The 576716-nt window shown below is 39.2% G+C and overlaps 3 protein-coding genes, 2 non-coding genes and 1 pseudogene across 17 annotated transcripts; 2 read left to right on the forward strand and 4 right to left on the reverse strand.

The window, feature by feature from the left end:
- Positions 1-70681: 70681 nt before the first annotated feature.
- Positions 70682-336896, reverse strand: NEK10 (NIMA related kinase 10). Of its 9 annotated transcripts, XM_038002933.2 has the most exons (39): positions 335437-336895; positions 320975-321096; positions 317410-317520; positions 317065-317125; positions 310364-310494; positions 308545-308643; positions 285221-285305; positions 277533-277574; positions 275339-275417; positions 274177-274244; positions 272140-272219; positions 271058-271144; positions 267966-268190; positions 264912-265051; positions 260414-260475; positions 258858-258935; positions 256832-256896; positions 254721-254823; positions 254499-254627; positions 253858-253995; positions 250966-251011; positions 248396-248517; positions 248156-248258; positions 220879-220954; positions 170595-170724; positions 169661-169731; positions 159998-160211; positions 140477-140660; positions 140294-140380; positions 137374-137428; positions 128305-128342; positions 128065-128205; positions 108854-108883; positions 106899-106999; positions 97342-97452; positions 85199-85307; positions 81494-81546; positions 81354-81409; positions 76683-76872 (listed from the first exon to the last, which is right to left on the reverse strand). In XM_038002933.2, exons 3-39 carry the CDS (start codon positions 317481-317483, stop codon positions 76824-76826), a joined length of 3522 nt encoding a protein of 1173 aa, XP_037858861.2. In that variant the 5' UTR covers positions 317484-317520; positions 320975-321096; positions 335437-336895; the 3' UTR covers positions 76683-76823. The 9 variants fall into 9 exon arrangements, with proteins under 9 accessions (XP_037858862.2, XP_037858863.2, XP_072879749.1 ...); XM_038002934.2 differs by lacking the exon at positions 108854-108883 and having other exon boundaries at positions 70682-76872; XM_038002935.2 differs by lacking the exon at positions 128065-128205 and having other exon boundaries at positions 70682-76872; positions 335437-336894.
- On the reverse strand, positions 181613-181924 carry LOC140713549 (MICOS complex subunit MIC10 pseudogene; annotated as a pseudogene).
- Positions 229851-229954, reverse strand: LOC119625982 (U6 spliceosomal RNA). The gene has a single exon (XR_005242195.2). It is a non-coding gene; the product is annotated as a U6 spliceosomal RNA (small nuclear RNA).
- A 2468-nt stretch (positions 336897-339364) lies between the features above and the next one.
- On the reverse strand, positions 339365-444400 carry SLC4A7 (solute carrier family 4 member 7). 4 transcript variants are annotated; one of them, XM_038002942.2, is made up of 26 exons: positions 444040-444400; positions 417801-417882; positions 413813-413959; positions 403249-403387; positions 402224-402384; positions 399718-399906; positions 397089-397460; positions 390508-390623; positions 388089-388246; positions 387183-387270; positions 384992-385138; positions 377641-377747; positions 375345-375519; positions 371384-371517; positions 369664-369909; positions 367281-367386; positions 364717-364878; positions 364211-364324; positions 361473-361634; positions 361038-361289; positions 358265-358333; positions 356491-356664; positions 352452-352583; positions 349739-349836; positions 345908-346015; positions 339365-343505 (listed from the first exon to the last, which is right to left on the reverse strand). In XM_038002942.2, exons 1-26 carry the CDS (start codon positions 444097-444099, stop codon positions 343424-343426), a joined length of 3780 nt encoding a protein of 1259 aa, XP_037858870.1. In that variant the 5' UTR covers positions 444100-444400; the 3' UTR covers positions 339365-343423. The 4 variants fall into 4 exon arrangements, with proteins under 4 accessions (XP_037858870.1, XP_037858868.1, XP_008007506.1 ...); XM_038002940.2 differs by lacking the exon at positions 397089-397460 and having other exon boundaries at positions 399757-399906; positions 444040-444397; XM_008009315.3 differs by lacking the exon at positions 397089-397460 and having other exon boundaries at positions 444052-444396.
- A 1807-nt stretch (positions 444401-446207) lies between these two features.
- LOC103241789 (ubiquitin-ribosomal protein eL40 fusion protein-like) lies at positions 446208-447736 on the forward strand. 2 transcript variants are annotated; one of them, XM_073023818.1, is made up of 2 exons: positions 446211-446313; positions 446401-447736. In XM_073023818.1, the coding sequence occupies exons 1-2, from the start codon at positions 446211-446213 to the stop codon at positions 446649-446651; spliced, it is 354 nt and encodes a 117-aa protein (XP_072879919.1). In that variant the 3' UTR covers positions 446652-447736. The 2 variants fall into 2 exon arrangements, with proteins under 2 accessions (XP_072879920.1, XP_072879919.1); XM_073023819.1 differs by having other exon boundaries at positions 446208-447736.
- Positions 447737-477046: 29310 nt separating this feature from the next.
- On the forward strand, positions 477047-477208 carry LOC119626110 (U1 spliceosomal RNA). The gene has a single exon (XR_005242294.1). It is a non-coding gene; the product is annotated as a U1 spliceosomal RNA (small nuclear RNA).
- Positions 477209-576716: the final 99508 nt, after the last annotated feature.

A 576716-nucleotide genomic window follows, 5' to 3' on the forward strand; every position in this document is an offset into this window, starting at 1 on the left:
TTTAACACTGGCTGGGGTGAGAGTATACATAATTAAATGTGTATTTGTTTTTGTGTATATTTGTGTACACCAATCCTACCACTTAATACACACATTCCAATTGAAACTTGAGGAACGAGCAAGGGTAAAAATAGATGGGTAAAAAAAAATAAGGGTTAAAAAAAGATGAATTCAATAGAGATGGATATAAGTTGGGACATTTAGTTGCAGAGTCACAAAGACAAGTGCCTAAGAGAAATGATGTTGACTACAGAGCTCATGCTCCTTTTATATGAGCAAATAACAGAGAAATTTATTTTGGGATTCTCTGACTTCTTTCCCTCATTTATTGTTATTTTGGGAGGCCATCCAAATTGTCTTTAACTTTTAACTTTATGTATAATCCCAGACTCAATCAAAACTCTCCAAGTGAGCATGGCAAAGCTTCAGCCATGACAAGATTTTCTTCCTTGCTTAAGATGACAGGTAGGAATCCAGAAAAGCCAGATGTGGTATCTGAACCCAATTTTCCTCAGCAAGAAGGCAGCTTCCATAATTCTAAAAGGACTCCAGGATACCTCATGCTAAAGTGTTTACATCTTGCATCCATCTCTGAGTCTTTAGAGGATGCCATTTCTGAGCAACCCAATAAGAGAGCCCACCTGGACCCAGCCAGGCCGCTGAGGAGGCAACTTCTGAATGCTGGCCAAATTCTGATCATTGTGTTCCAACAGCCTCATTTCCCAATGGCTCAAGATTCCCTTCGAGAAACAAGGACAAGACCCAAGCATATGTTGTTTTGAGAGAAAGTTATTTCGTGCAGATTCCTAATCCCCTCTTCATAAAAAAATGGAATTTGTACTTGTTTACCCATCTGTGTTCTTGCCAGAGAAGAGAATTCACACCAGCTCTGTGGAAGGCATTAATCCCTTCACTAAATCCTTGCAGCTATGTTTTCAAACTGGCCTGAAATATGAACCGATTCTCCCTGTGTATTGCTGCAGTGACCTGAGAACTCTCCTAAGGGAGCTAGATACTAGACGGCAGGCTGAGCCAGGAACCATCTTCATGCGCAACTGCAAAACTCGTATTTCCCAAACAAGAGTTTTTCTTCGGCTTCCCTAAACCTCTTATTACCTTCCTTTTGGCGAGAGGTGCCCCTCCCCTAAATTAATGGTCTGGGTCATCATGAAGATTATGACAATAATAACAATGACAACAATGATGATGTTGACAATGATATAATGGGTTTACTAAGCCATGGAATATTGTATTTTGTATGCTTTTTTTTTTTTCCAATCACTTTACTGTCCTGTAACAATACTCCAGGAAGATTACATAATTATATGGTTACTTTCAGTTACTATAAGCTTATATCTAGGACAGCTGAGTGTATTCAGCTTAATCAGACATCTAATCCACTTCCCCTTTTGCTAGCACCCCTATCTTTATGGACTACTCTCTTGATGCCCCCCCGTCCCCCACCGCCACCTTTTCTCTACTGAGGAGAGAGGGAAGTATCCCTCCCCGATCTCATAGAGAAAAACCATGGCCCACCCTACTAAGCTAAAGATCTGCCTAAAGTCGAAAGGTTCTTTTGCCCATATCCCAGTCTTTTGATTATGTCTGTGTCTTATTTATTCACTGCTGGATCCTAGGAACCTAATACAGTACCTGCCACAGAACAGGCAGACAATGGATATTTGTTGAATCAGTGATGGATTGAATGTCCTTGACCAGGGAAGGGATCCTGGGGAATGCAGGAGATTAGCAAAACCAGCCTGGCTGCCCACACTTAGAAAGCCCTAGAAGGACTATGAGGCCTCCAATTCTTTTCAGCTTCTTTTGGATTATGAGGCTAGTGTCCCATCCCATTTTATTTCATACCTTTTAATCCTCAGTCTTTGGTTAAGTTTCCAATTCTGGGGCATCAGGAATGTTAGGCTGGACATTCTGTTGTAATAACATGCTAAAAACAACTCCTACTATTTGCCCAGCCCATGCTGTGCCCCAGGAACTGTGCAAGTATAACCTTAATTTCTTACCACCACCCTGAAAGGTAGGGATTATAGTCTCCATTTTCAAATGAAGCAACTAAATCAGAGAGAGTTTAGGAAAGGTGTTCAAAAAACAATCAGGAAGCAGCAGAGTTGAAAAGTTTGAAACAGTCATTTCTCAACTTTTTGTGTATCACTAGTTTTCAAAGTGACTATATGTGGAAATTAAAAGGACCATATAAATTAATGAATACCTTGAAATACATATTTTTAACTACCCTTTTTATTTTGTTACTGCTCTCTATACATCTGTGCTACCTTTCATGTCTTAAGTAAAACAACACCAAGTAAATTAATAAATATATATAAACTTCAATACCTTTGAGACACAATTGCTATATTCATATTCTGCCTCTCTGTCTCTGTCTCTCTTTCTCTCTCTGTGTCTCTCCCTCTCTCTCTCTGTCTCTCTCCCTCTCTCTCTCTCTTAGTTGAGAAGAATTAGTTTAAACTCAATCCAAGGCTTATATATTAAATTTAGGTATTATTTTTTACATAATATAACATCTATGAACTCACCACCTAATAATCCAAGAACTACAGTATCACCTCTATCTAGTACCTACCTATGTGTGTTCCTTCCCTAACCCAACAACACCCTATCAAATTTCAGTCCTTTACATGGCACCTCTATCTTCTTTCTTGTAGTAATCATTTGTTTGCCTTTCTTAATTTTGGCTGCATTCTCCAACAATGCAATGAGACAGAATAAGCCTTTCTACCTTTATCTGGTTAGTCTTTGAAACAATGAATTTTTTTGCCTAGTAAATAACTGGGATAGTTAATACTGAGTGTCAACTTGATTGGATTGAAGGAGGCAAAGTATTGTTCCTGGGTGTGTCCATGAGGGTGTTGTCAAAGAGGATTAACATCTGTGTCAGTGGAGCCAGAGAAACAGATCTACCCTCCATCTGGGTGGGCACAATCTAAGCAGCAGCCAGAATAAAAAGCAGGCAGAAGAACATGAAAAGATTAGACTGGCTTAGCCACCCAGCCTACATCTTTCTCCCATGCTGGATGCTTCCTGCTCTGGAACATCAGACTCCAAGTTCTTCAGCTTTGGAACTCGGACGGGCTTCCTTGCCCCTCGACTTGTAGACAGCCTATTGTGGGACCTCACCTTGTGATCATGTGAGTCAATACTCCTTAACTCCCTTTTATATATACATCTATCCTATTAGTTCTGTCCTCTAGAGAATTCGGACTAATACAATAACTATTTCCAGATTTTTTCCCTGAAACTATACTGCTCTTTAGGATTTAAAAATCACCAAACTTTTTAAACTCCAGCTTGTCTTTCATAAAGAAAAATAATCATAATGACCTAGGTTTGAAATCTTAGTCATCTCTGACTTCCCCCCTTTCCTCATATTTTGACTCTGTTGGTATGTATGTAGAACATATGTTTATAATCCTGACTTCAAGCAACCTAATGTGGGTCTATTATCTAATTCTACCTGGCTTCAAACTATTTTACTAAGGGATGTTAGGTTACCAATTTCCTAGATAAGCCCAAGGCTGCAAAGACACAGACTTTGGGGACATGAAGCTGCTTGGTTTCCAGGAGCTATAACTTTTTGAATCGTAGGCTCCCTATAAGTGGCCATAAGAATAATCCGGCCTCTGATACACCCAGGGCAGCTGGTGTAACCATAGCACCACACTTAATAATCAGGCCAGTCATGATTATACAAAAAGGCAACTATTTAGAGAAGCAGTTTTGTTCTCCTCACAGTGTCACAGCAGTTAACAGTTTGATAGACTAAGAGTGATTGTTTCATAGCCTATCCAAATAATAATAAGCATCCTACTAATATTAATTCTTTTCAGAATCCTTGAGTAATGTTTTCAGCATTATAATTCCTACTATAGGAAAACAACCAGGATTAAGTAACCTTTAATGACTAAGCATTATATAAAATTTAATTAAATTCTTCCCAGGCTGTGGAGTGTTGGGCTAGACAGAGCACTCTCAAAGGCTCACACATTTTTAAGAGTATGTGTCTATCTTAGGCCAGTTTCTCTAAGCAAAATCTGATAGATTTGTTCAGCTGCAAATGATTAGTTGAGGGAATATTCTTAAGAGAAAAATGTTAACAGAGTCAAAGAACCAAATTAGAGAAAGGGACAGACTTGAACAAGGGTCTCAGGTAATGTCAAGCATTGGCCTGACCACCCCATCCCCAAGCAGGGGTGGGCTCTAGACAAGATCATATATTGCATCTCTAAGGCAAGGGACCTGGGCTTTTATACCCCCAAAGAGTCCATCATTGACCAAGTTCCAGGGCTTGGAATAGTGGGTATTAACTTCTCAAGCATCTCTGAGTGAGGTGGTTCACTCAGCCAAGGGCAATTTCCCAGAGAAAGTCACAGGTAAATCTATCAGCTGCAGCACTTGCAACAGCCACAGAAGGGTGCACCAGTGGGAGAATGAAATCTGGGGGAGGGGCCAACAGTGTCTACCACCACATCTAATACTCATAAACCTTAAACTCTTACCTTTTCAGTCCCAGTACCCCAGAAGCTCACTGCATTTTTCCTACAAATCCACCATTCTCCCCCCCAAAAAATGAAGAGAAAAAAACCAGTGAATTCATGACATTGAACAGGGTCATAGTACATTGAGTCACACAGTAGGTGAGTATAAACTTAACTTTCTGAACTGTAATAGATATCATGTACCTACCAATAGGATTTGGCCAGAAAGGAACTTTACCTCTGTGGTCTTCTTTCCAAAAACCCATAACCCCAGTCTAATTATGAGAAAAACATCAGACTAATCCTGACTGGGGTCATTCTACAAGACACCTGGCCAACGCTCCTCAAGACTGTAAAGGTAAAGAAAAACAAGGGAAGCCTCAGAAACTGTCACAGACCAGTGGAGACTGGGGAGACACATGACAGCTAAATGCAGTATGGTACTTTGAATTGGACCCTGGAACAACAACAACAAAAAAAGGGAGTTAATAGAAAAACTAGTGAAATCCAAAGAAAGTTAGCAGTTCAGTTAATAGTAATACGTAATGCTGATATCTTAGTTTTGGCAAATATATCACGGTAAATTAAGATGTTAGCCATGGTGAAACTGGGTGTGGGGTATATGGCCATTCTTTGTCCTATCTTTGCAACATTTCTGTGAATCAAAAATTATTCCAAAATGAAAAGTGTTTTAAAAAATATCTAACTAAAACCAACAATAACAAAAGGCAACAGAGAAATTACCTTACTCTTGTCCTCTCATTACATCAGCCTCAGTATTATTTTAATTAAGTAGCATAAGATTTACACCATGTTCAAAGGGTACTTTGAATCACCTTTATTGTCCTTACTTTGACATCTGACTCAGCTGAGAGAAAAAAGGAAAGAAAAAGAAGGAAGGAAGGGAGGAAGGGAGAAAAGGGGAAAGAAGATGTAGATTCCAAGAGATTTATGCAAATTGGCTGAGGCAGCTGGATGTTAAGATGGCAACAAGAGCAAACTGGGGCCCCAGGGTTTTGGAATGCTCCCCTAATGGTGCCCTAATCCTGTGAACTCTATCTCAGCATTCACACCTCCCCATTCAGGCCTTTATCATGTCACATCTCAACTACTCCCATAGCCTCCCAACTAGTTTCTCTTTCCCCCTCCATCCTGGAGGTACTCACAACCTCTACCATTCTACCCCCTATATCTGACCTGACCTATCTTTCACTAGGGATTCTTTAACTCTAGTCAACTGGGTAAATCTGCACACAGCCCATGATTTCTCAACCCACTGGGCACATTCTCCTCCTGGAATACTCTCCCCACACATTTGTTTAAAAGGCACTTAGAGTTTCATGAACTCTCCCCTCGTCTTCAGAGATGGAAGGGATTTCTTCCTCCTTTAATCTTTTTTAGTGCTTCTAATTATCTTGGTATTTGTCCTATCTCCCTTACTAGATTGTGTACTATTTGAAGACAAGACCACAACTCATCATCTTCCTGTTCCTTTTCTGTGGAATTAGGTCGTGCATTCAGTAAGGCATTAGAAAGATTTATTGACTTGATATGTCCCCCAAAAATTCAATTTAGTTCGGCCAATATTTTTGAATGTCTAATCTATGTAGGTACTTAGAATTGTTCTATGTCTAGATTAGCTCAATTTTTTCAATAATTTTTTCCTTAGACAATATAATAACTAATGCTTTTATGCACTTTCTCTTGTGCCAGGCCATGTGCTGTACACTTTACATGAATTATCTTATTTGACCTTCACACAACTCTACAGTATAGATTCTTTAATTACATCCATTTATGAGGTGACTAAAAATAATGGAGATTAAAGCATTTAGCTAAAGTCACTCAAATTTGAGTCTAATTGCCACTATTATGATTTACTGTCAAGTTCTGAATGCGATGACTCTGCAATGTCCTTAGCAGATCAAAGCCTCAATGACTATCCTAGCTGAAATGTTAGTTAACTTGCAGAATATTAACAGCTAAATTAATAGATTAAGTTTTATAGGAGATAGACATTAAATTCTGCCTGCAGTGAATAATTATGGAAATTATTTCACCGGAATTATTTAAAAACAGAGCCAATTTCTCTGCTCTTGGGAATATAAGTTGACATAACCTTCCCAGAAAGCAATTTGTCAATACATAGAACAACACTATTTTTAAAGTGCATTTCCTTTGATCCAGCATTTCTACTTCTCAGAGTTTGCCTTAAAGAACCAATTAACAATACATGCAAAGATTTCGCCACAAGGTTTTTACATTAACATTGTTTATGACAACAAAAACTAGTAAATATCTACATGTCCAACAAGAAGAGACACAGAAGCTAAGTTATGCTCGCTCCATTCATTCAAAGAAACACCAGGTAGCCATTGAATGTTACTGACTGACAGGCATTGGCATAAAGAAATGATATTATAAGTTCATTTTTAAAAGCAATTTACAAGTGTGTATAATATCATTTTGTTAAAAGTGGAGAGTGTCCAGGTTCTTGGTGTCTTGAACAAAGAACTGGACAAAATGCACAAACAAAACAAGGAAGGGATGAAGGGATTATTGCAAATGAAAGTACACTCCACAGTGTGGGAGTGGCCCAACCATAGGAACTCAAAGGCCCTGTTACAGAATTTTGGGGAGTTTAAATACCCCTAGAGGATCCCATTGGTTACTTCGGGTATGCCCTATGTAAATGGAGAGGATGAAGTTACAAAGTCATTTATGGCGTATGCCCTATGGAGAGGATATTTCCTGTTATAGCTGAAGTGTGAATTGGCCTTATATTCCCTTGCCTGTAGACCCTATTTTCCTGCCTCATCTCCCCTATGAGAGATGTGATCCCCATAAATCTTTATGAGAGGCAGAGGGACTGATGGTTTTCTCTTGTAACTGTTTCATGCTTGCTTGGGGCATAGTCCCCACCTATTGGGATCACGGAATTCCTGCCCTGTTGTGTCTAGTGGAGGCAGAGTGGCTTCTTCACGGCCAGGGGTGATGTCTTCACCTGGAATTGGCTGGAACCTTTGTTGCATGATAGAATCTCTGAAGCTTGATAGTCTCTAGGCAAGAGGAAATGATTTTTTATCTTTTATTTGAGATAGAGTCTTGCTCTGTTGTCCAGGCTAGAGTGCACTGGCACAATCTTGGCTCACTGCAACCTCCACCTGCTGGGTTCAAGCAATTCTCTGCCTCAGCCTCCTGAGTAGCTGGGATTATGGGAACCCACCACCACGCCCAGCTATTTTGTATTGTTAGTAGAGACAGGGTTTCACCATCTTGCCTAGGCTGGTCTTGAACTCCTGACCTCGTGATCCACCCACCTCCCAAAGTGCTGGGATTAGAGGTGTGAGCCACCATGTCCGGCCAAGAAAATGAATTTGATTAACAAAATTGAATGGGAACTTCAGGGAGTCAATACCCATGCTGTCAGAAATGTTTGTAATAGAGATTTGCAGGAGAAAAAACAAAACCTGGTAGTTCTGGAATCTACGTGTTTCCTTAAAGTCTTAGCACGAGCAACTCCATTTTGGTTTAGTTTCTTGGGGCCTAGTGCATGAGCTCAGTTCAAAACAATGGCCTCCCATAATTTTGTTTTCAAAAGTTTTCCCGTTTTGGTCAGGCTCTCACTTGGGTGAGAGGGTAACCAAAACTTAGGGCCTTAGCACCACTCTCAGTTACCATCATTTTGGGTTTCTGGTCTCAGCACATCATTTATAGGCTATGGTGTTCTCATGGTTGCACATTTCTTTCAGCTCCTGTTATTCCAGTTGAAGAGAAACCATTCTAGAGATGGCTGCATGCAAGCATTTAAAACCTTTGAGAGAATACAGCATACCAGGGAAACTATTATTATGACTATTATTAAGAGTTTGGAGTATGTTCCTTATCCAAGGTCCCCATAAACCAATCTCCTAAAATCAAATAGATCAAAGAATGAGTTAGATAAAGAGTTTACTCACTTGACTAAACAATTTCTTCATCAATCCCCTTCATCAAACTGAACTTCTATAATCTTCATCTGATGTCTTTCTCCATAGGCCACAAGTGCCAGCAGCTGCACAGATCCTTCTTTGTTTAGCCAATTCTATTATAACTTTCACAAGAGAATTTAGAGTCTATTGTGTAACTGTAGCCTTTAAAGTAGAATTTGCTATAGAACCTGTCATGAGGGATACATTTCTAATCATTGTTTCTTTTACTTTAAACCATGAAAAAAGGACCTAACATATGACGCCCTTTTAGAAGAATGAAGGCCTGCTGGTAATGCTCTCTTTAACCCATAATACTGATTAAGAGTAGTGAACCAATGTATTGTTTTTGACTGATTATGAGGCAATACATGTACCATTAAAGTTTCTTACCTACACTGGGCCTTCGTCATTTATCTATCAAAGTATAAGTTTATCCATGTATAAGGCTGGCTCCAAACTTCTTCACAAATAAAAATATACCCCATAAGCACACATAACATACCCGTTTTCCACTTCTATTGTTCATAGAGGTGTAAGGAAGAAAAAATATTCAAAGATAAGAGGTTCATGATAGTAGAAGTCTTAATGTGTGAACTTGGGAAAAGCTGTTCACATTAAGGATGCCATCCTCTTCTTGGGAGAAATTTCCCTGGTTAGTTTTACCTTAAGAGTTCCAATGGGTGCACAGCTCCAAGAGCATGGAGGGACCCTTCTCAGTTGTGAGACCACGAACCCAAAGTTCAAGGTCCCAAAGTTTTGTTGTAGTGTAGATGACAAGGACAGCCTTTCTCTGATATTTCCAGAAGATTCAAACCATAAAAAGCTTTCTTTACCTGGTGAAATACAATGTATCATGATAATCTACTGTAATAACATCAGCTCCCTTTTCCCCCATGGGAAAGCTTTTATACAACCAGAAAACATGCATTGGAAATAACTGAATGAAATCCCTTTATAAAATGTTTAAATATTTAAATGGCCAGCCAGGTGACCAAATGTGAAGCTTTAATTGTTTTCCCAGGAATATGGCATCAAGCATTGGTTATAAACTATTTTAAACAATTTCAGTATTCGCTGGTTTGACATGAAAGTATTTTCTTGATATTTAATTAATCTTTTTGTTTTACTTGGGTTAGTAGCTTTATACAAGGAAATGTGGTTATTTCTGTGGTTTACAATAACTTAACAATAACTATAATTGTGATCGGTGGCATATACTTAGACATTAGAATTTTAGAAATCCCATACAGTTTTGGAATATATATTAGTATTATTCACAAAAATATAACCTAAAGAAGATTGAACATCATTTTGGCAATCCCATGTACCTAAACACATCAAATAATCCTGTTTACCTCTCTTCTGGATGTTTTCAGAGGCCCTATAATCCATCCAGAAAGCCAGGCATTAGGAAAGACAATTTTGTAACTGAAGTTTGATTTTGGAATTCCAGATTACCATAAATTTTTTATTTTGCCAAAATGATGATTCAGAAATTTTAAAGAAGAAAAACCTTTTATAACCTTAAAAAAACAAAAACATTCTACTCTTTTTACACACCTAACATGTAAAACTGTTTCCAGTAGTCTTAATTGCATGTTACAGTGGTGACTCAGCAATTTTAACTTTAATGTAAAACATGCTAAGTTATGTTCTTATAAAGTCTGACTGTTTACAGCATAGCGAGGGTGTGGACAACTCCACATGTCCAGGCCTTATCTAGCTGGAAAGCAGGTAAGTTAAACCATTTTCAAAAGCCAAAGCAGCAGTTTATGACCTTAAAGCATTTAGCAAACCTAATATTTGAACACAATTTAGACCACATGTTAACATTTTGAAGACAATTGTATTTTACCAATAATCTTTAAAACTATCTTTGTTTCCAAAAGATTGCTAAAGTCACATGAAGTGAAAAGCATTACACTTTCTACTTTTCTGACAAAATATTTGATTTAAGCTCTTATTATTAATAAACTAATTAATTAAAACTTTACACAGCAGATAAACACTGGCTTTTACTTTATATTTAACCAGTTTGCACAGAAAGAAAGAGGCCAGAGACTGATCGGTAAGAAATTCTTACCCTTTTGCCAGCATGCCAGGCTTCCGGGTTCTCTCTCCCTGAGCAGCCCTGGTGATGCTGCTTGACTATATGCAAACAAATACACTGCCATGAATTAAGAATACTCACAAATACTTAACAAATTTTGGAGAAATTAGGCAAAGAGAGAGAAATATGACTCAAATTCTATTTGTGAGAGTATACTCAACACACTTAAAGTATCAGGAAGCCTAAAATCCAAGAAGTTAATTAAAGATAAAAAGCTGGTGTGCTCCATTAATCCCTGAAGGCCCAACAAAGGTAGCTTAGGAATTCCATATAAATGGAACGGGTAATTACTTGCTAGAAATGCATGGGAACACAGAACTGAATAAAAGCCTTCCACTAGGAACTATAAAAAAAAAAATCATGGTTTTATACATACACATATACAAGCAAAGTCAGAGGAGAATACATAGCAGATGAATGAAAACTACAAGGAAAACAAATAAGCGGAAAACCAACCCTAAATTTTCCTACTCTATTTACCCTGGAGGCTACAGTGTTACCTAGGGCCCCAGAAAACCTATATAATGAATATTTTATTCCTAATAAACAATTCAATATCCATAAGTTCAGTAATATTATCATACCTCCTACGCAATTAAGAAATTCACTTTAGGCACATGACCAATAAGTACTCCAGCACTATCCATACAAAACGGTAAACACAGTATGAAGCAATGCAAGCATGTACGTGAAATTTGACTCCACACTACATCCAGATTCATGCTTAACTATATTTAAAAAAGAACTGTCAAACTTCTGATGCATTTTTACAATACTTCTTACTTTAATCAAGACTAAGAACTTTACTATGTAAATATTAGTCAAATGTTTCCAATTATTTATCGGGTTTTAAGGAATATTTTATTATTTAAATTTTTCCACATCTTTCTCCCCTACTTGATGGTTCCTTACCACATTGTTTCATAAATAACCTTTTCAAATATGTAATTTGAGCCAACTTTTAGATAACTTCTGAATTAGACAAAATTATTCTTTTTTCACAACCCTTTCTGGCACATTTTGTATGCAGAATTACGTGTTAACTAGAATTTTATCCTTAGTAACATAAAGCTTTAGTGAATCCCTAAAAAGCAAGAAACCCTGAACTATTAGATATGGGCATTTATACATAAGAACAATTCTACAATTTTAGAAACATATTCCTTCATATTGCAATCCTTTCTTAATTGGAAATGACCCAGATACTAAATGAGCATCAAAAATAACTTTACAGTTTTAATTTACACAAAAAGTTTGCCTAAAACAATTATCCTATCACTGTACTTAATTTTTTACTTTTAACAAGGGAGACATGACATCAACATATGTAAAATGAATATTGGTTTGGTCCAGAAAGGAGGGACAATTTGAGGCAAGGAGGCTTGGGGCCTTTCAGATCAGAGGTGAGAGACAAACCATTGTTTTCTTTTGAGTTTCTGATTAACCTTTCCAAAGGAAGCAATCAGATATGCATTTATCTCAGTGAGACTTTGAATAGAATGGGAGGCAGGCTCACCCCAAGCAGCTCCCAGCGTGAATTAACACTGACATTTTAAAATATCTAACAAAGACAAACATAAAATTCGACAAAATGTGTGCTGGCAATTCTAAAGGCATTTCGATTTTTATTCCACCAATAATTTTAAAGCTAGCTTGTTTAGTAAAGTGATACTTTAAGTCACATGAACTTGAAAATTGCTTAGACTCATTTACTTATGAGTGCTGTTTTATTTATAACATATTACAATAAGTGTACATACAAATAAACACATCTAGACATGTATACACACCCATAAACAAAGATCTGACAGCTTGGAACCTTAGCCATGAGATAGCAATACAAGCTTGCCAGTTTTACTTTGCCCCTCCAGTGAAGGCTGTGAACCAAAATTTTGGGTAAAGCAGTCTTCACGGCAGTTTCATTTTTAAAGGCCAAACCTCCCCAGACTCAAAAGAGCACTGGGACCAAACCATACCAAAGGAGGGCATCACACGTTAACCAGGCCCCCTGCTTAGAACCACAGCACAAAAGCCTGGATATATACAATACCATTCTACTTTCCCATTAGACAGTAAACTCCAGATTCCAAACAATGCTAGGGCCAAGCAGCATTGCAACTGTGAGAGAAAATTCTAAGGAGGGCTTAATACTAGACCTCAGAACCTCTGCCAAGAGCATCCTCTTTGGAGTGGTTGGGGGTTGCAGGACCCACGGAGAGTCCTCCTGTGGGGTCCAGTCTTAGAGTGCCAGATGTCTCTGACCTTAGGTGGGCACCACATGCAGGTTTTCCCCTCCAGAACATACTGTGAGCTTTATAAGCATAGCCATGAACTGTAATGAGAACTGGGTGCTGGGTGGGCCGGTTTGTTCCTTAGCCAGTTGAGTATAAGAAGGGAAGAATGTTGTATAAGAAAAGAAGGTTTAAGTTCCCTGAAACATGTGCGAGTTTGCTTGGATCAGGGACCATGCATGGAAAAGATAAAAAGAAGTCCTTCCCTCTTCGGGCAGGGCAATTATAAACAGCTACTGAAAGACTGAGAAAGAAAGAAAGGAAAAAAAAAAAAGGGCAGGGCAATTATAAACAGCTACTGAAAGACTGAGAAAGAAAGAAAGGAAAAAACAAACAAACAAACAAACAAACAAAAAACATGAAAACACCCAGGTTCCTTAAGTGAACTGGGCCATGGTGGTCGGGCTTCTCCATATGAAAACCCCTTAGTTTCACTGTCCACAGCCAGAAACCTGCAGTTGCTTCCATGTTTAGGCACTGCCCACCACGTGTCCCAGGTTGGAAAGGAAAAGAGAGAGAAAGAGATTCCCCTATATGGAACAGAAAAGAAAAGGAGAAAGAACAAGAAAGCCCAAACTTTCCGCTTACCTATTCCTCCTGGCTGGCTCACCAAAATATGTTAAAGGTGGAGGGTGCCTAGGTTCTTGGCATCTTGAACAAAGAATTAGACAAAATGCGCAAACAAAGCAAGGAAGGGATGAAGGGATTTACTGAAACTCATAACAGATTTGTAGCAGCTATAAAAGATGAAAAGAAAGGCTTTCATTTTTGTTTTGTTTTTGAAAAATATATATGCTATTATGATATCATTGTGCTTTTTTCTTTGAACTATTAGTAGGAGAATGATGGCATTCAATTTTGAAACATCAAGTTATCCTGGCACTTGTGAACCCAAAGTGTCTGAGACAGGTCTCAATCAATTTAGAAAGTTTATTTTGCCAAGGTTAAGGACATGCTCGTGACATACCCTCAGGAGGTTCTGATGACATGTGCTGAAGGTGATCAGGGTACAACTTGCTTTTATACATTTTAGGAATACATGAGAAGTCAGACAATATGTGTAGGAAGCACAGTGGTTTGGTCCGGAAAGGTGGGACAACTCAAAGCAGAACTGGGTGGAGGGCTTCCATATCATGGGTAGATAAGAGACTAACATGTATTCCTTGGTGTCTTTGATTAGCCTTTCACTGAATACACAATTTACATGTGACAGGAGAATAGAGGAATAGTCACTTATGCTTTAGTCTGGCTCGGTGAATTTGCATTTTTACATAAACACTAGAGCAGAAGGAGCAATCAGATATGCATTTGTCTCAGATGAGCAGAGACGTGACTTCCCCACGTCTGTGAAGATAAGTTATCGGTTTATATCACCAGGTGAACTTCAGCAGAACTGTTTCAGGGTAACGATCTTGAGGCCCCCCCAAGTAATTTCCCTGTGGACAAGTTGTGAAAGAGGCATGTAGCTTTAAAAAAAAAAAAATCTTTACAGCTATATTATTTAGGAATAAAATGGGAGGCAAGTTTGCCTGATGCAGTTTCCAGCTTGACTTTTTCCTTTGGCTTAGAGGTTTTGGGGTCCTGAGATTTCTTTTCCTTTTACTCACTCATGAAATAAAACCCAAATAATCATGATGTGGCACTAATCCCATTTGAATTGCTTTATTAGGATTTTTTGAGTCAACATTTATAAGTGAGACTGGTCTCTTGTTTTCTTTTCCTGCTAGCCTATTAAAGATATATTTTTTCTTTTTCTAGTATTAAATCAGTGATTTATTTATTTATTTATTTATTTATTTATTTTTTGAGATGGAGTCTCATTCTGTCACCCAGGCTGGAGTACAGTGGTGTGAACTCAGCTCACTGCAAGCTCTGCCTCCCGGGTTCGTGCCATTCTCCTGCCTCAGCCTCCCCAGTAGCTGGGACTACAGGCGCCCGCCACCATGCCTGGCTAATTTTTTGTATTTTTAGTAGAGAGGGGGTTTCACCATGTTAGCCAGGATGGTCTCGATCTCCTGACCTCGTGATCCACCCGCCTCAGCCTCCCTAAATCAGTGATTCTTAATTTCAAGAAAAGATTGATTCTTATTTAAGTCATAGAAGCAAGGCCTGAAACAGGGATTCTGTGCAACTGATTTATTGAGGGATTTCTCCCCAGAGAAACCTATAAGACAGGAATGGAAGCAGGATGATGTAACCAAACAGCTTAGCAGTGTAGCCTCAAACCGTGTTTAAATTTTTTTTTCCTCCCCCTTTTCTCCTTTCCCTATCCCCCAGTCTTAAGATAAAACCTTGAGAAAAACTGCATGTGTTTTACCTTTCATCTTGAAATACAGCCTCAGAATGAGCTGTGAACTTCTGCTCCCTTTCTTTACCCATTCTGTGCTCATTTATTTACCTAGATGCTTGCTAAGCACACACCATACTCACTTATCTGGTCACGTAATACAAAAATATTTCCTTAGAAGTTTCGGGGGCTAGCTCCTGATACAGACCAACACCTCCAACCTTGATGACGCCAGATGAAACAATAATTCAAGATGAGCCATCGGAGTGGGTCGCACCACCTGACATAGCCTAGCCCCACTGCCTCTCCTGCATTCCAAACCCTCTCTTTAAAAACCCCTGTATTCCCTCCACAAATGGAAGAGTGAAAATTTTTGGAACGAATACACCCACTCCTCCCCTTGCTAGCACGGATAATAAAACTCACTCTCTTTTTATCACATCTCACTCTTGTTATGTTGGCTTCTTTTTTACAAGCGGCGAGCAACCAGACCCTTTTGCCAGTTACAACAGGACAAGGGGAAGAAGTATGTCAAACTCCAGTTCACGTTGCACTCTAGACTACCGAGTCCCTCGGTAACTCTAGCACATAAATGGTATCACAGAGCTCTCCCATTTCAAGGCAAGAAAGATGGTTTTATGTACCCTCGCTACAGTTAGTCATTTGACATGGGCTGCCCCAAGAGATATGGTACAAAATCTCAAGTATTTATGAGTGAAGTAGCTCCCAGAGGCCATAGGCAGTTCTCGGAAATGGGGGCAAATGTAAGCCATTAGCAGCTAACATTGGCAGCAGCCCAGAGACAGGTACACTGGACCAGTACAGGAGATCTAGGTGGGGCATTTCCTTATTTTTCTGTGCTCTGCAACAATTTAAATATAGTCAGAATAATCTGTCATTTGCAGGACTCAAAGAATTTGCCCATGGAAACATATGACATAGATATTTATTGATTGGAAAGATCTTTAATCATTTCCAGCTGGGTCTTTGATAACTGGTCTACTTAGATTTTTTGTTCCTCCTAAGTCAGCTTTGATCATTTGTATTTTCTTTAGACCACTATCTATTTCATCCAAGTTTTCTAAAATTGTATTACAAAGTTATGCATTGTCAATCACCAGAATTCTTTTGACTTGTTCCTTTAGCCAGACCTGTCCTTCAGTGGTGGCTGCCCCTGTATGGTCCCTCTCTCTTTGGCATTTTCTGCCTCCTGAATTAGGGGGAGTGTCTATTCCCTTTGAGAGTGACTTTTTGATTCTTGAAAAGATGACCACTTGATTCCACTTCTGGAATTCATTTCCAAGTCATTTTCTTTTTTTTCTTCACCAAAGATACCTACTGTTTTAGGTATAAAAATTTACATATTCACTTTCAAGCACACTCACTGTGTTCAGCCTGGAATAAAGTGAGCAGAGAAGAAATGCCCTCTCCCTTAATCTTGGCTAGCAGTGATGCTTTTATGTCAGTGTGTAACGAAATGGAACAAATCCACTGTCTCAGTGTTCACTCTTTCACAAGACCTTAGTTAGGCTGGACCTGGGGTCAAATACTTAACCCCTTGCTATGCTTAGAGCCTCCTAAGGCTTTATTAATGGAGGTGATGGTCTGTCACCGTCAACTTATCTAAGCTGGAATGACATTTCCCATAATTCCCTTCTTATGTGGCTTAATGTTAGGGTGGTCTACAGAGATTTGCAAGAGATTTGGAAGGTGGAAGTGTATCCACAGCAATTTTTTTAAGCTCTAAAGGTGAGTGTGGGGCCAGGAGCTGATGCAGCTGATACACATTGTCAGTGATCTGTGGGGCCACCTCGCTGGCAAGGAGCAGCAGTGGGCTTACAGCTCTTTCAGCTCCTTCCGCACCTTTCCTTCAGCTTCTCCTAATCCTAGAGCAGATATATTTTCAGTTCCATTGAGAAGGGCATCAGCGTCTTCTGCAGGTTGCCCTTGTCTTTGAGATTATATAAAAGGGGAATCCAAACATGGATTCCAGCTCATCTTTGCAGGTTTTAGTTTGCCCTTGGTCTCTGATATTTCATTTCATCTTCCCTTACCAACTTCCATTTTGCAGACACAAAGGCACCATCCTTGCATAGACTGCTTATTAAGTTTCCAAGATTATGTGGGGCCTACTCCCTTGGAATTCATATTTTTATGATTGATCCCTGACTAATACAAATAATCAAGCTCATCAAGTGTGTCTCCATCTCATCGTAAGATAAATTTTTGTCTGGAAATTTCCTTACAGACCCTGAAAATACACTTCTCCTGGGCCAACTCATAAATTTATCAGATGCTGAAACCCATGGTGGGTCCAGTCTAGGATGGAGTTGAGATTTCTTTGCCATGTATATATTGTGTAAAACTCACAACCCTTTGATGCAGGTATTATTTTTCCAATACTATAGACATAAAAATCATAGCTCACAGGTTAAGTAGTTATCTTAAGGTGACGTAGTTAATAAGATAAAAGAGATTTGCATTCAGGTCTCTCTGAATATAGGCAAGCACTATCCTTTTTTTTTTTTTTTTTTGAGATGGAGTTTTTGCTCTGTTGCCCAGGCTGGAGTGTAATGGCCCAATCCTAGCTCACTGCAACCTCCACCTCCTGGGTTCAAGCAATTCTCCTTCCTCAGCCTCCCAAGTACCTGGGATTATAGGTATCTGACACCACACCTGGCTAATTTTTGTATTTTTAGTAGAGACAGGGTTTCACCACGTTAACCAGGCTGGTCTCGAACTCTTGACCTCAGGTGATTCACCCGCCTCAGCCTCCCAAAGTGCTAGGATTACAGGTGTGAGCCACTACGCCCAGCCGGCAGGTGCTATACCTTCTATATCATGTGCAAAAGCAGTCAAGACAGAACTCAAAATAAGATAATCAAAAGGAACAGTCCAAAAGTTCAAAGGTCAGAGAGATTTCCCCCACTTCACTCACTTCTTTGAAATTCCGTACTCCTGATCTATCTTTCCTCTCAGTCCCCAACATCTCCCTTTCAGTGGTGTGGGCCTCCAATATATCTTAAACTGCAGGCAACCAGAGTTTGGGAAATCTGGCCTAACCATTTCAGGTACTTTTTTGTCCATGATAATGCTAACTGGAGATGCTCGTGACCACCATTCAACTTCACACAAGCTCTGATTGGTTCCTTGATCCTTATCCATGTTTTTTTTTTTTAAGTTGCACCTTCCTAACCTGACCTTTTGAGCATCATACAGTTTTAGAACAGAATGTGACCTCAGAGATAATTTCAGATACAACCTCTTTTTACAGGTGAGAACACTGAACTCAGAGAGGGGAAGTGACCCTATCAAGGTCATACCTTGTGATTGACAGTCAATTTAAAGGGGAAACCCACTGTGTTATTATTCTTAGAGGCTGAGGGAAGAGCCAAAGAGTATAACTGTGGAAGTGATATGGATTTAGTACATTAAAAGATAGATTACCCTACTAAGTTCTGAGAAGAACATCAAATACCTTCAGGCCTGTTACACTGAGCAGAACATTTTGCCATTGTCATACTTTGTTTAATCCATCTACCTCTAATGCCCACAAGCAGTCAATTTTTTTTCCAGTGTCACAGCCAGCTATGTTCTAACATTTCAGCAAATTTAAAAGTAATTACTTCAATAATGGATTAGTTGCTGAGTTTAATCATTCTGAAAAAGTACTTGTCTTTTCCATTTGTGGAATAAAAAAATGTTGCATTTCTACATGGCCTATCATTTAGAAGTCCCTAAAAATGTCAGGTCTTTGCTGACATAGACTAACATTAACAGCAGAAAACAAATAGATGGATGAAGCCAGGGTATCTACTATAGGGAAAGAAGGCTGGTGACCAACAGGGAGCAGATTCTACAATTATAACAGCAAAAAAACAAAGCATATCTGACATCCTGAGGTTCTTCAACAGACAGAATTGAATGACTAATATCTAATCAGTAGTTTTATAAATCATAGACTCACCCTCTTTACACCAACAAGGTTTTATCTAAGTTCTCAATTTCTGCTAATCACAGTGAAATTTCTCACTAGTTCTGTTGAGTTCCACCTTAGGCAGAAATTAGGTTTTCCTTCTATCTCCATTCTGCACAGGATTCTCAAGCCCCCTACCCTATCTCTAGAAGGTGTACAAGTATCTAGCATAATTAAATTTCGAATTAAATGTAGGTGATATGCTGGCAGTATATCCATTAACTATGTTCATACTAATGCTGTGAAACAAACTACCCCCAAAATTGTAGACTTAGAATAACAATAATGTGTTCTATGAGTCTGTGAACTGGCTGGGCTCTCTCACTCATTCTGTGGCTCTCTGATCCAGGTGAGGCTCAGCACTCATCACTGCTCCCATGTTTCTCATCCTTCTCCTAAGACTGGTAGCTAGACATGTTCTTATGGTGATGGCAGAGGCAGAAAAGCAAAAGTAAATATTCTTGAGACCTAGTCCTGGTCTGGACATCATCATTTCTATCTTATTCTCCTGATCAAAGTTAGTTACATGGCCAAAACCAATGTCAAGAGTCAGAGAAGTACTCCTTGCCAACATTGGGTGGGCACCTGTAAAGTCACATGGATAAAGACGGGGTAAATAACTGGGACCAATAACACAGTCCACCACAGCAGGTTTATATGGGTTCTATGCCAGAATACTTTCTGCTCTGTTCCTAGTGCTTTGAGATGGAAATTCCTCACTCTAATTCCCACTCTGATGACTTTTCCTATTTCCTCAGCAGTCATTTGAAGTTTCTTTTTATAGTCAGAGGCTATATGAGCATATTTGTTACTTGAATATGTTGCCTCATGCTAAGGTTTGAGCCTCAGTTGAACCTGTCACCCAAATAATGAGCATAGTACCCAATAGGCAGTTTTTCAACCCTTTCCTCCCATCACTTTTGGATTCCCCAGTGCCTATTGTTTTCATATTTATGTCCATGTATACCCGATGTTTAGTACCCCTGATAAGTGAGAATATGCAGTATTTGCTTTTGTCTCTGCATTAACTCACTTGGGATAATTAGGCTTCTAATTGCATCCATGACATGCTTTTGTTCTTTTTTATGGCTGCAAAGAATTCCATAGTATATATGTACCATATTTTCTTTAGCCAGTCCACCTTTGATGAGCACCTAAGTTGATTTCATATCTTTTCTGTTGTGAATAGTGTTGCAATAAACATGGAGTGCAGGTGTTTATTGCACTTTTTAGTAGAATGATATATTTTCCTTTGGGTATATACCCAGTAATGGAATTGCTGAGTTGAATGGTAAATCAATCTTCATTTCTCTGAGAAATCTCCAAAGTCATTTACAATCTCACCAACGATGTTTAAGCATTCCCTTTTCTCTGCAACCTCGCCAACATCTGTCCTTTCTTGACTTTTTAATTATACCGTTCTGACTGGTGTGAGATGGCACCTTATTGTGGTTTGATTTGCATCTCTCTGATGATTAGAGATGTTGAGCATTTTTTCATTTTCTTGGGCAATTGTGTGTCTTCTTTTGAGAAGAGGCTATTCATTTGCCCACCTTCTAATGGGGCTGGTTTTTTCTTGTTAATTTGTTCCTCATAGATTCTGAATATTAGTCTATTGTTAGATACATAGTTTGCAAATATTTTCTCCCATTCTATAGGTTGTCTGTTTACTCTGTTGATAGTTTCTTTTGCCGTGCAGAACCTCTCCATTTTAATTAGGTCTGAATTGTCAATTTTTTGTTTCATTGCATTTGTTTTTGAGGACATGGTCATAAACTTTTTGCTTACGCCGATGTCCAGAAGGGATTTTCCTAGGATTTTTCTGGGATTTTTTTACAGTTTGAGGTGCCACATTTAAGTATTTAATCCATCTTAAGTTGATTTTTGTATATAGTGTGGGGTAGAGGTCGAGTTTCATTCTTCTACATATGATTAGCTAGTTTTCTCTGCACTGTTCATTGAATAGGGTGTCTTTTCCTCATTATTTGATTACTTTGTCAAAGATCAGTTGGTCGTAGCTTTACTTCTGGTTCTCTATTCTGTTTTGTTGGTCTAGGTATCTATTTTTTAGCAGTATCATGCTGTTTTGGTTATTGTAGCCTTGTAGTATAGTTTGAAATTGGCAAATGTGATGCCTCTGGCTTTGTCATTTTTGCTAAGGATTGCTTTGGCTATTCAGGCTCTTTTTTGGTTCCATATGAATTTTATTTAGAATAGGTTTTTCTATTTCTGTCAAGAATTATGTTGGTTATTTTATAGAAATTGCATTGAATTTGTAGATTATTTTGGGCAGCATGCACATTTTAACGATATTGATTATTCTAACCCATAAGCATGGAATGCTTTTCCATTTGTTTGTGTCGGCTATGATTTCTTTCAGCAGTGTTTGTAGTTGTTCTTGTAGATATCTTTCAACTTCTTGGTTATGTGTATTCCTAGGTTTTGTATGTGTGTGTGTGTGTGTGTCTATTGTAAATGGAATTTTGTTCCTGATTTGGTTCTCAGCTTGAACGTTATTGGTGTATAGAAATACTACTGAGTTTTGTATGTTGACTTTGTATCCTGAAACTGTACTGAAGTCATCAAATCTTTTGATGGAATCTTTAGGGTTTCCTAGATATAAAATCATAGCAACAGTGAAGAGAAATAATTTAACTTCCTCTTTTCCCGTTTGAATGCCTTTTATTTCTTTCTCTTGCCTGATTACTCTGGCTAGGACTTCCAGAACTATGTTGAATACAAGTGGTGAGAGTGGACATCCTTGTCTTATTCCAGTTGTGAGAGAGAACGCCTCCAATTGTTGCCCATTCAGCATGATATTGGTTGTGGATTTGTCATGGATGGCTCTTATTTTGAGGTATATTTCTTTAAATGCATAGTTTGTTGAAGACTTCTATCTGAAACAATGTTGGACTTTATCAAATGCTTTTTCTGTGTCTATTGAGATGATCATATGGTTTTTGTTTTTAATTCTGATTATGTGGTGAATCACATTTTTTTGATTTGCATATATTGAACTAGTCTTGTGTTCCAGAGATTAAGCTCACTTGATCATGGTTTCATCACAACATGATTTTTGATGTGCTGCTGGATTCAGTTTGCTAGTATTTTGTTTAAGATATTTGTATCTATATTCGTCTAGGATATTGGGCTGTAGTTTTATTTTTCTGCTGTGTCTTTGCCAGCTTTGGGTATCAGAATGATCCTGGTTTTCTAGAATGAGTTAAGGAGGAGTCCCTCTTCCTTAATCTTTTGGAATAGTTTAAGTCAGGTTGGTACCAGGTCTTCTTTGTATGTCTGGTAGAATTTGGCTATGAATCCATCTGATCCAGGGATTTTTTTGGTTAGTAGACTTTTTGTTACTGATTCAATTTCTTAACTCATTATTGGTCTGTTCAGGGTTTCTGCTCCATTATGGTTCAATCTTTGGAGGCTGTGTGTTTCCAGGAACATATCTATTTCCTACAGATTTTCTAGTTTGTGTGCATGGAGGAATTCATAATAGTCTCTGAGGAACTTTCATGTTTCTTGTGGTCAGTTGTAATGTTACCTTTGTCATTTTTTATTGTCCTTTTTTGCATCATCTCTTTTTCTTTGTTAATCTAGCTAATGGTCTATCAATCTTATTTATCCTTTCAAAGAACAAACTTTTTGTTTTGTTGATTCTTTGAATGATATTTTTGGTCTTTATTTCATCTAGTTCTGTTCTGATTTTATTTATTTTTCTTTTGCTAGCTTTGGGTTTATTTTGTTCTTGTTTTTCTAGTTCCTTTAGGTGCAATATTAAGTTATTAATTTGAAATCTATCATCTTGACATACGCATTTGGCACTATAAACTTTCCTCTTAATTCTGCTTTTGCTGCATTTCAGAGGTTTTGGTACCTCACGTCTCTATTTTCATTTATTTCAAAGAATGTTTTCACTTTTGCATTAATTTCATTGTTTACCCAAAAGTCATTCAGGAACAAATTGTTTACTTTCCATGAATTTGTGTGGTTTTGAGGGTTCTTCTTGTTATTGATTTTTATTTTTATTCCACTGTGCTCCAAGAAAATGCTTGTTGTGATTTCAGTTTTTTGGAGTTTGTTGAGACTTTTTTTTATGACTGAGCACGTGGTCAATCTTAGAGTATTATCTGTGTGCAGATGAGAAGAATGTATATTCTGTGGTTGTTGGGTGCAGAATTGTGTAGATATCTATTAGGTCCAATTGGTGAAATGTTGAATTTAAACCATAATTTCTTTGTTAGTTTTCTCCCTTGATGCTCTCTCTAATGCTGTCAGTGGAGTGTTGAAGTCTCCCATTATTATTGTGTGACTGCATAAGTCTTTTCTTAAGTCTAGTAGTAATTGTTTTATAAATCTGGGTGCTCCAGTGTTGGGTATACACATATTTAGGATAGTTAAATGTTGTTGAACAGAGCCCTTTATCATTATGCAATGCTCTCCTTTGTCCTTTTGTGTTTTTGTGTTTTTTTTTTACTGTTATTGATTTAAAGTCTGTTTCATCTGATACAAGAATATTCACCTAGGATCTTTTTTGTTTTCTATTTACATGACAGATCTTTCTCCTTCCCTTTACTTCAAGTCTATGGGTTTCATTACATGTAAAATGGGTCTCTTGAAGACAGCAGAAAGTTGAGTCTTTGTTTTAATCCAATTTGCTACTCTATACCTTTTAAGCAGAGCATTTAGACAATTTATGTTCAAGGTTAATATTAATATGTAAGGTGCTGTTTCTGACATGGTATTGTTATCTAGTTGCTTTGTAGTCTTGATTGTGTAGCAGTTTTATAGGGTCTGTGAGACATGTACTTACATGTGCTTTTGTGGTAGCAAGTATCATTCTTTCATTTCCATGTTTAGAATTCCCTTGAGCATCTCATGTAGGGCTGGTCTGGTGATGATAAATTCCCATAGCAATTACTTGGCTGGGAAAGACTTTATTTCTCTTTCATTTATGGAGTGTATTATGGCAAGATACGAAATCCTTGGCTGGAATTTCTTTTCCCTAAGAATGCTGAAAATAAGTCTCCAGTCTCTTCTGGCTTGGGTTTCTGTTGAGAAGTCTGTTGTTTTTCTGATGGGATTCCCTTGATATGTAACATAGCCTTCTTCTCTAGCTGTCTTTAAGATTTTTTTCTTTTGAATTGACCTTGGAAAGTCTGATTACTATGGACCTTGGGGATGATCATCTTGTATGTATCTCAGAGGAGTTATCTGGATGTCTTGTATCTGCATGTCAACCTCTCTAGTAAGATTGGGGAAATTTTCCTGAATTATATTCTCAAATACGTTTTCCAAGTTGCTTACATTCTCCTCTCTTAGGAATGGCAATGAGTTTTAGATTTGGTTGTTTTACATAATCTCATATTTCTAAGAGGCTTTGTTTGTTGTTTTTAATTCTTTAATTCTTTATTTTTGTCTGACTGGGTTGATGTGAAGGACCAGTCTTTGAGTCCTGAAATTCTTTCTTCTGCTTAGTCTAGTCTGTTATTAAGGCTTCCAACTGTATTTTGAAATTCCTCCAGTAAATTTTTCAATTCCAGTTCTGTTTGGTCCTTTCTTAATATAGCTATGTCATGTTTCAAATCTTGGATTGTTTTTCTGGCTTCACTAGATTCGATTTCAACTTTCTCTTGGATCTCATTGAGTTTCCTTCCCATCCATATTTGGGATTCTATATCTATCATTTCAGACATTTCAGTGTGGATAGGATCCATTGGCAGGCAGCTAGTGCAGTCCTTTGGAGGTGATGAAACACTACAGCTTTTTGTATGGCTGGAGTTCCTACTCTGGTTCCTTCTCATCTGAGGGAGCTAACACTTCTTTGTCTGTTTGAAGTTGTTGTCATTTGGATGGGGCTTTGTATTTTTTATTCTTTTTTCCCTTGAGGGTATGACTGTGGGGTATGTTTTATATACAATTGATTGGCTTTGTTTCTAGATTCTTTCAAAGGGTCAAAGCCCTATATGGGTTCCTTGGTTGCAGATAGGTTCATGCAGTAGGTTTCACAGGTATTGCTTGATTTAGCAAAGTATTTTTGTTTGATGGTATAATTCAGGATGTATTCTAGTAGATAGCACTTAAGAGTAAATTAAACCGATAGGCTGAATTAAACAGATAGGCTGTTACTCAGCTGCACTTGCCCTCAGTGGGACAGCAGTGCCAGAGAAACATGAATAGGGTACTTTATCAGCTCACACTCACTTTTGATGAGGGTGGAGCCACTAGAGAATTATGAGAAGCAGCCTGTTTCAGCACATGCTTACCGTGCTCCAGTGGGAGGAGCCAGTGCTGCATCTGCAACAGTGCACTAAGGGTGGGAAGTAGGGGAGAGATGAATTTCTCTCCAAGTCTGGTCCCAGACCCTCAGCAGTTGCTGCCTGCCAGTATTTCCTTTGTTTCAAGGTGAGGGTTTTGGTGGACTGTGCTCCCTCCATCCCTTAGAAATAGTCCACACTGAGGCTTAGGCCTCCAGGGGATCTAAAACTCCCCTCAGGGACCCACTGATCCCCTGTGCTTGCCAAAGTCAGAGCAAGTTGTGAGGTCTATATCACTCTTTATCTTTGTTTTTTCACTCTTTATCTTCATTTTTAGTTTTTATTCTATCCTTTCTCTCCCCTTCTCCCAAAGCAGTCTTACTGAAATTTCTCAGATGGAAAAACCAACTTCATAAGCTTGCTCCTGAAAATTCAAGTTGACATATCTTAAGTCTTCATTTTTTATTCATTAGCTGGGGAGAACAGGGATGCATCTAGATTTAGGTCCAGATGGATTCAAGCTTTGTATCTCTCTTCATCTTACCAGCTCTGGTCCTCTCTGTGTGCCATTATTCTTTAGACAGCCTCCTTCCATTAGTAGGCAAGATGGCCACAAAGAGCTCCAAACTAACATCCAACAGGCCCAGCACTCCCTCTTCCAAGGTGTGTGCATCAATCCCGGTGACATCTACGATGATAGGCTGTTTATTAGGCATCAAATGTGAGCAAGAGGAAGCCAGAGTAAGCCCAAAGGGTACTTGTGAGGCATTCCTCTGAGACTGCATAAAATAACATTCAGTTTGAAGAATTATTCAAATATTAAATTAAGTCATTTAACAGCATTAAAATCTTCAAATTAAAGAAATATTAAAAGTAAGATAAACAAAAGATTAATGGTGACACTTGTTATAAAGTATTACTCTTCAGCTCACCTTTGACACAAGTAAAAGGAGAAATAGAGAACGAAATTTAAGAATCATTAAGTGTATAATCCAGAAAATTCCAAATATCTTATAATATTAGAACCTTGAGAAAACAAAAAAGTACACACTTGAAAAAGAAGTGAGCTTTTCCCCTACATGTTTCCCTTCCCATTCAGTTAACATGACAATCACATTTTTATATTCTTTAATATTTCTCTATTTCAACTAGTAAAATCAAATTAAAGGTAACCATAATAAAGACAACGTAGTTTTTTTTTCTTCCCAAATTTCCATGTAAAAGTCAACAAAGCAACTAGAAGCCAACACTAAAAGCCAAGAACAAAGCTTATAACAAAACTACACGTCAAGGTTTCCCTCAAATACAGCCAGGTTCGACCATTGGAAAGGCAAAGAAAGGAATCACAAGCCAAATAGCTAGGGACATCCCCGATGCTCAGGCTTCCTTTTCTACTCTTGACCAGGAAATTACAAGATGAACTGCAACCTTCTACCAGGTAGGAAGGTATCAAAATCCAACAGGTGGATGTGGAAATGGAGTCATGAGCCAACATAATGAGTCTCCCACTGGCCAAATTTGGGACAGTTTGAGCTTTAGTAAAGATAAGAATTGGAAACTCATCAAATGTTTTAAATTCATGAATTAATAATAATAATATCAAAAATTGGTCCTATTCAAAGGATGACAGAAAACAAATTCATTTTTTTGGAAACTGGAAATTAAAGGAAACAAATTAAGGATCCATTTTGCCTTTCCTAGGCGAACTGTACCACTGGGTAACCAATTAGTAGATGAAGGAGAAGTATGTTTTTATAAAACAATTCCAACTAATAAATGCAAATAAAATGATAGAATATCACCATTTTACAACACCTAAGTAATTAATAGATCTAGGCATCAATTCCTGCTAAAAAGAGAGATAATAAATGAGGCCTTATGCACCTAATGATAAAATATATATATACATATATATATAATCTGGAGTTTACTCAAAGGGTGAAGTTAAGTCTGATAAAATTTCATTCCACTGTAAATTTATAGGAAATACAGAGGGACATAGTTGAACTACACCATGGTTATGCAATCCATAACATTCACACTGCAAAATTCTACAGGTCAAATGACAGGTTTTTCAGCAGTTAAGTTGCAAGGAAAAAAAAAAAAGATGAAAGGTGAATCTCCAGATTTAAAAAGAGACTTAAAAAAGTTTTTTAATGTAATGAGAAAACTCAAACTATTATGTTAAGGAATGAATATTTGGGATATAAAACCATTAAGAAATGCAAGAAAGTTTTATTCAAAAGTTGTCAGTGTTTACTTTTGGAAAGAGAGAGGGCCTATGATTGGAAAAAGGCACATAGAAGCTTGCTGGGGTGTTGGCAACATTCTTTGCTGACCTGGGCAGTGGTTTTATGGGTGCTCACCTTATAATAATTCACTGAGCTATAGATTTGTCTTCTGTGGTTGATTTTATCTACTTTTTTAGATAATAAAACGGTGAACCAATTAGTAAAACAACGAAGGTCAGTAAGTAGAAATGGAAAGTAAACTAGTAAAGTCAAATTAAATTCAAAGTCATCTTTTAACTGGAAGACAAAAGTCAATGATCTTACAGCAAAAAAAAAAGAAAAAGAGGAGACAGCATGTCAGACATTGGCAAAAATAATACCCTAGAGACAGCAAAGCATTAGAGAGGAAGTTGCCAACCAGAATTCAACATTCTAATCTCCAAACAACACAAAGAAAGTAGTAATATAGGTACTTTTTAAAATAAATTTTCAATGAATTTAATCAAAAAGTTGAAGATTTCCCCCTTACTGTACATACCTGTATTCATAAAATGGGAAATAAAGTCCACTAAATGGAAATGTCCTTTGTCACCAGTTTTTCTGGAACAGCTCTGTTGTGGGAGGGCTGCAATGCATTTATCAGCCCTCTTACAGATGCCTCTCAAACTCTGCAATAAGCCATTCCTGAGAGTGAGAATAGTGACTCTTTAGTGAATCGATTTAAACTAAGTAACAAAAATCGGCAAATCAATTTGTCCATCCTGTGACCCATCAGGGTAGAAGGGGTTTACATCTCACCCTTTCTTGAAATAATTTGCTCTTATCCCAGGTCAGCCAAAAAGAATGAAATTTGAGCTCTTGCCTCAGTGCGGGTTATAGTAGCCCTATTCAGTTTTCCTACCAAAACTCCTTTAAAAGTACAAGCTGAGAAGTTTAGAGACCATGCTAATTGTGATGTAATTAATGGAGACCTTTCTTTGCCCATCCTAGTATCCGTACCCTTTTCCATCTAACTGGGCAGTTCTTCCCACCCAAGCAAAATGTATATTCCCTCCATCTTTACACTGGTCTTGGCCGTAAGAATGGCCAGGAACAAATTGTGGGGAAGAGTAACAATGTGCCAAATGCAAACCTGCACCTTAAAAGAATCATGTATCTCCTTTTCGCTTCCTGTACTTCTGCCATTAACATGAGAAGAGCTCCCCCAGGTGGCTGCTGTCACCTTAGCCTGGGCCTTTGTTACATAGCAATAACTAACTGATACACAAATAATGCCAGTGCAACATGTGACTAATTTCTCCTTCTTTAGAATTGCAGCCTTGGCATGACTTGTACCACAACTGAAAATCAAAAGTGTGTCATTTTCCACATCATGTACCACCCTATTTTACCCTGTCAAATTTACCCTCACCTCTCTATTGCAGACTGAAGGAAAGGATAATGCAACCTGGTCTTGAGCAATAAAATTCACATGTGTTCATTTTAACCCTCATTCCTGGCCTTACCCTTTATTCTTTTTCTCTTGTCCTAATTGTGCAATTTTTTAATTCTATCTCCCGCATGGCCTGTTGAGTGTAGTACATGCTATTTCTCACATGGTCTTTTGCCTCTCTTCCTAGACGAGAGTTGGGAGCAGGGTGGAGAAAAGAGAGAAAAAGGAAGAGAAAGTCTTTTGCCATTCATATTCCATTTCAAACTGCATTCCATCTGCAGTCCACTTTGTCATTTTTCAACCATCCTCTTACCTGCGATTCATTTTTGCATGTTTTGTCATTCTCAATTTTGCAATTTCAAGACACTACAGAAAAACATATCAGGCAAAAGAAGATTCACATATGGAAAAAGCAATCCTGTATTCCTCAACCAGATGTCCACATTGCAAGACAGTGAAATTTCCAACAATCCTTCTGGAGACAAACACACTGACACAAAAAGACATCCAGCTGGAACTCCTTTGCTGTCAGATGCCTACATTTCTACCTTCATTGTGGAAGTGTGGGACTCTTCCCCAGGAAAAGGCTCTCGCCAAAGAGAGCTGGGCCATCCAGCATCACCACCCAAAAAGAGAGTGGCCGTAGTGACAGGTGCCACCTTCCCTTAGAAATTTCCCTTCTCACCCTTTTTTCTGGTTGAATTACAGCCTGGTAGCTACCTTGGCTGGACTTCACATACCTGGTGCTCCAGAGCAGTGAAATCTCATGCATGGAACATCCCATATCTTTGATTCAAGGAATTCTTTGGATGATCACTTACTCACAAAGACTAAACAAAAAAAATTGTGTGACTACATCATCAATTTAGGACACTCCAAAGTACCCTTATACGTCATTGTCTTTAAATCTACCATTCAATGACCACAGAAATGCTTATTAAGGAAAGGCAACTGAACATTAATTGGGTGCCCACTATTTCTTCAGTACTTTGTATATCTTGTTTAATTTCATTCTCATCACATCCCTGTAAAATATGTATTTTTATTCCCATTCTACTGATGAGGAGGATGAAGGTGCAAGGAGATTCCATTAACTTGCTTGAGGTCATATAGCTGGTAAAAGATCAAACTGCTCATGGGGAAAACAGGACATCTCACCAATTTCACAGAGTTATTATAATAAGAAGATGCATGATTTTAAACAATATCTTCTGGTACTTAGGTATGCAAGAAATGCTCATGTCCTCTTCCTCATTCCCCACCCCTACTTAACATGTAGGACTCTATTCATTCACCTACTCATTCATTCTTTCAACAAACTCATACTGAGGATCTTCTCTGTCAGAAACTGTGTCAAGCACCAGGAGGCCCTTCCCTCAATGATAGATACAGAGATAAAAATGATTTACTTTCCAGGTTACACACAATATACTAAGTCGCTTTTCAGGAGGGCTTCTTGATTAATATGAGCTTAACTCTAAATATTGACAGTGTCATCTGTCAGACCATTTTCCCATCCAGGTTTCCTGGTTACTCCAATGTGGGGGTCAACCCCAGCTTTCTTTTCTTAGGCTGAAACGAGTTGTAATTTCCCCTGGGGAGAAGGTGAATGTGTATTTGGTAGAAGAGTAGAAGGTCTCCAGTCAAGTTCTCCAGTCTTCTGCTCATTATATCATATTGACATGGAACTATTCAATTTTAATTTGTATCTTGTCTACAATAGTGTTAATGGGATAAAATCAAGTCAGATATTAGTTCAAATCAGGGTCTAGTTAATTCCTAATTAGCTTATCATGGTTGCTGTGTGTATAAAAGGCAGACCCTAATGGCGATCACTTAAACTTCACTTTGTCTCACTTTCAGTTATTTAGATCCTTCTATTTTCCACTCCATAGCAAATTCTGCTAAAGCTCAGCATGGGCACTGGACCAGCAGGCAGATTTTAGCTGCTCAGGTTATGTTGCTGATGTCCTGCAACTGCAGGATACCCAACCCACCTCCAGCACCAGGCTGTACTCATGCCCCTTTCTCTCCCATACTTTGACAAGGCAGCCCTCTGATTCAACACTACTCTGCGACTATCTCAGGCTTACATTGATCTCCCATACATTCACTCATTCATTCAAGTAACAAGTCTTTATAGAGCATTCACTTGTTGTCAGCTCTGTGCTAGGGGCTATGAGCAAAAGAGGACACATCCTTGACCTCAGGGAACTTTCGGCACAGTTAGGGAGGCAGATAATTCAACAGGGGCTTGCTAGGCCATGTGACTGGAAATATGCTAAGGAAAATAAAAGTGCTATAAGGGCATGCAAGAGAGGCGCTTAACCCAGTTTAGGGAGAGCTGAGTTGACTTTCTAGAGGAAGTGACAATCTAATCATTCACCTAAAGGATAATTCAGGGTTAACTGAACAAAAGGAATATGCTTGGAGTAGAGGAGCATGAGGAAAAATGGGGAATAGAGAAAATGTCCCATGAAAAGTCCCCAAAGTGAAAGACAGAATGGTGCTCTTGAGAAATTTTTTTTAATTATAAGTTCAATATTTTTGAATAGGAATAGAGTGGTCAAGATAACTTCAGAAGGTAAGGAGACTTCTTCAAATTGCCTTGCTCCCCATGAGAGCATTTCGGCTTAATTATGAGCCAGGATCCCACCATAGGGCACACTGGAGTGGCATTGCTTATCCGTACCCTACTTTTGGAAGTCTGGTTCATTCCCTCTATCCATATGTTCAAGGCCAGTTCAGGCAGTGGAGATTATTTTTAAAGATCTTAATTGAGGATTTTATCACTTCTCTGGTAACATAACTGTTATCTCTGCCTCTGTCTTCTCCAAATTCCATCACATTGACCTCACTATCCTCAAAAAACTATATAGTCTAGTGGGATGGATTAGATGTATATACTAGGTAACCCTTATGAAATCAGATACTCATGTTCATTCTCAGGATAATTCCAAGATTAAAGAAAACAAAAAAACAAAAAACAGAGTAACACAACTTAGATGAATTTTTAAATAAGTCAAGGTGTTTCTTGACTTAAACACTAAAACTGGAGTGTCTTAAATGCTGAAAACAGTATCCAAAGGCAATGTATATAGAAAAACTTATTAAATCTCCCTTCTTTACAGTCCACTTAACCTCACATGTCACTGCTAATCCAGCACTTCCTTTTTTAAACATTACTCTGACACCCCTGTCCCACCCTTGATTTATAAAGTTTTTTTTCTCCAAGAAAAGAACTTCTTCCCCAGATCTGGCACTCATGTTCTCTTTACCTCTCTCTCTTCTTCTGTCTCTCTGGTTTAACTTGTATCTGTTTGGATGCTTTGAACTATAACAGAAAATATGACTAAAAGTGGCTTAAACAGTAAGGATATGTATTATTTGTAAGAGAGATCACTAGCTTTCTAACAAAAACTTTTCCCCATTTTTGGTTCAGAGATACACTATGTCTCCCAGCCTCTCTTGAAGTTAGATGAAGTTGTCTGTAAATTTATGTGTTCTCTTCAATAGAATATGAGCGGAAGTCATATGTCACTTCCTGGCCTAGCCCATAAAAGCCTCCTACATGCATTTTCCCATGCTATTTCTCTTTCCCATGACTTGATGCAAAGGAGAAGGCAGAGCTACAGATGAAAAAACCCTGAATCCCTGAATGATCATGTGGAAAAGAAATATCACCACTGACTTGAATACCACTGACCATTACATGAACAAGAAGTAAGCAATTACCTTAAGCTACTGGATTTAGGGGGTATAAATTTTTTCTAGAAACTTAGTCTACCCTAATACATTATTTCACTATACAAAAGAAAAGAGATAGGGTTGAGTTATTACCTCATTGGTGGATTTTCTACTTGTTCTGCTCTGCTATGTTCTCCTCGGTGTGTTGGCAAAATCTCCTACCGTGGGTGCAAGATATCTGTAGCTGTAAGCATAATACCCTCACCCAATATGTACAGAAGCAAAATTAGAAGGAAGATCTATATATCCGTATTTATGTCTATATATGTCTATCTATCTATATCTTTTATCAGAAAGTAAAACTTTCTCTAGGACCCCTCAGCAGATTTCCCCATCTTCTCACTGGCCAAAACTGAGTCTTATGTTCCTTAGTCATTAGTAAAGGAATTGAGAGCACCATGACTAAATAAAGCTAACTATGATTTTTCCCCTATATTAGTTCCTTCTCACACTGCTATAAAGACATACCTGACACTAGGTAATTTATAGAAAAAAGGTTTAATTGGCTTATGGTTCTGTGGACTGTACAGGCTTCTGCTTCTAAGGAGGCTTCAGGAAACTTACAATTATGGTGGAAGGTGAAGGGGAAGCAAGCACATCTTTACATGGTGGCAGGAGAGAGACAGAGAGAAGGGGGACATGCTACACCTTCAGACAACCAGATATTGTGAGAACTCTATCACAAGAACAGCAAGGGGGATGTCCACTGCCATGATCCAATCACCTCACACCAGGCCCCACCTCCAACATTGGGAATAACAACTCAATGTGAGATTTGGATGGAAATACAGAGCCAAGCCATATTATATCCTAAGACTGGAGAGATACCTCCTTAACTAAGGGCACTGCTACCTACCCAATACCAAAACTGGATCCTGTTAGCAAAGAATAAAGAAGAAACTGGTGTTACATAGACAATCAGAAATATGGCCCAAACCTGCTTCTTCCAAGTCTCCAAATTCTATATTATGAAGGCCTAATGAAGTAGTCTGTCAACAAGAGGATCCTATTAGGAATTATAAAATGCAGATAGGCAAAGTGTTAAGTTTCTTTAACAGAATGGGATAATGGACTGGGAAGTCTAATAAATTTGTAATATCTGTTGTGTTATAAATTATAATGCAGGGCTTATACCACTAAATGGTATAGACAGAAACACGGATAAAGGACTACAGAAAATTAAAGGTGAAAAAGAGCCTACAATTGGAAAGATTGAAGGGGTCATTTGGATCAGGCCTTAAGAGATCATCATTACTTCATTCTCATAGAAATATGAGAATGAAGTTCAAGTGAAAAGAAGAACATAATCAAGTGCACATAAAAGGAAATTCTGAGAAGAGAATGAAGTAGCAGAGAGTTCAAATTTCATGTGTACCAGGAAGGCTGGAGAGCAAGGTTTCTCAAATGCAATATTTATCTTGACACTTCAACCCACTGCTTTCCTTTGTACACTCAGAGCTCTTCCTCCAGGAGATTGTGAATCTGAGGCACCTGACTTTGCCCAGATCTTCTCACTTACCTCAGCTCTTCAGACTTTACCAGACAGATAATCCTTGACAACAACCAAACAAACTCACCTCCCATCCCTCTCCCAGACTTAGAGAAAGTTTACTCTACCCTCCATTCCAGCCTAATGTCTGCTATAATTCCTTGAAAAGAGCCCCCGACCCCTCTTAATTTGATCCTATAACAAAAATGATGTTCACTGCTGATAGATTTACTTTGCATGCAGCCGCAACTCATTGCCAGCGTTGTACCAAGACCTCTAGCTATATTATTTTACTTCATCTTCATTTCAGTATGGTGATATTGATATCAACAAATCCATTTTACAGATGAGGAAATGTAAGCTCCAAAAAGTTAAATAATTGGCTCATAATCACAGAGCTAGTACATGGTACAGTCAGGATTCAAAGTCAGTTGTATCTTACTCTAAAGTCAATGATCTTTCCATAACTCCACACTTTATTGATATAATGGCCAAGCTACATTTCATAAAAGGGATTTTCTTTTATTCTAAACTTCTTCAAAGTTTTCAGTGCAGTTCATATATCAGAAGTTCCAGCAGGCAGTACATCATAGAAGACGTTTAAAGCAGAGAATAAGAAAAAAAAAAAGAAGAAGAGTTTGACAGAGTCTTAGACAAGGACTGTAATGATAGAAGGAACAGAAACCCATTTAAAGAAACTCATTTAAAAATTGAATTGGTTTTAGGATTTCATAAGAATCTCATGGAATCCAATTGCAAAAAGCAGAGCTTTGGGAATTGAACTATTCCTGGGTAGTTAGTCTCTCCATTTCTCTCTTCCTGAGCTCCTGTGGCCTCTGGGTCCACGTTGGCATTGGTCATATGCTTCATTCTTCTTTTTCTGGAGAAAAACTTCTATGCTTACTCAGATACCTACCTCGGTGGCAGCCTCACTCAGCTTTTGGGTCAATCTGACTTTCAAAATCAACTCCTTAAAAATAACTGACTCTCATCTTTTTTCCAGTGCCCATGCAAAGAAAATACTAACTCCCATCTTGATTAAATATTCTCCCTTAGTCTGTTGCACTGCTGTCCCATGAATCATAGTCCTTCCCTTCTAGAACTTTAGGCAACACAGATTGTCTAAGAAGAAGGTTTGGTGGTGGGTATATTGGGAAAGTAGGGAAGAGTTAGTTATGGCGGAAATTAATGTGATGTCTTAGACTCTCCAGAAGGCTACCACTACAGACAATGGCAGAGGGCTCAGACATTTACACAGAAAGTAAGTAAACCACTCCAAGTCATAACTATACCAGGATGGTGTATATGAATATTTATTAGTCTTAGCCACTATTTTTAAGTGCAAGAATACATCTTACCGCTTATGAAATATGTTGTTGACAGTGTGTTTTAAAGGATTAAGTCACGTAGAACAGGGATCAGCTAACTAAAGCCTATGGCAGCCACCTGTTTTTATAAATAAAGGTTTATTGGAACATAGGTGCACCCATTCAAGTATGATCTATTGCTGCTTTTACACTGTAATAGCAGAGTTAAATAATCGCAGTAGAGATCCTATGGCCCATAAGGCCTAAAATGTGTACTATCTGTCTCCTTATTAAAAAGTTTGCCAATACACTGTTCTGTATAGGATCACTATTTTCAACAGTTAATTTGCAAAGTCATTTTTAACTTTCTGAAGTACCACATAAAAAAAGGCTTGGGTTTGCTTTTTTTAAAAAAACAAAGAGTCTATTAGAGTTACATAGGCCTTATATAGAAAATAGCCTTTTCAAGTTTAGCATTGTGAGATAAGATAGGTCTGGTCTCAGAAAACATAGAATTCACTAACATATGCCAGTGCTCTTCCATTCTTTGCAGTACTTGATGACATATTTTTGGGGTTGGAGGTAACAAAGCTTTCAATTGAAAAATAATATGGCTAGGTGCTGTGGCTCACTCCTGGAATTCCAGCACTTTGGGAGGCCGAGGCAAGCAGATCACCTGAGGCCAGGAGTTCAAGACCATCCTGGCCAACACAGTGAAACCTTACAACCATCTCTCCCAGTTCTAATAACTGTCTCAAAGTTAAAATGTCCAAAATCAAATTCACAGGCTGCTTTTGTACATTGTGTGTCAGGGGACCCCCAAGACTACACTCTGGCTTGATGACTGACTAGAAGCACTCACTGAAATCAGAAAAGCTCTTATATTCAGACTATGGTTTATCATAGTGAAAGGATATTGATGACAATCAGCAAAGGGAAAAGGTACATGACCTGCTGTGTTAACCCTTTCCTGTGCAACTTGATTCTTCCTGTTTTCCCTGTATATGCCAATAGCAACCTCATCTTTTCAGACAATGAAGTCGGCCTTGGAATGATTCTTGACTCCTGTTTTTGTCTCCCTTATCCCCCATAAAATCTATCAGTAAATTCTGTTGGTTATATCCACATAATTTATGTATATTTTCAACCATTTCTCCTAATCTTGGTCCAGGCTACCATTCTGTATCATCACCTAGGTTATTGCAGTGGCCTCTTACCTAATTCCCATACTTCCATCCTTACTTTACCACAGTCTACTCTCAACACAGCAACCAGAGTAAATCTTTTACAGTGGAAGTCAGGCTAGGTTCCCCCTCTAATAAAATTCTCCACTGCAATCCTATTTCAATGGCCCATGCCAATGTCCCAGAGGCATTCCGCCAATTACACTTCTGACCTTACCTCCTCCTATACTCTACCATGATCATTCCTTATCGAGCCATAGTGGCCACTTCACTATTCTTCAAACACATGTAGCACGCTCCTGCCTCAGGGCCTTTGGACTTGCTATTTTGTCAGCCTAAAATGCTCTTCCCCAAATAACTGTACTATCGACTCACTAGTCTGTTTCAGGTTTGTGCTCAAATGTCAACATACTGGTGAATTCTACTCTGACCATTGGATGTAGAAGAATATGTTTACCATAACTTGACGTAGCCTCTATCCTGTTTATTTTATGCTACGTACTTATTTAACTAAATATTTGCTTGCTTGTGTATTGCTGTCTATTGTTTATCTAGTTTATAACTAGATATAAACTTCATGAGGGCAAGAATATATTTTTGTTCACTACTGCGGCTTCAGCGTTCAGATAAGTGCCAAGCACGTGGTTTATAAATATCCACGGAATTAATGAATGTGGTTCCCAGACAAGCAGCATCAGCACCACCAGGCAGCTGGTTAGAAATACAGATTCTTCAACTCCATCTCAGGCCTACTGAATCAGAAACTCTTGGAGTGAAGCCCAGCAATCTATATTTAACAAGTCCACCTGGTGATTTTGATGCACATAAAGCTTGAGACCCACTGCTCTTATTCTTACACCCCTTACGTACAGATGATAAAGTTGGAGGGGCTCAATTAATCTCTGGGGTGACACACCTGGATTGTAACCACACATATGTCTGTTTCCTGAGGCTGCCCACTCAACCACAATACTGTGATTGTTGCATTCGAGGTTATTTTTCTCTCAAAGAAATTTTCATATTTTCTTCCTTGGAAGAAGGCAACCTGCACAATTTCCTACTCCCAAGGCATAGTAACCTCTTCTAAGCAGTGCCAGAATGAGGCAAAGACTAAGATTTGTCAAAAGCTACCTCCCTGGAGGTGCAGTTGTTTTTTGGAATTCCTGTTTCCCCCGCAAGACATCCTCTGCACTTTAAATCGAGACAGCAAACCATCTCCACCCACTAGTTCTGCTGGGACACTTATTCCGGCTGCCCTCATTGCCAACTGAGCACATCCACCACTGCAGCCTGGAAACGGATTGTTAAAAGAAACAAATAAAGGGAGCTCTGTGGACTTGAAAGGCCTTGGTGACAAAGCAGACCCACACGCTGGACTCAGTCTGCCCCACCTGTCAACCTGAAATGCTAACTGCAGGGCTGGGGGAAGAAGTCCCTCTGAGACTACCTGCAAAACTGCTGTTGGAAAGCAGGAAAGCATCTTTCCTCCGCAGTCCGTGGCCTCCCCACTGCTAGTGGTTAGCAATGCCATATCTTTTAAGGTGCTTAGTCCTTCTTGACTTCCCACGCGCTTCCCTTCCTCCTAACTCTCCACGTTTACCTTCAGTAATAGACAGTGCTCCTGGTGAATCTTAGTAGGAAAAGAAGCCTAATTGGCATAGCCTTCCCTCAAGATTCAATAACCATAACAAGGAGGACAAATAAAGTTAATATTCTACCCTGTTGCTCTCACACAAGCCAACTGTTTCACTTCCTCCTTAAAATTCAGTCTCGCTTAGAATGTTTTCTGTCATACCAGGCAATCTCCTGAGGTTTAAAAATGGCAAGAGGAAATTGGCTGCAAAGACCCAGGAACCTAATCCCTTTATTTATCTAAATGCTAATGCCCACAGCCCAGCAGACCAGGAAAGGAGAAGGCAGGTGGAGGAGGGCTGCCATCTGACTACTTGCAAACCTCAGCTAGAGGTGGCAAAGCTGCTTCGTCTGCAGCACTGAGCATTGTGGCTACCAACTCAGCATCTGTTTCCGGGAGTGTATCCACCGGAAAAACTTGCAAGAGGAGGCAAGAAAGCCTCAGCACAGTTAAATATCCAGTTGGGGTCCTGGAGGCTCATAGGAAACATCCATTGATCCAGGAACATGTATCCTGCAACCATGAGTCTCAACCAATGAAGCAGGCATCACTGCCTTTTCACCATGGTATAATTTCTAGAAAAGCAGCAACATAAGAAATGAAATGCAGAATAGAATAGAACAGAATAGAATGTTAACATAAATAGTGTGGCAAACACTTTAAATATATTAGTTCTTATGTGATGCACTCCAATTTCCCAAGGGTTATTTATTCAAACATGAGAGGCTGAGAAAGTGTAGGTAAAAGAGCATTAAGCTTGGATGCTAGCAGATTTGCATTCAAATATTGCCTCGAAAACTTACCCCTGGCTATTACCTTGAGTAAGTCAATTAAAGTTACTAGGCTTCAGAGTCCAATGTAGAGGACTGCACATTGAACTCCCCTGGGGAATTCATAAAACACTGAGGTCTTCTGTGATGTAACCTGGTCACTGGAATTTGTTGAAAACTCTCCCAGATGATTCTCATAAGCAGTAGAACGTAAGTGCTACTGACTGTAAAACATGAATGAGTTATAAATGTAAAACCCTGACAGCTCTTGATAAGTGTCCCCACAACCTTTTTTAATGCTTATCGTTACTTCTATCAGAGAAAGAGCCCAGAAACAGAGAGTAGAAACACTCTAATCGTCCAGTCGTGTGATGTGCAGCTTATTTACATCTAGGCAAAAACACTGATGGTGTAACTGCTGGCCAAGAGTATTTTGAGGATTATCTGTGGATTTACAATTTTTTAGGTCACCCACCACATCCCATGACAGACAGCAGGCAGTGACTATATTTAGCAATAAGACATGTTAATAAACTTCAAGGTGATGTTGGTGATATAACCATAAAGGATGTAAGAAATTATTATTAGGCCCGTAAGGAATTGAGGATGTGTATTTTACCCTTGTGAGCACAGTGAAGATTCATGCCACTAAAATTAAACATTGAATTAGCTTAAAAAATAAGAAGTTTAAATCCAGTCATGATAACTACGTATTTAACCTATTTCCCAGTTGATATCACCCAATTACAATATTCTTAAGGCTGGGATAACTGCTCCCTAATTAGAGAATTCTAATAGAGCTTAAAGTATTATTCCTGCTCTGACAGCTGACACATGAAATTCTTCATTTTCTGTTTTGGCCTACACCAATTCTCAATTCCTTGCTTCTCGGTTCTCTATAAAATTTTGTATTCGTTTTGAAAAATGAAACAAACAAAAAAGAGAACATGAACATCCCAGCATTATGTTAGCCTGAGGTCTTCCTAATCTCATGGCTCTCTAACAGACAGACAAATAAAAATAGCAGTGATAACCTGGAATGGTAAGTGGACTCAGCGTCTTCAAAACCCAGCTGTGAATAAGCTAAGTGTCAGAGAGCACTAGTCATACGTTAATTTGAAAATGCAAAGTGTCGTTTATACTGCACTTTAGCAATGTTCAATGCATTTGTTATTTTTAGTCAGAGGAACTAATTTATGTTTGTTAATTGTAAGGAGACACGTGTTTTAGTTCTCTATGACAAAATATCTGTTTCGAATGTTTAGAATATTTTGAGGATGCTCCAGTTTGGTATACTTCACGGATCATACCCCAGGGCTGTGTGTTTCTATATGGTAACGTGCAGGGAAGGGAGGATACAAAGGAAACTCTAGTAGAAATGAGTCCTGAGGATTGATGGGTGAAAAGCTAAGGGCTTTGTGGGTGACTCCGTGAACCAGGATAACACAGAACATGTCCACCTGAGAGCAGACCATAAAATAAAGCAAAGAAGGAAACCAGGCAGTAAATGGCAATCCAGCCAGAGTCCGAGGAACCACAAACAAATTGAAACAAAGGAGCATGTGGACAAATCCTAAAGGGAATAATAGCAGTAAGGGTGTGCACACACAAGAGCCTAAAACAAATTCTATCCAGTGCCTGCAGAATCAAGGAATTAATCACACAATTTAGTTCCCCTCGTTCTATATGCAAGTCTCTGAGGACAACCTCTAATGATTCCTGTGGACATGTGCACACATTCTTCCCTTTTCTGGCAATCACAAGCTCAGAAAGGATTGAGAATGGAAAGCACTAGAATTTTAGCAGCAACAGATTTATGGAGAACACATATACTAGAACTAAGTGGGTCAGGGGTCCAAGAAGATAGGTTTAGCCCTAACGGCAGGCCCACAAGGGTCAGGTAAACTGTAATAAAAATAATATTTACATTAATAAGTAATATGTGACTCAGGAGACTGAGGCAGGAGAATTGCTTGAACCTGGGTGACAAAGGTTGTGGTAAGCTGAGATTGCACCATTGCATTCCAGTCTGTTCAACAAGCTTAAAATTCTGACTCAAAAAAATAATGATAATAAAAATAAGTAATGTGTGATGAATATACACTTAGTACTTTAAATGATTTATTCTTATTTGGCATTCTCAATAACTTTACTAGTAAGTTAAGATTATTTGAGCTACAAAAAACATAACCCTCTACCCAAACTTACTTAACCAGACGTTTTTTGTTTTTATTTTTTGAGACAGAGTCTTGCTTTGTTGCCCAGGCCAGAGTACAACAGCGTGATCTCAGCTCACTGCAACCTCTGCCTCCCAGGTTCAAGTGATTCTCTCACTACACCCTACTAAGTAGCGGGAATTACAGGCATGTACCACGATGCCTGGCTAATTTTTGTATTTTCAGTAGAGATGGGGTTTCACCATGTTGGCCAGGCTGGTCTTGAACTCCTGGCCTCAAGTGATCTGCCTGCCTCGGCCCTCCAAAATGCTGGGATTACAGGCGTGAGCCACTGTGCCTGGCAAAATTTATCCTCTTAAAAAAGGAAGTCCAGTAGGTCACACTTCAGGATTGGGTTGACTTGGTGCTTTAACCATGTAATCAAACACCTCAGTTTCAATCTGTCCCCATCTCTGATGCTCAGTGTTGGCCGTATCCTCCAAGTATAGCAAAATGACTACCGCAGCTTCGGGTTTTCACACCCAGGATCTAGATGGAAAAGGGACTCCTCTGCCCTCTCTTCAGGGTCAAGGAACTGCCCAGCAGAAGACTTCCCCGCCCTTCTCAGTGGATATAACTGGGACATTCTTAAAGCAAAGGGTGTGAGGTTTACTTTGCCTGAGCTGAATGGCTCTACGGAGGAAGGATAGAGGCCTGCATAAAACTAGAATTCAGTTGGAAAAAACAACAAAGGAACAGGTACTGGGTACGCAGCAAACCACGGCCACTGTGTGACAACTATTGTTATCCTCTGAAAAAGAAAAGGAAGTCCAGGGAACACTGAACACACTTCCCAAGGTCACACAGCTGTCAAGAGGCAAGACCAGGATGCCTTCCCAAAATGTCTGATTTGAAAGCCTACCCCTTAGGCCTCTGGCCATACGCCTACGTTGATAAAAGAGGAGGGAAATGCTGAAATCAAAAGAAACTACCCAGGAATATCTGGCAGTTATCTTGAAAGCAGACATTCAAGATCCTAGAGTGCTTTGGCATTTGGTCCCTTGTCATTGGGACTCTAGCCAGTAGCTGTAACAAAGGGAGCAAAATTCAACCTTCTCAAATAATCAGGCCAAAAACAAGACAGAGAATTAGGATCCCAGACATGCACACAGGCTAAGGCACTGCAGCAGGGTGAGGGTAAACTCAGCAGATCAGAAGACCCCGCTACCTAAGGCCACATGGCTAACTCCAGGCCCTGGGAAGACAGAAGGTGGCCTGAAGTTGTGGGGAGACATAACCCAGGCAGGAGATGAGGCTCAGCCAGCAAATCAGTGAGCCTGGGGAAGCTAGAAGCTCACTGGGGAAGTCAGGGGCTGACTCTGGTTGTGAAGCTCTAGTTAACTTTAAAACTAGCAAAATAGGGGAATCCACAGTCCTAGAAGAACTTTGCAATTCCCTCAGGAGTTGCTAAAACGCAGAATAAGCAACAGACACCCACCTTTCACCACCACAAGCCTCTAATCAGAAATGGACTATTAAATACTTCAAATGTCTACAACTGGAGCAATGGAAACAGAAGAGTAAAAATAATAATAATGATAATAACAAGGTCACAGTGGGATTTTTTTCCCAGTAGGGAGACTGACAATTACTCATACTCTATATCATGTCTAAATTAAAGATATAAAGAAGATTTCCTTCGAGGACATGTTCAATACTAAATTTTTAGAACCACCCTTGAAAACACACTGTATTGCACTTCAGGCCCCTACTCGTGTCTGAATATGATCTTTTCTGACTGCTTCTCTTAGACATGAGGACCCTCCTCTAATTCTCTCTGTTCTTGAGAAGGGAATGCCTAAATTAGTCACCTTAATGCAACCTCTGAAAACACAAGGGTGCAGAACCAGTACCATTCTCCAATAATAGTATTCCTATAGAGAACATCTACACATTTCCCCTCTAGGGTGAAATAATTTATATTTAAATCAAAACAAAGCAACGTATGAAGCAGAAAGTTGAGTTCAAGAGTCTGGCTCATTTAGGCAACAGGGCCCCAGTTTCTCTTTAATTATCTGGACAGTTTGCAAACACCAAGAGTTCGTAGGAGGTGATGTAAACCCTCTGTGTATCATGATTTTTTTAAAAAAAGTTTTAAACGAATCTTTGTATTATTCTTCTGCAATTTTCATTCACTCCTATCCTGTCCCTGCCATTCACCCAGCAACAAACACTTTCTGCTCTACATGCTGCCCTCAGGGTAAGGTTGTTACAGCAAAAATGTGTTGAAAAAGAAAAGGTAGTTGCACAGCCTGGATTTCCAAGCACACTTCTGAGGTCCTTAGTTTAAAAAAAAAAAAAAAAGTTGCTTTTAAAAGAAAGGAATTTCTTTGCAAGAACGTACATATTCAGAGTAGCAAAAGAAAAACATTTTATGATCAATAACAGATTTGGGGATGAAAAGCTGGCTATCCCCATCCCATTCTGAGAGGATTAGAAAGAATAGCTCAGGGAGAGATGTGTGTATCTTGGAGTAGGCAAGGGGACACAGTGAGGAGGTGGGAAGTGGAGAGGCTGGAAGGGACCTTGTGACCAGCAGCAGAGTTAGTGTCACAAAGCTACTCAGAGTTGGCCTGGTAGAGGAGGTCAGTGGACCACACTACCAGCTATCAGGAGCCCAGCCAGTGTCTAGAGATCCTCCACTTGCCAGGGGAGGACGTACCACGTTATTACCTCTATCATGTACCAGTTATCCTTCTCAGGTCATCAGTAAACAGGATTCAGCAGCCAGTGATGAGCCTGTACATTGTCCAGCAAGAGTAACATCATTTGATCCCTCCCCCAATTTGCTCAGTGGTGTCTAAATTACTCCATGGGTCAATTGATACTTGTCAATGGCCCAGGGCAAATGGGAGCCACATAAGATGCTCCTATCCTCCTGAAGATAGGAGCCTGGATTCCTAGAAAGTTGCTGATGTTGAAGATGGGAAAGACTTTACTAGGATGAATGAGCAAACTTGTTTGAGATCCCCTCTTAAGTCCCTCCAGTAATGAAAGATCTTATCTCTTCAACATTGTAGGCTTATAACTTTGGCCTATGTAAGCCAAGTCTACGGTACCAGTTATAAACCTAAAATGCAACAAATCTCCTTCAATAATATTGTTGTAGGACTTTCTCCTTAGTTCAGCTAAAACCAGGTTGTCACATGACCATGAACAATTAGGCTCACAGACACTCTGAAGGGTGAGAAGAGCAGGGTTTATTGGGTAAAAAATGAAAAAAATAGTAACAGGTACTCCCAGCAAAGCGAGAGTGCTGTTAGGATTCCTGCCTCACAGATTGAATCCCAGGTTCAGTACCTCGGATCAGGAAAAGCCAGGCTCCTCCCCGCTGCAAACAGCATGAGCTTCCATGGCTGCACTCCGTTCCCCCAGTGCTCAGGCCACTCAGAGTTTCTCCAGGCAATCCTTTACACTTGGCTGTCTTAATATAATAATAATTTCCTTCAGCTGCCACAAGTACGCACAGATTTTGACCTGAAAGACTGAAAGTCGTTCCATTTCAATATAAGTAGTAACATGGGGACCAAACTTTCCAACTGAATCACTCAGCACACCCCAGCCTCAGAAAATCCCATGACCTCCCAAGACCTAGCCTGCCAGTGAGACAATGACTTAACCTCACAGGCCTCATATCCTCGTCTGTAAAGTAAAGGAGTTGGGCTAGATGGTTTCCACAATAACTGCTGCTATGATTTCCAGATTTCTGGGCTAGACTCCAACAGAAATCTTTCACTTTGATTTATTCTTGTCTCCAGGACTAAAAGCTGTGAAGCTAATTGGCAATCACCAAAAAGATCAAGAACTGCAGAGGAGAAGAAAGCCATCTGCCACTATTAAGGACACAACCAACAGCTGGAGTTCCAGTGACACCGGACATCCCTATTTCCTTGGAAGACCTGACCACCTCCTAACTGATTGATGAGCCCTATGAGAAACAAAAAAAACAGGAATATGAGCAAGAGGGGAAAATTCCTTGCCAGGGTGTCACTGCAGAGTTACTGGAAGATAGGATATGCCTCAAATGTGAGATGAGCCCTCCCTTATAATTCACTGGTTTGGGGCTCATTTATGATTCCTTAGTGACTCATGCAAGTGATGTGAAATCCCTGAGGTTTCTAGAAATCAGGTCATACAAGGGTACCACAGGCCAGATTAAGCCTGTGGACATGCTTTATTTACCCACTCAGAGTCTTAATACTTTTAAAATAAATTGCCAATATTTGCCAGAGAGAAAGGCTTAGCAATTCTGTAGGACCTCAGTAGCAGAGGACATGAGCTCTCCACTCTCCTCTCAGGACGTGGGACCTTCGTTCACCTCAGTCTCCACCTGCTCACTTTACATTGCATAGTCCTGGACTGCCCCTGTAGGCTTTTGCATGTGTAAACCCTGTTGTGAAATCACACATATAGAACAAAACCCATATCTTCCAGCCTGGAGGGTTCTAGGAACTCACAAAATAATTTATCGACTTTCCTGTAAAATTCGATGCTTTTTACATGGATAAGTAACACTATTTCATTTAAGTAGAACTTGAAGCTGTTTGCACGAGAACAGTTGGCAGTTTATGTTGAGATTCCTCACAGTATTTTTTGGGAGGTGGGGGAGGCATGGGGTTAGTAAAATAAGCTCCATGGGGACTAACACAACATTTCCAAAGGGAGATGTCCCTGAGAAGACTTTACACTGATCTCCAGTGATTTTCGCACGCTCTCTCTTCCCATAGCTGGCTCCTCCCTCCAATATGTGTTACACATTCAAGATTATAGCCCTGATTGCACTGCACTATAATTATTTGATTAGAAATCAATCAACTTTCCTCACCTGGGAGCTTCTCTAGAGGAATAAAACACAACATCTGAAATACTTAGCTCAAGCCTGACACCTAACAAGTGCTAAGTAGTTAAGTCCTCAAATAGTCTGGGAGCTGCTTAGGCAGTTGCCATACCCATCCCCAAACCCAGAGGTGTTTCTAAGGACAGAGCCTTGATTCACCTTATGTACGTATGTGTGTGTGCACGCGTGTGTGTGTGAGTGTGAGTACACCACAGTCACACACTGTCTGTGGCCCTTGTCTCTGAGGTGGCAAATCATTAGTAGGAATAAAAACAAGCACAGTCAGGTTATATGCTAGTGCCCCCGGAGTAGCTCATCTTCCAGGTAGCACGTTCCCAAATTCAACTCTCCCCTTCTCTAACATAGCTCAGCCCTGTCAAGCTTAACTTTTGTGGCCAACACATCACCTATCAGGTAAAGTTTCAGTCACTTGGCAGACATTCAAGAACGTTTACTGTCTCATCTCAACCCACTTTTCCAATTACTTGCCGCATGTTGCCCGCTGTTTTTTTCTACTCCCTGCCTTTGAGAATCTACAATGCTCTAGAACCCAAAATGCTGTGGCAGGTTCCCCAGAAGAGCCATATTTTTAACACTGCCATGTCTTCATCCCTGCTATGTCCTCTGCCAGGAATGCCCTTACTCCCTTTCATCATCTGGTACCAGCAGAACATGTGGTTAATGCCAGCTTCTCTGGCACAGTGGCTGAGCTGCAGAAACAATGCCTGAAGAGTTGGGCATGTGAGTGCAAAGAACTCTATGCTTGGAACACAAGTGTGGGCCTCCATTATTGCTTGTGCAGTAAATTGAAGGGGTAGATGGGCCATCATGCCAGCCACAAACGTGTGAGATCATATGGCATCAGTAGGAACAATGACAGCCAAAAGACAGACCTGCTCATTTCTGACCAGACTCCCCAGTTTTCTGTGCCTGGTGTCTGAGAAAGGCACTGAGCCACTTTGGACATGAGTAACCCCTCAGAATTCTAGGAACACCTGCAAATTGAGTGGGAAGAGGCGATTAAAGCAGGATATACTGCTTCCTATTATTATGGGTATGTAGTAACTTCAGTGATAAATATGCAAAATAAAGTATCTTTAGCTCCATGTAGACATCAACCTGACAGAGCAGGTGGCACCTTCTTATGTGAATGTTCTCACAGCAGAGATCATACTACCCTCTGTCCTCATCCTGGACGAAACGACTTGGGAAGTAATAAATGTTCAAGCCAGACTGTGTATACTCTATCTGTGTTGCGAGACTGGAAAATTCTGTTAAATAGTGAAGCTTGCATTTTAGAGCTTTTATTATATGTTAGGCAGTTTGCTAAGAACATTGCAAACATTATCTCATCTCATTTAAGCTCACAAAACACCATAAATCATGCCCGTTATTAAAGAAGGTACAGAGATGCCTATATGTTTATGACCTAAAGACCCTTGTTTGGCTTGGGCAATGCGGCATGCAGTGGTTAAGCCACATCCAATAGAGTTCTAGGAAAATGGCTTTTCTTGATTTTGGCCTGTCCAAGACTTTTCAAGAGGGAGAGAGAAAAGCTGGATAACCACAGTAATTTTGCTGCCTCTGATTAAAAACCTGAAACCAAAGGCTGCAGATGAGGCAAAGAAGTCTGAGCCTGGGGTATTTTAGTATTTTAGCAGAAGAGAGTTAGTGGGAGGATATGGAGGTCACAGGCCCTTCCCAGAGGAAACAGGGCCCATTCAGAACATTCCAACTGTGATGTGGGCCTGATTTACCCTTAAACATATGGCCTCGAGTCCATGTCTGCTGGGTTTCCCTGGCAGCTTTGCAGTCTATACAATGAAGGGAAAAAAGCAGAAAGAAAGAACATTCATATGTATTGTGCATACCATGTGCCAGGTACTGTGGGAGTGATAACCACTAAGGTCATCTTGTCTGATCTTACAACTCTACCAGGTGGAGAATGTTATGCCTGTTTTTCAGATGAGACCTCCTATCTTCCCCTTGCTTTAGGACCTTCAAAAGCTTGGGTCAGGGAGTAGGGAACTTTGATCTGTTTCTTTCTCTCCTCCCAAGATAAGCTAGCCAAGGAGACAGGGATTAGGGAAAAGCAGTCTTTCATGGTACTGTTGTGATCTGGCTGTAGAACCAGATAGTTCATTCTCATATGAATCATCATAAGTCATATGAATATGATACAGCAAAAGTTATCTATCGCCTACTAAGTACTCTTTTGGGTACTTGAATACAACAGCAAATAACAGAGACATAAACCCCTGCCCCCGTAGAGCTTTCATTCTTTAGCTCAGGCTATTTCTGTGGGTTCTTAGGGACTCCCCATCATTTGAGGTAGGCAGTACCTCTCCTCCTCTACTTGCTTCCTGCCACATCAGCATCTGAAAGGGCACTTCAAGCTGTTTGGTCTGTGGATGCTTAAGAGGAGGAGCTGTTCAAACTCAGCCCCAGCCCACTTCCTTCTACAGCCCTCTTTCCACAAGTTCACTTGGCCTTGCTCTTGGAAGTTTTGTGTCTTTGTGCCTTCTCCAGCTGACTGGCACCAGCCATTCTCTTCACCTCTGGTTTTAACCAGATGGAAATTACATACCACGCCTTCTGTTGTACAAATTACAGGTGGTGTATACCAAGCCCTTTGAGGAGACCCTTTGAAGCCCCGTCACTTGACTTGAGGTGAGAGGATGCACCCTCCTCCTAATTCCTATGGAGAATGAAGAGAATAATTCTATTTTGTCAAAGAAAAAAAAAAAAAAACTCCTCTCTAGGCCTTGTCAGCTTTTACCTTTTCATAGACTGTGTATCTGCAATGACCAATGCTAACCACATGTGGCTTTTGAGTATTGACAACATGACTAATCCAAACTGGGGTGTGCTGTAAGTGTAAATTTACAGACCAGATTTCAATGACTTGGTATGAAAAAAATATAAAACCTAAAAGTAAAATATTTTCTTAATTTTTATATTGGTTACATGTTAAAATAATCATAATTTGGATATATTGGATCAAATAAAATATATTATCATAACCAATTATTTTAAAAAACACCACCAACAACAAAAGAACCACAGATTACCTACATGGCTCACATATTTCTATCAGGTATCACTGTTGTGGATGAACAATCTAATATACTAAAAGAACCAGTTTCACAGCCTATCTTGTATGTATGGCCTGAAACCTCTACTGACAGTGTGCAGTATTGAACATCTATTGTATTGTTTTAGGCCTTTGGGGGCTCAGACTTCACAGAAAATTGAATTGTTACATCATTTTATATATGCATTTCTCTGAATAGATGCAATAGTTTTCATGAGATTCTTTGTAGGTCTGTCATCAGATTTTTTTATGAGCCTGTCATTCTTTCTCAAAAAAATTAATAATTTGTGTTTAGTATATTCCTAATATATGGTTGGGTCTAATGCATCAGAGACCATTCATTAAAACCTAGGATGCAAGAGAAACACAGCAGGTACTTGGTCTACAAACCCAGTAGTATTCCCAAGAGTTGTAAGAAATGTAACTAAGCAGTGGCCTGCCATCCATAAATGGCACTCTAGGACTGAGACTCAATTTTTTTCTCCCTTACATGGTGCATTTTAGTATTTTACTATTTTCAGATACAAGATATCATTTCTTTTTCATTATACATTGTTATTTTTTCCTCTAAAAATGTAATGTAACTCCATTAATTAATTAATCCCCAAAGAAACAGAAACACAAGAAGTAAAAAGAAATATGGAAAAGAAAAAAAAGGTAGTATCAACCATAACCCTTGGGCTTAGTGAATCTGGATTCATTCGGGAAATCTTCCTTTTGGCATTTGACCTCTCTGAGCCTGTTTTCTCATCTGTAAAATGTGGATCACTATGCTATATAAAAAATGTTTTTGAGACTTAAGAGAAATAATTAATTGGAAGAATTTTAGGAATGTTATTTTGTTTTTCTAATCCCATCAACCAAACATAAACACTGGTAATATTTTTGTATATTTCCTTCCAAGTATTTTTCCAATGCATAAAAATTTTATTGTAGTGAACAAAATAGAGACACAATTTTAGCATGTTTTTCCAAATGACTAATATGAAATAATTTTAGACTTACAAAAAAATGTAAAAATAGGAGTTTCTGTTTATCATGCATCTAGCATCTCTATTATAACATCTTAAGTAAGCATAGAACAATTATCAAAACTACAAATTAACATTTATGCAATACTTTAAATTACAGCCTTTATTTGGATTTCGCCAGGCTTTTGACTAATGTCTTTTATTTTATAATTGATAAATGCCTTGTGGCAGATACTTTGGGACTATGTAAATATCCTATTTCTCCTCAAACTTCTTCCATTAATTTTTGCATCCATCAGTGCCTCTTTCCTTACCTGCACCATTTTTAGTAAAGCATTCTGCTTACGATTTTCTATTTCCTTCATTCTTTCTGCATGTTTTCATTGGAATTGTTCTGTAAGGAAGAGCTGCCCCTTCTCCTACTTTTGTTCATTCAGATATTATTGTATCACTATGGAGTCATGGATCTGGCATTTTATTATCTACCCATGTTAATTATTTTACTTCTCAGATTGTTTCAGCTCTGGCCCATGGGTGTTTGTTTACTTTGGCTCCTGTGACCTTTTAATACATCCTCATCCTTTTTGAACAGTCTTACTATATTCTTGTCTCTTCCCAGAAGCACATGTGTTTTGCTTTGTTTTTTTCTATTCCCTTCCCGCAGATACAGTGGGTTTTCACCAGTGCCCCAAGGCAATGATTTCTGGTCTTCCCCCTCCAGGCTAAGGGTTTTGCTCCATAGCAAAGACAGGGAACGGTGTTTAAGGGTTTTGTGGCCGGGCGCGGTGGCTCAAGCCTATAATCCCAGCACTTTGGGAGGCCGAGACGGGCGGATCACGAGGTCAGGAAATCGAGACCATCCTGGCTAACACGGTGAAACCCCGTCTCTACTAAAAAAAAATACAAAAAACTAGCCGGGCGAGGTGGCGGGCGCCTGTAGTCCCAGCTACACGGGAGGCTGAGGCAGGAGAATGGCGTAAACCCGGGAGGCGGAGCTTGCAGTGAGCTGAGATCCGGCCACTGCACTCCAACCCGGGCGACAGAGCGAGACTCCGTCTCAAAAAGAAAAAAAAAAAAAGGGTTTTGTGCCTGTCCTATAGTCACTGCTTTTTATCTCCCCTAACTAGCCCTAGGGTGGAAGTTTTCCCAGGACTCTTCTCTGTGTTTCCTGTGAGTGTCTGGGGTGTTTAGAAAAGTCTGTAAGAGAATATAAAATCTCGCTATGCCTGCAGCCCCAGGAGTTTCACACTGTCCCAGCAGCCCATATTTGACCTCAATCAATTTGTCAACAATTCCAACTCTTGCTGGAGTCCAGTGGTAAACTCCCTGCAGGTGCCTGCCTATCTCCAGAATTTAGGCTAATTTGTTGCCCTATAACTTTAGTCATCTGACAGGTTTAAGAAAAGTTGAGAATTTGTATTCACTGTGTCTTTACTATTGCTGTAAGTGTTGGAGTGATGCTCTTTCCAACTCCATATTCTGAGTAGAACCCAGGAGACCCAGAAGGGCTAGGAGCTTACATTCACTCTTCTTGGCAAGTTTACTGCCTCCCTGGGTCATGGGCCCAAACCTCATTAGTCTAACTTTCTTGCTTAATAATCATCCTAAAAACACGTACAACTCCCCAAGTGCTATTAAGCTGAGCTTTTTATAATTACAAATTTGGTTAACCTTTAGACCTCTCTGTTATTTTTCAATAGCTGCTTCTTGCTATTCTGGTTGAAATCCAGGGATCTTAGAATAGCATTACAAGTTCTTGGTGAAGATGTTGGTAAAAACAGGGATTTAGAGAAAACGGCTGATGCATCCCAGTCATGCCAGAATAGAGCAAGGGGCTGGTCAGAGAAGAAGTCAATCTAAAACACTTGTGTTTGATCAGTTTTGGGTGCCTGCTATGTGACAGGTGCATGCCAGGCAAGGAGACTACACGAATTAGAATGACGTGACTCTTGCCTCTACTACATCACAGTCCAACATATAGGCAATTGTAATAAACTGTTATGAATACTATACCAGAGAGATGTACAAATGTTATAAGAAAATATACAGGGAAGCAATTATTTTTCTTGGGGCATTCTCAGAGAGCAGAGAAAAGGGAAAGCAGACTCTGGGATAAGAATTTGATGGCAAATAATTTCTTTTGAAAATAATTCCCAAGATATACCAGCAGGAAAGTGGGCAGAAGGACAGGAAAAGAAAGGATGCTAATAAAGGGCATGTTACCAAGGGACCAATCTTGCTGCAGAGCCTGAGGGTCAGTGTACAACAGACACCTCAAAGTTATTCTGTCCAAAAGCAACCCTGCTGCTTATGGATGAGAATTGCTGAGGCCAGGGAGACGGATATTCAGTGAATTCTCCTGTGCTTGCAGTGAGCCTTGCACAGACAGAATGGACTCTGTGACAATAAAGGGCTCCAAGGCATAGTCACAGGGAATGGCAGTTGGAAGTCACGTTGGCATGCACAGAAAAAGGAGTCAAGGGGACATGGGTGAGCTGCTGACAGCAGTAGCTACATCATGTGTCACTTGAATTGAGCATTGAAGGATGAGTGGCATCAAAGAGAGAAGAAGAAGATATCAGGCAGAGGGACCAGCAGGAGCAGAGGATGAGAGACACCATGTCACAATGTGGTCAAGAGAAGGTGCATAGAGAAGATAGAACATTCAGAAGGGGGGTAAACAAGCCAGATGTGGAGGGTTTGATAATTACTCTGTGGGCAACAGGAACCATCAGAAAGGAGCAAGTGGGGAGGGATGAACAACTGAAGAAGGAGAGTGTGGTCAAGAACACGTTGTGATAATGTGTCTTCTCTCTCTACCTCTCTCTTTCTCTCATATGCCCATGTCTACTTCCACATACATTTTCAGAACTCCCTGTGTCGTATCTTCACCCATACTAGGACTTCGATTTCAAAGAAAAATAAGGCAAGGTCTTGCCCTTGAAGAGCTGATATCACTGAGGTTTTCCCTCCTCCGACCTGAAACAGGATATTGTCTCATTTTTTCACTTACTCCCAGACAGGAGACAGCATGCCTGGCTCAGAGTAGACCTTCACTATACATTTGTGAAGGAATGAATTAAAGCCACTTTTTACCCCTCAGCAATCGATGTTGTTGTTATCAGTATTATCATTATCCCCCATAACTGCCCTCTAGGAAACTGTGCTGGATGATAGCAGCAAGAGCCAAGATGAAGGCAGAAGACCAGTTAGGAAGCTTTTGCAATAATTGAAGTGAAACGTGACAGTGGCTTGGGCAAGGGTGGTAGAGTTGGACAAGATGATCAGGCATTGGATTCTGGATATATTTTGAAGGTAAAGGCAGCAGGATTTGTTGAAGATATGAGGAATGTGAGATATGAGGGAAAGAGAAGGACAAGATAATCAAAAAGCTAAAAGTCTGGGAAACTGAAAGAATGGAGTTGACATTTACTGAGGTGGGAAAGACTGAGAGGAGAAGGTTTGACAGCCAGAAAAGCAGGATGACTATAGGACATGCAATATTAGAGACACAGAGTAAACCTTGACATGAAGCTAATCATTTGCGTAGATGAGCTTTGAGCACAGAAGAGAGCCCAGGTTAATTATAAATGTGGGAGTCATCAGTACATGGGCTTATAAATGGTATTTAAAAGGGATATGAGTGTAGATAGAAAAGAGAAATCATTGGAGTTCCTGGGAACTCCATATTTAGAAGTCCTAAGAACAAGGAAGAGTCGGAAAATGAGGTGGAAAAAGAGTGAACGAGCAGGTAGGAAGCAAATCAGAAGATCATGGAATCCCAGAAGCCAAATGAAGGAAACATTTCAAGCATGAAAGAGTGATTCAGATTTAGCAGCATGGAGATCATTGGTGACTTTGACAAGAACAGTTCTGTTGATATAATAGAGATGAGAACCCAAGTGGAGTGGGTTTAAGAAATAATGGGGAGAGAGAGAGTAGATACTGTGACTACAGAAAAATTCCTGAAGAAGATTTGCCATAAGAGGAAAATGATTTGGAGGCTGGACCATGAGTGGAATTAAAATACAATTTTAATAATTTTTTTTAAGATGGAAGACATCATAGCATGTTTATGTGCATGGGAAGAGAAGGAAAACTAATGATGGACGAGAGAGAGAAGACAGTTCCCTGGAGCTGCGTCTTTGAATTCATAAGAAGAAATGATCTAGTAGATAAGGAAGGGGCTGATTTTAAGAGGAAGGTTGGTTTGACCCTGGATAGGTAGAGTGATAGGCATTGATGCAAGAATTTAGGAAGATATGCTAGTGAGAACTGATGAATATTCTCTTCTGATTGTTTCTGGTTGCTTAGTGAAAGAGTAAGCAAGGTCATCAGCAAAGATTAGGTATAGGGGAGAAGGTATTACAAGTTTGAAAAAAATGAAATTAAGTGATGATAAAAATGAAATAAGGAATAACAAGAGGTTATGAGAGTAAAGGGCCTAGAGCAACATAGTGGTACTGCTAGGCTGCACCAAGAGCCCATCTGACATTCATAAGACCAGCTAGCAGGTTCTGGCCAGGCTCAGTTACATTGGTATAAGTGTGGTATAGGGTGAAAGTTTGATGTAATTAAGGTAGGGGTTTCCCAGAGTATACACTTTAGCATGAATGCAAGGAAATAATTATAATGATGAACTATAGTATCTTTGTTGGATAGAAATAAGGCTATGAGGGATATAAGGGATGGTGGAAGTGTGACAGGATCAACTGACCACAGGACCAATGAGGTGAAGGAAATGTTGAAAATGGGGTGTGTTTAACACCATTCCAAAATGTAATGGCTTAAAATAACTACAAGTGTTCTTTCTCAGTTACAGTTCAACCTAAATTGATTCATTTTGGTTGGGCTTGGCTGGGCTTGCCTCTAAGCTGCAAACTAAGCCAGGTTTGCTTCATGTGTCCCTCATTCCCCTTAGAACACCAGGATTGTCTGAGTATGTTTTTCTCATGGAAACAGCAAACTTATAAGGTGAAAATCCCACCACACAAGTATATACCAAACCACTGCTTGCAGCATGTCCTATTATATCCATCAGCCAAAATAATTCACATGGTAAACAACAATGAGGCTAAGGAGCTATAAGTACAAAGCTCCACCCAATTATACGTCACATCCCATCAAGTTGGGAGCCTCAGGAAGTTACACATGTTATTTTTGCTTAGGGTCAACCTGCTCTCAGAATGAGTGTTGAAAAGGAAAACATTCCACTTGGAAACTGGGCCGAGCTTGAGAATTCTCAGGTATTTTTTATATCACTTCTCTGTATATAACATAATGACTTTCCTGCCCAGTACCAAATCCTAGATTGACAGCTGTGGCTTTTCTAAGAATAAAATATGAGATCAAAGGGAAGGAAAAGCAGTTGGGCCCTGGAACCCAAATCCAGAACATGACATCATAGTCAGGAGGGAATGTGTGTGTGTGCAGAGCAGCAGCCCATGCAGGGATGCACTGCGTATCCATTGAGGTGTCACTCACAAAGATTACTGTGCAAATGGAGCCTCCGACAAGGATACACTCACAGTTTCCCTGAATATGGGTGTGGAATAAATAGGGGTACTAGGAAAAGTGAGCATAAACTGCAGCCTATTCTTTCCCATGAGACCACCTCGTGTATAACTAGTATAGTGTTTCACAACAATAGTTATAATAATGCCTGCAAGTGACACCAGTAGGTCACTTGCAGCTTACATAAAGTTTTTTAATCCATTACTATATTTTTTCCTTATAATAACCATTTTAGTGGTGAAAAATAAAGTTAGGGGTAGGAAGATGGGAAAACAAAGCAAATAGTAGCAGAGCTGGGACTAAATCCAGGCCTGTGTATTTCCAAAACCCAAGCACTTACCAGTATGCCATGATTTCTCCAACAGCCTCTCTGCATTTTAATGAAGATTCACCAACAAACCCTGACAACTTAACCAAATAGGCCAAGTACCCCGGGCAAGCTCCCATCTCACAGGCTGAAAGCAGTGGAGCTCAGACAAGAAGCAGCCTGGCCAGCTTTCCTACCTTCCTGCTTACCTACGCCCCTCTCGTGGGAAATGCACTCAGACAAGCAACTACATCTGTAGGAGCAATCACATGGTTAACCCAGTGACAGCTGCTGTAATACATTCCCAACTCATCAAAGTTCCTAACAAACAGTTTGTCTGCAAGAATTCAAGAAGCATGTACGTTCTCTAGGCAAAAGACTTTTTTTAAAAGCAAGAAAGGAGATGATTCCTCAAGTAGATCCTAAGGAACTAAGACTTGTCTCTGTGTATATGGTGTTTTAAAAAAAAAAAAAAAAAAAAGAAGAAGAAAGAAAGAAAAAAGGTTCTCTCTAGTCTAAATAAATCTTGATGGCTTCCCAGAAGTTACGACAGCCTGTTGAATAAACAGACAGCATTTACATTAACATTTCTTTAGTTCTGTTTGCATGCAGTGGTTTTTCTCACTAAAAATAAAAAACAATTTTGGCACCATGATGCAATCCTTGGCTTCAGGAGCCTATGCTTCCTTTATTCCGTCAACTGGATTTTAGAAAGAAATTGGTAGAAGTAAAAGGTGGACTTAGGCCCATCTAAAGTAGCACTTCTCAAAAAATATTAACATGCATAATAATTATCCGGGAGAGGGGTCTTAAAATGCAGATTTTGATTCTGATTCCATAGGTCTGGAGTACAGCCCAAAGTTCTGCATTTCTAACAAGCTCACAGGTGATGCCATTGCTGCTGATCCATGGACCGTACTAGGAGTAGCAATCATCTAAAATTTAGACTCTAGTGGATTCCCCGTGGCTGTTCTTCAGGGTAGGCCCTTGTTTCTGGAGTCTTCTCTTTCTTTCCACTTTCATGCACATTGTGAGAGTCTACTCTCACCAATGCACTAGCAATTCCGAAATCTTCATATCCAATCCAAAACTTGGACTCTTCACATGGGTCTCTCTCAACTTGACATGCCCAAAATCGTGCCCATCATCCTCCTCACCACTTCCTATATTTGCACTCTTGTTTGTTATTGTCTAATGTCCAGTGGAACTACCACCCATATAAATGTCCAAGACACACATTCATAAATCAACCCAAATTCCTTCCTTTACTTCTTTTTCATCACTTCAACTTTATTAAGGTATCATTTATGTATTACAAAATGCACCTATTTGAAGAGTTTATACTTCAGTAAATTTTGACAACCGTATACTTTTATGTTACCACCACCACAATCAAAACATAGAAGATGGTCATCATTCCAAAAGATTATCTCAATCCCATCCCATCCAAGGCCCCTAATAACCACTGATCTATTTTCTTTCACCATAGTTTTGCCTTTTCTAGAATTTCATGTAAATGGACTCTTGTGTCTAGCTTCTTTCACTTAGCACAATGCTTTTGAGATTTGCCTGGGCATACATCAGTAGTTCAGTCATTTCTATTGCTGTATAGCCTTTCATTATATAAATTATCTTACTCAGTCTCTGACTGGCTGGGAAGTCACCCTTTCCACTAGCATGGAAGAGAAAAAAGCCAACAGAACTAGTCCTACTAGGATTAAGTGCAGTGCCAGGTTATCCCACACAGAGAAAAGAAAGCTGAACTTATATACAAAATCAACTAGGTTTTTCCGAGCAGGATCTTTGATATGATTAATATTAGGTGTATACACACATATATCATTAATATTAGGCATATACAAAGATTAACCTTACCCATGAAGGCCTAATTAATATTAGGTATATGTAACACATAATTAATATTAGGTGTATATAACACATATATACCTAATATTATAATGAATATTAATAATATTAAATATTATATTTTCCTTTAGGTAAATATATGTAAACACATATGTTTTAGGGCCATAAGAAGTGGTTAACAAGTGAAGATACAAGATAAATGTCCCCCACTCTTTTCTGCTTTACATTTTAGCTTTTCTCCCTGCATTGTGAAAAGAGATGGAGGCTACTTTAGACAAAATGCCCTGCATATATCAAGTTATAAAGTGGGTCCTGAGGAACTTAGGGCTTGGACCTAGTGCTATATATCAGAAGCATAGCAGACTGCTTCAGGCCCTGGCTAAAGAGAAACCTGAAACAGAAATAACTTAACTTGCCACATTCCATCCATGGAGCAGCCTCCATCACCCAAGAAGAGGCAGCTACTAAACCCTGGGCTCTAAAAGGCTGGATTTAATTATTTACTCTTGGTGTCATGACAAACTCATAAAAGATATAACACAAGCCCCCCCAGTCAAACCACTCTGGTTATCTCCGAGCTGGCTCCACAGGCTGACTTTTGAATGAAGGTGTTTTTATAAGGATGTGGTGTACACTGAGCTGGAGGACAAAACCACTGGAAGACAGATCATCTCTCAGTCCTTGTGTTCAGCAATTGCTAGGGCTGCAAATTTGAAGCTCGATAATGGAGTATGCCCCACAGCCAAGTTCCATTAGATGGTCTGTGTGGTCTCGAAGTCTCGTGCTCTATGAGTATAGCTTTGTAGATGATAGTCAAGAGAAACTATGGAAAGGGCAACCCCTCTGTATCAGCTATTACCACAATAATAAGAGCTCCTCTATGTAGAAGTGGAAAAAACATGGCAATGGCTACCAAAATCCCTTTAGAAAGATTGAAAAATCCTTGAATCTAGTAATTTTTAATCTTCAGACTATTTCTTAATGGGATGTAAAGATAGAAGCAATGATAAGGGTGTTAGAGTCCAGTGTTCCATGCAGGGGAAAACAACCTAAATGTTATTTAAGACAGGAAATAACTTAAATCTCTCTCAATAAGGAGTGATTAAACAAATAATTATATGATGATGCAATGAAATGTTGCTCAGCTGTTAAAACGTAATAATGTAGATCAAGGGTTAGAAAGATTTTCTGCAAAGGGCCAATGGTAAAAATTTTTGCCTTCATGGGTAAGGTTATCTCTGTTGCAGCTATTCATGTCTGCCATTCTAGCTCAAAAACAGCCAGATATCATATGTAAATGAATAGGCATTGCTGTGTTCCAATTGAACTTTATTTACAAAAACAGGCATTGGTCAGGATTTGGCCCTTGGACCATCATTCGCTGAAACCTGGAATAGATGATGTTCTCCTTGACATGTAAGGATGCCCACATTATATTTATTAGTAAAAAAAAAAACCATATTAGGAAGCATACAGTATCCTTAAAGAATAAGAACAACATATAAGCCTGGAAAAGCTTTAAATGGCAAGGTTGTGTTTTACATTTTTTCTTCTTCGTGCATGTACTTTTTCTTCCCAGGGGAAGGGGAATATAAAACAGAAAAGGGTGTTTTAACTTAAAAAAAAAAGGGATCGTACCAGAGAAAGAAATTGTCCTAATATAGAGTTAGCAATGGCACTCTTATTAAATAAAATCTTCCAGTATTTTGCCACTGTCCATCAACTCAGAAGCTGAAAATACCACATTGTCACCAGCCACAGTAAAAAGCTAAATTGCATTCACGGAACAAGTCCAACTCAAGCCACTTTTTAATTCAAGTATGACTTTTTCAATTTATCCTTCCAAATTCAGCCTGGGGGCTCCCCCCAATCTGTGATTCTTTCACTAGTCTGAAGTGGTGTGACATTTGACAAGTTTTTGAACCTGCAGAGTGAAGCCTTAGAATTCTTCTGTCTGAGCCCTTTCTGCAATAAAAGTTCACAATTTGGTGACTCTATGTGGAGGAACCTTTAACTGTTGACAGAGAGTAGCTTCTGCCCCAGGATGCCTATTAAAGTTACAATGGTTATCACAGTTAGGGCGTTGAAACTTTGTGGTCAGCTGCTGCCTCTTCAGGAAGTTGTTGTGTTTTGTTGTTTGTTTCCTAAAGCCTGTTCCATTGTGATCAGGGGACATGAGTATTTTCTATTCATAACCTCAGCTAAGCTCAAGTTGACAGCAGTTTAAACTGAAATGGTGTGCCAGGTGAACAAGTACTATAATTTCCTCACCTGCTATCTAAGTTGGAAAGAGAGCCCATTCCAGAGAGAAAAAATGAAATTTAATATATATTGGGGTTGGACTTAGGAGCAAAGCCAAAGTTGTTTAGGGTGATGTTCTCTTAACATAAAATCTCACTTTCATAGACCTCCAACTCGACGTATCTGAGGAAGCAGACCTGTCTACAATTCCTGTCTGGGACTATGGAGTCTACGGCCTAAGACAAGCATGCAGCAAAGAGAGGCATTTGGCAACGAGGCAGGGAGATAACGAATGCAGGAGAGCATTCCATCCTTTCCAGTGAGCTTTAGTTAAGGGAAAATTGTTCATTAAATGGAGAGCCAGAGTTCTGGGGTAGGAATGACAGCCCTAGCATTTTCAGCAGGCATTTTTAATCCCCCTCTTCTGATCCCAGCCTCTTCTTTGGGCCTCTTGGGGACCTCTAATGAGCTCTCTACAAGGCAAGAATCCTCTTATCAAAAGAGAATGGGCTCCCAGCTGACCTCTGTGAAATAATTTACCTTTTACCTGCTGTGTTCCTTCTTTAGAGAACAAACCGCACCACACATTAAGCTGTGAGCTAAAAGTGGAACTTTCTGAGAGTACAGCAGAGAGTTTGCTTTGTCCAGCTGAGAAATCTGTGTTGGCAAAGAAATCCAGCCGGAAACAGTAAGCAGAAAAAAATAAATAGGGGGAAGAGGGTTTGTCTCTAGTGTGGTATTTTAGTACTTCCTCTTTTCACCTGTTTTGAGTTTCTGTGGCGTTGTTGAGAATCTACATAGACAAGAAATGCCATAAAAGATCTTGATATCCAGTAGGGTTGGGGAATGTACGTTCCTTATTATACCAAAATTGCCAGTAATTGGGCATTGTGTGTGTGACTACAAAACCATGCTTCTGCTGAGAACATTGAAAAACTATGTGTGTGGTTCAAAAAGAACAGACTTTAAAAGTCAGGCAATTGGAATGTTAGTCTGAAGTTGGCTCTTATTCCCTTAATAAGAGGCAGGGGAAATGGGTCAAAGGTCATTAGGATGGCTAATGAGGGGACAACACCATGGAAGACTCACTGGCAAAGGCTAAAGCATTTGACCCGTTAACTGTCATTTACCAGTAACTCCATCAACATTATACTTCTCTTTTCTATCTAAACTGAAACTATTATTCAAAACTTTTATTCAGATTTTCATTCATTTAACATTCAACAAATACTTACTGAGTTTCTATATTCCTTGCTACCCAAATTCTGGTTCATAAAACATCAGCATGCATATCATCTGGGAGTGTGTGAAAATGCAGAATCTGAGGCGCTATCCCAGCCCTACTGAATCAGAATACGCATTTTAATAAGATCCACAGGAATTTGTATACACACTCAAGTTTCAGAAGCACTAAATTACGTGATGAATATTCACTGTATGAATAAATGAGTGAATGAACACCATTAGTTCACTAGAGGCTCCCCATCAGGATAGTCCAGTTTTGCTGTGTTTACATAGGAGAATTCCCACCCCAACCCCCCAACTTCCCCCAGTGCCATAGATCATGTAGGCTGGCTTGGTGCCATTGCACACTGGGACCTCAGAAACACACGAGTACAGAATTGAAGTGAGTGAACAGGAAAAGCGGCACCTCTGTGAACTGAAAGAGTGAGGGCTGCTGCTCAAATTTCATGTTGAAAACGGGCTTGATCTGGGTGAGCCATTTGCATGGAGTTACTGTGATGTTTGGTGTACAGCAGGCTAGGTTTTAGATTCTAGAAGGTAAGTTTGTTTTGGATTCAACCAAATGGATTGGAGTCAAAGGCCAGACCAGGATTTGGGTTACAATCAGGCAGGTAACCTCTGAAAGAAGGTTAGAGGACAGGCTAACACAGGGACCTATGTGGATGTTCAGGGATCTGTCGGACATTCCTGACTCAGCCCAGCAGGAGTAATGCAGGATCTTACCAGCTGCAAGAGGTGGGAGAAGTTTTTCGTGGCTCTGAGTTGGCCAGTGGTATACTGCGGGCTGCCCTAATTAAGATGGGCCCGGCTGGGTGCAGTGGCTCACGCCTGTAATCCCAGCACTTTGGGAGGCCAAGGCGGGCGGATGATGAGGTCAGGAGATCGAGACCATCCTGGCTAACAGGGTGAAACCCCGTCTCTACTAAAAATACAAAAAAAAATAGCCAGGCGTGGTGGTGGGCGCCTGTAGTCTCAGCTACTCGGGAGCCTGAGGCAGGAGAATGGCGTGAACCGGGGAGGCGGAGTTTGCAGTGAGCCAGGATTGCGCCACTGCACTCCAGCCTGGACAACAGAGTGAGACTCTGTCTCAAAAAAAGAAAAAAAAAAAAATATGGGCCCAAAGTTTGAAGGACTGAGCCTGTAGGTTAATAATGGTGCAGTCTGAAGAGAGGAGTTTGGAGAAAAGCTGGAGCATGCTTTCACCCAGAAGGAGGAGAGTGATGAAGAGAAATAATAATGGCAACCCTGCACAGAAACAACATCCCTTTTGACCTGAGTATTGTAAAACTGAAAAACGGGGAGTTAACAGGTGTTACTGCAGCAAAGCTGGAAACTGACCACACGGCATTTGTGTATTCTTGCAGCTTGTTTAGCATTACTATTCTGTCCACCCTTACCCAGTGGGCTCTGTGACAAATGAAACACAAGAGCTATGCAGATATTACTCGTTTTTTTCCCAGACTTCCTGGCTTGCCTTGATTATGCTTCTCTGCTGATATTTTTGCTTGAGAGATGATTTATCTCAGTACTTCTAAGCTAACTGAGGTGATGGAAGAGGAAGGTAGGAGCAATTGTTCAGGAGTCCCAGACAATGATCAGATACAAGTGTTTTCTTGTAAGACTAAGCCAAGTTCATAAACATCAGATACAAATGCTTTCTTGTAAGACTAAGCCAAGTTCATAAACATCTGCTTTTCATCTACCAAAAACCTAGTTCCTCATCATCCTTAGACTCATCATTTCCCCCATCAGCATCCTTGCAGTGTTGTTCCTTCCCACTCTCAAACCATGGTGTTCAAGGGCTCCTCCGATCTGGGCTCCAGGGATGGACACTGCATTCCCTTGGCCAGTGATTGACTCAGGTTTCGCCCATGGCACAGGCAATTGGCATATCCCATTATACCATCTTCTCCCAGCTAAAGCTGGGTGTCTGTTACTCATGCTGGCCTATTAAGACTTGATTCTGGAACTTCTGTCAAACTGACAAGGGAATCTTCTGATAGCCTGGAAACTGGAAGTATTTCATCTTAGTGTTTCTGGGAACTATCATGGGAAGAAGGGAACCTACTTGAGAGTAAGGCTATGATGGAAGAGAGCAAAGGCCAGAAATGAAACAGAAAGAGGCAGGGGGGCAGGGTAGAGAGAGAGAGAGAGACCTGTTGATATCTTCTGAGCCCTTGAATTTAGCAATGCCTCAAGCTTGTCCTTTTGTGGACAATTATTTCAATTATACAAGCCAATAAATTCCCTTTTACTTATTGAACCAGTTGGTATTCTATCTCTCGCAACTAAGAGTTGAACAGCATGCTAGGGTATCAGCAGTCCTCTGACACTGTTGCACTGAAACAGACATCTTCAGAGCTGGACATGTGCAACAGAGGAGGCAATGCTGGCTGGGTCATTTTCTAAATGAGGAAAATGAGACAAAAAAGTCAGCAAATACATTCCCTCATCTTTGGGAAATTACAGGTTAATAAAACTAATTGTTTCTATTTATTTGTTTCCTTGATCCACACATTGAACTTATCATTTCTCGTGTTAGTCACCATCTTTAATCTTGTGATAATACAATAGAAAGCACTACTATCTTAGAAAACTGAGGTTCAGAGTGGTTAAGTCATTTACCTTAGGTCAAATGGACAGTATATCTCTCACTTTGTTTCTGAAAGGAAATGCTTCAGTCAATTGACTTTTTTTCTTTCAGTCCATTAAGAGCCAAAATGCCTGACTGATTCTTGAACCACTTAATTAGTAATATTACTTGAGGTCTCATTATATATCAAGAGTTGACATGAGCAGAGTTACCAAAGAGCTTTATGGAAAGTTGGGTCCAAATGAAAACATTAAAAAAGGCTGGGTTGTGAGTAATCTGGGGAGGCTCAGGCTCCAGTAGTAAAATAATTATTTAAATACTATGTAGGCACCAGGTGTGGTGGCTCAAGCCTGTAATCCCAGCACTTGGGAGACCGCGGTGGGTGGATGACCTGATGTCAGGAGTTTGAGACCAACCTGGTCAACATGGCAAAACCCCATCTCTACTAAAAACACAAAAGTTAGCCAGGTGTGGTGGTGGGTGCCTGTAATTCCAGCTACTCGGGAGGCTGAGGCAGGAGAATCACTTGAACCCGGGACGCAGAGGTTTCAGTGAGCCGAGACTGTACCATTGCACTCCAGCCTGGGGAACAAGAGTGAAACTCTGTCTCAACGAAAAAAAAAAAAAAAAGAAAAAAATTCTAGGTAGGCTACATTTGTGCTTTTGAAAAGAATTAATTGAGCATTTTTTCCCTACAACTATTTATAATCATACGCGTCAATGACATGCACAAAATGGCCACTAAGAGCTAGAGGCAAGACAATACCGTTAAATAAGGCCCCATAATTTTAATAATCTTATCTCTATGATATAGAAAGGGTTTTGCTTAGGGTGAATGGGGAAAAAAAGCATGAGTATTGGAGCAATGCAAAATCTAGGTTTTTTTCCTTGCATTCTGCATTTTTTTGTTTTTTACCACTAGCTATTGTCTTCTTAATGCCTCTGAACCTCAGTTTTAGAAACATCTACAATAGTATTAGTTATAGCCCTTCAGAGTGGCTGTTATAATGAATGAATAAATAAGGTGCCTTGCACAGTGCCTACCACATAGTAGCCATTCAACACATCTCTCCCTCTCCAGGGGAAGGTAAGAAGACTGATTTTCTGGTGAGAATTTTAGAAATTATCCTCACAAACACATAGTCCCCTGTAAATCTAGCATGACTTTAAGTTGATCCAATTAACCTTTAAGTGAAGAGAACTTCTGATTTAAATATTAAGTTATTTGTCGAACTCTTATTTGTGTGTTTGTTTTTAAAACTCTACATAGCTCCATAAAGCTTTTTAAATACTAAACATGAAAGCAGAACTTTATTTTAAAGTTAGCGATTCATCTGTATTGTTTCTGAGGGAAATAAAATTAAAATGATTGTCCTATAAATACTCCTGAGACTGGGTTATGAAATCTACAGGAGAAAATTGAGAAACAAAGTTTCCATAACATTTCATATCTCTTAAAGTATGCAATACACATTAGAATATTAAAAATGTAGAAAAGAAGACAAGCTGTAATATTAAATAATATAAACAGTATTGACTCTTGAAGTCATCGTGTTATGTAGACAGAGATATTTTTCCTATTAGAAACAGAGTTAGACAGAGATAATATATGAAGAAATGCACCCTAAATTCTAGAATAAAGAAAAAGGGGTAAAAAAAAGAAAGACTTGAGTAGTGATTTGGAAATGTGGCCAACATGAATCTTCATGCTACCTCAATTATCCAACGACAATGGTAACCAGTAGAAAATGGTTACCTCAATTATCCAGTGACAATGGTAACCAGTAGGAAATGGTTACCTCAATTACCCAATGACAATGATAACCAGTAGGAAATGGTTACCAATGCAAGGAAGATTCTGTCCTCCTTGAAGTGTGGGATGGGGTGTGTATGCGTTTGTGTGTTTGTGTGTGTGTGTATCTGTGTGTGTGTGTGTGTATGTTGTGTAGGAGGCGGGGGAAGGAAGGACAAGCATAGGAAGTAGAGGAGGCCAAAGGAATTTTAGTGGCAATTCTCCTACTTATTCATATCCGGAGCAAAGAACATGGCCAGGTGAGAAAGCTCTTCCTCCTCACACATGCATTTTAGGGGCAAGCAGATTTGGAATAATAACCATGACTTTGGAATAATCTTTCCGAACTGGAGCACCTATTGTCAAATGCTAATGGTCCTACTGATAAGAACCCACCAGGCAGGTGATGAGATCAACAAACATGGGATATGACAACTTTTGTTGTCATTAAAAGTATTTCCAATAAAAATAGTTCCTAATATGTGACTTATCAAAGATGATAAGCATTAGCATAGAATTAAGTCATTTGTTATGTACTTCATACTAAAAGTTACATCTTTGTCATGAGAATTATTTTCCTGGAAAGACAGGTGATAAGATCATTGAAAAAGTTCACAGTGGAATTAATAAGCCTAATTCAAAATCATTTTAGAAATAAATTAGCAGGTGCCAAGACACGCATTACTTTGGTTGTGGTTATTTGAAAGAAACACTCAGAGGAGAATTGGTGAAGGATGCAAGAGAAAAGCATTCCATCTGTCTTAGAGACCAAATGAGCAACAGCCAGTCTTTTCTTGTATCACAGGCAACATGGAGGTTCCCCCGAAGCTGAGATGACTCTGTGGTGACTGGAAACCAGGCAAGACCATTTCCTACCTGTTTTGGGGGTCTCCTCAATTCCTGTGACATCTTTTTTTTGGAATTTTGGCCCCCCTCCCCCTTATCTATAGTATAACAATGAAATGACAGAGAGAGGCAGCCCCACTTCCTGAGGACAGGAAGGAAGAGCCCCCAAGCCAGGCTGGGGAGGTATTGTGGACGGTGACTCCATCCTGTAATTATGCCGTGGAGCTCTGCCATCCCACTGACAGCCACACCTAACTACTGACTGGTATAGGAAGAAGAGGCAGGGGTGCGGTCACTGCTATTGACGACCATGCCTACTTTCATTCCCGCTTAATGGGGACGCTATCGCAGGACACACCACAGTAGCACCAATCAGTGATCATTTCCTTTCACATGTGTATCATGAAGAGATTGCAAATCCACACTCTTTGACACAAATATTTTGAGCTAATACTGGTTAGGATTTTTATGTTCTGAAGATGCTTCAGGTGCTGTTCCTCAGAAGTGTGCCCTTGGATGAATTAGTTAGGAAGTCTTGCCAGGAAAACCAACAGATAAGTGAAGTCAGATCGGGACAGGATGGAAGCCAAGCCAGAGTTGCCTCATTAGGTTCAGTACAACAAAGGGTGCCTTTGGTTCGGTTCTGCAGGAAAACTGTAAGAGTGAAAAGCACAACTCAGAGCTGTCCTAATCAGGGGGGAGGGTGCTGGAGGATTGGTTCCCATGCATCTCTCTGTCATGGAATAGGGGTGGCCTCTGCAGGCAGGAATTTCCAACCATTACTATAGACAGCAGGAAATGCTGGTTCCACCAACCTGAGGACAGTTCCCATCAAAGACTGGCCGGGCTCTGTGGCTCACACGTGTCATTCCAGCACTTTGGGAGGCCGAAGCGGGCAGATCACTTGAGGTCAGGGGTTTGAGACCAGCCTGGCCAACATGGTGAAACCCCGTCTCTACTAAAAATATAAAAATTAGCCGGGTGTGGTGGCACACACCTGTAATCCCATCTACTTGGGAGGCTGAGGCAGGAGAGTTGCTTGAACCCAGGAGGTAGAGGCTGCAATGAACCGAGATTGTGCCACTGTGCCCCAGCCTGGGTGACAGAGCAAGACCCTGTCTCAAAAATAAAATAAAATAAAATAAAACAAAACAAAACAAAACAAAGACAAACAGATGCAGGCTGTTGAAAAAGGAGGTGTACCAGGAGGCCAGTACACAGAAGCTGTCAAAGGGTCCAGGGGGCTGGGCCAAGCATTGGGTAAGTCTGCTCTAGGCTGACTTTGCACTTGAATTCCTTACCACTATTATAGTGTTTAATTCTTGTGTCAGCCTTTGCTTAACAACTTTTTAAAGTGGAATCTACTATTATCTTCATGATACAGATGTGAAAGCTAAGCATTAGAAAGGTTTAGTCCTTGGTCAGAGGTTATACAAGTAGAATATCATGGAGATGGCATTCTGATCCAAGTTTATGTGTGCTCAGGGCCTAAATTCTTAATGATGCTTACTTATTATATTATGTGCAAATAAATTTAGGAAATTCTAGGCTTTAAGTGATTTGTTTCTTGATCCTTGAACAATGTACAATATAAGTACCTATATACTTATGAAAATTACAAGTATTTTCCTGAGTTATATAAACAGCTTTTTTGCACATCCCAAAGATGGTTAAAATGTCTGTGACAAATGGGATGGCTCAAGAGATTAAAAAAGCAAGTGTATGTACAAAATAAATTTATAATATTTTAGTCCTTCTAGAGTGATGGCAAATTAAATCTACATTATAGGAGCAGTATCTTATAAAAAGTAAAATGAATATAAAATTATACGCTTAGTCTTGAGAAGAGAGACAGAATCTTTAAATTTGGGAGACTTGGGAGACATTTTCCTTTATTCATGGCTTATAAGGTATTTCTTTAAGATGGTAGTTTGTAGTTATATCAAGCTATACTCTATAATTCATTTATTTAATTCCTGTTCTCTACTATATGAACATAATTACTGAGAACAATCAATATATCCCCATTTGATAAATGACTAAAATAAGAATAGCGGATTGCAACACACCGAGTTTTAAGGAGGTGAAGGATGTTTACTGTGATGACACTGAAAGCTCCTCTGGCTTCTAGAGAAAGAGTAATTTCCATCCCTGCTTCTCATTCCACTGACTGAGGTTTGTCTGTTTGTTTGGTGGATTAGAAATGATTTTCAAATAGGCTGCTGGATACATCTAACAGAATCCTGGGATGGGGACTGGAAATGTTCTGGAATTTATGTCCTGCACTCTAAGGTCATTTTCATGAGACTCCCACATAATTCTTTCTTCTCCAGACCATCGAGCAGTCATCCATCAGAGCTGTTTGGGAGGAAGGAAGCGGGGGTAGTTTCTGGGCAGAAGAGCCATGATCCCACATGAGGGGGACGAATGTGTGTGAGATCCAAGGTTCTGCTGGGGGCCACACACCTAGGCAGCCAGGGTACAGTTAGCCGTATGCATATGAACTCAGGGGCAGAGGAAGGCAGCAGGGAGGCATCTGCTCGGGACCCTGTGAGACACCGTCCAGAGACCTCCTGTCAAATACAGGGCTCTAGGCATTTCTCCAGCCCTTTTATCAGGTGGTAATTTGATATTGTGGCATTCGGTACTTCATGGCCCCAATTTTTCAGGTCTACTTTTTCTGTGTTCTTTGGTATTGCACTCTGTGGCAGACACAATCCAAGGTGACCCCAGTGACCATGCTCTTGTATAATCCCCTTCCCTTGAGTGTAGAGTGCACCTGTAACTTGCTTTTACCCACTAGATAATGGCAACAGGATATCATTCCTGTGATTTGGTTATAAGATTCTATCTTAGCAGACTGGAGAGAGAGAGAGAGACTCTCATGTGGACCTTGAAGTGGCCAGCTGCCTTGATATGAACTGTCTCTGGAGAGGGCCACATGGCAGGGGACTACAGGTGGCATCTATGGTATCTAGCTGCTGAGGACCTCAGTCCTACAAACACAAGGAAATAAACCCTATCAATAATCACATGATCTTGGGAAATGATCCCCAGGCTCAGGTGAGGCCCCAGCCCTAGCCAGCACTGATTACAGTGGTGAGGCACTGAGCAGAGAACCAGCTAAGTCCTACTCAGACTTCCAACCCACAGAAATTGTGAGATAATGTCTGTTATTTTAAACTGTGAAACTTATAGCAATTGGTTACACAGCAATAAAAGCGTGATACAGCTCCCGACACTAATGATGGATTTGACTGTGTGATCTGCTTTGACCATTGAGAATGAAGAAAACAGCACAAGCAGTGGCTTGTTAAAATAGGTGTGCATTTCTGCATTCTCTTTTCAACTCTTGCTACTGCCACAAAAACACATCTGGGCTAAGTTGCTGAAAAAATGTGAGAGACCAGGGAAGAGAACTGATTTGTCCCCTCTAGGTCCATCCTAAACCAGCTAGACCTCAGTCAACCTGCCAACTAACCACAGACACAGCAGAGAGTCTAGCAGAGATCAGTGGAGCTCTGCTCAGATAGGCAGAACTTCCAACTGACCCAGGAACTCATAAGAAAAAAATAAATGGTTGCCACCTGAAACCCTAAGTTTTTAGGTGCTTTGTTATACAACATGTGTAGCAATAGATAATTGCTACAGGGACCCACCGATGAAAGTTGAGGTATGCATTTGAGCTTTCACACATAAATGATTGCCTTCTGGAATATTTTTTAATCAAAAGACTTAAGAGCATAAAAGAAGAAATTGGGAATGCTGGTGAGAGAAAGGAGATGATCAATTGCTGTAAATTCTCAATAAGAGAGAAATTATTTTCCAATAAAATTGAAAATACATTTTAAAATTATTTTAGCATTTTACAGGGCATATTTAATCATAGCAAAAATAAAAGCTATTTGCATATCTTATATAAATCTTTTATAGAATCATTTCTTTTTTCTTCTCTTGAGGATCTCCGACTTTCAGGTCATTCTAGAGTAGGTGTGCTCATGAAGGAACTGTTGTAGAGGCTTTAGAAAGATAGAAATCACATGCAGAGAAGTACTTCCCTCTGCCTTCCACATGACACCCCATTAAATAACTATGGAACATTCATTCCCTCTAATAACACAGCTCTGTGCAGGAAACCTTGTCTGTTCCTTGGATAGGAATAGTGGGAGGGGAAGAGGTGTCAGGGAAGAGACTCGCATGGGAGGGGTGCTAGAACAACAACAACAACAAGATACTGTTAGAGGCTAATAGGAAAAAAAAGCACATTGAGGGTATTTTTGTTTCTGTGGGCACAGGCCTTTGTCTTGGATCCTGGGCTGTCCAGAAAACAGAAGCTCTAGGCAACATGAGATTAGGGGTTTCTCTTCCCTTCAGAGGACGGCTTTGTTCTTGTTTATCCTCACAAGCTCACCACTGGGAACAATGGAATACAGGAAGCACTATAGTTTTGTTTTGACCCACTAAATGTTAGTAAGCAAAATGCACCCAAAAGTTTTTCAAATAATTTTTGTTTTTCAGTTTGGAAGAGTAAAATAATAGAATCTTTCTACAGCCTGATTATCAACTGGTTTGCCTGCAAACAACTAAAATAGCTTGCTATGTTTCTTTTCTAATTTAGCTAGTACAAGTATATTCAAATCTGCCTGCACTTATCCATTTAAGTTTCACATATACTTCTTGTAAAATCTGCATTGTCAGACAAAATGGGCCTCAGCCCATGGATGAAAGATGGGGAACGTAACCCCTGGGGCAGAATCACACTCACTTAATGGCAGATAAAAGTGCTTCTTTGAAGAGTCTAATGTCTTTGGAATGCCTCCTAGGTACCCTGTCCTGTGGATTCCAGCAGCCAGCAGGTTATGAAAAGACTTTGGGGCCTTTTGCTACTGTTCTGGGTGGTCAACTTGTTGGTGACGGTGCCTGGCTAAAAGTCCAACAATAGCTGCATGCTGGTGAAGCATCTGGTCAGCTCCTTCTGGGAAACCCAGCAGCAGGAATCACTGAAGGCTCCGGAGCTGCCCTTCACCATTGCTCACCCCCTAGTGGGCAGCCTGCTGGATGACCAGGGCACTAGGCAATTCCTTGCCTTCTTCTTGCTCTCCGACTTCTCAAAACATAATTTCTATTTGAAGATTGTTCCACCTCCATGAAAGATCTATCCTTAATTTTTAGCAAGTCAAGGTTTCCCTTCTGAGTACTTATATTTATTAACCTCCCTCAAAGTAAGGTTAGGTTCATGGAAATACTTCATGTGTTTTGTCATGACATGAAGTATCCCTAAACCAGCTCCATTTCCTCCAAAATTCACTGCAGTATGAGGCAAACACACAGAACATGGAGGGCAAGAGTTTTAGCTAAAATTTAATAGCCATTTACAAGCTTTATATTCTATTTCAGAATCTTGACTCAAATGGCACTTGAAATGCAGAGCTAAATCATGGGTTAAGAATATCATTTTGTAAGTGACCTTCACAGTCTGATTTAAAGGTGCTAAGGCCTTAAAGCAGTTGTTCCTCTTGGTTTGTTATTTCTGGCACAAACTTCTCTCTGCATGTTTTAGGGGACCAGTTTTTAACATGTTTGCAAAAACTTCAGCTAATTTTTCATTTGTGAACTCACCATATCAATTCCAACTATCCATCTGGATTTTTTGATTTTCAAAATGACAGCCATACTCCTCCATACATAAAGACAAAATTTGATCTTTGTTCAGGAGAAAGAAAGGTAAGCTATTTCCAAATGAGAGCATCTAAACAGTCACATACTTCTCTTACCTCTAAATACAGCAGCTGGGGCCAGTGCAAATCTTCACAGTACAAAAGGAGAGGAGAGAAAAAGGCAGCTCCTCATGTTCTGAGGAATAACATTCAGTTTTGAATTAAGACTACAGTTCATTTACTTTTAGGATAACGCAATGATCTGTATCTTAATTTTTTTATATTATTAGACAATTGCTATAAACGTGCAATAAAGCATCTAGTATATCTCATATAGCAAGTATGCAGCTGTGATTTTAGGGTATGTGATCTTCATTTTTAAAAACAACTATTGCCCGTGAACTCAAAAAATATGTAAGTTGGCAATATCCATCAGTTGCCCCATGAAACTCATAAAATCTTTCCTGTCCCTCTTGCAGATCTCAAAACAACATCACAGCAGGACTATAATCACCCACGACAGTCATATTTACAAGATGCAATTTACTGTAATGACACATATAAGAATTCCTTCATCACAAAGTTGTTTCCCTGAGACATTTGTGTCTTCCTATCAATATGAAAAACAGCATTTAAGGGTAAGCGTACTGTTAGCAGCACAGTTCAACTGAAAAAATAATCTGCTCAAACCTGTCAATTCTCACTAAAGGATAATTAATACAATCTCAAAGATATAAGTATACATGAAATTCATTTATCACATTTAGTTGTTGAACATGAAGAATTTTATATTTGGACAGAATTTCACCCAAGGAGTCAATGTCAATATACGGAAGCATTAAGCTTGCCTTATGTTGTAGCCCTTCATAGTTGTATCTCCAGGGTGCCAAGAAGCTGTTTCAGATAGATTTCTTTGCATTGCCTCTCCAAGTGATTTCAGTGCTCATGAAAACCATCATAGAAAAAGTAAAAGGCAAATGATAAAAGTTCCTTAAAAAGAAGATTTTCCTGCCTTCAGACAGAAGCTAAAGTCATTTCTAAAGGAACCCAGCATATTGACTGCGCATGATTCCTCACTACTTCAAAAAAAAGAGAGAAATAGCAATACATACATTTTATAATACATCAAATCAAAAAGAGGAATGTGGGTTCTATGCATATTAATACTGACAAAATTCAGTAGCCAATATTACAGTCTTCACACATCTTAAAAATGAGTGGTGATTAATGAATGATATTTCTGGAATTGTACATAACCAGTCCTATATTTGTTTTTGGACATCAAAATTCATAGTATTTAATGAGTCATAGATGTTAACTATAGGAAGACCTTAACCTTTAATCAATTATACCATTTGAGTAAATTTCATAACAGTGTTTCTTAATTGTGTTCTGCTTTAGAATGCTGAACCATTCTGTGAACACTGCCTAATGCCACACAAATGTCCACAATGAACAAGCAGCATTTCTCTAGGTTTCTGAAATTCACCCACAAGCAGTGGGTCCAAGTGTCCATGTTATTATTCCCTTGAAGTCTCCATTTAAAGACTACATGCCTGGAGGAAGACAAAGTTAACAGCAAGCAAGCAAATATTCCTGCTGCAGTCGCTTCCCTGAGAATGAAACATTTTGCTTTTAAAAAGCAAATTAAGGTTTCAAGTACACATAATTCAGAAAGAGCTGGTGGATCGAAACATAATTAACGGAAGCATTTGTGTTTCAAAAGTAATCTGAAAAGACTGATTCATATTCTATTCCATACAAATATTCAGTTACGGAAATTAGGTGCATTCACAGGGATTTCACTGCACAACAAATCATTAAAAATTATATAAGAGAAAGGGAAAAAATAAATAAATGCAATCAAGAAAAGATTAGGAGGTCTATTAAGTTCATGTAACAACTCCTTTGCACTAATAGACAGTTTGGAGAATCAAAACAAAATGATCATTCTTGGTCATGAGCGGAGGTGCTCCATATTTGATTTAGAAAGGCTTCTGAAAAGTTAACTTCACTGTTGGGACGTGACCCCACGTACAAAACGGTGCTTTTGCCACTGCCTGACTTTCTCTTAGAGACATGGGAAAATGTAGACTCAGTGATTGTGGTAGTTTAGGGAGAATTCAAATAGAGCATATCCATACTTTTAGCAAAACAATACATCTATCCATATAGAGTTGATAGGCCTGAAGCTGTTGTTGAAGAGGACAGTTTCTACTTAACTTTCACTGACTTCTAGCATAATAAATGCCCATTCTTATCACCTAAAAGAGTTACAAGCAATGGCTGGGCACAGTGGCTCACACCTCTAATCCCAGCACTTTGGGAGGCCGAGGCGGGCAGATCACCTGAGGTCAGGAGTTTGAGACCAGCCTGGCCAACATGGTGAACATGGCCAACATGGTCTCTACTAAAAATATAAAAATTACCTGGGTGTGGTAGCACATGCCTGTAATCCCAGCTACTTGGGAGGCTGAGACAGGAGAATTGCTTGAACCCAGGAGGCAGAGCTTGCAGTAAGCTAAGATCTTGCCATTGCACTCCAGCCTGGGTAACAGAGACTCTGTCTAAAAAAAAAAAAAAAAAAAAAAAGAGTTACATGGAAAATAAGCCAAGTATACGCACTTTAAAGCACCTTCAAGTAAACCATTTCTCTTCTCTTATGGTATGCCTTTTGAATACTATTCTTTTCTAAATTCTGTTTACTGTATATTACCATTTGGGAAAGAACTTGATTTCAAACTCTCACCCCACAATTAGAATTTGTGCCTCTCTAGGCCTGTGCTTCCTGCATGAAGAAATGTGCCCCTTCCATACATTGAAAGATATAAAGAATTATAGTGCAGGTTCAAATTAACTTGGAACAGAAATAAAATTTTGCCTGGGTAAATCAATATCATAGCATTTTGATTTTGTTTATGAATTTTACATATGGATAATTGGTTTGAAAGCTGAAACTGAAACTTTCATTACTGTATTTGCATCTATTATCTTACCTTACAGTGTATCTGTAATTATTAATTTGGCTTAAAGAAAGATCCATTGACAATCTTCAAAAGCATTAGTGCATGATTAAAGGGAATTTGGATATAATTTAAGTATTAAATATGCTCATTTAAAAAATAGTGTAGATTTTCATACTAGACAGAAAGAAGGTTATGGTCTTTCAAGCACTGTACATATATTGAACTAAAATCGATTCAGTCATACTAAAAAAAAAATGTAAACAAAGATGACAGAACTCCATGAAAAGTAAATAAAAAGTATATTTCAACTTTCAGATTACTAATTATGTAGAATAAATTGCTCTTTAGGTAGCTAGAAGTGTAGACAGATTTGGCAATGAGGGCATTTCTTGTCATTACACCAGAGTTTTAAGAAGCTGACTGAAGAGAAGGAGTTTAAGCCCAATGAGAATCTAGTAGATTTTCATCATAATTCTCCCTGCATAAGGGATGATACACAGTTTGGCATTCTGATTTCTTTTTCGTTGAGCTGTCTGAATGAGTAAAAAAGGGATTTAACTTATTTTCATTTCAAATTCCCAAACAATAAAAATTCGTAAACAATTTAGGTAATTGTAATAAGGAGGGAATTAGGACGAGGAATATTGCATGTTTTTCATAGATTCTATGAACCCTTCAAAGTGCTCTAAAAATACTATAAGTTTGATTAGCAGCAAAGCATTAGTCTAATCAACACCTCTCTCCTTCCACCCTCATGTATGTACATATACACACACTGTACAGCAATATATTCTATTAGTCTAACTTAAATCTGACAGTTTGACAGTTGCCCCCAGAGGCTGTGCAAGGTTACAAATACTGTCTACACTGTATCACAGTTCAAGACCACCAGCACCCAAGTGGTTAAGCGAGAACCAACCCGTCCATTAAAAAAAAAAAAAAAAAAAATCACATATTTTGAATTTCTTTAAAGATACAAATGGAGGATACAGTGAATCACCCAATATATTATTCTGAGTCCTGTAACTGTCTTTATCTAAAATATGTTTTGCATATGGAAGGCTAGATGCCTTTAAATATACTTTTAGCAATTCTGAGTATCCAATGTGCCTTTGAAAAATATGACAAGTTTTTTTTTAATGTTGAGGAAAATTCTGTAAGAGCGTTTTTTGTTGTTGTTGTTTTTGGGTTTTCCCCCCACAAAGATGAATTTTGCAACATTTCCTCCCAGCAGCACACTGACAGCTCTGATATCCTGTATATAATGCGTTCTGGCAATGAAGCCCTCAGGCACTGCAGCTGTCATATACTCCAGCACAGGACCCCCAGAAAGAAGTCCTGCAGGCCCCACGGCATCTTGGTCTTTTCCACACCCTCCAGCAGCACCCAATCCTTGGGCATCTTGCAATAGTGGCTGAAGTCCAGAACTTGAACTTCACTGAGAAAACCAAGTCCACTCAAAATGCAGCATTTTCATCTTTTGGTTGGGTGATTCTTGGTCCCCCATGGATAGGAATGATACCTATAAGATTCAGAAGTGGAAAGAATTCTCTATAGTTACAAATATTTTAGTTCATACGTTCAATTTCAAAAACTGGGGCTCAGGCATAAGAGTAAATAAATCACAGTAAATAAAAAGATGATTATTTTTGTTAGGATGGGAACATTTTTAAAAAGCTGCCTTTGCCTGGAGTCTGGTGCTAACAAGACCTTTCTCAAATTATGAACTCAATAGGAACTGATAACACTTTGTAGTAGAAAAACAAATACTCATTCAAAGTAGCTTGTATATTTGAATACCTGTGTAGGTTAAAATAACTATTTTACACGCTTATCAGTCAATAGGGGAAATAAAGCAATTCAAGTTGATTCAATGTCAATTTCTTGTTATCTTGTATATTGTATATTTCTCAACATATATTGAATATTTCTCAACATATATTTTATTAAAAATAAAATATTAATGTAAATACTCAAGTATATTCATAAAGATGATATGCTTATCATCTGTTTATTCATAACTTGGATGATTTTATCCTCACAAACAACAAAGATAAAATTAAGGCATATTAAGTTGTATCCTCCTGGTAAGCAAGCTAAATGCTTATGTATGTGAAATGTAATTTATCATACAATCATGCAAATGATCAAAAATAGAGCCTGCTTTGGGAAGAGCTGTGAGGCTGGCCAAGGCTTTTTGACCTTCTTTAATTTTCTTTACATAGTTTCCTTGCTTCCAACTCAGTCCTAGCTCCCTTCTTCCCAGAAGCCCAGAAATGAGAAATACCCCACCTCAGTCAGGTCCTTGCTGCTATTTCTGTTCCAGTTACATTTTCTTTTCCTAATGCAGCATTTTATGCCTGAGACATTCTTCCTGACTGTCCAAGAAGTCTCCTCACGATTTAAACAGTTCCAGAAATCTTCCTCAAAGATAGCTAACAGATAGAAAATGGCTTTATCCTGAGACTTTCAGTCTGAAAATGGCACCTCTCTATTCTCTTCCTTAACTAAATATAAACCCACAATTTAAGCCAAAAATGTACCTTCTCTTGAATTAATCCTTGAGTGAGTGGCTGGCTAGATGATGTATGTACTACTCAAACTGATAGTCTTAAATTGTAAACTTGAAGAACACAGGAATTATGTATGTAACTTTCTCGGCATGGTGCTTAATTCATTTAAGAACAAATTTTGCAATGATGATGATGACAATGATGACCACGTCAATGAGAACAACAGAGATCTGGGTAGACCGTGGTAAAGGAGTGAAAACAGTGTTCCCCATTTCCAGCCACATAGCTAAAACAGCTTTCCTCAATTGTGTTCATGTAAAGAGTGAGGAAAACACTGAGGTCAACAAACAAGGTCAACAGATTTCTTTCCTATAGTACATCTCGGAGTCTTTAATATAGTAATAGGTGTCAACATTCTCCAAAAATAAAAAATTGTACATTCTGAGTTTCCCAAATATATGTGGCCATGAAACTTTATTTTTCAGAGACTATGTATTGACATCTTTGATAATATTGCCCATTCTATGAAACCTATTGGGGAAAAAATGCAGTCTACTAATTCTTAATACTGATTCTAAATACCTCTACATATGCTGTGACATTTAGCATCCTCCATCCTTTGACTGTGGAAAAAAGCATGACAGTGCCAGATAATCTGATTTGTACTTGGAGTTATGTGTTATTTACAGTTTATGGATTATTAGGTGCTTCTAATTTAAGCCTGACTTATTTCTTGAGAATTATTTTGGAACACTAGTAAACAAACAGTGGCTTTAGGCACAAACAAGGGTTATTTTTACAAGCAAATTCTGGAGAGTTTTCTCCCAAGATGTGTTCTATCATTGCTATTAGAAGTCAAAAGGGGGTCGGGTGTGGTAGATCATGCCTGTAATCCCAGCACTTTGGGAGGCCGAGGCAGCTGGATCACCTAAGGTCAGGAGTTCAAGACCAGCCTGACCAACATGGAGAAACCCCGTTTCTACTAAAAATACAAAAATTAGCCAGGTGTGGTGGTGGGCGCCTGTAATCTCAGCTACTCGGGAGGCTGAGTCAGGAAAATCGCTTGAACCCGGGAGGTGGAGATTACACCATTGCACTCCAGCCCAGCCTGAGCAACAGAGCAAGACTCCATCTCAAAAAGAAAGAAAGGAAGGAAGGAAGGAAGGAAGGAAGGAAGGAAGGAAGGAAGGAAGGAAGGAAGGAAGGCAGGCAAAAAGGGAATACCATGGATATATGGGTTTTTAAATGTGATTCATTTTAATTTAGAGCACTTTAAGGAAATTTAATGTAATACCCAACTTATATTGCTTAAACTTGACTGTTCCAAGGTATGAATATAATACCTTCATATTATATTCACAACTACAAATATAACTGAATAATTTTTTGCCTTTGTTATAAGGCATCCTATTATCTGATTATCATAATAAGAAAATTTGCATGTCTTTTAATAAAGCAGTATGTCTTTGGAACTAGATCTGTGTAAAACCTAATGAAAGTAGAATTGAAAAAGAATAATGATAAATTCCAAAATAAGACTTAAATATTTTTTAATAAAGGGAAAATAAAAGTTCTTGTAAGAGCTTCCTTAAGTTCCTTGCACACTTAGTTTTCCTTGATATTTAAATGATTTTCTGCAAAAAATTTGAAGACATTCCTTGCCCATGATCCCAAGTCTCTGAGGAAATGCAGATAAAATGACAAGAGTGATCTTTGCCCCAGTACAAGCCAAGGGCACCTGAAATAATAAGGCTCAGAGTTAAAAACAGAAACATTCATACTATCCATGAAAGGCTGTATATACTCAGCCCTTGAATAGAAAATGAAAATTCAAAAATCTCTCCAGGGATGGTGGGAGGAGAGTAGTTGTGGAGATGGTAATTTCTATTAATGATATATCTTTAGAAAATGAGAATTACTCATCGTTCCTCTGCAGTTACAAATCACAACAGAACTACATTTATAAAGTTTAGTATTTTGAAACTCTGTTATCAAGTCAAAAGAGCAAGCAGTTGAATAATTTTACTTGTGATTCATAAGAAAAACTCCTTGAAATGGGAGAAGAAGAAGAAAAAGGAGAAGAAACACTGGAGACTGAACTAACATTAAAAAAGAATCTAATTTCTATATAATGACCTTAACAGGATGTTCTTGAGCCCTCTTTCTTTTCCCGTTGTTAGTAGTCATCTTTGGTAAAGACTTCTGGAATAATTTAAATAGTGGTCACAAAATAGCTTCAATAATTGAAAAGGAAGGCAGTTCCTCCAGGCATAAAAGACCACTTGAGAGAATATACTCCAAAGGACTATGCCTCCTAAAACAACTGTGGCCTATACAGAGTGTGTGTGTCGATACTTGCAATCAATTTGATGACTCAGCTATGAGTAGGCTCCTTAGGTAAGTCAAGAGACAACTCCTGTGTAGCAGACACTGTAAACGCCCATACCCCTATCTATTCCACTTCAAAGCATGCTGGAGGATTTCTACTTGCCAATACATAAAGGAATTCAATAAAGAAATGCCTGCATTTCGATAAAGAAATACCTGCATTTCTTTTCCTGAGGATTTATCTGACCCTTGGAGTCTTCTTTGTTCATATTTACAAAAGGCCAGAAACAAACAAACAAACAAACAAAAACAGTGAATTAACACTTCCTAGGGAAAGGCCTTAAACAATGACTGATGGAAATTGGAGGATAAATACCCCAGTTCTCTCACTCTTTTGTGTGGGATGGCCCTGGTACATGTTCTATACCAGCTCTTAGATTTCCCCAGTGGGATCAGGCTCCAATCACCCACAATACTAATTTGCTTGATTATAAAACTTTTCTTGAATAACTTCTTAGTAAACTAATTGCACTCAAATTGTTGTGCCAACACTATTTCCAAAAGTAAAATTATAAAAATTGATACAATTGATAAAATAGCCTATATTCTTAGAACACCAATAATAGGTATATTGGAAGATAACATACAGCTCCAGTAAATGGAAGTTTCTTATTTAGGGTAAACAAATGGCAACATATAATAGCAAAGTTTCTTCTCCACAAATATATCTTAAATTCACAATAAATGATTCTTTGTTCAGTTGCACTTTGTCCCTAGCCTTCTGTGCAAATAGTGGGTAGATTTAAGTGATAGGAGTGAGTTTTCAGCTCTTCTAGAATGAGACAAACAAATATTTAATTTTTAAAATACCAATCTGGAAATGCTTTTCCATTTACTTATGTTTATTTTTTTATGGGAATAAATTTCTACTAAGCAATCACCCTTTTTGTTTCAACTGAGAATACAGCAACTGTGTCCACACAAAAGATGGGCACATACATTCTACTTATAGATGTATCTAGTCTAAGCAAAGATATTTTATAACAGTATTTACAATAAAATTTGAAAGAAAAAACCCTGGAATAAAGGATAGAGAAATTAGATCTAACATCTGATGACCTCAATTCATCTTTCACAATTGAAAGTAAACTCTAGTTCTTACCTGTTAGATGTAAAATTGTAATAGCCACTTTCCTCAAGGACTTCTTCAATCACAGTCTAAATTTTTTTTTAAAAAATCAGGTTAGTATTGAATTAAAAGCAACAAAATAAAATCATTCAGAGACACTGCAAAAACCTCACCTGCATCTGTTCATATGTTATTCCTTCCTCCAGTTCAAAGCTGGTTGGTAAGCCTGAAAAAGATAAATTATAGAAAGTCTGACATTTGGGTTCACATTTTCTTATTCTTTGCTGGCAATTATGACTTCAATCACAGGGCAAACAGGTCAACTTCTTAAAGATAAAGATGTAACAAACGAATTCCAAAGCATCTGCCTTGGCTTTGAATATTCAAATGTTTTGCTTTTCTTTCTTTAATAACTGACTTCCTTGGGCATGGCCATCACAAAATGATATATGAAGATTAAGGGGTATTGCTCATAGTGTCCAATTAAGTTAGAGGTGTGTGTGTGTATGTGTAAGGGCAATTGAGGGGTGATTCCAAATGCAAATTACCTGATGGGTGTTTTCTGATTAAGAAACTCTCCCTAATCCACAAGCCAAGAAGAATAAATATACATTAGAAAGAAAATGGATTCTTACAGGGAGGCAGATATAGATGTGAAAGACAGCAAAGATCTGATTCTTTCATATAACTGCCTAGAGGGAATAAATATATTTATTGCCAGAAGACTTTCAAAATGTTTATTATTACTATTATTATCATCATCATCATCTTGTAAAGATAGGGTCTTACTATGCTGCCCAGGTTGGTCTTGAATTCCTGAGCTCAAGTCATCCTCTTGCCTACAGCTTTCCAACATCTGTATATTATAAGCATGTGCCACCATGGCTGGCCAGACTTTTTATTTTTTTACATTTAATTTAATTTTAAGTTCCAGGATACATGTGCAGGATGTGCAGGTTTGTAATATAGGTAAACATGTGCCATGATGGTTTGCTGCACCAGTCAACTCATTAGCTAGGTATTAAGCCCAGCATGCATTAGCTATTTATCCTGATGCTTTCCCTCCCCTCACCCACTCCACCACCCCGACAGGCCCGACTGTGTGTTGTTCCCCTCCCTGTGTCCATCTGTTTTCATTGTTCAGCTTCCACTTATAAATGAGGACATTGGTGTTTGGTTTTCTGTTCTTATGTTAGTTTGCTGAGGATAATGGCTTCCAGCTCCATCCATGTCCCTGCAAAGACATGATCTCCTTCCTCTTTATAGCTGCATAATATTCCACGGTGTATATTATGCCACATTTTCTTTATCCAGTCTATCATTGATGGGCATTTGGGTTGATTCCATGTCTTTACTATTGTGAATAGTACTGCAATGAACATATGTGTGCATGTATCTTTATAAGGGAATTATTTATTTTTCTTTGGGTATACACCCAGTAATGGGATTGCTGGGTCAAATGGTATTTCTGGTTCTAGGTCTTTGAGGAATCGCCGCACTGTCTTCCACAATGGTTGAACTAATTTACATTCCCAGCAACAGTGTAAAAGTGTTCCTATTTCTCCACAGCCTCGCCAGCATCTGTTGTTTCTTGACATTTAAATAATTGCCATTCTGACTGGCACAAGATGGTTTCTCATTGTGGTTTTGATTTGCATTTCTCTAATAATCAGTGATATTGAGCTTTTTATCATATGTTTGTTGGCCACATAAGGAGCTCCAGAGGCCCAGGAGCTCTCTGCCACGTCTTCATTTGAGTAGTGTCTGTTCATGTCCTTTGCCTACTTTTTAATGGGGTTGCATTTTTTCTTGTAAATTTGTTTAAGTTCCTTGCAGATTCTGGATATTAGACCTTTGTCAGATAGTTAGACTCCAAAAATTTTCTCTCTTTCGGTAGGTTGTCTGTAACCTCTAATGATAGTTTCTTTTGCTGTGCAGAAGTTCTTTAATTAGGTCCCATTTGTGAATTTTCGCTTTTGTTATAACTGCTTTTGACATTTTTGTCATGAAATCTTTGCCCATGCCTATGTCCTGAATGGTATTGCCTAGATTTTCTTCTAGGGTTTTTATAATTTTGGGTTTTACATTTAAGTCTTTAATCCATCTTGAATTAATTTTTGTATAAGGTGTAAGGAAGGGGCCCAGTTTCAATTTTCTGCATGTGGCTAGCCAGTTCTCCCAGCACCATTTATTAAATAAGGAATCCTTTCCCCATTGCTTGTTTTTGTCAGGTTTGTCAAAGATCAGAAGGTTCCAGATGGATGGTCCTATTTCTGAGTTCTCTATTCTGTTCCATTGGTCTGTGTGTCTGTTTTTGTACCAATTAATGCTGTTTTGGTTACTAAAGCCTTGTAGTATAGTTTGAAGTCAGGTAACATGATGCCTCCAGCTTTGTTCTTTTTGCTTAAGATTGTCTTGCTGTACAGACTTTATGATGGTTGATCAGAATTTGGTATACTAGCACCTTAACCCACTCCGATGCCACCCAAAGCCGTGTTGACCAGCTTTCACTCAAACCAATCAACACTGGCATGTAGAGGCCCAGGAGCTCTCTGCCACTTCAAGTAGAGAAGACAGAATGGGTTTAGGGTCAAGAAGAGACATGAAAATGTGAGTATTGGCGGCTCATTTTTAAAGGCATTCCCCACAGTACCGGCAGGCTCTGCTGTTTTTGCTTTTGCCCATCCTGCTGTGACAAGGGCCACACCTAATCAGCTCTGGGGTGGGGCATCCAGCTGCGATGGGAGGAGTTTGTCAACTCACCCTCAGGTTTTTGAGAGACTTTTATCAAAGTTCTTCATTTCATCAGAGTTTCTATGATGAGGAGAAGTTTGGCCTGCAGATAAACTTCCCTGTCTTGGAAATGCTTTTAAAGCAAATGACTTTAAACAACATTTTATCTTGGATTTCTCAGGGATTATTTTAAATAAAATTCTGCATACATAGGGGTTAGCTTTATCCCAGAAGACCAAAGGAAAGTTTGTCAATTAATTCATGAAGTAATTCATTCAGTCAACAAAAAAGCACAACAAAATTGAGCATTTTTTCCAAGCTAAAGAGATGGCAAGTCTTCATTTAACTGTAAAATCTTCACTTCTATCCACTCCTCCAAGTGACATAGCTACCGTTTACAAAGATTAAAAAATTATTTAGGAGCACTGAAACCTCAGAGTAGCTTGAAAGCTTCCTCTTAGAATTCAGATATGACAAGAAGAGTTCAGTTATGCTGAGCCCCTACTAATAGACAGGTACTTTTTATTTTTACTCTAATCCTCACTATAACCTTATGATGCAAGTATTTATCCCCATTTTACAGGCAAGGAAACTGGGGTTCAGAGAGGTTAATTGCCCGTAGTCAGCTACTAAATGGTGTAGCCGAGGTTTGAATCTAGGCACCCAGGTTTCCAGAATCTGTGCCTTTAAATCCCTATGCTATACTGCCTCCCTACGTGAATTTTATGAAAAAGAAACAAAAATTCAATGTGTCTAATGTGGATTCTTCAGGTGAGTTTCAAGGTTTCTCTATTTTGAATATTTAAACTCTTTATTTCTGCTCTTTATCTCCCTGCATGCTTTAGGGAATTTGATTTCCCATCATCAGATAAGCGAAAAGAAATAAAAGGAAATACAACTCACCCACACAGATTCTGCTGTTTGTTTATGATATTAATAAATGATCAAGGAAGCTGCCACAACTGGGTAAGATAAATCTCAGGGAATTTCTAGATTCCTACCATATGTGCCTTCCAACTATTGCCATAAATAATCAAAATAAGCTCTATTAAAAAAAAATTGAAGATAATCTTTTAGAAATAGCTGTTGATCCAAACAATGTATTTCTTCATGAAAGCCAGATTACCCAAGTTGATCAATATTACCTGTTGGGTCATTTGGGGACAGGCTGTTTCCACTGGATGAATGATGTAATAAATGGTAATCTGCTGTGAAAAAGTTGGGCTCAATTGGTTCTGGAGATCCCTGAGATAACTGAAATGGAAAAAGCAAAATCACATCTTAGTTTACACTCAGAAGGAAATGACAGGAGACCTCTGTGTGGGGTTTTTCATTTCCCTATGTCTCTGAACAGAAAATTTGTGGCCTGTGGTTTTCATTCCCTTGTAAATAGATAAATAAATAATCTTCTTTCCAAGAGAATTTATAAACTGGATGCAGCAAAATAACAGGGAAAGCAAGTTAGACAATTCTCTGGTCATATGAAAAAATATACTTTATGGCCTTATGAGAGCAAAAGAAAAATGAATATAAAAATACTGGCATGAACCTGGGACATCAAGATGTTATTTTTATCAGGCATAGGAGGAATAAACTCCAATTATTCAACAGAACAATATGTTTAGCCCAAATCACTATTTTTTTTTCATGTATCTGCTTTGAATAATTCCTTTTTGTTTGACCAAGGCAAGTAAGTTTCTTTTTTTCTTTTTTTCTACAACAGTGTCTCACTCTGTCACCCAGGCTTCAGTGAAGTGGCAGGATCTCGGCTCACTGCCATCTCCACCTCCATGCTCAAGTGATTCTCCTGCCTCAGCCTCCCAGGTAGCTGGGATTATAGGCACCCGCCACTATGCCCAGCTAATTTTTGTATTTTTTTTTTAAGTAGGAATGGGGTTTCACCATGTTGGCCAGGCTGGTCTCAAACTCCTGACCTCAGGTGATCCACCTGCCTCGGCCTCCCAAAGTGCTGGGATTACAGGCATGAGCCATCGCATCTGGCCAAATAAGTTTCTTAATACATTTTTCTAAATTACTATTAATTAATTTTAATCTCCAAATATTAATTCCCAGCACTCTGAAGGAAAGAGTAATTTGCCAAATGACAATATTTATTAAAGTTTCATTCATTTAATGCCTTTCTATAAAGCTGAATTTTTCAAGTAGAATTTTAGACCATAAATGTTTTTCAACCTCCTTTCACCTTTAATTCCAATTATCACTTGGGCTGGCCAAGTTTTAGTGCCTAAGTTACTTTTAAAATATAAATTCATAATAATAAATCAGAAACAAATGGCATAATTTGTACTATGCAATAGTAGTTAGCTTGTATTCATATACTTTGTTTATGAGTTAAAATACATCATTGTTCAATCACTTGAGAAAGCTATTTGGCAATATACACTACAATTTAATAATATATGCCTATCCTATGACCCAGCAATCCCACTCTTAAGGATTTTTATGAGAGAAATAAGTGCATATGTCCCATCAAAAGACATGTATAAGAATATTCATGGCACCTTTTCTTCATAATAACTAAAACCTGGGAAAACCCCCACTGTCCATGGAGAAAAGAATGGATAGATATATATCATGGTGTGTTCATACAATGGAATTCTGCAAAGCAATAAAAAAAAGAACAAACTATGGATACTCATAGCAACATGGTTGAGTGTTGGACAAAAGAAGCCAGAAACAAAATACATAGTGTATGACTTCATTCTTATAAATTTTCATCATCAGTGATATATGGTTTGGCTGTGTCCTCACCCAGATCTCATCTTGAATTGTAACTCCCACAATTTCCATGTGTCATGGGAGGACCTGGTGAGAGGTAATTGAATCATGCGTGTGGGTCTTTCCTGTACTGTTCTTATGATAGTGAAAAAGTCTCACAAGATCTGATAACTTTAAAAACTGGAGTTTGCCTGCACAAGCTCTCTCTTTTTGCCTGCTGCCATCCGTGTGAGATGTGACTTGCTCCTCCTTGCCTTCTGCCATGATTGTGAGGCTTCCCCAGCCACGTGGAAATGTAAGTCCAATTAAACCTCTTTCTTTTGTAAATTTCTCAGTCTTGGATATGTCTTTATCAGCAGCATGAAAATAGACTAATACAATCAGACAAAACTAACCAAGGGTAACAGATATCAGGTAATGATTACATTGTGGCAGGAGAAGTAATGTGGTCAGGAAAAGGCACAAAGGGGTCTTCTGCAGAGCTAGAAATATTCTATATATTGATGTGGGTGGTGGTCATATGGGTGAAAATGTGTTCATAAAACTTCATGAGGCTGTATATGTACCTCATTGTACTCATTATGCATTTATACCTTAAAATATTTTATATTGGTAATTAAAAATTAGTTTTTTCCATCAGTGTACTTTGGATATTGTAAATACAAATAATTTATGGGTCGCCCAGTCTCCACGTTGACAAACACCTACTACCCTCTAAGGAAAAAAATATGTGATTATATCCATTCTTATCAGTGATAACTGATAACTGAGGTAATTGGATCATGGGGGTGGTTTCCCCAGTGCTGTTCTCACGATAGTGTGTGAGATCTCATGAGATCTGATGGTTTTATAAGTGTCTGGCATTTCCCCTGCTTGCACTCATTGTCTCTCCCACCACCCAGTGAAGAAGTGCCCTCCACCATGATTGTAAGTTTCCTGAGGCCTACCCAGCCATGTGTAACTGTAAGTCAAGCCTTTTTGCTTTATAAATTACCCAGTCTCAGGTATTTCTTCAAGCAGCCTGAGAACAGACTAATATATAACCCATTTGTAATATGACAAGATTGTAAGATTATAAATACAGTAATACAGCAGACCCTGATAATCACACACTTAATAATTTTCTCATCTGTGCTATAAGGTATCATGGAGGTAGCCCTGAGCATTCTGTACATCTCATATCCCAGCTGGTAGGTGGTTACAACTAAGCTTTTTAATGTCTTGTGATGCTGAAAATGATTTCCTGGTATTACCTTTCAAATGACTTCAGATGGAACTTTTCGTATGGTTTAGCATAAGAGTAATTGGCTGCCTAAAATCTCATCCTAATTAGAAAAAGCTTACTTAACTTATTAAGTTTATACCTTGGAATTCTAAATATTTCCCAGACAGAAAGATATTTAAAGCCTCAAAGAAAATTATGTGAATTGTGACTTGGAGAGGTCAAGACTGCCATTTTAAGATGACAAGGACAAGTCCTTTTCATTGATCTCAAACCCCGAAGAGAGGAGTTTTTGAGATTTCCAGTGCTTATGTCACATTGGTAGTCTCACTGAGCTTAAGAACTGGACATTTTTAGAGATATTGGTACACAGATGAAGGCAAGGACTAAAATTCATTTTGTGATGAATCCCAGATACACTGACTTTCATTCTAGGAACTTCCCAGAACTACTTTTTGCAGTTTTGTTTCTAGATATACACATTGTTTTGGCAAACAATTTTTTGCCCCCTAGTATATGTTGGACAGCATGGTTTATGATCTGAGCAGGATGCAGAAATGATCTGGTTTCTGTGAGACTTGTAATCTGACTAGGAAAACAGGATAATAATGTAAAAAAAATAGGGTGATATCATAAATCATGAACTGTGAAATGAAATGATGATTTGTAAACTTACAAAAAGAAGGGTCCTTCATGAAGACTAGCATGGTTTTTTAAAGAGGTTCTGTAGAAGAAACACTGGAGCTGATCTTTGAAGGATAAATTTAGGTAAATCATAGCAATCAAAGTGGATGTTCCAGGTAGAGGGAACTTGGAGGTAAAGGTTGGGCATTGCATATTAATGGAAAGTGATGAAAGGGAGATGACATGATTCTGTGTTATAGAGATATGGGCATTCATGATGAAATGAGGAAAACAAGTTCCATTCATTCATTTAGTATTTTTAACCAATTATTTTGTGCCAAGCAGAGATCCAAACAATGAACAAACCCATTGATGGCCAAAAATTATACTCTTGGAGTTCGCTAACTACTTAGGGAGAAATATGTCTGTGAAATATCCACCTAGATATATGTAAAATTACAACTGTTCTAAATGCATTGAAAGATAGGTTTGTGGTTTTAGGAGGTAGCAGATAGATTTGACTTAGTCAGCAAAGGCTTCCATGAAAAAGTGACATTTATGCCAAGAGCTGTAAGAATGAGTAGATGGGGTGAGAAGAACATTACAGGCAGAGCAAAAAGCACGTACAAGACTATGAAGGAAGCAGTATGCTAGATAAACACATTTTAGGAAGGGCCTGGTGGCTGATGTGGAGACAGCAAGGGGCAAGAGTGACACGAGATGAGGGTGAACAGAAGGGCAGGAGTTGGACCTGATTTTGGAATTTTATACTGAGTTCCTTAAAGGATTTTCTGTGTTTTGTGTGTGTGTGTGTGTGCAAGTGTGACATGATCTGTTTTGAAAGGTTCATCCTGGGTGTAATACACAAAACAGTTTAAATGGGGTTGGGAACATCAGGGTGAATGCAGGCAGACTATAAAGAGGCTCCTACAAATGAGGGGGGCCTGGAAAGTGGGATCCCAGAGTTTAGATGATGAGACAGACAACAGGAATCTACTAAGGTTTTTGAGTGTGCTAATAAAAAAAATGCTTAATAACTATTAGTCTGACAATAGTTAGACTAATAGTTATTGTTGGAGAACAAGAAAATCAGCAAAGAAGCTATGACACTAATGCAAGAGAGAAGGGCTCAGAGCTTAGACTAGATGGCAACCAAAGGAAGGAATGGATATGGAAGACTGAATATTCTTATTTAACAACAACAGTAGCACTAATTGACATGTATTGAATACTTACAACATTCTAGACACATTAGATATTCCATTTGATTCTTACAACTACCCTCTAAGGCAAGTATTACCCCCTTTTACAAACAAGGAAATGGAGAAGGAAAGTAATTTACACAAGAAACATAGCTATTAAGTGGCAGAACCAGGGCCAGAAGCTAGGGCTGTCTTACATCAAAGGTCAGAACCTTAGAGACTACAGACTACTCAGGCATCAGTGACTTGGGGGGTAAAAGAAATGAAGCAGAGCAGGTGAAAAAGCATGAGGTTTAAAGAATGAGCTGAAGGAAAACTGATGCTTTCAAGGAAACTGACCGCAGACACAGGAAGGGAGGAGAAGGTGGTGAGTCTAATTCCAGACAGGCCAGATGGCAAAGTAAATGTTCACCCAGCAGGTAGAAATATGGAGGATACAGCAGAACATCTTTAAGCAGAGTCCCCAGTGGCTGGATGAGGCCACGAGATGGTTTAGTAGTCCAGTGCCAGTGTTGTGTGAGCCCTTTTTTGCCTCATGATCATTCAGCTTATAGCTGTACCTCCTTTTTAGCTTTCAAACTGTTTGAAAGAATGTGTAAGAGCCTCCTGAGCTGACATAACAGGGCCCTCCTACTCTGAAAAGACACCTACAGTTCTAAAGAGCAAATGACTGAACATACTTTTGAACTAAACTAAGTAAATATGTTAAGGAGAACAGACTGTATCATTGTTACTACCTCTCCCCACCAAAAAACATTGATTTTTGAGCAAGTATTGAGCAATTTTATCATTTATTTGGTCAATTGAGAATATAGTACTTTTTAGGCAAAACCTAAATAGAAAAATAACAAGAAAGAAACTATACAAGTAATCTTTATTAAATTTCCCAAACTACATCTTTTTCATATGATAAAATAGGATTATCCCTGCTGTGGAACAACTACACACAATATTGGGGAATCTAATGAACTGAGGTCGAACTCTGAAGGAAACTGAGCCAAACATAAATAAAATTAGGTGCCAGAAGTGAGAAAATTTTCAACACATTTCATCACTCTGCGCTCGCCAGTCTTCTGGTCTTACTTCCCTCAGATTTTCCTATCTTCTTTGACTGAACTGCACTATTATAAGATACAACATATTGCCTAATTTTTTAATCTTTTCTAACCTATAGCTTCTCTATATGAGTTTTTATTAGCTTTCTATGGGACATTTTGTTAACAGAAATGTATAGTATTCCTACTCACTATTTTCTTACACATACACACACAAATGTACATTTGCATGTGGACCCACACATGCATGGCCCATCACTGGCTCCACCACACTTTCTAAGCCCCAGGGATGTACACCGCACCCTCATCCCCCTTTCTGCCAAAAGTATTCCTGTTGCTGTGGTGTTTACATTTCCAGTAAGGATTGTGTTCCTGACAGAAAATTCCAAAACTAAAAGAAGACTGGAAAAGCACTGTTCTACACTGCTTACAACCAGGAGCTCATCCTCCCAGGACCTTGACTCAACACTGAAGGTGATGTCAAGGAAGAGTGAATGGTGGCTTGACCTGGCTGGGCAGGAGAGCCCTGCTATAGGAGCTTCTTGGTTTGTTCAAAACAGGTTGCTGCTGGGCACTGCTGATTCACAACGCCTCCATGGAGCCCTAATAAGAGTTGTGCAAATCTAAGTCATGATTATTATATGCATAAAGAGCCATTAATTAAAGTCTGAGGACCTAAGCGATCTGCCTACTTGGAAAAGAGCTGAAAACCTGGAGTGGGGAATTAAAGAAAGTGCCAGCTGCTAAACAAAGCAAACTTGACCTTGCTGATCTGCACTGAAGCAGAGATTAGGAACTAAATAGAAATGTTGGAAAGGCCCATGCCTACAGGAAGCAATCTGAGTAATAACACAGGGAAAATGACACTGGGTTTTGTGTGGGCTTTCTTATCAAAAGCGTGATCTATAGAATTACAGCATTATTAACATCTGGGAGCTAGATAGAAATGCAGAATCTTGGGTCCAAGATACAATTGCATCTGGATAAATATTTGGCCTATTAGACGACCTGTCTTTCTAATAAAAAAGTCTCAAGCCTGTTGGATATACCACAAGTTCACAGTGGGCAGGTACTATATTTTATAGCTTTGCCACTCAAAGTGTGTCCTTGGATCAGCAGCAGCAGCAGCCATCACCTGGAAGATGATTGGAAGAGCACAATCTCCACCCTTCCCCAGACCTACTGAATCAGAATCCGCACATTAACAAGATCCCCAGATGATTGATATACACAATAAAATGTGAGAAACACTGATCCTACCAGGCCACTGATTCTCACCCTTGGCTGCCAATTAGAATCACCTGGGAGAAAAATCAAACAAACAAACAAACTTTAATCCAACTCCTAGAGAACCAACTAGCCCCTATTGTGTCTTAGTGCAAATTAGAAAAATTTCTTCCAGAGGACGCAACCCCAGTCAGTCTCTTTATCCAGGTGCTCTTGAACAGAACATAACCTGTCCAATTCTAACTGGCAGCTTTGATGGGAGAGCTGTTTTCAAAATGCTAATGCCCAATTATTGATCTAAGAGAAGCCTGGAATACACTAAAACAAACAAACAAAAAACCCATAAATATTTTTATTATAAAAAAATTCAAACATTTACAAAAGTAAAGATAACAATTCAATGAATTCCACGTAACCATTACCCAGTTAAAATATGTTCAATCTTGCTTCATTTAAATCTCCCCTACTTCCCTTCCTACCTTGTCTCACTCTCAAGAATTGGAAAACAAATCCTGTACAACATATCATACCATCCATAATATTTCAGCATGGCTCTTTAAAAAAGATGGATTTCTTTTGTAAATAACAAAACCACAATATAATTATCTCACCTAAGAGGTTATGATTCCTGAATACTGTCATGCACGGCTTAACAACAGAAATCTGTTCTGAGAAACACATCATTAGGCAATTTCGTCATTGTGCAAACATCATAGAGTGTATTTACACAAAACTAGATAGTACGGCCTACTACACACCTAGGCTATACGCTAGCCATAGGAGAAACAGGAGCCTATTGTTCCTATGCTACAAAACTGTGCGACATTTTACTGTATTAAATACTGTAGGCAACCGTAACACAACGGTAAGTATTTATGTATCTAAACATATTTGAACATAGAAAAGGTACAGTAAAATTACGTTATTATAATCTTGTGGAACCACTGTCACATATCCAATCTGTCACTGACCAAAACATCATTACGTGGTGCATGACTCTCTAACAAATATATAATCAATGTTTTAATTTTCCCAACTTTCTTGTAAATATATATTTCAAATATTTTTAGAGTTTCTATGTTTAAGTCAGGAAGAAATAATCCCATATATTGCAAGTGGTTATTTTCCCTAAAATGCTTTGATCTTTACAGGCAATCCCTCTCCTCTTCTCCACACTTTTTCTCTCCCTTTTCTTTCCTTCTTCTGTCCTCCTCCCCTCTTCCTGAAATTTATTTATTGAAGAAAACAGGTCACTTTTCCTATGGATTTCCTAGCTGGATTTTGCTGATTATCCCCATGATGTCATTAAACATGTTCTCTTGTCTCCTGTACTCGCTGCAAGTAGGTAGCGAGATCCAGAGCAGGGACTGACAAACTTTCCCTGTAAAGGATCAGACAGTAAGTATTTTTGGCGCTCCAGGCCATATGGTCTCTGTAACTGCTATTCAACTTTGTCTGTAAACAAAAGCAGCCATAGACAGTATTAAGTGAACCTCCGTGATTGTGTTCCAACAACACTTAATTTACAAACACAGGCATCAGAAATGACTGGCCTGAGGGCTGTAATTTGCTGACTTCTAATTTATGGGCTTATTCAGATGTTGATTCAAGCTTTTAGCAAGAATATTTCATAGACAGTGCTGCACACCCTCATCAGGTGGCATATAATGCCTGATTGCCCTTCTCGTGATGTTGACCCCCATTGGTGATCATATCTAGGTGCTATCATTTCAATAGGGACTGCAAAATGGGAATATTCTTTATCCCTTTGGCACTTATTAGCTTGAGTACTTCTATAAGAAGAAACTTTCCCTCTCAATGATTTTGTTAACATGGGATATAATTCATAAAGGAAAGGCAGAATAAAAGCTTTCTTCTTTCATATGTAAACAATTTTCAATATAAGTTGGTTACTTAGCATCTTCCAAAGGTAACCAATGAGGGATTCTTTTTTTCTTTTTTGGTATTATGAACTCTTGGGTTTAAACCTTATTAAATGTTTTCAATCCACTGTGGTTATTATTCTTACTGATGTTCCAATTATCCCATAGATAGCCAGTGGGAGCCTCTTCAATTTGACTCCTGAGAACTTTTGATATACCCTCAGTAGTCCTTGATACCATCCTTCCTATGCTATCTGTACGTCCAAATATTCCAGTCTAATCTTGTACAGTTCCTGCTCTAGACCAAAATCAGCTATATCCCCAAGGAGTCATGGGTGGAGGAGCTCATTGCTGCTTGATTAGTTTCTAGACTATTTCAATGAAAATATTAGGAAATGTGTATATTTTTAATAGATGAGATTTCTCATGAACCCACATTCATTCATACTGATACTTCCAATTCCAATTTAAATGAATCTCTTCTATCTTGTTTCTGTTTCGCCTTTCCTCCATGCTCAAAATCCTAGTTCCCAAAGATACCTATACAATTAGTTGGTTGCTTTATTCCCCTTGCAATTCTAGCCAAGACTGAGCAGACTGGATTGAAGACCAGCTTAGGTGAGGTATAAATAAAGAGCTTAATTTCTTAGAAAAGGACTTTTGCACTTTTTGAATCTTCTGTATCCTTCTGGGTCTCAGGCTATTAATAAGTAGGCATAATCATCCCATAATGGCTCCTTCAAACTAGGGACACAGGGCCCGTGGATTTCAGAAGTTTCAGTGAGAAAGGTGGAAATCAAGTGCATTTATGGGCTGTCACCACCTACTGCTCCTATGGCCCTGGTATGGGGTGACTGTGTCAGTCAAAGGCTAATTGGCCACTCCTCTATGGTTATACAGGAAATGAAAAATGCATTTATGAACAAAAGTTGTTGCTATCAAAAGATTACACCAGAAAGGGGGTAAAAATGGAAGTCACAAACTCTTCTCATTTAAGTTTAGATGAGGGCAGGAAAGCTACATATATGAATATATTTTATCAGTATACCGATAAAGAATAGAACAACTATGTAATATATTATACAGAATATATATTAATGTATTATATATCCTATCTCCAATTATTAAACATTAAGTACCTACCACATGCCAGGCACTGTGCAAGACCCTGGGGAATCAAAGATAAATAAGACACACTCACTAACTTTGGGGGAAACAGAAATGTAAGGTAGATAAAAAGCTATTTAAAACACAATAATACAGGTGAAAAAGTGGATTTCACTCATAAAGGTAAGATTAATTCTGGACAGGGAAAATTAAGAAAGGTTTTTTTGTCAGAGCTACTTTTTTTCAGTTCGGTGGCAAAGAATAGGAAGTGTTTTAATATCCCAAGCTGGAGATTTCTTAAGCACACAGGAGGCCTGCCTCTCTGACTAGGAGGATACACCCCTATGAAGTTATCATCCAACTTCATGGGGAGATGGCGCAAGCCTGAAGTTGCCTGTAGAGGAGTGGAACCACACCTCTGTTGATCATGAGCTGAGCCTGGGAGCAGAATGTTCTCCTTCCCCAATTTTAAAGCCCTAAAACAATATATAGGGCCTTTCCCTACCTAAAGGTCCATACTAGATGTCCCATAGACCACCATGAGCTTGTAATATCAGAGAAGAGAACCATGGCAGTCTTTATAGGAGAGTATAATCTGCCTCTTAAGCAAGTTAATAATAAGGATGAGTCTATTCCTGAGGGTTCTCTCACCCATGCATCCCAAACATCCACTACCACCCCATCAATTCCTGTTTTAATTTTCCCAGACGAGGTGTATCAGAAGGTAAATGCCCTAATGAGAGATGTTGCCACAATATACAGGAAGGAAGACAAGGAGTGGGTGGGGGAATTTAACAAACAAAATCTTCTCTATGAGGAGAGGAAAGAAAGTGAGGAAGAGATGCAAAACCAAAAACATAAGTAATAAAAGAGAAAATAAAATCACTCAGTGGGAGTTGAAGCCACCTTTATGTCTCAGACAGTTTGCAGCAGATGCTTTCATCTCATAAAACTAGGATTTCTGTTAAAATAAGTCTATGCACAAACCAGATTATTCTGACCTTAATAAGAATAAAAAAGAAGAATAAGGGTTATATGACCTTAATAAGAATAAAAAACCAAGCAACATGTTATCTTTTCATGGGAGATTTAAGCTTTTGTCTTCTAAAAATGTATTTATTATGATACAATATATAAATATCATAAGATAAATATCTGAAGCCTCTTCTACTGCTTTGATCTCCGTTAGCTTTGTTTCTTGGCCCTATTTGCCAACACAACCCAGGAAAGAAAACTTGCTTTCTAATCTCTGATGGAGTAGGGTTTATGTTTTGTTTACCTGCAGCTGTGTCTTTTTCCCCCATCTGTTTTTGGTGTATGTGCAGATACCAGTGATGTGAGACAACAAAGCTAAAGCATGTTGTTTGCATTTCTTATCAAAGAGCCTATCATATTTTCTAAATAATAAGTAAGTTTATGCTTAAGCTTTGATGCATTAAGGGAAAGTGAAACCTTAAAGGAAAAGTTCACTGGCAGCATGACTATGCTAACCATTTAAAAATACGATGAAACGCTTTAAAAAACATGAAATTGGAGTGGTACTAATTGTCTTCACATAGATGGGCCTGAATTGCTTGTACCTTGGGCCTTTCAGGGGAGCTTATGGCCACTTCCAGGGGCTGCATTGAAAGGGCTACCAACCAGGACAAAGATTTTCCAATATCAAGTTTTGTTAACCAGAGGTAAACTATTTTCTTTCTGCCCAGTTGATTTAGTCTTTTTGTAGTTTAGTTTCTATATGTATGGATAGAAATGTCTGCTAGTATCTAAGGTCTAGAAGATTGTAGAATATCTAAGATGGGAAAGAACCTTAGAAATAGTTCAGTCAGCTTTCATAGATAATAAAAATCAATGGACCCAGATGGTTAAATGACTTTTTCAGAGTGACATATCTCAATGTTGGAACTTATTGAAGATTATTCTAATCAAATATCAGAATGTAATCCTCTAGAAGAGGCTAAAATATACACATTTCAAATTAAATATTACTTTTTCTTAGGAACACATACAAAAATACTGAAAAAGTATTTTTATTTATTATCAAAAAATAAGGGCCACAGAAATAGTGAAAATCAGAAGCAAAGACATATCCTCAATTTAGTATCCAAAGCGGCAATAAGAAACTTTCATAGAGGATAGAGCTTAAAGTACGAAGTAAAGGAGGTATAAAATGTACCTCTTATGATGTGTTTTTTTCAGCAAAGGATTCCTATATATACAATACCATACCTTTTTAATTTCAGATTTCAAATGACAAGGGTTACTCTGCTGGCTGAAGAGGGATTTCTTGAATCTCTCTATAATCCTTCTTTTCAAATTGTGGTGCAAAGCTGGAGGGAGCTGCATAAAATAAGAAAACAATCATTATAAACAAATTGTTAACACTACACAGCTGACTGAAAACGCATTCACTGAGGGCCCATGTAACAATATTCACTCAATAGGACTACATAAGAATTTAAATTTTACAGCAAATAGCGTGACTAGATGCTATAATTTCTTACCCTGCAATTCAGAAGGAATATATTATTTTGCTCTTTTTCAAATGGCTGCTTCCATTTATCTTATTGTTTCTTCACTGGTTGATATTATTGTTCATATAACACATTATTTGTTAATTGCACACGTATATTGAATTTTGTGAAGAACAGCCTTGACACAGAATGATGCACTTTTGTCAGATGTTTAGGTGCTTATAATATGGCCAGAACCATGCCAAACACTGCAGCCGTGGTACTACAGGATCCGACACTTTGGACCAGGAAACACACATCTGCATCAGTAGTATATACAGTCAGATGCCTGTCTGGGAGTGCTCCTGAAAATTCAGCTGCAGAGAGGTCAGATTTAGGTACCAATCATTCCAGAAGAAAGAGAGGATAGATTAGTATATATTAAGACCAGACCAAGATGAGTTACATTTAGTAAGTGAGTAGTAGAAAGTCATGGTAGGACCCTAGAAAACATGGTAACCAAAAAACTGGGGATTAAAAAAATGATTTGTCATGCTTTGTAGGTTGGATCTCTATAAGAAAATCAGAAGTCCTGGAAAGCACAGAAAGATGAAGTGACATTCAGAAGAAGGATAATAGAAAAGAAATTGGGTCAGGATTAAAAGGATCTCAGAGTGGAAATAATATTTGGTTTTATTTAAATTATGGAGAGCACTTGAAGGGAGAGAAAGAGGAACCAGTCAGAATAAAGATGGCTAAGTGGAAAGGAAAATGTGATAGTAAGAGATCTCAATATTAAACAAGAATAGAATTCAAAGCTCAGATCAAAAGAAAGAAGAATGTATCAGAAATAATTATTACCTTTTCTAGGCTCCCTTACAGGTTTAGTTGGTACCATGTGACTACTTTTGGCCAATAAAAATGATGTGTGTCACTCTGAGGATAAGGCAATTCAAAGTCAGTATGTTTTCTCCACCTCTGTCCTCCCTACAGCAAGGAGCTTGGCATTACCATCCTATTCTGACCACGCAGCCACAAGAAGGAACAGAGCCACCTGAGCAGCCCAACTGGAACTGAGTAAGAAATAAATCTCTATTGTGTCAAGTCAAGGAATTTCAGGGTGTAACTGTTCTTGCAGCATAACTTACCTTATCCTATTTACTCAAGTTTTGTGAGACAGGAGGACATATAAAAGATAATGGTAGAGCAAAGAATAGGGCCTACAGGGAGGGGCTCACAATGCAGATTGCACAACCAAATAAAAACTTTTCAACATCCCAAACACAGTAGAATGTAGGGCCCATTATGAAGTACTGTAATTATATAAAACAGGAAAATAATTCAGTTGAAAATGTTTTAAAAATATATCTTTGGCCGGGTGCAGTGGCTCACGCCTGTAATCCCAGCACTTTGGGAGGCCGAGGCAGGCGGATCACCTGACATAAGGAGTTCGAGACCAGCCTGACCAACATGGAGAAACCCCATCTCTACTAAAAATACAAAATTAGCCAGGCATGGTGGTGCATGCCTGTAATCCCAGCTACTCAGGAGGCTGAGGCAGGAGAGTTGCTTGAACCTGGGAGGTGGGGGTTGTGATGAGCCAAGATCGTGCCATTGCAGTCCAGCCTAGGCAATGAGAGAGAAACTCCATCTCAAAAAATAAAAAATGTATCTTTGATCCTAGTGTTTGAGTCCAAATAAGTTTAATTAGTGAGGAAATAAGACTCTTCTGGAGATATTGAAGCACTTCAGTGTACTTTGAAACGTTTTGTAGGTTGGCAGCACTGACCTCTTTTCATGTCAATATTATAGCTTCCTTTTGCCTTAATCCAGATGGGATCCCTCCCTCTACTCCCAGCAAATAGTCATAATTGTTATTGTCCTTTCACATGAAATGAAAGCAGGAAATTTAAAAAATGTGGAAGAGAGAGAAAGAAGAGAGAGGAAGGAGGGTGCAGGGAGAGAGAGATTTCTCAGCATTAAGGAGCAAATCAAAGAAAGATGAGAAGGAAAATGAGTATAAATGATATATGTGTGAGAGAGAGAATAGCAAAACAGAAATGAATTTAACTTAGAATAGAAACAGACATGAAGGTGAGGAGCATGTGCATGTATGTTCCTAGCAGGAAGACGGGATGGAGTGATGAGGGGACCAGAAAGTACCTGGACAGAGCACAGGTTTAATTCCCTTTTGTAATGCACCAAAAGTTGCCACTTCCCCAAACCAAACACCAGAGAGCAGTGTTGGCCCAGAACCCTCTGGTTGCTGCCCAGCTGACTGCAAGGGGCTGTCAAACAGAAAGGCAGCCAGCCTTCTCTGCTATGACTAACTTCTGAAAGTCTGAAACACCCGTGGGATGATAGCTTCCTTCAAAGGGGACTTAACCCACTGCTGGAAGCTATGAGTATCAGATGATTAATTCAGGTACTCTGAGAATTTTTGCAATTTATTTAACTTGAGAAGCCTCTAGTTAACTTACGATTGTTTTTATTATTTTACTGCTCCTGATGGCCTGAAGTAAGCCTCAAAAACTCATTTGAGTAAGTTAACATTCAGTCAGCTTAAGCTGCATATATATTAGAAAGCTATTGATCTTACTGGAATAATTATCACAATGGACAGCACCCCATCTTTAAAGCTTTCATGCAAGAATTTAAAATTTTACACAAAATAATGACTCATGCATAGCTTAATTGCAGGTGATATAAACATAATAATATATAAGGACTATAATACTAAGAATAGAATATTAATGTCTATGATTCATTTGAGCCAGACACTATGGCTACTCATTTATGTGCAGTCTCACTTTTTTCTTCACAAAAAACTTAAAAAGCAAGTACTATTTCATAGGTGAGGAAGTCAGAGCTTAAAGGCATTATGTAACATGCGAGAATACTTTCTGAGCAGTGCCTTCTAGCACAGTCATTATTCTAGAACAGATGCCACCACAACTAGCATTACTGTAGGACAGCATTTTATAGTTTAGAAACATTTTCAGCCAGGCACGGTGGTTCATGCCTATATTCCCAGCACTTTGGGAGGCAAAGATAGGAGGAACGCTTGAGCCCAGGAGAGTTCAAGACCAGCCTTAAGCAATATGGCAAGATCCATCTCCAATAAAGAAACAAATAAACAAATACTTTTACATACTTTATGTCATTTGAGGCAAATAGTCTCATAAACTCCCCCATCTTACAAATGAAGAAACTGATTCTTAAAAAGATAATTACTTCCTCAAAGTCACACACCTAAAAGTTTGGTTTTTGTTTGCTTGTTTTTACTGTACTACACAAAGTAACAAAATAATGAAAACCGATCTGCATGTTTTATACTAGGTTTTCTCAAACTTGTATAATACTAATATTGGAATAGAATATAAAGATTTCTATATGTGGAAGAATATATGGATTCTTTTAAAGAAATTTCTATATTCTCTAGTATCTCCAAGAACACATCAGAAGACTATCCATTGCTCACAGGACTCCATTTGATACTTAAGTTAGTATCTAATTCTATTTTTAAAAAAGTTATTTTGACATTACTGCTAAGAAGATATTTCCCTAAATGCTAAAACAGAATGTTCAAAGACTGTCATCAAACTAAATACACAAAACATAACACTTCTCTTAGAATTTACAAAACCTGAAAATGGGAGTCAATTTAAGAAATACAACTTTACCCTAAATATCTCATTCTGTTAAATCTTGGTCACCCTTGCCATTAGTACAGGAGATCCAGATGAGCAGATGTGGGTGGTTCTAGTCTTATCCATCACTATTGGTGAAAAAACACAGAACGTTTCACCAATGACAGTCAGTAGCATAATTTTCATTGGAGGACAACACATTGCTATTCCGAACCACATTTTTTTCCATTGGCAATAACTGTGGTTGTGAAGATGGGCAATCCAAAGGCGCTTCAGATAAGTGGCTTGCCTGTTCTCTAGGAGACCAATATTTGATTTTTTTTTTTTTTTTTTTTTTTGAGACGGAGTCTCACTCTGTCGCCCAGGCTGGAGTGCAGTGGCACCATCTCGGCTCACTGCAAGCTCCACTTTCCAGGTTCACACCATTCTCCTGCCTCAGCCTCCCGAGTAGCTGGGACTACAGGCGCCCATCGCCACACTCGGCTAATTTTTTGTCACACTCGGCTAATTTTTTGTATTTTTAGTAGAGATGGTGTTTCACCATGTTAGCCAGGATGGTCTCGATCTCCTGACCTCGTGATCCACCCGCCTCGGCCTCCCAAAGTGCTGGGATTACAGGCATGAGACACTGCGCCCAGTCCCAATGTTTATTTTTTAAAAGATGCTATATATCCTGATTTTCAAAGCATCTATTTAACAAAACAATCTAAATGTTAAGTATAAAGTTAAATCCAGTGCTTCTTTGGGCTGTGCAGGTATGTCCTAAGCAATAACACATAAAGACTCACACTAAAAGGTAACATATGTACTTTAGTCACCTTATATGCCCAAAGGTAGATTTGGGGTTCCAGCAATAGAAATAAACCACTGATTTCATTCTTAGCTTGCTGGTCTTAAGATTACCATTTGTTTTGATAAAAATAGAGGTGAAGTCAGTAAGAAAGCAAGGTAAGGATTTTAACATCCTGCCTTATAAAATAGTTGCTTTTAGATGATTTTCACTGATCTGTCTCCATCAGTGGAGACAGGAAAGGCCACCACCAACCAAAAGTAAGAAGTTTCCTTGTAAGTTCATCTGCTGGTTGTCAGGAGATATGCGGCCCCTCAGTTCAGGGCAGCCACCAAGTGTAAGTCTGGAGAGTTTGACTAGTAAATAAATATGTGAAAAAATTGTCTTTTTGTCTGTTTTTCCAATGCATTCTCACTTTCAGTCTTCCTTTGCAATTAGCAGAGTTAGAAAACTCATCTTGGTCTTTAACCTATAGCAAATAACACTAGTATAATATTTACGGGTATTTTTCTTTTTTGTTTGAAAGTCATTGACTTTGCTTAGCACTGTAAGTTAAAGTTCCTCAAAGAGGAATCATTCCCGACTATGTGCAACGTCACCAACTTCAGAGTATTCTGGAAATACATTTTAAAAATCACAATAGTTATATTTGAACTTGTAGCAAGGAATGCCATTCTGCCAAAAAATATGAAATCATTTGTTACACTGGCGGTTCAAGAGCATAATAATAAGATATTTATAATAGTTTTATTCTTGCTTTAAACTACTTTGAAATCCAACAAGAAAATGGCAAATATAAAAAAGTTTTTTATTACATAAAAATTAGCAAGACAGGCATATGAAAATTATATTTAAATTTCAAAGGATATTTCTCTCAATTTAATAGTTAATAGTTAAGAGAACTAAAAAGCTATTTAAAGCTATTTCCATAACACTAAAGTTAAGAATGCTTTTTCCATATTTCTATATCAGTATTTAAATGGATGTGCATTAATATAATCACTTTACTCAATATAGATATGGCAGATTATATTTTGATGTATTAATCAAGCTTTCCCCAATATTTCCCTGTACACCCTCACCCTCTTTTATGTAATTAGTTACACAATTCTGTCATTGCCTAACAGAAAGCTTGACAGCAGAAAACAGAAAAGTAATCAGTTTTGGACTCCTGCATCTCAAAAAGGCAGCCATCGGGAAACAGAAAAGAGCACCAGAGTTTGGACAAAACTTGACAGATAAGACCCAGGCTACTCAGCCCCAGGCTTAAAGACTACCTAGGCTAAAGGGAAAGCAATGAGAACTCAGAGGTATGGAGACACCAAAGAAGGCAGTTCCTTGCCTAGTCCCCTAGGTTAAGTGTGCCAGCAAGCAGCCTGTCAGCTTATCCAGCCTGTAATACTGGAACATTTCTCCCTTGCCATCTGGCAGGATGCTAAGCTGTATCAGAAGAGAGCCCTGGAGGGACGCTGGAGGAGGATGGATCTTGTTTCTTGGCTCCAGTGATGCTCCTGCGTTGCCTTGCTGCGGCAGCTCATAGTAAAGAGCACAGGTAGGACCCCGAGACGTTGGTGCTAACCCCTAGTCAGATCCAGTGGTATTAACTCTGCGGGTAGCTCCCCAGAGAATTCCATGGAGCAACATCTAACTTGGGGTGGCCTCCCCTGGTCCCACGGAGGGTGCTACCCAGCACAACACCCTCAAGTGCTGATTCCCAGCAAGTTCCAGGGCATAGTACCTCACTGTGGAGGGCTTGCCCAGGTCCCACAGAGAGACACTTCGCTTCAAGTTTCTCCAGCATAGCACCTTACTAATTTTTCTGATCTTTGCAGGAAGGTCAGGACTTCGACCCAGCGTGGGAGTGTCCACTTCTATATTCGTTCCTTTCTTGGGTACTCTGCCTCAGCCCTAGAAGTTGTGACTTCTTGATGTGCTCTTCCTACATTCTTTAGATTTCTCTTCCCCTCCCTAGTAGATAATACTCATCATAGTTAATAATTCTTTATATTAAACCTTCCCTGTTGAAATTATGGTATGGTTTCTGACTAGACCCTCACTGATACAGATACAGGTTTTAGGAATGTCCCAGAAGAGCCCATACAGATAGGATTTGGGAACTGGTTTGATTGTGCCCTTGGAACTGAGTCCAGTGCTGAGTTTTGTTTGTTCCTTTGCTTGTTGCCAATAGGACATGGGATGCTAGTAATCCATGGCATGCAGTTGCATCACAATTAATCAGGTTATCATCCTGATGAAGTGCCAACTGAAGCAGGTGCCTTGGAAGCCCCAATAGCCGCTGTTCTTGACTGGCACACAGTAATGAAGAACACAAGGACTACGGTACAGAATGGATCCTTCTGAATGCACTGGAGCACTTACAGAAAGAAAATAACAAGCTTGGGTCCTATACAGCTCAGTTCAAGTCATGGTCTGAGACATGGAAGGATCCCATGATAGCCCTAAAAGAATCCATTGCTTTGTTCTGCTACAGTGCTGATATGGCTGATAATCAAAACTTAATTGAGCAGCTTACTAAATTACAAGGTCGGATGAAGTCACATGTTATCAAATCTCTCATGTGAAAGTTAGAAAAAAAAAAAATTCTAAAACTTGGAATAGGAACATCTTGTTGAGACCACCCAAGTAAAACTAACAATCCTGAAGCCAAGGTCATTCTGAGCCTTCATAGCAATTAAAAATAGCTTGCCATTCTGGGTCTGAGAAGATGAGCCTTTCTTTGCCTGAAAACCCTATGATAACTTAATGTAGGACAAATGTCTTTAAAAGGGATGTTCATTTCCTCATGAGACCCAACACAATGAGGATCAAATCCATAACTAGGGTCCTATTTCAGTATGATCCAGGGGAATTAGTATAAACTGTAACCCAGTAGGAAATAGGAAAAGAATTACAAGATTTTGCTATTACATTTCAGCAGCAACCCAGAGAACATGTGCAGGAGTGGATTCTAAGAAGGATAGGCCGGGAAGGGTAAAACCTATAGCACTACATCAGGCTGAATTCATTGATATGGGTGCACGTACTAGAGATTCCAGATTTCACATGTTAGTTCATGCAGCTGGAGGTAGTTTAACTGGTTGTTTGACTAAAACTTATACTTAACCATGGTCTGTGTTTGATGAAGGTAAAATGTCAGAGCATCTCTGGCATGTGGACGGGCGAATTCAAAGGCTCAGAGAGATGGTCTCATTGGGGTACCTTTACCATGTGTGACTTGCACACCCACTCCCCAACCATATTCAGCAAGAGCATCCAGAAGCCACTCCTTTCACTAAGGCATTGAGAAATACATTGGAGAGGAGAGCACTAGCATCCTTGATAAGCCCTGTGGTTGCTCTCCCTTGGAGGCAGGTATGACACCAAACGATACATGATTTCAATGTATCCAGTTGGCAGGGGCCAACTGACAGTACTTGACCACCAATAGCAAACTGAGAGCATCCTTCATAAAGGGAAGCAGGGAGGTACTATTATTTAGAATGCTTAGCCAACAGAGATCTTTGGTGGTGGTTAGTCGACTAGGGTGTTCCTGGAAAAGAAACAGATGGTCTGCCTATTAAAGTATTCCTTGATCACTTTAACAGAAAAGAATATCTAGGTGTGGTAGACAGAAACCTGCCCTAAGTTGCCATTGCTACAGTGGAGAGTTACAGCCTCTTACACAGTTTCCAGATGCAAGTCAATTCAAAGACTCAAAGCCCCTTGATTAAGTGGAAAGCTGGGACCCCTTGAGGAAGGGCCCTGAAACATTACTACAAGTGCACACTATAAATCTTCCTCCAAAGGAAAATTGCAGCCATTTACTAGAGTGACTGTTTACTGGGGAAAAGGAAATACATAGGCTTTCAGCGAATACTAGACACTGGTTGCAAATTGACATCAAGATTCCTAGAGTCTTACAATATTACTGTGGTACACCATTTTTAATGATTTTTTGCTTTGGGATGTTTTGGGTAGGGATGGGGGTTAGTTAAATGGATTATGAGCCCAATGGGTCCAGTTGGTCCATTTAACTTGTGGTATTTCTCTTCAGTATCTGGATATTTAGTTAGAATTGCCCCAACTGGCAGCTGACAGGATGCCCAATTGGTTCTTTGAATCTAGAGCAAGACAATGTTTATGTTTTGCTCGTGGATGTATCTCAAGTCCCTAGAATAGCATCTGGCACATAGTAGGTACCTAATAATTATATGTCAAGTGAGTGAATGAATGAATAAACCACAAAAGATATACAATTTTAGACTTCAAAATAATGTTGGCTTTCATGTCCAAAAGTCTTCTGCACTTCTTTGTCTAAAAAAATATTTTTTTATTAACCATACATAACAGAGCCTTCAAGTTGCTTATTTCTAGACATATTTCTGTCAATAATTAATAGCCATTTTTAGCATTATTTTCTCAGTGCTAGGAGTCACTGAGATTGACAAATAGAAAGTTTTAACAACTCTGGATTTTGTGTGGTTTTGACTTTCACTCTCTGAAAGGTCCTACTTTCAACCAAGCATCCTCAGAATTAATGAGTGGGCACAATTTTCCTCTTTCTTTCCTATAGTAAAGCTGCTTACGAGCAAAGAATACTAACTCTGTCTCCACTTTCGCCTCTACAGAAGGGCCATTTGTGTTGAAGTTTGGTTTTGGTTGGGCATTAACAGTAAGAGAGGATGTTAGGAATCATAGGAAAAATCCTATATATTTGCTCTTTTACCCTACTGCCTTCCCAGCTCTGCTGCTAAACTAGTGTCCCCACATGTATGTAGTTGGGGAGGATAAGAACGAGTACTCAACCTAAAGTCCTATAAAATAGTTCTTCAGCAATATTAGCACCAAACTTGCATTTAAGATGAAAAAGAAATAAAAAGCTAGAACACTGACCTGTGTGATATAGATTATTTTGTGCAGCTGAATTAATATCTGCTGAATAGGATCGCTGATCTGACGTACTTTCCTCTGGGACACAGCAATTCCTGCTGATGCTGTGGGTGATAAATTTTGTAGTTAGTCAAGTTCTCTTTCAAACGTTATATTAATGAAAAAATGAAGTAAAATTCTAACAATAATTTTAAAGTAAAGACTTCACCTTATCAGTGAGACAATATGCAGAGACCCTGTAGTACTTCAATATTTTATGACATGGAATAAACAATATCTTCCTTTTACTTCTCAGACTTCTAAGTAACACAATGATATTACCTGTAATAACATCTGAAAGACTGCTTATCGCTTGGACATTTTGCTGGCATTACAGCAGGCTGCCATCAGGAGTCAGCAGTGCCTCAGATACAGTGGCCACTGAAAAGCCAGGCTTCAGACATGTATAGTTAAGAGGCTATCATGCTTTTAAATTTTAAATTCATTATGCCCTCCATGACATATTTTAAGACTAATTTTATCAAAACTATGAAATGTATACACTGAATAGACATTCTTACAGAGCAAAAAAAGAAAATTTCTTTTAACTAGAATTAAATAACTTTCAAACCTTTGATTATTACAAATTATAATTTTCACCTAGATTTCTCTCCAGGTCTAAGTGGGGCGCATTTATAATTTATCCTGAATCCTCATCATACAGCCACACCACCTTCACAGTTTTCAGACTAATTTGGTGTCAAATTGTATGTTAGCTGCTTTTCCAGTGTCCTCTGTCATAGCCACAAACAGTCTGTTTTTAACCTGAGGACTATACAACTATTTAAAGGAATGGCTTTTGTCTCCAGATTACCTACAAGGCCACCTCTGCCTCTTTTCACTCACAGAACCACACTGGATAAAACAAAAAGAGACTTCAGATACATGATGTGCATTATCTTCCTTCCTTTCTCTCCCTTCTCTTTCTCTTTCCCTTCCTCCCCTTAACCGAGAATGTGCTTTCTGCAATAAAACTTTTCTTGCCAATTTCCCTTAAAAAAAAAAAAAAAACAGTTGAAAGTTCCAAAGACCCTCTTTTCTTCCCTTCACACATTGAGCCACTATGAAGTTAAACATGAAGATAGTCATTGCTTTAACAACAGCTAAGCATTTTTAAAAACGCTTCTTTTATAAGCACTTTCTGAGAAAGCTTGCATATTTTACCATAAATATTTTGTTTTCAAGACATTTAAAGAGAACGTTCAATGTAGTCATTTAAAAGAGTCAACTTGTTTTATTATAAGCATATGAAAATGTATAAAGACATAAAATGCAAAAAAGAATAAAATATAAACATTCAAGGAAATACTGCTTTCTTTACAGATATCTTTACTGAGTTAGTTTATAATTTAGCACAAGAAATAATCTAGTTCTAGCTCATCTCCAATTAATACCTTGTTTAAATGTTTGAAATCTAAAGAGTCTATATCCCATGGACACAATGTTTACTCCTTTTAATATCAATTATTTGATTATTAATATGAGGTTTAATAAATACCCTTGGGATAAAAATATAAAGAGGCAAATAGAAAGAGTTGATGTAGCTCTAAAATAGAAAACAGAGAGCTGGATTGTCTGCTCCATCTTGTGGAGATGGTCAAGTGTACACACACCATATTTTCTACAGTAGTGCTTCTTGGAGAAATAATTATTAAAATATAACTGTTTGTCTAGACCCAAACCAAATACTAGACACTGTGTAACATGACCAAGTTGATGTTGCTACAGAAAAATTAACTTTGCATTTTCTGAAAATGGAGAGCTTGGTTTTTTAAAATCATTTTTATACAAAGTACTTTATGTTTTTGATTTCTAGATGTAACATTCATAGGTAATGAGCTAAAATCTCACAGCATGGCAGAGAGTTCTTAGGTCTGTGACGACATTTTGAATGGGATATCACATAGGTTTGACTCTACCTTGCCACAAGAATGTGCCCATCTGTGGCCCTAAATACAAAAACAAAGAGTTAGCTAGAATGTCTGCCTTCTGAATTAATCAACTATCCAATTTTTTTAACTTAAAAATTATTTTTCTTGAGACCTTTTGACCACTACCCTCACAATCCCAAAACATCCTTGACTTTTGGAAATACTTTTGATTACTTAGTTATTAAAAAATAAAGTTAAAAATATTTAATTACACATGCCCCTATAAAAACAAGCAAGCAAACAAACAAAAATGTTAGTATTACAAATGAGAAACGAGATTCAAGGCTCCTAGGAGCCACCATCCATCACAGCCACCTCCCCAGAAATAACTTGTGATATCGGAGTGGTGTGTTGACTTCCACTCACTTTTCTATCCATTTACATACATAAATGTATACTTCAAAACGGTACTTTTCAAACCATACTTGAGTCCTGAGGCCAATGTTAATGAGTCATGATCAGCATTTTGAAAAATGATATCAAATGAATTGGAACTAGATTTTAAAATTTCACAGTACATTGGAAGGGTCCACTCAGTCAAGACGTAAAATGTGTTTTCTATTGATAGTCATTTCCAAGCGTTTGAAAGCTACTATTATGGAAAATCTACAGTAGTCTGTCCGTTCTCCCTTCCTCCTTTCCTCTATTTCTCCCTTGCACTCTTCCTCCCTTCTTTCCTCCCTCCTTCCTTCCCTTCCTTTGTAAACAAATGGTGACACATCACATCACATAAACTGTTGTACAATTTGTTTTTTTCACTTTTTTCACAGTCTATCATGGAGATTGTTTATTATCAACATGTGCTGTTCTAGCCCATTCTCTGTACCACTGAAGACCACTATGTGTCCTGGATGCACTGTAGTTTACATAGCCACTTCTGTCTTAGTGGACACTTAGTTTGCTTTCACTTTCTCATGATAATAAGTGATGCTGCAGTGAATATACACCGGCATGCCTCACTGTGCATAAGTACAAGAGTTCTTTTAGGGTAGACACAGTGAAGTGAAATAGCTGGACCCGAGGATACATTGTAACAAATACATTTTTAGGTGGCTGAGTCAATTTACACTCTGATCAGAAAAGAATCCATTTTTCTACACCTCAGTCAACATTATATATTATCAAACTTTTCCGCTGTGCCAATCTGATTGTTTTTTGTATTTATCTAAATGCTAGTGTGGTTGCTGTACTTCTTTGGTAAATTTCTTGCTTGTATCCATAGTTCTTTGTTCTTACTGATTTGTAAATGCTCTTTAGATATTCTGAATACTCATCCTTTTATTGAGTTTTTTAAAAATTGAGACAGGGTCTCACTCTGTCACTCAGGCTGGAGTGCAGTGGCATGATCACAGTTCACTGCAGCCTCTGCCTCCTGGGCTCAAGCAGTCCTTCTGTCTCAGCCTCCCGAGTAGCTAGGACCACAGGCACGCACCACCATACTCGGCTTTTATATTCTTAGTAGAGACAGGGTTTTACCACACTGGACAAGCTCGTCTCGAACTAGGGTTTTACCACATTGGATAGGTTTGTCTCGAACTCCTGGCCTCAAGTGATCCACCCACTTCGGCCTCCCAAAGTGTATTTTTATTCTTCATTTAAAGGTTATTAACTGCCAAGCATTTGGCAAGTATTAGCCATATCATTTTATCTAGCTTTAAAAACATTCTCTCTCAGTAAATCTTTTAGATTAGCCCACTGAAAATACTACACTTCCTAACTGTTCACCAAAAAAAAAAAAAAAAAAAAAAAAAAGCAGCATATGTTTATATTACCAATTTTGTACTGAGAATATTTGTATTAAAACAATTTTTTATTAAAAAGACATCTATGAGGCTGATCACAGTTCATGTGCAATGTCAGTCATACATAAGATGCCCCTGATCCATGATTAATATCTATGTGGTATTTCCTACTGCAAATATATATACACAATATTTGGTCTCCTTAAAATTTAAATAAAATCAAAGTTTAAAATATTGGGATACTTTGCAGTCTTTTACAGTTTTTATTGAAATAGTAAATTTGACTAGTGTTTTAGAACTTAGAAGGAAACTACAAAATTTCTTATAAGAGGCAATTTACTTAAAAGTGTCAAAAAGTCATTACATAATTATATTTGCTGGCTTACTCCGTGGCAAGCATGACACTAAAGAGCTATTTGTTTCCCCTTTGCAGAGTTAGGTCAGAGGACTTGCAAGAAGAGCAGTCCTTCTTTTTTAGCAGGGACTTGGGTGAGACACTGGGAAGTGTTTTATGTATTTAGTCTCCTTTAATCCACAGAGGAGACTAAATGTGTAAAACACCTACCAGTGCCTGTAAACTGTCTGCTCCTTTATTGGTGTAGATTCTATCCCCATTTTACAGATGAGGAGACTGAGTGCGATGATCTAAACGCTTCTGAACCACCAAAATTCACAGGTTGAAATCCTAATCCCCAAGGCAATGGCATTTGGAGGAAGGGAGCTTGGGAGATGATTAGGTCATAAGGGCGGAGGCCTCATGAATGGAATCAGCACCGATTATAAAAGAGGCCAGAGGGAGGTGGTCACCCCGCTCTACTACGCAAGGACACAGCTAGAAGGTGCCTCTGGTTACTGCAAATACAAAACAATATCTCCTTCCCATCTTGAAATATTATTTCTTTTCTTAAAAGGATTGCTACTTTTAACAGGATGTTCTACCTATCTCTCTTAACATTTAATTAACTATTTTTGGAAAACACGTAGATATAATAAGCTGGAAGCATTAGGTCTTTACAGCTATTGCTGTGCACTACATTCTGCTTTAGTATCTCATTGCACAATAAAATAGCCAAGTTAGTTGCCCATCTCTGGTGCTTTGACACGTGATTTATACTATATGTCCATTCTATTGAAACTATAATTCACAACATACACTTTGAAGCTGTCAATAACTACAAATGAAACCCAGAAAAGTGGGTTATACTGTATTCTCCCAGTTGACCAAAACATGGTATCAATATATTATTTTTCTGAAATCTCTCAGCTAAGAATCAGGAACTTTTGGACAACTGGAGAAAAAAAAGGTTAAGGAAGGAAATCCATGAAGAAGCAAAAAAATATACTGTTTTCATGAATGGGGGGCCAAAACATACATGAGCTTCTCTATATTGGACCAACAATCTTGTCAAACTACAATACAAATTTACTCTCACCTCTTAACTATCATAACAATGAAATAAAGTAACATAATTGTAGTTCAAATCTATAAATGTTCAGCAATCAATCCCTGTGTCCCTGGTTAGATGAAGAATCTTGAACTCATAAGGATTACATGGAAGGTTCACCCGGACAACCATGGATGTGGGATAAAGAGCAGATTCAAATGTTACATTTGAGAAGACCAGGAAGAATTAGAAGGCCTTCAATAGCACAGGAAATGTATTGAGTGTGAGGGAAGCTGTATGTGAGTGTGGGTTCTTAGGAGAAGGAATAATTCCAGCAAAGGGTGAAGTCAGCTAAGTGACAGCTGCAACTGAAGAATAGCAAAGTGTTCAGTTTAGCTGGTGTGCAGCACGATAAAAAAAAAAAGTACAGTATGTATACAGCTGAAGAGGTAGCCAGGGACCATACACGATGGTGAGGAGAAATAAGGCTGATTTTATTTCAGGAGAGGTGATCTCACTGGAAGAGGCTCAAACAGTTGAAGTCAGAGGCCTGGCTTGCATTGTCTCTCTGCTAGGTACTAGCAATATGGTTTTCGGAAAGTCACAATGTCTTTGAGCCTTAGTTTCTTCATCTGAAATGGGAGCATGGTAAAAATGGGACTAGCACCAAGGGTGCTGAGGTCATACATGTTGTGGGGTAAATCAGTCTACAGTGCCCTGTAGCTGTTTCCACGTGGGGAGCAGGAGCCAAGGACTGCTGAAACTCGGGGCTGAGACACTGAGAATATGATGTTCCATCAGAGGAGAGAGGGAAGTGACAGAGGAGATGGTGCATGGATGATGGATACTTCCCAACACAGAGCAGCAGACCATTCTATAATCAGACAAAAATTGTTCAGAAGGAGCTTGGCAGTCTAGGCCTACATGCCCCTGCTACCCCAGCCTCCGGTGGAGTTTCTCACGGAATGGCAGGAAGCTGAGTCAAAGCATCAGCTCCTTTCACCTCTGGGTGATCAGGCAGCAAACTTCCTTTCATTTGAAACTTCAGGAACAAGCTGTTTAAAGGCCAGACGCAAGGCTGCTTTGAAGTCCTTAACTCTTGAATTCCGGCTGAGCCTCTTTCATGTCATGTGTCTTATGTTCCTATAATGGGTAATGTCACAGTATATTTAACTAATAATCTACACCAATAAAGGAGCAGACAGTTTACAGGCCTGTAGTGTTAGAGGTTAACCTGCTGAAATTAATATACTGGTATGATTTTACTCCCAGTCAAGAACTTGATCACAAAAATGCTATCATTTTATTACCCTATAGAAGTTCTACCAGTCTTACACTTAATTTAGCAATCTTATTTCAGCTTTTTTTACTTGACTAACTACATAAATCTCTGTTCTTCAAATGCTCTTGAATCAGCTTTTATGTCTTCCACCTGGTTCTATCATTAATGGGTTGAAAAAACTCAGACACTTGCTAAAGAATAACTTTAAGAATTGTGCTTTTGCACCCCAATATAAAAAATAATAAGTAGTTACATAAACAGAAAATTTTTTAATTGACATACTATATGAAACATCCCAGATAAATTACTGAATCCATACTGAGCAGAGTCCATTAAGAATGAACAAGGTTCCAGCTATAGTGGAGGGCAGGCAGGTAGCCCAGAGAGAAGAAAGAGGCCTTTTGCTTTCAGGAGAGGGTAGTGCTGTAGCAACCATTATAGAATGATTTGGACGCAGCCTTAGTTATATCATCATTTTTCTTGAAGAAAGGGAATTAACAGAAGCTTAATGACTGGTTCAATGATTAATACTCCCTTATGGTTTAAATGTACTCTGAGATCCTTAAAAAAAATACTCCCCAGACAGGAGCCAACACATGGATAGAATCTTAGCTACTGGTGCTTACATTTCCACACAGAAATAATTTGGTTAGATGTCCATATGTATGTCCAAAATAGTATGGCTCATGTGTAAAAGACTCCACATTAACCTAAGGTCTTTGATATCCAGGTTTCATCTTCTTATGATTGGCTCTTCTGTCACCATCTTCAATCCTCAAATTGGTCAATGCAACAAACTAATTCAAAGCATATTTGTAAATACTTTTAACATATTTTAAAAATCCACTATAAATTACTAATAACGGCAATTTGGAATTTGAGGGTGATGTTTTTCTCTATTAATTCAATTATTTTGTACACCATGCTACAATCATCACCCAAGTCATGCTGACCTACCTCCCTTTACTCCTACCAGAGAGTGGGATACCGTTCAACCCTTACTTCCTTCAGCCTTTCCTCCCAGGCACAAACCCAAACGGCACAAGTGTGAACTGCCGTTTAACAGCTGATATGCAATTTGGATTTAGGCTTGAACTGGAACCACCAGTAACTTTTGTAAGATGAGTATCCCTTTGAAAACACATTACGCTACAATGACCATGAAAAAAATCTACATCTCCAAGAAGCATCCTCCTGGGATCTTATACAGAGTCGTTTGGCACCTCCCTTGTTATGAAGAATGAGGAAGCAAATAATCATTGGTAAAGGAAATTTCTTATCTCAATCTGAAATCTAAAAAACATATATGTATATATTTTAATATAATAAAATAAGTTTAAATAAAAATAAAATATTTTAAAAGTCTAATATATAAAACAATCAGTGATTCCCTCACTGCTTCAGATTACTTATGCAGTTGCTCTCAATACAATAGCAAAGACAAACAAGAGTTTATACAGTGATGGCCTAAATCAGTTACTCAATAAATAGTTTCTAAGGGCCTGATCTCAGAGGAAATACTCAAGATATTTATAGGCATACCTCATTTCATTGCACCTTATTTTATTGCATTTCAAAGATGTTGCTTTTTTTTTAAGAAATTGAAGTTTTGTGTCAATTCTGCATTGAGCAGGGCTACTGGCCCCATTTTTCCAGTAGCATGCATTTACTTCATGACTTTGTGTCACATTTTGGTAATTATTGCAATATTTCAAACATTTTCATTATTAGATCAGTTATGATGATCTGTGATGACTGATCATGGATGTTACCATTGTAATTGTTTTGGGGCACCACAAACTGCACTCATATAAGATAGTAAACTGAATGGATGGACATTGTGTGTACTCTGACTGTTCCAGCAACCAGCCATTCCCCCATCTCTCCCTTCTTTGTAGGCTTTCCTATTCCCTGAGACACAATAATACTGAGATTACGCTAGTTAATAATCCTACAATGGCCTCTAATTGTTCAAGTGGAAAAAAGAGTCACATGTCTCTTACTTTCAATCAAAAGGCAGAAATGATAAAATTTAGTGAGGAAGGCATGTCAAAAGCCAAGATACCAGAAAGCTAGGCCTCTTGCATCAAATAGTTAACCAAGCTGTGAATGCAGAGAAAAAGTTTTTGTAGGAAAGTAGAAGTGCTACTATAGTGAACACATGAATAATAACAATGACAGCCTTATTGCTTATATGGAGAAAGATGTAGAAGCTAAAAGATCAAACCCGCCACAACATTCCCTTAAGCCAAAACCGAATCCAGAGGAAGGCCCCAACTCTCTTCAACTCTATGAAGTCTGAGAGAGGTGAGAGAGCTGCAGAAGGAAAGTTGGAAGTAGCAGATGTTGGTTCATGCAGTTTAAGGAGAGAAGTCATTTCCATAACATAAAAGTACAAGGTGAAGCAGCAAATACTGATATAGAAGCTGCAACAGGATAAGATCTTATTATGATCCAGCTAAGATAACTGATGAAGATGGCTATACTAAACAATAGATTTTCAAGGTAGATAAAACAGCCTTTTATTGTAAGAAGACGCCACCTAGGATTTTCATAGCTAGGGAGGAGAAGTCAAAGCCTGGCTTCAAAGTACGGGCTTACTCTCTTGTTAGGAGCTAATGCAACAGGTAATCTTAGGTTCAAGCCAATGCTCACTGACCATTCCAAAAATACTAGGCTAGGGCCCTTAAGAATTTGACTAAATCTATTCTGCCTATGCTCTATAAATAAAACAACAAAGCCTGGATGACAGCAGTCTGTTTATTGAATATTTTAAGCCAACTCTTGAGATCTACTGCTCTGAAATAAAGATTCCCAACAAAATATTGACATTCATTGACAAAATACTTGGTCATCTAACAGCTATGATGAGGAGGTACAGGATATTAATGTTGTTTTCTTTTTCTTTTTCTTTTTCCTTTTTAAGACGGAGTCTCGCTCTGTCACCCAGGCTGGAGTGCAGTGGCACGATCTGGGCTCACTGCAAGCTCCGCCTCCCAGGTTCACACCATTCTCCTGCCTCAGCCTCCCAAGTAGCTGGGACTACAGGCACCCATCACCACGCCCAGCTAATTTTTTGTATTTTTAGTAAGGATGGGGTTTCACCGTGTTAGCCAGGATGGTCTCAATCTCCTGACCTTATGATCCGCCAACCTTGGCCTCCCAAAGTGCCGAGATTACAGGCGTGACCCACCACGCCTGGCTATTAATGTTGTTTTCATGTATGCTAACACAACATCCATTCTTCAGCCCAGTGATCAAAGAGTCATTTTGACTTTCAAGTCCTATTATTTCAGAAATTCATTTCATAAGGCTATAGCTGCCATAGATAGTGATTCCTCTGATGAATCTATGCAAAGTCTATTGAAAGCCTCCCAGAAAGGATTCACTATTCTAGATGCCATTAAAAACATTTATGCATTTTAGCTCCAGATCAACTCCAAGAACAAACTAGGAATCCTGAGAGGACTCACAGACCTTCTGAAGGAAGCAGACTGCTCCTGCAGGACGTGGGAGACATCCCAAATGCTCAGCAGCAGCAAGATCTGCCCAAGGAGAGTCTGAGCTCAGGTATAGCTCTGCCCCCAACGGATGGCCCTTTCCTACCCACTCTGGTAGCAGAAGACAAAGGACGTATAATCTTGGGAGTTCTAGGGCCCTGCCCACCGCCAGTCCCTCTCCATACTACCATAGCTGATGCTCTTTGGAAAACACCACCTCCTGGGAGGAGGCCAACCAGCACAAAAATAGAGCATTAAACTACCAAAGCTAAGAACCCTCATGGAGTCCATTGCAACCCCCGCCCCGCCACCTCCACCAGAACAGGCACTGGCATCCACGGCTGAGAGACCCATAGACGGTTCACATCACAGAACTCTGTGCAGAAAACCCTCAGTACCATCCTGGAGCTGGGTAGACTTGCTGGGTGGCTAGATCCAGAAGAGACACAACAATCACTGAGGTTCAGTTCACAGGAAACCACATCCATAGGGTGAGAAAAGGGTGAGAGTACTACATCAAGGGAACACCCATTGGGACAAAAGAATCTGAACAACCGCCTTCAGCCCTAGACATTCCCTCTGATAAAGCCTACCCAAATAAGAAGGAACCAGAAAACCAACCCTGGTAATATGACAAAACAAGGCTCTGCAACACCCCCAAAAAATCACACTTGCTCACCAGCAATGGAGCCAAACCAAGAAGAAACACCTGATTTACCTGAAAAAGAATTCAGGAAGTTAGTTACTAAGCTAGTCAGGGAGGAACCAGAGAAAGGCAAAGTCCAGTGCAAGAAAATCCAAAACACAATACAAGAAGTGAAGGGAGAAATATTCAGGGAAATAGATAGTTTAAAGTAAAAACAATCAAAAATTCAGGTAACATTGGACACACTTAAAGAAATGCAAAATGCTCTGGAAAGTTTCAGCAATAGAATTGAACAAGTAGAGCTCAAAGACAACGTCTTCAGATTAACCCAATCCAACAAAGACAAAGAAAAAGGAATAAGAAAATATGAGCAAAGCCTCCAAGAAGTCTGGGATTATGTTAAACAACGAAACCTAAGAATAACTGGTGTTCCTGAGGAAGAAGAGAATTATAAAAGCTTGGAAAACATATTTGGAGGAATAATCGAGGAACACTTCCCCGGCCTTGCTAGAGACCTAGACATGAGAAAACAAGAAGCACAAAGAACACCTGGGAAATTCATTACAAAAAGATCATCACCTAGGCACATTGTCATCTATTACCCAAAGTTAAGACAAAGGAAAGAATCTTCAGAGCTGTGAGACAGAAGCGCCAGGTAGCCTATAAAGGAAAACCTATTAGATTAATAGCAGATTTCTCAGCAGAAACCCTACAAGCTAGAAGGGATTGGAGTCCTATCTTCAGCCTCTTCAGACAAAACAATTATCAGCCAAGAATTTTGTATCCAACAAAATGAAGCATCATATATGAAGGAAAGATACAATCTTTTTCAGACAAACAAATGCTAAGATAATTCACCACTACCAAGCCACCACTACAAGAACTGCTAAACGGAACTCTAAATCTTGAAACAAATCCTGGAAACACATCAAAACAGCATCTACTTAAAGCATAAATCACACAGGACCTATAAAGCAAAAATATAAGTTAAAAAGCAAAAACAAAAAACAAGAGAACAAAAGTGCACAGGCAACAAATAGCACAATGAATTCAATGGTACCTCACATTTTAATACTAACATTGAATGTAAATGGCCTAAATGCTTTGCTTAAAACATACAGAACCACAGAATGGATAAGAACTCACCAACCAATTACCTGCTGTCTTCAGGACATTCATCTAACACGTAAGGACTCACAAAAACTTAAAGGGGTGGAAAAAGGCATTTCATGCAAGTGGACACCAAAAGCGAGCAAGGTAGCTATTCTTATATCAGACAAAACGAACTTTAAAGCAACAGCAGTTAAAAGAAACAAAGAGGGACATTATATAATGGTAAAAGACCTTGTCCAACAGGAAAATATCACAATCCTAAACATATATGCACCTAAAACTGGAGCTTCCAAATTTATAACACTAATAGATCTAAGAAATGAGAGACAATAACACAATAATAGTGGGGGACTTCAATACTCCACTGACACAATTAGACAGGTTATCAAGACAGAAAGTCAACAAAGAAACAATGAATTTAAACTATACCTTGGAACAAATAGACTTAACAGATATAGACAGAACGTTTCATCCAACAACCACAAAACATACATTCTATTCAACAGTGCATGGAACTTTCTCCAAGATAGACCATATGACAGGCCATAAAATGAGCCTCAATAAATTTTTAAAAATTGAAATTATATCAAGCACTCTCTTAGACCACAGTGGACTAAAACTGGAAATCAACTGCAAAAGGAACCTTCAAAACCATGCAAATACATGGAAATTAAATAACCTGTTCCTGAATGAGCATTGGGTCAAAAACAAAATCAAGATGGAAATTTAAAAATTCTTTGAACTGAGTGACAATAATGACACAACCTATCAAAACCTCTGGAATACAGCAAAAGCTGTAAGTTTTTCGTAAGAGGAAAGTTCATAGCCCTAAACATCTAATCAAAAAGACTGAAAGAGCACAAACCAACATTCTAAGGTCACACCTCAAGGAACTACAGAAACAAGAACAAACCAAACCCAAACTCAGCAGAAGAAAGGAAATAACCAAGATCAAAGCAGAACTAAATGAAATTGAAACAAAAAATATACAAAAGATACATGAAACAAAAAGCTAATTCTTTGAAAATATAAATAAAATTGATAGACCATGAGAAAGATTAATCAAGAAAAGAAGAGAGAAAATCCAAATGACCTCACTAAGAAACAAAACATGAGATATTACAACAGACACTACTGAAATACAAAAGATCATTCAAGGTTACTATGAACACCTTTATGCACATAAACTAGAAAATCCAGAAGAGATGGATAAATTCCTAGAAAAATACAACCCTCCTAGCTTAAATCAGGAAGAATTAAATATCCTGAACAGACCAATAACAAGCAGCGAGATTGAAATGGTAATTTAAAAATTATCAACAAAAAAATGGTCCAGGACCAGAGGGATTCACAGCAGAATTCTACCAGACATTCAAAGAATTGGTACCAATCCTTTTGACACTATTCCATAAGACAGAGAAAGAGGGAACACTCCCTAATTCATTCTATGAAGCCAGCAACACCCTAATACAAAAACCAGGACAGATCATAACCAAAAAAGAAAACTATAGACCGAAATCCTTGATGAACATAGATGCTAAAATCCTTAACAAAATACTAGCTAACCAAATCCAACAACATATCAAGAAGACGATCCACTATAATCAAGTGGGTCTCATACCAGGGATACTGGGATGGTTTAAAATACACAAGTCAATAAATGTGATATACCACATAAACAGAATTAAAAACAAAAATCAAATGATCATCACGATACATGTAGAAAAAAGCATTCAACAAAATCCAGCATCCCTTTATGATTAAAACTCTCAGCAAAATTGGCATACAAGGGACATACCTCAATGTAATAAAAGCCATCTATGACAAACACACAGCCAACATAATACTGAATGGGGAAAAGTTGAAAGTATTCTCTCAGAGAACTGGAACAAGACAAGGATGCCCATTCTCACCACTCCTCTTCAACGTAGTACTGGAAGTCCTAGTCGGAGCAGTCAGGCAAGAGAAGGAAATAAAGGGCATCCAAATCAGTAAAGAGGAAGTCAAACTGTCACTGTTTGCTGACAATACGATCATTTACCTTGAAAATCCTAAAGACTCCTCCAGAAAGCTCCTAGAACTGATAAAAGAATTCAGCAAATTTTCCAGATACAAGATTAATGTACACAAATCAGTAGTTCTTCTATACACCAACAGCAACCAAGTGGAAAATCAAATCAAGAACTCAATTCCTTTCACAATAGCTGCAAAAAATATAAACACTGGCTGGGCGTGGTGGCTCACACCTGTAATCCCAGCAGTTTGGGAGACCAAGACGGGCAGATCACGAGGTCAAGAGATCGAGACCATCCTGGCCAACATGGTGAAACCCTGTGTCTACTAAAAATACAAAAATCAGCTGGCCATGGTAGCACACACCTGTAGTCCCAGCTATTCGGGAGATAGAGGCAAGAGAATCACCTGAACTTGGGAGGTGGAGGTTGCAGTGAGCCAAAATTGCACCACTGCACTCCAGTCTGGCAACAGAGTGAGACTCTGTCTCAAAACAATAAATAAAATAAAAATACTTAGGAATATAACTAACCAAGAAGTCGAAAGACCTCTACAAGGAAAACCACAAAACACTGCTAAAAGAAATCATAGCTCACACAAACAAATGGAAACACATCTGATGCTTGGGGATGAGTAGAATCAATACTGTGAAAATGACCATACTGCCAAAAACAGTCTATAAATTCAATGCAATCCCCATCAAAATACCACCATCATTCTTCACAGAATTAGAAAAAATAATTCTAAAATTCATATGGAACCAAAAAGGAGTCTGCATAGCCAAAGCAAGACTAAGCAAAAAGAACAAATCTGGAGGCATCACACTACCTGATTTCAAACTATACTATAAGGCCATAGTCACCAAAACAGCATGGTACTGGTATAAAATAGGTACATAGACCAATGGAACAGAAAAGAGAACCCAGAAATAAACCCAAATACTTACCAACCGATCTTCAACAAAGCAAACAAAAACATAAAGTGGGGAAAGGACACCCTTTTCAACAAATGGTGCTGGGATAATTGGCTAGCCACATGTAGGAAAAGAAACTGGATCCTCGTCTCTCACCCTATACAAAAATCAACTCAAGATGGATTAAGGACTTAAACCTACGACCTGAAACTATAAAAATTCTAGAAGATAACCTTGGAAAAATCCTTCTAGAGGTTGGCTTAGGCAAGGATTTAATGACCAAGAAACTAAAAGCAAATGCAATAAAAACAAAGGTAAATAACTGGGACCTAATTAAACTATAGAGCTTTTGCATGGCAAAAGGAACAGTCAGCAGAGTAAATAAACAACCCACAGATTGGGAGAAAATCTTCACAATCTATAAATGTGACAAAGGACTAATATCTAGAATCTACAATAAACTCAAAAAAATCAGTAAGTAAAAAACAATGCTATCAAAAAGTAGGCCAAAGACATGAATAGACAATTCTCAAAAGAAGACACTCAAATGGCCAATGAACATATGAAAAAACATTCAACATCACTAATGAGCAGGGAAATGCAAATCAAAACCACAATGCGATACCACCTTTCTCCTGCAAGAGGGTCATAATCAAAAAATCAGAAAACAGTAGATATTGGCATGAATGCAGTGATCAGGAAACACTTCTTCACTGCTGGTGGGAATGTAAACTAGTACGTCACCATGGAAAATAGTGTGGAGATTCCTTAAAGAACTAAAAGTTCTTTAAGCCAGCAATCCCACTACTGGGTATCTAACCAGAGGAAAAGAAATCATAATACAAAAAAGATACTTGCACATGCATGTTTGTAGCCACAATTCACAGTTGCAAAATCGTGGAACCAACCCAAATGCCCATCAACCAATGAGTGGATAAAGAAACTGATATATATATATATATATATCAGTTATATACATCATATATATATAGATATATATCATATATAGATATATAGATATATATCATAGAGATATATAGAGATACATATCATATAGAGATATATATATCATATAGATAGATAGATCATATATATATGATGGACTACTACTCAGCCATGAAAAAAGAATGAATTAACAGCATTTGCAGTGACCTGGATGAGATTGGAGACTATTATTCTAAGTGAAGTAACTCAGGAATGGAAAATCAAACATCATATCTTCTTACTGATATGAGGGAGCTAAGCTATAAGGATGCAAAGGCATGAGAATGATACAATGGACTTTAGGGACTTGGGGGGAAGAGTGAGAAGCGGGTGAGGAATAGAAGACTACAAAAATGGTGCAGTGTATACTTCTCAGGTAATGGGTGCACCAAAATCTCACAAATCACCACTAAAGAATTGTATCCCAATAACTTATGGAAAAAATTTTAAAAAAAATAAAAAAATATATATGATTAATGGTCAAAATATCAACAGTAACAGGAGTTTGGAAGAAGTTGGTTCCAACTCTCATGGATGACTTTGAGGGGTTTAAAACCTCAGTAGAAGTAGTAATTGCAAATGTAGTAGAAACAGCAAGAAAACTAGAATTAGAAGTAGAGACTGAAGACGTGACTGAATTGCTGTAGTCTCATGATAAAACTTGAATGGATGAGCAGTTGCTTCTTAGGGATGAGCAACGAAAGTGGTTTCTTGTGATGGAATCTACTCCTGGTAAAGATGCCATGAACATTGTTGAAATGGCAACAAATAATTTAGAATAGTCTATAAATTTAGTTCATAAAGCAGCAGTAGGTTTCAGGAGACTGACTCCAGTTTTTGTAAGAAGTTCTACTGTGAGTAAGATGCTACCAAACAGCATCGCACGCTACAGAGAAACTTTTGTGAAAGACTGAATTGACTGAGCAAACTTCATTGTTATCTTATTTTACAAAATTGCTACAACCACCCCAATCTTTAGCAACCACCAACCCGATCAATCTGCAGCCATCTACATGGAGACAAGACCCTCCACCAGCAAAATGATTACGACTTGTTAAAGTCTCAGATGATCTTTAGCACTTTTTAGCAACAAGGCATTTTTAATTACAGTTATATATATTTTAGACATAATGTTATTGTGCACTTAATAGACTTAGTATAGTGTAAACATAACCTTTATGTACATTGGAGAACCAAAAAAAGTCATGTAACATATTTAATTGTGATATTTGCTTTATTGCTGTTGGCCGGAACGGAAACTGCAGTTATCTATGAGATACGCCTATATCTATAAAAGCTGCAATGAAAATGCTTACAGTATGGTTGGAAAACATAACTAATACTTCACAAATCCCAACATTGTATATAATTATATGCCAAGTTATATAGTATAGACTAGTATCATAGAAGTTTTGGCTAAAATCTGTGAGCAAATTTTTATATGATTAAAAATGCTATGCAACATAATAAAAGAAGGTATGTACTTAAATCACTTTGGCAATTGTGAAGATGAGTTTTAAGTACTTGATGTTAATGATTAACTTGAAACTACTAAAAGTTGTTCATATAAGGACAACTAGAATGTTAGCTATGCTTTCTAGAATATTTGAGCAAAAAAAAAAAAAATTGACAATTTGACTTAGATCTGCCTTTACTAACAAAATGGAAGCATAAAAATAGATTCATAGTCATCCAATAAGAAAACATAATTAAGGGTCCAGAAATATAAAGTGACAATTTCTATTAAAAATGCAGCACATAAGAATATCCATACACCGGTTCAGTGCCTGGGTGTCATGTGCTGTCTAAATAAAAACCTGAGCAAGGGAGGGGAAAATGTCAGCATTAATTGGTCAAATTAGGCCATATTTTTAGTTGACATTACATTTGCACTTGACAATTTAGGTTTGACCTACACACCCAAAAATTTACATTTGACCCACACTAAAAGAATCCATACCATTTTAGTAGGTACTTGACAAAGAACATGTTTCCTGTGTTATATTTTTGTATAATTTAATTTTCACAAATATATACCATTTCCCTTGCCTTGAAAGGAAACGATTATTTCTTTTTTTATACAAGACAGACCTGAGACCTTTTTCCCCAGTTCCAAATACTTGGTAATATTCAGTTATTTGATTAACTGATTTGACTTTATAGGCCACAGAATCAATCTATTTTTAAAGAAATGAGTTTCCCAAGGCATGGGACACCTACACTGCCTAATTGCATTAGTAGGTATATCAGGTATTAAGTAGTCCAGTAGGAAAGGTATTCCTTTTATAGTTTTCTTTCTGTTGTTTATATCAAGGATTAAGTTTCAGTATCATGCAAGCATGTTTTCACCATTTCTCAAATATGAGGCAATGTTTCTTTACAGCAAAGACAACAGACCTCAGGATAAGCAGACAACAATATCTACTTGGAATTTAATGTTGTCTTTCTTAGATTTGTATTTACTTTTACCATGGTCATCTACTTATGGCAAGTGATACTATACTGGTTCTCATTTACAGAAATAATAACAACTTTCCTCTAAAAATGAATTTAAATTTAGTTAGTCAATGTAAAGAAAAATATTAAGGAAATAATAATATATATAGTTCTCAGATATAGGCAAATTTGTACCATGGTAATTCACTAGTGACTAAAATTGGGAAAACAGAGCTAAAATAATTAACATGTTAAAAATGTTTTTTCATTCAGTTATTCATATTAATTACTGTTAATATTTTCATTTGTATAGTATATGAATTCCTAAGTTGTCTATTGGCAGGGAATTGCAATCTATTATTTAATCCAAATAATTTGTAGAAAATAAATTATTGATACAATTTAGTTAGTATTAAAAGATAGAACAAGGGGGTTTTTAATACAAGTAAGGTAAAATAGTTTCACTGTTATTTGTTCTAGAAGAGTTTGGAGGTACTGCTGTTATTACCACAACATGAACCTAGAGGTTCAGCTTTTAGAGTACCACACAGGCAAGATCATATTACAATATAGCCACTTGGCATTCTAAAATAATGGTTCTAACCCTGTATTCTGCCATAATACATGGAAAATAATGGTCACATATTAGATATATTCCTGGGGGAATGCCCTGATTTTGGCAAAATTCTCCCCTTTCTGTGATTTTTTCCAGAACATTTAGGCAATACAGGGCTGTAAATGTTGGTTATGCGTAAGTTCCAACATGTTTCCTTCTATCCAAGAAAGCAAAACCAAATGTTAAGTCAATGAAAAAACACTAATATAATCAGCTTATTTAACAACAAAAAATAAATCATTCACAAATTTAAGTGCTTTACCTATTTTTCACAACAAATACTTAAGGTATAACTCACTACTGACAGGACTAACAATGGCTCATGACACCTTGGTCCAAACATACTACTTTATTGTTGGAATACCAGATTAATGTCACCTCTTTATATTTTAGTTAAGACAGAGATACCAAGGTAATGACTGGATTAGAGCATGATTTGCAGATGCAGTGACCTAAGTGAATGGTACTGGCACCAGCTATTTATAATTTGATAAAGCAACCAATCATCCAAATTTACTTGCAACACTTAAAAGGTATGAGTTTTATAATTAATGGAAAAAACCTTCATATTAAGGTTGAGAAAAATAAAGGTCTCATTTTGTGACACAAAAGTAGAATAACTCTCAGGTGGTAACCCAAATGTTCCCTTGTGAATTAATGTGTTCTACAATATTAGTAAAACCTAACCACTCCTTTTATGTATAAAATGTAGCACTCACTGATAACACTTAAAATGGCCAGGAGTGGTGGCTCACACCTGTAATTCCAGCACTTTGGGAGGCTGAGGTGGGTGGATTACTTGAGGTCAGGAGTTAGAGACCAGTCTTGACAACATGATGAAACCTCGTCTCTACTAAAAATACAAAAATTAGCCAGGCATGGTAGTGAGCACCTGTAATCCCAGCTACTAGGGAGGCGGAGACAGGAGAATTGCTTGAACCCAGGAGGCAGAGGCTTCAGTGAGCTGAGATCATACTACTGCACTCAAGCCTGGGCAACACAGTGAGACTCTGTCTCAAAAAAAAAAATGCTTTTGTGTATTCTGATATAAGTTTTAACAATATATGAATTAGCAGAGTTTAAAGAATTAGATGATATAGCAAACTGTAGGGATAAGAAAGAAATGTATGTAAAATGGGCCATAATGAAAACAGTTTGTTTAAAGGTCCACAGATCTGATCAGTGTCACTGACATAAAATCAAGTCTTGCACTGAACTAAGTCAACATACTGTTTAGGAAAAAGAATTTCTAATATGGATTACAACAGAACTGCCAATTGCTTACATATATATGTGTGTTCCATTCTTGTTGTTATAACATCAATTAATAACAATCATCTTAATTTCATATTTATATTTTGAACTTACCTTTGCCAAAATAACAGAAGCAGAGCATGGTCAACATGATAGTTTCAGGCATCTTAATAAAACCATCATTTTTGGCATCTATGCTGACATTGTAATGGCCTCAAACTGTCAATAACTCATCCAAAGCAAATTTAATAAATGTGGAGACATGGGCTAATATTACAGTCAATTTGCCTATATTCACTATGCACATTAGCTCTACAAAAGAATGTAAATCAAGGAGGCTGAGGTGAAAATATCATTAAACAATAATCCCAAATTAACCAATAGTAAAGTAGAACTCTATGTTCAAGAGTTGTACACTCACACACATGATAAAAGCATAATCATTAAACTTTTTACTGAATTGTCTAGGTTTAGCTAATAATTTTAATGTTACTGATGGACTTTGGTCCTCTTTAACAAAAATTAGAAACATTAATGAACACATTCTTCCCAAACCTTTATTATAAACTTTTATGTTTAAGTATCTATAATTTTTCAATTATTAGGGAAACAATGTGATATGTCATTTTAATCGTGGGTGGATCACCTGAGGTCAAGAGTTCAAGGCCAGCCTGGCCAACATGGTGAAACCCCATCTATACTAAAACACAAAAATAGCTGGGCGTGGTGGCAGGCACCTGTAATCCCAGCTACTCAGGAGGCTGAGTTAGGAGAATCGCTTGAACCTGGGAGGTGGAGGTTGCAGTGAGCCGAGATCGTGCCACTGCACTCCAGCATGAGTGACAGAGTGAGATTCTGTCTCAAAAAAGAAAAAAAAGAAACATAAATAAGTAAAAAATAATTATTTGTGTAAGGGTAGAGGAGATAGAAAAAATATATGACTTACTCTCTTCATTCTACATGTATCATGTAGGTGTAGAGTTTACAGAAATACCTTTGTAAAACATGGTTACTATTTTTTTGTTTGTAGGTATGTACTTGAAGCATCAGTAGGTCAACTGGCTAACATTCCCACTATGGCAGAAATGCAAATTTTGGAAAAAACAGTCTATAATACTTCAATCGACAGTGAACACAGAAGGCATTTTGTTATCATCAAATCGCCAAACTAATAATGGTGAACAAACAAGGCAGAATTCTCCTGCTGTTTGTATTAAAATTACCACCCAAGCATCGTTCAGACATCTCAGGTCCAACTATAATTCTGCATTTGCCCATTGTGTGCTTAACATCAATGTGATCTAGTAAGTACTACCATGATCTTTGAGATTTCGAAGAATCACAGCAGGAAGGCTATGAGACTGCCACCCTGTCACTAACTCGGCCTCTAGTTCCTTAATGTGGGCCCTGAGCATGAGGGGTGGCACTTTCAGAAGCAGGTCAAGAGGCAGCAAAGCTGAAGAAATAAAAGGGGGAAAGATATGAAACTGTAACATAAATTACATTGAATTTTAGAGAGTTGTGTTTGATTTTATTGCTATCAACACTAAGTTACCTGGTCTTGGTCTTGATCCTGTTCCTCCAGTGAAGTCCCTGAAAATAGAATTACAGGCCATTAGAATGACTTGTTCAAGTTGGATTTGACAAACTAAGAGCCTACATCTTGCTATGGCTACATTATAAAGATTAATAAAGATTATTTTCCCTCAAGATGCTCTCAAGAGTTTAATTAAGAGGGAAATAAATATATTGCAACACACGGTACAATTGACATTCTACTGACAAATGGCAGAATCATCCCACCACAGTTGTTTCTTAGGCTCTAAGTATGACTAAGAGCCTAACTCTTATGATCCTGAATAATTTTCTTGTTACACTTAAACTCGAAATATGATTTTGCACTAAAAGGATATAAGATTTAAATGTTATATACAGTATTTTCTATGATTTGTTCCTGCTCTATTAAAAAAAAAAAAAAAAAAACAAAAAAAAAACAAACAAAAAAAACCTTATTCCTCTTCCTATAAAATTTTTTTTGCATTGAAAATAATTATCTTTCCTAAAGTTGCCAGTGTTATTAACATCCCTTGTTTGCCTTGGAGGTGACCTTAGACTGTACCAGGGATATGTGTAAATCACCTTCAGCCTTTTTTTTCCACTGTAACCAATTTTTTTTTGAGATGACTCTCGCTCTGTAACCCAGGCTGGAGTGCAGTGGCGCGATCTCAGCTCATTGAAACCTCCACCTCCTGGGTTCACACCATTCTCCTGCCTCAGCCTCCTGAGTAGCTGGGACTACGGGTGCCTGCCACCATGCCCGGCTAATTTTTTTGTACTTTTAGTAAAGACGGGGTTTCACTGTGTTAGCCAGGATGAACCTCGTGATCCACCCACCTCGGCCTCCCAAAGTGCTGGGATTACAGGTGTGAACAACCACGCCCAGCCTAGAACCAATTTTTTAATAGTTTTCTGGAATGAAATAAGAAACATCTGTGCCCTGACAAGTTGTAAGAATCATTCTTAAACTTAATGCAATCCAACAAAAATATATCATACATCTACTATGTATAAGGCACATGATAGGTATTTGTTAAGTAGGAATAAATACAGGAATTTAAATACAAGTAAACATGGCTGATAAGTCTGTTGTCCCAACCCTTTTGTTTTAATCATAGATTTTTTGATACATGCATGCAACACCTACCTGAGTTATTAAGCGTAACAAAATTGGCACTCATTTACCTACCACCCAATTTAAGCACTAGAATAATACCAAAATCTTTGTATCCACTTATGAGTTTCTTCCCTGTTCCTTTCCATTCCCTCTTGATCCTCACCAGGCTAGTACTCTCTTGATCCCACAATATATTCTGTTCCATTCTGAGCTCAAGGTTCCAGAGCCTTGAAAAGTAAATGGAACCTGCCAGCCTTTAACAGTTTATATACTTTCCCTAACCCTGAGATAAGGAGCGTGTTTAAAAAAAGAAATGAAGCTGATCCTGCCCTCAGAAAGTTTGAAAAGAGACATGATCACAGCAGTGCCCATGTGTAGGCAGGACAACCTCAGGGCTGAGCTGAGCAGCAGAACATCTGTTCCAGCTCCTCGTATGCCTGCACAAATGCCAGATCCCAGCAAATGCTTTCCGAATAACTTTGCCCCTTAGCCTTCTAGATGAGGCTAGCACTGTCCAATAGAAACTGGTTGTAAGCATCAAACATAATTTTAAGTTTTCTGGTAGCCAGATTTTTAAAAAAGTAAAAAGAATACAGTGAAATCAATCTATTTTATTTAATCAAAAATATCCAAAATATTATTTCAACATATAAAAATTGAGATATCTTATTATTTTACATCTTAATTAATCTCAAATGAAATTGAAAATTCAGTCCCTCAGTTGCACTGGCCACATTTCAGCTGCTCAAGAGTCACATGTGCCTAGTGGCCTCCACACTTAACGATGTGGTCTGCCCTTCCTTAAGTGTTGGTCATTGTCTCCATACACTTACTACATTCATGCCAGGTAGCTGCTAAACCTGCAATACCTCCTGAATCCCACTCTCTTAAAAAGTGAATACAAATGCAACTGGAGGCAAACTTGTATCCGTCAGGTTATTCATGTTCTTGAAAAGCTGATAATCACTCACATGATGAGTTTGCAAGATGACTGTTTCAGATGATCTGAAGAATCTAACATTTCAAACATTTTTACGTATTAGCAAATGCTATGCATAATGTGTGCTAGTGGGATATGTGACATAGAACACCCTGACAATGCTAAGTTGCTGCTGCCTCTGCTATTCCTTTATATAATTTTAAATTACTCTTTGATAAACTTCAGGGAATCTTTAAAAAGAACCATTACACATTCATTCATTCATTCGAGAAATATTTATTAAGTGCCCACAATATATAGCCACCATGTTGGACACTGAGATGGGATGGTGAAAATAAATAGTTTCCACAGTCTTGGGATTTAAAAGATTGCATAGAGATAGCAGAAAATAAATGTCAATTTCTCTGGAAATTATATCACTAACCGCAAGAAAATATAGTCATCTGAAATTTCAAAATAGAACAGACTCATTGTGACCAGAAGTGACAGCTTTTAACTATGCAATTGTTGGGTTCACAGATGGACAAACGATTGAAATTATGCAGAGCCTGGGGGAAGACTGCCTCTAGATTGAACCACATTGAATGTTTATGCCCAACAGAGCATTATGGCTACAGAGGGTGGTGTCCCCATCGTACCACAAGCTGGAAAATACACCAAAGTGGTTTCACACAGAGAACATTCCAGAAATAGTTTCTGGTGAAGAGGCTTAATATATTATTATAGTTTGTGTTCTCTGAAAATTTTGAAATGGGCATTGACCAACAGCACTTCAGGTTGATGGAAGAATTTCAGAAAAATAGAAGGCTGAAAGAATTCTAAAAGGCCATCCCTTCCAGCTCTCTTCAGACCTAGTATGACCTCATCTGGAATTAATAAGGCAAAAGAGAAACTGAAGTGCTGAAAATGAGTGTTAGCCTACAACTTCCACCCCAAAACACTAACAGATAAAGTGAATAATCCAGGAAGTAGCTTTGTAATTTTTTAAATAGACTTTTCACTGAATTAAGTCAAGAGCAAGGTGAATTATTTAGATAATTATTTTACCAGCAGAGTCCTGGCCAAGAAGAAGACGAAGCCCTAAAATTTCATCTCTCATAGGAATTCCTTGAAATATATATCTGAACAAAGAAAACATTTTCACATGCATTATAAGTGTATTCCATCATTTAATTCAATTGTGAAAAGTATCAATGCTATTTGATATTGATAAAAATAATTAAACCTTATGAAATGAGAGGTTTGGCTTACAATAGTAAGGTAATGCCTTCTGAAACTACTGCAACCACACCACGTTAGCTAATGAGCATTTTATAGCTGAAGCTCTCTTTCAGGCAGTGACATTCATACATACATCCTGTGTGAATAAGCAACATTATGTAGCTTTGAGTTCTCCTATTTATCTATAATGTTAATAGAGTTGGTATCATGACAACAAAGTAGTATAATGCTCCTGTGCCTATCCCCTTGCACCCAAATAACATATCTCATAACAAACGAGCAATAAACCAGGAAAGTATAGAACTATCACAGAAAAGAAACAAAGTGGTCTTACTATGCGTTTTTTTTGTTTGTTTTTGTTAAGACTGCTGGAGTGTGACATTGGCAGATGGGCCAGGTTGATTCTAGCAAGGAGTAATCATGCAGTATTAATTCCTCCAAAGTAAAACCAGATACAGATTATGAAAAAGATGGAGGGAGAAGAGCTACAAGTAAAAATAAGCAAGACTTCTGCTTTTAGGAGGCAAGATCCACAGGTCCTGAAAATACACAAGGTCTTTCCAGTCACAAGTATGATGCTGAATGGTCACAAACCTCCACAATCATCTTTACATATAAAGACTTAGAGGCCTGGCAGGGTGGCTCATGCCTGTAATCCTACCATTTTGGGAGGCCCAGGCGGTGGATCACCTCAAGTCAGGAGGTCGAGACCAGCCTGGACAACATGGCAAAACCTCATCTCTACTAAAAATTCAAAAATTAGCTGGGTGTGGTGGCAGGTGCCTATAATCCCAGCTACTAGGGAGGTTGGGGCAGGAGAACTGCTTGAACCCAGCGGGCAGAGGTTGCAGTGAGCTGAGATGGCGCACTGCACTCCAGCCAGGGCAAAAGAGCAAAACTCCGTCTCAAAAAAAAAAAAAAAGACTTAGACTTAGGAGCACACTGTCAAATACAATTATGCATACACTGACGAATCAAAAAAGTTGTGAACCACAGGCATCTTTGATACCACAAACATCCAGTGTCTCAAACCAGCCTGCCAACTATACCCTGTTGCCTTGGCAACAGGAGGCAAGCAGACATGGAGAAATCTTGTTGCCTGAGCAACAGGATCCCTTTAAAAAAAAAAAAAAATGTGCCTTAAGCTGTGGCTATGGCAAAGGCTGTCAGTAGGCAAGATTTCAGTCCTTGGTAATGAGATAAAGAATTTACACTAAGATAACAATCATTCATCTATTCATTAATCAGTATCTGTAGGTTGGTACCTATGTGCAATACACTGTGCCCTGGAGAAGGCAAAGATGAATTAGGCATAGTTTGGCACATACCCGGCACACAGCAATACATATCCATCAATTAAATAAATGAATGAAGGTTCTTAAGATGGTTGTAAAACAATGACTAAACTTTACTAGGACCTGAGCATATGTGATAAAGAGGCTGAAGCCCCCGTGAGCATTATCAAGTTCCACTGTAGAGAATGTTTTATTTATAAGTTGAAATAATATGCTATGACTTGCTGAATTAGAATCCTCAATGTGTATATACTAGGTCAGCCTACGAAACCCACATAAAAACTGGTAAAAGTCAAGCCGATTCTTAATGCCTTCCTAGCAAATAGTAATAGATATAAAAGATTTCATTTCAAATTTGAAAATGATTAAAGTTGGAAATTTCAAAGAAATTGGGGCTTATTCCTCCCTTGATCTTGCCATTAACTATATTCCTCAAAAAAACTTTTATCAACTAATGATGGCTTGGATTCCCAGGTGCCTTCCAGTTCTAATATTGTTCTCCAGCCCTGAGACTTCAAAACGTCTCTAAGGGGGCAGGGGCTATCCCTCCTAGTTCCATTTGCTCATGTTTTATCCATTTGTCTGGATCATTTGCCCAAAAGCATATCCTAAGTTATTAGGGAGTTATGTTAGTTATTCAGCAGGCAATTGGTTTAAATCTGGCTCCTGATATCTAATATCTGACCAAAGTTAAGAATTTATGCTTAAGCTTTCTCTTAGTACCATTAATATTTAGCCAGGGCCACATCTGACTTCTATATTTTGGAGGCTGTGGTCAGAACACATATGTCCTTCCCTGTGACTTCTCTCATTGGGCCTTTTTAAAGAGCCAGTAAGGGTCCCCAAGTGGAAGAGCTGCCCAGGGTCTCCTTGTAATTGTTATACCATTTTATACATGGCACAGAATAGGAAACAACAACAACAACAACAACAACAGAAAACCCTCTACAGGCTCGATTTTCAATTTATTTTTATTCTATTATGCAGCTTTGCTATCTCCTTTTATATTCAAACTTCTTATTTAGCTTCTAAATATTTTGCAGGATGGGTTCACATTTCACATTAATAAACAAAGAAACCCAGAAAAATCCTAAACAAATTAGATTGCAAATAACTTTAGCTTTATTTAACATTCTTTAAAGAATTATAAATACATTTTGGTATTGTCTCCTTTTAATTCAGAGAAGCCCCGGGGATTACCTGGGAGGGAGTCAAAAGTTATTAATTTTCTCTCCTCTTATTTGGCATAAATCAAAGGCTGTCTTTTATCATTTATTTTCTTCTGAAGTCTGCCCTTGTCTTTCCATTTCACTGTGAGCTCCATGAAGGAAGAGAGCTTGTCTTAAACAAACCTGTGTTCCCTGGTAGCATGTCACACTGTATTACCACATGTCATGGCACAATTTTGCAAATGTTGCTTAGGGTCCTGTTCACCTTGGAACATACTTTCCAAAATATCAACTTCAATGTGTGGGCCACTTTCCATGTCCATCTGTTGACTTGGTCATAACCCCAAGTTAAGGCTTGTTCTATAACCCTGTTTCAATGATCTTCAGATTAAACTTTGCCTTTCTGCTGATTCTAGCTTACCCAATTTGTTTTAAAGTATTTAGTTAATGACTAACTTTTTAAAAACCATCTCAAGCCCTAAAAGATATAGACCATATTGGGTTTTTGTTTGTTTTTGAAGGGGTGGACATCAACCAATTTGTGCAAATCAGACAATTTTCCATGGATCCTTTCAAAAAAAGAATAGAATTATTTTTGACAGGGCCAAGATACCTACATTCATCTGATTGGAAATTTTCATTTTAATAGAAAATTCACTTAATTGGGAGTACAACATATGTCATAATTTACTTTTGAACTAAAATACTTGCTTTGTTAGTGATAGAAAGTCAGTAAGTGGGGAGTGTTGGGTACTAGCAAGCCCTAAAGATCCTTTGGAGGATCTTTTAACTCAGATCTCCAGTCCCCACAAACACCCATTGTGGTTCTCTTTGGCATTTTGGACTACTTTTCTTTCCCCTGCCCTCCCCATTACTTCTGACCATGACTGCTTTGCACTTTTGCCCACTAAAGAACGCCATGAGGTCTTATAAGGTTTTCTTGAATATCTTTCTGACAGATCACACCCCCTATCGAAAAGATTTTCTTGGGTTTTTATTCCCAGAAACACGGGGAAAAAGTTAGGAAATTAAAAGTCTCCATCCTAACTCCTCCTGGTCTTCATTTGAAGAAGGTAAATGTATCAGTGATACACCTTTGACTAAACAAGAAAACGATTTGTCTATAGGAACCTTCCTTTGTCACCTAACTGAATCCCCCAGGAATTTGCTGAGCAGGCTCTTCTGAACTTCATTTACATTATGCGATTCCCAGCACCCTCAAACCCAGAGATAGATCCAGATGGTTCCATTGAGGCTGCCCAGTACTAACACCGGCTCCCTTCAGCAAGCACCCCTGATGGACTAGTCAAGGATCTCAGCTCTCCTCAAGGCAGTAAACAGGCACCTGATCCCAGCCAGGTCAATCTGGCTCTCTCTCTCTCTCAGGATTTTGAATCCTAAGAAAGGTGACGTGAGAATGGAATAAACAAACTGGGAGTTTATTTGTCCCAGAGTTCTCCTGTCCTTACAAGCCTCCCAAAAATATCTCCTTTATAGATTTCAGGGACTGAACTGACTCGTATGCCTTCCCAAGCTTGATCCTCCAGAGTCTAAATTACACAAGCCCCATAATGCCTTCTAAAGAAACCCCGGTCATATAAGTTAGCTAGAGTCAGGCTCCTTTGCTTGTATCCAAAAAGCCATGCCTGCTATAGCACATCGCAGCCTTAGCGTTTCATCACACAGATGCTGCCACCTCCTGAGTGGGAGTCATCCCACAGCTTTGAAGACCCCTGCCTGGCATCACCACTTATATGTGGCCCAACCTCAACAGGTGCCCCAGCCTCAGCGCAGTCTGGCAGTCCTTCCTCCATTCTCTGCTCAGTTCTTATCTCAACATTGACTGCTCCTAGCTGAATATACTCCTCAAATCTAGACAGTCCTCTCATCTGTGGCCTAGAATATCATCTAATACATAGAAACCAGCTGGGCACAGTGGTGAATGCCTGTAATCCCAGCACGTTGGGAGTCTAAGGTGGGTGGATCACCTGAGGTCAGGAGTTCAAGACCAGCCTGGCCAACATGGTGAAACCCCATCTCTCCTAAAAATACAAAAATTAGCCAGGCATGGTGGCAGGCACCTGTAATCTCAGCTACTCAGGAGGTGGAGGCAGGAGAATCACTTGAACCCAGAAGGCAGAGGTTGCAGTGAGCTGAGATCATGCCACTGCACTACAGCCTGGGTGACAGAATGAGATTTTATCTTAATAATTATAATAATAATAATAATAATATACAGAAACCATAAAGTATATTCTTCCTCGATCTCCCTTTCTCTATTTCTCTAGCTTAATTTTATCTTTACCTCCCTTTCTTCAGACACAAAGAAGGAGTTGCCACTCATCTTTTCCAGGCCTACTCCTCTGGCTGTGGTCTATGTTGCAACTGTACACTGTCAGTTATCTCTTTTCCTCTCTAATCTCTCCTCTCCATTAGTCTCTTCTCCTTCCTCTGTCCCAAATGCCCTGAGTTCATCCTGATTCTAAGAGGTCCTTTTCCATCAAACATTCCCCACCAGCTCACTCTCCCAGCTCATTTTCTCAACTTCTTAAATGCCTCCTATGTCTGCCTCTGGAACATTGCAATCAAGTTTCTGCTCCCTCTGATCTCACCCAGTGCCAGTGAAGGGGCCCCCATGAAGGTCAGGAGAACTTGCAGAAGGCTCATTCTAATAGTTTTGTTTCAGTCCCTACTCTCAGAAACAACTGTCACTGACACAGCGAGCTGTCCTAAAATAAGAATTTTACTTTGCTTTTAAAAGATAATCTCCCAAACATATTCCACCTTCCCTTGCAACTAGTTGTGGTCATATGAGGAAGTTCTGGCCAATGGTATGTGAACAGAAGTGATGAGCATAACATCTGGGTCATATTCTTAAAAGAAAGAGGGGTGCCTCTACTTCCCCTTTCTTCTTCTTGCTGGCTTGGAGGTAGGATATGGTCTCATAAGTCATATTGGTCAAAAAGATGAAATCTATACCCTGGGGATATGGAAGAACAAGATATAAGACCAGGGCTCCACATGACCTCATGGAGCACAGCTGCCCTACCCTGCTGGCCCACCCTTGAGCTCAGCGAGGCTAACTGATTTGCTCAAGGTCACGAAGCTAGAAAAAGGCAGAGCTAGAATAAGACCCAAGTTCAAGTTTAGCACCTGTTTCAGTATGCTACTTGGTGAACTATAAATGGTTCTGGGCAAGTAAGCTCTAACTCCTTCTATTTCCACAGGCACATGGAAACTTCTGGCTATCAGGTTTCAATTCAGCCATCAATAACTCAGCTCTGCAAAATCAAAAAATATTTCTAGGAGCTCAAATTGTACCTACCTTGTTTGGGACTGTCTTTCTCCTCCTGAAGCACTAAAACTTCTCTTTAAAATGTCTGAGACGAGAAAATAGAAATAACTTTACATTATTTCCTCTGCAAATCTTTTGTTTTTTAAGTTTTAATAAAACAATGCTGAACAACAAATGCTGGTGAAGATGCAGAGAAAGGGGAACTCATACACTGTTGGTGGGACTGTAAATTACTGTAGCCATTATGGAAAATAGTATAAAGGTTCTCGGCCAGGCGTGGTGGCTCACACCTGTAATCCCAGCACTTTGGGAAGCCGAGGTGGGTGAATCACGAGGTCAAGAAAGTGAAACCATCCTGGCCAACATGGTGAAACCCTGTCTCTATTAAAAAGTACAAAAATTAGCTGGGTGTGGTGGAGCGTGCCTGTAGTCCCAGCTACTCAGGAGGCTAAGGCAGGAGAATCGCTTGAACTGAGGAGGCGGAGGTTGCAGTGAGCCGAGTTGCACCACTGCACTCCAGTCTGGTGACAGAGTGAGACTCCGTATCAAATAAATAAATAAATAAATAAATAAATAAATAAATAAATATTCTCTTAAAAATACTAACAACAGAACTTCTATATGATCCAGCAATCCCACTACTGGTATATATCCAAAAGAAGGGAAGTTAGTATATCAAAAAGATATCTCCACTCTCGTGTTTATTGCAGCACTACTCACAACAGCCAGGATACGAAATCAAACTAAATACCCATTCGCAGATGAATGGATAAAGAAAATGTTTAACAATTTATTGAATATTTAATAGCTAGAAGGGGACATTTGAAATGTTTCCAACACAAATAAATGATAAATGTTTGAGGTGATCAATATATGAATTACCCATACAATGTGTAATTTGATGACTACACATTATATACAAATACCAAAATATCACAAGTATCCATAAATAGGAACAAATATTATATATCAAAAAAATTTAAATAAGTTTTTTATAAAATTCAAAATAATAAAGAACATATATATTCCATGAATGGCTTTGTCTATAAACACTCTCATATTGTTCTAAGGTCAAACTTTTCTCTGTAAATGGCAGGTAGGAAATATTCTAGGCTTTGCAAGCCGTACTATGTCTGTCACAACTGAATTCTGCTGCCACTGTAGCATGAAAGCAGTCAAACAACATTCAAGAAACAAACATGGCTTTATTCGTGGCAAACCACAGTATCAACAAAAAACAATGCTGAATTTCTGTTACCTGAGCAATTGTACATACTGTAAAAATTGTCTTTGATTATGAAAACATGAGCTAAAATATGTTATAAATTGTCATTTATTTGTCAGGTTTGTTTAAGGGCTTTTTTCTAAAGCAAATGTCTAAACAAACAAAAACAACCCTGTTATTAATATCTAACAAAACACAATAAAATGTCATGCAATAAAATGTCATAACCATCCTTGCCAAGTTACCACATGCAAATTTAAGGGTCAAGCATCTCTTTCCTACCTCCCCAGTAACCCTCCCACCATTGCTGCCAGGTATATAGAACACTGAACTTATCTCAAAACAGTCAGTAATAAATTTCTTCTGGAATTTGTTATATATGTTTATATGCATAAATATTTTTCCCATATGAGCTTCATGTTTTCCCAATTGTAAATTAATACACCTAGAAGGCAAGGATTTACAGAGAAAATAGGACAGAATATTGAAAACTGGGGTTGTCCCAGAAAATCTGGAACATCTAGTTATCATTTCAATGGACCAATTAAGTTTGGAAAGGACAAAGAATGTAGCTAAATCCTTAGGGTTCTACTTTGATCCTTTGAGAGGCTATTTTAAATGTTCTTTTACGAGATTTTCATAGTATAGTCACTGAAGAGAGAGAATTATTTTCACTTATTTCAGAATATTTCTACCTACAGTTTTTAATATTTTATCAAGTTACTCTTTTTTTCTTTTCTTTTTTTTTTTTTGAGATGGAGTCTTTCTCTGTCACCCAGGCTGGAGTGCAGTGGTACCATCTCATCTCAGCTCACTGCAAGATCCGGCTCCCGGTTTCACGCCATTCTCCTGCCTCAGCCTCCCGAGTAGCTGGGACTACAGGTGCCCACCATCATGCCCGGCTAATTTTTCTATTTTTAGTAGGGACAGGGTTTCACTGTGTTAGCCAGGATGGTCTCGATCTCCTGACCTTGTGAACCACCCGCCTCGGCCTCCCAAAGTGTTGGGATTACAGGCATTAGCCACTGCGTCCGGTCTCAACTTACTCTTTTCAAAAAAAATTGTTTATCTTCATTTTCCATTTTAACTTCTCTTTCAGTTTCAGGTTTGTTGAGTATGTTTGATTCTATCTCTCTTTATAAACTTTAAATTTCATCTAAATATACCTTTTCCTTTTCTTTCCCATATCCCAGTATGACTTTCTTTACTGTTTTAAATTAAGAGTCAAGATTAACATTATGAACTGAATTTATATGTCATATTTTTTATAACTCTAAAAACATTTCTTTTGTTTTATTGTTTTAAATGTAACACAGGCCTTTAGATTTATATAATTAAAATTGTACAAAAATTAGTCTATACCAAGACCAATTTCTTCTACAGACTTTGAATTCCTCTAACAAACAGGCTCGTAAAAGGTCATGTCCATTACTCCTGTGGTTATTTGGCTGTCTCCAAGATATTTTGATTCTCTAGTTAGAGCCTGCATTTGCTGGTAGAAATAATAAAACTATTCATTTGACAGCTGAGAAAATATAAAACCACTGTGCTGGCTAACCTTTGGGCTCTGTCAGAGAGACAGACACATCTGTCCTAATTAGCATTGCACCTGAAAAACAAACCACTGGGTTACGTATATGGTGATATTTGCTTGACTCAAGTACGATTTCCAAATCACTGTCTTCTGGAATCCCGCAAATGGCAAATTGATCAAAGAAAGCTTACTGAATGTAGATTCTTTCAGAGGGCTTGAACTGGAGCTGCTGGAGTTATCCGAAATGTCCAATTCATCATCTAGCTCTGAATATATATCTGCACATGAATTAAAAACAATAAAAACGCAAATAAGTCTTGAAACAGGAAGGAGTTCAGAATGCATTCATGCTTACACGCTGCCACTAGCAGTACCTTTCTCAGTATTTTCCAGGTTGAAGTTATCATCTGACAGGATTTCGTCACAGGCCCTGTCTTCGTCTTTACCATAGGAGGCCTGGAAGCCTTCGGGGGGCAGGTCTGCACTTTCTGAAAGTTCACTTTTCAGGCTGGCTGCCCCACTGCTGCTGCTACTCAAGCTTGCCTTCTCAAAGGTCTCCTGGAAAGAGAAATTCAGTTTTTCATAGCCGCTTTCTCCATCCTTCCTTCTATAGGACCTAAATCTTGTTAGAACATATATTAACTGCTTCAAATATCGATATAAATGTTTGATGCAGAAGAAGCATCAGTAGTTCCACCTACACACCTGTTTCACAATCTGTTCAGTCCATAAATACAGAAAGATGCAAGTCTATAAGCTACACTGGATCAAAAAGGAGGGAGGTGGCAAGAGTGCTCAGTAGAAAAGGCCCATACAACCCAGTGGGCGGGGGTGGGGGGGGGGAATGTACTTCTAAGAAATAGACTATATCAATTTAGGAGAAATTTCTCTCCTTTAAGTTTTTTCAAAAATATTTGCTATCAAATCCTCTCAGTACCATAGCAAATAAGCAAGGCTTATTCTCTTCAAAACTCCAGGAAAATTAGTAGCAGACAAAGCCAGGCCATGGAGAGTGAGAGGCAAGGTCTTCCAAAAAAAGAAGGGCTACAGAGAACAGAACTTACAAACCACTTGGGACTCTACACTACTGCCTGGCTGGAACACTCCCTGTAGAACCAGCCACAGCGTCCTCCTGAATCATCCAAAACAGATGGATGCATTTCCATTATGATAGCACTACAAAGTCATCAATCTGGTTGTGTAATTGCACATTTCCCTAAATAATAGTATTAGAAAATGCAAAAATTATGTCTCAAGGGTCAATAAAAATAAATTAAAGCCACTAATGCTGGAAGTTTTCGTTTTTCTAACAAAAAGACCGTGCGGAAGGAACGACTATGAATCAGTAAAAATACCACTTGTTTCTTTACCCAAGCAACTCTAAAATCTAAGACGTTCATTGTGTGGGACTATTTGTAGCAAGTGTGAAGAGCCTTCTTAGGCTGTGGGGCTAAACAGTGCTGACAAAACAAAGCTACAGAACAGGTAGACAAAAAGACAAAGAAAGGCCATGATGGAGGAAAGGATAACAGGCAGAGAGTGAGAAGAAAGAAAAAGGTGCATTTATTGAAGGGGAAAGAATTCCCTCTATGAATTGCGTACAAGATGATTTGCTCACAAATTACCTAGCACTTCTTGACTAAAAGGCCCCAGTGATCCCCATTTGAGAGACAGACTTATTTTATTTCAGATTTATGTGCTTTTTATTTTTTTCCTATAGTTAAAATGACACAGCTTCAAGGCACAGGTTTCTAAAAACTCCATAATAATAGAATTTGCAGATGAAGTAAACCTAAGTTCTTAGGGATAACTAGAGTCAGAAGTAAACCTCTAAAAGCTTTCATATGTTTATGTTCTGTAGGTAAGATGAAAAGATTTTAAAAATATTAAAAACATTTGTGCATTGCAAACTGTCTGATCAATTGCTGTTTAAACTTTGTTTTCCCTGAGATTCTTTTCAGTGATTCTTCAAAGTTTCACCAAGCTCCTTGTTTTGTTGAAGTTAATTTGCAGGTGAAGAAGTATTTTAACTTTGATTTTCCATAATTAGTACATCAAATGTTCAAAGGTGGTTTTATGACTCTGAGTTGCTAATTTCTGCTTCTGAGGTCCTGGTTGGCTAACTTACAACCTGAGATGGGAAATGCTTTGGCCGCTCTCCGGCAAAAGATATGTGCTACTCAGAAATTTTTCCAATGCCTAAGGCTAGTACGGGGCCTCTAAGGCCAGCCTCAGCTCTGCCACACTCAACCCTTGATACCAAATCCAGGAGCTCTTTCTAAGGCTCAAAACTTTATTGCAAAACCAACTCAACTTCTTCCATGCCTTCCTCTTTTCTTGGTCCCAAACCACAAAACCCTTCTTCCTCTGACTATCCTCCACTGAAGTTATTAGAAATTCGCATAGAAATAAAAACCCAATTCAAGGCCTTTTCCTTTTTATGACCGTTTTTATTCGAAGTAAATCATCTTCTACCCTATCCTGAAGACCACAACTGGCATCTGCAACTTTTTAAGGGCTTTACACCCAAGATGTGTCAATATTACCAAGGCTAAAAAAGATGAAGGAGAATTTTTGAATTGAGAAAAGTTTTTATTCTGTCAATGCAATTAAGATGCTGGAATTTGAATATCTCTAAAACTAGCAAAACTTTAACAAAGGCTTCATTTCTCTTAAGAACAGTCATGGATAAAACATCAGAGGAAAACATTTTTCTTTGAACATATGAAGAGTCAGGAGAAGCTGGAGTCCCCGCTGAAAAAGGCAATTTGAGACTTAAGGAGGCTGGACTTGCAACCAAAACCCAAGAACCAATCGGGTCATAAATCAATAGTCACTTGTAACTGCCAAAATTTCATCCATGGGTAATAGACTGTTTGCATAAATTCTGATAAAGGAAAATTTACAATCTGAGAGAGATGCTTTTTCAGACTCTCTATGCATAAAAATATGATAATATAGAATGGATAGTTTTGATTTAAAATTTATATTTCTAGACAGGGCGTGGTGGCTCACGCTTGTAATCCCAGCACTTTGGGAGGCCAAGGCAGGCGGATCACGAGGTCAGGAGATCAAGACTATCCTGGCTAACATGGTGAAACCCTGTATCCACTAAAAAATACAAAAAAATTAGCCGGGCATGGTGGTGGGCACCTGTAGTCCCAGCTACTCGGGAGGCTGAAGCAGGAGAATGGAGTGAACCCAGGAGGTGGAGCTTGCAGTGAGCCGAGATTGTGCCACTGCACTCCCGCCTGGGTGACAGAGGAAGACTCCGTCTCAAAAAAAAAAAAAATTTAAATTTAAAAAAAATTATTTTTCTATAACAATCCTTTGCAGCAGTTTTTGCTTCAAAAAAATTGATATAATTTTTGACCTTGCCATAAACCATATGCCACACATTTTCCCTACTGTGATTTCTGGACTTTTTCATTGTGAGTATTTGAGTATCCATCTCTTTATAAAATTGTTCCTTGAAGAACTGGGGGCACTTTAGTCCCTTTTAAATCCTTCAGTGCTTTGCACAATGCCTTACACATTGCAAAGGCTCAATAAATAGTTGAGCCATTAAGTTGTCCTCAGAAGACACATCCAGCAAGTACATTAAGCTATTAAAGGGATTTAGGCAAGAAAAAAGATAAAGCTTTTGGGGACAGAATTTGGCTGCTATCATCTTTTTCACTTTCTAATTACTAAGATTTTTCAAGGAGTAGGAGAGGGAGTTAACTAGATATTTTTGGCATCTGCATGCATCTGTCCTAGGAATGGATAGACACATTCTGGATATCAATACGGCAGCAAGGAGAATACAATGCAAATCAGACAATAAAATTATCACTGATATGGAAATCAGCACCAATACAGAAGATGTTTCCTGTCACCACGCTAGTATAGGCACAATTATGTTTAGCTCGATTTTGCACATTATAATGTAATATTTTTATGTGTGCAGCAGATCATAATACATTTTCAGTTGAACAGCAATTCAAATAGTAACAGACTGACATTACCCAAATTAACTGCTACAGTAGGAAAATTAAGGGCACCTATTTTATTAAAATCAGTGCAATTTTTAAAATTGCCAGAATGTTAGTTTTAGAAGGGGAGAGAGAAAGAAAACCAAGAAACAAATGTAAAGCATAACACCAGTTACATCCTATAGATGCTTTACTTTAGAACTCTAAAAAATGCACTATTTCTTTGTGTTCTGAAATGTTCATATTCTCTTAGGTATATTTTTACCCAGTTTCTTCCATCTCTTTTGTTAATAAACTGTACCCTTAAATATCTCCATTTAGTGCTACCAGGTGCTTGAAATTCATCCAGCTGAGGTGATCTTTTATCAGTGGCACACCGCCTTCTATGGTTTTCATGGATGATTGCACAAAGAAAATTCAAACTAGGAGACAGGCCATTGACTGCATACTATTGTAAATAAACTCAGTCCCTACATTTTAAGGTATATTTTTAAAAATCAGCCAGCGTGGTCAGATGATTAAGGAACCTTGTGGACTAGACCATAGCTGAGGGGTGGTGAGATAGGAATCTTTTCTCCAGGCCTCCCTATGGAAGACTTGGCTTTGCCACATCAGAGAGGTGGGCTGATAAAATAAGCCTGGTCTCCACTCCCAACTCAGTGGTAGATGGAAATCTTTCAATCTTTGATCCTGAAAGTTAGTTTTGTTTATTTTTTAGAAATAAGGTCTCATTATGTTGCCCAGGCTGGTCTCGAACTTCTGGGTTTAAGGAATCATCCTGCCTCGGTCTTCGGAGTAGCTGGAAATATAGAGGCACAGCACTGTGTCCAGCTTTCCCAAAATGGTTTGGATGATAACATCGTCTATTTTCATCAAGAAATCTTGAAGAATTTCCCTTCCCCCATTCTCCACATACAGTTAAGAGAGCAATAGTTAAACCAGAAAAACTGTTGTTTTGGGACCCTAAAAATAACTAATTTATATGGATTATATAATAAAGAAAATATTCTTTTTAGGTTGGATCTTATTTATTTTGAACTTCTTGAATATTTATACAAAGCTAAAAATGTTACTGTCATGACATAATTATCTCATTATTATGATACTATCTTAATTAGAACTTCTTAAAAGCACTATTACATATTAATGAATTAGGGAATTAAATAAATAAATTAAATAAATTAGGGAATACATTGGTCATTACAATTCAATCTAAAAATCCAGTATCAAATTTATTATGGCTAAAAATGTTTCACCGTTTTCCCATAACTAACCTAGTACTGTATCAGAAATGAAAGGATTTTCTATCACTTTTAACTCAAATACAGGTTTTCTACAAGCAATAATACTAACAAAAAGGAAAAGAAAAGCAATATCATAATCTGAAATTATCGTATGTTAAGAATACAGAAGATCTCGTCCATCACAACAATACTGACCACCATGTTTTTCCAAGATGGCAGACTGACATGTCAATAGAACTAAATGTATATACGAATATATTCAAAAGCATTACAAACAAGGCCAGAATCAGGTAATTCTACTTAACATTTAAAAGAAACAATGGGGGCTGGGAGTGGTGGTTCACACTTGTAATCCTAGCACTTCAGGAGGCTGAGGCAGACAGATCATTTGAGGTCAGGAGTTTGAGACCAGCCTGGCCAACAAGGTGAAACCTGGTCTCTACTAAAAATACAAAAATGTGCCAGACATGGTGGCAGGTACCTGCAATCCCAGGTACTTGGGAGGCTGAGGCATGAGAATTGCTTAAACCTGGAAGACGGAGCTTGCAGTGAGCTGAGATCATACTACTGCATTCCAGCCTGAGCAATAGAGCAAGACTGTGTCTCAAGAAAAACAAAAGAGGCCGGGCGCAGTGGCTCATCACGCCTGTAATCCCAGAACTTTGGGAGGCCGGGGCGGGTGGATCATGAGGTCAGGAGATTGAGACTATCCTGGCTAACACGGTGAAACCCCATCTCTACTAAAAACACAGAAAATTAGCCGGGCGTGGTGGCGAGTGCCTGTAGTCCCAGCTACTCGGGAGGCCGAGGCAGGAGAATGGCGTGAACCTGGGAACCAGAGCTTGCAGTGAGCTGAGATCACGCCACTACACTCCAGCCTGGGTGACAGAGTGAGACTTCTCAAAAAAAAAAAAAAAAAAAGAAAAAAGAAAAAAGAAAAAAAGAAAGAAACAATGGGCCAGGCATGGTGGCTCATGCCTGTAATCCCAGCACTTTCGGAGGCCAAAAGTGGACCGATCATTTGAAGTCAGGAGTTTGAGACCAGCCTGGCCAAATGGTGAAACCCAGTCTCTACTAAAAATATAAAAATTAGACAGGCATGGTGGTGGGTGCCTGTAATCTCAGCTATTCAGGAGGCTGAAGCAGGAGAACTGCTTGAACCTGGGAGGTGGAGGTTGCAGTGAGCCAAGATCACTCCATCCTGGGTGACACAGTGAGACTGTGTCTCAAAAAAAAAAAAAAAAAAAAAAAAAAAAGAAAGAAAGAAGGGAAGGGAAGGGAAGGGGAAGGGGAAGGGGAAGAGGAGAAACAATGTACAGAGAGCAATCAAGTGGGTGGGTTTTAAGAAATGTTTTGTTTCTCAAAAAAATAAAGCCATTGCAATTTACCAATGCTTAAGGAATTAAAGAGTATGGAATTAGACATTAGTGGTTATCAACAGGAATGAAATGCACAAATTAGAACCTCATTGACTGTTTCATTTTTAACAGCTACATAAGGAAAGGTCTAGTTCTTGTTAAACTGCACATTTTGCACATGTTGTCAAAATTCCAAACTGATTAATTGCCAGTAGAGAAAAGAATTAAAAGTCAAGAAAAAGAGTCAACATTGTCTTCACTGTCTTTTGCTTGGCCCACTGCAATCTTTTTTATTTATTTATTTATTTTTGAAACGGAGTCTCACTCTGTTGCCCAGGCTGGAGTGCAGCGGTGCCATCTCCGCTTACTGCAAGCTCCGCCTCCCAGGTTCAGGCCATTCTCCTGCCTCAGCCTCCTGAGAAGCTGGGACTACAGGTGCCTGCTACCACGCCCGGCTATTTTTTTGTATTTTTAGTAGAGACAGGGTTTCACCATGTTAGCCAGGATGGTCTCAATCTCCCAACCTCATGATTCTCCCGCCTCGGTCTCCCAAAGTGCTTCATTCTTGGCTCTCAGTGGTTTATTCCCACTCAACAGCCAGCTATATCATTGTAAAGCCTAGTGGTGCCCCCTTGGCTTGCTCAGAACTCCCATCACTCAGGTACATGCCAGGGAATATGGCACTTGCATTTCCAACTGTCTCTCCCTGCTTTACTGCACCCTGGATACACAGGCCTCCTTGCTGTTCCCTGAGCTTGGCAGGCTCACTCCCACCTCAGGATCTTTGGGCATGCTGCTCTTTCTGCTACCAATGTTGTGCCTTCAGATATTTGCAGAGCTCATCCCTTTAATGTACAGTTGACCCTTGAACAACATGGGGGTGAGGGACACCAATCCCCCATGCAGTCAAAAATCTACGTATAACTTTTAACTTTCCAAAAACTGCTGACTAGAAGCATTACCAATAACAAACAGTTAATACAATTGGTATGTCATATGATAAATATAGTTTCTCTTCGTTGTGATTTTCTTATTAACATTTTTTTTTTTTTGAGACAGAGTCTCGTTCTGTCGCCCAGGCTGTAGTGCAGTGGCACAAACTTGACTCACTGCAAGCTCCGCCTCCCGGATTCATGCCATTCTCTGGCCTCAGCCTCCTGAGTAGCTGAGACTACAGGTGCCTGCCATCACGTCCAGCTTATTTTTTTTTTAATTTTTTTTTTGTATTTTTCAGTAGAGACAGGGTTTCACTATGTTAGCCAGGATGGTCTCGATTTCCTAACCGCATGATTCACCCGCCTCGGCCTCCCAAAGTGCTGGGATTATAGGCGTAAGCCACCACGTCCGGCCTCTTAATAACATTTTCTTTTCTCCAGTTTGTTATTAAGAAAATCACAAAGAAGAGAAACTATATTTACTATTCATTAAGTGGAAGTGGATCATCATAAAGGTCTTCATCTTTGTCATCTTCACATTGAGTAGCCTGAAGACAAGGAAAAGGAAAAGGAGGGGTTGGTTTTGCTGTCTCAGGAGTGGCAAAGGCAGAAGAAAATTCATGTATAAGTGGATTCATGCAGTTCAAACCCACGTTGTTTAAAGGTCAACTGTATTCAGGTCCCTGCCCAAATGTCATGTACATAAAGCCCTTTGCTGACATCCCTATTAAAGAGCTTCTGCACAGCAAAAGAAACTACCATTAGAGTGAACAGGCAACCTACAGAATGGGAGAAAATTTGTGCAATCTACTCATCTGACAAAGGGCTAATATCCAGAACCTACAAAGAACTCAAACAAATTTATAAGAAAAAAACAACCCCATCAAAAAGTGGGCAAAGGATATGAACAGACACTTCTCAAAAGAAGACATTTATGCAACCAACAGACACATGAAAAAATGCTCATCATCACTCACCATCAGAGAAAAGCAAATCAAAACCACAATGAGATACCATCTCACACCAGTTAGCATGGCGATCATTAAAAAGTCAGGAAACAACAGGTGCTGGAGAGGATGTGGAGAAATAGGAACACTTTTACACTGCTGGTGGGACTGTAAACTAGTTCAACCATTGTGGAAGACAGTGTGGTGATTCCTCAAGGATCTAGAACTAGAAACATCATTTGACCCAGCCATCCCATTACTGAGTATATACCCAAAGGATTATAAATCATGCTGCTATAAAGACACATGCACACGTATGTTTATTGCGGCATTATGCACAATAGCAAAGACTTGGAACCAACCCAAATGCCCATCAATCATAGACTGGATTAAGAAAATGTGGCTCATATACACCATGGAATACTATGCAGCCATAAAAAAGATGAGTTCATGTCCTTTGTAGGACATGGATGAAGCTGGAAACCATCATTCTCAGCAAACTATTGCAAGGACAGAAAACCAAACACCGCATGTTCTCACTCATATGTGGGAATTGAACAATGAGAACACTTGGACACAGGAAGGGGAACATCACATACCGGGGCCTGTCTTGGTGTGGGGGGACCGGGGAGGGATAGCATTAGGAGATATACCTAACGTAAACGATGAGTTATTGGGTGCAGCACACCAACAAGGCACATGTATACACATGTAATAAACCTGCACATTGTACACATGTACCCTAGAACATAAAGTATAATAATAATAATAATAAAAAGCCTGTCTTCCTGTGTCTACAATCACTTTTTATTACCTTGCCTTCTTTTATTTTTGTTCATAGCACTTAAATATTGTTTTATTTATCTATTATTTGTATTCCCTCACTATGAAGGAGGGAGTCTGTGGCTAGGAGAATACTAGAATAGGTCCCAGGAAAGAATAAATGCTTAATAAATTTTGTTGAATAAGTAAAATAAAAGACTGATTTTTTAAAAATGTTGCCAAAATTCTCCATGTTAAAACAAAGAGTAAAAATAAAAATTGTAGGTATGATTTTTTGAAGAAATTGACAAACTTATTCTAAAATTAATAAGGAAATACAACAGACCTAGAATACCCAAATCAAATTTGACAAAGAACAACAAAGTTGGAGGACTTATAGGGCTTGTTTTGAGACTTATTAAAAAGCTACAATATCAAAAGATACAGAGTCTCAGTTAGATAGGAGGATAAGTTCAAGAGATCTATTGTACAGCATGATGACTATACTTAATAACAATATATTGTATTCTTGAAAAATACTGAGACTGGATTTTAAGTGTTCTCACCACAAAAATGATACTATGTGTGGTAATGCATATGTTAATTAACTCAGCTGAGCCATTCCACAATGTATATATATTCAAAACGTCATGTTGTATACAATATATATAATTTTTTGCCAATTAAAATTAAAATAAAACATTTTTTAAAAGCTACAATAATCAAAATGGTGTGGTATTGGTCTAACAAGAGACATATAAGCCATGGAACAGAACAGAGTTCAGAAATAGATCTGCAAGAAACGGAAACGCTTGCACACTGTTGGTTGGAATGTAAATTACTACAGCCACTATAATGAATAGTATGGAAATTCCTTTAAAAACTAAAAATAGAAATACAACATGATCCAACAATCTCACTGCTAGATATTTATCCACAAGAAAATAAATCCACAAGAAAATAAATCAGTATGTTGAAGAGATATCTGCATGCTCATTTTTATTATAGCACTATTTACAATGGCCAAGATTTTGAATCAACCTAAGTATCCATCAACAAATGAATTGATAAAGAAATGGGAAATTTTTCAGTCATAAAAAAGAATGAACTCTTGTCATTTTCAACAACATGGATGGAACTGAAGGACATTATGTTAAATGAAATAAGCCAGGCACAGAAAAAGAAATACAAAATGTTCCTACTTATATGTGGGAGCTAAAAAATATTGAGTTTATGGAGATAGAGAGTGGAATAATGATTACCACAGGTTGGGAAGAGGAGAGGAGAGGGGGGATGAAAAAGGAATGGTTGGGTACAAAAATACAGTAAGATAAAAGGAATAAGATTTAGTGTTTGGTAGCAAAATAGGGTGGCTATAGCTAACGATAATTTATTGCATATTTTAAAATAACTAAATGAATGCAATTGGAATGTTTCTAACACAAAGAAATGATAAATGTTGGAAATGATAAATGATAAATGATAAATGTTGGAGGTGATTGATACCCCAATTACCCTGATTTGATCGTTAAACATTTTATGCTTGTATCAAAATTTCACATGTACACCATAAATATGTACAACTATTATGTAGCCATAGTAACGAAAACTTTAAAATTTAAAATTTAAAAAATCTATAAACAAAAAAAGAAAAAGGTAAATAGATCTACATATATATTGTCAGGCAATTTTCAATAAAGACGCTTAGCAAAATCAATGGGAAAAGACTGCACATTTAAATAAGTGATGCTGGAAAAACTGGATACCCAAATGTACACCAAAAAAGTCAATCTCCTCATTATTCTATACATAAAATTAAATCAAAAGGGATCATGGGTCTAAAACATTTACAAAAATATAAACAATCCTATTTTTGCAACCTTGGGGTAGGCAACAATTTCATCAAAAAGAGACAAAAAGCACTGGCCACCACAAACAATTACATGAATAAGTCTTTATCAAAATAAAAATTTTCTGTTCATCCAAAAAATGCCATTAATGAAAAAAACCAGGCAAGCCATAGACTATACAAAATGTTTGCAATACATACGTTTGACAATAGGCTTATTATCTGGCATATATAAAGAACTCCTACAAATCAACAAAAATAGACAAGTAATCCAATAAAATCACAGGCAAAATACTTGAACAGATATTTAACACATACACACATACAAAGATATATAAATAGCTAAAAATCAAACATAAATGTGCTCAACATCATTGATCCTCAGGAAAATGCAAACTAAAACCAGAAAGAAGTATCATTACACCGCAAAGGCTAAAATTGAAAAGACTCACAGTACCAAATATTGGCAAGGAAGTAGAACGCCTGGAACTCTCACATACTGCTTCTGAAAGTGTTAAAGAGTACAATTTTGAAGAACTATTTGGTACTTTAACAGTTAAACATACAACTACCTATAACCCTGAAATTCTATTTCTAGGTCTTTCAGAGAAAAAAGTTATAAACATTTTTGTATAGGTCTTTTTGTAAATATGTTTTCAACAGTCTTATGAAACTCCAAATCTGGAGAAAACATAAGTGTTCATCACAGGAGGATAGATAAACAAATTATGGTGTAGTAATATAATTTAACACTGCGTAGCAATATGAACAAATTACTAATACATACCACATGGGTGAATCTCATAGATATTTTGTCATGGAAAAAAAGCCAGCCACTAAAGAGCACATGTGTTTGATTTAAATGAAGTCCAACAACAGGCAAAAGTAATTTATAGTGACAGTAATCACCAGTCTTCCTGCTGGGGCAGAGAACTGTATAGAAAGAGGCTTAAGGGAATATTCTGGGGTGAGATAAATGTTCTGACTCTTTTTTGGGGTGGAGGTTACACATGTGCCAAAAGCCATTGAACTAGGCACTTAAAGATGTGTACATTTTACTACATGTAAATTATATGTCAATAAAAAAGAGAATTATAGTGTGGATGTGAGAATTGTGTCTGTATTTGTGAGGGAGCCTACAAGGCATTGCTTTATTTTCATATAACTTAATAAGCATAGAACATTTCCAAATCAAGTCATGATTTTTCCTGATATTTCTCTTCCTACATCATTACTTGCAGCATTTTCACAGCCTTGGGGGAAATTCAGTCAACAATTAACCAGACAATAAAAGCAAAGATGTTCACAAAAATATTGCCCTTTAAAAACACATCATTTTCTACATGGCTTAATTTAATCTCCTAGCAGAGGATTGCAGACACATGCCTTTAGTGGTGTGCTCAGCAATTGTAAATGACATATGGTATAATGAAAATAAAGCAATCCAGATAAATAAATAGCACATTTTTTATTTGCATTAAAAAATGAGAATCTAAATGCTTACATATCTGTTCAATTCTTACATGCTCAACTTTAAAGACATCTGAGAATTTATGAAAAATATCAGTATCTGTCAATGTCTGCTAAAAATCATATATCAGAAAACTACAATAAGAATTTTGTAACAAAGAAGTGAAGTTATGAATGGTTTGTGAATTTAAAAAATAATCTGTGCTAATAATTGCTCTACCAGCCTGGTCCTCCAAAGTAGATAGAATTGAAGATGACACTTATGTCTGCCATACTTTGACTCTCTGGCAATATTAAATTATCATAGGAATCTTTTTTTAGATCCACCAAAAGCTTAGAGAAAATTTCTAGGACTCCTTACATGAGCATTTACTTATCGTCATAAGCATGAAACAATTTACCAAGATCGGATGTGTTTTTTTGGAAAATAGTTTGGGTAGGAATGTGGAGGATGGCTAAGGGAGGGAGATGATCCCCGATAATCTGGATGGAACTGATTTAATCAGGTGGCAGGTCTACAAAGTGGAGCTGAGGCATCTCTGAGATGAGGAAGAGATTCAGCCTGTGGACAACAGTTTCAGCCTATGACCACGATTTCCAGCCTGCTTCTCCTGCCAACCATCCCTATGGATTTTGCACTTGCCTCATCAGTCCCCATAATCATGTAAGCCAGTTCCTTGCGATAAATATCTGAATATGTATCTACTGCTGGTTCTGTTTCACACATTTGTGCAGGACTGTCATGTGTATGACATACCAACATCCCTGGCTGCTAACAGTGATAAACAACAATTGCACCACCCCATCCCCAGTACACACATTCCTTAATGGCCCCTAGTGGACAGTGCAGAGGTGATATACTGACTGAATCACTTAGTAGAGGTAAGGAAAAAACTAGAGACAAGAAAGTTGGATCTTGCAATGATCCAATGCAAGATAATGAGAATGGGAACTGAAAGGATAAGATGGATTTGTCAGACATTTCAAAGACAGAATTAGTAGAGTTTGCTAACAAAATGAATATAGGATTTCAGAGAGAGTGAATTGAAGATGTCAAGATTACAATTAAGGTGATATGAGGAGAAAGAACATGACCGATCAAGGGAGGAGAATCCATTCACTGTGGATTTGCCGAGCGTAAGTACCTGTTAGACATGCAGGTAAATGTTGGGTTCAAAATATAGGCCTGGCACACAGAGAGACTGAGATCAGACAGAGAGCTTTGGCGCTCTCCAGCAAATGGGTGTGAAATTATGTTGTGAAACACATCCCAACATATCTTGCCTCTGCAGAAAATGTTGTGCATTTCTCCAGAGCTCTTTTCTTCTACTATTAAGACCAGTTTATGAGGCTGAGATTTATAGACCCAGGAGAAGATAGGGGAAAAGAATACCTGGAGAAAAAGAAGGATGTAATAGATGCAAGGGTAGCTTCTGGCAGAAAGGTGGGAACTGGAAATTTCTTCTGGAGCTCAAAATAAGAGCCTGCCAGAAGGAAGAGAAAATGAAAGAGCAAGTGCAAGCCTCCTTGTTTTTCCTTCTCACATCCACTCCAGCAAATGTGAACCTTGGGATTAGAGGTGGGCTGTTGATGGAGAAACACAGACAGTTTGAGGGGGAAGCTGGGGTGCAGACAGAAAAGACTGAGAGCTTCCAAGAAGCTTCATGATCATCGTAACACTATATACATAAGGTCCATGAGAGTAGAGTCCTTGTCTGTTTTGCTCACTGTGGTATACTTTGTACACATAGTGCCTGACATCTATTAGGCACTCAGTATATACTTGTTGAATGAATAATTGAGTTGTAGGCATCTGGGAAAGAAGAACAGAAAAGGATGAAGAAGGCACTGGAGCTGATGGGGCTGAGATAGGGTCGCCTAGTGCCAGTGAGTTCCCCATGGGCTGTGTGTGGTGTGGATGGGAATCCAAAGCCCCCATGTGTCTTGTGCCAATGTAGAAAACAGCTCTGGGGCTGGCAGGTGAGTTCACTTGGCCATCACGGCACTGAGGGCCACAGAGCAGGCTGTTTAAAATAAGAATGCCAAGAAAGTCACAATCAAGCCTCAGAGGATGAAAAACAGTAACCCCAAGGTGGGAGTTGAGGCATCATGGGTAATTCTTTGGGTTTAAACCATGATGATTAAAGAGGCCATGAGTTACAGATGCCATAAACATTTAATAAGGACAGAAGTCAGCATCCCAAAATCACAGGGTTCATGTTATCTAAGTTCAGCAGGGACCAATAGAAGAAGACCAGAGCCCCTGCCCCTCTCCCATCAACATGGGGATGCTTAAGCTCTCTCCTCTACTCTGCTGCCATCTTTGGAAGAAGACATGGAGAAGAGAACCCTTGGGACAGTAAAGAAACTTTTATACCAAAGGAGACTGATATAATTGATCCTGACTACTACCACCATTTTCTGCTACCAGCACAAACAGGGGTTCAAAACAAAATGACACATAATTATAGAAAATAATGTTCCCATCTTGTACACCAATTTTTATCTAAATTCATATGAAATGAAATACCATGAGACTAGACGGAAACCAAGGGAAGCGCAAGAGAGGCAGAACATTTAAAGTTAAAAGGCCAAGGTTGGAAGAGAAAATGAGGAAGAGTATTCAAAGAGAGAAGACAGAAACCAGGACAGAGGAGTGTAATGGAAAACACTGAGGGGTAAAAAACATTAAAGGGCAGGTAAGTACAATAAGAAATAATTAGCCCCTAGTGAGGCGGAGCTGGCAGTGAGCCAAGATTGTGCCACTGCACTCCAGCCGGGGTGACAGAGCAAGAGTCTGTCTCAAAAAAAAAAGAAAAAAGGAAAAAAAAAAAAAAAAAAAGGAAAAAGAAATAATTAGCCCGCAGTTTGGCAACTTGGATGTTAGGTATTTTGGAGAAATTCAAAGTTTTAGTCCACATTACCCACAGGATTTAATTCAAACAGCTTAATGAGGTATTCACAAACACCCTTCATCTAGCTCCAGCCTACTTCCCCAGGCTTTTCAGACTACACATATAAAAATATGCATTATAAATCAGCAGAACCAACTTTCGGTCCTGGGGCTGTCCCTAACTAGCTGGATGACCTTGGACAACTCTTTTAACTTCTCCTGGTTTCCCTTTCTTTGTGCAATCAAAACATAAAACAACTCCATTTCTAAGTTTGATTCTTCGTATTAAGTGAGCTGACCTGGAGTTTCTGCACCACTTACTTTTTTTTTTTTTTTTGAGTCAGAGTCTCACTCTGTCGCCCAGGCTGGAGTGCAGTGGCGCGATCTCAGCTCACTGCAAGCCCCACTTTCCAGGTTCACGCCATTCTCCTGCCTCAGCCTCCTGAGTAGCTGGGACCACAGGCGCCCACCGCCACGCCCAGCTAATTTTTTGTATTTTCAGTAGAGACGGGATTCCACCATGTTAGCCAGGATGGTCTCAATCTCCTGACCTCGTGATTCACTCGCCTCGGCCTCCCAAAGTGCTGGGATTACAGGCATGAGCCACTGCGCCCAGCCTGCACTTACGTTATTCTTTTCCATCCAGGAGTGACTTCCTTATCTAGTTATCAAGACCCTATCTTCGTTTGGCTCTGAGAGCCTCCCTAGGCCTCATTTATTCATTTCCCTCTCTTATCTCATTTATTTACCCAAACTGTTTGGAATCATTAGAAAATTCCTCCTGTATATGCATATCTATCTTGTCTTTCCAAGTAGATTATCAGTTACTTCATGACTGGGGACATTGTTTATAATTTTTTATAAACTTCACTATACCAAGCGTAATGCTTACATTCAGAAGACATCCAACAAATCATTGTTCCTTCAGTATTAGTTATATAACACAGGCAGTTTCAATCTTTCTCTCTTTGTGTTATAGATGTGAAAGCAGTTCTCCAAACTGAACAAACTTACTAAACTAGTAAAAAGAAATCATCATTCAGCCTTTAAATAGGGGTGGTGAAGATAAACTTCCTGTCAAATATCACTGGAAAAGAAGCTGTGATACCTGCAAGCCTCGCACTGAGAACATGCTTCTCTCGTGATTTCTCTTCAGTCTCCCTGGAATACTCAATTCTGCTCCATTTCTGTATGTAGAAATATGCTTTTTTCACCCATTTAAGTATTAGTCTAGAGGTGTATCTACAAACTCCCAATAATTCTAATGGAATTGAAGTTTCCCATTGATTCTCCAGGTTTTGTCAGGCTGAATTTCTTTAATACACCTTATTGTATTTGTTGGAAAAGATATAAGCAGTAGACTCTTCAGAAATGTCTTTAACTGATTTTTCTGCCTGGGATATAAGATCTATAGGGTAATGATTCTCAGTGTTCACTACACTGTGAACAGTGCCAAAACATGGATCACGATTTTCACTATTACGATGCCACAGTACCCTCTACATGACAATACCCTTCTAATTATTGCACATTTAAGTTAAAATGTTACTTCCTTTTGCTCTGCGTAATTCTTATCATTCGCAACTCTATGCTCTCCTTATGATCTCTTATTTTAAGTTACAAGAATCAGAAAACATTCTTCAAAAGGAAACGTTGGCTTCACTTTCGTAGTGGGCAAACCACAGTACACAGAGTGAACATTTTAGTGAAGACTTCTCTGTCCTTCTAAAATATATATTAGTACTTACCTGCACTAGACCATTATAAAAATTGCCATAATTAAGAAGAGACTAAAATATGAAAGCAAATAGGATACTTCCGCATGAAATAGAAGCCTTTAATGTTTCTTATCGTTTGCTTACTCACTAATTGGCAAATTTCAGTAATTCACAATGGATCTCCTTATTGATGCTGGGAATTCATAAAGTTCTACTGAACCCACTAATTTCTCTTTCCCTTGACTATAATTTATCATTGGATTGTGTAACTGCATTATTGATATTAACTGCTCTGGGAGAACATTCCACTATATCTGAAATGAGATCATCATAATACTCCTTAAGAAAAAAGAGTCATAAAATTTTACACTTATCGTTTTTCTGCAGCAGTGGTATAGATGTAAGTTTTTTAAAAATAATAATTGGTCCCCAGTGAGAAAAATGCCAATTAACTGCATACTGTCTTTTGATGGAATGCAATCTTACTTCCTTCTTGCTTCTTGAATAAAGCTGCATTTTTTCCTTTTAGTTAACATTTGCTTAACCTTGAAATGAAACTATATCAGTAGACTTAAAATAGTGCAAAAGGAGAAAGCATTGTATGACTGTTTAAAGCAGGAATATAAACTTTGCTTTGAAGTGAAGCATTTCTCTATGGTCCATAAAAACCTGAATGCTCTGAAGCTGGCTAGCAGCAGGTGCTAATAAATATGCATTAACTGTACGCCTGACACATGGATTTAATGTAGAGACTCCTTGGACAAGATGGCACTAGATTAACAAGTTCCATCAACAAACTATTGTAACAAAAGCAATGCTCGTTTTATATAATTGATGCTATCTTACAATTTAAGCCACTTTTAAAGTCATATAGTGTATTCAAACACATTAACTCATTTATCCTAGTACCCTCTGAGGTAGATAATATCTTCCACCCCTTAATTTACAGATGAGTATATGACCTCTGGAACATTAAAATCCCTCCCTTGGCTTCAGAGCTCTCCCTTTATTTTACCTGGCGACGGCCTGAGAGCTAGATTTCTACAGCTAAAATGACTTTCCAAATACACATGGAAATATTGATAGAGGAAATTATATGGTATCTGGGATTTACTTCAGAATAATCTGGGGAAGACAGGAAGCAGGTGGGATAGAGATGATACAGGATTAGCCCTGAATAGCTAACTGTTGAAGCTGGGATGGGTACAGGAAGCAATCTTTGCATTTATAAACGTTTGAAATTTTCCATAATAAAGAATTTTTTAAGCTGAGAAGTACAAATAAATAGATACGTAATGGTCCTTCTCAAGGTGTTTTGCTAAAGATAACAGACTTTCTGCTGTTAGATTGTAAACTAATGCCACTCAGCCCCACATCAGCCACATGAATCTAATATGAAATGACTCTTTCACATACAACTGGAAATTAGCTAAGTAGCTCTGTAGTACAGAACTTAATAATAGAAGGCCCCAAATATCTAAGATATATAGAAATAGCTAAATCTTTTGCATTTTAGTCTACTAGGAATACTCTAGTTAGAATGCAACATGACATACATAGAATGATGTGTTTCTCATTGTTGCCTAGTTATTATGAAGTCAGGTAGTAAAATAAAAAGCAAAGTGAGCTCTAACTCCCTGTCTGAGATTTAACTGTGTTCAGTAAGGGCTATAACTCCAAGTTATATGCTCCTTTACATAAACGTATAACTTAAATAATCATCATGGAATGTTCTGCAAAATTACAGCTAGGCTCAGCATTTAAGGCAATGAAGATGAAAGAGTTTCCTTTCCAAATGAAAACTACATTAAATCTTCAACTTCTGGATTCCAAATACCTTAAGACAAACCCACTAAACAGTAGTGCTTTCCTTATTTTCAGAAAGGAGTTCACTGGAAACACTGTTATTCAAGAAATCAGAACTGCCTCTTTGAGACCAAGTTCTTACATAATTTTCCCAGCTTAGATGGAGTAGGTCCTTAGGATCCTGGGAAGGAATTTAACGACCAGGTACCCTAAGAAAGAGTTTTATGATCCAATTGCCTTGGGCCCACCCCTGAGACAGAAAAAAAAAAAAAAAGGATGAAAGAAGCACAAGCAAACAACAGAACATTGATCGTGATTGCAAAAAAGACACAGAAGAAAGAAAATAAGAGACAGCAACAAGAGCATCACTGGCACCATCACTTGCACAAGTGGACATTTGTAGCTTTGGCATCTCTTTTCCAAGCAATGTTCAGAAATATACTTAAATATCAAAACAATCTAAAGGTTCTTGGCAAGAAAAATAAAAAGCATATTCTGATTTGAAGCATGGCAACATTATTAATACCACAAATGGCAACGAAAGAAATTGCAAAGACCAATACCAAAAATTTTAAAGGTAAATGTTATTTCCTTCTCTGAATTAACTCACAACATTTTCATCTATATTCCCAAAAGTTGCAGTCAGATTGCTGAAGAAATTAAATATAAGCATTCACTGCTAATTTTACAAAGTTTGTAACTTAAACTTCGCTAAGAGAACTTTGTGATACCTCTGATTTTTGCAAAATACAATAAATTATGGGTTCATTCTTAGGAAGGTCAGTTATATTTATTTTAATTTATGTATAAGATACAGAAATGGATATAAATATGTAACTATTTTTCTAACTTTCGATGAATGCTCCTTAAAACAAGCATGAACAACTTCAGACAGCGCATTAGAGTGCATCATGAACAGATTAAAATATTTGCACTTACGTGAGATAGAAGAGCCAGCTCATGGTGACATGTGACGGCGTTCCGGTTGGCTTCCATAAAATACCTTTGTGTGCGTCTTCGTTCCCGTTCTAGCTTCTTCTCCAAGGACAACTGGGATGTAGATAAGTTGTCTAAATATTTCATCATGACATCTGATATCATCGAACTGACTTGTACAATATCTGGACGAGCTTCTGCATCAGGAGTGAGGCACCTAAGATAACAATAGGTAATTATAACATTCTGGTCAATGTTGGGAGCAGGCCACAGAGTGTAAAGGATCAAGGTTAACCTCCACTGTGTGTCCACTATGGTATTTTCACCCAAGATAACCTGGGGTAAGATGGATATCAAGCACAGCTTTGAGTCCAAGACTTCTCAAAAGGCATTTGGAAAGCTAAGGAAGGAAAAGGAGGCAGCACTATTCTCTTTGCACTTGGGCTGGAAGGTAAGGGTTCCAGGCTGAGCATGAAGATGCTTTTTGGGTCTCAGGATGGGCAGATGGGATCATCTTCTCCTGCACGGGTTGGCTGCTTTCTGAAATCACTGCTAACTCACTGGCAGATGAAAAAAAAAAAAAAAGCCCAGTATCTAAGCCTTTCATTAGTGCAGATATTCACATTCTTAGACTGCAGATGTTTAAACTGCTTCAAGGTAATATTAGCAGCTGGAATTATCAGCTGAGCTTTTTTTAAAATAATAAAAAAAAAGCAACGTAAGCTAGTTTTATAAATTATATAGCTACATATTTTGGCACATGGGAATGGAAATGACCTTTGTTCTCTTGGCATATAGTCATCTCCTTGCCTAAGGTTACTCTCCTGGTCCTGTATTCGCCATTACTGGAAAAGGCACCAAAAAGAAGATGCAGTTTAGCATCATAGCTCAGCATGCAGGCTCTGGATCATTTTGCTGGGGTTTAAAACCTCATTTACCATTTATTAGATCAGATCCTGGGCAAGTTACATAGCTTCTAAGTCTCAGGTAGCCCACCTGTAAAATGGGATGATTATAGTATCTACCTCATTAAACTGGTATCGTGTTTGAATGGGTAATCTCTGTGAAGGGCACACACATTGTAAAATTTCAATAAATTGAGAAGAAAATCCACACTTGTATGTATCCTCCATCCCTTCCTACATTTAACAAACACCAAGTCCTGTGACTTCTCCCTTCTAAATATTTCTTGAATCCACATCCTTCCCCTGTAATCCCACAGCTATTTGGCTATTACAACATCACTTACTTGGACTACTGAAGGAGTCTCCTAAATAACACACTCATTTCTTGTCTACCTCTGGTCTGTACTGTAAACTGCTAACCAGAATAATATTCCTAAATCTGACTACATCATTTCTCTACTCAAAATTCTTCAATAGTTCTCATGGTCCAATAGGATAAAATTAAAATTCCCAGAATGCTACACAAGGTCTCTCTTGAACTGGCCATTACCTTCCTCCACTCTTTCCCCTCCTCCAGCAACACATCCAATGTGACTACCTGCACTTCCCCAAATAGCACCTGTCCTATACCCCCATTTGTTTGCTTATTTTATTCCATATGCTTGATTTTTTTTTTCTTTTGCCAATGGTATCTTTCCCAGCCATCATCTCTTACATACTTGCCAAAATCCCACTCTTTTTCCAGGCTCCATTAGGAATACTTTTGGACTGCCCTCAGACAGATATCCTGAGCCCCTTTTGTACATTCTTTTTGCACCATTTGCACTTAAGTACTTAAAACTATTGTAATTATTTTATTTTAATGGTCTGTTTCACTACGACACTGGAAACTTCCTCAGAAGAGGGACATGTGTCCTCTTCACTATGATCTCCCAGCACATACAATGGAATCTGAGTCCTGATAGGTATTCAGTAAATGAATGAATGAATCAATGAATAAATCCACAAACAAACTCAGCCTAACATCTAAAAAGTTTACCTACCTATAACCCAAAATATTTGGCCATAGATTTTGGATTCCCAGGAACATTTCCTACCAGAAGTTCCAGGATAGCCTCGTTGCTCTGAAATGACTCCCTGCTTAGGTATTTCAGAGAAATTCTTAAAAGCAACTGAATCAGAGTAATAATACATGCTAAAGATTGTCTACCAATTATTCTGTAAACAAATAAGCATAAGATCTGGTCCTAGAAAAAACTGGGGATGTTCTCACCTCATCCACTTTGTCCCCACTCCACTCTGAGAGGCCAGATGGAAAGAATTAGAAGGATACCTTGTTCAATTACATTCATGTCATGTTTTAAGATATAAAGAATTGAAAGGAGTGAAAAATATAAAGATCTATTTGTCCTTGGAGCTAGCTGAAAGTATTAACTTTGTTAGTCCTCATGACTGCTTCTGAAGCAAAGCATCAGGCAACTTATGCAACCAGGCACAGAGAAAGAAAAATAAGGCAATTGTTTTATTAGAATATTTTACGCATAAAAGGATAAGTACTTCCTTTTTAAAAAGTAAACAGACAATATTCTCTTAATAGTATATTGGTAGGTAAAAATAGTAATCCTGGTACTGAGCAGAACAAAAAAAAAAAAAATAGTTATTTTCTGCCCCAAACTCCTCAGGGTTGCTAAGTTATTCTCCCAATTTGAAGGCCTGCTAGGAAAGACAAGTTTCAATAACAAATGTACTTATATACCACATGAGCAAACAGGAAAAAAGAAAGATACTGCACATTAGAAATGCAAACTGTGTGAGCTCTACTTGACAAGGATGTGAAAAATAAAGAGAAGATACTAAAATAGAAGAAAGAAGACATATGTGATTAGAAAAAATATATTGTTGAGGAATGATTATAATAAACACTTCTGTCAAGAGCTATCTTATATTTCAAAGGCTCTATCAAATTACTAAAGATTGGCTGTGAGCCTGATCTTTTGCTGAGTCACAAATGATCATTAAGAACACTTGCTTTTATGTGTCCCTTGCATCATTGCTTTAAGAAAATAGGAAATTTGAGTTTTTTCCCTAATTCTTTCAGAACTCAATTTTTAATACTAAAAATCCAAAGCAAATTAAATATGCAATTGCATATAATTCATGACTGATTTCAGTTTTAAGTCAAATTTTCTAAAGATAAAACTTTATTTGGAATGTAAACCCAGACAATGAGGAGTCTTAAATAACTTTAAATGAAAATCAATTTACTACAGAATGCACCCTGCAATCTTAATTTATTATCAGATATAAAATTGAATTGTCAGTTCTAACTTATTATGGCATCTTAGTATTTTGAATTAAAAGAAACCTCAAGTTAAGAAGCTTTTGCCCTCAGCAAAGCCTTTACAGACGCTGGTCTGGGAAATGCTGCTTACTATTTGAAAGTTAATGGTTGTCCAGGTCTCAGATTACATGGCCTTTCTTCAAATAAATTTTCCCAAATTCCCAGAGTAAGACAGGTCCTCTCATTGGCAATGAGGTAATCTCTCATTGCCCCCTTTACCACTTTTCATCACATTTATCACAATTTGCTTTATAGACTTCATTCTGTAAATCATACATCATTAATAATAATAATAATAATACCTAATTTCATTGAGTGCCTACCACTTGCTAGGTACTGTGTTAAGTGTGTCAGAAGCATTATGTTATTTAAGCTTTAAAACAAGCCCATGAAGTTAAGGGAGGAGAGTATCCTCATATTGCCTTATGCCCAATTTCTGCCTCCAAAGAAAGAAGAAGTACAAACTAAAAGGCAGAAATGGAATCCACAGGCAGACAGCCCAGCACTGAGCCCTGGGTCTGGTAGTTGAAAATCAGCCCCTGAGCTAACTGCTTGTCTTATCTATAGATTTCCGACATTGTATAGAAAAGCATCGTGAAAATCTCTGTCCTGTTCTGTTCCATTCTGATCACCAGTGAATGTAGCCCCCAGTCACATACCCCCTGCTTGCTCAATCAATCACGACCCTTTCACACAGACCCCCTTAGAGTTGTAAGCCCTTAAAAGGGAAAGGAATTGCTCACTTGGGGAGCTCGGTTTTTGGAGACGTGAGTCTGCCGATGCTCCCAGCTGAATAAAGCCCTTTCCTTCTATAACTCAGTGTCGGAGGGTTTTTCTTGTCTGCGGCTCGTCCTGCTACAAAGTAATTACTATTGCTACCCACACATCATAGATGGGAAAATTGGGCCTCAGGGAACTTAAATTAAGTGGAAGAGCAGGGATTAGAATCCAGTTGACTCCAGAACCTGGTGATGCTCTAAACCTTTATACTCTACTGTTGCTATCTGACTCCCCTACTAGTATGTTAACCCCAAGAGTCCTGGGTAGCCATAGCCAGAGTCTATTCGTTTCAGAAGAGATTTACAGTCCTATTTGCCCAGACTCACAAAATCAGACCAATGTCTCCGTACCTCATTCTTTGCACCATCCCTCCCTCGCCCTTTGTGGCACTCAAATACCTATTAAAAGGAGAAATTAAATGCACAAATATGGCACTTTTGTCTTGACACCTCTGATGACTCCGTCAATTTTTAAGGTACTTTCCAAAAAACAACAGAAAACAGTAACAAATCATAGAGATGACCAGTTTAAATATATTTGGATTCCTTAGCAACAAGGCATGATGCAGTGTTTGTGGAATCAAATGATTTAAAGACAGGTTCGTCTCATTTCCCATAATATTAACCATGATGACTGCCAAAATTGCTCAAGTATTTACCATTCAGCAAGCCCTACCCTAAGTGATTTGCATATGTTACTTTGTGTAATCATCACATCAGCCTAATGAGACTGGTACTATTATGATTCTCATTCTACTAGATCAGAAAACAGGGATGCAGAAATAATGATCAAATCACTCTTTTATTTTTATTTTTATTTAAAAAAATGTTTTTGAGATGGAGTTTCGCTCTTGTTGCCCAGGCTGGAGCACAATGGCTCAATCTCGGCTCATTGCAACCTCCACCTCCGAGATTCAGGTGATTCTCCTGCCTCAGCCTCCCAAGTAGCTGTGATTACAGGTGCACACCACCAGGCCTAGGCTAATTTTTGTATTTTTAGTAGAGACGGGGTTTCACCATGTTGGCCAGGCTGGTCTCAAACTCCTGACCTCAGGTGATCTGCCTGCCTCAGCCTCCCAAAGTGCTGGGATCACAGGTGTGAGCCACCGCACCTGGCCTCAAATCACTTTTTAGAGTCTGCAGTTTACATGACTTAGCCCCAGGTAGGCCTGTCTTCAGAGCTGGAGGCCCTTAATTAAGACAATAGATTTCGGCTTCACTGTTGTTTTATAGAAATGCTAGTGACTTTCACACATTGGTTTTGTATCCTGCAACTTCGCTGTTAAGTTGTTTATAAGCTTAAGGAGCTTTTGAGCCAATATTATTGGGATTTCTAGATATAAGATAATGTCATCTGCAAACAGAGATAGTTTGACTTCTTCTCTTCCTATTTGGATATGCTTTCTTTCCCTTGCCTGACTGCTCTGACCAGTACTTTCAATACTATGTTGAAGTATTGTCTTGTGCTGATTTTCAAGGTAAATGCTTCCAGCTCTTGCCCATTCAGTATAATGTTGGCTGTGGGTCAAGCCAAGAGCCAGATCAGGAATGCAATCCCATTCACAATTGCAAAAAGAATAAAATACAGATAACCAGGGAAGTAAAAGAGCTTTACAGAGAAAACTACAAAACACTGCTCAAAGAAATCAGAGATGACACAAACAAATGGAAAAATATCCCATGCTCACAGATAGGAAGAATCAATATCATTACAATGACAATACTGTCCAAAGCAATTTATAGATTCAATGCTATTCTTATCAAACTACCAATGACATTCTTCACACAACTAAAAAAAAAATTTTTTTACATGGAACCAAAAGAGCACCTGAATAGCCAAGGCAATCCTAAGCAAAAAAAAAAAAACAAAGCTCGAGTCATCATGCTACCTGACTTCAAACTATACTACAGGGCTACAGTAACTGAAACAGCATGGTATTGGCACAAAAACAGACACATAGACCAATGGACCAGAAAAGAGAACCCAGAAATAAGGCTGCACACCTACAACCATCTGATCTTCAAGAAACCTGACAAAAACAAGCAATGGGGAAAAGATTTCTTATGTAATAAATGGTCCTGGGATAACTGGCTAGTCATATGCAGAAAACTGAAATTGAACCCCTTTACAAAAATCTGAACTGAACCCCATATACAAAAATCAACTCAAGACAGATTAAAGACTTAAATGTGAAACCCAAAACTATAAAAACCCTAGAAGACAACCTAGGCAATACCATTTAGAACACAGGCACGGGCAAAAATTTCATGACAAAGATGCCAAAAGCCAAGTATACATATGTAGCAAACCTGCACGTTGTGCACATGTACCCTACAACTTGAAGTTTAATAATAATAAATAAATTTAAAAAAAAAAAAAAAAAAAAAAGATGCCAAAAGCAAAAATTGACAAGTTGGGGGTCTGGCGCAGTTACTCATGACTGTAATCCCAGCATTTTGGGAGGCCGAGGCAGGTGGATCATGAGGTTAGGAGATCGAGGCCAACCTGGCTAACACCGTGAAACCCCGTCTCTACTAAAAATACAAAAAAGTAGCCGGGTGTGGTGGCACGGGCCTATAGTTCCAGCTACTCAGGAGGCTGAGGCAGGAGAATCGCTTGAACCCGGGGAGGTGGAGGTTGCAGCGAGCCAAGATCACACCACTGCACTCCAGCCTGGGCGACAGAGCAAGACTCCATCTCAAAAGGAAACAAAGGAGGAAAGAAAGAGAGAAAGAGAGAGAGAGAGAAAGAGAGGAAGGAAGGAAGGAAGGAAGGAAGGAAGGAAGGAAGGAAGGAAGGAAGGAAGGAAGGAAGGAAGGGAGGGAGGGAGGGAGGGAGGGAGGGAGGGAGGGAGGGAGGGAAAAAATTGACAAGTGGGATTTAATTAAACTAAAGAGCTTCTGCACAGCAAGAAAAGAAAGAGAAAGAAAGAAAGAAAGAAAGAAAGAAAGAAAGAAAGAAAGAAAGAAAGAAAGAAAGAAAGAAAGAAAGAAAGAAAGAAAGAAAGAAAGAAAGAAGGAAAGAAAGAAGGAAAGAAAGAAGGAAAGAAAGAAGGAAAGAAAGAAGGAAAGAAAGAAGGAAAGAAGGAAAGAAGGAAAGAAGGAAGGAAGGAAGGAAGGAAGGAAGGAAGGAAGGAAGGAAGGAAGGGAAGAAAGGAAGGAAGGAAGGAAGGAAGGAAGAGAGAAAGAAAGAAAATTGACAAGTGGGATTTAATTAAACTAAAGAGCTTCTGCACAGCAAAGGAGACTATCAACAGAATAAACAGACAACCTACAGAACAGAAGAAAATTTTTGCAAACTATGCACCTGACAAAAGTCTAATATGCAGCTTCTATAAAGAACTTAAGCAAATTTACAAGAGAAAAACAACCCCATTAAAAAGTGGACAAAGAACATGAACAGACACTACACAAAATAAGACATACATGTAGTCAACAAGCATGAAATAAAGCTCAACATTACTGATCATTAGAGAAATGCAAATCAAAATCACAATGAGATACCATTTTTTACCAGTCAGAATGACTATTATTAAAAAGCTAAAAAAAAATAACAGATGCTAGAAAGGTTCCGCATAAAAGGAACACTTATGCACTGTTGGTGGGAGTGTAAATTAGTTCCACCATTGTGGAAAACAATGTGTAGTGATTCCCCAAAGACATAAAAACAGAAGTACTATTCAACCCAGCAATCCCATTACTGGTTCTATACCTAAAGGAATACAAATCATTGTATCATAAAAACACTTGCACACGTATGTTCATTGCAGCACTATTCACAATAGCAAAGACATGGAATCAACATAAATGCCCATAAATTCTAGATTGAAAAAAGAAGATATGGTATATACACACCATGGACTACTATGCAGCCATAAAAAGCAACAACATCATGTCTTTTGTAGGAACATGGCTGGAGCTGGAGGCCATTATCCTTAACAAACTAATGCAGGAACAGAAAACCAAATATTGCATGTTTTCACTTATAAGTGGGAGTTAAATGATGAGAACACCTGGCCCCATAAAGGTGAACAGTAGACACTGGGATTTATTGGAGGGTGGAGGGTAGGAGGAAGGATAGCATCAGGAAAAATAGCCATTGGGCCTAGGCTTAATACCTGGGTGATGAAACAATCTATACAACAAACCCCCATGACACAAGTTTACCTGCATAACAAACCTGCACATGTACCTCTGAATTAAAAAATTTAAAAAAAATCAATTAAAAAAAGAAGACTGTAGATTAGTATTGTGCCAAAGAAAGAAAGGTTTAGATATCATCCCACAAAAACTGGTGAGGAGTAATATTAGTATAAACAATGGCTAGGAGGAGAAATCAAAGGGAAAGGGGTATAGTCACAATAATACATCTATTATATTTCATCAGAGATAGAGCTAAGTGCTAGCACAGATACCAACCCAAGTTTTAAAAGACTCAGAAGGCAGATGAAAAAAGATTCTATCTGGGGTGACTCTAGAATTTCTACAATCCAAAACACTGAGGATTTGGCTCAGTTTGATGGGATGGAGAAATCCCATCAACTTAAGTACCCAACTTAAGTACCCAAGATGCAACTTAAGTACCCACCTTAAGTACCCAACTTAAGTATCCAAGAAGGTCCAGAAATAGCAATCAGCCAGATACATGAGTCATTTACTCATACAAGCAATATTTATTAAGGGTCTACTCTGTGTCAGCCACTGCTTTGGGCAATAAAAGATACAAACTAAACGGACTAAGTTCCTGCTCTTGAGTTTCCATTTTGGTGGGGAAGAGACAGACAATAAACAAAAAGCATGTATGCACATGTATAATATGTCAAGGATGATGAGTGCCGTGAGCTTTATAAAGCAGGCAAGGAGGTTAGAGAGTACTGCGAGGTAGTGGGGCCATCAGAGTGGGGAACATTTTAGCAGAGACCCAGATGAAGTGAGAGCCTGTGTCATGCATATATCTGAGGAAAGAGGGTTCTAGGAAACCATGAAAGCAAGGGCAAAGGTCTAGAAGGAGGGTGCATGCCAGGACTAGTGGGAAGCCCCATGTGGCTGGAGCAGAGAAAATAGGAGGGGAAGTGGGAGGGAGCATGGGTGACAGACCAGCCGGGATTGGCCACAACTTTGGAAGTGCAACTAGATAATGACTTTCATTAAACTCCTGCTATAGTGATAGTTGGAGCTCCTGATTCTCTTTGAAAAATTATGCTAAATCACATTATCAATTTAAAAATGGAAATGAAAAAGTACCTGCACCTTTATCATCTAACATGGCTTTTTGTTTCATGTGTTCTTATCTGGCCTTTTTCCAATTTTTTGCATAATTTTATGGAGTTTGTCATGGTTACAGAAAGTTTTACATCATATTTGTCTTACCTACATGTCATAATGTGTTTTACAGGTTGTTACAAACCCTTCCAAATAATCGTTCTAGTGGTTGCATAATAAGTGAATGCTCTACTTCCTCTTGGACACTTAAGTAGATTCCAAATAGTCACTGTTACTGATGATGCACAAACCTCTTTCTAGATGTGGATTATGTGGGGACCCTTTCTCTTCATGAGCTTTTTTCCATAAATAGTGATTTATTATAGACATGAGGTATTTCTTGATTGTCCTTACATGTCTGAAGCTGCAGACTAATTACCTGCTGATGGTGTCTGTTACTTTTTCAGAGTAGATACCTTCTGGCACTGGTTCATATACCGCCTCCACTATCTGCAAAACAAACAGACTAGAGTGATGGAAGTCAAGGGGCCACAGATGTCTTTGAATAGTTAATACTTGACCATAACCTGAGAGTTACTAATTAAGCAGTATAACTTCAAACACAAATTTTAGTCAGAAATCCCAACCAAATAAAGCATTTGCATCAATTAAACAGTTCTTGAACATGGAATTATATTCTCCAAGCTGAGTTAAAATTAACCTTCGATTCATAATAAAATAGTGTATGGGATAATATAAGGTGCTGGGTTGTGAGTAATCCAGACTGCAATTAAAAATAAAAGACCAGCCAGGTGCAGTGACTCACGCCTGTAATCCTAGCACTTTGGGAGGCCAAGGCAGGTGGATTACCTGAGGTCAGGAGTTCAAGACCAGCATGGCCAACATGGTGAAACCCCGTCTCTACTAAAAATATAAAAATAAAAAATTAACCAGGTGTGGTGGCACATGCCTGTAATCCCAGCTACTCAGGAGGCTGAGGCAGGAGAATTGTTTGAGCCCAGGAGGCGGAAGTTGCAGTGAGCCAAGATCATGCCACTGCACTCCAGCCTAGCCAACAGAGTGAGACTGTCTCAAAATAAATAAATAAATAAATAAAATGAATAAAAAATAGAAGACCAAAAAGTCTTTAAATAATTTTGTATTATAAATAAAGACAATTATAGAGGGAAATAAGCCATTACATGAGATATATATTTAGAAGAAAGTGGAAAAAATAAACTGGATCATGCAGTTAATAAAACAATTCTTGCTTTTAATGGGCAGTTATATAAAAATCACAAAGATCTGTTTAATAAGAAAAAGAATTGCATTTTTAGCTACACGAGACCCTTTTGTCTCACAGTGTTGCTTACTTTTGTAGCCAAGGACAGCATGTTAGTGCTGTAGAAGGGGGGATTCAAAGTCGCCATCTGATAAAGGATGCAGCCTGCTGCCCAGACATCAGCCTTCTCCCCATACGGCTCACTCTTCAGTACCTCAGGGCTGACATAAAATAAGGACATTAATACATACTAAGGAAGGGAGAATCCGCTCAGAAAGATCCAATTTTCAAGCTTTATTGGAGTTATTTTTTAAGTATCTGAAATGCTTAACGTAATCACTATTTCAGAAAAGGATATCAAAAAGTCTGTTTGAAATTTCCCAGCCTCAGATGAACCCGGAAGCATATCAAGCAATTCCAGCTTAAGCACTAAATACCAATAACTCGTATAAATATCACCTAGTATGCATCCAAGGATGTGTGTATTTCCAGAAAGAACAAGCCTACTGTGGTAGATGGAGTTGCTGGCCCCAGTTCTTTGCTGCTCTGGGAGCTTCTGTACATCCCACCCTTGCTGTAGCCTCTTCTGGGCAGTGTTCATCATCTTCTCCTGCCTTTGGTTTCACTGTGTTTTCTTCCTTTGACCAATGGAATGTGGACGTGACAATGAGCCCGATGAGAGCCTCAGTCTGAACAGGTACTGAGGACTTCCATTTATCCTTCTAGGAGCTTCAGTCCACTACTAGAGGAAGAATGTGTCCCAGGTAGCTTCCACCCCTGCAGCCTGGGCCCAGTGTAAGACACACAGAACCAGTCCGCCCCCAGACAACCCATATACCAACAGGCTGGAGGAGAACGAGCCTAGCAGGCTCATATACTCGTGACTCTGAAGTTGAATGCCACTGAAACTTTGTGGTGATTAATGATAAGGTGTTAACACAGAAAAAGCTGACTGATAGAGCCTTCCCCTTTGCTATTCAGCTCTAGCATATAAAGTAGGGGGAAAACCATATTTAAATATGTTGCAGGAAATGACAATATCTACCATGTTCACTGCTTCTGAAACTGCCACACAATTTACACAACATTTAAATAATCTGCAAGTGTTCATGAATTTATTTTTTAATTTAATTGGATTTAATTTATGTGGAGGCGAGTGTAGTTCCCTTGGACATTTTGTACTAATAGAAGTTTCCTCTAAAATAAATGTACATTAAAAAACAAAGTACTAAAAGTACTCAACACACACACACCCTAAATTAAGTAGCTTACTAATTCAGTTCCATAATAAGTACTTGGGTCTCACCTCAGTACCCTAATGGAGTAAAGATTAATACAGTTAGCTTTGACAGGGGGTTAAAATATAAAGAAATTTATAAATTGGCATCAAAACAATCAGGGCAGGTATAAATCAGTATTGACTTAAAAATAATCAACAAATTACTGTTCTTGAGAGGAAGAAGAATTCCTAGTTTAAGATTTACAGTACAGTATGTATTTGCAAAGAAAAGCATGATTTCTAGGTCTATGAGTTAAGCATTTTCATATTTAGTGTTTTTCAGTTCAATAATATGGAAATCAGGGAACTGGGGCTGAGATTTCCACAGGGCTCTGCTGGTTCTAACAGTATAAAAAGTATTCACTTCCGCCCCTTTATCAACTGCTCACGTTAAAAAAAAAAAAAATGATTTAACAAGAAGAAAACATGCTCCACACAGAAAATGTCTTTGGCTCCCCACAGACAAATTTCTCATATTCTCATCTACTGAGATATCAGAAGATTTGCTTCATATTTCCAAAAGATCACGAAGCACAAGCTGTGAGTGTTCCACCCATATCCCCTCAAATCCCTTTTGCATTTCCTATTTTTGATGTGCTTTCACTCCCCACAGCCAGCACCTGTACTTGTTCGGAGGACAGCTTTCCATTTCTTCCTCAAAAGATAAGTTTTCAATGTCGCTTTTATAAGGGCACTAATCCCATTGGTGAGGACAGAGTCCTCATGACCTAATCACCTACCACAGGCCACACTGCCTAACACTATCACGCTGGAGGTTAGGATTTCAATATAAGAACTTTGGAGGGACACAAGTATTCAATCTGTAGCAGACTTTCCTCTTGAAACACTGCTATGTTTTTCACTCATCCAGTAAATATGACTAAGCATCTCCAAAATACTAGTTACTCTTCTACCTGCTTGGAATATACCAACAAAGACATCTGTCCTTCATTGGGCTTACCTTCTAGTAAGGGACAGGAGGCAGAGAAGATATAAAATGTAAGAAAATAACTTAAAAGTAAATGAGGTAGTATTTTAATAAGTGAAAAATGCTGTAGGAAAATAAACTTGACTAGAGTAAAGGAGGTCTGGAGAGGAGGTAAGGTGGCAAGTTGCAATATTAGAAAAAATGGTTCCTTCTTCCCTCTCAGATACCATAGAATGACCCTTCAGTGGCTTCCTGCTTCATTCACGCATTCATCTTCTCTTCACACTTTACTCTCTCCTTGGATAATTTCATTCACATCCAAGGCTTCCAGTGAAACCATAAGCTGGTAACTCTCAGACCTAATTTTCATTCCTCAAGCCCCTCAAGTGCACACAGAGAAGAAGGCTCTGTTACAAATCACTGATGAAAATAGGGTTAAAGCAGTGAACTCTAAACAATTTGCCTATTTGATAAATTAGAGCAGAGAACTCATCCCAAGTCAGCAATGCTTACTTTCTTGAATTTCAAGCACTGTTTCTGAGGTGTATAAAACAACCCTGCAGGACAAAGGCCTGAGTGTCTGCAACAGGAAGATAGCTCCCTGGGAGATATCTTAAAGCCCTGGGCCTGTGACTGTCTTTGCCCCCACATTACTTCCTGAGGCAAACATTTCTATTTATTTTTCTACCTCCACCTCTGCTTCCATTTGCACTTCAAACCTAGTCACTTCAAGCAATCTTTTTAAATATATGTGTGTGCTATGGGAGCTTTTTCTTAATCTGCAAGACTCCAGGGTGACTACTCTGCATCCCAGGGAACGTTTCTGATGTCAAGAGTTAATGTTTCCAGGACATCTGCTGGTTTCAGATTTGCCCCTAATTCCTAGTGTGTCCAGTATTACCACATTAGCAGTTAAATTTATCCTCTAAATGCTAGTTCTTTCCTCAAAAGATAAGATTATAATATCTGACAACTAAGAGTTTATAAGAACTAGTTTATTTTCACCAGGTATGAGAAATTGAAGATGAAATTAAAACCTTAAGAGAAATTGAAAAACTATCATTGCAGAAGTAACTCATTGACAATATAATGCTATAGCATCTTGGAAACAGTGACATTTAGAGATGTCATAAAAGAAAATGTTCCCTTAACAGGTGTTAGAAAATACTAATAAAAGAATCTCAAGGAGTTTGGGACACAGTGAGGGCTAAATTGTTTGAAGACTATTACAATAGTCTTACAAAATAGACTTAAAGTAGTAAGTCTATTTTATTGAAGTTATTTGTCCAATAATATTTGCTTCATTAGGTAAAGACAGAAAAGGGATTTTTGCATCCCACTGCAATGTGTTAATTCTGAGTCTATTAAAAAGTACATTTAGTTCTCAGGTATTGGCTATCACACCTTCATCTCCTGGGAGTACCTTAAATATAAAGGAGAAAGAGAACTAACTTATCACTGTTACTGAAAAAGGAGAACATAAACCTTCTGTCTGAAGGTTTAAGACCCACTATTTGTGCATTCAAGGAGGCAAAACTCATGAGAATAAAATGCTGACCTGAGGTATGCTGACATAATTAAGTCTGTGTGCCAATAAATACCATTTATTTAGACTGAAAATCAAATGACGCTCTAGTTATAATTTGTTGTACAGCATGTAGCAATATAAGATGAATCAAACGTGTGTGTGTGTATTCTTGTGTGTATGCATGTGTTTGTGGATGTCTATGTGTTTGTATGTGTATGTGAATGTTTGTGTGCATGTCCATGGATATTTATGGTTGCTGAAGCTAGGTAAACCGTTGCTGAGAAATGGCTCAAAAAACCATCATATGGTAGGATAGGAGTTAATGAGAACTAATCAGGATGTGGAAACTTGGAAAAACCCTGAGGAAATAAATCTCAGTGCATTTTCTGGAAAGAGTTAGCAACATAATATTCAGATATATGGTGAGATAAGCATAGTTTAGCAGAAAAGACACTAAGCAGAATCATGAATGTAGAGAGATCCATCCATGTCTTGATCTTTTTCTATGAGGTCCCACTTAGTATAAGCACTTAATAGCATTGATAAAATATAATCTGGTCCCACTGGAGCCACAAAAATTAAAGAGCACCCTGATTAGCCTTATGGCATTCTCCACTATGGAGGAATAAAGGAATTGAGCCCGAAAAGAGACTGGAAGGCTGGGCAAGCCCACTAATGCGGTGATCAGGGAAATGAGAAGATGAAAGCCATAGGACTTCAGAATTGATTGGATGTGGGGAGGAGAAAAAGAGAAAGGAAAGATGATCCCCTCCTCCTCTAGGCTCCCAAGTAGTTGGTTCTGGTGACTAAATAGGTATAAGAGTCATTAACACAGATACAGGGGGAGCAGGTGTGCAGGAAGAAACTACATCAATTTGGAATATATTAATTCATGTATGTCTGCAAGATCCACAATTGGGGATATTCAATGGGCAACATCATTCCAGATGTGAAGAGTCTCTCAAAACCTTATACTCAGAGCATGTGCTGTCTATAAGCCTGGCATCACAGAAATGTTCTCAGCTCATAGGTGACTACTGCCATTAAGTAGTTAGTTAAAAAGATTTGATACCTAAACAGCTCTGACTTTTCTGAACACAAACCTCTTACAGAGAGACAAGGGAATTAGATGACACATTCAAGAGCTGTGGAATAATATCCTATGCCATTAAAAGAAATTGGCACACCTTTAACGCAAATTTGAGAGCCTGCCTGCTTCTGGACTGCATCCAGCATTGACAGCTTTATCCACTAAAAATGCAAGACAGTCAGTTACATTTGAATTACTTTTAAAAATGCAATAGTTGGAAAATATGCTAAAAAATACAGTAAACAGGACATAAACTAAAATGTTCATTGGTGTTTATTCAAAATTCAAATTTCATTGGACACCCTGCATTTCATTTGGCAATCCTAAATTGCAGTATTGTTCATGTACTCTCCTTTCTTAGTGTTTAAGTCATCTTTATTCTAGAAAAGCACAAAAAGAGCTATTTAAACACTATCTATGGTTTTCTGTACTTACGTTACAAAAATAGCAAAGCACAGTATTTATATGGGGTATCTGGGGCACTTCTCTAAATGCTTTCTATTTCTCTCATGTTGCATGAAGCTGTGTATTAACATGCCTTAACAACCAATGAAATCAATGATTTAAAAGTTCTTTAAAATATAAGCAGCATCTTAAAGTACAAAACACATTTGAATATATGAAATGTTAAATTCAGGCCTAGTTTTTACAAACATTTTTACCAAATGTCTCTGTAAATGTTAAGTTAAATAATAAACAAACTGGAGTAGAAGCCATCAGAATAGCCTCCTTAGTCCCATAGCAAACGTGGGTCATGACTGGTTTCTAGATGCCAGATCCTCTTATTAGGTCACCTAGCTCCTATGGATTATGTTTAGGGACATGCATGTGAACAAAACCAGAATATTTCACCCCCTAAAAAGCACTTCTTTGGCATATTTCCATATAGCTATTCAAAGGAACTGCAAACCACAGAAATCTTGAAAATCTGTCTTTTGTGGAGGATATTTGCATCTGTAGAGAAAATCTACACTCATGAAACAAACAGTTAGGCTTTCTCTGAGCCCACTCCCACCCCACTCCCATCCGAATCTAGGAAAGATTAACTCACAGGAATGAGAGGGAGAGTATGACACCTTTGAAAGTCTGACAGAGACATGTTACCACAGGCCACCATCTATTCTTTCTGAGAACTGCTATCTGTGAAATTTCATGTGTCTTAGTGTGTTTTCTGTTGTTTATAACAGAATACCTGAAACTAGACAATTTATAAAGAAAAGGAACTTATTTCTTACAGTTCTGGAGGCTGAAAATCCAAGGATGAGGGGCTGCATCTGGTGAGGGCCTTCTTGCTGATGCGGACTTTCTGCAGAGTCCTGAGGCAGCACGAGGCATCACACGGCAAAGGGGCTGAGAGTGTTCACTCGGGTCTCCCTCTTTTTATAAACCTCTAGTCCCATTCTCATAATAACTCATTAATTCATTAATCCATGAATGGATCCTCATGATCCACTGGATCATAAGGGCTCTTCTCTCATGAACCAATGATCTCTTAAAGGTCCCATCTCCTAATACTGCCGCATGGGGAATTAAGTTTCAACATAAGTTTTGGAGGGAACAAACATTCAAACCATAGTACTCTGTATAACAAGATCACCTTCACTAGCCAGGCCTTTTCTTGTCCCTCCCTCCCATAACTTGTCTTGCCACTATAGCAGGACAAGCTTCAGACAAAACTCCTCAGACACTGAGTTAAAGAAGGAAGGGGTTTATTCGGCCAGGGGCATCAGCAAGACTTCTGTCCCACAAGCTGAGCTCCCCGAGTGGGCAATTATTGTCCCTTTTAAGGGCTCACAGCTCTAAGGGGGTGCATGTGAGAGGGTCATGATTGATTGAGCAAGCATAGGGTACGTGACTGGGGGCTGCAGGCACCGGTAATTAGATCGGAACAAAACAAAATAGGATTTTCACAGTGCATTTCTACACAATGTCTGTAATCTATAGATAACATAACCGATTAGGTCAGGGGTCGATCTTTAACTACCAGGCCCAGGGTGTGGCGCCAGGCTGTCTGCCTGTGGATTTCATTTCTGCCTTTTAGTTTTTACTTCTTCTTTCTTTGGAGGCAGAAATTGGGCATAAGACGATATGAGGGGTGGTCTCCTCCCTTACCACAATCCAAGCCCCTATTCCTTCTGTAACTTCTGGATGGTTTAAAACCTGCAGTCATCTGGCCTTTTCTAAGTTTTCATATTTCATATTGTTCTCATGTACACATGTGCAAGTAATAATTTATATACCTTTCTCCTATCAATTTATTATGCATTTGTTTTATGGACTCAAATTATCAAACCTTCAGAAAGGTAAGGAAGGAGGAAGTTATCTTCACTCTTACACATGATTCAGACCCCTAAATAACATTTTATGAACCAGAGTGACAAGACACTCCACTTGGAAGAGTTATCAATGTACTTTTTATGAATGAGTGGTAGATAACTGCTACAACTAAAATCGATCCATTATTTGATAGATTAATGCACTACTTCTTCAAGTTAGGGAAACATTTTATATCTAATATACATAAAATTCATAACAGTAAAAAGCAGAAGAGATTGACACTGCATTATGCAAACCAGGACCTGTGATTACCAGTGTAGCTGTTGACCTGCCTTTAATTAGTTTCTTGTTTTTACTGCAAAATGATGAGTCAAATTAGACTCAATTTTCATCTTCCCACTAGGATCAGCAGACATTGACCAAATGACACAATTGATTGCAGATCATTTTATGCGACAGTCCAATTTATGTAGAATCTGTTCATGAGATAATAAATGTGCAAGTGCCATGAAAAATACTAAGTACTACACAACTGCAAAGTGGTATTATTACATAGAGAGATCTGTCACATTTCATAGGGACTGTGACAATAAGTGAGCTAGAAAAAAACAGGCAGCAGAATAAATATAGTAGTGAAGTGGGGACTGTCATATTCCTGAATTCTGAGGAGTTTTGAGTGGACAACCAAATAGTTGACCTTCAGTCTGTTAAAGTCAAAGTCAGGCCAAGAACTTTTACTATTATAGGTAAAAATGTTGCTAGTGGTGACAGGGGTATCAGTTGTCCTTCCCATTAGGTCCAGTTTGGTAAAAGTATGTATGATCCAAAAACACGAGTGGCAGCCTACTCTCACCCTGTCCCACCCATGTTAGCCTCCCTCCTGATCTTTGCCCCTAGTTCATGGAAACCCCTGTCTGGCATGTTTACCCATTCATCTCCAAGCAATACTATGTGCCAGGAGCACATAGTAGAATACAGGAGCAAACAAACACACACAAAATCCCTGGCCTCACAGAGTTTACATTCTAGTAAAGGAGACAACGAATATACTAATTAATTGATTGATTAAAATTTATTAGATGCCATGAAGAAAACAGACTATTTTTAAAAATAACATTCATCTCATGAATTGACTTTTAAACTGTTCTGTGGCCTTAATAGCCTGTTTGACTTTGGAGATGAGGTTGGGTAGATATTAATTTCCTCACATCTGCAAGACAGAGAGATAATTTGTAATATCTAGTCCTGTTCCAAATGCTATGTCCATCAATTAAAGACTGAAAATACCTTCATGACAGATATGCACATCGTTTTAAGATAAAGATTACATTTGTTTTTCAGTGTGGTTTAATCACTGAGGACAGAGTCAACAATATTTTCCAAATTAGATTTGTTCTATCAAAACAAATTCATGAACATGTAAATAATTTTTGATTATGGCTTTTGTACAGTATTAAAATCTGTGTTGTACGATTTTAATGCAAAACAAGGCATTTTTATTTTAACAGATAGCTAACACATATTTCAAAATCACTTTTAAGCATTATAGATGTCTTAACCTGAATCATCACCATTTGCTCAAAAAATGCTGGGCAAATAGATCCTAAATCTGTAAACTTATGTGACTGAAGAACAAAAGAAATGCATTTCTCTTTCATCTCTGAAGCATAAGTTCCCTCACTGAATATGCAAAATCCTATGGCCATGGCCTTTGACAACTTCCTCACAACCAATTTCACTCTGTCTCCCTATTCCCATTTGCTGAGCAGATACAAAGAAACCTGTCAACAGAAAACACAGATTTGAGGACATTTGGGAACCAAGGAGTGTCCTTTACCCAAAATATCTTCCCTGAGGCCAATGCATGAGTTCTCACAGTTAGTGACTTATTCTTCTATGTTATATACTAGTTATTTCTGGAAGGTACATAAGGAGAAAATGAGGAAGAGGGGTGAAAACATGGGGAACCTAGGGCTTAAGTATGTTCGACAGTGTCTGTTGGTTGGTGGTAGACTAAAAGATAATAGCTTGATAAGATACAGAGGCCAAGGCCACACAGGGAACAACTTTATAGCAATTTCCCTCAAACTAGAGTGTGAGATGGAGGCAGGAGAATAGTCTGGAGGCAGGGAACATAAGGCCAATTCATGCTGACTTCCTAGAACTAAATTAAATGGAAACAATTTAGCTATGACAGGAAATATCCTCTCCATTTACATTGGGTGTACCCCAAGTAAATGACTTTGTAACTTTACTTTATTCTCTTCATTTACATACGGCATACACCAGGTAACCAATGGAAACCTCTAGAGGGTATTTAAACTGCAGAAAATCCTGTAACAGGGCTCTTGAGCCCCTATGCTCCACCCACTCCCACCTGTGGAGCATAATAAATCTCTTTTTTTGTTGCTTCATTCTTTCCTTGCTTTGTGCATTTTGTCCAATTATTTGTTCAAGATGCCAAGAACCTGGACTCCCTCCACTGGTAACAAGATGAAGACAGAAAAGGGGGAATAAAGAAAGAAGGGGTTTCAGAGAGGAAGGGAGGATGAATTTTAAGTCACATTTTATTAAAACTGATCTTTGCTGTCTGTACTTCTGACATGACAACAAGCCGTTTTCCTTGGTATTCTGCTTTGTTGACATTCTGGTTTGCCATAATTGGTCATCATTTCTACTAACCTGACCAAAAATTAAGGTTTGAAAAAATGAGTAATTGTCCAATATATGACTCCTAGGTTTTGTAAACCACAACTAAAATTCTAAGCCCCTCGACCGATTCCATGGACCCCTCCTCTAGACCAAGGGAATTCCAAAGAAATCTGAAAAACTAGTTCAGGCCATGATAGGAAAGGATGCTCAAACATGGCTCATTATACTCTCCTCTGGTTGGAATTCAGCCACAGCTGACCAGCATTAACATTACAACAGCGATCTCAGGACTGATCTCTGTAGGAATAAGATACCAAATTCCAACCTGACTCTAGTGTAGCATCACATGACAGATAGGCCCTGAAAAAAATCAAAGTATTTTACCCCAAAATATATTCCTTTGACATATTTTTAAAGGCCCTGCAAAGCTGTCTCTTGTGGGGGAAATTCATTTTGTAGAGAATCCCCTTCCCTTTCCAGGTCTTTTTCTGATCCTGAAGAGATTAGCTGAGAGTCTAGAACCTTTTAAAGGTTGGAATTGAAAGCATTTGCCATCTATTGCCTCTAAGGGCAGCCACTTATGCAACTTCATCAACATGATAAGAACCTTGGTCTCCACAATCCCATATCTTAACCCAGACACTTGTTTCCACTGATTCCAGGTCTTTAGGTAATATCAGTTTTAACTAATCATCAATCAGAAAATCTATGACTCCCACCCCCATCACCTGCTTCAAGTTGTCCTACCTTTCTGGACCAAATCAATGTATACCTTACATATGTTGATTGATTTATTAGGTCTCCCTAAAACCTATAAAACCAAGCTGTAACCCAACCACCCCTAGGCACATGTTATGAGGACCTCCTGAGGCAGTGTGACTGGTCACGGTCCTCACATATGGCTCAGAACAGATCTCTTCAAGTATTTTACGGAGTTTGACTTTTTTCATCAATAATTCCTAAGTAAAAGTTAAAAAGTGAGAGTCCATATTTACTACCATTTTACCTGCACTAAATTGCTAATTTTCCTCCTCCTGTAAGCAAGAAGCTGAATGGCCTACCTCAACTTGCCTTTACTTATTCAAGTCATTCAAATGCAATGCAGACAGCTTTTACTTTCATTTTTTTTCCTATTTTTGTTTAATTTATTTAAGACCACCTCCTCACAATTTCCAGAGAGAAAATACAAAACAAGAAACAGACTTGGGTTCAAATACATAACCAAGTGCTGGAGTTTAAAGCATTACTGATAACATCGTTACAGAAGAATGGCAGCTTACTCCAGGGCACTTCAATATTCCTGAGGAATAAACATGATTTCTCTTGTCCTCCCACTGGGATGTTCTCAGGTGAAATCACTGCTCCTATTCTTTGACATATTTTCCGTGTAGAAGATATGGAGCCTGGAAATCATGCTGACAGTTGGAGTACGCCATTCCTAATCCCATGCCAGAACTGAAGGCTAATCGCCACATTCTTCTTTTAAAGGTGAGAAAACAATTCCTAATCCAAAACCAGTACCTATCTTCACGACCGCATCTGCCAGGCACAGCCCCACTTCCAGCCGAGCTCCAACTCTGACATGTACCCCACCAGCGCCTCCAGTTTTCCTCTCGGCCGGCCCCCGGACCACTCCAACCCCTGCAAGTCTCGCGAGCTACTTTCTTTAAAAGCATTACCATTGAAAACTTCCATAGTTTTCGGCTCTTAACACCATCAAAATTAGTCTTAATCTCTGAACACATAAAGATAATCATTTCTTCTCTCTTTCAGCACAACAACTATAGATTTTCAAAACAGAGGGCAATAAAGCACTTTATTTAGTTCCAGATTTATTGTGTTCCATTTAGGAATGAACTACTATCTGGGTAATCCATGGGATGCCAACTCTATACAGTGAGAATAAATCAATTTAGCAATGGACCTGGTGTGGCTGAATGGAATGACACTTCAAAATTGTAGGACTGTGGAAAATAAGATATTTGCTTTGTGCCTTAGCTTCCTTTCTTATACAATAGGAAAATGACCTGTTCAGTGTGTTATAAGAATTGCCAAATGCAATACATTTTTAAAATATAAGGCATAGAATATCTTCATATTTACTCAAATAAGTTTTAACTCTTCTCCTTTCCTTGAATGTTGGCAGTTTAAATGAGAGAAAGGCAAAAGGTAAACAGCTGAAATAAGGATTGTAATTTGTTTTATCACATTTAAAGAGTGTATGAATCCGTTTTTGCACTACTATAAAGAAATAGCTGAGCCTAGGTAATTTAGAAAAAAATTGGCTCACAGTTCTGCAGGTTGTAGGAAGCATGATGGCATTTGCTTCTTGGGAGGCCTCAGGAAGCTTCCAATCATAGCAGAAGGCAAAGGAGGAGCCAGCATGTTTTATGTGGCCAGAGCAGGAGCAGGAGAGCGAGGGAAGAGGTGCTGCACACTTTAAACAACTAGATCACATGAAAACTCACCATCATGAGAACAGCACCAAGGGAGAAATTCGCCCCCATAATACAATCACCTGCCACCAGGCCCCACCTCTAACACACGGGATTAAAATTCCACATGAAATTTAAGTGGGGACACAGATCCAAACCATATCAGAGAGTAGACCTTCATTGTACCAACACTAAAGTTTCACTGATTTTAAATTGACGTGCAAATTACTGTAAAATTTTTCTCTACTTTCTCAAATTTACGAAAAGTATAAACTAACCAGCTTTATGAATGGGGTCATTGAGAAAGAAAAGAAACAGAAAGAAAAGAACCCCTGCCCAAGAGAAGGGTCCTTAATAGTCAAAGACAAATAATTCTAGACAGTATCATCACAAATTCAATACAGTAAATATAATTGGATAAATATATATTGAGTATTGCAGTCTAAAAACAAAACACATTCTCTTCAAGGAATTCATAAAACTTACATAAACTTTTCTATATATCAGGTGTGGCAAACTATTACTTTGGTGATCTATTGAGAAAACACTTTTACTAGTACATATGCCCTTGTGTAGTCCCTCCATACATTATTTCTGGGTTTGGCCACGTGACTGGCTTTAGTCAATGGGACATTAGCAATTGTGATTCATGCCCATACATGCAGGCTATATTTTCAGAACTCTAACTTTTGGACCATTCCCTCTCAGATTCCAACCACGATACTGAAAAAACCAAAGCCCAGTCTAGCCATTTAAACATTTAAAGAGAATACATGGAAGTAAACCAAGAACCCAGCCAACATCCCGGGATAAGCTCCCAGCCAACAGTCAGTACCAACATCCTCCTTAAAAGAGATTCCTCCCATTCCAGTTGAGTTGCCCTAGTTAATGCCACATGGAGCAGAGATAAGCTGTTATTAACAAGCCCTGTTCAAACTGCAGAATTTGAGCAAATAAATTATTATTATTGTATTAAACCAATAAGTTGGGGATAAATGCTATGCAATGATTATCTGAATCATCAGAGTATGAACAATTTCTCAATTTATTCTAAACTATAATTGTACAAGCTGTATTCTGACATAGTAAAGCCAAATAAAATATAAGCTTTGAACAAAGAGAAAAAAAAACTTTGAAATAAAAAACATTTTATAAATTACTTATTAGTGATAAAGATAAAAAATTTTATTGACAGGCTACTTAGAAAATAAGGACGATGAAAATGATGACTAACCCCTGATTTTTTTTATCTTGCCCAAATTTCTATCTAAGGCATCTGGTGAGTCATGCCCTCAGATAGGTTTTATTTAACTCTACATATCATGATTTACTTTCCAACCCAACTGTGGCATAACATTACAAAATAAAGAAGAAAATCCTGTAGTAGTGTGTTCTCGCATTGCTATAAAGACATCCCTGAGACTGGGTAGTTTATAAAGAAAAGAGGTTTAACTGGCTCACAGGCTATAGAATAGGCATGGCTGTGGAGGCCTTAGGGAACTTTGACTCATGGCAGAAGGTAAAGTGGGAGCAGGCATCTTCGCATGGCCGGAGCAGGAGGAAGAGACAGAGTGGGGAGGCGTCACACACTGTTAAACAACGAGATCTTGTGAGAACTCTATGACAAAAACAGCATCACCAAAGTGGGACATCCGCCCCCGTGACCCCATCACTTCCTACCAGACCCCAGCTCCAACACTGGGGATTACAAGTCAACATGAGATTTGGGCGGGGACACAAATCCAAATCATGTCACTTCCCAACTCATTCTGTGATGTCAGTATTAACCTGCTACAAAACCCAGGCAAATAAAATCACAAGAAAGAAAACAGACCAGTATCTCTTACAAATATAGACACAAAAACCTTCAATAAAATACTAGTAAAGTGAACCCAGCAACATATGAAAAGAATTATACTAGTACCCCCTTAACCATGGAAAATATGTTCTAAGACCCCCAGTGGATGCCTGAAACTGAAGATAGTACCAAACCCTATATGAACTGCTTTTCCTAGATATACATATCTATGATAAAATTTAATAAATTAGATACAGTAAGAGATTAACAATAACTAATAACAAAATAGAAGAATGATAACAATATGCCAGCATAACTACTTTGATGTTCTGGAGCCATTATTAAGTAAAATAACGGTTACTTAACAGAAGCACTGAGATACCATGACAGTTGACCTGATCACTGAGATAGCTAAGTGACTACTGTGTAGATAGAGCATGCAGTGTGGATACACTGGGAAAAGAGCAGATTCACATCCCAGATGAGAAGAAGCTGGACAGTGCAAGATTTCACCACACTGTACAGAATGGTGCGCAATTTAAAACTTACAAAGTGTTTATTTCTGAAATCTTCCATTTACTATTTTCAAACTGCAGTTGACTGAAACTGTGGAAAGTGAAATCATGGATAAGAAGGGAGTACTGTGGGCCGGGCGCAGTGGCTCACATCTGTAATCCCAGCACTTTGGGAGGCTGAGGCAGGTGGATCATGAGGTCAGGAGTTTGAGACCAGCCTGACCAACACAGATAGTGAAACCCTGCCACTACTAAAAATACAAAAATTAGCTGGGCTTGGTGGTGCATGCCTGCAATCCCAGCTGCTCAGGAGGCTGAGGCAGGAGAATCTCTTGAACCTGGGAAGTGGAGGTTGCAGTGAGCCAAGATCACGCCACTGCACTCCAGCCTGGGCGACATTTTGAGTCTCCATCTCAAAAACAAAAAAAAGAAGAGGGGACTACTCTGTTATCCATGACCAAGTAGGATTTGTCTCAGAAAAGCAAGGTCAGCTCAAAATACAAAAATCAATCAAGGTAAAACACCACATTAACAGAATGAAGTCTTAAAAAAAAATGATCATCTTATTAAATGCAGACAAGAGCATTTGACAAAATCCAACTGTCTTTCATGATAAAAGCACTCAGACATGGGCATCCTTGCCCATGCCTATGTCTTGAATGGTATTGCCAAGGTTTTCTTCTAGGGCTTTTATGGATTTAGGTCTAACATTTAAGTCTTTAATCCATTTTGAATTAATTTTTGTATAAGGTGTAAGGAAGGGATCCAGTTTCAGCTTTCTACATATGGCTAGCCAGTTTTCCCAGCACCATTTATTAAATAGGGAATCCTTTCCCCATTTCTTGTTTTTGTCAGGTATGTCAAAGATCAGATGGTTGTAGATGTGTGGTATTATTTCGGAGGGCTCTGTTCTGTTCCATTGGTCTACATCTCTGTTTTGGAACCAGTACCATGCTGTTTTGGTTACTGTAGCCTTGTAGTATAGTTTGAAGTCAGGTAGCATGCCGCCTCCAGCTTTGTTCTTTTTGCTTAGGATTGTCTTGGCAATGCAGGCTCTTTTTTGGTTCCATATGAAATTTAAAGTAGTTTTCTCCAATTCTGTGAAGAAAGTCATTGGTAGCTTGATGGGGATGGCATTGAATCTATAAATCACCTTGGGTAGTATGGCCATTTTCACAATACTGATTCTTCCTATCCATGAGCATGGAATGTTCTTCCATTTGTTTGTGTCCTCTTTTATTTCGTTGAGCAGTGGTTTGTAGTTCTCCTTGAAGTGGTCCTTCACATCCCTTGTAAGTTGGATTCCTAGGTATTTTATTCTTTTTGAAGCAATTGTGAATGGGAGTTCACTCATGATTTGGCGCTCTGTTTGTCTGTTCTTGGTGTATAGGAATGCTTGTGATTTTTGCAGATTGAATTTGTATCCTGAGACTTTGCTGAAGTTGCTTATCAGCCTAAGGAGATTTTGGGCTGAGATGATGGGGTTTTCTAAATATACAAGCATGTCATCTGCAAACAGGGACAATTTGATTTCCTCTTTTCCAAACTGAATACCCTTTATTTCTTTCTCCTGCCTGATTGCCCTAGACAGAAGTTCCAACACTATGTTGAATACGAGTGGTGAGAGAGGGCATCCCTGTCTTGTGCCAGTTTTCAAAGGGAATGCTTCCAGTTTTTGCCCATTCAGTATAATATTGCAATGGCAACAAAAGCCAATATTGACAAGTGGGATCTAATTAAATTAAAGAGCTTCTGCACAGCAAAAGAAACTTCTATCAGAGTGAACAGGCAACCTACAGAATGGTAGAACATTTTTGCAAGCTACCCATCTGACAAAGGGCTAATATCCAGAATCTACAAAGAACTGAAACAAATTTACAAGAAAAAATCAAATAACCCTATCAAAAAGTAGGTGAAGGATATGAACAGACACTTCTCAAAAGAGGACATTCATACAGCCAACAGACACATGAAAAAATGCTCATCATCACTCGCCATCAGAGAAATGCAAATCAAAACCACAATGAGATACCATCTCACACCAGTTAGAATGGCAATCATTAAAAAGTCAGGAAACAACAGGTGCTGGAGAGGATGTGGAGAAATAGGAACACTTTTACACTGCTGGTGGGACTGTAAACTAGTTCAACCATTGTGGAAGACAGTGTGGTGATTCCTCAAGGATCTAGAACTAGAAATACCATTTGACCCAGCCATCCCATTACTGGGTATATGCCCAAAGGATTATAAATCATGCTGCTATAAAGACACATGCACATGTATGTTTATTGCGGCACTATTCACAATAGCAAAGATTTGGAACCAACCCAAATGCCCATCAATCATAGACTGGATTAAGAAAATGTGGCACATATACACCTACTATGCAGCCATAAAAAAGGACGAGTTCATGTCCTTTGTAGGGACATGGATGAAGCTGGAAACCATCATTCTCAGCAAACTGTCACAAGGACAGAAAACCACACACCACATGTTCTCACTCATATGTGGGAATTGAACAATGAGAACACTTGGACACAGGGTGGGGAACATCACACACCAGGGCCTGTGGTGGGGTAGAGGGAGGGGGGAGGGATAGCATTAGGAGAAATACCTAATGTAAATGACGAGTTAATGGGTGCAGCAAACCAACATGGCACATGTATACATATGTAACAAACCTGCATGTTGTGCACATGTACCCTAGAACTTGAAGTATAATAATAGAAAGAAAATATGGAAAAGAGGAAAGAAGGGAAGATAACCATTAAAAAAAAAAGAAGACAGAAAGAAAGAAAAAGCACTCAGCTAGGAACAGAAGGAAACATCCTCAGCCCTATGAAAGACATCTGCACAATTCTCAGGTAACATTATGCTTCACAATAAAGACCAACGGCTTCCACTCATACGGGTAAATAACATGAATCCTGAAAAATACACACATACACACAACCACCTACGTTCTCCCTCAACACAAGATGGGTAAGAGATTGTCCACACTCCCCACCTTTTCTTAGTGCATATACCTTAGAAAACTTATAATTGTTCATTCTTTCTCTGACTTTTTAAAATGTACTATGTAAATCTTTCCAAAACTTAAATAAGCCTCTTGTCAGTGTTATAACCCAGTAATCTTTTCCTTAAAGGCGTAGGCACCATCTCTCTGAAATGAAGCCAATGAGAAAGACAATGGGAGGGTGGGAGCCTAACTCAACAGGCACCTGGGTCCAAACTACAAACCTACCTCCTGTCGTAAAGATATAATAAATTTGTTTTTCTTTTGGATTAAGGTGATTAGTAAACACAGATGGCTACCCCAATTATCAAGTGAATTTAGGATGAACTATGTGTGACAAATGGTGCGTCAAGTCCTCTTACTTGAAGACTAGTTATCATTTATCTTGAGAACATATATGAAAAGGGTTGCATCTGCTTAGCTGTAGGAGTCTTCTTTCTCTCTTTTCAATCTCTTTAGTGGATTGCCTATGTTGAAAACGAGATCTGGTTTACTGTTTATTCAAAAATCAAAAATGTTTTCTTTTCTACTTTTGGGTTGAGCTTGTCTGGGTTGGCAAAAGATTTTGTTTTTTAATTTATATTCCCCTAACACTTCTTCAGATCAGGAATAAGACAAGGAAGTCTGCTCTTACCACTTCATTCAACATTGTACTGGAATTTCTAGTCAAGTCACTTAGTCAGGAAAGGGAAATAAAAGGCATCCAGATGGGAAAGAAAGAAGTAAGACAATTTCTATTTGCAGATGACATGATATTTTGTGTAGAAAATTGCAATAAATTCACAAAAAATTACAGCTAATATATGAGTTCAGTAAGTTTACAGTACACAAAATCAATATGTAGAAATAAATTATATTTCTATACTCTAGCAATGAACAATCCAAGATGAAATTAAGAGAACAATTCATTTACAATAGCATCCAAAAAAACCCCCAAAACTTAGGAATACATTTAACAAAAAAGCACATGACTTGTACACTAAAAACTGCATAACATCATTGAAAAAAATTTTTTAAAAAAGACCTAAATAAATGGAAAGACGCTTTGAGTTCAAAAATTAGAAGACTTTCCATTGTTTAAAAGGCTGCATTAGTTTCCTCTTGTTGCTGTGCAAATCACCACAAATTCAGTGGTTTAAAACACATATCATATAGTCCTGGATTGTTCTAAAATGGTTCTTGCTGGACTAAAATCAAGGTTTTGGTAGGGCTGCATTTCTTTCTGAAGGTTCTAGGAGAGAATCTATTTCCTGCCTTTTCCAGATTCTAGAGACTGCCAGCATTCCTTGGCTTATGGCTCACCTTCATCTTCAAAGTCAGCAATGGCCAGTCAAGTCTTTCTCATGGCACATCACTCTGGCACTTACTCTTCTGCCTCCCTTTTTTATATTTAAAGACACTTGTCATTACACTGGATCCAGTAGCCTCAAATCCATCTGCTACCTTAATTCCCCTTTACCATGTAACATAACATATCCATAGGGTCTAGGGATTATACTAGAATGTAGACATCTTAGGCAGGGGGGTTATTTTTGTGCCTATCACAATAGGCAAATTGATCTACAGATTCAACACAACTGGCTGCTTTTTTTTTTTTTTTTTTGCAGAAATTGACAAGATGATCCTAAAATTTATCTAGAAACACATGGGACACAGAACAGCCAAAGCAATTTTGAAAACTAAGAACAAAGTTGAAGGACTCATACTTCATTTCAAAACTGACTACAAAGCTACAGTAATTAACACTGTGTGAGACTGGCATAAGGATATGCATACAGATTGATCAAATAAAACTGAGAATCCCTTGAGAAATAAACCTTATATATATGGTCAACTGATTTTTGACAATAATGACAAGAAAATTCAATAGGAAAAAAGAAGTTATTTCAACAAATGGTACTGAGACAACTGGAAACACACATGCAAAAGAATGAAGTTGGAACCTTACCTCATACCATATGCAAAAATTAATGTTAAATGAGTCATAGATGTAAATATAAGAATTAGAACTATAAAACTTATGGAAGCAAATATAGGTGTAAGTCTTTGTGATTTTGGATTACACAATGGTTTCTTAGAATGGCTCTTAAGCACAAGCAGCAAAATCAATAAGTTGGATTTCATCAAAATTAAAAACTTTCGTGCCTCAAAAGACATTATCAAGACAATGAGAAGAGAATGCATAGAATAGAAGAACACATTTACAAATCATATATCTGATACATATCTGCTTTCCAAAATAAGTAAAAACTTTCATAACTCAATAATAAAACACAAGTAACCCAGTTTAAAAGTGGGCAAAAAAAGTTGTTAAACTTCATGAGTCATAGAGAAACGCAATTCAGGCCGGGCGCTGTGGCTCAAGCCTGTAATCCCAGCACTTTGGGAGGCCGAGACGGGTGGATCACGAGGTCAGGAGATCGAGACCATCCTGGCTAACACGGTGAAACCCCGTCTCTACTAAAAAAATACAAAAAATTAGGCGGGTGCCTGTAGTCCCAGCTACTCGGGAGGCTGAGGCAGCATAAACCCGGGAGGCGGAGCTTGCAGTGAGCTGAGATCCGGCCACTGCACTCCAGCCGGGGCGACAGAGCGAGTCTCCGTCTCAAAAAAAAAAAAAAAAAAAGAGAGAAACGCAATTCAAAACCATAGTGAGATACCATGTCATACCCATTAGTGTGGCCATAATCCAAAAGACAGATTAAATAATAACTATTGGCAAACATGTAGAAGATTGGAACCTTCACATACTCCTGGTAGAAATGGATAATGGTACAGTCACTTTGGAAAACAATTTGGCAGTTTCTCAAAAAGTTAAACATAGAATTACCATATTGAGGAGTATGGCTCCAGGCCAAAATCCTATGTATTATCTTTCGGGCAGGACCATAGACAGTTACAAGGCTTTGCCCAGCAGACCTCATTGGGGGAAATTGCCATCTCCACACCAGACTTGGTACACAGCTAGCATGTTACAGCTTCTGGAGGGATTTGCAGTCAAGAACTCACTCCCTGCTCCCTCCACCCCAACCAGCCCTGCTTGTAGGATTCTCTGCTTCCCTAGCCCAGGCACTTCCATTCAGAGGCTTCTGCTCAGGCACTTTTCAGGAGTCCCAGCTGAGACCTCCTTAGGGAGGGCTTGGCTGAGGCAGTGCTTTCAGCTACCAGTGATACTTCTTCATATTGAATGAATAGTTACACACATCATAAAAGTATAAAAACATAGAAAGGATGTATACCAACTTCCAAATAGTGGTTACCTCTGAGTAGGAAGGGGAAGTAGTATGAAGAGGAGCCTTCAATTGACTCCATAACATTATTTCTCTAAAAAACTTTTCTTGGCCGGGCGGGGTGGCTCATGCCTGTAATCCCAGCAATTTGGGAGGTTGAGGAGGGTGGATCACCTGAGGTCAAGAGTTCGAGACTAGCCTGACCAATATGGTGAAACCCTGTCTCTACTAAAAATATAAAAATTATCCAGGCATGGTGGCTGGCACCTGTAGTCCCAGCAAGTCCAGAGGCTGAGACGGGAGAATTACTTGAAACTGGGAGGCAGAGTGGCAGAAAGTGGGAGGCCGAGATAGTGCCACTGCACTCCAGCCTGGGCGACAGCGAGACTTCATCTCAAAACAACAAAACAAAATAAAAACCTTTTTTTAAGAAAATATAAAAAAAAAAAGAAAAAAAAAGAAAATATAATAAAGCCATCATGTAGTGAAACCTAGTATGCATAAATGGACATTTGTTATATTTCATAATACAAAAGAATGAAAAATACTGAAATAATTCTTAGCCCTAGGTGGTGAAATTATATGTCATTGTGATTTTAGTTTTTTCTTGATATGTATATACATTTTTCAAACCCTTCCAACCAACATGAATTTCTTTTATAATGATAATAAATAATACATGTGTTTCACAAAGAGGTATTACTACCCATAACTTTACTTAAGCAGAGAGCTATAAACATGTATTTTGGCTTAAAAATCTATTATATGGCTTAAAAATTGAACCAGTATTAAAATCTCATTTTCGTGTAAAAAAATCTCCACAAATATTTTAATAGTTCAGTGCTGAGAAATGCTTTTATTTTTCAAATGCAAACCAAAATTTAAAAGCTGAAACTTACACATGTCCAGATTTGTAAGAGCTAGTCAGGAACTGAAATGCAAATAATTACAGCTTTAATAATTACTCCTATTACGTTTTTCTTTTGGCAACATGACCTTAAATAGCACAGGATTGTCTGAATGTGGTCATTCAAGCTATTACTATAAATTACTCAATGTAGAGGTATAATTAATAATTAATAGAACTTTTTAGAGCAAGGACATCTAATTCAACAATTTCCAATGATTTTCTAGAACGCTTTCTTCATATTAAATAATGTGCAGAAGCTCAACAGGTAGAAGAAGCCATAACAAAGGTGCTGTGTTTGAAGCTGGGAGCTGCATTCTGAGCTCTTGCTAGCTCCCTTTCTCACATCTTTATCCTCTTCCTCCATCAATGGCTCTTTCCTGTCTGGAAACAAGCATCATCAAGTCTCCTGATTTCTAACCACACCTCCGGTTCTTCTATTTCATCATAGCACAATTTTCCTCTATTGGCTGTTGCCACCATTGCTTGTCATGATCCCCATGCACCCCAGCCCTTACCACTCTCCTGAAACCTCTCTGGATAACCATTGTCCATCTGCAAATCCAAGGGATATTCTTCCATCCTTTACATGGACTCATATGAAATCACCATATAAAAACAATTCTCAATACCTGGCTGCTCTGTAGTACTGTTGAGCTTAGAAAAGCATTGTGTTCCTCCTTGGGAACTTTCTCACATCATGTCTGACACTACTTTCTCCTAGTGTTTTTCTTTTGAACTTCCTGTCTGCCCACTCCTCGTAAGTCACCCCAACCTTCCTGTCTCTGTGTTTGACTCTTAAGCATTGTGGCTCCTCAAGGTTTTATTCATCACTTGTCTATTTCACAGCAAGTGTCACACAGATGCTGATGACCCTATGTCTCCTTACCAGTCAGAAACACTCCCCTGAAGCTCCAGAAACATATTTGGGTTGCTTATTGGACATAACAGTCTTACTGTCTCAAAAGCAATTCAAACTCAATATACTCAAAACTAAATTAATCACTGCCCTTTCTCTGCAATTTCTACCCATGTCTTCTCTAATCATCAAGATGTTGTGTGGGTTGGATTGTATCCCCTGAAAAGATATGTTGAAGTCCTAACTCCCAGTACCTGTGAATGTGACCTTGTTTGGAAAGAGGATCTTTGCAGAAGTAATCAAGTTAAGATGAGGTCATACTGAATAAAGGTGGGCCCTAATCCAATATGACTACTGTACTTCTGAGAAAACAAACACACAGGTATAGACACACAGAGAATGCCAGGTGATGACACAGGCAGAGATAAGTGTGATGTCTCTTGTCAAGTATCTCCATCCCAGATCTGTCCTGTCCCAACTGCCTCCCCAGGTTTCGGTAGCCTGTTCAATGGACAGTCCCATTTCTTAACACTGTCAGCTGTCTGGCTTCTCGGGGTGAGGGCTGGCTTCCAGCATGAATTCCCTCATGGCAGTGTGGTGAGAACTGTAGCAGCTTCTGTACCCAGGCCCTTGCCAACTGCTGTAAAAGTGGTGCTGGCTGCATACCCCCGCCCCCACAACACTTCCAGCGGGGCTGAGTAACACAATCCAAAAGAATCCAGAGGTTAAATAAGGCCTATGGGCAAACTTTCATCAATGAGAGACAGGAAATGAATTATTCTTCCTTCCCTCCCACAATCGACTCTTCTAATGCACACAAGTCCCATAAGATCTGTCCAGAGACATCTCCCATGACCGAGTAATTGCTGCTTCTTAATAAAGCTGTGACAAGCTCAGTTACAGTACATTGTATTTGCTGTCCTTCCTTCCCTTCTTTGTTTCTTGTTTTTTTTCCTTACTCTCACTACCCTGGGATTACCACCTCTCCTCTCCAATAAAGAGCTCACACGTAAGCTCCATTTTCTATGGAACCCGGGCTAAGATAGCAAGTTGCTTAAACATCATTTTTTCTCTTCTAAAAATAGAGATAATGATGGCTCTTCTCATAGAACCACCAAAAGTATCATATGAGACAATATCTGAAAAGCACAGTGACTTGAAATAGTTAGTGCTCACAAAATGTCACTTGTTACTATTAATTATAACTACCTGAAGACCCAGAGCTATTTTTGCATTCTTTTCCCACTGTGTTAGTCAGGGGTCTCTAGAAGGACAGAACTAATGGAATCGATATGTATATTAAGGGGAGTTTATCAAGTGTTAACTTACACGATTGCAAGGTCCCACAATAGGCTGTCTGCAGGCTGAGGAGCAAGGAGAGTCAGTCGGAGTTCCAAAACCAAAGAATGTGGAGTCCAGTGTTCGAGAGCACGAAGCATCCAGCATGAGAGAAAGATGAAGACTGGGAGGGTAGGCCAGTCTCTCTTTCCACATTTTTCTGCCTGCTTATATTCTAGCCATGCTGGCAGCTGATTAGATTATGCCCACCCACATTAATGGTGGGTGGGTCTGCCTTTCCCAGCCCACTGACTCAAATGTTAATCTCCTTTGGCAACACCCTCACAGACACACCCAGGATCAGTACTTTGTATCCTTCAATCCAATCAAGTTGACACTCAGCATTAACCATCAAAGTGCACCAAAAGTGGGCGCACTTTGTTACAGGAAGAAGAAACTGGAGAATATGCACATAATGTCCCCTCTTTTCTTTAATCCTTATTGTGCTACATTAAAAACCATTACCACTGTACCTTGTGCTATAGAAGCATTAAAGTTCATTTACACAGGAAAACACTTACTAAAGGCTGTTAGGAGGCTTACAAAATCCCTGGGAGGTAGTACCCTGCAGTTAGGCTTGAAGGCCAGATGGGGAGGGACAAAGCTTTAGACAACATTGTATTGGGTCAGGCACAACTTGTACCACTGACAGTGGAAAGTAGACCCAGGACCCCAATCCTGCCATCTTCCACCACCACCCTTACCCCAACCCCAAACTGGACTCGATTCAATACACACTTTCTCCCATTTCTCACTTGCAAATCCAAGTCTTGCTGACGTAATCTGATTGATGGAGTCTAAGTCACATGGTTGTGTTTCAGCTGCAAGGGAGGTGAAGATTACACATTTTTCTGTTGACTTGTGTAAGGAAAAGATATTCAGAAGGTGGGAAGTCCTCCCCAAATATAGGAAACGAGTTCATAAGATTAGCCGAGCAGCCAGAAAATATGACAAACGTACACTCTATATCTACTTGAAGAAATGTGCCAAACCAAAGAAAATATGGTTACAATTATTTATTTATTTATTTATTTTTGAGATGGAGTCTTGCTCTGTTGCCCAGGCTGGAATGCAGTGGCACGATCTCGGCTCACTGCAAGCTCTGCCTCCCGGGTTCACGCCATTCTCCTGCCTCAGCCTACTGAGTAGCTGGGACTACTGGCGCCCGCCACTACGCCCGGCTAAATTTTTTTTTTTTTTTTTTGTATTTTCAGTAGAGACGGGGTTTCACCATGTTAGCCAGGATGGTCTCAATCTCCTGACCTCGTGATCAGCCCGCCTCGGCCTCCCAAAGTGCTAGGATTACAGGCATGGGCCACTGTGCCTGGCCACAATTTAAAAAAAAAAAAAAAAAAAAAAAAGGAAAGAAAGAAAGAAAAGAAAGACTGAAAGAGGAAGGTGGGAATAATCTACTTATTGAGGGAATTCTTGCAAAGTATATTCCATGTCTACGTAGTGCATAGTGCACTAGCTATTTCTTGAGTAGACCTAACGGCTACTGCAAAGGTCACAGTAACACTTTCAGATGCTTTGGGCAAAGTGGGCTAAATGCTATTTCACTCTGGGTCACCTCTTTCTAGCCCTCAGCTGACTCCAAAGAGTAATTACAACTCATAGTGAACACAGGTAAATTCCTCTCAGGCTCAACATTAATAACCTACCATTAGTTATAAATCTTAAAAGAAAGCATTTCCTGGCCAATGAATATATGTAATATTAAGATGGTAAGATTTTTATTCTTAGAAAAATATATGAAAAAACAGAAAAAAAATACTTGAAGGAGGAAAATAAACCACTTCTATCAAGTATATCCTTATCAGTTATACCACAAAATAATCTTATTATCAAACACACAATCCCAAAATTACAGGTTATTTCCCCTCCTGTATTACATGTGTATATAATAACTAACCAAGGATTTTTAATTCTTTCTTCAAAGTTTATATCCTACCTCCCATTTCTTTTTATTCTCATTGCCAACAAGTCCAAATCAGCCCACCCCTAAGTTATTACAAAAGCCTTACTCTCTTAATTGCTTTCATTCATTTATTCATTCATTCATTTATTCATGGAACAAGTATTTTTCTGAGCACTTGCTACGTGCCAAGTCCCCTTTTTCATGGATTATTTTTCTAATGGGAAAAATGACAGAATGCTAGTAAATTGGTAGAAATGAGCTAATGGAGTGTAGAAATTGATGCATAAGAGAATTGCTGGAGTGATGCCCTTGAAGAAATGGACAGACAGGAGGAGGTTTGGCCTTTACCAGGACCACGGAAGAAGAGTCACATGTCAAATCCTCCTAATCCAAATATTAATTATAGTCAAACACCTCCTCCTCAGACATCGGGTACATATTGATTTCCCATTTCACGGACCTCCTGCAGCCCCTTCAACTCTTGTGACCTTCCTAGGCTTGCTCTGCTGTTCCCTACTGACATGGTGGCTAAAGGGGTACAGGATAAACAGTTGATTCCATCAGAACACACATTATATGTCAGTAATTCAACAGCATAAAACTTGAAAGTAAATATCACTAAGTAGGTGATACCCATAACCAAGGAAACATTATTTTATTCATATGAACAGGTATAAACAGAGAATAATAAAAATGTTTTTCTAACTGTACATAAACAGTAGAAGGGCACTGTTAATCTGAGAAGTGCCATAGGCATGGCTACTTTCCCTATGGCCCTTGGCCACTCTTGAGTTACGGTATAATAGCATGGCAGGCAATTTGAGTAAAACCTGCTTGGTCAAAAAGCATTCAAGTTAAAGCAGATCTTGTTTAAACTCAGACACTGACACATATAAAGGTACAATAACTTCTAGCTAGTTATTGTTACTTTAATGGTCAGGAAGAAACTTGTAATAGTCAAGAAGGGAACATTTTATTTGATAAAATGAGAAAATGATCACCAATGAATATTCCTAGTCACTGGATATTCTACATCTTGATCATTATCTTGCTACTAAAAAAACCTTTCTGTCAAGGGGAACATCACACACCGGGGCCCATTGTTGGGGGGGGGGAGGGGGAAGGGATAACATTAGGAGGTATACCTAATGTAAATGACAAGTTAATGGGTGCAGCACACCAACATGGCACATGTATACATATGTAACAAACCTACACGTTGTGTACATGTACCCTAGAACTTAAAGTATAATAATAAAAAAAAACCTTCCTGTCCTTTCCTTTTTTTTTAATGCTGTATCAGGCAAGACCAAGTTTAAATTTTCACTGCCCAATTTACTAGCTATGTTATTTGATTATTAAAGCAAAGATATTAAACCAACCGCCACTTCTTACACATCTTACTCTCTTCATTTCCTCATGACGACTTAAAATAATATATGGGGAATTACCACTTTCCCTCCCATTGCTCAGATTTTATGCTCTCTTCAGGCCCTCCTGCTATCTCCTGTTATAGAGAAACTCTCTGGCCCTTTTTTCTCAGTGGTCTAAAACAATTTCAGTAAATAATGTTAGCTAGATGCTGGTGTTTTCTCCCTGGCAATTAGCACATTCTGCTTATTTCTACCATGGCCCATCACATCTTGGCAATATGTGAAAACGGCATAAAGAGGTTTCATGTAGGACAACATGATCTAAAGGTGGGAGCTCAGTGGGAGCAGGTTGTTTCAGATGAGAAAACGGAGGGCATCAACCTATAGACAGCCTTCCTGGAACAACTTAGAATGATTGTAGCCCCACAGGAGGAGCACTCCCCAGATTCAGGCTTGCATGAGAGGCAGAGGGACAATTCCTCCTTACTTGGAACATCAACATTCCTACAGATGAAGAGATGCCTGTCTGATCTGAATAGCTGGAACTCTGGGACAGGAGTAAGGCTGGAAGGTGGATTCCTTTCCTCCTGGCCTGGCAGAGGAGCTGAGGTAGCTCCCAGCCTTCACTCTGATAAAAACTTCAGCACATCTAATTGAGAGCTCCCCCAGCCACCTTCATGGAGACTGGAACCTGCTCACCACTGGGTATTACATCTACCCACCTGCCTTAGCTACAACTGATTCCTACTCAGGGATACCCTCCCTACTGGCCTGAAGCCTGAATCATCAACTCAGTAAATAAAATACTGGGGGAAAATTAAATAACTAAATAAAGTTTGCACCTCGAGAGAATGAGATAAGCTTCAAGATATCCCTGCCATTCCAACCCAATAGAAGACAGTGAACTTGCCCACACACCAAACACATAATTACCACAACCAGTATCTGGAAAAGCCAGTGCACAAAGTCTACAACTTAGGAACTCATACAGAGTCTTTACCCCTAACAGTACAAAGAATCAAAATAGGCTATAATAAACTATAAACATTAAAGTCTGATCCTTAAAAGGAAAACTAGGAACTCAGGAAAAACAGAGTCAAATCAAAAATAAATTCAAGAACAATCTGAAGAAACAGTCTACCCAAATGAGAAGGAACCAGAAAAGTAATTCTGGCAATACAACAAAACAAGGTTCTATAACATCCCCAAAATATCACACTAGTTCCACATTAATGAATCTAAATCAAAGGGAAATCTTTGAAATGCTAGATAAAGAAGTCAGAAGTTTGATTATTAAGTTACTCAAGGAGATAACAGAGGAAGGTTAAAACCAACATAAAAAAAATTTTTTTTTAATCTAAGAAATGAATAAAAAATTTTCTGGAGAGATAGATATCATAAAGAAAGACCAATCAGAACTTCTGGAAATGAAAGACACACTTACGGAAATACAAAATGCAATGGAAAGTTTCAACAATAGACTAGAACACGTAGAAGAAAGAATTTCAGAGCTCAAAGAAAAGGCTTTCAAATTAACCCAATCAGTCAAAGATAAAGAAAAAAGAATCAAAAGACATGAACAAAGTCTCCAAGAAATACGAGATTATGTAAAACAGTCGAACCCAAGAATAATTGGTATTCCTGAGGGAAAAGAACAAACAAGTTTGGAAAACTTATTTTAGGGAATAATTGAGGAAAACTTTCCTGGCTTTACTAGAGATCTAGATATCCAAATACAAGAAGGTCAAAGAATTCCTGGGAAATTCATTCCAAAAAGATCAACACCAAGGCAGATAGTAGATATCCAAATACATGAAGAGATCTAGATATCCAAATATAAGAAACTCAAATAACTCCTGGAAAATTCATTACAAAAAGATCATCACCAAAGTACATAGTTATCAGGCAAACCAAAGTCAACATGAAGAAAAGAATTTTAAGAGCAGTGAGACAAAAGCATCAGGTGACCTATAAAGAGAAACCTATCAGACTAACAGAAGATTTCTCAGGAGAAACCTTACAAGCCAGAAGGGATTGGGATCCTATCTTTAGCCTCCTTAAACAAATTAATTTTCAGCCAAGATTTGTGTAGCCAGCAAAACTAAGATTCATAAATGAAGGAGAGAGAAACTCTTTTTCAGACAAACAAATGCTGAGGGAATTTGCCACTACCAAACTAGCACTACAAGAAATGCTAAAAGGACTTCTAAATCTTGAAACAAAAGTTCAATGTGCACCAAAATAGAACCGCCTTAAAGCATACATCTCAGAGGGCCTATAAAACAATAATACAATGTAAAAAAAGTATCTAGGTAACAACTAACATGATGAATAGAATAGCACCTCACATCTCAGTATTAACAATGAATATAAATGGCCTAGATGCTCCACTTAAAAAATACGGAATAGCAGAATGTATAGAAAACCACCAACCAAATATCTACTGTCCTCTAGAGACTCACCTAACACATACGGATTCAAATAAACTTAAAGTACAGGGGTGAAAAAAGATAATCCATGCAAATGGAAATCAAAAGCGAGCAGGAGTAGCAATTCTTAACGAGACAAAACAGACTTTAAAGCAACAATAGTAAGAAAAGGCAAAGAAGGACATTATATATTGAAGAAAGAATTAGTCCAATGAGAAGACATTACAATCCTAAATACATATGCACCTAACACTGGAGCTCCCAGATTTATAAAACAATTACTACTAGACCAAAAAATGAGATAGACAGCAATGCAATAAGAGTGGGGGACTTCAATACTCCCAATAGACAGATCATCAAGACAGAAAGTCAACAAAGAAACAGTGGACTTAAACTGTATCCTAGAACAAATGGACTTAACAGGTATTTACAGAACACTCTTCCCAACAACTGCAGAATATACATTCTTCTCTTCAGCACATGAAATATTCTCCAAGATGGACCATAATGATAGACCATGAAACACTTCTCAATTAATTTAAGAAAATCAAAATCATATGAAGTTTCTTCTCAAACCACAGTGGAATAAAACTGGAAATCAACTCTAAAAGGAACCCTACAAATTAAACAAATACATGAAAATTAAATAATCTGCTCTTGAGTGACTTTTGGGTTAAAAATAAAATCAATACCTGACTTCAAACTATACTACAGGGCTACAGTAACACTACCTGACTTCAAACTATACTACAGGGCTACAGTAACCAAAACAGCATGGTATTGGCACAAGAACAGACACATAGACCAATGGAACACAATAAATAACCCAGAAATAAGACTGCACACCTACAACCATCCGATCTTTAACAAACCTGACAAAAACAAGCAATGGGGAAACGATTCCCTATTTAATAAATGGTGCTGGGTTTACTGGGTAGCCACATGCAGAAAATTGAAACAGAACCCCTTTCTTATACCATACACAAAAACAACTCAAGATGGATTAAAGACTTAAATCTAAAACCCAAAACTATAAAAACCCTAGAAGAAAACCTAGGCAATACCAGTAAGGATATAGACACTGGCAAAGATTTCATGATGAAGATGCCAAAAGCAACTGTAATAAAAGCAAAAATTGACAAATCAAATCTAACCAAACTAAAAAGCTTCCATACAACAAAAGAAACTATTAACACAGCAAAGACAGCCTACAGAATGGGAGATAATTTTTGCAAACTATGCATCTGACAAAGGTCTAATATCCAGTATCTATAAGAAGCTTAAACAAATTTACAAAACAAACAACACCGTTAAAAAGTGGGCAAAGGACATGAACAAACACTTTTCGAAAGAAGGCATACATGCAGCCAACAAGCATACGAAGAAAAGCTCAGCATCACTGATTATTAGAGAAATGCAAATCAAAACCCCAACAAGATATCATCTCATGCCCATCACAATGGCTACTATTAAAAAGTGAAAAAATAACAGATGCTGATGAAGTTGTGGAGAAAAAGAAATGCTTTCACATTGTTGGTGGGAGTGTAAATTAGTTCAACCATTGTGGAAGACAGTGTGGCAATCCCTCAAAGACCTAAAGACAGAAATACCATTTAACCCAGCAATCCCATTACTGGGTATAAACCCAAAGGAATATAAATCATTCTATTATAAAGAAATATGCATGCATATGTTCATTGCTGCACTATTCACAATAGCAAAGACATGGAATCAACCTAAATGCTCAAAAATGACAGACTGGGTTAAAAAAAAAAAGTGATATATATAAAGAAAATATGATACGTATACACCATGGAATACTATGGAACCATAGAAAAGAATAAGCTCATGTCCTTTGCAGGAACATGGATGGAGCTGGAGGCCATGATCATTAGCAAACTAATGCAGAAACAGAAAAACAAATACTGCACATTCTTACTTATAAGTGGGAGCTAAATGATGAGAACACATGGACTCATAGAACAAGGCACACTGGGGTCTATTGGAGAGTGGAGGGTGGAAGGAGAGAGAGGATCAGGAAAAACAACTAATGGATGCTACGCTTAATACCTGGGTGATGAAATAATCTGTACAACTAACCCCCATGACACACATTTACCTGTGTAACAAACCTGCACATTCTGCACATATACACCTGAACTGAAAAGTTAAAAAATAAGTAAATAAATCAATGAAATATTTTTAAGAATAAAACGTATATATACACTATGCAATACTACTTAGCTATAAAAAGGAATGAAATAATGTCTTTTGCAGCAACTTGAGTGGAACTGGAGGCCATTATTCGAAGCGAAGTAACTCAGGAATGGAAAACCAAATATCATATGTTCTCACTTATTAGTGGGAGCTAAGCTATGGCTATGCAAAGGCATAAGAATGATATAATGGATTTTGGGAACTCAGGGGGAAGGGTGGGAGTGGGGTGAGGAATAAATGGCTATACATTGGGTACAGTGTACACTGCTCAGGTGATGGGTACACTATAAAGTCTCAGAAATCACCACTTAAGAACCTATCCATGTATCCCAAAAACTATTGAAGTTTTTTAAAAGTAAAGAAAATGGTAGGCATCAAATCATCAAGTCATCCTTTCATAACCAGCTCTGATATGTGAAATTGTATAAAAAGGGCTTGGGTAATCAATAATACACCATGTTTTCCCCAAACTCAAGAGTAGAGAAGATCAGTGAGCTGCATACAGCAGAAAGGTTTTAAATACCATAGCCAATAACAAAATCTTCACAGACAAGTGTAGTCAGGGTTTTTTACTTGGGGATTAAGAAGGGGATGGTGTGCTAGTGGCTAACTTGCCACAAAGAACTTTTGCTTTCTTATTTCTAACTTAGTTTTAGCCAAGTACACATGCCCTATGTAATATGAATTGGGGAAATGCTGGAAACAATTTGCATGTCTGTAAAAAGCAGATTGACTGAATGAATCGTGATTTTAACCAAGTAATGGGATACGATCCAGATATTAAAACTGAAGCTACAGAAAAGCACTCATTAATATCAGTATTTGTGAATGTGTGTTTGCGTGTTCACATAGAAAGGAATTTGGAATCTGGACAATAAACTGCTTTCTGTGGGGGTTTTTTTTCCATTTCTGGGTTAGTAGGATTACAAATATTCTTAATGGGATTTTTAAATTCATTTTCTACACTGAGAATATACTGATTTTCTAATAAGAAATCAATACAAGAAACTTTAATCAACAAATTATAAACTTTTTTCAGATTTGAAGTTTTGTTGTTTTTATTTTATATGTATTCATATTCCTTTAATTTCTAATTCACTTTTGTCTGTGATGTCTGCTTGATGTGACATTTTCAGATATTTATATTTGCGATAGGATCATAAAATATATGCTATTGGTAACCAATCTTTTTATTTAGTATTGCAAATATGCTTCTGGGTCAACAAATACATTACTGTATTACCAGCTTAGTGTTATTTATCTAACCAACCTCCCCTTTCATGTGTATGTGTCTGTGTGTGTGTGTGTGTGTGTGTGTGTGTATGTGAAGCAACGAAAGCACAGACTTATGGAAACGAAGTAGCAGGAGCGGGCTCGAGTAAGCAGCTCAAGAGTGCTGGTTACAGAATTTTCTGGGGTTTAAATACCCTCTAGAGGTTTCCCATTGGTTACTTGGTTACACCCTCTATAAACGAAGATTTGGCCCACAACTAGTCTGATTGGTTGCAAGAGTCAACCAATCAGAGGCTGAAGTGAAGTTAACAAAGTTACACATGAAGACTTGGTCCGCAACCAGCGATTGGTTGTGCAAGGGGACAAATCAGAGGTACTTTCTATTTTTCATCTGTGATGCAGTGGAAAGGGGCCAACCTCCCATTTTAATGCATAATACTCACAATTGGCTAAAAATGAATTCAGAAACAAAATGTCAAGTTCACACACAAAAAAATTAAAATAACTAAAAATGTTAAGTGTACAGAAAGAATGTAAAACTTCCTGAATATTATCAATAGATTTTAAAAAACAGTGATGAGAAATATTCAATTGTAACAATTTTGTTATTTTGATTATATTGTCACTGAAACCAATTTACTTTCAAAATTTTCCCAAATTGACTGGAGCCCAATGGAAGGGAAGCTCCAGCATTTGTAGTGAGGGTAATTGTGAGTAGGAGAAAGGAAGAAGGCGGCAGACTGGAAAATCTCTGTGGAAAGGGGAGGACAATTTATAATTTTTATTTGCTTCATCAGTCCTGAAGTAAATAAACCTTTATTTGGAGAAGAAAGAAAATCTGTAAGTTAAAAATGCAGCACTAAAATCACATTTTTTAAGAGACTTGTATCCCTCCTCATCAGATGAGTTCACATGACTTTCCTAAGATACTAAAAAGTTTTCTATGAGATTTTTGTATGTAATATCTAGAAGTCTGAATCAAAAGGTTACAAAAACTATGAATGAACAACGAAATTTAGGGGGAAAAAAAAGCTTAAAATAACTTTTCAGTATACAAAGAATCATTAAATGTTAGGTAGTGACCAGTTGCTTTGCCTACCCACTAAAACCCAAAAAGAATTCCAAGTCATGAGAGAAAAACTTCAGTTATATGTAAGAACACTAGATGTTTTTTATTTTCTGACTATAGAAATGTTCATAGGCCAAAACAGTAAAACTAATTTATAAAGCACCTTCCTGAGAGTCTTTTTCTCCCTCAGTCTGTTATGAAGATGGTAAAAAATGAAATAGATGAGCACATGTTACAACTTGGCTTCAAGAAAGGAATCAAACTAAATGTTCCCTTTCAGGTTTCTCTAATCCTACTGCTTTATGGTCTCTATTAAGAAGACCTTAATGGGAACCAATTAACTGTAAATACAATGAGGAGTCTGGGCAATTTAACAAATGGATTACATTCACCCAGTGATTACACTCCAGCCATCAAATGATTTTCCAGCCTTGCCTACTCTGAGTCACAAATACAAATTAAATTCAGATCCAACAGCCTTGAAATTTCTTATTATACATCAACTGCCATTCGCTTGTCTCTAATGATTTTTTGTAGAAAAAAAAAACTGGCATTATAGGTTGACATCATACATTTTATATTTGTATTCAAGCCAAATAGCACTAGCTTTTAAAATTCAAGTACATAACTAAATAACTATGGTGGTTTCACAAAAAAGATAATACAATCTCCCAATTACAATACATAATTATACAAATGCCTTTCTCTAAATATAAAGTCACATGAAAATGTGTATTCTTGCTCCTTAACAGACTGATATATTGAGAAATAAAAAGAGACAGTTGAGCAACTTCCATGTAAATATTTGATAGTCTTTATTCAAGGTAGTAGAGACCTTCACAGGAGAATAAATATTCTTATCTCATTCTGATTTACATTTATTACTATCACATCTTTTTTTTTTTTTTTTTTTTTTTTTTTTTTTTTTTTTTTTTGAGACAGTCTCACTCTGTCGGCCAGGCTGGAGTGCAGTGGCATGATCTTGGCTCACTGCAACCTCTATCTCTCAGGCTTGAGCAATTCTCCTGCCTCAGCCTCCCAAGTAGCTGAGATTACAGGCGTGCGCCACCACGCCTAGCTAATTTTTGTATTTTTTTTTAGCAGAGATGGGGTTTCACCATGTTGGTCAGGCTGGTCTCGAACTCCTGACCTCAGGTGAGCTGCCTGCCTCAGCCTCCTAAAGTGCTGGGATTACAGGCACTGGCCTATCACATCTATTTTTAAATGATCATTACCTCATCAGCCTCGTATTGCTATTTTGTTTGCAAAGTTGGTACAGGCAGTAGCAGCCCAGAGCTACAGGGAGGCAGACAGTGTCTCTGGGTGTGACTGAGGGAAAATTAACTCAATCTAACCGTGAAGAAAATCTAAACACAGACTTCACGGACTTCTTTAATGACTATTCAGCATAGAAGAATATGTTCAGAAAGCATGGAGGGTAAAATTAGATTTTTTCAGACAAGCTGGCATGTACAGACTTTGAGGCCACTCTCCAACCATCTGTATTGTGACAGTTAAAGTTGTTTTCATTGTTAACTTGAAGTAGATGTTGTAGGTGTCCTGTTAACATCCCCTGACCCTTACTTCTTGCGAGCACACTGGACTGAATTCCAACCATTTGCAGGTTTGTCTGAGGATTTTCTTTAACCCCTTGACTTTCTGTGCCTGCAACATGATCAGCCTGAAGTGCTGATGAATTACTGTACCCCAGAAACAGACCTTACTCAGTGACTGGCAAGAGCAGGTGTATAAACACCCCTCTCTCTCCTTTTGGGTACTCAAATAAATGGTTCCCAAGTTCCTCAACAGATTTGAGCTCTAGTTGCCCACAGTGGTAAGAAATCGTTTATCCAAGAAATCCTTCATCCAAGAAATCCTTCATCTGCTTAATTCTATACCCTGTCTCACTTCCCCTACTCTTTTATTCATGTTTCCTAGGATCACCTCCAGAATAAACCAATTGCACTTCAATTCTTGTCTCAAGGTCTGTCTTCAGGGCAACCCAAACTAAGAGACAAGTGAAAGAAACCCAGCAAGGTTAGGGAAATAGAGGACTTTATTGATAGGTTCCTGTAAGTGCAGGAAGAGCAAAGCTGCAGCTGGGACTTGAGAAAATGGAATCTTGAGCCTGGACATTGCCACCTCTTATTGTAAGTATTGACCTCATGCTGTCAGACTGACTTCCTCCCTGGCTACAACCATGGCCACAAAACACTGCTGGGTCTCCCAGCTTCAACTTTTAACTGAGCCTCAGCTCAACACATTCTCAAGAAAGAATTCTGAATGGTTAAACTTGAATCAAGAAAACACTTTTACTTTTAACATTTTGGGCTATAGGGACATGAATGCTAGAATTGTTCCACCACATGAGGCCAAGGACACAGGATCTCTAAAGCAATGGGACTTTGGCATTGATGCTTTTTTGAGTATTACCAATGTATAAGCCATTTAAACCATGTGCTTGAAGTAAAGGCAGGGAAGAAATATTTTCCTAAAGAATGAAGCTGTTGCTTCCAGCCTGACAACGGGTAATATTTATTAAATCCTTGCTATGCTACAGATAGTACTATCAATCGATTGATCAATCTATTGCCATCCATCCATCCTTCCATCCATCCATTCATCCAACTATCTTCTCAATCCGCATAACAACCCTATGTTGTAGAAATTATCATTGCTGCCCCCCGACCCCATTTCAGGTGAGGAAATTGAGGCCCAGAAAAATTAAGTAGCTTGCTCAAAGTCAAACAGGAAGGTGTAGATCCAGGATTGGGCCCAGGCAGACCAGGTCTAGAGTCTGCACTGTGTCCTGTTGGCTCCAAGGGGAAGGGACAGCCACACAGCACAGCTGCCCACTGTGCACAGATGTACCCATGTCCACTGGTATCTTACTTCTCTCACTGATGAAGTCCTGGGCATTATTTACTAAATTTATGAACAAAGTACACTTTGTTATGAAAATTACAAATGAATTCGGAAGAATTAAGGTGAGGAGGGGCTAAACAGACAGAGAAGCAAATGCTTTATTGAGGAATAGATGTGGCCCTCCTGGAACCCTAGAGTACTAAAATGAAATTGGCCAATACATGTAAAATCTTCAAAATTTAACTGCCAAATGTAAGGATCCTAGAAGTATGCCTTGCAGTGAACATGAAGGTTTCCAAATGGTTGAGTATTGCCAATGTATCAAGGTTACATAAAGTTAACATTTTAAAATCTTTATTTTGACATTTTATGATAGGCCATAAAATTGTCACAGTCTAACAGTTTATTGTCTTGTTTTTAAATGTACTTTTAAAAATCCTTTTCCAAAGAGATGCTTGAATTTCAAAATATTGGCCTTCTAACTAATGTTCTACTATTTTAGAGGAAACAATTTCTGGCACTTCAAAGGAAGGTTTTCTTGTATTAGCATTGTGTCATTGCTTCTAGGGTTGTTATGAACAGTCTGAAATGCTAAGATCAAAAAATTAATAATTAAAATTAAATATAAAAATTAATAAAGTACTAATAGCTAAGTGAGTTAAGAAATAAATTGATGTAAAGGGATATATGACTGGTAAGGTCACTTGAAGTAACTCATTCACAAGAATAAGACAAATTAAATGTAGCCCTGCAAAATAATGAAAAACGTTTCTTTAATTCTTTTGCCCCAATATGGTAATTTCGCTTTCATATTTCCCCATTGTTTGAGTCCTCTGACTTCTCCGCTCTTTCCGTTCTCTGTTTACCCTCATCACATTGCTATCTTTTCTCTTCTTTCCTTCTGATTTCTTGTGACCATTTTATCTGTCAACCAGACTTCCTTCTATGCATATACTGTCATAATGTCTGAATTCGAGGAAAATATGTCTGTTTATATAATCCTCAGTGCATAGAATACGGTACATTTATTATACAGAAAAGCAGAGCATCCACCTCAGCCCCAATGGCCTTTCCCTGGAGTTCTGCACTTCTGTGCTGGCAGGTCCCTGTTCTACCCCTACTTTCTATATTATCCTGGGGACTTGCTATGAGCCTGACAGAGACTCATTACAAGCATCATAGGGTTTTCTAACCCTTTACTCTTCTACACTTGACTGACACCATGGGTGTGTGTGTGTGTGTGTGTGTGTGCCCCCAGATTAAATTGAATTATTCTAGTGGTAAAGAACTAAGTCATCTGCTCCTGGGAAGTAAATGCTGGAATATCCACCTGAGGGACAGATGAAATGATGAACACACACATCTCTCCTTCCCTTTTCCTAGTTTCATTCTGCAGATATTTCCCCCAAAAAGCAGCACTTCCATTAAGTAACTGTCAGGCTGAGAGATATCCTGTGGCTTTACAATGCCAGGAGGAAAATTCTACGTCTTCCAGTGTCACAGCATAAAACTCAACCCAGCCAAACTACAGGTCCTGCCTTTCACCAAATATGCTGAACCTATTCAGAATTGAACTGAAATATTTAATTTTCACAATTCAAAAAGACGCTCTGGAAATACACCAAGTTGGGAGGCACAGAGAAATAAAACACCTATTTTACAGAAGAATTAAAGGCATTGAACATGCCCTAGCAGTGGTATGGCCCTATTCTACTAGTTGCCCAGTCCACCATTATGCTGGGCCAAGCCCTGAAGTTTCTTATTGTGTCTGTTATTAATTTATTGCTTGTTATCTCTTAATGTACTCTTTAATAAACAATGGAATCTCTTTAAATATTTCTCCTTTAAAGTGAGCACTATATTAAGCTTTCTTTGTACATAGATTGGAAGGACACTGCAGGAGGACGAGGTTTCCTGTAATTTCTGGCATGGGCCATGAGTAGGCAGTATAGGTATAGGACTAACCATTAAAGCCTATCCCAACCATAGCCCATTCTCCCTCTGCAACCCTGCAGCCTCAGCCTGGTGATCATTTTCCTGCAACCCTCTCAAAACAGAAACCAGAGTCCCTGTGTAGCCTGCACCCTCTCAAGGTCTCCTGCTTGTGCAGTTCCTGGACTCGCCCCCTCTTCTCCCCTCCCTGTGGCCCTTAAACTCTAAGAGCACCTGTGGCAGCTGGACTCCCACTATGTGCCCACACCATAAATGCTGATGCCTTGCTCCCTCACCTGCACTTCAGAGGGTTGCTCCTAGCTTGTTCAGCAGCTCCAGAACAGCTGCAGCCTGGACTACCCAGCCAACTTCTCTGCTGTCTGTTGGGCTATCACACCTTTTCCAATGAAATCTGAACCCCTTCTAAGTTTGTCCTTCCTTGGTACTGTCACTCAACCCTAAAGTACCATGTAGTGTTCTTACATCTTATAGTTACTCTTTTATCATAATCATTCTTCATATTAAACTTCCCCTGTTTAGCTCACTGCATCATTTCTATCTCCTAGTTGGATCCAGAATGCTATACTTCATTCTAAGGAGATGTGGGGCCAATGTGCCAACTGTTAGTGTTTAAAATAGACTATTTGTTTCGTATGCCTTGATTCCTGAAGCCACTTGGGGGATTCTTCTTCTTTTTTAAAGAAGTATGGTGCTACATTATTGAATATGGCCACAAATAATGTGCACCTCCTTCCATGTAGAGATAAATATATTTCACACATTTAGGCTGGCCCTTATGTGCTTTGACCAATAGAATATGGCAGAAGGGATGTCGAGTGACATCCAAGGCCAGCCCTGATTGGGCCTTGCAGCTCAGCTTTTGCTTTCTTGGAATGTTACTCCACTACTGTCATGTAAATGAAAGGCCGCCTGAAAAAGATCTCTAGCCAAGCATCAACACCAACTGCCTTATTAGTGAAGCCATCTTGGACCGTCCAGCCAAGCCAATAATTCAGCCAAATGCATCCACATGAGCTCAGGGGAACCAACAGAGGAATGACCAAGCAAACCTATATAAACCATTATGGTTTTAAGCAACTAAATTTTGGGATGGATTGTTATGCATCCAATAAATAACTGAAATATACATCTTACCATCATCAAATGATTCTAATTTCTTATTCAATAAATTAATTTGTGTTAAATATATGAGGAAACTTCTTTTGACCACCCCCCTCCCACCCTCAGAAAAACATGTTAAAGTAAGACTATGTATTTCCTCCTGCATCTCTTTCCAACAGGAAATGGGAAATACTATATATAACGACTAGGTATTAAATGTTCAAAATGACAAACTACATAACTTAAATAAACATGGAGAAGGAAATCCAGTGTTTATGATTCACGTTTACTCATAAAAGTAAAGACTATAAAAGGTCAAGAGAAAAACAATATAGAGACTGAAGACAAGTGATTCTGAATTTCCAATTGATAAAAGAAGCAAGGACTTCCACTGACAGAATCAATCATCAGAAAGCTCTCTTTCCCGCGTTTTGTGATTCTGAGGAGTTCAGAACAAATCAGACTGAAAAGTGCATAATGTACAATGGCGCTATGTACCCATATTCGCCCTTTTTTATTATAACTTTTAGGTTCAGGGTACATATGCAGGTTTGTTATACAGGTAAACTGCACGTCATAGGGGTTTGTTGCAGATTATTTTGTCACCCAGGTAGTAAGCATAATACTCAATAGGTATTTTTTTCTGATCCTCTCTCCTCCAACCTTTCATCCTCAAGTATATTTATATTTTTTAACTTTTTATTTTTAACTTTTGTAAATACATAGTAGTTGTATATGTTTATGGGGTTTATGAGATATTTTGACACAGGCATGCAATGAGGAATAATCATATCACAATAAATGGGGTATCCATCACCTCAAGCATTGTGTTAAAACAATCTATACTTTTAGTTATTGTAAAATGTACAATTAAATTTATTTTAACTATAGTCACCCTGTTGTGCTATCAAATACTAGTTCTTATTCACTAATTCTATTTTTCATACCCATTAACCATCCCAATCCCCCCAACCCCCACCCACTATCCTTCCTAGCCCCTGGTAACCATCCCTCTATGCTCTTTCCCCATGAGTTCAATTATTTAATTTTTAGTCCCACAAATTGTTATTCCCACACAATTTTAGTCCCATATTTCACTTCTTTGGTTAATTCCTAAGTATTTTACTTTATTTGTAGCTCTCGAAAATGATATTACTTTCTTGATTTCTTTTTCACATTGTGCGCAGTTGGTGTATAGAAATGCTACCGCTTTTTGTATGTTGATTTTGTATCCTGCAGTTTTACTAAATTTGTTGATCAGTTCTAATAATTTTTTGGTGGAGTCTTTAGGTTTTTCCAAATATAAGATCAGGTTTTTCCAAATATAAGATCATATCATCTGCAAACAAGGATAACTTGACTTCTTCCTTTCCAATTTGGATGCCCTTTATTTATTTCTCTTATCTGACTGCTATAGCTAGGACTTCCAGTGCTATTTTGAATAACAATGATGAAGGTTGGCATCCCTGTCATGTTCCAGATCTTCAAGAAGAGGATTTCAATTTTTCCCCATTCAGTATGATACTAGCTGTGGGTCTGTTGTAAATGGCTTTTATTATGTTGAGGTATGTTCTTTTTGTACCCAGGTGTTTTAGGGTTTTTCATCATGAAGGGATGTTGAATTTTATCAAATGCTTTGTCAGCATCAATTGAAATGATCATATAGTTGTTGTCCTCCATTCTGTTGATGTAATGTATCACATTGATTGATTTACATATCCTTGCATATCTGGGATAAATCCCACTCGATCATGAGGAATAATCATTTTAATGTGTTGCTGGATTTGGTTTGCTAGTATTTTGTTGATTTTATTTATTTATTTGTTTATTTATTTATTTATTTAGAGACAGAGTCTCACTCTGTCACCCAAACTGGAGTGCAGTGGCGCGATCTCAGCTCACTGCAACCTCCACCTCCTGGAATAAATTAATCCTCCTGCCTCAGCCTTCCAAGTAGCTGGGACTACATATGCATACCACCATGCCTGGCTAATATTCTGCATTGTTAGTAGAGACAGGGTTTCACCATGTTGCTCAGGCTGGTCTTAAACTCCTACACTCAAGCAATATTGGCCTGCAGTTTTCTTTTAATTTTTTTTCTTTCTTCTCTTTTCTTTTTTTTTTTTTTTTTTTGAGGTGTCTTTGTCTGGTTTTTGTATCAGGGTAATACTGGCCTCACAGTGTAAGTTTGGAAGTATACCCTCTTCCTCCATTTTTTGCAATAGTGTGTATAGGATTGGTATTAGTTTTTCTTTAAATGTCTGGTAGCATTCAGCAGTGAAGCCACTGGGTCCCAGGCTTTTCTTTACTAGGAGACTTTTCATTACAGCTTCTATCTTGTTACTTGTTATTGGTCTGTTCAGGTTTTGAGTTTCTTCATGGTCCCATCTTGGTAGGTTGTATGTGTCTACTAATTTACTCACTTCTTCTAGATTTTCCAATTTAATGGCACGTAGTTGTTCAAAGTAGCCACTAATGATTCTTTGAATGTCTGCAGTATCCATTGTAATGTCTCCTTTTTCATCCCTAATTTTATTTATTTGGGTCTTCTCCCTTTTTTTCTTCGTCTCTCTAAAGGTTTGTCAATTGTTTAACTTTTCCAAAAAACAACTTTTCATTTTGTTGATCTTTTGTATTGTTTTCTTCATTCTATATCTGCTGTTTATTATTTCTTTTCTTCTACTAATTCTGGGTTTGGTTTGCTTTTGCTTTTCTAGTTCTCTCAGATGCATTATTAGGCTATTTATTTGAAGTTTTTCTTTTTTTTGGTTTAGGCACTTATAGCTACAAACTCCCTCTTGGTACTACTTTCACTGTATCCCATAGGTTTTGGTATGTTGTGTTTCCATTATTATTTGTTTCAAAAATTTTTTCAATTTACTTCTTATTTCTTCATTGACTCACTGGTCATTCAGGAGCATACTGTTTAATTTCTATGCATTTGTATAGTATCCAATATTCCTCTTGTCACTGATTTCTAGTTTTATTCTATTATGGTCAGAGAAGATGCTTGATATTATTTCAACTTTTTTTTTGAATGCTTTAAGACTTGTTTTGTGACCTAACATGTGGTTTATCCTTGATAATAATTCATGTGCTGAGAAGAATGTATATTCTGTAGCCATTGGATGAGATATTCTATAAATATCCATTAGGTCCATTTGGTCTACAGTGCAGATTAAGTCCAATGATCCTTCATTGATTTTTTGTCTGGAAGATCTGTCCAATGCTATGGTTATTGAAGTCTCCAGTTATTATTGTTGATATGGTTTGGCTGTGCCCCACCCAAAATATGAATTGTAATCCCTATAATCCCCACATGTCAAGGGAGAGACCAGGTGGAAGACATTGAATCATGGGGGTGGTTTCCGCAAGCTGTTCTCATGGTAGTGAGTTCTCATGAGGTTGGCTTTGTGTTTGGTAGTTCCTCCTGCATTCATTCTCCTTCCCACTGCCTTGTAAAGAAGGAGACTTGCTTCCCCTTTGTCTTCCACCACGTTTGTAAGTTTCCTGAGGGCTCCCCAGCCATGCTGAACTGTAAATCAATTAAACCTCTTTCCTTTATAAGTTATCCAGTCTCTGGTGGCTCTTCATAGCATGTGAAAACAGACTAATATAATTATATTGTTGTCCATCTCTCTTTCTTTCACTCTAATAATATTTCTTTTATATGTATCGGTGCTCCAGTATTTGGTGCATATATATTTACAATTGTTATATTCTCTTGCTGAATTGACTCCTTTATCATTATGTAATGACTTTCTTTGTCTCTTCTTATAGTTTTTGTCTTTAAATATATTTTTTCTGATATAAGTATAGTTACGTCTGCTCTTTTTTGGTTTCCATTGGCATGGAATATCTTTTTCCTTCTCTTTATTTTCAGTCCAGGTGTCTTTAGAGGTGAGATGCATTTTTAATAGCCAACAGATCATTGTGTCTTATTTTTTGTCCACTCTGCCACTCTGTCTTTTGATTGGAGAGTTTAGTCCATTTACATTCAATGTTATTATTGATAAGAACTTATTCCTGCCATTTTCTCATTTATGTTTTCTGGTTGTTTTGTGGTATTCTCTTCCATTCTTCTTTCGTGTCTTCCTTTTGGTGAAGGTTATTTTCTCTTATGGTATGATTTAATTTATTACTTTTTACTTTTTGCATATCTGTTGTATGTTTTTTGAGGTTACCATGAAACTTGCAAATACTATGTTGTAACACATTGTTTTAAACTGATGATACTGATTGCATAAACAAACAAGCAAAGAGAAAACATAAAAACTCTACACTTTGATTTTGTCCCCCCACTTTTAACTTTTTATTATTTCTCTTTATATCTTATAGTGCTATGTCTTGAAAAGTTGTTGTAGTTATATTTTATTGATTCATCTTTTAGTCTTACTTAAGGTAAGAGTAGTGTATATACCACAATTACAGTATTACAATATTCTTTGTTTTTCTGTGTATTTACTATTACCAGTGAGTTTTGTATGTTTCGATGATTTCTTATTCCTCATTAATGCCCTTTCATTTTGGATTGAAGAACCCCCTTTAACATTTCTTGTAGGACAGGTCTGACATTGATGAAATCCCTTAGCTTTTGTTTGTTTGGAAAAGTCTTTATTTCTCCTTCATGTTTGAAAGATATTTTCACCAGATATACTATTCTGGGGTAAAGTTTTTTCCTTTAGCACTTTCAATATGTCATGCCACTGTCTTCTGGCCTGTAAGGGTTCCACTGAAAAGTCTGCTGCCAGATGTACTGAGCTCCACTGCATGTTGTTTCTTTTCTCTTGCTGCTAGTGAGATCCTTTCTTTATCCCTGACCTTTGGGAGTTTGATTATTGAATACCTTGAGGTAGTCTTCTTTAGGTTAAATCTGCCTAGTGTTCTATAACCTCCTATATATGCACAATATAATCTATACATTTAAACGAGTACTATCCTTTCAAACTTTAGACTAACAGGACATAACAATCACTATTATCTAGTGAGTGCTTACCATATGCCAGCCAGGCACTGTTCCCAGCACCAGACATGTATCACCTCATTTAATCTCACAACAATCCTAGGACGTGGGCACTATTATTATCCCCAGGTTGCAGATGAGGAAACTAAGGCACAGAAAAATTCAATCATTTAAAACTCTCAATAGCAGATCTAGAATTTAAACCCAGGTCATCTGATTCCGGAGCTTGTGCTCTTAATAATGACCTTATTCTGTCAATACTATGGTCTGTTTCCAATTATGCTTTTTTTTTTTTTGAAAATCTGAAAATCTTTTGATATGGTCTTATTCCAATTATGCTTATTTTTGAAAATCTCTGCCCAAATCTCACATTGTTATCCCCAGTGTTGAAGGTGGGGCCTAGTAGAAAGTGGTTGGATCCTGGGGGCGGATTTCTCCTGAATGGTTTAATATCATCCCCTTAGTGCTGTTGTTCTGACAGTGAGCGGGTTCTCATGAGATCTGGTTGTTTAAAAGTGTGTGGCACTTCCTCACTTCCTCTCTCCTGCTCCTGCTCTGGCCATGTGATGTGCCTGCTCCCCCTTCACCATGAATGTAAGTTTCCTGGGGCCTCCCCAGAAGACAAGAAGATACCAGCATCATGCTTTCTGTGCAGCCTGCAGAACCATGAGCCAGTTAAACCTCTTTTCTTTATAAATTACCCAGTCTCAGGTATTTCTTTATAGCAATCCAAGAATTACCTAATACATCTTTTTTTGAAACTTCCCTCAGGGCCACTTTATTGGTCACTGAAGAATACATATTTCTATAATATATAATCTTTCCACATTTTATTTTGTTAAAACGTTAATATCCTACTTGATCTCATTTACTCACTGTTCTAGTAATCGTGTAATATATAAAGATAAAATAGCAAAGAGAAAAACATAAAATAAAATAGACCCTGCCATCAAGGTACTTACTATCTCAAATGAAAAGCCTTCAGGTTTTATTAGGGTAAAACCCAGAAAAGTTCAAAGATATATTAGAACCCAATAAAAATATACACTAATTTTTATCATATTAATATGAAAAAAAGATTTATTTTCACTTCAATGATTCAAAGTATTTCTTAAGATTCTGCTAGTCGACTCCTCTAGGTCCTGGGGAAACAGTGGTGAACAAAGGAGACATAAGTCCTATGCTCATAGAGCTTGTGTGTAGTGGAGAGACACACTATAAGCCAATTCAAGTACAATATAAGGTCACATAGAGGCAAGGGCTATGAAAACGTAAAGCAGGATACAGCGATAGAATCTGAAGGGAGGTTGCTGTTTGGGGCAAGTGACCATGGAAATCCTCTCTACATAAGTGGCATTTAAGCAAAGAGCAGAATGAAGTAAAGAAGTAAGTTCTGTAGCTGTCTCTGAAGGAAGAGCATTCCAAGGAGGAGCATTTTGGAGATCTGAAGGAACAGCAAGAAGGGAAAGGATTGGGAATTTAAAGTGTGTTACAACAAAAAGAAACAATTTTCTTTGTAATATGTTATTTCCAGTAATGTTTATAATCATGCAAGTACTGGATCATTCATGTAGCAAATATTACCTGTGAGTTTTAAAGTACCAGACTTAGGACTGTTGGGGATTGTAATGAACAAAATCATCATTGCTTATCACAAAATCAACAAAAAGTTCAACTGTGTGAAGGAAAAGTACATGGAGTGTGTAGATCAGAGGAAATACACCTTGTCTAAGGGGGTTCAGCTGAAGGCAGGTAAGAATTAACCAGATGACAAGTGGAAAAGAGTATTCCAGGCAAAGGGAGCTGCATGTGCAAAGGTCCTGTGGCCAGAGGGAGCCCAGATGAAACAGCTAAGAATTGTTAAAGTTTGGTTTGTGGTAAAGCTGAAGAACTTGGCAGAGGCCAGAGAATGCAATGGTTGTCTACTTGTGGCCATAGTGAGGGCTTGGTCTTTGCATGAGCAGCTGGAAGTCACTTAAGTGTTTTAAGTCACTTAAAACTCTCAAAATTGTGAGTGTATTATAGCTTTCTTAAGAATTCTATCAACTTTATGTATCAAAAAATAAAAATATATATTTTTTTAATTTAAGAAGTGCAGTTAGTAGACATATTTCACTTTGTCTCTACTTAACCAGGTTTACCTACAGGTTTATTTTGATGCATCCAATTTAAACTTCATGAACTTCTCTTCTAATTATCTAGTGTCATAATATGAATGAGATTATACTAAGCAATAGGGTAATAATTCCCATTCCAGGAATAGTTGAAGTGTCCCTTTTTATTGGAAAACTTTTATTGTGTTTTATACATCATACTAGCTTCATAAATCCCATATATGTTCTGTGAAGAACTAGCTGAAAATGCTTCCCAGGGCCTCAAACTCTATACTGTTCTCAGAAAATGAAGTTGAAGATGGTGTGTAATTTTCTTTTCTGGAATTGGAGGAAGACATAGAGATAAAAAATGGAAACAAGTAGCATATTTGGAGATTTTTTTTCCCTTGAGAAGGATAACAAAGACCTGCCTAATAATGAATCACATCAGATCAATGAAAAGAACCTTTACTGACCTTCTGTTCCAGTACAATTGGCCCAGCAATGTGCCTACAAACCCTTTATCTACCAGCTGAATACAGAATAAAGAATGCTCTGAGGTACTTCCCACAAGAGTTGACAAAGAGACCTTTCTTCCTTTCAATAAGTTAATATCTGAGGAAGCAAAAGCAAATGGAAAGGGCAAAATGACATGGGGACATCAAACTCTGGGGACCCCGCAGGGAAGGGAAAGGGGTGCCTAGGCATCTCTATGGCATCCAAATGTCCACATCCCAGGTCCACATTTACAAGCTCAGACAAGCTCAGAAAACTTACATGAAAGTAAGAATTACAGAAATTACAAAAAAAATTCTAGAATGTCTGGACCCTAGCCAGACTCCCACTCACATTTCCAGTACAAGTCTATGGCATCATACCTCAAGCAATGCCCCACCAGCTCTCTGCCTGCAGTGCCCCTAGCCCATGCCCTGGCATGCCATAAGCACCTGGGCACAAGCTCCCCAGAGCAGCCCTCAGTCAGATGCTGAGGGGCTCCCCCTTGTGATTGGAAAAAAAATACTCCAACCTCTCATCTGGCGCACAGGGCAACTCTAAAACACCCTGTACACCAAGTTCGTCCAACCCCCGGCCCACGGACTGCATGTGGCCCAACACAAATGCATAAATCTTTCTTAAAACATTTCATTTGTTAAGAAATTTTTTTTCCATTTTTAAAAGCTCATAAAAGCTATCTTTAGTGTCAGTGTATTTTGCATGTGGTCCAAGACAATTTTTCCTCTTCCAATGTGGCCCAGAGAAGCCAAAAGATTGGACACCCCTGCTCTATACTATATCCCAGATAATACTCTATAAACCTAATTATTAATGTTCACTGTACTGGCTGCTTTCCCTCCAAATCTCACTTCACTGCTCTCCTAATAGTGTTTCCTGGGACCTCCTCCCAAATAAACTATTTCACTCAAATTCTTGTCTCAGATTCTGCTTTTGGAGAATCCCAAACTAAGAAAGAAACACAATATGATGTAGGACTGAGTTCTTTTAACTCCATACTCAGCTAAGGACATCAAAAACTAGCAAGAAAGATGGTTTGTGAACCCAAATTCATAGTAAAACCCATCAGACAGGGGGCATTTCTAATAACTTAGAGAGATGAGAGAAGGGAGTAGAAAGAAATTTTTTAAGCAATTTAAAAGAATAGGAGGTTGACAGAAAGATAAATGGTGGTAAGATATACTGTACATGTTATTAAAACAATTATAGTACACATACATGAAATAATAGCTTATCTATATAAGTAGGTTCAGCTTACAAACTCTTCAGTTAATTTAAAAATTCAATGAAAATGTGAAGCCATGTCTGGGCTAATACAGCAAAAAAGTTGTCATGTTTTGGATTTCTTTCTACATATTCTATGGATTCTCTCTCTATCTTTCTCTTATACACACACACGCACACACATGCACACACACAAACACACACATACACACACACAGTTGATACTATCATATAAGCAATTCTAAACTTAATTCAAAGTCTCAGGAATAAAAATATGCTTTCACCAAGTATGACCAGCAGAAATTTAAGTTTGTGTGTTAATTGCTCTGCAATTTGACTGACAATCGAATCTGTTCAGAAATATATGATTACTTGACATTTTTATGATCAAATTTTTAATGTTTATTTTATAAAAACAGTATACAGTGAAACTAAAGAAAATTATTCTTCTGTCAGCAAGTAACAAGTAGGTCAGCCTTACTGTTAAGAGATTAAGTAGACATCATATAAGCTTGCAGCTTACAAGGTACATATTAGCCTGCCACAGTTTCTTTGCATCTTCTCATGAAACCAGTTTCAAGAATAAAGATGTAAAACATTTCCAATAAGACAAATGAAAAGTCACCCTCTTAAAACATTATTCTGAACACTTTTGCATGAAAGGACTTTGTAAAATTAGGCTGTTATTTTTAGACAATTTCTACTCTTCCTCAAGAAGAGTCGTGTTTAATTCCATCCCCAGAACACAATTGTACAACTATAGGCTAGATTTTTAAAAAATGATTGTGTCTTGATTGCTTGACCTGTTGAATCAGATTCCAGAATATTTCCCTGAAATCTGCTTTTCTACTCACTACCATAATTATTTGCTAATTTCAACAGATTCAGACAAATGACATGTGATCAGCAAAAGAAGATTCTTACTTCATAATAATTAGTGGCTTGCAAAGGAACCTCAAAGTATGCCAAAGAATTTAAAAGTGTCTCCATTTATCAAAAAATAAACACTCATTTATCCAAGAAGCAACTTACTTTGTAAACATATAAGTATAAGTATACATGTCATTATTTATTCATTCATACAGTAAAGTTAATCGGTGCCTATTATTTGCCAGATACTAGGATAGGTATTAGGGTACAAAAATCCTTGCCCTGCACTTGAATGTTTATAGGTAGAAAAGAGAAAAAGAGTCATACATACAAGTGAGTACAATAAAATGTTCCAAATATCATGTTGGGTAGCATATCTATTACTTCATTCTCAGTTTCATTCAACAACTATTGCACACCTACTATATGCCAAGGATCATTTCAATTTACAATTTATAAAAGTAATCCCCATGAGGGGCAGTGATACTTTAGAAGAAAGATTATTTTTGTGGTGGTTGTTTTAAGCATACATAATGATCCACAATTCTAGTAATGTGTATTACTTAGATAATTGAAAAAAAAAAAACTTATAAAATAAGCTTTCTTTCCTGAAATCCTCTTTCCTTTGCAAGTCAATAATAGAAATGAAAGCCCAAATCAGTTAAGTATGATGTTTGAGAGACATAAAATAATTGTCCTTACCAAGAATACAGGATTGTTCCAACAACAGACGTGAGTTTACTGTTTTCTTGTTTTTGCTTTGCCAGGCCAAAGTCAGCTACAATTCACAAAACAATATAATATGTTACTATATTTTCCCAGAGTGAGCATTGTTCCTTAGCATTTGACAATCTACACAATAACTACTACACTTCATGACCAAAGGTTTTTCTTTTCTTACCTTCTGTCAAAATGCCCAATGTGCCAATCTTCCATGTAAGTCCCAGTCTTAATTAATGGCATACATACACTATGTCATCTTGCTATATATTTTGATATAATGAGGTTTATCATTTAAAAAACCATAAAATAAGTTTTGTGACTGAAACATAGGACAAAGTACTTATTGAAACTGTGATTCCATTTTTTAGGTTAACCTTTATAATTTTTAAATAAACAGAATGAATCTAACATTTGGCATACAGCAGTCATGACCTCTTCAGGCTAAAAGAAAAGATACAACGAATAAATGCCATGAAGGCCTGAAAACCTAAAATTAACTGGCATCAACGTGTACCAATCACAGTACAAGTATGTTCAAAATCATCTCAAAATGTGTATATATCAACAAAATATTCTTATTTTTATCACAGAACACCAAATATCTATATTTAATATTAGCACAACTTTGTACTTTTCATAATATCTTCAGGTACTTGTCCTTTTTTTTTTTTTTTTTTTTTTTTTTTTTTTTGAGACAGAGTCTCGCCCTGTCACCCAGGCTGGAATACAGCAGTACGATCTCAGCTCACTGCAACCTCTGCCTCCCAGGTTCAAGTGATTCTCGTGCCTCAGCCTCCCAAGTAGCTGGGATTACAGACACGTGCCACCATGCCTGGCTAATTTTTGTAGCTTTAGTAGAGATGGGGTTTCACCACGTTGACCAGGCTGGTCTTGAACTCTTGACCTTATAATCCACCAGCCTTGGCCGCCAAAGTTCTGGGATTACAGGCGTGAGCCACCGTGTCCAGCCTGTCTTTTATAAACCACTCAATAACTTAGGTCAAAGTGATCAAAACAGATATTTTACCTATCCTTTTGCTACAGATTCACTAATATTACAAGAGACTTAATCACCAGGATTGCACAAAAAAGACAATGCAGAACCAGGACAAGAATTCAAGTTGCTTTTCCTAATAAGCTTTGATACTCTCAATATCATGTTGTCAAGTGCAGCAAATGCTCATGGAATTTCACTGGAACAAACTTCAATGCAGTATTTGATTTTACGTACTAAAATATCTTTCAGGTAGAAAATATTCCAAAGTAGTTTCATTTCAAAATAATAAAAAGTCACATTATTAATAATAATACACGTTTACTAAACAACAAGTCTATACTAGCACAAATTCAGCCACTTACATGAATTGCCTCGTTTAACACGCAGAGCACTCTGAAAGATAGGTATTATCATTAGTATAGCTTAGTGCTTAAAAGCCAGGACTCAGGAACTGGACAGCCTCAATCTGAATACTGACTCTATTATGCACAACCTGAGTAACCCTGGGCAAGTTATTTAATCTTGCTTTCCAATAGCTTTCTTTTTTCTTTTTTTTTGAGACGGAATCTTGCTCTGTCGCCCAGGCTAGAGTGCAGTGGCGCAATCTCGGCTCACTGCAAGCTCTGCCTCCTGGGTTCACACCATTCTCCTGCCTCAGCCTCCGGAGTAGCTGGGACTACAGGTGCCTGCCACCACACCCAGCTAACTTTTTTTTGTATTTTTAGTAGAGACGGGGTTTCACAGTGTTAGCCAGGATGGTCTCTATCTCCCGACCTCATGATCTGCCTGCCTCGGCCTCCCAAAGTGCTGGGATTACAGGCGTGAGCCACCATGCCTGGCCTCCAATAGCTTTCTTATCTGAAAAATAAGGATTATAATAATATAGTACTGATATATACTGTAAACAGAATAGTATGATAGTAAAATTTAAATAATTTAATATATGCAAATGTCACATATGTATTACATATAAGTACATGTAGTAGAGTACTGAACAACTGATGTATATTATTATTTAATTATCACAATTACCCATTTTATAGATGAAGAAACAGGCTCAGAGAGAATGTGTGACTTGCCCAATGTCTCACAGGGAGAAATTAACAAAGTCAGATATTAATCTGGGGTTGCTTGATTCTAAAGCCCCAAATCTCACCAAGACACAATACTACCAATATAGAAAAAGAAGGACCAGATCAATTCAATGATAAACTCAACCAAACATTTAAGAAATACATACCAATTCTACACAGACTCTACCAGAAAATAGAAGAGGGAATACTTCCCAAATCACTTCATAAAACCAGCATTACATCATTCTAAAACCAGACAAAGACATGACAAGAAAAGAAAACTACAGATAAGAGCCTCATGAACACAGACACAAAAAATATCAACAAAATATAAGTAAATCAAATCCAGTGACATATAAAAAGTATTATACATAATGACCAAGTGGGGTTTATGCCAGAAATACAAGGCTAATTTGAAATTTAAAAATCCATCAATGTGATTTCAATAGAAGCCCGAATGCCAGCAGTATGCAATATATCCACGTAATAAACATGCACATGTAGCCCCTGAATCTAAAATAATTTCCAAATAAAAATTCATCAGCTGGGCATGGTGGCTCACGCCTATAATCCCAGCACTTTGGGAGGCCAAGGTGGGTGGAGCAACTGAGGTCAGGAGTTTGAGACCAGCCTGGCCAACATGGTGAAACCCCATCTCCACTAAAAATACAAAAATATTATCTGGATATGGTGGCGGGTGCCTATAATCCCAGTTACTCAGGAGGCTGAGACAGGAGAATCATTTGAACCTGGGAGGCACAGCTTGCAGTGAGCCGAGATTGTGCCATTGCACTCCAGCCTGGGCAACATGAGCAAAAATCAGTCTCAATAAATAAATAAATAATTTTTTAAAAATCATCAATGTAGTTCACCAGATCAGTACATTGAAGAAGAATAACCAGTCTGGGTTCCAAGATGGTCAAATAGGAACAGCTCCAGTCTACAGCTCCCAGTGTGAGCGATGCAGAAGACAGGTGATTTCTGCATTTCCAGTTGAGTTTTGAAGAGAGTAGTGGTTCTCCCAGCATGGAGTTTGAGATCTGAGAATGGACAGACTGCCTCCTCAAGTGGGTCCCTGACCCGTGAGTAGCTTCCCTACCAGGAGGCACCCCCCAGTAGGGGCAGACTGACACCTCACATGGCTGGGTACCCCTCTGAGATGAAGCTTCCAGAGGAACAATCAGGAAGCAACATTTGCTGTTCAGCAATATTTGTTGTTCTGCAGCCTCCACTGCTGATACCCAGGCAAACAGTGTCTGGAGTGGACCTCCAGCAAACTCCAACAGACCTGCAGCTGAGGGGTCCTGACTGTTAGAAGGAAAACTAACAAACAGAAAGGACCTCCACACCAAAACCCCATCTGTACGTCACCATCATCTAAGACCAAAGGTAGATAAAACAACAAAGATGGGGAAAAAACAGAGCAGAAAAGCTGAAAATTCTAAAAATCAGAGTGCTTCTCCCCCTCCAAAGGAATACAGCTCCTCGCCAGCAATGGAACAAAGCTGGATGGAGAATGACTTTGACAAGTTGAGAGAAGGCTTCAGACGATCAAACTTCTCCGAGCTAAAGGAGGAATTTCGAACCCATTGCAAAGAAGCTAAAAACCTTGAAAAAAGATTAGACGAATGGCTAACTAGAATAACGAGTGTAGAGAAGTCCTTAAATGACCCAATGGAGCTGAAAACCATGGCACGAGAACTACATGATGAATGCACAAGCTTCAGTAACCAATTTGATCAACTGGAAGAAAGCATATCAGTGATTGAAGATCAAATGAATGAAATAAAGCAAGAACAGAAGTTTAGAGAAAAAAGACTAAGAAGAAATGAACAAAGCCTCCAAGAAATACGGGACTATGTGAAAAGACCAAATCTATGTCTGACTGGTGTACCTGAAAGTGACAGGGAGAATGGAACCAAGTTGGAAAACACTCTGCAGGATATTATCCAGGAGAATTTCGCTAACCTAGCAAGGCAGGTCAACATTCAAATTCAGGAAATACAGAGAACACCACAAAGATACTCCTCAAGAAGAGCAATTCCAAGACAAATAATTGTCAGATTCACCAAAGTTGAAATGAAGTAAAAAATGTTAAGGGCAGCCAGAGAGAAAGGTCAGGTTACCCACAAAGGGAAGCCCATCAGACTAATAGCAGATCTCTCGGCAGAAACTCTACAAGCCAGAAGAGAATGGGGGCCAATATTCAACATTCTTAAAGAAAAGAATTTTCAACCCAGAATTTCATATTCAGCCAAACTAAGTTTCATAAGTGAAGGAGAAACAAAATCCTTTAGAGACAATCAAATGCTGAGAGATTTTGTCACCACCAGGCCTGCCCTACAAGAGCTCCTGAAGGAAGCACTAAACATGGAAAAGAACAACCGGTACCAGCCACTGCAAAAACATGCCAAAATGTAAAGGCCATCGATGCTAAGAAGAAACTGGATTGACTAATGAGCAAAATAACCAGCTAACATCATCATGACAGGATCAAATTCACACATAACAATATTAACCTTAAATGTAAATGGGGCTAAATCCTCCGATTAAAAGACACAGACTGGCAAAAAGAGTCAAGACCCATCAGTGTGCTATATTCAGGAGACCCATCTCACATGCAGAGACACACATAGGCTCAAAATAAAGGGATGGAGGAAGATCTACCAAGCAAATGGAAAACAAAAAAAAAGGCAGGGGTTGCAATCCTAGTCTCTGATAAAACAGACTTTAAACCAACAAAGATCAAAAGAGACAAAGAAGGCCATTACATAATGGTAAAGGGATCAATTCAACAAGAAGAGCTAACTATCCTAAATATATATACACCCAATACAGGATCACCCAGATTCATAAAGCAAGTCCTTAGAGACTTACAAAGAGACTTAGACTCCCACACAATAATAATGGAAGACTTTAACACCCCACTGTCAACATTAGACAGATCAACAAGACAGAAAGTTAACAAGGATATCCAGGAATTGAACTCAACTCTGCACCAAGCGGACCTAATAGACATTAACAGAATCCTCCACCCGAAATCAACTGAATATACATTCTTCTCAGCACCACATCACACTTATTCCAAAATTGACCACATAGTTGGAAGTAAAGCATTCCTCAGCAATATAAAAGAGCAGAAATTATAACAAACTGTCTCTCAGACCACAGTGCAATCAAACTAGAACTCAGGACTAAGAAACTCACTCAAAACCGCTCAACTACATGGAAACTGAACAACCTGCTCCTGAATGACTACTGGATACATAACGAAATAAAGGCAGAAATAAAGATATTATTTGAAACCAATGAGAACAAAGACACAACATACCAGAATCTCTGGGACACATTTAAAGCAGTGTGTACAGGGAAATTTATAGCACTAAATGCCCACCAGAGAAAGCAGAAAAGATCTAAAATTGACACCCTAGCATCACAATTAAAAGAACTAGAGAAGCAAGAGCAAACACATTCAAAAGCTAGCAGAAGGCAAGAAATAACTAGGATCTAGAAGAAATTGATGAATTCCTGGACACATACACCCTCCCAAGACTAAACCAGGAAGAAGTTGAATCCCTGAATAGACCAATAACAGACTCTGAAATTGAGGCAATAATTAATAGCCTACCAATCAAAAAAAGTCCAGGATCAGATGGATTCACAGCTGAATTCTACCAGAGGTACAAGGAGGAGCTGGTACCATTCCTTCTGAAACTATTTCAATCAATAGAAAAACAGGGAATCCTCCCTAACTAATTTTATGAGGCCAACATCATCCTAATACCAAAGCCTGGCAGAGATACAACAAAAAAAGAGAATTTAGACCAATTTCCCTGATGAACATCGATGCAAAAATCCTCAATAAAATACTGGCAAACCGAATCCAGCAGCGCATCAAAAAGCTCATCCATCATGATCAAGTGGGCTTCACACCTGGGATGCAAGGCTGGTTCAACACACGCAAATCAATAAACATAATCCAGCATATAAACAGAACCAAAGACAAAAACCACATGATTATCTCAATAGATGCAGAAAAGGCCTTTGACAAAATTCCACAGTCCTTCATGCTAAAAACTCTCAATAAATTTGGTATTGATGGGATGTATCTCAAAATAATAAGAGCTATTTATGACAAACCCACAGTCAATATTACACTGAATGGACAAAAACTGGAAGCATACCCTTTGAAAACTGGCACAAGACAGGGATGCCCTTTCTCACCACTCCTATTCAACATAGTGTTGGAAGTTCTGGCCAGGGCAATCAGGCAGGAGAAAGAAATAAGGGGTATTCAATTAGGAAGAGAAGAAGTCAAATTGTCCCTGTATGCAGATGACATGATTGTATATTTAGAAAACCCCATAATCTCAGCCCAAAATCTCCTTAAGCTGATAAGCAACTTCAGGAAAGTCTCAGGATACAAAATCAATATGCAAAAATCACAAGCATTTCTATACACCAAGAACAGACAAATAGAGAGTCAAATCATGAGTGAACTCCCATTCACAATTGCTGCAAAGAGAATAAAATACCTAGGAATCCAACTTAGAAGGGATGTGAAGGACTTCTTCAAGGAGAACTACAAACCACTGCTCAACGAAATAAAAGAGGACACAAACAAATGGAAGAATATTCCATGCTCATGGATATGAAGAAACAATATCGTGAAAAATGGCCATACTGACAAGGTAATTTATAGATTCAATGCCATCCCCATCAAGCTACCAATGACTTTCTTCACAGAATTGGAAAAAACTACTTTAAATTTCATACGGAACCAAAAAAGAGCCCACATTGCCAAGACAATCTTAAGCAAAAAGAACAAAGCTGGAGGCATCATGCTACCTGACTTCAAACTATACTACAAGGCTACAGTAACCAAAACAGCATGGTACTGGTACCAAAACAGAGATATATACCAATGGAACAGAGCAGAGCCCTCAGAAATAATACCACACATCTACAACCATCTGATCTTTGACAAACCTGACAAAAACAAGAAATGGGGAAAGGATTCCCTATTTAATAAATGGTTCTAGGAAAATTGGCTAGCCACATGTAGAAAGCGGAAACTGGATCCCTTCCTTACATCTTATACAAAAATTAATTCAAGATGGATTAAAGACTTCAATGTTAGACCTAAAACCATAAAAATCCTAGAAGAAAACCTAGGCAATATCATTCAGGACATAGGCATGGGCAAAGACTTCATGTGTAAAACACCAAAAGCAATGGCAACAAAAGCCAAAATTGACAAATGGGATCTAATTAAACTAAAGAGCTTCTGCACAGCAAAATAAACTACCATCAGAGTAAACAGGCAACCTACAGAATGGGAGAAAATTTTGCAATCTACTCATCTGACAAAGGGCCAATAACCAGAATCTACAAAGAACCCAAACAAACTTACAAGAAAAAAACAAACAACCCCATCAAAAAGTGGGCAAAGGATATGAACAGACACTTCTCAAAAGAAGACATTTATGCAGCCAACAGACACATGAAAAAATGCTCATTGTCACTGGCCATCAGAGAAATGCAAGTCAAAACCACAATGAGATACCATCTCACACCAGTTAGAATGGCGATCATTAAAAAGTCAGGAAGCAACAGGTGCTGGAGAGGATGTGGAGAAATAGGACACTTTTACACTATCGGTGGGACTGTAAACTAGTTCAACTATTATGGAAGACAGTGTGGCGATTCCTCAAGGATCTAGAACTAGAAATACCATTTGACCCAGCCATCCCATTACTGGGTATATACCCAAAGGATTATAAATCATGTTGCTATAAAGACACATGCACATGTATGTTTATTGTGGCACTATTCACAATAGCAAAGACTTGGAATCAATCCAAATGTCCATCAGTGACAGACTGGATTAAGAAAATGAGGCTTATATACACCATGGAATACTATGCAGCCATAAAAAAGGATGAGTTCATGTCCTTTGTAGGGACATGGATGAAGCTGGAAACCAACATTCTCAGCAAACTATTGCAAGGACAGAAAACCAAACACCACATCTTCTCACTCATATGTGGGAATTGAACAATGAGAACACTTGGACACAGGAAGGGGAACATCACACACCAGGGTCTGTCTTGGTGTGAGGGGAAGGGGGAGGGATAGCATTAGGAGATATACCTAATGTAAATGACAAGTTAATGGGTGCAGCACACCAACAAGACACATGTTTACATATGTAACAAACCTGCACATTATGCACATGTACCCTAGAACTTAAAGTATAATAAAAAAAAAAAAGAAGAAAAACCATATGATCATCTCAACAGATGTGCAAAAAGCATCAGCAAAATTCAACGTCTATTCCTTTCAGCAAAATAAGAATAGATGGGTACTTGGGTACTTTCTCAACCTGATAAAGGACATCTACCAAAAAAAAAAAGCTGTAGCTAATAATCTACTTAACGCTAAAAAAACTGAGTGTTTCCCCTTTAAGTTCAAAAACAAAACATGTCCACCATTCTCAGCATTCCTAGTGAACATTCTACTGAAGATTCAGGTAAGTACAATATGTGCATATGAATTTTTGTGGGAACATAATTTTATATTTCCCCTTGATAAATGCCTTGGAGTGGGATTATTGCATCATATTATAAGCATGTGTTTAATTTGATTTTATAAAAACTGCCAAGTAAAAATGTTTTCCAGTTTTTTCTCTCACCAGAAATATGAGCATTCCAGTTGCTTCTGCATCCCCATTAGCATTTAATGTTGTCAGTTTTTGTTCAATCAGCCATTCTAAAAGGTACGTAGTGACATCTCAGTATAGTTTTCATTTGCATTTTCCTAGAGCTTATTGGTGTTGAACACTTTTCATGTACTTATTTGCCATCTGGGCGTCTTCATTTAAAGACATGAACCACTTCATGTGTTCGCATGTCATCCTTGTGCAGGGGCCATGCTAATCTCTGTATCACTCCAATTTTAGTATATGTGCTGCCACAGTGAGCACCTCGGTATCTTCCTTAGTGAAGGGGCTGCTCAAATTTTTGCATTTTTCATTAGGTTGTTTATTTTATTATTTTTGAGTTTTGGATATGAATTATTTGTCAGATATACAATTTGCAAATCTTTTCTTTTCTTTTCTTTTTTCTTTTTTCTTTTTTTTTTGAGACAGTCTCACTCTGTCACCCAGGCTTCAGTGCAGTGGCACAATCTCGGCTCACTGCAAGCTCCACCCGCTGGGTTCACACTATGCCCCTGCCTCAGCCTCCCGAGTAGCTGGGACTACAGGCGCCTGCCACCACGCCTCACTAATTTTTTTGTATTTTTAGTAGAGACGGGGTTTCACCGTGTTAGCCAGGATGGTCTTGATCTCCTGACCTCATGATCCACCCGCCTTGACCTCCGAAAGTGCTGGGATTACAGGCACGAGCCGCTGTGCCCTGCCTACAATTTGCAAATATTTTCTCCTAGTCTGCAGCTTATCTTTTCATTCTCTTAATGTTTTTCAAAGAACAGAAGTTTTAAACTTTAATGAAGTCAAATTTATTAGTTTATTTTACATATTATGGCTTTGATGTTATGTCTAAGAAATATTTGCCTAGCCCAATACTGCAAACACCATATCCATTTTTTTCTTCCAGAAGTTTCACAATTTAAGTTTCATATAGTGCTATGATCTAATCCAAGCTTAGCTAATTTTTATATAAGATACAATATGTAGGTTGAGGTTCTGAGTTTTTAGGGGGATTTGCAACTGTTCCTGCACCATTTGTTGGAAATAGCCCCTTCCTCTCTCTCTGAGCACCAGATTTACATATTTATCTGGATAATCAAAACTTTCACTTAAGAGTCTCCTAGGCATCTCAAAATTAACACACTCAAAGCGAACTCTCAATCTTAACCCAAACAACTCCTCCTTGGTTCCCCATCTCAGTAAGTGGCACCATCATTGACCTAGGTACTTTCCTTAGTTCTTGTGCTAGCTGTCAACTTATTCCCTTTCAGCATCAAATCCACCCTTCATCATTGCCCTACTTTGTTAATGGAGCTGGACCTTGGTAATGTCTCTCCTTCACCAGCTGGCTTGATGTAAAGCTTTGTCAGTAGAAGGTGCTAAAGAGAAACTGCAGGAGAGGCTTCTCTTCTTTTCCAGGCTCTGACATGCTTCCTCTCTTTCCTTGTTCCTATAGCACTTGTGCAGTGTGCAGGATGCTTAGAGGTGCTCATTTCCCCTGGAGGCAGCTTCGTAGACAGTTCCACTGGCACTATATCCAGCTTCCTGGCAAATTTTGCAAGCACCCCAGCAGACAACATACCATGAAATTCTGCAGGCATCTCAGCTGTTTTCACAACACCTCCACAGGTAGATTCCCAGTAAGTTCTACCAGCATTCTGGCCAGGCTCAGTCTAGCTAGCCTCATGAGCACCCAAGCCAATAGCTTCCCACTGAGTTCTACTCATCCCCCAGAAAATGGCTTCCTGAAAAGCATGGTCATCATTCCAGGGGCAGTTTTCTGTTTGACAGCTTTGTCCTGCAGCATTTCAATGCAATTTCTGCCATCAGTGGGCTATAGTCATACCCTCTCCAACAAACTCTGGATCTCAGCCCTTGAGGAGAGGGGCTCTCTTAAAATTTGCTCCTTCTTTGTATAGTTTGCCTCAGCCCTAGAAGTAGTAGCTGCTTCTTATATATGTATACCTCATTTTATTGTGCTTCACTTTATTGCACTTTGCAAATGTTGCATTCATTTTTACCAGTTGAAGGTTTGTGGCAACCCTGTATCCAGCAAGCCTATCAGCGTCATTTTTCAACAGCATCTGCTCACTTTATATCTCTCTCACATTTTGGTAATTCTCATATTTCACACTTTATTATTATTATATCTGTTATGGTTATCTGTGATGAGTGATCTTTGATGTTACTATTGTCATTGTTTTGGGGCAGTACAAACCATGCTCATATAAGATGGAAAACTTAATTGCTAAATGTGTGTGTTCTGACTGCTCCATCGACTGGCTGTTCCCCCAACTCTCACTCTCTATGAACCTCATTATTCCCCTAGACAAAACAATATTGAAATTAGGCCAGTTAATAACCCTACATTGACCTCCAATCATTCAAGTGAAAGGAGTCATATATCTCCGACTTTTGATCAAAAAATAGAAATGATGAAGCTTAGTGAGAAAGGTACATCAAAAGCTGAGACTGGCTGAAAGTTAGGCCTCTGGCACCAAACAGCTAAGTTGTAATGGAAAAATTCTGGAAGAAAATCAAAAGTGCTACTCAGTGGAGTGGCACTTCTGAACACACAAATGATAAGAAAATAAAACAGCCTTATTGCTGATAAGGAGAAAGTTTAAGTGATCTAGACAGATCAAACCAACACATTCCCATAAGGCAAAGCCTAATCTGGAGCAAGGCCATAACTCTCTTCAATTCTGTGAAGGCTGAGAGAGGTGAGAAAGCTGCAGAAGAAAGCCTGGAAGCTAGCAGAGAGGTTGGTTCATGAGGTTTAAGGAAAGAAGACATCTTCATAACATAGAAGTGCAAGGTGAAGTAGCAAGGGCTGATACAGAAGCTATGGCAAGATATCCAGATCTGGCTAAGACAGTTGATGAAGGTGGCTACACTAAGGAATAGATATTCAGTGTAGACAAAATAGCCTTCTACTGAAAGAAGATGCCATCTAGGACTTTCACAGTTAGGGAGAAGTCAATGCCTGGCTTCAGAGCTTCAAAGAACAGGCTGGCTCTCTTATTAAGGACTAATGCAGCTGGTAATAAAGTTGAAGCCAATGCTTATTGACCATTCTGAAAATCCTAGAGCCCTTAAGAATTATGCTACATATACTCTGCTTGTCGTCTATAAGTGGAACAACAAAGCCTGAACGACAGTACTTCTATTTGCAGCATGGTTTATTGAATACTTTAAGCCCATTGTTGAGAACTGCTGCTTAGAAAAAGTCATTTCAAAATACTAGTGTTTGTTGACATTATACCTCATCACTCAAGAGCTCTGGTGGATATATAAAAAAAGATTAATGTTATTTTCACATCTGCTAACACAACATCCATTCTGTAGTCCATAGATGGAGTCATCTCTAGTTTTACTAATTCAGAGATACATTTCATAAGGCTATAGCTGCCATAGATAGTGACTCCTCTAATGAATCTGGGCAATGTTTACTTCCTGGAAAAGATTCACCATTCTAGATACCATTAAGTACATTCATGATTCATGGGAAGAGGTCAAAATATCAACATTAACAGGAGTTTGGAAGAAGTTGATTATAACCCTCATGGATGACTTTGAAGGGTTCAAGAGTTCAGTGAAGAAACTCACGCAGATGTAGTGGAAATAACAAGAGAACTAGAATTAGAATTGGAGCCTGAAGATGTGACTGAATCATTGTAATCTCACAATAAAACTTGAATGGATGAGGAGTTGCTTCTTCTGGATAAGCAAAGAAACAGGTTTCTTGAAATGGAATCTACTCCTGGGAAAGATGCTGTGAACATTGTTAAAATGACAAGAAAAGATTTAGAATATTCCATAAATTTAATTGACATAGAGGCAGCAGGGTTTGAGAGGATTGACTCCGATTTTGAAAGAAGTTTTACTGTGGGTAAAAGGCTATGAAACAGCATTTCATGCTACAGAGATATATTTTGTGAAAAGAAGAGACAATCTCTGCAGCACTGTTGTCTTATCTTATTAAACTGCCACAGCCACGCCAAACATAAGCAACCACCACTCTGATCAGTCAGCAGCATCAAGTCATGAACCTCCACCAGCAAAAAAATTATGACTTGCTGAAGTCTCAGATGATTGTTAGCATTTTTTACCAATGAATTATGTTTTAATTGAGGTATGTGCCTTAATTGCCTTTTAGTCATAATGCTATTATTACACACAAAACACATTATAGCATAATGTGAACACAGCATGTGTACAAACTGGTAAACCAAAAAGTTTATGTGGCTTGCTTTATTGCAATATTTGCTTTATTGTGGTGTTCTGGAACAAAGTCCACAGTATCTCCAAGGTATACCTGTATATGCTATTCCTGTATTCTTTATTGGGTTGTCTTTAACACTTTGTAGTTAATCTTAATACTAGTTAGAAATCATTTTAATACATGAAACTTGTGCTGTTAAAATTACTCAGTGGTTTCTGTCTCACGAATGAATCCTGACTGATATAGTTCCTCACTTTCCTTTACCACAGCAAAATCCTACTGTTTCTACAAAAAAAGTTATATAATGTGGCTGAATCATTGCAATCTCACAATAAAACTTGAATGGATGAGGAGCTGCTTCTTCTGGATGAGCAAAGAAACAGGGGTGTGTGTGTGTATAGATATAGTATTTATATATAGTGAATTAGGCCACCTCTCATCACCTCCACTGAAGTTATAGTTTTGAAAAACGTTTACCAGTTCTTTAACATTCCTCCCTTCAGGAGGTGAATCTTAATTATCTTTCTCTTATGTGTGGATGAGACTTGGCAACTCATGGCTAATGAACTGAATTACAGCAGAACTGATGAGATGTTACTTCCAAGGTTAGGTTATAAAGAGACTGTGCCTTCCAATTGTTTTGCTCTCTCTTGCTCACTGACTCTCTCTCAGAACCTAGCCACCACGTAGAATGGTAAAGGTTATTCTGCTGAAGATATTACATAGAGAAGAGCAGCCCTCAAGGATAAAAGGCCAAATGTAAGAGAAATGAGGTACTCACTCCAGCCAAAAGCCAAAACTTACTGCCAGCCATGGTAGTAATTGAGTCAGAATCACCCAGATAAACTTCTCCTGGACTCCTGACCCTTAAAAACTATAAGAAAATAAATGTTTGTTATTTCAACCCTCCAGATTTCTGGGGAATTTGTTACCCAGCAATGGATAATGAATATAACTGCTGTCATCCTAGTCCATTCTGTTGTGACCTTTCACTGAGGCTACTGAGCTATTCCTCCTGAACAGACTCCCTCCTTCCATCTCTCCTCATGAAATGTAATTCCCCACTTCAGATCCCAAATGATCTTTTAAATATCTAAAGTAGTCTTCATGATTGTCCATTTACTCATTTGTCACTACTTACAAGGTTAAAGTTCTACAAAGACTTTTGATAAATACTAAGAATAAAAGCCAAACTACTACCAGGTCTATATGACCGTACATGATCTGGGCATTCAGAATGACTTTTCTAGTACATACTATTAAAAAAAATGCCCTCTCCTTCAATATTCTTCTATTACATTTATTTAATTCTTAACATATTATCTGAAATTACTTTATGTATTTATTTAGTATTTTTTAAATCATGTAGGGTCTGCCATTTCTAACTAGTATGAAAGATCCATGAGAGGACTTTGTATTGCTTATCCCTGTAGACTGTTGGATACATATCTTTTAATACATGTATATGTACATATACATGCATAACTATATGTATATCCATCTACCTCTCTATCTATCCATCCATCCATATATCTATCTGTCTATCTATCTGTCTGTCTAACCTCTCCACCTAGTAGTACTATTCACATATAGGACATATTAGAAGACTAAATCATATAAGGTGGTGTTAACAACTATTCACAAACTAGATGACTTGCTATCTTTCCTTTCCCCTTTTATGTGCCGGAGAAAATTAGTTAAAATTAAGCAATCACTATACAGAAAAAAAAATAGTATTCAATATTTAAAACCTCAATATTTTTAGGAAGCCCACTATAATTCTGGCACACAATTCTTGACCAACTTATAAGCAAAACGAATGCTTTGACTTTTCATTCTAATGTTACATAAGAGTCATCTTATTCTTATTAAACTGTCATTTATTTTGAAAGGCAAAAACTGAGAAGCATTACAATGATTTTATTCACTCCAGTTAATTTAGATAATAGCAGACACTTGGACAGATATCCATAAAGACACACATAGTTGAGAAGTATTCTTAAAATGAGCAAAAACTAATATTGTTTGGACATTTGGGAGACTTTGGTGGTAACAATGTTTGGTGGTAACAAATGTTTCTATTACTCTTTCCTCATTTGTGATCATATTTGGAGAAGAAGAAAATGTTTTATTTCAGAAACTTTACTCATAAAAGCATTCATGTGCCATTATAGGTATTCAAAATGACAACAGAAAACATTTTGTGTACAGCACAGTATGAAAAATATAGGATCCAAAGAAATTATCCCCTCTGACAGAACAAATGATACAGAAAATGTTAAATTCTATAGCACATTTACACTACAGCCTACAATTACCAGCCTTCAGATGGAAAACTTGGGCTTTCACTGAATCCCTAGATTCTTGCTCTCTGGTTTTCAAAAAATGGAGTATAAAACTTACCTTACTGTTTGCAAAGGGTTGCTTCAACAACAGCATGACAATAGGTGAAAAGCAGTTTGAAATACTGTACAGATGCAAGGTATTCCCATACTTTTCCACAGGGAACCCAGCTGTTCACAACCTTTCACCCATCACATATGTGTCAGTGACTTCCAAATTCAACCATAAAGTCCCAACCTTTGTCTGGGATTTCACCTCCAGTCCTATAAAGCACCTGCCACTTCCCACCTAAGACTGGGCTAATCATTCAGTCATCAGGGATATCCCAGTAAACCAGATGGCATCTCATCCTCCCCATTTCCTGGGCTTGAAATCTGTCTTTTCTCACTTGCTGCTATATTCAACCCCTCATCAATGTGCCAGGAGCTTAGGTTGTCACTCCTCCTGCAAAAAAGGGGACGCACTTCTTTAGAAAGCTTTTCCTTTTAATCCATCCTACGGGGTATTTGGCAATGAAACAATCCACCAACACCTGCCTTCATCACATCAGGCTCCCACTGATATACCAGAAGGTCTTCCGATTGCTATTTTTTATGAAGTTTCCAGCTGCCTTATCTGGACCTCACGATTGTCCATTTACTCATTTGTCCAACACTAAAAGCATATGTTCTAGGTACTGAACCAGGTCTCAAGATAAGATGATAACCAGGTCAAAAACCAACCATGATGACACAGACTTTAGGGACCAGTGGTGTAGATACACATTAAATAAAGAATCACACATATAAATGTAAACTTACAGTTGTGATAAGATCATTAAAGAAGAGTGATCTTCAACAAACCCCTGTCCCACTGACACTTCCTTCTCTGAAGGTCACCCAGATTCTAATCTCTGCCCTCCAACTGCTTCCTGACCATCAGTAACATCCTCTCAGTGCAAGAGTCAGTGAGGGACAGGAAGGAGTTTCCCAGGATAATCCTAAGAGCTTTCCCTCAATGAAACTGTATCACTGGCACTTCCTCCTCTGAAGGTCATTCGGATTCTAATCTCTGCCCCCCAAACTGCTTCCTGATCTTCCGCTAAATGAAGTCCAACTACTATTAATACTAAAATTACTTCTAATTCAACAAATGGCATGCTGATTAAGTCTAAAGTGGATATTCCTAAACAAAGAGTACAGGGCAGGTGTGTGGTGTTGGTGTGCCAGGGACCCCTGTACCATGCCACTTTCTACTTCTCCAAAGCTTTCTTCTCCAGTGTGGACTCCCCAAGGGATGAGGGGGAGGGAAGGAACTTCTCTTTCTCAACAGCATCATTATTTGCTTGATTTGATTGATGGAGTTACAATGACACAGAGCTTCATGATGAAAAATTCAACACCTGATAAAAGAGTGCTTTCTGAATTCTAGGTAACTCCGTATCTGTGGTACATAAACATCACCTAGTTCTAAGATGTCTATCAACAAACTGGATATCTGGAAAAACTAATGTCCTTAGCTCAGACTCAAATAGACACTATATCTGGGGTTAATGGGAAGTAAACCACAGAGGGCTCTTCTAAAATCATTCTTCAGAATGGGGTTTGTTTCTGGTTACTATCAGTTGGAATAATGGAGCTCTGTACATATCGCTCTAATATTACATAAAAGTGCCAAGGGTCAGACTCCTACGAGGATGAGAAGTCAGGGGTGCACTCTGTTTTTCTCACACATGTGCACACATGCAGTCATACACACACACACATGCACACACACACATACACACTGTGTGTGGCATGATACTAGTTCTTAAAAGGCCTAGGATGGAGATCAGGGCAGTATCTCTGAAGCTCCAATGGCTTTAGTAGACTTAGCTGGCTGGAAATGCTGATGACATAATCAGAAGCATAGTACTCTGTACCACTGAATTAGTCTCTATAAAAATAGGAACTACCACCTACTCACTATGTTGCTTCAGAAAACACACTTTAGGAAAATTCACAGAGTGAAAACAACTCATCCAGAACACATCACACATCAGATTCTACCCCCTTCATTTAAAAGCTCCCAGAGAATCAAATCATATCCCAAATACACACTAAAATGAACTCTATTTTATTAACCTTAGTCTTTGGTGTTTTTATTTGGCCTTATAAACCTCAATTGTGAGGTTACTATTTCCAATGTTCATCTAAGGTCACAAAAACTTGGTATCTCCTTCTGTGCTCACCCAGCTCGCTGTCTCATCAGAGGAGCGTAACAATTGTCAGGGTTAGGAACTAACCCCACCTGGCTCTAACTCTGTCAAATTGCCATTGTTGTCTTTTTCTTGTAGCCAACTCAAAATTACAGAATCTGAGAAATACAGAATGACCCACCAAAGGTGCAAGAATCTTTAAAGTACTTCAAAAATTGGAATTGACTGAATTTCCTTTGACATTTCCTTTTTATGTTATGAGACTCAATGGCAATACAAGGCAACTGTGATAACTTGACAAAAATATTCTTACTTTCTTACTAACATGAGGCCAATACGTTGACTAAGAAAAATTTCATGGTGATCCTTCTCACAACAGTTGCTATGAGGGTATTTAACACAAATGGCTCAATATTCTGCAGTCTTTTAAGAGTACTCAAGTTGTGTCAGCTCAAACTCAAATAGACACTATACCTGTTAACAGGAAGTAAACCACAGAACAAGTTCAAAGCAAGGCATGTTGACAGACCTACAAAAACCACGAATAGAGTCCATCATATATGTATTTGACCAGGAGGTTTTGTAAGTATATGAGTAATGTGCATATAAGGACTTTGAGTTCCCTATCACAATTGCAGTACTAATTCATTTTTTAATATAATGACACAGATTTCTCAGCAGCAGTTTAGCCAACCAATAACAATTAAAAATCCTCTAATCCTCTAAAAAGTTTAAAATATCGAAGATTCTGGCAATACAGGGCAGGTCCAATTCAATGTCTTAAACTTTGGTGGCATTCAAGAAAGTAAATTTTTTTCTTTGGGTTACTGTTTGCTAAGATGACAGTGGGAACTGCTTGGACCTTTGCCCATGTGTGCATGCAATTTCTACATTAATATTCAACTCCTCTTGTTTTAAGCACTCTTTCTAGACAATCTTGGCTATCAGATGGAGATCTCAAACCCAAGTATTGCCTCAATCTCTGCTCCCTATTTGTAAATTTCCACCTGAATGTGTTTTTGTTCATTTGCTCATTAATTCATTCATTTGTTCATTCATTCTTCTATTCGTTTAGTCAATAAAAATATCAAATGCTATCAGAGATACGAGATCAAGGAATTTCGTTTCTCTCACCTCAAGGAGAAGATGGCAATAAGCCAGTGTTTTCAATACTTTGTGCTATGTGCTATAAGACAGGCAACCCAGTGTACTAAGGGATCCCAGAAACTGGACGTATCAGATGTGGATGTCAAAGATGCAACCCAGAGGAAGGGCATTTGACTTGAGTGGCAGAAGGGAGGAAGAGCATTCCAGGCAGTGGGATGGCATGTTAGAAGTCCCAGAGGTATACAGCCACATCCGGTTCAGGCAAGTGCAATCTGTCCCAGGAGGTCAGAGCAAGGAGCAAGGAGGAGATTACGAAGAAAGGGCCTTGGGTGCCATAAGGAAACTAAACTTTATCTTAAATATCATAGGCAACTATTTGAAGGATTTTAACCAGGAGAAGAGCATTATCAGATTTTAACTAAGTATGTCCAAAACCTTACACCTAAATCTCTGCCAATAGCAGAGCAATCGTCACAAACTTAGCCTCTTTCTCAACAGTTCTCATACCTCACATCTCATTAACTGGCCACCAAATCTTTTTAATTCTGGGTCCCAAATAACTGCTGAATTGAGCCCCTTTTTCACATCCTCTTCTCCTGCTGTCATTGCAAAAACCCACATCATGTCTTTCCTGGACAAATGCAAGAAACTTCAGTGGCAAACATTGTGGGCTAGCTCTCCAAAAGCCATCAACCAAATCCTCTCCCTTTCTCATCTCCAACTATAGAGGCTGGAAGCTCACCTCAACACTCTCTCTTACAATGAGTAGTAGTCACATGACTTGGTTTTAGTCAACACAATATAAGGCTACTGGAGACCTTCTTTGAAAGATTTTCTTTAACAATAAAACCAGAGGAGACAGCATTCGAAGAAGATACTTTTTTTTCCTAGATTTTACCCATGCAGCCACTTGCCTCCTGTCTTTGAATTTGGTAATAATGTCTGGAACTCTGGCAACCGTCTTGTGACTATGAGATGACAAACATGTGGAGAAGTCAAACTGCTGGGGATACTGGAAAGAAAGGACAGAAAGGCCTAGATCATGGTTGATCTCCCTAAGCTGCTGAACCCACCCTGGAACTACTCACCCTCAGACCCCTTGTTGTGAGATAACTAAATATCCTCATGGTTTAAGCCATCGTTAGTTTGGCTTCTGGCACCTGAACATATTCTAACTGATACATGTCCTAAACTGAGTATCTGTGTCCAGTCTTTCCACAGTAGGCTCCCTCACCTGCCATTTTAATAATCCATCTACCTCCCAGATCTGATCATATAATTTCCAGTCTGAAAAATCTCTGAGGATAAGTCTTCGACCAAGCTCCCCACCCACCAAGTCTCCCTCATCTCTTGCCACATCAAACACCTTGATAGTCCCTAGACACACTATACTCCTTCATATCCCTATCCTCTGCATGTGCTATGCCCCTGCATTAACTGCTCTTATCCTTCCTGCTTAACTCTGCACCAAAAGATCCCTAAGGCAGAGTTAGTCACATTTTCCCCAGTGCTTATATAGCTGTGATAGACTATATAGCCATTCACTCATATTCTCTCGGGGGAGGAATGCATCTGCATCCTGTTAAACCTGACTTTCTTTGACCAGTGAAATCTGAGTAGAAGTAACATGTGTTACTTCGAGACAGAAGTTTTAAGAGACATGGCATGGTTTCCCATGTTCTGTCTTTCCTGCCTCTGGGATGTAGAAGAAGTACAGAAGAAACTCCCTTGTTGACACATAATGGACATGTAGCATTAGCAGGAGATGAATCTTGTTAAGTCAGGGGCAGACAAACTTTTTCTGTAAAGGCCAGATAGTAAACATTTTAGGCTTTGCGGGACACATATGGTATTTGTCATGTACTCTTCTTTTTTCAACAAGCATTTAAAAATACAAAAACCATTCTTAACTCACAGGACGTATAATAACAGGCCACAGCTCCATTTGTCTCACAGGCTGTAGTTTGCCACTGTTTTAGGCTGTTGAGACTTTCAGGTTACTTGTTACTTGTTACAGTATTTTTGCATATACATTCTAGCCTTCATCACTCTGTAATAGAATTACAAGCTTCATGAAGACAGAGGTTATGTCCCTCGTGCTTGCTGTGCTCACTTGTAGGATGCGTCAGCTAGGAAGGTAATTGCTGAGCGAATAACAGAAGTTTTCCCCATAAGACTGGAGCTCAGGGAGAAGAAACCATGGCTTTTCATCTTTTATCTATCCCGGCAATGCCTGACCTGTGATAACATTTGATGAGACTCGGAGCCTTTGATAAACTTTACACTGAATCAGGTTTGTCCTTGTTGTTACCATCACAGCAGTTGCCATACATCACTTGAGAAACACAAATTCACACAGTCTGTTTGTTTGCAAGATGAACATGTGACCTTCTGCGTCATGTACTAAAGCCCATGTCTGAAATCTGTTAACTATAATTAAATGAGTTTTGTTTTTTCTTTTTTATTTGAAAGCAGAGGAGGCAAGGGGACATAGAAGTCTTACATTAAAACGTGGGTATTTGAAAAGGTCAAGAAATACGGAATGGTGGGTTCAAGGGTAAGTTCATTTTTACAAATTCCCTTAAGAGTCGTTTTGTAATGTGATGGCACAATATGGACCTTACTTGGCAGATGACAGTATTTAGAGCAAATGTTGACTGTGTTTCACCCCATGTACCACTGAGTCGGAGTCTGTTCCCTTGTATGGTTTCAAAGGCTGCAAATAAATGGAGGAGCAAGACCTCAACATGTGTCATGGCACATGTCATCAAAAGATAGTCTTTCAAATGGAAATATATTTAGACTTAAAAATACATAGCATTTGTAAAACCAAGCATAACAGAATATGTGAGTACTTTCTACTCTGCTTCCTCAGCAAAGCAAACTCCTGTCAGCATGCTTACTATAAATAATTGCAAACCAACCTCAATCTTAAAACATTTAATTCACCTATATTGAGAAAAATGAGAAGATGAAAATTTTAGTTTCCTGAAAGCTTTTTTTTTCTGATCACATTTTCAGTACACTTTGTCTCATGCATCTTAAACACCATTTGGCAATTCTGTGTTTCTTTTCTGGAAGTAAATAGATCTTCCAGTGCAAGCAAAGAGAAAAATAAAACATAACAAGGCTGCCCCTCTGAGGTGACACACTTTAACACCCACAGCAGCCAGCTCACTCTCACAGGCTCTACTAATCGCGGCTGCATTCCACTTCCCAAAATATGGAAATTTTATACACTTAGTTTTAAATTAATGCTGCAGGGTTTTAATTTAATAATCCCTCTTAAAGATAAGAGACTAATGGACATTTTTACATTATATCAATAGAGATAGACACTGAAAAATATTTTGGCACTATTATATTTAAAATATTTTTTAAAGAATGACATCAAATCTCTATGGATTATCTTTTCAGTCATAAAATCATTTTATATTCACTGAAAACAATGGGAGTACCTCAATGCCCTAACCACACAATTGCTTCAGTGAAGAGAAACTAGACTAGGCTAGGATCTCATTCTGAGCTCACTGCTTCATCTGAAGGCTGCTAGCCTCACCAGTATGCCACCAACCTGTGCTGCTTCTTTATTTGAAACTAGGAAAATCCTGCTTCACTTAAAGCTAAATGGCCTTAAAATCTGGAAGTAGGCAGGGCGTGGTGGCTCATGCCTATTATCCCAGCACTTTGGGAGGTCGAGGAGGGCGGATCACAAGGTCAAGAGATCGAGACCATCCTGGCCAACATGGTGAAACCCCGTCTCTACTAAAATACAAAAATTGACTGGGCGTGGTGGCATGCACCTGTAGTCCCAGCTTCTCGGGAGGTTGAGGTGGGAGAATCACTTGAACCCAAGAGGCAGAGGTTGCAGTGAGCCGAGATCATGCCACTGCACTCCAGCCTGGCGACAGAGTGAGACTCCATCTCAAAAAAAAAAAAAAAAAAAAAAAAAAAAATGGAAGTAATTCTTTAATTGTATAACTCCTAAGTAGAACTCTGATAAATATTAATAATATTGAGTAAAATAACACTGAAGGGCAGGACAGGGAAGGACAAAACAAAGGTCTGCTTGTTTTTGTAAAACAAAGTAACTTTTTCTAGGGAGTCCTATATGACTGGAATGCAAGTAGAAATAAATATATTTATTAGAGAGTCAACATGAAAATGGGATGTTTTAAGTCAAATGTGTAAACTTAGAATGTAACTAGCCTGCCCATTTTGGGTTAAAAGGTAAATTGACTATATGTTTTTATCTCCTCTAAATCTCAAACCCTACTAAAATGGAAAAAAAAAGAAAAAGCTGGGAGAGGGGATATTCTTTGGAATGTTACTAACCTACAGGAACAATGAGAATGGGCTTGGCAACAACAGAGGATGAGACATTCCAATAAATGTGTGGCAGATGGAAAGTAGATAGAAGATGATGTCAGACTCAGCAGAGCCAAAGTGCCACCCATGTGTCTGAGGAGGAAGGCTGAGGGGAGCCCATTTACCCTGCAGAGCCCAGGGTGCCATCCAAGGGAGAAGAGAAGCAGAAAGCTCAATACATAGAATTGAGAAAAAGTTCCCAGGTGCCCTCCCACATACACACAGCCAGTAAATCAAGCACCCTCTGCCACTAACAGAAAATATTCATTTTTCAAAGAAATAAAACAGCAAGGAACCAAGCAGAGTAGAATTCAACAAAAATCTATAAACTAAATGTGGTTCCCTGAGTCCTGTTTGTCGATGCTGCTCCCAGAATGCCAGCAAACAGGTGCACATAACCCCAGGCAAGATACTCAAAGAGTATTCTCTAGAAAAATAAAAGTTTAGATACTGATTTTGGAGTCTTCAAAGGAAAATTTCCATTTTACTATAAGGAAGGGCACCAGATGACAGCCTCAACTGGAACTCACAGTGCTTCCAACAGCTTTTATCATGACTTCCTCAGAATTATTAAAGACCAGCACAGGGTCACAAGACAGTTGAGAAAAACCCCAGCCAGAAAGAGAGATAAGACTAAGCAGGAATAAAATGTGTATATATACTCCTGCTTAGTGTTATATATGTATGTATATGTATGTATGGTGTGTGTGTGTGTGTATATATATGCGTATACACACACACACACACGTATATATATATATACACACACACACCTTCAGAAGATACAGAAACAATTCAGGATGCTGAAGAAAAAAAAAGTCTATATTACCCTGAGAAAGAATAAAAACAGGCTTCCATAAAAATAAAACACAAAATAAGATAACATTTTTTGAAATTAAAATATGATAATATAAATTTAATATGCAATGGAATGGGAAAGAAAGTTGAAGAAATAACTCAATTACAACAAAGAGACAAACAGTTAAGAACTAAGATAATTATTTTTAAAATTAGGAGACCATTTGGGTATCTAAGACTAAAAAGAACTCTAAAAATCAAAACAGAGAGAGCAGAGGGGAGAAGAGTAGTGAAGAAATAATGCAAGGAAACTTCCCAGGACTTAAACTTTAAGTCTCCAGATTGAAGAGCACACCTAACTACAGACACATTGGATTTTAAAGACTCATCCAAAGCAGTGGATAAAGGGAACATTCTGAAATTTTCCAGAGTGATAAAATACTTTATGTATCAAGAAATAGGCATCAGAAGAACACTGGATTTCCTGACAGCAAAACTAGATGCTAGAAGACTGGAGAAATGCCTTTAAAACTTGAGAGAACAAGGACTTTCCTCTGAGAATACATACACCAAGCCAAACTACCGGTCCAATAAGAGGGTCCCATAAAAATATCTGTAGCAAGTGAACATCTGAAAAACATAACGCCCAAAGCACTCTTTCTTAGAAAAGTACCAGAAGACATGCTTCAGCAGAGCAGGGGAGTTTACAAAGAAAAAGACACAGAATATAAGAAACAGAGTCTACAACTGGAAGACCAATAAACAATAGTTCCATGACAATGGCTGTGCAGCAGGCCTAAAGTGAAACCCAGAGTACACTGCAGCAAGCAGCTGCAGGAACAAGGAGTCCAGGAAAACAAAAGTGGGAGTACTTGTCAGGTTTGATCATGTAGAAACAGTACTGAGACGGCTTTATAATTCTTCTGGAAGATTTGGAGAAAAGTAAAAAATAGGTACAAAGAAAACTAGGAACACAAATAAAAAAGAAGGCAATCATTAACTCTAAGAAAAACGAAACGATCTATGAGAAAGGATAGGTAATCAACATCTAACAGTAATTACACAGTGATAATAATGTGAACATTGAATATTGACTTAACATAAAATTCTGCTATAACTGTACTGGCAGGATGGTAGATGGGGAAGAAGAAGAAAGAAAACTAAATTCTCACCCGTTACAATAGAAAATCAAATACCATATAAGAAAAAGAATAAAAAGTGGAGAAGTAGCTGTTTTGTGCAAAGAGAACTAAGTGTTTCAAAGGGGTGGGGCATGAAACTGTTTTTCTCTATAAGCTTTTTATTTTGTAAACTATTTTGATGTGTGATAATGATTAAAGAAAGCAAATATAAGTTTAGAAAAAAATAAACCAGGCTACTGCAATAAAAGATTAAGCTTAGTACATTTAAATGTAACGAAAGGAAATGATTACAACTAATTTTTGTAAGAAAATAAAATGCAGAGTTAGCTATTACTCAGAAAATATGGCCTGAACAGCCATTTAAGGAGGATTAAACATGTTTGCTCTGTTGTATATATGCATAACTGTGTTATATATGTATATATATATAATTTGTTATAAAATTAAAACATAATTTATAATAATCCTTATTAACTTGTAAATTGACATACCAGCATATAAATAAATTGTAAAAAATTTTCAGGAAATATAAATTCAATTTATAAAAAGAGAAAACATAAAAGCCTAAGGTAAACAAAGTTATAATTAATTTCAAATGATTAAGCAAATGTGTGTCCAAGATAAAGATTCAAGTTATTTTGTCCCTTTTTTAATTTCACAATGCATTGGCTTGGAAATATTTCCAGGTAGCTAGCTCTGTATTGAAGGTTATCTAGAGTTTCTGTTGTAGGTTGTTTTTTATTTTTCAACAAATATATTAATATACAAATATATTAATATTAATATATTAAGATGATGTTCTACTTATAAAAATCTAGATGGTAACTCTTATCGTTCCTGAACACATGTTGTTATAGCAAATGTGTACATTTGGAATTGCCTTCATGAGTACTTAAATTCTAAAACTAAGGGACTCAGCTTTAGATGCTGTCATATGTTGTCATATGACATCGATGATGTCTCCACATCAATAACATTGATGGCAGTAGTCTCCAGCACTGAGTTTCCAAGGCAACCCAATGGGGTGGAGGGCAGCAAAAGTATTAAGATCTCTATTTTTATTTTTAAACATATCCCTTTATGTTTTATTTCTGTAGACTTTGTTATTTACTACAGAATCTTTGCTCAGTAATATACACATATAGAATTTATAAATAAGCCTATGTATATTGGCAGTGTATTCTTAAAAAATTTTTACTGCTGGGATGTTATGATGAAAAATATTTGGAGACTGCTGGTTTAGGAAAGTGTCTCCCTAATTGTAGTTAGTGAACCATTAAAGTCCATGAGGGTAACACAAGCGTTCGTGAGGCAGGCAGGAGAAAGCCAATATGTCATCCTAAGTTAAAAACTTAATTTTAAGTTATGATTAAGACTTTAACAATTGGGAGGAGAAAATAAACCTTCTCATTGGCAAAATTTTATCCAACATCAGGCCTACCTGCTACAGATGAAAAAAATTGTAACAAAAACTCTATGTTGAAATATACAAATGGCTAGAGGTTTTACAGCCCTCCATATGTACATCTGTCACTCATAAGGCACAGACTATGGTAAAATGGTTCAAAACAATGCGCTCATATGGTGGTCATAAAAGCTTTTGTTGATGAGGCAGTGTTCTGCAGTAAGAAAAAACCTGAAAACCATTGATTTTGGAATTAAATACTTATGTATTCTAAGAGTAGTTCATTCTCTCATATGGGCAAAATACAGCTCATTTAGAACTACACTAGTCACTGTCCAACATGGTAGCCATTCATCACATAGGGATGTCTAAATTAAAATTTCATAAAATTTGGTCGGGCATAGGGGCTCACGCCTGCAATCCCAGCACTTTGGGAGGACGAGGCAGGTGAATCACACAAGGCCAGGAGTTCGAGACCAGCCTGGCCAACATGGTGAAACCCTGTCTCTACTACAAATACAAAAATTAGGTGGGCTTGGTGGCGGGTGCCCGTAATCCCAGCTACTCGGGATGCTGAGGCACAAGAATCACTGGAAACCCAGGAGGTGGAAGGCGCAGTGAGCTGAAATAGTACCACTGCACTCCAGCCTGGGTGACAGAGCAAGACTCTGTCTCAAAAAAAAAAGAAAAAAGAAAAGAAAAAACAATTAATTAAAATTTAAGATGTATTTCCTCAGTCACATTCATCACATTTCAAGTGCTCAATAGCCACATGTGGCTAGTGGCTGCGGTACCGGACAGCACAGACAAAGAACATTCCCATGAGTGCCAAAAGTTCTATTGGACACTACTGCTCTAGAATAGTATTAAGGGATTCTTTAGTTAAAAGGTTTAAAATCTTTATACTTACTAACTGTTACTTTGTCCTTATCCCCCAACATAATGTTGTTTGGTGTCAGATCTCTATGGACAATCCTCTTCTCCTTGTGTAAGTATCGAAGAGCTAAGCACAGCTTGAAACAATGAATAGAAAACAAATTTTATTTCCCCCAACATACATATAGCCAATGATGACTACTGCACATGTCTTTAAGAAGCCAGCTCAGAACTTTACTGTTTCAAGAAAAATTTAATGAAGATAAAAACATACCTGTATAAATATTTTCCATAGTCTTTCTTCAGTAAAATGGTGATGTTTTTCCTTCAAAGAACTGAAATGCTCTCCAAGCGGGGCTCCTTCTATAAGCTCCATAACTATGTACAATCTATCATCTATATAAATATCACAAAAGGTCATAGAAATTTAAACTCAATACAGATATTTCAAAAAACTTTACAAATGAGAGTTCAAGCTTCCCAATGTCTGTGCGGGACACTAACACTAAAGAATTAGGGATGACGTGTTCAATATGGATCCACTCAGCCCTGGAAGAGGTGGGGAGGGAGGGTCTTAGGGAAACAGGGGCCCAGCAACAGTATCTTCTGGCTACAGGCAACCCCTTAGCATAAGTTTACACTGGCAAATATTATCATTTTCTACGTATGCCAGGATGTGGAATGATTGAAAGGTGCCACAGAGAACAAGCAAATGACCTCCAGTCATGGAGGATTCCCTGAAGAACCTGTAAGCCCATCCTTCCTCCCAACAGCCTAAAATTTACTCTCAGATCAAGGCAAGACATTCAGAAAATTACATTTTCAACAGTATTGGTTCATAGTCTGAAAGATTTACCTTACAGAATTTTACACCGGAATAATGCCATGGTCTTGCAATGACACAGTTGAAAATAATACACATGATAGGAATTTCTGTTATGCCTTTCAAAAGCAAAAAAAAAATGGACTTCTCCAGGTTTTATCTTATGGATACGGAGAACTTCATGACTGACTGTATTTGTCTTTTTGCTCTGGATGCCAAGAAACAAAGGAATAAATTCTACTTCCTCCTCTAAAACCAATAGGGTTTACTAACAATGGGATGTGATATGTGTCTTTTGAAACTTTGGCATGTATACAAAATATGTGTGTAGAAAATGTTCACAAAAATGGAATCATACATGTTCTGCAATTTATGCTTTTTTTCATTAAGCAGCCTTATATTTCAGTGCACACAGATCCATACCATTCTTTCTGCTGGTTGTATGGTATTGCACAATACGGGGATACCATAACTTATTTAATCATTCTCCTACAGATAGACATTTATATTGTTTCCAATTTTTCATAATTTCAAGAAATATTCATTTATGTACCAATACTACCTCTAGCTTTATTTTTAATTTTCTCATCCTTCATTCCTCTTTATTGCAATTTCCTAATCTATTATATCATATTTTATATATTTTTAAGCCATTTCCAATTCTTCTTTTTTATTTTATTTTATTTTTTTTTTCTTTTTGAGGCGGAGTCTTGCTCTGTTGCAAAGCTGAAGTGCAGTGGCGTGATCTGGCCCAATGCAACCTCTGCCTCCCGGGTTCAAGCAGTTCTCCTGCCTCGGCCTTCCAAGTAGCTGGGATTACAGGCGCTTACCACCACGCCCAGCCTTTGTTTTTTTTTTTTTTGTATTTTTAGTAGAGACGGGGTTTCACCGTATTGGCCAGGCTGGTTTCAAACCCCTGACCTCAAGTGATTCACCCGCTTCAGCCTCCCAAAGTGCTAGGATTATAGGCGTGAGCCACTGTGCCCGGCCGCCATTTCCAGTTCTTTTTGGAAGCTGTCAGGTAGTAAAAAACGTTTTTGTTTTTTATATTAAGACAAGTTACGTCACTTCAGTACAAGTCAGAAGCCAACCTTTTTTGAAGGGATATGCACTAAATTATAGAAAATTATTTTAACATCAAGAACAAATGGCTAAGGGGACAGGATTTACTGCACAAGTTTTAGCACTGAGTTTTTCTGAGTCATGTAGGGGAAGGGAGATGGGTAAAATCTCCCATTTCCCGGTTGTCCCAAATGCCAATGTACACACACAAAAGGTTTTCTTAAATAGCAATAGCACTGATAAAGAGGTAGTTCGGAAGCCCCAGTCATTGCCTTGTATCTCTTTAAATCATTCTTCAAGTGGAGATTTATTTTGACATTTCATACGTGACACATATCATTAAAGCTTATCAATACTTGTATCATTTCTGTCACGGGTCCTATTTAAAACAAACAAACAAAAAAAGTGGCTGAGTTTAGCTTTATCTGTGTTTTGGTTCTAGTTCAGCATTCCATCATACCTGCAGAAAGCAAGCCTGCCTACCTGCAGAATCAGTCTGGGTTCCATCGCCACCTTGTGGCATTTACCTGAACTTCAGGTAAAAGAAATCTCAAAGACCTAGCTCTCTCCAACTTATTTTGGGGATGGAAAATGACACCGGAGTCAACAAAAGCAACTTCCTTTTCTTTTCTTTTCTTAAGGAAACCACCATCCATTAGTTTTCTTTTTTCTTGATCCTATTAAGTGATTTTTTTGTATATGAGAACAGCAATAACTATTTTCATTTGTTCATGTGTTTTTCACATGGGGAGCTAAGTATTTTGTAACTATCTTCAGGTCACTGACTAGGTCACTGTTTCGCTAGTCAAGAAAGTGATGCTTAAGATCATCTACTGTCATATTAACAAAAAAAGGTCAATAAAATAGTTGATAAGGTTTCTTTTGCGACATTCTAATATAAAAATATATGTGACAAAAATGTTTCCTTATTTAGAAATATCATGAAAACTCATACTTACTTTCCAGAAATGTTTTGTAATAACGTACAACGTTAGGATGATAAAGCTATAAGAAAATAAATAACAAACATGTATTGCACTGCTTCAAAATACAAGTTTTTTCACTGACTACTTAGTTGGACTTCATATTTGAAAACTACAAAGAAATTATACTTATTTACAAAGCTAGCACTTCAAGATATCATTGAACTGAGATTGTTGTGATTTTTAAAAACTTGTTGCTTATAAACTGATCTGAAAATAGTAATCCTATATAGCTTTATTAAATAAAATTTAAAACGTTCTATCACCTAACTTTACTACCTAACTTAACCAAGAGAACTATAGAGGTAGAAGGAATCTTAAGAATTCCTTTAGCATGCCTTGTCACAACCCCACACACAGACTGTATAAAGGAGAAAAGTGAAATGAGGTAACTTCTGTTGACTACAAATATTCATTGTTCTTTACCTCTCTCTACCATATAAATATTTATGTAAAGTTTGTGTCTATTTACACTATTTCTGTCTTTCTATGCTCTCCAAAATGATTAGTAGCAAAATGACATAATCTAAGAGTTAACTCATTTTAAATCATAGTAACAGTTGACAAGGACTTCCTACTTAACCAAGCTTTAGTCAGACTCCTCTGAGTCCTCTTCATGACTAGGCCTCATCCTTGGTCTGTCAGTTTTAGCAACTTATATCCTGCTAAGTCAGTTTATGGAAAAATCTCCCACCCTTGATCTCCAATTAAGTTTCCCATCCACTCACCCTTGATATCTAACCAAGTTCCTCTTAGTAAACTTCCGTCCACTGACCCCCTTCACCCTGACCATTGGCTCTGAGTCCTCAGCTGTCCGGTCCTCGAATTCAGAGTTGGGTTCAATCTCTCTCCTCTATTACAACAGTTTGACTTCTATTGCCATAGTATTGAATAACGTCTTCCTCACCATTTTTAAAGTGTCTGGTGAAATTTCTCTTTGATATAAGTTAAGAATGTTAGTGGAATTTCTCATGTTTTAATTTAAAAAAGATCATTTTCTAGAAGAATGCTAATATTTTTGTAGTTTTTGCTTATAATTTGAGTTTCTAGATAAAATTTATCTTAGAACAGTCACCATCACATCAACAAATGGCTTGCTTGCATCTCTTTTTGGTCTTTCTGCAAGTCTTTTTGCAGGAAGATTGCTAGCTGTCCACCAAAAACCTGCTGTGTCATTGCAGTGCAGTTGTAGCTGGACATGGCTTCCCAGTTAGAGAAGACTTCTCAGCCTCCCTTGAAGCTGGGGGTGAGGTTACCACTTAGCTCTGACCTGTGGAATATGAGAGGAAGCATGTGTGCTTCCTGTGTGAACTCTAAACCTTGGGAATAGCCCTCCATGCTCCTCCTCATCCCACCTTGGATGTGAGCATGGCTATGGCAGTTTCAACCACACAGATGAAGACAATGCACTAGGAGGTAACAGCACAAGAAGAGAGAAAAAAGCCTGCATCCCCAAATGATCGCATGGAGCAGAGAACACCTCCAACATGGTTTACTCACTTTGGGATTGTTCCGTGAAAGGGAAATAACCCACTGTACTGTGAGTCCTCTTTTTAAGCACCTGCATTTGGGATCCTCTTTGTTAATCTTAATTTACTCTCCCATTCTAGCCCCATTTGTTTTGCTTCTGCCTGCCACTACCTCCTCCTTTAAGGACTCAATGTTATCATCCTTTCCATCAGTTTGATCCTCTAGTGAGAGAGCAAGTTTGAGTCACCTAAAAGCCCAAGCATAGGCCTCCTATCTAACCCTAGTCTAACAGTTTCTTTTCTTAGGAAACATGCTAAAACAAATAATCTACTTCATCAACTAGCAAGCGGCCAGCAGATCTTAAACAATATGTGACCAGGTAACCAACCAGAACCATATTCTGGACCTGGCTCACCCATAAGGACTAAAACCATATTTGGGTCCAGATGAAAACACTGGACTGGCTTAGTCAAAAAGCCCTGTTCTAGCCTTTTGCTACAATGAAAGAACACACTGTGGAAGGCTAGATGACCACACAAACACATGAACAAACTACACATGAACAAACTTTTTAAAGTCTGGTCTATTAGTAATAAAATCAACTATAAAATAAACAATTAATGATAATATTTACTGGAGTAGAACTATCGATTTCTATGAATAAAGGTCTCCATGTTCATGGAATTTGTTACATCCCAACACAAATGCTATGCAAATGTGACTAGTGGAGGACGAAAGCAGCAAAGCTGACAGTGCACCACAGGAATTATAAATGAACAGTATTCATAATGAATGTGCAAACACGGAAGGCTGAGAAAGAAACCAATGTGTTCTTGGATCACACAAAGAAATCCCATTTCTCTTTGAAAAGTTTATTCTTCCTCCTCAAACAAACTTTCATAATGAGAGTTAATTGAGCTGTTACATTATGTCAGAGTGTTCTGCTCATGCCAATAAATAATAACCCATCTTGAAAATCTACACTCTAGATTTTATAAGCCATATTTGAGGAATGTTAACAGCTTGGTCCCATTTGGCAAAAGTCAAGAAACAGTCATATTTCTATGTATGTAACTAAGTAACCAAATATCCTAAAATATAATGAGAAAATAATAGATATGCTCACAATGAAAAGAAAAGGATTTCTCATATATGATGCATTCTGTACTGTAAATCCAATTGTTTTGCATCCATGACCCTGATATAAACTCCAGACAGTGTTTTATGCTTCAGTGTCAAGCTTTAGGGAAAAAGCTGGCAAAAATATCACTGCTTCAATGTCAATTATTTCATATGGAACTAGTTCATAAGCATCATGGACAAGAGCACCACAACTCTACTTTCTTGCAATGACATGTATTTAAGAAAAACATCTTCAGAAACAAGAAAAACATTTACCTGCTCTTTAACTATTGTTAATTCAGAAACAATATTCCTTACGCTGCTGTCTCGATCTTTCTTATCCTTTCCAAATGCTGGGTTATGTAAATTGACCTCTTTCATTGCTAAAAGATTTTGACCACTACGCTTTCTAACCTAAAATAAAGAACAACAACAACAACAAAAAAGGAACAGGGTAAAGAAGGAGAAGGTAGAAAGGGGAAGAAAGAGATAGACTAACAAAATCACATGAGTAACTAAGTCATATAAATAAGCCACAGAGCATTTAAAGTTCCAGCTGTATTTACATTAAGCTCAGCTCAAAACACTGGTATCCCCTGGGTCGATCTGCAATATTTAGTAGCATTTTACAATTTAGAGATTGCATCATGCATTGGAAGAAGCTTTTTTGAATATTTTTGTGACAGATTAATGATGCCTTTTGTCTTAAAAAGTCAGTGGCCGATTTCTAGAGCTTACAGCTAAAACAATATTCGTGTGGCTATCTCTGTTTGACAAAAACAATCATTCTAATTTTCATATCTATCTGTTTGCTATTTTTCAATGACAAGAGTTCCAATTCAATTGAATATCAGTGTGCAAGGGTGACATCCTGTTTGGTTGGGAGTATCAGAAATGTTCCCCAAGGGGAAAGTCACCTTGTAAACACAGCCAAAAGCTCCACTTCCAAGATGATCCAAAATCGCATAGTTGCCTATATATTTCGAAGGAGCTTTGTTCTGATTAATGCTTTCAATATTTTCAGCAATTTGCTTCAGTTCATCCTCCTAATCAAAATATAAAAAGGAAATGGGTTTCTGTGATAAATTCCATCCTGACTACATAGCAGCCTGCCAAAATATTGAAAACTCAGGACTTACCACTAATAAATTCAACTTGGATACCAATTCTTCATAAGCACTGATATCACGTACATAATGTCCTATGTCAATGAAGATCTCAAACAAGTCTGTGGGGAAAAGTCTACAGAGAAAATTACGCACACTTATCGTAGGACTTGGACACTGTTGATCATTACTTCCCTTTTTTTTTTTTTTTTTTTAAGATGGAATTTTGCTCTGTCGCCCAGGCTGGAGTGCAGTGGCGTGATCTCAGCTCACTGCAAGCTCCGCCTCCCAGGTTCACGCCATTCTCCCGCCTCAGCCTCCCAGGTAGCTGGGACTACAGGCGCCCGCCACCTCGCCTGGCTAATTTTTTGTATTTAGTAAAGACAGGTTTTCACCATGTTAGCCAGGATGGTCTCGATCTGCTGACCTCGTGATCCGCCCGTCTTGGCCTCCCAATCCCCTGCTGGGATTACAGGCGTGAGCCACCATGCCCGGCCCATTACTTCCCTTTTGAATGCAGCTCGCTCACTGATTAATTACACGAAACAAATTTAACTTCTTTTGGTTATCAACAAAGTTGGGGAAACAATATTCCCCAACTTACCTTAAAAAAATACACTATTTACAGTTTTCGTGGGGTAAGAAAAAAATAAATGGAGAAGTTCTAGAGATCTGCTGTACAACCTTGTGCTTACAGTTAACAACACTGTACACTTAAAATTTTAAGAAGGTAGATGGCATGTTAATATTTTTACCATAATTTAAAATTAGATATGATACAGATTATACAAAAATCTTATTTGTAAGATATTTGGGGGTATAGGTATTGAATATATTAGAAGGAAACATTTATTGGGTGTTTTTTGGGGGGGTGTGGAGCACTTTCATGAATGTCATTTGACTCAGATTTTAGTAAGAAGTAAATACTAATCCAACTTTTAAATTAAAATTCCATGAAAATAAAAATACTGGTATGAAAAATAAAACAAATAAGGAGATTCATTCATCATTCCCAAGACACTGGTTTCAAGGGCTTTTAAAATATTTGAGTTCACTAAAAGGGATGGTTTAGAGCTTTGAAATGAAAGAGCATAAAGAATAAGCAGCTGGGTGCAATGGCTCATGCCTGTAATCCCAATGCTTTGGGTGGCCGAGGTGGGTGGATCATCTGAGGTCAGGAGTTCAAGACCAGCCTGGCCAACATGGTGAAAACCCGCCTCTACTGAAAATACAAAAATTAGCCAGGTGTGGTGGTGCATGCCTGTAGTCCCAGGTACTCAGGAGGCTGAGGCAAGAGAAGCAACAGAATGAGACTTTGTCAAAAAAAAAAAAAAAAAAAAAAAAGAACTAATTTTACTTCATTTTCCTCTAAATCCAAGCATGATATAAAAATAAAGTAACAACATAAAATGCTCCATGCTTTCTGTACTTGATGTCAGCCAAAAGGCCAAAAAGTGATGCTCCATGCTTTCTGAACAAAAAAACACTATATTAACTCAATATTTTATGCCTATTCTGCCTTCGTAACAAGATGTTAGTGAAAACTTGGGCCTATGATTTTGGCTAACCCACCCAACTAAATGGTGTACAGAACACCACTGAGGGAACCAGTGTTTGCTTCACAAAATGGTGACCTTTCAGGCTCACCAACGCAGTATCTTGATGCCAGAACGTCCAGCCTCCCCTTCAAATGAGCTCCTACACTATCAAAGACACACAGAAAAATAGTTTGTTTTCCCTTTGATTAAATTCCCTTTGACTAAAGGGAAATTCCCAGATCGATTTTCAAATTTCTAGCTGGAAAAAAAAAAAGCTCATATTTTAATACCATCTTTTAAAAATGTCAATATCTTTAATTATCAAAAAGAAAACTAAAATTATAGCAGTCGCATGTAATTAAGGGGAGTTGTATTGATACAGCGATTTATGCTCTTTCATCATCATTCTGTTAATATTCAGTGTGGCTGGATACTGAATCACTACAATAGTTCACTTATATCTGTGAAATAAGAAATCTGAAGACACATGGTTTGCATACTGATGCGTTATTTTCCTACTGTTGCATCTAAGCCAAGTATGTGAAAACAGTTCAATCTAATGAGCTCCTAAATTGAATGATCACTTATATTTCTCTAACCTCATACCTTTTAAAGAGTGGTCTGTTTCTTTCCATGCTGAAGAGAAATCTCAAGGCTCTGAAAGCATAACACTAGAAAACAAAAGGATATGTGATTCTTAAATGGTAGCTCAGCAAATGAAAACATTTTCAGGAAAGAATTAACAGGAAGTAAACATTAACGTGACTTTATTGTAAGTGGCTGGTCCAGGTTGGAGCCAAAGCTTATAAGTGAAAACAAAAAAACACCAGCACCTGGGGTCATTCCCGTATTTACAAAGTGTTTATGTTGTAGAACGCTGGGAATACTGGCCTTGCTTCACTTGGTACTCGTCATTCATTTCTTTCTAGAAAGTACAAAATGAGTACAGAGACAAGAAATAAAATTCCAATGCTGAGAAAACCAAACGTCTGAAGATTTCCAGGAGCTCAAGGTTTATTTTGTTTCTAGCCTGCTATGTATACCTCAATATTTATATGGTTTCTGTGAGAAAATAAACACTAGAAATGATGACATATAAAAATAGTCACAGGCACACTGGACTCAAACTTGACAAATTGGTCTCCTGAGTAAAGAGTCTTAAGCATTCCCCAAATAGAACAATCTACAGTAACTCCCTAGAACGCTCAGAAAGAGGCCTGTGAGGCTTTAGCTAGGAAAAATAAACATCTGACATTTTGCAGTACTGAGAAAAAAAAGTGTGCCCAGCCTGCAGCTGTGCCTGTGCAATAGGCCACCATTGGAGTGATCAGGGTCTGCTGAATCAAATCTGAGATCAATTCCTAAAATCAGTGATCTGAATACAGAAGTGTCCCAAACAAATTGCCCAGAGAGGTGGGGCCGGCAACAAAATGACATGAAAGAGCCAGGCGAGAGCAGTGGAGACTGTGAGAAAGGGAGAGCATGCGTACTCCTCAAAAGTCCTTCATCTGGAATTCTAAAAAACCCTCTACTGGCTTCACAAAATGTATCTGCAGGATGGGTTTGTCTTCATCTGTTTACCAGCACAGTGTCATACATCTGTGATGCACTGAAGAAATCGTCCCATGCCTGCACCTTCCCATTGGCAGCTCTCCAAAAACCCCTGCTCGCCAGCACAGAGACATCCCCAAAGAGTCTGCTGGCTTTGGCCATCATTTTGGATAACTCTTAAATCAGATTGGAGACAAAGGTTGTTTCTTTCTTCCTTTTCAAAATGACTTGGGGGAAAAAGAAAAGATGAGCTACAAGTATTGCAAAGACTAACTTTAAATCAGATTTTGACATTAGGGACACTGCCCCCCGCCCCCACTCTGCCAATACCCACTCCTCAAAAATGAACATACAACCCTGTGTAACTGTTCCCCTTTCTTACATGTGAGGCCTCATCTCCTGGAGCACTGCCTTCCCAAACCACATGCCCCAGTTCCACTGAGCAGCTCACCCTCCCCTCAGCTCCCCTAATACCCACTCCTCAAAAATGAGCTTAGAACCTGCATAACTGCTCCCCTTTCTTACATGTGAGGCCTCATCTCCTGGAGCACTACCTCCCGCAACCACACGCCCCAGCCCCACTGAGCAGCTCACCCTTCCCTCAGCACATTCTAAGCTCACAGCTTTCACACTTGGTGCGCGCTGTTCCCTCTGCATAGAATGCCCTTCCATCCTGCAGCAGATGCCACTGGTGCCCCACCCAATATCCCCTTATCCACTTGGCAAGTCCCTTCTCATCCGTCAAGATCCGTGATGGCAAATAATTTTCCCCTGTTGTTATATTCTGATACATAAGGAATGAATTTTTTTTAAAAAAAAATAGAACTTATTGATAAGCAAAGAAACACCTAAATAAATCACCTAATTCTCCCACACAGAGAAACCACTGTTGAGCCTTCTGCATTGTTGTAATATTATTTGATGCCATGCCATGCCAGTCTTCCTCGCCAGGTATTTTTCCCCCATAGTCAGTACGGGGACCAGTACTAACCTAAACATTCTAAAAATCATAGATCATTTTACCAAAGTTACCCCAGGTTTCAATAACTTGATATTGCAGGACAACAGACATGTTTATTACCTGTAATAGATTAGTTTTTGCTGCATTCTTTTGCTTATTTGGTAAAATTAATTTTGCTATTGTATATACACCATTTTCCTGAAAGAATAAAGGGGTCATACTATGAGTGACAACACTGTAGTGATACACAAGCATAAAGAGGCAAATCAACAATCTCAAAAATTAATAGCAAAGAAGAAACGTTAGTATAACTTTGGACCTTGAAGTAAACATTACAGGACAATATTTAAAATGTCAATATAACACTTTTAAACACCAAAGAGTGCAACTACATCTTAAAATTTCAACTGTCTGTGGAGAGTCAAGATTATTATAAAGTATGTAAACATAAAGTGATTCAAATACCTTAAAAACAAAGAATGAGAGATTAAAAAGGGACAGAGTAAAGGTGTCCCAGTATCTTAGAATTATATCTTTAATAATTATTTATATCCTTAATTACCACAACCATAAAGGGAGACATTATATTTCAGTTATTAATTTATGTCTTTATTATAATCTTGACATCTTTCTAGATTTTTTAATTGAAATATACACATGAAGGAATGAACAAATAATACCTTACAGTCACTTTTCTATTATCTAGTAAATATATAACGTACTAATCTTTACGGTATGCAGGCATTCATATTATAACTACAAAGAGCCTTATTTGCCTTATCGCATCTAATCTCTGTAACAACTCTGTGAAATTAGTCTATAATTTCCTTGTTTTATACATGAGAAAACCAATACTTACAGCAGATACATTATTTTTTTAGAAGCCAAGCCAAGAAATAATAATTCCAGGAATTAAACCCCAGTCTGGCCAACTCCAAATGCCCTGCTTTATCAACTACCCGCTGATCTGCTGAGTTTCTCTTATGTCCTAATTTAATCATTGATGGCTGATCCCTTACTAACATGTATGTATTTTGAAGTTGGATATCGTATTGACACAATCAAAAGGTTTTCTCTGTAAAATTCACTAAGTAGGAGGTAACTTTTGCAATAGAAGCCCATACAAGGGTTGTACATATACGTGTGTATTTATTTATATAGATATATTAATTTATATTTATGTGTATATATACATACACAAACATGTATATATAGCTGTACATACAGTAGATTAATTAGTGGATGATACTTTGCAAAGTCAGTTTCTTGGCAATAAATATTTTGTTTGCTGTGTCTCAATCATCATCTCTAACTTAATCATCTGATGCATAGTCTTAATCAAAATGACCGCTGTCCTTACCTTATGGTATTCTATATGCCCAGAATTAAAGCAATTCAGAGTATCCCTTTTAGAAAGATAAAATAAAAAGTACTGCACATAACATAATGAAGAAACATCAATTAACCACATGTCGGTCCTTTTTAAGTCAAGTGAGTTAAAGGAGGAAGGACAAAATATGAAGTGGAACTCTATTAGTGAAATGAGAAATGTTAAAATAGTTTTTACATCACATGATGGGATCCCAAAACCTATGCTCTGGGACACAGACTGCACCACAAGGTGAGTTGATTATGAATGGTTACGGAGACCTGACCTTGAGAAGGAGTGCTCTCACCTGAACCACCTGGTGGGCATTGGTGTCACTGAGCACCAGCTCAGTGAGGGCAGCACAGCAGGCTGGAATGAAAACAATCAAATGCATAGTGTGCATTATTACAATAAATACACTTTCACATGAATTCTCTTGCTCCACAGGGTATTTTTATTATTTTGCTATGCTTGTTAGCAAAGTAACTCCTCAAGAAACACTAATTTTCCTTCTGGCACAGCTCTGGAAGAAGAGAAGTTGACTTGTAATGGCTTCTAATTCTCCTCTCTATGTATTTCCTGTGCACATCTATTCCACAGCAGCCATTTATTGAGAACTTACTGTGTACCAGGAGGCAAGTACTGCATCTGTCCATTTCATTGCAATCCCCAGTGCCCAACACATGCCCTGGCACTCAGCAGGTGCTCAACAAATATATCTATAATGGTTGATAAATAAAAGAATGCTTTAAATATATTATCCAATTCAATCCTTATAATAAGAGTATGCACTATGATTACCAGTGTTAGTGGTGAGAAAACAGTTTCAAAGAATTACTAGACTAGGCCACAAAACCAGTAAGTGGAAATGATCAGGAGTGCAGCCCCAGTCTGCCAGACGTTAAATCCCCAGCCCTAAACAGCACCACTCTTGCCTCCTGACAGCCACTGTGGCAGCCTTTGGTGGCATTTTGCACTGAAATACTTGTGCTCTCAGAAGTATGCCAGACTCTATAGCACAGAACTCCTATAAAGGATAATTCCATTTTAGTGTCCTAAGATTTTACATATATTCCCATAGAATTCTCACAATAATCTTCTATCACTGATATCATGATTATCATCACCATTTTACATAAGCAAAACTGAAGCTTGGAGAAGTTAAGGAACTTGCCCAAGGCCATATAGCCATCAATGAAGGTTGAGTCAAAACTCAAACCCTACTCTTAATCCTTTATATTTTTAATTTTTATTTTCCATTTTTATTTAGGTATTCACATGGTTTGGCTGTGTCCCCACCCAAATCTCATCATGAATTGTAGTTCTCACAATTCCCACGTGTCATGGGAGGAACCTGGTGTGAAGTGATTGAATTATGGGGGTGGGTCTTTCCTGCACTGTTCTCGTGACAGTGAATGAGTCTCACAAGATTTGATGGTTTTAAAAATGGGAGTTTCCCTGCACAAGCCCTCTCTTTGCCTGCTGCCATCCACTTAAGATGAGATTTGCTCCTCCTTGTCTTCCGCCATGATTGTGAGGCCTCCCCAGCCATGTGGGAACTGTAAGTCCATTAAACCTCTTTCTTTTGGAAATTTCCCAGCATGAAAATAGACTAATACAGTAAATTGGTACCAGTAGAGTGGGGCTTTGCTGAAAAGATAACAGAAAATTTGAAAGCGACTTTGGAACTGGGTAACAGGCAGAGATTGGAACAATTTGGAGGGCTCACAAAATGACAGGAAAATGTGGGAAAGTTTGGAACTCCCTAGAGACTTGTTGAATGGCTTTGACCAAATGCTGATAATGATACGGACAACAAAATCCAGGCTGAGGTGGTCTCAGATGGAGATGAGCAAATTGTTGGTAACTGGAGCAATGGTGACTCTTGTTATGTTTTAGCAAAGAGACTGGTGGCATTTTGCCCCTGCCCTAGAGATCTGATGGAACTTTGAACTTGAGAGAAATAGTTTAGGGTATCTGGCAGAAGAAATTTCTAAGCAACAAAGCATTCAAGAGGTGACTTGAATGTGTTAAAGGCATTGAATTTTAGAAGAGGAATACAGCATAAAAGTTTGGAAAATGTGCAGTCTGACAATGCAATAGAAAAGAAAATCCCATTTTCTGAAGAGAAATTCAAGCCAGCTGCAGAAATTTGCATAAGTTATGAGCCAAATGGTAATCCCCAAAATAATGGGGAAAAGTTATTCAGGCATGTCAGAGACCTTTACGGCAGTCCCTCCCATCACAGGCCTGAAGGTTTAGGAGGAAAAATTGGTTTCATGGACTGGACCCAGGGTCCCTCTGCTGTGTACAGTCTAGGGACTTGGTGCCCTGCATCCCAGCCATTTCAGTCATGACTAAAAGGGGCCAGGGTACAGCTCAGGCTGTTGCTTCAGAGGGTGGAAGTCCCAAGCCTTGGCAGCTTCCATGTGGTGTTGAGCCTGCATGTACACAAAAGTCAAGAATTGAGGTTTGGGAACTTCTGCCTAGATTTCAGAGGATGTATGGAAGTGCCTGGATGCCCAGAAGTTTGCTGAAAGGGCGGAGTTCTCATGGAGAACATCTGCTACAGCAATTCAGAAGGGAAATGTGGGGTCAGAGTCCCCACACAGAGTCCCTGCTGGGGCACTGCCTAGTGGAGCTGTAAGAAGCAGGCCACTGTCCTCCAGACCCTGGAATGGTAGATTCACTGACAGTGTGCACTGTGTGCCTGGAAAAGCCAAACACACTCAACATCAACCCGTGAAAACAGCCAAGAGGGAAGCTGTACCTCGCATAGCCACAGGGTAGAGCTGCCCAAGATCATGGGAATCCATTTATAGCATCAGTGTGACCCAGATGCAAGACATGGAGTCAAAGGAGATCATTTTGGAGCTTTAAGATTTGACTGCCCTGCTGGATTTTGGACTTGCATGGGGACTGTAGCCCCTTTGTTTTGGCCGGTTTCTCCCATTTGGAACAGCTGTATTTATCCAATGCCTGTACCCCATTGTATCTAGGAAGTAACTGACTTGCTTTTGATTTTACAGGCTCACAGGCAAGGGACTTGCCTTGTCTCAGGTGTTGGACTGTGGACTTCTGAGTTAATGCTGAAATGAGTTAAGACTTTGGGGGACTATTGTGAAGGTATGACTGGTTTTGAAATGTAAGGACATACGATTTGGGAGGGGCCAAGAGCAAAATGATATAGTTTGACTGTGTCCCCACCCAAATCTCAATCTTGAATTGTAACTCCCACAACTCTCACATGTCATGGGAGGAACTCAGTGGGGGGTGACTGAATTATGGAGGCGGGTCTTTCCTGTGCTGTTCTCCTGATAGTGAATGAGTCTCGCTTGAGATCTGATGGTTTTTAAAAATTTTTTTTTGTAAAACCATGAAAGTGCACTTAGTTTCCCTGCACAAGCTCTCTCTTGCCTGCCATCATCCATGTAAGATGTGACTTGCTTCTCCTTGCCTTCCACCATGATTCTGAGGCCTCCCCAACCATGCAGAACTGTAAGTCCATTAAACGTCTTTCTTTTGTAAATTGCCCTATCTTGGGTATGTCTTTAGCAGCGTGAAAATGGACTAACACAGGTATAGAATAAGCTACATAATGTAAACACATCTTAAGTGTATGGCTCAATGAGATATTACATATCTGTGTGCCCTGTAACCATCCTCCACCCAGAGGAATGTGTAGGCTATATTTCCAGTTCTCAAAGGCTCCTTGTGCCCCTTCTCAGGCATTCACTCCCCTATAATTCCACATCTAAGTAGCTGCTCTTCTGAATTCTATCACTATCAATCTCACCCACTCTTTGAATGATTGCTAGAAACACTCAGAGCTCTGAGATTCCACTGGATTAGACTTCTGGGGAGCCTTCAAACAGTAAACCCCCAGCACAAGACCTTGTACTGAGACAGGGTCCTTTTAGAGTAAGCAGAAATGGCACTTTGAGGAGGAGATCCTATGTCCTTGTTTTCACACATCTGTGAAGAAATATCTTCTGTATTCTTCAGGAGAAAATAGTAGACAGCAAGGAAAGCCTGCCTTCTCCCACTCCCCCACTCCCTTGTTCCCTCTCCCGCAATGTCTGCTCTTTCCCCTCAGAGTGCCCCTGTCTCCTGCTGGCCCACACCACACCTCTCTGCTCCCTTTCTGTGCGCTGCTCTGGGGCACCCAACTTGGCCAATAGCACTCAGCACTCAGCACTACAGTGCACCAACTGCACTGTATCTCCACTTGTCCCAAAGGCCAGGTGCCCCCAGGCAGGACACAAACTGCATGACTGCTCAAGGTGGCCCTGCCAAAAAGCATTGATGCATTGCTGCTCCTGCTTGCATGTGAAAATCCTAGACAGGGCAGCATCTTTCAGTCTTCTCTTTGGAGCTCAAGAAGCATGGGGAAGGTATTCTCTTGCACCTGGTGAGACAAGTGTGTGCACTGTAGATTCCCCCTTATGTAAGGTGCCCTGGGATCTAGAAAATTCTAGAAAGCATGACTCCGGCCACAGATCAAGCTGCATCCCCTAATCCAGTTTCCCTCATAATAAAGCTAATGTTTTGTCTCCCTATCTCTGACTTCTGAGTTTATCTTTTTCTGGGTTCAGAACATAGAAGGCAAAGAAAACATTTGTTATATCATTCATCTACAAGTCCAACACTGGGACCAAGAAGTTTCCAGCAGCCACGTGGATTTCACCTCACATTTTTGTAAACTTCTAAATTGTGCCTACTTAACACTATTATACTAATCTATAATAGTGAATAATAATACAACATAATAAATTATAGCATATCAAATAATAAAACATAAATACCTGCTTGAAGAGAGAAAGTATTTTCTTGTATTTCCCTAGGGCTCAAGTCTTCTGATAAATGAAGCTGCTGAATTCGGCCTGCAGCATTTGCACTGGACAGGCTTCCGATGGAGGAGCGATCGGAAACAAAATTTCTGTCTCTGAAAAAGAAAAGTTAATGCACAGACCATTTATCAATTTCCCTTCACCGTCAGTCCTTTCTATGTCACATTTAAGAAATCTTTGCCTCCCTCAGGTCATGAAGGCATCATTATTGTTTCACTTTCCAATCCACCTGGAGTTGATTTTTGTGTATGGTGTGTGGTAAGAATCTTTTTTTTTTATGGTTACTGAACTGATTCCTCACTATTTCTTGAAAAGTGTCCTCTCCCCACTGCTCTACATGGCCACCTTTGTTTTTGAATTTTCTATTTTCCTGGAGTTGATTCATCTGAATACATCTTAGTCTTGATTATTCTCTGTTTTCTTTTTCCATGAACTTTCAATCTTCCTTTATTTTAAGGAAGTTCTCTTCTATCATACCTTGGAAAAGTTTGGCCCTTTTCATTTTACTCTGTACTTCCAGGATCTCAATTATCCACATGTTGAAAACCTGTCTTCTTCTATTGGGCATATCATTCATTTTCTAATTTCTTTTATTCATTGGTCTTTTTCTTCTGCATTATATGTAATTTTTTCCAAGCTTACCCTACATTTTACTATTTCTATTTTTTTTCTGGTGATCTAGCTAATTTGTCGGTTCTGTAGGTGTTATTCAGTCCTTGCTTTCTTTCCTGGCTCTGCAATCTTCTCCCCTTTTTGTGTCCAAAATTTGTTTCATCTTTAATCTCATTTCATAAATTCATGCTCTGCTTAATGTCCTTGATGAAATAAAGCATTCGCTTTTCTGTTTACTCTGTGCACTTTCTTCCATAATAGATTCTTCATCTGTCTTTTGCCTGCTTTGTTGTCTTTTGTTTTACATAGTTACCATTTTTTTCCATGTATTTTTTTTTTTATAGCAGCAACTCCACCTGGATTTCTCCGTGCCTAAATGTAACATGGATGGAGTTTCCTTGACTTCCCTCTCATGTCATCTGGGTCCACTAGTGTCCTCCCTGTAATGAGCATGGGGAAGGTAATGGAGCTGAGCCTAGGGACATCACAGGTGGCGATCTTATCTGTCAACATTATTATCTTAAAACTCAAATTGTAGGGATCTCTTCACCTGAACAAGAGAGCCCTTTGGGAGCTGCCTTTGAGTGTGGGATGGCAGGTGAACAGGCATGAGAAAGTTTCCCGGAAACTGCCCTGACAACAGTGGTGTTCATACTCAAGCCACAAGACAGCCTGGCAACCTCTACCCCTAGTGCCAGCTGCAGTCAGCCCCGGGGCAGGAACGAGCTCTTAAAGGAAACTGTTTATCCAGCTGGGGTAATAAATTCTCCCAGAGCACCAGCACATATTTAACATAGAATAAGAGTTAAAATATGTCATTATCCCAGGGAAAAGTTTGCTAACATTGCACCATCAAAATGGACTGGAAAATGATTCTTCAGATGTGAAAGACCTCTTTTTCACCAAGGATAGTTATGACTTGAGCAAAAGAGAAAAGCTAGATTCGATTCTATACGAGAAAAAGGCAGGTTTTGTCTTTGAAATTCTGCTTAACTATTATAGAATTTCATTTTATTCTTAAGAAAATAGCTGTTCTCCAAGAGGGCAACCCACACCTATTGCAATAGGTATGGTTGTCCAGTAATAAAGAATAACCACCGCCATGATCATCATTACCATCGTCATCCTACAAACCTAAATAAAAAACCTTTGGCAATTGTAATTATTTTGACCAAGGGGCTGGCTTATTATGTCACAGCACTAATGAATGACTTATAATTTATACTATAAAGTATTGATATCTTTATGTCACATTCATAAAGCAAGTAGATTGCCAACAGTCTATAAATTTTTTCCTTTGTTTAGGTAATGACAGATATTGTTAACAAAGCTACTGTTCATGTCTCTACAGTCTGTTCTTATGCTTCTGAATGTTGCCTCAGAGAAAATGAAGTTGGTAACACACAGTTCTGCAATATCCCTAGAAGCATAACAAGTACAAAGTCATAACAATATTGATTTAACAATATCTAGTTATATGAAAATTGGTAAGTCCCTCTGCTTGTATTAAAATGAGCTTTATTTATGTACTGCAGATCATAAACATGATCCAGTTCAAATATGCATACTCATTTTTTTTAACTTTGATTCAGCACCCATAGAACTGAATTATACTTTAAAACAACATTAGGTAATAGAATCTTCCCATGGATGGTACCACAAGATATTATTATTCAATACTTCAATATATTTAATTCAGAAAATACAGAAGTTAGATTGCAACATACTTCTAGAGAATTTCAATTGGAAACTAAACTATCCATTCTCTATGCTCCTGACTTCCAATGTCACTGGAATTCTACTGTTAAAAGAGAGATGATGCCCACCTCAGAGGACCATTGAGAGAAAAGTAGAGAACTGGACTAGAGTTAGTAACATGGCAACCACTTGATTAATGATATCATCTTTGAAAAATAAGGATTATACACCTGCTCCTTTCATATAGGCTTTATTTTCTGTTTATAGATAATAATATATGTGCACACACAAACATTTTAGGAAAATATTAGTAATCATTATACTTGGAATGACAAAATGCGTATACTAATTCAAGGAAAAGGTGACAAGACAAAGGTTTTCTTTAGGTTACTGGATTTCCATTCAGCCTTCACTATATTTGCAGACTGATGGCCTTCGACATTCCCAGCACTGTACTGGAGGTTGGTGATGCAAAGATAAATATATCCGGGTCCCCAAGGAGTTTAAAAGATGAATGCCCCTGACATTGATGTAGAACATGCTTGTGACAAGTATAGATGACTGCGGAAGGCATGAATTACCAAAGAAACCCCAAAGCAGAAGGGAACGAGGTGAGCACACACCAATCTGCCATCTCGTCACAGAGTCCCCAGACTTCAACAAATAGGGCAAAGTAGGCCAAACCCCACTCTGACTCACCCTCGTAAAATATGAAGAAGCTGTTTGATGCCTCCCCAAATGCGAATTTCCACGCTGGTCTCAGGGTCCTCACAAACCTGTACCAGAATCCAGACAACGCTCCAGAGCAGCTTCAGGTGGTCGGAGTAGAGCAGACTAAGGAGGACAGGTATCCCCTCGTAGAGCTTCACCTGCTCTTTCACCTGGGGCTCTGCACAAAGTAGGCGCAGCAGCTCTGCTGTTAGTCTGAAAGGGGTGGGGAGGGTGGGGGTGAGAATCACAGCATCATGAGTTGATGACTTTACATTAAGACTAAAGCTATCATCAGTGCATTAAATATAACCCTAACATTTTGTAAGTCATGGGTCAATGTGCATTTTCTGTTAGGAGCCCGATCAAAATCAAACACTTTTAGCTTTACTAACTGTACAATCTCTGTCACAAGAACTCATCTATGCTGATAGCATGAAAGCAGCCACAGACAACATATAAAAATAAATTAGCATCCCTATGTTACAATAAATCTTTATTTACAAAAATAAGCAGTGGAATAAACTTAGCCTGTAGGTCATAGTTTGCAGACCACTGTTCTAAATTATAGGCTTGTGGCATGATCATTGGTCTAGTTAAAAACCTACTGACCAGCACTGGCAGGGCGTGGTGGTGTGTGCCTGTAATCACAGCCACTTGGGAGGCTGAGGCAGGAGAATTGCTCTAACCCAGGAGGCAGAGGTTGCAGTGCGCCAAGGTCACTTGCGACTGCACTCCAGCCTGGGTGACAGAGCGAGACTCTATTTCAAAAACAAAAACTACTGACCAGCAAATAAGTATCAAGGACAAACAATGAGATCTGCATTGTGCTAAAGACAAAAAAAAAAAATTAAAAGCCTTATTCTAGTCTTCAGAAACTTACTATGTAATTGCAAAATAAGACATTCACAGAAAATGCCAAAAACACTACAATGCAGGGGAATTAAGGGCAAAACACTCAGTTACTATATACTCAGTGTAAAGTGCATTAAATTGATGGTAAAGACACAAGGTTCAGCTGTGCCATGAAAAATTATGATGATAAATGTTTTATAGAATCATCCTTAGTCCTCTAGTCTCATACTTAAACACTGTCATCCTGGATAGTGTCATCCATTCCCATGATTTCAAACACTCTTTCTACCTTGCCATCATGATCTCAGCCCAGGTATTGCTCCTAACCTCCAGAAGTTTTAGCCACATGGATGATCCACAAGTACTCACCACACTACCCCTAAACTCAAAGTCATTAGCCTCCTCCCCAGAATATATTCTTCACCTTATATCCCCGACCTTGACTCATGGCACCACAATATTTTCAGTTTTCCAAGCCACAAGACTGGGAGGCATCAAGACACATATTCCTCTTTTCACACTCCTCCACAGTCAGTCAAGAGCTCTTAGTGTTTTCTATTTCCTGGGTAACTTCTGGGATGCTCTTGAACATCAGGCAGCTAGCTAACCCCCCTGCTCCTCCCCTCCTTGTAATCCTTGGTCATGCTCAAGATATAAACCCTTCTTTCATCTACCTTTCCAATATTCTCATTCCCATACTGGTTTCTTATTCCTTTCCCCTGAACTGATTATCTATGGCTCCTCTCCCTCCCAAATTTTGTGCTCTGACATTAATAATAAATGTTCCTTGATAAATAGTATTCTTTACCTTCACAAACTTTCTACACCAAACATCCTCTCCTTGTTGTAAGTGGATCTCAATGTGTGGATATAAACAAACACCCCCCACCTCACTCCCACATACGCTGCTATCAAAGTGATCTTTCAAAAAACAAATCTGATCATGCTTAAAATTTTTCCATGAGTCCCCATAATGTTCATGATAAAATTCACATTGTTATTTATCAGAGCCCAGCATGACCTGGATAAAGGTGTCTTGTTGCCTTATCTATAAAATACGGGAAAAATAGGGTTAGTGTGCAGATCACATGAGTTAATATGCAAGGTGCTTAGAGCAGGTCTTGGCATAAATAGAACACTGATCAAAGTTAGCTACATTTTAAGTTTGTCATTAACTATCTGCTCTAGTTCTCTGGCACTTTCGTTCTTGTGCTCCTGCTGTGCCCAACCAGCACATTCCTCTAACACACCCAATTTCATGCCTCCATGTCCAAGCACATTCTGTTTTTACTTTGTCTCTCTCTCTCTGGCTAGATGTCTCCTCTTTCCTCCAGGAAACTTTGCATGACTCCACATTCTAATTGGGAAGTCTCTGCTCCATGGTCCCGGAGTCCCCTGTGCATCTGTCTACTGTACCAGTTATAGCACTGTCTGACCTCTCCTACGTTACATATTTATAACTTATTCATCTTTGGTTTTCAACACCTGGTACCAAGCTTGGAACCTGGTTTGTTCAGATAACCAAGTCTATAAGTATTATCTAGATTTAATGCTCTTTTACAAGAGTTTTGAAGAAGAATACAGAAGGATTTACTATGAGTTAAGTGTCAGGGCTCATTGCTTGAGATTTCTTTTTATCTCTTTTGCCTCTTTAGAAAATCACTCAAATAAATATCAAATGATGTAGATTGCAACTCTGTTTAAGCACAATCTAATAACTATCTGGATAGTTATTAGAACAATATGCAGTTCAAGTAAAAATGAATCTATTTTACTCTAGACTTTATTTTGAGTTATTAGAGCAGGTGATCACAAAACAAGTCAGTTGCTATCTTATTTTACTTGCCTTAATGAAAATGGACCTTAGCAATCTAATCATTTATTGTAATACACAATTTGAAATTACTAAAAATAGACCCACCTCAGAGTTTCTTTCCCTAAAAAGGCAGGATATAAATAAATGCAATAAACAAAACATTAAAGATGATATCACAAAAATTTATTTCATCAGCTTCTATGCCCAGATCTAGAAGTAATGCAGGACTAAAGATAAATGGATATACTTCTTTGCTCTATTCTCTTTATATAAACTTAAACAGAAAATAAATGCTAAGCTGACTCATTATATTCAGTTACAATGTAAATAACACGATGTAATAAAAATAATAACAAGTGTTTCTGTCAAATAAAGGCACTGCATTGTCTTTTTCTCCTGTTAGCAATCCTACCTTTTAGAAAGCAAGTCGTATTCATGTAAAATCATCAACAGATTCTCTACAATGTTGAGTTCACTTATCTTCTCCCTACATTCTGGACTGTAAATTGAAAAATATTAGCAATTACTAAAAGCATATTTTGCTACCTCCATGTATTAGTCCTTTTTCATACTGGTATAAAGAACTGCCCGAGACTGGGTGATTTATAAAGGAAAGAAGTTTAATTGACTCACAGTTCAGCATGGCTGGGGAGGCCTCAGGGAACATAAACAGTCATGGTGGAAGATAAAGAGTAAGCAAGGCACCTTCTTCACAAGGCAGCAGGAAAGATAAGTGCCGAGCGAAGGGGGAAGAGCCCCTTGTAAAACCATCAGATCTCATGAGAACTCACTCACTATCACAAGAACAGCATGGAGGAAATGGCCCCATGATTCAATTACCTCTACCTGGTCTCTCCCTTGACATGAAGGAATTATGGGGATTATAGGGACTACAATACAAGATGAGATTTGGGTGGGGACACAAAGGCTAACCATATAAATTCGCTATATTTCTATTATATTTATATTCGCTCCAATATTATCTGGGGAGAAGAGATCAAAAAACAAAAGGAATCATATATTATTCACAGAAAAGCAACGGTCCACTTATTGTCATAAAAACATTTAAAATAATCATGACATTTATAAGGAGAAAGATCTTCTTGAAAATTTTTCAAAGTCCACAAATGTTTGAAAATGTTCTGTATGTTAAAAGTCTCAGGTAAGAATGAATGAAGAAGGTCAAAAAGATTCAGCTGCCAAAGAAAGATTATGGTGATTTTGAAATTAGAAGTAACTGAGGGTTAGATGAAAAGACTAAGTAAACATTTCCAGTCAGGAAATAAAAAGAAAATTTTAAACTATGATTTGCCTTTCCAGTTTCAATTTTTAAATAATGCTTTCTATCCAGGATTCTCTTCAACATGTTATTTCACACTTAAGTATCAAGAAATTTTATTAAGTAGTTGACAAAGTAACTGATTATTTTGCATCCTTCCCACCTAAATTGCTATAGTAGCAGAACTGGAAAGTATAGCAGAATACACTACTTACCTTTCTGCTAAACTAGCCAGAGCCAGAAGGGAACCCAATAGAACATTAGTATCTCGGGCACCAAGTAAATTTACTAATGTCTGAAAAATGAAGTAAAATAAAGTTCAATTATATAAGTACTACAAGCTTCTTTTTTCAACATTAACATTAATTTATTTTCCATTACCAGCCACTTGAATGGCAAAATGTTTCCCTCTCAAGATTATACAGGCTTAACCTTTTTGTTTTGTTTTGTTTTCTTTTGTTTGCTTAGTAGTTTATAATGTATGTGCATATACAATTAAGCACAAACTGTATATATAATGTTAAAGCTGCTCTCTCTTATGTTTTTTTCTTAATGTCATCTACCGAAATTTTTTCATGGCATTAAATATACCTTTATAAACACTTTTTGTCAATATAATCAAGTTGTTTATTTTATTATGGCTTTAACCATTGAATAGTGAAAAAATATTATGGCCTCTCAAGCCTTATGCAGTTTTTTTTTTTTTTTTTGTAGTCAATATAAAAGTTTATTCTTAAAAAGAGTTTTATTAAACATTCAAAATATCCAGTTCTTTACAGATGCAGGAGTCCATCTCTCCTAACTTTGGAACTCTTGAGAGTAACCTCTTGTAGCCATTCCTTGCCCAGGACAGGAAGCAAAAGGCATCAAGCTACATGACCAGCCTGGTTCTCATACTTCCCTCTATTTCCATGTGCCCAAGTATTCTCTGCCCCTTCTGACCCCACCCTGGGGAGAACCGGGACAATTAATGACATAAATTACAACAGTGGTAGTGATCAGCCATTGAGAACTCACTTTGAGCTAGGCACTGTGCTAGTCACTTTCCAAATTATGAAACTATTTTTCAACAAAATATTGAAATTTTCATTCTTTTGCCAAACTGAAGAAGATATGAATACTATCGAGCATTCCATTTGTCTCTCAGATTTCTAATCGATGTTGAAGGTGCACCATTGATGCTCCCAAGCATCATCCTAAATAATATGACTTAGCTGGAAGTCTGTATTTTGTCAGTGGCTTTCCCTGAATTCTTGTGAAGGCAAGTTTTCTTACTTGGAAAATTCTCTACATTTTCAGAATGCAGAGTGCCCCTGAAAAGTGCCTCCCAAAATGTCCCAGGTCAGAGCTGCAACCTGTGCAACGGCTGCAAAGATAATCTTTATGTTTCCAGTATATGGATTTTTTGCCTTTATGATTTCATTTTATCTTAATAAAGTTACCATTATCTTTGTTCATCTGATCCCTTCCTCTTTTTCTTCTCTCTTTTATCTCTGTCTTCTAATGTTTCCCAAATTTCAATCCATTACATATTACTTTCACAATTTTTGCCATATTCAATTAACACCTTTAATGTTAGCTCAAAACAATTTTCCAATTGTAAGCAATAATATCTGTGAAATAGATGGCTATGGAAACAAAAAACGCTGACCTGTGTATCACCTAGAATCATCCTCTAGACCATGAGCGGCATGTGTTAACACATTTTAGGCAATCTTACTCCCATATACACTAGAAAGTGGCTTCCTGGGATATGAAACTCAACAGGTTACTGAAACTTGGCTCCACATGGTTACAATCTAAACAGTTTTGCTATAAATACAGTCTGTTTTGACCTACAGTGGCAATCACATGTGGTTCAAACTACTATAGCCCCACATGCCATATGGAATTTATATGTATACATATGCACAATTTTATTTTTGTTGACTTATTTATAAACACACACCTAGGGTGAGTTTATACATAGCCAGGGATTTTCAAGTAATATTTAAGCAATAAACCTAGTTGGTATTACATGGCATAGAAAAAAAGGAAAGGAGTTCCAGAAAACATGTATTTATTATATCTCTATTAACTCGAAACGCTGGCAAAGAATATAAAAGGGTTGACAAAGATTCACAATTTTAGGCCAGGCTGCCAGGTTTCTGGATTCTAATTACACATAACTTAACTGCAAAGGCTCTGAACTTCCCAAATGTGAATGATTGCCATAGGGAGCTGAACCATTAACTCTTTTGGGGGCCACTCACCTTGTGGGCTCCACTTGTGGTGACCCATTCTCTTTGATCTTTGACTGCAGCAAGTTTTTGAAAGATATCTATAAAGGAAAGAAAGAGCGCAAAGAGGCATGCGGAGATTAACGGGGGAGTACTACCGGGAGCACAGATCTGCAGTACATATCGGTAGGCAGAGAAAGGGCAAAGGGAATACAGACAGCACGAAAGGAACAACAGACGCAGGAGCAGCATGGCTACTTTTTTACCCCAAGAATTACTCCTCAAGCTCCACTGTTATTTATTTTGTAATGTTGTTATAATAGTGAAATATAAAAATACCAAAAAAGGCAAACCTCTCTTTCCACTTAAATTTGAACAAGTTTCTTAACACTACCAGTTCAAAGTGAGGCCTGTTCTTCAAAGGTCCTCTCTGCAAAGATTTCAACTTATAAAGAAGAGAGGGAAGGCCAGCAAATGAGAGGAACCTGCTAGTTTCCTCAGCTGAGGAAAACAGTCATCCTCAAAGAGAATTCCTGGTGCTCAGGGCTTGCCATAAACTCTTCTCTCCCCAGATCTGAGAACCACTGTGCTGCCCCACAGGAAGATACGGACAGCCAGTCGATTCACACAAAGAAAACGGACTGGCCTCCCACACGGCAGGACATCTGTGGCTCATCAAAGCTGGAGTGCAGGACAGCAGGGCGGGGAAGAGCCTCCAACGGGAGAAGATTGAGTGACTAAGGACTACCTCACACTCACAGCCCAACGTTTTCACATTCACAGCATCAGATAAGGTTTGTTGTTTTTTTTTTTTCATGCTCTGGATGCTTCAGATTCTATGAGGTAGGTATCATGATTAACCCAATTTTATAGAAAAAAAAAAAAAACTGGATAGTCTCTGACATTTTAACAGAAATAAAAAGAGGCAAAAATGTGTTTTACCAAAATTTGCTTTTATGGAAGCCTCTCCTGCATTAAATAAATTGTGCTTTTCAAGGTAAGGGTTGTAATCTAAACATCTTCCTTCTGGCTGTATGTTACCACTAAATATAACAATTGGCCAGGATGCTCAGCACCTGAGCTGTGTGTGGAAACATTAATAAATATTTAAAGTATCCTTGTTTCCTACTGCAAACACCATACTGCTTTTCTAGCAAGTCCACAAAACTGGCTGTGTCCCCACAACAACACTTACATGTCATGTTGACCAGCTTGTCCACAGTGTGCTGCTCTTCTCCATAGCTGAGGTACTCACTGGCTACAATCTCCATGTACTGCATGAAGGACCAAACCAACAAGCCAGTGAGGAGGACACCAAAAGCACGCCAAGGAAGCAAGGAACAAGATGCTGCAGTTCTTAAAATAAACTGTAGGTGGCACAACAGATTCATCAAATAATACTCATGCTCCTTCTGGGACTGTTACCACTCAAGCGCAAAAGGTGGCTGGGTTTCTAGATTCTTTGACTTCTCTTGCATGCTATGAAGTTGAGGGAAAGACCATCTCAAGACTCTATAAACTCTCCAAAGTCTCAAAATGACTCTTCACTAGGTAAGTTTGTGGTGTAATTTAGTATCCAAATACGAGATACATATAAGATACATAATATATAGTATATAGAATGTTTATTCTTCAATGTATCTTTTTAGGAGAATTTTTTATAATACATTGTATATATTTTATTGACATTATATTTTATAATCTCTGAATATATGTCTAACCAGCATACATGCAGTTAGCAATAATCAGAATAAAATGAGTACTGAGTAGTCTGATAATTCTCACTGTGGATAATTGATTATAATAAGAAACAGGCTCAGGGAAACAGGTAATTTCTAATATTATAAAAGAAGTTAAAATGGATAAGAAGATGCTTTGTAATATAATCTTATGAAATATTATGTTATTAAATGAGGTAAACCTCTAGTCAATTTAAAAAGGTTCTTGAAAAAAAAAAGAATCAATTTTCTAAGAATATAATAAAATAAAGTAGATTTAATGTTAAATTGCCACAAACGTAATCTTCCATTAATTATTCAGAATGAGTTTGCAGGGCCACATGTTTATTATGAAAATCATTCTCTCTGTAAACATTATACAGGTTTTAGGAGACTAGCCTGTTCCAACTCAAAAACATGATCAGAAATTTTGTTTTATTCCAACCTGGCCAACATGGTGTAACCCTGTCTCTACTAAAAATACAAAAAAAAAAAAAAAAAAAAAATGATTCGGGCATGGTGGAGCATGCCTGTAATCTCAGCTACTTGGGAGGCTGAGGCACGAGAATCACTTGAACACAGGAGGCAGAGGTTGCAGTGAGCCGACATCGCACCACTGCACTCCAGCCTGGGTGACAGAGTGAGACTCTGTCTCAAAAAAAAAAAGAAAGAAAGAAATTTTGTTTTATTGTATTAATAAATGCAAGCCTCTGAGTTGCTCAGTATATATATTCACTTGCTTACCCTCCCCCAGTAGGTAGCAAAGCAGAAAAATAAATAAGGTCAAGATCCTTCCTTTCTTTGTCATCGATTTATTAGTATTTTATTGAGCACAGTAATCGTTTTCTTGTGTGAAAAAGTTTTGAACATCTTCATAATCAGGTTATTATCTTGCCAGGCCCAGTGGCACACACCTGTAATCCCAGCTACTCAGGAGGCTGAAGCAGGAGGATTGCTTGGGCCCAGCATTTTGAGATCAGCCTAGGCAACACAGTAAGACACCGTCTCAAATATATATACATATATATACATACTTCTTTTCCTCCCACCATATGGTATATACAATGCTAAAGGCTTGAGCCTTCCAGCCATCGCCCCTTTTGTTGTTGTTGTTAGATGGAGTTTCATTCTTTTGCCCAGGCTGGAGTGCAATGGTGCAACCTCAGCTCACTGCAACCTCCGCCCCCCTAGGTTCAAGCATTTCTCCTGCCTCAGCCTCCTGAGTAGCTGGGATTATAGGCACCCGCCACCGTGCCTGGCTAACTTTTATATTTTTAGTAGAGATGGGGTTTCACCATGTTGGCCAGGCTGGTCTCAAACTCCTGATCTCAGGTGATCCACCCATCTCAGCCTCCCAGAATGCTAGGATTACAGGTGTGAGCCACCGCACCCGGCTGCCTATTTCTTATTATTACTAGCTAAAGACATGTGACCCTTTATAGCACCTTCTCATTTCAACAGGCTGAGCAAAGTGAGCCCAGTCAGCCAGAACAAAATGTCGTGGGTTCCTCCCTGCTCTGTGAGTATCATGCCTCACACTCACACTTAACCCCACCTGTCCCTCTCTGGGGCGGACAGCACAACACAGGAAAGCCACACACCCTTTTAACTCTTGCTCAGAGCAGGCACAAACTGAGAAGGCGAGACCAGCCACCACAACAGGAATCTTACCTGAGCTAGGTTTTCAATCCCACCCAAGCCATGGAGGATTTCCTAATAAAATAAAAGCAACAAAACACATGTAAATGATGAGGGTAGAGGGGGAAGTATATTTTACTTGCAATTTATTTACTAAGTTGCCATATTTAAAATTATTTTGTGAAGGTCTACATTCTAATATAAATATGGAAAACGTATGGTATGTCATTCATACTACCTTTAAAATAAACTACTAATAAATATGAAAGTTGGGTTGAGATTAAGAGAATGAATCGGTGCTCAGAACCGCAGCCTGTCCCCTCATTCTTCTTACCTCCTCCTGTGTCATCCTAAAATGTTCGAGTTCAGAAGAGCCATTAGACACCATTTCATTCAATATTCTCATGTTACTGATGAGGTAAACCAAGACACAGAAAGAAAACCATTTTGCATAACTGGCGAACCTGGATGAGAACAGCATCACCAAACTCCAAGAACCCTCCGCTAGGTCTCCGCCTAGTGTGGTCCATGAACCAGCAGCACCCGCAGCACCTGGGAGCTGAACAGAAATGCAGAATCCTGCACCCACCCCAGACCTGCTCGCACTCAGTTTCAACGAGATCTCCAGCTCATACGCACGTACAGTACAGTTTGAGAAGCATTGCTCTAGGAGAGAAAGAGCTTCTCAAAATTATTAGATGAATGATCTTATTAGACCCATGCTCTAAAGAAATGTAGAGATAATGTTTGACAACGTCTCCTGATACAGGACTTTAAATTGTGAAATGGACCAGCCTGGAGATCTACTAATAGTAAGTGCTCTCAGGTTAGCCACATTGTCATTTATCTATAGACAAATATTCTCAGGTGGCTTTAACCTGCTTCATTACATCTGTATTGACATCTCTCTTCTTACACAACATGCACACAAGGAAGTTATTTGAAACGTAAACAAGAGCCATAATTTCAGTTCTGGGAAGTGCACAGGGACGAGTACACGAGCGTGGGGGAGAACAGTCTACTTCTGCCATGAAGCCAGCGGGTGGGCAGACTGCGAAAAGCCACAGGCGCCTTTTTCTCTCAAGGCCTCCTGGGTCAAGGTTTTCATAGTCTGTGTAAAGTGAACTTGGAAATACTAAACATGCTTACATCTAAATTAAATTTTAAAAGAACATTTAGAACTTAAATAAAAATAGTTCTGTGGGCCGGGCGCAGTGGCTCACGCCTGTAATCCCAGCACTTTGGGAGGCCGAGGCGGGTGAATCATGAGATCAGGAGATCGAGACCATCCTGGCTAACCCGGTGAAACCCCGTCTCTACCAAAAACACAAAAAATTAGCCGGGCGTGGTGGCAGGCGCCTGTAGTCCCAGCTACTCGGCAGGAGAATGGAGTGAACCCGGGAGGCAGAGATTGCAGTGAGTTGAGATCGCACCACTGCACTCCAGCCTGGACGACAGATATAGGCTCCGTCTCAAAAAAAACAAAAAAAAACAAAAAAAATTCTGTGACTACCTATTAATTTGAAGCCTCATCAATGCTATTCACTCTAGAAGAGCTATAATTAAAGAGCACGAGAATATTGTTCATATGATCTCTATTTGTGGTAGGAGGTTTCATACACATAAAAATTAAAATAACATTTAAAACCAGTTATATTTATTCAACAAACATTTTTTTTTTCATTCCACCGACGTAAAATCCCTGAGTTAGGCTCTGAAGGAGCCACAAATATGTAGATGGCAGGGGTGCCCTTTGCTGAGCTGTAAGCAAGCATAAGGTGGGTATACAAACAACTGGAACTTAAGACAGAATGAGGTAAGTGTTAAAAGTAAATTATACACGCAGTTATAAGGGGTCAGAATAGAGACACCTCCTTCCTGCTGAAAGGACTAAGAGACACCTCATGTGGCTAGTGGTCTCCAAATGGGGACTGGAAGGATGGATGGATTTGGTGAGTAAAGATCGGGAACAGGTGAAAATAAAGGAGATTCCAGCAAAGAGAACAGGAGGCTCAAAGGTGAATAGAAATTGTGCAGACAAAACATCAAGACATGCTGTAACTCTGAGAGAAGCAGTTCCATAACTCCATGGAGGGCATTATTGGGAAAAAATGTTAGAAAATTAGGGTGGATTCCCACTGTGGGAGGATGTAGATGTGTGCCTGAATTTGAACGTTTTCAGGTAGACCATGATACCCAGTGAAAATATGTGAGCAAGGGACTGGCCAGAATTAGCTGTAGGGACTTCCTTCCTTCTAGTCATAAAATGAACTAGAGATGGGGAGGCTATAAACTGGGAGCTCAGTTGGGGTCAGTGACAACAGGAATAAGAATGGAGAGAAAGGTGTAGTATTTGAAGCGATGTGATCAATCGAACATGAAGAAAGATTGGAAGAAAAGAAGCAAAGTTGAAGACATCAGTCTACTTGAGTGGGAGTGGCTGGGAACAATGTCATAATTAACTAACATAGGGAAAGAGAAAGGAATAGACTGGGATAGAGGAGAGCACTCTATTTTGGACGTGCTGCAGGGCTGATAGGAGGCCCAGGTGAAAAAAAATACAACAGGCCACAGAAAGTGAAGTGAGGGCAAAAGATCAAAATCTGGGAGTTGTTCACATGAAGGAGATTCATTTGAAGCTTGGGTGTGGGAAGACACCAAGGAAGAATATGATGTTTAAATGGTCATGGTAATGTTATTTTTAAATGTTTGCCATGATAAGAAATTTATTCAATAATTTTGATGATATGGGACTAAGTCAATGTTTCCCAAACCATGTGCTGGAAACAGTCATTTTACTTTGTGCAGTGGATGGAATTAGGCATTCTACCAAAAAAAAAAAAAAAAAAAAAAAAAAAAGGAGAAAAAGAGAAAAAAGCAAGAAAAAGAGAGTTTTATAGTTCAATCAGTTTGGGAAATAATTAGGCAAAACAGATTTAACAAAATTCTCTATCTCAGGACTCTTTGGAGCTGCTGTGCACTATAAGTCTCTAAAAGAAGAACTAGTGTGCAGCTTTTTCTAAACATCCCTAACCAAAGCACGCTTCATTTCCCAGGACACGTATTACTCCTGTGGAATAAAGTTTGAGAAGTGCTGCTGTAAAGTAGAGGGATGAGAAAGACGCTTACTCCCTCTTAGAGAATTTTGTCGTTATGTTATGTACTCAAGAATTTAACCTTCATTTATGAAGTGAACACTTTCCCTCCATGCTCCTATGGAAAGTGGAGCAAGGCCAGGAGATTGCTCACGGACCCTGGTCTTCCTTGCATTTCCTTTCCTTATACCAACAGGACTGTACTAACTCAAGAGTGTAAACTAAAGAAAACCATGACTACAAGGTATGTATACACATGGGCTTAACAGTTCTAGTTACTGACTTGAAAAGCAAATATGACTGCAAGCTTAGATTACAGCAACGCGCCCTGTGTGCCTGTTTAGCCCTCAGCATCTCTCCCCTGTCACAGGCCAGAGGGTCATAAAACTGGCTTGTATATTTCTCAGTCTACTGACCTGGAGAAAGTCCCCTGGTTAATCTGAACTTCAGTTCAATCTGTAAACTGTGAACAATGTCCTTGCTAAGCTTACCTCCTGAGTTGTTCCTTTTTAAAAAACAAAAATAGAGCCAATAATATAATACTGGTAGAAAGGATGTTTTTAAAAATGGAGCACATTATGCCAATATATTTTTATTACAGCCCAAACTGTCATTTCCGTTTAGGTGCTCTCATCCTCGGCCTATGTGGCAACTAAATCAATGAATGCTGAACACACTGCATAACCTTAAATACTGAATTACTGACATGACCATTTACTCCTCTGTTCAAAAATCATTAGTGGCTCCATAAAGTTTATTCTTTGGTTATGATTTTAATGCCCCTCTGTGGACTGGCCTTTACTTATCTTTCTAGGTTTGGAACCGTAAACACTCTTCTAAAAGGCTTGGTATACTCGATTTGTAGGAGGATGAGAAAAAAGGAAATACAAGAGATACTTCTAAAGTTTTCTATGCTGAGTCTGACAAAATATGGTGCCATTAAAAGAACGAGGAATTGATTCCAAAAGTTCAAGGATGAGGGGAAGAACTGAAGAGCTCCATTATGAAGTTATTGAGTATAGTATGCGACAATCGTCGTTCTCAACGTTTTGGTCTCAAACCCCTTTACGCTCTTAAAAATTACTGAGAACCTCAAAGAGCTTTGGTTTATATGGGTTAGAATGTATCTGTTTATATTTATTGCATTAGAAATTAAAAGTGAGAAATTTTTAAAACACAAGAATACACAAGTACACATGTTCCATCAGCTCCCAGGGCCATGATGTCACGAGATGTTGTGTAGCTTAGGGAAAATTCCACTGCACAGATGTAAGACAGAGAGTGAAAAGACAAATAACATCATTTGGAATAATTTAGCATCATGTTGAAGATAGCTTCGATCTTGTGGAACCCCTGAAAGGGTTTCAGAGACCTGTAAACAGTACACGGGCCACATTTTGAGAACCACTGTGCTACTGTGTCATCGAGGTGGTTGTCTAACATGTGTCTCTGTGTCTCTGGAAACTTGGGACTTAAAGGGGAAAGTTTGAGGCTGAAGATATGAACTTGTGAACAAACAACAACAACAAAAAGATAGTTGAAGCCAAGAGCTTGGAAGATATGGGAGAAGACAATAAAGAAAAAAAACTTTGGGGAAGGTTATTTAGGAAGACAAGGTGAAGAAGAGGAACGTGTAAATAATACTCAAAAAATGCTGAATAAAAGCTAGAGGTTCTCAGGATCAGTACAGGCAAATAGAAAACATGGTAAAGTGTACCTGCTGCTATAAACAGGTTGGAGAATGTAAGGGCTGAGAGAAGACTACTCAATCCAACTACTTTTTATTATTGTTTCTAACATAATTGCAGTTCGGGATCTTTTAAGGTTTTCTCTTTATCTTTGATAAGCGATGTACTACAGCTTCACTATAATGAATCCAGGTGAACGCTTATCTTTATCCTGCTTGGGACTCCAGCTGCAACTGAAATCTCAGTACGTGTCTTCCTTTAATTCTGAAAAACTCTAAACAATTATATCTTCAAAATGGCTTCTCTGTCATTCCTTCCAGTCTTTCCTGGTTGGAACATTCACTAAACATATAATGGAAACTCTGTACTGGCAGGAAAGATCCAATCTACAAGCTACCAGTTTGCAACCTCTAAGTCAAGGAATGAGGACTGCAGCATGGCCCAGTGTGGTCTATTCAAATGGCTTCCAGAGAGAACCTTGTACATAGAATTCAATGTGCAAGTTATGCAATACATCAGTCCTGGTGGAAAGGAACTGGATTCAGGATACATAGCCTGACCTTTCAAGAAATAGAGTATGAAAGTAGGAGAAGGACTTGAAGGAATAGCTGGGTCAAGAGAAGGACATTTTTATGGTAAGGAAAAATAGAGCGAGAACAGGCAGAAGAGTAAGCCTTGGCCAGGAGAAGGAATATTACTTCTGAAATATGAGGGAAGTAGAGTTGCAGGATAACCCAAATATTTCAAACAACAAAGAGAAAATGAGATAGTTCCCACTGGGATGGCCTTGGGCTTCCCTGTAAAACAGAGGATGATATAATTTGATGAGAATCATGGGGTAGGAGAGGGTTTGGGTGAGAAAAGTGAAGATGGTTTGGAAGAGCTGCTATGGACCCTGCAGTACTGACCAAACAAGAGAGGAAAGGAACAGATACCCAAGAAAAAGGCATGCCGACAGTCACTGGCGTAAGTCACAAGTCATAGTAAACCCCAGCATAGCTTTGTGACTTCAGCCAACAATTCTTGGCACCTCAAGATGTTGAACAACTGCCTGAGCACGTGGTCTTCTGCATGGAAAGAGTGCCAGGGAGGACAGACTCGGAGATAATTCCCTTCTATGGAAAAGCTGGCCAGCAGGACAATATTCGTTTAATATGTGTCTTGGTCACAAAATCTCATAAACAAAGTCGTCTCTGAATTTTTTCCTTCAGAGGGCAGTACAATCAACCCTGTTCAATCTACCCAGAACGAGACTAAGAAAGGCAGAACTTTAGATGGAAGATTAGCAGAGTAAGATACTCTTATCAACAGTTTTTCTGAACAAACAGAACATCTCTAGGACAAATATTTGCTAGTTCAACTCAGATTAACCAAACCTTCCTCCTGGAAAACTTTATTAATATTATACATAGAATGTTTTCATCTAAACTGAGACACATTGGGGAATAAAAGAGGGTGCTATGAATAATTAAGTGGGAACAGTGAGCACATAAGACTGATCCAGGCAAAAGGAAACGTATGACCCATGCTCATTTATACATGACCCAAACAGAATTGCAAAAAGCAGCTCAGAAATGCGTGGAACACACAGCTCTGTATGGTTGGTCACAGGAAAATAAGGATGCTTACCTACCCAGAAAACTGTGAGCAACAAGGACAGAAAGCCATTTCAAGAATGCTCTGGCTCACAAATCCAAAGGGCTGTGGTTAACTAAATTATAATAGCACAAGGCCAGTTTAGAACACAGTATGAGGAAGAAGACTATTCTTCTAATGGAAAGATGTGTAGTGCCCATGAATCCCAGAAGAGTCCAATCAGAGTAGGCTCTGTGGCTGGTTGGTACCAAAATACTTTCTCAAATGCCGAGTATGGAAAAGATGGTTACTTCTGAAATATGAGGAAGGTAGAGTTACAGGATAACGCAAATATTTCAAACAACAAAGAGAAAATAAGATAGCTCCCACCGGGATGGCATTGGGCTTCCCTGTAAAACAGAGGATGGTTACTTTTCCAAACTTGTCACTTAAAGGAAACATATGCTGACTCAAATAATAATTCATCAATAACATCGAGTTCAAAATTAAAGGTGTGAGCTTCCTAGTAGCTTATGAGGACAGGGCATAAAAGGAGATACTTTTTTGGTTAAAAAAAAAAAAAGTGTTAAGTAAGCTTTTCTTTAGAGCCTCACAGCTAAAGCACTATGTCTTTGCTACTCAAAGTATGGGCCATGAACTAGTAGCAATAGCATCCCTGGGAAACTTGTTGGAAATGAAGAATCTTGTTTATACCTACTGAATCAGATTCTGCATGTACAAGATGTCCAGGTGATTCCCATGCACATTAAAGCCTGAGAGGCACTAAACTCAGAGGCCAGGCATGGTGGTTCATGTGTGAAGCACCACGCCCAACCAGGAAAAGATTCTTGACCTCAGCGCCCTCCTCTGGGAAAGTGGGAGGCTCCTTGCTCCCCTCTAACTCAAATCTGACTCTAGACGTTGGGAAGGAATTGACCTTGGACAGCTAATAAAGCTCCACCAGCTGCTTCTCAGCCACATGAGAGGGCACCACTCACCACTGCTGACTTAGACCTAGGGAGCTGCTTGGCCTTGAACATGTTTGAAGCTGTGGCCAAGCGTATACCTCCTTGAACGGTAAATGTTTTAAAATGCCAGGTAGCAAAGACAACATAGACCAAAAAGTTCAATCCACTTAACCCCATAAGTAATATAACAGAAATATACAAATTTTTTGTCCCCATTAAAGTGCTCCTCCCAAATCTTTTTAAGTAGTAGATGAGACATTCCCCATATATGGAAGCTATTGAGTTGTGAGAGAGAAAACAAAAAGTAAACATGGACTACTTCAAAGAAAAGCCCACCAGCCTTTTATTACAACTTTATAACAAGTAAAAAATATATATATTTTTTTCCAACCAACCTGATAACATGGATCCCTCATTAGTAGCCTCAGACAGATTAACACTCTCAGAAAATGAATAGATGGGGCTCGATTAACCCACTCTCTGAAATAAGAAAACAAGAGAACATGTTCACGTTTAAAACCCCAGTGTGACAATTCATAAAAATACAAGGCTATGAAGGAGTATAAAGAACACACAAAGCACTTAGTTTATTTGCACTGGGGACTGTTATTTGGTACTTGAACACTTCACCCATTTTAATTCAAAACACATTTAAACCATCTTTTTCAGTGTGGAGGAGAGGCCCCCCAAACTTATTTGGTTTATGCCACCACCCTTACTCACTCAGTAATATTTCATAGTACCCTAAGATCAAAAGAAAGAGCAAAGTGTTCCAAAATTTAGGTAGGCCCAACTTGGTAAGAATGTATGCCATAACAAATTGGTATCCATTTGAAAAAAATAATACATTACATCAAAAGATTATTTTCATAGCCACGCTTATTTATTAATGCAAGTGTGTGCATTAGTGGACACAAAACAACTTCCCAAGCCTGGAAATCAGTTTGGACTTCACCATCCTTGTTTTCTCTTCCCCCTGACTTTATAATAGAGTACTTGTTTTTTTATCATAGCAACCACTGAAAACTCAGCTTCTGAAAGATATGCCATCAGCTAAAGGAAGGCAGGATGACCTAACACTGAAATCACAAACTGCCTTCAGTTGTTCATGCTGTATCTGATGGATGTTGAGGAGCACTGAGGGTGTTTTGGGTTTTTTTTTTTAGAAAATTGAAAATAGCTCACAGTGCCCCCTGGGAGTTCTCTGTAGCCTTGGGGCACTTCGGTGCTCAGTTTGGGAAACACAGGGATAAAGTTTTTTTAAATTAAGTTTCCCCAGAAGCAGACCCTGAGATGAAGATTAGTGTGTGCAAATTCATGATTGAAAACATGCTCTCAGGAGAGACCAGTAAGAGAGTGGCAGAAACAGGAACGGGAAGAGGAGAAATCCAAGCAAGGGTATGAATCAGGCAAAATCTCCTCTTAACCCAATCAGTGGGGCTCTGGAATGTAAGTTACCACTCAGAGTTGTCCTATACTGAGGCAACGGCACTGGGCTTTTCTATACTACTGAAGCTGTTGCCATTAGCTAAGAGCTGCAGGAGGGACTGATGGAACATTCCCAGACACTCCCACTGGCTCTCTGTGCCTGCAGGCAAGGCAGACTCAAGGAACCTGAGGGTGGGTGGTGCAAGTGTTGTTGGACAGGAAGGTGCCAAAACCAAAAGGGTGAGAACAGGAGGATTCTGGGCAAAGCACCAATATTACCCTACAGTTCTATAGTGAGATTCAGCGGAACCCTTTGAAATTGAAGTCACAGTCACTGGATAAGTCATATCATGGCAGAAACTGAAGGTGTATTTGCCAAAGGTCTGTTCAGAGGGGGAAAAAAACACCTGGATTTTTGCTTCAAATATTGAATACAGTCAATATCTAAAATACCATCATCAGATTTCTAAAGAACTATTTAACTTAAAAGTATCACTTCAATGTCATCAAATGCTACAAGTATTCACTCAACTGCATTTTGAGAGGCTTTCAAAAAGTGTGTTTCTTTAGCAAAGAATGATTTAGTTGCAACCTTCAAAGGTCTTTAAAATAAGGACAATTGCAATTTTGCAATGTTTTTGAAAGAAGTCAGACACTAATCAAATTCAGAGGTGGTCACAAGACCTTGCACCCAGCAGCTACTCAAATACACATGGATGACCAGTTCTCTGATTTAAATCAGTGTGGTAAAGGTAAGCACATATTGGTCTCATTTTAGGCACCTCTCACTTAGATTTAAACCTAAGGAAACACATCAGTCAAGACAGAATCCCTCCACTGACATGCCTCTATGAGCTCAGAAGCTGAGGCTAGCTTGGAAGGAGGAAGTCGGGGTAGGGATAGTCTATGCTCTTTGGTGACGCCCACATCCCGTCCTGACCCTGCTGGACCACTGTGAACAATTTCTGTTCTGTCGCTCAGCTGTCCCACATCCAGTTATAGCTAGTAGCAAATGCAGTCAAATGTTAAAGCTTTTCAGTCAGCTCCCAATGTTGCTTCATAGGTCATTGAATGTGCACAATGCAAGGTACATTTCACATCAGTTGTTGAGGATACTTGTACCCAAAAAGTTGAAGCAACAGAGCCCAGACTGAAACTAAAACCCATGGCTTCCTGAATCTCAGTTTGATAGTTAGCATGTCTGAAACTGACTTCATGAACACCCCCTCAAGCCTGATCCTTCCAGTCATCTAGGTGACCAGACAGAAACCCTTGGTGTTTTCTTGCCTCCTCTATTTCCCTCACATTCTTTGCCAATTCCTCCACAAATCCTGTCTGCTCTACCTTTAAAATATCTGTCTCCACAACCTATCCACTTCTCACTATCTCCTTCACCACCCCCGGGCTCAGGCCACCATCATCTTTTGCTTGAGCCATTGCAAAAGCCTCCTATCTGGCATCTTTGCTTCCAACTTTGCCCCTTCCTTTACTCTCTCACATCTGCTAAGATGATTCTTTACAAACACAAGTCCATTCATGTCAAACCTCAGCCCAAATCCTCCAACAGACCACATCTCGTTCAGAATAAAAACCAAAGTCCATACCATGACTCACAGGCCCTCCAGGGCCTGGCCTCCCCATTACACCTCTGGCCTCATGTCTTTCCATTGCCCCTTGTTCACTCCCTCCCAGTCATGCTGACCTTCTCATTACATGGCTGGGCCAAGGTCCAGTGCCTAAGGTGCTTCCCATGAAAGCCTTCTGTGGCTTTTCAACCCTGGAACCTCATAAAGAATTTGAAAGATGTTCTCCATGATATGAGGCCAGTCACCTGTAGTTGTTCTAACCACAGTGTATGTTGTGTGGAAGTGGCCAACATAGCACAGACTGAACTCCTGAGATGAAAGAGAGGCTGAGTGCTGCCATGCACTGGAACTTGGAAGTAGAAGGTGGTCCTGGCCAGGTGACACTTGCTCACACTGCCCTCTAAGCTGGTTCCCTAGTGGTGTTTGGTACACACGTTAACAAAAGTCTAAAACACAAAGCATCTTCTATTTCATACTCAGCCAAGAAAAAGTGAGGGAGATAATGGAAGCTATTCTAGACTAGAATCCATATAATTTCTCCCACATCTCCTACCTCCACAACTGAGCTGATTGTGTATCCAGCAGGAATAAAGATCTGCCCCTTGTCAAACAGAGCAATTACTTTAGCTGTGGACCCAAGCCACCCATGGCCTGGCCTGTCCCATATTGATCCTCTGCCTCTGGGTACAGTTCATCTTTGTCTCCTCTATGATCCTGAGAAATTCAACTCTGCCCCCAAACCTGCACATCTCAAACCTGAGTGAATGACAACCATCTTCCTCAAAGTTAGGATGAACATCTGTAGTTTCTGCCACTAGAGGTGCTACTCCCCACCCCACCCCACTCACACTCCACCCCAAGTCACTCACCATTCCTTCCATCTACGAAGACTGACTTCATGGGAAGGAGGTTGATAGTAGGCGCTTCCCAAAGCCTTATATTCCTGAGTGCTCATTATAGATTAGAGTCCCCCGATGTTGAGTAAGATGTCCAAAGAATATCACTGGCTAAGAATTACTCTTCCTCCCATCACCAAGACTCCTGGCAGCTGTGCTGCCCACCACAGTTGCCATCAACACCTTGACCCCTCCTCTGGCCCAAGCACCTTGCCAGTGACCCCTTTTTGCCAATGGGACAAAGCCCAGTTTCCTCTGAAAATAGAGTCAGGATTCAACCAATCCCAAAACTGCCAGCCAGGCAGAATTATCCAAGGCCACATTAGTAACTGTACTATGGGTTCATCCTGACTTCAGATCGGACATACCCTGCATTGAGAAAAATAAGCCAAATTTGAAATACATTGTGAATTCAAAATCTATAGGGGCACTTATTAAAAATATGGTTATTCTAAAGCTCCTAATACAGAGAGGATATCTTTAATTTTTATAATTAGGAAAAGGGCTCATGACAAGTTTTTCATTCAGGTGTTGAGTTAGCTAAAGACAGCATGTAGGCTGAATTGTAGGGCAAAGATACTACATCCCAAAGATCTAACAGAAGTAATGATCAGGTTGCAACAGCTGCTAGCAACCTAGTGATGCTGAATGCTAATTACTTTTCATTATTTAAAGGAAAAGCCATGGGGCATTTTAAGAGATGATTCATGCTACAAATATGTGTACACTTGGTATTTTTACTGTTAGCCATATACAGTCATCATGAGGAAATTTCATGACTTTTCCAGTGATTTTTCATATTAATATAAATATAAAAAGGTTGTTTTCTTTCCACCTCCCAGGAAAAAGAAAAGAACAAAAATTCCAGAATATTTTTTTTTAACTAATAAAGAAGTATATATAAATAAAGAGTTTCAGAAAAATCTGAGTTGAAATTTCTGTTCCAACCAAATGGCATTTTTGTTGTGTTTTGTTTTGTAATTTGGGAACTGAAGCCCAAAGCTATTAATATTTCTACGTGGCCTCTGCTGCTGTAAATGTAAATAGAATTCCTGGTGTCTGAGTCCTCTGGCTTCTCCTCTCTTTGCGCTGACCTCTGAAAGAGCAGTTGTTCCTTCCCTGGCTCTCAGCCCTTAACCCACTGCAAGGATGGGGCACATGGGATGAAGTGCTGGTGTTCAAGGGGAATTGCATGCTCTGTAAGACTATATATATACACACACACACACACATATATACACATATATATACACACATATATAAACATATAAACATATATATGTTTGCCAAGAGTTGAGGGACTAGGAAACACACAGCTTAGTGCAACCAGAGAATTACCGTGAATAATAGTGACAGATTGTAAAGACAGGCACCTTTATTTTACTGACTCAGCAATTGTGGCCCAGAGGAGCTGAGCGTCTGGCCCACAGCTACACAATAAGTAATAGAGCCAGGTACCAGACTCCCACTCCTGTGCTCCTGCCATCCCTCCCCTCCACGTAAGTCTGTACAGGGGATGGCTGAAGAGAAAGTGACTCTGCAGATATGTTTAATATGGGAACAGTAGCGTTCAGCAGAGTGGCATGGGGGCAGCCCTGAAAAATCTGTCTGTCTGCAAAGATAGATTTCTCTTGAGGCCGTGTCTCAATATAGCAGCCACACAGAAGCAAATTCATGAGCGGGCAAATATTTGTCCCCGCTTATGACTGAACTTATGCCACTGTTTTCACAGGACTATTAATACATGGCAGCGTGATCAGCTTCCGCCACCCCCATCCATGATCACCTGCCATTCTGCTGTCAGCATCAGGTGCCACCTTCTGCCATCAATATAAAAGGAAGGAAAAGCACTGGAGACACATTATTTGAAAAGAGAAAGAGTAGCCGGGGTTTCAACTTCTTAACAGTAACAGAAACAAATATGTGATGTGAGGGTTCCAAGTAAAAACTCAGTCCACGAAGCTGTGCTATTATAATGAAGCAGGGTTAACTGAACCCAGGAACTGATGCAAATGGCAGGGGTGACAACGTTGACCGTCATTTGTAGCACACTCTGTCTCTTTCATGTCACAGCCCTTTCCATGTTGTAGCACTGTTTTCATTAACACACAAGATAAACCAAAACAATCTGCAATCTTTGACTCAATGTTTAAAAATGGAGGAATTCAAGTCTGTTTCAAAATAAGTATCACCTCAAATTCATGAGACAGAGTCCTATTTTTTTAGATAGTTGAAAAAGTAAAATTCACATCTATGCAAAACTTAAAACAAAACACAAGAATATATGTGAAGAAATTCATCCTAAATGATTATTTAGGGAATTCTCACTGACTTATTTTGCTATTCTTAATAGGTCTTTGTTCTTTCTCTGTGTCCCCTACTAAACCTAGCATGGAATGTACACCCAATCAGAAACCCATCAAATACAAATGGGATCATGTTGGCCCCTAAAATCAGCACATAAATGTGCATTCTTAGAGGTATTTCTTCTACATAAATAATGAAAATTTCAGAATGTTTTCAAATATTTAACAAATACTCATCAACTATGACCAGCCAAGTACTGTTATAAACCCAGGAGTACAGCAGAGGACAAACCCATGCACTTGTACTCATGGAGCTTACATTCTGATCACAAAAACAAATAAAACTGCATATCAGGTGGTGACCAGTGGAGAATAATCAAGGTTAAGGATTTATTGAGTACTGGGCATGCTATTTTAGGACAGTCACAGAACAGTTCTTTGGTAAGATTAGCATCCGAGTTCTTTGAGGGATTGATCCATTTGGATGTCTAGGTCAGAACAGCAGAGTAGTTTAATACATAGTCTCTGAGGGAGGAATACTGTAATCTGCAAAGAATAGCAAGGAAGCCAGTAGGGCTGGAGCAGAGTGAGCAAAGATAGAGCAATAGGGATTGGGGTGAGAGAGACAGCAGAAGTCAAAGTTTTAAGGGCCTTGCAAAATAAGAACAGGGCCTTTGGATTTTTTATTCAGGGAAGTCATTGGAAGGCTCTGGGCAGAGGATTGACATAATCTGACTGAGATTTTGAAAAAATCCTTCTAAATTCAATGTTGAGAACAGAGTATAAAGAGCCAAGCATCCAAAGCACGAGGCCTGTTAGCCTACTGCAATAGTCCAAGCAAGAGATGATGAAGGTTTGGACTAGCGGACGGGGAAAACTAAAACTGAGGCATTCTCACACATTGAGTGAGAAAAATCAAAAGTACTGTTTTAAACATGTTAACTTTGAGATGCTTAAAGAAGGAAGAGCCCACAAATCAATATGTATAACAAAAGATGAATTTATAGCACAGGAAAGTGATATGGTTTGGCTGTGTCCGCACCCAAATCTCATCTTGAATTCCCACATGTTGTGGGAGGGACCTGGTGGGAGGTATTTAATCATGGGGGCATGTCTTCCCTGTGCTGTTCTTGTGATAGTGAATGAGTCTCATGAGATCTGATGATTTTTAAAAATGGGAGTTTCCCCATGCAAGCTCTTTTTGCCTGCTGCCATCCATGTAAGATGTGAATTGCTCCTCCTTGCCTTCACCATGATTGTGAGGCCTCCTCAGTCACATGGAACTGTAAGTCCATTAAACTTTTTTCCTGTATAACTTACCCAGTCTCAAGTATGTCTTTACTAACAACATGAAAACAGATTAATACAGAGAGTGTACTTAGAAGGCCCCATTTGTTGGAGCAAAGTGGATAGGAAAATTTAGGAAAGGCCAGGTTTCACAAGACTGTTTGGGGATTGGTTGATTTTTAGCTGTGGAAATGCGGCTCCCAGAATGTGACTATCAGTTACTGCCTGGCTCTCAGAAACTCCTGTACTCATGAGAAACTGTCATTTATTGATTTGGCCAGGTTTAAAACTGGTTCTGGTGGTTATCTGTAGCCAAGGAACAACCAGTTCTTTCCTGGGAAGGTAGGAACATTTTCATTTCATGCCTATTGACAGCCAAGTGAATGAGCTACACAAGAAGCAGTAAGTCTGGTTACCAAAGTGATACTTTTCCCTGGTGCACACCTAAAACAAATTTTAAATGTACATTGATTAGTAAAGAACAAGGGAATCAGTGAGGCATAAGAGAAAAGAGTACCAGCCACGGCTTTGTCTCAGGACCTTGGACCTTACTTACTCATCTCCCACGTCTATCAAATGAGGCTTAAGAAGGTTTTCTTCAGAATCCATTCTACCTCTATAATTTCATGACTTTTTTGGTATATATAGTCATCCGTTGTTATCCTCAGGAATTCCAGGGCCCCCATGGTTACCAAAATCCACAGAACCTACACATATTCTCACATGTACTATAAATCATCTTACTCATAATACCTAATATGATGTAAATGCCACATAAATATTTTTATTGTTGTGTTTTTTATTGTTTTTCCTGAATAATTTTTTAACCTGTGGTTGGTTGAATCTGAGATGCAGAACCCTTGGATATCAAGGGTTGACTATGCCTGTGTGTGTGTGTGTGTGTGTGTGTGTGTACATATTTACCTAAAATACCCTAGATAATATTGCATGAGAAATAATAATATAAGAGCTAGATGTTTGCTCCAAGTTAGGTGATGGGAAGAAGGGAAATCATCATTTGCTTGAGGACTACATGAGATGTTGGGTTGTTAAAGCTTATTTGCTTCATGTCTATGTTTAAGGTTGTGAAGCTTCAAGTAAAAGAGAGACAAAAAGACAAATTTCATTATCAAACAATGATCCAGCTGTTTAAAAAGTTATACTCTGGGTAAAAGCAGAATGTAGTTTTGTATGTGCATAATAATCTATCAGATAAGTGAAGGAAAAAAGCACAAAATTGTTAAAATATTAGAAGGAAATATAGCAAAAGTTAATATAGCTGTTTCTAAGGGTGGTATAAATAGTAAATTTTCATGTTTTCATAATTTTCTGTGTTTTCCAAACTTTTTAAAGCAATCAAAATAATTTAATGCAAAGAAATTCCAAATGAACAATCTTAGCCTCAATCTTCCCCCAGCAAAACCAGTGTCAATGGCTTGAGCAGGAGATAAAAGACCCACAAGGAGGTGGGGATAGAGTGCTTCAGGCAGAGGACTAGCACGGTCAGAGGATCAGAAGTAACAAAAAGAATAACTTTCAAAGGAACAGAAATTTCACTCTGACCTCAATGAGTCTAGGAGAGACACTGACAGGATAAAGAGATGAGGCCAAGAAGGAACAAGACCTCAAAGAACTATGTGAACCACCCAAGGAATGGGCTGTTATAACATTTTTTAGTACATAAAGACACAAACCTGGATGGATGCAGTGGCTCACGCCTGTAATCCCAGCACTTTGGGAAGCCAAAGTAGGTGGATCACCTGAGGTCAGGAGTTCAAGACCAGCCTGGCCAACATGGCGAAACCCCGTCTCTACTAAAAAATACAAAAAGTAGCCAGTCGTGGTGGCAGGCACCTGTAATCCCAGCCACTCAGGAGGCTGAGGCAGGGAGAATCGCTTAAACTTGGGAGGTGGAGGTTGCAGTAAGCCGAGATCAGGCCACTGCACTCCAGCCTGGGTGACAGAGCAAGACTCTATCTCCAAAAATAAATAAATAAATAAATAAAGACACAAACCTAAGACTTTTGAGGACTTTATGAAACTTTATCTGTGCCCAATTTATGGTGCTAACTTGAAACTCTGTCTCTAGGGAAGTTCTGAACTATCTGACAGGCTTTACCAAGGTGAACAGGCTTCTCCCTTCTTAGGCAATAAGGAATCTTCAGAGGTCTCTGTTGGCCTCTGTACTGGTTGCAGAGATAAATTCACAGAAAAAGCATCTCTTCATTAGCTTCATCTATTTCAAGAACTTATTCAAAACACTGAAGAGATTCTCCCTGCATCCTAACTTCTGGTCCTCTCATCTAACCTCCCTCTGTGATGGAGTCTGGATAGTCAATGCTGAGGACCAGGTAAAACTCGAAAGGATAAGAGTCACTTTTTTCATGATCTAGGACCTGGAGTGGACACGGATAACAAATTGTCTGATAGCTAAACAAATAACTATATTAATCCTCTTGGTTATAAGTATCTATGATGTTCTCAGAATACTTTTTATGGTAATTTCTAATAATATTGTGATGTTTTCTCCTAATTCAAGAAGTTTTCTCTTATACATAGTGCAAACATATTTCTCACCTAGACTTCCTACAGACTTATTTCCAAAATTCTTCAAATTTGCAGCAAATATCTCAGGAAACTGGGGTATAAAATAATAAGGATACTAACTCATTCTTTTCAGAAAAGTAAATTAATTTTTTTACAAATAACGTAATACTAAATGATTTCCTCCAACTCATTCCAACTAGAATGAGTACCTTGGGCAAGCTTACCTATACAAAAGTTACAGGCAAGGGAAGAGGTATATCCTGGTTATTCTAGAATGATAGTACCAGAACGAGGCCAGTTAAGTAAACCCACTTCAAAATAACACCAAATTTCATATTAAAGGGCAGGAGGAAAGACTGAAACAACATCTTTAAAAATAAATTATAAAACCAAGATGTATTTTACTTTACATTTAACAAAATTTAAGTTATACTGCAACATTGCCCTGGTAACTAGAACAAAGCAAGAATGAATTCTGCTGACATTTTTGGAACACTTTTTCTGAAAAAACATTCATATAACATGATCCAACATTCACTTTTGATTTTGCAAGAAAAAGAGGTTCATTTTTGTGAATATATTGGAAGGATTCATTATTTTTTTTCCCCAAAGACCTCTTCTATTCTCTGTTTTTCCAAACATAGCCTCATCATCTTCCTTGTTAACACTCTCTTCCTGGCCGGGCGCAGTGGCTCAAGCCTGTAATCCCAGCACTTTGGGAGGCCGAGATGGGCGGATCACGAGGTCAGGAGATCGAGACCATCCTGGCTAACACGGTGAAACCCCATCTCTACTTAAAAAAATACAAAAAACTAGCCAGGTGAGGTGGTGGGCGCCTGTAGTCCCAGCTACTCGGGAGGCTGAGGCAGGAGAATGGCGTAAACCCGGGAGGCGGAGCTTGCAGTGAGCTGAGATTCGGCCACTGCACTCCAGCCTGGGCGACAGAGCGAGACTCCGTCTCAAAAAAAAAAAAAAAAAAAAAAAAAAAAAACTCTCTTCCTTCATTGTCAGGTGACCTATTTCTGCCTGAGCCTTATTTGTCATATTCCACCAGCTCAGCTCCATCACTTTCAATAACTTCATAAAATTATACATCTTTAGCCAGCTTTGCAAGTTTGTTTCACAAATAAATAATATTTGCCTTGTAATATAGAATCTTCACATCAGCAAGGAATGGACTAACAAAGAGGAATTCCAGAGAAGCAGATATACACAAGAGATACCTGAATAGAGGTCAATTTTATAAGAGGTCAATTAATTAGAGAATATGATAATGTTTTGACAACTTTTACTTCCCTACACAGCTCATAACAACCTGGTCTTGGATACCAACACCCTTTGTACTTTCCTGTTCAGGCAGATGACATGGAAATGGAATCAAACTCTACTGCAGACAAATGACATCATTACAGAAAAAAAAAAAAGATTGGAAGACCACAATTTGTTTCCGTATCTTGCCACACCTTGAGATTGAGATTAGTTACCAGGAGTAACAATTCAAGAGAGCTGAGTAAGGGCATTTTGTACTTGCTTCCTCCACTAAGAAGAACCAATATAGTGAGCAGATAATTATGCTTCAAATAGGTCACCCAAGAGAGAATACTGGAATTCAGTAGAAAAGTGGCAGGCAATACCTAAAGGAAGAAGGAGAAGGAAGTGAGGCAGCCTGCTCAGCCAAGATCAGCTGGGAGCCAAGGGAGACTACAATACAGGGAAAGGGTGATTGAGAGACCCTCAGTGGTCCACATTATCACCATGGACTCCTGCAATCCTAGCCATGGGAGAGCCCCTTGACCCATGGCCGGGTGCGGTGGCTCACACCTGTAATCTCAGCACTTTGAGAGGCCAAGGCAGGCAGATCACCTGAGGTCAGGAGATCAAGACCAGCCTGGCCAACATGGTAAAACCCTGTATCTACTAAAAATACAAAAATTAGCTGAGTGTGGTGGCAGGCACCTGTAATCCTAGCTACTCATGAGCCTGAGGCAGGAGAATCACTCAAACCCAGGAGGCAGAAGTTGCAGCGAGCCAAGGTCACACCATTGCACTACAGCCTGGGCAACAAGAGCAAAACTCTGTCTCAAACAAACAAAAAAAAAGAGCTTTGTCTTCAATAGACTGCATGCTATCCTGCAACCCAGTAGCACCAGGGCTGAGGTGCAAGAGAAGTATGGGCTGCTGCCCGCAAGGCTTAGGTACAAGCAACCGTGGGCTACCACACCCAGGTAGGAGGCATGATCAAGATGCAGGCTACCACCAGGGCTGAGCAAGGCACTATTCTAGAACACTACCCCCAACAGAGTATGTACTATCCTAGAAGCCAGCAGTGCTGGGACAGAGGTTCAAAAGAAGAGCTGGCTGTTGACCCCAGGGCTTAGGAACAAGCAACCATGGGCTACCATACCTGGGGCTGAGGCATAAGTGGCACACATGCTTAATATCTGCTGGCGTAGGCTGCCATCAATAAAAACATTGCCTCCCCACCAACACCACCCAGTGGCATTCTGCCACTGGCCTAGAGGTTGCCCCATTCCTGCCTACCATGGCCAACACCTGTACATACAACTGCAGGGCCCTGAGGACCAGCTAGCCTAGCCCAGCTTCACCCTCTCCTCCATGCCAGAGCATACAGTCCAGGGGCCAGGGGATTGCCCAGCCCAGTCTACCACCATTGGCACCTAAACACTCCTCCCAAGGGCCTGAAGTTGAGCCTACCCACCAAGCCACTACAACCACAGCTGGCATCTACCAGCATGTGCTGCCTGCAGGCCTGGAGACTAGCCTGCCTAGCCCATTGCAGCCACCAACACCAGCATGCATTATTTGGGATCTAGAGGGTAGTCCTACAACTGCCACTACCATCACTCATAACACACCAGCTGCTCAGGGGCATGAGAACCCTTCTACCTGTCCAGCCCATGGTTGCCACTACTGGTATCCAAGTAAGCCACTTGGAGGCCCAAAAATAGACCCACCTGGACCTGCTAAGACTAGTGCCAGTGTATGCCATCCAGGGTCCCTGGGATAGGCAGGCTGTCCCACCGATGCCTCCCCTGACTGAAGACTAGCCTACCTGATGTCCCAGTCTCCAGCAAAACTACACCACAGCCTTCAGTAATAACTATACCCTAAGCCACTGAGGAAATCTCAGATACTACTGACACCGTTTATAGAGAAAGAAATCATACAGAGACTGCACAACTGTACTCACCCAGAATCAAAGCCGAAGTACACTACCCAACCAACATTGTAGATTCATCCTCAGGAAAAAGTCTTCCCATGTGAAAGCCAATTTTAAAAATTAGAAGTGACTATTACACCAGATGTGCAGACATCAATGTAAGAACACAGGAAACATGAAAAGTAAAGGAAATATGACGCCTCCAAAGAAGAAGAATGATTATCCAACAATAGATTCCAATCAAAAATAAATTCACAAAATCTTGGAAAAAGAATTCAAATTATTGTTTCAAAAGAAGTTCTGTGAGATATAAGAAAAGTCCAAAAATAATAATAAATCAGAAAAACAATTCAGGATACAAATTAGAAATTTACCAAAAAGACAGATATCTTAAAAAAGAACCACAGCAGCTGGGCATGGTGGCTCACACGTGTAATCCCAGCACTTTGGGAGGCTAAGACGGGTGGACCACCTGAGGTCAGGAGTTTTAGACCAGCCTGGCCAACATGGTGAAACTCCGTCTCTACTACAAACTACAAAAATTAGCTAGGCTTGGTGGCAGGCACCTGTATTCCCAGCTGCTTGAGAGGCTGAGGCAGGAGATTCGCTTGAACCTGGGAGTTGGAGGTTGCAGTTAGCTGAAAATGCACCATTGCACATTGCACTCCACCCTGGGTGACAGAGTGAAACTCTGGCTCAAAATAAAATAAAATAAAATAAAATAAAATAAAATAAAATAAAACAAAAGCAAATTATACTAGATCTAAAGAGAGAGATAGACTCTAATATAATAATAGCGAGGGACTTTAACACCCCCACTCTCAGCAGTAAGCAGAGGTTCCAAATAGAAAATCAACAAAGAAACATTGGATTTAAACTGGACATTAGACCAAATGAACATAACAGATATTAACAGAACATTTTATCCAACAACTCAACAACTGCAGAATACAGTTCTCCTCAGTACACAGAACATTCTCCATGATAGACCATTTTCGGCTAAAAAACAAGTCTCAACACATCTTTAAAAAGTGAAATCATATCAAGTATCTTCTCAGAGCAGAATGGAATAAAACTAAAAATGAATAACAAGAGGAACTTTTGAAACTGCACAAATACAGGGAAATTAAACATTTGCTCCTGAATGACTATTGGGTCAATAAAGACACTAAAATGTAAGTAGAAAAATTTCTTGAAACAAACGAAAGTGGAAACACAACATACCAAAACCTGTAGGACACAGCAATTGCTGTGCTAAAAAGTAAGTCTATAGCAATAAAATATTCACATCAAAAAAGTGGAAAGATTTTAAACAATCTAACAATACACTTCAAGACACTAGAAAAGCAAGAACAAACCAAACCCCAAATTAGCAGACAGAAAGAAATAAAAAAGATCAGAGCAGAATTAAACATAATAGAGGCTAAAAAACAATACAAAGCATCAATAAAACAAAAAGTTGGTTCTTCAAAAAGATAAATTGATGAACCACTAGCTAGACTAACAAAGAGAGAAAGACCCAGACCAAAATCAGAAATGGAAAAGGAGATACACAACTGACAACACAAACATACAAAAGATCATCAGAGACTATCATGAACAATTATATGCTAACAAACTGAAAAACCTAGAGGAAATGGATAAATTCCTGGAAACTACAACTTTCCAAGTAGTTGAAGCAGGAAGAAATGAAAAACAACAGACCAATAATGAATAGCAAGATTTAAAAAGTAATAAAATATCTCTTAAAAATGAAAAGCCACATGAGATACCATCTCATACCAGTTAGAATGGCAATCATTAAAAAATCAGGAAACAACAGGTGCTGGAGAGGATATGGAAAAATAGGAACACTTTTACACTATTGGTGGGACTGTAAACTAGTTCAACCATTGTGGAAGACAATGTGGCGATTCCTCAAGGATCTAGAACTAGAAATACCATTTGACCCAGCCAACCCATTACTGGGTATATGCCCAAAAGATTATAAATCATGCTGCTATAAAGACACATGCACACATATATTTATTGCAGCACTATTCACAATAGCAAAGACTTGGAATCAACCCAAATGTCTATCAGTGACAGACTGGATTAAGAAAATGTGACACATATACACCACGGAATACTATGCAGCCATAAAAAAGGATGAATTTGTGTCCTTTGTAGGGACATGGATGCAGCTGGAAACCATCATTCTCAGCAAACTATGCAAGAACAGAAAACCATATACTGCATGTTCTCACTCATAGGTGGAAATTAAACAATGAGATCACTTGGACACAGGAAGGGGAACATCACACACCAGGGCCTATTGTGGGGAGGGGACAAGGGGGAGGGATAGCACTAGGAGATATACCTAATATAAATGATGAGTCAATGGGTACAGCACACCAACATGGCACATGTATACATATGGAACAAACCTGCACGTTGTGCACATGTGCCCTAGAACTTAAAGTATAATTTAAAAAAAAAAAAATGAAAAGCCTAGGACTGGGGGATTCACTGCTGAATTCTACCAAACATACAAGGAAGAACTAATATCAATCCATCAATCCTCCTGAAACTATTCCAGGAAATTGAAGAGGAGGGAATTCTAACTCATTATATGAGGCCAGCGTTACCCTAATAACAAAACAAGACAAGAATAGAACCAAAAAAAAATGAAAACTACGAAAACTACAGAGCAGTATCCCTAATGAACATAGATGTAAAAATCCTCAACAAAGTACTAGCAAACCAAATTAAATAGCTTATCAGAAAGATAATACACTATGACCAAGTGGTATTTACACCAGGGAAACAAGAATGGTTTGGCATGCAAAAGTAAATAAATGTTATACATCACATCAACAGAATGAAGGATAAACAATATATGATCATCTCAATAGATGCAGAAAAAGCATCTGATAAAATCCAATATCCTTCATGATTAAAAACTCTCAACGAACTATGCATAGAAGGAACATACCTCAACATAATAGAGGCTATATATAACAATATCAACTTCAGCTAACATCATAGTGAAGATTTTTCCTCTAAGAAATGGAACATGACAAGGATGTCTACTTGCACCACTCAAATTCAACATAGTACTGGAAGTCCTAGCCAGAATAATAAGACAAAGAAATAAAACGCATCCAAAATGGTGGGGGTGGGGGAAGGAAGATGTACCTCCTTGCAGATGACAGGATCTTATATTTAGAAAAACCAAAGACTCAAGTATGATAAATAAATTCAGTAAAGTTGCAGGATACAAGATCAACATACAAAAATCAGCAGCATTTTTATATACCAACAATGAAATAGCTGAAAAAGAAATCAAGAGGACAATCCCACTTCCGATAGCTACCAAAAAAATAAAATACCTAGAAAAATAATGTGACCAGCGAGGTAAAAGATCTTTACAAGGAAAACTACAAAACACTAATGAAAGAAACTAAGGAGGACACAAACAAAGGAAAGACATTCCATGCTCGTGGATCAGAATTAATATCATTAAAATGACCATACTACCCAAAGCAATATATAGATTCAACGCAATCCCTATCAAAAGATCATTTTTCACAGAAATAGAAAAAAAAATCACAAAATTCATATGAAACAAAAAAAGAACCAGAAGAGCCAAAGCAATCCTGAGCAAAAGAACAAAGCAGGACCCATCACACTCCCTGACTTCAAAATATATTACAAGGCCATAGAACCAAAACAGCATGGTAATGGTATAAAACCAAACATACAGACAGATGAAACAGAATAGAGAACCCTAAAACAAATCCACATGTTTACAGCCATGTGGCTGCATCTATTGAGATGATCATATGTTGTTTATCCTTCATTCTGTTGATGTGATGTACAACATTTATTTACTTTTGCATGCCAAACCATTCTTGTTTCCCTGGTGTAAATCCCACTTGGTCATGATTTTTAACAAAAGCACCAAGAACATTCACTGCAAAAAGGACACCCTCTTCAATAAATGGTGCAGAAGAAATTAGGTATCAGTATGCAGAAGAATGAAACTGGACCCCTCTCTCTCTCTCTCTCACTATATACAAAAATCAACACAAGATGGATTAAAGACTTAAACACTAAGATTCAAAACTATGAAACTCCTAAATAAAAACAGAGAAAACACTTTCCTATGAAACATAGGAAGGTCTAGGCAAAGATATTTTTTAGGGTTTTGATTACTAGTTTTTAATATTTTTCTTTTTTTATTATTATACTTTAAGTTCTAGGGTACATGTGCACAACGTGCAGGTTTGTTATATAGGTATATATGTGCCATGTTGGTTTGCTGCACCCATCAACTCATCATTTACATTAGGTATTTATCCTAATGCTATCCCTTCCCCAGCCCCGCACTGCCCAACAGGCCCTGGTGTGTGATCTTCCCCTCCCTGTGTCCACGTGTTCTCATAGTTCAACTCCCACTTATGAGTAAGAACATGCAGTGTTTGGTTTTCTGTCCTTGTGATATTTTACTGAGAATGATGGTTTCCAGCTTCATCCATGTCCCCGCAAAGGACACGAACTCATCATTTTCATGGCTGCATAGTATTCCATGGTGTATACGTGCCACATTTTCTTTATCCAGTTTATTATTGATGGACATTTGGGTTGGTTCCAAGTCTTTGCTCTTGTGAATAGTGCTGCAATAAACATACGTGTGCATGTGTCTTTATAGCAGCATGATTTATAATCCCTTGGGAATATACCCAGTAATGGGATTGCTGGGTCAAATGGTATTTCTAGTTCTAGATCCTTGAGGAATTGCCACACTGTCTTCCACAATGGTTGAACTAATTTACACTCCCACCAACAGTGTAAAAGCATTCCTATTTCTCCACATCCTAAGTTGTTTCCTGACTTTTTAATGATCGTCATTCTAATTGGCGTGAGACAGTATCTCATTGTGGTTTTGATTAGCATTTCTCTGATGACCAACGATGATGAGCATTTTTGCATATGTCTGTTGGCTGCATTAATGTCTTCTTTTGAGAAGTGTCTGTTCATATTCTTTGCCCTCTTTTTGATGGGGTTGTTTTTTCCTGTAAATTCGTTTACGTTCTTTGTAGATTCTGGATATTAGCCCTTTGTCAGATGGCTGGATTGCAAAAATTTTCTCCCATTCTGTAAGTTGTGATCTAGGCAAAGATTTTATGGCTAAGACCTCAAAAGCACAGACATTAAAACAAAAATAGACAAATGAAACTATATTAAACTAAAAACTTCTGCACAGCAAAGGAAGCAATCAAGAGAGTGAAGAGACAACCTATTAAATGGTAGAAAATATTTGCAAACTATTCATCAACAAGCGACTAATATCCAAGATATACAAGGAACTCAAACAACTCAATAGCAAAAAATAAGCAAATAATACCATTAAAAAGTGGGCAAAGTTGCCTGTTCACTCTGATGATAGTCTCCTTTGTTGTGCAGAAGTTCTTTAGTTTAATTAGATCCCATTTGTCAATTTTGACTTTTGTTGCTATTACTTTTGGTGTTTTAGTCAGGAAGTCCTTGCCCATGCCTATAAATGGGAGAAAATTTTTGCAATCTACCCATCTGACAAAGGTCTAATATCCACAATCTACTAGAAATTTAAACAAATTTACAAGAAAAAAACAACCCTATCAAAAAGTGGGCGAAGGATATGAGCAGACACTTCTCAAAAGAAGACATTTATACAGCCAACAAACATATGAAAAGGAGCTCATCATCACTGGTCATTAGAGAAATGCAAATCAAAACCACAATGAGGGTTGGGCATGGTGGCTCATGCCTGTAATCCCAGCACTTTGGGAGGCTGAGGTGGGAGGATCACGAGGTCAGGAGTTCAAGACCAGCCTGGCCAATATGATGAAATCCTGACTCTACTAAAAATACAAAAACTAGCTGGGTGTGATGGTGTACACCTGTTGTCCCAGCTACGTGGGAGGCTAAGGCAGGATAGTCTCTTGAACCCAGAAGGCAGAGGTTGCAGTGAGCCGAGATCAGGCCACTGCACTCCAGCCTGGGCCACAGAGCAAGACTCCATCTCAAAAAAAAAAAAAAAAAAAAAAAAACCCACAATGAGATACCATCTCATGCCAGTTAGAATGGTAATTATTAAAAAGTCAGGAAACAACAGATGCTGACGAGGTTGTGGAGAAACAGGAACACTATTACACTGTTGGTGGGAGTGTAAATTAGTTCAACCATTGTGGAAGACAGCATGGTAATTCATCAAGGATCTAGAACCAGATATACCATTTGAACCAGCAATCCCATTACTGGCTATATACCCAAAGGATTATATATCATGCTACTATAAATACACATGCACACATATGTTTATTGCAGCACTATATTCAATAGCAAAGCCTTGGAACCAACCCAAATGCTTATCAATGATAGACTGCATAAAGATGATGTGGCACATATACACCATGGAATACTATGCAGCCATAAAAAAGAATGAGTTCATGTTCTTTGCAGAGACATAGATGAAGCTGGAAGCCATCGTTCTCAGCAAACTAACACAGGAACAGAAAAACAAACACCGCATGTTCTCACTCATACGTGGAAGTTGAACAATGAGAACACATGGACACAGGGAGGGGAACATCACCCACTGGGGCCTATTGGGGGTGGGTGGCAAAAGGAGGGAGAGCATTAGGACAAACACCTAATGCATGTGGGGCTTAAAACCTAGATGATAGGTGGATAAGTGCAGCAAACCACTATGGCACATTTATACCTATGTAACAAACCTGCACTTTCTGAACATGTATACTAGAACTTAAAGTAAAATAAAATAAAATAAGTGGGCAAAGGACATGAATTGACAACTCTCAAAAGAAGACATACAAATAGCCAACAAGTACATGAAGAAAAGTTCAACATCACTAATCATCAGAGAAATGCATATCAAAATTACAATGAGATATCATCTTACCCCACTTAGAATAGCTATGATTAAAAGACAAAAAACTAACAGATGAGGATGTGGAGAAGAGCGAACTCATACACTGTTTGTGGGAATGCAAATTAGTGCAACTGCTGTGGAGAACTTTATGATGATTTCTCAAAAAAATAAAAATAGAACCATATGATCCAGCAGTTCTGCTACTGGGTATCTATCCAAAGAAAAAAAAATCAGTATAACAAAGGGATACGTGCACTCATGTGTTTATTGCAGCACTGTTCACAAAAGCAAAGATATGGAATCAACCTTAGTGTCCACCAACAAACAAATGAATTTTTTAAATGTAGTACACACACAAAATGAAACATTATTTGGCCATAAAAAAGAGAAAAAATCACATCATTTATAGCAACATGGATGGAACTGGAAGGCATTATGTTAAGTGAAATAACCCAGGTATAGAAAGACAAATATTGTGTGATCTCACTCATATATGGGAGCTTAAAAAAAAGTCAGTCTCATAAAGATAGAGAGTAGAATAATAGATACCAGAGTCCAGGAAGGGTGGGTGAGTGCAAGGGGGGATAAAGAGGTAGGTTAACGGGTACAAATGTATTGTTAAATGAAAGGTATGAGTTCCATCATTTGACAGCAGAGTAGTGTGACTATAATTAACAACAACGTATTGTCTATTTCAAAGTAGCTAGAAGAGAGTTCTCAACACATATAAATGACAAATCCTCAACGTGATGGGCACCTCAAATACCCTGACTTGATCATCACACATTCTATGTATGTAACAAAATACCACATGTACCCCACAAATATGTAAAATATTATATAGCAGTATATTATAAATAAATACTATTATACAAGGATTTTTTTAAAAAGATTAGTTACCATTGTGTAACTAGGAGTAACCCCATGCTCAGGGATGACACTTTCCCTTGTCCTTTGAGATTTACTGTGAGGTATTTGCAGTGTTACCTTATCTGACTCTGGATTAACAAGTCTTTTCCAGTTTCAGATGCCATCTGGCAGTTTCATTCTGAGAATGGGGGAGTAATCACAAATCATAGAAAAGAACACAGAAAGGAGGTGTCCACAAGTGTGATTTAGGGAAAGGCTAGAGTTGGGGTGAGTAAAATACAAGAGCAACATTACCACCAATTGGGTAGGCATTGAGAAGTGAGTTGAAAGGGGTCACACTTCACAAATGAGACTAAATTCCCAGTAAGTCATATTTTTCAGGGCAAAATTGAGTAGCATAACATGCTGAATGTCTTATCTATAGTCTTATCTACAACCATAATTGGACCAAGGACCCAAATTCCCACCCACCCCCAATCTCATGCAGCCTTTAGTTAGTTGTGTTAATACAAATTGTATATATTTAGTACATTTTCCTTTATTGGGTAATTGTCTTGCTGATCAGAGTAGAATTTGAGTTCCTAGGGAGAAAAGGACCATATGTCCTGTTAATTTTTTAAATTTCACCCTTCTTTACCACTTACTTAATCCCTTCCTTACATACAGTATATGTTTACCAGTTTGTTTATCAAATTGAATCTAAACCTTCAACCCAACACTAAATCTGATGTTTGCAAACAAAGGGATAACAAGCCATATCAGAAAAGGTCCTGAGGTGTAATTCTTCTATAAGTCTAAAGTTAGAGGGGAAGAAAAAAAAGGACGGATGATCCCGGCTATTTTAGCAAGGTTATATGGGGTGAGGCACAATGGAAAACCTTTATATTTAAGCCATCTTTTACCCAATGCTTTCAGAATAGAACTGAACAGAGCAAGCTGTCAGCAGCCACAGGATGACATCAAAGGACGCCCTTGGTGTTCGACATTCCTAAATTCCATCTCGTACTATGAAAGCAAAGAGATCTACAATTATCTCTTCCTAGTTTGAAGACTTCCAGGGACTGCTCTTGTTACCAGCCAGTAACTTCATCCAGCCTAAGATGCCCCTTCAATTACTAGGAATTTTAAAACACTCTGAAAAGAGATCTCTCAACTTTAGAATTGTTGAGATCTTTTTCAATTAGTTGATGCCAACCAGTGCCCAGTTATTTTCCCTAACAATTTCTGCATCTAGTGCCTTCCCCCAAAGTATTGATCCAATAAATAGTCTACTGGGCATCCCTTGAAGAGTCCATGTGAGCTGGCTTTAAAAAAAAAAAAACAACAAACAAACTTTATTTCCTAATACTGTTTTATGCATAATGATTCTGCTACTACCATTGTTTCACTCTGTTCAATCTAAGCAAAAAACAGTTGAAATATATATATATACATAACTTCAGGTTATTTGCAGTGTTCATTAATCTTTGAACAATCTTTAAGTGTGTAATCGAGAACTGAACACTGACCCAATTACATAACCTTGGTAAAGATTTTAGGCTTCTTGTATCATCCGAGCCAGTCTAATAATCCTCTGCTTAAATTAAGTACAAAGACGTGACAGATGCAGTCTCAATTCTGTATTGTTTTAAAGAAAACTAATGTATCGGACAGTCATTTAAGTCCAATACTTAAATACATAATGCTAAATGACCCCATCCAAAAGATGGAGACATGAGGCCATCAATTAAGCATGTATCGAGTAACTGACTCATCATGGAGGACCCATCAGAATGCTGTTCTACTTAAAATAAGCTATTGCACTGGGCCAAGTCAGTTTTATTTTGATCAAGGTATTAAATTATTAATACTCCTATTTTTATTTTTCACAATAGAAATAATGTTTTTCCATTTTCACTGGGATGGAATTCACATATCTCAATCAAGTCACAAAGTGACAAGGAAGACTTTAGATTCTTTATAGCATTTTTCAGCTGATGCATGTGGGAAGAGTATGGGCCTCCTGAAAAGAGCAAAAGACAGGACCCTATCGTGACAGACTGTTAGGAGCCTCCTTCCCATCTGGCAGCAGCATACCCAGTTTTTCTATGAAGCAGCTCAGAATGGACAGAAAATTCAGACCTGACTGCAATCCAGCAACAATCAATGGCTCCCTGAAAACCGCTGATATTTGTGAGAGAGAATCAAGAGGCCTTGTTAACTAATCCTTTCTCTACAGTCCCAACACTGCACCCGTGTTAACAAGGCAAAGAAAGAAAGAAGAAACATCTTTATGAGGCTGTGGCTGGTTGTTACAGACTCATCCTTTCTTTCCTCAAGGTCAAGGCTTGCGCAGTCCATTTAATCAGTCATTAAATCACTGCAAAAGTGCACCATGAGAATGTTGTCCGTGGTGCTGTCCAGTGTCTCTTTCATAAGATCCCACACAATAAACTCCTCCTTCAGTATCCAAACTCAAAGAAAATAAAGGAAACATAACTTGAGTGTTTTCCCATTTTTCCTTATCTGTCATCAAATTCAGCTAAATTCAGTACCTCATCAGTGATTTTAATAAGATCATCTGTAATGCCTACTCATTTGCTTCCTTCTCTCCTTTAATGACATGTTCAATCCTGGAAGATGTTTCAAATCGTGTTCTAGAGACAAGATAGATGACATATGCCACTCTTGAGTAAAAGCCTGTTTTCCAGGAACAATCTTACCTGCATATGAGTCTATTTTTCACCAAGGCGGTAAAGATCTCCTGAAATAGTTTATGCTGAGGATGTTTGCTGAAATTTCTCTCATTCTTGTAGTTTATACTGAGACGAAACAAACAGAAAAGGATTTTGTTATAGAGATCAGGCTGTCTCAAAGTTGCCAATGCAGACAAAGATCATCTATATTCAGGTAATTTTTTTTTATTACTAACCAGTATACTAATGAGGATTCAGGCAAATATTGAAGGAGACTTGCATTTAACATGTTGCTAAAAGCAAATATCAACTGTTAAAACAGGAACTAGAAATTCAATTATAAGGTTAAAAATAAAATATAGTCAAGCGTATGTATTTCCTTTTACCATATCCATTAAATTATTCCCTATAAACACTAACAGCTAAAATTGGTTGGAGGAAGAAAAGGGTAAATGGAGAGAAAGAATGATTGGGGCACATTATTTAGACAGCTGTGTAACAGGAAGAGAAGAATTCCCTCTCCACTTTTCCACATACCCTCGATCCCACTGGCTGATCTCACTATCAACACCAGTGGTCATCATTTATAAATCCTTCTAGATAAGAAGAGTTTATTAAACACAGTTTATACACCTTCAGCCATGTTGACTGTCACTGTTGATTGTTTATATGGTTTGTGTGTGTGTGTTTAACAAAATTCTGAGATATTACAGCTTCAGCTTCTTTTTGCTGATCTTATAGCTCACCAAAGAGGTTAAAAATACCTCTAAAACATTCTATTTTAAAACTGGAAAAGGATAAGGGATAATAAACAAAATGGTCACATTGCTACCAAATACACAATATGATATTTTTGCACGTAATTAAATAAAACTAATTTTAAGATCTAGGACAAATAAGCTGGAATTCCATGAACATACAACCTCAAAGGAAATGAGTATAACCTTATGTTGCCATGTGTAATGTTCTGCCTTCTGAGTCTTTCAGATGCCATTGGACAGCATGTCCCCATCCTAGTCACCTGAAGGCTGTAATGGTTTCTTAGTACACAGGCACTGGTACTCACCATACGACAATTTTTTAAGTAGTTAAGTGCTCCTCACTAAAAATATGTTTCTAAAATATGAACCCATGAAATGTCATGTAACTTTCCCATACTATTAAATTCATTGTCATAAGATGACAGGGAAACAAAAACAAAATCTAGGCCAAATAAACAAATGATCCTTCTAGAATATTCATATTGATATTTCATGCCACTCACTATTTACATGGTACTTAGTGCCAAATGGCCCAAGCACACTGTAAAACTGAGAGAACCAGCTCCCGAGAGGGGAGTGGCCCACAAGAATGTGGAGCTTTGCAGGGGTCTGCGTGGCAACAGAGATGAACATTACCTGACACTTTCAATGTTGGAGGTGTGCCGCAACCCCTTCAACTGAAAACCTCAGTTGTTTTGACAACCACATACTTTAACCACCACATCTGTTCACAGCAACGGCTCCTTTTATGCCGTCTCATTACTGGCAAGATCTAGACAGACAAAGATTGGGATAAGCCTAACCAGGTCAATAATCTGGAACCACTTCCTTGTTGAGCAATGCCAAACGCATGTCAGCATAGTGTCCTAAATCTCCCAGGTCAGTTCCACCTGTACCCATTAAACCTGTTATTTGCATATTATTTCTGGGAATGGTTTAAGCACTAACTAAAAATATTAAATTAAGAATCTCTATGGTAACTACTGAAGCGGGTTTTTAATTTTAGCTCCTGGGATAAACTTAAATAAAACTGTGAGCTAAGTAGAATAAGTTGTTGAAGACGAAGGAGATGCTGGATTTCTTACCTAAAATTTTCAAGTTCAACAGCTTCTGTGGACTCATGCCACTGACCCCGAGCTCTGTGTCCACCCGCCCTGATGGCGGGCTCAGACTTCGTCATGCTATTTTGGGCACTATTGAAGTTAATGGCTGGAAGCTACAGAAATAGAAGCATAGAGTACATGAGGATCACAATTCAACACGGGATAAAGAAAGTAACAAAATATGGGGAGGATGAGGAGAATGAGTTTTTTTCAGGCCAATAATTAAGATAACAACCCTTTCAAATGTAAGGGTTTTCCAAGATTCAAATCAAGTATCTTTGACTTGAACATCTACCTTACACTGTTTTATTTTTCTTCAAAGCTTGTAACACCACTTATCATATCTGACAGTTATTTATGTACTTTTAGTCTTCCTTGATTGTAATGTCACCTCAACACAAGCAGGAACTTGCCTGTTTTTGTTCAGTGCTATTACCCCAGCACCTAAAACAGATATGGGTGTGGGGTGACACCTGGGCATCAGGAGGTTTTGAAGTTTCTCATGTGATTCAAACGTGCAAGCTGACTAGACAGCTCCTGGATCCAGGTAGAACACTCTGATATAGAGCAGGGTGCCCAAATTGAGAATGAGTCATCATACATTCATTCATTCTTCAATATTTACCAGGTGTACACACTATTTTCCTGGTGTTAAGGATATAACAATAAAGAAGATTCTATCACTTTTAATCAATCTGAACATCCTGATTACTCAATCATATTTATAAAATACATTAAAATATATTACCAAATTTACCATAAGTAAAAATTTAACTACAACACCTTGACTATGCTTCCACTTGCAATAATAAATTGTCAGGTTGTCAGTATTCAAATATTTTCACTTACCAATATTTGTCTATAATTGGGATAACCCTGAGATTTTTTTCTGATACCACAATTAAGTTGAGCATGGTATAGACAAATATCCTGTTTTTTCCAAAGTACAAATGAAGGATGTTCTATAATTAGCTAAATTATTACAGATGAGGCAAGCAGAGTATAACATAACAAAAAAATCATTTTTCAGTAAATAATTCCATATATATTCCATATATTACCAAAGTTATAATATGTTACACTTGTTGTCTTATTTCATTGAAGTATTTAATGTAAATCAGCATGAAGACATCATTTCCGGCCAGACGTAGTGGCTCACACCTGTAATCCCAGCACTTTGGGAGGCCGAGGCAGGTGGATCACCAAGGTCAAGAGTTCAAGACCAGCCTGACCAACATGGAGAAACCCTGCCTCTACTAAAAATACTAAATTAGCGAGGTATGGTGGCACATGCCTGTAATCCCAGCTACTCGAGAGACTGAGGCAGGAGAATCACTTGAACCCAGGAGGCAGAGGTTGCAATGAGCCAAGATCGCGCCATTGCACTCCAGCCTGGGCAACAAAAGTGAAACTCTGTCTCAAAAAATAAAAACAACAAAAAAAATCACTTCTTTATTCAAAGTGAATATGCCTGACTTTTTATAAGGTCAGCTTACAGAAAAATGGATTATAATAAAGACATTGTTTAATAGTTAACAAAACTAAAATCCTTTTTTACCATATGCCAGCCACAGTCAAATTTTCAAAGTGTTAATAATAAATCTTCCATCCTATAAAACTACTTTTCTATCTCAATTCAGTCAGCCAATCTACAACCACCAAAAGACAATAGGCTAAGCCAGCAATGCTTAGTGGTTAAGAGAACAAATTCCCTGGCCAGATTCTATGAGTTTAAATCTCCCATTAACTAGCTGCATAATCTTAGAAAATTTACTCAATCTCTCTGTGCATCAGTTTCTGTATCATTAAAATGGAAATAATAATAGTATATAACACAAGAGTTATGAAAATTGCATGAGTAATTATAAACAGTAATTTATAAAACACTTGCTATGTGTCAAGCATAGTTCTAATTGCTTTGTACATACTCTTTCAATCCTCATAATTATTCCTATTATACAGATGAATTTTGCTAAATGAATAAAATTTGTCATTACAAATTAGGTGATTTCTGAATATGAACTATTAATCCAAATGATATCTAACATGAAGTAACAGCACGAGCAAATTTTCCCATGTTATACCCAAAATATCATGATACACGGCAAAAAAAGGAGGAGGTTTTCCAGGCCCAAGAGATTCTAAACCCCCTTACCATTAGCACAACTCCTAGAAAAGTTTGCAAGAGACAAATTAGCCAGCACAGAGAAAGCAGGCCCAGGTGACTCCAAGGGAGGAGTGGAAAGCTGCCGCAGCTTGCCGCCATTCCCTTTGCAGCAGAGCGGGCGGCCTGTATCAGAAATCAACTCATGGAGAATGGGTGGAGAGATGGATTTGGCATCAATAGTTGCAAAGACCAGGAACTTAATAGTAGGCACCGTGAAGCAAGTAGCACTTCATACGAAAGAAATGTACATTCAGAATCCAGTTCAAAACCCAGAGCCTTTTCTCTTGGGTCCCCAATTCGTCTATCTTCTGTGTGTCTGGTCTTTCCACACCTGGGCATCTGCAGCCTGTTACTCCTGAGCTTGGGTGAGGGCGTGACTTACCCTCCCGGCAAGCACTTGCCCAAGCCTTCCTGGATAGAGGTGTTCGCTCCTTGCCTGGTGGCAATACCACGCTTACCTCTCTTTCAAAACATCTCAGGCTCGTAGAATGTATAGCTTACACAACATCCTTTCCCCTTGAATTTGGCCACCCTGAGGGCAGCATCACATCTATTAATCTTTGTGTTCTTAGCACTTCTCACAGAGCTGGGCATATTGTAGGTATTCAAATGTGAAGCTGTGGAACGAATGCTCACTTTGTTCCCAGTCTCTTCACCAAACTAATTCCTCTGCTAAACCACCTCCAGATAAGTTCATCCATTAATTCAGTGTATGTGTTGCAGACACATCATATACCAGACATTGTGTGAGACACTGTATATATACAGTAAGCAGAACAGTCATGGCCTCTGTCTTCAAGGAGCTTACAGTCCCATGGGTCATGGGAGGGGCTTGCAGTCCATGAACCAGAATGTCAAGAATGTCATGTCACTTCTGCTTGCAAACTTCAACGTTCTCTGTTGCTTATGGAATCAAGTCCAAAACTCATAGATGGGCTTTCAGACACTGCACGGTGTCTTCCAGCTTTATTTATCCAATAGAAATGTGTAGTCACTCTTTTACTTAAATGCTTGTCATTTTCCTTCCTTCGGATATTTGATTATTTTACTCACTTAACCTAGAATACCCTTTTCATCAATTCCACCAATGGAAAAACCAGCCTATTTTTTAAGAACCACCTCCTTCCCTGTCATTCAAGCTAAAATTGGCTTCCTATTCCTCAAAAGCTATATCCTCGCTGTATGCACCATTCAACCAGGATGGTGTCTTGCCTCATGCCATAATTATCTGTCCCTACTCCCGCTCTCTCAAAACATCACCACCACCACCATGCCGTATATGTTTTCTTTCTACAGCATCTATCGAAACCTCCTTCATTTCAAGATAATTAATAAGCCCACAACACATTAATTTTTTTCTTTATTCCATCTTTTTTTTTAAATTGCAAATAAATTCCGTAGCTTCCTATGGCTCTAAATGTGGAGGAAGAAAAGAATCTGAATTCCAGATCTTAGCAGGTTGCTTCAAGATTTGTGAAAACCTCTAGTGACATCTCCAATCAGCGTTGTAGTTTCACTTTGCCTCAGCAATCCTGGGGCAGTTCTTTTTCTTGAGTTATTGGGTTTTCCTGGATTATGATTATTCTAACCCTGCTTATCTTGAAGGAGGCGTTTCTGCCTCTGTGTGTCTCTGTCTCCAGTTCTGTCGCATTATGAGACTGTCCTAGAGATATGCAGAGATACACAGAGTGTAGGTCAGGACAAAGAACAAAGGTAGAACACTGGAACACAATGGACCAATGGTGGAAGCAGCCTGGCTCGTTAGAGATTCAGAGGACGGGCATTCAGTTCTCTGCACTCTCTACCCACAAGGTAGATTTCCTCTGTAACTTGAATTTGGCCAGCCTGGTTCATTTGCAAAAAACAGGCCACAACTTGTTAGGGCAGAAATGCAGCTGAGTGGGCCTTAATCACAGGTTTCACTTTTCAAATTGAGTACTGAAAATCTCAGAGCCAAATATGTTGCCCACGTGTATATTTTGTTGAGCATTTCTGCTTGACCCCACCTCTAGTTTGCTCCCAACCCTTGTTTTTCTCTTATTTTGCGCCCTGGTTTTAATGTATGACAACCTATCATACTTTCTGTCTCTTTATAAGCTCCTAATGGCCCTTTCTGGAATAAGCAAAGTATAAATAACTGTAACTTGAGTTATTTTCTCCAGTGTCTTCCCTCTCCTATAAATGTCTCCACGTATTTTACCAAAAGGAGAACAGGGGTAACATTTCTTATTTCAAAATTACAAATCAATGAAACTTTTATAAACACAATTAGGCATTAATTTTGTAAACCTAAGGACCTTCATTTAATTGACAGTATTTTTATTTTTTTAGCACTATCTACTTTCTGAATAACTCAAGTATTACAAATATACATTTTTGTACATGTAAAAGATTTTACGGCCGGGCGCGGTGGCTCAAGCCTGTAATCCCAGCACTTTGGGAGGCCGAGACGGGCGGATCACGAGGTCAGGAGATCGAGACCATCCTGGCTAACACAGTGAAACCCCGTCTCTACTAAAAATACAAAAAACTAGCCGGGCGTGGTGGCGGCGCCTGTAGTCCCAGCTACTCGGGAGGCTGAGGCAGGAGAATGGCGTAAACCCGGGAGGCGGAGCTTGCAGTGAGCTGAGATCCAGCCACTGCACTCCAGCCTGGGCGACAGAGCCAGACTCCGTCTCAAAAAAAAAAAAAAAAAAAAAAAAGATTTTACAAAAATATACACCATGTAAAGTTGTCCCACAACAGATTGCAAATTTGAAAATTGGTTAAAGGGGGAAAAAAATCACTAAATTAACTTTAAGCCTGCCAGGTGTTATCAAGCAAGCAGTGTTGAAAGGGCATACAAGAGATCTAGTCAGCATAAACTTCAAAGTTGGAAAATTAGAGCCAGAAAAAACACATTGCTTTTTGTTTATGTTTTTGTTTGCCCTGGTCAGGAGGTTATACATACTCATGTGGTGACCCAATTCTCAAGTCACAATTCGATTTAGCAAAATCTGGCCAAGAACTCATCATATAGAGTGAATGAGAGGCAAAAGTCAAAGTTGCTGGCATTAGGACATACATGATCTGTCAGGAAATAAGACATGTAAACAAGAGTTTCCAAAGCACAGGAGAAAATAATGCTACAGCATTAAAAGAAGGAGCCTTGGGAAGACAGAGATCACCTCTAGAATGGAAGCTACAAGGAGGTAGTATCATTAGAGTTGGGTCTTGGAAATGGGTGAGATTTTATAAGAAAGAAATTTAGGAGAAGGAAATAGTAAAAGCAAAAAGTAGAAGTCTTTGATATTATGTTTACATCACAGGACATACAGTGGGAAAGAATGGGCACTACACTCAAAACTGTATGCCTAGCCATCTTGCTTGCCTCTTTTAAGAAAGGAGGGACTTAATTTTGCAAGTCATTTAACAGGTATCTCAGTAGTTAGAAGCATACACAGCAAAGATGGGGTATCTGGGTTCAGAACTAGACTTCACCAATTAGGAGGCTATATGATCTTGGGAAAGTCACTTGATTTCTTCGTGCCTGTTTCCTCATCTGTAAAAATGGGAGTTGTAATTATTAAGCAGGGTAATGCAGGTAAAGCAGTGGGCACATAGAAAGTGTTCCCTAAATATAAACTATCATGATTTGGCTTTTATATGCCATCAAATAATTTTCCAGTATAAACAGATAAAAATGCTGTCGTTCTCGTGTAAATGTGGTCGATATAACAAAAATCATCAGGGTTGGATTACCAAACACATGAGCTCTTAAACAAATTTACTTAAGCAAGAACAATGTAGACTTTAGAGCCAAACCACCAGGGTTCAGGTCCCATCCCTGTCATTTATGAGTTAAGGTGCTAAATACGTGTCTGCTATTTTCATTATTATTAGCATTGCTATGTTGTTCCCCAAGCCTCCCTGGATGGCCTCTAATCTCATGATTTTCCAAAGTCTCACAGGTGCAAAACAAAAATGAAAAGTTTGGAGACAAATTCAAGCAGAAGTACCACTTTTTCTCTAATAAAAACATTACAATGCTACTATAAAAATAGTCAAAATTCACTCCTTGCCCCTCTTTTTGGTGAGGTACATTGTGCAGCAAGCCTCAAGAATGGTACTGTAGCAAGGGGGCAAGACTGGGAAGAGTGAGGGAGGAGGAGGAGAAAAATGTGGTAGAAAGTGCTTTGAAAAAAACAGTTTCCCTCAAGCTTGGAAAGCCAAATGTTGGCCATTCAGTAAAAGAGTATGCAGTCTGTTTACAGACCAAAGAGGAAAGGGTTTGCTAAGTAGGACACAGGGTGACAAGCATAGGCTAAAGCAGGGCCTGGCCTGAGAGAAGAATGTAGATGCCAAGTCTTGGCAGAGCCTGTATCAGGTGTCAGAGAAACAGCCAGATGAAGAAAGAGCAAAAATGTGAATGAGCAAAGAAAAGCAGACATATCGTTCATAGAGATGTTAAATGGAGTCCTTTGGAAACATATGAGTTTTCTTTTATTACCACATGAACCTTCTTTGTAAACACTACCTGTTGTTTGCTTGATTGGACGTTCAAAAGGCACCGAAGTCTTTTGAGATCTGAATAGTCCCTAGGAGAAAGAATAACACAATGTGAACCCACAGAAGGCTCCAGGTGAACAAGATCATGTTACCCACTGATGGCATTGCCACTTGGAGGCCTGCTTTTGTCAACTGGAACGTATACACACACTAAACATTTTCTTTAGAACGCTAGAAATGACCAAACGTTTCAGTAAACACTATAACTGAATAGTAGTTGTCAAGAGTCTTCTCTGTTTCTCAAAAAGCCATTAAATCTGTTCAGTAACCACTGCCTGAGTTAATAATTAGCAAACGCTCAGTAGGGAGTTACCTGGTGGTGATTTCTTGCTGCTTTTTATCAGTTGATTTTTCTGTGGTCTTCACCTTTTTGTCTTGATCAGGCATTGTAAAACATCAACGCCCCAGAATTAACATCGCATTCCTTTCAGATTAAACCAGAGGGAAAATTTTAGTTGGGTTGTATGCACCAAAATTTTCTCAGTTAATACAGACAAAACCCACTTATAACATCTATTTAAACGTGGAAAACCTAGATTCAGTTCTAATACAATAATAAACGTGTTAACATGAATACCATTTACTATTTATCATTCAAAGGACATTGGGAACATTTAGGGCATGCTTTACCCTCACTCAGAAGATAAGTATGGGTATGTCAATAGACAAAGAACAATTGGTTTGCTTTTATTTTTCTTAATCAATTTCTAATGCAATTATTTTAGTTTTCAGAATAGAAATAGAAAGTTGAAGATGCCCATATTTTCAATTACATAACAAATACAAAATTAAGTGTGTACTATGGGTTTAATTTGACTGGATGTAAAATTTTCCAACTAGGCTTCAATGCCACCGTTTGACTTCAATGTGTTGTTCAGGCACGAAAAAGTATGCATTATTGTCTTATAATAGCACGCTTCAATGTATTGTGAAATCTATGGTCAAAATCCAAGTGTTTCAGAAGTATTTAGAGGCAAAAGGAATGTACCAATGGGCATGTCACTTCCACTGAATCTAGTGAAATTTAATTTTGTGAAATGCTCAAAGACAATTTAAGGATTTAAAAATGATTTTCCTATTATATTTGTCATATTTTTGACAAATAATTGGGCTACAATTAAGAGCCAGAGACCAAGTCTCTCAGCACAGGAGCACAACAATAAAAGGTCCAATATTAACACTTTAGGATTGCACCTAGGATATAACACCACCTCTTTCATTGAACAAATATTTATTGACCCTTTTCTATGCCCACTCTCAGACTGAAAACTGCTAAAAGGTTAAGGAAGCTATTACAGGTATGCGTTTCCAACACAAGCAAAAAAACAAACAAAAACCCACTCACAAACTTTGAAACATGTTTGTGAGGTGTTCAGGTAGAGATTTAGCATCTATTTTTACTCTAAAAGAAAGGAAGAGAAGGGAGAAGAGAGAGAAGGGGAGGTAAAAAGAATGGAGGATCTTAGTGTTTAAAAGCAAAAGACCCAAGTGTTTTTAATATGCAAATATAAAAATGTCCAGTAAGTTCTAAAATAAATGGAAATCCATTCAAAATAAATAGAATCTAACTTTACTCTTCCCTCAAAGACAGAAGAAAAACTCTACATAGCCACATTGTCCTGCTGTTGGCTTCAAATTCCTGCTCAAACTATAGCTACAGACTGTTTTAGAAGCAAAAATCGAAGCCACAATGACAAGCACGGGAGAGCCTATAGAAAAGCTCACAGGCTGCTTCTGCTAGAATGGGATCGCATTTACCACTATCAAACTCGCTCAACACCCTGTCTTAATCTCTTGCTTAATTTCCGTAATTGTATTGACCAAGTGTGTGAACAGGAAATAATGATCTAATCGTTATATCTGTTTGAGATCAGCACGTACTCTACGAGCTGGAAGGCTGAATATAGACGACTCTTTGGAAATCTTTCACTTAATTAAACAGTAAACAAATTCACCAGTATCAGCAAAAACAGACAATTGCCTTTAGGATAAAAAACAAAATCCTTTCCATTTAACGGCTGCTCAAATGGAGATATTCTGAAAAAAAAAAGCTTTGAGAAGTTGGGAATGCTTTAAAATATTTAACCTAATCCCATTTTAAATTAACAAAAATGATTACATTATACTAATGTCTATACTATAAAACAAAATGGGAGATGGGGGAAGGAAGGGCAGTTCATATGTTAAGTCAAGTTGCCCAAAGGCAGACAATGTATTAAGAAAGCATTCCCAATAGAGGTCAGGCAAGGGTGCTAACGCAAAAGCTCTCCGGAGGGTAGCTTCAGTCTAAGTCCATGGAGGAATGCTGCAGTGTAGATTAGTACTCAGAGTTGTCTAAACTGAGAGAAGTGAAAGCCTGGCTCTCATATTCCTGTAGCCTTCAGTCATAACTCCCCAGGCACTCCTCTCTTGTGGTAGTGACTCCAAGTCACTTAGAGGCAGTCCTCTAAAAAAGACATAGAGAATCTAGCTGTTAAAGCAGAACACTGACGCCAATACCTGGATACACAGTCCCAAGGAATGGGGGAGGCTCCGGGTAGAGTGCCCACATATATCCACTACAATCACCGACTGCATGTGGAAGAGCTGTGGATAATGAAGGTAAAGTATCTTTGCTATGGATACAAACTAAGCAGCGCCTACTGCATTAGTTTCCAACTACTGAGTTGAATTTCTCTCTTTCTTTGCTTGACCTCGCCAGATGTTGGTATGATCTCGTGTCCTAGCAGCTCAGTCCTTGGTCCTCTTCCCTTCTCTATCTGCCCCCTCTCCCAAGGATCTCTTGCAGTCCCATGGTTTTACATACCATCAGCAATTATAAATTTATATGTTCAGCCCCATTCTGACCTCCCAAATTCACAAAGTCACCATATGGATGCCTAATGAGCATCCCAAATTTCACATACCATAAACTTGACCCCCACCCCCAGTACCAAATGCCCCTAGTGCTCCCCATCTTGGTACCTGGTACCACACTGGCGCTCTAGACAAAAGTTCAGGGGACATTCTTGGCTCCTCTCTTTCCTCTACCTCCCATATTCAAGCCACCAGCAAAACTAGTTAGCTTTCCCTTCTTTCCACTCCTACTGCTATCACCCTACTCCAAGCCACCATCTTCTCTGCCTGGATGACTGCCACGACCCCCTCAACAGTCTCTCTGCTTCCACCCTTGCTCCTCTACATCCCCAGGGAACGCTTTAAAATGTAAATCAGACCACACCACTCTGTGGCTTACAACCTTCCTGTGGCCTGCTATTGGACTTGGCTTCCAACCATGACTTTCACTGCACTCAGCTTGCCTCCTCCCCTCTCCCTCTTGCTTCCTCCAGTTCAGCCATGTTGGCTTTCTAGAGAGAAACATGAACCCAAAAACATGCCAACTGCTATGGTTTGAATGTCTATCCTCTCCAAAATTCATGTTGAAATTTAATTGCCACTAAAACAGTATTAATTTAGAGGTAGGACCTTTGAGAGATAATTGAGTCATGACTCTGTCCTCATGAGTGAGTTTAGTGCATTTTACAAAGGGCTTTCAGGAATGAGTTCTCTCTCTTTGCTCTTCTGCCATGTAAGAAAAAGTATGACTCCCTTCCAGAGAAAGCAGTGTTCAAGGTGCCATATTGGAAGGAGGGACTGGACACTTACCAGACACCAAGCCTACTAGCACCTTGATCTTGGACTTCCCAGCCTCCAGAACTGTTCTTTATAAATTACCTAGTCTGCCAGGCATGATGGCTCACACCTGTATTCCTAACACCTTGGGAGGCTGAAGCAGGAGGATTGCTTGAAGGTCAAGAGTTTGAAACCACCCTGGACAACATACCAAGACTCCATCTCTACAAAAAACGTAAAAATAAGCCAAGTGTAGTGGTGTGTACCTGTAGTGCAAGCTTCAAGAAGCTGAGGCAGGAGGATTGCTTGAGCCCAGGATGTTGAGACTGCAGTGGGCCCTCATGGTGTTACTGCATTCCAGCCTGAGCAACAGCACAAGATCCTGTCTCTTAAAAAGAAACGAATAAATAAATACCCCAGTCTGTAGTATTCTATCATAGCAGCACAAAACAGACTAAGACCACTTGTACCCATGAACATGCCAACTATATTCTTGCCTTAAAGCCTTGGCACTTTCTGCCTGCTTGCTGTTCTTTTCCCATAATCTCACGCTGGCTTCTCCATATCCTTTGGGTTTCAGGTCAGATGCACTCTCCTAAGTGGGGGCTCCTCTGATGAATCTCTGCGACATATTCACCCCCACATACTCATACTTACCACAGCACCCTGTTTTCTTTCCTTCTGGAGTTCATCAACATTGGAAATCCTCTTGTCCGTTTATTGATTTCCTTGAACTAGCTTATAAGCCTCCTATGGCAGGGACTGTGTCTGTTTCATCCACAAATATGTCCCTGACACATAGAAGAGCACATAGTGCATGACACAGTGTAAGCATGGTATAAGCCCTCAAAAAATAGGTATCACAATCTGTAAGGAGTGATTTATTTTGTGGGTTATTTGCTTTTAACAGTTACTTATTTTAAGGTTTACAACCTCCTCTGACATCCCAAGTCTGGTGCTCCTTCTCGATGCCCCCAGAGCAGCCTATACTCCCCACATATGATTATTATTATTATGCAATAATCAGGAAATTCCAATATCAAATATATAGTTTGCTCTGGGAGGTTTTGATGTTACAATTGCCTAATTACCACAGAAGGCCAGGAATTGGGCTTCCATTATTCACCACAGAATGGCGAATGGTCGGCAAAAAATATTTATTGAATGCAATGCCTAATAAATGGATGAAAGGATAAAAGGATTATTTTTAAAGAAACCTGTGTCATTACTCTTTTAGGTCAACAAATCGCTCATAAAGCTCTTTTATAAATAAAATCAACTGATGAGCATTTGTGATGTTGTAATAATCCTGAGCACATTCAGGAATTATTCAGTCATTGGGGGAAACTTAAGAGTTCTATATAAGAAAATATTCATCGCTGTGCTTCTGAAACTATCTGTAATGAAGAATTCTTTTTAATTTCCAATCTTTTATGGACTGATACTTTTGGTTCAAATCCTGTTCAGTGAGACCATTCCACTGGTGATGTGCCCACGCTGTCATGGCAATACTGAAGTGCTGTAAATATTTCTAAATTCTTACTCTCAATTTCTGTCTCTATCTGCTCAAGGACCAGTAACACACCAGTCTGAATATCACCTTAATAGCACTGGTCTGGATTATGAAAGTCTATCTTTTTAAGTAACAAAACTGTTTTCACAGCAACCCTATATGAATCTCTAACTGAAAACCACAGTTCTAGGTACAGAGTCTGAGGAGACTAACCCAGGAATTGCCAATTCCTTGACAACCGGGAGAGGGCGAGAGTGAGGCTGGGAAAGGAGAACTGTGGCCAAGCAGTTAAAGCTCAAGGTGGACTCTCCACTTAAAACCAAAGCAATCTCATTTCTCTGGGGTTCTGCCTACAGCTTCATTAGAGAAAAGGATTCTATTGCTAAAAATAAAAATAGAAAACCACTGATTCTCTAACACTTATTTTACCAGTGAGATTAGGCCAAAAACGTTTGCTTTTTACAAAAACTTTTGGTCTTATCTGTAAAATAAGTGTTAGAGAATTTGCTACACAAACACTTGTACCTATATGGGTTTTTCTTCCATTCTAATGAGATGGTGGAAATTTAGTTTGTTATTTTTTTATATAGGGAGTAGTCACAGTAGTGAAAGATTATATATAAAAACCAAAGGCCTGCTACTTTAAAAACAGAAACTTTCAGTGTCTTTGCTTTTTTTTGTACACCTCAGTCATGGGACCTGAACACCATCTCAGATGGGAGAGAAGAGATCTTTCCAAACCTCAGGGGACAGCCCATGGGTTTGGTGCTTAGCCCTAGACAAGTACAGATATAATCACAGTTATGATTCATTGTTGAATTTTTAAATCCATTTTTTAAAAGAAAGGCTTACAAGTAACTTCTGTCCTCTATTGTTTGAAATTTGGGTTAATGCTAAAGAAGTCCCCAGAGATGCACCTCATTTGCTCATGATGTCTTGGTAACTGCTGAGTAAACACATTGACAGAGAAAGAAACACATGCCATGGCAAAATTACCTAACTGACTGTAATTAATTTAAATTGTGCAATATTAACCTACTAACTAAATAACATAGGGAGTATTTGTGATATGGCTTTCAGATCTCTACCCAGAAACCCGTTTCTATTCCATGGTTGCCTTAGCTACTCAAAAGATCCTCAGGTGGCCTCATCTTTACTAAATATAAAACAGAGTAATTTGAATCATTATGGTAAATCGCCCACAAATCCACAGATACCTTTTTTTTTCCTACTAATCGCTTACGTTTCATCTTTGTAAATACTCCATTTTATTTACTACAATTACTAATGGTTAAAAACAAAACTTACAAAGTAATAACAGGCCAGGGAGTGGTGGCTTATGCCTGTAATCCCAGCACTTTGGGAGGCCAAGGCAGGTAGATCACCCGAGGTCAGAAGTTCGAGACCAGCCTGACCAACATGGTGAAACCCCATCTCTACTAAAAACACAAAAATTAGCCAGGTGTGGTGGTGCACGCTTGTAGTCCCAGTTACTCAGGAGGCTGAGGGAGGAGAATCACTTGAACCCGGGAGGCAGAGGTTACAGTGAGCTGAGATCATGCCACTGCACTCCAGCCTGGGCAACGGAGTGAGACTCTGTCTCAAAAAAACAAACAAAAAAAATCAATCAATCAATCAAAAATAAAGTAATAACAGTGAAAATACATCAGACTAAAGTTAATTACCACTTTGGCTTGTCAGGTTTATTATTTTGAAAAAAGCACTAAAATAAACTGCAAGGAACCCTACCACAAAAGGAAGTTAGAACTTCCTGTACTGACAAGAAGTCTCTATTTCTTCTGACGAATAATGATTAACCTTTCATTTTAGATGACAAGTTACAGTTCTGTCTGTTTTCAAAGCGACATATTACAATACTTTAGAGAACTTTCAGCCCCGTAACTAACTAGAAGTACAAAATGGAAAACCATTTCTCTAATTCCTTTACTGTAGATATTTTTCTAAAAGTTCCTCTAATAGTGATTCTTTGAGAAAAGTAGTTAAAATAAGATAAAAATTCACATAGAGCAGCCAGAGATAAGACAAACATGTTAAAATGCACTGGTTAAATGTTTAGTTCTCAGTTTTGATGACTGTAACATGGCGATGGCAAATGTCAACATTAAGGGAAGCTGAGTGAAGGGTATACGGGAATTCTGTGCTGTTTTTGCAGTTTTTATGTTAAGTCTAAAATTATTTCAAAATACACACTTAAAATGTATTTACAACTTCAGCAGTTTATGTAGTTAAAGTGCTTTGAGAATAAATAAACAATTTTCTTTTTGCAAAGAATATTTGCACTAAATCTCACAAATATAGAGTGCTTGGACTTTTCAAATTATGTATGCTTTAGAACATTATAAATCCTCCACAGAAAATGTCAAGTTAAATTGGTCAAATTGCTGGAAAATAAACAAATACACACACATCTTCAAAATAAGGTGAGCAAAAAGTTGAGGAAATCCTGTAAGAAACATAACTTGCTAATACCCATTACAGTTTAGAAAGGACATCTGGTTCTCTAGTCTAAACTGTTGTCTTGATTTTATCCCTTATATTACATTGTTCTTGTTCTCCAATGGAAACTATATGTGGAGTTAGCAGAAAAGAGACAGCTATGACAAGAATAAACCTCAGAGAACATGCAGTACCAGGGTGTCTAATGCCATCCTGGCCCAAGAACAGAATGTAAATGAATGAAGACAGGTGTAGAGAGTGGTAGAGCTTTGGTCACACCTGAGAAGGCACCTTCTCCCAAGAGGGATTCAAAAGCACATTAAAAATGAAGCAAAACACGACAAGACACTGGCACAAGATAATAAAACAAATTTACAGGTCACTAGTTGCAGACCATAATTCAGCTCCCTTCTACTAGAGGAGGAAATGAAGACCCAGAGAGGAAAAATGTGTCAAAGGCCACACAGCATCTTTAGGAGTAGAAGGAGAACAAAGCCCACTTCACCTTCAGGATGTAAATCTTCATGGAAAACTCTAAGGCAGATGGGAAAAAGAGAACTTGTTGACATTGGCCCTTAGCCAAGGGCAGAGGGTGATATAATAACAACTGATGTTTGCATAACTTCACCTCCTGGACCCTGGGGTGCTTGCAAACATCCATTCATTCATCCTGGTCCACTCATGTGAAATATGTAGGTGTACTTTAATCATCATAGAGTGGTAAACAAAGACACAGTTGGTACAGAATCTCCAAGGGCAGGAGTGTGTCACCAGCTAAGGACAAGCATTATTATCATGGCCTTGCTCCTGAGTCAGTACACTTGCCACCTTCCTTGTGCAAAAAGTCAATACTTTAAGCACTTTTTGTAAACAAGCACCTGGGGATAAAAAGAACCAAGAATTCCAATAGTATTCTAACCCTTTCCCACTTAATCCTCCAAATAGTTACTGACCACCTGCTATGATGATGGACACTCCTTTAAGTGCTGACTTTAATTTTCCTCTGGCTAATACTGACCCAACTTGGTCTGAGTGCTGCTCCAAAATTAACTAGAATATGTGACAACAGATACCACTACAACCTCCCTATTTTCTGATTTATTCTCATTCCAACTCATATCTTTTATTGTAAAGGGAAATCTGCAGATATTAATGTAGATTCTATGGATCCCCTCCATTGTCATTGCATAATGGTATTTGTGGTATGCTGTGTCTGTGCCTTGCATAGCTGCTACAGCATCCAATTCTACTCATCATATAGTTTACAATGTGCCTGTGTTATAGCAAATGAACCTGAGACTCACATATTAAGTAGTGATATTGAAAAGAGGGAAAAAGGTCCAGATGATGTGAAGGAAGAATTTATATTAACCCATCAACAAACAAAAATAACTAAAGTAGCACACTAAATTTCTCTTTTCTCATTGACCCCAAATATAATAAGAGTATATTCTATTTCCTGATTTTGTGAGAAACAGAAAAGTGAGAATTATATTTATTCATTACTCCAAGAAATATTTATTGAGTCCCTAGTATATGCCAGGCACTGAGGATACAACACTGAATAAGACATGGTCCATAATGCCTTCTAATAAAATAGTTAACCAACATTGTAATAAGTGATAAAGTAAGTACAGATTCAACCCAAACCCCTAGAACTTTCAGAAGTGAAGACTGAATCAACAAATTGAGGTTCATATGTTCAGTGGTGCTCCAAAAACTAGAAGTACTTTCTGAGCTATAAAATAAAATTGAATTTCATCTAATAACATTTTATTTCAAGTGCATTTTATTATTTACTGTGCTCTGACTGTGCACAAGACCCTACTGGACACTACAAAAAAAAAAATCTCTTTACAATCCAATGTATGTGAGAAATCATAAATACGTCGGGTAAAGCATATGAAACTGCTGATAATGTCTCTTTGTAAAAGAAGACTTTTTTTAATGGTTCGGGCAAATACAATGGATTAAATAAGAACACTAGAAATGTCAAAAAGCAGAAAAAAAAACTGTTGGAATGAGATTATAAACTGAATGAAATCAGAGGAAAGATCATAGAAAGACTTTGTGAACTGCGAACTTGAAGAAGGTCCAGAAAGATGGGCAGGGGGTTGAACAATAGGCCTGGCCAGTGAGTACAGGGATGCAGGCAAGATCCTGAAAGTGGCTTGAGGAGACAGTGAGTAGATGAGTTGAGCTGGAGCTGGAGGATCTGGAAGAAGGCGAGTGTTGGGAAAAGGAGTGAGTGGCAGCCTCAGTCTGTAAGCCAACTTATGGAACTCCTAATGGCTAAGGAGTTTGGAAGCAATGCTATTCTCCTTGGAAGTGTAAAACATCTATATGCGGATCATTTAGTTTATCATCACATTCCATTCATCTTTGGCCAACTCTTTTGGATAAAGAGGAATTGACCTGAGGTAATGTCAGAGTGTTCATGGAATTCAAAGAACTGCATTAAGTAGCAGGAACACCAGAGGTAATTATATGAGGCAAGGAGAGTGCAAACATATTAGGTGGGCACAAAAGTAATTGCAGTTTTTAGAAATGGGGAAAGGATTCCCTATTTAATAAATGATGCTGGGAAAACTGGCTAGCCATCTGTCGAAAGCTGAAACTGGATCCCTTCCTTACACCTTATACAAAAATTAATTCAAGGTGGATTAAAGACTTAAATGTTAGACCTAAAATCATAAAAACCCTAGAAGAAAACCTAGGCAATACCATTCAGGAGATAGGCATGAGCAAGGACTTCATATCTAAAACACCAAAAGCAATGGCAACAAAAGCCAAAATTGACAAATGGGATCTAATTAAATGAAAGGGCTTCTGCACAGCAAAAGAAACTACCATCAGAGTGAACAGGCAACCTAGAGAATGGCAGAAAATTTTTGCAATCTATTCACCTGACAAAGGGCTAATATCCAGAACCTACAAAGAACTCAAACAAATTTACAAGAAAAAAACAACCCCACCAAAAAGTGGGCAAAGGATATAAACAGACACTTATCAAAAGAAGACATTTATGCAGGCAACAGACACATGAAAAAATGCTCATCATCACTCGCCATCAGAGAAATGCAAATCAAAACCACAATGAGATACCATCTCACACCAGTTAGAATGGCGATCATTAAAAAGTCAGGAAACAACAGGTGCTGGAGAGGATGTGGAGAAATAGAAACACTTTTACACTGTTGGTGGGACTGTAAACTAGTTCAACCACTGTGGAAGACAGTGTGGCGATTCCTCAAGGATCTAGAATTACAAATACCATTTGACCCAGCCATCCCATTACTGGGTATATACCCAAAGGATTATAAATTATGCTGCTGTAAAGACACATGCACACGTATGTTTATTGCAGCACTATTCACAATAGCATAGACTTGGAACCAACCCAAATGTCCATCAATCCACTGGATTAAATGTCCACTTAATCCAGTCTGCCCATCTACAGACTGGATTAAGAAAATGTGGCAGATATACACCATGGAATACTATGCAGCCATAAAAAAGGATGAGTTCATGCCCTTTGTAGGGGCATGGATGCAGCTGGAAACCATCACTCTCAGCAAACTATGGCAAGGACAAAAAACCAAACACCGCATGTTCTCACTCATAGGTGGGAATCGCACAATGAGATCACTTGGACACAGGAAGGAGAACATCACACACCGGGTCCTATTATGGGGAGGGGGTAGGAGGGAGGGATAGCATTAGGAGACATACCTAATGTAAATGATGAGTTAATGGGTGCAGCACACCAACATGGCCCATGTATACATATGTAACAAACCTGCACGTTGTGCACATGTACCCTAGAACTTAAAAAGTATAATAATAATTTTAAAAAATTGCCGTTTTTGCCATTACTTTCAATGGCAAAAACCGCAATTACTTTTGTGCCCACCTAACATTTTCATTCATCCTGTCTCAAATAAAACAGTCTCAAATAAAAGAGAGTCCTTTCGCATGGACTTCAGAAAAATGACACCTTCTGCTTCCTCACCCCCGTATCTGACATTTGGCTACTAAGTCCTATTTTTCTGTTAAATATGACACCTCTGTGTCCGCCCCCACTGTCAACGCCCTAGTCCAAGCTCACACTGGTGCCCACCGGAACCACACTATCACTTCCTAAATGATCTCCCAGCCTCCAATGTCTCCATGTCTCCCTCTCCCGAACTGCAACAAAAAACCTGTCTCCACACAGCGACAAGAGCACTCTTTTTATCGTACATATTTCACCAATTATGCCTTTACAGGCTTCCCATTTCTCCTGGGATAAAAAGAAAACTTAGCAAGTTCTGTGAGGTGCTGCATGCAATTGACGTCGCTGGCCCCCTAGCCAGCTGCCACTCACACTCGGTCCTGAACTGCCACCCCAGAGTTACTTCTGAATATCCCCAGGCCTTTACTCCTGGACTCAAGGGCTACGGTGGTATGGAGAGGCCCGGAAGTCTTATCCTTCATGTCTCAACTGAAGTATCCATTCTTTTTTTTTTTTTTTTTTTTTTTTTGAGACGGAGTCTCGCTCTGTCGCCCAGGCTGGAGTGCAGTGGCGCGATCTCAGCTCACTGCAAGCTCCGCCTCCCGGGTTCCCGCCATTCTCCTGCCTCAGCCTCCCGAGTAGCTGGGACTACAGGCGCCCGCCACTGCGCCCGGCTAGTTTTTTGCATTTGTTAGTAGAGACGGGGTTTCACCGTGTTAGCCGGGATGGTCTCCATCTCCTGACCTTGTGAACCGCTGGTCTCGGCCTCCCAAAGTGCTGGGATTACAGGCTTGAGCCACTGCGCCCAGCCTGAAGTATCCATTTTTTGGGCTGACCTCCTAGACAGGGTCACAACCCCGCCAAGCATTGCCTTGCAGCTTTTCACAAAGAGGCTGATTCAGGTAATAATTCAATAAATACATATGTCCATCTCCATTAGTTTACTGTAAACTAGTCAAGCATATGGAGGACAGCTTTTTGGCTCATTCCCAGTATCTAGCACATACTTTGTAGTTTACAACAAAAGAGGGATTCAATAAATAATTGCTGAATAAATCAATCAATGAACAAATTCCAAGTTAAATGTGATTGCGAAGCTCCAAATATAACTGGAATATCATGATGTAGATATGGAGAGTAAAGACAATGAAAAAGAACAGCAAATAAGTTTGCCCCAGCTGACTAGTATCCAGTGACTGCAGCATGTTGATTTGACAAAATATCTCTATAAATACAAGGAAGCCACAAAGAAAAGAATATAAAGTATTACATTGATGTTAAAGACGTACTCCTCAAGGATACACGAACAGGACAATAATGTTTCCTAAAGGAAAGATGAGTATTCACATTGTATCAAGTGTAGCATACACATGTGTATTATATGAATGCCACTGTCTCCACTGATGCAGGTTGACAAGTCTGGGAATGTGAATTCTCCTGGTTACACCACTGGAATATAGTCAAAAAGAATAACAGGGGTAGAGGAGGCTTGGTTTCCACTTGCCCACTGAGTGACCTCAAAAGTGTCACTGGATTTCTGTATTTTCTCATTGGCCGAAAAACAGAAATAACAACATGCCTATGACAAGGTGGCAGTCGGGACTAAATAAAATAGAGTGACATCCCTTTAGAACTGTCAACAACTAGAGAACTGTGTTACTGTTATGATAGCTGTGGTAAGTATCATCTTTTGTGTGTGTGTGTGGAGAGTGCGGTCTCACTGTGTCGCTCAGGCTGGTAATAATATTACTTCATTTGAAGAGCTTGTGTATTTACTTTATTTATTCATTTTTTGAGATGGAGTTTTACTCGTCACCCAGGCTGGAGTGCAGTGGCACGATCTCGGCTCACTGCAACCTCTGCCTCCCAGGTTCAAGCAATTCTCCTGCCTCAGCCTCCTGAGTGGTTGGAATTGCAGGTGCCCACCACCATGTCTGGCTAATTTTTATTTTTATTTATTTATTTATTTTTTCTGTGTTTTTAGTAGAGACGGGCTTTCACCATGTTGGCCAGGCTGGTCTCAAAGTCCTGACCTCAGATGATCCACCCTCCTCAGCCTCCCAAAGTGCTAGAATTACAGGTGTGAGCCACAGCACCTGGCTGTGTATTTATTTTAAATCATTCATCTATATTGATTTTGACTCATTAATGAAAAATACTAGAGATAAAATTAAAAATAGGGTTTAAATTCAATGTCATAAATGGTTTTCATTTTAATTTTTAAAAACCTAATAAGGGTTATTCTTACAAGCACATTAGTATATTCATTTAAACCTCAAAATAACCCTTTGAGGTAGTAATATATCTCCAACTTACAGATGAAGAAACTGAGGCACTAAAATGTCCAGTAACTTGGCCAAGATCTCATACCTAGTAATAACAACAGTCATAATAAAAGCAAACATTTACATGGTGGTGCTAGCACTGTTCTAAGTGCTTTCTATACATTACGTAACGTAATACTCCTAATGAGTCTATAAGGTAGCTACCCTTACAGTCCCTAATTTACACATGAAGGAAATGAGGCCCAGTGAGGTTCATCCATTTGCCAAGGTCCCACAGCTGGTAAGTGGCAGAGCAGAGATTTGAAGCCAGGCAGAACCCTTCCTGTTAACCTAATGCAGTACTAACTCTCATTTATTGGTGGCATTTATCCAGCTCTCTATTCACCTAAGTGAATTTTCTAGATAAATACTTATTTCTTTAATAAACAAATATTATTTTATTCATACTTTTCATATTAACAATTGCCTGTCTTTTACTAAATATACTAAATACTGTGCAACTTTTTCCTGATGGCCCAAGGTCAGTGTTATGGCTGCTGTGCTTTATCTGTCCTGCTTGTAGTTTTTACTTTAATTTTTACAGGAGTGCTTAGGTATCTTTTGTAGACATGAGCCAGTCCGTTGTCATTTTGTCACTGTGATTCTGCTGACTGCTTTGAAGCTAGAATCTGTGTCTATCGTAACTATTTCTAATATAAGATTTAATAAGCTTTGAATTGATGCCAACTCTATGGACTTAAGCCCATGACTTTCATTATGACCATGCAGATTTTAGCTGAGATGAGGGGAGTCTGACCTATAGATAAGTATAAGGAATTATTTTACCAAATGGAAAACTATATATGTTATCCAGTGTGCATATTCCTCTTTTTTTGTTGTTTTGTTTTTTTTTTTGTTTGTTTGTTTGTTTTTGTTTTTGATTTTGAGATGGAGTCTCACTCTGTGCCCAGGCTGGAGTGCAGTGGTGCCATCTCGGCTCACTGCAACCTCCGCCTCCCGGGTTCAAGTGATTCTCCTGCCTCAGCCTCCAGAGTAGCTTGGGATTACCAGCACACGTCACCACACCCAGCTAATTTTTATATTTTTAGTAGAGACAGGGTTTCACCATGTTGGCCAGGCTGGTCTCGAACTCCTGACCTCAAGTGATCCTCCCACCTTGACCTCCCAAAGTGCTGGGATTACAGGTGTGAGCCATCGTGCCTGGCCATTCCTGTTTCTGAAATCATGATACATATCAGGCATATACATGAGTTTGTTTAAAGTTCACTTTCATCTAGAAGATGAAATCTTTCAAAATGTAAGACTTATTCCCAAATCCAAGTCATACACACTATCCACAAGCTGATTATTTCTATTCCCTCATCCTGCTTTACTTATTTCTCTCCTCGTATTGTGTTCCAAATAGAGCATAATACAAATAAATAACATTTACATGGCAGTTCCTGCATAACAACCATTGTTCTAAGAAATTTTTCCATATTAATTCATGTAATGTTCACAACCACCTCATTTTACAGATGAAGAAACTGAGGTGCAGAAAGATTAAGTAACTTGCCAATCCCATATCTAGAATTTGGGGAGCTAGGATTAGAACCCAAGCAGTTTGACTCGAGAATCTGTGTTCTGTGAACTCTGCTCTACTGTGCCCTGAGAACTGTCCTAAGAGAATAGTGCCTTTGTTTTGTTCACTGCTGAAGGCCCAGGTGTTCAACAAATATTTGTTGACTGTCTGGATGAACTTCCAGCTTCTCTCTGCCTATCCAAGTGCTCAACCCAGTTCATTCTGACTTCAGCCTCAAAGCTTGACTGGCTCTGACAGGCAGAGTAACATTCCAGGCCCTTCTTCCACCTCCTGAAGACTTTATTGGTTGCACTGTCTTTTGGCTCACCCTCACTGGGCATGGAGCCCCAAACCCTTTAGATGGTCAATAAATACTCTCTGAATGATTGAGACTCTGAGCTGTATCAGGCTGTCACCAAACACAAAAGTTTGTGATCAAGTACTGTAACAACAGGATGGTGTCCTAGAAATTGCACTTGACTGAATCAAAAGATTGATTTTTACCTTTTGTGACCTGACCATGCCAATTTCACAACTCTAGCCTTCGGTGTTTTTTCTTTTGTTTTTTGTTTTTTGTTTTTTTTTTTTGAGACAGAGTTTCACTCTTGTTGCCAAGGCTGTAGAGCAGTGTGGCATCATCTTGGCTCACTGCAACCTCTGTCTCCCAGTTCAAGGGATTCTCCTGCTTCAGCCTCCCAAGTAGTGGGGATTATAGGCTTGCGCCACCACACCCAGCTAATTTTGTATTTTTTGTAGAGATGGGGTTTCACCATGTTGGCCAAGCTGATCTTGAACTCCTGACCTCAGGTGATCCACCCACCTCGTCCTCCCAAACTGCTGGAATTACAGGCATGAGCCACCGTGCCTGGCCCAGTGTGTTCATCTTTAAGCTTGAAAGCTTACTATATATAAAGCACTATGCCTTTGGTATGAATTATGTACATATAATCTTTAAAACAATCCTATGAGCTAGGTGCTATTATATGCCCATTGTGCAGATAAAGAATCTGACTAGAGACTAAGTAATTTGTTATGTATTACACAACTAAAATGCTAGAGCTAGGATTCAAACCTATGTATGTATGACTCCAAAGCTTAGCTCTTGCAAACCATGCTATACTGTCTCTCTCTCTCTTTACCATTTTAAGCTTATGACATATAATAACAGCTACCGTGATAATGATTATGGCTTGAACCATAAACTGTGAATTGAAGTAGTTTCCAATTACTGACGGTCTTGAAATTAAAGTAAAACCTGTAAATTCAACATTTACCTTTTATAACCAAAAGCTTCATTGGCTATTTCTGACTTTTCTGGAAGAAATAAAGATACCATGGCAAACAGTAACTTCTCATTTTAGAGATTCAACCAGTTAACAAGTATTTGTTGAACACCTGTTATGATGTCTTGTACTGGGCTAAATGCTGGATATATATAACAATAGTGACTGAGACAAAGATGGCCTCTGCCATCACAGAGGCAGTCTAGAGAAAGAAACAGTAATCAAGCAACATACAGAAAATTATTGGGGAGTGAGAGCAGGAGTGTGGGGGTGCAAAAAGGAGAGTCCATTCCTGGCAGTGTGAGCGACAGGTGAGATAACTACACACAGGAGAGAACGCGACATATTCTAGGAACAATCAAGATGGAACTGCTGATAGAAGGCCTAACTAAAGATTGGATTAGGGTAATGGGGAATCATTGCAGGTCTTTAGGTAGGGAAGAGAAATGCCCTTATGTGTGTTGTAAAAAGATCAGTTTAGCCGGGCGCAATGGCTCACGCCTGTAATTCCAGCACTTTGGGAGGCTGAGGCGGGCAGATCACCTGAGATCAGGAGTTCAAGACCAGCCTGGCCAACATGGTGAAACCCCTTCTCTACTAAAAATACAAAAATTAGCCAGGCGAAGTGGCTTGCGCCTGTAATCCCAGCTACTCTGGAGGCTGAGGCATGAGAATTGGTTGAACCCGGTAGGCGGAGGTTGCAGTGAGCTGAGATCGCTCCACTGCACTCCAGTCTGGCAACAGAGCAAGACTCCTTCTCAACGAAAAAAAAAAAATCAGTTTAACAATGGTGGGAAAAAAGTGAATTGGACAGATAGGGCCAGACTAGAATCAAAGAAGCCAGATGGATGTTGAATTTAACCAAGAGATGGTGGAAATTGAGACAGTAAGAACAGAGATGGTAATGTGGGAATTGATTCAACATCTATTGAGAAGGGATAGTCTTGATAATTGATAGAGATGCAGAGGAAGCAGCAGCAACTGTCATGGATGTTGTCTAGAGTGTAGGTTTTGAAAACTGAATGGATAGTGGAATCCAAGAGCAGTAGCAGGCGTGCGGAAGATGGCGTTCAGGGTTGCACATGTGTGGCATTAACTTGGCAGCTGGATTTTGGCGTCTGACGCTTAGTAGAGCAGGCTAGGTTCCAGGTGAAGGCTTTCTAACCATCATCAGATACATGGTGCCTGAGGCGAGGAAGTGGAAGGGCTCACCGAAGTGGAGCAGAAAAGCAAAGGGGCAAAGTCAAAGCAGCATCCTGTAAGGAGAAGGCAGAAAAGCGACGCTCATAGAGATGAAGAATGAACCTCCAGAGGCGTCGGAGCAGATTGGAAGAGACACATTCAGGCTCCATTTAACCAGAATAATTCCGTTATCAAAATGGAAGCGCCAAGAAGCATCGTTGATGGCGCTTTGCCACCATCCATCCGTCCAACACAACACCTGCTTCGAAAAGACTGCCTCACGTAGTGACTCACTTACCCACCACAGCCGCATTCTCTACCCCTGCCTCTTGTCTAGTGAAGCTGGCTCCCGAGGCTTCGGGGCCGCTCCACAGGGACCTGAGGACGTCTCCCCGGAGACCCTGACTCAAGCTGCGCGCCGGCACAGCCGGGCAGCGGCTCCCGCCTACTCACCGCACCGGAGGGACGGTCCCTCCTTCAGGCCAATCTCCTTCTCATTGTCCCTGCTGCTGTCACCTGCTGCTGCAGACCAGGGGTCCCGTCCAGTCTTAGCCCGTCCCGTCCTCCCCGCAGCCTACTCGCGGTCCCCTCAACCTCGAGTACACCGCGGCCAGCAGCGCCGTTGGTTTTCCAATCAAATCCTCCTCCAGGCCACCAACCGGCGCTGGTCAGGCCAATGCCGACAATTCTTCCTCCGCCTCCTGGGGCCCCTCAGCCAATCGGGAGCAGCCATGCTGCGCAGTGCAGAGCGCCATAGCGACGGATGACGCCTGCCAGGGAATCGCCGTAGCAACCAGAGACGCGCTAGGTCCACCACCAAGCTTGCAAGCAGAAGAGGAGGCAAGTGATGCTGAAGGCTGTGCTGCAGCCACTTCACTGGAACCTAGAGCTACCTGTGAACAGGTCTCCTAAACGTTGAAGATTTTTCTGGATTTAGGGTGTCTAACCTTTGATGGGAAAGGGCAGCTTCATCTTGGAGTGTTTAACTTTCAAGAACCGCTATGGGCTAAAAATCAATTCTTTAAAAGCAAAGATTTAATCTGATAAGGAATCAATGCAGCATGCTAAATATCTTTCATGTGGTGTGAAAATGTCTTCAGTTACTCAAGCCACAGGCAATGAGAATATGGTGCCATAGCACCATATTTTTCACAAAAATAAGAGTGATCTGGGATTCAAGAAACCTGTATGGTACAACTATTGTCAGTTCGTTTTGTGGCCTTGGGCAAGTCACTCCACCTTTTGTGAAAGTCTGAAGCGTCTTTAAAATTTCTGAACTGCATTAGATAACGCTTTAAAAATATACCTGACATTCTGTAACTTTAAATACATGAAAAATGTCAATTTATTGACTGCTCAATTTTGTGCTGGGCATGATTTCAAATTCTTTCCTTATTTCACTTAGTTATAAAACGGAGGCACAAGAAGTTTCCTAAGTAGTCCAGTACGGCAGAGCTAGTAAGTGATGTGAGTCACGGTAACATCTACTTGAGTCTGGTCTTAATCACGATGATGTTCCCTTGACGATTTCTTCGAGTTCTGGGCCCTATTCAACCTCATCTTAATATCACTAAACACTCATGAGTGTGTCAACACTGGTGATTACATCTTCCCAAACTGGATTTTAAATGAATACAGTGAAACCTAACGTTTTTCAGGTTTGGATAGTAAGTAGGCACATTGGGGTAACAATACTTAGGCTTCCATAATTGAAAGCATTTTTTAAAATGAAGATGGCCCTATTTTGGAAATGCAGAAAGGCGAGATGAAAGCCAAACTCCAGTGAGTATAGCAGAACTAATTAAACTTCGGAGAACATAAAACCAACAAGATTTTTTTTTATATGTAAGTTCTAGGGTACATATGCACAACGTGCAGGTTACATATGTATACATGTGCCATGTTGGTGTGCTGCACCCATTAACTCGTCACATTTACATTAGGTGTATCTCTCTCCTAATGCTATCCCTCCCCCTTGCTCCCACCCCATGACAGGCCCTGGTGTGTGATGTTCCCCTTCCTGTGTCCTAGTGTTCTCATTGTTCAATTCCCACCTATGAGTTAGAACATGTGGTGTTTGGTTTTTTGTCCTTGCCATAGTTTGCTGAGAACGATGGTTTCCAGCTTCATCCATGTCCCTACAAAGGACATGAACTCATCCTTTTTTATGGTTGCATAGTATTCCATGGTGTATATGTGCCACATTTTCTTAATCCAGTCTATCATTGATGGACATTAAAACCATCAAGATTAATGTTCCAATAAAACAAAACAAGGTGACAGGGGCAGGAAGACCGATGCTGAGTAGAAAAAGTATTCTATACACACATTCTACATATTAAGTAGTCAGCCTGGCTTGGTGGCTCGTATCTGTAATCCCAGTACTTTGGGAGGCCGAGGCAGGAGGATCACTTGAGGTGAGGAGTTTGAGACCAGCCTGGCCATCATGGCCAAACCATCTCTGCTAAAAACAGAAAAATCAGCGGGCATGGTGGCACATGCTAGTGCCTGTTACTCAGGAGGCTGAGGCACGAGAATTACTTGAACCCAGGAAGCGGAGGTGCAGTGAGCCAAGATCGCACCACTGCACTCCAGCTAGCCAGACAGAGCCAGACTCTATCTCAAAAAATAAATATTAAGCAGTGAGACATGACTCCACTGAACTTCTCATGTTCACCAGAATACCAATTGTGCTTCCCATCTTTCCACTACTCAGTGAAATTAAAGCCTTAAACTAATGTTTTAGCCATCCCAGAATATTCCCGAACTTCCCTGAAAGCTGCAGAGATTAAGAGGCAAGAATGACACTGCCTCTAAGACACGTACACTATCATCTCAAATGTTAAGGGTCCCTCTGTAACATGATAAAAAATAAAATCCCACAAGAGATCTTGCCCCAAGCTTATAGCTTATATAACAAGGCTCAAAACTATGAAAACATCTTTTTCTAAGGCCTTTTTTAAAATGAAATGCAAAACATAAATTATACAGTTCAAAAGTAAAACAGCATAATGTCTTAACTACAGCATAAAAGTAACAAATCTGCATGTAAGTAGATATTCAGGATCAGCTCATCAAGAAGATAAAATCACTTCCCAAAATTTATAAAAAGACTTCAGCCCAATGGTCTAGAATAAGAAAAGGCTATTTACACAAACACCCCCCACACACACACACAAACACAAATCTAAGTGGAGGAATGAGAATGATCGTGTAGACTGAAAGCAGAAGGCTGAGTACAATTTGAAGTAAAGGCAGAACTTAAATTGGGCTTTGAAAGAAAAGCAGAGAAGCAGAAAGGAAGGTCTACTAAACAACAGAAATGTTTTCATTAAAAGCATAGAGATAGGAATGTGTGGGTCCACCATGAAAAGAACTGATACTTAAGAGATCAGATATGCCTTTATTGGCCAGATCAAAGAGAGTTACTCTTTTCCTCTCTCCTCCTACAGAGTCTCAAAGGTCTGTAGCTAGAAATTATAAATTGACAAAAAAAAATTCCCTAAAATAAATGTAAACTAAATTTTCAAATGAAATTTCCAAAAACATAAGTGTCTATCCCCATCTTATTCCAAAGGGTATCAAACTCATGGTGAGGTTATCAGAAGTTTTTCAGTGCAGAAAACACAAAAGGAAAGTGTTCCACACATGCCAAATGAGAAACAAACCAAGACCTGTAATTTTCTGTTAAGGAAAATACTTCATAATAAAGTTAGTCACTAAAAACAAAGAAAGAGGCCGGGTTCATGCCTGTAAACCCAGCACTTTGGGAGGCCAAGGCAGGCAGATCATGAGGTCAGGAGATCAAGAGACCATCCTGGCTAACACAGTGAAACCCCGTCTCTACTAAAAAAAATACAAAAAATTAGCCGGGTGTGGTAGCGGATGCCTGTAGTCCCAGGCTACTCGGGAGGCTGAGGGAGGAGAATGGTGTGAACCCGAGCCAGAGCTTGCAGTGAGCTGAGATTGGGCCACTGCACTCCAGCCTGGGTGACAGAGCCAGAACCCGTCTCAAAAAAAAAAAAAAGGAGAGAGAGAAAGAAAGAAAAGCCCTGGAGAGTTCAGTATTATAATGAAAATCATTACACATCACACAGCAAGATTTCTAAAATCAAGGGGGAATAAATGGATTAGCCTTTTCTTAGAGAGCTTTAATTTCAATTATTTCTTAACCAGCAAACGCTGTTTGTTGTGAAACAAACACTGTTTTATTTTTTTCGCAACGTTTCCTGTTTTCTCTCTCCTACCGAAGCCTAGGAATATTAGGAGGCCAGAAACAGACATCACTCGTTTACCTTCCTCTCCTATCCCATCTCAAGCTGAGACAGAGATGTGGTTCTCCTAATAATCAGAATACAAAGTAAAGACAATAGCCAACAACTAATTAAGTAGATTTTTATTGCTCAATCAACTTCAGTAACATCTCCAAAAAAATAGTTTTCATCTAACAATTATGAAACAAATTTGAAAGGCAGGATCATTCACAATATAGACCTGGTAGAGGCTTATACTTCATATAAATGAAAAAATATCAGTTCTACAATTTAAATGTTTACTTTGGATTTTCTTATAGAAGAAAATATCATTGTAATTATAAAAGCCATAAAAATTGGAACTGTACTGTGAAATTACATCAAGGTATCAAATTTTATATAAATGAACAATAAAATTCAATTTTTCTTTATTTAAACATAGTAAACATTGGAAGACAATCTCCCCCATGGGGGAAAAAAAAAAAAAAAAAACCTTGAATAATAAAGCAACAAAAAAAAGCCACAACACAAAAACTAATCAGTGTGCAAAAATCTGATTTAAAAAAAACAAAAAAACAAAAAACCTGGGGTTTAACAATTACTCTAAGTCAAATGTTGAAGTCAGTATGTGCTAATTAAATTTCATTTTAAAAATGATCTTTGGATGATTACATTTCCAACTATGTTTTCCTATAATTGACACTTAATGTTACTTTTTGAAAAGTCAGAAAAGAAACCAATTTATATTAAGATGGCCAAATTTTGCAATTTGAACACTATTTTAAACTTTGAACGTCCCTAAAGTCTTTAAATTTACTTTCTAAAATAAATAATTGTTGGAATAAACCAAAAGACATTTCACATATTTGCACTGCATATGATAAAAATGATGCGATCTACATAAATAAATTTAAAACATTAAGTTATTTCATATAAACATTTTTAATTACAATGTTATATCAATGGCTTACACAGTTGAAATCTGAGCACTTTAAAACAGGATTCACACTTAGTTAAACTGCTGAGCACATTTATAGAACTGATGTACATCATATAATCCTTTAAACAGCAAACTCTGGTGTTATACCTCAGTTTCAGAAAGCATTTTTCTTTCAACAGAATTTTGAACCTGCCTTTGTGAAAGAAAACAATTAGAAAGCTATTATACCCACACAGAAAATTTAAGTATGCGGAAGAAATAAACTTTTTTGGATGAAGAAAACAAGTTGATTTTGAGTGGTAAACAAATCTGGTTTACAAATACATGCATTAGCACATAAAATATTTTGTCCTAGACATCTTTACAGAAGACTTGGCAAATATGAACAATGGTATGCCACAGCTTTTTAAAATGACGTTTAACAGATATAAGATCAGAATCATTCACATTCACACAAACACACACACACTTTAGAAAGACTGTGTGCTTCGCTTCAGCATATTTAATATCACTAAAGAATATAAAGAATCATCCTTTTATCATAAGGAATTTATGTCATTGTTTTCTCAAAAGCTGCTATTTTAGATTGAAACAGCATTCAGAAAAAAGTACATTTCAGATGGTCAGCATTAGGATTTACTACAGACTTTGTAAACAGGTATCTATAAATAAATAAAACTAGGGTGGAGAAAAGAATATCCTGAGGTGGCTCTGTGGCCAGGGTATTCAGTAGCACTAAGCTCCATTCTGGAAATCAAGGCAGCTAAAGAAAAGTGCAGGGCTGAATTTATTTTGTAAATGGAATATGTACAGGTTTAATTATTTTGCACCTTGAGGTAAATCAGTACACAGCAACTACTACTGCTTATACACACTTATTTAAGGCAACTTTATTTAAAAATCAATATATGTAGTAAATTATATCTGTCACTGTCTCAATGAATGTTATCTATGATTATTTTTCAAAAACAGTGGAAGAAATATAATCACTTAAAATAAGCAGTTAATTACTTAAACATGAGTTACCTTTGCTCTTAAACGGAGTAGTCAGATCATTTTGTCAGTCAAGTAGTCAAAAGAAAGCAGAAACCAGTAAAATTAGAAGCACTGTGAAAACATTTTGAGTGCAAAGTATTTTGCAAGTGACGGTTTTTCTGGCACTGGATACTTACTATACATAATTAAATAAAATCACAGAAACACTATGATCCCAGGTAGTTTTCAGTTTTAAAATGTCTTCCTGTAAAGTAAGTACAGTTGTTACCCCCGATGTCCAGACACAAGGAAATGATGTGAGGAAATCCTCTTGTTCAGGTACATCAGGGGAGTTTTAAAAATAGCAGCAAATACTGGGGTCTTTGGAAATAATTATGCTGCTACAAATGAAAAGGAATCATTACAATGGAAGCTCATAAACAATAATAAGCACCGTAGGTAATACTCTATCAATTGCCAATAGAGTTTAACTCTTTTTAGGCAGTACCAAATGATGACAGCTATATATTTTCTAAAGAAAAGCAGCTACATTTCCAACCTCTCATCCAAGGCAGAAGTTGAATCCATCATTTTAACTAGACTCTTACAATATGGTCTTAGAGGAGGACATTACCTTAGTTAATAAATAGTTTATAATGAATTTAAAACACCAGACTTGCTAAAATTTCAGCTTTTGGCATTCCTCATGATCCTTTATTAGATTAATTATGTATACTTTTATAATTTAATTATATGGTTAAAGGGCATTGGAATTTCATTAAAATTTTCATCCTAATAGTCATGTCACCATTTTTGATATTTCTGTGGCTTCTCAATACTCATTTGATTTTTGTAAATTATTCTCTTGTCAAATCAGTTTCACAACCCCATTCATCCAGTCCTACAGGCTTAACAACATTTATTTATTTCACGTGGAGCTAAAAGTATATAAAAGATGACTAACAAGATTTGTTAGACTTTAAAAAGCTCAGAAAAGCAAAAACTAACAAATACACAAAATAAAAATGCCATTAATCTGAGCTACATATAAAATGTCTAATTTCCTTTTAAAATATAAATATGGCAGTGCTTTATATCAAAGATGTAAAATCTATCAATTGCTTTAAGATAATAAACATAAATGCAAGTGAGCACCAACTATTTACATTAACAATTTACTCTATTTGTTACTTTTCCAAATGTTTATATAATATTTAAGCATCATATCAAAATAAATATTTTAAAATAAAATCACAGGTAACAAGCTATTAAATGTAATCTACAAAAGAGTAACATAAAGAGAAAATGAAAGGTAATTCTTAATAAAGTAATACTGATCACAGACCCATCTGAGATAATTCTGACTCCTGATTATTTACGCCCACTACTTATAAGGAATAGTCAATAACTTGAACCTGATGGAAACTAAACCATTTTAAGCCAAAGAGAGACAAGGCAGAGAACAGAGTGGGAATAATAGGATTTAAAAGAGTATAAGGATTCAGAAAAAAAAATTCTACAAAGGCTTCAAAATCTATTGCAAACTGGCATTGTATAACTTTTTAAATTCATGAAGTTATAAATGGTATGGGTGCTTAATTATCAAATCACCTGCAATTGTACTTGTCCGTCACAATGGATACCCAGATATGAAGGTTTTGAGATTAAAAAAAATTTAAACATAAAAGTTAAAAACTATCCTTATTAAAGTTTCCATTGTTCTATATTCATCTCTATGGCTAAGAAAATGCCAGTTAGTGAAACATGATGGACATCTACAGAAATGAAACACAGACAGAGAAGCCCTGAAATGTTTCCACTTTTCCCACAGCACTGGTATAGACTCCCTATTCTTCCCATAAAGCACTAACAAAAGTGAAATAACACGTGAAAATTTCGAGAAACACATAAAAATTATAAACATAAACAAAGTATCACTTAAGGTTTTTATGAATTGCCATTGATGAACAAAGAGATTTAAGAAAAGCAGACTGAAAGCATTTCTCTGCATCCTTCTATTGCAAAACAGAATTTTTTTTTTTCTAACAGAATAAATATTTGAATAGTTAAGAACCATGTACCTCACTTCAAAGAGAGCATTTCATTATACACATAGTCTCCACGGTGCTCATTACAAACTCCAGACACTACTTTTAAAAACTCAGTAGTCACACATAAACAGCATGACATACAATATTCTTATATATAGTGACATGATACGCACACCTTACATATGTATATATCTATATGTATAATGCCTCTTGGTTCAGTTCTATAATGAAGTTTCAGCATCCACATATTTCTTTCTTGGTTCATCTTCAAAACTTATTTTCACACTCACAGGTTTATCAGGACTATTTAAAACAAAGAATGAAAATAAATAATTTTTAAACATAAATATTCAATTCTAAACATGGCTGAGAATGAGTATATTAAACCTTCTGAGATTACTATTAACACTACAAACTTATGACTTGCTAATATAATTTTACCTTTTTCTAAATCAATAAAGTGGAAAGGCAAATATTAAAAATTGTTTTTAAAAATTACAAATATTAAAAATTCTGTTTGCAATTTAAATTCATATTCTTCTTACAACTAAAGAGGGGGTCCTTAAAATAGGGCAGTATATGGTCAGAATCTGTTGGATTACTTTTATTTAATATATGAAGAGTTATAGCATGAGACTTTTATTTTACTGAAAAATCTATTAATATATGAATCTTTGTTAATAGATAGGTATCAAATAATTTCCAAGGTTATAAATTTATAAAACTTCTCACTCCAAATTTGATTCATAAATACAAAACCAATATATCTATTATATATATTCTATATACATATTGGTTCTGTATTTATGAATTTTATTTATCAATATGTATTCTATATATGTAGAACAAATATTTGAAAAAAATATATATATTTTTTTGAGAGACAGAGTTTTGTTCTTGTTGCCCAGGATGGAATGCAATGGCACAATCTCAGCTCACTGCAACCTCTGCCCCCCAGGTTCAAGTGATTCTCCTGCCTCAGCCTCCCAAGTAGCTGGGATTACAGGCATGTGCCACCACGCCCAGCTAATTTTTGTAGTTTTAGTAGAGACAGGGTTTCGCCATGTTGGTCAGGCTGGTCTCGAACTCCTGACCTCAAATCATCCGCCCACCTTGGCCTCCCAAAGTGTTGGGATTACAGGCCTGAGCCACTGCACCTGGGCAACCTATTCTATATTTTCAAGTTAGTATCACACAGTGACTCCATGTACATGGATTTAATTGATTAATTGTAACATATGAATACCTGGGTTCTGGAAAAGGTTTTCAGAAAGTGTAAAAACACACTATGGTTTGCTGTCTTCTCTAGACAAACTGAAGAAAAGACCCCCTTCCCCAAGCATTTTCCTGTTAAACAACATAGCCAAGACATTCTCTTTCTTCCTATGTGATTCTGAAGTGCAAGGCAACCCAAACAAAAGGTAAAAGCATAAAACCTGTTAGTTATTATTGTAAGGCCTTTATTTTTTATGATAATTATACTAACAGGGCCAGGGGTGCTGACACTGTGTGAACAATTACTAATAGTAAAAAGAATATTTAGAAAAATTCTGGTTGTACTGAATGATCCAAAATTACAAAGAGTTTAACTTTAAAACTTTTTAAGTTAAAGACAGAAGAAAGGAAACAGCCAGCTGAGAAATCAGAACTCAGATGACAGAAGAGAAAAACATATGATATAAAGTAGGAAAAAGGTTCTAAAAGAGGGTAGCGAAACAATGACAAAAAGCTGATCACTTATTGTCAGAAGACAGAGCTAAGACAGCAAGTGAAGCAAAACAGCTACGTGACTGAATGCCTAGAAAAGTTTTCATCTGATGCCCAAGCAGAATATACAGACACCCAACATAGCATCTCGCACAAACTGTACATAAAAAGAAGTATTTGCTGAGTATGAATGACTGAGTACCCTATAAGACAGTAACTCATTTCTCCAGAGGCTTAAGGGATTAAAGTACTGATGATTACCAAACAGAATCCCTGAGGGCTTAGTTCTTGAAGTGAGAACAAAAGAAAGAAAATAGGTTATATAACAAGAAATGTAAGAAAGAGGTTACATAATACTTTCAATACATGGTCCACTGTAAAAATGAATGGTCTTTACATCAATGGATTCGATTTCTTCCAAATATCTCCAAGCAACATGCTTACCTCACCTGAACAAATGGCATACTAAACCAAAACACAAGACAGGAAACAACTTGTGTTTCTCTTTTCTTAGATCATCAGAAAGCATGATTGAAATAGTATTCAATTATAGTAGCTAATCCCTAATAGTTATCTTTATATGGTTTCTGATCTTTTTTATGTTCACTCCATACTGCTATATGAAATTTATTTTTATTATAAAATAGCTCGAATTATTATTATTACTATTTTTGAGACAGAGTTTCACTCTTGTCCTCCAGGTTGGAGTGCATTGGCACAATCTCGGATCACTGCAAGTGACCTCAGATGATCCTGACCTCAGACGATCTGCCCACTTCAGTCTCCCAAAGTGCTGGGATTACAGGTGTGAGCCACTGCACCTGACTCAAATTCTTTTTTAAAATAGGTAACTATATAAAAGACAAAAACATAATCATTATTTATACCTTATTCCAAGTATACATTAAAATGATGGATGAAAGGAAGAAAGAAATGAAGCTATCATAAGTAAATGAAAATTGGCTACAGTTAGAAAACACATAAACAGTTATAACTACCTCATATTAGATCTGGTTACTTTGGCATTCTCAGTATTCATGGAAAGTGCCTTCCACTGTGCAGTTTTGGCCATTTCATCTGATATGTTAACAACTGAGGGATCAACACTGAAGAACAAATACACTTTTTGGTTAGTATTCAGTACTTGCAAAAGCATTAATATTGTCATTCTTATTATCTGCTTTCATCAGCTAAATTGAGAAAACCTTTGCCATGCACTTAAACGTCCAGCAGGATATCAGAATTTGAGTTCTGTTACAAAGTCCTTATGAAGAATTACGTCTTTCTTTCTAATCAAAACTAGGACTAAGATTAACTAAGTTAGCAAGATTTATTTATGGAACTTCGCTTCAGAATCCAATTTGGGGTTTCAGTAGTACTTCGGCAGCATTCTAGCAATGATGCCCTATTATCATCTTGGCTGAAAATATGCTACTGAAATAACATAAGACTATGATAATATGCTTATGCATACAAAAAATAATGCAATCTCAAGTCAACTAGAAAACATTTATAATTGGCACACATTTAATCTTATCAAATAAATACCCAAAGTATATAAGGAAAACTTAAGATTATGATTTTTAAAATCTTATTTTTCATAGCTTTTACAAATCATTATAAAGAATGCTTGGAAAGATAACACTCTGAAATTGAAAACAAAGTTCTGAAAATATGTCACATATTTAGTGTGATAAAGGTGGTATTTATCAAGTTCATCAAAATTAAAAGAACAGAGTAGGCGGGGCATGGTGGCTCACGCCTATAATCCCAGCACTTTGGGAGGCTGAGGCGGGCGGATCACAAGGTCAGGAGTTCGAGACCAGCCTGGCCAATGTGGTGAAACCCCGTCTTTACTAAAAATACAAAAATTAGCCGGGTATGGTGGCACTCGCCTGTAATCCCAGCTACTTTGGGAGGCTGAGGCAGGAGAATCTCTTGAACCTGGGAGGCAGAGGTTGCAGTGATTCGAGATCGCACCACTGCACTCCAGCCTGGGTGACAGAGCAAGACTCATCTCAAGAATTAAAAAAAAGAAAAAAAAGAGTACTATCCATTTATTACAGTAAGATAAATGTTTCTGTTTCTGTATTTCTATGAAAATTACTTCAAGACCTCAAATCCAATAATATCCATAAATAATTAATTTGGGGCTCAAGGTTGTCCATCACAAGTAATAGGAAAGTATCAAAGTTAATACAAATACATTTGCAAGTCCTTTTTCTTTGATTAAAAAAATACATTCAGACAAACAAGATACAAATACAAATGTCAAATTAGGTAATGTTAAATTAACAATGTGATGGCAACTAGTTTACAAATGACTAAACAGCGGTCATTTAGAAAGTGCTAGCTCTGTTCATACTTAAAATCAGAATGTTATTTACAAATTTAAGATTGAAGAGAAATGTGAGGTGGTCACTGAAAAGTCTCTATGAATGGTTTCTTTACCTTCGCCACGTCAGATTTTTAAAAGTACACAAAGTCTGAATACCAAAGTTTATAATGGCATAGCCATCCAACTTGAAACTGCCTACCCCGAGTAAACATTTATTCACTTGGTTGCCAACTTCATATAAGTGAAGAATGGAATTCCTGATAAACTTTCTAGCTTCTAAATATCCTCCACTATGAAGAAAGTATGATTTTTTTCCCTCAAAATGAAATTAGATGGGAAAAACCATTATATAAATTATTTTCATCTTTTATAAGGGCTTTACAGTTTCCAAATACTTTCATATACCATCTCATTTGATCTTCCACCCAAGTAATCCAAAGCTATTTAAGATATAAAATTCTGGCAAATAAGTACATTAGCTATTTCCTGGCATTCCTGATGTTAAAAATTTTAAACATAGCCATATTAATCATGGCTCTTGTTACCACTTAAAAGACAAAAGGAAAACTACAGATATCTTTTTCTTTATCAGACTACAGACTCCACTTAAATTTATCAAGGTTCATATATAATTACACTGAAAAAGTGATAAAGCAGGGTACAGAAATTAAGCGCAAATACTCTCAGCAAGTTGGTGATTATTACTAACAACCATCATGGTAGTTCCTATACTCTTTTTAGAAGTACATCAATGAAGTTAACATATTAAATCATTTAACAAATATTTCTAGAACCCATCAAAGCAGATCACTGTGGCTGGATATATTAAATATCCATATTAAATGCCTCTATGCTTGGTATTTAAAGTATACAAACATTTCAAGAGAAATATTAATACAGAATAATAACAATAGTGAAAATAAATAGCAAAATGTATAGAGGAAAATTAGTTGAATTCATTCATCACAACTAATCAACATGTACAAGTCAAATGTCACTCCTGTAAAAGCTATAAATAGCTAAAAAATAAAAAAAGAAATGGAAGGAAGTTAAATACCAATAAACATTTTCTATCAACTGATCAGGGAAGAAACCTGTACATTTTCTAAGACTGATTTCGCTAGCTAATCAGAAATGGAATAGATGTGTAGAAACAGGAGGGCCAGGAGCTGTGGTTCACGCCTGTAATCCCAGCATCTGGGAGGCCAAGGCGGGCGGATCACCTGAGGTCAGGAGTTCGAGACCATCATGGCCAACATGGTAAAACCCCGTCTCTACTATAATTACAAAAATTAGCAGGGCGTAGTGGCAGGCGCCTGTAATCCCAACTACTCAAGAGAACCCAGGAGGCGGAAGTTGCAGTGAGCCAAGATCACACCATTCCACTCCAGCCTGGGGGACGAGAACGAGACTTCGTCTCAAAAAAAAAAAAAAGGAAAAAATAGAAATCAGGTGTGTACACAAATATAGGCTGTTATTAATATTATTTTGAGACTGAGTCTTGCTCTGCTGCCTAGGTTGGAGTGCACTGGCATGATCTTGGCTCACTGAAATCTCTGCCTCATGGGTTCAAGCAATTCTCCTGCCTCACCCTCCTGCGTAGCTGGCATTACAGGCACCACCAAACCCAGCTAATTTTTGTATTTTTAGTAGAGACGGGGTTTCCCCATGTTGGCCAGGCTGGTCTTGAACTCCTGACCTCAGGTGATCCACCTGCCTCAGCCTCCCAAAGTGCTGGGATTACAAGCATGAGCCACCGCACCCGGCCTCTAAGACTGATTTCTCTAGCTAATCAGAAATGGAATAGAAGTGTAGAAATAGAAATCAGGTGTGTACACGAATATAGGTTAATCTTTTAATACTACAGAAGTCTGCATTTCCCAACCTCTGTATCTTTAGTTCTTACATTTAAATATAAATCACCAAAATCACACACAATGAATTAAACATATTTATTAATTCTTGCATCATATGAACCCTCACTGCCAATAATCAAATCACATCTTTGAAAAGTAAGAGACTTCTAGGGCCTCTAAACATAGTTATATATTGGAAGGCTATCAGAAAACGAATTACTGGTATCTGAACGGATACTGACAAAGATTACTGAAAACTTTTATTTTCCAGCACCCACTGACCACGGCCCTAATGAAGGGCACAAAGGAAAACGCTACACTACTGGGAAAATGGAAATATTCTCAGACTCATGTACTGATTTTAAACTTCACTAAGACAGATGGAGTGATAGAAGACAAGTCAATTTTACTGGCTTGGCATGGAAGTTAGTTTAAGGCTCTGGTCCAAGTCCAGCTTGGGTGGGAAAGGAGCAAGGGACTTCCTTTTCAAATTGTGTGACACCCTACTTTAGTTGATACACCATATGCAGATTTTATCTTTTATAAAATAGAAATCATTTTAAAGAAGCATTGTATGGCATATTAATACACTTGACATGTATATAAAAGTTTTAGAGCATAAAGTTATATCTCACCTATATTTTAGGGCCTTAACTGGAATTTGCAAGAGACTTCCTCCTTCAAATGGAAGGTGCACAGTATCATCATCGTCTTGAAGCATCCGTTCAGCTTCCTTTAGAACACATGTGTGAAGAGGTTACTTTTCCCAGAAAATTTTCCAACAGAATCGGTTAATATATAATGTTTTAAAGACTTAGAAACCCAAACTGACATTATTTAAATATAACATATCTGCCATTACTGAAAAATTAAGTTTATAATCATGAAGACATACTTTTAACATAAAATAAAAACAACCACTTGTATAACAGGACTAATTTAACACTGATATAACTTTCATTTCTTTATGTAAATCACTATCACTCATACTATTTAACTACAATCTAATTACATAAATGTGATTATCAATTATTACGTAGGTTTATAATGAGAGATAACATTCTGTGAAACCTTATCCCCATACAATACAAGCAGAATGTCATTTGGATAAGGCAGGGTTTCTCAACCTCAGGAATACTGACATTTAGGGTATAATATTTATCTTTTGTAGAAGTCCTATGTATATAGAGTATTTCACAGCACCCCCGAATTCTACCTATCAGATGCCAGCAGCAGCCCCTCCAGTTATGACAATCAAAAATATCGCAGAAATTGAAATACTCTCAGCAATGTCTCAAATACTCTCAGATCAATTTGCTGAGAGTATTTGTTGTTTAATTCCCTCCAGCCCAACCCAGTAATAATTACTGATAACCATGACGGCATTTCCTATACTCTTTTTAAAAGTACATCAATGAAAGTACTATCTTAAATCATTCAGCAAATATTTATAGAACCCAGCAAAGCAGACCACTAAGGCTGGTTAAGATCAAGGCTCAAGCTCAGGTTGAGACCAACTTGGACAGTGGACATAGAAGAAAATTATGATGTTAATAATGGGGGTGATGGATAGGACAGTAGAGGGAGACACTGAGAACATTTGTATTTCTTTTCCTTACTAATAGAAATTCGACTATTTTGAGGTGCCAATGTGCCCAGATCTTAAAAACAAACAAAAACAAAAACACCTCTAAACTAAATCTCCCAGAATTCCTTGCAACTTAGTAGGATCATGAGGTGCAAGCAGAACTTACTGGAAAGAACATTCTGGAAAGACTCTTTAAACTTGACAATATAGTAAAGTTATTTTGCCTTCTATCCCTTCCTTTCTCCTGCTGTCTCTAATGCTAACATGACAGCTGGAGTTTGACAGCCATTTTGACTCATGAAGTGAAGGAGAGGATAGAAACTATATGCTGAGGTCAGGAGAAAAGTACAAGGAGCCCCTGATAACTTTGTAGGGCTTAACACTACATCACTTGCTTTCAAGAATTCTTTTACTTGAAATGCAAGAACAACCTTGTGTTTAAAGGCCACTTTTACTTTTGTTTTTTGTTATATATGACTGAACCTTATTCCAACTAATACAGAAAGTAATAAACAGGCAATTTGGCCCATATATTTTATAGGTAAATTACATCCTATTTCAAAAATCACCAAAAACTCATACAGGCCAGGTACAGTGGCTCACGTCTATAATCCCGGCACTTTGGGGGACCAAGGCAGGCACATCACCAGAGATCAGGAGTTCAAGACCAGCCCGGCCAACATGGTGGAATCCTGTCTCTACTAAAAATACAAAAATTAGCCCAGTTTGGTGGCGGGTGCCTGTAATCCCAGGTAGCTTGGACCCAGGAGGTTGAGGTGGTTGCAGTGAGCCAAGATCATGCCACTGCACTCCAGCCTGGGCTACAGAGCAAGACTCCATCTCAGAAGAAAAATTCAAAACATTTACATATATAACTCTGAAGAAAACCAAAATCTTAATTTTAAAAATCTGGTGTCTTAATTCAAATTAATATTGTAATTAGTATCTAATTAAAGAATTTCAATTTTTGTTGAAAAATAAACATAAAACCAATAAAATTTTAATCTCTATTTAAACAGGACCATAACATTTTAAAATATGTATCTTTCTTATCTTTGATTTCCAAACAATATTCTGAATGGGAAAATGGAGCAAGGAAATACAATCAAAAAACCATCAATGCTATATACTCAAGTCTCTACTTTTCCTTCTTATTAACTGATAGTATTGAGTTGGTTATTAAAAATCAAATTCCAATTCAGAATAAAGTATGTTTAAATCTTGGCATACAAATCAACTAATGGTGGTACACAGTAAGTGCACATAAAGACTAAAACTTTATTATACTTTTTTAAAAAGACAATTACTTAAAAATCCTTTTTGTCATTATGTATAAAATTAAATATATGTTAAAATTTATATTAAATGTATTTAACGTTTACTCAGATAATATACTCTGATGTACAACTATTTTGTGTTACCTATATTTTAATATTGCTAAAAGCTGTAATTCTTCTGATTGCTGATTAAGTAAGCACATGATATTTAATTTTTGAAAAGTATTACTGTGTCAGAGCTATGGAAGTACAATACAATGAAATAGTTAAGAGCCTACATTTGGACCATTTACCTAGTTGCTCTCTGCCTCAGTTTCCTCATGTGTAAAATGGAGATAGTAACAGTACCTACTACACTTTATATAAAGTTCTTAGAAGGATGAAAGGAACCGATTCATGTAAAGTGATTATAATGGTGCCTGCAATATGGTACAAAATATTAAATAAGGAAGCGGTGTAAGTTTAAAATGGTTATCTTTTTACCTCCTTCTCTTTTTTCTTTTTGTCATCTTCTTTCTTTTTCTTACTTTCTGGCATGAGATCATCAAGCCAACTAAGTTCTCTCTTCGTGAAACACAGGTCCATGAGTTTGCGTACAAACACTAATGCAAGAACCTTTAAAAAGAGGGGAAGGAAATATTAAGTAACACATAATATAAACTCTATCACTTAAAGAGCAAGAGCATATTTGTTAAATCTTATAATAAAAAATGCTTCATATAGTTTAAAAATTATTCACACATTATCTTGTTTCAAAGGAATTGAGTCAATTATTTCTTTTTTTTAACTTTCTGCTAAAAAAAAAAAAAGCTATAAAGAGAGGAAAAAAGGAAATGGCATTCTTAACCTTCTCCTGAATCTCTTGCACTCCACATGAAATGATGAAGCAGGTTAAACATTGACTATCAAAGCAAAAACATTAATTTTTAAGACATTATATATTATGTAAGTATATATAATTTTTAAAAATCTCTTGAGCAATGCATTAGAGTACCTATTCCCAACATTAGGTTTTAACTTTTCAATCATATGGGAGAAATGAACTACTACTTTAATTTGCTTTAACTGCTTCTGAAGATGAGCATGTTTTTGAATGCTGATTGGCAAATGAGATTTCCACTTCTCTACTTGCTATTTCCTAAACTTTGACTGTTTTTTCTGTTGGTTTTTATGACTTTTGTTTATGAATTTATGAGTTCTGCGTAGTTTGAATAGAAATTTTTTATCTGTGTTATATGTTACAAACATTTTCTCCCAGTTCAGTCTGATTTTACTGTTTTTTATGCTTTTTGAACACATAAGAAACATTTAATTATCATGTGGTCAAATATAGCATATCTTCCTTTTACACTTGGGTTTTCCTATGTTCTTTGAAAAGTTAGTCCCAATCAATGGATTATGCAATACTCTTTTACATTTTCTACTACAATTTATTTTACCCTTTAAATACTGAATTCAATTATGATTTTTGAACATGGTCTCAGATAAGGAGTACAACATTACTTAGCTTCCAGTATACATTTAAATCGTCCAATACTAAATTCTCCCACACAAAAGAAATATTACCTTTAATGAAATAACCTGCTTATGGTATTCAAGTGATAAAATTCCAATGTATTCAGATACATTTCTGGACCCATTTGTCTATTTTTCTGATTTGTCTATTCATATGCCAATTCTATATTATGGTGGCTACACTGATTTGTCAGCAATTTTTAAATATTTGGTTATCAAAACAGTACAGTATCCGCACACGAACAGTGAAGTAGATGACAAAGCAAAGCCCTCTATGCCCAATCCTAGCCAGGAATCTTTCTTAGTTATAATTATCATTATCTTGTTATTCTCTAGTAGTTATGTCTCTCTAGTGAATATATAATTTACATACAGAAAAATTGAAAAATAGCATGTGTACAGTTTGATACGTTTCACAAATGTATATACTACTCATATAATGCACACCCAGACAAGCTACAGAACATTTCTACCATCCACGTTTTTGAGTCTGGCATTTATTTTTTTCTATAAGCTTCCAAATTATTTATCCAGGTCACAATGACACCATCCCCCACCCCAACACATACATTCAGATAAAACTCCAGTAGAATTTGTACTTGGCACTGTATTACATTTCAATGCGATTTTTCAGAAAGCTGAAACTTTTATAATATGAAGTCTTTAAAACAAAGAACACAGTATTTGTTCAGGTCTTATTTGTTGTCCCTTAATACTGTTATTGATTGAATTTTGTTCCCCATTAATAGTTAAGTCCTAACCTCCAGTACCTCAGAATATGAACTTATTTGGAAATAAGCTGTTGAAGAACACCAGGTGACAACAAAGGCCCCAATTTGAGTTACCCAGCTGCAAGCCAAAGGAATGCCAAAGACAGCCAGCAAATCTCCAGAAGAGAGGAAGAGACAAGGCAGGATTCCTCTGGAGGCTTCAGAAAGAGCATGTTGCTGCCCACCCCCACATACTGCCTCTGGTTTGTGGTACTTTGTTACAGCAGCCCTTGGAAGCTAATACAACTGCTATTATAAAGCCTTTTTCTTTAAAGGGGTTTTTCTTTTAAAATTTATTCTTAAGTATTTTATGGTTTTTGATCATTGAGAGAGACTGCCTACTAATTCATCAAGTTTTCTAACGTGCAGTCACCCTAACACAATTCTTATTAATTCTATTACGGGCTCAGTCTTTTTTGTTTTTAACTAAAATCACTTGGGTTAATACGTATACTATGACATTTTCAACAAATATGTTAATAATTGCTTTGAAGCCAAAGTATCATTGTCTATTTACTTAATTAAGATATATTAATCTCAGAAATTCTGCTAAATTTACTTGCTAATATTTTAGTTTAAGGTTTTTGCATTTATATTAGTAAGTAGGAAGGCAGCATAGATTTCTCGTGCAACTTAATTAGCCTTGGGTATTAATAACTTGCTAGTTTTTTTGAGAAAAAAATTGCATAGGTTTCCATCTTTTCCTTTGGTCTAGAATAATTCAAGAGGGCATTGTAATGATCTGTTCTTTAAAATTAAGCTTTTAACCAATCTGACCCTGATACTTTAAGGACAGGTCTTTAACCACTTTTCCAGTTTCTTCTATGCAACTGGGCTATACACAAATTTTATACTTCTAGTGTCAATTTTGGAAATTTAGATATAGTATGAAAATAATCCATTTGTTCCAGGTCAGAGGTCAGCAAACCATAGCACCTGAGTTAAATCTCATCCACCATCTATTTTTGTATAGCCCATAACCTAAGAATGTATTTTTACAGATAAACATTTGGAATTAATTTGATGGTAGAGAACAAAAACCATGAATCCCGATTAAGTAAAATAATGTCAAATAAAAAGTAATTCCATTCTTCTAATAGCCCTATATTTTTAAAATTATTTCTAAAATTTCATCAGTAAGATTACGTAAGTACCCACATAACACTCTCGTGATCTACACAAAGTCTAAAATGTTTACTATCTGGCTCTTTACAGAAAAAAGTTTATTGACCTCTGCTCTAGATATTCAAATTTACTGATATTCATGCAAGTGTTATTTTCATCAAGTCCCTCGAATCACGTCCATATCTCTGGTTCTCTCTCTTTTCTCCTTCTTAATCTTGTATATCCATTCTCTCATTTTCTTCTTTACATGGGCTTGGAGTGGTTTATCCATTAATGAATTTTTTTTAAAAAAAACTTAGCTGCATCGAAGTCTTCTTGAATAATAAAGGCAATGAAGTGCATACACCTTCCTCTCAGTGTTTTAGTTGTGCTCAAAGTTTTACACCAACATTGTTATAATTTTCTCTCTTTCAATACCTCTAGATGGATTTTTTACTCAGTTTTCTATTCAGAAATTATTTAGAACAGTGTTTAATTTCCAAATATTTAAGATTATTTTAGTGGCTTTCCATTATTTATTTCTAATTTAACTATTAGAAAATATTACTTGAGTAATTTTTATAGCTTTTTAAATTCTGTAAGGTTTTCTCTGTGGCCATGTACAAAACCAATTTTTACATGGCATTTTACAGAAGAATGTACATTCTCTATTTGTAAAACGCAATATTCTGTGATAATTTAATGAATTATCTTGTCTTATATTAAAGTCATCGGTAGTCTTCATTACTTTTTAACTTCCAGATCTGTCAATTTCTGAAAAAGATGTATCAAAATATTTTAATAATGAACCATGTTGTTTTGGTTGCTTTGCTTTTACATTTGAAAATGTATTTGTTCCATGAACGTCTTGAATTCTGAAGTTATTTAAAAATACAAAACTGAGTCCTATAACCTAAGGACTAAAAAGAAAAACAAACAAAAATTTACAAAATAAGAAAACCGAGGCTGGAAACAACTGGTTTGTATCAAGTAACAGTTAATGCACATTTTTCAAACACCGGAAGTACTTAAAACACATTATTCCTTTTCTCAAAGTCAATAATAAATATTAATAAAAAATTACTGTAAAAATATTATTAATTAGTGACAAAGTAAGTGTGAAGAAATCTTACCATCATAGGAAAAACCACTGCAGCAGCTGAAACTTTTATCACCCATAAAAGGACCAAACAAGTAAGCTGAATGACTGTGAAAATATGGACTTTCCAGAGCGGCACGTAACGGAGGTATATCAAATCAGGCTGATGTTTAGCAGGCATTCCAAATAATTTTATACGGTCAAATAACTACATATAGAATAAAAAACAAAGAAGTTTTCAATAAAATATTTCTGCTATTTAGGAGAAGAATCTATACTCAACTTTAGGATTTCGTGTATTAAACTGTAACTTCCTTGACATTTTCTGATAGTACGGGAGAATGTTACAGCAAGGATTCTCTGGATCCAAAGCAGGGAGGGGGGTAGGGCGGATGTGGCGGGCAGGAACCAAGCAACCACCTGCACTGCTGTAATTAATTTAATCAGAAAACCCAAGCCAAAATGTTTAATTCAGTGGATTAAAATATCTAGACAAACTTATCTGCTATAATTGAATAACACTCTCATGACCTTTGAACTTGTTTTCTAATGTGCACGACAACAGAATAGTTTGAGTGACTTCTAAGGTTCTTTCCAAATCTAACCAGAAAATAAACTGAGATAACAATTACAATTCTTTACTAATTGAAAATAAAACTGAGCAAATGCCTTCATCTTTTGGAGCTTTAATTTCATCATTTACACACTGTGAATAAGATCAGCACAAAACTCTTAAAAATCACGTGAGATAAGGAAATAATTTCTGGACCAGCGAAGAGTAGATCCTGGATGGTGTTGAAAAAATAAAGATGCTTTCCTGCCACTAGCCTGTGAGTTGGAAACTTTAGACAACACCCTTTTCATGAGAAGAGGTGGTCATGTAGTGCTAACTGTGCTTTATGATCATTTTATTTTTGAGACGGGGTCTCACTCTGTCACCCAGGCTGGAATGCAGTGGCATGACCACAGCTCACAGCAGCCTAAAACTCCTGGGCTCAAGTAATCCTTCTACCTCAGCCTCCTAAGTAGCCAGCACTACACGTATACACCACCACAGCCAGCTAATTTTTAAATGTTTTGTAGAGACAGGATCTCACTGTGTTGTCCAGGCTGGTCTCAAACTCCTGTCCTCAGGTGATACTCCTGCCTCAGGCTTTCAGAGTGTTGGGATTACAGACATGAGTCACCATAGCCAGCCTAAATGTTTTATACTAAAATTACATTAGTACAACTCTTAAGAAGTTTTATTAGGTTGTTTCCCAGTAACTACTAAAACAAAACAAAATAATGAAATCACTGGCTTAGCTAATAATCTTCAATAAGTCCTTCTGTTTCCTGATTTATATTAGGATTTCTTCCTTTCCTCTCTCCCAACTGGTTAGTGTTTTGAGGATCACAAAATGATGTATCTGCTAGGCTTCATAAGCTGTATTTTGTTACACAAATGGTGGGTCTTGCTATTTTTATAGGAAACTAATATCTACCTTTTTAAGTACCAAAACTTTTTTTCAGTCCAATCCTTTTGATCCTCCCTCTCACTATACTAGTCTTTATTGAGTTATAGGGCTTTTCACTGGCTTCAATTAAAAACAGGTAAGGACCATGTCAGCCCATGACCTCACTCTCTGGAGGAAAAAATGTGCAGTAAGCAAACAATCACTTGGCAAATGTCTGAAGTCTTCAGTTAAGAAACTAACCTGCCCACAAAACGTCAGAGTTGAGAATAAATCACTACCATCATGAAAATAATCTTTACATACTTAAAATATCAAGTTTCTATAGAAAATCATTAAACACTTAAAACTTGCCTGGATTCCTTTTAATGAGGAAACTCCCATATAAAGGAAAACACCATACAGAACAGGCATCGGAATAAACTGTAAATAAAATCACCACAATTAGAACTCATGAGTAGTAAGTACACAAAAACATAATCAGTGAGTAATTACAGGGCTAGAATTAAAAGATCTTTCAATCATGAGGATTAGACCGACCTAACATTTTCACACATAAGAAAATTGCTAATATACAATAACCTGCTTGAAAAATGGCTCATCTTCTACATATTGCTTCCTAAAAAGGGAGTACGTTCACTTAAGAGCAGGGGTACTGCAGTCAGACTTACTTTTAAGTCAAACTTAACCTTTCTGTACCTCGGTTTCTATATCAAGATGACTGTGAAGATTCAATGACTTCAAATACATAAAACACTCAGAAAAGCACCTGATACATATTAACCACACAAAAGGTGACAACCATCATTATTGCTATCACTACCTGCTGCAGTGAATATTATTATGCAGTAGACTTTACTGAATATAGTAATTAAAATCCACCTCCAAAATAAAATCCTGAATACTTTGGCAGTTATGACGATCCCAAACTGTCTACACAGTTCACACCTATTCATCCTGCAAGAAGGTCTGACTATTAACAGAACCCATCCATTTACTCGAAAACCACAAAAAGCAGTCTGACCTACGGGAGAAGTGTACTATAAGGAAAAATGAATTTAAAAACTACAGAGGAAAACCACATCTACTACATCTCTTCTAAACAACTTAGCAGGTCTTTCTAAGGACACTGGAAAAAAAGAAAACAATTTATGAAGCAGACAGATTTTTAAAAATCCAAGCAATGCCTGTAATCTCAGCATTTTGGGAGGCTGAGGTGGGCAGGTCACCTGCAGCCTTAAGTTCGAGACCAACCTAGCTAACATGGTGAAACCACCATCTCTACCAAAAACACAAAAAGTAGCTGGGCATGGTGGCATGTGCCTGTAGTCCCAGCTACTCGGGAGGCTGAGGCCGAGAATCATTTGAACCCAGGAGGCAGAGTTTGGATCCAAGATCCACGCCACTGCATGCCACTGCACTCCAGCTTAGGTGATGGAGTGAGACTCAAAAAAAAAAAAAAAAGAATGCTCGGAAAAGGAAACAATAAGAATGGGAAAAGCTCATGAAAATTAAATCTATAAACATCAAAATAACTAAAATTTTGTAGTAACAATTTTGATAAGACTGAAGACCAATATAATGATATGAAAAAAGGAGGAAATTTTCTTTAATAGCAAGGGGGAGGAGGGATAAGAATCTTAGACCAAATCCAAAAGGTCTGAGATCTGTTTAGCTGGAGTTGAAGAAATTTGTAACAGAGACAGTAGATGAAAGGGAAGTAAACGGGAAGAAAATTCCCCACAGCAGAAGGCACAAGTTTCTTGAGGAAACTCACAGAGACTAAGCAGGGTAAATGAAAAGCCCCTAACTGCCCCCCTAAGGATCTGAATGAGATTTCACAAAAATGAAAATTAAAAACAATTTTTTTGGTTTATCTTACAGAAAAGAGGGAAAAGGTCTCCATAAAAGTACAAAAACCAAATAGATTTCAGATTTCTCATTAGAAAATTGGTCTCTAGAAAACAATGACTTGAAGATCCAAAAGAAAATTACTTTGAACATCTAACTATGGATCAAATGTTGAGGTAAACAGAGACATTTTGAAATATGCAAGAACTCTGAACAAGTTCACCACTCATGGTACCATGTGTAAAAAGAATTTATCAATACAAAAAATGAATACAAGGAAAAGCGGGAACCTGCATATACAATTTTTTACAGTAAGGGAAGGCAACAGATATTAGAAAGACTTATTTGGCCTCAAGGCTTGGGCTGGAGTAAAATAGGGTGTATTTCTGCCTCCCTGCAGGCAAATCACACTGCTTAGTCCTCACAATCATACTGCTTAGTCCCTAGCAAATATCATCATAATATCATTTATGTGTTCCCAGAGGGTATAAATTTCTGTAATCTAACTTACAGGAGAAGCAAGGAAGGCTTATCATCATAGCACAAAATGTAAATGTTAATAACAACTTTTACAATAATAAAATTAAAAACAAAAGCCAACAAGAGGGATGTGATGGAAGACAGAATGAGGATAGAGTCATAGGTGAAAGACACAACAACTTTAGGTCAGAAGCTCTCAAACTCTGTGGTCTCAAGACCCCTTTATACACTTAAAAATTACTGAGGTCATTTCCCCTCCCCCACAAATACTTTTGTTTATGAGTGTTTTATGCATACTGATATTTGCCATATTATTTTTTGTTTTTTGAGACAGGATCTCACTTTGTCACCCAGGTTGGAGTGCAGTGGCCCAATCACGGCTCACTGCAGCCTTGACCTCCCAGGTTCAAGCGATCCACCACCTCAGCCTCCTGAGTAGCTGGGACCACAGGAGCACGCCACCATACCTGGCTAATTATTTTTATTTTTATAGAGACAGGGTCTCACTATGTTGCCCAGGCTGGTCTTGAAACACCTGGCCTCAACCAATCCTCCTGCCTTGGCCTCCCAAAGTGCTGGGATTACAGGCGTGAGCCACTGCACCTGGCATACATTATTTTAAAAATATACACAGCTTAACACTGAAATGCTTGCTATACTAAAAACCCAATGAAATTATTTCCCAAGTAAACTGTAGAAAACAAACCCAATTTTAGATATTTTAAGTTTCATTTTCACATAACTAAGTATAAATGTTATAATAAGACTGTAAAACATTGCAATAAAGAGATTTTACCTTTAGGACTGAAGTCATGAACACAGAGAGGCCCATTAGAATAAAAATCATTAGCCCTGTAACCCGCTGTTCACGAATTCCCAAAAACTTGGGTTGTTCCCCTGGAGCAGAACATTCAGATTCAACTTTTAAGCTGTTGACATGACTTATTGACAACACTGTTGCAGCCACAAACCATGGAAGTCCCATGACAGAGCAAACTCCCAACATAACGCCAACCATGAGCAAATCAAGGTGATAGCCAGCTCCTTTCTGAAAAGTGAAATGAACATAAGTATCTGTAAGTCTAAATTGTTCCCTCAATTTAACATTCTACACTAATTATAAAGAGGGAAGAAGCTAATTTTCATCTTACATCTTGTAATGTTCCAATCATTACGAAAACACCTCAAACCCTTGAAGAATCACAATGCTTAAGGCAAATTCTAAAATTACCTTCAATTTGTGCTCCTTTCGGTTTATAATTACAGCTGTGATTTGTTGATCCATAAAAATGAGAATAGTACAAAGCAAAGCAGGAATAGCAGCTATTAATAAGGTCCACCAAGGATTATCTCCCAGTGGGTTTATGATCCACCCTCTCTCTGGATGAGTAGGCTGTTAAAAAATTAAAAATAATTTTTAAAAAGTCTCCTTGCTGTATTGCACTAAATTTCCATAACACAGACTCGATCTGTTCCAAGAAATACCAAGGAATGGGAAATAACTTAAATCTTGAACTATATGGTGAATTATTTTCAAAGATGGCCACAGTAATTCTTCCTATCCCTACAAGTGTACCTTCTGGCATGTGACTCAGTCAATCTTTCCACCTAGAGGTGGAGGCTGCTTCCTTAACCCCTGAAACCAGGATGACCCTGTCACTTACTTTAACCCACAGAATAAGGCCAAAGTGATACTATGTGATTTTTAAGACTTAACCTTAACGAACCTTGCGGCTTCTTCTCTAGCCCTCTTTGAACCCTGAGATTATTACGCTGTTGAGTAAGCCTAGATAAGCTTTCTTGAGGATAAGACTATCCTCAATATAGTCTATATGGTAGTGGGTGTGGGGGGCAGTTCACCAGGCAACTATCCCAGCTGCTTCAACCATCTGAGCTGAGGCCTCAGATATACGAATGAAGGCATATTGCCCCCACTGATGGCTGCACCCCATAGAGCAGACCACAAACCAGCTAAGCCTAGTCTCAACTGCCACAGAATTATAAACAAATAAAGTGCTGTTATTCAAAAGTCTGCTATGTAGAAATTGATAAGCAAACTGGAATGTCATTTCCACATGTTCCAGCATAATTCATATAAGGTAAAATCAATCTATCTACTAAACTCCTAAACTAAACTGCTTTATAAGTCCTCAGACTTAGTGATTTTGACAGGGTCAGTACTAAATCAGAACTAATCCTCAATACATGGTATTTTCAAAGGAACTACTAACAAAAATAAGGCACTTTATGAGATACTAATACATTCTGACAGTACAATATAAAATTTATTTTATAGCTATTTTTTTAAAAAAAATCAAGAGAGTTTAGTATGTTTGGGAGAATACTGCATATATTGAAACCAAAAACATATGTTTTTATTACCCCAACTTGGTATTAAGCTTGTTTCTCCTTCATGAAAACATTTGTCAATATAAAAGGGAAATTTAATACTTTCAAAGTTCAGGTAATTCAATCTTTCCACACTAATATATATTAAACTATCTCACACTCAAAACTCTATATGAATAAAAATATTTTATTCTACTTATACAATGCCATTTACTCTTAAGAGTTCCTTGATTTGTTTCCCTAACTATATTTTATGCCCCCTGAAATCAGCCTATTTATTACCTCAAAGTCATATCGATAAATGAATAACAAGGACATATTTAAGAACTAGAACAAGGAACTTAGGCCAGGATTATAGCAAATTACATCAAGTTTTGAACCAATACTAATTCACAGTTTCATTTATTTATATATTCTCATAAAATAAGCTTAAAGTTTAATATTTTCATATTTTTATGTTAGAAACACAGACTTTCTAAAAATTGTTGGCAGATCATTTTCCACCTGTGTACCCTATTTTAAAAGACCACTGGCTTTAAAAATAACATTTTTTGGTCTCAGTGCAATATTATAAAATTAAGCGATCTTCATTATATTCCTTATTTCAGATCCCCTTTAAACCAGATGCTTCTGAAAGAAGTCATATAACTTTAAATTAAATATAACCAATGACTCTACTCAAAATGTCTTTCCTTTTAGAATAAACAAAGGAGGATGGAAGAAAACAAAAACAGAGCAGAAGGAAAATGAATGTATTCAATTTGCTAATGAAAGCAGAAAATTCAAATGGATGTTCAGATCAAATAGCATTTTTCTTATAGAACCCATTTTGTTTTCTCCTTATGCTACCAGATTGTTACATGGAACTTTCCAACTACTGTCAGATATATTATCCTTCTAGAAATTTAACTAGACCCTCTGTGCCACTCCTAGAAAATACAATTTTAGGTTACCTTTTTTTTTTTGAGACAGAGTTTCTCTCTTATTGCCCAGTCTGGAGTGCAATGGCATGGTCTCAGCTAACTGCAACCTCCGCCTCCCGGGTTCAAGCAATTCTCCTGCCTCAGCCTCCTGAGTAGCTGGCATTACAGGTGCCCACCACCTTGCCTGGCTAATTGTTGTATTTTTAGTAGAGACAGGGTTTCACCATGTTGGCCAGGTTGGTCTCGAACTCCTGACCTCAAGTGATCCACCTGCCTTGGCCTCCCAAAGTGCTGGGATTACAGGCACAAGTCACTGCACCCAGCCTGGGTTACTTCTTTATAAAAGAATAAAGGGTGTTTCCTTCTCCCTGGAAAGTACAGCAAGAATTCCAGGTAGCAGAGCAAAGACTTTTTTTTTTTTTTTTTTAAATGGCTCCCTATATCTTACCACGGATAATTTCATTCACTCTCTCTAATGGAGCAGCACTGACACTTTTAAGTTCACATGTCACTTTTCAGTCCATATTGTCATTGTTTATATATATATGAAAAACACATATAAATTATTTCCTTTCAAAGCATCAGCTCTTCAGAGAGACTACATACTTTTGAAAAATAACTACTGAGAAAATAGTATCTTGCATTAAAGTAGTATGGTATTCCCAAGTAACAAACAGCCACTCGTTTTAATCCTTACCTCAAATTTTTCAGGAACATGAAGTTTAGGAGATGGAACTCCTACAAGGTAGTCAATTGTAACCATTATTACAATTGTGAGAAATACGGCAAAATCACTGATTGTCGATCGCACCTATGTTAAAAGGATCATGTTAATATAAACACAGAAATACTATGTGTTCTTGCTAAATAATTCACATCTTTCATTGATAAAATTGTCACTACAACGTATAAATGGAGCTTTTAACTAGTGACAATGTTAACAGTGAAACACATTTATATTTAATTCTTTCCAAAAATATAAGAAACACATTTCACAACTAACCTAGCAACTCTTATGGTACCGTCATCTTCCTACTGTGAGCTCAGGCATATAATATACATTTTTCACTATGAATAATTTCTTTATTAACCAGCTGGCATAGATTATTAACCTCAAAAAATGTATTACCGTTTTGAAATAAACCAAGGAAATAAAAACCAAAAATGTGAGTATTACCAGAATTCCAAAATTATATCAGTTACCTTGGTAGGAAAGTAACGCTTGGTCTTAAATTGCTTGAGGAATGAAGACAGAAAAAATGTTGTGAAAAACAAGATGACACACCAAAAGAGCACATCTGGAATATAAGGTCCATGATGACCACAAGCTGACCCTAAGAATACACCATGAAGTTTTTTACATTCCTGGAAAAAACGAGAGAGAAAACAGAGAATGGGGGATTCTTAAGTATTCAATAAATTATTATGAATTTCATTGACTCATGAGATGCAACTGATTGTAAGAGGCACCATTATTTTGTTTTCCTTATTAAAAAAACCTCATCCAGTCAACTACAACACACTACCAACTAATTGTAACATATATCCTGAGTTCAAGATATTATAATTTGAAAAATACGTGCATCTCAAATCACTAAAATACAGTATTTTGCCAAGTCACTTCATATACTCCTTTCTTTCAATTCCATATTCCCTATAGTGAAAGCCTCATAGTATTATTTGTGAAATGTTTCTTCTGCATTCTTGCTTGTCCACAATTTTACCGCTTTTGTCTCTGAACAAGTGGTTTAAAACAAAAGCAGCAGATAGAAAATTAATACTACGCTCTTTTATGATGCTGGACAAGACACGGTTACAGTATCTAAATTAAAATCAGTAATAAAAATTGTGTTTAGCTTTTCTGACTTGACTCAGTACCTTCAGACTAAAAGCACAGGACCATGAGCAGTAAAATGATCGTTAAAATATTTCCATTAACAAAATCAGTAACATAATAATATAGCATAACAAAATGCAATTATAGAAACTACTGACTTCATTTTCCTTTAGGGAAAAAAAAAAATAACTGAAAGGCAACCAGAGATTAACAGAAGTACATGCCACTAAAGTTCTCCTTTTTCTTACTTATAATCTAATGAAGCTCATTTTAACAAGTCAGTTGTACCAAAAGAAAAATAGTTAAATGTTCCATTATTTTCACATGCCATGTGCTGAGATTAGTAAACCTAATCCATTCCATGGACCATGAAATTAAAAGCTATACCATTACCAGAAACACAAAAAATCCCACCCTGCAAGGCCCCTTGGGATAACATGAAAACACTTATATCAATGAAAGACATCTGACCCATCATGAAATGAATTCTTTGTAACAAATCACTTTCATTTGAACACCTCTATTAACTATACCTCTTCCTTAACAAAAATGACTTTTTAAATATAAAATAGTAAAGCATGAATCTATGTTTTATCTTTTATTTGTTTTTAGAGATATGGTCTCATTCTGTCGCCCAGGCTGGTGAGCAATGATGCTATCACAGATCACTGTAATCTCCAACTCCTGGGCTCAAGTGATTCTCCCTCCTTAGCCTCCCAATAAGTTAGCTACACATGTGAGTCACAATACCAGGGTAATTTTTTAATTTTTATAGAGATGGTGCCTTGCTATGTTGCCCAGGCTGGTCTCTAACTCCTGACCTCAAGCAATACTCCCGGCCTTGTCCTCCCAGAGTGCTAAGGTTACAGGTGTGAACCACCATGCCTGGCAATTTTTACTGCTTTAAATCAGCACTGCCCAATAGACTTATTAGATGATGCAGATAATGTAACATTTCAATCATAGAAATAATGGAAATACAGAAGCCAGTAGTCACATGAATTGACTGAACACCTGAAATGTGGCTAGTTAACTGAAAAACTAAACTTTTAATTAATCTTAAGTTTAAACAGACACATGTGGCTAATGGCTACTGTATTGGACAATACAGCTTAAATTATCAGTGGGATTAAATTTCAGTTAATATCCTTCAAATTATATAGTTATAAACTAACTATCATCTTAGTAAGAAAGGAATGACCTACAGTTACTTATACGATATAAAAAGCACAAGGGTAGCTCAAGGGACCTTAGTCTTAATTCTAACTACTGGCAAACTTTACATTCTTATTTCTAACTCCCAGGCTTGAAAATGTCAAAAATAAATATTCCAGGGTTAGGACAATATTCCCCCAACAGAACACAAACATCTGTAACAGTATTCAGCACACAGTAGGTGTTCATTACATGTTGTTATCCTTTTTCGTTTCTCTTAATGTTCAACCCAGACTAGTCTTGATGAGTTAGACAAGGTTAACTTAGACATTTAGGACATTAACACAGCTTTTCAAGATCTTCTAAATAAGCTGTCAATGGAGCAGATGAACTGATAAAAAGGCAGTATAAGTGGATACAAAATATTGTAAAGTCCAGTATATGCAGCCACAGTCCCAGTAAACACTTCCTTTGAACGTATCAATCTAAGTAGAATTAGAAAACAGAAGTATATTCACATCTTTATACTGTTCATATCTTGGAAGTCAAATATAATTCCCCTTATCTCTCGTGCCAGTTTCATTCTTTTCAGCCTATACTTTTCAGCGCATGATACATAAAAAAGTGGCAACTACTATCTGGTCAAAACACCACTACATACTGAAAACATACTACCTATCCATCAATCAAGAAGAAAATGTATGTCTAATTAGAAAAAGCTAAAAGAACCAGATCAATGTCTATTACAAAACCCTTTATTTCAAAATTTACTCACAGAAACAGTAAGATTTCTCCAGGAAATATTGTGTGCTGTTATATTCTCTTTCTTCCATTGTGCTAGAGTTTCATTGCTGGGGTTAGGAGGTTCAGTACATACACATCTGAGAAATTAGAGTAGTATACATTTTTAAGGATCCTGAATTTCATGCTTACATTTTACTAAATCAATTACACAATGTGGTAGTTTTTAACTTCTTTTTTTTCCTACATTGCAAAGCATGGAGACTAGAAAGTGAAAAATACATCAGAAACAACAGAATGAAATAAAGTTTGGGTTATAGAAATAAAATAAAACCAATACAAATATCAAAATGTTTAGTTAATGAAGCTAGTTATGTCCCTGGCAGGGGGCACTATTTTACTTAAAAATCTGAGATGATTCCACCATGTTTATCAAGATTAGTCTCCACTAAAGCTTATCTACTCAACCTCCATAGCAGTTACTGCTGTCTCCCCCCAATCCCCCATAGCATGTACAGATTCCCAATAAGTTATACTACCATTAATTATTTATAACTGACAAGCCCTACCTACTCACAGTCACCCTTTGTTGATCTTAAGGTTCATTCTTAAAGAAATAAATAAAAAATAGTTTCTCATCAGGACAGGACTAGGAGAGTCATAAGGAAATCAGAGTTCAGTTCATATCCAGAACTATTTCAACTGCCTAAAGCTAGAACACACATAAGCAAAGAAACTTTTAAATACGGACTTAAAAGATGAAAAGAAATAATCATGAACATTCCAAACTAGATTATGAACTGTTTGAGAAAAGGCAAAAAGACAAACTTTAGAGTCCATTCAGGCGCTTTTAGTAGCTGACTGACCTAAAGCAAGTTTTAACCTCCAAGGCCATCGGCTTCTTCATACACAAAAGGGGCTACGATGTGAATAAGTAACACTACAAATACAAATTTATAATATAAATTAGGCAACACTCCTAACACAGTGCCTGCAGACGCTCACAGAATGTTGACCAAATAAATGTAATTCACATGTAATTACCCAGTTAACTAGAAGGAAACACTGCTCTAACTGGCTGACACTAACTATAAAAGGCATACTTTATAAAGGTCAAAGAAGCAAAAGGCAAGGAAAGAAAGTTAAAAAAAAAAAATTGTTTAAATTAAAGCTTCTAAGAGGAAAGAAGATAGCATATAATAGATTCAGCATCATAGTGTCACTAGTATATTCAAATAGGTCAGTGTCTTACAGGAATTTTCATACCCTCTTTATTCTGTCCGTCAAAGCTGAGAGTGTGCAAGGAAAGGTAGCAGGGGAAGAACGAATGAACAAAAGGGGGAAGTACATGTCTCTGGGGCTTAGGTGGGTAGAAAAAGAAAAGCTGTATCCTTCTGTGTCTTTTGGTAACCATATTTTTTCCTGTAAATCAATCAAATGCAGTTCCACATTTACACCAAGCGTGACTGCTAAAAGACAGCAAATAAAGGCATCTACCTAAATATATCTACTTTCAAAAGCCTATTTTACACTTATTGAATATACTTGCCAAACTTTTGTAACTATTATACATTTATTTTCAAGTCCTATTTTATTCTAGAATTTAAAAAGATTTTCATTGCACATTTTTCTTATCAAAAGGAAAACACTAAACAGCAGACGAATGTATTGAAATAACTTTCAGTAAAAATTATCAAGCTTCAGCCGGGCGCAGTGGCTCACGCTTGTAATCCCAGCACTTTGGGAGGCCGAGGCAGGTGGATCACCTGAGGTCAGGAGATCGAGACCAACTTGGCCAACATGGCGAAACCCTGTCTCTACTAAAAATACAAAAATTAGCCAGGCACGGTGATACCTGCCTGTAATACCAGCTACTGGGGGGCCGAGGCAGGAAGATCACTTGAACCGGGGAGGCAGAGGCTGCAGTTAGCTGAGATTGTGCCACTGCACTCCAGTATGGGCAACAGAGAGAGACTCTGTCTCAAAAAAAAAAAAATCAAGCTTCAGAAATATTAACGAAGACGAAAAATTTGAAAACCATTTTTAAAAAGTCTACATTATACATCTAGGATTTAAAGAATATAAGATCCAATGTAATAACTGCCTGATTCAAATATATAGTGGATCAGTTGCCAAACAATCAAATTTAAATTGGCCAATCCAATTCAAACAGAAGACCAAAACATATACATGTGAATAAGCTATTTCAGTGAACAAAAAACACTGAATTTAATCAACTATATTTTTGTCCATTGAATGCTGTGACAAAATCTCATCTGAAACAACCACATCACTAACACATTAATTAAGGAGTTATAGCTAGTCACCCTATTAGACGGCAAAAAAATTCATTTTCTGAGGCTCTGACATCTCTGTAAAAACACATTTTAATATTAGGAGAAAAGAGAAATACTTACGAGTAGCTGGTCAGTTTATCTAAGTTGTTGTGCATATTAAATGCGTATGTTTCTCCTAAATCAAAGAGCTTCTCCAAAGCCTCGTAAATGAATATGATGCAAATAAGGGCTGCAAAAGCCTCTTCTGTAAATCGAGTAATATAACACACAAGGCTGCTTGCATCTGTTGCAACCAAAACAATGCACAAAAAAGAAGTCCACAGCCCAATACTGGTTCTTAAAGACAGATAAGAAAGTTGATAATCTCTGTTTAGAAAGAAAAATATGAATATGATAAACATGTGTGGAATAGTATTTGTACCTAAAATTTTTCATAGCAAGCAATGGAACAGCATGAAAACATGATTCCTAAAAGAGAATGAATTACAGAATGACAAAATAATGACTAGAGAAAACTGTATCTTTTTCTGCTTCAACTGAAGACTAGCTTATTAATAGATTTGTTTATTACACTTATATAAAAGATTTACAGTGAAAATCTACTAGGCGATAAATATTTCAAAATCATTACAGCTCACTTTCTAAATCAGTTATGAGTAAATGACAGGTATGGTGTCTATATGAAAAAACAATTGCATCTTACTCTAAAGATCCAGACGTCATGTGTATCAATACAGTAATCAGCTCCAACATTATTACCATCACTACCACTACTCTCCTCTCCTACCATTATCACCACGGAAAGTGATTTCTTATTTTAAACCTCAAGAAATTACTACCAGAATCTATACTTCAGGTCACTGCATTCTCTATTAGTCTACGTGGCATGCCAGATTGGAATCAGATTCAGCTTGTTTAGTAAGTACAGAATCAGAAAGAGAGCTGGATCCATCAAATATGTAATAGCATCAAGTTGTTTCAAACTAAAATATACAAACTTCATTAATGTCACAAAAGGAAGAATACTAGAGGCTGGGCGTGGTGGCTCACGCCTGTAATCCCAACCTTTGGGAGGCCAAGGCAGATGGATCACCTGACGTCACGAGTTCGAGACCAGCCTGGCCAACATGGTTAAACCCCATCTCTACTGAAAATACAACAATTAGCCAGGTGTGGTGGCGGCGCCAGTAATCCCAGATACTTGGGAGGCTGAGGCAGGAGAATCACTTGAACCTGGGAGGCAGAAGTTGCAGTGAGCCAAGATCCCACCACTGCACTTTAGCCTGGACAACAGAGTGAGACTCAGTCTCAAATAAATAAATAAATAAATAAATAAATAAATAAATAAATAAAATAAGGAACAGTATTAGCCATGCTGAATTCAAAGTCTAACAGCTACAGTACCCTATATTCATTTCTACAGTGTGAACAACCTCACCAATGGAAACTGACACTTCACTCTGATTGCTTCAACCCAATTCAGATTAACACCTTCTTACTGGTTTAAATTTGTTAGCACAAAGGATTTGTATTTAGCCCTCAAGTGATCTGCTTATCAGCATTCAAATGCACTGATTTTATACTCAAGGACAATCTTACTTTCTTCATCTCCAAGTTACTGGATTAAGAATGGAAGGGGCCAGAGTATGGTCAATCATACAGTAGCTCAAAAATAATGAGAATGCGCATATATTGACCAAATTACTTTTCAGCAATTAAATAACTCCCTTCTAAGTTAATAAACAATTTCATATATAATTGTGTGTGTGTGTATATATATACACACACAAACAAACACACACACAAACACATGTGATAAGTAGAGAGGGCTATTACTTACCTGCAGAATTTATATAAAATTTTTTCAAACACTAGAACTGGACCTGTGCTCCCCAATATTGTTAGAGGTTGCCCAGCAAACAAAGAATAGGCAATCCCAGTTAATGATGCTCCAAAAAGAGACTCTATTGCACTCTGTTTAAGGAAAAAAGAAACGAATAAAAGCAATACATCATAAACATTTCTCTAACCTACTATAACACTTGTAAGACATCTGGAAAATAAAAATACTCATCAAGCAGTTATAAAACCAACACCACTTTAAGTTTTTAATTTAAAATACAAAAAATTACAAATACATTTTAAATACACAAGAAAAAAATTCTTTCTTTTTGTATATTAAAAACTTTTGTGATCATCCTTAATTCAAAACTCAATACAGGTTGAGTATCCCTAATCCAAAACTCCACACTCCAAACTTTCTGAGTGCCAATACGACACTCAAAAGGAAATGCTCATTAGAGCACTTCAGATTTCAGATTAAGGATGTTCAACCAGAAGTATAATCCTAAAAGAAAATCCAAAATCTGCACTACTTCTGGTTCCAAGCATTTCAGATAAGGGATACTCAATCTGTGCTGTGGGATGAAAGGAGCAAAGAATAAATGGGAGAGACACACACAAGGGCTTCAACTCTATAAGTTTCATTTCTTAAGTCTGTGAGTACAGAAGGATATATATTATTTTCAATACTTTTATATGGCTGAAATAGTTCATTTTAAAAATATAGTAAATAATATGGTGCTACAAAAAAGAACTGCTATAAAAAGATCTTTCAAATAGGTGATAAATCAACATGTGACTTTCTCAAACTGATTTCTAAACGGCAAAACTTTCCACATATTTTCAAGAAATTAATCTAATATGATAGGCTTAATCAATTATCAAAACTGAAATACTTAACAAAATAAATGAGAAAAATCTCCTCAAAATAATTTATAGTAACCATAAATGACAAAGTATCACTAAAGTTTGGCAAGAAAAGATAAAGAGAAAATGAAAGACTAAGAGAATTTAAACGTTAGCACACTAATTTTGTACAACCACCACCATTACATTCTAACTCATTAGGCTATCAGATGATTAGCTATGCCACTAGAAAAAGGAAGTAAGGAATGAATAGTTTACCATATACAAACATCAAGGTCAACTGGAAAGTACTATCCAGAAAAGCCAGCCCATTAATTGGTAAAGGGAAGGAAAAAAGAAGCTTGTAAGAAACAATCCTGCTGAAATGAGAGGCAGCGCAGCAACAGGCAAAGAGGAGGGCTTCCGAAACTAGATTTCCAGTGGGAAGACTGACTACTACTAGGTGTTCAGCCATGGCCATATCTTAACCTTTCTAAGCCTAAGCTTTCTCACTTCGAAATGGAGGTGATAACTAGAACATAAATAGTATTTGCAAAAACACCTAGCAAGCATGGTGTCTGGCACACAGAATATAGTCAATTAATGGTAGCAATTCTCATCATCAGCTAGAACAGCATCTTCCAAAATCAAAATCACAAAACAACAATAAGCAATGAAAGTATACTTCCACTATTAGAATAAAAATAGGACCAAACTCAAAGATAAACAAATTTATCTTTTGGCAACATAAAGGGGAAGTGTCCATGTTAATGACACGTTTGTTAATTATATGGCCTAAATTTGTTTTCTTGCCTGTGGAGAAAATGTTTGTTCTTAGAAGACACTGATAAGCCATCATAAAATCCTTAGTTCAATTACAATAAGCATATTTAGGAATGAATTTATGCAGAGCTTAAGTCAAAGGAAAAAAATGGGCCAGGCACTGTGGCTCACGCCTATAACACCAGCACTTTGGGAGGCCAAGGTAGGTGGATTGTTTGAGCCCAGGAGTTCAAGACCAGCCTGGGCAACATGACAAAATTTTATCTCTGCAAAAAAATACAAAATATTAGCTAGGCGTGGTGGTAAATGCCTATAGCCCCAGCTGCTCCAGAGGCTATGAGAGAAGTCCAGGGAAGTCAAAGCTACAGAGAGCCAAGATCATGCCACTGTACTACATAGCCTGAGTGAAACAGTGAGACTCTCTCTCACAAAAACAAAAAGTAGAAACAAAGGAAAAAAATGTCTAAATGGTATACATACAGAGAGAGAAAGCAAAACATTGAGACAAGAAGCAAGGAGATGTCAAAAAAGACATTAACAAGGGCAAATGGGTATAAAATTAAGGTTCCCCTCTCCTAATCTTGGGTTGAAAAGCAGATGTTGCCATATGAAAACCATTTTCTTTTTTTTTTCTAATTTTTGAAGTGTTTCTATGTTCACTGCCATACTGTTACCTGTCTTTTCCCTAAAGAAATCACAGCCTGGCCAGGCACGGTGGCTCACGCCTATAATCCCAGTACTTTGGGAGGCTGAGGTGGGCGGATCACGAGGTCACGATATCGAGACCAGCCTGACCAACATAGTGAAACCCCATCTCTACTAAAAATACAAAAATTAGCCGGGCGTGGTGGCAGGCGCCTGTAGTCCCAGCTACTCGGGAGGCTGAGGCAGGAGAATTGCTTGAACCTGAGAAGCAGAGGTTGCAGTGAGCCAAGATCGCACCACTGCACTCCAGCCTGGTGATGGAGCGAGACTCCACCTCCCAAAAAAAAAAAACCACAGCCTATTACACTGCCTGCCTACCTCATTCTCACATTCAGAAGTTTCCATTGTACCCATCAGAAGGCCTACCTACCCTTACCTCCCCTCACATACCATACTATTTTGTCTTTTACACTTTTTTCACTTAGAATCCTTGAGGACAGGAGATACTGGCTATTTTTACACTTATCTATATTCCTCCAGTGCCAAACACATTGTCACATGTACAAGATACCAAACAGCAAGATTAGATGGGCAGGTAATGAATGACAGTCCACGAACAAAGAGGCAGCAATTCTATGATGTAACAGATAAAACACATTTCCATGGGGCCAGCAGAGTGACATGCACAATTTGTGACAGCACATAAAGCAACTCACTAAAAATATAGACCCTTGATACAATGATTAAAGACTAAGGTAAAAAGAGTTACATAATCCAAAATAAATTCAGAGTTGAAAGAAAATTTCAGTTGTTAGGTTTATTTCATGTTTAGATCATGAAATATTTTAATTAGATAATTATCATGCCTTAGCATTGGTTATTTTTTAGCCTTTGATCTATAAAAGAATGAATGTTCTCCCAAGAATAAATACAATTAAGTAAAATACACTTAAGAATTACAAATTGTCTCATTTAAACGCCTTATTAAACTGATTAAAATGCATATCAACAACAACAAAGAAATGCCTTTCATTTTACAAAGCACCATAGCTCTGAATACAGTATAACCAGGTACAGGAAAACATAAAAACTTTCATTTTAGTAATATCAAAGAATGAAGCTTTCAATTATATTTTCCAAATAAAAGTTTTAGCTACTTTCACATAGATTTAATAACAGCAAAATTAAATGCCACTTCAAAAAGCCACAATTTCCACAATTATGTTCTATTCTTCCAGTCTAGTCTAGGCCTACCAGCCAGGACTGACGAATTAATATTCATCATGTGGCTCTAACTAATCCTATCATATCTTACAAGATATGAAGTAGGCCCACTGATAAAAACCCCCATGACCCACCCAGAATCAGTTCAACTGGTGTCTTCTCCCAGTCCACCCCACCTCAAAAGACAATCCAAGCCTTTTACTCAATTTATAAAACCATTCATCCAGCAAGCCAAAGTAAACCTTTTTTAAATTTTTTTTTACCTCAACTGTGCATCTTCTGTTCAAATGGCTTCCCCATGTTTTCCACAGCAATTACCTTTGGGGAAAGTCTGCTTTGGGTCACGTTAATCATGCTGTGGGTAGACTCTTCAAATGAAAGTATGAATAGTGAGACAAATGCATACAGACACTTGCCTCTGAAGAGCTAAGAGCCTGGCCACTACCAATCTTTGTACTCACTATTCTGCCTTCTGTAGCTTCTCCAAGCAGCCCTCCAAAAGTGATTACAGGAGACATACAGGCACAGTATAGGAAAAGAATCGAGGCCAGGCACTGCAGGCTTAATGCATCCTTGAAGTCACTCAAGAAAAAAGGTGCTTTCCTTTTGATGTCAAGTATCAAACCACCAAAAAGCCTAAATAGGTGAGATGAAACTCGTCAAACTGTACACTAGAGGATTCTAGCTAGTTCAAACTACAACTATGGGCTACACAAAACTGCTGGTGCCTAGGTGTTTTGTCAACAAAATGTTAAATCCAATTTAACTTATAAATTACAGAAGATACACTCATTTAATCTAATCTACTGAGAGAGGAATGTTATATTTCATTAAGAGACAGATATCTATATACTATATCATGAAAAGATTGCAGGCAAATGATTTTATATGAGTAAATGTAATTTTGGACACAAATGTGCAAGGCAAGGTATAACAAAATAAACAAAACCAAACAACCCATTTATGAAAATGTGCATAAGCAATTCTATTAATTGTCTATATTAAAATCTTAAAGGCAACAATCACAAATATGAGGAAGGCAATTATTATCCAAATATGCTTTCATATAAATGTAGTATGTTGTGCTTAGATGCACAAGTAGTATGAATTCAATAACTTCAAAAGCTTTTAAAACTAGTCCTTCAGTCATATAAACACTTTGTCTAGGGCGAAAAAAATTCCTAAAAACCATTTCAGGATATTTAATTTACTGTGTATGTAGACAAACTAATATGTACATAAATAAAACAGGTTTCAATTAGTAGATTAAAAATCTGTTTATACATCAAAGCCATACCATTTCAACATTTTTAACAATTAATCTTATGGATACATCTAATTTGAAGACATTCCAATAAAATATAAACTCCATAAGGGGAGACTTTTTCTTGTTTACTGCGTTATCTACAGTGTCTAGAACACTACCTGGGAAATAGTAGGCACTCAACAAACACTGGTGACTAAATTGATAATTCGTTTTAATACTCAAAAAATAAATAATCATTCAAATTCCAACTGCAAGAAAACAGACCCAAAAAACTAACATTAAGCTTTCAAATGCTTTGGATATTTCAAGTTTTACCATTGTAATTTTTTTAAGTTAATACTGAAATAAATCCTAAACACAAATTGACAAGTAGTACTCTGTTCATAATCTGATAGCAAGGGGAATCAGCTTGCAATAAAAAAGTTGCCATCAATAATCTAAAATATGAATCTATAGTATATCATCAAATCGATAATTACTTAGTAAAGGGTGTACAGATGCTCTCAGGTGACTGAGATCAGTGGAGGCCTGACACAGTGCTTCTCAATGACTAACCCTATCCCAGTTTGAAGAAGCGATAATAGCTAATAACAGAATAGTACTGTTCACACAGGGTCAAAATCTTTTCTCTATTGTATTCACAGAGACTAACACACTTCATTAGTCAATGAATTAATTGTGAATTTCAGTTTCTCTAAAGTCTACATTCAGTATGCCAGTTACTTATTTTTATGATATAGTACCCTTTAAGGATGTCATCAAAATCCCTAATATTGTATCTGTTTAAGATGTTGTTTTTTAAAACAAATATTTAAGATTTAAGATTATTTAATTCCATACTGACCACCAGTGGACAATAAAGAATCAATAGCCACATGCTTTTCCACAGTATGAAAATACTATAACATTTATCTACTTCTACAAAATATTAAGGCAATGTTTGTATCTGTCAATATCTCTATTTTTGTTACAAAAATTAACTTCTTAAACAATTTTTCTAGCTGGGTTTCCAGAGAGCAATACAATGGTTTAATCATGCTTGTCCATGGAAGATTACCTCATGATATAATGCTCATTTAAGAGTTTTAAATCTGTGCACATATACAAAGAAATTATTAGTTGTAATTACTCTGTTCCCATAATTCTCTAACTCAATATGAAGAATTATAATAAGACTCTACACCTTCTTCAAGAACCTTCTGTATAAGCAATGGAAATTAACCTACACACTATATAACTGCAACACTCTGAATATACAGTCCATTATTTTCCTTTTAAACTAAAGCTTGATACATACTAATACAATTATTTATAAATTTTCTTATATATTTATACATATAAATTTTCCTTATATATAATAATGCACATTTTTCTAAATATGAAAAAATACTATAGAAGATTAGGTTCCAAACACTTGGAAAAAAATATAATATTTATGTTTTCATCAAATCATCCCCCAAACCCCTCAAAATATCAGTATTTGCACCCACCGTCCAGTCCTCTGTAGCTCAGGCCCAGCATGATGAGCGGCCTCTTTAGGAGTCTCACCCGATGTGGGGGTAGATCCATTGTGAAACACAGGAATCTTTCTCTTTTCCTGAATTTCACAAAAAACATTATTTTCAGAATTCTATTTTAAGAAAACTTGAGACGGCATCTTCAATTACAGTGAGTATCAGATTTTATATTGATTATGTATCTAATCAGTTCTCCTAGAATAGAATGCTTCCTAAAATAAACTCTCTTCTGAAATAGATTGCTCTTTAAAAATAGAATCTACTATCAGTTTCTATTAATATTTTAAATTTCTAATTAGCTTTTTGAATCTTATATTCTAATTATCAATACACTATAAAATATATTCACACATACCATTTCAAATTCCTATTCACCAGTAGCTACAAACAGAAGTAACCTCCAAAAAAGCAGCTCTCCCACCAAAACTTTAAAAATACTGCTCCTGTTAACTATTGAAAAATATGCTTTACATTAAGAAAAAAGTAAATTTCATTTTTCTTCTACTAAAATACTTCCCTTAAAAAATAAGAGCTGTTTGATAAACATGTTTCCACAAAAATCAACTTCGCATGACATTTTATTACAAATTCAAGAGTACCATTCACATGATACACGATTTCTCCCCCTCTGTAGAAGACAAAGAAATGAACTTTTAACTTGTTACATCAAGAGATTGCTGGGGCTAAAAATATGTGTGTGCATGTGCACATACAAGGGGAAAGATGAAAGAAAAGGAAACAGAGAGGTAAAGGGAAAGGGAGACAGAGATCTGTCATCTCAGGAGGTTTACTGGGTCAAAGGCTCTAGCTGAATTAAAGACTTAGGCTAGCCAGTTTACATGTTCCATATTTAGAGAATAGCAAGGCCCATCTACAAATACAAGATTGCCATCTGAAAATGTCAAAATCTCACAAAATTTCAATTTTCAAACTTACATCTTAAAGAGGAAAGGGATAAAATTTTAGAACTCCTAGGAAACAAAAATAATTTGAAAAACTACAAATTACAAAATTGTGGTTTTGGGCATTATTTTTAATTTAATTAATCATTTAATTGATTTAATAAATAATTTACTTGATTTGATTAAAGACAATGGCCGAAACCACAATTACTTTTGCGCCAACCTAATACAACCCATGAGACCCAGCCAAAGCACATTCGAGAAAATTAAGCAATTACATTAACAAAAATGAAAGAAGGAAAAAAAGTGAATTAAACAACCACCTCAGAAAATGTGAAAACAAAAAAAATCTTTCCTGGACGAAAGTGAAAGGAATGAAATAAAACAGCTAACAGCAGAAACTAAGATACAAAATAAAACGCATTTTTTAAAAGTACTAAAATAAATTTTAAAGGATGCTGCTTGAAAAATACAATAGACCTTTAATAACAAAACAAAAAAAGGCTAAGAGGCAATAATTTCATAGTGAGCACATTTTATATACATACATATATACATACTACACTTTATATAACTCCATGCAAATAAATTTGAAACCTAGATGAATCTGGTAATATACTAGGAAAACGATTTACCAAAACTGACACCAGAAAAAATAGGAAGTTTTACATATACTGATTTCCAAAGAAATAAGCTAATTGTTGAAGTCTACATGACAAAAGATTCAAGCTCAAAAAACTTTACAAAGGAATTCTTCCAAACTTTTAAAATCAAATTATTCCACACCATTTAAAACCATTTAACACCACAAATGAAAACTTACAAACTTTTTTATGAAACAAGTATACTGATGTGAAGTATAAAATGTGAAGATGGCACAAAAATCTATAAACCAATCTATAGTAATACAAACAAACTAGTAGACACAGACCACTACCACTTTAAAGTCCAAACTGGGTTGACTCCAGGAATTCTTTCATATTCAAAAATCTATTCATAAGATTTACCATAATAATTGATAAAAAAAATTAATATAATCATTTGCCAGAGATGCTGAAAAGGCATTTGATAAAATTCTACATCAATTTATATTTTAAATATCAATAAAAAAGAAATAATGTTACTTTCTTAACATGATGAAATGTATATCTTGGCTCCAATGTCATTATCTTACTTAATGGGAGAAATACTAGAGATATTTGACTACAGTGAGAAACAAGATAAGAAATGCCTATTTAAAGCCCATGCTATTTAACACTGTACTAGAGATTTTAGTCAATACAATTAGACAACAGAAAACAATTACAAGTATAAGATTTAGAAAAGGAGGAATAAAACTATCTCTTACTTACAGATTATATGACTGAAAAACTATTACAAACAATTAAGGATGGTAGTAGGATTAAAAATACACAGTTGAGGCTGGGCGTGGTGGCTCACACTTGTAATCCCAGCACTTTGGGAGACCGAGGCAGGTCGATCACCTGAGGTCAGGAGTTCAAGACCAGCCTGGCCAACATGGTGAAACCTTGTCTCTATTAAAAATACAAAAATTAGCCAGGCATGGTGGTAGGCACCTGTAATCCCAACTACTCGGGAGGCTGAGGCAGGAGAATCACTTGAACCCGGGAGGCGGAGGTTGCTGTGAACTGAGATGGCACCATTGCACTCCAGTCTGGGTGGCAAGAGCGAAGCTCTATCTCAACAAAAATAAAATACACAGTTGATTCTTGAATAAACAAGGGAGTTGGTACCAATTCCCATGCAGTTGAAATTCTGTGTATAGCTCCCTGAAACTCAATTCTAATAAGCCTACTGTTGACTGGAAAGCCTTACTGGTAACATGAACAGTCGAACACATATTTGGTATGTTAGAGGTGTTATAACTTACATTTTCACAATACAGTAAGATAGCGAAAAGAAAATATTAATGGAAATACATAATTTCTATTTCACTTATTTCATTTCTCTTAAAACGTGGACAGTACCAATCCTTGTTTCCTTTAGTACCCAAACCATAGAAGGATCCATGTCGCAAAAGAAGTCAAAAGCAATCCTGAATGATCAGAACCCTTCTGCCAGATCAGCTGATGTCAATTTGTTTTCTGGCACTACTAATTCTATATCTTTGTCCTCATCACCGGCACCGGTTCGGAAGCACTCATCTCCATCGAGTTGTGTTCTGTTAACTCCTCTGGTGTGGTGTTTATTAGTTCTTGAGCTTCTCCAAGATCCACATCTTGAAACCCTTCAACTTCCACCTTTTTTGCCATATACACACTTTCCTTGAGTGGCTCTGTCGTAAAACCTGTTAAGTCATGCACAACATCTGGACGGTTTCACCAAGAAGGAATTTACTGTTTCAGGTTTGATGATGTTCCTGGCTTTTTCTATAATAATGATGGTGTCTTCAATGGTGTAATCCTTGCAGACTTTCATGATGTCCTTGCTATCCAAGGTTCTCTTCCAGAGCATTAATCATCTTTTCTATATAGCATCTAATGTAACAAGCCTTAAAGGTCCTCAGTCCCCTAATCTAGAGACTGAATTAGAGACGTTGTGCTTGGGTGCAGGTGGACCACTTCGACACCTTTGGTGTTGAACTCAGATTTTGGGTGGCCAGAGGCATTGTCTAATATGAAAAAAATTTTTAAAGGCAGTCCCTTACTGGCAAGGTACTTCCTGACTTCAGGAACTGAAGGGACCAATCCAGAAAAAGGGTTCTCATTCAGGCCTTCTTGTACAACAAAAAGACTGGAAGCTGGCATTTATCTTTTCCTTTCAAAGCTCAGCATTAACAGCTTTATAGAGAAGGGTAAATATCATAAATTAGAGTGCATTTGCACAAAACAGTTAGCTAACCCTTCCTGCATTAAATTCTGGTGCTCACTAATCATCCTTACTAATAAATGTCTTCTGTAGCATTATTTCCAGAACAGGGTACTTTCATCTGCATTAAAAACCTGTTCAGGGGATGTAAATGACGAGTTGATGGGTGCAGCACACCAACATGGCACAAGTATACATATGTAACAAACCTGCACGTTATGCACATGTACCCTACAACTTAAAGTATAATAATAATAAATAAATTAAAAATAAAAAAATAAATAGAAGAGGAAGGCAGAAGAGTCTGTCAGAGAGATGCAATGGCTGAAGAACAGGTAGGAGAGATTTTAAGAGTGAGAGGGACTCCATCTATAATTACTGGCTCTAAGATGCAGGGGCCACAAGCCGGTGAACATAGGTAGCTTCTGGAAGCTGAGAATGACTCCCAGCTCACGCCAATAAAGAAATGGACTTCAGTCCTTCAATTGCATACAAATAAATTCTGTCAACCACCTGAATGAACAAAGAGATGGATTCTCCTCTAGCTCCAGAAAGGAACATAGTCCTGTTGACTCCTTTATTTCAGCCTTGTAATACTCAAGCACGGACTATGATGCCTACTGGAATTCTAACCTACAGAAACTGGGCAATAATAAATGGCAGTTGTTTTAAGCCAAAAAAAAAAAAAAAAAAAAAACCTGTTCAGGGGATTTTCTTAATAGGATCTGATCTGGGAACTCATCTGCTGCCTCCTGGACAGCAGAAGCTGCGTCTTCAGTTATTTTGACATTTTTTAAGCCAAACTTCTTTCTAAAATTACCAAACCATCTTTGCTGGCACTAAATTCTCTGATCCTTTGCTTTTCTTTTGCTTTATGTTGTCGTAAAATGACTGCCTTTTCTTGGTCATATCAGAATCTATAGACATGTCTTTCTTATAGTAATCTGCACCCACATAAAAGTTGCATTTTCAATATGAGATAAAATGGTATTTTGCAAAAAGCAGAAGTGTTCATGCCTGCTAGCATAGCTACAGTGACGACTTTATGTTTCCTCTTCTTTTTACAATGATCCTTACACTAGATTCATTTATCTTGAAATGGTAGGCAATGGCAGATGTCATTCTATGGTACATACCAAGCGAATCAACTTTGTCTTACATTTGCATGACTTTTCTCTGTTTCTTAGGAACACTTACTAGTAGCACTAATGGGACTTCGTATGAGTCCCATGTTGTTATTCAAAAGTTTCCAGCATTGCAGTAAACATGACGAAAAATATACGAGAACCTCATGATCACTTTTTAGGGTAAACACAATTTACTGGAGAGACAAACTGCTGATGTGGAGACGATGAGCAACACACAACATTTTATGCACGTTAACTTGCAATACTTGAGCTCACTGCAACAGCAACAGGCAGTAACTATGAAATTACAATATGACAGCGGTACAGTATTTACTATAGTTAATTTTATGCAGTTAGGATTTAATACTGCATCTTTACTTTTATTTACATTTCTCTCCACTGAGAATGGTGCCATGTACACTCTTAGTGTGTATAAGTTTTTGATAAATTTTAGCTTTTTAGAATAGATTTGTATATATTTTATGCTAATAATTATTAAAGAAGACTAGTATGTACATATATTTTACGCATTCAGGAATACCTAATTAATCTTAATTTTTTGATATTTCTAGGCTATGAAGTTTGTACACAAATTTTTCCAATTATCAAAAACCTTTCCAATGTTTACTGAAAATAATCCACATAATTAGAGCTGCACAGTTCAAACTCAAATTGTTCAAGGGTCAACTGTGTATGCATACATGCACATAAAAAATAGCCTTCATTTCATATAAAAGCAACAAAGATACAATACTCATGAATATACTCATCAAGAAACACGTAAATTATAAGTAAGGAAAACTTGAAACATCCTTTAAGAAGACAAAAACTTGCCTGAAACAGAAAATCAACTAGTGAGAGACACTCCATGTTTTTGAATAGAAAGACTCAAGTCATGAAGACGTTAGTCTTCCCTCAGTTCAATGAGAAATTTGTCACAACTTTTAAAAAACCATTACGCATATTTCTGAATATAGAAAGCTGATTTTAAAGCCTACACAGAAAAATAAATACACAAGATAGCCAAGAAAATTCAGAAAAACAAGAGTAAGAAGGAGAGCAAGAACACGTCTAGACCTACCAGATACTAAAATATACCAAAAAGCCTCAAAAATTGGAGTGTGAAATTGGTCCATGAACAGACAGACTAACAGAAAACAAAACAAAGTCTAAAACAGGCCTAGATGCAAATGGAATTTTAGTTAATAAAGGCAGCATCACCAACCAAGGGGAGCAATGTTTAACTCTGTAATGAACAGGGAGAACCAGGCAGCAATTCAGAAAAAAGATGAAGCTGGGTCTATACTCACATAAAATATGCTATGAAAACCTCCAAAGGATCAATGAACAATTTAAATGTTAAAAAAAAACAAAAAAACAACAAAAAAAAATGCTGGTGGGGCAATGAACGAAAGATAATCAAGAATATTCAACCTCACTAATTATACAAATGCAAATTAAAACCTCATTAAAAGGCCGGGAGCAGTGGCTCACAGCTGTAATCCTGTAACTTTGGGAGGCTGAAGCAAGAGAATCACTAGAGCCCAGGAGTTTGAGATCAGCCTGCACAACAAAGTGAGACACCGTATCTACAAAGAATCAAAAAATTAGCTGAGGCTTGTAGCACACACCTGCGGTCCAGGCTACATAGGAGGCTAAGGCAGGAGGTTTGCTTGAGCCCAGGAAACTGAGGCATGTTCACGACATTGCCTTCCAGTCTGGGTGACAGAGCAAGACCCTGTCCCATAAAAACTAAATTAAAAACCTCATTAAAATACTTAAAATAGGAAGATAAAGATACCTATTAGATTGACAAATATCCCAAGTTTGGCAACACACAGTGTCAGTGAGGATGTAGAGAAATAGGCCCTTTCATACATCACTGTGGGAGTCCAAAACAGTCCAGCTGATGGAAGCAATTCTAGTAATATCTACGAAAATTATAAATAAATTCCCCTTTGATCCAGCAATCCTATTACTTGGGATCTAGTCTACAGATACATCTGCACAAGACTGAAACGACATGTGATTACTGTCATGCATGGTTTGAAATAGCAAAAGACTGATAGAACCTAGGAACAGAATAAACTATGGTACACCCATGCATAGAAGACAACAAAGCTGTGAAAAAGTGATTAAGAAATATTTTCATGATTTCTTACATCAGATCTCCTAGATACACTTTTATATTAAAAAAGCAAGGTACAGAACGGTATATGCAGTACATTAACTTTTGGTAAGAGAAACAAGACTACATGTTCATAGTTTCAAGTACTGAATAAAAAATGAAAAGGATAAAAAACTAGTAAAAAATGGTCCACCCATAGGAGGTAAGTGTAGGGGTAAGAAGGTAAAAGGGACGAGGTGGGGATACAACTTCTCTGTTTTAGTTTTTGAATCATAGCTAATCAAAAATAATTTCATTAAAATAAAGTAAGTTACAGAAGAATAGCTCTGGATTCTTACCTGAGAAGGGACACTTTTTGGTGGTTCTATGCGTATAGAAGGATCCCACTCTCCTGGAGGTAGGACAGTTACTTGATCTAAAAATTCATCAATTCCAGATAAGAGGTCATTTCTGTCTTTTGCTTTATAAGCTACATCATGGAAGATCTAAGTGAAAAAAATATTGAGTAAAAAGATTTTAAAGCTGAAAAAAAAATTATACACATAGTCCACTCTGGATATCATAAATAGCTTCACAATAAAGATAATCACCTGAACTCTTATCTCAGGCAGGTATTCAGCCCACCCTGGGTAACAACTATACAAAGTAATCCACTCAGTATTATCAGATGAATAACAACAACAAACAATGAAAGAGAACAGCTACATGTTTAGAACAATTTTTTAAAAATAAAATTTTGCCTGGGAAATAGTAATTGATTAGAAAATAAAACACTGTAGCATGTCACTCTACTTCTATGACATTAAAATGTCATTTATCCTAAGAAAATAGTCAGGGATATGCAAACAACTTTACTTAAATAGTTTATTTAATGATCAATAGCTACTGGCTAACTACTAACTGCTAAAATACAATTCTAAGCATTGTGGATAATGCGATGGTGACAGGTAACGCAAGTTTCCCTATATATTCAATAACCTTTTTTTCTAGGAGGAAAGACAGTGAAACGTGTTATTAAATAATTATAGGTATTGATAGATGTTCTGATAAAAAGAACATAGGGTACAGAGAGGGAAACGGATGGGAAGGAACAAAGTAGCCATGAAAGTTCTCTTGAAGGAGGTAACTCACCAGGCACAATGGCTCATGCCTGTTAATTCCAGCACTTTGGGAGGCCGAGGTAGGCAGATCGCCTGAGGTGAAGAGTTTGAGACCAGCCTTGCCAACATAGTGACACCCCATCTCTACTAAAACTACAAAATTAGCCAGGCATGGTGGTGCACGCCTGTAATCCCAGTTACTCAAGAAGCTGACGCAGGAGAACTGCGCCACTACGCCCAGCTAATTTTTGTATTTTTAGTAGAGATGGAGTTTCCCCATGTTGGCCAGGCTGGTCTCAAACTCCCAACCTCAAGTGATCCACCCACCTCGGCCTCCCAAAGTGCTGGGATTATAGGAGTGAGCCACTGCACCCAGCCAAAAGTTTAAATTTAAATTTCACTATATGATAGGAAGTCATTAATACCTTTGGACTAAGGAAATGATACATTCAAATTTGCATGTTACTGAGAGTGCAGAGAAAAATACTATACAATAAAGACCCATAAAGGCTACCTGAATCCACAATCAAAGGCTAAGCCAGAGAAATGGCAGAAGAGACGGAAAGAACATGACAGATTAAATGCAAAACACATTGAAGAGGTAAAAAGAATCTGGTGACTGGCTGGTTGAAAGAGGAAAGAAAAATGGGACAGGCACGGTGGCTCACACCTGTAATCCTAGCACTTTGAGAGGCCGAGGGGGGCGGATCACGAGGTCAGGAGATTGAGACCATCCTGGCCAACATGGTGAAATCCCGTCTCTACTAAAAATACAAAATAATTAGCTGGGCATGGTGGTTTGTGTCTGTAGTCCCAGCTACTCAGGAGGCTGAGGCAGGAGAATTGCAGTGAGCCGAGATTGCACCACTGTACTCCAGCCTGGCAACACAGTGAGACTTCGTCTCCACAAAAAAAAAAAAAAAAAGAAAACTTAGGTCAGGTTCAGATATGGGGCATTTCAAATACCCTTGGGACACACAGCACTGATGTTTGGCAAGAATCTGATTACAAATCTCTCTTCAAAAGAAAGACAAGGTCCTGATTAATATGTAGGTTATCGTCAAAGATCAGGACCCCATATCAGATAAATTTACAGGAAAAAAAATGTTCTGAGGAAAACCTAGAGAAATTATATCCTGAAATCCAGGATTAAAAAAATCCCAAAATTTCAAAAGTTCAAGAAGGTAGTCAATAATTACAAATGTTTAAAACAAAAAAAAATTTTTAAGTACCCACTGATCTTGAAATAAAGGTCTTAAAAACCTAACCGAAGGCAAATAGCTGAGGAGTAAATACAAGATAAAACAGTATACACAGCAAGGAAAAGTTTTAAAGCTTCATTACGAAAGAAAAGAGAACTATAATTTAATATATACTGTATGCTGCATAATCAGTGTATACTTCAAAGAGACTTGGGTATTTTGATTACCTCATCTGTCATCAGAGTGGCTATTGATCTTCCAATTTCATGGTACTGTGGTGCCTTGCCTGCTGGACCCAATAACAAAAACAAAAACCTAAGGAAATATGAAAATACAGATTTATAATAAACATCATACACCCACAAATCTAGGCAATCATAAAAAAGAAACCATTCCAATATAAAGAAATAACACTCAGACATCTTTTCTACTCCCCCGCACCAATCACTGAAAAAAGATGGCAACTCCACCTGGACTAATTAGGAAATCACAGAACTAGGAAAAGCATCCATAATTAACTTTCTACCAAACTCCTGACCTCAGGTGATCCACCTGCCTCGGCCTCCCAAAGTGCTGGGATTACAGGCGTGAGTCACCGCACCCAGCCGATATTTATTTTATTGTACTTTTTAGCTCCAAGAAGAAAACGATTTTATACCCTATTCATAGTGGTCTTATATTCAAAGTATTTGGTACAATGACTGAATATTAAATATTAAAATGAGCTTTTGGCTGGGCACAGTGGCTCACACCTGTAATCCCAATACTTTGGGTGGCCAAGACAGGCAGATCACTTAAGTAGGAGTTTGAGACCAGCTGGGACAATGGCAAAACACCATATCTACTACCAATACAAAACTTAGCTGGGCGTGGTGCCGCACACCTGTGATCCAGGCTACTAGGGAGGCTGAGGCAGGAGAATCGCTTGAACCTGGGAGGTGGAGGTTGCAGTGAGCTGAAATTGTGCCACTGCACTCCAGCTTGGATGACAAAGTGAGATTGTCTCAAAAATATGATAAAACTAAATAAAATGAGCTTTTATTACATAAATCAACACGCTTGTTCATTCACTGGATAAAAAGTTGTAGATTTTGAAAATGCTTAGAGAATGTTACTTGGAACTAACTCTTTACCTGGTTGGAACAGGGACCTCAGTCAACCCTGTGAGGAGGACAGCAGGAGCCAGTCTCACAAATGCAATTATAGGCCTTTCCAAAAAGTCTACTTCGCCCACCAGGACATTGGATGCCTCAGCACCCGTAGGAATTTTTCTCATGAAATTCATATCAACCTATTGACAAATAAAGAATAATTAAAATTAAAGTTTCCGTGGTACTTGTAAGACTAGAGAGAAATAGGAAAGAAAAACTGCTTTATAAGACTACTATTTGCTAATCAAAACTTGTGATCTAATGAATGTTTAAAATGTCAAAATTTTTACAACTATAAAGAATGGAGTAGACAAATACAAAAGAGCAAGCAAACATATTTGAATCGATGCTACTGTTTTAACTGTCACAATCTTTACTACTTCAGAGATCTAAATTATCAAACATGAACTTGAGAAATTATTCAATGAATACTGCACTATTCATTAAAAACTATTAAGGACAAATATATAGCTCACAAACTAAACAATGGTTCATGAAATTATACACAGTGCTAAAAAATATTCATGGTTTTATATTACTTAACCTTAGAAATAAATGAATTGGATCCTTTACATTTTATGTAAAGTCCCCCTAAAAACAAACCAAAAAAGAACTCTGGGCATTCCCCAGTATTTTCATTAAGAGGAAAAAAATCATAACTTTTATTTTATTAGTAGTATTTTTGAGACAAGGTCTCACTCTATTGCCCAGGCTGGAGTACAGTGGCAGGAACATAGCTCACTGTAAACCTCAAACTCCCGGACTTAAGCAGTCCTCGCACCTTGGCCTCCCAAATAGCTGAGACGACAGGCATGCGCCACCATGCCGGGCTAATTTTTGTTGTTTTTTGTAGAAGTGTGGGGCTTGCTATATCGCCCACGCTGGTCTTGAAGTCCTGGCCAAGTGATTCTCTTGCCTCAGCCTCCCAAAACACAGGGATTATAGGCATGAACCACTGTGCCTGGCCCCTTGTTTTTATTTAAAACAAAAATCTACAGCCCTTACTGGCACAGATATATGATAATGCTATTGTAGTAAAATTTAGTTTTCTGTGTATAATTACAAGGAAAAGGTTACACATGATATCAAACTATGTGAACTTCATTTATACGCAGTTTCACACAAGTCACTAAACAACCACTTACAGGGCTATCTATGAAAAATAAAACCAGCACTTACAGCGGGCCTCTTGAGTCCCACACCCAGTGTGCCACAACTACAGTGCCAGGAGGCAGACTCCTGCCCAACAGGAGACAAGGAGGTATACACAAAGATAGGCCAAGTAAAAAAAAGTAAGACTGTGACAGAGGAACAAAAATAAACGGCAACTGCCATGCCTAGAGGAACTCTATAATGTAAATTATATTAATTTATTCACTTAACAAGAAATAAATTGCAATTTTGCTACTGAGTACTTTGCACTATCTGAAATAACGTGAGCACCAGTAAAATATGATCAGGATAGATCAGAAAAATTTAAAATACAACAGTCTTTCTGCACAGCCAATGTCCGTAATGCAAGGCTTCCTATAGTTTTAGACTACAACACTCAACAAAGCTATAATGCAAACCATTTAAACTCGTTTTCTGTAAAATATATCTTGTAGACTTTTCATCAAAGAATAAAAGACTTAAGAAATGAAATCTGCTTGACATAATTACATTTATTAAAAAGTCTTATACTGGATACAAAAATATTAAAATACCATGAACATCCACCTATAGCAAATTAATATTACTAAAAAATTAGTGGCTAGATAGAATCAATTGTTCGTAATACTCATAAAGTACATTTTAAATTCAGTTATAATTTGAACTTATTAGTCTTTTACCCTGTTCTTTTAAAATGAGGTTTATCTATTTCAACAAAATACTCATTTACCAAAATTTAAAAAATCATAGTTCACACAGTTATTTTTTTAAAATCCATGCCTTTACCTACCCATGGGGAAGCACCAATATATTTCTCAGTGACATTCCAAAAGTACTAACACCATAAGACAGTAATTCTGGGATCGCATTACAGCCCAGGAAAGACTGAATCACTAGTGCTGTGACATCACTCCCAGAATTAACCTTCTAGTGGTGGTAGCTCCAGAACAATGACTGTAGTTCAAAAAGTACTAACGTTTCATGATATCTATGGATAGGTGTGGCACATATTCTTTTTCAGAATTTCTAACACTAGTAATGGTGTAAAGTTACTCAAGTACTCACAGGTTAACTGTAACCCTTCTCACAGTTGTTTACCTTAAATTAATATATCACAGGCATTACATGCAGGTTTGTAAGCACCAGTCTACTAAAAAATTACTATAATCAATGTTAATAAAGCCACAAGTTACTACTTATTTTCTCAATAAGAATAATTGTGAGAATTTTCAGTTAATGACAGAATTACCTTGCTGAAGTCAACAGTACTATTTTCTCTGCTTCCACCACTTCCATTACCTTTAATTTCTCCACTTTTACTATTGTCCAAGTTTCCAGGAGCAGACTGGGGAGAGGCCAAAATACCTATGTTTAAAGACAAATTCCAAATTAGTAAGAAGAAAATTTACTTTGCAACCTGACTTTGCTCACATTCTGAAAGTGATGATTTATTAATATAATAAAAGCAAATGTGCAAGGTTAAAAAAAAAAGTGCCCAATGTTAGTAACATACCAGCAAAACTAGAACAACGTTTTAAGTAATAATAAAGCTACACATTTTAATATTTAAAATAATACAATTAGAATTTACAAAAATTGTGACCTTTTGCAAAAAGAAAAAAAATGTGAGTTGGTGTGAACCACAAAAGATAGAAGACCTGAGTCTGATTACCATTAAAAATACTTAGGGAATATACTTTTAATTATCACAAACATGTGAACTGCATGGAACTTAATGAAGCCTAGCTATACTTAGCATGCTTTCAACAATAAATTATCTGACAAACCCTAAGTGTAACTCAGAAAAAAGCTACATTAAATAAATGCAGGTTGAATTAACATAATCTCCAATAATCAGAAGTTTCCTCAAGACTTTTCATTTTTCTTTGGTAACATTTATGTCTATAATACCTATTGTCATTACTCTTAAGAAATCCAACTTTAAAATATAATAAGCAGTTTTTTACAATGAAATTGGCAGAGTAAGGGTTTTATAACCAAAGGGATCTGTGTTTAAATTATGCACTCTCTGCCACTTTGTATCTATGTGACTATAAGCAACTCACTCCATCTCTAAAAGTCAGACAAACTCATAAAAATACCTTATTTGGATTAGATATAATAGTTGTTTGAATTGCAAAGGACAGACACATATTGAAGCATTAGTATATTCATTTCAAAACTGACATTCAACACCAACATTTCACAATAATAAAATAAAAACACTGCTTAATATGAGACTAACCATTAACATTATGAATTCTAATTCTGCAAAAAAGTTAAAATTTAAAAATTTTAAATTCAGCCAGGTGCGGTAGCTCACACCTGTAATCCCAGCACTCTGGGAGGCCAAGGTGGATGGATCACCTGAGGTCAGGAGTTCAAGACCAGTCTGGTCAACATGGTGAAATCCCATCTCTACTAAAAATACAAAATTAGTTGGGCGTGGTGGTGTGTGCCTGTATTTGGGAGGCTGAGGCAGGAGAACTGATTGAACCCAGGAGGCAGAGGTTGCAATGAACCAATACTGCGTCATTGCACTCCAGCCTGGGCAACGACAGAGAAACTCCGTCTTTAAAAGAAAAAAAAAAATAGGACCAAGCACTGTGGCTCATGCCTGTAATCTCAGCACTCAGGGAGGCCAAGGCAGGCAGATCACCACCTGAGGTCAGGAGTTTGAGACCAGCCTGACCAACATGGAGAAACACCCTTTCTACTAAAACTACAAAACTAGTCGGGCGTGATGGAGCATGCCTGTAATCCCAGATACTCGGGAGGCTGAGGCAAGAGAACTGCTTGCACCCAGGAGGCAGAGGTTGCAGTGAGCCCAAAAGCAAAACTCTGTCTCAAAAAAAAAAAAAAAAAAAATTTAAATTCAAGTACACTACACAGACTTCTACTATTAGGTTGGTGCGATTTCCTTTGCTCCAACCTAATATTAAATGCATCTCATTTTTTCAAAACATCCAAGGTTTTCTAGTGCAAGAATACAGACTAATAATTCATAAGACATTGAATATTATAGCAGGAAAAGGTACTGAAATACAACAGACTTGACTTTTTGTCTTAACTGTCCCATGCACAGCAACACATGGAAGTTCAGTTAAAATCTGTTCTGTGGTTAGACTCTATAAGGTCCGAAGATGTATTGGTAATCAAGCTCCAGAATTTAAAGTACATCAGATATACTTGACACATCTAAAGGAGTTTTCACTTTTGTAAAACAGAATATACTATAACCAATGAATACTGAAACTAAGTCTTCTGGGTTTATGGTTTACGCTTAATGACAGAGACTTCCCTGTAAATACCTAAACTACAAAGTTGATGTGATGAAAAATCTTAATTTGCAATCTATTTAGCCATGTGCTTATTTTCTGAAAAAGTTAAACAATTCCGAAATAAAAATGTTTTCCCAAGCCTTAACTCATTTCTTACAATCTTAGCTTGGCACACCAAGAAGATTCCTCTTCTTTGACCTTTGTCCCTAAGCTTCCAGAAGAGTCCCTGCCTTGCTCAAGAGATAAAAAGTTAACCAGTATTTTTCAGTGACTTCCAACTACTTCCACACAAGAAAATCAAGAATACCATTAGGCCCTGGTGGCAAATGCAGCTGAGCATTACATACTTTCAAAGGCTAAATGTATTCCACCTGTGTATGTATAATCAAAAGCATCCATAATGCACAGTTTTCAAGAATAGTCCTAGTTGCCAGATTTGAGGGAGAAAAGTGCAATGATGAGAAGGCTCTGAGGAAAAGTAAGGCTATCTCAGCAATGAGAGGAAGAAATAATGAAGAACTCAACACTGACAAAGTTAGCAGGTATAACCTGAAGTCACATGGCTAACCTAGTCATCTTGAAAACCGTCCCTTTTTCAAAACTGGCACGCCAGATGCATGCTAGGGTTCTTCATCATTATGATTTGTGTAGTCTTTCCCAACCTCAGCTAAACTAAAACTGTTTTCTCAATCAGTCAATCTCCCTACTCCTATAATAAATTCCTAGGATTCAGAATTAAATGAGCAAATTACCAAAAAATAAAGCTATCATTAGCACAAACACAGAAGGACGATATTACTTTGCTTTAAGGAAAAAAAAAAAAAATGTATGCATAAGTAAATCAAAGATACCAACATTTTCTGTCATTAAAAATTTGAAAGTGAGGTAGTTAGAGCAATGGTGCCCAACCAGGAAAGATTATGACCCCCAAGGAACTTGTGGCAATGTCTGGAGACATATTTGGTTGTCACAACTCGGGGATGCTACAGGCAGCTAGCCAAGGATACTGCTAAACATCCTATAAAGCACAGGACTGCTCCCCTGCCACCCGACCACCCAGCCAAGAATCATCCAGCCCAAAATGTGGATAGTGCTGAGACTGAGAACCACTGTGTTAGAAAAAGGTATTTACAAGTACAAAAAATAAATTCACTTCCTTTTTTTTTCTTTCCCTAGAGATGAGGGTCTCACTATGAACTCCTGGCCTCAAGTGATCCTCCCCTCTTGACCTTCTAAAGTGCTGAGATTACAGGCATGAGCTACCACGCCCAGCCACAAGTTATATACATATTAATTTATATAATTTATAATTTTATACATATAACTTTTATATATATAATTATCTTCTAAAAAGTAACTAATGGGAAATACCATTTTATTATTATAGGTACGCGCAAATTATGACTCCATGACACAAAACTCCATGCTGTTAGTCACTTAAGACATAATGATGCTGAGGCCACTTTCTTCCACTAAGACAGTACCAGACATCAAGGAAACTCCACTAGAGTTTCTAGGTGCTTTAAGCACCAAAGGTAACTGAACAGGGAATAATGTATAGCTGTCCCTATTATTGTTCCTCAGCAATTACATACTATCTACAGTTGTCTTTTTAACTGTAATTCTTGTCTTTAGAAATTCCCTGTCTCCTCTCCATTCTAATTTCTTCTGTTCAAAAATGCCGATAAATCTCATCACAAAAACTCATGGGAAAAAAATGTATGTTCGATTCTCAGTTAATTTATCCCCTTAACATGGCCTAAGAAGCCAATGTGAACCCACCTCCCCCTTCCCTCCTATATAAAATTTATACTTCCTAATCATTTATAACACAGAAGCTGGTAAAACAAGAAGTGGTCGTTGTTACTGATCGATGTAATATAGGAAAAATGGAAGGAAGTAGCTTTTAAAATCACTTTTGTTCAAGGAAAAATAGTAAATCTTCTTAGTTCTTAAGATTAGAATGCTGATTACTTCTGAATAATTATTTATAGGGTTGTTTTCCTCTTTTATGTTCAGTTACTTTATCATTAAATTTTATCTTTTTCATGAACTGATAAAGTTCACAATGAAATACTCTACTATAGATTTTGTTGTAAGTGGACCTGAGTTCAAATCCCTGCTCTGGCTGATCTTAACATCTCCAAGTCTTTCTTCACTGAAAAACAGGAATAACACCAACCTCATCAAATCGTTACAAAAATTAGAAATATGATATTTGAAAAGCACTTATCACTGTATCTGGAACAAACTATAAAACAATGGCAGCCATACTGCTATTTTAACTAATGTCATAATGATTTAGCCATGAAGCTTCTATTTGTACTTTTAAAAGTATATCCTTTTTTGCAACTACAATGAGCTTTGGCTAAATGTAATTGGTGTGTTTCCATAAAGCCAACAGAAAGAGAGGTTTACTTCACAATGATAGGAACACAAGGATTTCCAGTCAGAGGATTTAGGCTGTCAGTCACCAGTTGTATGATGTAGGGGAAGACAACTAACTTTTCTAAGTTTCTGAAAATGGGTGTGTCCATCTAATTTACACATATTTGTATACACATTAAAAATAGGCTAATTTAATAACCAAGCTACCACTTAAGTGTTGGATGTTAACAGTATTTTGGAGAAATGTGATAATACTTATGTGATTAAAACCAATGGTTAGTATCAGTATCCATCACATTGAGGCTTAGCTGAAATAGTAAAAAAGTCACTAAAATATACTTATTTTATATTAATTAGGTAGAAAGATGTATGTACAAATGTACATGTAGTCAATATAAGGATAAGCCAAATTTTCATACTTTATAGCCCTTAAGTTATAGGCTGGGCGTGGTGGCTCACACCTGTAATCCCAGTACTTTGGGAGGCCAAGGTGAGTGGATCATTTGAGGTCAGGAGTTCAAGACTAGCCTAGTCAACATGGTGAAACCCCGTCTCTACTAAAAATACAAAAATTATCCGGGTGGTAGTGGCACACGCCTGTAATCCCAGATACTGAGGAGGCTGAGGCAGGAGAATTATTTGAACACAGGAGGCGGAGGATGCAGTGAGCTGAGATGATGCCACTGCACTCCAGACTGGGCAACAGAGTGAGAACCTGTCTCCCCCCAACCCCCCCAAAAAAAGTCTAAAATGTACTACATTCTTTGGAGAAAAGCATTAAATAGAAAAAAAGGTATGGCTGGGCCTGGTGACTCACACCTATAATCCCAGCATTTTGGGAGGATAAGGCAGGAGGACTGCTTGAGGCCAGGAGTTGAAGACCAGCCTGGGCAACACAGCAAGATCCTGTCTCTACAAAAAAATTAGCCAGATGTTGTGGTATGTGCCTGTAGTCTCAGCTACTCAGAACGCTAAGTCAGGAAGATTGCTTGATCCCAGGAGTTCAAGGCTGCAGTGAGCTATGATTGTGGCACTGCACTCCAGCCTGGGTGACAGAGTATGACTCTATCCTATTTAAGGCACATCGCTTCACTATAATTTATTTGTATGTGTTCATTCACCTTATGAGTCAACTTCATGCACACACACACACACACACACACACACACACACAAAACCGAGCTACCAAGGCGGGACGCAGTGGCTTACACCTGTAATCTCGGCACCTTGGGAGGCCGAGGTGTGTGGATCACTTGAGCCCAGGAGTTCGAGACCAGCCTGGGCAACACGGTGAGACCTGGTCTCTATAAAAATTAATCCGGCATGGTGACATGCCCCTGTGGTCCCAGTTAATTGGGAAGCTGAGGCAGGAGGATTGCTTGAGTCCAGGAGATGGAGGTTGCAGTGAGCTGAGATCATTCCAGCCTCCAGAGCAAGACCCTGACTCCAAAAAAAGAAAAGAGAATTACCAATCTAAAAAAAGTTCACCCAGCCTGACCAACATGGTAAAAACCTGTCTCTATACAAAAAACACAAAAATTAGCTGGGTGTGGTGGCTCACACCTGTAGTCCCAGCTACTCAGGAGGCTGAGGCACGGGAATCACTTGAACCCGGGTGGCAGAGGTTGCAGTGAGCTGAGATCGCGCCACTGCACTCCAGCCTGGGCAACAGAGTGAGACTCAGTCTAAAAAAATAAAATAAATACATCCATAAATAAATATTAAAAAGTTCATGGCAAATTACAACATTATAAAAAAGTCTATGTTTTACTGAAGTGTTCAACTACCTTGACCTCTAAATCTAAGTGAAACTTTTTTAAAAGGCCTTAAATTATGTGTAGTCTTCTTTGTAGTCTTTTTGTAACTCAAATTTTTAATAATCTTACTCTTTTTTATTAGGTTGGTGCAAAAGTAATTGAGTTCTTGCCACTGAAAGAAATTTTTGCCATTGAAAGTGAAGCAAACTTTCAATGGCAAAAAACACAATTACTTTTGCACCAACCTAACACAATATACCATAAAGAAAAAAAACATGCAGAAGTCAAAAATAAATTATAAGCATTATCTACATATGCTGCTTAAGCTATGTGCTAAAAGGCATTCCAAGTGCAAGTGACTCAGAGGCAGAAAGCACCACACATGGAGGATTTTGGATAGTTGCCTGGAGTTAAGTCAACATTTTCCTCATTCTTCTGCTCCTCGCCTTTCAGCGCTGCTTCTAAGTCTTCCTCGGGCGGATGAATTACTACTGTGGGAATATCATCACTGGCAGGTGAAACCAGTAGTTCTGGGGCCTGAAGCTGACTCTGTTGGGAACTTCTGGAGGTCAGGCGGCTGATGCTAGGGCTAGAAGGAGGACTGTTTTGAGGGGTGGGTACTGGGGTTGTACACCTTGAGCCTGCAGGGGTTCCAGCTCTTGAAGAAGGAAGAAGATGACCGAGAAGAAGAGATAAAGGTGATTCTCCTCTCAATGAAAGGTTTGAGGCAGACAGACCTGTTCGCAAAGAGTGGCGGGAGGCTGAAAGGCCTTCCCCTGAGATAAAACAAATAAATGAAAAATGATGAAGTTCACTGCAGAAGGCAAATAGAGACATTAAAAAAAAAAATCAATTTACACTATAAATTGCATACTTCAAAGGCCCAAAATTTCAAAGTCATGTTGTGATGGTTAGCATGTCAATTGGGTTTTTACATGTTAGAAAGTCACTAAAAAGTTGCTTAAAACTATAATTAGTTCTCAGAACATACAAAAAAAAAATTGTTAATGACAGATGGTGGGGGCAATATCCTGTTAGAAATTAGAATGACCAATAGCATGGCATTTTTTACAATGACAATATCAATACAAAGTCAATGCTTAAACAATAAATAGCAAATGAAAATATGTAATACAAAATTAATATAATAGAACTCAAACCAAAAACCACCAAAAGTAATAGCTTATATCTAGCGTATTTTTCCTACATTTTACCAAACAGCTATGAGATAATTATGTCTTAGAGAAAAAGTTCATGTTAATATTAAGTAATAATTTCTAACTTAAAACTGATATTAAATATTTATAATATTAAGTCAGTAAGACACCATATACAGGTGGTGCTGCTCTCAAGCTTATAAAAAAACAACAGCAAATAACAGAACTTTTGTAATAAGAGAACCACAATGTCAATTTTAAAGGATACATATTCTTGAGCTCTCTAAAAGTATTAATAAATGTCCTGAAGTATGCTTCTCACTTCTAATATGTAGCAGATACATTAAAACAAGTACATATAATTTTTTATTTCACTAGCTAAGAGTAGAGTACTTCTCACCAACAGCAATATGGCAGTAGGTCTAAAATATTTCAAAAGGTCATACATACTTATAATTAAACCCCTCATATTTCTACTAAGTATATCTTAAAATAATAACATTCTCTATGAAAAACATGCAAATACAATAATCAATTCCATATAGCCTAAGTAATCAAAGTTACGTGCTCAAGGGTTTTCAGAAATATTTAAAGGTTAAACTATAATCCATTAGAAAACACCATTTAAACAACAAGCTACATGCAGGAAAAACTCAAATTGTAACTATATTTCAACAAAAGAACATGCTAAAACAGCATTTAAAAGAAAACAGCCAATGTTTTATGATGACCAAATTATAAAGAGGAATTACCGCATATGTAAAGATTAAATAGGGTCCCTCTGGATAAATGAACTTATTTCACCAAAAGAGAGAATATAAACAAAAAATAAAAGACAAAAAAAGAGAGTTACAATGCACTATACATGGCTTCCTTTTACATTGAATTCTGGTCCATAAGACATATTCTTTTACTCTTAAGATTGTTTAAATACACGATGACATAATTTTAAATGGATTAAAAAGGGTTTTCATGGCCAAGTGGAAGATACAAAAGATGATTATTGTCAGCTTTAGATATATTAGACCCTATCACCTATGCTTGCTTGTTGGTAGAACACTTAAAAGTCATACTATTATTTAAGGGATAAAAAAGATGAGCAGGCACCGTGTCCCATACTCCACTAGTCCTCACTGTAATCCTCACAAGCTTTGGGTAATAGTAGCAGCTTACAGCAACTGCTGGAGGCTATAGTACTTCATAAGCCACTCCAATCCTTTGCACCCGGGTTTTCCAGACTCACTGTCATCAGAGTTCTCAACCCTACTGATGCATTCCTCTGCTTTACACAGAAGAAAATAAGGAAAGGCAAAACCTCCAAGTGTGCCAGCATTAGGACACTCACAGAGGTAAACAACTGTAAAAACACTGTCTTCCCACATGCCACACAACCTGCCTGTAACCTAAGAATGAGAGTGGAAAGGCGGAATATGTAGACCTGGGTCTGAGCCATTCTCAACGGATTAGAAGACACCAACTAGGTCACCCTTAGTGTAAGACTGGAACAGTCATAAAAGCCTTTCACAAGTTGTACAAATAAAGAGCCGTGAAATCAGCAAACCAATCCAAAAACACTTGTTTATACCAGCAAACCAAGTATATTCAGGAGGAAAAAAAAGTAGGAAAAATCTAAAATAAAGGTTCAAACCCAAGATTTAGAATTTCAAAAAGGTAAAATTAAAAATTATAGATCATAATTTATGCCTCTTTAATTAATTATACGAGAGGCCTTGAAAAGAAACAAAGCAGGGCGGAGAAATAATTCAGAGGTAGGTATAGTGAGTGTTTAAAGATCCCCAAATGTTAATCGTAATGTTCTGGAAAGCTGTTACAGTAGAAGTGTTAGCAAAAAATTGGATGCCACAACTTATCTCACCATTCCTTTCAAGCAAGTGAGGGTCAGAATGTTTCTTGCCTATATCTGCAAAAGATCGAACAAGGGGAATCCGACTGGTGAATCTTTTCTCATTCTGATGATGATGTCTCTTCAGAAGAGCTTCTCTGACATTCTCTCGTATAGACTCGTCTAATTGGCCAGAAGCTATCATGTTGTCTAATACCATATCTATTCAATGAAAAAAAATAAATTACTAAACATTCAGATGACCATAAAATACAGGAATAAATAAACTGTGAGTGAAATCTTATGACAAAAATTAGAATCTTAAGTAACTCTAGAAAGTTTTATTATCACTATTAAATAATCAATGCATAAATGAATATTATCCACCCAATAAAAAGGAATTATAAAGACTCCCTTATTTTAATAAATACTATTAATTATAAAGAGGCTACTATTATATACTAATTAGCCTTCCTATAGCTGAAAGTGCTTTCCTGTATGAATACAATAAATTCTATTAAGCTGAATATTCAATAATACTACCTTCCTAAGATGTAAAGGTATTTTATTGCCAAACCACGTATTCTACCCCAAAACTGTTCCAGCAGATGAGTATCAGGACCCACTCAGTCATTAACTGTTCACTGAGTGTCCGCTATGTGTTAGGAATACAGCAGTTTAACAATATCAAAACAGAGCCAAGTTTCTGCTCTCTTCGAGAGGCAGAGAAACCAACATACAAATAGATAAAACGTCATGAGGTCGTAAGTTCTCGGAAGAGGAGTAAAATCAGGTTGTGAAGGGGATGTGGGGAATGGGGAAACTGATGGCAATGCCATTTTATACATTACTGCAGTGATTAAACTTTTTAATTTATAAAATATATATTAATATTTTTAAACAGTGGCACTAACTTGGAAGAAGAGGGTCAAATTTTCAAAACTATATGGTAACTCTAAAAAAAACCCTGGAAGGACCAGCGTAATAGGTAAACCGTTAACATTAACACAACAACTACAGTTTACCAAATAAATGAACACTAGATTATACAACATACACTAAAAGTACTACATGGTATTATGTGATAATTGCAAACCAAAGTCTGAAACCCATATGTATTATACAAATTCAATATTCCCAACCTTAACTTAATTTTTCAGTTACTCATGTAAGACAAGTAAGGACTGACAATTTAAATATTTGCAGCACACAGTCAAATCTAACAGTTGGCTAAAATTGAAGTATTTCTAGCCTGAGAAATTGTATTAAGCTCATGGTTCTCTTGAAGACTAAATACCACAGATTTTTGTTTTTCCATGGGAGCAATCTACAATGGTAGTCACACCATCAAATTCATTACCACCGAACTTAATTTTGGTTTTCATTAATTTTAGTTAGTGAACAAAAAGCTGTATTATAGCTGCCTTTTTCTACTTTCTACCTCCACATTATCCTTCAAATCTCCCCCTTTGATTTTCATTGCTCAGCCTACCAGAGCTCTTTCCTTGCTTAGACTGTTCCTAGAGAATAACTGGCCTACTTGCTTCTAAACTCTTCCTAATCCAAAGCCACCCTACATTCTGTTGCCAGAATGATCTTCCTAAATGTATCTCAAATCATACTGTTCCTCAACTTAAAAACCATCAAGACCACCAAAATGCCTACCAAATAAAATCCTATTTCTTGGCTAGGCACCGTGGCTCACACCTGTAAACCCAAAATTCTGGCAAGCCAAAGTGAGCAGGTCGTTTCAGTTCAGGAGTTCAAGACCAGCCTGGGCTACATGGCGAAAACCCACCTCTACAAAAATTATTAAAAAAAATACAAAAATTAGCCAGGCGTGGTGGTGTACACCTGTGATCCCAGCTACTCAGTAGGCTGAGGTGGGAGGATCACTTCAGCCCAGGAGACGGAGGCTGCAGTAAGCCAACATCGTGCCACTGAACTCCAGCCTGGATGACAGTGAGAGACCCTGTGATCCCCCCTCCCCCAAAACAAATAAACAACAACAACAAAAAATTCCAATAATTCAAGGCTAGTCACAATCCAATCTCTAACTGGGTTTCCCCACATACCTCCTACCACTACTGAAGAAATCTGTATATTCACATAGAACTGACTTTCCTGAGATTCCTGTCTATACTACTCTAGACTTCTTTACTCTTCCTTAAAATACTTTTTCTCTTGTATCACCTACTCCTCGTTCCCATGTGTTCACATTTTATGAGTAACTTGTACAGTTAATGTTCTCCGTGGCTATTCCCCACATCCCCATTCCAAAAAACAAGGAAACAAAAAACTCTTTTCTGAATTTCCAGAGAACAGACTCTGTATTTGCTTGTGCCACTATTCACTCTCTTATTGATACGACACTTACGTCTGTTTAATTTAACCTCATCTGCAAATTTATCAGACAAAAAATCTATCTTATTTCCTTATACTGTACTCCACAGAATAGAAGCTCAGCATATAGTTATTAAATGAATGTCTAAAATTCCACTACATCTTACATATTTTTTAAAAGTCAGTTTACTATAACCTGCTATTTCATCTAGAGTGCTTGCTCTCATATCCAGCATGACTGTTCCATTGAGGATGCAACTCCTTAGTTCAAAAAGACTGTGCAAAGAGAGAGTTGCCACATAAGGTTTACTCCATCGGTCACCGCCATCTTCAACATCCTCTTCAAATTTCAGCCATCTGAATGCATAATATATAAAAATATTTTATAAGTAATGAAGATTCCATTTGTTTATCTTAATGTGATAAAGAAAAATTTGTTCTTAAAAAAAAAAAAAGAAACAAAGAAAACGATGACCAAACAGACTATGGTTACAAACACATTTTCATAAATTATGCTAATGGTCTACAATATCTATAGTCACAAACGTCCTTTGTAGTTCCTCTTTCTATTCTAGCTATCATAATACTAAGTCTACAAAAACAAACTATGGAATTTCATATAGTTTCTACTTCTATTCCTCATCTAAACTTGCAATACACAAAATTGTAGATATTAAAATCTACAATGACATAATTTCTTTATTAAAGTATAAAGGATTATTTAAGTAAACAAATTTGAGAATAAAGGGAAAAATTAAAGATAGAATTTCTACCAATTAATAAGGAAATTCTCTGCTCACTGGTTTAAAGCACCAGATATCTCATACTTTCAACTTAATATTCCCATTACAAAAAGAAATCAAGGAAAGCCCATTTAAAAATGAGATTTAGGCCGGGAACGGTGGCTAATGCCTGTAATCCTAGCACTATGGGGGACCTAGATGGGAGGATAACCTGAGGTCAGGAGTTCGAGACCACTCCCATCAGCTCGGTGAAACGCCATCTCTACTAAAAATATAAAAATTAGTCAGGCGTGGTGGCGAGCTCCTGCAATCTCAGATACTTGAGAGGGAGGCTGAGGCAGGAAAATCACTTGAACCTGGGAGGCAGAAGTTGCAGTGAGCCAAGATCGCGCCATTGCATTCCAGTCTGGGCAACAAGAGCAAAACTCCGTCTCAAACAAAAAAAAGAGAGAGAGAGAGAGAGACTTAGCAGTATTACCTAGCAGTTTCTTTCCATTCATATTCTTCTCCATCTCTGTAACACAGTTCATCCATTTCCGTGAAGAGATCATGGGGAATATGTTCTTCATCATCATCTTCAGTACCAAGGATAAACTGAACTCTCTGGGATGGTGTATCTTTACAAAATAAGAATTCACATATACTCAAATTTTTCCTCAAGTCATTCAAAGATAAATTCAGTCATTCAAAGATAAATTCAGTTTTGAAAATGAAACACTTTTGTTACCTGTATAAACAAATATATTTTATCAAAACTCTCTTAATTATTGAACTATCACAATTCTGAAAGGAAATAAGAACCAACAATCCAGTAAAAAAAAAAAAGTCACAGAAAGATAACCTCCATAGAATAAAAAGAAAATTATGTTAAAAATAAACAAGTCAAACTAGCTTAATAACTGATCTAAACAAACAAAAATAAAAGTAACATTCCAAAACATGAACATAATGTTCAAAGGCAGCCCTTTTTCCTCACCAAAACTACATGGAAAAGTTAGAACAGAATATTTAAAATACAAGCTAAGGCCAGGGACTGTGACTTATGCCTGTAATCCCAGCACTTTGAGAGGCAGAGGCAGGTGTATCATCTGAGGTCAGGAGCTTGAGACCAGCCTGGCCAACATGGTGAAACCCCGTCTCTACTAAAAATATAAAAATTAGTCAGGCATGGTGGTGGACGCTTATAATCCCAACTTCTCGGGAGGCTGAGGCAGGAGAATCGCTTGAACCTGGGAAGTGGAGATAGCAGTGAGCTGAGATCATGCCACTGCACTCCAGCCTAGGCGACAGAGACTCTGTCTCAATAAAATAAAATAAAATAAAATTAAAATAAATAAAATAAAATAATAAAATAAAATAAAATGCAAGCTATGTTAAAGAGTAAAAAATAGAAAATCTCCAAGTTCCAAAAAATGATGAGAAAACTCAAAACTTCAAGTATACAGAAACTATATTTTCCTACTATCATGGAGAAACAAAACTGTAAGCTTGGGGTTTGGGAAGTAGAATAAGTCACTACAAGGAACAGATAACCCACTCATGGCATCTGATATTCAACTACTCGTGTAGTACAGGAGACCGAAACAGAGGAATTAGCATAAATACTAGTCCAGGACAGTTGAAAGCCCTACGGCCCCATATAAACAAATAAACCACCACAAATAGTTACCCTGAATATGAGAGATGAGTTCTCACTCAAAATTTACACCTAAGTGAACAATCCTCCAAGTACTTGTGGATGCAACAAGGATATCTGAACAGGATAAAGAGTAGATTCGATGGAATTGTCTTTGTAAAAGTCAGATCTGAGAAAATTTCAGAGAATGCAGAAACAACAGATAAGAAGGAAGAAAACATAAAAGATTAAGAGGGATGCAGAAGGTCAAGAACTCCAGGACAAGAAAAATACAAAGAATAGGAAGAGAAGCATATAAAAAACGTCTGAAAATTTTCCAGTATGTTTATGTCATGAGCCTTCATATTGAAGAAATAACCTAAGACCTATACAGGATTAAAGAAACATACTGTGATTGAACTTCCTACTGTATTAAACTTTCCAGCATTTAGGTCTTGCACAAATCTTTGTCAGAATGACCCCTAAATGAAATCTCATTACTCACTGCAACTATATAGAAATATAATTGATTTTATGTCCTGTGAACTGCTAAACTCACTTAGTTCTCTTAAGTATTGTAGATTGCTTAGGATTTGCTACCTACATGATCCTGTATCTGCGAATAAAGACCATTTTACTTTTTCATTCCAATCTCTATGCCCTGTATTCTTTCTTGTCTTCTTACACTGGCTAGATCCTCCAGTAGAGTGTTGTATAAAAGTCAACAGAGAGGACATCCTTTCCTTTTCCCAAATCACAGAAAATACTCAGTCTTTCATTGTGAAATGTGATATTGACTACATGGTGGCGTTCTTGGTTTTTGGTTTTTGTAGATGCCCTTTATCAGGTTAGGGAAGTTTCCTGCTATTCTTAGTTTGCAGAGAGTTTTATCACGGATAGGTATTGAATTTTGTTAAAGGCTTACTTTGAACCTATTTAAATGGTTGTACTGCTTTTCGAGAAACTTTGTATTGTTAATGAGATTACTTAGTTACATTGACAGATAAGTTTAAGTTTTAAACCAACCTTAGGTTTCCAGCTTGGCCATCATGCTAGTAACAAATTTAATCCACAAACCTGGTGGATTAAATAATACAAATTTATTCTCTTACAGTTTTGGATACCAGAAGTCCAAAATGAGGGCTAAAATCACAGTGTTGGCAGGGCTGGTTCCTTCTGGAGGCTCTAGGAAAATCAAATTCCCTTACCTTTTCCAGCTTCTGAAGGCAGCTTACATTCCTGGGGTCAGGATCCCTTCCTGACATCATTGTAGCCACTTGCTTCTTTCTGTCACATCTATATCCAGTCTGATCTTCCGATTCCTCTTACTAAGGATCCCTGTGACTATATCAGGCCAACCTGCATAATCCAGGATAATATTCCCACTCCAAAATTCTTAACCTGGCCAGGCATGGTGACTCACAGTTGCAATCCCAGCACTTTGGGAGGCCGAGGCAGGTGGATTACCTCAGGTCAGGAGTTCCAGACCACCCTGGCTAACATGGTGAAACCCCATCTCTACGAAAAATACAAAAATTAGCCGGGCATGGTGGTACACACCTGTAATCCCAGCTACTCAGGAGGCTGAGACAGAAGTATCACTTAAACCCAGGAGGCAGAGGCTGCAATGAGCCATGATCATGCCACTGTACTCCAGCCTAGGTGATACAGCAAGACTCCATCTCAAAAATAAAAACAAAAACAAATGAAAAAAAATTAGGCCAGATATGGTGGCTCACACCTGTAATCCCAGCCACTTTGGGAGGCCAAGATGGGTGAATCACCTGAGATCGGGAATTTGAGATCAGCCTGGCCAACATGGTGAAACCCTGTCTCTACTAAAAATACAAAAATTAGCCAGCCATAATGGCGCAGGCCTGTAATCCTAGCTACTTGGGAGGCTGAGGCAGGAGAATAGATTGAACCCGAGAGGCAGAGGTTGCAGTGAGCCAAGATCGCATCATCGCACTCCAGCCTGGGTAACAAGAGTGAGACTCCGTCTCAAAAAAATTTATAACAAAAAAAATTAACCTAATCACATCTTCAAAGTCCTCTTTGCCATATAAGGTAACATTCACAGGTTCAAGGGTTTAGGAGATGAATATCTTGCAGTCCATTACTCAGCCTACCACTCCCATGATATATTATCCTTTTTAAACATTGCTGGATGCAATGTTGTAATTTTGTTAGGGATTTTCTAATCCATATGTGCAAAAATATTTTGTCCATAGCTGTATTTTTCCTGTAATATCCCTGATCAGTTTTGCTATCAGGGTAATGCTGGATTCATTAACAAAATTGAGAAGTGTTCCCTCCTCTTACGTTTTCTAGCAAAATCTCTATTATTTCTTTCTTAAGTTTATTTCATCCTTGATGCCATCTGAGAGTAAATTTTCATTGTCAGAAAGTTTTAGACCACAAATTTAATGTCTTTAATCAATTTCTTCCTTTTTTAATTTACTTATTTAAGAGATGGTATCTGTTGCCCAGGCTGGAGTGCAGTCACACAAGCATAGCTCACTGTGGTCTCAAAACTCCTGGGCTAAAGGGATCAATCCACCTCAGCCTCCCCAGCAGCTGGGGAGATGCACATCACCACACTCAGGTAATTTTTTATTTTTTGTTGTGACAGGGTTTTGCTTTGCTGCCTAGGCTGGTCTTGAACTCCTGGCTTCAAGCAATCCTCCTGCCTCAGTCTCCCAGTGTTGAAATTATAGGCATGCGTCAACATGTCTGGCTTCTTTAATGCATTTCTGCTTGGTAGTTTATATTCTTAGAGGAACTTGCCCATTTCATCTAAATTATCAATTTAGTTGCCACAAAGCCATCCATAATATTTTCTTATTAGTTTGCTTTTTTTTTTTTTTCTTTGAGAGGGAGTCTCACTCTGTCACCCAGGCTGGGGTGCAGTTACACCATCTCGGTTTGCTGCAATCTCCGCCTCCCAAGTTCAAGCGATTCTCCTGCCTCAGCCTCCCGAGTAGCTGGGATTACAGGCATGTGCCACCATACTTGGGTAATTATTTTTAGTAGAGACGGAGTTTCACCACGTTGGCCAGGCTGTTCTCCAACTCCTGATCTCAGGTGATCCACCTGCCTCGGCCTCCCAAAGTTCTGGGATTACAAGCGTGAGCTACCACTCCCAGCATTGACTGTAGTTTTGAAGAATGGACTAAAATGTCCCTAATATTTCACCCTTAATGAATTGTATCAGTTATCTTTTATATTAAATATTATATTGAATAGACCTTGTATATCTTTAGAGAAACATTATCTTTGTTGAAACACAGACTAACCTATATATCCCTCTATACTTTATATTCATATAAACAACTCCCAAATGGGTTTTATCCATCCGAAAACATGAAAACGTGACATCAAAAACTACAGCTCGCTTTTTTTTTTTTTTTTTTTTTTTGAGACGGCGTCTCACTCCCAGGATGGAGTGCAGAGGCGCAAGTTCAGCCCACTAGCTTCTGCCTCTTGGGTTCAAGCGATTTTCGTGCCTCAGCTGGGATAACAGGTACGCCTGGCTAATTTTCGTGTTTTTGGTAGAGACCAGGGTTTCACTGTGTTGCCCAGGCTGGTCTCAAACCCCTGAGCTCAAGCAATCCGCCCGCCTTGGCCTCCCAAAGTGCTGGTGTTGTAGACAAAACTGGGTTCTTGTCACATGGCAGGGAAAGATCAGGCACACAGACACTTTGAAAGGAGTCCTGCTAACAGGCTGTCCACCTCACCAACTGAATTCCTGATTACTATCCAGGAACAGGAGGGGCCAGGCTGTTCCCTTCTGCAAATGGCGCGAACTTTTCACTGCTGCACCCCATCTTTCCAGTGCTCGTAGACTGTCGTGGGAGCCGTTTTTACTTGGTTGTCTCACTAGGATTATAGGCATTAGCCACCGCTCTGGGCATTTTTTCTTTCTTTCTTTCTTTTTTTGAGGTGGAGTTTCCCTCTGTCGCCCAGGCTGGAGTGCAGTGGTAAGATTTCAGGTCACTGCAACCTGCGCCTCCCAGGTTCAAGCAATTCTCCTGTCTCAGCCTTCCAGTAGCTGGGACTACAGGCGTGCGCCAACACTCCCAGTTGATTTTTTATTTTTAGTAGAGACGTGGTTTCACCATGTTGGCCAGGCTGGTCTCGAACTCCTGACCTCAAGTGATCCACCCGCTTCGGCCTCTCAAAGTGGTGGAATAACCGCGACCGGACCTCTAATTAGTTTTCTAATTTCTGCAGGATGTATATTGAAATTTTCTAATACTGGTCATTTGTGGGGGCTTTTTGTCCTCTGATCAATCTGGCTTTACAGTTATCTATTTATCTTTTTTCAATGTACCAGATTTAGCTCTGATTGAGGTCTTGCTATTGTTTTTTTCTGATTTTTACTTTATTCATTCTCCTTCAATTTTGTTTCCCATCTTCTCCTTACAATTTGCCCTATATTTTTTCCTTAGTTTCTTAGGCTAGAAGTTTAAGTCCCTGATTTCAACTTTTCTTCTGTTCTAATATGAGGATTAAATGCTACAAATTTTTCTCTAACGTACTGCTTTAGTTACATCTAACAAATCAGAATGTTAGATAGTCCTCACTCTGCAGAGTACCATGTATAAATCGTGTACATATCAGAACTGTCTTTACTTGGCAAAAATCTATCTCAGTTACCTGCCTATACTATTTTCATTTTCAATGAGTTTGAAATATTTTCTAATTTCTGTTGTGATTATTTCTTTAACCCATGATTATTGAGAAGTATTTTCTTCAATTTCCAAATACCTAGGAATTATTCTTGATGACATTTCTAGTTTAATTCTATTGTAATCAGAGAACATACTTTCACTTCTTTTAAATTATACTGAGACTTGTTTTATGGACTAGAATATGATCTTGGTAAATATTCCATTTGCACTTGTAGAGGATGTATTCTGCTGTCCTTGGGTGAAGTGTTTTATAAATGTCAGTATCAGTCTGGTTGGGCAGTGTTATTCAGGTCTTCCATATCCTTATTAATATTCTGTTTGTTTATTCTGTTAGAGAGGAGAGCTAAAATCTCCAACTCTAATTGTGGATTGATCTATTTCCAATTTTATCATGTATTCTGCACCTGTTGTTATATGCATACACATTCAGGCTTATTACATTCTGATTCTGGCTATCTGATTCTTATGAGCCATTATATGTTTTCTTTATGTTTCTTCTTGGGGTCTGTTCAGCTCCTTGGATCTATGAGTTCAATGTTTTCATTAAGTTTGAAAATTCTTCAACTATAATTTTTTCAAGTACCTTTTCTGATACCTTCCTTTCTGGGATTCCAGTCATACATGTTAGACTACATGATATTGTCCCACAAATTACTTATGCTCCCTTCATTCTTTTTCAGTCATTCTCTGTGTTTCATTTTGGATAGCTGCCATCACTGTCTTCAAAACCACTGATTACTTTTTTTTCCTGCTGTAGCAAATCTTCAGTTAATCCTATCCAGTGTGTTTTCTATTTCAGATATTGTATTTTTTCCTCTCTAGAATTTCCATTTGGGGCTTCCTCCTATTTTCAATAGCTCTCTTTAACACAATCATATTCTTCTGTATCCTTTTGAGCATATTTATTCTAGTTGCTTTAACATTCTTATTTTCTAATTCAATCAACTCTGCCATTTCTAGATCTGTCTCATTAATTTATTTTTCTCCTGGTTTTGGCTCATACTTTCCTGCTTCTTTATATCCCTGATAATTTTTGTATTCCAGATATTGGGAATTTAACATGGTCAGGTGACAGATTTTATCTTCTTTCTTTTAGTAGTGTAATACTTTGCCCTGGCATACAGTTAACTTAATTCTTTCAAGACCTGCCTTTAAGAATTTTTAAAGCAGATTCACTGCAGTCTTTAGTGTAAAACTAATCTAGACTCACTACTAAGGCCAGAGCCTCCTGAGAACTCTATCCAATACCCTGTATATGTCGAAGTCTTTCCACTGTGGCTGAAGGGAATACAAACTATTCACAGTCTTGTGTGAAAGTACAGAAACTGCTTAGCCTACTACTACTTTCTGGTAGGTTTTTCCCAGGCCACAGGTAAGTTTCCTCTCACACATGGCTAGACCAGTGATCAGCCAAACACTCAAAAGGATCCTTCTTCAGATCTTTGGAACTCTTGAGTATTCTCTGCTCTCTTGAACTCAACACCTCAAATTCTAGCCTCTTTCAACTCCCCAAATTCCAATCTATGCTCCTCAACTCTAGGTTCTGTTTGGGTTCCCCTCCCTGTGCTGTGGCCTGGAAACTGTCCCTGGGTAATAAGCTCAGGTCATCATAGGTATTATCTCACTTGCTTCTCCCCTCTCAGAAATCAAAGTCCTGTGCTGCTTTTTGTACAATGTCTCAAAACTACTGTTTCACACATTTTATCTGGTTTTCCAACTACTTTAAATGGGATGGCAGTTACAAACTTTCAGAATTAGAAAAATGAATTCTGGGGATCTAATAATGTACAACATGATGACTATAGTTAATAATATTGTAATGGCGGAGCACAGTGGCTCACACCTGTAATCCCAGCACTTTGGGAGGCTGAGGCAGGCGGATCACTTGAGGTCAGGAGTTCGAGACCAGCCTGACCAACATGGTGAAATCCTGTCTCTACTAAAAATACAACAACAACAAAAAAAAATAGCCATGCGTGGTGGAGGGCACCTGTAATCCCACTTGGGAGGCTGAGGCAGGAGAATCGCCTGAACCTGGGAGGCGGAGGTTGCAGTGAGCTAAGATCGCACCACCGCACTCCAGCCTGGGCGAAAGAGAAAGGCTCAGTTTCAAAAAAAAAAAAAAAAAGAAAAGAAAAAAATGTATTGTACCCTTGAAATCTGCTAAGAGAGTAGACTTTAGTTGTGTGTGTTCTCACTATACACAGTAAAAGGCAACTACATGAGGTTAAGGATGTGTTAATTAACTTGATTGTGATAATCATTTAACAATGTATATGTGTGCATATATATATAAATCATACTATACACCTTAAATGTATACAAATTTTATTTGTTAATTATATCTCAATAAAGCTAAAGGAAAATGCAATGGAAAACAGCCCCCAAATAGGAATAATTATTAAAATAAAATGGGGAGAAAATTTAATCCCTGTTATTCCATCCTGTTTAGAAGCAAAGTCCTGTGTAATCCCTTTAGAGAGCCGAAACGAAAAGACTTCATTTTTAGCACTTTCGCAGATACAAATTGGTAGTTAAAAACTTCAGGGACATAAATCTTTTCTAGGAATAGTTATTCCTTTGAAAAGTCAAATATTTTCTTCATTATAGTCTATTTTTGAAGCCCCTATACTTACACTTTTAATCCCATATCCTAGTTTAAAACATCAAACCACATACTTAGGTGAACATATCTAAGAGTTAAGTAACAACATTTCTGTCCAGAAAAATACTGTGTGCCCTTTTAACTCAGTATGAATAAGAGAAGCATCCTGATCCATTCACCCACAGAAGAACCCAGGATATCCTAAACTGAATGGCTGCAATGTATAGCACAGTTTTTTACTGTTTAAGTATTTTTCACTTCTAAATTACTTAGTATCACCCAAAAAAGTTCACTAGTGACCCTTTCTAAATTCAGTGTTTGTTTTTCCTTTGCTAGCTACATGACCACTTAGTATTATATTTACTAGATTTACTAGGTCATCAGTATCTCTTAGTAGAGTTTCTTGGTTTTTTTTTGAAATGGAGTCTGGTTCTGTCATCCAGGCTAGAGTGCAGTGGCACGATCTCTGCTCACTACAACCTCTGCCTCCCGGGTTCAAGCAATTCTCTGCCTCAGCCTCCCGAATATCTGGGATTACAGGTGCCCACCACCATGCCCAGCTAACTTTTTTCTTTCTTTGTATTTTTAGTAGAGACAAGGTTTCACCATGTTGGCCAGGCAGGTCTTGAACTCCTGACCTCGTGATCCACCCGCTTCAGCCTCCCAAAGTACTGGGATTACAAGCGTCAGCCACTGCGCCCGGCCTAGTAGAGTTTAATAGATTCCTGTCAGTCTTGCTGGGCTGAAGTTTCCTGATCTATAAAATGAATTTAACATCTGTATTTTTAAAATGCTAAGATGGTTATATATTAAAACTACTAAGATGGTTAAATATAAGACCATTTGTCTAGGGCTTAATAGAATGTTTAGACACATAATTTGCACTTTAGATTTTACTATGCCATCAGTATTTTCTTCCTATGTTCATGCAGTAACTATATTATACATAATAATTTTTTTTCTTTGCCTTTTCACAAAAACTTTCTTTTAGCGTAGCACGCGAGTGCCTATAGGATATGGCTCACATAGCTTTCTTCACTAGAAAGCACTCACTAGGACCCAGGATGTACAGATGGCCTTATACTAATAATGCCCTGTATGCCAACTAAGTATAATGTCTAAGAATCCTCCTCAGGTTTTACAGCCTTTTTTTTTTTTTTTTTTTTTTTGGCTCTCTCCCACTCTCAGGGCCACTTAAAACATGGCTATCTATGCTTATCATCAGATAACAGTCTTGTCCCTGTTTTTCTTTCTGATTTCTATTGGTACCACTAACTTCTCTGCTTTCAAGTAACAAACAAAAAAATCCTGTCCTTTTATATAACTAATATTATCAAATAAGAGTACTCTTTTGTTGCACAGAAAACCAAGTAATCCAGCCTAGTGGATAAAATCTTCTGGCCAAAACTGTGGTGTAAGAAAGAAAAAAACAGCCAGGCATGGTGGCTCACACCTGTAATCCCAGCACTTTGGGAAGCTGAGGCAGGTGGATCACTTGAGGTCAGGAGTTCAAGGCCAGTCTGGCCAACATGGTGAAACCCCGTCTCTACTAAAAACATAAAAATTAGCCAGATATGGTAGTGTGTGCCTGTAATCCCAGCTACTTGGCAGGTTGAGGCACAGAATCGCTTAAACCCTGGAGGTAGACGTTGCAGTGAGCCGAGATCGTTACGACTGCACTCCAACCCAGCCTGGGTGACAGAGCTAGACTCCATCTCAAAAAAAAAAGGAGGAGGAAAAAAACTTTAATCACTTCCATGACAGCCTCAGCATTCCCAGTGTCTATCCATTGCATATGTAAGTAATTAAATATATAGTAGAGGAAAGAAAATGAAACTCTACTAAATTTGAGCCTAAGTGACTAGGCATAACTTTTCCAATTCCAAGGATGGGATACAATGAAGAAAATAAAGTCCTTTATTTTTTCACTTATACCAAAGAGATCTTGACCTATAAAGATTTTTCTTATATAAAAAAATTCTTACTTCAATTGGTATTCCCCAATGTATACAATGTGACTACATTACTGCAGACACACAATTTTTAAAAGAAAATATTCAATTAAAAGAAAATACTTTCCAGGAAAATAGGAACTTTAAACTGTTAAAGAAGAACTGTTTTCTCTTACCGTAAGAAGGAGATTCCCGTCCATCTTCTTTATCTGATTCTTTATCTTTTCTTCTCCGGTGGTGATGTTTGTGTCCGCGATGCCTATGACGCCGACGACTCTCTTTACTAAATGGGACGTGAACACCAATATATACAGCTCTATGACCTATTAAAAGGTTCAGAAACATATTACTAGCTTTCCAAAAGAGAAAAAAAGTGATATATACAAAAGTACTACAAGATCTACTCTGATAAAGAATATAAGTTCACGTAATTAACAATGGTAGTCTCCAGTTATTTCTCTTATTTTACAAAGCACTACACAGAATATTATGCCCAGGGCTAATATCACTGACAGATGACTACACTAAATCTACAAATCACTTATGTAAGTATTTGCACATCTAAAAAGATATCTTTTGTTTGTTTGTTTTTGTATTTTTAGTAGAGACAGGGTTTCACCATGTTGGTCAGGCTGGTCTTGAACTCCTGATCTCATGATCCACCCACCTCAGCCTCCCAAAGTGCTGGGATTACAGGCGTGAGCCACCATGCCCGTCTTAAAAAGATATCTTAAGAAGGAAGAGCTTAGCCCACCTGAAATCATACTATGTAGACATTTTTTTTTTTTTTTTTTTTTGAGACAGAGTCTCGCTCCGTCGCCCAGGCTGGAGTGCAGTGGCCGGATCTCGGCTCACTGCAAGCTCTGCCTCCCGGGTTTACGCCATTCTCCTGCCTCAGCCTCCAGAGCGGCTGGGACTACAGGCGCCCGCCACCTCGCCCGGCTAGTTTTTTGTATTTTTTTAGTAGAGACGGGGTTTCACCAGGTTAGCCAGGATGGTCTCGATCTCCTGACCTCGTGATCCGCCCGTCTCGGCCTCCCAAAGTGCTGGGATTACAGGCTTGAGCCACCGCACCCGGCCTGTAGACATATATTTATTCCATCTACATTTATGGCCAACCATAGTTAGTAGAGGTCCTTAAGAGATACATTTTAATAACAATTAAATACTTTATAATAAATATAACATATAAATATTTACAAATATTTATTTACTAACTTTTTAGTTTAAAAAAAAAGACCAAAATAAAAATAAAGTCCAAATTACTGAGAGCTACATTAAATGTAAATAATCCAAATAAAGGGTAGAAACTGTCAGTTTAGATAAAAAAGCAGTAAGTAAAGTTATTGTACGCTTTTAAACTAGAAAAAGCTACCACTGATATTGCATTATCCTAACTTTGCAGTATAACAACAAAATAGTTATGAAAGGCAGTCTCTGCTTTTGCCCACTAGATGAACTGAATCAGGAAAACCAGAGCTAGGAGCACTATGTCAAATATCAAATGAGTGTTCAGTGAAGAGGGATATGAAGTACAAGGTCAACTAATCTGCAACTATGTACACAATTTAAAATGTTAATAGGCTGAAATACAAATGATTAATGACATTCTTTTCCTAAAATATTCCATAAGATGGTCAGAAAATAAGTACTTCAAGAAACTTAGGACTGCCATCTTTATATGTGATTTGAATGTACAGTTGATCCTCATTATTCATGGGATTCCATATTTGCGAAGTTGCTGACTCACTAACATTTACTTGTAACCACAAAATCAATACTTATAGAGATTTCATGCCATTTTTCAGACAGGCACAGAGCAGTATAAAATTTGAGTTGCCCGACACTCATGTACCCAGGTAAGGCTGAAAAATGTGATACTCTGACAACTTATTTCAGCTGCCAATATATTAATCTCATAAAGTAAATAATCACCTTTTAAATTAAAAGAGGGACAATGTAACAAAACATATTGAACTAAAATGATTTGTTTAAACATCTTCCAGTACTCAGCCTAGCACATGGTAAGTACTCGATAAATGTCTATGGAATTAAATCTCAACTACCATAAAACAAAAATTCCAAATGTAAAAGCTAATTATACAGGGTTTCTTTTTGGAATTATAGATATGTTTTGAGAATTAGACAGTGGCATCGGTTGCATAATATAGTGAACACATTAAAAAAAATTGTATACTTTAAAATGGTCAATTTTATATTATGTGAATCTCAATTAAAAAGTAATAAGAAATAAATATAACAAAACTCAATTTTATTTTAATGAAACTATTTCCTTCAGAACATAAAGAAAAGTGGAAATTAAAGAGTCAAATTCCCATCACTGCACTGGGAATTACAAAGTTGTTCTTCCAATTAGTACTAATGGGTCTTGGCACAGAAGCCCCAATGCACCAAGATAAAAATAAATGCTATGAGTGTGCAGTTTAGAAAGACTAGATAAAATAAAAATACACTAGAATCCAAAGATTGGTAGATTAAGATTTATTGTGTTTTCTTCTTTTACAATTGCCTCTAATGTCCTGTTGTAATTTTTTCCTTTTTCTTTCCTTTTTCTTCTGCCCTTACTTTATTCTATCAAGACCGTATTTACTCAAACTCTCTTATATAAACTTAATCTATCCCTCAAACTTGATACCAAACTTACAGATCTGCACAAAGTATGCAGAGCTTAGTGCCTGTGATAACCAAAGGAAGCGAAGGAACATCCAGGTTACATATAGGTGAGGGTTGACATTAAACATTAAATATATTACTGTACATTTGAATTAGTAAAATTACTGCTAAAAATTTTAACCTCCCTAGCTCCTGTAATTCACAGGATCTAACAATAAGCTTCTAGATAACTGAGGTTCTTTTTGGAAACCCTAACAAGCCTAGACTCTTACAGCCAATTTTCAGAGTTTAAAAAAAAAAAAAATCTTCTAGAGTTAAAAAAAAAAAAACTTACAATATAAATGAAACTTTTTCTCTTTTTTTAAATAAACAATTAATAACTCAATATAGTAGTAGCTCTCACAAAAGAGTTTAACTTAAGGATATAGTTCCTAAAAACATCCCCCAAAAATGTATATCAAAATATTCGCCATGAACACCACCTCAACCATGTGTTCATGGTTAACATCATCAATAGTAAGTCATGTTGATATCATACACAGGTATGGTGCACTGAAAAGGGAACGTTACTTCTGTAGTATGCTTCCCAAATATCCATAACCTCCACCTATTCATGCCATAACATCATACTAAACCCAAACTGAGAAACACTGTACAAAATATCTAACCACTACTCTTCAAAAGTGTCAAGGTCATGAAAAACAAAAAAAGAATGAGAAACTGGCATAGATTAGGAGACTGAGGAGACTTGTAACTAAATGTACTGTTACAGATCCTAAACTGGATCAATTGAATCCTAGAACAGAAAAAGGCCATTAGTGGAAAAACTAGTGAAGCCTAAATAAAATCTGTGGTTTAACAGTAACCTAGTAATTAGTCAGATTCTAATTAGTAATTAACCAATGTTAATTTCTTCATTTACACAAATGTATGATGGCTGCGCAAAATGTTAACATTAGGAGAAACTGGGTGAAGTGTACAGAGGAACTATGTGCTTTCTTTGCAGCTATTCTGTAAATCTAAAATTATTTTCAAAAGAAAAGAAACCATTTGCCAGGACTTCTTCCTGTCTAAGGAAGAAAGATGGGCAAGTAACTCAGTTGCTCTACAACTGTACGCAGAGGTTATTGCAACATTTTAAAAGGCTAATGTAACACCTATAAAATGAATGCTGAGATGACAACAAATGATAACTGTCGTTTATTAGTCTGGCACTCTAGTGTACTCATAACACAAATTATGTAGCCTGCTAGAAATGAAAAAAATAAACGAGTTAACTAATTTTGTGACTGTGTCCTTTCAGTCTTCCAAGTTAAGGTAATTAATGGTAACCATCACTAAATTTTGAAAAGCATTCTGAACTCTATCTTTTGCCGATACTTTCAAGTGGCACTCTTCTAAATGTATGCTTTACCTTATAACAATAACAAAAAACTCAACAAATACGAGGTAAAACTTAAAAGGATACTTACAAACATTAATTAGTAATTTATCCTGCTAAGCAAAGTAAGCTATTTTAAATCAACTTACTTTCTAGTTCTTCTTTTTCAAACTTGGTGTTCACAGTTGAGCTAGTTTTGCCAAGATCCACAACAGCTTCTTCATCAGGACCCTAAAAACAAATCATTCTCATTGACTCATGAGATAACAATCAATTGAGGACCTATTATATGCATCCTTTGAAATGGCAATAAAATATAAAACAGACTGCTTTCTCTCAAATAACTGAACTCTTATTACAGCTAACTGCATTCTTTTATAATTACGTTTATAGGCTTTTTAAATCCACAGAAGATCATTCAAAAGTCCCATAGTAAGAAGTGAAATGGAAAAGATTTTTAAATGGATTTCCACGCAAATACTAAATAACTGGTAATATATTCATTTCATCCTCAAAAGACAGACCTTCCAGGGTCGGGGATTAAAGAAAATGTGATGTTAGGGGAATCCTTAGATGTCAACATGGAATGCTTTCTTTCTTGATCTTTGCTCTTAAGTCTCCTAAATAACAGGAAACAGTTATACCGGATTGAATTATGTTCAAACATAAAATTGTCAAAAATGAGCGGACTCAACATGTAGTACCACTTTAACTGATTAATCAAGGGCTAATAAAAGTTAAAAGAACTTTTTCTTTTCCCCTAAAGTAAAATGCATGCCAAAATTTAACCTCTAGGGAAATTCTAGCTTCAGTTGTGGAAATCCCACCTTCATAATTTTGTTCTCTTTTCAGTTCAACAAAAAGACTAAACATTTATTATAAAATGTAGAGGCTATTTTTAAAAGGATAAAATTTTAGCTTTAACTTCCCTTCTCAACTTGCAATAACTTTCAAAAGGACATTCTAATCATCATTAACTACTTATTATTAACTTATTATGCACAAGACTCTATGCCACTGCTAGAGAGAGAAGAACAAATACCCTTCCCTCAAAAAGTCTTTGAAGCCGAGCGAGGTTGCTCACACCTGTAATTGCATCACTTTGGGAGGCCAAGGTGGGTGGATCACCTGAGGTTGGAGTTCGAGACCAGCCTGACCAACATGGAGAAACCCCGTCTCCACTAAAAATACAAAATTAGCCAGGTGTGGTGGTGCGTGCCTCTAATCCCAGCTACTCAGAAGGCTGAGGCAGGAGAATCACTTGAACCCGGGAGGTGGAGGTTTTGGTAAGCCAAGATCGTGCCACTGCACTCCAGCCTGAGCAACAAGAGCGAAACTCTGCCTTAAAAAAAAAAAAAAAGTTTTCGAAATCTAGTCCTGGTTTCTAGCCGGACCAGCTACAGCTTGCTCTGGACCCATGCCCAGCATGGGGCTACTGGAGCTATGCAGGGAAACCCTTGCTGACCTCTACCAGAGCTGGCCAGGCACTTCCACACTTTTTCACAATGCATACAAAGTAAATTGAGATACAACTGTTGCTGCTATGGAAACCCTCAGTGTCCAAATTCTCAGTAAGTAAACTCAGGAACTGAACTATTTGATTAAATTTTCAAATAAATTCCTTGCTATCCAAACTACCACTACTTATTTACCCAAAACTCAGAACAGGACACAGTATATTAAGAAAATGCAGATCTTTTGATATCCAAATTTACTTTCTAAAGGCTAGATATCCAAACTGTAAATCAAATACATTTGGGTATCAGGACATACATGTATACAACTCTGAATGATTCTTCAATTTAATATAGGTAACAGATGTTAAACGACTTGCTATAGTTCCATATTTAAAGGAGCAGGCCATGTAGACCACGAGACAATTTCATACAATGGACTAAGAAGATGGGCTGGGTGTGGTGGTTCACACCTGAAATCCCAATACTTTGGGAGGCTGAAGTAGGAGTATCACTTGAGTCCAGGAGTTTGAGACCAGCCTGGACAACATAGCAAGAACCCCATCTCCATTTATTTAATACAATTTTTAATTAAAAAGAAACTTAAGGCTAGGGACGGTGGCTCACATCTGTAATCCCAATACTTTGGGAGGCCGAGGTTGGTGTATCACCTGAGGTCAGGAGTTCGACACCAGCCTGGCCAATGTGGCAAAACCCCATCTCTACTAAAAACGAAAAAATTAGCCAGGCGTGGTGGCAGGCACCTGTAACCCCAGCTACTCAGGAGGCTGAGGCAGGAGAATCGCTTGAACCCAGGAGGCAGAAGTTGCAGTCAGCCAAGACCACATCACTGCACCTCAGCCTGGGAGACAAAGCAAGACTCCATCTCAAGAAAGAAAAAAACATTTTTAATAAAAAACGAGACAGACAAATTAATCATGTCACTTTACAGCATTCACTTCCTCAGCAACAAGGAAAAGCCAAAGTAGGAAACCAAACCAAACCCCAAAAGTGCTAGAACGAATAATAATTTCCATCCATCAACCAAGTCATATTCTAAAATCTTTAGCTACATGTTCCAATGACTTCATGTCATTTAGTCTCTGAACATGCACAGGTACAAAAGATAAGCTCTCCTAAGTAAAAAGGCACAGAAGTTGCATCCTGAGAGGTAGCATACTGCCTATTCTAAAAGGGATTAACTGCTCCCATTCCAAACTTTCATTTAGGTTGCACAATTGCCAGGATATGAAGCAAAACAATTAACTCTCACCTTCAAATAACAAAAAAAGACTCAAAAACAGCTTAAGTTATATAATCTCACACTTATATATTATTTACTATACTTATTTAAAATACACATAACCTTTGACCTCTAAATATCTATCACAGATAAATGCTCCCACATGTACCAAACACGACATGTTAAAAAAAAAGAGCACATCATCTCATGGTCTACACAGGCTGCTCCCACTACATACTGTCTGTGAAGTCTTGGGCAAGAGAAAGTTCAACTTCTCTGAACTTTCATTTTCACTGAGGCATTGTTTCCAATATTTAAAAAAATGAAACAAAAATGTGTGCCAATAGTAAGGAGACAATCTCAAACCAAGGAGTGCTAGGAAACAGTTTGAGAAACCAGACTCAAAAAAAAATGGAAGTAGATCTATATGTCCTGGTAAGAAAAGGTCTCAAAGATATTTGTTTAGTGCAAAAGCACATTGTAGTGAATAAGATCAAGTTTATGTTAAAAATATTTACAAGACTAAACCAAAATTTTATTTCCATAGACATGTTTTCATATGTATTTATTTGTATTAAGTAAAAAGCAGCAGAAAAGGCTTGATGGGATCCACACCAAATTCTTAACTCCTCGTTTCTGGAAAGGGAACTGGGTTTGAATGGAAGCCAAGTTAGAATATTAATTTATTGTTATCGTTTCGGTTTTCAATAAGAATGTTTTCATGTGCAACTTGCATAACTAATTTTTTTTTTTTTTTTTGGGGGGGGGGACAGTCTCATTCTGTCGCCCAGGCTGAAGGGCAGCTTTTGGGAGGCCGAAGCAGGCAGATCCCTTGAGGTCAGGAGTTCAAGACCAGCCCCGCCAACATGGCAAAACCCTGTCTCTACTAAAAACACAAAAATTAGCTGAGTGCAGTAGAGCATGCCTTTAATTCCAGTTACTTGGCTTGAACCCAGGCAGTGGAGGTTGCAGTGAGCGCACAGAGTGCCACTGCACTCTAGCCTGGGCAACAGAACGAGACCTTGTCTCAAAAAAAACAACAAACAAAAAACAAAACCTAGTTCATAAATTTAAAAACCCAGCATCAACACATTATAAAATCAAAATTCAATTCAACATGCAAACTCCAGTAAAATCAAATCTAGTTTTGTTAGAAACAGATTTAGGCCTTCATAAGATATTTTACTAATTCCTCTCATAGTTATTTATCTTGCCTGAAAAAGCAAAATCCACAATTTATATTTTTGTTGGTCAATCAAAAACAACACTTAACATGCCAAAGGCAAAGTATTAGGGAAAAAAGATGTTAAAAGATTCCTTTAAAATATATTGTAAATCTAGTCTAATATCCTTTTGACACCCTGAGGTTTACAAAAATTCATTAAAACAGCCATCAGAGATCCCCGTCACAAATTAATTTTTCCATTATATAAGACATATGACTATAGTATAAAGTAACGCCTCCCATAAATTATGATTAACCATATGGAGTAATTTCACAGTTATCGAACACTTTAGCTTCAAAACACACTTAACCATTAAGATAAAGTGATTTCTTTCCTAATATTTTAACCAAATGACTCATTCAAGTAATATTAAGTAACCAAAGAGTGAGTTTTATAGAAGAATAAAGATGCTACAAATATTTTTAACTTTACACAAGGAATTACTCTTCAACAGATGACTTCCACACCCAAGGACACAGAGGATGATACTATTCTAAGCCAGTGCTAATAAGCCTGACATTTCTTCAAGCTTCACTATTAAACTCTGATTCAAATTTGTTTGTAAATAAAAGACAAGATCATAATTAGGTACATACAGGTAACTTCTTCTCCAGACGAAATCTTTCCATAGTAATACAGAAATGCCTTGTTTCTGATGATGTAATGCAGTAAGTCCCTTGAAGATTCCAGGGACAGTGAGCACATATCTGATTTAGGTCACTGTGCTTTGCAGAGATGAACTCTTCTAAGTTACTTTTATGGTACAGCCAATCACCGTGTTCTAAGTTACCTAATCTTCCAAGCTAATAACTACAACTTACACAGGGTCACAGCATAACAGATTCGGAAAGTAATATATACATTTAGTTATAAGTAACAATACCAAGAGGAATGCAACAATCCGTTTTCAACTAAAACCTTTCTGCAATGTTATACAAGAGTGTATACTCTAAGAATATATGTGGATGGACGTGTGAGAGTATGGTTTATAATTATTTTAACCAAAAACCAAAGTATTAACATGGACAATAGCTAGAAAAAAAAAATAAGTAGCACCCCTCTAACTACTGGACTTGGGATTCTCTACATTCTTAAAAATTCCTAAGACCTCAAAGGGCCTTTGTTTATACAAGTTACCACATCAGGATTAAAACAGAACACTTTAGTTATTCAAAATTACTTAAACCATAATAAAGCCATTACATGTTAATATACATAACATTGTAATGAAAATAACTTTTCAAAAACAAGACAAAACTTAAGAGGAATACCTCTGTTCTACATTTTTACAAATCTCTTCAATTATCTAACTTAATAGAAGACAACTGGATTCTCATATCTACTTCTGCAGTCAATCTGATGTGATCCACCCTTGGTTAAAGCACATTTAAAAATCCAGATTCACACAGATATTCTGCTGGAAAGGGGAGGCATATTTCAATATTCTCTTCAGGTAGTTATGGACATTCCTCTTTGATACTTCATCAAACTCAACAAGTATATTGTTTCTTAAAAGTTAGTTGCAAGGTAGAATCTGAAACTATTCCAAATGAACATTTTATACATTGTTACATCAAAATTCATTTGTCTACTATGCACTTTGAATGGATCTCTCACATGTTCAGAACATATGTGTTCACTGAGTATTAGAGCTTTTCCATAGGTCACATTTCATTAAACAATATCGAAATTTTTTAAAAATCACACTTGTTAATAATATCACCAACAATCTCTTAAGTCTAAGTATTCAGAAATTGTCAAAGTCAGGTTAGCAGATGCAAGTTTTCCAAAATTCTAACTTTTGCCTGAAAGCTGGAATTATTATCATAGGTAAAAATACTATCAGTTGTTTTTTTTTTTGAAGTTACAACTTTGCTTCATTCATTTTTGACAAAATACCTGTCAAATGCCCACGTATGATTAACCATAGTCTGTCAGTTTTTCTTTCAGGTAAAAATGGTGTTCCACGAAAATAACAGCTAGATGAGTTCACAATTCAGGCAATTAACCAGTGATTTTTCTCCAAACAATCATTCTATTTGGATACGCAGCAGAAATGTTTTTACGAATGCTTATTTTGTCATTCAGAATATTAAAGCAATACACAAAGGCAAAAATTTAATAAGATAATTAGTTTTTACTGCTTCATCAAAGTGCTCTTTGTATATATAGATTTGCTTCTTGGTACCCTCAATTCTGTAAGGTAGCAAAATAGATGATATTTAATATTTTCTATAAAAATATCTATATTCCACAGCTAAAGTCTTACTACCCAGCTCATCCTGGAGAATTCACTGATGACGTGCACTAAATAAGTAACACAATAAGAAATTATTATTTCACAACTTTACATAGGGAGACTGACTCTAGGTAACAGGTGATAGACATGTCATACACTTCAAATACAACTAAAGCTTCTAAACTTCTCCAAGAATAGAAATCCCAGTAACATCAACAGCTACATAACATATATAATTAATTACATATTTGAAATCTTCATCCTTGTTACGTGTGATATATACTTGGCAAATAAATATAAATCTGAAGAATCAAATACAAGAGTAAGACATATGTCAATGACTTTTTTAAATTCTCAATACATTAAGCCCCAAAGAATATCTGAAAACAACCAGGTTAAAAACCAATTTCTGGCTGGGCAAGGTGGCTCATGCCTGTAATCCTAGGACTCTTGGAGGCCGAGGCAGGCAGATCACCTGAGGTCAGGAGTTCAAGACCAGCCTGGCCAACGTGGTGAAACCCCGCGCCTGTGCTAAAAATACAAAAATTATACTAAAAATACAAAAATTAGCCAGGCATGGTGGTGCCCGCCTATAATCCCAGCTACTCTGGAGGCTGAGGAAAGAGAATTGCTGGAACCCAGGAGGTGGAGGCTGCAGTGAGCTGAGATCATGCCACTGCACTGCACTCCAACCTGGCAACAGAGTGAGATTCCATCTTAAAAAAAAAAAAATTCCAAAATGACCTCCTGAAATATACTTCCTGTGGAAAATCTTGGCCCTCCCCACCAGTACTTAAGAGATTAACCACCTGGTCAAGCACACGTCTGCCCCATTCCTCTCTTCCCCCACTGGATTATAAAAACCATAAGCATAGGGATTTAAGTGGGAGTAAGGGAAGGTTAAGCAACCTCAGAGGGAAAAGAAGAAGAAACTAGGTGCACGTACAGACTTTTTAATTTCCCAAATACAAAATACTATACACCAAAATACGGAAGAAACACTTCTCCAACATTTCCCACTGTAAGTAATACTATCATGGACACTACTAAACCAATATTCCAATAAAATTTTTAAAATCAAGGTTTATAGGTGAAATAGGTAAATTAGTTTTAGTTTAATGCATTATTTGATAAAATAAAAATATAAAGTAACTCAACAAATAAACGAAACTAACCAGTAGGCTTTTGTTTGGCTAACTCTTTAAAGATTAATTTTCAGTATAATTTTATTTAATAGGAGGCATACACAGACATCTCATTTGATCCCTTAGTCTCTTCACTCCATTTCCAGCCTTCTAATATTTTTATGCAAATGGAAATACATATATTCTTACAAAAAAGACAGCATTCATTACACATTTACTGTTTTATATATAACTTGTTTTTTTCACTTAAACTACATTTTTAAGTAATTTATCAAATTAATCTGTAAATGGTAGAAAAATCCAAGGTTACAAAAGTGCCCCCAAATAAGCAAGCATTCCTCCCATTTCCACTTCCACTTATGAAATATAACCACATTCTGTTGTGTCTTGAACTGTTTTTAGTTGCTACAGTTGCCATTATAACTTTAAATAATTTATTTCACATCTTGGTTCATCAATTTTAGACAGTATCTGTTCCACAATAAGAAAAGAAAGAATTTTCTCTAACACAACCCATATCCTTTCATTTACAATCTCTCTTCCACACCTGTGTTTTATTTATATATGTGTGTGTGTGTATATATATGTGTGTGTGTGTGTGTGTGTGTGTGTGTGTATATATTTTTTTTTTTTTTTTTTTTTTTTGAGACAGGGTCTTGCTCTGTCACCCAGGCTGGGTGCAGTGGCGCAACCTTGGCTCACTGCAACCTCCGCCTCCCAAGTTCAATCGAGTCTCATGTCTCAGCCTCCCTAGCAGCTGGGATTATAGGTGTCCGCCACCATGCCCGGCTAATTTTTCTATTTTAAGTAGAGACCCGGCTTCTCCATGGTGGCTAGGCTGGTTCCAAACTCCTGGCCTCAAGAGATAGCCACCCGCCTAGGCCTCACAAAGTGCTGGGATTATAGGCATGAGCCACTGCACCCGGCCTATATTTTTTTGTATCAAGAATCGTAACATTTACATTCTATTCAATATGTAAAATAAAGCCTTCTAAGCTGTGTCCTCTGGTTAATTCTAAAACTGAAAACTCATATTAAAAAGCATATGAAGTACTAGAATTACTTAAATACGTATTGTCTAGTGCAGAACCAAGAATGAAAACTGGACCATCTGAATCAATGTCACGAAATCCCTACTGCTCACAAGAGACTATTTCAAACATTAAAATAAAGTAGAACCCTCTATTAATTTATTATCAAGGGTGTTTTCCCCTAATTTGTCTGAGTGACGTTCAGCTCATATTATTCCTTTCTCATTTTCATTTAAGGTCTTGAGAAATACGCTTCACAACGAATATATGGGTGATGAAGAAAATCTTTTCATGTTCAAAAATCATTTTACTCCATACGTATTTTGTATAGATACCTTTTCTCAGGTACTGCACCACGGCCTTCAAGAATCTAGTGCTATTGACCAGAAGCCTAATATCCACCAGGTTTTTGTTTCTTTATTTTTCCGCTTCTGGTTCAATAATTTCATCAAGATGTGTCTAGATGTGTGTCTTTTATTATTCCTTCACGACTCCCAGTAGACCTTTACAACATGACTCACGTAGAATGAAAATAAAACGAACCTGTCCAAAAGTAATAAAATTATAACCAGATACCAAGAGCAAACATATTAAAGTGTAAAATACTAAAGATTTCACTTGTTACGTGAGCTGTAGGATTCCACTGTTTATAGGAAAATCCATCAATTTGAATGTGGAGCTAATGTAATGAAAATACAACAAAAAAACAAAATTATCTTTATTTGCAGATGATGTGACTGTGTACCTAGAATGACAGATTCAACCAATTAGTACAAAAAAAAAATTCCTTTGGCCAGGCATGGTGGCTCATGCCTGTAACCCCAGCTACTTGAGAGACTGGCAGGGAATATTGCTTGAACCCAGGAGGCGGAGATTGCAGTGAGCCGAGACCGCGCCACTGCACTCCAGCCTGGGTGACAAAGCGAGACTGTCTCAAACAAAAACAAAAACAAAAACCAACAACAACAACAAAATAGATTCATTTGAAGGCAGCCAATTACAAGATAAATTAAAACCAAAAGTTTTTCTTTAAGCAGTAACAGGCCAGGAATGGTGATAATCCTGCAACTTTGGTAGACCAACGCTGGACGATCGCTTGAGGACAGGATTTTGAGACCAGTCTAGGCAACACAGAAAGACCTCGTTTACAAAAAAACAAAAACAAAAAAACAAACAAACCAATAAAAGATGAATAAATAAGGAAAAAAGGTATACAAAAATGAACTAAGAATATGAACCATGGCTAGGCACAGTGGCTCACATCTGTAATCCCAATACTTTGGGAGGCCGAGGCAGGCAGATCACTTGAGGTCAGGAGTTCGAGACCAGCCTGGCCAACATGGTGAAACACCATCTCCATCAAAAAAAAAAAAAAAATTAGCAGGGCGTTGTGGCATGCTCCTGTAGTCCTGGCTACACGAGAGGCTGCGATGGGAGGATCACTTGAACCTGGGAGGCAGAGACCGTAGTGACCCAAGATTGTACCACTGCACTCCAGCCTGGGAAACAGAGTGAGATTCTATCTAAGAAAAAAAAAAAGAGTATGAACCAAGTAATTCCCTTATGTAAAAATACCAATGGCCAATAACTAAAGGGACACTCTCACTAGATGTTTAACAAATAGAATTTAAGACCCATTAGATTAGAAAAACAAATTTTTTTAATGGACTATACATGAGATTTAATTTTTTATTTCCATAAATTTTTTAAATTCACATTTAAAACTAGTAACGATAGGGAGACAGAGACACTCTTGTACTTCCTACTTGGAAATGTAAATTACCTAAAACTTTGGAGAGTAAGCTAGCAAGAATTCATTTACAAATTTTTCAGCATACATTTGGTGCAGCAATATTACTTCTGGGTATCTACTCAACAGAAACAAAACCAACAAAATATAAAGTCAAGAATGTTTGGGATTTTTAAAGACACGTTCGCAGGTACTGGGGAGCTCTGGTCAACCCACTCCTGCTCCTGATTCACATTATGTTCTTGAGTCATTGATGTTTGGTGTCACTGAGGAACAAGTTGGTCAGGAAGCAATACCATAGCCATGCTTCTAAAGATACTGGAAAGAACCAGAGGTGGCGATTCGACAAATCAGAATTATGCTAAGCAGTCGCAACGTAAAATCCCTGAAGATGTGTGCTGGCTCGAACAGAGGCGCAAAGGAAAAGAATCTTAAAAGGACCAGTTCAGATGCCTAAGACTTTGAGAATCACTACAAGAAAAACGGTGAAGGTCCTAAAACATGGGATCGCTTCCACATGAGAATCTACAAGCAACTCACAGACTTGGAGAGTCCTTCCAAGACTGTTAAACAGATTACTTCCATCACTACTGCACTAGGAATTGAGGCTGAAGTTACCACTGCAGATGCTTAACTATTTAATAAACTCATTACGAGCTGGGTTTAAAAAAATGTTTACTGTTCAAACTGGCAAAAACAAAGAATCTGAAAGCAAAAAGACAGAGGAATGGCTGATTACCATGGAATATTATAACTATACTATGAATAATGAGTTACAATTACAAAGTCCCATGCAATAGATGTCGGTAAAATATTAAGAAAAAAGCAGAGCCCGGTCGCGGTGGCTCATGCCTGTAATCCCAGCACTTTGGGAGGCGAGGCGGAGGCGGAGGTGGGCGGATCACCTGAGGTTAAGAGTAGAGACCAGCCTGGCCAACATGGTGAAACCCCGTCTCTACTAAAAATACAGAAATTAGCGCCGGGCGCACTGGCTCACGCCTGTAATCCCAGCACTTTGGGAAGCCGAGGCGGGCGGATCACGAGGTCAGGAGACCCAGACCATCCTAGCTAACACCATGAAATCCCATCTCTACTAAAAATACAAAAAATAAATAAGCCAGGCGTGGTGGCGGGCGCCTGTAGCCCAGCTATTCGGGAGGCTGGGGCAGGAAAATGGCTTGAACCCGGGAGGCGGAGCTTGCAGTGAGCTGAGATGGCGCCGCTGCACTCCAGCCTGGGTGACACAGCAAGACTCCCTCTCTTAAAAAAAAAAAAAAAAAAAAAAATACAGAAATTAGCCGGACGTGGTGGCAGTTGCAGTGAGCCGAGATCGCACCACTGCATTCCAGCCTGGGCAACAAGAGTGAAACTCCACCTCAACAAAAACAAAAGCAAAAAAAGCAAGCAAGCAAGCCCAATGTGGAGGCTAATATATGTAATTCTAGTAAGACAGCCAAATAAAAATGGCTCCCAAGAAAATCTACAGTTGCCTGCGCACTGGGAGGCTGAGGATGGGGTGGAGCCGCGAAAGTTCGCGCCATTTGCAGGGGGGAAGAGCCTGACCCCTCCCCTCCCGTTCCCATTTGCAGCGGGGAAGAGCCTGACTCCTCCTGTTCCGGAATAGTAACCTGGAATTCAATTGGTGAGAAGGACAGCCTGTTAGCAGAACTCCATCTCACTTTGCTGTGTTGTTGTTTTCGCCCAGTAAGTTCATAACCCCTCAGCTTTCAAAATGTCTGCCTGCCTAACGTTTCCCTGCTGTCTCTACAACACCAGCACTTTGGGAGGCCAAGGTGGGCTGATTGCTTGAGCTCAGGGGTTTGAGAGCCAGCCTGGGCAACATAGTGAAACCCTGGTCTCTACCAAAAACACGAAAATTAACCAGGCATGCCTGTTATCCCAGCTACTTGGAAGGCGGAGACACGAGAATCGCTTGAACCCAGGAAGCGGAAGCTAGTGAGTGGAGATTGTGCCACTGCACTCCAGCCTGGAGCAAGACTCCGTCTCAAAAAAAAAAAAAGAAAAGAAAACATGCTGTAGTTTTTTAATACCACATTTTCATGTTTTGGTAAGGATAAAACCCATTTGTGAGTTTGTGTTTATTTGAACACAAAATATAGATACATGTTAGTCTGTTTCAACGAAGATGTTTTTCTTAAGATATTAAAGATCTAATTCAATATAACATTTAATATAAAAGATAACTGATAATTCATTACGGGTGAAATAGTGACATTTTAGCCCGTTCTTCAAAACTACAATCAAGGCGGGGGGCGGTAACTCACACCAGTAATCCCAGCACTTTGGGATGCCAAGGTAGAGGTCAGGAGTTCAAGACCAGCCTGGCAAACATGGCAAACCCCTATCTCCACTAAAATTACAAAAATTAGCCAGGCGTGGTGGCGGGCGCCTATAATCCCAGCTACTCAGGAGGGTGGGTGAGGCAGGAGAATTGCTGGAACCTGGGAGGCAGAGGTTGCAGTGAGCCGAGATCGCACCACTGCACTCCAGCCTGCGCAACAGAGCGGGACTCCGTCTCCAAAAAAAAAAAAAAAAAAAAAAAAAAAAAAAAAAAAAAAAAAGGCAAACCAGCCAGTCCGGCGCGGTGGCCAATGTCTGTAATCCTAGTGAGACAGTCAAGTAAAAAGAGCTCCCAAAATAATCTACGAGGACTCGGAGGATGGGAGATGGGCTGGAACCGCGAAAAGTTCGCGCCATTTGAAGTGGGGGAAGAGCCTGGCCCCTCCTGTTCCGGGATAGCAACCTGGAATCCAATTGGTGAGATGAACAGCCTGTTAGCCAGGACTCCATTTCACTTTGCTGTGTTGTTCTTTCTTTTTCGCCCAATAAATTCGTAACCCCTCACCTTTCAAGGTATCTGTGTGCCTAATCTTTCCAGGCCGTGTGACAAAAACCTGGTTTTTTCTACAATACCAGCACTTTGGGAGGCCAAGGCGGGCGGATTGCTTGAGCTCAGAGGTTTGAGACCAGCTAGGACAACATGGCGGAACGCTGGTCTCTACCAAAAACACGAAAATTATCCAGGCGTGCCTGTAATCGCGGCCACCCAGGAGGCTGAGCCGCGAGAATACCTTGAACCCAGGAGGTGGAGTTTGCAGTGAATCGAGATGGCGCCACTGCACTCCAAGCCCGGGCAACAGAGCAAGACTCCGTCTCAAAAAAAAATAGTAATAATAAAAAACAAACCTACAATCAATTCTTGTTTTAAGTAGATACAACTTCAAAAAAAAAGCAAGTAACATTTTTGATAAACCATTTCACAAGGTCAGCTACCTACAGAAGATGTTTCAAAATTTTCCTAACCATTTTCCCATTTTCCAAAAACTGGTAGGCACAGTAAAAAATAAATAAATAAATAAAATACTAACATTTTACTGCTTTACAATCATTAAATTATATAATCAAATTAACTGATTTTTTGAAATCTTAAATTCAAGAAAAATACTACATAGCTTAAATTTCTAATTGTGAATTTCAATCGGCCAAAGGGCAGGGGGAAACCAAGAAATTTTAAATTAAGTAGAAAACTGTACAGGAATTAAAGTGATTAAGAACGCATATGTGGTATCCATTTAAGTTCCTTCACAGATGGGAAATTACTTTTTCTGTATAGGAACATAATACAGGAATATAATTAGATGAAATGACACTGCTGACAAAGCAGAGGGCCCATGTTTCTCTTTATATAAAAGGGGGGGTACATTAAGGTGCACAATTTTAATTATGACAAGATATGTTTAAATTCTTTAAAATTTTTACTTTCTTGGACGGGTGCGGTGGTTCACGCCTGCAATCCTAGCACTTTGGGAGGCTGAGGCAGGTGGATCACCTGCGGTCAGGAGTTCGAGACCAGCCTGGCCAATATGACAAAGCCCCGTCTCTATAAAAAATACCAAAATTAGCCATCTCCATAAAAAAATACCAAAATTAGCCAGCGTGGTGGTGTGTGCCTGTACTCCCAGCTACTGGGAGGCAGAGACAGGAGAATTGCTTGAACCTGGGAGGCAGCAGTTACAGTGAGCCAAGATCACGCCATTGCATTCCAGCCTGGGCAAAAGAGCATGACTCCGTCTCGAGGAAAAAAAAAAAAATTTTTTTTTTTTTTATATTTTCCTAAACTCTTTAGAAATAAAAGTTTGGGAAGAATAATCTCCATTAATAATGGATGGGTAAGGAAGTTCGTTTTATTTAGTATTCCACAGTCATACACTGTGGTTGTTACTAGCTTTTATAATAGTCTTACACTAAACAATTTTAGGAGCAAGTATTACTCTCCCAAATATGTGAAAGAAACTTGAGACTCAGAAAAGTTAAATAATTTTCTCAAGGTCCCATTGCTTCAGCTTGGATAAGATATAATTTAAAATCATGTCCCACCTCCAGGGACAATGCACTTTTCACTCGGCCACTTACAAACATCATTTTTAATTCTCACAAAAACTCCTTATGGTAACACAGCTGATCATTATTCAAATCAGGGGTATCTGATTTCAAAGAGCCCATGTTCATTCCACTAGGCCACATACCTTCCCCTATATTAAACTACATATAATTTTACTCATATGCCTTATTTATGGAACTGTAAGTAAAACATAATTAAATCAATCACACAAATTTTCACTTCATTATTTTAAAACACTTTGCTAGCAATTCAGTAACAGCTAATAAAACTGAAATCACAGCAATAAGCAGCATAAATGTCAACAAGAAAAGAGGAAGGAGAAATCCCATAAAACAAATGGAAACCCATCTCACTTTAAAACATGTTTCAGTGAGGAGTACAGCCAGTCCACTCCTTTCATACTGCTAAATAGCACTGCTGAGTTCACATTGCTTAATTTGGGCAATCATTTCAGTATTTTAATACCACTAAAATTTAGGCTTCACCAATATATAAGATCACCATCTAGTGGTTATGATTAGAACCATGGAATTTTTCTCTCTTGCTATGGTTATGGTTAAGAGAATGACTCTAAAGGCAAAGAAATTCTGAGTTTGAAAAAACTTCTCTAGTAGTTGCTTTAAGAAAGCTGTACTTTAATTTCATTCAGAAAAACAATTATCAAGGCAAAGTACTATTAAATATTTCATTTTTATATTAGCCAAATTTAGGACATAGTAGAGTAGTATTCAGATGGGCATTTTATATGTAAATAAAATCCTCTCAGGTTCAACAGATTCTCCTGCCTCAGTCTCCCAAGTAGCTGGGATTACAGGTGCACACCACCACACCCAGCTAAGCTAACTTTTTTATTTTTAGTAGAAACGATGTTTCGCCATGTTGGCCGGGCTGGTCTTGAACTCCTGACCTCAAGTGATCCGCCCGCCTCCCAAAGTGTTGAGATTACAGGCGTGAGCCACTGAGACCAGCCTTATAAATTCTTATTAAGAGATTAAAACAATCTATACCTGTTTGACAGCAGCTTCTAATTAATGACATAATACAAAAAATTATCTCCACAAATTATATTATATTAGGATAAAATTAAGACTAGATACTGAAAAACTGTACAGAAACATGCAATGCAATTTGTCAACCAATTTATTTTGGCTGAAGACAATATATGATCTAAGCTGACCGGTTACACTTAGTCAAGAGACTGAGGTGGAGGATTGCTTGAGCCCAGGAGTTAGAGCTGCACTGTGCTATGAAGCCACCTGTTAATAGCCACTGTACTCCAGCCTAGACAACATGGCTCTAGGAAGAAATTAATAGTACTCGTAATAATGTAGGTTCTAGATCTAGTAAGATTGCCTAAATTGAAATCCTGGCTCTTCACTTACTAGGCTGGGTAAATTACTTAGTCTCACTGGATCTGTTTCCTCATCTGTATAATCACATTTTTGTAAAATAGAAAGGCAGCTTGTGGTCAGGCTCACACCCATAATCACAACACTTTGGAAGGCTGAGGTAGGCGGATCACTTGAGCTCAGGAGTTCGAGACCAGCCTGGACAACATGGCAAAACCAAACATACAAAAAATTAGCCAAGTGTGGTGGTGCACGCCTGTAGTCCCAGCTACTCGGGAGACTGAGGTGGGAGGACTGTTTGAGCCGGAGGGGGGACGGGGGTGGAGGCTGTAGTGAGCCAAGATCATACCAGCACTCCAGCCTGGGTGACAGAGTGAGACTCCCATCTCAAAAAAAAAAAAAAAAAAAAAAAAAAAGGCAGATTGAGTATATTAACCCAATAAAATTCAATGCTACATAGTTATTCTGGAAATTCCTAAACATCTTAAAGTTATCTAATGATCCAAACACATATAAAATGACAAAGTGTGTATGTGCACAGATTGTATGTGTACACAAATCAAAATTTAGAAGATTACCACTTTACCCAAAAAAATTCATGGTAATTATTTCATATTATAGAAAAAATATATAAATGGTAAATTTAAGATGAAACTATGACTATGAACCCTTTATAAAGTATAATTTATTATCATCCTGCCTCAACAGAATAACAACTAGAAACTATCTTATGCCTATTCAGCCGAACACTATGCTAAGCTCTCTGACTTCCTATACTCTGTACACTAAATTTTGAAAGTCTAACATTATCAAAAAGATACGGTAAGATCTCATCAAAACAGAATAAAGCTGTCTACAACAAGCCAAGAATCAGAAAGCAGTCTTAGGAAGTAAAATTTGTGTCTCAGAGAGTAAATAAGTGAAATAACAGAGGCCTCCATCATCATCCCCATTAAATAACAGTGATTTTGTTATCAGTAACAAATCTACAGCAGATAAGAAATTCAATGATAAAACAGTTAAACACAGGGTAAGTTTTAAAAACAGTCTAAAGCTAGTGACAGTACTCCATTGTTAAAAGGAGAGATACAGCACATTTTAAATGTTTTGTCAAAATGGTTAAAACATTTAAAGGTAATCTCAGCACTTTGGGAGGTTGAGGAGGGCAGATCACGAGGTCAGGAGTTCGAGACCAGCCTGGTCAACATAGTGAAACCTGGTCTCTACTGAAAATACAAAAAATTAGCCCAGCATGGTGGCAGGCACCTGTAATCCCATCTACTCGGGAGGCTGAGGCAGGAGAAACACTTGAACCCAGAAGGCAAACGAGATCACGCCATTGCACTCCAGCTTGCGCGACAGTACGAGACTCCTAGAAACAGTGACTCCAGGAGACAGTGTGAGGCTCTGTCTCAAAATAAATAAAAGAAGATAATTATATTATGCTTTAATTAGGCTTTTAAACATTTTTGTCAACATGTCATATCCTTTAAAATGTGAAGCTTTAGGCAATAAACCAGTATCAGGCCAGGTGCGGTGGCTCACGCCTGTAATCCCAGCACTTTGCCAGATCACTTGTGGTCAGGAGTTGGAGACCTGCCTGGCCAACATGGTGAAACCCCATTTCTACTAAAAATACAAAAAAATTAGCCAGGCATGATGGCGCACACCTGTAATCCCAGCTACTTGGGAGGCCAAGGCAGGACAATCGCTTAAACCTGGGAGGTGGAGGTTGCGGTGGGCCGAGATTGCACCACTGCACTCTGGGCAACAGAGTGACACTCCGTCTCAAAAAAAAAAAAAAAAACCAAGAACAATATCAAATCCCTACCCACAGAGTTATCTAGAATATCTAAATACCAGGGGTTTAAGGATAGTCAAGATTTTTTTTCTCTTTCCTCATTCTGTACACAAACTCTTTTAGAATTTTATTATGTAGGATACTCCATAAGAACACAGGCTGATTATTAATAGCAAGTTTCCAAGAGGCACATTTAGTATTTTATACACAGTATTCTACCTGATCCTAAGACGAGCCCTATGAGATAAGTTTAATATAGTAATTTCAATTTGCAAATGAGAAAAGTGAGATTCAAAGATGTCAGTTGCCCAAAGCCACCTAAGTGGCAGATTAGAAATAGGGAACCCAGGTATATCTGAAACCCAAACATGTACTTGTTACATCTAGGTTAAGCCACCTCCAAATTTTACCTTGTTTTGAAAATGAGGGTTAGAGCCTATGATTATTTACTCAATTTCCTATTACTGAATAAATTGGCTCAATAAGATAAAATGAAAGGCTAAATGAAGGCCAATTTTAGACTGAATGAATCCCTTATTCCTAACAAATGACCAACTTCCCCAGATACAAACAGGCTTATAACAAAATCTTATTCCAAGGATACTGCTAATGGCATATGCAAAAATGGATAAGGAAGTTTCTCTTGGACATTTTATAATTAAGGTCATTTGGGAATAATTATGAACAAAACAAAAATAAAGACAAAATATTACTGAAAGGACTCTACTGAGTCAGTGCATTGGCTAATTATAGCACCTGTATAAACATTTATGCATGGATTGGCAAGTTAGGGAGGCAGAGTCCAGGAAGGAAGAGGGTTCGCAAACCTCAAAATCACAAAATTAAAAGCAGATGAACAAAAAAAATTATATTATGTAAGTAATAATTCTAAAGAATAGGATAGCATAATTTCAAACCAATACATATAACAGCTGACATCAAGAATCTGAAATTGCTTGTCATTGGTGGTTTTATAATCATATGTATCAAGTCACTGCTTTTCATAAAGCAAAATCACACGAGTATTAAGATTTAAGCAAAATACCCAGTTTTCCAACAATCAATGTAAATTTATTTAAAAGTGGTGAAAATAGGATAAATTTTCATAAAATTTTCATTTTAATGGTGCTTAATATTCACTTGCCTAAAATTTTCTCTCAGGTTTAAAAAATGTTATGTACTCTTTGGAATCAATCCAACTTGCATTTACTGCATTTACTCAACATTCTCACTCAAGGAACTAAGGCAAGAAACATTCTCTTCTACTGGCAGTTGTATCAAGCAAAGAAGCATCCTTTTTCTTAATGGTTAATACCATAAATAAAAGTCATATAACATATTACTTGACTAAACAATTAACTATCCGTATATTCACTTTCAAATCTTATTGAATCATGGTATCATCTGCTATCATTTGGCTTTGTGTCCCCACCCAAATCTCATGTCAAACTGTAATCCCCTCATGTTGAAGAAGGGGCCTGGTGGGAGGTGACTGAATCATGGGGGCAGATGTCCCCCTTGTTGTTCTCATTAGCTCTCATGAGATCTGGTTGTTTGAGAGTGTGTAGCACTTCCCACTTCTCTCTCTCCTGCCGCCATGTGAAGACTTGCATACTTCCCCTTCTGCCATGTTTGTTTCCTGAGTCCTCCTAGCCATGCTTCCTGTACAGCCTGCAGACCTGTGAGTCAATTAAACCTCTTTCCTTCATAAATTACCCAGTTTCAGGTAGTTCTTTATAGCAGTGTGATAACAGACTAATAACATCATCCTAACATTCATCCATTGAACAAATATATTTGTTCACTGTGTTAGACCCTAGGCTAGACTTAATTGAGAATTTACCAACGAATGACCCAGGAAAACTCTATCCCCAGCCATCAGGGAATCTGGAGGCAGAGAGGCAAATTTCAGATACTTAATTTCTATAACATTAGCAACTTAATTCACAAAACTTATGTAATAAAACCTTTTAAAAATAGAAGGAAACAACTACAGCTAAGTCTGAATTAATAACTTCAGCATTATTCTAGCCCCTCAGAAGAAATAATGAAACTCCCCTGAAGGTTCTACTATACTCTTCTTCTAATCCTAGCACTGGGCAGGAGGAATGTCGTGTGTCTTGCATTTATGCAAATCCTAATGTAAGATTTATGATTTTGTCCTTTGTTGTGTGGCAAGTTAGTGAACAGGTAACTTTTTAGAGAAAGCCTGCTCTGAACAATGCATTGTATAGGTCTCTCATTTAATCACTTATTATCTCTGTGTTAAAGATGTGAACTCACGGGCAGAAAGAGATTTTCTAAAAATTTTCAGGCCCTACCACTGGAGGCTGAGTTAAGATCTGAACCCATGGTTGATAACAAACCACTGCTCATCCCCTTCTCGTTTCTCATTAGGCTGGAATAATCAAAGATCTCTGTTTGGCAATACCATTTAATATTAAGCTGCATTCTCTCCCCATCAAAGTTTAATGTCTTTATTTATTATAAGATTTCCCAGAGCCTTTTTTTTTTTTTTTTTTGGAGATGGAGTCTCGGCAGGTTGGAGAGCAGTGGCGCGATCTTGGCTCACGAGCCCGCCTTCATGCTCTTTTGAAAACCCATTCCACAGTCCTTTCTGTAATGAAACAAAAGAGGCATCTTCCTAGTGTGAATCTACTGTCAAAAGTATAACCACTTCTCATGTTCCTAATCAGAAAAGATACACAATTCGACAGCTTTTCCAAATTGGGAAATCTGACTGAAAAGAAGCAATACAGTCATGGAATCCAGAGAGAGGGAGAAGACAACTTCTCTACTGCCCTTAAGATGTGAGTGAACAGAATCAGAACACATGACACTAGTTCACATAAAATTCTCTGAAAAGTGAGGAAAAAAAAAAAGGTCATTTAAAACATTAAAGTGGGCAGGGCACGGTGGCTTACACCTGTAATCCCAGCACTTTGGAAGGCTGAGGCGGGCGGATCACCTGAGATCAGAAGTTCAAGACCAGCCTGGACAACATGGTGAAACCCTGTCTCTACTAAAAATACAAAAATTAGCCAGGTGTGGTGGCGTGCGCCTGTAATTCCAGCTACTTGGGAGGCTGAGGCAGGAGAATCGCTTGAACCCGGGTTGGGGGGAAGGAGGTTGCAGTGAGCCAAGATCACACCACTGCACTCCTAGGCGAAAAAGCGAGACCCTGCCTCAAAAAAAAAACAAAAAAAAAACAAAAAAAACCAACAACATTAAAGCATCGTCCCTATTTCACTATTAACAGTGGACTGTGCTTTAACCCCCTGATACTGAAAACTGCTTAAGTACACTCACTAAAATCGCTTAAGAAAAATTAAAACATTTTAAAACATCCTCTTTGGAAGAAATCTGAAAATCTGCTTAAAACCAACAAACTAGGCCAGGCACAGTGGCTCACGCTTGTAATGCCAGCACTTTGGGAGGCCGAGGCAGATGTCAGGAGGTCAGGAGTTCAAGACCAGCCTGGCCAACATAGCGAAACCCCGTCTCTACTAAAAATACAAAAAAAAAAAAAAAAGAGAGAGAGAAAGACAGAGATGGGGGCATGGTGGCACACCCCTGTAATCCCAGCTGCTGGGGAGGCTGAGGCACAAGAATTTCGTGAACCCGGAAGGCGGAGGTTGCCGTGAGTCAAGATCGTACCACTGCACTCCAGCTTGTGTGACAGAGTGAGACCCTGTCTCAGGGGGAAAAAAAAAAAAAAAAAAGAGAAACACCAAACTAGAATCTGTCTGTATTGGCATATTAGCTCCAGATGAAATGCAAATCTGTATCATAAACACATTAACTTTCTAAACCAAGTACTGAAAAGATGTGTCGGCAAGGTGTAGTGGCTCACGCCTGTAATCCCAGCACTTTGCGGGGTGGAGGAGGGTGGATCGCTTGAGCTAAGGAGTTCGACATCAGCCTGCGCAAGATGTTGAAACCCTGCCTCTACTAAAAATACAAAAAATTAGCCAGACGTGGTGGTGTGCCTGTATTCCCAGCTACTCCGGAGGCTGAGGTGGGAGGATCACGTGAGCCCGGGAAGTCGGGGCTGCAGTAAGCCATGATGGTGCCACTGCACTTCAGCCTGGGCAATCCTAAGGATGAGACCCTGCCTCAACAAAAAAAAAAGAAGTATTAGGCCACTCTCTTCTTTTAACAGTCATTTGAAAATGTCTGGTCCATGGAAGGAAAGAGTCACTAATTTAAGCAACCTAGTCTACTCTAATCAGCTAGCCCTCTGCCTTAGGGAAGATTGTCAACAGCAGCACTGCCAAACACTACCATAACACTATGCCAACCAAAGACCTCTTATGATTTGTCACCATTACAATTGCAAATCCTAAATTTTCCCAAACTGCAAAAATGCAACAAAATACACAACATTGCCTGCTAAATGAAAATAGAGGTAAAATTCACTGTAAGCTAGAATGTACATGCTCATTGCAAAACTAAAAATAATGTATGCATAAAAAGTGATAGCTACAGAGGAAATCGTAATCATCAAGAAACCATAGTATAAATCAAAAGTTACATTGATCTGTAACTAATCTTTAACATTAACCCTATGGAAATATCTGTAAGCGCCTGAATGGCCCACACAGTTTAGTCAGTTGCAGATCCTATCCACTTTAAGATCATATTTGTGGTAAGATACAGTAAGAAGGAGGGGGAGGAAAAGAGGAAGAAAACAACCCATTACAGGATGTTGACAATTATAACCAGCAAAGTTTTAGAATATATTGGTTAGCATACCACATACCACTAAAACAATATATCAGGTTCCTCCAATACCAGGTTACTTTGGCTCTGTATTCTAACCTATTCAAACAAGAGTCTAATGTAACAAAATTCTCTAAGCTCTTAGAAGAAAACCTGTGTACTGCCCAGTCTCAATTACCAGGCAAAACCATTCATTGATGTCTTACAGCTTTGTTTCATCTTTTATTGAGACAGGGCTTCACTCTGTCACCCAGGCTGCAGTGCATAATCACAGCTCACTGCAGCCTCAACTTCCCAGGCTCAAGTGATCCTCCTGCCTCGGCCTCCCAAGTAGTTGGGACTACAGGCAAGCACCAACACACCTGGGGAATTATGTTTTGTAGAGACAGGGTCCCACTATGTTGCCCAGGCTGGTCTTGAACCCCCTAGGCTCAAGTGATCCTCCCACTTCAGCCTCCCAAAGTACAAGGGCTACAGGCATGAGCCACAGCACCCAGCCTTGTCCTACAACTTCAGATTTGCTCTCTCCCTTTATTACAACTCCATGGATTGTGGCCCAAAGATACTTAGAATAAGGCAAAAGGGTAATTGAAATCCTGATACTATTCCTAGAGTGCTGTATCAATACCTAGTATCAATACCAAACTGCAGTTCCTCAAAGAGAATGCCTACTTACAGACCCACAAAAAAAACCTTCCATTTGCCAATCAGTACTGGGTTGTCTGTCATTTATTCTAATGACTTTTTTTTTTTAATTTCTTACAGACTCATGAAATGTTTTAACTGGCACTCACAAATGGAAAGCAGAAATGTAAATGCCATCACTGTGTTCACACCATATGCCAAAATAAACTCAGCAAAGGCAGAATTCTGTCTACCTTGTTTGACTATATCCCTATTACCTGGAACCTATAGGATATTTAATAAATATGTGCAAAATGAATAAAATCATAAATCATGGAAAAATATCATGGTCCTAAAACATAAGTGGTATCAGAATTGTGTTAAATCACGCACTGCTTAGAAGAAAGTATATTACCTGCTAATACTTAGAAACCTTCTAAACTACGCTATTTATAATAGGATTTAACCTATATTGGAAAATAAGACTGACTACAACAAAAAAAAAGACTGACAAATCAATTCCAAGTGAGGCTTACAATTATGAGGCTTTATAGCAAAAGCAAAAGACAAGTTACATTTTTTCAAGATTAATGACTTTCTTCTCTCTATCCCAACACCCTGATCAGTGAAAATTATAGAATTTTAGGAGCAGAAGAAACCATAGAGGCTAAACTATGAAACAGATGGGCTCCAATTTCAGAGTAATATAAACTGCCACCAATCTATTCCACATTTTTTTTGCATAATTACAAATCTAAGACGAGATTTTATGAATATTAATTTGTTCTACTTTTTTGGCTGCTGAGCAGTCTGCTGCAAGTTAGAATTATGACTGATGAATATCATAATCTCTCACTTTAATGACTTTCATTTACCAAAACTGGGTGAGCGAAGATTTTACCAACGCCAATAGTTCCTCTTTCCTGTTTTCAAGTCATTTCAACCTACAGCTTTACTATTCTCCCATTCTAATCTTAGACTATATGCTAGTTTACTGTATTTGATTTCTATTATTAATTTATATATGTTAACTGTAGCCAAGCCTTATCTTCTCAAAGACTTAGGAGGTTTACCCTCCTAAAGTGCTCCCCTACCATGTCACTAACAGCAGTGTTTAGCAATTCCTTTGTCATCTGTCTCCCAACTCAAATATCACTTCTATCAGGATAGAGTTGGGTCGGGTGCCATGGCTTACGCCTGTAATCCCAGCACTCTGTGAGGCCGAGGTTGGTGGATCACCTGAGGTCAGAAGTTCGAGACCAGCCTAACCAACAGTGAAATCCTGTCTCTACTAAAAATACAAAATTAGCCAGGTGTGGTGGCACATGCCTGTAATCCCAGCTGCTTGGGAGGCTGAGGCAGAAGAATCACTTGAACCCGGGAGGTGGAGGTTGTAGTGAGGCAAGATCAGGCCATTGCACTCCAGTCTGGGCGACAGAGCAAAACGCCCTCTCAAAAATATATAAATAAATATTAGGATGGAGTTGGTTCTGCCTTGTTGGACACTACAGTAGTGTAAATAACAGTCTAAATAGCATAAATACTAGTCCAAATAAGTGTTGTTACAATGAATGAATAATTTGGAGGGCAATGGCCTTATCATATGCTTCCTCTACTAGCTAGGCAGGCCAATACTTGAGAACACACCATAGTTTCTACCCAGCTCTGTGAAAACTCGAATGCACTTTACTGCTCAATTGAAATTAAGAACAGACAACATCACACTTGAAACACACAGAGAAAGTGCTATAAAACAGTTTATTCAAAGGCAACACAAAGAATTACAGAAGGCCAGGCGAGGCGGCTCACGCCTGTAATCCTAGCACTTTGGGAGGCCGAGGGAAGCGGGCGGACTGTCTGAAGTCAGGAGTTCCAGACTAGTCTGAGCAACATGGCGAAATCCCGACTCTACTAAAAATACAAAAAATTAGCTGGGTGTGGCGGTGCGTGCCTGTAATCCCTCCTACTCCGGAGGCTGAGGCGGAAGAATGGCTTGAACCCGGGAGGCAGAGGTTGCAGTGAGCCGAGATCGCACCACTGCACTCCAGCCTGGGCGACAGTGCGAGACTCTGGCCTAACATAATAATAATAATAATTATTATTATTATTATTACAGATTATTTAGGATGAGTTTGCAGTATTCCATTATCATCACTGTGAATGATCTTCCAATAAACACTGCTAAATGACTTCACTGTCTGGTGACTGAGTTTTCCTCTGTTAGAGAACTTATATGAACGTACTGAACTAGTGAATGACTACTTTCCATAACCTTAACAATAATCCTGAAAGTTAAAAGGGAAAGCCGGCAGGCAGTTTTAAAGACAACTCTTGAATAAAAACATAGAAGTAATTTTTCTCTTACTTGTGAAAGACCGGACAATTTTCCCTGCAACCTTCCCGCCTTTGCTGGTTGCACAGTAAAAATTAGAAGTAGGAAAATTTAGAATACTTTCATCTCCTTTGAGTCACGAACTTGGAAAGGAGAGACAACTGCGGGGACAGACGCATGTGCTCTAATGAAAGCAGGAAGTCCGCTTCTTGAGCATGGGCCATTCACCCATCATCACAAATGGGAACACCGGCCTTAAGTCCATCCCCATTCCCTTCTAACCCTGAAGCCAAAGCCAGTCTCAGTAGGAAACGCGATTTTGCTAGATGAGTTAGAGAAGGAGCACCAGACAGCTCAGGACACCCTCCTCCTTCTACTTGGCCTGCGGCAGGAGGATACTCCCCGGGTTCCAGCCAGTGGAGAAGGCGGACCCGGCAGGCAACAGCGAAACAGCCTTGGCCGGGAAGGAGCGCGGCCAGTCCACGCGGCCGGAGAACTCACCGAACAAAGCGCACCGCGGAGCGGGAGGGGACACTCGGAAAGAGGGGGAAAGATTCAACCAGCTCTTCACCACTGCCTGGGGCTAGAGACAGGTGGAGCCGCCGTCCTTCTTAGAAGGAGAAGAAAGATAGGTTTTCGAGGGCTAATCTGAAACTCCTGCGCCAAAGCAACCGGAACCAGGACCCCGCCTGGGGAGCGCGCTGAGAAACGGGGGAGGCGAGCACTGAGGGAAGCGATGGATGGTCGGGGTCACAGGCGGCCTCTGTGGGGATGTCGGGGTCCCGCCTGAGCCGCGCAGAGGATGCCCGCGGCGCGCCTCCGGCCGCCCCTACTTGGGCCTCCCGGGCGCAGCCGCCGGCCCCCTCGCACCCGCGCCCCAGGCCGCTACACAAAGGGGACGGCGAGGCGCGCCGGCCGCCGGGAGGTGGAGGGGCGACGGGCCTGGGACTAGGTGGCCGAGCCGCGACGGCCGCCGCGCCCCCCGCCTTTGTCTGCCTCGCCCCGCGCCCTCCCCCCGCCGAGGAGCCCCACCGCCGCGGCGCCCTCACCCTGCTCGTTACCCGGGTGAGTAGCGGTCTCATCTGCTCGCCGGCCCCATCAGCCTCCATGGCCGGCCAGCCAGCCCTTGACGGCCGCTACGGTACTGCCCCGCGCGGTCTGCCTGCTTCTGCCGCTGCCGCCGCCGCCGAGCCCCCGGCGCGCGAGGAGAAACGTGGGTGCGTCCGTGCGCGAGGTGTGCGCGCGTGGGGAGAGCCGGGCGCCCGGCGCGGGAGACGCGGGCCGTGCGTGTGCGCGCTGCGACCGCTGGGCTGGCTCTCGCAGAAGAGCGAGGCCGCGGCGTGGAACCTGGAGCTAGAACTGAGCGAACCGAAGGACCGAGCGGGAAGGAGGAGAGTCGCGTAGGAGGAGGGGTTCGGGGGCGGAGCCGCAAACCGTGACGAGCGCGGCCCCCGGGCCAGGCAAGACACGCCCTCCGCCCCGCCTCCTCGGGTCACGCCCCCTGCCAGTCTGGCACCGCCAGCCTCCTCAGCGCGCCCGCGGGCCGCGCCGCTAGGCCACCCGGAGATGGGGCGGGAGGGAGGCGGAAAGGATATTTGTCCCAGCCAATCGGCGGCTGGCGGACTTCCGCCCACCTCCCCCGTGCCACCTCCTCAGGACGCCCCGCCCCTCTTTGTATAAGCTTAATTGACCGAAGCTGAGCGTCTAACTAGTTTTTCAAGTCGGAAGCTCCCCTGACGTTCTCAATGGGGTGGGGGGTCACCACCTCCCTTGGCTCCTAACTACATTCTTTAGAGACTGCAGGGAAGGAGGACGCCACCTCTCTCAAGGACGCCCAGGATAACCTCCGAAGCAACTAACGGGTCTTCACGACTCCTGAAAGTTTCTTTTCTGTCAGTCCAGTAGGCACGAACCCCGACTCGGGGACCGTGAAAGATGGGGTACACTTGACCAGGTGTCCTCCTGTGCTTGCTCGCCCACTGAGCACCACGACAGCTGCCACTTTTTTTTTTTTTTTTTTTTTTGAGATGGAGCCTTGCACTGTCGCCCAGCCCAGGTTGGAGTGCAATGGCGTGATCTCGGCTCACTGCAACCTCCGCTGCCTGGGTTCAAGCTATTCTCCTGCCTCAGGCTCCTGGGTAGCTGGGACTACAGATGTGCGCCACCACCCCCAGCTACTTTTTGTATTTTTAGTAGAGACGGGGTTTCATCATGTTGGCTAGGCTGGTCTGGAACTCCTGAGCTAAGGTGATCCACCCGCCTCGGCCTCCTGAAGTGCTGGGATTACAGGCGTGAGCCACCACACCTGACCAGCTGCCACATTCTTGAGTCCACCCTGTAGGGCGTCTCTCAAATATCCCTTCAGTAACGGGATGATTCTAATACCTGCCACACAGGCTCATTGAAGGATTAAGGGGATTTCTATTCATAAAAGTGCCTGGCACATAGCATCCTGATAATTGTCATTATTGTTAACAGGTTTCTCTTGAGCGTTTCATAAAGATAGGGAGAGGTTTGGCCGGGCGCTTACGCCTGTAATCCCAGCAGTTTGGGAGGCCGAGGCGGGTGGATCACCCGAGATCAGGAGTTCGAGACCAGCCTGACCAACATGATGAAACCCTGTCTCTACTAAAAACACAAAAATTAGCCTGGTGTGGTGGCACACGCCTGTAATCCCAGCTACTCAGGAGGCTGAGGCAGGAGAATCGCTTGAACCCAGGAGGCAGAGGTTGCAGTGAACTGAGATCACACCACTGCACTCCAGCCGGGGCAACAGAGCTAGACCCTGTCTCAAAAAAATAAAAAATAAAATAAAAAAAGATAAGGAGAGGTTTAGTTGGAAAGAACTGAAGCCGTGCAATGGAAGGATATATAAATACATCAGCGGATCCGGAGCTCACATCCTATTCATCTCCAACAGGGTATTAGTAAAGCTTTTTGTCAGCAATAGGTAGCTAGGTATGCTGGATGACTCATTCCTTGTTTGGGCCCTGGTCCCCTTTTGTCCTAAATTTCCCAGACTTACTTCTAGTCCAGCACACATTGTTCACTTACTTGTACAAGAGCAGATGTGCCTCTATTAATAACTACTATGTAAAGAGGCCTACAATTAGAGACTGTGACATTTGGCAAATATATTTCATCTCTAATCCTCACAATACTGCAAAATATCTGCCGTCCTCTTTTTCTTCAGTGAGGTGGCCGAGCTGCAGACGCAGAGATGCAGATCTTTGTGAAGACCCTTACGGGCAAGACCATCACTCTTGAGGTTAAGCCCAGTGACACCAATGAGGATGTCAAAGCCAAAATTCAAGACAAGGAGGGTATCCCACCTGACCAGCAGCATCTGATACTTGCCGGCAAACAGCTGGAGGATGGCCGAACTCTCTCAGACTACGACATCTGGAAAGAGTCCACCCTGCACCTGGTGCTGCGCCTGCGAGGTGGCATTATTGAGCCTTCCCTCCGCCAGCTCTTCCAGAAACGCAACTTTGACAAGATGATCTGCCGCAAGTGCTATGCTTGCCTGCACCCCCCTGCTGTCAACTGCTGCAAGAAGTGTGACCACACCAACAACCTGCACCCCAAGAAGAAGGTCAAGGCTCTTCCTTCCTCGAAGGGCAGCCTCCCTAGAGCCTCAATAAAGTGTCTCTTTCATTGACTGGAGCAGCAAAAACAAACAAACAAACAAACAAAAATACTACAAAATATGTTATAGCTCCATTTTACAGATGAGGAAGCTGAAACTCACAGAAATAACTGATTTTAAGTTCCGGTGAGTGGAACTACTCTTACTATGGCACCATTCTTATTTATTTATTTTTGAGACGGAGTCTCACTCTGTTGCCCACGCTGGAGTGCGGTGGCACCATCTCGGCTCACTGCAACCTCCGCCTCCCAGGTTCAAGCGATTCTCCTGCCTCAGCCTCACAAGTAACTGGGATTACAGGTACCTGCCACCGCACCCAGCTAATTTTTTGTATTTTTAGTAGAGATGGGGTTTCATCATGTTGGCCAGGCTGGTCTAGAACTCCTGACCTCAGGTGATCCACCTGCCTCAGCCTCCCAAAATGCTGAGATTACAGGTGTGAGCCACTGCGTCTGGCTATAACATTCTATATATTTTATGACTTATTATGCTTATTGTCTACACACACACACACACGCACAAATGCGAGCTCCATGTAAGCTTCATGTGTACAGCAAACTTGGTTTTTGGTTTTTGGTTTTTTTCTCAGATATCCCTGTGTCTACCTGAGTGTTTGGCCCTTGTAAACTCTCAGCACATGTGTTAAATGAGTAAATGTACAGGTGGGGTAATACATCTGTTCTTCTTAAAACCTAAGAGCATCTTAGGTGACAGCTGAGGATGTGGCATAGTAACAAGAACAAAGTAGGAGTCAAGACCCATGGTGCCAGAGTTGAAAGTGTTAAGTAGTCAACTTCAAGAAGGTCTTAAAAATACATGCTTGGCAGACCTTGCTAAACAATGAATTTCAGTTCATCTATCTTGCAAGAAGAAAAAACTATTGGTTTATTTAATCCACAAATATTTTTTTAGTGATGTCTTTGTTGCCATGCACTTTTTCCACTCCTCATTTCATCCCAACTGCTAGAAGAGGAATGTAGCAAAGATCTGAATTATAAAATTTATCACTCAGTTGCCCACTTAATTCAACCTCAGCCAAAGTTCATTCAAGAAGATAATGTGTTAAAATTGCTTTCGTGCAACTAGAGATGGCTATAAAGTGTTCCAAGGTGCTGAAAGGTAAATTGTATTCTCGAATATTTTAAATATTCATCTGGGGCCAGGTGCAGTGGCTCACGCCTGTAATCTCTACACTTTGGGAGGCCAAGGTGGGCGGATCACCTCAGGTCAGGAGTTTGAGACCAGCCTGGCCAACACGGTGAAACCCTATCTCTACTAAAAATACAAAAATTAGCTGGGCATAGTGGCAGGCACCTGTAATCCCAGCTACTCAGGAGTCTGAGACAGGAGAATCGTTTGAACCCGGGAGGCCAAGGTTGCAGTGAGCCGAGATTGCACTATTGCACCCCAGCCTGGGCGACAGGTTCAGATTTCGTCTCAAAATAATAATAATAATAATAATAATAATAATAATGTGAAATGTGGCACAGGGAAACATTTACTAAACAAAGGCAAATGTAAACCTAAATTCATCAGTAGCAATGAAATGGTAGTACCTAAAGTTAATGAGTTTTAGCTGTATCCTAAATTCAGAATACTTCCTAAGTATCTGGAGCAGTAGGTAATCCTACAGACCCCTTGGCAACATCTCCATCCTGAGGAGTGAACAATCTTCCCAAGAACAATTCTCTATAGGCCAAGGTATAGTTTATAAAGACAGAGAGCAGCTTCTTTGGCATTTTGAAAAGCATGAAACCATTCTTTTCTTTTTCAAGGCGGAGTTTCACTCTTGTCAAGGCTGGAGTGCAATGGCTCCATTTTGGCTCACTGCAACCTCTGCCTCCCAATTCAAGCAATTCTCCTGCCTCAACCTCCCAAGTAGGTAGGATTACAGGCATGCACCACCACACCTAGCTAATTTTGTATTTTTAGTAGAGATAGGGTTTCTCCCTGTTGGTCAGGCTGGTCTTGAACTTCCGACAACATCAGGTGATCTGTCCGCCTCGGCCTCCCAAAGTGCTGGCATTACAGGCGTGAGCAACTGCACCTGGCCACGTGAAACCATTCTTAACTTTTAGCAGAGGGTTCTTTGGCAATTATATGTATCTTCATTGCCTCTTCTTGGTCATAGATAAAATTTAATGTTTTCTATCATCTGATCCTATAAGGAAAAGTAAAATCATTGGAATAGTGTTTTCAAAAGCACCAGAGCAGCCTCAATGGGGCAAAGACGCAAGGAAAATGACTTCATTGTTCTTCCTTTCTATAGGCTAGGCATATAGATAAATATTCAAAAGATGAAGAAATAAAAACAAAAACAGACCTTGTCCCTGATCTCATGGAGTTCAGAGTGCAAAACACCAATATATAAACAACTATCAACAATGCAATGCATGTAGTTCTGAGTCCTAGGAATCTCAATGAAAGAAATCAAATGAATTCCACTGAGGGTGGGAGGGGATAAGACTGCCCTCTGTGGGACAAAGGTGAATATGAAGATGTTTGGAAAAGCTACAGAGAAATGTAGTAGATTTAAACTGATTCATGATGGTATATGTGGTATAAGATAAAACATATTTGGTTTTGTCCTAGGTTCCTATTACAGCACTTTTAAAACCTTTAGAATTTCCTGAGTGATAGCACTTTCATAACTTCTAAGTCTATACTAACTAATATGGTTACCTACAGTGGGACCACTAGATAGTCCAGTAGTCCAGTCACCAGAAATGGGGTCAGTCGCCAGAAAGACCAATTGATTAGAGGATTAGAGGCCTGGAATGTTCAGCCCCACCTACCAACCTTTTGATAGAAAAATAAACTAGTAATCATCAATATGTCAGTCAAGGGAGATTGGTTACATCTATTTTATTACTACAAATGATGAAATGCAATTTACGATTAAAAAGAATGAGTTAGGTGTGCTGAGAAGGAAAGGGTTTCAAAATATATTATGAATATTATTAAGTTACCAAAAAAAACAAGGTTAAGTAACAAAAGGGTATACTATGATTCCTTTTACAAGCTAAAAAAAATTATATATCTATGTATCTATTCCCTTCTGGAAGTAAGTTAAGACACTTTTAAGAGTGAGTATCATTGGAGGTGAGGGTGTCTATCTTATTGTACTTTTAACTTTTTTGAGACAGGGTCTTGCTCTGTTACTGAGTGCAATCGTGTGGTCACAGCTCACTGCAGCCTCAACCTCCCAGACTCAAGCAATCCTCCTAACTCAAGCCTCCTGAGTAGGGATCACAGGCACGAGCCACTAACTCAGCTAATTTTTTTTTTTGGTAGGGACAGGGATCTCACTATGTTGCACAGGCTGGTCTAAAACTCCCGGGCTCAAGCATCCCTCTTGCCTCAGCCTCCCAAAATGCTAGGATTATAGGTGTGAGCCACCACACCTGGTTTTGTTTTTGTTTTTGTTTTTTTTTTGAGACAGAGCCTCTCTCACCAGGCTGGAGTGCAGTGGCGCTATGTCAGCTCACTGCAACCTCTGCTTCCTGGGTTCAAGAGATTCTCCTGACTGAGCCTCCCAAATAGATGTGACTAGAGGCATATGCCACCATACCTGGCTGATTTTTTGGTTTTTGGTTTTTGGTTTTTTTTTTCCAAGAGTCTTGCTCTGTCACCAGGCTGGAGTGCAGTGGCATGATCTTGGCTCACTGCAACCTCTGCCTCCCGGTTCAAGCGATTCTTGTGCCTCAGCCTCCCAAGTAGCTGGGATTACAGGTGTCCACCACCACACCTGTCAAATTTTTTTTTTTTTTTTTTTTTTTTGAGACGGAGTCTCGCTTTGTCGCCTAAGCTGGAGTACAATGGTGCGATCTCAGCTCACTGCAACCTCTGCCTCCTGGGTTCAAGTGATTCTCCTGCCTTAGCCTCTTGAGTAGCTGGGATTACAGGCATGCGCCACCACACCTGGTTAATTTTTGTATTTTTAGTAGAGACAGGGTTTCACCATGTTGCCAAGCCTGGTCTTGAATTCCTGACCTCAAGTGATCCACCCGCCTCAGTCTCCGATAGTCCTGGGATTTTTTGTATTTTTAGTAGAGATGGTGTTTCACTATGTAGGCCAGGCTGCTCTTGAACTCCTTGCCTCAAGTGATCCACCTCCCTTGGCCTCCCAAAGTGCTAAGATTACAGGTGTGAGCCACTGCCTCCAGCCACCTGGTCTTTTTATAGGTTAATATTAATGAAAATTGTATCGACAGTAAAAACAAAGGTCATATATTGTTTCTTTATGTTTAAAAACCTTTTATGGCTGGAGGTGGTGGCTCATGACTGAAATCCCAGCACTTTCAGAGGCCGAGGAGGGCAGATCACTTGAGGTCAGGAGTTTGAGACCACCCTGGCCAACATGGCAAAACCCTATCTCTATTAAAAATACAAAAAAAATTGTTGGGCATAGTAGCTGGTAATCCCAGCTACTAGGGAGGCTGAGGCAGGAGAATTGCTTGAACCTAGGGGGCGGAGGTTGCAATGAGCACCACTGCACTCCAGCCTGGGCGACAAGAGTGAAACTCCATCTCAAAAAAAATGTATTAAATAACATTTCATTTTTGATGTTACATATTTTTAAGTATAATGTAGGTAAGTTATACAATGAGATTTGATTTATCCTTACCTTCACATTTTAAGAAATAACCTATTTGGTAGAGTTCTCTATTGGTACTTCAAAAATTCTCTTTTAGGACGGGCACAGTGGCTCACACCTGTGATCCCAACACTTCGCAGGGCTGAGGCAGGCAGATCACCTGAGGTCAGGAGTTCAAGACCAGCCTAGCCAACATAGGGAAACCCCGTCTCTACTGAAAATACAAAAATTAGCTAGGCGTGGTGGTGCGCGCCTGTAATCCAGCTACTCTGCAGGCTGAGGCAGGAGAATCACTTGAACCCAGGAGGCGGAGGTTGCAGTGAGCTGAAGTCTCACCACTGCACTCTAGCCTGGGCGACAGAGCAAGACAGTCTCAAAAATAAAAAATAAAAAAAAGCCCTTTTAATCATTTCCCAGTATGCTCTCTAATCAACGAAGTTCTCACTTAAGAAGAATAGAAATTTTGTATTATCACAACAATATAAAACATCACCTTAATTTTTTTTATTTTTTCAGACGGAGTCTCACTCTGTCACCCAGGCTGGAGTGCAGTGGCATGATCTTGACTAACTGCAATCTCTGCCTCCCAGGTTCAAGCAATTCTGCTGCCTCAACCTCCACAGTAGCTGGGATTACAGGCATGTGCCACCACACCCAGCTAATTTTTGTATTTTTAGTAGAGATGGGGTTTCACCGTGTTGGCCAGGCTGGTCTTGAACTCCTCACGTCAAGTGATCCGCCTGCCCCAGCCTCCCAAAGTGCTGAGATTACAGGCGTGAACCCCCATGCCTGGCCACCATTTTTTTCTTCATCACGATAGTAGTTACACAACTCTATAGATGCATTTGTCAAAACTCACAGTACTGTACATTAAAATGATGAATATCACTCTATGTAAGTAATACCCAATAAACCTGACTTAGCACAAAAAGTGACATATATAAAATTGATCAAGATACATTTTACAGTCTGTGAAATATAATTCCCTTTAGCACTCACTTGATATGCACCAATTCTATGATGTTGTGCTTTAAAAGAGTATGTCACAGTGTATTAGTTTATTTTCACACTGCTGATAAAGACATATCAGAGACTGGGTCATTTATATAGGAAAAAGTGTTTAATGGACTTATAGTTTCATGTGGCTGGGGAGGCCTCACAATCATGGTGGAAGGCAAGGAGGAACAAGTCACATCTTATATGGATGGCAGCAGGCAAAGAGAGAGAACTAGTGCAGGGGAATACCGCTTTATAAAACCATCACATCTTGTGAGACTTATCCACTATCACGAGAACAGCATGGGAAAGACTTGCCCCCTTGATTCAATTATCTCCCACCAGGACCCTCCCACGACATGTGGATCTCAAGATGAGAACACAAGATATCAAGATGAGATTTGGGTGGGTACACAGCCAAACCATGTCACACCGCATCCTTAATAAAATAATAATTTTTGAGTTCTCTTCAATTTTTTTTATGAATATATACCAAACTATGTGTATGTCTGATTCTAAATTCTATTATACCTGTACGTATTCAGAAGAAACTACGTTTATCAAAACTAAAGTCTCTCCAGGCACAGTGGCTCTCACCTGTAATCCCAGATTATAGGATTACATGACCCGAGGGCGGATGACCTGAGGTCAGGAGTTCGAGACCAGCCTAGCCAACATGGTGAAACCCCGTCTCTACTAAAAATACAAAAAATTAGCCAGGTGTGGTGGTGGGTACCTGTAACACCAGCTACTCGCTACTCAGGAGGCTGAGGCAGGAGAATTGCTTGAACCTAGGAGGCAGAGGTTGCAGTGAGTCGAGATCATGCCATTGCACTCCAGCCTGGGTGACAGAGTAAGACTCTGTCTCAAAAAATAAAAATAAATAAATAAAATAAAGCCTGGAAGCACTGTCATGATCAAATAACACAGATAGGAAGTGTTCTGGAACTGACCCCTAGACAGGCTAACATTCATCTCATTGTTTCTTTTGCAATGCTGACTTTCTCCAAATCAGATTAAAGTGATTGATCACCACATAGTTTGCTCAGGCATCAGGCTCAAACGCTGTCATCTACCATTGAGTAACAGGTGGCAAGTACTGAATAGTGTACATTGGGACTCCAAGATGTGCCAGCAAATTTCTTTTAAAGATCATTACATGTTTTGATTTAGGCAATGTTCTTTAAAAGTTAGAGTCCATATCGGTCACACCTAGGTACACCTGGGTGTGGTTTTTTTTTTTCAGTTGTTTCAGAAGACTGTTCCTGTTAGTGCTTGAGCTAGGGAAGCATTACACAGATCCCTGTTGCTCATTTGATATAAAGAGAATCACTCTTTATACAGCCCTCGATTACAAGAAACACTTCTTTTAGGAAAATCGTCCCTTCAGCCAAGTCCATGACTAGGACTGAGATGAGTTTTGGAGAAGAACCCATATGAACCAAAGAGGACATCTAAAATCCCAAGGTCCCATTTTAAGAAGCACAGAAAAAGAGAGAATAGACTTTTAAGGAGCCAGAGGTAGAGAAAAAGATTTCTTGCCATGGTTTCGAAATTCTAAAAACAAAGTGTTTTCATGCAATCGTGTTAAAATAATTGCTTGAATTGGATTGAATCATCTTGGAATATTCATAATTATTTTACAATAATCTAAAACTGGCAGAAAAAAAGGAGACTTGGGTTCTACATGACACAGGACATGTCACTTAACACCACTGGATGTCTGTTTTCTCATCTGTAAATGGGAATAATTCAGGCCTCAATGTCTTCTCCTCAACTGTAAAATCCATAAAGCCCAAAAGATTAATAGTGTTCTGTAACTCATTTGACTGCAAAAAAAGCCTAACCAAATTGACATGAGGCTGTTTGTAATCTTTATCGCATTATTGTGAATATTCATAGCTCTCCTTGCAGAAATATCTATCTGATAAAAAGATATTGTTGGCCAGGCGCGGTGGCTCAAGTCTGCAATCCCAGCACGTTGGGAGGCCGAGGCGGGTGGATCATGAGGTCAGGAGTTCAAGAACAGCCTGGCCAAGATGGTGAAACCCCGTCTCTACTAATCATACAAAAATTAGCCAGGCATGGTGGCAAGTGCCTGTAATCCCAGCTACTCGGGAAGCTGAGGCAGAGAATTGCTTGAACCCAGGAGGTGGAGGTTGCAGTGAGCCAAGATCGCGCCACTGCACTCCAGCCTGGGCAACAGCGCGAGACTCTGTCTAAAAAAAAAAAAAAAAGATATTGTTCCAGACCATGTGGTGGGTGTCTCATTACATACATAACTGTCATTATACCACCTATCTAAACTTTAAAAAGTTCTGAAACCTAAAAATATCAAGCCCTAAGTGTTTCAAATAAAGGACCTCAGACCTGCAATACTTGTGTATATTTCAAAGACATTAGAAAGGCCAGTTAAGGTAACAGATAAGAAAATACCTGGCAGGATAAAGAGGGAGCTGTAGGGAGCCATGGGGAGCCGTAGAGATTCAAGTGTCTAGAACTCCTTGGGTGGGAAGGCTCTCTCTTACACTGGAAGCAGTTTACAGCTTCTACCTGTCCTATAGCTCCTTCTTTCCCATACCTATGCTCTCTCTCCCTCTCCTTAAAGATCTCTTTAAGAGTTCCTGATACCAAAGTCTGGCAGAGACACAACAAAAAAAGAGAATTTTAGACCAATATCCCTGATGAACATCGATGCAAAAATCCTCAATAAAATACTGGCAAAGCGAATCCAGCAGCACATCAAAAAGCTTATCCATCGTGATCAAGTGGGCTTCATCCCTGGGATTCAAGGCTGGTTCAACATACGCAAATCAATAAACGTAATCCAGCATATAAACAGAACCAAAGACAAAGACCACATGATTATCTCAATAGATGCAGAAAAGGCCTTTGACAAAATTCAACAGCCCTTCATGCTAAAAACTCTCAATAAACTCGATATTGACGGAACGTATCTCAAAATAATAAGGGCTATTTATGACAAACCCACAGCCAATATCATACTGAATGGGCAAAAACTGAAAGCATTCCCTTTGAAAACTGGCACAAGACAGGGATGCCCTCTCTCACCACTCCTATTCAACATAGTGTTGGAAGTTCTGGCTAGGGCAATCAGGCAAGAGAAAGAAATAAAGGGTATTCAGTTAGGAAAAGAAGAAGTCAAATTGTCCCTGTTTGCAGATGACATGATTGTATATTTGGAAAACCCCATCATCTCAGCCCAAAATCTCCTTAAGCTGATAAGCAACTTCAGCAAAGTCTCAGGATACAAAATCCATGTGCAAAAATCACAAGCATTCTTATACACCAGTAATAGACAAACAGAGAGCCAAATCATGAATGAACTCCCATTCACAATAGCTTCAAAGAGAATAAAATACCTAGGAATCTAACTTACAACGGATGTAAAGGACCTCTTCAAGGGGAACTACAAACCACTGCTCAGTGAAATAAAAGAGGACACAAACAAATGGAAGAACATACCATGCTTATGGATAGGAAGAATCAATATTGTGAAAATGGCCATACTGCTCAAGGTAATTTATAGATTCAATGCCATCCCCATTAAGCTACCAATGACTTTCTTCACAGAATTGGAAAAAACTGCTTTAAAGTTCATATGGAACCAAAAAAGAGCCTGCATTGCCAAGACAATCCTAAGTCAAAAGAACAAAGCTGGAGGCATCATGCTACCTGACTTCAAACTATACTACAAGGTTACAGTAACCAAAACAGCATGGTACTGGTACCAAAACAGAGATATAGACCAATAGAACAGAACAGAGTCCTCAGAAATAATACCACACATCTACAGCCATCTGATCTTTGACAAACCTGATAAAAACAAGAAATGGGGAAAAGATTCCCTATTTAATAAATGGTGCTGGGAAAATTGGCTAGCCATAAGTAGAAAGTTGAAACTGGATCCTTTCCTTACTCCTTATACGAAAATTAATTCAAGATGGATTAGAGACTTAAATGTTAGACCTAAAACCATAAAAACCCTAGAAGAAAACCTAGGTAATACCATTCAGGACATAGGCATGGGCAAGGACTTCATGTCTAAAACACCAAAAGCAATGGCAACAAAAGCCAAAATTGACAAATGGGATCTCATTAAACTAAAGAGCTTCTGCACAGCAAAAGAAACTATCAGCAGAGTGAACAGGTAACCTACAGAATGGGAGAAATTTTTGCAATCTACTCATCTGACAAAGGGCTAATATCCAGAACCTACAAAGAACTCAATCAAATTTACAAGAAAAAAAACAAACAACCCCATCAAAAAGTGGGCAAAGGATATGAACAGACATTTCTCAAAAGAAGACATTCATACAGCCAACAGACACATGAAAAAATGCTCATCATCACTCACCGTCAGAGAAATGCAAATCACAACCACAATGAGATACCATCTCATACCAGTTAGAATGGCAATCATTAAAAAATCAGGAAACAACAGGTGCTGGAGAGGATATGGAGAAATAGGAACACTTTTACACTGTTGGTGGGACTGTAAACTAGTTCAACCATTGTGGAAAACAGTGTGGCGATTCCTCAAGGATCTAGAACTAGAAATACCATTTGACCCAGCCATCCCATTACTGGGTATATACCCAAAGGATTATAAATCATGCTGCTATAAAGACACATGCACATGTATGTTTATTGCAGCACTATTCACAATAGCAAAGACTTGGAATCAATCCAAATGTCCATCAGTGACAGACTGGATTAAGAAAATGTGGCACATATACACCATGGAATACTATGCAGCCATAAGAAAGGATGAGTTCTTGTCCTTTGTAGGGACATGGATGCAGCTGGAAACCATCATTCTCAGCAAACTATCGCAAGAACAGAAAACCAAACATCGCATGTTCTCACTCATAGGTGGGAATTGAAAAATGAGATCACTTGGACACAGGAAGGGGAACATCACACAATGGGGCCTATTGTGGGGAGAGGACAGGGGGAAGGATAGCATTAGGAGATATACCTAATGTAAATGACGAGTTAATGGGCACAGCACATCAACATGACACATGTATACATATGTAACAAACCTGCACATTGTGCCCACGTACCCTAGAACTTAAAGTATAATAATAAAAAAAAATTTAAAAAAAAAAAAGAACAGCTCCCTATGATGGGGGTCAGTCTGGATGTCCTTGTTCTGTAGCTTTGCTAAACTCCAGCTCATAAAGAATTGGCAACAGAGTAGAAGACAATTAAATCAAGTGGGAACTTAAGCCCTGGGATGATTCCAGATGCTCTCCAGGAGTCGTGGAGCCTTCTACAATCTTCACTGCTTGAAGCTAAGTAAGGATACAGGTACAATCTGTGGTTTGTGCCTGCATGTGAAACAAGGCACATACTTTCTCCCTCTCCCTCTCTTTCTCGCTGTTTCTCTCTCTCTCTCTCTCTCTCTCACACACACACACACACACACACACACACACACAAGCAACACAAGCCCTGGTCTGTTCAAATAAATTATGGCCTTTTCTTATACCAACAGATTCATTTGGCGGTAACAACAAGTTCATTACATGTTGGTGTGCACGCTGACCCACATTATACTCCACGTAAATATAATGAATGTAGCTTGAGGTTAACTAGGACTCAGAAGTGGTAAGTTTTCCTTTCACTTGTTTTTCATAGTTGAGGTCTATCGAGACATCCTGCACAACTGAAAGTTGAGAATGGGAAGGGAATGATGAAAAAGATATTTTCATACGAAGTTATAAGCACCAGCATTTTGTCTTTGCTTAAAGACAAATAATCAGAAAAAGCACTGAGACTTTTGAAATGTTTCCATTTGAGAACTGAGAGTGTATCCCTTGCAAATGGGATACATTGGTATTATCATTCACCAATGGACTCACTAGCTATATCTCTTATTTATTTGTTTGTTTATTTATTTATTTATTTTGCGACAGAGTTTTGCTCGTATTGCCCCGGCTGGAGTGCAATGGCGCAATCTCGGCTCACCACAACCTCCTCCTCCCAGATTCAATAGATTCTCCTGCCTCAGCCTTCCGAGTAGCTGGGATTACAGGCGCCCACCACCACACCTGGCTAATTTTTTGTATTTTTAGTAGAGATGGAGTTTCTCCATGTTGGTCAGGCTGGTCTCAAACTCCTGACCTCAGGTGATCTGCCGGCCTCGGCCTCCCAAAGTGCTGGGATTACAGGCATGAGCCATGGCACCCAGCCTATATCTCCCTGTTAAACACCAATTCACAACAGTGCTTATAGGCTGACACCGTGGCTCACGCTTGTAATTCCAGTACTTTGGAAGGCCAAAGAAGGCAGATTACCTGAGGTCAGGTGTTCAAGACCAGCCAACGTGGTGAAAGCCCATCTCTACTAAAAGTGCAGGCACTTTTGTGGCAGGCACCTATAATCCCAGCTACTTGGGAGGCTACAAGGAGAATCGCTTGAACCTGGGACGTGGAGGTTGCAGTGAGCTGAGATGGCGCCACTGCACTCCAGCCTGGGTGACTGAATGAGACTCCCTCTGAAAAAAAAGAAAAAGAAAAGGAACACAATGAAGCATCCATAACTAGGTACATCCATAAATCATATGCATTTTCTAGGGCTTATTGGTCCCAATGTATCCATCCATCATGAATAATTTTTAACCCCTCCCTCTAAAAACACTTCCTGACACTAAATTGGTACAATCTTCCTGAAAAGCAATTTGGCAACATGTATTAACAATCTCAAAAAAGATATTGCAGCCTGGGCAAAATAGCAAGACTCTGCCTCTACAAAATTAACAGGGCATGGTGGCATGCACCTGTAGTCCCAGCCACTCAGGAGGCAGACACAGGAAGACTGCTTAAGCTGAGGAATTGGTTTCAGTAAACTATGATTGCAGCATTGCACTCCAGCCTGGGTGACAGAGCAAGACCCTATCTCAAAAAAAAAAAAAAAAAAAAAAAAAAAGCTTGTCCTTCAACACAATAATTTCATGCTAAGACTGCCATTAAGATGAGCCACAGAGACAGATATATATTTATACACAAAGGAATTTTTGCCAATATTAAGTGTAAAGGTGAAAAATTTAAAACCAGCTAAAATCATAGCAATTTAAAAACTGATAAAATAGGCTGGGCGCAGTGGTTCACGCCTGTAATCCCAGCACTTTGGGAGACCGTGGCAGGAGGATCACCTGAGGTAAGGAGTTCAAAACAAGCCTGACCAATATGGTGAAACCTCATCTCCACTAAAAATACAAAAATTAGCCGGGTATGGTGGTGGGCGCCTGTAGTCCCAGCTACTTGGAAGGCTGAGACAGGAGAATTGCTTGAACCTGGGAGGTGGAGTTTGCAGGGAGCCGACATCACGCTACTGCACTCCAGCCTTGGCAACAGAGTGAGACTCCATCTCAAATAAATAAATACATAAATAATAAAAATAAAACTGATAAATAGTTGCCTACGAATATGATGGAATATAATGCATTCATTAGAAAGACATTCTAAATTTTAATGAAAAAATCCTCATGGTAGCAATTATGATATCTATATACAAACTTTTTTTTTCTTTTCTTTTCTTTTTTCTTTTTTTTTTTTTGAGACAGAGTCTCTTTCTGTTGCCCAGGTTGGAATGCAGTGGTGCAATCTCTTCTCACTGCAACCTCCGCCTCCCAGGTTCAAGCAATTCTCCTGCCTCAGCCTCCCGAATAGCTGGGATTACAGGTGTGCACAACCATGCCTGGCTAATTTTTGTATTTTTAGTAGACACAGGATTTCACCACGTTGGCCAGGCTGGTCTCAAACTCCTGACCTCAGGTGATCCTCCCGTCTCAGCCTCCCAAAGTGTTGGAATTACAGGCATGAGTCACCGTGCCTAGCTATATACAAACTTGATATAGAATATAATCCCAATCATGACTATCAACCAATAATGATCAACAACAAAAATATTTAAAAGTTGAGAATACAGTGATGGAAAGGAAATAGACTAAAATGCTAACAGTTGTTATTGGTGGGTAGTAAAATCACAGGGGTTTTTTTTGTTTGTTTTTGTTTGTTTTTTGAGACAGCGTCTTGCTCTGTCACCCAGGCTGGAGTGCAGTGGCATGATCATAGTTCACTGCAGCCTCAACCTCCCAGGCTCAAGTGATCCTCCCAACTCACCTTCTTGAGTAGCTGGGACTATAGGTGGGTGCCACCAGGTCCTGCTAATTTTGTATTTTTTTTTTTTTTATGTAGAGATGGGGTTTCACCATGTTGCCCAGGCTGGTCTCCAACTCCTGGGCTCAAACAGTCCTCTTTCCTTAGCCTCCCAGAGTGCTGGGATTATAGGCATGAGCCACAGATTTTTACGTTTTATTTTTTAAGATTTTATTTGGCTTTCACAAATTTCTAAATGAACACATTATTTGTATATTGAGAAAAAACATAAACATTGTTTTAATTATTTTAAGACAAAATACTCTACAATGCTAGTGACAAATGTTCCAACATTCAAAGGAATGTTTCTTTTTTTTTTTTTTTTTTTTTTTGAGACGGAGTCTCGCTCTGTCGCCCAGGCTGGAGTGCAGTGGCCGGATCTCAGCTCACTGCAAGCTCCGCCTCCCGGGTTCCCGCCATTCTCCTGCCTCAGCCTCCCGAGTAGCTGGGACTACAGGCGCCCGCCACCTCGCCCGGCTAGTTTTTTGTACTTTTTAGTAGAGACGGGGTTTCACCGTGTTAGCCAGGATGGTCTCGATCTCCTGACCTCGTGATCCGCCCATCTCGGCCTCCCAAAGTGCTGGGATTACAGGCTTGAGCCACCGCGCCCGGCCCCAGGAATGTTTCAAAGTTAAATGCCACTATATTTTTCTTTCTTTCTTTCTTTCTTTTTTTTTTTTTTTCTTTTTTTGAGACAGAGTTTTGCTCTTTTTACCCAGGCTGGAGTGCAATAGCGCGATCTCAGCTCACCGCAACCTCCAACTCCTGGGTTCAAGTGATTCTCATGCCTCAGACTCCCAAGTAGCTGGGATTACAGGCATGTGCCACCATGCCCAGCTAATTTTTGAATTAAATGCCACTTTCTAAAAGTCAAACACATTAATAGTCACTAAAACTAAACAGCGTAATTGCAGTGTAAGGGTACTCATAACCTGTTAGGAGGGACCACTATTTGAGGCCAAGTCCAACACTGAATGAGTTAAACTAGATTCTCCCTGGAGGTCTGTTGAGTATGCTATAGGGATCCAAAATAAGAAGAATGTTAAATTGTTAGAGTAAATATACTCAATGGCATCTTTTCTGGAGAAGGGAGACAAAAAGAATATTTTAACAAAGAGGAAGAAAACTGCAAGAGTGTCAGAAAGTCTTATGTCCAGGAAACAAAAGCCAGTTGGTAGAGTAGCCCATTGCTTAGCAACCTAACGATGGTTTCATAAAGGTGGCATTTAAGTCCATAGGTCATTGGCATCAGCAAACACAAATTTGAATTGGAAATTTTCTGCCAATTATTATAACCAATCTTCAAAGATCTTCCAAATAATCCTTTAGAATAAAAGCATCTAAGATTACTGCCAGGTTGGAAGCTAAAGTTTTTGTCTTTGTTTTAGATTCTGTTAGACCAGGGTTTCCCAACTTTGCTTGTTTATAAGTAACATCTGGGGTACTTGTGAAATACATGGATTTCTCTGAATATTATGATTTAGAAGGTCTGGGATGGGGCCAGGGAATTCATCATTTCAAGGGCCCTAGGTAATTCTTATAACCAGCAAATTTGAAAAACATTATTTTAAACTGTCATTTCCTTCCTAGCACTTCTTGCTAGTTGTAATTACATTTTGTCCTTACCTGTTTAATAATTTGTTTAATGTCTGTCCCTACCATCAGACAGTAAGTTCCATGAAAACAGTGACGGTGTGTCTATTTAAGGACCAATATGCACATATCTTGATATAGATGTGCACAAACTTGATATAGAGTATATCATACTGCCATTTAATAAGAAATATTTACTTGGTAGCTGACCCCAGTTCCTGGCACACAGCTCCTAAAACTCTTGTAATTTCCTGAGCAATAAGAGCGCTGAGTGCATCTTTTGTTCTAATATTTGGTCTTTGACCTCAGTCCCTGACACAGAGCTACTAATCCCTTGAAATTTCCTGGGTGATGATAGGAGCATCTTTTGTTCTAGTCACATGACTGGATGCACACTCCCGAATGGGACTGGTTACCAGTAAGTCCAGGCCATAATTAGAGGCTTGAAACTTTCTTTCTTTCCTTTTTTTTTTTTTTTTTTTTTTTTGAGATGGAGTCTCAGTCTGTCGCTCAGGCTGGAGTACAGTGGCGCGACCTCAGCTCACTGCAACCTCCACCTCCTGGGTTCAAACAATTCTCCTGCCTCAACTTCCTGAGTAGATGGGATTACAGGTGCCCACCATCATGCCTGGCTAATTTTTGTACTTTCAGTAGAGATGAGGGTTCACCATGTTGGCCAGGCTGGTCTCCAACTCCTGACTTCTGACCTCAGGTGATCCTACTGCCTTGACCTCCCAAAGTGCTGGGATTACAGGCACGAACTACCTCACCTGGTGAGGCTTGACACTTTCAACCACAGTTCTCATACTCCAGAGAGGGGAGAGGGACTGGAAATGGACTTAATAATCCAGAATTCTTATAGAATCCAGAATTCTATAAAAATTCAAAAAGTATGGGCTTCAGAGAGCTTCAGGGTTAGCGAACGCATCAGTGCGTCAGGAGGGTGGTACACACCAACTCCACAGGGACAGAACCCTGCCAGACCTCCCCCATGTGTCTCTTGATCTAGTGGTTCATCTGTGTCCTTTATCATATCCTTTATTGATATAATAAGCTGGTCAATATAAGTGTTTTCCTGAGTTCTGTGAGCCACTCTAGCAATTTAATCCATCTGAGGAGAGGATTGTGAGAACCTCCAACCAAGTGGGAGAGAAGTTGTAAGTAACCAGAAACCTACAGCTTGGGATTGGTGGCTCAAGTGGGGGACAGTCTTCTTGTGGGACTGAGCCCTTAACCTGTGAGCCCTTAACCAGTGCAGACTCCAGTTAGTGTCAGAATTGAATTGAATTGTAGAACACCCAGCTATTATCCACTAGAGAATTGTTTGGTGTGTGGGAAAAAACCCACATGCATCTGGTGCACAAAGTGTTCAGTATATAAGAGTAGAAGGAAAAAAGGGTTTTTTAAAATAGAATCAATTGTAACTATCTATACATGATCAACAGAAGGTAATACATAAAAAAAGTTAACAATGAGATGATTGAAAGGAAATAGACTAAGATGCTAACATTAATATACTTCCTGAATGAATCAATCTATGAATCAAAATTTCTTTTGTTATATATCATAAGAGCCCAACTTAAGTCTGGATCATCCTCAGGATTGTAGGGAAAGCTCTACCCTTGAAAAGCACAATGTGAATCCAGACTACCTTGTACTCAAGCATGGAACTCATGTTGTCTTACGGACAGTGTCACACAAAACTGGAAGACTGTTGCAAAACAGGACATGCTGACTGCCAAGTGCATTAAGACATCAAATTCATAGAGAAAACAAATATATATCTTCTATATCTACTTTACTGTCTCTACTTAGGCAAGCATATAAAGCTTAACTTTCTGGTTCCTTTGAGGCCAGTCCTCAGGGAAGTAATTGCCAAGCAGGTCAGGGGCCAGGGTAACTAAATAGGTTCCAGTTTCTCCTAATACTTAGGTTCACCCAAAACTGTAAAAATAAAGAATGTAGGCTGGGCACAGTGGCTCATGCCTGTAATCCCAGGACTTTGGGAGGCCGAGGCGGGGGGATCACCTGAGGTCAGGAGTTCCAGATGAGCCTAACCAATATGATGAAACTCCATCTCTACTAAAAATACAAAAATTAGCCAGGTGTGGTGGCATGCTCCTATAATTCCAGCTACTTGGGAGGCTGAGACAGGAGAATGTCTTGAACCCAAGAGGCAAAGGTTGCAGTGAGCCAAGATCGCACCATTGCACTCCAGCCTGGGCAACAAGAGCAAAACTCCATCTCAAAAAATAAAAAATAAAAAAAAAATAAGAATGTTATAGACATCTGGGGCCTGCAACACCCTCAAAAACCTTTCTACAATTAAATTAGAGATGGCTACTGAATATTAGCTAGTTGAAATATGGCATTTGTGTAGGTACATAGTTACTGTAGATCAACAGTAAACTTCTACATACATAGGCACTGAGTAGGGGTTTATAAAATGCTCACTGAATCAGTTTGTCAGGACAAAACTAATTCTGGAAAGTGAAATACATGGAGTCATCTTCCTGTTCTCCGGCTATAGCCTGTCAGCTCCTCTACCTCTACTGTCAGAGAGGGGACAGTCAATGGGGACGCCAACTCTGCCCTTACTTTTGGCCATAATATCTACAGAGGCCTGTTACTACTGTGACCTGGGCTTCAGATAACTGGGGTCTTGTTACTCCCCCATTCTTGACTCCTGGCTAAGCCTTTCCCAGCCATCCACATGCAAACCCTAGTTGAAAAGACCTAATCAGGGATCAGCAAATGACAGCCTGTGGGCCAAAACTGACCAGCTGCCTGTTTTTATAAAGTTTTATTGGAACACAGCCATGCTCTGTTCACTTATGTATTATTTAAGGCTGACTTTGGTGTTACAATGGTGGAGTTGAATAGTTGTGACAGTGATCATCTAACCTATAAAGCCTAAAATATCTACTATGTGGCCCTTCTGAGAAAGACTTTATCTACCTCTGACATAGATGCATAGGGCCAGATAATAATAATTATTGGGACCAGGCGTGGTGGCTCACGCCTGTAATCCCAGCACTTTGGGAGGCCAAGGCAGGCGGATCACTTGAGGTCAGGAGTTCGAGACCAGCCTGGCCAACAGGGTGAAACCCCGTCTGTACCCAAAATACAAAATTAGCCAGGTGTGGTGCCACACGACTGTAATCCCAGCTACTTGGGAGGTTGAGGCAAGAGAATTACTTAAACCTGGGAGGTGGAGGTTGCAGTGAGCGGAGATTGGGCCACTGCACTCCAGCCTGGACAACAGCGTGGAGTGCAGTGACACAATCATAGCTCACTGCAGCCTTGAACTCCTAGGCTCAAGCGATTCTCCCACCTTAGCCTCCCAAGTGGTTAGCACTACTGGCACATGCCACCACACCTGGCTAATTTTTAAATATGTTTTTGTAGGGACAGGGTCTTGTTATATTGCCTGGCTGGTCTTCAACTCCTGGCCTCAAGCAATCCTCCCACCTCAACTCCCAAACTGCTGGGATTACAGGAATAAACCAACACACCCCGACCTGCAATAAAATTCTTATGTGGCATTTACCATATGCCAGGCAGTATGCTAACGTCTTTGCATATGTTAATTCTTTAGTCCTCACTACAGTCCTGTGAGGAAGCTGAAGCATAAAGAGGTTAAGGTAACACAACTAATAAGTGTCTAGCCTAGGTAGAGAAGGTATTGCAAAATAAATAGATTATCGCAAGGATCCAAGAAATGAACAAAATCATAATTTGGAAGCTCCAATAAAGCAGCAAACAAGTCATGGTGGAAATTATGAGAATAATGTGATTGTGGAAATAGGTTATTCCTAATAACCACATTATGGTCAGCTACAGATTCCTTTTGTGTGTGGGATTATGTGAAAATGTAATGTTTAAGAAAATAAAAAACCAGGCCAGGTGCGGTTGCACAAGCCTGTAATCCCAGCACTTTGGGAGGCTGAGAGGTCAGCAGTTCGAGACCAGCCTGGCCAACATAGCGAAACTTCATCTATACTAAAAATACAAAAATTAGCTGGGTGTGGTGGTGGGCACTTGTAATCCCAGCTATTCAGGAGGCTGAGACAGGGGAATCACTTGAACCCAGGAGGCAGAGGTTGCAGTGAGCCAAGATCTCGCCACTGCACTCTAATCTGGGAGACAAAGCAAGACTCTGACTCAAAAAAAAAAAAAAAAAAAAGAAAATAGAAATGACAATATAGAAAAATGAAACTGAAAAACAAGTTTTCTTTTTTTTAAAAAAAGGTATTTACTATAAAACTTCTACATTTAAATTGTAATTTCTGCATCAAGTTAGTAACCTTGGGATACTCTACATTTATTAAGAAATAATTTTTGGCTGGGTGCTGTGGCTGACACCTGTAATCCCAGCACTTTGGGAGGCCGAGGCGGGTGGATCACAAGGTCAGGAGTTTGAGACCAGCCTGTCCAACATGGTGAAACCCCGTCTCTACTAAAAAGTACAAAAATTAGCCAGGCATGGTGGCTCACACCTATAATCCCAGCTACTTGGGGGCTGAGACAGGAGAATCATTCGCTTGAACCCGGGAGGCGGAGGTTGTGGTGAGCCGAGATCATGCCACTCACTCCATCCTGGGAGACAGAGTGAGACTCCATTTCAAAAAAAAAAAAAAAAAAAAAAAAGAAGAAAGAAAGAATTTTCAATGTTTGTTTAAAATAATTTTATAAATTCACGTAAGGACTCTCTCTCTATATATATATTTTCTGAGGTGGAGTCTTACTCTGTCACCCAGGCTGAAGTGCAGTGGTGTGATCTTGGCTCACTGCAACCTCCACCTCCCCAGCTTCAAGCAATTCTCCTGCCCCAGCCTCCCAAGTAGCTGGGACTACAGGGGTGCGCCACCACGCCTGGCTAATTTTTTGTTGTGTTTTTCTTGAGACGGAGTCTCCCTCTGTGGCCCAGGCTGGAGGGCAGTGGCATGATCTCGGCTCACTACAACCTCCGCCTCCTGGATTCAAGCGATTCTCCCACCTCAGGCATCTGCCACCATGCCGGGCTAATTTTTTGTATTTTTAATAGAGACAGAGTTTTGCCATATTGACCAGGTTGGTCTCGAACTCCTGACTTCAGGTGATCCGCCTGCCTTGGCCTCTCAAAGTGCTGGGATTACAGGCATGAGCCAATACGCCCGGAATAATTTCTGTATTTTTAGTAGAGACAGGGTTTCACCATGTTGGCAAGGCTGGTCTCGAATTCCTGACCTCAGGTGATTCACCCGCCTCAGCCTCCCAAAGTTCTGGGATTACAGACACGAGCCACCATGCCCGGCCAAGAAACCCGATATTTTTAATTTGTGGCTTCATTGTTATAAAGTTTATTTTAGTCTCAAGTCATATGATTGATATTATTTAGCTTTATAGTGTGCTTTATTCATCAAATGTGATCCCCAGGGACTTTTGGCTTCTTTCAAAAAGTAAGTCTACCCCAAAGTAATTCCGAGAATAGATTTTCCAGTATTGTCTGAATAATTTGCTGCTTAACACCAGAAGCTGGCACATAGTAGGTGCTCAAAAAAACTGTTAAACAAAGGAGTGACTTTCTCAAAAAGAAGTTCCAAAGTATTTTAAGAAATGACAACACTGTTGGAAAATCTCTCTAGGTGACTGCTTTGAAGAAACAACACGCAGTTGGTTCATCAAATTACTTTGATTAATCTTTTCAACAAATACTCATTGAGAACCAGGGCTTGCTACATAGTTTGTGGGGCCCAGTGCAAAATGAAAATGGAAAACTCCTTGTTCAGAAAGCAGGACAAAGTATTTTTCTTTTTTCTGCAGTCTCCTTCTCAATCTGTAATTATGTTTTATATCTGCTAGTCAATGTTGTGTTCCCTTGGGCATGTGGATATTCGCAGACCCTTGAAGACATTGCAGACTCTGTGAGTTACTCCACAGGTGGACATAGTGCTCTTCCTGTGCTCAGATTGTTGGTGGGTGTGTGGGGGTGTAGAAGGACGGCAGTAGTCACTGAGTAGGAGCAGGAGAGCATCCAGTGAGGTGGAACCAGGCTAGAGCCTAGACTTCAAACCCCTCGTGCATGCGCCATTGTTCCACTGGACTTCATTTACAAAACACAAATTCAAAAATAAATTATTAAGTATAAGAGGACAACTGCTGAACATTAAGTCCCAAGCCCATAGCTCCCTTCTGAGCGCTCATGAAGGTGGTTCTGTTGAGAATCTACTACGGGCTACTCCCTGAGGGTACTATGTGAATGAGGCAAAGACTGGTGAACCTTTCTGCCTAACAGGGAAAGCAGACAAGAAAACAGGAAATTACTCTGCATTGGGTAAGGGCATTGATGGGAGTTGTTAGCTTCAGTCCTGGGGTCAGGGAAAGAGGCTCAAACACAGAAACTGCTAGGTGAGAGAGACCTAATGTACAAAAAGGAATAAAACTAGAGAAAATGTTCAGATAGAGGAAACAGCACTCGAAGAACCAGGGGTAGAAGAGAATGGGACATTCCAGAAACTAAAACTAACTGGCTAAAGTGGAAGGTGGGAACTTTCTCCATCATGTTAATGAGTTCCAACATTTTTTTAGGGCAATGAGAGCCATTTGGAGGGATTTAAGGCAGAGTGACTTGATCAGACTTGTGTTTATGTAAGATCACTCAAACTGCAATGGAAAGAATAAAAGTCCCAAAGGGCAGGATGAGAAAGTTTGGTAGGAAGACCCATCGAGGGCAAAGAGGAGGAAGCAGAGATTGGTTTGGGAATATATGGGAGGCACTAGGTAACTAGAGGGGCTTATACTGGGATAAGAAAGACCCAGGATATTAAAGATTGAGCCAAGGAGAATTCATTTCAATATCAACTGCTGGTAGGCTGGGTGCAGTGGTTCACACCTGTAATCCTAGCACTTTGGGAGGCCAAAGTGGGTGGATTACTTGAGGTCAGGAGTTAAAGACCAGCCTGTCAACAAGGCAGGAGAATTGCTTGAGCCCTGGGACGTGGAGGTTGCAGTGAGCTGAGATTGCACCACTGTACTCCAGCCTGGGCGATAGAGTGAGACCCTGTCTCCAAAAGGTAAATAAATAAATGAATGAATGAATGAATAAATAAATAAATAAATGAACTGCTGGAGGGGGACAAAATATATATTAAAAAAACAGGCTGAAGGCTGCTCTGTGTGTGTGTGTGTGTGTGTGTGTGTGTGTGTGTGTGTGTGTGTGTTTGGTGGGGGGAAGACCAGGCTAGATTAGCAGCAGGCTCTCACCACGCATGTACCGTTCTAGAACTGTTACACAGCATTGAGGCTTAATAGTTGTTCTGGAGCCCATGACCAGCACTCAGTTCCACACCGTTTCTTACAAAAGAACTTACTCTGCAAAGCAAATATAATAACCCTGAGGGCTGGGTGTGGTGGCTCATACCTGTCATATTAGCACTTTGGGAGGCTGAGGTGGGTAGATCACTTGAGGTCAGGAGTTCAAAACCAGCCTGGCCAACATGGTGAAACCCCCTTTCCCTGAAAATACAAAATTTAGCCAGGCGTGGTGGTGGGTCCCTGTAATCCCAGAACTTGGGAGTTTGAGGCAGGAGAATCGCTTAAACCCAGGAGGCGGGAGTTGCAGTGAGCTGAAATGGTGCCACTACTCTCTAGCCGGGGCGACAGAGTGAGACTCCGTCTCAAAAATAAAATTAAAATAAAATAACCCTGAAGAAATGTTAACTGAGCAATTCTGTGGGTAGACCAGAGTCAAAATATAAAGACACATGTTTCATCCCCTTTAAAAAGTGCAGGATAGGCCGGGTGCAGTGGCTAAGGCCTGTAATCCCAACACTTTGGGAGGCCAAGGCGGGTGGATCACCTGAGGTCAGGAGTTCAAGACCAGCCTGACCAATAAGGTGAAACCCGTCTCTACTACAAATACAAAAATTACCTGGGCATGGTGGCATGCTTCTGTAGTCTCAGCTACTCGGGAGGCTGAGACAGGAAAATTGCTTGAACCTGGGAGGCGGAGGTTGCAGTGAGCTGAGATCATGCCACTGTACTCCATCCAGCCTGGGCAACAGAGCAAGATTCCGTCTCAAAAAAAAAAGTGCAGAATATGTGCCTATGTTTAATCCTTAGGCCTAGTGCACACAGAATAGCACCAAGAGGGTAAATATTGGGGAGATAATATTCTAACATATCCAATTTGCCCTATAATTTGTTGAGCACATGAAGTATCTACTGTATTTTGAGAATTTCCTAACCAGTTTTCCTGGCGCAATAAGAGTGATTGATAGTTTCAAAATCAATTTTGCAACCATGAATCTTCAGGTGTTTCATGAACAGTGTGGCCAGAGCTACAGGGGACAAAAGAGATGATCAGAGGACCAGCAGTCTTGGCGTCTGGGAGACTGCTGGACATGCAGAATCGTGGGCCTTTGTATACACTTAAAGTTTAGGAAGCACTGCTCTGAAGATCTACTTCATGACCTTAAATAGATTATCACTGGAGTTGGAAAAACCATAGGGAACTACTGAAGGTAGAATTTTAAAACTTCTATATAATGTATTATGAAATATAAGGGCTAGAAGGGTTAATGAGAGGGGCTATTAGCATCATTAATGTTCTCACGTGATATAAGAACAGTCATTCTACTTTGGGTTGTTACAGTTAATTGCTTTTGTGCCTTCTGAATTCAAAATTAACACATTCCGTAAAGTTTAGGAGCATGGACTACACATCTCTGTATTCCTTTCAACATTCTGTACATCGTATATGAAGTATATGAAGATCTGTTAAATAAATTTGATAATACGATCCTGGCTGGTTGGTTGGGATTTTACAGATTAAATTTTTAGGGGGATTTTCCTAGTAAAAACATAAGAGAATGTTTAGGGTCATAGCATTTCTTGCTCTAGTCTTTATTTCATTTTGGGGGAGACACAGAATTGTTCTTCAGTCAGCTGTCTGTCGGAGGAGAGAGTAAAGCTGTTCCTTCGTCATGCAACAGTAATCTGAGTCAAGGATATGAAGCAAGCCCTTCAGGAAGTGAGCCAATTAAATGTTATTTCCTCAGATATAAAGTTAATAAATAAAATGTAGCTAAAGCATCAAAACATTGGAAAATCTTATATTCCCTGAAGTGGTAGAAATAAATTGATGTCCCATGATAAAAATAAACGAGATCCATGGGAAATTTTTCTTATTTTTCCCCGTCATGTTGTCTCATCTCTCACACATTACACACAATGATATGAGAAAATCAGCAGAAGAACTTTTCTCGCTTCTTTCCTCTTTTGTTAGGTGGTAAATACCAGCTAGAGCTTTGTGAGCAGTGAGTAATACACCTGGCACAGAACCAAGGTAACTGCTACCTGAAAACTTTCCACTCTGCTGTTATCCTTCTGTTCAGGAATCATATAGTCCAAATGAATAAATGGAAGAAACCATCTCTGTGGGCTTTCATACACAGGACTTTTCCGGGAGCATTGAGTGCCTGGTTAAGCTGCTGTCAGTTTTCAGTTTTGCCCTTGTGCCTAGTCCACACTCAAATGTTTAATCTCAGAATGGTTTCCTCTTGTTTCTCAGCACCCATCCGGGCACTCTCCCCTGGCCACAACTTGGTTTGTTCTCAGGGGATGGAAACTGACTGTATCATAACAAGTAAAATATATTTAGGACTGTCAATATAGCAGAGGCCACAGTGACAGGTCCTTGCTCATATCCCTCAGGTCTTCCCTGCAAGCTTCCAGCTGTCAGTACGTGCCTCTCTGCCCTCAGGCCATTTCCCCAAGCCCAGGGAGCCTGCTCTACCTGTGCACAAAACAGGCCTGAAGTTTAGAATTACCATGCCCAGGAGGAGCCATTACCAATGACCAATAAGTGCCGGTGATTGATACCCCAGCTTCCTAGTCCTTGAGCCAAGGTAATTCTAAAGTGTGTGTTTTATTTCACAGTGGGGCTAAGCTTCTAACGTACCATTGAGTGGCTGCATTTTCTACCCCTGTGTCGTACGCCCTGCCATACCAACGTTTCCTGCAACTTTTAAATAAACCACTGGTCCTTGAATCTTTGTCTCAGGGTCAGCTTCTGGCGGAACTCAAAGTGGGATGGTCAGTAGGCTGCCAAAATGTTCTCATAATGGATTCCAAAGCCAGATATACATACATTTTGAATTTCCCAGGGGACAATTAAAAGTCAGCAATTCATAGATAGGCCAAGACTCAAAGTTGCTAAACCTAAATTCCTTTGCTCACAGCATCAATATTCATCATACTGCCTCTTCATGCTCTGAAAGTGTTCTTCTGACTCAATGACCTCTGCTGGTAAATCGTTTAACAGAATGCATTTCCAATCATTTTAATGTGCTTTGAAGGTTACAGCCCAAGCCGCCGAACATGATTCACGGGTGTTTTCTATAACTCTAATTCTGATGTACCACGTGACCTTGGCCATTTTAATGCCTGTTTTCAACTAGAATGCACTGTGTTGTGAAATCATCGTTTATGACAAATAAACATAAATTTTGTATTTTAGTGTTATTTTTCCATTTCTTCTATATTTTCCCTTTTCCTCAAATATTGATTTATGCTTTTTTCTCTTTCCTTTTTACTCGAATTTCTACCTATATTTATTTCTATCCTGTTATTATTCTTTTTGTAACAAAATAATACAGTCCATCTAATATGTATACAGTGTATGTTATGGCCCTACCAGATCCCTTTTGGATCAGGGAACTGACTCCTCCAGCTGCTGGATATTGCTTGCTGATGGCTCACAACTCACAACTCAGTTTCTCTCAAAGAATTGCCCTGGGCTGAAAGAAGTTATCTAGCCCAAAGTTATACTCTTCGGCCGGGGGCGGTGGCTTACGCCTGTAATCCCAGCACTTTGGGAGGCCGAGGCTGGTGGATCAACCGAAGTCAGGAGTTCGAGACCAGCCTGGACAACATGGTGAAACCTCATCTTTACTAAAAATACAAAAATTAGCTGGGTGTGGTGGCATGTGCCTGTAGTCCCAGCTACTTGGGAGGCTGAGGCAGGAGAATCACTTGAACCCAGGAGGCGGAGGTTGCAGTGAGCCGAGATCGCACCTTACGCTCCAGCCTGGTGACAAAAGCAAGACTGCATCTTTAAAAAAAAAAAAAAAAAAGTTACACTCCTTCCTGGGGACAGCCAGCAACCAAAATGGCCCAGACACTTTGCCTCCCTTTGGAACCACTTTGAAGGGCTATCACAGCTTCAAAGCTCTCTGTAGGATCAGCAGAGGCCTCTTTTGCAATTGCATAGGAGTTCAACTTCTGCTTTTGCCCAGTTCTGGTTTGTTTTTTTTTTTTTTACTATTCACAAGTGCTGATCCTGAAAGCACACCACAGTTAACCTTCTGCACAAAAATCTCAGACTCTCAGAATCTGTTTTCCAGGAAGTTCCCAGAAACTTCTAAATAAAATTAGAAAATTATGAGGGGATCAGGTGCAGTAACTCATACCTGTAATCCCAGCACTTTGAGAGACCAAGGCAGGATAATCACTTGAGCCCAGGAGTTCAAGACCAGCCTGGGCAACATAGTAAGGCCCTGCCTTTATTTATATATATATATCTTTATTTATTTATTTATTTATTCTTTTGAGACCGAGTCTCACTCTGTCACCTAGGCTGGAGTGCAATGGTGCAATCTTGGCTCACTGCAAGATCCACCTCCTGGGTTCAAGTGATTCTCCTGCCTCAGCCTCCTGAGTAGCTGGCATTACAGGTGCCAGCCACCACGCCTGGCTAATTTTTGTATTTTTAGTAGAGACAGGGTTTCACCACGTTGGTCAGGCTGGTCTCGAACTCCTGACTTCAGGTGATCTGCCAGTCTTGGCCTCCCAAAGTGCTGGGATTACAGGCATAAGCCACCACGCCTAGCCTGAGGCCCTGTCTTTAATAAAACAACAACTTGGTAGACTGTCCTGGAGTAAAAAAATAAATACAACAACAACAACAAAAAGAAATCAAGATGGATAAAAATGTCCTCATTTTAATCTATTATTATTTGTGCACTCTGCCTAGTATATATAAGATGGTATCACAAAAACTTAGAAAGTACAAATACAGGCCGGGCATGGTGGCTGATACCTGTAATCCCAGCACTTTGGGAGGCTGAGGCAGGCAGATCACCTGAGGTCAGGAGTTTGAGACCAGCCTGATCAATATAGTGAAACCCCGTCTCTACTAAAAATACAAAAATTAGCCGGGCGTGGTGTCATGCACCTGTAATCCCAACGTCTTGGGAGCCTGAGGCAGAAGAATCACTTGAACCCAGGAGACAGAGGTTGCAATGAGCTGAGACTGTACCATTGCACTCCAGCCTGGCCAACAAGAGTGAAACTGTCTCAGAAAAAAAAAAAAAAAAGGTAAAAGAGTTATATTTCTAAGGCATATTTACCATGCCCTCTGTGAAGGTACATCTGTTGGCACTGCTTCCTTTAACTGCAATACTTCAATTACTAGCCATTCCAATCAGTTAGTAGTTAGGGTGCTATGGCCTGAATGTTTATGCACTCCTCTCCCAATTTTTCTGTCACCAGACCCTGAAGTTGCTGGCATCTTGATCTTGGACTCCCAACCTCCAGAAATATGAAAAATAAATTTTTGTTGTTTATAAACCACCCAGTCTATGATAATTCGTTATAGCAATCCTAATGCACTGCGACATAGGCTCATACTAACAGCTGTAATAAATAGACCTCAAAATATATAGTACTAAAACATAATAACAGTTTATTTCTTGGTCACCTAAGAGGTTGTTGTTTCTGAGGGGTGGTAGACCCTCTCTGTATCAGGGCCCCTTATGTTATATTAAGTTTATTATGTATCTCTCCTTTCCTCAAATCCTCACTGTCATCAACATCTAGCCAGTAAAGGGGGAAATAGAGCAGAGAAGAGACTTACGTATGTCTTAAAATAATGTCATAGATCATTATTTTGTTCCATAGATCAGAATTCGTTCCATAGATCAGAATTCAATTGTGTGGCTGCAACTAACTACAAGGCAAGTTTGGAAAAATAGTCTAGTCGTGTGCTCAGCAAAAAGTGGAAACTCATTTTTGCTGCACGGTTGACAAACCCAGACGCAGAGTCTTTGTGCAGCATACGAAAGACAAATACCAAGCTCTTCAAACCATACTAGATGGATCTTAAAGGTGCCAGTTGGCTGACTGCTGGAGTCAGTCAGTAGCAGAAACGCTTCGGATGAGAATCCACCTTCTTTAGCTGTCCTGAGAGTGCTTAAAACTTAGTATCTAAAAATAATTCTAACATTCGATAATAGTTGTACCAGTATACCAAAGTAGGTCCCATAGTAAAGCACTTTGTCAGCTTCAAGACAGGATAGATGGCCTCTTAGGAACGGACTGAGTCGGCCTTTTCTCCCCCCTCCTCCTTCTAATGAATCAGCCACATTGTTTGGGAAGGCTTCTGAGACCATTATCTGGATGTCTCATTGCTCTGACACTACCACTTTGGGTGCTAGAATTTCAATCATGAAGACCAATGAGACTTAACCAGTTCATTTTCTTAACATTTTGTCAACAAATGAAATAAACTTTTCTTATAAAATGACTGTTAAGAAAAAAGTTATTTCTCTCGACCTATTCACACAAGTAAACAGTGAATCTTTCAACATTCAAGCCAGAGATCAGAATTTTATTTGAAGAAGATGACAACTTTGTGGTTAATGGTGTTCTTTTTGTACTTACTCGCTCTTCCAGATCAACGACAGAGAATAATTGGACATTCTGTAGATGGCTTCACGAGAGAAGAACTTACAATCCATGTTGGGTTTTTTGTTGTTGTTGTTGTTGTTTTTAGTTCGAAAAGGATGTTCCTGGGGGATAATATAATTATGTTTATACTTCAGACGAAACTGTCTGTGTTGGAGGTGTTCAATTTGTAGCCTAAATGGTTGACTCAGACATGTCTACACATAGAACAGCCAAATAATAATTAAGAGTTGCCAGTGAACACCACCACACTAGATATTATCAGTGTTTACCCGTAGTGTCTGCTCATATTTACAAATCACTTTATAATGTTCATGAAAGTATTTCGCCTCAATTATTTCTAACTAGTCATATAGCATGGGTGGATAGTCTTTCTTTTTTAAAAATTCCTGATTACATCTCCTAAAGCAAAACCAACGGTGTAATTAATTTAGAGTTGTTTTTCCTTAAAGAAACATTAAACATCAAAATCGTGTCCTTTTCCACCTAAGAAAACACAAAAGTACATAATTCTTACAAAAATGCTTTAAAATATCATTTATTTCCATTTTGTGGCCAGTTAGGAGAGAGGGGAGCAAATAGGAAGGGAGAAAAAAGAAGCAGGAGGCAGGCGTGGAAAGTAGAGACCCAGATAGAGGAATGAGAAGACATGAAAAGGAAAAGGAAAACATAAGTGATCAAGGAATGAGTTGGCAGGAGAAACAAAGCAGGGGAGAGAATGAGAAAGAAAATGGAGGAAGAGGCTAGGCTCAGTGGCTCACGCCTGTAAATCCCCAGGAGTTCGAGACCAGCCTGGCAAACATGAAGAAACCCTGTCTCTACTAAAAATACAAAAATTACCCGGGTGTGGTGGTGCACACCTATAATCTCAGCTACTCAGGAGGCTGAGGCAGGAGAATTGCTTGAACCCAGGAGGCAGAGGTTGCAGTGAGCCGAGATCGTGCCAATGCACTCCAGCCTGGGTAACAAGGGTGAAACTCCATCTCAAAAAAAAAAAAAAAGAGTGGGGGACATTTGGATAAAGTGAAGAGCAGAACCTACCTATTAGGGAAGGGAAGTGGATTGGGTTTCCTACCCTGTCCGTAGATGCCATGAAGAGCCATGTCTCTCCAGCCAGAAATATATTCTTACTTAAGTAACTCCTTACAACCAACTTCTTTATAAATTTTATAGATTCTTTCTTAAAAATTGAAATATAATTGACACACCATAAAATTCATCCTTTAAAAATATATAGCTCAGGATTTGTGGTAAGTTCACAAGGTTATGCAATCTTCACCACTAATTAATTCAAGAATATTTTCATACTTACCTGGGAGGTAAAATACCATCATCACAAAGGTGATTTTCCCAGGGTGAGGCTTATCCATTGCGCTCTGGATGTGCTGATCCCTGCAATTTCCCCAAATGTGGAGAACTCAACTGCATAATCTTTGGCAGTGGGAAACTGTGTTCACATTCTCTTCTGTAACAACAACAACAACAACGAAAATATATATATATATATATATATATATATATATATATATATTTATCACCCCTAGGAAATCATGTGTTTACTACATTAGCAGTAACTTTCCATCTTTTCCTCCCTCTAGCTCCTGGAAACCAATAATCTCTTTTCTGTCTCTATAGATTTGCATATTCTGGAAATTTCTTTTCTTTTCTTTTCTTTTCTTTTCTTTTCTTTTTTTTTTTTTTTTTGAGACAAGGTTTTGTCGCTCTTGTTGCCCAGGCTGAAGTGCAATAGCGCGATCTCGGCTCACTGCAACCTCCGCCTCCCAGGTTCAAGCGATTCTCCTGCCTAAGCCTCCTGAGTAGCTGAGATTATAGGCGCCTGCCACTACATCCATTTAATTTTTGTATTTTTAGTAGAGATGGGGTTTCACCATGTTGTCCAGGCTGGTCTCAAACTCCCGACCTCAGGTGATCCACCTGCCTTGGCCTCCCAAAGTGCTGGGATTACAGGCGTGAGCCACCGCGCCCGGCCTGGAAATTTCATATAAACAAAATAACCAAATATGTGGCATTTGGTGTGTGCCTTCTTTCAGTTACCCTAATGTTTTTAAGGTTTATCCATGTTATAGCATGTATTACTATTTCAGCCTTATTTTATTTTATTTTATTTTATTTTATTTTTTGAGACAGTCTTGCTCTGTCACCCAGGCTGGAGTGCAGTGGCATGATCTCGGATCACTGCAACCTCTGCCTCTCAAGTTCAAGCAAATCTCCTGCTTCAGCCTCATGAGTAGCTGGGACTACAGGCACACACCAACACACCCAGCTAATTTTTGTATTTTTAGTAGAGATGGCATTTCACCATGTTGGTCAGGCTGGTCTCGAACTCCTGACCTCAGGTTATCCACCAACCTCGGCCTCCCAAAGTGCTGGGATTGCAGGTTTGAGGCACTGCACCCAGCCTATTTCATCCCTTTACAGTTGAATAATATTCCATTGTATGAATATATCACCTTTTATTTATCCATTTTTCAGTTGACATTTGAATTGTTTCTACTTTTTTGATATTATGAATAATGTTGCTCTGAACATTCCTATGAGTTTTTGTGTGAATGTATGTTTTCAGTTCTCTTGGATATATAACTAGGAGTGAAATTGCTGGGTTATATGGTAACTCTATGTTTAACTTTTTGAGGAGCTGCCAGACTATTTTCCAAAGTGGCTGCACCATTTTACATTCACACCAGCACTCTATGAGTGTTCCAAATTCTCTCTACAACCTCACCAACACTTGTTATTGTCTAATTCTTTTATCCTCTTATAGTCAGTCTGCTAAGTATGAAGTGGTACTCATTGTGGTTTGGATTTGCATTTCTTTAATGACTAATGATGTTAAGCATCTTTTCATGTGTTTATTGGTCATTTGTATATTTTCTGTAGAGAAATATCTAATCAAAGGTTTTTTTTTTTTTTTTTTTTTTTTTTTTTTTTTTTTTTTGAGACAGGGTCTCGCTCTGTTGCTCAGGCTGGAGTGCAACGGCATGATCTCACCTCACTGCAACTTCCACCTCCCGGGTTCAAGCGATTCTCCTGCCTCAGCCTCCTGAGTAGCTGGGATTACAGGCATCTACCACCATGCCCGGCTAACTTTTTGTATTTTCAGTAGAGACAAGATTTCACCATCTTGGCCAGGCTGGTCTTGAACTTCTGACCTCAACTGATCCGCCCGCCTCGGCCTCCAAAATGCTGGGATTACAGGCGTGAGCCACTGCACCTGGCCTTTAATCAAATCTTGACCCATTTTTAAATTGGATTACTGTCTTATTATTGACTTGGAAGTATTCTTTATATGTTCTGGATACTAGACTGTAGGGGAGGAAACCCACTTTTCCTTTTCTTAGGTTAAATGACTAAGGCTTGTGAATTAAACCAATAGTAGATGATTAACAGGAGAAAAGGTTTATTTCAATGCATGTGGGAGCTTCACAGAAAGTGAAAGTTTGAAAGTTTATATACTATTTTAACAGAGGAAAATGGATTATGGAGAAGTGACAAGATAAAGGAAAAGGGATTTGGGCTTCTAGGGTTAGTAAGTTGTGGGAAGATTAATAATATATGGAGGAAACAAGTAAAAGATAAGGACTAATTTGGTAAAACTTATTATACAGATTCAAGTAGGTACTATCTCCAGTGATAAGAGTAATTTCTTCTTTCTGGTATAGGAGAGAGCAGAGGAGACATCTTCATAAAGGGAAATTTAAGCCCTAGTTTTAGGTAGAAAGGGGCAGAGCAGAGAGTTCCTTTTGTATCTGCTGTTTCTTGTCTTCAGCTCCAAATAATGCTTATGCCAAAGTGACATATTTTAGAGTGGCATATTCTGATCCCCCTCAACCCTTATCAGATATGTAATTTGCAAGTATTTTCTCCCGTTTGTTTGGATTGTGTTTTCACTTCCCTGATGAACAAAAGTTTTAAATTTATTTATTTATTTATTTACATATATTTTGAGACAGGATCTCACTGTATCACCCAGCCTGGGTTGCAGTGCCACGATCTCGGCTTACTGCAACCTCTGCCTCCCAGGCTCAGGTGATCCTCCACCTCAGCCTCCTAAGTAGCTGGAACTATAGGTGTGCACCACCATACCCAGCTAATTTTTGTATTTTTAGCAGAGACAGTGTTTCACTATGTTGCCCAAGCTAGTCTCGAACTCCTGAGCTCAAGTGATCTACCTGCCTCAACATCCTAAAGTTTTAAAATTTTTTTAAATTTAAATTTTATTTTAAATTAAATAGGGTCCAATTTATCCATTTGTTTCTTTGGTTGCTTGTGTTTTAGGTGTTAGATCTAAGAAACAATTGCCTAATTCAAGATCATGAAGATTTCAACATTTTCATTCTCTAAAAGTTTCAAAAATTTAGTTCTTACATTTAGGTACTTAATCCATTTTGAGTTAATTTGTTATATGGCATGAGATTGGTGTCCACCTTGATTCTTTTGCATGCGAATGTTGTTCCAACATCATTTAAACTAGACTCTACTTTCACCATTGAATTATCTTGGCACCTTTGTCAAGATCAATTATTTCTGGAGTCTCAATTCTGTCCCATTGATCTACTTGTCTATTCTTAAAGTTTGTACCAAACTGTCTTGATTATTATAACTTTGTAGTGACTTTATTTTTATTTTTATTTTCTGAGATGGAGTCTTGCTCTGTCGCCCAGGCTGGAGTGCAGTGGTGCAATCTTGGCTCACTGCAACCTCTGCCTGCTGGGTTCAAGCAATTCTCCTGCCTCAGCCTCCTGAGTAGCTGGAATTACAGGCGCCCCTCAACATTCTTGGCTAATTTTTGTATTATTAGTAGAGACGGGGTTTCACAGTTTTGGCCAGGCTGGTCTCAAACTCTCGACCTCATGATCTGCCCACCTCGGCCTCCCATAGTGCTTGAATTACAGGCTTGAGCCACCACACCCAGCCTGTAGTGACTTTTAAAATCAAAACATGAGTCCTCTAAGTTTGTTCCCTTTCAAGATTGTTTTCACTATTTTGGTTTCCTTTTGGATTTCCATGTGAATTTCAGCATCACTTTGTCAATATCTGCAAAGAAGCTAGCTGGGAATTTGATAGGGATCAAATTAAATCTTTAGGTCAATTTAGGAAATATTGCCTTTTTAACAATATTTTACAATATTTAACAAAATTAAGTCTTCTGATCCATGAACATGAAATGCTTTTCCATTCATTTAAGTCTCCTTTAGTCTATTTCAACATATGTTTGGTTTTTTTCATTTGTTTGTTTTCAGACAGGATGTACCTCTGTCACCCAGGCTGGCATGCAGTGGCACAATTACTGCTAACTACAGACTTGATCACCCAGGCTCAAGTGATCCTCCCACCTCAGCCTCCTGAGTAGCTGGGACCACAAGCATGCACCATCATGCCTCTCTAATTTTTCACTATTTATTTGTTTATTTGAGACAGAGTCTCACTCTGTTGCCCAGGCTGGAGTGCAGTGGTACGATCTCGGCTCACCACAACCTCGGCCTCCCAGGTTCAAGTGATTCTCCTGCCTCAGCCTCCCGAGTAGCAGGGATTACAGGCTACCACCACCATGTCTAGCTAATTTTTGCATTTTTAGTAAAGACAGAGTTTCACTGTGTTGGCCAGGCTGGTCTTGAACTCCTGACCTCAGGTGATCTGCCGCCTTGGTCTACCAAAGTGCTGGGATTATAAGCGTGAGCCACGTCACCTGGCCAAATTTTTCACTTTTTGTAGAGATGAAGTCTCACTATGTTTCTCAGGTTGGTCTCAAACTCCTGAACTCAAGTGATCCTCCTGCCTTGGCCTTTCGAAGTACTAGTACCATTTCAACATGTTTTGTAATTTTTTTAGCAACAGAGTCTCACTCTGTCACCCAGGCTAGAGTGCAGTGGCACAATCACAGCTCACTGCAGCTTTGAACTCCTGGGCTCAAGCAATCCTCCTGCCTCAGCCGCCCAAGTAGCTGGGACTAGAGGAGTGTGCCATCATGCCCAGCTAAATTTTTAATTTTTTGTAGTGATGAGGTTCTCGCTATGTTGCCCAGACTGATCTTAAACTCCTGGCCTCAAATGATTCTCTGACCATGGCCTCCCAAAGTACTGGGATTACAGGTGTGAGCCACTGGACCTGGTAAGAGTATACATTTTGCACTTCTTTTGTTTAGTTTATTCTTAAACATTTTATTCTTTTTATGCTGAATGGAATTATTTTCTAAGTTTCATTTTCAGATTGCTAGCGTATAGAAAAACAATTGATTTTTATATATTGATCTCGTATCCTACAAACTTGCTGAACTCATTTATTAGCTCTAACAGTTTTTTGTGGATTCTCTAGAATTCTCTATATTTCAAGTATGTATGTATGCAAATATAAATAGTTTTAGCCCTTCCTTAACAATCTGGCAATCTGGATGCCAGGGACTACAGACATGCACCACCATGACTGGCTAATTTTTGTATTTTTTGAAGAGATGGGGTTTTTGCCATGTTGTCCAGGCTGTTCTCCCACTCCTGAGCTCAAGTGATCTACCTGCCTTAGCCTCCCGAAGTGCTGGGATTACGGGTGTCAGCCACTGGACCTGGCTGCCCTTTTAGTTACTTTTTCCTGCCTAATCACCCTGGTTAGAATATCTAGGACAACGGTACATCGAAATGGTAAGAATGAGCTAGGCACGGTGGTTCACGCCTATAATCCCAGCACTTTGGGAGGCTGAGGTGGGAGGATCAATAGAGTCTGGGAAGTCGAGGCTGCAATAAGCCATGATAGTGCCACTGCACTCTAGCCTGGATGACAAAGCAAGACCCTGTCTCCCAAAATAATTTTTTTTAAAGAGCTAAAAGGCACTGAGATTGCCAGATTGCAAAGGAAGGGCTAAAACTATTCCTATTTACATACATACATACGTGAAATATAGAGAATTCTAGAGAATCCACAAAAAACTGTTAGAGCTAATGAATGAGTTCAGCAAGTTTGTAGGATACGAGATCAATATATAAAAATCAATTGTTTTTCTATATGCTAGCAATCTGAAAATGAAACTTAGAAAATAATTCCATTCAGCATAAAAAGAATAAAATGTTTAAGAATAAACTAAACAAAAGAAGTGCAAAACGTATACTCTTACCAGGTCCAGTGGCTCACACCTGTAATCCCAGTACTTTGGGAGGCCATGGTCAGAGAATCATTTGAGGCCAGGAGTTTAAGATCAGTCTGGGCAACATAGCGAGAACCTCATCACTACAAAAAATTAAAAATTTAGCTGGGCATGATGGCACACTCCTCTAGTCCCAGCTACTTGGGCGGCTGAGGCAGGAGGATTGCTTGAGCCCAGGAGTTCAAAGCTGCAGTGAGCTGTGATTGTGCCACTGCACTCTAGCCTGGGTGACAGAGTGAGACTCTGTTGCTAAAAAAATTACAAACATGTTGAAATAGTACTAGTACTTCGAAAGGCCAAGGCAGGAGGATCACTTGAGTTCAGGAGTTTGAGACCAACCTGAGAAACATAGTGAGACTTCATCTCTACAAAAAGTGAAAAATTTGGCCAGGTGACGTGGCTCATGCTTATAATCCCAGCACTTTGGTAGACCAAGGCGGCAGATCACCTGAGGTCAGGAGTTCAAGACCAGCCTGGCCAACACAGTGAAACTCCGTCTCTACTAAAAATTCAAAAATTAGCTAGGCATGGTGGTGGTAGCCTGTAATCCCTGCTACTCGGGAGGCTGAGGCAGGAGAATCGCTTGAACCTGGGAGGCAAAGGGTGCAGTGAGCTGAGATGGTGCCATTGCACTCCAGCCTGGGCAACAAGAGTGAAACTCCATCAAAAAAAGGAAGGAAGGAGGGAAGGAAGGAGGGAAGGAAGGAGGGAAGGAAGGAAGGAAGGAAGGAAGGAAGGAAGGAAGGAAGGAAGGAAGGAAGGGAGGGAGGGAGGGAGGGAGGGAGGGAGGGAGGGAGGGAGGGAGAAAGGAAGGAAGGAAGGGCAAGAATGGACATCCTTCTCTTGTTCCTGATCTTCGGGAGAAAGTATTTAGTCCTCCACCATTAAGTATGGTGGTAGCCATGTGATTTTTGTTGATGACCTTTATGAGATTGAGGAAGTTACTTTTCTTGCCTATTTGTGTTGGGTGTTTTTATTCAGAAAGAGTGTTGGATTTTGTCAAATGCTTTTCTGCATCTACTGAGATGATCATATGATTTTGGTTTTTATTCTATCAATATGGTACATTATATTCATTTATTTTGTACATCAAACCAATCTTATATTCCTGGGATAAATCTCACTTATTTATGGTGCATAATCCTCTTTTTTTTTTTCTTTTTTTGAGATGGAGTCTTGCTTTGTTGCCCAGGCTAGAGTACAGTGGCGTGATCTCAGCTCACTGCAAGCTCCGCCTCCCAGGTTCATGCCATTCTCCTAACCAGGTTCACGCCATTCCCCTACCTCTGCCTCCTGAGTAGCTGGGACTACAGGCACATGCCACCACGTGCAGCTAATTTTTTGTATTTGTAGTAGAGACTGGATTTCACTATGTTAGCCAGGATGGTCTCGATCTCCTGACCTTGTGATCTGCCTGCCTCGGCCTCCCAAAGTGCTGGGATTACAGGCATGAGCCACCGCACCTGGCCAGCATAATCCTCTTTATATGCAGTTTGCTAGTATGCTAGTATTTGGTATCAGGGTAATATTGGTCTCACAAATTAGTAGAAAAGTGTTCCCTTCTCATATTTTCAGAAGGTTTTGTGAAGGATTGTTGTTCATTCCTCTTTAATACTTAGTAGAGTTCTCTAGTGAAGTCATCTGGTTCTGGGTGTTTATTTAAAGAAAAGTTTTGGCTGGGTGCGGTGGCTCATGCCTGTAATCCCAGCACTTTGGGAGGTCAAGGCAGGCAGATCACAAGATCAAGAGTTTGAGACCAGCCTGACCAACATGGTGAAACCCTGTCTCTACTAAAAATGCAAAAATTAGCCAGGTGTAGTGGTACACACCTGTAATCCCAGCTACTAAGGAGGCTGAGGCAGGAGAATCACTTGAACCTGGGAGGCGGAAGTTGTAGTGAGCCGAGATAGCGCCACTGCACTCCAGCCTGGGCGACAGAGTGAGACACCATCTCAAAAAAGAAAAAAGAAGATTATGCACCATAACTGAGTGAAATTTATTCCAGCCTGAAAGAGCAAGACTCCATCTCAAAAATTAAAAAAAAAAGAAAGATTTTTTAATGATTCATCAACCTTTCTGTTTGTTATAGTTCTATTCAGGTTGCCTATTTTTTAAGCAGTTTGATAGTTTGGATCTTTTTAGGAATGTGCCCCTTTCATCTAGGTTATTTTATTGGTCGGCATATCATTGTTCATCACATTCTGTCATCTCTTTCATTCCTGGTTTTAGTACCTTGAGTCTTCTTTTCTTTTATTTCTTTTTTTGTCGGCCTAGCTAACTGTTGTCAATTTTGGTTATCTTTTCGAACAACCAACTTTAAGTTTTGCTAATTTTCTTTGTTTTTATTCTATTTCCTATTTTGTTTCTATGGCCATAGCACCCTGAATGCACTTGCTCTCGTCTGTTTTCTATTTTGTTTACTTCTGCTATAACAGTTATCATTTTCTTCCTGGTGTTTGCTTGATTTGGGTTTAGTTTGCTCTGCTTTTTCAATTTCCTTAGGGAGAAAAGTTAGGTTATTGATTTTTGACCTTTACTCTTTTAAAAATATAGGCATTTAGAGCAATACATTTCCCTGTAAGCACCAATTTAGCTGCCTTGAATTTAAGGTAGGTTGTGGTTTTTAAATTTTCATTCATCTGAAAGTATTTCTAATTTTCTATGTGATTTCTTCTTTGACTCGTTAGCTATTTAGAAATATGTTGTTCAGGCCAAGTGTGGTGGCTCACGCCTGTTATCCCAGCACTTTGGGAGGCCAAGGTGGGTGGATCACCTGAGGTCAGGAGTTCACGACCAGCCTGGCCAACATGGTGAAACCCTGTCTCTACTAAAAATACAAAAATTAGCCAGGCATTGTGGCGTGCACCTTATAGTCTGAGCTACTTGGGTGGCTGAGGCAGGAGAATCACATGAAGTTGGGAGGCGGAGGTTGCAGTGAGCCGAGACCATGCCATTGCACTCCAGGCTGGGCAACAAGAGCCAAACTGTCTCAACATCCCCCTGAGGAAGTGACATTTGAGCAGACACCTAAATGAAGAGAGGGTTCAAGTCTTAAAGATCTACTGGAATAGAGTGTTTGAGACAGAGAAAATAGTAAATGCAGAGACAGACATGTGCTTGGCCTATTTCCACAACATCAAGGATTCCAATGGGACTGGGTGGGAATAAACAGAGGAACTGCAAGTGAGGTAGCCAGTGATCACATATATATGATTTTATGGGCCTTTTAGATTTTAAGTCATTAGAAGGTTGTGAGCAAGGGAATGGCACTGTTAAATTTTACATTTTGAAAGCATCACTCTGGGTTTTGTATAGAAGATAAACAGTAGGAGAACATGAGTGGAAGTTGGGAGACCAATTTGGTTGATACAGCCTTAGCTGACCTCCAATGAGTCATGCCTTGTGTAATGCTCTCCCTTGAGTGCTGACAGAACCTGTGACTTGCTTCCAATGAGCAGAATATGGCAAAGATGATGGATGTCATTCTCATGAATATGTTACATTACATAAGACTTCATCTTAGCCAACCGGAGTGATTCTGCTGATTCTGCTGAAAGAAGCAAACCACCGTGATGTGAATTGCTGTGGAGATGGCCACTTGTCAGGGAACTATGAGACACCTCTAGTACCTACAGATAGCTCCCAGCCAAGAGCCAGTGAGAAGCTGGGTCTCCACTTATATAACCACAAAGAATTGACTTTACCAACAACTGGAATGAGCTTGGAGTCAGATTCTTCCCAAGTCAATCCCTCAGATGAGAGTATAGCCAGCCTACATCTTGATTACAGATTGTGGAGACTGTAAGCTGGGTATCTGGTTAAGCCATTTTCAGACTCCTGACCCATGGGAATGGTGGGATAATAAATGTGTGTGGTTTTAAGCTATTAAGTGTGTGGCAATTTGTTACACAGCAACAGAGAACCAACACAACCAATTAGTATGTTTTTGTAGTAGTCAGGTGAGAATTGATGGTGACTTGAACCAGGCTAGTAGCCATGAAGGTAGGGAGAAATGGTTGGATTTGGGATATGTTTTGAACACAGAGTTGATAGTTTGCTAAGAGCTTTTGCCAAAAACTTGGGTATGTTATATGTGTGAGAGAGAGGAGTCTAAGATGACTCCAAGAGTGGCTCAATAAATCCAAATACTCAGCTCATGAAATTAAATTAATTTATATTTTGCTCACCTTAGAAATCAGATCTGGGCCAGGCGCGGTGGCTCATGCCTGTAATCCCAGATTTTTGGGAAGCTAAGGTGGGCGGATCACCTGAGGTCGAGAGTTCGAGACCAGCTTTACCAACATGGAGAAATCCCACTTTTACTGAAAACACACAAATAGCCTGGCATGGTGGCACATATCTGTAAGCCCAGCTACTCGGGAGGCTGAGGCGGGAGAATCACTTGAACCCGGGAGGTGGAGGTTGCAGTGAGCCGAGATCATGCCATTGCACTCCAGCCTGGGCAACAAGAGTGAAACTCCATCTCAAAAAAAAAGGGATATCAGATCTGGTTGAATCCTACTGATGTGCTATAGCACCTCTTCCAGGAATGCACTTGACCCTTTTCTAAACCAGGCTTGTTCTACTAACACTTCAAGTTTCAAATAAAAAGCTTTCTTTCTCTGAAAACTTTCCCATGCATGTTAGCTAGCTTAACTCTTTATTACCTTTGCTCAAAAATTTCTTACAGCATTTGTGTCATTAATCATAATTTATACACACTGTCTCCTACAGCTTTTTTTTTTTTTTTTTTTTTTGAACGGAGTCTCGCTCTATCACTCAGGCTGGAGTGCAGTGGTGGAATCTCGGATCACTGCAACCTCTGTCTCCGTGGTTCAAGCAATTCTCCTGCCTCAGCCTCCCAAGTAGCTGAGATTACAGGTGCCCACCACCATCCCCAGCTAATTTTTGCATTTTTAGTAGAGACACGGTTTCACCATGATGGCCAGGCTGGTCTCGATCTCCTGACCTCAGGCCTCCCGAAGTGCTGGGATTACAGGCACGAGCCACTGTGCCCAGCTGGTACATAGCTTAAAAAACAAAAAACAAACAAAAAAAACCCTTTATATTCCCAGAGCCTAGAACAGAGTCTGGGACATCTAGGAAATATCCAAATGTTTAATGACTGAATAATTGCAGTCATTCTGAAAACATGTCAAATCATCAGATTACCTGTATTTTACCTAATTCTGTCTTCTCATAGCAACATAGTTCATCTCACTATATGATTAACTAAAACAGATAAGATATGTAGGTATGCATATACTACCTGCATCATAAGTGTAATGCAATATGCCCATTTGACAATATTAACTCCATTAATATTATAAGTGTTATAAGTAACTCCATTAATATATATAACAATATTAACTCCATTAATATTATAAGTGTTATAAGTAACTCCATTAATATATATAACAATATTAACTCCATTAATATTATAAGTGTTATAAGTAACACTTATAATTGACACACTGTGTGTATGTGTCTGTGTGTGTGTGAGAGAGAAAGAGAATTCTATAAGCTACAAAAGTTTTTTATCCAGTTTGAGTTGCAGATCCAGGATTTATCCTCTTGATTTATTGCTTTCTAGCCTTGTAAAAGGACAAAAGTAAAATTTTTGAAAAGACTTTGGGACAAATATACTTCAACTATTCCAGAATGTGAAAAACAGATAAGATAGATTCTGGGTCCAATGTAAAAAATATGGTATTTGTGGGCTAGTTTGTTCAAACACACCGGAGTGACTTTCTAGGCTTCGATCCAATTGTATGATGCATTCAGAAACCCTGTGCCTACTCATAAAAATATCTCAGATGAAAGATTTTGAAATTTGTTTATGAGTTTAACTGTCCTGAAAACTGCAATGTTGGCCATTTCATTTTGTGACCAGAGGGAGGAACTTCTATTCAATATTGAACCTAACAGACCACTGACTATATTTTCCCTAATTCCAGAAGACAACACACACACATACACATGCACACACACACACACACACACACACACACACACACTTCCAAAAGGACAAGTAACCTCAAAAGATTGCAGGAGTCTCTCTGAATCAGTTCAAGATTTCCCCTGAAGTGTTCATTTTCCCACTCATATCATTCTGGGACACCCAAACCCGCCAATAAATCTCAAATACGTAACTGCTGTCATTTGGGGAAACTTTTTGGCAATAAGACTTATGACCTGAAGCACGATGGAATTTCCGTCTCTCCAGATAAAAATGATGCTCAAAGCAGCCCATTAATTTGGTTGGTTATTCACAGATTAGAAGCAAATCTGAAATGCCAAGTCCAGAAGAAAGCCAGGCCTAAAAACAACTGAAATGATTTTCCATGGACAAAATAAAAAAGCAGAACAAAACTAGATTTTTCGAAAGGTTACTTAATCCAAACTTAGGGCCGGGCGCGGTGGCTCAAGCCTGTAATCCCAGCACTTTGGGAGGCCGAGACGGGTGGCTCACGAGGTCAGGAGATCGAGACCATCCTGGCTAACACGATGAAACCCCATCTCTACTAAAAAATACAAAAAACTAGCCGGGCGATGTGGCGGACGCCTGTAGTCCCAGCTACTCGGGAGGCTGAGGCGGGAGAATGGCGTGAACCCGGGAGGCGGAGCTTGCAGTGAGCTGAGATCCGGCCACTGCACTCCAGCCTGGGCGACAGAGCGAGACTCCGTCTCAAAAAAAAAAAAAAAAAAAAAAAAAAATCCAAACTTAGTTCTCAAACAAAGATGGAATAACAACTGATAATGACTGATATGTCTTTACCAGTATGAGTTTAAGCAATCCAAAGAACACTACCAGATGGCAAGTCTCAAAATTTGGCCTGGTACCTTGTAAACATTCAAGGGATTCTCATTGCTGAAAATGGATAGCAATTAGCATCTTTTTTTTTTTTTTTTTTCTTTTAAGGGACAGAGTTTAGCTCTGTCATCCAGGCTGGAGTACAGTGGTGCGATCATGGCTCACTGTAGCCTCCAACTCCTGGCCTTAAGTAATCCTCCTGCGTTGGCCTTCCAAAGTGCTGGGATTACAGACATGAGCCACCACACTCAGCCAGAATCCACACGTTTATTACACTATATTCACTATATATTATATTCACTAAGCCCCTCATAGCTCTAACAGTGGCTCAGTTAATGGAGTCAACAGAAAGATCAAGAATGCTATTTAGGTGGACACCCTGGTTGGTGCCTCCGGGCCTGTCCCAGACCCCTGTCCTGGCCCCATGGCCTGCAGGATTTGCCCCGCTCTGCATCCTCTGAGGCTGGGCTTCGGATAGCCACAGCTTGCACATCCTGCCATGCCAGCTTGTACCTCCCCTGTCTCAACCAGATTCTGAAAGTTAAAAAGCACAGTGTGTCTATTTGACAAATTTGAGGAAATTGGGAACTTTGGGTGACCTAGGCTCTCTAAATGAGATCACCTATCAAATACTAGCAGAGGAAATGCTGGAGTCCTAAACAGAATTTTTTTTTAAAGAAATATTTGCTCTATGGTTACAAAAGTCATGTTTCAGAGTCAGAAAATACACATATTTTCTTTTAGAGAAAATCAGGTAATTTGCAGATCCAAATAAATAAATACATAAATAATAAAACCGGGCCAGGCATGGTGGTTCACTCCTGTAATCCCAGGTGCTTTGGGAGGCTGAGGCGGGCAGATCACTTGAGCTCAGGAGTTTGAGACCAGCCTGGCCAACATGGTGAAACCCCGTCTCTACTAAAAATACAAAAATTGGCCAGGCATGGTGGTGGGCGCCTGTAATCCCAGCTACTCAGAAGGCTGAGGCAGGAGAATCACTTGAACTTGGGAGGCAGAGGTTGCAGTGAGCTGAGATCCTGCCACTGCACTGCAGCCTGGGCGACAGAGAGAGACTCCGTCTCGAAAAGAAAATAAATAAATAAATAAATAATAAATAAATAAATCCGAAACATCAGTAACATAAATTAGTAACCCCACAAGGTTTAAGCAAGTGAGCTATGCTAAATTTTGAACAGCTGTTTCCACAAAGATATGCATGCACAGAAAAGAGACGTTTTGAAAAATGTTTTCATGTTGGTTTTCTAGACAGGAAACCAGACCCATATTGCCCTAACACTTGATTTGCATTTCATACCAGTTAAATTAAAAATTATTGTTACATAATTTCTCGGTAAACCAATTTTCTAATTTAGCCTTGTTCCAAATTTAATAATTTTTAAACATAAAATGTGGAGTTTTTCTGTCCTTTAATGTTTATGAGATGGTTTATTGTAGCCGTGTGGGAGCTAGCTTAAATAGATTTATGTTTCTGGGATTGAAATGACTACCTAACTTTTATAATTCTGGGGTTAAAGGACACAACATTTTGATGAGTTTGGTACTATATTCTTTCAGGTGGTTAGCCTAGATTCAAATTTATTCAGGGGAATTCTTTAGAGATACATAGTTCTCAGTTTTCATAGTAAGACGAAACTCTTACTTTTTTCATTACTTTCTTAATTCTTCTTTGTTTTTTACTCATCTCACCACCACAGGCCTTCCTTTGTTCTAATGCAACTGAATTATCATTACCAACTCTTAATTTATTTTTTCAAATTTTAAGTCCAGCCAGGTGCAGTGGTTCAAGCCTGTAATCCCAGCACTTTGGGAGGCTGAGGAGGGCGGATCACTTGAGGTCAGGAGTTTGAAACCAGCCTGGCCAGTGTGGTGAAACCCTGTCTCTGTGATCTCAGTTCACCGCAATCTCTGCCTCCCAGATTCTCGTGCCTCTGCCTCCTGAGTAGCTGGGATTGCAGGTGCGCACCACCAAGCCTGGCTAATTTTTGTATTTTTAATAGAGAAGGGGTTTCGCCTGGTCCTGCTGGTCTCGAACTCCTGGCCTCAAGCGATCTGCACCCCCTTGGCCTCCAAGGTGCTGGGCTTACAGGCATGAGCAATTGCGCCCAGCCATGACCTCTAACCCAGAGTCCGGGTAGGTCACTGTACACATTCAGAGCTTCTAACCACTTTTACAGTTTACCATTACTGATCATAATGGAAAAATTAATTGCTACCAAATCTAAGGAAAATCTCTAATATAAAAAATTAAGCAACAAAACATGGGAGGGGCAAAAAGACACTTGGAGGAAACAGCTGTGCAGGAAGGAGAAAACTTCAAATTAATATTAACATTTTTTGAGAAATAAGAAAATATATCACAGCCACAAAACAGGAATAGGATACTAAAAGATAAAACAAACAGAATGAAAAGAGCTTTTGAAAAATAAAAACATTTAGCAGAAATTTAAAAACCCAATAGAATAATTAAAAGATAACATTTTTTAGAAACTCCTGGAAAGTGGAACTAAAATACAAACAGGTGGAAAATAGGAAATAAAATGTAATAAGAAGAGAGGACCAGTCATGAACATCCAACAACTATTTAATAGGAATTCCAGAAAGAGAGAACATGAAAAACAGGGAGGAGGAAATTATCAAAGAAATAACATAAGAATATTTTCAGGCCAGGTGTGATGGCTGATGCCTGTAATCTCAGCACTTTGGGAGACTGAGGCAGGCGGATCACCTGAGGTCAGGAGTTCGAGACTAGCTTGGCCAACATGGTGAAACCGCATCTCTACTAAAAATACAATAATTAGTCGGGAATGGTGGCACAAACCTGTAATGCCAGCTACTTGGGAGACTAAGGCAGGAGAATCACTTGAACCCAGAAGGCGGAGGCTGCAGTGAGCTGAGATCGTGCTACTACACTGCAGCCTGGGCAACAGAGCAAGACTCTTACTCAAAAAAGAGTATTTCCATAAGTAGGGGATACTAGTTTCTGTAATGAGAGATTCCACCAAGAGCTGGGACAATAACATGAAAATTAACTATGCCAAGGCATATTATCATGAAAATTTATAATCGTGAGATAAAAGAGAATATCTTAAAATCTTATAGAATGTAAAAATAGGTAACATACAAATGGTTAGTTATCATAATGGCAGTGGATTGCTGAACAAACCCCTAGAACCCAGAGGATAATGGATCAATGTCTTCAAAATTCTGAAAGCAAATGAGTCCCAATCCAGCATTCCCAACCAAACTATTTATCAACTATAAAGCTAATAATGATATGCTTCCGTAAACAAAGCCTCAAATGATTTTCCTCTCATACAACCTGGGGAATATGTTTAGTAGAACATATCCTTCAGTAGCCCAGGAAGCTCACATAGCTACTGGAGGATATGTTCCAATAAAATGAGGAAGTAAGCCAAGAAAGAGGAAAGCAGAGATCCCACATGAGAGAGAGGTCTAGGTTTTTCTGAGATGATGGTGAAGGGAGATCCTAGGACATAGCTTTCTCAAGTCTAGAGCACAACGAGTCCAGATTGGAGCATACACAAAGTAAGCACCAGTAGCAATCATTCTTTTTAAAAAACAGAATTTGATAGAGTATACACAAAGTAAGCACCAGTAGCAATCATTCTTTTTAAAAAACAGAATTTGATAGAGTATACACAAAGTAAGCACCAGTAGCAATCATTCTTTTTAAAAAACAGAATTTGATAGAGTATCGGATGCACGCAAACATATTCACAGGAGATGTATTGTTCTGGAAGAGTGTTTGAAGATAACTTAATATAAGCTACATAGAAAATTAAGCAAATAAAAAATGAAGGCTGGGTGCAGTGGCTCATGCCTGTAATCCCAGCACTTTGGGAGGCCAAGGTGGGTGAATTGCTTGAACTCAGGAGTTTGAGACCAGCCTTGGCAACATGGTGAACCCCTGTCTCTACAAAAAATACAAAAACTAGCTGGGTGTGGTGGCAAGTGCCTGTAGTCCCAGCTACTTGGGAGGCTGAGGTGGAAGGATCACCTGAACCCAGGAGTTTGAGGCTGCAGTGAACCGTGATCATACCACTGCACTCTAGCCTGGGTGACAGAGCAAGACCCCGTCTCAAAAACAAAAGAAACAAAACACTGGCCAGGCATAGTGCCTCATGCCTGTAATTCCAGCATTTTGGGAGGCCAACGTAGAGGTCAGACTTTGAAACCAGCCTGGGCAACATGGTGAAACCCCCGCCTCTACTAAAATAAAAAAAAAATTAGCCGAGTATGATGGCAGGAGCCTGTAATCCCAGCTACTTGAGAGACTGAGGCAGGAGAAACACTTGAACATGGGAGAGGGAGGTTGCAGTGAGCCCAGATCGCGCCATTACACTCCTGCCTGGGTGACAAAAGTGAGACTCTGTATCAAGCAAAACAAAACAAAAAACTACACAGCCCAGCTTTGAATAATATTACATAATTAACTGAATACTGATCTAACCAAAATCTATGCTTTAATTAGGATATCAGAGAGTAGGTATTTTTCTATGTTGTAGAGGTGGAGTAAGAGAGTTAACTATCTTTTACATTAGGAAGCCAACGGATTGTCTCTAAAAGTAAGAAATCAAGAAATAGCAGGGTAAACCTATTACCTAAACATTGAGTGGAAAATGTTAAAAGAACACCTGAAAGGGCAAATGTGGGTACATCTGGGAAGTGGAAATTAAGGAAAAAGAAAAGTAAAAGCAGAGGATTGCTAATTTCCACAGGAACATTATTGAACTTTAAAAACGATGTACATATAAAACTTTGATAAAATTAAAACTTGTAAAAATGATTAAATGACACACTGTGTCTCAAAATAACTTATCAGAGTACCTAGTTGTAGTAAATAGTTAATATATTATTTTTTTCCGTTGTTTTTTAACAGAAGAGTAGGAAAATTAGGTGTTTGCTCTAGGTTTTTCTTTTTGCACAAGACGAAGGCAATGACCCAGAAGGTGGAACTTAGGAGCATATTGTCCAAGATAGCATGATGCCATTACATCACTTGAAATTATGCAGGCCAGACATGGTGGCTCCTGCCTATAATCCCAGCACTTTTGGGAGGCTGATGTGGGACCTCTTGAGGCCAGGAGTTCAAGATCAGTCTGGGCATCAGAGCCAGACCCTGTTTATCCAAAAAATAAAACAGCCAGGCATGGTGGCAAGCAACTGTAATCCTAGCTATTCCAGAGGCTGAGGCAGGAGGATCGCTTGAGCCCATTAATTGGAGATTGCAGTGAGCCATGATGACACCATTGGACTCCAATCTTGGCAACAGAGTGAGGCCCTGTCTCAAAAAGGAAAGAAGAAAAGAAAAGAGATGAGGTTCTTGCTCTCAAAGGCCATCTGGAATGGTTCTCAAATCTGACTGTTTGCAAGCTTCATTTGGAAAGATTTAAAAAAATCCTGATGCTCAGGATGCATCCTAGACAATTAAATCAGAATTTATTTTTTAACGTACCTCAGATGATTCCCATGTGTAGCCAAGGGAAAGAACCACAGCCCTAAGTGTGAGTTTATGAGACTGGGCTATCTGCCATTTCCCAAATCTCATCAGAGCCCAGGGAGGCGTAGAGAGAAGTACATGTCATGGGGAGAGAAGTTGGGTATCCCTCCCTCTACCAGGCCAACCTGCACTTTTAACTGAACCCCACCATCGCTTGGTAGTTAGATGAATGCATACTCTGGGTGATGTTGGGGCCTGCTTTCTCAATAGGGTCTCATCTTCCCCTCCTCTATTCTCACCGACCAGAAGAAAAGTTGTGATTGGTCAAAATCTGAGACATTAATGGGGCCACATTTTGGGGGTGTACCTCAAAAGCAGAAACCAAGCTTCATTCTTTCTCCTATATTTCTAGCACTCAGGTGAACTGGACCATTTTTCTCTTGCCAGGCCACTTGCCTTAAAGTGGTGGGCTCAGGAACATTGGACCTCTCTGTCTCAGTATCTCTGCACCTGGAACAGGGTCTCTGAGAATCTCCGAATTGGAAAGTGCAGAACTTTAGCCCCAGGCCTGGGCCTTGCCTCCAGCACAGACTCCCAGAGGTTATTAGACCTTCAGCTGGTGCTTCCTAAGTAGAAGGGTATTGTTTCCTATCCAGTCACTGATCCTTTTGTGCGCCCTCCCTTGGTTCAGAATCCCAAAGAGAATGAATGGGAGAACTCGAGTTCTAAATTTGCTCTTAGAAGTACTCAAATACAGTTTGCAGGGAAGCTCCAAGCTGGTCTCTCACTACCCTGACAGCCTAAAAAAGCAGCTGGAATTCTCCATTCTCCTCCCCTAACCAATTAGTATATCCATTTCAAATACTATGCATAATATGCATATTAGTATATACAAGATACGCTAAACACTGTGTGAAACTAAGAAGGTAAACCCTCTCCTGGCTCACAAAAAAACTGGTACAATTAAAAATATTTGAAAATGGTGAAGGCATGGGCAATGGCTATTTACAAATCAAAATATAAATATTTTAGTATTTTAGTAATAGGCATGGTGGTACCAGCGTGTCTCAGCTAAATAGTAGTCTTGCCCCAAAGCGCTTTTGAGTGCTTTGTCACGTATGCATCAATGGACTCAGGAATGTAATGAGAGTTCTCAAAAGTAATGGAAGCAAAGCCAAGCAAGTCTCCCACTCCACACATCTCACTTTTCCCTTTCTGTGCAGAACTTTGGATCTTCCACATAGGAGACTGGGTGCCCCTGTGGAAGCCCAACCAGGGAGCGGTCAGAGCTGGGGGGAGAGGATGGATTACAAGCCTGAATTTGCCTTCCCTACCAGACAAGCTCTGGCTTGAGGAATAGAGAAGTGAAAGAAAAAAGAGGTCCTTCGACTCAGTTGGAGACAGGGAGGGTTATGAGTGGAGTGAAGACGAGTCTCTTAATTCAAGCCGCCTCAAATTACATTTGTCCACACACGCAACAAAACGCTGCTTAAAAAATAAATGAGGTTATTTTTCTCTTTACGGGTTCCCTTTCATCTCAGGGTTTCAAAGCACTTTGCCACAAAAGATCCTTTACCTTCACAATTCTTTTTTTATCTAAATATAAACTGAGGGCCCTAAGTTTAAAGTTCAGTAAAGCCCTAAACTTTGGAAAGAAAAAGTACTTTAAAAATTCTTTTATCGTTATAAGATCCAAGTAGCCAATCAAGGACCACACAGACAGAAAATCCACATTCAGATGAAAGGCCACACCTCTGCTCAGATGACCTGCTTGCTAATTAAAATCACAATTAAAACAAGCAGAGGGGATGGAGAGTGGTGACTTAACTTGCCCTTACCCCCAGCAGATACACTCACAACTGACTCACACAGGATACATCGGATTTTCTCCAGCAGGCATTTGGAAAAAAGCAAAGAAGAAATTCTAGTTTTAGCTGCCCTCCATCTACTAACCCAGTAAACTCCATCCCTGGGTCGGTGACACAGCCCTGACTCGCAGCCACCTCAGCAGAGCCCCGGTCCGTGCAGGAAGAGCCAGCTTGGCCTCCTGGTGATGGGAATGTTGTTTGCATATGCATTTTTTCAGCAAAAGAAAGTCTCAAAATCTCCCCGGTTCCAGGGTGTGAGTCATTAGTGGGTGTTTGTTTTTTGGGTTCTGAGTGTGAGTCACTACTTTCCTGCTGTTGGTCTTCTCAATCCTAGGGTAACAACTGAAAAGAGATGACTAGAGATGCCTGTGATGCTTAGAAGCGGGCACCAGGACGTTATTCATTTGGCAATTGTATCAACAATTAATTTTAAAGTTTATTCTTCTCTCTGTAAACAAGTATATAACGTTTATAAATAACAGTGGGAAAGAGGAAGGTGGGGGAAGGGAGAGAAACAAATCTAAAAAGGATATGACTGAGGTAAACGGAAGTAGAGTCTAGTCAAAGCAAAAACAGACAACTGCCTGTTTGTCAGCTAGAGAGGGCCAGGGCTGGTGATGTTGACCAAACTCTACACATGAACAAGCATCTGATGCTGCGCTCTAGCACTTTTCCCCATTGGCCTGGGGGTATGGGTGGGGAGGGCAGGGAGGAGGGACTGCCAGTGTTAACCATCAACTCTAGAATCTGAAAGAACAACATGACTTTGAAAAGACATCTTCCGGCCGAGCGCGGTGGTTCAAGCCTGTAATCCCAGCACTTTGGGAGGTCAAAGCAGACAGATCGCAAAGTCAGGAGTTTGAGACCAGCTTGACCAACATGGTGAAACCCTGTCTCTACTAAAAATACAAAAATTAGCCAGGTGTAGTGGTGCACGCCTGTAATCCCAGCTACTCAGGAGGCTGAGGCAGGAGAATCACTTGAACCTGAGAGGGAGAGGTTGCAGTGAGCCAAGATAGCGCCACTGCACTCCAGCCTGGGAGATAGAGCGAGACTCCGTCTGAAAAAAAAAAAAAAAAAAGATATCTTCCTGATGTTCCTCCCACTAGTACTATGCCTGGTACCATTTAGTACTGGGAAAGGACCTCAAGACCACCCAGAATTCTACAACAGAGAATGTTCTATAAAGTCACAGTGTCATGCCAGGACCGGGACCCAAAAAACAGGAGCTTGAAAACCAGTGATTTGACAGTTTGGGCTACCCTAACTGGGCTACCCTGACAGTTTTTATTTCAGTGACACTGGCCAATAAATCAAGCCATTTAAGATGGTTGAAAAAAATCAAGATGACCACACACACACACACACACACACACACACAGACGCACAGAGCAGGTTTTGAGCTCATGGAGGACTCAACCTGGATTTGACTCAGAGAAGGCATCTGACCACAGGCATTTCAGTTTGCTTTCAGAAAGCGAGGAATGACAAATGAAAAAAAGCTCTGACTTTTCAGCTGGTTTGAGTGTGGAAATCAAAGCTTGGCTTTTTTGTACCCAGGGGAGTCTGGGTACTCTGTGTCATTTCTAGTATATAATTAAAATATATCTGTATGCCCACATATTGTCACTATATTAGGTACTTTACAAAGCCCAGGAAAACAGAGCCGCTGTCCTGATGTTCCAAATGTTAGTCAACCTATTTAAACTCTTGGTACCAATGCTGAGGTAATGAAAATGAACTCTGCTGTCACTGTTGGCGTAGTCACAGCGGAAGGAAGAAGTATTATTTGATTCAAAGCATTCTCATTTAGGGGAGAAAAAATTATAATGCACATCACCACCAAGTGGAAAATACAGATGATAAACTTGGAGCTGTATTCCTGAGACCTTGACATTTTAAAATAAAAGGCTTCAGTGTTTGCAGAATATTTTTTCGTTAATGTCTCAGTTACTTGTTTTTAAGGATAATTATTTGTGGATATTACAAAAGAACTTCCTGAACTACCCATTTACTTGTGGGCATATACATTTGAAAGATGCCCGAGGCCCATTCCAAAGCAAAACAATACACATACCTAATTGTGACTTTATGCCTAACCAGCCTGGTATTCATGACACATCCTTAAAAATTCTCTCAAAAAAGTGACCAGTTGTGGTGGCTCCTGCCTGTAATCCCAGCTCTTTGGAAGACCAAGACAGGAGGATCGCTTGAGGCCAGGAACTTGAGACCAGCCTGGGCAACATAGTGAGGTCCTGTCTCTGCAAAAAGGTTAAAAATTAGCTAGATATGGTGGTGTGCATCTGTAGTCCCAGCTACTCAGGATGTTGAGGTGGGAGGATCACTGGAGCCCAGGAGTTGAAGCTTGCCCTGAGCTACAATTGTACCACTTCACTCCACTCTGGGCAACAGGGCAAGATCCTGCCTGTTAAAAAAAAAAAATTTAAATTTAAATTCTATGAAAAACATGAAGACCTGGGATCCGATTCTGGTAGACTGACTTGTTAACACTTTTTCAGAAGAATTCTGCTTTTATCTTACTTAACCTTGGGTACCTTTTCTCAGAAAAGTGACTGATGAGATGTTCTCAAATCTTATGACAACCCGTCAAGTTGCTTCCATGCTCATTCAGCTCAAGATATCCAAGAAGTCGGTACCTAGGGGCCATGTCTTTGCTGTCATCCTGATTCTTTAACTCTAGATTATCAGTGTGCCTGTCCCAAGTCAGGCTAGTTTGGCAGATAATCCCATATTCTCTTGTATAAGAGCATGGGGTGTGAAATTTGGAGATATGGTGTTCTTTGCCATATAGAGGAAGCCAATCTTCAGAAAGAAAAAACAAGAGCTCACACTTAGAGAGATGAGACGGAGAAAGTGCTGGCTGTATTTGAGTTTTTGGTTCTGTTTGTCCCTAAGATCATTCAGCTTGCCACTTAGGGATAACATATGCCAGAATACTTTTTAAAAATGATTACCACTACCTTCTCCTTTTTTTTTTGAGACATAATTTCACTCTTGTCACCGAGACTGGAGTGCAATGGCACGATCTCTGCTCACTGCAATCTCTGCCTCCTGGGTTCAAGCGATTCTCCTGCCTCAGCCTCCCAAAGTAGCTGGGATTACAGGTGCCCACCATCATGCCCAGCTAATATTTTGCATTTTTAGTTGAGATGGGGTTTCACCATGTTGGCCAGGCTGGTCTATGAACTCCTGACCTCAGGTGATCCGCCCGGCTTGGCTTCCCAAAGTTCTGGGATTATAGGCATAAGCCACCGCGCCTGGCCTTTTCATTTTGTTTTGTTTTGTTTTGTTTTTGACCTAAGCTACTTCAGGTTGGGTTTCTAAAATACTGATCAAGTTGATTATGAAAAAAATGTATCAAGATTGATAAAAATTTTATTCTTAAGGAAAATTAGACCCAAGGGACTATAGAAAGATATTTATTTACTTTAGTAAGAATTTTTCAACAAATGACTGGAGAGCACACAAATAGAATGTGCTACCTGAGTGCTACTACAGGGCTTTAAGACCAGGGAATCATTATTATTTTTTATTTTATTTATTTTTTATGTATGTATGTATTTATTTATTTATTTGAGACAGAGTCTTGCTCTGTTGCCCAGGCTGGAGTGCAATGGCGTGATCTTGGCTCACTGCAACCTCCGGCTCCCAGGTTCAAGTGATTCTCCTGCTTCAGCCTCCCAAGTAGCTGGGATTACAGGTGCATGCCACCATGCCCGCTAGGTTTTGTATTTTTAGTAGAGGCAGGATTGCACCATGTTGGCCAGGCTGGTCTCGAATTCCTGGCCTCTGGTGATCTGCCCGCCTTGGCCTCCCAAAGTGCTGGGATTACAGGCATGAGCCACTGCGCCCGGCCCACCAGGGAATTATTTTTAAGACCAGAATTATTATTATTTCTGTCCTTCTAGGAGCTTGAAGTCTTGTTGATATGATATAATTAGCTTTGCTTCCGTGGGAACTTCTTGTTTACTGTATATTACCCACCACTTGTGTAATCACAAGGCAGGAATATGGGCTTTGTTTTTTTGATGTAGCTAAGCACCTGGGATAATGCTTTTTATATAGTAGGCCTGCAAGAAAAATTTGCTAAATGGATGAACTAATGTTTGTTCACGTCCTATTCCTGTTAGGTATATTAGTTCTTGTATGAATGATAGAAGAAACAATGAAACTGAAGGAAACGAAGATGAACGGTAAGGTAATTAGGACAAAAAGCAACCTCAAATGTAACAGGAAAACTATTTTTAAATGTAACAATTTGGAAAATTTTGCTAACACTTCTGTCTCAGTCATCGATCATAGACAAACCAAAGGTATTTATCTCCATCCCACCTCTATTTAATTTCTATTTTACATACTGCTAGTTACAGTCTTTTACATATTCTTTCCTTTCCTTAGTAATAGCACCCCTACAATTTTAGCCAAGCAAATGGGAGTGCAGTCAAAAACCGTATTTTCCAACCTGCTCCCCCTGCCCAGCCTTCTGGGATGGTGAGTCCTGATCCTCCCTTGTACAGGGGGACGATCCTCGTCTCACTGGGGAAGATTATGGTGCCCCCAGTGCCTTGCTTGGGTTTCCTGTGGCACGTTGCAGAGAGGGGCCAATCCATTTGACATTGTAAACTAGGCAGCTGTCCGTTGCCAGGAGTGTTGCTGTCTCAGAACTACACAACTTTCCATGTCTTATTAAATAACCATGACTTACCCTTTCTTTGTAGCCACTAAACATCTCACTCTTTTGCCCATAGATGGTGTGCACCAAATCTCTTTGCCGCCATGTCCCAGATGGTGGTCTGTCTTTAGAACAAAACAGATAATTGGGTCTGCAGACAACTGCCCCCACTCCATCCTGGGCCTGCCGTGGTGCATCCAAGCAGCTAACCTGGGAAACTGTAGCCACTTCTACATTGTTTGTGTTGCTACTTAGGGGTCTTGCTGCAGTGTTCCTCCACATACTGGCCCTCTGTATACCTGGCTCCAGGGAAATCATGGAAGAACAGTGTGATACGAATGTGAGGGTCACTCAACATGATATAGGGGTGGGCCAGGCGCAGTGGCTCATGCCTGTAATCCCAGCACTTCGGTACACCAAGGCGGGTGGATCAACTGAGGTTGGGAGTTTCAGACCAGCCTGACCAACATGGAGAAACCCCATCTCTACTAAAAATACAAAATTAGCCATACATGGTGGCGCATGCCTGTAATCCCAGCTACTCAGAAGGTTGAGGCAGGAGAATCACTTGAACCCAGGAGGCGGAGGTTGCGGGGAGCCAAGATCGCGCCACTGCACTCCAGCCTGGGCAGCAAGAGCAAAACTCTGTCTCAAAAAAAAAAGAATATACTGGGGTGGAGTGTATTGTAGAAGCACCTGACAGCAATAACTTAAGAAGAATAATCTATGTTCGGAGTTCCAAGTGTGAGGAATCCAGGAGTGGCCAACCTGGAGATTCATTCCTTATCTATGAGGAACTTCTGAACCCCAAGACTGTCTCATGAACACGGGCCATACGGGGATTGATGTCCTTTGTTTTGGGTTGCCACGTGGAGGTGGCTAGGGGGAGGATGCTAAGTGAAAATGTTACCTAAACTGCATGCTTTCTGCAAGCAGTCTCGGTTCTCCTGTCCAGCCCACTGCCGCTGGGCTCTCCCTGTATGTAAGTTATCCCTAATAAAACTCAATATCAGCCAGGCACAGTGGCTCACACCTGTAATCCCAGCACTTTGGGAGTCTGAGGCAAGTGGATCACTTGAGGTCAGGAGTTGGAGACCAGCCTGGCCAACATATAGTGAAACCCCGTCTCTACTAAAAAATGCAAAAATTAGCTGGATGTGGTGGCGAGTGCCTGTGGTCCCAGCTACTTGTGAAGGTGAGGCAGGAGAATTGCTTGAACCCTGGAGGTGGAGGTTGCAGTGAGCTGAGATCGCGCCACTGCACTCCACCCTGGGTGACAGAGCGAGACTTGGTCTCAAAAACAAACAAACAAAAAGCCTAATACAGTGTCTGACACAATATGGGCATAATGACTCTTCTTGTAATGATGGTGATAGTGGTAACAGTGAAAGAAGATGAGGAGGAGGAGGAAAGGGGAGAATGAGGGAGGAGAAGAATAGGAAAACTATTCCTGGACTAGGTTGGTGGGAGTGAAAATTAATAAGAAAGGGTGACTCAGGCCTGTAATCTCAGCGCTTTAGGAGGCAGAGGCTGGAGGATTGCTTGAGCTCAGGACTTTGAGACCAGTCTGGGCAACATAGTGAGTCCCTGTCTCACTCCCTTCAAAAAAAAAATAATAATCAATTAATTCAAAAAAGAAGAAAAGATGGATTTGAGAGCTATTGGCAAACATCAATAAGGCTGTATGTAGTCTGGAAATGGGAAGTGAGGTAAAAGGAAAAGTCAGTTATGATTCAAGTTTAAAATATCAGTTGAATCGGCTGATCTTGAATTTCATCATTTGCATTCACAGTACCAAAAATAGGAACAACGATGAGGAAAAATAACTCTGTGGGGTGTGTGTGTGTGTGTGTGTGTGTGTGTGTGTGTGTGTGTTAAGCTAAAGATTTCACTGAGGGCCGGGCACGTGGCTCACTCCTGTAATCCCAGCACTTTGAGAGGCCCAGCCTGGTGGATCACCTGAGGTCAGGAGCTCAAGACCAGCCTGACCAACGTGGTGAAACTCCCTCTCCACTAAAAATACCAAAAAAAAATTAGCTGGGCGTGGTGGCAGGCACCTGTAATCCCGGCTGCCTGGGAGACTGAAGCCCAAGAATTGCTTGAGCCCAGGAGACGGAGGTTGCATTGAGCCAAGATCATGCCATTACACTTCAGCCTAGACAGCAAGAGTGAAATTCCGTCTCAAAAAAAAAAAAAAAAAAAAAAAAAAAGGAAAAAAGATTTTATTGAGTATTCTTCCTATCCAACACCAGCTACATAACTTGTGGGATTCCATGAAAAATGAAAATTCAGTGGCCCTTGTTCAGAAACTCAGGAAAAGCATTTATTTCCTTCTTCCATGGCCTATTTCTTCATCTGCCATTGATGCACTCTATTGTTATTATTATTTTTGGCTACTTAGTGTCAAATTACTTTGGGCATAGGATGCTCATGGTGTGAACACAAACCCTCCGGTTGCCTGGGGCCCTGGTGTGCATGTGCCCAAGCCTGATCCTCCCTACACTTGTTCTCAGGACCCATGCTGGGGGCAGAGGACAGCAGCATACATGAGGCAGGGGGTGAGAAACAGGCAGACAGGACCTGGTTCTAGGAGGTAGGGAGGTGGGATGATGGTGAACCAAGGCTCCAAGACCCTGGCACATGTTTCATTGTCCACTAGTCTTCAGTTAGGAAATAGGAATTCAAAGAAAAGAGTATTAAAAATTTCTAGATGGTGGTGACCATAGGTCATTAAATCCCAAGCATGTGGTTCCTTTTTGTGGCTGTTATTTTATGCTTCAGCTTAACCAGGCCCCGGGATATCCAGATATTTGGTTAAGCGTCATTCTGGCAGTTTCTGTGAGGGTGTTTTGAATTAGATTAGCATTTCAATCTGTACACTAAGCAAAGCAGATTGCCCTCCCTAATGTGGGAGGCCTCACTCAATCAGCTGAAGGCCAGAACAGAGGGCTGACCCTTCCCAAATAAGAGAGAGGTTTTCCTGACTTAAGATTTAAACTGGCCAGGTGTGGTGGCTCACACCTATAATCCCGGCGCTTTGGGAAGCTGAGGTGGGTGGATCACAAGGTCAGGTGTTCGAGATCAGCCTGACCAACATGGTGAAATCCCATCTCTACTAAACATGTAAACAAATTAGCCGGGCATGGTGGGGTACATCTGTAATCCTAGCTACTCGGGAGGCTGAGGCAGGAGAATCGCTTGAACCTGGGAGGCGGAGGTTGCAGTGAGCCGAGACCGCACCACTGCACTCCAGCCTGGGTGACAGAGTGATATTCTGTTTCAACAAACAAACAAACAAACAAACAACAAACAAACGAAGATTTAAACTGAAACATCATTGTCTTCCTGGGTCTTGAGCCTGCTGGCCATCACACTAGAACCACACCATAAGCTCTCCTAAGTGAGTCTACAGCTTGCCAACTTACTTTGCAGATCTTGAGACTTGACAGCCTCCATAATAGCAGGAGCCAATTCCTTATGATAAATCTCTTTATACACACATATGCGCATGTGTGTCACACATACACACACACACACACACACCCCTACATCTTATTGTTTCTGTTTCTCTGGAGAAGCCTAACTCCAGAGAACGTGCAGGATCTTGTGTAGCTGCACTGATCACATATCCATAAAGCTGACCCTGTTCCTATTTTCCCTACTTGCCAACACATACCACAAAAAGAAAGAGAAAGAGAAAAGTAGGGGAGGAGGAAGAGAAAGAGGTGAGTTAGTGGGAAGAACAAATTGGCTTGGTTTTTATGAGCTATTGATAATCTCTTGCTGTCACTATAAAGCACACATAATTTTGTATATACAACAGCAACAAAAGTATAGACCATATAAGATAGCTTAGAAATTTCCAGTGTCCTGAGATCTTATATTGAGACCTATTGATTTAGGAAAATATTAATTTTATGTGCTAAAGGGTGAGAGTTCAGAAATAATATTAACTGAACCAGTGACCTTCTTTGTACGGTTATCTCTGCTCTCCTAGGACCACAAGGCTTTATTTAAAACCCTGGGGCCAGATGTCAGAATTCAGAATTGTCTTGGATTTTTAGAAAAGTAATACAATGTATGTACTGTATATTATTTACACTCCCAGCAGACTCTGGGACAGTACTCTGTACTAAAATACATTAATATTTCTGCAGTAAAATGTGAATATTTATGCTACTTGGCCAAAGACTATCAATAGTCTCATGTCAGTCCAGGTAAAGTTTTGCTTTCAAATGAGTTCAGGTGAGGTCAGATTTCGCTGCCAAATAAGCTACAAAAACTCAGTCTGTAGTGCTTTCTGGAGTTTGGAATGCAGATCAGGATTAGTGGATGTGTAGTTCCTGTTTCCATCCTGCCACTCTCATTCATGTTCCGGTTGCAATGAACTCAGGAGAACAAAATGAGAGAGGTGAGTTTGCTGGGAGAGAATCCCACGATACATTGGAAAGGCCAAGAGGATGGCTCAGGATTTAACCTTGCAACTGCCTTCCACACCCCTTGGCCCAGATAACTGAGAGCTACGTGAGCCTAGAAAATGAATCAGAACTAAGGTGCAGGGGACAAAAATCCCCACAGACCTTTCCCGGAGTTGTTCCTTCATGCACTGTAGCACACCCATGGAAACTTCCTCCTAAGTTATCTTAAGTCAAAGTGGCTGCTACCACTTTGGGCTCTGAACTGGGGGAAGTCCTGTAGCTCTTTAAGGATATTCGTGTCTGTCAACTGAAGGGCTGGTGGTAGTTAACTGTAGGCAAAGTGCTTCAAAAGACTGTCTACAACATTCAACCAGACAAGTAATTATTTGGAATCATCTTTTTCTTTTCTTTTCTTTCTTTTTTTTCTTTTTCTTTTTCTTTCTTTTTTTTTTTTTTGGTTTGACACAGTCTCGCTCTGTTGCCAGGCTGGAGTGCAGTGGCGCGATCTCAGCTCACTGCAACCTCCACCTCCCAGGTTCAAGCAATTCTCCTGCCTCAGCCTCCCAGGTAGCTGGGACTACAGACATGCACCACTACACCCAGCTAATTTTTGTGTTTTTAGTAGAGACAGAGTTTCACCATGTTGGCCAGGATGGTCTCTATCTCCTGACCTCATGATCCGCCCACCTTGGCCTCTCAAAATGGTGGGATTACAGGTGTGAGCCACCATACCTGGCCTGGAATCATCTTAAAATACATATATGAACACACTATATATGTAATTATCACATACATAGATAATGATCCACACCATGTTTTCTCAACGTATCTTTAGTCGTGCTCTTAAAATATATGTAGAAGTCTTATCAGCATCTTGTGACACTACCTTGCAAATTCTCAGATGTATGGCCATTGTATAAATGTTGCTTGAGGCCTTCTTTAAAGGATGTAATTTTTAAGTGATTCAGTGTTGCTCATATTAAAGGTAAAGGAAGACTTTGCCCATGAGGATCCTTCTGCATGGTGGTGCATTCTCATCCATCCTGCCCTCAAAGGCCCAGGACCAATGCCGCTTCCTCGACAAAAATCCGAAACAAAGTCTCACCTGGTTCCTCTAGTTGGAAGGGAACTCTCTTACCTCTTCTGAACTCTCATGGAACTTTATCAACATCTTTTATGTCGTGTCAGTTACTTTTTATCTTGCCAAATTGTTTCTGGAAACCATTTATTTTTACATCTGCAACTGCCCCCAGGCTAAAACCTTAAATAGAAGTAAATACTTAATAATTTAAAACAATTTTTTTAGAGATAGGGTCTCACTCTGTTACTCAGGCTAGAGCGCAGTGGTGTCATCATAGCTCACTGTAGCTTTTATCTCTGGAATCAAGTGATCCCCTCACCTCAGCTTCCCTAGTAACCGGGACTGCAAGCACATGCCACCACACCAGGCTGTTTGTATTTTTATTTTTTTGTAGATATGGGAATCCCACTATGTTGCCCAGACTTGCCTAGTATTCCTGGCCTCTTGTGATCCTCTTGCCTCAGTCTTTCTAAGTGTTGGGATTACAGGTGTGAGCCACCTTGACCATCCTAGACATTGATTTTTAATATGAACATTTGTGCACTTAACTTTTTAAGTATTTGCTTCTTTAAGTTCACTGAGATAATGAAGTTAGTCTTAAAAAGTTTCTCCAGGCCGGGCACGGTGGCTCATGCATGTAATCCCAGCACTTTGGAAGTCTGAGGCAGGTGGACCACCTGAGGTCAGGAGTTTGAGACCAGCCTGGCCAACATGGTAAAACCTCATCTCTACTAAAAATACAATAATTAACCAGGTGTGGTGGCACATGCCTGTAGTCCCAGCTACTTGTGGGAGGCTGAGGCAAGAGAATCCCTTGAACCCGGGAGGCAGAGGTTGCAGTGAGCTGAGATCATACCCTGTACCCTCAGCCTGGGTGACAGAGTGAGACTCTATCTCAAAAAAAAAAAAAAAGTTTATCTAATAAGTTGTTGATGAAACTGAGTTAAAAAGAGATATTCTATTTTTCAAAGGAAATCAGATTACTCATTAATTACTCAACATCAGTCACTATGAATTGTGCAATAATGAAAGTAAAATTTAGAAACAGGAGACTCGAAGAAGAGTCAGCAAATTAGATTGTGAATGGAATGTTTAAAGGATGAGGATTGAGCAATTTTAAGAGTCACAGCTGTCCCTAGGAACTTAACCAGCTACGATGTTCAGAACAATAGTGTATGTAAAGGAATGCATATTAGATCAGATCACATAAAGGCAAGTATTGAAACACTGAAATTCAAGCAAGGACCCTACACAATCCCCGCTGTTAAAAGAGAAAGCGAGAGAGAGAGAAAGAGAAGTAATTTATTCATCTCCAGTAACATGATCATTCACTATATTGAAATGCTAAGGCAGTAAATAATCTAAGATTTGGGTTTGATGAAATTAGTACATTTATTTCTCAGACATACAGAAGGAGGTATTTAATTAACAAGCACGGTTGCCAGATGAAATACGGTACTCTCAATTAAATCTGAATTTCAGATAAACAACAAATAACATTTTAGCTTAAGTGTATCCCACATTTTTAATGGATTTTTATCTCAGTTCTGATTCTCTGCCGCTATCTAATTATTGTGACTCATTAATTCAATTACTGATTCAACAGTAATTTATCGAGGGCCTTATTCTATGTCAAGTACTGTGTGTGGTATTGACCACATAGTGATAAGCAAAATAGTCATGCTCTTTTCCCCAGAATTCGTACAGTTTAGTAGGCTGATTGAAATGACTAAATAGGCAATTACTCTAACATAATACATGCCATGATTCACAGTTTATTCATTAGAGGGACAATTAACCCAGGCTTGGGTCAGAAAAAGACTCCTAGAGAAAGTAATTTAGATTAGACCAAAGGCAAAAAGGTTAAGGAAGTAGGAGAGTCTAATGAGAGTGTACCTACCACAACGGGAAAGCTTGGAGGACAACAGATATCACGGGACATTTGAGAAACTGAAGACTCCAATAAAGCCTGCTTGAACCATAGACCACAAAGCTGTGAGTGGCAAGAAATGTGACTACAGAGGTATGCCATGGTCAGATCATGAGGGGCCTTGGATAAATCCAGTGGAAGCCTTATCGAATGGTCCTTGCAGCAAAGTGACAGTCATATTTACAAATTAGAAAGCTTACTCTGCCAGTAGAGGAGAAAATAGACTGGAAGCGAGGACACTGTTGTGGGTTGGGAATGGGTAGAGAAAGAAGTAAATAGATACAAGAGCTATTTATAAGGTCACTAAAAAACTGTTTTGTTCTTTGGATAGGTACAAAATTGGAGACAGTGTCTCCTTCTGTTGCCCAGGCTGGAGTGCAGTAGCACTCCAGGAGTTCAAGACCAGCCTGGGCAACATAGTCTCTATGAAAAATAAAATTAGCTGGGCACGGTGGCACATGCCTGTGGTCTCAACTGCAGTGAGCCAAGATTGTGCCACTGCACTTTAGCCTGCGGTGACAGAGAGAGACTCTGTCTTAAAAAAAAAAAAAAAAAAAAAAAAATTTAGGCTGGGTGTGGTGGCTTATGCCTGTAATCCCAGCTTTTTGGGAGGCCGAGCCAGGTGGATCACCTGAGGTCAAAAGTTCAAGACCAGCCTGGCCAACATGATGAAATCCCATCTCTACTAAAAATACCAAAAATTAGCTGGGCATGGTGGCAGGTGCCTGTAATCCCAGCTACTTGGGAGGCTAGGGCAGGAGACTCACTTGAACCCGGGAAGTGGAGGTTGCAGTGAGCCGAGATTGCACCATTTCACTCCAGCCTGGGCAAGAGCAAAACTCCACCTCAAAAAAAAAAAAAAAAAAGAAAGAAAGAAAAAATTTAATAAAGTGTACCTAATTTACCCATAATGTGATTTTGGTTGACCTGGAGTTACTGGAAAACCAGTCCATAAATGGGCACTTTGCCATGATTATAGACCGAAATTACTACGGGCCTTATTCAACTGGCTGCCTAAGAGGATCTATGGATACAAACTATCCATGAGATAGTTTTTATTAATAGAGGAGTATGTTTAGTTTTATTCTCATGAAGATGATCTGTGCCCAGCCATGATGAGAGAAATAATTCGAAAAGGAAGCCAGAAAGAGAAATCAATGATATGCAAAGGAATCAAGACCAGTGACAAACACTGGCAAATGGAAAAGGGAAAGAAGCAATGTCATCAACTAAAACAAATAAGCAAATACAGCCATGGTTTCTGTCTTTTTATTATTAACTTTTTTTCTTTTTAAAATAGAAGTGGGGTCTCTTGGGCCACTTGCTTGAACCCACTACCACTCTGTGGAGTATACTTTCATTTCAATAAATCTGTGCTTTCATTAAAATATAAATAAATAAAAAATAAAGATAGGGTCCTGCTTTTTCAACGACACTGGTCTTCAACTCCTGACCTCAAGTGCTCCTCTCACTTAGCTTTCTGAGTAGCTGGAATTACAGGCACGAGTCACTACATCTAGCCCATAGTGACGATTTATTGAAAACTGGGCCAGGTGCGGTGGCTCATGCTTGTAATCCCAGTACTTTGAAAGGCCAAGGTGGGTGGATTGCATGAGCCCAAAAGTTCAAGACCAGTCTAGGCAACATAGTGAAACCCCATCTCTACAAAAAATACAAAAATTAGGCAGATGTGGTGGCATCCGCCTGTAATCCCAGTTACATGGAGAGCGAAGGTGGGAGGATCACCTGAACCTGGAAGGTTGAGGCTGCAGTCAGTGGAGAGACCTTGTCTCAAAAAAAAAAAAAAAAAAAAAAAAAAAAGAGAAAATGGACTTTTGTGCCATGTCCTGGTTTAGGACAGTACATCAGTACATGTAGTATCTAATTTCATTCTCACAAATGTACTAAGAATTAATTGTTGTTCCTGTTTTACCGATGAGGAAAATTGTGGCTGCAAGTAAAATCACACTGCTTGTAATTGCTAGAGTCAATATTTGCATTCCAGGTTTCTCTACCTGTAAAGGACAGTTGTGCTACTCAGAAAAGATCATTTTCTCATGGAGGGTCAACCTGGCATTTCTGAAGCAGTACCTTTGCATTCTGAACAGAACAACAAGGACATCTCATAGGCACCATTAAGTTTATGAAATGCTGGCGTCTTTCTATTGGGAGGTAAAAAAGCTTCCATACAGAGATTTGGCGAGGCTAATAGAGACATGTTTTATAATTTGTGAAGATGTTATTCAAGATTCGGTACACCCACCTATTACTTCTTTACTTATTTCTTTATTTGTTTTTAGGCTCGTCAGGTGAAGCAGAGGGAATGGAAAAGGAACAAAGAAATCTGTAACTGGTTGTGATCAGTTAGTTGTAAACACCGCTGCCCTTGGACCAGCTACCCACCTACTACTTCCTAGTTCTCCAGATTTAGGTAAGGATAGCAGATGTAGCCAAAATAATTAAATTATTGATGGTTGATTTATGACGACTTAGAAAACAGTAACACTCATTTGGAGTTAGTAGTAGGAGCTATGTTCACCAAGAACAAGCCATGTCATGCTAATCTCATTTTCATCCATGTCTATGCTATTCTGCTGAACAAGAAGAAGATTAGGGGAATGCTGTAGAAACAGTCTACCTTGATTTGATCAAGGTTCTTAGAAAGATGCTTCACAATATCATTGGGAAATGAGGATGGTAATCTGAATACTAGTTCAATTGAAGAGAGCTGTAGTTACTGAAACAATCCTGTCCTGAATGAATACAAAAATTCGCCAGATGTGGTGGCATGCGCCTGTAATCCCGGTTACAGGGATCCCAGTTATCAATATTGATTGGATATCTCTGGTGAAATCCCATAAGGCATCATATTTGTTTGTGCGTTTGTTTGAGACAGGGTCTTGCTTTGTTGCTCAAGCTGGAGTGCAGTGGAGAGATCACGGCTCACTGCAGCCTCAACCTGGAGGGTTCAAGCAATCCTCCCACCTTAGCCTCTGAAGTAGCTGGGACTACAGGTGTGCACCATCACGTGCCGCTAATATTGTATGTTATTTTTTGTAGAAACAGGGTCTCACTATGTTGCCCTGGCAGGTCTTGAACTCCTGGGCTCAAATGATCCTCCTGCCTCAGCCTCCCAAACTGCTGGAATTACAGGTGTGAGCCACTGGGCCTGAAGGCATCATATTTGAACTCGTCTTTTTCAGTAAATTTTTAATAACTTGGATAATGTGATTATCTTATTGAGCTTCAGATTCCTAATAAAAGGATTCCTAGAAATCTTCATGTGAATGTCCAAAGCAACTCAAACTAACATGTTGAAAATTGAACTCGCTATCCTCTCTCGGAATTGCCTTGGTCCATTTCTCCCTAACTCAGTTAATGGACTACTAAATAGTCAAGATTCTTAAGTGCAAGTGCCCGGACTCAATTTTAAGTAGCTTAGGCAACAAAGGAAATGAATTGTCTCATGAAATCCAAGGAAAATTTATATAACCAAATTGTAGGAGGGACAGGGATGCAAATGGGCCCAGGGAACAACTGCAGCCAGGGTCTTCAATATTAGCAGGACTCTTCTTCCTGTGTCTCCTTGCCTTTTGGCTTCATTTTCTTTGCTTCAGACTAACTCCTTCTATATGATGAAAAATATGGCTGCTAGCTGCATCATTTTATATCTATCTATTGCAACTTCTATTCTTTATAAGGGACTGACTAAAGTTCACTTTGGTTCCAAGTTAGAAATTCTGGAGAAGTCTGGTTGGCTTGGTTTGAATCAGTTGTTCTCCCCTGTATCCATCTCCATCTATGTCAGTGGGTTGGCATATATGCTTGTCATAAGTGAGGTGTCTTCCCACACCAATCAGTTAAGGCCATTGTGGCAAAATTATAGGAAAACCAACTCCAGCTCCCTTGAAGTAAATTGTTACGCAGTTTTAGAAGAAAAGTTGGGAATTTCTTTTTCTTTTGAGATAGGGTCTCACTCTGTCACCCAGGCTGGAATGCAGTGGTGCAATCATGGCTCACTGTAGCCTCAACCTTCTCGGCCCAAGCGAGCTTCCCACCTCAGCCTCCTGAGTAGCTGAGACTACAGGTGATGCCACCACGCTCGGCTGATTTTTTTGTGGAGATAAGGTTTCGCTATGTTGAGGAGGCTGCTTTCAAACTCCTGAGCTCAAGCAGTTCTCTTGCCTTAGCCTCCCAAAGTGTTGGGATTACAGATATGAGCCACCATGCCTGGCCTGATTTTTTTTTTTAGTAAAAAATGTAGTGGTATAAGTTAGCAAAGCCTTAGGTGCTACAATCATGACAAATCTATCCATTCAAATGAGAGAAAGTCATCTTTCCTCTAGAATTCTCTTAGCCAATCAGCCAACAAATCCCCAAATGTATTATATTGGTTTCTTCCCATTTTTGCCAACTACATTCCACTTTCCCACTTCAGATCCTCCCCATATCTTGCTTGAACAATTGGCAGTGGTTTTATCTGGTGGCACTGCCTTTCACCACTCTTCCTGTTTTCATCAGAATAAGCTTCCTAAAATACAAGTCTGATCCTAATTACAATCCTTCCAAGACTCAGCATTAGTCAAAGGATAAAGTTCCAAACCTAACATAAAGCAAAATCCTTCTAACAAGGTTTAATGCCGTTTCTCCAATCTCATCCTCACTGACTCCTGATTTATTCATATTTCATGGTTTCAGCACACTTCTGGAAATTCCCTCATATGTCTCACCCAGCAAATGCAAGGAGAATCTGCTAACTATAAGACTTTAGAAGTTAGCAAGATAATTTCAAAGACCTCCTTTGTCAGCCACTGGTGGGGGATCTTATCTCACACAGAATCTAAAGAGATAGACAGAGACACTCTAATCCACCCTGCTTTATTTTTACAGATGAGATACTGAGTCCCAGCAGAATAAATGTACTTTCTCTATGTTATGGAGGGCAACAGCTTAAGTCTTCTGATTCTCATTCCAATGCTCAAAATCCAGTGAGAAGTGTGAACAGATCTTATAAACAAAAGGGCTGAGGAGGAAGGGAATATAGTCACAGGGAGAAAAGGTCCTGAAAGGAGGATGCACCTTCATTTCCCTAAATCATACTCCAAAAGTGTAAAATTAAACCAAAAAAGCTTATGAAGGTTAGGGAGAAGAGGGACTAGAAACTGCAAAGGGGAAGTGGAGACAGAAGAAAAGAAGAAATGGAGAAATAGGGACCTTAAGAAATCATCTCATCGGGAGAGGGATGGGTCCAGGGCCAGGAATAAAGGACCCAGATGGTTTTAATGACCAAACTCTGCCTCATTACTTTCACCTGACTGCAGCAGGCACTGTCACCACTGGTGCCTTGGAAGTTTCTCATTGAGGCTGGGATACTTTCCCACTTGCCAAATCTCACACCAAGACGTCTGTTTACCCCCTCTCGGGACTGCTCCAACATTCAAGCCTAGGTTGAAATGTATAAAGTGAGTAACAGTCTCCAAAGTCTCCTTTGGTCTTGCCCATGATTTACTTTAAAATATAATTTATGTTGGAATATGATTTCTGGCTTATCTTAGCCTGCTTGATAAAGCAAAGAATTGTTAACACCTGTGATAAATACAAAACTACCAGCCAATGCATGGTCAAAAAGAATACTTTTTGAGGCCAGGCTTGGTGGCTCACGCCTGTAATCCCAGCACTTTGGGAGGCCAAGGCGGGCAGATCACGAGGTCAGGAGTTTGAGACCAGCCTGGCCAACATAGTAAAACCCTGTCTCTGCTACAAATATAAAAATTAGCAGGGGGTGGTGCCATGCGCCTGTAGTCCCAGCTACTCAGGCGGCTAAGGCAGGAGAATCGCTTGAACCTGGGAGGTAGAGATTGCAGTGAGCCAAGACCAAGCCATTGCACTCCTGCCTGGGTGACAGACTGAGACTCTATCTCAAAAAATATATATAATAACAATAATAGTACTTTGAATACATTTGATTTTAAGAAGAGTGATTGGTAAAATTCATCTTGAAACAACTCTTCTCTCTTTTCTTCTTGTTGCCCAATCCTGGCAAAAGTTGAATTATTATTATTATTATTGTTGTTATTTTGAGACAGGGTTTCACTCCTGCCATCCAGGCTGGAGTACAAGAGCATGGCTCACTGCAACCTCCACCTCAAGCGATTCTCCTGCCTTAGCCATCCAAGTAGCTGGGACTAGAGGGTCATGCCACCCTGCTCAGCTAACTTTTGTATTTTCTGTAGACGTGGGGTTTCACCATATTGCCCATGCTGGTCTCAAACTCCTGAGTTCAAGCGATCCTCCCACTTCGGCCTCACAAAGTGCCGGGATTACAGGCATCAGCCACCATGCCTGGCCTAAAAGTTGAATTCTTAAGATATTCCAGTGTTGGAGTTACCTATGTTGGGGCCCAAAACCCAAAATACCAAAATATGGCATTTTGACATGCTAAACTAAAAAAGCCTCAAGGTCTCTCTGATGTCCTTCCCTCCCTCCCAACCCCCACCACCTCTCCCAGAATCTTTATCTGCTTAAGATCCAAACCCACCAAAAAGAACAACTGTTTTTCTTCCCCTTCTAGTAAGACCAAGAATGTTACCACACTTGAACAGATCCTTTTACCTTCAAAGAGAAATAGATACAGAGTAAATTAGTGCCTGTTCCCAGATCTATTCATTCTCCCTTGTAATCCCCTCAACAGAATTTCTCTCCTCCTCCCTCCCATAGCCTGTTTTGAGCTTCTGAACCACGTTGGAGATGGGCAATCACTCTGGGATGCTTCTCATGCACACATTGTACATGTGTTAAATACATTTGTATGCCTTTTCTCTAGTTAATTTGCCTTTTGTGATTTGACTTTTCAGATAACTCTCAGAAGGCCAAAGAAAAAGCTTTCCCTTGACCCTTACACCTACAATTAATGAAATATTCAGAAACAAAAGGTTTCCTAACCAGGCGCAGTGGCTCATGCCTGTTATCTCAGAACTTTGGGGAGCCAAGGAGGGAGAATTGTTTGAGGCAAGGAGTTCGAGACCAGCCTGGGCAACACAGTAAGTCTCCCGTCTCTATAAAAAATTTTAAAAATTAGCAGGGCATGATGGCATGCTCCTGTAGTGCTAGTTACTTGGCAGGCTAAGGAAGGAGGATTGCTTGAGCCCAGGAGTTCAAGGCTACAGTGAGCTGTGATCCTGCAACTGTATTCCAGTTGTATAACGGAGTGAGACCCTGTCTCTAAATAAAAAAAGAAAAAAGAAAAAAAAAAAAAAGAGATTTCTCCGTAGGAACAAAACAGTAAAGTAACTCCATGAATTCTGAAGTGAATCATTGACCTTCCATAGACCCACCCAAATTTCTTTTCCAACAACTTGAGTTAATATCAGCATCATGAGATCCAGACTGTGTTCTTTTTATTAGTTGGAAAGAATGACTAATCCCTGTATTCTATTCTTGGAAACTGTTATTTTCACCAACTTAGGAAGAATGGACTAATACTAATAGTATCTAACATTTATAGCACGTTCACAGTTTACAAAGTCTTCTTCCGTATAATCCTTGCAGCAGTTCCCAGCCTAAGTGACTTGCCATGGCTCACCCATAGCTAAGAGGCAGAGCTAGCATATAATCACAGATTTTCTGAATCTGGTCTTCAGTTCTAACTGTGCACTGGACAGGGCATGTAATGGTGGCTGCTGAAACCAATGACATCCATGTTTCAGTGGTGGAGTGCAGTAAAGTTGATTCCTCATTCTTGTCACAGCAGTGTGGGTTGATGGGGCTGAGGATTCTGCTCCATGTAGTCATGCAGAGACTCATGTTCCTTCTACCTGTGCATCAATATCTTCCACATGTGGCCTCCAAAGCTACTAGAGAATGGGAAATAGTGGGAGATCACACATAGGAGCTTTTTATGGGCCAGGCCTGGAAATGGCTCATATCACTTTTGCTCATGCCCTTTGGCCAGAACCCAGTCTCAGCAAGGAAGGCCAAGATGTAATTCAACTGTTTTCCCGGATCCACAGTCTTGGGAAAGTAGATCTGAGAGCTTTGTCTTTTAGTACTTTAGTTTATCAGGCCTCCATGAAGTCCCTTCTGCTGAGGAGGCCATGCTGAGCAGTCTCTGGAAGTTTTTAATTTTCCTTCCCCACATGATCCTTTTGCTTCTCTGAACTCCCAGAACTCCTCCTTATTCCTCCTACTTTTCAAACCTTTCTCAGAGGCTGTTTTAAGATCTATAATGTTATCTTCTTATTTTCTTTAATTTTTCACCTGCGTATTTCTCTTCCCTGACATGAAACATAAACTCTTTAAAAGCAGAATTGTATCTATTATTGCAATACTGTGAGATACATTTCCTCTAGTCGCCTTCATCAACCCTCCACTTTCATCCAAAGAAATTAAATTCTGCCAAAATTGATGGAGGCTTATTATGTACAAGGTGCTATGCTTGGTGCCATCGGGAGAAGCAAAGAGGAATTAGGCACGGGTCTTAAAAAGCTTGTAAAAAAAAAAAAAAAGGGCTATACGTGAAAGTACAATCAAGAATGTAGAAATGCACTGCTAAGAAAATAGTGGGAAGAGGCTGATTTTGAATTGAGGGAAAGGGGACTGGAAAAGTTTTAACTGAAGAAATTATAAACATGATAGAAGTATTTAGCAGTTATCGAACTTTTCCTACGAGCCAGGCACTGCATTGGAGTGTTTTATATATGTCGCCCCAGGTCATTCTCATAACAATCTTATGAGAGGGCACTGTCATTGTTCCCATTAACGAAATTAGAACAAACATGGGGAGAATTTGCTGTAAAGGACATTCCTGGGTCAATTGGTGAGATGTCAATATGGACTGTAGATTGGATAGATAATAGTATTATTGTATGAATGCTGACTCTCTTGATTTTGATCATTGTTTTCTGGTTATATAATGAATGTCCTTGGGTGTTTGTTTTTTTTTTTCCGAGACGGAGTCTCGCTTTGTTGCCCAGGCTAGAGTGCGGTGGCATGATCTCGGGTTACTGCAACCTCTGCCTCCCAGGTTCAAACAATTCTCTGCCTCAGCCTCCCAAGTAGCTGGATTATAGGGGCTCGCCACCACGCCCAGCTAATTTTTGTAATTTTAGTAGAGACACGGTTTCACCATCTTGGCCAGGCTGGTCTTGAACTCCTGACCTTGTGATCCACCTGCCTCGGCCTCCCAAAATGCTGGGATTACAGGCATGAGCCACCACACCCAGCCAGGAATGTCCTTGTTTTTTTTTTTTTTTTTTTGAGAAGGAATTTCACTCTTGTTGCTCAGGCTGGAGTTCAATGGCATAGTCTCGGCTCACCACAACCTCTGCCTCCTGGGTTCAAGTGATTCTCCTGCCTCAGCCTCCTGAGTAGCTGAGATTACAGGCATGCACCACCACACCTGTCTAATTTTGTTTTTTTGGTAGAGATGGGGTTTCTCCATGTTGGTCAAACTGGTCTTGAACTTCCAACCTTAGGTGATCCACCTGCCTTGGCCTCCCAAAGTGCTGGGATTACAGGTGTGAGCCACCTCACCTGGCCGAATGTCCTTGTTAATAGGAAATTTGCTCTGAAGTATTTAGGAATAAAGGGGCATGATGTCATAAATTTACTCTCAAATACTTCAGAAAACGGTAATAATCAGGTGTTTGTGCATTCATGTGTATGGAGAGAGAGAGAGGGAGAGGGAAAGAATGATAAAACAAATGTAGCAAAATGTTAACAATTGGTGACATATGGCAGGTTGTACTGCTATAACAAAATACCATGGAGTAGGTGGCTTACACAACAGAAGTCTATTTTTTTATAGTTCTGGAGGATGGAGGTCCAAGATCAAGGTGCAGCATCGTCAGGTGGTCAGGTTTTGTGTTTTTTTTTAGGCAGAGTTTTGCTCTTGTTACCCAGGCTGGAGTGCAATGGCATCATCTCAGTTCACCACAACCTCCACCTCCCGGGTTCAAGCAATTCTCCTGCCTCAGCCTCCCGAGTAGCTGGGATTACAGGCATGTGCCACCACGTCCGGCTGATTTTTTGTAATTTTTTGTATTTTTAGTAGAGATGGGGTTTCTCCATGTTGGTCAGGAGCATGGTCAGGTTATAATAAGAACTCTTTTTCTGGCCTGCAGATGGCTGCCTTCTTATTGTGTTCTCACATGGCAGGGGGATAGCAAGTTCTCTGGTGCCTCTTCTTCTAAGGGCACTAATCCCATTATAAGACCCAACTCTCATAACCTCATCTAAGCCAAATCACCTCCTAAAGGCACCAGGCTAAATAAAATCACACTGGGGGCTGGGGCTTTAACATATGAATTGTGGGGAGACACCACAATGTCTCCCCACAATTGAATTGTGGGGAGCAGTGAGTGATGGATATAGTGGAAATTTGGTACTATTTTTGCAACTTCCTGTAAGTTTAGAATTATTTAAAAATAAGAAGGTAAAACAAAAAAGAAAAGAACATTGGCATAAAGTGTTTTGCCCAGGTCACGCAGCTGGTGAGTGGTAGGAAATGGTCTTTTCCTATCTTCTTTAGAACCCACTCTCTCAGATGCTGTACGGACGCAGATGCTTTGTGACTGCTCATATCCTCCGGCATGGTCCACCTCCTCAATCACACCACAGCTGAGGACCAACTAGGCCCTCCCCCTTGGCTAGTGCTCTGCGGCTGGGTCAAGCAGATGCTCTTCCAGAATGTCTGGCTTCTCCCACTGCTTCCGGATTTGGATGAAACGCTGTGCTGCAGGGCATAGGATCAGATAGATGAAGGGAAAGAATGATGTAAGCAGGAATGCAAGGTAGTTTCTGTCTGCAGAGCAAACTTTGGCCAACTGGGGCTGTGTGCAGTGGCTCATGCCTGTTATTCCAGCACTTTGGGAGGCCGAGGTGGACGGATCACCTGAGGTCAGAAGTTCGAGACCAGCCTGGCCAACTCGGCTCTACTAAAAATACAAAAATTAGCTGGGCGTAGTGGTGGGCGCCTGTAATCCCAGCTACTCTGGAGGTTGAGGCAGAATTGATTGAACTCTGGGAGGCGGAGGTTGCCGTGATCCGAGATGTGCCATTACACTCCAGCCTGGGTGACAAGGTGAGACTATGTCTCAAATAAAACAAACAAAACCACAACAACAAAAAACACACTTTGGCCAATTGGAAGCAGGAGGCAGGGTTTCCTCTACCTTCCTCTCTTTCATGGACTACCTCAATGTGAGAGAAGTTGTGTGTGCCAAGCAGGCACCTGCACTACAGAGTAAAACATTACTTTATATTGTACTTTATATTATTATTGCACTTTATATATTACTTTAATGTATTATTATATTATAATTGTATAATATTTATTAATTAATATATAATGTATAATATGTATATTATTGCACTTTATATATTACTTTATATTGTGCAATATTACTTTGTATTACACAACAGAGTAAAACATTACTTTATATTGCTCCATATCTTTTCTTGCCCCACTTCCCCTTTTCCCCATCCCAGCTGACATGGGTTTGCACTTCTCAAAGGAAGCTTTAGCACTTTAATCCCTGCCTTGGGCTCTTGTTTTCTAGAGTACTAGGGCTAATTTAAAAAAAAATAAAAGGCGGAGCGTGGAGGCTCATGCCTATAATCCCAGCACCTTGGGAGGCCAAGGCGGATGGATTACGAAGTCAGGAGATCGAGACCATCCTGGTCAACATGGTGAAAACTTGTCTGTACTAAAAATACGAAAATTAGCTGGGGGTAGTGGTGCGTGCCTGTTGTCCCGCCTACTCGGGAGGCTGAGGTACAAGAATCAGTTGAACCCAGGAAGTGGAGGTTGCAGTGAGAACTGCACTCCAGCCTGATGACAGAGTGAGATTCCGTCTCAAAAAAAAAAAAAAAAAAAAAAAAAAAGACTATGCTATACTGCCCCTAATTTGAGCTAAGTTCTAAAGACAGGTAATATTTTGACAGCCAGAAATTTGAGAGAAAAGCAATACAAAAAGAAGGAATGGCTTTATTTTTGAGACAGCGCCTCACTTTGTCACCCAGGCTGGAGTGCAGTGGCATGATCATGGCTCATCACAGCCTCACACTCCTGAGCTTAAGCACTCCTCCCACTTCAGCCTCCTAAGTAGCTGGGACTACAAGCGGGTGCCACCATGCCCAGATGATGTTTTTAATTTTTAAAATTTTTTTGTAGAGACAAATTTTGCTATGTTGCCTAGGCTGGTCTCGAACTCCTGGCCACAAGAGAGCCTCCTGCCTTCCAAAATGCTGGGATAACAGGCATGAGCCACAACCAGGCCAAAAAGTAGGAGTGGTCTTAGGTAAAGCATGAGGGATAACGGTAAATGGCTTGCTGAGGCTGTAGTATGGGGCAGGTGGGTGGTAATGGGATACAGGGAATGACTTTAGATGCAATAAGGCCAGGAACAGTGGCTCACGCCTGTAATCCCAGCACTTTGAGAGGCTGAGGCGGGAGGATCACCTGAGGTCGGGAGCTCAAGTCTAGCCTGACCAACATGGTGAAACCCCATCTCTACTAAAAAAAATTAGCCAGTGTAGTGGTGGGCACCTGTAATCCCAGCTACTTGGGAGGCTGAGGCAGGAGAATCGCTTGAACCTGGGAGGTGGAGGTTGCAGTGAGCCAAGATCATACCATCACACTCCAGCCTGGGTGACAGAGCGAGACTCTCTCTCTCTCTCTCTCTCTCTCTCACACACACACACACACACACACACACAGAGCAATAAAAGATGATTGGCTTAAATGCCTGCTGTAGAGTTTAGACAACATTCTGTGGGCATTAGTGAGCCATGAGGAGTTTTTGAGGTAGGATGAATAAAATAATAAGAAGAATGGTGATGATGATAAGGATGAGGAAGATGATAGTAGCATTACTAATGAAAACTAATGTTTATTAAGTACTTATTAATACTATTTGCTCATCTTTGTACTAAGCATTTTTTGTAAATTATTTCCTTTTATTCTATTAATAATCCTATGTCGTGGGTACTGTTATTATTCCCTGAAGCTTAGAATGGTTAATAAACTTGGCCAAGGTTACACAGATTTTGAACACTAGAATTCCAAGCACTTTGCCACCAGAGCTAATTTTGGGAAAAGTGTGAAAGCTAAAGACATTAGAAGTAGGGCTGCTCATAGTCAAAGATTTTTCCAGCTTTTACAAAAAGATAGAAAGAAATGCGAAACACAACTTTCCTTGTCTATATTTATTTTATTTACTTATTTATTGATTTTCTTGAGATGGAGGCTGGAGTGCAGTAGCCTGATCTCAGCTCACTGCAACCTCCACCTCCTGGGTTCAAGCAATTCTCCTGCCTCAGCTTCCTGAGTAGCTGGGATGACAGGCATGCTCCACCATGCCCAGCTAATTTTTGTATTTTTAGTAGAGACAAGGTTTCACCATGTTGGCCAGGCTGGTCTCAAACTCCTGGCCTCAGATGATCCACCTGCCTTGGCCTCCCAAAGTGCTGGGATTACAGGTGTGAGCCACCGCATAGGGCGTATTTTCTCCCTCTTTTGTTTTACTTCAGCCACACTGGACCCGTTGCTGGTCCATAAACACCTCAGGCTCACCCTCACCTCAGGGCCTTTGTACTTGGTGCTCCACATATCTGGAAATCCTCACCCCTCCTCTAACCACACCTAGCATTTCCTAGCCCCCCTCCCTGTTCCATAGTAATCCTTGGGTTGCTATAACACAATACCACAGAATGAGTGGTTTAGCAACAACCGAAATTTACCTGTTACAGTTCCAGAGGCTGGAAAATCCAACATCAAGGCTCCAGCAGATTAGGGATCTGTGGAGGGCCTGCTTCGGGTTCTTAGACAGCAGCTGTCTTCTTACTGTATCCTCAGATGGTGGAAGAGGCAAGGAAGCTCTCTGGGGTCACTTTATATGGACAGAAATGTCATTCATGAGAGCTCTGCCTTTATGTCCTAATCACCTCCCCAAAGACGCTACCTCTTATACCATCACCTTCGGGGTCAGAATTTCAACATATGAATTTGTTGGGATGGGGGGCAGCAAAAACATACGCACCATAACAGTCACTGTCTAACATACTGTGTCTTCTAATCAGCTCTTCTGTTTAGGATCTGTGTGCCCCCACCACTAGATTGTAATTTAAGCCCTATTGTGTTCACTGTTGGGATGCTTTAGTATTCAAAACAATATCTGCCATACGGTTGAAATTCAGTACAGTAAGAGTTTGTTAAGTTAATTAATTAACTTTTGGGGGTGATTGTTCTGCAAGGCACTTTGCTATTGCATTAGCTTAGAATGAAAAAGATAGGAGGTCTTGGAAGCCCAGGCCTCTGTGGGTCTCCCTGTAAAACAGCAAAGGGTTTAGATAGATACTTTCCTTTTTTTTTTTTTTTTTTGAGAGGGAGTCTCACTCTGTTGCTCAGGCTGGAGTGCAGTGGTTTGATCTCAGCTCACTTCAACCTCCACCTCCCAGGTTCAAGGGATTCTCCTGCCTCAGCCTCCCAAGTAGCTGGGAGTACAGGCGTGTACCAGCATGCCTGGCTAATTTTTGTATTTTTAGTAGAGACAGAGTTTCACCATGTTGGCCAGGCTGATCTCGAACTCCTGACCTCAGGTGATCCACCCACCTTGGCCTGCCAAAGTGCTGGGATTACAGGCGTGAGCCACGGCGCCCAGCCTAGATACATTACTTTTGCGATGCATAGGTCAGACCATTCTTCAGGAATGAAGGTCTTACTCCCTCCGCTGGCAGCCTTTTTGGGGTATTATCTCAGCCGAAGAGAGGTGCCTCATTAAATGTCACACTTTCGTCTCAGGGCAGCCCAAATCCAGTGACTGATGTGTGTACATTTTAGAGGCCCTGACCTCTTGCCTCAGTTTAGGGCAATTCTGAAGTGTCCCCCATCTTTAGAACTCCCCGTGGGGTTGGCTGTGGCCTTCATCGTGTCTGTGTGGTAGCTCCACCTCTTCCTGTGCCCAATTTTGCTTCATTTTCTTTCCTTCCACAGGTGTGGATTACAAATGCACTCCCCTGTACACTTCCTGCACACTAACTCCATCTCAGAGTCTGCTTCCCAGGGAACCCTACCTGTGCTAACTCCCCAAATCAAGATGCTTCTCTATTTCTGATCTTTAGACTCATAAAGACTGACCCTTTGTCATCATAGGGAAAAACAGACTGCCTCCTGGAAAAGACAATTAGCTTAATAAAGGCCGAGAGGTAATTTACCTTGGAACTCTCAAAATCAATGGCTTGCCATTACTGAGGAAATACAAAACATATCCAAGCAGTTCTAAAGAAAGGGATTGTTATCACTGGGGCTTTGGGAATTTTAGTGCTATGCTCAGGTAACATATATGCTTTTAACTGGGGCCTCCTGAAGATAGCTCTTGCCCGTTTATGAGAATGCTGGGAAGACCGTAGTCTTCTCTGTACCTGGGCATCTAAAAATAATCAGAGTTAATGGAGTCTAACTTTCGGGAAGGCTGGGGCAGGGAGCGGGTAAAGTGAAGTAGTTACAGGTTTTTATACATACTTCTGTGTTACTTCAACATTTTGGGAGAAAATATTTAGATTTACTTTTCCAAATCAAATGAACAAAAATTTTAAAGACTATAAAATAATATACATGTTTTCTGAACATCATCGAATCTGGGTACACAGGAGTCCACTCCGTGGCGGTGTGCCTGGTGTTGCCATTCCAGCCCTTGCTCCCTGCTGCTACTCCCTATCAAATACATCTGAGCAGATCTTGAACCATCTTAGCTGCTGCTTCCAAGTATTCTGTGCTGACAACACAAAGACCAACCTCCTTACCACAATATTGAATGCCTTTTACAGTCAAACTGCAACCAGATACTCCAGGTTCCATTGTAAGGCTTGGAACATTTTCTTTCCTCCCTGCCACTGACTTTCAGAACCACTTCCTATTCCCTTCCAGCTCTTTGTTTTTGCATCTGCTAAAATTCCTCTTTCTCTCTTCTTCTAATTCTGTGCCTGCTTTAATGTCACCTGTCTACCAGCCTTCAGACTGCCCCGGTCCTCCATTCATCACTTCCACCTTTGTTCTCATGCAGCATCTTGTATTTATCGCATTTCTAGTTTTTTTCTTTATTAAAAAAAAATCACGATATTAGTAAATGTTTATGTGAAAACGAAACATTAGGCCTAACATGGTGGTTCACGCCTGTAATCCCGGCACTTTGGGAGGCCAAGGCAGGTGGATCACCTGAGGTCAGGAGTTCGAGTTCAGCCTGGCCAACACGGTGAAACCCCTTCCCTACTAAACAAATACAAAATTAGTCAGGCATGGTAGTGCACGCCTGTAATCCCAGCTACTTAGGAGGCTGAGGCAGTTGAATCGCTTGAACCTGGGAGACGGAGGTTGCGGGGAGCCGAGATTGCATCATTGCACTCTAGCCTGGGCAACAAGAGCGAAACTCTGTCTCAAAAAAAAAAAAAAAAAAAAAGATAAAAGAAAGAAAGAAAGAAACTCTGTCACAAAAAAAAAAAAAAAAAAAAAAAAGAAAGAAAGAAAGAAAGAGTTATATACAATTACAGGCTGGACGCAGTTATTCACCCCTGTAATCCCAGCACTCTGGGAGGCTGAGGCGGGTGGATCACTTGAGGTCAGGAGTTCCACACCAGCCTGGGCAACATGGTGAAACCCTGTCTTTATTCAAAATATAAAAATTAGCCAGGCATGGTGGCACATGCCTGTAGTCCCAGCTACTCTGGAGGCTAAAGCAGGAGAATCGCTTGAACTCAGGAAGCAGAGGTTTCAGTGAACCGAGATTGCACCACTACAGTGAGCCTAGATTACACCACTGGACTCCAGCCTGGGCAACAGAGCTAGAATCTATCTCAAAAAACAAGTACATAGAGTGTCAACTGTGCATCCCTTCACCCATGTTTTTATTCAGAAGCTGGTTGGTGGAGTTAGAAGAGGTACACAGTATACAAGTGCTCATTATATTATTTCGTATACATTTTTGTATCTGAACTATTTCATTCAAAAGTCATAGTCTTTCCTTTTCTTTGCCACTCATCCTGTTTGCTAGAAAAATGATTGTTAATAGTTTATTGGGTGCTCATTTTTCTAGAGCATTTGCCATGCTTCCAAACCTACAAGTAGACAAAGATACGTAATTTTTTATACACATGGAACCATACTATACCTGTTGTTCTATAATTTAAAATAAATTAATAGGCTTTATTTCTTAGAGTGGGTTTAGGTTTAGAGAAAATCAAATAGATAGGAGTCCTCAGCTGGGTGCTGTGGCTCATGCCTGTAATCCCAGCACTTTGGGAGGCTGAGGCAGGCGGATCACCTGAGGTCAGGAGTTCAAAACCAGTTTGACCAACGTGGTGAAACCCTGTCTCTACTAAAAATACAAAAAACAAAACAAAACAAAACAAAAAACCCCAAATAGCCAGGAGTGGTGGTGCACACCTGTAGTCCCAGCTACTCAGGAGGCTGAGGCACGAGAATCCCTTGAACCCGGGAGGCAGAGGTTGCAGTGAGCCGCGATCACACCACTGCACTCCAGCCTGGGCAACAGAGTGAGACTTGGTCTCAAAAAAAAAAAAAAAAAAAGGAAAGAGTCCTCATTTACTCCCCTCCCCGTTCATAGTTTCCCATGTTATTAACATCTTGCATTGGTGTGCTACATTTGTTACAATTGATGAGCTAATATTGATACATTATTATTGGCTAATGTCCACAGTTTACATTAGGGTTTACTCTGTGTTGTACATGTTATGGGTTTTACCAAATACAGTCATGTGTCCACCATTACAGTATCACACAGAACAGTTTCACTGCCATAAAAGTCCTCTGTGTTCTGCCCATTCATCCCTCTTCCCCTAACCCTGGCAACCACTGATCTTTTTACTGTCTTTGTACTTTGGCCTTTTCCAAAATGTCATAGAGTTGGAAGCATACAGTATGTAGCCCTTTCAGACTGGTTTCTGTCACTCAGCAATATGCATTTAAAGTTCTTTCCTGTCTTTTCATGGATATAATTTATTTTTAAATAAATTGAAAAATAAAATAAAATGAAAATAAAATTTAAAAATGAAAAAAATAAATCAGTGGATATGAATATTTTTCCGTGTCCTTACATAGAGATCTACCTTTTGCTCTTTAATGTCTACATACATATTTTACAGTACGACTATACAAACAATTTTACTCTTTTTCTTTTATTTATTTGTTTGTTTATTTATTTATTTATTTATTTATTTATTTATTGAGATGGAGTCTCACTCTGTCACCCAGGCTGGAGTACAATGGCATCATCTTGGCTCACTGCAACCTCAGCCTCCCAGGTTCAAGCGATTCTCCTGCCTCAGCCTCCTGAGTAGCTGGGATTACAGGTGCCTGCCACCACGCCTGGCTAATTTTTTGTATTTTCACTAGAGCTAGGATTTCACCATGTTGGTCAGGCTGGTCTTGAACTTCTGACCTTGGTTGGTCCACTCGCCTTGGCCTCCCAAACGGGCTGGGATTACAGGCGTGAGCCACTATGCCCGGCCTGATTTTACCCTTTTTCTTCTTGACAGACACATAGGTTTTTTTTTTTTTTTCAAATTTTTGAATTGTCTGTTTAGCTCCTACTAAACTTTGTACTTCTTAGCCTTAAAACATCATCTTCAGTAAAAAGTCATTATTGTTTCTATCAACAAAGAAGACCTATTTATACAAGAAAACGTTGGTGGTAACTCAAAGAGAGAAGACAGAAGGGTCCTATAAGCAATGACAGAGGCATTTAGAGGAGGGAAGGTGCAGCAGGCCGGTACCAGATGATCAGGAAGGACTTGACGGAGGGGTGGGCTTTTAAATCGAGCCTTGGAAGAATGGGTAGGGACTGGGACGACTGGGAGATTTGGATCCTTTCTGTTTCTAAAATGAAGAAGCCACAGCCTGTTGGTGCTGGCATCAGCCTTGTTGCTCAGCAGCCTGAGGGCTTGGAAACATGCCCACGCTGTCTGCTAAAGCCTTCTCCATCTGCCTTGCTTCACCCGAGGGAGCATGTAAAGGAAAGGCAGACGCGCTATTAAACAGGGCTTCCTGAAAACATAGATGGGTATGCGTGTGCGACTCCCAGGCAGGCCCTGACCAAAAAAGGCAAGGAGGCCTGGCCTCCAAGAGCTCTTGTTCCCAAAATATTCTTTGCTTGTGAAAATCAAGTAAATGCCAAAGGACTCATGGGGTAATTGCCTGATAGCTCCTGGGGCTACAATCTCATAACATTTCTTACCCTCTCTGGTACAGAAAACATCACGGTACAACTCATCTTCTTCTACACTGACTGTTCTCATACTCAAGAACCACATGTTAGTCACCTTAGCTTCTGTAGGATCCACTCCGCAGAGTGACCCCGGTGTTGGCTGCTGAGTGACTGCCGTGGTTTGAATGTGTCCCCCAAAGTTCATGTTTTGGAAACCTACTCCCAATGCAACAGTATTAAGAGGTGGGACTTTTAAGAGGTGATTAGGTCATTAATGGATTATTATTATTATTATTATTTGAGACAGGGTCTCATTCTTTCACCCAGGCTGGAATGCAGTGGTGTGATCACAGCTCACTGCAGCCTCGACCTCAAGGGCTCAATTGATCCTCCCACCTCAGCCTCCTAAGTAGCTAAGACTACAGGTATGCACAACCACACTTCGCTCATTTTCTTTTTCTTTTTTTGTGTAGAGATGAAGCTTTGCTATGTTGCCCAGGCTGGTCTCAAACTCCTGGACTCAAGTGATCTGCCTGCCTTGGCCTCCCAAAGTGCTGAGCTCATGGGCATGAGCCACCATGCCCAGCCCAAACTCATCTTTTTATTTTTATTTTTTAAATTTTATTCTTGTTTTTTTTTTAAAAAAAGAATTTTTAAAGTCTTATTTCTTATAGTGGCAGGGTCTCACTGTGTTGGCCAGGCTGGTCTTGTACTCCTGGGCTCATGTGATCCTCCCCTCTTGGCCTCCCAAAGTGCTGGGATTACAGGCATGAGCCACTGTGCCTGGCTATGGATTAGTGTTTTTAGCACAGGAGTGTGTTAGTTACTGTGGGAATGGGTTTGTTATAAAAGTGAGTTCAGCACTCTTTTGCTCACTCTTGCCATGTGATGCCTTTTGCCCTGTTATGATGCAGCAAGAAAGGCCTCAGCAGTTGAAGTCTCTGGATCATGGACTTCCCATCCTCCAGAACAGTGAGCAAAATGAACATTTTTTTTTTTTTTTTTTTTTTTTGAGCCAGAATCTCACTCTGTTGCCCAAACTGGAGTGCAATGGTGCAATCTCGGCTCACTGCAACTTCTGCCTCCTCAGTTCAAGCGATTCTCCTGCCTCAGCCTCCGAAGTAACCGGGATTACAGGTGCCCTGTAATCACCATGCCCAGTTAATTTTTGTATTTTTAGTAGAGATGGGGTTTCACCATGTTGGTCAGGCTGGTCTTGAACTTCTGACCTCAGGTGATCCACCCAACTCAGCCTCTCAAAGTGCTGGGATTACAGGCGTGAGCCACTGCACCCGGCCATGAACATCTATTTTTATAAATCACCCAATCTGTGGTATTCCATTGTAGCTGCACAAAACTGACAACTAAATGAGCAAGCGTTGTTAGAAGAATACTTCTTGGCCTGGTGTGGTGGCTCACGCCTGTAATCCTAGCACTTTGGGAGGCCGAGGCAGGCCTATCACGAGGTCAGGAGTTCGAGACCAGCCTGGCCAAGATAGTGAAACTCTGCCTCTACTAAAAATACAAAAATTAGCCACATGGTGGCAGGTGCCTGAAGTCCCAGCTACTTGGGAGGCTGAGGCAGAGAACTGCTTGAACCCGGGAGGTGGAGGTTGCAGTAAGCCGAGATCGTGCCACCGCACTCCAGTCTGGCAACAGAGCAAGACTCCATCTCAAAAAAAAAAAAAAAAAGAAGTTACTTCTCCTATTGTGGGTCTCCCTAGAAGCACACTCTGGGACAAGGATTCCTGTGTAAGTTGTTTAGTTGGGAATTAATCCCAGGGACACCATAAGGGAGAGGGGAAGTGAGATGGGGAAGAAGCGGGGAAGCAGCCGATAAAAGGGTGTGTTATTAAGCAGGTTTTCTCTGTAGGCAGCTGGAGTCTAATCTCAGGGAAACTCTGGGAAATGGTACAAAACATTTCCTCAGAATTATCCCACCCCAGGGTGAGGTGGCTCAAATAACGTATGTGCCAAATCCTGAGAGGCATTTGTTGAGGGCTGGTCCTGGGGGTGTCACAATTTCCCAGCCCTTTCAACCGGCCGCACATAGGACAGGGTGGCCTTCCACAGTTTCAGAAACTCCCTCAGGCTCCATGATGCAGACGCTGGAAGGTGGAAGTCAGCCAGAGCACACTGACGTGGAAAGTCTGAGGGAAAGTCTATGGGCAAGGCACACACTGCATTTTCTACACCACTTTCCAGGGAAAAATGTCCACAGGAGACCTGAAACTTCTCCATGGCATTTGTGACAATTGGCTGTTCCTATACCCATCCCACAGCTGAACTGAGAAGAAATTTAGTACATATCAGGGCAAATGATTTCATTGCTGGCAACTTCACGTGTTGAAGTGCTTTCCCATGTATCCTAAAATCTCCCTGTCCCTACATTCCCCGGTGGTTGCTAGTTCAACCCTCTGGAGCTGCTCAAAACATCTAAAGCCTTTTCTTCATGTCAGCCTTTAAATATCTGAAACAGTCACAATAGTCCCCCTGAATACCCATGGTTCCCTCTTTTTTAAACATCTGTAGTTCTTTCCACATAATCCTCACATGATATGGTTTTGAGTTCCCAGCCATCCCTCACACACCTAAGAAAAAATTTTTATAAAGGGAAAATAAAATATCCACTAAGGACCATGTACTAAATTGCCTTTAAACACTGGCATCTCTTCAACCCACATTCTTTAAATACATGATGACAACATAGGGAGAAAAGAGGCTGGGCTTCCTTGGGGAGATGGATGGAGGATGAAGGTTGTTAACAAGACTCAGTGTCCCCTCTACATTCCAGCACAATTCAACTCTTGTTACAAACTTGCAAATACCTACAACAAAAAGAAAGCCCCGTAAGTAATTGTTGTATCTTCTCCAAAGGCATATTAGCGATTTGAGTTCTTGTTCTCTACCCTTACCCCAAATTGTTCATGAATGTATTCATTTCAGTCATGTGCAGCACTTTTCCTGAGTGGACTAGGGGAAATTGATTTTCTCCATCTGGTTACATTTCTAGCACAGTCTTGTTGAGCCCCCTGCTCCTTTCATAGACTAATTCCTTGCCCAGCAGTTGCTCAGCTTTCCTGACAAGGTTTATAGTACTTTCTGTAATGCTCATTGCACCCCTTGGAAAAAAAGATTATTCCTGTTACATTGCAGAAGAGGACACTGAGGCTCAAAGAAGTGAATATTTTTGTCTAAAGCTAAAATGGGAACCTAGGCTTGCCTGACTCTGAGCAATTTCTGTTATCTCTTTCCTGTTAGGATCCATTCCTCCTTATTCTGGTACAGCACCCACATTTATCTTTTGGAAACCACCCCCTCTACTTACTTCAATCTTTGTTATTTGGGTGACGATGTCTCCACGCTGGGTTCCAGGCACAAGCCAATCACCATACACTCTTCCCTTGGCCAGTTATTGGTTCAAAGATGAGCACGTGACCAGAGTTAGGCCCTTATTTAATTAAATTAATTTATTTATTTTTTGAGGTGGAGTTTTGCTCTGTTGCCCAGGCTGAAGCACAGTGGTGCAATCTCGGCTCATTGCAATCTCGGCCTCCCAGGTTCAAGTGATTCTCCTGCCTCAGCCTCCTGAGTAGCTAGGACTACAGGCACACACCACCACGCCTGGTTAATTTTTGTATTTTTAGTAGAGACAGGATTTCACCATATTGGCCAGGCTGGTCTCAAACTCCTGACCTTGTGATCCACCTACCTCATCCTCCCAAAGTGCTGCGATTACAGGCGTGAGCCACTGCGTCCGACCAGGCCCTTATTTTAATCCGATGAAAGAAAGCAAGAAATTCTTCTTTCCAATGAGACTAGAAGTCGTAAGGGTGATGTGAGCCTGAATCTACCAGGAGCCACCACGTAAAGCCTAATAATGGAGCCATCAAAGAGAATAATTGAGATAAAGGGGAGAGAGGGTGAGCTCAGATGGCATCACTGGAGTCCCTAGATTCAGCTCAATCTATTTATCTCTGGACTTCTCTGTTACAGGATCAATAAGTCAAAATCAGTCTGTCTCTCTCTCCCCACCCCACCATGTTCTTCTCCCTCTGCCTCTTTCTCTCTCTTCCCCTTCCTCCCTCCCTACCTTCTAAGCAAGTTTGAGCTGAGATTTATTATTTGCAACAGATCAACCAAAATAATCATAGCAAATTAGTACTCCTCTCCCCAAGCTCTTCCCACGACACTGCACAGATTACATTTTGATGTAGACACTACACATATCCACATCCACGCAATCATTTATTTTTTTCAGACCCATTTGCTCTCACAAACTGATATGGTTTGGATGTTTGTCCCTTTCAAATCTCATGTTGGAATGTGATCCCTAATGTTGTAGGTGGGGCCTAGTGGGAGGTGTTTGGGTCATGGGGGCAGATCCTTCATGAATGGACTGGTGCCATCCTAGTAATAATGAGTGAATGCTTGCTCTATTAGATCATGAGAGAGCTGGTTGTTAGAAGGAGACCAGCACCTCCTTTTTTCTCTCCCTTTTGTTCCCTCTCTTACCATGTGACACACCTGCTCCCTCTTTGCCTTCTGCCATGAGTAAAAGATTCCTGGAGCCTCACTAGAAGCAGATGCTAGTGCCATGCGCCTGTAGCCTGCAAAACTATGAGCCAGATAAACTCCTTTTCTTATAAATTTCCCAGCATTGGGTATTCCTTTATAGCAATGCAAAATGGAACGACACACACTTTGAGATAAGTGGGGGCTGGGTCTGTATTAAGTTGTTAAAGTCTTTTTTTTTTTTTTTTTTTTTTCCTGAGATGGAGTCTTGCCCTGTCACCCAGGCTGGAGTGCAGTGGCACGATCTTGGCTAACTACAACCTCCGCCTCCCGGGTAAACCATTCTCCTGCCTCAGCCTTCTGAGTAGCTAGGATTACAGGCACGCACCACCATGCCCAGCTAATTTTTATATTTTTAGTAGAGATGGGGTTTCACCATGTTGGCCAGGCTGGTCTCGAACTCCTGACCTTGTGATCCTCCCACCTCGGCCTCCCAAAGTACAGGATTACAGGCATGAGCCACCGTGCCCAGCCTACAGTCTTTTTTATAAGTGAAGAAACTGAGATTCAGAGAGGCTAAATGACTTATCTGAGATCATACAGTGAGCCAGTGGGTGGCAGACCTGGTAGAAGGACCAGATCCTGGGTCTTAGGCCAGTGTTCTTTCCACTGTATCTTGCTGGATTCCTGGGCTCATGACTCACCTTAATCAACAAGCTGTGTGATTTTCCAAAAAAGCTCATCTCTCTGGACTTTAATTCTCATCTATAAAATGAGGAAGTTGGCAACTATTCCCAAGGGCTCTTCCAAACTTGTATTCAGGTGCTCCATGATATTGCTTCATAACTGTGCCTAGGACTGGCTGGGTTTACTCGAAGACCCTAATGAGAGAATGTCACATCAGTCAGCGCACACACACACACTCATGTACACACCTGTCGTTATGGTATCTAGTGTTTTTGTACTGAGAAGGAGCAAACATTGGTAACAACCCAAGAGTAATAAAATAATTGTGTAGATGCCCCGTACCCCATCTGCTCTATTGCTGTTTTTAAAACAAGGGCCATGTGCTTTAATCTTTTTTTCTTTTAGTCCTCAAAATGAAATAAAGCAGTCTTTGTGTTGCTGCATTTCCACTGACAATGAGACAATGGGCTCTGCACCAGTCCTGGGTTACTCACTGAGCTCTGCACTGGGGAGTGGGAAAGTGGAGGAACTGAAAAGCCTGCCTCCTCCCAGTTCCTTAGGTACGGAGACAAGGTTCAGACACAGCTCTGAGCCAAACATGTGTTCTCCCAGCTGGGGCCTATGGCTTCTCAAGATGTCAAACAGGGAAGTAGTATGTTCACACACTGATATATTACTGATAATTTATTTCTCTCTCTCTCTCTCTTTTTTTTTTTTTTGAGATGGAGTCTTGCTCTGTTGCCTAGGCTGGAGTGCAGTGGCACCATCTCAGCTCCATGCAACCTCCGCCTCCTGGGTTCAAGCAGTTCTCTGCCTCAGCCTCCCGAGTAGCTGGGATTACAAGCTCCCCCCACCACGTCCAGCTAATTTTTATATTTTTAATAGAGACGAGGTTTCACCATCTTGGCCAGGCTGATCTTGAACTCTTGGCCTCATGATCCACCTGCCTCAGCCTCCCAAAGTGCTGGGATTACAGGTGTGAGCCACCGCACCTGGCGATAATTTATTTATCTTATTATTTTATTTTTATCAATACCAAAGACCAAGACCAGTGGTTTTTTGTTTTGTTTTGTTTTTTTGTTTTCAAGATGGAGTCTCACTCTGTTGTCCAGGCTGGCGTGCAGTGGTATGATTTCAACTCACTGCAACCTCCGTCTCCCAAGTTCAAGTGATACTCCTGCCTCAGCCTCCCAAGTAGCTGAGATTACAGGCTCCCACCACCATGCCCAACTACCTTTTGTGTTCTTAGTAGAGATGAGGTTTCACCATGTTAGCTGTGCTGGTCTCAAATTCCTGACTTCAGGTGATCTGCCTGCCTTGGCCTCCCAAAGTGCTGGAATTACAGGCATGAGCCCCTGCACCTGGCCCAAAACTAGTGTTAATGAGCCACTTAGACAACTTGCTTGTTGTGGGCACCTCCCGGGCCTTCATTTACTTTGCAGTTTCTTTTAGTCGCTCTTGGACTTTTCTTTTTCCTGCATACTGCTTTAAAAGATTTCTAAAAGGAATAGGAACACAAAGGATATTGCCTTGCTATATTTTGTTGAACCCTAATTGTGTCAGAAAAAACTCAAACCATCTGTCTGCTGTTCTCACACCACAACAGCAATGAACTTGTATGAGCAAATGTGTGGGGGTTTCTCCCCACACACCATGCAAGCAATCACTTTCGCAGTAGATCCCAGCTGTATAGCATCAGAAACCACAGGATGACGGCTCTGTCTCGCAAGTCTGCCCCCACTCCTTCCCACCAGTCATGAGTCTAGGCCCCTGGAACATTTGACCAACCAGCTTTAACTTGGGGTTTTCACAACCCCCTCCTTGGGTTGGATTAATTTGTTAGAGCAGCCCACAGAACTAGGGAAATACTTATATTGACCGATTTAATGCAAAGGATATCTTAAAGGACAGAAATAAACAGCCACATGAAGAGATACACAGGGTGAGTTCTAGAAGGGTCCCTGAGTGCGGGAGCTTTTGTCCCTGTGAAGTTGGGGACATTCTCTTGGCACATGGATGAGTTCTTGTTCACTTCCCTGAAAGCTGGGGTATGGGGTGAAAGTTCTACCTCCTCTAACCCTGCCTTGTTCCTTCTGGTGACCAGGCCCCCATCCTGAAACTACCTAGGGACTGCCAGCCTTGAGTCAACTCAGTGTATGAAAGACACTTATCACTTTGAATACTCTGAGGATTTTAGGAGTTGTGTGCCAGCACACAGGGTCAAAGACCAAATACATATTTCTCAGTATTACACCAATACAAATCCTTCCCAGTGAACTGCAATCGACTGGCTTGTGAGAATCTGGATCATTAGCAACCCAAAAACATTTCTTGAGTTCCTGCAGTCTCCTCGTGCAGAGCTAGCTGGGATCCACCTGCCTTGGCCTCCCAAAGAGCTGTGATTACAGGCATTATTCCAGCTGCTTCATTGCTCCCTTCATAAGGGAGACACTATGTCCTGACAAAGCATTACTTGCCCAGAGTAATATCCTGTACTCTGTTCTTTAGAAAATCAGCATTACACTGTCACATGTTCACCTTTGACTATCCCAGATGTTATTTCTGAATTCGGAATTAGTTTTAGTTAATAGGACTTTAAAAGTGTTGCTGGAGTGGGAGTGTAGGTGAGTATACTTGAGTGTAGAAGCATATTCCAAAGCTCAACAAAACAACAGCAAAGCCTCACTCATTGTTTAATTTAGAATAAGGTGGAACGTGGTCTTCTATGTGAAGGACAAAAAGGCACTTGGTATAATTCTGACTTTCTCAGGAGTCAGGGGCTCTCTCTTTTATTTTTGTGAGACAGGGTCTCACTCTGTTGTCCAGGCTGGAGTGCAGTGGCACAATCACGATGAACTGCAGGCTCTACTTCCTGGGCTCAGGTGATCCTCTCATCTCAGCCCCCCAAGTAGCTGGGACTATAGGTGTGCACCACCAGGCCTGCTTTTTCTTTTTTTTTGGTAGAGATGGGGTTTTGCCATGTTGCCTGGCTGTTCTCAAACTCCTGAGCTCTAGTGATTCACCTGCCTTGACCTCCCAAAGAGCTATGATTACAGGCATTAGCCACCGTGCCCAGCCCAGATTGGTCTATTATTGATGTCCAAGCTCTTTCAGAAAGAACTTTAATGAGTTCTCTCATTAAGGTTGAGCAATATGTACATTTTAACACTTCAAGAAGGGAAGGTGATAAAGTTCCCAGATAGATTTCCTGCTGCACAAACTGACAAAAATGTCCTAGAGTTCATAAGATGTACCCATAAAACATTGGGGTGTTGTTTCTATAAGAAGAACACCTCTGTCATGGCGTCCATATGTAGAAACCCTGCCCTGTGTCATAAGCCTGGATCCCTCTGCTTAGATGCAGACAATCCCTTAACATGGACATCAGATCCATTACTTAATTATTGAACCACTGGGGAATTAAAGACCAAGAGTACTCATGAGGCCAGGCATGGTGGTTCTCACCTGTAATACTAACACTCTGGGAGGCCAAGGCAGGAGGATTTCTTGAGCCCTGAAGTTCAAGACCAGCCTGGGCAACACAGGGATGCCTTGTCTTTAAAAATATAAAAGTAACTCAGCCAATTGTGGTGGTGTATGCCTGTGGTCCCAGCTACTAGGGACCCTAGGGCAAGAGGATCTCTGGAGCCCAGGAGTTTGAGGCTGCAGTGAACTGTGATCATTGGATCACTTCCTTCCAAACTACGCAACAGAACGAGACTGTTCTTCTTTTTTTAAAAAAAGAGTGCTCATGGAACAGTTGGCCTCAGAGCAATGTCTCTTGTTAAACTGTTGGCAACCACAGTATCAGCTTGCTGTTCCCTTATAGGCATAGAACAAAATTTGTTTCTGCAGTTTCCTGAAATAACTTCCTGGTCTAATCTAATCTTGCCAATCCCTTAAGGGCCAGCTCAAACCCCATCATCACGGGTTCCATAAAGACATTCCCAATTACCTCTGTCCTCTAGGACAGCCTGCCTTCCTAAGCTGTCTTACTTCCTTCTTCTTAGCCAGAATCTAATTCAAACTCCCTACACCCCGCCTTTGTTCTTGGTCTATATTTTGGAGGTTTTAACCTCTTCTTATCTCTTCCTCTTTCTCCCTAACATCTTTCTGATTTCTCTGGACTTTGTGTCTCATTTCCCGTATCTAGCCTCACACTTGCCGCTGGTATCTGATACTGATATGGCTTCTCTGGAAATGACCAGAGCTCCCTTCTTTGGCTCCAATATTGGTACTCGTCTTTTGGATTTTGTCCACTAGTGAAAGATCTGGATACTGTCCCTGACTCCCTCCATTCCTGGAACCTACCTCAGTGCTGACCTCTAAGGCCAGCTAGTTTCTGGTCCTGTCCAAAGGATACTGGACAACCATAGCAAGAAATGTTTTTCCTTTGGCTAAATGTTTTACCCCAGGTAGGCAGTAACTCTCTTGATGTGGGACAACAAGTCATAAAACAGGTAAGGCCTAGCCTCGTAAGTTTAGGAGTTAGATGTTTCTGAGTTCTAATCGCAGCTTGCCATTAAATTCATTTCCTTTTTATGATCTTGGGCAAGTAATGAGCCTTTCTGAACCTCAGTTTTTTTCTTATCAGTTAAATGGGAATAATAGTACTTACTTTATAGGATTAATGGGACGATTAATGAGCAATGAAGTGCAACTTTGAAATGTTAACAAAATCCTTCCACACTAGTACAAACTCTAATGCTTGGTCCAAGGGTGGTGTGGAGTGCGTGTGTGTGTGTGTGTGTGTGTGTATGTGTGTGTATGTTACCAGGAAACAATTTCCAAGAACTGTCAGGATCTATGCAGAACATCTGGCACACAGAAAGCACTCAATAAATGTAAGCTTAAAAGAGAAAAGCCCGTCGGGTGTGGTGGCTCACACCGTAATCCCAGCATTTTGGGAGGCCGAGGTGGGCGGATCACTTGAGGTCAGGATTTCAAGACCAGCCTGGCCAACATGGTGAAACCCCGTCTCTACTAAAAATACAAAAATTAGCCAGACATGGAGGTGCGCTCCTGTCAGCCCAGCTACTCGTGAGGCTGAGGCAGGAGAATCGCTTGAATCCAGGAAGCAGAGGTTGCAGTGAGCTGAGATCGCATCACTGCACTCCAGCTTGGGAGACAGAGTGGGGACTCTGTCTCTAAAAAGAAAAGAAAATAAAAGAAAAGAGAGGATTGAAAGTCAACAGATGGGGCCAGGTGCAGTGGCTCATGCCTGTAATCCTAGCAATTTGGGAGGTCGAGGTGAGTGGATCACCTGAGGTCAGGAGTTCGAGACCAGCCTGGCCAACATGATGAAACCCCGTCCCTACTAAAAATACAAAAATTAGCTAGGCGTGGTGGCCCTGCCTGTAATCCCAGCTACTTGGGAGGCTGAGACAGGAGAATTGCTTGTACCTGGAAGGCAGAGTTTGCAGTGAGTGGAGATCGCACCATTGCACTATAGCCTGGGTGACAAGAGCGAAACTCCATCTCGAAAGAGAAAAAGACATGGATTTGGTAGAGGGAAAAGATACACACATGAGGACTATGAGCTAGCAACATTTGGGTAGTATGTGAATATGACCTCATTCGTATCTATGAGCTTTGGGGGCCTAGAGACATTTAGAGTACAGAGATGTTTGCTTATGTGAAAGATTATCAATAAATCTATACGGCCAGGCATGGTGGCTCACACCTGTAATTTCAGCACTTTGGGATGCCAAGGTGGGTGGATCACCTGAGGTCAGGAGTTCAAGACCAGCCTGGCCAACATGGTGAAACCTCATCTCTACTAAAAATATAAAAATTGGCTGGGCATGATGGCCCATGTCTGTAATCCCGGTCATTCAGGAGACTGAGGCAGGAGAATCACTTGAACCCAGGAGGCAGAGGCTGCGGTGAGCCGAGATCGAGCCACTGTACTCCAGCTTGGGCGACAGAGTGAGACTCTGTCTCAAAATAACTAACTAACTAAATAAATAAAATAAATCTATACCGAATCGGGATTCAATCAATACCAAAAGCCAATGCCCATAACTCCAGGGGGATCAAATCCCCTTTCAAAAGCACATCAATCATATTTACTTGCATTAATAGTTAATGCCCTGAAAATGTAGAGCCTGGCTCCTCTCTCTGACAGCAAAAGTTCATTCAGATATTGCAGGGAGAGATAGGGTCAACAGGCTTGACTGTCTGGAAGAGAGTAAATGATATACAGGTTTTAAAGTTCAATGGAGCAACAAACTGGCCATTGACTCGTTTCTCCTCTGCCCTGGTCAGTAGACTCTTGTATAGGCTCTCTTCTTGAACATACACACACACACACAAACCCCAAATTTGTTGCAGCCCACCAAATTTCTCCCTCACTAGATACCATGCAGGACTCTGGAGAATTCCTTTCATGCCACCTATGCTCTGCTTGAAGAGGTGGTTGGGAACAGCTGGCAGAAGCCATGCCGCTTGCCTCTCCTCCTCCCCATGCCCCTTCCTTCTCACAGGAAGTATAAAACCTTTATAATGAATAAAGAGAGAGAGGGAGAGAGCATAGGTCATGCCAGGAACTCTGACTCCAGCTCTTCAGGAGTAAAGGGTCCAGATTTGTCAATAACCATGGTGTTCCTAGCAGTATTTGGTGTTTTTTTTTTTTTTTTTTTTTTTTTTTGATGGAGTCTTCACTCTTGTCACCAAGGCTGGAGTGCCATGTCGCGATTTCAGCTCACTGCAACCTCTGCCTCCCAGGTTCAAGTGATTCTCCTGCCTCAGCCTCCTGAGTAGTTGGGAATTACAGGCACACATCACCATGCCCAGCTAATTTTTGTATTTTTTGTAGAGACAGGGTTTCATCATATTGGCCAGGCTGGTCTCAAACTCCTGACCTCAAGCGATCTGCCTGCCTCAGCCTCCCAAAGTGCTGAGATTACAGGTGTGAGCCACCAAACTCAGCCTTCTAGCAGTATTTGAACTAACCAAGCAATAGGACTGATGGAAGCAGATTTAGACAAAGTGCTCTGAGAGGGTTTGTACCAGTCAGAAGTGGTGAATGCTAGTAAGGAAAACCAACACTGGATAACGTAAGCAAAAAGAGAGATTCCTGGAAGGTTATCAGGAAGGGGTTCACAGGATCCACCACGTCTGGAATAAGGAGGGTAGAAATCCTTGGAAAGAGGTTGGAAATGAGGGAGCTTCAGAAATTGTCACAGAAACAATCTGGCTAGGGTTCTCGTTATCTTTCTAAATGCCCACCTGTTGCTGGACATGACCACAAAACATGGCCACCAGTGGATACTCTTGCTATTCTGCAAGTGCACACCTGCGGGCCTATGCTTCTTGCATTATACTCTGCCAATTCAAAGTGCCAAGAGTGATCATCTGATCAATTGGCCTGACTTCCTTGCTTGAACTCCTACTGCTAGGGGCAGGAGAAAGTGGGGCTATCTCCCCTTTGTCTTCCCTTGGTCTTAGAAAGTTGGGAAGAACAGTGTCTTATAATAATAGGGATATTGGTGGATTTCTCCAAAGCCCAAAGGGAGGTTGAATGTTGGAAATGAAAAACAATTAATGAAGATTCACCACAACTATGACTCTAGCTACAGAAATTAAAAGCTACATCAGGAAAAAGAACACTGAATGTAGAATAGTATTAATATGTATGTACCAGCCCATAGTTGGTGAAGCAGAGAAAGCAAGATGTACACTGGAAGTCTGTGTCCTTCCTGTCAAAGTATAAAGTTGTCAAAGGGAAGTGCCTTCCAAGCTAGAGACTACATTTACCAACACTTTTTTTTTTTTTACTTTGTTTTTGTGAAGCAGAGTCTTGCTTTGTCACCCAGACTGGAGTGCAGTGGGACCACAGAGAGAGAGCTGTGGGACCACAGCTCATTGCAGCCTCAACCTCCTGGGCTAAAGTGGTCCTCCTGCCTCAGCCTCCTGAGTAGCTGGGACTACAGGCACATACCACCATGCTAGGCTAATTTTTAAATTTTTTTTGTAGAGACAGGATCTGAATATGTTGCCAAGGTTGGTCTTAAACTCCTGGGCTTAAATGATCCTCCTCCCTTGGCCTCTCAAAGTTCTGGGATTACAGGCATGAGCCACTGTGTCTGGCCCCTCAGTACTCTTTTTTTTTTTTTGAGATAGAGTCTCACTCTGTCACCAAGGCTGGAATGCAATGGCATGATCTTGGCTCACTGCAACCTCCACCTCCTGGGTTCAAGCCTCAGCCTCCCAAGTAGCAGGGATTACAGGCATGTACCACCATGCCCGGCTAATTTTTTGTGTTTTTAGTAGAAACGGGGTTTCGCTATGTTGCCCAGGCTAGTCTTGAACTCCTGAGCTCAGGCAATCCACCTGCCTTGGCCTCCCAAATGCTCAGCCAATCTGCCCGCCTCAGCCTCCCAAGCTGCTAGGATTACAGGGGTGAGCCACTGCGTCTGGCCCCTCAGTACTCTTTACAGTAAGGTGCAGCCAAGTGACTGGGTTATACCAAACGGAACATACCAGTAATACACTCCCACTTCCAGGCTTAGCTTATAGCCGTTTTCCATGTGGTGTTCCTCCATGTTGTTTTCTTTTTCTTTTTTTTTGAAACAGATTCCCATCTCTGTCACTAAGGCTGGAGTGCAGTGGTGTAATCTCGGCTCACTGCAACCTCCGCCTCCTGGATTCAAGTGATTCTCCTGCCTCAGCCTCCTGAGTAGCTGGGACTACAGGTGTGTGCTACCACGCTTGGCTGATTTTTGTATTTTTAGCAGAGACAGGGTTGCCCAGGCAGATCTTGAACTCCTGACCTCAGGTGATTTGCCCACCTCAGCCTCCCAAGGTGCTACGATTACAGACATGATCCATCGTGCCAGGCCTAGTCACTCTTTTTTTTTTTTTTCTTTTTTGAGATGGAGTTTCACTCTTGTCACCCAGGCTGGAGTGCAGTGGCGGGATCTCAGCTCAGTGCAACCTCTCCCTCCTGGGTTCAAGTGATTCTCCTGCCTCAGCCTCCCGAGTAGCTGGGATTACAGGCACGTGCCACCATGCCCGGCTAATTTTTGTATTTTTAGTAGGGATGGGGTTTCACCATGTTGGCTAGGCTGGTCTTGAACTCCTGACCTCAGGTGATTCGTGCACCTCGACCTCCCAAAGTGCTGGAATTACAGACATGAGCCACCATGCCCAGCCTAATCTCTCTTTTGAAAAATGAAATTAATAGTATGTACCACAAAAGGTAGATATCAGGAATAAATGAAATTGTGAATGGAAAACACCTTGCATGGTGCTCGGCACACAGTAAGTGCTTAGTGGGTGGTAGGCTGCTGGCAGAACCTGGTGTATATGGTGAGGAGAGGGGTACAAGCTGGGAAGTAAGAGACTGGAATTCTCATTCCAGGACAGCTACTTTCTACATAACTTTGGGAAAATACCTTTATCTCTCTGAACTTTGCTTTTCTTATCTACAAAGCAATGGCATTGGATGATCTCCACACTCTTTCCTATAAAAACTATTGGCTCTGCAGATTTTCTCGGGGAATACCCTAGGAAGAGGCTGTGTCAAACCAAGCAGACTCTGGTCCCTGTCTCTGTTTCAAACAGAGAAGCTCCGATTCCATTTGTTTGACATGCTGGGCTTTCAGTGGAGTGTTGATTTAAAGAAGAGATATTGCTGCGGTTTAAAAAAAAAAATTAAATATCAGCATAGTCCAAGATTTAAGTCCTCCCCACTCTAATACTCTAAGATTCTGTGACAGTCTGAGCAATGATGGGTTAGTCCACTAAGTCATGTTGGGAAAGGCTATATAGCTTTCCTCCTCCACTTGACCAGTTTGAAAGAAGCCAAGGGAGTGACCTGCAAGTCCCAAGACTGCCCACACATAAAAGTACTCAGGTGGGGCAGAATCATGACTATGAATAAGAACTCAAAATTCAACCAGCAGGTACAGTCCCTGGCACTGGGACTCAGGAAAAGGGCAATGTACACTGTTCTGGTTGGAAAATGCGTAAGCCAAGTACGTGACTGAACAGGCTCTTTCTAACCAGTGAGGTAAGGAAAAGAAAGCAGCCGGATTCGCAGGCTTACAGAGCTGTCACTGAGGAGAAAGTACTGGCTCCTGGTCAAGTCATCAGCATTCCAATATGGCTTTCTACCATAGGATGTGTGGCCTTATAACACACAAATGTCCCCGGAAGAGAGTGTGGATGAAGTCTACATATAGTACTGGTGTTATGACTTTCATTTACTCAGCCCACATATAGTGCCAAATGTGCAAGGCACTATTTTAGATGTTGGGGACAGAGACAAATCCCTATATTCTACATTTCAATCTGGTAGACAGACATAAATCTCTTTTTTTTTTTTTTGAGACAGAGTGTCACTCTGTTGCCCAGGCTGGAGTGCAGTGGTGTCATCTCAGCTCACTGCAGCCTCTGCCTCCTGGGTTCAAGTGATTCTCCTGCCTCAGCCTCCTGAGTAGCCGGGATTACAGGCATGTGCCACTATGTCCAGCTCATTTTTGTATTTTTAGTAGAGACGGGGTTTCACCACGTTGGTCAGGCTGGTCTCGAAACCCTGACCTTGTGATCCGCCCGCCTCGGATTCCCAAAGTGTTGGGATTACAGGCGTGAGCCACGGCGCGCAGCCTTTTTTTTTTTTTTTTTTTTTTGAGACAGAGTCTTGCTCTGTCATCCAGGCTGGAGTACAGTGGCACGATAGCTCAGTGCAACCTCCGCCTCCTGGGTTCAAGTGATTCTCCTGCCTCAGCTTCCCAAGTAGCTGGGATTACAGGCACCCACCACCACATATTTTTAGTAGAGACGGAGTCTCATCATGTTGGCCAGGCTGGTCTCAAACTCCTGACCTCAGGTGATTTGCCTGCCTCGGCCTCCCAAAGTGCTGGGATTACAGGCTTGAGCCGCCGTGCCAGGCTGGGTAGTGGTTTATTTTTGTTTTTATTTAGTTGTTGCTTTTTCTTTTTTTTTTTTTTTTTGTAGATATGGGGACCACTGCAACAGGGTGTTGCAGTAGGGGAGAGAGATTGGACTCAACTCCCTATTGTTTAAACTACAACAGTAGCAGTGCGAGTAGTAAGCCATCAAATTCTGGATATATGTTTAAGGTACAGCAAATTGGCCCAACTGAACCACCAGGACATTGCTTAGTTGTTCTATTCTTTTTTTTTTTTTCTCCTGATTTTAATATTCATTATAAAGCTCTAGTAAACAGGACAGTGTGTTAATGGTACAAAAAAGCAGACAAGTTGGCCAGGCGTGGTGGCTCACGCCTCCAATTCAAGCACTTTGGGAGGCCGAGGTGGATGGATCACGAGGTCAGAAGATCGAGATCATCCTGGCCAACATGGTGAAACCCCATTTCTACTAAAAATACAAACATTAGCTGTGTGGTGGTGTGAACCTGTAATCCCAGCTACTAAGGAGGTTGAGGCAGGAGAATCGCTTGAACTTGGGAGGCAGAGGTTACAGTGAACCGAGATTGCACCAGTGTATTCCAGCCTGGGCGACAGAGCGAGACTTTGTCTCAAAAAAAAACAAACAAAAACAAAACCCAAAAACCAAAAAACAAACAAGTCAATGAAATAGAAATGAGTCCACAAAGAGACCCAAATATTTATATTGACAACCAGTTTTTATTTGTTTATTTGTTTTTTGAGAACCCTGGATGGAGTGCAGTGGTGTGTACATGGCTCACTGCAGCCTCAACTGTCTAGGCTCAAACTAATCCTTCCACCTCAGCTTCCTGAGCAGCTGGGGCTACAGGCACATGCCACCATGTCTAGCTTTTTTTTTTTTTTTTTGTATTTTTGTAGAGATGGATTTTCACCATGTTGACCAGGGAGTCTCTAACTCCCGGGCTGCAGTAATCCACCCACCTTAGCCCCCCAAAAGCTAGGATTACAGACATGAACCACTGCTCCTGGCCTGATAACTTTTTGTTGTTGTTGTTGAGATGAAGTCTCGCTTTGTTACTCAGGCTGTAGTCCAGTGGTGTAATCTCAGCTCACTGCAACCTCTGCCTCTGAGGTTGAAGCGATTCTCCTGCCTCAGCCTCCAGAGTAGCTGGGATTATAGGCGTGAGCCACCACGCCTGGCTAATTTTTTGTATTTTTGGTAGAGACGGGGTTTCACCATGTTGGCCAGGTTGGTCTTGAACTCCCGACCTCAGGTGATCTGCCCGCCTTGGCCTCCCAAAATGTTGGGATTACAGGCATAAGCCACCACGCCCAGTCCTGACAACTGTTTTTGACAAAGGCACAAATGCAATGCAATTCAGCGGACAAATTGTGTTTTTAACAAATGGTGTTAGAACAATTAGAAATTCATAGGTAACAGAAAGAACATCAATCCATTTTTGCACCATATGAAAATACTGATCTAAATATGTATTATTCCAGTCTGGTCAACATGGTGAAACCCCATCTCTACAAAAAATAATAATAATAGCCAGGCGTGGTGGTGGGCACCTATCATACTAACTACTTGGGAGGCTGAGGTAGGAGAATCACTTGAACCCAGGAGGCGAAGGTTGCAGTGAGCTGAGATTGTGCCACTGTACTCCAGCCTGGGCGACAGAGCGAGACTTTGTCTCAAAAAGAAAAAAAAAAAAAAATTATGACAGACTTAAATATATCATCTAAAGTGATTAATTTTCTAAAATAAAATATGGTAGAAAATCTTTGTGACCTTGGGTTAAGCAAAAATTTATTAGATATTATACAATACTAAAAGCATAATTCCTCAAAGAACAAATTGGTTAAATAGACTTAATGAAAATTATAAACTCCCTTTTTTTTTTTTTTTAGACAGCGTCTCACTGTGTTACCCAGGCTGGAGTGCAATGGCACATTCTCGGTTCACTGCAGCCTCTGCCTCCCGGGCTCAAGTGATTCTCCTGCCTCCGCCTCCCAAATAGCTGGGATTACAGACGTGCACCAGCATGCCCAGCTAATTTTTGTATTTTTAGTAGAGATGGGGTTTCACCATGTTGGCCAGTCTGGTCTCAAACTCCCGGCCTCACCAGCAAACTTCTCCTTTTTGAAAGACACTCAAAATAAAGAAAATCAGCCAGGCATGGTGGCTCACACCTGTAATCCCAGCACTTTGGGAGGCCGAGGCAGGAGGATCACTTGAGGTCAGAAGTTCAAGACCAGCCTGGCCAACAAGGTGAAACACCGTCTCTATTAAAGATACAAAAATTGGCCAGGAGTGGTGGCGGGTGGCTGTCATCCCAGCTACTCGGGAAGCTAAGGCAGGAGAATCACTTGAACCTGGGAGGCAGAGGTTGCAGTGACCTGAGATCGGGCCACTGCACTCCAGCCTGGGTGGGAAAAAAAAAAAAAAAAGAAAATATAACCCATAGAATGGAAGAAAGGATAATCTGATAAAAGATTTATATCCAGATATATTTATATCTAAAATACATATTTATATTCAGAATACATAATTTGGATTAAAACAATCCATTTTTTTAAGTGGGCAAAATGTTTTATTATATTTTATTTTATTTTATTTTATTTTATTTTATTTTATTTATTTATTTATTTTTTTTGAGAAGGAGTCTCGCTCTGTCGCCCAGGCTGGAGTACAGTGGCCGGATCTCAGCTCACTGCAAGCTCCGCCTCCCGGGTTCACGCCATTCTCCTGCCTCAGCCTCCGGAGTAGCTGGGACTACAGGCGCCCGCCACCTCGCCCGGCTAGTTTTTTGTATTTTTTTAGTAGAGACGGGGTTTCACTGTGTTAGCCAGGATGGTCTTGATCTCCTGACCTCGTGATCCGCCCGTCTCGGCCTCCCAAAGTGCTGGGATTACAGGCTTGAGCCACCGCGCCCAGCCTTATTTTATTTTTTGAGACAGAGTCTCACTCTGTCACCCAGGCTGGAATATAGTGGCTCGATATCGACTCACTGCAACCTCTTCCTCTTGGGCTAAACTGATCCTCCCACCTCAGCCTCCCTAGTAGCTGGGACTACAGGTGCATTCCACCACCAAGCCCAGCTAATGTTTGTATTTTGAGTAGAGATAGTGTTTTGCCATGTTAGCCAGGCCGGTCTCGAACTCCTGACCTTAAGTGATCCACCCACCTCGGCCTCCCAAAGTTCTGAGATTACAGGCACGAGTCACTGTGCCTGGCTTTATTTTATTTTTAATTAACATGGAATAACGTACATATTTATGTACATTACTGTACATATGTATGGGTACAACGTGACAGTTTGATATCTGTATACAATGTATAATGATTAAATCAGGGTAATTAGTGTATCTATCACTTCAAGACGTTTATTATTTCTTTGTTTTGGGAACATTCAAAATCCACAGGATGCCATGCCTCATGCTAGTAATCCCAGCGATAGAACGAAACTCTATGTCAAAAAAAACAGAAACATTCAAAATCTCTTTCAGCTATTTGAAAATATACAATAAGTTATTGTTAACTATTGTCACCCTATAGTTCTATAGAGCACTAGAACTTACTCTTCCTATCTAGCTGTCATTTTGTATTCCGTATCCAATCTCTATCTCCCACCCCCCACCCTTCCTAGCCCATAGTAACCACAATTTTATTCTATTTCTGTGAACTCAACCTTTTAGCTCCCTCCCCCATATGAGTGAAAATATTAGAATTCCATAGCTGTTACTACATTCTGTTTCTCTACTCTATCTCTTTCCTCCTCCCAGGAGAGGAAAGGAGGTATGTGGGAAGGGAAAGCAAAGTAAAGGGATAGAAAACAAAAAAGAAGATATAAATGCAGCAAAAAGTAAAAATAGGAGAGTCAAGGAATGAACACTAACAGGAGAAGAAAAGCAAGAATGAGAAAGATAGGAATGCTATTCATCTTTCTGGCTTTCTCATCTCTTTTCTTCTGTTGATAACATAAAAGTGAGAAGAGATTGATTTCTTTTTCAGCAAAAACCTTCATGAAAAACACTGGTGACTGTTTTGTTTTCAGTGGGTATATGCACAGTGCACGGTTGAAGAAGGAGAAATACATTTTCTGTAAAGAAAAATAAAAACCAGTGCTGGAGTGGGAGGTGTATGCTCAGAGATGTAAATTCAATTAATCATCACTTTTGATAAAGTCCAAATCTTCTTGCACAATAATGGGTGCCAGCTTAGAATGTTACTTCCTATTCTGTCTTCCAGGAGAGAAAAATCTGATTTCCAAAGAAAGATAAATTCATCATCTCTCCTGGGTCCCCTTCAACAACTACAGAGCTCGTTTTTTGAAATGATGTGTCATAAAGTCACAGTACCCTTGAAGGTAACCGGAAATCATTGTTTTCACAGGGAAAAAGGCAACCGGAAGTTACAACTTCCACTGGAGAATATAATCATATCCTCTTGCCAATGTGGCTGGAACATTCCCTGACCACGCTAGCTTTTTGATACTGTCAGTGAAGGAAATGGTGGTTATAAATCTTGATGAAAGATTACGGGAGTCATTTCCACCTTAGAGATTTGCAATGTGTTCAAGTGTTTAACATAATCTTAAAATGTAATAGAAGCTGTCCTCTAATTTAGTCTTCAGTCTTTAGCTGTCAACACAGATGCATTAAGTTGGTAAATGGCAAAGGGAAAAATAAAGAAGTGGTTGTGCACAGACCAAAAGATACTTTCATTTCCCTTAGAACTTGGTTTTGTCAACAGTTCCAAACAGTCACACAGCAGTCTGTTTGTATGAAATTTTGCCAGAGGGAATTAAGCTGAAAAAGAGTATTTTCCCTTCAGAACTTACAAGTTTCCAACTGGGACATTTTGCATAATAGATTCACTTTTCTATTGTGAACATGTGATCTATTTATGAAATGCTTCAACAAATGAAAGCAACAACAAAAAAGGCAGGACACATCCAATATTATCAAGCTTCAATTGCTTTAAAAAGTTTTCTGCAATCTCTCCCTCTTTGTTCCATACTCTCTTCATAGCCTTCCTCTTTTCTGTCCCACCAAACCCCAAACTAACAAGTAGCAGAGGCATTTTGAGATTGAGCCATAAAAAATAATCACTATGACACACATGGTTCCAGGCCTGCTTTCACCTTCCATCAAAGCTTTGTCTCAACAACAGCTCTTTTCCAGCCTGGAATCTTGCCTTAAATTTTCTTGTCTTTTCCTCCCCCAGAAGGACAGGATGTTAATGGATCACTAGGAAAAGCTTTTAACTAGGCTGAAGAATGGGCTTTCAAAGAAAAACCGATAATCTCCATCAAGTCCTGGAAACAAACTAACATTGGGTCTCCCCTCACCATTCTAACCAAGCTGTGCTCTCTCTTCATCTCTCTCTCTCTCTTTCTCTAACACACACGTACTCATGCACACATCCCTTGTCTTTTGAAAGTCTCTCTTTTGTGACACACAAACACACACCCACACTCGAACACTGAAACACATACCCATTGTCTATTGAGAGAAAGCCTTTGGGCTTTATTGATAATTTTGACTCTGGAAACTAAGTAACTGTATCATTTTGCCAGGGATACCCGTGGGAGTTGAAGGTCAATATGCAGCTGGCTGCTTCTTACAAGTTGTTTCAGTAATTTTTGTTATCTCTTCCTGGAGCAGAATCTAGCTGACTACATTAGATGTAAGAACAAAGCCCAGCAACCACAGAATTTGAATAATCACTTCTGGGGTAAACCACTCATGTCTCAGAAACCAGTTGGTGATAGACAAGATATGGAAACTATGGAAAACCCATAAATAATTGACCAATGATGTCAGAAGAAAGGGCTCGGGATAAAATGTCAGCATTGGAAGAATAGAACCATTTATACCCTCTTTAATTCACTACAACTTAAATTATATTCAATGACATTACTTCATATAGAGAGAAATACTAGATTCCCATAGATTTTGCTGTTGTTAAAAATCCATACCCGGCCGGGCGCAGTGGTTCATGCCTGTAATCACAGCACTTTTGGAGGCCAAGGCAGGCAAATCACTTCTGGTCAGGGGTTCGAGACTAGCCTGGCCAACATGGCAAAACCCCATCTCTACTAAAAATACAAAAAAATTTCAGCTGGGCATGGTGGTGCATGCCTGTAATCCCAGCTACTCGGGACACTGAGACAGGAGAATCACTTGAACCCTGGGAGGCAGAGGTTGCAGTGAGCTGAGATCACGCCATTATACTCCAGCCTGGGACACAAAAGTGAAATTCTGTCTCAGAAAAAAAGAACAAAGGAAAAAGGGCCAGGCACAGTGGCTCACACCTGTAATCCCAGTGCTTTGAGAGGCCGAGACAGACGGATCATGAGGTCAGGAGTTCAAGACCAGCCTGGACAACATGGCGAAACCCCATCTCTACTAAAAGTACAAAAATTAGCCGGGCATGGTGGTGATCTCAGCTACTTGTGAGGCTGAGGCGGAGGTTGCAGTGAGCCGAGATTGTGCCATTGCACTCCAGCCTGAGCAACAAGAAGAAAACTCCACTCAAAAAAGAAAAAAAGAAAGAATGAAATACTTGAATCAGTAGAAACATTTCTATTTCCCCCAACATCTTTGTGGCTCAAAAGAAGTAGTTATTCTAGGCTTTTCATTGGGTTATGCAAAATTGTATGTGTGTGTGTGTGTGTGTGTGTGTGTGTATATATATATAAAAATAAAATAAAATATATACTATATGATATTATGTATTATACATTAGTATAAATATACCTACAAACATGCTTATAAATATAAATAAACATACTTATAAATAAACATTTATATTTTCAGAAGAAATTTAGAGTGTTGATGACATAGTAGCTTTTGATACATTTAATCTAAGCATATGATAAATATATATTTGAAATTTGGTGCATAATAAGTAATGCTGCTAAGAAAGTGAGAAACCTCTTTTTTTATTTTTTTTATTTTTTTTTTATTATGCTTTAAGTTCTAGGGTACATGTGCACAACGTGCAGGTTTGTTACATATGTATACATGTGCCATGTTGGTGTGCTGCACCCATTAACTTGTCATTTACATTAGGTATATCTCCTAATGCTATCCCTTCCCCTCTCTCTCCTCCCCACAGTAGGACCCGGTGTGTGATGCTCCCCTTCCTGTGTCCAGGTGATCTCATTGTTCAATTCCCACCTATGAGTGAGAACGTGCGGTATTTGGTTTTCTGTTCTTGCGACAGTTTGTTGAGAATGATGAGAAACCTTTCTTTTCAGCATTGTTATGCTTATTAGCAAGAGCATCACATGACTGCTTCCAAAAGTAAGCTAGCTTTTCAGTGAATAGATTCGTGCTCACTTTGGAGCAAGCTTGTGTCATTTTCAAACTGTTAAATACACCATGTTTAATTGATAATCCTATCAAAATAATTGTACACTAGTGTCCACTCATGTACATTTTTTTTTTTGAGATGGAGTCTCACTCTGTCGCCCAGGCTGATCTCGACTCACTGCAACCTCTGCCTCCAGGGTTCGAGTGATTCTTCTGCTTCAGCCTCCTGAGTAGCTGGGACTATAGGCGAGCACCACCACACCTGGCTAATTTTTGTGTTTTTAGTAGAGATGGGGTTTCACCACATTGGCCACACTGGTCTCGAACTCCTGACCTCGTGATCGACCCACCTTGGTCTCCCAAACTGCTGGGATTACAGGCATGAGCCACCGTGCCTGGCCAAAATGTTCACTTTTTAATAGTGCCATCTTTTTTTTTTTCATTTGAGATTTCCACTTCTCTAAGGGTTTCTTACATGTTCTTATCCTTTGGGGACACCTTGGGGAAGAAAAACAGTTCAGGAAGTTAGGCAGGAGGATGAAGAAGGAGTGTGTTGCCCAGACTAGTCTCCAAATCCTAGCTTCAAGCAATCCTCCTGCCTTGGTCTGTCAAGGTGCTAGAATTACAAGTGTGAGCCACTGTGCCTGGCTCCCTGTTACTTTCTTGTCACTAGATACTTGCTTTCCTGACTTCCGTTGCTGTTAGAGAGAAGCCAAGTGATCAAGTTTTAGTCAACAAGATATGAGGAAAAATCTGCTGGGGGATACTAGGAAAGTTTTTGCTCTTCTAAAAAAAGAAGTAGATGATGTTAGCACCATTCTTTCCCTTTTCTTTCTTCCTTGACTGAAGGTATGGTTCCTTGAAATACAGCAGCCATCTTGTTCCACAGTGACAGACATGAGGATGAAAGATAATACACTGAAAATGGCATAACAAAGGGAAGGAGAGAAGACCCAGAGTCCTGGATGTCATCCAGACATTTCATCAATTATTTCCTTTCATTTTACCCTGAAAGACAAATAAACTTTCTTTCTTTAAGCTGCCGCAGTCTCTGTTGTTGTTGTTTTTTTTTTTTTTTTTTTTTTTGCTGCTGTGTCACTTGCACAACAAAAGTAAGGCGAATATGAGTAGTGGCAAGACAAAATGTGATCGATTAGGAGGACAAGAAAGGTAGTCAAACACTGTGCAACTTGCCTGGCATGACAGGAACCAAAAAGAGCCTGAGGGAATCTCACAACATTTTTATTTGATATGCTTTCGAGAGTAAAATAAGATTGGAGAAAAGAGCCTTCAAAATATTCCACTTTACCAATAGCACAATCTGGGAAGTTAGCCAGATAATTTAAAAGCAAAACCAAAACTTAGACTGCAGTAGAGATGCAGCACAATCAGCCCACTATTCAGAAAGTTGCTTAGAGGAGAACAGGAGAAAAAGGGGAAAGAAAGCAGGAAACGAGGGAGGAAGGGAAGAAGGAAGGAAGAAACCATGTTTGTCCCATCACAAGCACTAAAATAGATACCTGTTGCTAGGTAGATGTCGGGACTTCACCCATAGTGTTACCAGAAAGGGGTCCCGACCCAGACCCCGAGAGAGAGTCCTTGGACCTCACGCAAGAAATATTTGGGGTGAGTTTATAAAGTGAAAACAAGTTTATCAAGAAAGTAAAGGAATAGAAGAATGGCTATCCCATAGACAGAGCGGCAGTATGGACTGCTTGACTGATTATACTTATAGTTCTTTCTTTCTTTTTCTTTTTTTTTTTAATGGAGATGGAGTGTTGTTCTGTTGCCCAGGCTGGAGTGCAGTGGCTTGATCTCAGCTCACTGCAACCTCTGCCTCCTGGGTTCAAGCAATTCTGCCTCAGCCTCCCAAGTAGCTGGGATTACAGACGCATGCCACCACGCCCAGCTAATTTCTTTCGTATTTTAGTAGAGACGGGGTTTCACTGTGTTGCTCAGGCTGGTCTCAAACTCCTGAGCTCAGGCCATCAGCCTGCCTTGGCCTCCCAAAGTGCTAGGATTACAGGTGTGAGCCTCCATGCCCGGCCTAGTTATTTCTTGATTACATGCTAAACAAGGGATGGGTTATTCATGAGTTTTCTGGGAAAGGGGTGGGCAGTTCCCAGAACTGAGGGCTCCTTCCCTTTTTCGACCATGTAGGGTAATTTCTTGACATTGCCATGACATCTATAAACTGTCATGGTGCTGGTGCGAGTGTCTTTTAGCACATGAATGCATTATAATTAGCATGTAATAAGCAGCGAGGACATCCAGAAGTCACTCTTGTCATCATGCTGGTTTTGGTGGGTTTTAGCCGGTTTCTTTGCTGCATGCTGTTTTATGACTAAGGTCTTTGTGACCTGTACTTTGTGCCGACCTCCCATCTCATCCTTTGACTAAGAATGCCTATCCTCCTGGGAATGCAGCTCAGTAGGTCTCAGCCTTATTTTACCCACTCCCCAGTCAAGATGGAGTTGCTTTTGTTCAAATACCTCTGACAATAGCCTCTTGGGTTCCTTTTGGTGCACACCACATATTTTATGCACACTGGCTCCCAGGTGATTTCACTCACAACAGTTCAAACCTGAGTGTCTTTATCAAATGATTGTTGTCAGATTACCGAAGCTACCTTGGCCTGTGTGTATGAAGGGCCAGACGATTCTGGGGGCCAGGAGCGGTGGCTCATGCCCGTAATCCCAGCGCTTTCAGAAGCTGAGGTGAGAGGATCACTTGAGCTTGGGAGTTTGAGACTAGCCTGGCAACAAGGCAAGACCCCCATCTCTACAAAAAGTACAAAAATTAGCCAGGCATGGTTTCATGTACCTGCAGTCCTAGCTACTAGGGAGGCTGAGGTGGGAGGATTGCTTGAGCCAGGGAGGTTGAGGCTGCAGTGAGCCAAGATCACACCACTGCACTACACCCTGGGCGACAGAGTGAGACTTGATCTCAAAAAAAGGAAAACAAAGAAACAACCAAAAACTCATCCTCCCTACACACAACAAAACAAAAACAAGCAAACAGGAAAACCCCCCAAAACTCAGGAGATTCTGGGCATTTGCACACTTGTGAGATGGCCTTTAAGCATTGATTTATAGACACAAGAGTATAAATACGTCAACTTTGCCTCTGTTCGGAACAACTACCTTTTCCAGAGCTACCCGGCAGGTTTGAGGCAGTCCCATCGTGGCTTTGTACTTGATACTGTGCTTGCCTCTTTGTGCTTGATTGAACCTGGGAGGTCAACCTCCCTCTTGAATCAAGAGGGCAGTATCAAGCACAAAAGGGTTCCTTTGGTTCCTATCCAACTTCCTTTTCTCCTATTGTTTCTTCTCAGAAACATTTTCTAATAAAGTACTTTAGCCTGAATCTTGGTCTCTGGGTTTGCTTCTGGTGACCTATATCTAAAACTCCTTTTCTCCAGACTGTAAATAAAGTTACTCACCCAAGGCGAGCCATGCATAAAAGCAGAAGAAGTTAAGCAGACAGTGAATCAAAAATAAAATGAGAAGGGGTTTGCCAGAAGCCAAAAACATGAACCGTAACTCTTTGGGCTGCCCACTCTGGCCTGATTGTTGATAAAGTGAAGCAGTAATATTTCCCACAGAAGTATGAAATAAATCTGATATCCTGCTAAACACCAAGGCATTTGCAATACTTGAATAGGAAATCTAATATTGCTTATCATTAGTTAGAAGGGTCAACAAATGAAGGAGAACAGAATTGCGAATGCAGCCCAGCTGGTAAGGGTTCCCAAGCCTGGTCCTAGACCTATACCTTCTATGGGTACACACACAGGAGAAGCAGAACTCTCTTTATTTCGTCACAAATGTTCCCATTCCAGGTGGGTGACTTGATGCAAGGCTGAATGAAGGAACAGTTTGGGATCTTTCTTGTTAAGGAATTAGTCTCCAGTGCACTCAGGCTTCATCCTCATAACAACAAGAAATCCAGACCACGGGTCAGACAACCTAGTGATTCATGTGTCTTAGTGACTGACCTTGCTGGCTGCATGGTGGGTAATTTTAGCTGGAAAATACCGGGTCAGTCATCATGGAGCCAGCATGGTTACATCAAACAACCAAAGGATCAGTCTCTGAGGACCTGGAAAGACTGGATTTGAAGGAAAGACAGAAACTTTTTTTCTTTTCCACTTTTAACCAAATAAAAAATTTGAGAACCAACAGGGCAAGAGAGAAAGGAAATCATATTTACAACATGCAAATTAATGTACCTTATAGGTGTATTGCTAATTACTCTCAAAAGAAAATATTCTGCTTCCTTGACAAAAAACAAAACCTTCTAGAAAATTTTAACCCCAAAGTGAAGAATAACACCTTTAGTGACTCAAAATGCTAATTGAGTAGGTATCATCTGAATTCAACAGACATGCCTAAATTTATTGCTATTCTAATTACTAACATAGAAAACATATCTAGGATTAAAAAAATGAGTAGAATTATTCAATAGGAAAGAGATGAACTATGGACCTTTATGCATGGTTTTATCAAGTGTACTTTTAGCTCAAATGATGACAGTCTCTGACCAGTCCACATGACAAATTAATTTTAAAATAGACCGTAGTAAGGAGATAAGATCAAGTTGAGTACGGTCAAAAGTTTACTTTTATAGCCATAATGTCACTTTACTTTTTATATTCTTATTTTCTATGGAAGTATAAATTACATATAGTAAAATTCATAGATCTTAAGCTTGCAATTTGATGAGTTTTGACAAATATATACATGTGGCCGGGCGCAGTGGCTCTGACCTGTAATCCCAGCACTTTGGGAAGTCAAGGTGGGCAGATCATCTGAGGTCAGGAGTTCAAGACCAGCCTGGCCAACACGGTGAAACCCCGTCCCTACTAAAAATACAAAAATTAGCCGGGCATGGTGGTGCATGCCTGTAATTCCAACTACTCAAGAGGCTGAAGCAGGAGAATCACTGGAACCCGGGAAGTGGAGGCTGCAGTGAGCCAAGATTGTGCCACTGCATTCCAGACTGGGTGACAGAGCAAGACTCCATCAAAAAACAAACAAACTAACAAACAAAAAACATAAAAGGCAGAAAACAAAAACAAAAAAATAAATATATACATTCACGTAACCACGCCCAAGATCATGAGAGAGAACATATTTTGTGCCCAGCAAGTTTTCCCGCTTTCTTCCAGTCAGTTGCTTGCCTCCCATGGACAACCACTTTTGGTGTCTTTACTTATTCTTGGACCTCATATAAACAGTATCAACCAGTGTGTACTTTTTCGTGCCTGCCTTTTTTTTTTTTTTTTTTTTTTTGAGATGGAGGCTCGCTCTATTGCCCAGGCTGGAGTACAGTGGCGCGATCTCAGCTTACTGCAACCTCTACCTCCCGGGTTCAAGTGATTCTCCTGCCTCAGCCTCCCAAGTAGCTGGGATTACAGGTGTGCACCACCACGCCTCACTAATTTTTGTAATTTTAGTAGAGACTTGGTTTCACCATGTTGGTCAGGCTGGTCTCGAACTCCTGACCCTGATCCGACAGCCTTGGCCTCCCAAAGTGCTGGGATTACAGGCATGAGCCACCGTGCTCAGCCAGTGTCTGTCTTTTTTGCTCAGCATAATGTTATTGACATTCATCCACACTGTTTTATATATCACTAATTTGTTCGTTTTTATTGCTCAGTTGTAGTATTCAGTTGCATAAATGTGTTATAGTTTGTCTATATATTCACTTAATGGAAATTTGGGTTGTTTCTTGGTTATTATGAACATGCTTATACAGGTTTTTTTGTGGACATGTTTTTATTTTTCTTGGGTAACATTTATTTATTTTTCAAGGCAGGGTCTTGCTATGTTGCCCAGGATGGAGTGCAGTTGCATGATTATGGCTCACTGCAGCCTCAAACTCCTGGGCTCAAACAATCCTCCTGCCCTAGCCTCCCAAGTAGTTGGGACAACAGGCACATGCCACCACATCCAGCTAACTTTTGTATATTTTTGTAGAAACAGGGTCTCATTATTTGCCCAGGCTGGTCTTAAACTCCTGAACTCAAGGAATCCTCCTGCTGTGGCCTCCCAAAGAGCTAGGATTGCAGGTATGAGCCACTGGTGCCTGGCTTCTCTTGGGTAATATTTAGAAGTAGAATTTTGGGTCATAGGAAAAGTGTAGCCTTATATTTATAAGAAACTTCTAAACAGTTTTCCCAAGTGGTTGGACCATTTCCATTTCTACCAGCAACGTAAGAAGGTTCTAGTTGCTCCATATCCTTTCGGACAGTTGATATTGCCAGTCTTTCTAAATTTAACTATAGGATGAGTCACTATAGGTAGAAATAGTTTGAAATAACAAAGTAGGGACTAGGTGTGGTGGCACACACCTGTAATCCCAGCTACTCCGCAGGCTGAGGCAAAAAATTGCTTGAAGCCAGGAGGAGGAGGTTGCAGTGAGCCAAGATCACACCACTGCACTCCAGCCTGGGCAACAGAGCAAGACTCCACCTCAAAAAAAAAAAACAACAAAAAAAAGAGAAATAGTAGACTCAAATCTCCTTCTAGTTGGCAGTTTATTCTTACCTCTTTGTAATTTATTCTGACATCATCTCCCTTACACTAATTACTTGACCTCTGGTCCACCAAGAGTAAGCACTTCAAGGGGCCATGGAATGTCATGTTCAAAAATAGATGAAATAAATGTGTTTTTTTTTTTTTTTTAAATTCCTCTTGTCGAATAGCTTGAACCTGGGAGGCAGAGGTTGCCGTGAGCCAAGATCCCACCACTGCACTCCAGCCTGGACGACAGGTGAGACTCCATCTCAATAAAAAGAAAAAAAAAAAATCCCTCTTGTCTTATATCATTTCTACCTCTTCCTTCCTCCATTAGCACTGAAACGGAAGTAGTGTCAGACTGTTGTATTGAACACAAATTCTCATATTAGCCCCTTGCCTCAAAAACAAGAAAATGCTTTAATGAATGAAGTAATTTTCAAGTGCCACTCGAGCAACCCCTATTAGTTGCTCCAGAATTGTAATGTGAGAAAAAGTGGTTTCAATAACCCATTCTCACTGAGATAGTACTTAAGTAATCATAATTTTTTCATATTTAAGCCACATAGAATGGGTCACATTGAATGAAAGTCGCCTCAAAATAAATTCTAAAATTTTAACTGTTCATCACCTAAACAAGTTGATTGGTGTGGTTGGTTGGCAGAGTCGTTAGGGGCTTCATGTTATGAAGAATTCATCTGTTTGTGGTAAAAACAATATAATGGGGTGTAAGATTATACACATGGCTCTGGACAACTCAAGTTCAAATTTTGATTCCACTCCTACCAGCCAGATGAGCTTGGGCAAGCTGTTATAGCTCTTTCTTCCTTAGCTTATTCATATATAAAAGAGAGATAATACCATCTACATCCTAGAGATTATGAGGAATAAAAGAGTAAAGATATAGTAAAATGTTTAGAATTGTGTCAGGTACATTCTACACAAATAGGTACATAAATGCACTATTACTATTTATTTGACAAGTATTTACTGAATGCCTTTGATGTACATTGCACAATTTTTTTTTTTTTTTTAGATAGCTTCTCACTCTATCACCCAGGCATGATCACAGTTCACTGCAGCCTCAACCTCCCAGGCTCAAGTGATCCTCCTGAAACTACCTTTGCAAAAATTATAACTGATGAAATTATGACAGTGAGAGAAATCTGACATGGCTGACTCCATCTTGTCTCTAGCTGGCAGGTTGTCTGTGCTCATTCCTGGGCATGGGCTGAGCTAGCTTTGGGAGAAATTTAGTTTATAATTTAAATAATAGACCCCTCCTCAAAACTAAACTGTTCTTGTAAAAGTAATGAAAAGTCTCCAAGTTGGGATGACGGGGGTTGAATTCCAAATAACTACCTGCCGTTATTCTGGAGGTCATGAGATTTGCAACTTCCTTAATCACTCTTGAAGATAACATCACTATTGCAGAACCTAAGATTGGCCTTTTGAGATTTATTTTCAGGTTTTTGCATTTCTGACAAATGGATGGCCCCACCTGGACCTGCCAACCAGTGCTGTGGCCTCCACCCAGGAACTGACTCAGAGGACCGCTCGATCCCCTTTGATTTCATCTCCCAGCCAAACCATCAACACTTCCGACTCACTGGCCCCCTACCCACCAAATTATCCTTAAAAACCCCCGATCCCGGCTGGCGGTGGCTCACGCCTGTAATCCCAGCACTCTGGGAGGCCGAGGCAGGCGGATCACCTGAGGTCAGGGGTTCAAAGCCAACCTGACCAACGTGGGGAAACCCTCTCTACTAAAAATACAAAATTAGCAGGGCCTGGTGGTGCATGCCTGTAATCCCAGCTACTTGAGAGGCTGAGGCAGGAGAATTGTTTGAACCTGGGAGGCGGAGGTTGCAGTGAGCCGAAATCGTGCCATTGCACTCCAGCCTGGGTAACAAGAGCAAAACTCCGTCTCAAACAAAAAGGCAAAGACAAAAAAACACAACCTCCCTCCACCCCCAAAACCCCACAAAACTCCGATCCCAGCCAGGCGCGGTGGCTCACTCCTGTCATCCCAGCATTTTGTGAAGCCGAGGCGAGCGGATCAGCCTTACCAATATGGTGAAACCGCCTTTCTACTGAAAATACAAAAATTAGCAGGGCGTGGTGGCGCATGCCTGTAGTTCCAGCTACTAAGGAGGCTGAAGCAGGAGAATCGCTTGAACCCGGGAGGCGGAGGTTGCAGTGAGTCGAAATCGTGAGAGACTCTGTCTCATAACAAAACAAAACAAAACAAAACAAAACAAAACAAAAACTCCGATTCCTGAATTCTCGAGGAGGCTGATTTGAGTAATAAAAACTCCAGTTTCCTGTACAACCAGCTCTGCATGAATTAAACTCTTTCTGTATTGCAATTCCTTTCTCTCCATAAATCAGTTCTGTCTAGGCAGCAGGCAAGGAGAATCCGTTGGGCAGCTACACTCCCACCTCAGCCTCTGGAGTAGCTGGGACCACAGGCGTGGGCCCCTGCGCCTGGCTAATTTTCCTGTTTTTTGTAGAGAGAGGTTTTTGCCATTGTTGCCCAGGCTGGTCTTGAACTCCTGGGCTCAAGGGATCCTCCCACCTCAGCCTCCCAAAATGCTGAGATTACAGGTGTCAGCCACCATGCCTGGCCTCTTTGAACAATCTTAAATGCTGACGATATAGGGGTGAGTAAAGCACACGAATTACAGGAGCATATTCAGATTCAGAGGTAAAAAATGCAGCAATTGATTAGTGATGTCTGACATGGTGGGTAAGGTATGTGTGTGTGGAGAGGATGGTTGAATAGCAATACACATGCCAAATATTGGTTATCCTGATTGAGGCACTTGGAACTGTACTTATTTTCCATGAAAGCACATATCTGACTGATGTGGAACCATGCTCAACCTCCTGTTAAGCCGAAGTTTGTACACTGGGACATGTGAACAACATCTAGGCATGAGTAGCATGAATTTTAGAGATCTATAGATGGAACATGCATGCTCCATATCTCACATTCACCAATTTCCCCAATCACACTTTTTCTCTGCCTGATATTTGTTTGCTTTTCACTATCTAATTATTATTTCTTCTTGCAGACTGGAAATTTCTGTTCACTTCTAGATATACCTTACCTAGGGAAAGGCAAGATCTAGCAGAGTGCTCCATATACAGAGTGGATATTCAATAAATGTTTGCTAAAATGAATTGAGTTCTGCTTTTCATAAATAACAATGGATTCCTCAGACAGCAGATTAGTAATCATCTATCAGACAACAACAGTTGGTAAGAGTATTTGAATGTGGGCAGACCTAGGTTTGTGCTTTAGCTCTATCTTTTACTAGCTGTGTATAGGTAAGTTAACCGATGTCTCAGTTTTCTTATCAGTAAAATGGAAATCATAATACCACAAAAGATGTTGTAAGGCTTGAATGGGTTAGCATATGTAAAACATAAGGGGCACTAAATATGGTAGTTCCTTTTTCTTTACTCTCAATATTTGTCAAAAGCTAAAACTAGTGAAAGAGTAGTAAAATGGGCATTTGTTGACTCTCTCCCACTGGGTAGCAGCTATGTCCTTTGGCATGGACTCCACCTCCAGCTCCATGGGTGGGCCATGTTTGTTTAATCCAGTCTCATCCCCTTTGCTAAAGAGATTGGTTGTTGGTTTGGGTTTATGCTAATCAACACTTGGCATTTCCCCACTGCAGGAAATTATTCAGGAACTGGCATGTGACCAAATTATGAACAATGACACATGAGAATTTAATTTTCTGGGAATGTTTGGGGAATAAAGTTCCATGTTTGTTTTGTTATTTTGTTATTTATTTGTTTATTTTTTTGAGACAGAGTCTCGTACTGTTGCTAGGCTGGAGTACAATGGTGTGATCTCAGCTCGCTGCAGACTCCGCCTCCTGGGTTCAAGTGATTCTCCTGCCTCAGCCTCCCAGGTAGCTGGGATTACAGGTGCCTGCCACCACACCGGGCTAATTTTTTGTATTTTTAGTAGAGACGGGTTTCACTGTGTTGGCCAGGCTGGTCTGGAACTCCTGACCTTGTGATCCACCTGCCTAGGCCTCCCAAAGTGCTGGGAGGCGGAGGTTGCAGTGAGCTAGGATCACACCATTGCGTTCCAGCCTGGGCAACAAGAGCGAAACTTTGTCTCAAGATAAATAAATAAATAAATAAATAAATAAATAAATAAATAAATAATCTAACGTTAATGGACTGAATGGGGAAACTCAGCAAGGCCTGCCTGTCTAGATTCTTCTTGGCCTCTCTGAGCATGCATTCCTTCTTTCTGGGTGTGGGGCAGGATCCTCTCTGGAATGGGGGTCTTAGGACCTACAATTTCTTTATGGCCAGATTTTACACAGAAAGGTAGAGGAGGTGGGAAGGAAGTTAGAGTAATATTTTTAGGTTTTATGGCTGGCTTTGGGGGAAAGGGGTTCTGATTTCTACGACTCTCCTTGAGGAAGAGGGATTCTAGTTTCTACAGGTAGCCATTGGGGAGATTGAGGGGACAGAGATAGGAGGGCAGGAAAAAGTCAGAGAGAGAGAGAGAGCTGCCTCTGAGGCCTTCATTTTGAGGTATTGTTTTTTTGAGCGTCTACGCAACCATAAAATGGACCTGACAAAGGGCCTAATGGAAATAAACTGAGACGTTGATGCTATTACAAACCAGCCCTGAAACCTGAATCACCTTTGCTTAAGTGAGTCTTGATATCACCTGCATTGTTTAAGGCACTTTAATCTCAAACCCAATAATGCCTGTGGTCTAATGCAGGAAATAATATAGAAACCAAGATTACATTCATTTCTTAGGGCTGGTCCTGGGCCAGTCTAAGTCCAGTTAAATTTGCTTCTAGGGTCATCCAAAGCATCCCTCGCCTTGCTGCTGGCTTTGTATTGAATCCCTCTTCGTTCCCCACTGTGTCACTCCTTCTATTCTGCTCTCATCTTTTCAATCTTTTTATCCTTCTCCTCACTCTTATTTATTTATTTTAAATTTCATTTATAGATATATTTTGAGACGGAATTTTGCTCTTTTGCCCAGACTGGAATGAAGCGGCACAATTTTGGCTCACTGCAACCTTCGCTCCCCGGGGTTCAAGTGATTCTCAAGCCTCAGCCTCCCAAGTAGCTGGCCTGGGATTATAGGCATGCACTACCATGCCCACCTAATTTTTGTACTTTTAGTAGAGACGGGGTTTTGCCATGTTGGCCAGGCTAGTCTTGAACTCCTGACCTCAGGCGATCCACGTACCTCAGCCTCCCAAAGTGCTGGGATTATAGGCTTGAGTCACCACGCCCGGCCTCCTCACTCTTATTTAAAAGCATGCCTTCTCAACATAGTCTCAGTTGAGGAAAACAGGGAATACTGATCCACATTAAAGTATTCCATGGGAAATACATCAGTGAAGTGAAGTGAAGCTATAATACCATTCAATGATCCTGGTAATGGTGGGGTATCTGACCTTGTCTACAGCAAATCAGTGGACAATGATGCTCTTGAAGCTTCTTACATCAGATTGTGAAAGTAGCTACCATTTACACCTCCATGTCAATCTGTTTACCACTCTCCCTCCTTTAGTTTTTATCTGAGGCCTGCTCTAGGACAGTTTCTGGAATAAAGCCATAGCATCTCCATCCTATTGAGATCATGGGAACTATAAATAACAGAGGAAGTGAGCAACTGGAAGGCATCCCATCATTAAATATTCAAGAGTCAGAGGATATCTGATCGTGCCACATGATAAAGTCTCTGCCCTTTAGAAGTCTGTGAGATCACAGCGGGGTATGCTGGAGGGATGAGATAAACACAGCCCCTCAACCCTCACTCTTTGCATTTGACCTGGCCCACCTCTCCTGGAAGGCTCTGATACATTACATAGAACGGCTGTGAATTTTAACTTCCCGGCCCTCCACAATACCCCTCATTGTCACATGTTTACCTCCATAGGACCAGCCCCTGCTTTCTTTTTTTCTCTGTTTGCTTAATTTTTACTTTATAGGGATGGATTCTTGTTTTGGGAAAATGTACAACATTTGATACATAATTTAAATCCCTGAAGTCTACATATCTTGAGGAACTTAGGACCTCATCATATCCATTTCTCTAGGCTGGGCCCCCTGCTTTGACCACACCCTCTCCTATCTACCCATTTTGAGTAGGTTCCCAAATCCTACCAAGTAAACCCCCAAATGGGTTCTGTTTCACATCAACTACACACCCAAAAGGCATCAAATTTCATCATAGCTTTGTTGGCATCGAACATGTGACTGTCTTAGGAGAAAAAACCCTTTATTTCCTGTGCTGTGTGCTTTGCATAGGCCCTGGAACTAAGACCACATGTCTTTGAGCCTGTGTTGTCAGGCTACCTTCTTGGTCAGGAAACCTTTTTACAGTTTATTGAAATCACTCTTGCTACTTCTTCAAGACTGATTTTCATTTTGACTGTCTTTCCCCAAATCTCTATAATTGCATAGTGTGAGCGAGTGAGAACTGTGGCTTATCACAGCCTTGCAGTGAAGGCAGCAGAAGCTGCTGCCGGATGCTGCAGAATCTATTTGATAATGAAAAATCCAGATCTGGACAGATGGATGTTATATTTGGAGGAAACACCATCACATGACCAAGGTTCCTGCTCTAAGGAGAGAACATACAGATGTTCACATACCAGAGAAGTCATGGTGCTTCCAAAGGGATAAAGCAGCACTTTATTATTTTTCTTCCTTCACAATCTTAAGGCTATAGAGAAAACACAAGGAACATTAGGGTTCCGAATCAAAATGAAATGAAACTCAGTTGCAAGGAAACAAACTTTATCTGTATCCTAAATTGCAATAAGTGTCTTTTTTTCCTACTCATTTTACAACCATGCATAGAAAAATGACACGTACATAGAAAAGGACACTTTTTCTATGCATGATTGTAAAATGCACAGAAAGAGGCAGCAGGCAGGGAGAGAATGGTGTTTATTCAGTTCTTCTTTAAAATGACGTTTATCTTTAGAAGAGACAAACACTGGGATCCATATTATTATGATCTTACCGTGATTTCAACAGAGCATTTCACACCTACTAAAAAGCTCTAGTAATGAAACATGTTTGAGTAAAAACAGAAGTTTTCCTTCCCTATATTCCTTTCTTCCTTCTGGCTTTCCTCTTTTCCTTCCTTCCTTCCTGCTTGCATCCTTGGCCAATAAACATTAGGTGTCACAGTGGGACCTAGGGGGATTCTACCAAGATTAAACTCAATTGTATCAATATTTGGGCCGGGCGTGGTGGCTCATGCCTCTAATCCCAGAACTTTGGGAGGCCAAGGCAGGCAGATCACCTGAGGTCAGGAGTTTGAGACCAGCCTGACCAACATGGTGAAACCTCGTCTCTACTAAAAATGCAAAGTTAGCTGGGCATGGTGGCACACACCTGTAATCCCAGCTACTCGGGAAGTGACAAAGTGAGATTCCGTCTCAGAAAAAAATTCTACCAATATTTGTTGGTTATTTGCTCTGTACAGGGGCAAGTCCCATGCACACAAAAGGATGAAATAAATATATATCCACCCTTAAGAATCTTGAAGTTTAAGAAGGACAAAATCAACTGGGCATGGTGGCTCATGCCTGTAAGTCCTGCACTTTGAGAGGCTGAGGTGGGAGGATCACTGGAGCACACAAATTAAAGACCAGCCTGGGCAATACAGTGAGATTTCATCCTACAAAAAAGTTAAAAATTAGACGAGCATGGTGGTGCACCTGTAGTCTCAGCTACTTGGGATGCTGGATTGGGAGAATCACTTGAGTCAAAGCTAGAGGTTATAGTGAGCCAAAGATTGTGCCACTCTAGCCTGGGCCACAGAGCGAGACCTTATCTGAAAACAAAAACAAAAACAAAAACAAAACAAAACAAAACAAAAAAACAAAAACAAACCCCAAAACCAAAAAACATAAACAAGAAAACAGATCACGAATTACTGCAGTATAAAGGAGAGCAATAAAAATGTGACCATTATGGTATGGGCCCTGAAAGAGAGGAGATCTTCATGTAATGCATTAGACCTTGAAGGATGAAGGGCCTTTAGACCAACAGAGGTGTGCAGTAGAGTCACATAACAGGGTTTTGAATGGACCCACTGGGTTCATTCAAGCCACCTTTGAACAGTTGTTGAGTTTGACTGCTCATGGATGGTGGCAAGTATTAAGCATCAGCTTCAAATCTGAGAGGTTAATTTTTCTCATATGCCACAAGGAAGAAACTAATTTTTGAGGGAAGGTTTAAATGGAACCCAGAAATCCTTCAGACCCCCTCAGAAACTTTGCTTGAGTTTTTGGCATCTTAGGAATTTGCTTGGCCTATTTTGTAAAGTCCAACCCTAGAAACTTGATAGAAAATGACAGTGTAAAGAGACAACCCATCATGGTGGTACAATGGGCCAAATTGTTTGCTGTACTTGGCCTGAACTTTGAAAAATAATGGAAAAACAGGCTTGTGTGATTGTGTATGTAAATATTTTGATCAAACTTATTAAAACTTCTTTGACTAGAATGATCATATTTTTCAAAATGAAAAGTCCTGTCACTAGATCCTCGGAAACCTGGATTATTTTTCCATTACCAGTTCTCTCTCACATGTCAAAATGAGTCACTCTAAATTCCTCTACTTCATTTTCCCCATATTTTATGTATCATGAGGGTGAAATAAACTTGCTAAAAAGAAGTGCTGAAAATGTGCAGATGTGTTAATACAGCCTCTGTTCTACCTACTTGCAGTGTGTCCTCTTCATATCTAGTATTTGCAAGAAAGTTAGGCTCCCAGTACAGATGTGAAGGTAATGGGAACAACCAAAGTTCAGAAATGGTATCAATGGACAAAAATACGAGAACTGAAAACAGGGTGAACATCTGGAAGATAATGGTAGGTGAGAGATTGCCAGAAAAATTTGAAAAATACAAGGAACTAAGACTGGTCAAGCTCAGAAATACCAGCAAACAGAAACCAAGAAGAGAGACTGTCAGAGGAGAAGGTGGGGAAGAGCCCAGAAAGCACATCATCAGATGTCCCTTCATTGTTACTGTCTTCTCTAAGCAGTGCTACTCAATTAGGGCAATTTTGCTTCCCAGAGGACATTTGGCAATATCTGGAGATACTTTTGATTATCACAATTTATGCAGGGTTGAGGGGTACTGCTACTGGTGTCTAATGAGTGGAGGAAATGAGGCAAGATTTTCTTCTTGGTCACTTTGCAAGATGGGGACCTCTGGCCAGTGATGTCCCACCTGGGCTTTGCCTGACCATGTTACCTGCTACAGGAGATGGCTCACCCACTCAGTCCACCCAGGTTGAGTCTGGCCTATGCACTAATTTCTGAGTTCTTGTCCCATGCCCAAGAAGAATGAAGATGCACTGACAATTGAAAAGTGAGCAAGGCAGGGAGTTTTACTGAGTGAGGAAACAGCTTTCAGCAGAGCGGAGACACCAAGGTGGTCCCCCTACCTGAAGGCAGGAAAGTCCCCCTAATATGACTGAGTCCAGGGCTTTTATGGGCTCAGAATGGGGGAGAGGCAGGTCATAGGTAGTGTTGGAAAAGGCAACATTCCACTGGCTACAAGGCATTATTCAGAAATAATCAATTGGGGCTGGGCACAGTGGCTCACACCTGTAATCCCAGTACTTTGAGAGGCCGAGGAGGATGGATCACCTGAGGTCAGGAGTTCAAGACCAGCTTGACCAACATGGTGAAACTCCATCTCTACTAAAAATACAAAGTTAGCCATGCATGATGGTGCATGTCTGTAATCCCAGATACTCGATAGGCTGAGGCAGGAGAATCCCTTGAACCTGGGAGGCAGAGGCTGTGGTGAGTCAAGATTGTGCCATTGCATTCTAGCCCAGGCAACAAGAGTGAAACTTTGTCTCAAAAAAAGAAAAGAATCAATTGGAAAGGGCAGGAAAATGGGAACAGAAATTCTCACTGTGGGTCATGGGTTTCACCTAGGACCAGCAGTCTGGTCTTTAGGCCTTCAGGCTGTTTTTTGCTTGAAAATGGAGTTCCACTGGGGCCCTGTCCCTGTGCATTTGGCTACCTCCTGTCACTATCAGCAAGAGATGCTGCTAAACATTATACAGTTCACAGGACAGACAATAAAGAATTATCTAGCCTAAAATGTCAATAATGCCAAGATTGAGAAACCTTGCTCCAGACTATCTGTAGTTACCAGCATCAATTCTTTATCATACTTATCGTTGTTAATCTGATTATAAAAGTAATCAGTAACACATAAAAAGTAATATATGTTTAATCTGGAACATTTTATCAACATATTAAATAAAATTTTACTGTCATCCCATGAATTACGTCATAGAAGGCCATAGTCTATTGTCCCCAGGGCCGAAAGTTGTGGAATCAAATGCCAAATGAACCTCAACCGCTGCCAAACACCAATGCACGTTGTGCAGACACTTTGAAGAGCATATAAAGTCCATACCTTTCCCTTCTCTAATTGCTTAATCCAGCAGGAAATACTTGGCACTATTTTTATAGAAAAAAAAAATTGTAGCCAAAGTCTTTCCAGAAAAAAAGTAATTTAATAACATGTTGAAGGGAAAGGAATTTTTTTGAAATGTTGAAATAAAATGAAATTTGTTTCAAAAGAAAAGTGGAGGTCTTGGAAGCCTGCACCTGGTGCCTATGCCCAGCACCTGCTGAAGGGCCATGAATGGCACCATAATCAGTGGCAAGATCCGGAGAGCCATTAAGGGGAAAATTGCAGAAATTAGAAACTGCTAGGGATGAAAAGCATCCTGATTTCATTACAGTGATGGAGGCTGAGAAAAGTCAGGATGGCAAAGGACCTCCCACATGAAGGAACAATTTGGTTCAGTTTAGCGTGTTTCCAGATGTCTGTACCACAGACCAACATGTAGGCATTATGTCTGAAAAGAGAATGTGGTGTGACTAAGACAGATGGCTGGTACTGCACTGAGAAGAAGGGTACAAACTTGAGAGTCAGGCTGCCTAGGTTTGAATTCTTTTTTCCCTTGACTAGCTATGTGACTGGAGCAATTTATTTATTTGTTATTTTTAATATTTAAAACTTTTTTTTTTTTTTTAAATAGAGTCTCACTTTGTCACTCAGGCTGGAGTGCAGTGAGGCTATCTGGGCTCACTGCAACCTTTCTCTCCTGGGTTCAAGTGATCCTCCTGCCTCAGCCTCCAGAGTAGCTGGGGCTACAGATGCGCACCATGCCCAGTAATTTTTTCAGAGCAAATTATTTAAACTCCTGTGCCTCATCTGTTAAATGGATTTTTAAATTTGTTTGTTTGCTTAATAGAGATGGGGTTTCGTCATATTGCCCAGGCTGGTCTTGAACTCCTGAGCTCAAGCAATCCACCCACTTCAGCCTCCCAAGTGCTGGAACTACAGGCATGAGCCACTGTGCCCAGCCTGAAATATATGCTCACTAGAATTTTTGTTGTTACTGTGAGGCTTTGCAGCAGAACATTATAAGTATTCTGGCCCAACATCTCAGCATCCCTTTATCATTTTCTTCGCATCCCTTCTCCTGCTCCTGTATTTTTGCTTGGTGAGCCCATTATCCCATAGGGTCAGAGAGCCAGAAGTGCCTGACGGTTTACTTTATTCTGGTTTTTAGCCAATGACTGGCAGGGACCTGCATTTGAAAGCTCAGAAACCAAGAGCGGGGGCATAAGGTACACTCTAGGACTCCTCTGGGAGATTAGACTGAAGCCACCTCTCTGTGGGATATTGCCTGAAATTGCAACTATTTTGCTTTTTTTTTTTTTTTTTTGTCTTTGCTTCCTGCTTCCCCCACTCTCTTACAGGTTACTCCCAGAAGCATTGTCTTAATAAATCACTTGTACTTGAATCTTGTCTCCAGGCACTAGATGAGTTAATACACATAAAGTGCTTAGAACAATGCCTGGCACATAATGAGAATTTAATAAATGTTAACAGCTATTGTATTTATTTTTATTAAACGCTTACTTTGTTCCAAGTACTACGTCTCCTGCACTCAATTTATCATTTAATCTTATCCAAATCTATTTTCCTTTCATGAGAGAAGGAAAAGCTGGAGACATAGGCCAAGGTTGAATTGGCAGGAGACAATCAGGGGTCCAATACCAGTGCAAGAATTAAATATCCAAAGAAGCAGCACAGGAGAACCAAATTTCAAGTAATGATGCCACTGACAGCCTGCATTTACAAGTGGGATAGGGTGTGGGTGAATCAATAGGCAGGCTCATAAATGCCGATGACACCTGTACAGTTGAAGTTACTCTTCCCTGAGACAGATGAGAAAAGGAAGTCGCAGGATGCAAAGTTACCAGATGAGGGCCACACAGCCAGGAAGGGTTCTGATCTGAGACCACGTTCTACCCCATTCCCCCTTTCTGGCTGCGGGCTCTTGGCTTCCCGTGAGCATATTATGGGTCAAGACCTGGCCAGGCATGGCGGCTCATGCCTGTAATCCCAGCATTTTGGGAGGCTGAGGCGGGCAGATTACCTGAGGTCAGGGGTTTGAGACCAGCCTGGCTAACATGGTGAAACCCTGTCTCTACTAAAAAAATACAAAACCTAGCCGGGGGTGGTGGTGCACGCCTGTAGTCCCAGCTTCTTGGGAGGCTGAGGCACAAGAATAGCTTGAACTCGTGAGATGGAGGTTACAGTGAGCCAAGATCACGCTACTGCACTCCAGCCTGAGCAACAGAGCGAGACTCTGTTTCAAGAAAACCCAAAAACAAAAACAAAACAACACAACCACGACAAAAACCAAACACTGCTAATGTCCCTAAATGGAAGTGAAAGGTGCTTATGAAATAAGCAAAGGGTTGGAATACATTCTCAGAAGCAAGGAGCCACCTACTTCTGTCTCCCAAACCTGCACTGAGGCCACTCTCCACAGTGACATTTAACAATTATTTAAAGCCTTATACTATTTTTTGCCTTTTACTGCTTGCATGTCATGTCTTCTCAATTAAATGGCCTGTTCTTCAAAGGGAGGAACTCTATTTTATGGTTTTTAGAAATCGCCCATGGTAGTTAACACTAGGCCTTCTACATAGTGAGTCCTCAACGGTATTTAATTCATTTATTTTTTTCACTATAGAGGTTCAGCCTACAAAACTTAACTAAACACACACACACACATACACACACACACACACGAAAAAAAAACAACATGAGTTGTCAGTGTTTATTTACAATGTGACAAAGCCAAAACCACATTTTACCACCCTGATCCCCATCTCTCCTCAACTACTCTCGGTTCTTCACAGCATTTAAAACTGGATGCTTCTTATTCTTCCCATCTCCTCAGAAATGTTTTTATGTTGAACCCCAGGCATGCTTGTAACCCCAACTACTAGGGAGGCTGAAGTAGGAGGATCACTTCAGCCCAGGAATTTGAGACCAGCCTGAGCAACACAGTAAGACCTTCATCTGTTAAATGATAATAATAATAATAAAGTTTCTATAGATGGTCGACCAAGACAACAAAAGTAGTTTGCATCTCTCCATCTACCCACCTTCCCTCCCTAGCAACCTGAGTGGATATATAGAAAGTTGCTTCCCCCAGGGACAAATAAATGGAAACATAATGTGTTTGACGAAACATTTGAGTTGGCAATCAGTGTTTCCTATGCATTGCACTGCCTCTAACCAGTTGCACGATCGTGTGGAAGTCACTAGTGTCTCTGGAACTCATCCACAAAATGAAAGAATTGGACTAAATCTTTTCTATCCAATAGAAAGCTCTAGCAGCATATGGTTATTTAAATTTAAATGAATTATTTTTTTTTAAAGTTTAAAATTCAGTTTTTCAGTCACATTAGCTACATTTGAAGGGTTCAGTAGCCACCTATATCTAGTGGTTACAATCCTGGACAGTGAAGATATGGAATATTCCTATCACTGCAGATAGTTCTATTAGACAGCACGAGACCAATGAACTCACAGCCCTTTTCCAGCTCTAAGGCCCAAAGACTTACACCTAGGGTAAGAAAATGGGCTCCTTGTAGACTAAAGACATGAGCAAATGAGGCCAGGTACAGTGGCTCATGCCTGTAATCCCAGCATTTTGGGAGGCCGAGGCAGGTGGATCACTTGAGGTCAGGAGTTCGAGACCAGCCTGGCCAACATTGCGAAACCCCTTCTCTACTAAAATACAAAAATTAGCCAGACGTGGTGGCGAGCACCTGTAATCCCAAATCCCAGCTACTGGGGAGGCTGAGGCAGGAAAATTGCTTGAACCCAAGAGGCAGAGGTTGCAGTGAGCCTAGATGGAGCCATTGTACTCCAACCTGGGCGACAGAGAGAGACTCCGTCTCAAAAACAAAACAAAACAAAATTAGTAAATTAATTCAACTTGAGTAATTTAACATAGCTGTGGAGAGAAAATGGCCGTGTAACATGGAACTGTCAATATATAGACTGGGTGCTGATCAGATACGATGTTTCATGGCTGCATTGGGGCACCATTGGCTGCTTATATTATGGTACTGTGACCAGTTTAGTGGTGTATTTCTCATTGGCTGTTACTGGACACAGAACTTCTCTTTTGAGGCTGCATCCAATAATGCTGTCTAAGACCAGGCATAGCTCAGGCCAGAAAATTGACTCCAAGCCTCTGAGGTCACAGGTTGCCTTCACTATCCAGAGCATGGGTTCTTTTTTTTCTCCCCCCCATTCATTTGTTCTTTACTTTAATTAATTAATTATCTTCAACTTTGTTTTAAGTTTAGGGGTATACGTGCAGGATGTGAAGGTTTGTTACCTGCAAACATGGTGGTTTGCTGCACAGATAATCTTATCACCTAGGTATTAAGCCCAGCATCCATTAGATATTCTTCCTGATGTCCTCCCTCCCCCTACCACACTTTCTGACAGGCCCCCCGTGTGTGTTGTTCCCCACTATGACAACATGTGTTCTCATCATTCAGCTCCCACTTAGCAGTGAGAACATGTGGTGTTTGGTTTCCTGTTACTGTGTTAGTTTGTTGCAGATAATGGCTTCCAACTTCATCTATGTCCCTGCAAAGAACATGATCTCATCCCTTTTTATGGCTGCACAGTATTCCATGGTGTATATGTATCACATTTTCTTTATCCAGTCTATCATTATTGGGCATTTAGGTTGATTCCATTACTTCGCTATTGTAAATAGTGCTGCAATGAACATAGGCATGCATGTATCTTTAAACAGAATAATTTATATATTCCTTTAGGTAAATACTCAGTAAAGGGATTGCTGGGTCAAACAGTATTTCTGCCTGTAGGTCTCTGAGGAATCTCCACACTGTCTTCCACAGTGGTTGAACTAAATTTCACTCCCACCAATGGTATAAACACGTTCCTCTTTCTCCACAACCTCACCAGCATGTGCTGTTTTTTGACCTTTTAATAATAGTCATTTTGACTGTTGTGAGATAGTATCTCATTGTGATCTTGATTTACATTTCTCTAATGATCAGTAACGTTGAGTTTTTTTTCATATGTTTGTTGGCCACATGAGTCTTCTTTTGTGAAGTGTCTGTTCATATATTTTGGCCACTTTTTAATGGGGTTGTTTTTTTGTTGTAAATTTGTTTAAATTCCATGTAGACTCTGGATATCAGAACTTTATCAGATGTATAGATTGCAAGCAAAAATTTTCTCCCATTCTGGAGGTTGTCTGTGTACTCTGATGATAATTTCTTTTGCTGTGCAGGAGCTCTTTAGTTTAATTAGATCCCATTTGTCAATTTTTGCTTTTGTTGCAATTGCTTTTGGTGTTTTCATCATTAAATCTTTGGCCATGCCTATGTCCTGAATGATATTGCCTAGATTTTCTTTTAGGGTTTTTATAGTTTTGGGTTTTACGTTTAAGTCTTTAATCTATCTTGAGTTAATTTTTGTATAAGGTATAAGGAAGGGGTCTAGTTTCAATTTTTTGCATATGGTAACCCAGTTATGCTTGCACCATTTATTGAATAGGGAGTCCTTTCCCTATTGCTTGTTTGTGTCAAGTTTGTCGAAGATCAGATGGTTATAGGTGTATGGCCTTATTTCTAAGTTTTTTATTCTGTTCCATTGGTCTATGTGACTGTTCTTGTAGCAGTACTATGCTGTTTTGGTTACTGTAGCCTTGTAGTATAGTTTGAAGTTGAGTAGCATGATGCCTCCAGCTTTGTTCTTTTTGCTTAGGATTGTCCTGGCTATTTGGGCTCTTTTTTGATTCCACGTGAATTTTAAAATAATTTTTTCTAATTCTGTGAAGAATGTCAATGGTAGTTTAATGGGAATAGCATTGAATCTATAAGTTACTTTGGGTAGTATGACCATTTTCGTGATATTGATTCTTACTATCCATGAGCATGGAATGTTTCTTCATTTGTTTGTGTCCTCTCTGATTTCTTTGAGCAGTGGTTTGTAGTTCTCTTTGAAGAGCTCCTTTGCTTCTGTAGAGCATGGGTTCTTGAACCGAATGGTGAAATGGTCTTCATCATGATTGTGAGGAGTGTTGGCAGTGTGTTACTAATAAAGTACCAATGCTTGCATTCCATTTATTCTTATATTACTGTTATTATTTATTAATAATACATTGCTATTTATTGAGTGTTTATGGTGTTCCAGAGACTGTGGTCAATAGCATATATCTCAGAGCTCATTCATTTCTCAAGACAACTCCATGAGTAGATGTAGATATACTCTGCCACTGCTCTAACTCCAAGGAAGATGTACAGGCCCATCAAAAGTTCTCCACGCCTCTCTAAACCCTCCTGATGTCTATGACCTCACCTTCTATCATAAGAGAGGGAGCTTGTGAGTCCAAGTGGAACATGTCACATGAGCCCTGCGTATGTCTTGAGGCCAGACAGACATCACTTCTGCTAGATGATAATCCAAGCTGGATGCTGAGGATGGGCTGTTCCCTCAAGACACCATCAGGCAGAGCAGCTAGCCCAGCTCCTCAGCACAGACAATGCTTCTCAACAACAATGCTGCTGTTATTTATTGTTGTTGGTAGTAGTAATAGTCGTAATAATACTACTATTATATTAATATTGGCACTTCTTTATTATTAGTAACTCATTCTTTGCATTTCAGGAATCTAATCTAGTCTGTGTATGAGTGTTGTGAAGAAGTTAGGATAAAGATTTGCTCTGATTAATCATGACTTCCTTCGTGCCCTCACCCCACACTACTTCCAAACATATATGTTTCAATTTTATTTTACAACTGTGGAAACTGACGCTCAAAGAGGTTAGGAACTGTGTCCAAGTGGATTCCTCTGGTAAGATTTCCCTCATTCTCTGCATTCGTATATGCTTTCTTGAATGTCTTGAATGGGAGGGAAAGGGACATGGGGAACACCTGGGGATGCCACATAATCCGAGGATGGCTCAAGGTAGGGTGTTGGGCATGTGGACTTCTTCAGTCCTGTATGTCATGCTGAAAAATACAATTTCTGGAAATGGTAATGTGTCACTATCAAGACTGTCTCACAGGCAGTGATGTGGAGTCACTACCGGCTGAGGAACAAAAAAAATTCAACCGAATAGCCTGTCATCCAGTCGGAAAAGACAATCACATAGTTCAGTGTGGCTCCTCTCCAGGATCCACTTGTTTATTTTGCTCTAAATAAACACACTTCAAAAGCCCCAAACAGTCAGAATTATCTTAATGGTGAGAGGAAGGTGGAGTTAAGATTTGTGACAATTATCTGAAAAATGCCTCCTCAGGCTGGAAGGCTGGTCTGGACTTTGGGCTTCAGTGGTACTCCAGGGACCTTGGATCAAGTTCAGAACAATTTCCTGAGTAGGCCTGGTCCCTGAGGCCTATTCCTCATTCTGTCATTTTAACCAAGCTGTCTGCATTGCTTTCTTTCTTGGATTGGCCAACGGCTACTTTCCTTGTCACTAACAGCAGGGTGATAAAGTTCAGCCTTCATATTTTTAAAGTGTGTATTTCTCGTAAGGGCTGAGGGAACTGTAGGGTGTGGCTTCCTCAAGATTTACTAGAATGTAGAACTTAATGGCTTGGACTTGTGGATCAGAAGACCAGGGTGTAAGTCTAGTGTCCCTCTGTCTCTCAGCTGTGTGACATGGGACAAGTCATGCTACTTCTTTAAGTCTCAGTTTTTCCATCTTTCAAGTGGAAAGAATAAGAGTATCCTTCTTGTAGAGCAGGTGGGAAAGAGGATTCAATGAGCAAAGGTGCTTGGCACAGCGCCTGGCATGTAGTAAAAGCAGGGTTGACATTGGCGGGCCTCAAATATTCAAATAGTCTGTTGTCAAAATATTTAACAACTGACATGGTGAGGGCATGGACTAATCAGAGGGTATGCCGTTATGGCCAGTATTCATTCTGATTGGTTGATACCTGTGCTGTTTCGGTTGTTAAATATTTTGAATA

Source organism: Chlorocebus sabaeus, chromosome 15 (assembly GCF_047675955.1).
Source record: "Chlorocebus sabaeus isolate Y175 chromosome 15, mChlSab1.0.hap1, whole genome shotgun sequence".
NCBI classification, from domain to species: Eukaryota; Metazoa; Chordata; class Mammalia; order Primates; family Cercopithecidae; genus Chlorocebus; species Chlorocebus sabaeus.

What these genes read in the sequence shown, in the direction of transcription:
- LOC103241789 (XM_073023819.1), top strand. Translation starts at nt 446,211, where the DNA reads ATGCAGATCTTTGTGAAGACCCTTACGGGCAAGACCATCACTCTTGAG.
- NEK10 (XM_038002933.2), bottom strand. Translation starts at nt 317,483, where the DNA reads ATGCCTGATCAAGACAAAAAGGTGAAGACCACAGAAAAATCAACTGAT. An exon ending in AAAAATAGACTCATATGCAG is followed by an intron (nt 285,306 to 308,544) that starts GTAAGATTGTTC and finishes TTCTTATTTCAG; the next exon opens with AGAGTGGGTTAATCGAGCCC. An exon ending in CTTCTTCATATTTTACGAGG is followed by an intron (nt 265,052 to 267,965) that starts GTGAGTCAGAGT and finishes TTTCTTTTTCAG; the next exon opens with AGACAGAAATTTTGTTTCCG.
- SLC4A7 (XM_038002942.2), bottom strand. Translation starts at nt 444,099, where the DNA reads ATGGAGGCTGATGGGGCCGGCGAGCAGATGAGACCGCTACTCACCCGG. An exon ending in ACGGGAATCTCCTTCTTACG is followed by an intron (nt 403,388 to 413,812) that starts GTAAGAGAAAAC and finishes TATTTTGTAAAG; the next exon opens with ATACACCATCCCAGAGAGTT. An exon ending in AGCGTTACTTTCCTACCAAG is followed by an intron (nt 364,325 to 364,716) that starts GTAACTGATATA and finishes CTTTTAACATAG; the next exon opens with GTGCGATCGACAATCAGTGA.